Raw genomic sequence first — 536,307 nt, forward strand, 5'->3', positions numbered from 1 at the left:
GCCGAAACCCACCCTCTGTTTGCAAGGTCAGATCACAGAGCCAAAGGGTGACGCACAAAGAGCATCTCTGCCCACATGCCCCGCCAGCTACCCCAGAGCCAGCTCCGCTTCCCAGCCGTGCTGTGCTCTGTGGCAGCACGCCAGCCTGGAGCAAGTATTGAACAGGGCCCGAGTATTCAGTATCTTTTGGTTTCAGCTCGTCTTCTAGAAAATGATTATAAAAAGCAGGCTTTTTGTTGGGGGGAATTTTCAGCTGGATCAGGATCAATATAAAATATTACCGCAAAAAAAACCCAAGAAAACAAGGGGGGGGGGAAGCCCAAACCAAAACCACACCAAAAAAGCCACAACGTATTCACTAAGAGTGCTGCATCTATATACCATGGCTTCCGAGAGCGCTGCTGGCAGGGGAGGTATCATCTGTGTTTGGCTGCAGGTTTCTCCCTGTTCTGAGCACCTCATCACATGCAATGTGTGCATAAAAATGCATGGCGTGAAAAGGAAAACCCTGCACGACAACATAGTGGCTTGGCTGATACAGCTTCACAACAGGCCATGAAAACAAACAAACAAAAAAGCCAGTACTGTACTTGAGAAATGCCTGTTTGTCAACTTAATTCTTATCATACAGTCAGATCAGTCAACTGCAAACACAGTTACAGATCTCTGTAATAAAATATTAATAGCTCTGGTATACTGCTTCCACAAGGTAATGTAGTAAAAAATGAATGTTGCTCACACACATCCCCATTTTCATTTCTGTTAACACTGAAAGCTTACATTTGAGAAAGCCAGTTTACTGCAGCATTATTCCCTTTTTTTTTTTTTTTTCCTTCCCCAGGAGGTATTTTTCCTTTAAACCTTAGAGAATAATTAAAATTCTTCGCACAGAACAATGGTAAATAAGATTAGGGTATGCATTTCAAATGTAGCATACTAATGGCATTTCTGGACTCCGTAATAAATCATCTCCATACTGCCTGCAAGCAGTACAGTAAATGGACAAAATCTCTGAAATATCCCCATATACGAGTCCCATACCTTCACTCTGATCTTATCTTTCCACAGCTCTGACTTGCCCGAACATCTTGGTACTGTAGATACAATATTAGCTGGTTTTGTACATCACACAACCACCCAATAATCTCATTAACTGCAAATACCGTAGAGGAATGCAGCAGCCTGCTGATACCCACGAAACCATTTCAGCCTTCACCAGGGCCAGTTGTCAGCAATAAGGAGCCAAACACACATTGCTGTATCTGATTCACGTCATCATTCGGTTTTACAGTTTCCATTTAGCACTGAACTGATGAAAGAGAAACGTTTTAACGTTCAACACGAGGTCCACTTAATTCAATACGCTCAAGCTGCTTTGTTTTTCTCCCTAACCTTTGGGTGGTCTCATCTCTCCCATAGGCTTCTGACATTTATGTTTGTTCTGAGTAGCTGCAGTTTACCACACTGCAAACAGCTAAGATCATGACTGGATGTTTCCATTATCTGATAGGTTTTCTCTCAGCTTGCTTTTCTTCTTCCATCCATGTAGCATTAGCACAAACCATTGGTGTGTTTTCCGTCTCCCCTGTGCTCTAGCCTGTATCTATTGATACTCACACTGTATCTATTGACACAACTATAAATCTTGTTTTCCTGGTTTGGGGCAAATCCAGTTCTCCTGATTCAACTTCGAGTTCAGGTAAATCCCAGCCCTCTATTAAGCCCTGGGAGGGTGAAACGGTCAGGCCTATGCTATGCCAATAAACCCTGTCTTAGTTTGCAAGAAATCCTGCTGGTTTTGCACATTACAGATTTCTTAACATTTTTTGCTCTAGGAAGTCCTTTTGGCTAAACAAGGATAACAAATGAGTTTCTGTTTTACAGTTTTCTCAACTAGTAGAAATGAAAAAGGGAATAAAAGATTAAGGAATACAGAGTGTGGGTGCATTTATTTTCAGAAAATTACATAGATAAAGCAGACCTCTCTTCTTCCAACAGACATTCTCCAAATCCCCTTTAAGTTCAATTTTCTGCTGTACTTCCCAGATAAGCATTCAGTACTACTTAGTTTTAGCTCATGCAATCAATATAAATCACAAAATTGTTACTCTCTAAATGCTAATTAACACATTTTCTATCTTCTCTTCAATAACTTCAGACTAGAGCAGGTACTCCTCACATGGGTCGCTGTTTGGGGGCTTAACAGGATGAAATATTTACTACAGACTTTTCTTACTTTACAGTCTTTACTATTGACTTTCACGTTCCTGTGGCAATGGAAAGGCTGTCACTTTGGGGCCAGCCTTCAGAAAATTTGAGCTTATTTACAGCAGCGTGAGCTGAACATGCCAGCTGACTCGCGCCTTATTTTTGTGTTTGTGGGAAGGCTCCTTTTCCTGCACCAAAAGCACCACCAGTGTCACACCAGCCATCACAGCCCGAGGGCAGGTGCAGACCCCGATGGGGCTGGCATTAGTGCTGGCTCAGCTCCCTAAAGCTAGTGCCAAGTAGGCAGCTGGAAGCTGTGAAGTTGAGTCAGAAATGTTGATGGAAAATGCCAAAAAGATAACTAAAAGCTGCTAAGGCTTTTCTTACTTCAGGGACTCAAAAGTTCCACTTACAGAAAGCTTAGATGTGAGATCAGCAATTCAGGGAGCTGAAGAATTTCATAATATGATAGCAGAGTTATTGTGATTGTAACAGCAACTCCATCTGAGGCTACAACCACTTCCTAGGTCATCTCAACTGTTCGGGATGTGTCTGGCCTGGAAGATCTTGGTTAGAAATAGCTGCTAACTCTTTTGGGGAATATATCTATGGCAAGTCAGAAAAGTTTGTGACACAACAATATTAACAAATCTCACCCACACAAACATCCAACTAAACAGAGAAATAAGTGCATGCTCATTTCCCAAAGTACAGCACGTATTAAGTCCTCCCCCAACAGATAAGCATCACAGTGGGTGCCTGAATCATACCAAGGACTTTCCAGCACAAAGCATCGTTGTATATGGGACTTGGTCATGATTTTCAGTTCAGTACTTGGAAAAAGCAGTGACCTGCTTTGAAGGGGACTCGATCCATTAATTAAGAACAGGAGACAAACTAAAATATGGTAATGTTAAAACAACATGAAGGTGTGACTGTGGTCCTGTTCACCTAGACACAGGCAGCTCCCACACGAGCACAGAGCCGCACACTCACGAGAGGCGGGGATGGCAGCCACACAAGTACACCCTCACCCCACTGCCCAGAGCACTGCAGCTCTGCAGGTGTCCCCACGGCGCTGCGCCTCCACAGGCACTCCCAAGCTATTTCAGACACAGCAAACCCCATACACTCCTCCTGCAACAATTCAGCAATTTTTTTTGACCCCAAAACAACTTGACATTTCTCTTGAAGCTTTCCAGCTGTCACAAAACAGACACACCACAAACACAAACCCTCCAGGTTTCCTCAGTCACCCACAGCTTCTCCAGTTTGTGAGAAGCTTCTCCAGCCTTACTCATCATCTAGCTACAGCACAATTTTACAGCTATAATCCATTTAACTACAAAATATGGGTCCAAGCCACTTCCAGTTTTTCCCCTCAGAGGAAAACCTTCTCATTTAACCCACTTCACAGCTTATCCTTCTAACAACATAGCCACACTGCTGACCAGAAGGAGCAGAAAAGACAGGAATGAAGAAAAACGTAGACAGAAATAACTATCTAAAAACAAATGGCTGCATTTCTTCCAGAATTTTCAAATGTTATCATTCTCTTATTGCCAGGCATCCTGCTCACCTCCTCCTCCATGCAAGTGTGAGCACCAGCAAGGGTACAGGTCTCAGAGGTATTGCACGTAGCGCTGCTTTATAGCTGTCGTTTCTGATAAAAAGCTGCATGCGTATCCCACTCGAACAAGGCTGGATCTCTCTCTCCAGGACTGCCGTCAGTCCGCATAAGGCCTCTACATTAAACAAAAAGAAAAAAAAAAATGAAACGCTGCAGCTCTTTGTGTTCATCTGGCTCAGGAATGAACATCTAAATATAAAATGTTTATTGTCACTTAAGGTGAGCTGTGTCCCAAGCCAATGAGTTGGCATCCTGCAAAGCCAGGCATATATTTGCAATTGTTGCCATCCAAGAGTTTGCATTGTTATGAACAAGATTTAATGGTTACATTCTGTATCTATTACCTATTTAAATTACTCTTCCAGCGTGTGAATGTTAAACACTGGAAGAGGCAGATGAATGCCTGTATAAAACTACAGTAAGAAAAGAAAGATTCAAATGAACATTGTTCTAACAAAATGTTTAATGGAAACAAGTAGCACCCTGACTCCAGTGATGTTTCACACCTCTGCTGAGACCAGAGCTGGATGACATTGTCCCAAACTTGTTAGCATAGAATCATAGAATAGCTTGGGTTGGAAGGGACCTTTAGAGCCCATCTAGTCCAGCCCCCCTGCAGTGAGCAGGGACATCTTCAACTGGATCAGGTTGCTCAGAGCCCCGTCCAGCCTGACCTGGAACGTTTCCAGGGACGGAGCATCTCCCACCTCCCTGGGAAACCTGTGCCAGCGTTTCACCACCCTCATTGTAAAAAATGTCTTCCATCTATCTAGTGTGAATCTACCCTCTTTTCGTTTAAAACTGTTACCCCTTGTCCTGTTGCAACAGGCCCTACTAAAAAGTCTGCCCCCCGGTATGCCAGTAAATAAAACATTTCCATCCTTAATATTTTCCTGTTTGAGTCTTGATTTACAAGATCTAAATTTTACACATGAAAGCATTTCTAAGAAAATCATACACATTGGTTCCTCTGACCTAAATGGCAATAGCAAAAAAAGCCTTGTATGACCAAGCTGCTTTTCGTAACACTTTTTTCTCATAAAAAGTTTCCTGCAAACCAGGCATTCTTCCGTACTTATTTCCAAATCCATCTTTCAAACTTAAGGGAAAGAGATTCAACATTTTTGAACATGATTCCAAGTGTCATGTAGAATTATTGCTCAGGGGAGGAAGGAGGAATTTCCCCTCATTTTTTTTTCTTTTTTTTTTTATTCCTCATGCCCAGGACATGGACATCATTCCATAGACTACTTCTAAATCTGAGTGCTTGGAAAAGTCCTGTCATCAGGACACTGCAGAAGTGTTCAGATCATTCCCCAACATCACCAAAAACTTCCTGGGAACCTTTGAATAAAAAATAATCTCTATTTTGATTTTAAAAGACACCATTATCAGGAGCAATTAACATTTCTTGGCTAACCAGTCCTTTTATACCAGGCAATTTGAACTCCCTGTCATACCTGCAAACCAGTCTGCAATTATCCCTTATTTTTCCTCACTCCCTTCTTTTGCTATAGCTTCTGAGAGGGAGACATCCAGCTGTAGCTCTGTCGTTTCTTCCTTGGCACGACACCATGTTTCGTTGTTGCAGCCAGCTCTAGGAAGTCATTTGGCAGCACAGTTAATGTCCAGCCTGTAGAGGGCAAGACCAAGTCGCTCCGCCAAACGACACTGTAAGGACATCACGTTGCCTTGCAAGAAAGAAAACCAAGCCAAAAATATTTTACTCTTTGGGGTCCCCCTGAAAACAGGGAAGGCGGTCGAGATCATGCAAAGTTAATTATGCAAGGGTGCATGTACAAGGGGTCCCCATACACGAGGGAATGACAGTCCCTTGGTACAAGCCCTGGGCACAATCGTCCTCCATCACACTGAGGTGGGAGGGAACAGCCATCAGACAAGCACATCCCTCTGTGGATCCTTTGGACTGCACCCCTGATCCCTCCTATGTTCCTGAACAGCTCATCTGGATTTCTACAGCAGCTGTTTACAGCCTTCCTTGGCCTTCTCCCAGCTGAGCTCCCCAGCTCTTGCAGGGCCGGCTGGCAGAAACTGCCACAGGACCTCCTGCTATTTTCGAAAGCAATAATCTCCATAAAATGTAACAGATCCCAGAGACGTGGAGTTGGGGCAGGAAGAAGCAAACAAACGTTTTAAAAAAAAACACAAACAACAACAACAAAAAAACCACAAACTACCAAAGAACCTTCCAGCACAATCAACTGAAAGAAGATCCTCTGAATCACCATATCTGCTCTGTCTCCCTTAGTCACGTCTCCTAAACTACCCTAAAAAAGCCAAAATGAAAGAAAAACAAACAAACAAAAAAACCCAAACAATAAAAGCCCAGTGAACTAAGATCACATTCAGCCTCTAGTGAATAAGAGCAAGGAATGAATTCTGGGATGGCAGATCCTCTGCAGACAAAGGCCATGTGCCCTCTGCTCTCATTCTATTGCGCAGCATCCACCTGCCCCTCCTGGCCCAGCAGCAGCCACGGCTGCGCCGCTACCTGTCATCGGAGAAGGGCGGCAGCCTCTCGTAGGGCTTGGCAGGACAGTCTGACATGTAATGACAGTAATTCCCTTTCTCAGTTACTAATTGAAGTTGATATGCAATTTTCCTCTCTGACCTTTGGATTCTTGCAGCACGAACATTACTATAAAGATCTCATAGCACTGTAGTCTGACCATTACGGGCTCTTATTTCACATAATCTGCTCCCAGTGCAGCCCACTGACAGTCCTCCTGGTGCAAAGACATCTGTGGTAGCAGATCCCCCCAAGGCTAACAAAGAAGCTAGAGCTCTGGTTTGGTGGGAGCCACTGCTAAATATTGCTAAATGCTTCTCCTCCCTGGCCCCCTGCTCCTGCGTTCATGGGTGCTGTGGCCCCAGGAAGCTATCAGGTGACAGGTCTCACAGACCCTGGCCCCGGCCCTCTCCCAGGACATGCAGGCTGTGGCCCTGTCCCAGACTTGTGGGGCCACCCCAAATAAATATATGGGTGTGTGGTTGTGCACACATATGCCATCCTCAGGCACTGGGGCCACCAAGGTCCCCAAACACCATGGGGCTCCCTCTCAGGTGCTGCGTAAAAGGCAGAGACTGACTCTTCACCAGGGCAGTCTCGTAGCTCTGACTTCATTTGCCCACTCCCTTGGCTGCAGGCTAGGTTTTGCTCTTGTAAGTTTTTATTCCTGTGGTGGGATGCCAGGTGCCCACCAAAGCCACTCTATCACTCCCCTCCCCAACTGGACAGGGGGGAGAAAATATAGTGAAAGGCTCATGGGTTGAGATAAGGACAGGGAGAGATCACTCACCAATTACTGTCACAGGCAAAACAGACTCAATTCGAGGAAACTAATTTGTTACCGATCAAATCGGACTAGGATAATGAGAAATAAAAACAAATCTTAAAAACACCTTCCCCCTACCCCTCCCTTCTTCCCTGGCTTAACTTCACTCCTGATTTTTCACTACCTCCTCCCCCCACGCAGCACAGGGGGACTGAGGTGGGGGCTGGGGTCAGTCCATCACACCTTGTCTCTGCCGCTCCTTCCGCCTTGGGGGGAGGACGCCTCACACTCTTCCCCTGCTCCAGCAAGGGGTCCCCCCCATGGGATACAGTCCTCCACAGGCTTCTCCAGTGTGAGTCCTTCCCACAGGCTGCAGTTCTTCACAAACTGCTCCAGCGTCCTTTCCACAGGGCGCAGCCCTTCAGGAACAGACTGCCCCAGGGTGGGTCCCCCACATGGTCACAAGCCCAGCCAGCAAACCTGCTCCAGCATGGACTCCTCTCTTCATGGGGCCACAGGTCCTGCCAGGAGCCTGCTCCAGTAGGGGCTTCCCATAGGGTCTCAGCCTCCTTTGGGCACCTACCTGCTCTGGCATGGCATCCTAGACATGCTGCAGGTGGATATCTGCTCCGCCGTTAACCTCCACGGGCTCCAGGTGGATATCTGCTCCGCTGTTAACCTCCACGGGCTCCAGGTGGATATCTGCTCTGCCGTTAACCTCCATGGGCTGCAGGTGGATATCTGCTCCGCCGTTAACCTCCACGGGCTCCAGGTGGATATCTGCTCCACTGTTAACCTCCACGGGCTGCAGGTGGACATCTGTCCCACCATTAACCTCCATGGGCTGCAGGGGGACAGCCTGCCTCACCATAGTCTTCACCAAAGGCTGCAGGGGAGACTCTGCTCAAGCACCTCCTCCCCTACCTTCAGCGTCTGCAGGGCTGTTCCTCTCACATAACCTCACTCCTCTCTCCAGCTGAAGTTAAAATTGCACAGGTTTTTGTTCCCCCTTCTTAAACAAGCTATCCCAGAGGTGCTACCGCCATTGCTGATGGGCTTGGCCTTGGCCAGCAGCAGGTCCATCTTGGAGCCGGCTGGCACTGGCTTGGTCAGATAAGGGGGAAGCTTCTAGCAGCTTCTCACAGAAGCCAGCCCGGTAGCCCCCCTCTCCCAAACCTTGCCGCACAAACCCAATACAATTCCCTACATTTTGCTTTGCACCTGCTGCAGCGACGTAGCTTCCCCACAGCTCCATGTGTCACCTCATTCTCAGAATTAAGGTCACAGATACTAAACAACAGCACCTGTGATCTCAAAATCCATTATTTTTCTGGGATTTCACTCAGCCTTAATTTCCTAAGCAGTTAACAGCAGTACCAGTAAAACCTGACACCAGGCAAATAAACCAAAGCAACAGCAGGGTCCTTCTCAGTAAGTCTCAACAAAAGCAAAGGCTGCAGGCACGTTCCTCTGCTCCCAAACCCACTCACACAGCACCTCCTTCGACATGTTGGCATCCTTTGGCAGAGGAGAAGGAATTACACACAATTCCCAAATTTAATTAGCAAATTTTACAGGAGTTGTGCTAAAATTTCAAAATTCCTGCCCCAACCAAATTAACTACTTCACAACCAATCCTGTCTCGGAAGGAGAACACAAAGTTGTTCCATCAACAATGAGGGTCAGGAAAGTATGTTTTAAGGTGACGCCAGCTAGTCCTGCATGTAGGAAACAGCATAGAAAATGGCCTAAACATTTACATAAATAACATCAGCCACAGAGAAGAGGTGCATAGGTACATACACAGAGATTTTCACCTTTGGCTTTTCCAAAAGAAATGAAACAAACACTGAAAACAAACAAAACACACCCCAAACAATTAGCTGAGGGGTGAGTTTTCAACTCCTCTGATTTGACACCACCACCTAAAAATAACATACAACCATCATACTCTAATGACCACCATGAAGAAAAATTTTATTTATTTTAAGGACTCCCCAGTACTAAGTTCCAACCAGATAGTTCAGAAACTCAGGTTAAAAACAGACAGAACTCCACTTCTCGTTCTGAAACAAGTGTAATCATTTAAGCTAATGTTAATAATATGTCATTGCCAGGTAGCTACCCTCACAAGATATCTGACACCTAATCTATTACCATCAGCTTATACTCAACTAAAAATGAGATGCAGCAGCACTTAAAGCTGTAGAGAGCTCTTTCAGCTGGATAAAAAAGTGTGAATGAAAAGCAAATATGCATTTTCTTAGCTTATCTTTCAGTCTGGCTCATACCTCAAGGTCTGCATAGGTTGCAGGGCGTGATTTTTAAATTCCTACAGTCTTCTCAGAGTTTAAACTTTAAGTTAACAAGAAAAGAGAGATTTGAGCTACCAACACTGCAAGATACCGCTGTAATATGGCATCAACAGTCATGCCATTTTAATCAATGATGCTCCTATTCACTGAAGCATATTTCTGATCTTCAGCCAAATCATGCAAGAGAAAATTGCATTCCTACTCCCTGGTACTGGCTGCTTCTCAGTAATCCATTACTGCTCTGAAGCAGGTCGAACACCCATCTCAAAGGCATTTCTTCTATCACATCTTCAGAGGAGGGGCAGAAGAGGCAAAAAGCAGCACATCTCTAGCTCACAGTCACACCGAGAGCCCTTTACTCCTATCTGGGGACACTCACTGACCTCAGGACACTGGCAAAACAGTGAAACACCTTCCTGGCAGGAAAGCCTTCTTGCCTTCCCTGAAAAATGAAGCCAGACCTGCCTAAAGCTGAAAACAAGGCTGTAGAAATGTTCTTCTCTGCAAATCCCAGAGAGCCGCTCTCTGCAGCGGGAAAAACTCCCATCTAGCCGCCCGCACAGGCACATACCTGGGACGGAGAGCAGAAATCACAATATTGCATCTCAGATAGGGACACAAGAACCCACTGCCCTGCCTGCTATAGACACTCAGCACGATGCCGAGATGATGAAGTCAGGCAATGTCTGAGAGTCTGAATCATCCCTGATAGAAAGTACCTTTACCTGTCAATGCCAAAGCCAGAACATCACATCTTTGTAGTCTTGGCAAGTTTTATGGGTTCCGACAAACACATGGCTGAATTTCTCACTAATCTTTCAGGAGGACCATAACCCTCAGCACCTCTGAAAAAACTTTTACCCTAAATTCCTGTGTGCCATGCGCACACTGACTGTATGGCGCTCCACAAAGTGCTGTTAAATCTTTCCATTTTCAGAAAGTACATACAAATTTTATACCATATTTGAAAAAACAAAGAGCTCAGTAGTAGAGAACAGAGAATATTTGGCCAGATGACAGGACTGATTTAGGGTAGGAGCAGATCACTGACCGCACCCAAGTTAAAATCTCAATGAAAACAAAGATAAATCTCTTTTTGGACTTACTAGCACATGTGTCATCAAAACAGAGTTCTCGGACCAAGTCCCTAAACCTCAAAAACGTTTTGGGAAAATGATTTTTTTCCCCTCCCTCTGAATGTTGCTTCTTTAACTTTCAGTTGTGTCTCATTTTTACTTTCCCCTTTACCACAGGATCACAAGCCTAAGAGATGCCAAGACTCTGACAGACTCAGATTTCTTCAGGAGCTGTGGCATTAGTACCAAATGCCACGGTGCCAGTAAAGTCATGAGTTGGCAGAACCAATAAGCAGTGGAGATCCCTTAAATTACCTTTTCCCGGCACCCCAACCTCCCTTTCCTCACAGAGAATGAACCAGGGTTACCGCAGCAGCTTCCACATTTCTCTCCTAATGATAGGAGCGGTGTTGTACAGGGGAGTGGTGGGAGAACGATGCTCCCTGGAGATGTTTCCACTTCTCACAAATTCACTGTGGTGCTGCAGTGCTGTATTCAGGTTTCTTAGGCCACACGCGTAAAAGACTATCTCAGCCTCATTTAAAACAAGATACATCTCTGGAACCTCTGATCCATAAAGAGCTTGAAAACACTGGAAATGCGCACTTGCCAGTTCTCAAAGTACATTGAAGAAAATACATTTTACTGTGTGGTTTTTTTCTGGTTTGGTTGGGTTTTTTTTAAATGCATTGCCATACTTTTGCAAAGGTTTAAGTCCAAAGTACTGTACAGATCACCTCAATTTTATTCTGAAGCAGCAGACCAGTATAAAGAACAGGAGGGAAAGCCAAGACCCTGCGTTTTGCTGGGTGTGCTGGCAGTGAACTGTGTTCGCAACAAAAAAAAAAATCAAACCCTGCATCCTACCTTTAAAGCCACTTCCATTGTGGTCAGTCCAGGGTATTAAAGTCTCAGTTAAGATCTGTTCTTACAGCATGCCTTTGCTTCCAAGATGTCCTAGCTAAGCTCATCCTAGGCGCCACTCCATACTTATGTAAGCCATTGGCTGTTGCCTGTCATGCCCAAGGGACTTGCGCACACACCTGCAGCAAGGAGACTGTCTCAGACCCAGCCACGCTCATTTAACTTGACAGCTACATCTTCAGTCCTAGGTAAGAGCTCCTTAGGGCTAATATTTCAGGCAAGAACAGTTCCTTGGCATGTCTTTACTCCAGAGAAAAGCATTTTTGGTTGGGTTTCTGCTTGTGTTCCAAATGCTAACATCCTCTGCTTAAAGCTGTTGTTTTTATGATGACATTGTTCACTGCCCAAATCCTAGTCCTGTAGCTCAGGGTTGCTGGGACAAGCCCAGCTGCAGGTGGGTGGCCTGGCGATGACAAGCCCCACAGGGACGCACCTGCTCATCCAGGACACACAGCCCAGGTTCGTGTGGGCTCATGCTACCCATACAAACCATTTGTTCCACTCTGTTGCATTCTTCCCAAAGTGCTGTAAGTTTAAACAGCTGTAAGATGCTTTTAGCCATCAAATAATAGAGGCTGTGAGCTCCTTGCTAACAGCCGCAGTAAGAGCTGTGCCTACTACTTGAAGTCAAATTTCTGTCTCCAGCAGGGGTTCCCCAACTTGCTCTGTTCTGCTGCATCCTTTCCAAATAGCTATAAATTCAGGTTCTTCTAAGACACTTAAAGCTTTCAAGTAGCAAAGCTGAGCTCTGCTCCTCTCTGACATTCACTCCAAGAGCCACACAGGAACATATAAGGCATCTTACTGCAGGTCTTCCCAAACTCACTTTGCTCAGGTACTATAACAAAACCATGAAGCACCTGAGCAACTTTTACTGTTAACCTCCTCATGATACAAAAAAGCACATGGTGTTTGTAATCATCAGAAGCTGCAAAGGCAACAGTTGCCTGACTTCTTGCTCTTTGAAATCAAAGAGATGACTGGAAAGCAGTGCTTGCCCTTACCTATGCTTTCAAACCAAGTTGTTATGTGAGCAACCAAATACAGCAGCTGAGTTTATGAGCACTCAGCCCTATAGTGTAGAGGTGGCACAGGGATCCATTCATCTGTTACAGATTCAATTCACTGTTAATCAATCCAGGCCACAAAGTGGCCATAAAATGTCCTAAAACATGCACTTGCCTTCAAATTTAATCTTGACAGACAGAGGAGTTTGTGGTTAGTGCAGATACCTCATGTGTCACTCCAAACCCTCCTGTGATGCCAGCGCTGAACACGCACATCGCGCACAACATGGGGGAGAGTAGCCTCGCACAGTCTGGGCTGCTTAGGCTAAGCACAGACACCAGACCATCACAGAAATACAGTAAACATAACAGCCACTTCACCACAAGCAGAGTGTAGAGTCCAACATAGATACGCATGGGAGAAAAGCAGAGCTCTCAAGCCTACGTTACAGTGCACAGTTTTAGCAAGCCTAATACTGACTTGCTGACAATTTTGGATGGCTAGCCAGGCACCTTGCTTTACCTGCTAACAGCCTATAAAATCCAAAATGTTTCCCCAAACAGCCTTCTTTTAGACACTTCCTAGCTTTTTTTATCATGAGTTTGCAACATCAGAATGTGTTCGAATGTATCTGAATGCATCATACATGAAGTGCATCAATCAGACCACTTTTATCCTCAGTGATCCACAGAAAGAGCAACAAGGATTGAGGTGCTTTTGAAAAAAAATGCATTGGCATTGTTCTATTATGCTACAAGAAATAAATAAAAAAAAACAACCACAAAATACAATACTTATTCCTAATCTTCCCTGCAAATCCTTTCCTGATTGCCTGTTGTCTGCAGGATCGATCCCAAAGGGAACATAAAAGCCAAGCTGTAAAGAGGAACAGAGAGAGAGATGCTGGTGGGATGACAGAAGGTTTGCCAGGTCATCCTTCACCCATACTATTTGCTGATTTTTCAGTTAACAGCTCTTGCCACTGTCTTAGCCAAGTTTTTAACCTTTATTTTTTCTTCCCCTTCTGCTCTTTCAAGCAACCATGGATGTTTCATTGCCTGGGCCCAAGCACTGCACCATCGACAACAGGCCTATGCTGCACCCAGTGGCAGGCTGGAAGGATTTAAGTTTGAACAGCAAGCCCCTCCAGGGGCTTTCCTTTAAGCATTCGTAGTTCTCAAGGTCTCATTCTCCATGCTACAGCCATCAGCCAAGCTGAGCAGCAGTGTCTGATGCTACCCCTCTGCTTTCTCAGCTGTTTTTACTAAGTGGATTATGAGGATGTAGTGGTGGTTCCTTCCTGGCCCCTATTAAACCCTGACAGAGGGGCATCACAGCCCCACAGCCCCTGGTCTGCCCATCGCGTCTGCTGTCTGGAAGCCCTTTTGCAACAGGGCGCCAGCAGCTCAGACAGACACAGACTGCAGACTGAGAAATGTGGCTGTTTTCTCCCCTTTGATTCATGCTGGTCTTTATTTTGCTGCCTGGCAAACTCTGTCTCCTGTGTCACCGCTGCCATCTGCAGGTACCCGAGCTCCTCGCTGGGGAACGGCTTCTCCCAGGCATGGAAGTGGGGATGCATCTGGCAGAAAGGCTTTTCTCCCCTTCCATGTTGCTCACTGTTTTTCTGCCTCCCATCTGTTGATCCCTTTTCCCCTCCTGGCTCTCTGCTTTCTCCATATTCTTGCACCGCTAACATCTATATTCTTCCTCACCTTAACATATGTCTGTCTGCTGATGCGATGGAGTTGCAGTCTAAGCTCTCAGCTACCACCAGGCATCAGAAAGAAATGTAATCCCTCATCCTTCCTCTAGCTCTCACCTGCCCTCAATGGCATCAAGGAAACTGGCCACCAATGCTGCCCTCTTAATACTTCATTGGGACACTTCTACTTAGCACAGAACCACCAGGGCAGATCAAAATCCTCTAAATTAACAGGCAATTCCCTCCTGCCCTCAGTGTTTAGAGCCCCCTTCAAGCCCCATCATTTGCAGCTGCTCCCTAGTGTTGGCAACCCAGAGTCCAGAGAAGTGATTTCCACAGGCACTCCATGGGCAGCCTCAAAAGCCTCTGAGACTGTCGCACACCTGAGGCCAAACAGGAGGGGACACCCAGAAATCCAGCTCTCACATCCTGCCCACCCCCTGAACAAACCCCTGATTAAAGATCAGTCCCTCTCCCTGTATCAGCATGTAGGAGTTGCATAGTTCTGTCCTCTCATTGCCTTTCTCAAGCAGAGCATTTTTTAAATTATCTGCCTACCTTCAGAAGTAAAGCGCCTATTTAACAAGGCACACACACCACGCTACCTTTTATCATCTTGTCAGCAAGCTGAGAGTGAAAACTGCAAAACGTTATTCTGTTAGAGGGAAGAGCTCATTGTCGCAGCCCAAAATGTATTAAATTACCTCCCCTCCCTACCGCAAAACCCTACTAATGAAACATGCAGCCCCCAAAGGGAAAAGCGGGTCCCTTTGCATATCATAAAAGCAAATAGGCAAATACTGGCCCCATTTCACTTCTAAACATCCTCCTTCACAACCAGACACGTTTTCTCTGTGAGTGTTACGCAACAAGCCTCCCCCTCCCCGAGCAAGTGTTAAAGTGCGAGACAGTTCTACAAACCCACAGTGACAAATATTCTCATTTTCTGCCTCCCCACCACACCATACACCTCACTGACAGCTCTTCTCATCATAAATATCTCAGAAATGTGGTAGATGGCAATTAAACTCTGTTATATCAGTTTGCGGATGTGAATGTCATCACTCATCTTCTGGCTTTGAACTGTATTACAGCAAAGACTTTTGAATTAAGAATTGGCAAAGAATAAAAATTAACTTTTGGAAGTGCTTGTTTTTGTCAGATATACCCAAAATATCTGGTTTTGGTTCCTCTCTCCACTGCTTAAAAAATGTTGCTCTAAGGAGGTAACCGAGCTGATACTTGTATCAATACCTATTTTGCAGGTTGGAATTGTCCAGGCTATCAAAAAATATTTTAACTCTAGAAAACAAAGTTGTGTGTTCTTTGATTACCATGAATATTCAACAGAGACAGTGTAAAACCATGCTCAGCAGTAGCTCTGCTGCTTATACCTTACTCTTTGCATAATTCAAGACTTTCTTTTGATAGCAAATCAAGGCACTGTGTGGGCACCGAAACAAACCTGATAGAGCTTGTAAGAGCTAGAAAATCATTACCTAATCTAACACAACAGCAGGCAATATTCCTTTTTCTCCTCCATTATCTTAACTACGCAAGGTAAGAGTCATGCTGAACACAACTACCAGGCAAGCAGGGTATCAGAAGAAATGTGCCCTCCCTACCATGTCCCCCAGAGCATCTCGTGGATGAGCACTGTATAAAAAAGAAACAGGGAAAACAACAAAAGCAGAGAAGATCCCAAAAATCAGCATAGGAAAGGGAGACACACATGGCTTCAACACCACCCTCATTAAGAGAGAGGCACCAGCCACATTAACCGTATGCCTTGCCACTGCACTGGATACAAGCACGAAGGGGTGGGGGGACTCCCTGCTGGGAAAAAGGGAAAAGAGATTAAAGAGGGAAAAAAAAAAAAAGAAAAAATATTTGTTGCCTTAAAACTTCTTCGCAGTGCACAGCTTTTACCTTTCCTCCAGATTTGAACACACTCAAGTGGTCAGACAGCCTCATCCCTGCCAGGAGGCACACACTGCCTGTGTGCTGCGTCGCCTTCCTCCTGGGGCCCACCAGCAACTTGGTGAGACACACGGACACTGCAACGGAGAGGAAAAAATGAGCAGAAGTGTGAATGCCTCTGTGAAGGCTTGAATTACAACTGAAAAGGTGCCATACTGAAAAGTTAAAAGTTTTAAAGCATGTCAAGTTTTGCAAATGGGTGCAGTTTTCTTCCGTCATCGTAACATTTGCGCACCCATATCTGAATCCTCCAGAAGGCTTTGTGGCTCCACAGACACTGCTCACAAACCACAGGGAAGCCCCGCAAGTAGGGAATTAACTCCCACCCTCCTGGAGAAGTACTCGCCAAGAGGAAATTTTGTACTTGAATTCCCGCACAAGCTCATCAAGTCCAGCACAATTAAATGGCCTCCTCATTACAAAAGCCCTACCGAACACCGGCTTGTCAGAGCGCAGCACCTCTCACTTCACCGTCCTCACCATGCAAGCCACTGCAGCCTCGCTGGCAGGAGAGCACTAGACACAAGTGTCTTCGTACATCCACATCAGGTGAGCCAAGCAGAGCCTGAATTAATACTGAGAGTGCTTTAAATAACACTGTACGTAGCTATACCATAGCCAGATGCAGCTATACTGAGTTTTCACCCAGAAACTTTATCTCCCCCTTTGTAAGCAGGAGCCAGGTGCAGCTCAGCCCCAGGTGCAGCTCTCAGCGATGCCAGGAACCACCAGCCAGACCCCGACCCCCTGTACCCGCACCCACCATGTCCCCGTGGCTAATGCAGCACCCGGGCACAGCAGCTCACCCGCTGCCTGTCCCCAGCAGAGCTGTTATGACAGGTTTATTCCAGTTTAATATTAAAGCCTAGAAGCCTATTTGCATAATTAAACATTGATCTGCTCTCCTTCTCTGCATGTGCCTCTCATTCATGTGAAATACATTAATTTAGCATCTGCCTCAGGACAGAGGTCCTGCAGACAAGACGTGGCGCCTGTCCCCTATGGAAAATTCTGTCCATCTTTAGAAAAACAGGCAATACTTCTAAAACATAAAGCCAAGGTGACAGGCATGGGGCATCTTCCTTTCCACCAGGGAACAAAGGAAGAGAAACAAAGGGACAGGGGGATTAGCCTCCAGGCTGGCAAAAAAAAAAGAGGGATATAATTGCTAGGCTTTGCAATTACAATGCCATAATCTTCAGCTGTGAGTGTCAGGACAAATCAGCATAACCAGAATAAGCCACAAAATAAAAATACCAAGCAAAAGGTATATTACAGAGCCCGTTTTCAAAATGTATTATAAGCTACTAACAGGGGGCATCACTGAACCCACTTCTTTGTCAAACGATATTTCAGAAAGTGTAATGCTCAAGCAATCCAAAGTAATTTTTTATTATTAAGTATTTTTGAGGAACTAGAGGAACCTGCTTGACACAAAAAGGAAAAAAAAGAGACCCTAAGACCTGTAACACAGATATCGGGCTACTGCTGGTCAGCGTGCTGTCCTGCAGCTCACTGTCCTTCCTCAGCTACGCCTCAACAGGAACATCAAGGGGTGAGCAGTTGTTTTGTCTCCTGGCGAAGCAAAACAGACAGTGGTGTGGGAAGATAACCGATAGCGCCATGGAAATGCACATGAGAGTGCAAAATGCCAGGGTGAGCCTATATAGCTTTGCATAGCCAGGGATGGGACAGAAGTCGACTCCCATCTAAAGGAGCATCAGCCTTAGTTTTTTCTTTAGGAGAGAAATTACACAAGTGCAAGTAGTGACAGAGCAGTTCCAGGTGCTCCTGCTAAAAGGGAAGCAGCAATTACAGCCCACCACAGGTGGTGTGGGGAAAATATTCTAAAAGTAATATTAAGGTTAAAATCTATATAACAGTTCTCTTGCCAAGGCAAAATTTTTGCTTTTGTCACTGTGTTATTAAAGCAATTCAAATGGGGACGCACACGCACAGGATCTGTGCTGAGAGGACTCTGCATTTAATGGAGGGAAATTAGTAAAATCTCTCCCTCATACATATGGATGCTCAGGGGAGACAAAACCAAGCAAATCTCCATAACCAAATCAGCTGACAAGGGAAAATTCAGGGGATCACTCATGGCAATGCTGGCGTCTGGGTAAATTTTTGCATTCCCAAAGAGAGTCATCCTGAAGCCGCCAAAGTTTGCGAATACCCATCCTCAGAGGGGCGCTGCCACCCCACCACGGCAGCACCTGCCCCCACGCCTACGGAAATGCAGCAGCGGGTTCTCCAGCTGCCCAAATTACCCAGGTCTCATGCTCACCCATGGGCAAAGCACTTCACCTTTGGAGCACAAGGTGCCCCAAACTGGGACCAAAGGAGCCGCCAGTTGCTTTCCTTACTCCTTGCAAAGCCATGTGATGGGAAGAAGATATCTGCTCGTGCCAGAAGGGGCTGGGGCAGCCGCCAGGCAGGATGGGAACGCAGGCTCTCCATGGGCAACTTCAACAGGCAACGCCAGCAATGCCACTTCGGGGAAATGTCTTCAGTGTATGAGATGTAATTTGGAAATAAGCAATTTCTCTATGTAAATTGCATAGAAGCAGCACACAGAATGCATGAAAATACCTCAGTGCTCGAATTAATTGCTTTCATGGGAGGCAACCAGTAGATAAATAGCCAACATTAATATTTTGAGGTCCAATTTCTATCTTGTGCTACCATAAATTATTTTCATATTTAAATAAAAAACTTGTGTTTAAGCTAATCAGGGTTTAACGGTTGAGACACAATTGAAAAATACCAGGAGAATCCTGTTTTTGCTGCTAGCACTGATTATTCTATATTTTAAAAAATTGTAATTGGAGGATTGCAACCTTTTTCCCTTGGCTATCACAGAAGAAAGTTGTGTTGGGTTTGTTTTTGGTTTGGGTTTGTTTTTTTTTTTTTAAAGTCACTTATCTGAAATTTTCACTGGGACCTGCTGGAATATCTTTTGTCTGCATCAGGTCTTTTACTTTCCTTATACTAATATATACTGAGATAATTGCAAATAGTTGTGGGTTTTGTTCTGCCTAACATCTGTAAAACTGGTTTTGCCTTTTGGTTTGGTCCCTTCCTTAGAGGTCAGCAAGGATCACACCTAATCTGACCTGTAATTACTCTAGTAAGCATGGCTGAATAGATAAATGCCAACGCATTTAAGTATATAACATTAAATGCACTGCTTTCTGTTCCTAATGTACTAGATATCAAGAAAAGCAGAACTATAGCAGTTTTCCAGGCCTTATTTATAAGCCAAGATGAAATGGCCTTTATGTGTCTTTCAACTGGCTGGAAAGACCCTTTTTCCTCCACAAAATGCTCTGATTACTTCTCCCTGCTCTTCTTCAGGAGCTGCAGAAAGACAGAATAAAATAGCTGTTCTGCACAAGCAAGGAAATAACCTCAGGTGCAACAGGTCAGCTCATAATGTAATATACCTTGCGTGTCAGCTTCAAGGGCCCACTTAAATTTTGGCAGCCATCCGTTATATTGATCAGATTACCTGGTGACAGTAAAATCCACAGGATGCATATTTCAAAAGCTTCCATGGATGCAGAAAGCCAGGCAAGCCGGTGAAGTAACCGGCATCACACCCAGTGTCACGTGCCACCAGAGAGCACAGCCTTGCCCAAGGACAGGGTCGCTCCTTCCTAGGGTGGAACAGCAATGAATTCATAAATGTACTTTAATGAGTCAAGATAAATAAACCAAGGAGGAACAGAAGAGCAAGCATGCAGGGGGCACGATGAGGCTGCAGGGAGTTTTCCCCAGCACCAGCATGGGGCTGGGCAGGAAGTGAGAGCCATTACCCAAACGAAGGGAAAGCTGCAGGGGGCTCCAGTCTGGAGGCTGCCGGCATGAAAAGCCCCTGCTGGCTTCTGCTTATGGGGAAAGCAGGCCCTAGTGAGCGTCTTGGCTGTTTCCCTCCTCATCCTGCTCAGACACAGCCCTCCTGAGTGAGCTGCTGCAGCATCTCTGCTAGTCTGGGTTCAAAAATCATATGTTGGCTTCAACACATTCATCCCATTCGCAGTCTGGTTTTCCCATGTCACCCCCAAAATGCCATAAGGGTCTGCTGTCCCCACCGTGCCTTCCCCTCTGACTTCGTGCAGGGTTGGACCACTAAAGCCCAGGCCGACAGCAGCTGCAAAGTTGCATTTCTCATCCAAGCTTCTGTATGCTGTTTTCTCAGCAGGGGGGCACTAGAATATTATTTCCATACTTTAGAAAAAAAAAAACAGGCAAAAAGCAGACAAACCTAACTACTTCTGCAATGCTTCTTCGCTATCTGTATCTGTAATCAAAATATAATTTCTCAGTAGCATTTGCATTTGTCCTATGAGAACAGAGCATAAAAGCAATCCAAAGCCCTAACAAAAGGCACCACAGGTTTCTGTGTAAAAACAAATAGCTCTCATCCCACTAAACCCCACAGCTACTACAAATCACTTGATACAATATTTAATACAAATACCAGACTCCAGTCCCTGACTGAGTCAGGATAAAGAGCCTATTTAAAAAAAATAACCACCATATATATCGCCCCACACATCAATATTAAGTGAAAAGAAATAACAAAAGAAAAATCATAATTTCCCAACTACAACTCCTGTCAGAGCCCAGCCTAAGAAAATTGTCAGGCGGTATTTGACTAATACTCACATTAATTTTATTGAGCCCACTGAAGACTGCTGTGAGACTGTTAATATGCTGCACCACTGCCACATGCCAGGATAGAAATAGCTAAATCAGATCAAGACTGGTACGTTGTCAGAAATGAAAATCTCCTGTCAATCTAGGAGAGAACACAGTACTTTTCCCCATGAATATATCGCATACACAAAGCAGGCACAGCCGGACCAGAGGCGCGTTAACTTCAACTTTAAACATCCGCTTTCTGCGCTATCATTTGTGTTGGCATGACACCACCGTTCTCCCTGCCGCAGCCACCGTTTGCTCAGTACAGGCGCAGAAATGGTGCAAACCCTGATGGGCTGTAAGGGGTGACTGAGCTACAGTGAAGGCTACCAGGGTTTGCCGCCAGCCCTCAGCGTCTGCCAACAGGCCTACACGTGCCACGGAGCCGCCGTAAGTCAGGTTCAGAACTTCCTAGATCAGTTTCAAAAAGAAGACTGCAGCTCCCAAGGGAGCCTCTGGAAAGCTCCACCCCAACCTGCGTGGGCTGCACGGGTCCTGCGCGGCGCTGCTGAGCCCACAGGCCGTGGAGGAGCAAACCGCGACCCACCGCGTGCCTCGTCCACCTCTCGTCGCCTGCGGCTCCAGCTGCGGTGGCATTTCACATAGCAATGGCGCGTCTCCCATCTCTCTCTTTTTCCAGCTGAGTTGCACGGTTTGGGATACTTCATAAATGCAGACATGCTTCACATTTAATTTACTATATCCACGAAGTTTTGCCAGACGGCTGTGTGCTACTAGCATGTCTCCATGCATGACATTGACTGCGATTCTCCAACCAGAGCTTGGTCCCAAGGGAAACACACATGAGCCCGTGCACCAAAACTGGAATTGTGCTATTTCCTATACCGTTTCCAAACCTGATGTAAATCAGTCCCCCATTAAGCATCATTAAAACACATTTACACTCTATTCAGCTATGTGTGCACTACATCTAACTCATATTTTGTGGTAAATATGCACATGCCAAATGTGATATTTACACATTATTTAAGTTTTTACATATCCCTAAGAGCTGAACAAATTAATACTTTTGATTAACTTAGCCATTTGCTCATATGCAATTATTTTCTAAAATTAATGCATTATTTAAATGTATTCAATAAAATAGCTTCTGGGGTGTTTCTTCTCTGGGTTGATTATAAGCTCTGAAGATCAAACATTCATAATTTGAGCTGTGTGGCTTTGATTATAATTGTTAAGGTAAATCACAGGGTGCTCCAGCTCTCCCTGGATTGGACAAGTACAGGCGCGCTCCTACACGCAAGCCAAATTTGGGACTCAGGGCAGGCAGCACAACCTTGACATTTGCTTTCATCAGACCTTCAGCCAAATAAATTCAGACAAACGTTTGTGATAAGGGAATAGGAAGGGTCCATGAGTGCAGCTTGAGTTAATTCTCTTTAAACTGTGATTGAATACGTGCACAGAACACCTCTCTCCCTCCTGAGCCCCCTCCCCAGGATCCTCCCTGTTCTGACTTAACCCAGCAGGCAGTTAAACACCACACAGCCGTTCACTCTCAGTCCCTCCACCAGTGGGATGGGGGAGAGAATATGGGGGGTGGGGGTTAGGGGGGTGGTGTAAAAAGTAAAATTTGTGGGTTAAGACAAATACAATTTCATAGGACATAAAAGGAAGGGAAAACACTAATAATAATGGCAAAAGAATATAGAAAACAAGTGATACACAACGCAATTGCTCATCACCTGCTGACTGATGCCCATCCCATCCCCGAGCAGCGATTGCTGCCCCCGGCCAAATCCCCGCAGTTTATACACTGAGCATGATGTCATATGGTGTGGGACACCCCTTGGGTCAGTTGGGGTCAGCTGTCCCGGCCGTGCCCCCTCCCAGCTGCTTGTGCACCCCTGGCCCTTCTCAGCCACAGAGCATGGGAAGCTGAGAAGTCCTTGACCAGTGTAAGCGCTGCTCAGCAACACCTAAAACATCAGTGTGTTGTCAACATTGTTCTCATCCTAAATCCAAAACACAGCACTGTACCGGCTACTGGGAAGAAAATTAACTCTATCCCGGCCAAAACCAGGATACTCCCCAACATGACAGTAAAACCCTATACACGCAGTCTGAGATTTCTCATTACTCAGGAAGAGTTATTAAAATGCATCTTGTTCTTTGTTTAATTTATAATATGCTCGCTTTTCTACATGCCCTAAATAATTGCTTTTTAATAGGTAATAGAGTGCTACATCATACTGTATGTTAGTATTTCCCACCGGGAGGCTGGGACGTGCTCTAACAGCGCTGGCTCCTGTACAGAGATTCACTGATGCTCCTGCTCTGACCAGGAGCAAGTGCGCAGATATATGGCTTGTAATCAGCACTTAGTGCCAAGGAAGAAGCACAAGGGGGAAAACATCGTGCCAGGGAAGGGTTTTAAAACACAGATGAGTCCTTCAGAATCCAAACTATCTGTTGTCTTTCTAGTGTACATCTGAAAAACTACTAACAAAGGCAATTAGCTCTAGAGAAGTATTTAATTCCCAGCAATACATTTAAGTACTTTGCTATTGCTTTTTAATTGGAAAACATGCTACCACGAACCTTTACTGCAGATTTTGAACTGACCCTGCCAGTACCAGAATGAGTCCCTCCGGGATTTTCACTTACTATGGTACAACTTTATCAGTAACAACAATTAGTACTTTATAGAAACCGATTCTTCTGTACTCAGCCTCACCTCAGAGCTCAGAAAGAGCAGCCTTAGGTGTTCTGGAAAGTTTTACCAGCTTAATTGTCATCCAGTGCGGTGTAACTTAAAAAGCAAAACCCACACACACACCACCAGCTGATCCCAGCATATATACAGCACACGGGCATGCATCTGTTTATACAATGAGCTGTCTGAACCACACAAGTCCACTTTTATTTCAGTGTGTTGTCTTTCTCAAGTTCCCCAGGGCATGCAATAACCATAAGTACATTCTTTATTCTGACTGAACCAGACAAATAAATGTGTGTATCCTAAATGAGAAAGCACTAGATGACAGATAACTCCTAAGCCAAAAACACATAGAGCGTGAGGGACAAGAGTCTGTTCATCATTTCTTTCCTAAACCTTGAATTTTCTCAGTGACTAGAAACCAAACCAACATTGGTGAATTCTCCTGTATTCAAGTTCATTCAGATCAGTTCAAGATTTTTCTGTGCATCATGCAGGACTTCAAAATCCTACAGTTAACGCACAGCAATTCACCTGTTTCTTAAATTCAAATGGAGGTAGCTTTGATTGTGGTGGATGTAAGTAATATACCTCTTAAGTTACTTACCCAGTTGGAACACACTGAATAAAAACAGAATTCCGTGAGCATTTACAGAACAGTGCCAATGCTGCAAAACAATCACCAGAAACCCGCCCCGGGGGGAAGCAGCGCAGGGCATCCCAAAGGGAGCGGGAAGTGTCGTTTCAGTTGTTGGAAACATTACACCTAAAAGGAACTGACAAGTTCTTAAAAATATGGACTGTTGGCTTTAAGAGAAGGCTTCTTGCAGAGATTCAAATTTTTGCCATATGCCAAACTACTGTGGTGAAAGGAAATGTAATACATTTTTTCGGTAAAACTTAGCCCCCTACTGCCACCTGCAGTTCCCATAGAATGTATTCTCTGATTAAGCGTTTCCAGTTCCAGGCAAAAGCTGCTGCACACCCCTGGGTACAAAACTGGGGTGCCATCTCAAACCAGACAACAGTAACGATCGCCCTTTCCACAATTCATATTTAACTGCTTTGTGCCTGTTGTGTGAGAGTGGGCCACATCCTGCTCTTACTCACCCCCTCCCCGCCCCCCCCAACCCTACGAAAACACCACCAAACTCAGCAGGGGTGCAGCCTAGAGACCTGACAGGTTAAAGCTATGGCCTTGCAGCGTTTGCTGTCCCTTGTGTAAGTGAATTGTACATATGTAAATATGCAAACCTTGACAGCAAACAGCATCTGTGCACTTCTCAATTTCTTTCTCTGGCCTTACCAGTCTGGCATGAATTTTGGCAGGGGCATCATCCCTTCTGCTGCACCGTGTTCCTTGCGGCTCTCCCCTGCCAGAGCCAATGCAATGCTGGCCCAAAATCACCTGTTGCAAGTAAGTAAATAAAATTAAGAACCACCAAAAATATTCTTTGAAAATCACTTATAGATATGAAAGTGATCCAGTCATTGCTTCAAGGGACATAATTCAATATCTAAGTGTTGATATGGGCTCCTTTATGGTAGAATTTGCAATTTGATTCCTGACGCGCCTGGAGGACAGTGCCTCAGCACGCAGCTCCCCATGACCACACGCGTGCTGGAGAGCACAAGGGGTCCCAGCAGGAGTCAGTACCAGAATGACTTCTTCTAAACCCCACCACAGTTATGTTTTAGAGGTCAACTAAGTATTTCTCCCTGGAAGGCTGACCATGGCTGGCTGCCAGATGCCTGCCCAGCCACTCTCTCATTCCCCCTTCTCAGCAAGGCAGGGGAGAAAACAGTGAAAAATCTCATGGGTCAAGATACAGACAGAAGAGAGATACAGACAGGGACATACCTTACCAATTACCATCACAGGTGAAACATCCAACTTGGGGAAAATTAATTTAATTTCCTACCCATTAAACTAGATTTGGATGGTGAGAAACAAAGGTAAGTTACTCACCCTTGCCCCCTTTTCCCCACCTCACCCTCCCTCCGTTGCTCCCAGCTCCTCTGGCCTCTCCCCGTTCCTGGCAGTGTTTCCCCCCCTCTCACCCGTCCCCCCGAGGTGTCTCATTATTTTAGGAGTAATTATGAAGCAGTGTTGCTTGCGTGTGTAGGTGCCACGATCCCCTTTGAGACAGCTAGGGCAAAACCATCCTCTGGCTTGGTGCAGAAGATGACGAGGCTGAACTGCCACGTACCCACTCCTGCTCACCTTCACCGCCTGCTACGGTCAGCATTTTTTTTTCATCTCTCCTCTCTCTGCACGGAGAAATCTGGCAATAATCACAACAGAACAAAAACCGTCTCAAGGTTTTGTTCATTAACTGCACACTTGAAGCAAAGAGCAAGGCTTCACAAACCTGCTCGTGCATAAACACCCATTTTATGGCAATTTACTTTGTGTCCTCAAGTAATTTTCTTTCATCTTTTAATTAGCCCTTTCCTCAGTCATTAAGTCGCTTCACTGCAGTTTCTTCAAGGTTTTCATGCATTTTATTGTACTTTACCCCACACACACTGTTTTAGCAGGCTTTGGGCAAGCATAACCTTGTGCTTGCTCCACTACTAAGCTGGTCCCATAAACCTAAAGTCAAAGATCTCACCCAGGAAACAACAACAAGCACCAGCATCCACACTTCACCACCACAACTCGCTGAAACAAGGAGGCAGCTTCCCCGGGACGGGGGAAGGAAAGGGGATTACACACTATAAATGAGCAGAATTAAAAACACTAATCCAGGTGTCACACACAAAGGCATCCACAAGTTATCATCACTGTACATCACCTGTCAGATGGTGATGGCAAAGCCACAGACCAGGAACAGGGAGGAAACCAGACTGAAGCAAGAGCAGGGATTTCATTTTGAAAGCAGTAAAACAGAGCTCAAAGATCAAGCCTGTGTGAACAGGAGTGTCTTCAAAAGCCACGTTCACAGTTTCATTGCGTATAATGTAATTATGGCATAGTGGAAAGCAGAGACCAAAACTGCCAGAGAGATTAATTAATTCTAACACCAAATAACTGCAGCCTGCCTGTGAAGGCAGCAGCCGTGTCCCCTCCCGAGCAGAGGTGAAGCACTGCTGCCAGCACAGCCACCTGCCCCCCCGATGGGATGGGACCAGCACCTCAGGGGGATCGCAGAGGCCAGACAGGAAGGTCCCCTCTACCCAGAGAAGGCAATTTATTCCAGACTGGATAAACAAGTCTGCCTGGATGAATTTTAAAAATTCATGCAGAAAAATGTGGCTGTCTTGGGGAGCGTGTTTTGTCTGTGGGGTTTTTAGCACACAAAAATCTTCCAAATGAAAACCATCTATACCTGCTACCATACACATGCCAATATATGTGTATTAACACAAATAGAGAGCCTTAATATGGCTAACATCTCCAGCTAAAAACTACCTAAACGAAAAGAACCATCCTTACATCTTAGTGCGGTATTATAAAGGGTCACGGCTCACACTCAGGCTGAGGGCCCAGCAGAGACGGAGCCCTCCTCATCCATATTGCTGCCGGAGAAGCAGAAATCACCCGGCTCTTTTTTCAAAGCCAGTGAAATTTCCCCACAGCTGTCCCAAAGCCAGAGGCCACCCTTCTCCCTGCCTAGCCCTGCCTAGGTGTGGTCAGAGGCAGGCTACAGCACCGGCGGTGGTCTGCAGGTCAGAAGGACTTTTACAAACCATTTCCCTTTTCAAGAAAAAAAGTTTCAGTGATAAATTACTTAAGTCATAGGGATTCATTTTGTTTTCCCTTGCAGTCCCATTAAAACTCTATGCATTTTAATGCTCTTCAACAAAGCCTCCAAATTATAGATCTGTATTAATAAGCACAAAGAGAACCCCCACCTTTCTGCCTTTTTGCTGTTCTTTCCCCAAACTCATTCAATTACCTTAAGCTGTTTTGTCACAAATGCAAGTTGAAGAGGCTATCAGCATTAGCCTTCTGAAGCATAAATACGTTAGCTAACGGCCTGTTCGCAAGCTGCAATGGTCAATTAAATATACAGAAAACATCATCTGTGTGACAGTACAGGATCTCATTTTAATCCCATCAAGGCATAGGCAAACAAGCTCATCATAGTTTGCTTCCAGCCCTGCCATCCTCTTAAAGCCAGAAAAGGCAGGTGAATTTCTCCCCAACCCCTCTGAACTGAAACTCTAACATTGTTTAGGGCACAAGTAGATTGATTAACTTTCAAGAGTACTTAGGTAAAGACCAGACACTTAGTCAATATTATTTTGCTTTTCTAGCCTTCTTGTCAGAGAAGTATAAAACTGCCTAAAAGGCACAGTATAAAATATTTTCATCCTCTTTTATTTCATTGTAATTTGTTGCTCATTAAAAGACAAAAAGATTAAACTTTTCAATGCCATTTCCAGACCACCATGGCTAGTACAGCAGCAAACATGGGGCTACAGGAGCCCTGATGGGCAATGCCCCCACGATGGGCAACATACTGGTTCAGGAGCATGGCTGCACGTGCCAGAGAAGCCGCCGTGCTCTGTGCGCAGCGCGCTCCCGGGGGCACCACTGCAGATACTGCGGGTGTCACCGGCAGCCACCCACAACCCAGGCGTCCTGCGCTCGTGCTGACAAAGCCTGCTGGCACAAACCAGAGCTCATCTCGGGGTTGCTTGCCAGCCTGAAGACAGACAGACATTCAGAAACAGGCTGCAGGGAAATCTGAGTAAGCAGCCGTTCCCAAGGCTAATTTCTTTTGTTTATGGTGTGTTTTTTTTTTTTGCTAACAATAATATAAAGGTGCCAGAGAGGCACTAACCATCACCTTCCCATTTTCCCATTTCCTCCCATAACAGCACCGATTCAGGGCTGGCACAGTACCCCATCCTGACACTGATCTCTCAGCCGTTGCCACATGCATCATTAGTTTCTTTGAGCAATCAACTGCCCCTGGAATAAGTTATTTAAACAGAAACTATTTCTCTAGCAACCAGTAGGGAAACGGACATGAGCCCAGCAAGGCCAGCTCTGGATTATCCGAAACATGGTAGGAAAGGAAAAAAACATGGTTCTCCTCAAAAACAGGCCTTGCCAGGCTGGACACTCACACAGCACAGCCACACTGCTCCTCAATGCTGTGACAGCCCAGGCAATTGTCTTGAGCAGGACAGGAAAACTCAATGCAAAATTCAACTTCAACGCAGGACAGAAAAATTAAGGCAAGCTCACTTCAGACAGTGCTCTCCTGGTTTAGGACAATCCAGGACAGTTATAAATCCATTGCAGTTTTTGTAGCATTTCCGACATGTCCTGCTGGCACTAGATGTCTGCACAAAGATAAACTTCAATTAGAGGAAGAACTGTTCTCCCTTTCTGGTATACACTTGTGCACACAAAAAGAACAAGAGGAAACAACAGTGTCAGGATAAAACAGACTTGAAATTTTAAAAGCACCACTTAAAGTTATTTAGAAGTATTTACCGATGTTTATTTGATCTCATTACTAATATAGGCTAATGCTCACTGATGACTAGGGAGGAAAGGGCATGATTTCTTACCTGGTATAACTGTGGATTTCCAATTGTTGCCCGACACTGCTTTAGGCTTGCAATTGCATAGCTGTGAAATTGTATGCAAAGGGAAGAAGGACTGAACATACTCCAGTATATTCATATGGATGCCAACGACACGTGCAAAACATCCTCTGGTGAGCACGCATTATATTCCCATGAACACTCACACATGCAAGAATGAACTCAAAAAAAGTTTACCAAAGAAATTTGTGCTCTGAAAATATCATACAGACCGTGGTGAGCAAATTCATTAGGACAGAACTGATGATCGTGGTGTGTACATTATCACTGCAAATACAGATGTTTAAGCAGGAAAGATGTCCTTTCTCCAATATGCAAACCACCTGGCCACACCAAATTAGAAAGCAACCTTGACATAGCTATCTCTGTAATATTCATCTATGGTCAGCATTTGCTTGAACATTTTCTAGTATAGAGCACAGAAAATAAGACCATCTAATTAATTAAACATGTAATGTTATGGGAAGTCCTGCAAAATTTAAGTCATCCATCGTTACACTAAGTCCTAGGCAAAGCAGCGCATTGGTGCTTGGGGATGAGGTGCCCATTCGCAGCCGGGGCATGCTCACGCCAGCCTCTGCCGGGCCCTCCCAGCTGCAGGGACACGGCAGCCTCCCCCAGGGATGCCTGATGCCCATGGGAGGCCGTGACGGGTGACAGACTCAGAGAATTTCATTAACACACCCTCACCCTCGCGCGGTGCCTCCCCCCCATCCCAGCGGGCACAAGCAAGACAAAGGGAATTTCAAGAGCTGTTGTAAATTATGCACCACAGCTATTTAATTCAGCAATTTGAGTTTCGTTTAGAGCACTGACTTCAGCTACAACATTGGTATGTGCCTTGATAACACTCGACATCAAAGGGATGAGATTTCTCCCCACGCCCTGCCCGTGAGTCTGGCTGATAACCATCACTGAGCGCTGCACGCTTCACACCCACTTCTCTTCCGGAGATGTGCCCATCTCCCACCCCCAGCAAATCCACCACAGGAGCCAGGAGTCCCAGAAGACCCCAGAAACCCTTCTCAGAGGCTCTTAATCCACTAGTACACCCCACATTCTCTCACCAGATGTCTCCTCTGAAGCAGGTGCTACGGACAACCCAGCAACCTGGAGCACCTGATGAACACCCATCTCACTGTATCAAAAAATTCTGCTCTGCATTAATAGCAGAAGAATTTAAATAGCAAAGAACTGCCAGCTTTTATTGATTCCCATGAGACTCAGACCCTTAGTTGCAAATTCTGAGCAGGTTCCACTCTTCCCCCCGCCTTTTTTTTTTAATGTTTCTTAACTGATCTGTTAATTCAATATCTAACTACAACTTTTCCACAGTAGATTTCTGGCCAGAAAAGTCAGCAAGCTGTTGTTACCTATATATTAACATACGAGCATAAGGCAGTCTCTTACAAGAAGCAATTTTTTAAAATCACATATCTTGCATGATGCATACCATAAACCCACTACAAGTGTAATTATATATAATTAGTTGCATGTTTGTAAACCCAACAGTTTAATCACGTTTAATTAACCACATTGTAATTGGAACACTTGATAGTTAAATGTTGTCTTGCTAAACTGATGAACACCTGGAACACGCAATTAGTTCCACCACCAATAAATTAACTTTAACTAAAATCTGTCATTAGTAATTATTTTCCTTCCTTCCTGGTAGACTACTAGGATTAAAGACAATAAATAGCCAATTCAGATCCACGGCAATTTGTTAAGACCATCATGCTTGCTGGAGCCCTCCTGCTGCCAATTTTACTTTTCTGTGATACATTCTTCAACAGAGATGACTAACTGCTGCATAAGTCATTGCTTTTCCTTGCTTTTTCATTTCCAAAACTAATTTTTACCTGTGTTGTGTGGGTTTGGTTTTTTTTGCTGTTGGGTTTTGTTTGGTTTTGTCTGTTTGGGATTTTTTGTTTTTAATCAGTGCATTTAATTTATTTTTTTTTTAACTACAAGGTCAAACGTAGAAAGTTCCCTCCAAGTGAAGAGCAGGGATAAATGTTGTCTGCCTCAAGCAGCCAGCTATTCCTGAGACAGAGAAGTTGCTCATTGCACAATTTTTTTGAGCTGGCCCCGCAGCACTGCAGTACAGGGCACACACACACATCACTCCAGCAAGAATATTTCCATCTCTACAATCAAAGGACACTACAACAGCTGGCACAAACTCTGTAAACTGCAGCAGAAGTAACTTTCTCTGGAGCTAAACACCACAACTGCCATCCCCAGGAAAGCTCAGGAATTTGGCAGAGCAGAGCAAAGCAGCACCGACAGAAGATGCCTGGTCAGGCCGGGCTGGCAGGCAGCTGACCCCAGCCCACTGCAGCTCCTGAGCCGGGGAACCATCGCAAGGGTAGCACGAGGTGGAGCTGGTTTCCAGCTCCAACCACGACCAGCTGGGTCACTACACCCACGGGGGAATGGGGCAGGAAAAGCTCAGCACTGAAAACACCCCTCAAATCCCATCAAAGCAATTTAGGAATTCCACACTGAGGTGCCCCCCTCTAGTTAAAGGGAAGGTTTGGTGATAATTTTCTCAGACATATCCAGGGACACACTCCTGCAAGTCAGAGGGGTCACTCTGACCCCTCACAGAGGCTGTGGCTGCTGGTTTATCAGCAGGTCTCAGCACAAGTAAAGCTGGGGACTTGCTGAGGGAGTTTCTTTCCATAAGCATTTCGGGTCATTCGCTTACCTATTTCAAGGAACACAGAGAGACACAAAAATGAGAGGCCCTGGAAAAGCACATTCACAGAAATGGCTGGGACGTTATCAAGAGAAGAGAAACCAGACAATACAAAATATATATATATAGCGTGTTAAACTGCAGGGTGTATCTTTAGGTCAAGCATTTCTATTCACTGCCATTATTCCCTATCGTTGGTACCTCCAGTGGAACCAAGAGACAGCAATAAAACATAATGCAATGACTGCTGAACTGTCGTATCATAGCCTTGAAATCAAGAGATCAGGAGGCTTTAAAAAAGGATCGGACATTCGTTTGAGCAATAGCATACACTACCATAAGGATTAAACAAAGGTTTGAAACGGAAGAAGTACCTTTGGAGCTGCAGCAGAAACCTGGAGGTGTAACATCACTGCTGCCATGCTTCTTGCAGCCGTGTTCAGAGCCAGCTGTCACTGAATATTGACACCACCATTCTAAACCTGACCAACCATGAGATAGGGGATGGTGAAAAGAAATAGCAATTTCTTTCAACCTGGACACATCCGGAGTAACTCCATTTCATGTACACAGGTTCCGGTTTCCTTAGGTGTGCCAGCCATATCCTGCAGTCTCTTTCTTTTCCTTCGCACATTGGTACAGAGAGATGAGAACTCATTCAGGCCCCGCAGTACCGTGGCTGGGAGTGCAGGGGGAACAAGTGCAGAGGAAGGTAGAGAATGATGCGAGTGAGGCTGTGACAAACAAGAAATGACATGTTGCAGATGCAGAATCTTTTTGAAAGTTTTTTTTTTTAAAAAAAAAAAACCAAACACAATCACTAGTTTTTCCTGGAGCTTTTCGTGGCAAAGAAACTTAACTACAGCCAGCTGAATGTTGGCAGTACTGCTACCTGGCAGACAAAAGCCCAGTACAGAAATTTTCAGCCCAAGTGACTGAAGTTGTTGAAAAAGTTTGAGTCAGCCAGTCTATTCAGCCTTACCTGTCATTAGCATGACCAGGTTGCTATTACATGAGAAGATGTCTCTTAACAGTGTTTCTCAGGCAAAAAGCCAAGAAAAGCGATCAGCCTACACAGCTTCAAATCTCTCTGGATCACTGTAGGAACCCACACTGTCAAACCAGTCCAGTCAGCGCCGTACTGCGCTTTCATGAGCTATCCCAATTGCTGCAATGTGTGTTTTGTGGTTTCTTCACCCCAACACCAGCTTGTTTCCTAAACCAAGAGTCTACCTGGAGGAACAGGAACTCATCTAGTATAGAAAGTATTGTAACTCTTTAATATCAAGTTAAAAGGATCCTGGTGTAATACAGGATCACACCACAGGTGTGCAGGAGTTGGAACCAGTTTGATTCCCAAACCTCATCTACATTTCAGACACACTCCCTTTCCTTCACAAACATCTCCAGCTACTCTGGTCTACCACCCTCCACCCACAGTACTCCCACTGCACATTACTGCCCACACGTTTCTTTACACTTGGAAGTTTTGGTAAAAAGAAATTCTGCTACTGCAAGAAAAGATCATCCCAGATTTACATATAGTTTGCCTGTAGCTATACATCTGTCCACTATTTTCACAAATTTAACTCTAATGGAAGGATTGCATCTATCAAAAATCATATTACATCTCCTATAGCAAGTGATACAAAGAAAGATGACCTTTCCAATGAACTACTGATAACTCACTGCGTGGAAAAAAAATGAGATCTCTTGTGTGCTGTAATACACGATACAGTTATTTGCCTCAAGCAAAGTAAAAATTGAATGGCAGAACCAGCTGGTTACAGATGGTAGTGTGAAAAGTTCACCTCCTCCTTTCTCTGCTGCTTAGCTGCAAGAGTATTAGTCAACAAAGCAAAGGATTATTTGTACTTCACTCTGCTCAGATTAAAAAGGATAAATTCTAAAAATGCATCTATAGCCTTCATTTCAAACATACAGTGCTCCAACAAAGAGGAAATAGCTTTGATGAAATATCAAACAGGATAATGAAAAAGATCACTGAGATGAGCTTAACATGAATACTGGGCAAAGTTTACTTTCAAGAAAAAGGAACTCAAGCCCCGCCTTTACACCTGATCTGATTTTCAACACGGTGTGTGGGTGTGTCATCACCAGCTGATGACAAAATAAAGCCAAGGATATTTGCCAGCCAGGGAAATGTAGATTCAGACGAATTCTTGTTGCTTCTCCATGCCGAGTCAGTCACCAGGAGGGTCGTCGAACAACAAAACGTGAAACAAAATAACCGGAGGAGCAATGGAAAAATATTTTTGAGTATTTACAACAGATATTCTTCCTCTGACAAGGGGACAACTGGGGCTTAAGCAACCCTAACCAAGAATTAAAGGATAAATATTGCCTAATGACAGGGAAATGGCATTAAAACGTAGGCAGCATAAATGAATGTTCAAGCTTCACCTTTGCTCAGCACTCTTAGCACCTAGGACAGAGAAAAAACCACAGCACTCCTTAGCAAAAAATACAGTAAGAATAAAGGTAAAACAAAGACAGGAGTAAAAAACCTCAAATCAGTTCAGACTTCCTTTCTGGAGAACCTGTCAGTATCACAGATGTATTTAACAGCAGTGCAAAAAGGCCAACCATTATTTCCTCTATCTCTTTTTTCTCTCTCCTTTTGTTGTTTGGGTGTTTTTTATTTAAAGCCTTGAGATTTGCATCTGAAACATGGTAAAATCCAGAAAGCAGCAGAATTTTCTCAAATGCTGAACCAAAAAGACCTCAAATTAGTTTAAAAATCGATGAAGAAATGAAGGCAATTTCACAACTAAGCAGTAAAGCACTGAAAACATCGTTCTAACACAGAAACAGATGAAGAGTGCAGATGCAATATTATAATCAAATTTCGACACACAAATAAAGCACAGGGGAAGAGCTAAAAGTGATACTTAAGGATGGGGATTGTGACCTGATGTGTATAATTAAACCACTTAAATTAACTCAGCTCCCTTTGTTCTTTTTACAGGGAAATGGAAAGCAATAGATAATAGTCCCACACTGAGTAAAGAATTTATTAGAGCCTTCCTCCCCAAAACTGCATTAAAAAAACGCAAAAAAGAGTTGCTCTAGGTGAAGAATTTCTATAAATCCAAAAGCTTTAAGGGAGGATATCTACTCTGAAAGAGGCACTTATTTGACCAAAAACACTGCCTTTTCTGACTTCCTCTGCCATATACAGTAATGAATGACAGAGTTGGTTTCTTAGCTTTAGGGCCTGGTAAGATATAATGCACCGATCACGATAGACCACTTGAAAATATTTCTAATAAAGCTGTAAATAATTTCCTTATTTGTAAACACGTAACTGGAAAAAACACTTATTTTTCTAAGTAGCATCTTTTTATCCAGCAATAGCAAAATGCAGCAAGGATATACAAAGTAAACTTAAAAAGGCAAACAAGGTGTTAAATTGAATTGAAGAGATAAGAAGCAAAAAGGGAAGTCCATGTTTCCATCCATGTTCTCTTCTGGATCTTGAAGACAAACCACCAAACCAGCTTCTACACTGGCCTACGCCCATAAGAAGAGCAGCAGGTACCATGAGTCATGCCAGGGCTGCTGAAAAGATCATTAACTCCTTATCAGGTTACACAGCTTTTTGGTCATCCATCCACCAAACTCACAGAAGTCACCCCAGGCAAAGAGTTCATTCATTCCAGGTCAAATAAAGCAGAAATAAGCATGTTCAAATTGGGAATTATCTTTGTTTCCTGTTTTTTCACATAATGTTGAATAAAAGGCAGAGGAAAAAGGCACTGATACAGCCTAATACACGAGGCAGGAGGGAGAAACAGACTCCCACCACATAATGGTACCTTTACAATCCTCCTGTTCCAGAGTCTTGCCTCTGCTTTGGGAATACAACTTCATATAATTCTATTTCTTATTAAATTTTATTTCTTGTAATACAAAAATTCAAGCCAACAGTAACAAAACTTGGTCTTTATCCCCACTGACCCAATTATCCTCTGAAGAGGTATAATCAGTCACTATGGTTATAAGTGAAGGCATTTATATTATTCAGGAAAAAAATTCACAAACTCAGTTCTAATCCTCACAAAAGTGAAACATTACAAAAAAAGATGAATAAATAAATGATCAGAAGATAAAAGTTTGCAGCATATTCCATAGGCTATCATTAAGCTTCAGCCCCCGAAGTTAAACAAACACACATGCAATCCACCCACACATCAACATTGTCTAGATGTTGTTCTGATTGCCAATGGCTTTTCACCTCTCGGGGACCTGATGAGGCTACTGGTAAAGCATGCAGGGACACAGCACCAATTTCAGTGAGGCATCCAGGCAGAGCAACCTGTATGTGCTTGCATGTGCATTCGTGTGTGTGTAAGCGCACACTCTTGCATGGGTGTGTGCTCATCTGCAGGTTATTTAACCATGGAACTTGCTCAAAATACAGAGGCCTTTCAGTAGCCTTTTCCTATCAGATGGATTAGACAAAGGGCCAAAATAAAAACGAATCAAGTATTCTTCAAAAAGCCTGGATAAACATCCTGGGAAAAGCAGCACTTGTAATAGACATTAAATCATTTTATTTTTAATAACAAAATTGCGTGGGCCATCAAAAAAACTGTGACACTTGTAACACATTTATTCCAGTGTAAATACATTAACTGTTAACAAAACACACACACACGCACCCCCCTTGCAGGAAGAATCCCCAATTCATATGTGAAATGTATTGGATTACATATTATTACATATATTATGCAGTATGACTCACGTTCAGTAATTTCTAGTTCCACATGTACAGCTAGAACTTAATAACCTTCATCTAAAAGGTTACTCGTCCTCTCCTTTAAATGCACCTCTTAAAGGCATGGCGTCATTTTTCCAATGTAGTATTATTTTTAACTTTACATACCTTTAATGTACAACTGTATTTAAAAATTACTTACGCCTACAACAAAATCCATTTACTCTCCTTTCAGTTCTCCTGTTCAGATTTCTTATGCTAGACATACTAAGGCCAACAACCCACAAAAATCTTTGGTCTCTTCACATGGTGAGGTATACCGTAATTTAGAGGCAAAAAAAACCCTGTAGAGAAAATTAGCATATACAGGATGCTGTTACTTTTCATGATTACAGCTTGCCTGAATATATAAGGGCATATAAATTTTACATTATACACATCACTTCAATTACAACATTATAGCTTAGTCTGAAGCTAGCAATTACATTTTGTAAAATAAATTAATACCTCATTTTAAGAAGCCGTAGAGAAGTCCAAACATCCAAAGTATGCTTTTGTTAAGCCATTACATTAATGCACAGATATGTCACCTCTTTTCTCACAAGCTTTGATCAGCTTCTTCCAGCTTCTCAATTTGTCTCCACATAAAACCGTTCAACATGCTACAAACAGCATTATACATCAGTCCTCCAACATTTTCTGTCAGCTATATAGAGCAAGACTCTGCCCTTCAAGTGTCACAGCACCTTCTCGATGGAGGCTTCATTTTCCACCACAGCCAGGCCTTCTGAAACTTAACTGTTTTCTTCTAACTGGTTTACCTGTCAGACAGAAGAAAAATAATTATTGAAAAACAGCTTACATGTCTTATTTTTCTTGTCCTATTTTATAGGCCAATATTAAATGTAAAAGAAGAATTCACCAATTTTTATAAAAAATTAGAAGTTAAATGATATTTGAAAAGCTCAATTATTAATTGTTAATTATTTTTTCCATTTCAACTCAATGCAGTATTATTTGATGCAGTAGGCATAAAAATGAAAGCATAATAGCGTGTAATACGATTAAACTGATTAAGTACAATAATTACCAGAAAATTAACAAGCTAGCAAGTCAAGAAAAACATAAGCAAAACATATATTCTTTTGTATCCACACTAAGCCTGCTTAGTTCTAAGCTAACAATTCCTTTCCTATAGGAAATTCCTCCCCCTTTTTAAAACTATTTATTCTGGGAAGCCATTCCCAAACTTAGGGGATATACTTTTCTATTCTATTACCTGTTAAAACAAACAAAATTTTCACTTCCCACTTCAAAAGTTTTATTTAGTGCATAACAACAACAGGAAAACATTTTAAATGGCTCTAACCCAGGAGACTAATGAAGGATAAAACATTTCCTCAAATATAAATTTCAGATTATGTTCCACTACAAAACATGACAAAAAGGCACAAACCAATATAGGAAAAATATGCCTAGTTGTTTTACCATAAAAGCAGAGGAGTGCTGCTGAATGTATTGTCCCTGATTATTTTAGACTGCCTTCCTAAAATTAGTTTTCCTTTAAAGAAACAACACAGTACTCATTTACATATAATTTAATACATACAGGTGAAAGCTGTTAGCCTTTTCATCTTCAAGAGCCAAACAAGGAATAAATTTAATCTCCACTAATAAGAAAAAGATGGCTTTAAATGTTCATGCACACATTCATTCATACACAGTTTAAGCAACGTAAGTTATAGCTCACATAACAGAGGGGAAAATAATGCAAAGCTACAGTAAAAAAAAAATATACATTACTCTGCCTCCTCATTTTTAAGCACTTGGTATTTGGGACTCTGGAGATCTTCAATGCTCTCAGCAATTGGCTTGTTTAGTGTTTCTGGCAGAAGCAGAGTCAGGAATCCCGCTGACAGTCCACTGATTCCAAACACCATGAACGGTACAGAAGGACTAACAGATTTCTAAAATTAAAAGCCCATAGTAAAAAGCCAGCATTGTTTCCTGTTCTTAAAAAATATGATCCATATGAACTGCAGTCAAACCCAAAAGACTACAATGTTTTCACGCCAGCAATTGTGCAATTATCCATATACTGGTGGAACAAAGAAACTTAATAAATGTCATTTCACAGAAACAGTTTCATATGAAGTTTACTTGCCTAAAGAACTAAAAGTCTTAGGCTACTTCCCTAGAAGAACTCTGATACTGAGTGAGCCTTAGCAATACCAAATGCATTCTGTAACAATCATTTCACTAACAGATGAAATATTAAACACAGAACATTAGATTATTTCCAAAGGGGATAAAATACTAGGCATTTTTAAATATCATGTTCATTATTGCTTGAAATTGAGTGAATGTTATTTAAGTTTTCATAAAACCAAAATTTTTTTAAGGAATAGGGGCATATGTGGTACCAAAATCAGCACAGTGCTTTTGAGATAACTTAATAAATCTGCGTTACATAACAATTAGAAAATAATCTTACCATAGATGGCACAAATGGAGCCAAAATGCCCCCAAATCTGCAAGACATGGAACAGACACCCAAGCCAGCATTTCTGTTTCAGACAAAGGATGCAAGATTTGTAGTTTCAGAATACACAACTGAATCATGCATGAACACATGGTGGCACTGTCAGCACCAACTTATAATTTTTTTTCCAGTTATCAGTAGTCTTCATTAGAAAATTTTGGATTTTTAAAGACCTCCAGCAGTTACTCTGAAGATTTTCTACAATTAGCTGCTAGCAAGGTAGATCACACCCTTCCAAAGCCTAGCAAAATCACCCTGTTGTGTAACTGGAAAGCGCTATGCTGGATGGGGAATGATTTCAAAATTTGGCATCTCCAGCTCAGGACGTCGGCAGCAGCCTCTCTTCTGCCACCTCAGGTTGCACAGATGAGAAGTCAGTGCTTACCCCCAAACAGAGAGTAACTATTTGCCAGTGTGAAGCTTGAAAACATCTGGCCAGGTCTCTCACAAGAGGTGCTGCTCAATGCTGCGCTCCCTTCAATTTTCAGACAAGTTTAGAACAATCTAATCTAGACTGATAATCAAAGTGTGGGTTAGAACAACAGGATCCTCTTCAAAGAAAGTTACAAAAATCCTCAGTGTCTTTCATTTCCTGATCAAATGGGAAAATCTTCCATCTCTGAATCACTCCTAAATAAGGTATTTAACAGCCCCTTCAGAAAGTGACACTAGCACCAGCCATCAGTGAGACAGCAAGAACCGGCTCACGGTGGTTGTTGTTCTCACTATGTCTCTTGGTTGCTTCCTCTCATTCATCATCATCCTCAGTCACACCACTGAGCTGAGCGGCCCCTGCTCACCCTGTTTCCTTTTCCTCCTCCAAAGACAGGAAGACAGTGACAGGATTAAAGATGACAAGCAGAGAGGGTGAGATGGCTCACCAGCATACCAAAACCACCCACCTGCACATCCCTTCCTAATGGCCCTTTGCACAGGTTAAGGGAAACAGATGGGGGAAGGAGCTGATGAGAAGCCAGCAACTTTGGTGTAAAAATAAACAGACAAAGCAACCTTTTCGCTCAACAGGTCCTTTTGGGAAAAGGAAAATAGCAACCCATGCTTCCTCACACTGAGGCAAGATCAACCCAAACGCCACAAGACAAGGCCAAGCACCTCCCCTGCCAACAAAATCCCTGAACAGATGAGACACACCAGTCTGTGTGAACCATCCGTTTAGAAGCACCCTCCCCACAGACCCTAAGGCCTGTCCATATCCGGAGGTTTGATGGCTTCCTTTTTTCTGCTGAGAGGGAGCAGGGCAAAAGGTGATCCTAAGTGCAAATTGTGTCATTTCAATTCCAATGCAAAATGAAAGCAGTCATTAGAAGACTTTAGGATATCTTTAACCCAGAGTTCAGCAGAGGTTGGGTTACACAGAACAATGTCATGGTAAGAAGAGGAAGAACACATTGTCACCCAAGAACTGTTAGCAAGTATTCTTTAAGTGCTGCACTGCCAACAGCAGACCACTCACCACCTGTCTTACCTTACTGCTCCAGTTTTACCAAGCTCACTAGAAGACCTATTAAACCTGACTGACTGCACATGCTCCTACCATCCCAGAGCACAGCGCTGCGCTAATGCCAGCCAAAATAGCCGTACAACCAGGGTAACGCATCAGCCCAGAGCTTTGCTCAAGCCAGTTAGTCCCACTGCAGCTGCCTGGCAAATTACACGTGCCATGTGGCACTCCCGTAGCCATGCTGCTTGCCCAGCGCTGCCTGGTGAGCGGGGTACAGCCCTGCACGAACGCAAAAGCTTCTCTGCTGCTGGCACTGGCAGCTCTCAGATTTCATTAATGCTCACCAAGGATTGTTGTTCAGCAGAAAGAATTATGGAGAGTTCCCTGCAAAGAAAGTCAGAGATCAAAAGGGCAAGTGCTTTAAAGAAGTACAAACTTATCTACCACCACTGGCATAAGTGAAAATACAATAGCTTCCCCAATGTGAAAATACACAAATAAGCTTTCCAATGCTATCCCACACAGTCCAATGGCCCCACTCTGATTCCACCCATCCCATAACAAGGATGCCATCATTTTCCATCAATTTCTCATTAAAAAAACCATGAGTTTGTTTTTACATCTCTATTACTAGAGCTACGATTACATTTTGTTTCCAAAGACAGTCTTCCTTTTTGTCCTAAATGCAACAATAGTGATGTTTTCTATTTTTAAATTTTGTTCCCCAGCAGGTATTTGAAAGACACATCAAAAGGGAAAAAAGCCCAAAGCATGTACACACTCTCCAGCTTGCAGCTCCTCCCCTTTTCTAGCACGAGGTATATTTGTCATTCTTCCATGTACCAACTGACTTTAAAAAATATGCCTAAAAGTCCTCAAGCTTAAGGTAATAAGTAGGTTTATATAAGGAGCAGTAATACTGAAGACATTTAATTTTTCTGCAAAACATCCCACTGGAAAAAAAGGGGAAGAAGTTTATTCCACCTCCTCTCCACTGCCTTTGAATGGTACGTGTCATCTCATGGCACGCCTGAGCTCTGCTGCCAGAGGAACGCCAGGATCACTAGAAAGCTTTGCAAAGACCACCAGATGGTGCTGATGCTTTGCCTTAATTTAAAACACTTGCCCATCCCTGCTTTCCTTGCACAAACCATAATATTTGAGATTAAAATGCCAGAGAGATATCAAGCAAATAAAATACATAAATTGTCACGTGAGGAATTTTCATATGGTTTAACATGAAGGTTTGCCATGTTATTAATCACAAGTTGTCTAATAAAGTCACTAATTTTCTAAACTGTCTTCACTCTTTACAGTTTCTCCACTGGCAGTCTGTGTCTTTGACACTTAGTTACTTTTGTGCCAGAATTTTAGTGCAGATTCTCAAATAAAGTAGCACTTTACTTGATTATTTTTTTTTTAATCTTCCTAATCAAAAACAGTTTCAAACACACTGAGGCACCGCTGTAATTCCTGCTAGGTATGAGCTGTCACATACTTGGCCTCAAAAATCAACAGGCCTTCAGAATACAGGGTAACATGAAACATGAGAACACATAGAAACAAGGAAAAGCTGAGAAATAAAAGCATTTAGTTCTCTTGATTCTCAACTCCAGAAAAAAACAGGGGACAGGAAAACAACAAACCACCCACTAGAAAAAGTGACCTTAAAGAACACAAAAGTTTGGACAGGGAGAATATAAACAAACCCCCACACCCAATCTCAGTCAGCATGCTTGGGACTTGCATATTAAACCTAAACCTTTGCCAAGAATCACAAGCTCAGTATCTAGAAACAGTCAATCCACCTCCACCCTCACAAGCTTCACTGCAAAAACCGCGTTCACAGTCCAGCTTTTATGCCTCCATAACATATGGGAAATTGTGAACCTCAAAAGACAAAAAAAAGCCAATCCAAGGAGTCACCCACATTTCCCTCCCTCCCCCGAAGTCCTCAGTGTCCTGGAATCAGGTGACTGATGTCACCATCCTAATTACCCCCACTGTGCTACAGGGCACATCTACCAGCCAGGATGCCCTCCTACGCCACATCAGCTTTCAACTGTCCTGCTCTCTCAAGAGAGGGCTCAATTTTTGCAGTAGTTCTGTGGTTGCTATTCTTGAGCAAATAGCTCAAATTCAGAGCACATACTTGGAGCACCATTCAGAAAACCACGTGAAACCAAGATGGAGGGTGAGAAGAGCAGGACTGTGTGTGGTATTATGTTCTTCTATCTCAGGTTTATGTTGAGACAACAGGAGAAAGTAACCTCACAAAGCATCGGTAAGAACTATGAAAAATAAACTAAGGTTTTAGCCCAATTGTCCATTAATTAAATGGTGTAAAGCAAATTACTGTTACACAGAAACTGTTAAAATTAGTTGCATTTTGGATATTTACTTAAGTAACAATGATATGGAAAAGCACTTGTTTTTCAGGAGACAAACAAACATAATCATATGGGAGAGAGAAGCATACAGGAAGACTGTAAATACTCCTTACTGCATAGTCTATATTTATAATTAAGTTAGCATACGCTTCCATCACATCATTATGTTTGGTTTTGCAGCCTGTAATCTTGCTCCCAAAATCAACAGCAGAAATGTGAAATATGGCACCTAGCACTGCAGTGCAAGAAGTCTGTTTTCATGGTTTTATTCTGGATTCAGACATAGTGGAAGTTACCACAAACAGCCCAGGAAAGTGCACTGGTGCAAAACACAGGACTAATAGGGAGAAGCCCTTTCAAGCCCTGGCAAGTTGCTTTAATTACAGAAAGAACTCATATTGATATTTCAGGTAAAAATAATCACAGATAAAGCACACCAGCCATCAGTATCGCTGTGCATGTGAAGTGTTCTCATTTACCCAAGAAGCTCTGTTAAATTACCTCAGTACTGTTGGGTATAGTTCAGATGTGTAAATATACACGATGTTGAAAGCAGCGCTGACCATCATTTTTCCACACAAAGCTAATGAAGTGGGACTGAGGAACAGACCTGTCACGAAAGAGAAAATAAGCTGTAAGGGTAGTCTTGTTTTCTTACTCTTTTTACACAACGTTGGAAACATCCAGCCCTCTTTTAAGAGGCTGTCACACAAAAACAATGTTTCCTCTCTATGGTTTTCAGCTACAAGCACAAAAGCAATTATCTCAGTTCCTCCCTACCATTCTCAGAACTAGCAGAAGAATAGAGACATAAAATTACATTTAGGACCAAGCAAATCTGCCACATTTTTGGGGGCAAGTAAAAAACTACCACAGCTCTAGAAGGAAGGAATAACGTTCCCAGCTCTGCAGTCAGAATACCCTACCAGGTAACTACATCTTTTGATGAGCACACACAATACAACCTCTTTGACTAATTTATCAGATTAAAACAATAAAAACTTGATTCACCTCAACAGCTTATTTGCTCCCCAAGGACATCCTGTTGGGACTTAAAATGAGGCAGCTCTGTAACTGGAAAGAACACATGCTAATGCAGCCCAGTTTACTAATAGACAGTCTTTAGCTGGCTAAACACTGACATGTGGTTCTTTTAAAGTCCAAACAACACCTGGCTTTTGTTATCCTGATTTCCGATATGGTTATCTTTGCACTATCCATTTGCATAAAAAGAGAACTTAATATATTTTTTAAAGTATGAGAAAAAGAATGTTCTGATTTGCTGTATTTCAGATTCTCTTCCTCAGCACTAAGTTCAGCATGTTTTGTTTTGGATCAGATGTTAAGTAATGGGAAAATGTGATGCTTCTCAATTGCTTTTCTTTTAATTTTGCCCTCAAATATTTTCAATTCTATTCATCTGATCAAGTCAGATGCTGTTTCAGCTGAAGCAGAAATTCATTTGTACATAAACCGGAATCCAGAAACTTGATTTAATTTCTTTAAGCATGATGTATTTTTGCAGTTATTTCTGTAATTCATGCAAAACAGATGCAACAATTTCATCCAAGTTCTCCTTTTGCTCAGTAAGAACTGGAATATTACATACAGCTGCCAGATGCAAAGGCGTGAACCTGGACCTCAGAGCCCTGCTGGGTGCTGTCAGAAGGGACATGCCTTTTCTTCCATCAACCAAACAAGAAGCGATGAAGAAGAGATTTGTATTTCTCCAGTGTGTTTTAAAACTTGCTGTTTTTCTCCCAGTGAGATTTCAGTTGAACATTGCATATCCATATACCAGATATTTAGCATTAGTACACTTGGGAAGTTTCGGTCTTACTATCAAAATAGAAGAAAAAGTCTGTCTAGACATGAGAAATTAGCACTCAGGAACTTGCAAGTAAGTTTAAATAGCACCATCTTCTCCAGGTTCCCTCCCTCAGGGGACGCTGAAGGCTGGCCATGTGGGGTCAGAAGCACACTGGAAAGTCACATCAGCTTCCTTGTGCAAGCAAGTCCAGACACAATCATTATATTTTCCTCGGAGTCTTGGAACATATTTTCAGCAATTCTTGCGGAACAGTCCATTACTTTCTTTACATACATAAAATCTAACACCATCAAGCAGGAATGCACTTTCTCCTGTATGGATTCTGTGACCATTTATAGGTCACTCACTAGGTCCAGCCAAGCATGTCCATGCAGCATCTTTAACGCTTTCTCCATTTTGTCCCACACCCCTTCACCTGAACATCCAGTAGCAGCACTCTGCACACAATTCTGCCTGAAACAGCACAGTCAGGGCAACTGTTTCAAATGTTGGTAAAAGGCAAAGTTTTAAGTTCTTGCTAAATTCACGCATTTGAGGTTATTCATAAGGATTTAGCTTCCATTAATTGACCTTCTGAATTTACAGAAGTAAAACTGGGGAAAATGTTAACAAACAGCGCTGATGTTGAAACGCCTCTAGAACAGGAGTTAGGAGTTTTGATGCCGTCACCGCCATTAAGGACCTCATTTGCAGTGCCATTATGTAGATTCACCTTCTGGCTGTCATCTTCATAAGTAAAAGTTCACTTAAACAGTACTTTTGAAACTAATGGAGTCTTCAAATTTACTTCAGAAAAAATATCCACGAAGAAAGGTTAGTTGTCAACAAAAGGAAATACCCAACGTTAACAAAAGCTGAGAAGATTGATTTAAAGGACTGTGAATTGTCTTTCCTCCTTCAGTGGAACACATATCAATGAAAGTCACAAGAAGTTATTATATGTTCAGCACAAGCAGATAAATCTAAATGAAAGTTGAAATCTAGTTACCCCTAGACTAGAAGTCTCCTTTGCTTGCTAGAGTATAAAGCAGATAGCAAATGCAGAAGATGCCTTTGTGCTTCACAGCAGCTTTTGAAAGAAAAGAATATTACAGCTCCGCTCCCCCTTCGCTGCCACTCTCCCTCACCATCTTCCAATCTGACACTCACACAAATTAACTGATGAGTTGTAAGTGATAAGGAAAGAGGGAGCTGAGGGATATATCACTTTTTACTTAACCCTTGAGAGACTTTTAGTTTCAAATTCAGTGCACATCTTTAATAACTGAAATGTTCTTGGCTTATTCCACCGGGAAGATGACTCGGATCAGATTCTCATTCACAAGTTAGCCGAGTTATTTAGAAATCGAGTGCAGGTTACAGACGTGAGAGGCAAGTGCCCAATATCTCATTAAAACCTTAAATCCCCTGTAATAAAACCGAAGCTCTTGTCAATCATTCTGAAGAATGAAGACTTAGACAAATATAAAAGTGTTCTCCTCAGTAACAGGCGGGTCAGATTAGAGATACAACAACCCTCATTTCATCCTGCGAAGTGACTCATCTTCATCATGCTCAAAGCTGAATTTTGTTCCACTTAACTGACACAGATTACTCTGGGCCAAGAACCAGCTTCACTCTTACCATGGTGGAAAGCAAGGTTTTTTAATGGGATTAAAGACAACTCAACTGGAAAAGGCAGAAGATTTCCTGAAATTTAGCATCTCTTCAGAAATTATTACCCTATCCTGATTACTTACTACTGCTTGTCTTGTGGTTGTTTTTTTTTAGATATATGAAAAGAAGCAGAAAGAGCAAACTTCTTGGAACAATGAAACAGGCTCAATAAAAGGAGCAACAAACCGTCTGAGGAGTTGAATTAACACAAGCATGGCAAATAGGATTATGGGATATTTTTTTCTCTCTCTTTTTCTCCCTGAGACTTTTCTGAGATCAATTTGAAATGGATGCCTGGCAGCATTTATAACTGTTAAGGATAAACACAAGCTATAGAGGGCTACCTTGTAATCACATCACTGGTGCTCCTGGGTCAAAACACTGTTAAAAGCTAACACATTTATACTGAAGCAATATTAAGAAAAATACAAGCAGAAAGCAGCCACATCTATTTGTTAGTGTCATATAGACTTATGTTTTCAGTAGCTAAAAATAAATATTAGTACAGAAAAACTGTACTTGAAATGGAAAGTGAATATACAAAACCAAACATATGTGAATGTCACAGACAATGTTAGAAAAAAAAGTTTTTGACATGAAAAATATACTTGATGATACTCCACTGTTACCATGAACTGTCCTCACAACTACACAGTGCAGCGAAACACAGCATGAGGCTGAGAAAGAAAGCAAGGTTATTGCCTTCTGCATGGCTTCCACGTTGCAATTCTGATTTCCGGTTCTAGTTTTCAAGTACAAACTACATTTTTTTAAAGCTTTAGTGGTCTGGGTTTTTTTATGATGCTTCTAATTCAGGAAAATCTCAGTTCTTATTTCTATAAATATTACCAAAACAAATGTAAAATCAAGCTTGGCATCTCACACTGTCAAGATCCAGTCAAACTAACATTACACTGTACTGCAGTCTTGCTATTAAACCCAGTATTTTAAGGTAAACTGCCTAAGTGACAAATTAATGCAGTGCCAGTATTTGAGACAGAATGTGCTAGCTTGGTCTGACCTTCAAAGACTCAAGGACTTGCAGTCAGACAAACTTAGTCAATTAACAGGGTCACATTATGCCAGGCAAGAAATTAAAAGCAATATAGACAAGACCGTGGCTCCCTGACCAGCCCTGGAAGGAAGGAATAGAGAGGGGTACAAATGGATAGGGCTTCAGGCCCTGACAGTCACAAAATAGTCATTAAGTTGTTTATTAATTCATACAAAAGCTGACAAAACATCTCCTTTAACAGCAGTACGTACTTACCAGCATTTGTTGGTAAAAACATGGTAAATATACAGGCAAATCCTGCAAATACCAGAAAACATGTCATAGTTTTACGTCTTCCAGACCTAGAAGGAAAAGAGGACCCAGATAATGATGAAAACAAAGTCATTCAGTATTTTTTTTAATTTGTCCACAAAATACCAACTAAAGTACACAGCAGCATTAACAACCTTTATAAATCTATTGTACCTTGGCAAGTGCTTCAAATCTTGCATTATTTTCCTAGTTGCATACTGAAGTCCTCCCACAAAAGCCTTCCTATTTCTAGTCAAGTTTTGATTTTTAAGCTATTGAATCTGTAGCCTTGCGAAGAACCCATCTACTTCAGCGACAAGAACTCTCAGACTTTTTCTTCTTCTCTGTACTAAGCAAGGCAATGGGCCCTGTCACTAAAAGGGTATTAGAGTGCATAGGCACAAAGATGAAATTAACATTGGTCACGAAAATGCAATTTTATTGCTTCCTAATCTCCATTTCTGTTTTACAACTTTGCATAAATATATGCAGTTATGACACACAGTAGAACTATTTTGTATGCTTTTCTGTCTAATAGTATACACAGAAATAAGCAAAGACTGTTTCTACTGCCTAGTGTTTTAAAATAAAAGGGAAGACAATAGGATAGAAAATCACCAGCCCATCACCACATCTGCCATAGTTACATATTTCACAATTATTTGCAAAGGGCCACGAATAAAGGTATTTATTAACAGTTTGCAGGCACGTAGAAATACTACACATGCTTGTTACTTCATGAACTCACAGCTACTTCCAACTACTATCCCATACTAGTAGAACTACAGTTTATCTATAACAAACATACAATACTTGTTTTTAAAATCTGCTAAATATTCTTGCAATACAAAAAGTTATACTCTAAGGCTGCTGCTCACTAAAATGGAATTAAAACGAAGCAGTGGCTTGTCACATTCGGTTTGGCATTAAGCACCTGAAACTACACATATCCTTACTTCAGGAAACCAAAAGCTTGAAATTTACAATTAGTTTGACAAATTACAGTGAGGGTGGGAGGGAAACACAGAAAAGGACTTGTGCAGATTAAATGCATGTCCTTGACTCAGGCTTCCTGGGCTTGAGGTGAAGGTTGGCTGGTTGTTTCGCTTTTTAGCTTGACAGAGCTGACGGATTTTCACTGCCCAAAAACCCCAAAAGTTGACATCCTCACCTGACTGAAGAAAATGGGATTTTTGCCACTAACCTCAGTGAGACCAAAGTGTCATTACAAAGATACTCAAACTGAAGGTTAAATAAAACCCTGAGTAGCTCTGGGTTGCCAGACTATTCAGCCTTCAGAAATAATACCCACATAAACAGAGGGCCTCCAAATACACTGAAAAGTATGAAAATACACAGACGCTGATCACTCATGCCTTAATGAAAACTGAATGACTCTCACTTCCAAGTTCTCTTTGAAAAGTTTAAGTGAACAATACTGAAAACTGCTTTCAACTGCAGTTGGTAGGCTGTACAAAAACAAGCCATTCTGAATAAAACACGTAAAAGATAAATATAAGATATAGATACTTAAATAACTAGGCTACTCACATTTTTTCCATATAGACCAAAATTTTTTAACATCATTAATCACTGAAAAGCGCATCTTAAGTAATATAAAAGATGAACAAAACTAAAAAAGAGAACAGGTAGAAATCAGAGTCCCACTTCTGTATCTACTGCAGAAACCCCTGCAGCAGAGTAAATCCCCAAAGAATCAACACTGTTTAGAAAAACAGTGAAGTATCTTACTGAGAAAAATATTAATATTTTTCTCGGCTATCTACAAATATATGCAGAAAACTAGGAAATAAGTTTTTCTTACCAAGATTTCTCAATAAAAAACATGCAGAGAGGAAATGCTGGAACTTCTACAAGACCAGAAAGAGCCACATTTAAATACAAATTTCCTCTTAATTCACCAGCATTTAAAGTTAGTCCATAGTACACAAAGCTGCAGACATACCTACAAATAACCACAAAAGTTATATCACTAACATAACTGATCTTTAGGGCTGAGAAAGTATTTAAAAGGTAAATTATGCCAAGTTATGTAGTAGCTATATTGAGTTACATGCTAGGAAGAGAACTCTTATTTCCCCCAAAAACAGAAACAGGGCAAAGAATAGTTCCTATTTAATTAAAGTACCTTCTTGAAAGAAAACAAGTGCTCATATATATGCACAGCATAACTTCCAGCATTTCTATTAGCTTGGGTTTTTTCCTAGGTTATTTAGCAAACCTACTAAGCTTAACTGTAAGCAGCTGATGTTTAACTGTTGCAAAGTGATCCTACATACATACATCCATTGCTTAACACAGAGTGTCTTCCCCAGACCTAGGTAAGGCTTCCCCAACAAACCTATTATCACTTGCCTTGGAAAGAACTAAGCCGCCAGGTCCCCACCCCACACCACACAGACTGGGTTGGAAAGGCCACGAGATATTACAAAGTCATTTTGCCTATTCCCTAGTCACTCCCTTGCTGTCCAGTCAGAATCTGGGCCAAAGGATACAGAAAAGGAGAGGAAAGTTTTGCCTGATAAAGGGAGGAGTATGTCCTCTGTCAGTCACAGCTGAGGGTGATGCTAAAGGCTCCTGAGCAACAGTACACGGAGCTGGGTGACAACCGCTGTGACACCACCCCAACAGCTCCCTACACTGCATCTTAACAGGGCTTGAGACAGAAAAACAGTGCTGCGACCTCTTCTACCAGAAGGTAAGAATGCCTTTGTGTCATTTATCGTCACTATAATAATATTTACCTACGGGCAACTTAAGAGTCTAAGATGCTTCTGGAAAGGTCCTACTTAGCAAAGATGTTCCTGCCGCTCCCACGCCCTGCACGCATCTGCTTACCTCACACGTCAAACTACTGATTTTTCTCATCTACATCCTAACAATCGTCTCAAATGACATTGAACTTGAACGGGAAAACTTGGTCTTGACATTTTAGAGAGGAGCTGTTCCTCCAGCAGATTTTAGCTCAAGTCAATTTGCAACGGCTGCTGTAACAACCAACCCAACTCCCCCCCACCCCAGGGGTTCCCTCTGCACTGCCATTTATTACTGATATATTATGTTATATCCTCCTACGCTTTGGAGTGATTTTTCTTTCAAGTTGTACCAATCTGTATTTTATCTTGCCCGCAGTTTTCCTCCACTGACCCTGTGTAACATGCTTTTTGGCTCTTAATGCTTATTCTTATTCCAGATCTCTACTGTTATATAATCCATGTAGTCCTTTTCTTCCTAAGACTGGTTCAAATACACATCCTCTCTAATTTCTGCTCCAGCCTCTCATTTCACTCAGTGTAAACCTTACGTTCTCACCAGATTACTTCTTAGTAGGTCTGAAGCAGTTTCTAAGTAACACGCTGAAAATAAAATGCAACCACAATAATAATGAAACATCAATATTTTAACACACCATTTTAGATTATTATTGTCTGCCATCAACTGCCAAATTTACAATTTAGTTTTTGAGGACAGAATTTTCACAAGAAAAGGATGAAAACCTTAATAGTTTCCTCATGTCTGACCCATTCACAGTGTCTTGTTATTACACACCAGATGTACATCAGTATGATGGTTCGCCACCGAAGGACTGGATGTTTTACTAAGTTTAGGATACCAGGTGCCGATTCATCCTTTCTCAAAGTCCCTGCAGTTGGTTTTAATTTTAGATTCAGTCTCTCTTTTCCATTACCAAGGGCAATATATTGCAACACATCTTCAGCTTCTGCTGTTTTCCCTTGGGAATACAGCCACCGTGGTGATTCTGGGAGCATACTATCAGGAAAGAACAGAACATCAACGATGGCAAGTTCATTCCTATGAACACAGTGCTAAAGTCAAGCTTTCCATTTTGCAAATCAATACTTTAAAAAGTACCAATAACAAAATGCAGAGAAAAACATTCTATTTGTGCTGTTTGACATATTAAATTCCACATACTCCAATAATAACAACCCAGTTAACCTTACAGAAAAATGGTTTGAGATGCTTGGCAAATATGGCTCAGTCATGTTAGAAGAGTTTAAATCTAAATCTTGACTTCTGCTGAACTGACTCCTTAGGAAGCACTACACTAGCATTATCCAGGAAGCATCTCAAGTTCAAATTATCTGAACAGCCCAGAAAAAACTTCATTTTCACAAAGTTTATTTCAAGCTTCACTATTATGGGAAGGGCTCCGAGTTGGAGTGGAGAGAAGAGGAAAGACATTTTACTGGGGAATTACTTGTCAGGCTCCAGTACCAGCTCATCACTGTCCGTGTAAGTTTTGTGTCTCTTACTCCCAAGTGTAATCAGAATATCCTTGCTTACCACAACCTCAGTTCATGATTCTTGGGGTTTTTTTCCAGGTCGTACAGTGTGTTGCTGCTCTCATGAGAGTCATAGAATATAGAATGGAGTATCTTTAACTGAACCTTGCTCCTCGGGTACTCCCAACAGAGATATACATTCTACAACCAAACTAAACTTTCATTACTTTAGAGGATCCCAGTATTTTTAGCATTTAGGGGAAGTAATTCTATTTCCATTCGAAAGAAAACACCACGGAGGAAAATATATTATGCAGAACTACTTTCCCCAGCCCAGAGACTTTGTTTTCCTTGACTACAGGAAGAGGGCGGGGGTTTTGGTGTATTCTTTAACAAAACTTATCTAAAAAGTAACTGAAAATAAAAAAGAAAACTGAAATAAAAATCAGAGGGTTTTTGCTATCTATGCTGTATGTTAGACATTCCCTGTTATTATGTGTAGACAACCTACTCCATTAATTCTTTTATTTCTTCTACAGCTTTAACTAGTGATCAGAAGTATACAAGGTGTATTACTTGACATGTTAAAGGAATATCTTGTAACAACACAGGCCAGCCAAAGCTAGCACACTTGATTTCTTAAATATTGATGCATTTCATAATCATTTTTATGATAATGTCCACGTAGGAATTCTAAATATGGAACACCCAAGCACAACCGTACTAGGAACAGACACAAGGGACCTCAAATCAAGCAGACACATAGTGTATCGTGCTAAAAAGCCAATTCCAAGTGCTCTCATTTCCCTTTGCACAGATGTGTCTCACATAAAGAAACTCTGAAATCCCTCTAGGATCACTTCCAAAACTTCTCAAGCGCTGAAGCCCTTCCTTGGCAGAAGGCAGAGTTCCTGGCTGATGCTCCAGCTCGCAGCCTCTGGCAGGCCTTCCCTTCCCCAAGCAGATTTGTAATCGAGTTTTATTGGACAGCTGGCACACAGCTACTCTTTGCAATGCCGGCCACTGAAACTGTAACAGCACGCAGAAACACAAGCTTGTCGTCTGGGTAACCCTGACCCTCTGCTTCATTTAAAACCCCTTCTTCCTTCACAATGTCATTTTTCTCTCCCTTGGTTCACAAAACCATACAGAAAAACATCATCCTTGTTTATATTGTTCTCTTGAATGATGACAATAAAAAGTAACTATTAAATTGCTGCATATTTTTTCTTGTCATTATAATGTAGTGAACTACTTACAAAGAAAGAAGGAAGAAGATAACTCCTGGAGTATTCGATACAAAGGCAAGGTAGCGCCATTCTCTTACACAGTAACCAAATAAAGCGTAAACAGCAATGCCAACTGCAAATGTCAAATTGGTTAATGAACCTGGAAATACAAGACCAAAGTGGTGACTACAGAAACCATTGGTCAAAAAAAACCCAAACCAAACAACCCCCCAATCTTAAGCAGAAGCCTGAAATTCCTAGCCCATGATATACCCAAATAAAATAGCAGTTTTGCGATGTAACTTTACAGCACTTGTGAACCAGCTGGCTTAAGTATACTATGCGATCCCAATGAAGAATAGCTTTGTATAATGTATGGGGGGGTGTTGGGGCTTTTTTCCCCTTTCAAAAATAAAGGGTGGTACATAGAGTAAGAAATGAACAGGAACCTACAGACTAAAGAGAAAACTTGAGGTCAGGAAGGGGAAGTGTTGAGAGTGATTTATTTAGGTCTGTTAAGGGAACCTTGAATAGAGGTGGCAGGCTGGAACAGAATTCGGAAGTTAGAAAAGTACAAGGACTGACTTCAGTACAAAACCAGCTGCAAGCCAGAGGTTTATTATAGCAGACTTCTGATGTACAAGCATAAGTGTTAAAAATATGGGGTCAACTTGAACACCAAAAGCCTAACAACAAACTCTCTGCAGACTAACACAGGAGATCTCGTACTAACCGGGAAGCTCTCAGCTATCGCCCACAAAGCCTAGCTCACAGCCAGCACCTAGGAGAGCTTCTTTAACACTGCTGAGCTACATCCAGCAGCTCCCTCTCCTTCAGCCCCTGATCAGTTGTTCAGCACTTCTTTCTCAACAGCTGAGCAGAACTAGAATAAAGCACCTAGAGCAACAAGCAGCAGGAAACAGACTGTCTCTTCGGTCCATCAGGAAGCTGGCCCTGCAGGGAGAAAGGCTGGGAAGAGCAGAGAGAGACAACAAGGCAAGGGGAAGGGGGGAGGGAGAGATGGCATGAGTCAAAAAAGTGAACCTGGGAGAAGAAGAAAATTCAACACTTAAAAAAAATTTAAGTGGACAGCTATAACTAAACCACAACTGTATCACACATCCCCAGGAGTCCAGAGGAGAAATAAGAAAAATAACAGAATAAGGTAACTGAAGAAATGAGAGTGAGAGACAGAGAGAGAGAAATGCTCACAGCCACAGCAAGTCAGCATTTGGACCACGTTTTTCTCCATGTTGCACTAGCCAAAAGGGCGTTAACAGTCTCAGCTACTCCAGCTTTATAACAGATTGACGTGCAAGTGTTAAATTTATTTTCAGTCTTGGCAGTGAGAGATGAAAAAGGACATTTAAAAATACTGGATGGTCACCATATTCAGCAGTGGAAAAAATAGTGTCCAGGCACCAGGTCATTTTGTGGCACAGGGAAACTTCAAAGAACACTTTCAAGAACACCTTCCCAAGATACCATACATCATACATCATTCAGAAGTTGGCAGGATCTGCCAAAACATTTTTTTTAAAATGTAACTTAGTGGACACATTGGGAAACTGTAGGAACCAATATACCTATTTCAAAACTTCAGTTTTGCTATTTATCAAAGAAACTCAATCCCATCTTCTTTATTCAGGCACCTTTCCCACAGAAATTAGAACTTTGATGAATCACATCACTCTTATTTGACTTAAGCTACACACTGACTTTACTTGGTACAAAGGTAAGAATTTAAAGTGTAAGGTATTGATAGAACAATATGTGGCAGAGTAATAATGATTAAATATTCCCAAATCCCACCTGTAAATGACCAAAATGATTTTCCTACATATTCTTGGGTTAGGACAAAAGATACAAGAGCCATTCCACCATTCACAATTCCAACAAGAAAACGTGAAACTGCAAATATGTTATAATTTGGAGCTAATGCTGTGACATACCCAAAAACGACATCAAAAAATAGACCTGTAGAGAGACAATAAAAAGTAATTAGTACTTATGCTAGGCAGCTTGAACTCGGAAGAAAGGCAGGGAGCACAGTTGGTTACTGACTGTAATGAGTAGGCTATAGTACTCTTGTCTCTAATCTCTCACATTTGGCTTTCTGAAGTCACGCCATATGAAAATTACAATCATCTTCAAGTCACACACTGAGGTCTGCAGTGCCAAAGATGATCTTTCCCTGAGACAATGTTATCATTAAACAAAAAGTCCCTTTGCCTGCAAACACAGCTGGAAAACAAAACACCAGGACATGAATTACCCATGCTAAAGATGTTTAGATAAATCATTCTCCCCTGCCACCCCCTCACCAAAAAGGGAATTATTTTTATGGAGGCAATATGGTCAGGCAAAGCATGGAACACAGTGCTCAGTGATAGTCAAAGCAAAACCAGGTTATTTTTCATGTCCCATTGATATTCCAGCAACCACTATGCTGCCCAGCACACTCATACCAATGAATTTTAGCACTGCTCTACTCTGAATGAAATGCTTATACAGAACATTGACTCCATAACATGGATGCAGCAGGGTGGCCCAAGGGCAGCCTCTGAGCAGGCAGAAAGGAAAGAGATGGTTTTACATGTAGAATGCTTAAGAAACACCTTTTAACAATCTTACCTGAGATATACACTGGCTTCCTGCCCAGTTTATCTGACAGAGGGCCAAATGTGATATTTCCAATAAGCAGTCCAGCAAAAAATAGGGATGATGCAAGGCTCACTTTGTAGGCTTCTTGTTCGATTAGGTACCACTGTCAGAAAAAGAATCTCCTTATTGTTGAAAGTATTAAGACCAAGTTGCCAGCTTCCTCAAAAATAATTGTAAAAATCTATCAAAATTCTTCTCTTGCATTTCCCACTTCTTGCTCTATATCCAAATAAAGTTTTGTTCAAAGTTTGATAGGTAAGCCAACAGTAGTCATTTTTTTTCCAAGAGACTCACATCTCTACTTTCTCTCTCCCAAGAAGTTCCATTATAATATATTACAAGCTTTCAACTTGGTAAGCATAATTAATTGCACTCCAATTCCCAATCTTTAACAATGCAACTTATCTTCAGTTATTAAAACCAAGGAAGTCTGAATTATTAAGAGCTGAGCCATTTCAACATAGGACAAGCCAAGCTATTTCAATGAACAGATAATAAAAGTTATTCATTAACAAGAATAAAGCATGGCTACTATTGCAGCATGTAGAGAGTTAACACTATGCAGCTACACTCGCTGAACCATGAGTAACCCCTGGTGCTCTTCCTCCTTGTACACATGTTGAATTGTTGAAGAGAAGCAGGAAGAGATTAAGGAGAGATGTCCTTGTTTTATAAAAACGTAAAGACCTACTTATGGACTACTCATTGATAGTTTAATATCTTATTGTGCACCTGCATTTATAATCAAACAGAAGTTAGAAACAAATGATGGGTTTCTATATAAAATGTACTTTCTACCTTGTCCAAAAGCTAAGCTGAGGCAGCACAATCAAAAATTGTCGGAAGAGAAGAAAACAAACTGACGGTGGGTTGAAATAGGAATGAAACTTATACCTTTCCTAATGGGGCAAGGAATACAGGCAGCTTGTGTGGCCCCGCACCACAAACAAGGAGAATCAACACTCAAACACACTGCTGAGATGACAAACGTTGCTGACTTCATGAATTTGGGAAAGAATGGTAATCAGAAAATCCTACTTGATTTTCCAGGAAAATAATTTAACTAATTCAGTGCAAAGCTTTAGGCAAAGAAACATTTAATAATTATTTGAGTATTTCAAATAGTACCCAGTGTATTTACTGGAAAATTTACTTTCAAATAAGTGGATGGGTGTCATGCTGACTTTTTAAATGACATGTGCAGTATGCCCTTCGGGGAAGAAAACCCAAACGAACCAGCCTAAGGGAAGATGCCCGTGACCAAAATCCAACATAGCATACTAGGACCTCAGCCCTAGATTAATACAGATCCCCAAAGAATATTAGGAGTTTACTGAAACGTTTAATTATAGCAGCGTCAAGAAATGTATGCTTTCACTTAATCTGAACTCACACAGTGGCAAAGTCCAGAGACCCACCAGTTACCTGCACTCTACCCATCCAGCAGCCTGCAAGATGCAGGTTGCAGGAACAGGACAGGATTTAACGTGTTCACAGGACACCTTCTTTAGTCCCATGTACCCAGTGTTCCAGCACTTCCGAGTTTGGGGGGACTTTTGGATACTCTGAGAAGGTAAAATTCACGTGCAGCAGTATTTGCAGCTGGTTTCTACTATAGCCAGCTGGGTAGTAGATTCTACCCTATTACACTGAATAAAGACGCAGCCCCAAAACTTATGGTTTCTTAACTTTCTGAGGAGATTTCAACAATGAAATATTCCTGGGCACGAATCCTCAGGAAACTTAAAGTATAAAAGCACAGAGCGCTGCTGGCGTAAATCCTTCTTCTCTGTGCTAGCACTCCACAGCACACAAATTTCAAACTCCCAGTTCTTGTCTGCAGAGTGTTTCAGGCTGATACAAGAGACAAAACAACTTTACGCTCCTGGATATGGTTGTAAAAAAAAATAAATCAACTTCTCAAAGGTAAAGGACCATTCCTACACCAAACACACAACATTCCTGAACTCACCGCCCTAAGCATCATCAGTTGTTAAATAAAGCAGGGCACTGAGTTGATGCCAGGCCAAGAAGCAATTCCAAAAACTGTATTTTCCACAAACCAAGCCTGAGCTATTATTTAAGTTATGTAACTATTATTAGTTACGTCAAAATTAATTACAATGATTAGTTCTTGAAGCAGAACTGAAGAGCTGCTCTGAAGTTTTGTTGAACTCCAGAGCAGAACAGTACCCCTGCCAAACCAGAACAGAACTGGAAATATTTGCAGTTTAAGCTCCATCACCACCAAAATAAAGGAAATAAAGTTTACAAAAGCAGCTTCCTCTCTCAGGATAGAGCAAGAGAAAAGATTGCTTTTGCAGACTGTTACTTGTGCTGCTTAGCATGTCACTGGAAGACGTTCATATTTTAACAAGTCTGATATAATAATCTGTGAAGAATATAACTTTTAAAAGAATGCGCGCATCTACTTTATTTGCACAAAAGGAGCTTGTTAAGTATTTGTCAAAATTAACTGTAGCTTGCCAACAAAAACATTGCCAATTTTGTTATCACCAAAACAGGCATCCTCTCAGCTCTTTAAATCCACGTGGCAGATTGATTTAGTTACTAGGCTGCTAGCCTAGCCAGCATCTTAAGATTTCATGAAGACTGTTCAACATAATTTTTTTAAAAAAAAATCTTACAATAAAGTTACTGAAGTGAATGGGAACATAAATTTGTTTTGATGAGTCTTGAGTTACTACATATTTTGGAAACAGGGACACTGACTCCTACATTTAAAAGCAGAGTATTCGTTAAAATTTGCTGATTTCTGATTATAAATTAAGTACTATCCTGGACCGTGCATCTGAGACTAAAGCGTGTCCTTGGAAAACAGGCTAATCAATAAAATCTGTTTCTGACAGAGGATATGATCCAATATTGCAACATTCCTTCTTACATCTAGTCACTACATCTTTCCAAGAGAAACAGGACACACTCACGTTAGGGATAATGGGAAGGAAGCAAAAATTTGGCAAGCGCTAACCTGTCTTATACGAGTTTACTGACAACCGCTCTGAGAATTCCATCAGGAGAGCTCTTGACAGTTCACGCTACAAGCCACGCCACCCACGCAGTCTTTTTTCTGGCACAGGCAGCAATGCTTAGGTCACTCGTGCTTGCCCGAGTGATTATAGCCCAGGGACTAGCAAAAAGCAAACACAGCCTTTTGCATGGAATTCACAAGGCGTGAGGATGAAGGGTCAAGCTTTGTCCCACTCAGCAAACTTCAATCTGTTCCATCTCCCACTCTCATCACGCATTAAAATACCCAGACACGTGGCGCATGAGTTTCATTTTCATACTAGTTTTCATCTTTATCTTTTGTGAGGAACTAATGCAACTCATGGTAAAGTTTACATGCACAGCAGATTGTGCAGGCACGACAAATCGAACATTTTCTTGGTACAGAAAAAAACATTAGGAGGAGCACATCCTAAATTCCAGAGTTTTAAACTGTAGTTAAATCATCTTTCTTCGTTAGTCATGACTTTCTAAAACATCTGAAGGCAAAGAAAACTGAGAACAAAATAAAGAAAGCTTAACCTAAACTAATAAATATTAGATTTACACTAGGAAAGCTACACTAATAATTAAATCATATCCTTCCAGTTTGAAAAATAACAATAAAAAGCCAGATGGGTGGGTTCCAATAATTTTTAACAGCATAAGGAAAACATTACACTAAGCCCCGCTCAGCTTTCACAAGTGCCACGTCCTGCATTAGCAGCGTAAATCCCGAGAAGAGAAGAAATGGTTAGGCACGACGGAAGTACTTGCCTCGGTTACTATAGATGTGAAGTTGCCCACAAAGCGGATATGCTTGGCAAGCTCGGCTCTGCTCGCTGGAATTCCTTCTTGGTCTATATGATACTCAGGCACAGCTCCCACAAGCACAACAAGCATCGACTGACAAGCCACGTATACCTTAAAATAAGAAACAATCATTTACCCTAAACAATCCCAAGCAGACCTGATGGAAAGCTTACAAGCTTTTCATTAAGCTAACAGCTAACAACTTCCCTTTACCCTGCATCACAAACAAAACCCAATCGGCCTCCTGTGTTTAAATCCCCAGATGTGGTCATCAAGCCAGGAGCAGTGGGCACCACTCCAGAGATACTGGGGCACTTTAGGTGAAAGCTTCATCTTGCCACCCTCCTTACTGTTGCAAAGTTGTTCAGTTTGTTCTTGCTGTTTTGCAGCCAGTCACAGGAAAGGAAGGTATTAAGAACTTCATCATTGTTTCATAGCCAAGTTCTTAGACCAAGATTATTATTATAAAAAAAAAATTTTTACTTACATACTCAAAGGATACAACCAGTAGTGACAAGTCAAAAAAAAAACCAACCCTAAGATTACACTTTTAAAAGTCTCTGCTAGTTCTTTCCATTGCAGAGACTGAAACCATAACCTGATCATTAGCAAAACGAGAATGCACAGGAATAAGAAAGATTTTCATAAAGTAATCCTTATTCATCAAGATGGGCTTCAAGATGTTTTGAATGTCCTCTGGGTTTTGCATGTGATTTATTTTATTTTTTCCTAACTTAAAATCACATCACCCTTAAGCCTATCCAAGTATTAGCCATTTTCAGCACATTACCACTGATGGAAGAGTTGTGAATCTAGAAAGGCGCCCTTCACTGGGCCACAAGCCTTTGGGTGGTGGATTTGGTTGGACCTTGGTTTAGCGTGCCATTTTATCCCATGCTTACCTTGAACATTCTTGCAGAAACATTATAAAGAAAAACATGCAGTCAGCACAGTCCCCCTCCCTCACAACAGTGCTGTAGTTCAAAACGTGGAACTGCACTAACAGGAGGAAGAAACTGAGCGAAACAGGTAAATGTTTGCATGCGGGGGTGTGGACACTAAGGACAGCGCCATGCATACCCGTTTTCACAAGAGATTTTAAAAAAAAAGACACCAAAAAAAAAAAGAGCAGTTGTTGTGGTTAGACTCCATTTCCTTCCACTCAGCGTGAGCTTAAAAGGCAGTCTTCAAAAAGCGGAAGATGTGCGTAGAAGTACGGCAAACAGATCATAAACTTTGAATTATAGAATCATGAAGGGTGGAAAAGCCCTGTAGGATCATCAAGTCCAACGGTCACCCCAACACCCCCAGGCCTCCTAAGCCATGTCCCCAAGTGCCACGGCTGTGAGGTTTTCCAACACCCCAGGGATGGCGGCCCCACCGCCCCTCGGGGCACTCCGAGACGTTACACAGGCAGGGCAGCCCCGAGGCAGGCAAGGGGTTTGAAAAGCAACTTGCGAAAGGAACAAAGCCCACCACATCCTTTCTGAGACGCCCGCGAAGCTGAGGGGGGGGCCTGAGGGGATGTTCACCACAGGAGCGAATGCTCGAGCGGGTCCCTCCGCCACTCTCGGCCCAGCTGCCGCCCGGAGCGCAGGGGGAAGGCGGCGGCCGGCGGGGGGGGGGGGGAACAGGACCCCCGGCCCGGAGCCCCGGGCAGGCCGGCTCTGGCTGTGACACCGATGCCCAGGGGGATGCCCGAGCCACCTGCAGCCCTCCGGGCGGGAGGGAGGCGGGCAGCGCCTCGCCTCGCACCCCCTCGCCGCGGGGCAGGTCAGCGAGCGGGTCCCCACGGGGCAAACCCGGGACAGGCGGCGGTGCCAGCTCAGGGTGCTGTGCCGAGCCGGGGCGGGGGGGGGGAACGGGAGAGAGAGAAACCCGACCAAACCAACCCCAAGCTAACCAAAAGCGAGAAGACACGGAAGAGCCAGAGCGCAGCGCCCCCGGCCCCGCAGCGCCCGCCGCCGCCGCCCCGCCTCACCTGCAGCAGCACCAGGCAGGCGGTGAGGCGCCGCTGCCCGCCGCCGAACTCCCCCGCCGCCCCGAAGGCCTCCTCCAGCCCCACCGCCATGGCCCGCCCGCCACAGCCGCCGCCGCCGCCGCGCTGGCGGCCCCGTCCCGCCCCGCCCCGCCCCGCCGGGCCGCCCCCCCGCCCCGCTCCCACCTGCCGCCCCTCCGGGGGTCTCGGCCCCGGCCGGGGGCTGCTGCGCGCCGAACCGCCGGCTGAGGCGGCGCCCCCCCGCCCCTCAGCGCCGGGCTGAGACCTGGGCCGAAGAGGCGGCCGCTTCTGGGGCAGCCCTGCTCCGGGCAGAGGCAGCCAAGGCAGCTGCCTCGCGGGCCGCGTGAGCCATTGATTTAAACAGAAGTGATCCGAAAGATGGAGCTGAGCGGAGCGGAGAGCATCAGCAGGCGGCGGCGGCGGACAGCCTCACCGCTGCTCCGGGAAGAAAAGGCTACCAGGACAGAAGGCAGGGTATATGGCCAAATCTCTCCAACACAAAGGCAGGCGAAGCCGAGCTGCGGGAGAAGCCCCACAGAAGAGGGGAACACCTCCGCAGTTGCTCCAGAGCTGTTTTAAAATGGGAGCGGCTCTCTGTTCCACGACCTGGGCTGTAAGAGAAGCGGGGTTTTTCATCAGCGTTTAATCTAACCTAGGTAATTGCAGGCTGCTACCAAAGGTTAATTTTGGTCTGTAGCCTTCTCCCCAGGCTGCTGTCTCCGGCCAGATCTGGTAATTGGGCACCTACAGAACAAGTCAGTTCCTCTTGCTGATTCAATAAAACAAATTAAACTACCATAAATGCTCTGTTCATGCTGTGGCTTTCATCCAGTTTGCAGAATACCACCTAAAAGCTCCACATCATATGGACAACAGGAGAAACTCTGGCTAGGCTGGCAATTCTAGTATTAAGGATAAAGACATTATTAATTAGACCTAGGGAAAAAGGGTTTAACAGAAGCACAGTGAGTGGCCGTCTTTGGTGTAAGTCCTTCAAGAGTGCAATACGCGTGGTTATGCTTGCCTTTGTCCTAGCATTACATTTGCAGGTGCAGCTTTACACAGGGTTTTTGTTTTGCTTTGGGGCTTTACGTCTTCCTCCCCAGTTAGCCATACCAAGAAATTCTTTCCTTTGAGGCAGTAAGTTAGGATGATCTGCCCTTAGTATTCTTAGTCCAGGAGAAGTAAAATTGTGGAAAGACTGGATGGGACGGCTCAGCTCACCGGGAGTGCCGTGAGCGCCACGCGACACAGTGGGTACATTGCCTGGGAACAACTAAGTGAGGAGGGTCAAAGGGCTGCTTACCTTGGAATTGTGACAGCATGGATAAGAGGGATTTTCTAAATAATTTCTGAGCTTCCTCATCCATGTAGTCACCATACATTGACAGTAGTGAAATCCTAGGTTTTACTTGAATTCCTTACAGCCTCTGCTCCAGCTGCTTTCATGACTCCTACCCTAACACAAACAGAACGATCTGTTGCTGAACTTTGGCAAAGGCAGGCAGACATTAACAAGACAGGCTCCCATTTTGTTCCTGACTAGATCTACAGAAAGGATGAAAATAATTTTGGAAGTCTACTGATCTTACAAGATCTATTAAGTTCTTCCTCCTGCTCAATCATCCATTTTCCCACATTAGTGTGGAAAAAACACAACTCTTAGTCTCTTAAAACAAAGAGCCCCAAAATACCTTCACCATTGCTGCATCTGCTTAGTCTTGAGCATTTTAGCCTAGGACATATGTACCAGCACTATTTTAGAATCACCAGATAATCGTTCCCTGAGCAGGTCTCACCAGCATCATGTTAAACGACAGGAAGACAGCTTTCAGCCCACATTCATAAGTGTTTCTGCTACCTGCTAAACATTAGTTGAACAAATAAAGAATCAGCACTGTTCTCTACATCCACAATTTCTTCAGCAGGCAGGCGTTTTGTACGACATCAGCCGTTCCGACATTAGGAATCGTATCACTGCAGGGTCCCTTACAGTCAGCCCGTGCTTCTGGGATGTATTTTCATAATGCTTAGGAGACAGTAAGCAATAAATAGTAGTTTTAAGGCTTCCAAAAAAGGTCCAGAAAACGTGGTTGCAGAGGTTTTTTTGCTTGGGTTTTGCTAGGGGCATTAACAGCTTACTTGAAGTGAGGTTCAAAAAAGGAGAGGCCCAAATTTACCTATGCATCTCCTTCTCTGGGTTACCAGAAGAACTCTGTTTGACTAGGAAATACAAAACAAAATCTGTCTGTCAGCACAAACAACAATGAAGCTGCATCAATTAATTAAAAAAATCAAAACCAACAACCTAGCATTAGAAGTGGGTTAATTTAAAAAAAAAAAAATAATCCAGCAGTTCCCCAGAAGCCATACTCTTTTGGAAGACTAAGCATCTTATTTTGGAGTTTACTCCAAACTGAACATCTAATCAAAATAGGTAACACTACAGCATTTTCAAGTTGCCTTTAGCCAGGCAAGTTTCATTTGAGTCTGAATCAGCATCAGGCTCCACGGCAAAACCTCAAGGACAGTTTAGTCATACTTTGAACAATTTTACAAGTATCTTCAAAATTCGTATAGGTTGATTCAGTACTGCAATCATCATAATAAAAACAGAATACAGATTACAAAGTGACTGGTTTGTTAATTGTAATTCAGGTAATAAAATATCCACTGCATCCTGCTTAAATCCGCATTTATTAAAGATAGTATCAAGGTAAGTCAATGCATAATGAAGCTTCCCCTCCTACAAATATGTAAACAAATTGACAGCAAGTTATTCTTACAATATAAAAATTAAAGCTTACATTGCCTTTTTTTAAAGCTACTAACTTCAGTCTCAATGTAGACAGTCTCTGGTCTGTAGCATTTAAAAATACAAGTTCTTGAAAAATGTTAAAGTATTGCCTTTGCACATAAACATTTTTGTAGAAAAATACTTAAAAATACCAACTTCCCACTAATAAAAGCAACAGCAAAAATAAAACACATCTTTTGTTACAAACAGTGTGTTAAATGCATCTAGCATTTACCAACCATTCTGTTTAACCAAATTATCTTCTGCTCATTTTAAACTTCATTACAGTTTGCAAAAAGTATCTTGGATAATACTCACTTACTTTCACATAGCAAAGCCATTAGCATTAAGTAGCTAATATTGGCAATTACCTTGTAATCAGTCTGGCCTAAGTGTATTTGCAACTGAGGCCATGAATTTAATCCTCATCTCAAACTGTGTATTTTAGCATGTACAGTAGGCTCTTGCTAAGAAATATGAGTCAGTTCAGATATATTTTGGAAAGGCTTGAAACCTTTATATCATTTAACAAGAAATATGTACTCTCTTTTAAAGTACCTTTAACCTCTATATACATTTTCCTTTGTATTAGCAGTCCTGTTGGTGACAGTCAATTCTCAGGAAACACTTCATTCATAAGATTTTATAAATTTGACATGAACTACATTTTACATTCCAAAACCAAGAAGAATGTTAAGTTAAATTTTGGTTTTTGTTTAACATTTTTCCAAGAAGTTTACTGGCAAGAGCTAGACAGATCGCTTTTGCAGTTGCTAAGGCAAAAAAAGTTTTAAAATTCCCTGTATGCAAAGTTTATAAGATTGTGTAGTACCTCAAAAACCAAACTAAACTAAATTCAACGAGCAGAGGAAAACACATATCATTGGGATGAAAGCTAATCATGCCATTGTGCCCTCCCAAGCATCAGCTGACAATGAACAGCAAGGGGGGAAAAAAGATAATGTAGCAAACCAGTTTCAGGATGAATTCAAAGAGCAAAATCAAGCTGTCAAGAAAATCACTTTCTAGTAGGATATTAGACAGGAAAAAAACAGCTAGGAAAACACTGGATGTTTTATCACTTAAGACGGTATCTGAGAGAACAGAAGTACGTTTATATGCAAACAGTAATTAATAGTAATAATACTGCCAGCTTTCCTAGTTCCAAGTGTAGTTCATAAAAAAGGAGAGTTTATTTAGCCTTTGTCACTACTTAATTAGCAAGTTAAGTCTGCCAGAACTTATAGCCTCAAGTACATAATGACACAGAGAGCAACTTACTGACCACAGGTGTGGTAGAGCCTGAACTACTCCAATGATGTCTAGCCCTGGAAATGTGAAAAGAACACAAACCCTGAAACAGGGTCTACATGAAGCTGTAAAAGGAACTGTAATTCTGAAGGAAGGTCTTACCCTGCTCCTTCATTTGCACAAACCAGAATCCTGCATATGACAATTTTATTGCCATGCTTGCAGATAAAACACGATGAGTTAAAGCAAGATGTGGCAGCAAGTGCTCACAGAGGACGCTCAACTGGAAAGTAAGAGTTAGAGATTCCACCCAACGCCCAGGTTAGTCTAATTTTCAAAGAGGAGCGAGATGCAAATATAAAAGCCTCAGTTTCCTCTAACATTACATACCTTAACACACAGATAGCCTTTATCTACATTCAGGGAAATGGATGAGAAGCACAGACATTCCAGCGGCACAAGTGATGAACTACGCCTGGGGAGGCCGCCTTTCCGATCACTGCCTCCCCACAGACAACAGCTCCTTATAAAAGCCAGATCACAAGTTATAGTTTTGGTTAGAGGATGGGATTTTTGCACCGTAGTCATTTGGGAGAGAGCAGCCTTCCTGTATCCTGGTACAAAACTGCATCTTTGAGTAAAGTAATACAAGCTGCAGCCTTTTAATCACATATGGACTGTTGCAACTTCTTACTAAAGCATTTAGCTTCCTCAGAGATGCTAAAAGCACTGCACCATCAGTATCGTTACATTTGACCAAGGCTTTGCACTTGGCTGGCAAGTGCCTACAATAGCAAGCGAGTAATGCAATGCCAATACAGACCAGCTGCATTTTTATCCATACAATTCAAACCTTGGCCCAAAATTCACAGAAGACAACTTCAAATGCCAGGCCTTTAGTGCCTACCAGCAGTAAAACCACCATAGCTGTAATACAAAGAAAAAGAACTGCAGCAGGCCCAAGCCTTAGGAATATGTTTAAAAGCGCTGCAGTAGACTTGCAGATGACTGTCGTACCTGGGGGAAGGTCTAAGGATTGGAGTCCAATGATAAGAGGGATCACACACCATTTTCTCTTGAAGAAAAGTAACACTACTCTCCCCACGCCAAGTAACAAAATACTATCTACAAGAAGTGGGTGTTTTCTCCCTGAATCCACAGTAGAAATAGTCACACAGAAAACTAAAATCAGCCTAATTCTCAGAACTGCAGAAACAGAAGCAAAGGGGACCTCAAAAAAGTAATTCTGACAAGTCCCTGCCTTGAATGACAATCTAAAATTAATTTCTGTGACAACTGTTATGCCATAACTCTAGGTTATAAAATGGCTGACTAAATAATCTGGATACTTTTAGAAAAAGCGATTTTTGTGTAAATATTTTACTAATAACTTTAGTAATAGAAGCTAATACACAGCCAACTTTAGAATCCACACATGATATGAAATATACACACATACATGTTTTAATATATATGTTTTCATTCTTAAAGCAATGCTGAGCAAAACCAAACCAGGGCCTGAATATATGCTTTTATGTCAGCATGACTACTAATGCACAGCTGATGGGCTGATCAGATCCCTGAGGTCTGTCACTGGAATTGCTAGAGGTTTTACTTACCAAAATTTTAACCAAAAACTGACCTAAATCATGTATACATCTCTCTAGGTGAAGGAGAAAGAGTCACAAATAAAACTAACAAAACCCACAACAAACCCACACAGACAAAAATCCACACAGCCTTGTAATACATGGAAAGGCACCCGACAATATTGTTAGTAGCAATTACCTACAGTATCTTAAGTGTACTTAGCAATCAAGATAAATTAAAAGAGGTCATGAAATACAAGAATTGCTGGCATTCAAAGAGCCTAACCTACTGAAGAAGTCACTAAAATGACATGTGCAGCTGTAAATCAGTAAGTGTGCAAAACTATACAGTTTTGCATAAAGTGCTAAATGTACCCCCAGTTTGCACCTATTAGTGTAAGTTTGTTAAGCTTGGCAATACGATGCAAGATGATGACTTTAAGGATGTACCTTATCTACCTCGTCTTTCGTTTTCCTTCCCCACCATCACCCACTGTCCTTTAAACCGTACATTTTTAAATTACACAAGGGCTTTTCAGGAATTGTAGTTCAGAAAAATATTTCAAGTATACCTATCTTTCCATGTAAACTTGGGGACATTATGGGTTCGATTTTCACAAGTTCCAAATACCTACAGCTTCTGCTAATTCAATTGGAGTTGTAGTTATTTCAGTCTGTTCAGGACCTCTGGAAAAAGGCTGTTTCCTGTTCCTGTTTAACTCCTATTTAAGAAGTGCCGAAATTCATACTATAACTTGTCCAGATTTATGTCTAAACAATAAGCAATTACAAAAAAGCAGAGTAATACTTTATCCAACCATTTAGGTTCATAAAACCAAGTCCTACCGTAGTAATTCATACACACTCATTACATGAATCATACACAGATCTTTTAACACTTGACACACTGAATTCAAGTTGTTATAATACAGCAGTTTTTCTCGCAGGCATTGTGCAATACACTTAGAAGTATACAGCGGGCCTCTTCTTTACTCTGTATTTCAGTGATCCATACCGTATCTGAGGGGGGGAAAAAATTATAATTTAACAAGAGTTGAGATCACTTCAGGCAGAAATATTTACCTTCCCACTAATCTAATCTAGTAAGCATCTTTAAGAGAATTTACCTATGACAGAATGAGATAGTTTCAACAGACTTGGACACGAAAGTTAAGTCTCAACTGTGTTCCCAAAATTACCCAAAATCTTTTATGATATTCCATAGACATTTATTCTGAAATATCTACGTTTTGTGACATATGCAAACTTAAAGCACTTTGAATCCTAGACTGAATCTTCTTTTTGTGGGTTACAGGTCAAAGTAGGCCATATATCTATGGGAACTAAAAAATTCTGAATCTTCTTCAATGCATTAAGCAGCAGATGTTTAACCAAGACATGCAAACACAGATCACAATACCGCTATGTACATCCTTTTCAAGGTGTGCAGTTCCTGGAATTTGGGCTTGCCCGGTGCCAAAATTAGCATTACAAGCACAGAGTCTACTTGTGCTCCTCCCTTTTTCCCTTAGTTCATTTCTTTAACACTCTAAAGTACAAAAGCTCCAAGCTTAGATATCATTATAAAATACTTCCTTCTCCATTTAGTGTTTTACAACTCAGTTATTATTGATAACCCCTCTAAGATTAAGAAAAAAATTTCTACAGTATTAAAAATGCTAGGGTACACTGTTAAGAACAAGCTCAGTACTTAACTAAGATTATACTTGCCTCTTTACGGCCTTTAATGCTTTTCACAGATTTCATGCTCTGAGTTCTTCGAAGGCCTCTCTGAGCAAACATTTCATCCTCTGAATGTGTCCCCTCCATCTCTTCATCTGTTTTATCATCTCCAGGATTTTTTTCCAGTGGAGTCTTGTAACCTTTAAAAAAACGGTTTTTATAAAATGTTTAAGAAGAAGTAGCTGTAACACAGTTTTCTAAGCAAGCCACGCATTTCATCTTCATCACATATCCTTTTTTCTTTTAAATGATATGGTCCGTCTGCCAGCCATTTCAAAAGGGTGAAACAGCTAGTCTGCCGGGAGCTTGTTAATTATAATTCTGCCATTTGTACGTAACAAGCCACTTCATTCCATAGGTATGAAATGCAGTGGTTCCTCAATTGTCAAAAATTAAACCATCGGTCTGCTACCATCATCTGCTTTACACTCAACTGCAAAAACCTCAGTGGTCATCTTGAGAAGTACTTAAGGTTTTTGGCTACAATCCCCATGTGAGGGGGGTTAGACTAAATGATCTTTAAAAGGTCCCTTCCAAGCCAAACCATTCTATGATTCTGTGATTCATGGGATCTTTCTTCATACTTGCCTACTTCTCTTCATATTTAGTACCAAAATTCCTTTCAGATTGATACAATGTCAAAGTACTACTAAGGGTTGTTTAAATCCTACAGAAATAGCAGCAAGATTATTACCAGAAGATTCTCACTAGAGGGCGCATTCTGCTTTAAAACACGTGCTGAAGAGCTCCTTCGGGTCCAGAAGAGCCCTGAATCACCATCCTAGATTTATCAAAAAACCCCAGAATGTAGTCTCATGCCTCCTCCCTGCCAAGCTCTCCTTTTATAAGGTCTTTCCAGAACCTACAAGCTGTAACAGACAACTTTTAGACTCCAAACCCAACTTTATTCATGAACCATGTACATTTCATCTTAAGCCAATATTTTATTTTGCCTTAATTACATTATTTTCCTTTGGTTATTTCATTTTTTTTCCTGAAATCAGAATCACACTCACCTACTCCACAACTACTTAGGGCAGACTTGCCTCTTCTGCCATTCTAGAGGTAACATACCCCTGCCTCCAGTACAGTTTCAATTCATCTTTTTTAGTATGGAAGATTTGAATCACATCTGTTACTCATAGTTTCTGGCTACAGATGTTTGCAGTGGCAGCAATACTTCCTTATCTCTATTTGTAACACCTCTTCTGATGCATCAAAATCACATTTTCCTTTTTCACAGCAAGCATACTGGCAGCTCAGCCACCCTATGATCAATGTCCTCTACAACATGGTCTTTTAAACTGATTTGTGCAGGAACTCCCAGTTCAGATCACAAAAAAAGAACACTCTGCTAGGTGCAATGAAATGTTGCTATGTAGTGTTCCTAACTCTATCTGTGGTTTGTTCTTTGTTAAATCTCTAATGCTGAAGAAACCTCAAAGAAAACAGAAGAGGCGTCCACCAGACTTAGGTCCAGGAGTAGAAAAAATTAAGTTAAACTAGCTCTAAGAAAGCTTTTTGACATACAAGGCTGAATCTCACAATCAGTGGTTATTTACACAGTATAAACTGCACCCAAGTAATTTATTTCAAATGGAATTTTTAGTATTTTCAAGCTACTTCAAGATGCTTTTTTACTGAGGAATAGCCCCTGCACAACAGCTGCAGTGACATCATTCCTAATGCAACTCTTGATGAATTAATGGGCTTTCTCTTGCCAGCACCGCCTGTGTTTCTGCTAACCTGCACAGGATACCTTCTGGGCTTAGTTAACAATTCAGCTTAGGGCCATTCAGGCAGCCATTTATTCCTCAGAAGCACCACAGGCTACCATGCAATTCCTGGAATTCCTTGTGCTCCACAAGTGCCACCCCTCACGAAATGGAGGGATGAGAAGAAATGACAGGCTTCAGTGAAAAAAAAAATAATAGACCACTATAGATAGTAGCCTAACCATTTGGAAAGGTGCATTTGACAGCCTTCCACTGAAACCCTCCTTCAAGCATCATAAGTCAAGAGCCAGATGATGACAATAATAATGACTAATATTATATATAATAAAATAGTAAGACTAATAAAATATCTCTGCAAAAACATGCATTGGTCACTGCACACCATCTTTTCAGTGTTCATGTGCATCAATCCATTATGACAACTTAATGCCTTCATTATTCTTATCACCACAAGCAATTTTACATTTTGAACTATCATTACAGATCTACTGAATTAATTTCCTTTAATTTTCTCTTCCTATTTATTGAGCTTCCATAAATTTTCATGTTTAACTTTTTGTACGTTTGTCACAGGGACACCACTTAACATCGTGTTTGGTTTTTTTTTACTTTCAATTAAGCTTTACTTTGGCAAGGAATTCTCATTGCTAATGGGCAAAGATAGGAATAACAAGTCCAGTATGAGTACACCATTAGTGGCTGCAAGAAGAAAATAATGCAGGGAGCATTTCTCAACTGTCATGATATATCCTGCTCAAGTCAACTCTGTTCAAGTGCAGTGGAGTTCCGTGAGGCCTTTTCCATTTCTAAATGGGGTAAAAGTATTTCTCCTTTCCCATTTCTGTCCTTGGTGACTTGTTCTTTTAGCTGGAAAAAAATTAGATAGATACTAACCTGAAGATTCACTTGCAGAGGCTCTAGTTTTCTTTTTTGCTTCTGGTAATGTCTGATAGGGTCTCTGTCCTACTGGCTCATCTCCTTGTATAGTAGTCAAATCATGCATACTGAAACTTCTCAGTTTCTCAGTTATCGCTCCTTGACTCTGAAATACAACAGTATCTTTGAAAACAAAGCAGAGGTTTATCTTTGCTGTTCATGTTGGGTTAAGATGTTTAAGTCCATGCTTCCTCGTTGCACTACAAAAGCTCATTGAATATAAGCATGCAGTACATTTACATTTGCTTTAACTATTGCTTTTACTCAAGCTTAACTGTAGATTTCTCCTAGACAAAAAGTTAAAGATAAACTAGCAGTTTCATTACAAATGTCTCATTTCACTCCTTTAATCTGAGCAAATAAAGGCTTTTTGAGTGAGACAAAGTATTTAAAAAGAAACAATCAGAAATGCTCAATTTACTTCAAACATGGTATTTCTCTAGCAACGCTAGGTAGCGTGACAGTGGGTTTAATGCTTCCGTTTCAGAAAGTGTGGTTTAAGATAAATAAAGATTTCTGCTATTATATATTTTACCCCCTACAAATTTGAATATGCATAAGAAAGGAAAAAAGTGTTAAAAATACACCCTGTAACATGAACTCAAGTAACCGAGAAACTGGCAGCACTACAAAAGCTCTACTTGACAGAAACTTGAAACCACAAGCCAATGAGGTCCTGCCTGGACTACAGGCTGGCAGGGTCTCTTACTAACGTAGCTTTACTGACATCATACCAACCCAAAATCTAATGCTACATATAAGGATACCTGATCACATTTGAACATTAGTATTCCTTCTCTGTTTGTCTTTACATCTTTTCTACAGGGGATATATAGGAAGTTCCCCTTTGCAAAGAAGGGTTGTCAAGCAGCTCTTTCATCTTACACCAGATGATGTTGTTATTAAAGCATTGAAGCGTAATTTGTTGCATAAGCAGCTAAGAGGACAAGCACATAACTCAATGTCATGTTAAAATAACATTTAATTCTTCTCTCTCTGGCATATAAAGCAAAAAGCAACTGTTTCAGAGGAACATTGACAAGCCTGAGCATGAATCCTACTTCGAACAAGGGGTTCAAGATTTTGTTTCATTCTTACGAATGAAGCTTTTAAGTAGAATTCCTCATCTGAGAATTATGTTAGCTAGCAGTAGCAGAAATCTGGGTGCAATTCCACACACTCTTCTCTGCAACAGCACCAGTGTGAGGCAGCTTTGCACCACTAACCACAGCCATTTGTTCCCACTCTCACGGCAACAACTGTTTGCAGATGGTAGACCAGCACACTAAATTATTCCATATTAAAAATAGCCATGTAAAGCAAAGAGACAGTAGAGTGATACTCCTTAAGCCTGCATGGCCACCAAAGGCGGGGGGGTGGTGGGGTGGTGTCGGGAAGTGGCTGAAACCTAATACGCATTTTGTAATGACTAGTCATTAGTACAGCGTATGAAGCTAAGACAGTGTGCTACGCAGGCGAAAATATCTGAATTCTTACAATACCATTCATACATTGCCACTGAACAATAACAAAGAAGGGGCTTCCTATGAGAGAAGTAGGAACCTTAACTTTTCTAGTTCTTCCTACATACATGTAGGATGACTGACAGTTCAAGAACACACCTACAGCTTGCTATGAGTTAAAATGCACTACTAACACTGAACAGTCTGTGTATAAACTATTGTAGAAATCCTGAAGTTAATTTTGTCCCCAAAAGAGGCTTATTTAAGGCAGGTCTGTCCAGCCTTAAGGCAGGAATCCTGTCCTTCCACTACTCCAGTTCTCACTGTGAAAAGCATTTGCACAGTAAACCAAAGCAGGAACCAGCCATTCATGAGAACTAACAGCTGCTAGGACACTAGAGATAAGAGAACTGGAGAGACAGGACTGCTTCTTTTGACAACAAGTAACAGTCTACAGTATCTGCAGTAACACACAAGACTCTTGATCAGTCTGCACCCACTGCTTGAAGAGATACAATTGGACTCAGGTCTCAATCACTGGACACTGATGAATGCATAAAATTGACCCACTGGTTCTCCACAGAATCCACATAAATTCAGCACAACTCCACTCACCAAGTGTGGACAGAATCTACTATAAAATAGTGACAGAAGCTGAGTTTGGCCAGAAACAAAAATATAAAAATACATACTTGCATAGCAGTTGCACAGCAAGTTCATTCATCATGCTATTTACTACAAAAAGACATTTGCAAATTGTACAAGAGAACATAATTAAGACTGTAATAACTAACACAATAAGAATTCACATTACAAGCTTATGTTTCCTATTCCACTGTAGATATAGAGGACTAGATCCAAGCTAGGAATATTCAGCCTTCTTTTTCAGTGCAGATTTTCAATACAGAATTTTGTTTTTCAAAGGAGAAAAAAGTCAAGCTATGTGCCATAAAACAACATTACGCCCTTAACCAAACTGCACATTCAATGAGGCTGGAGCTCCTGTGGAGTACTGCCTCATTCAGTGAGGACGTAACCGGTTAATACAACGGGCCCTTCATTCCAAAAGTACTTGCCAAGATGGAAAGTTTCACTCAAGTTACTCACAGCAAATATTAAAAAGTTTGAAAGGATGCATGTACAAATAAGAGATACAGCACACGTGCCTGAGAGTCACAGTAGGAATGGGGGCTGCACAACCACTGCCGTACTGCATAGTCACGGTCATGCATTTTACTCATCCTGTGCAGGTACTCCCGTACAGTCTTCCCCGTCTCCTCCTGCCTCAACACAGCCTCCATCTCACCTCTCAGAACATCCAGCATAGCCAAATCAAGATTGATTTCTACTCCACACCACTGCATAGATTAATTAGAGGACAAATTTCAAGGTGTTTTGTGTGGGTGTAGGTTGTTTATTAAAAAAAACCCAACCCAAAACACATCACTGTGTTCATACAGCACTTAAGATTTAGGAAGATTCTTACACACACACCCCCAAAAGAAGCGGATTAATTGCTTTCTGATGAAATAAAGCATTCCATGAGTATCCAGATTACTATCAATTCAGAATTAAAGTCTGGCTGAAAAATATTAAATACCCTCTACTGCAGGAAATGTGACAGCAAGTTCACATTGAGGATATTAACACAGTAAGAGCTTTGATATCTTGATCGAAAGTTCAGAGAGTTACTAGCCACAGCTTGAAAGCAAGATGTTTGCCCACAAAACAGAAGGCACAGCAATCCGATTGCAGGTAGAGGTGAAGGGGCATCTCCTGCTTCCGTGCTCATGCCATGGGTACGGAAGCAGCCATCGCCTCTCCCCAGCCATGCACACAGCCCCACAGTGCTGCTTATGAGAAGACAGCAGAGCAGTTGCCACGCTTGCACTGGTGTCCCATTATTTCAACAGTTCCTATCACTAAAGGAGTAATACAGTGGGCTGCATCCAGCCCAGAGGCCACCAACTAAACTACATGACAAAAGATTGAGACACATTTACAGTTACAATGCAGGCAAAGAATCAGAGAACAACTTCGGTGCTCAAACTTCTATATAAGTTAATGTTGAAGAGATATGCCCTATAAAGTTTGTGTTGTCTCAAAAAAAAAAAAGCAAGTCTTGAAGAATGAGTCTGCTGATTTATTCAATAGTATTTCCTAAAAGATATTAAACACTTTTCAGAGACCATATTCATTACCAGTTACCAGCCTGAAGCACTAGTTTAAGCTGTAATAGGTTTCTAAATCTAGTTTTTTATAAATATAGCCTACTTAAGGGACTCCTCAGACTCTAGTACGCTATTACTATACCCTCTCATCAGCTGACCCTCACATACAAAATGCCCTTCTCTATTTTGTTCTTGAGAATGTATTTTTATGATCTATATACTTAACTCGGGGAAGTTGCTGTAAACAGACACCACACAGTATGTCTGCCTCGGACTCTTTTTTTGTTGCTGTTTAAATCAGACTTGCACCCCCTCAGTGATCAGGATCACTGAACAAAGCTGCTTTCCTTCATTGGACAAGCTCTCAGTGGAGCTGCTGGGAGCTTTGTGGCTGCAGAGCTGCAGCGTGCAGCACCCACATTCCCAGCTGTTCTCTCACTGATCCGATCCGGGCTGACGGAGGGGAATGACTTCTGTTCCCTCTCAACACAGAGAGGGCCTGCTGTCCCGTGAATGACCTCTGCAGCATGCCAGGCAGTCCCGGCAGGGAGAAGGGATGAAAGCAATATTGCTGGTGAGCTGAGCTGCTCATAGTGATATTGGCTGTACGCCACAGCTGGCTGCAAGATACCTCCTTGCTCTGCCATGCCCTGAGTGGGAAGAAGGGGAAGTCTGAGCAAGGCCATTTGAATAACATTCAATCAGCAAAGAGGCAGCAGATTCAGAATGACTAAAAGACACATAGGAACACAGCCCTCAGAATGTTTTTTTTTTTCTTTACCAAATAATACTTTACAAATGACAATACTTGTGTGACCTCATAAAGAAGGACAGCGCATTTCACAGCTTAATTAGGCAGCTGTCCCGCACACAGCAATATAGAAACCAGTTTTCACTAGTAGCTTCAGAAGTCAGAATTTATGTGTTGGCAAAAATTGGAATGTACAGTTAACTGGCATCTCAGAAGATCTGGAAAGCAGATGCATCAAAACACAAGAAGTGAAACTTAGCATTGCGGACATAATTTCCACAAATCCATATGCTATTGAGCTGAAAGAGGTCCAACAACTTTCCTACCATTAAGGCATCTCGGTGCTGATTCTTTTATACTTGGAAGAAAATTTTTATTAGTCACTTGTAAAAGTCAGCCTAGACCATATTTCATCTCTAAGTTTCCTGAAATCAGAATTTTACAAAGTTTGGTTTACTTAAATTAACACAAGAGTTCCACAATTTATTTTCCTAATTCACGCTCTTTAGCAAGTTTTGGAACACTAAATTTTATATCAGCTGTGGCTAACTAGTACCAGATAAAAATATCAGTATAGGAATGTAAGCTAAGCCACGACTCCTGCCAATTACATTTTAACTTAACTGCTATGTCAAGTTTCAGTAGACTGACCTGGCTGGCTGGCTGCTCCAGCCTCCCCTACACAGCCAACTAGCCTTTTAATACTAATCCCATATTCCTTTGACAGCCCTTGGAGAAAAACACTCTTTCCCACACTTAATCTTGAACATATTCCAAAGGGTTTCCAGGCAATTTTACCACCATCCTAAAGTCGGCATAAGCAAACATCGTAGCATCCTTTGCTTGGACATTTTAGCGAACAGAAGCTTTCTTTGGACCTCCTCTTGTGTTTAATCTCCCACATTCTCCACTCCTAATTTGAGATCTGATATGCCAGAAAAAGCATGCCTGCTCCATCAAAAATAATTTTTAAAAATTTTTTTTAAAGTTACAAAAGGGTGTCGGTGTCTCCTTCCCATCAAAACTGATCCCACTAGTAGGATTCCATTCCTGAAATCCTATAGCATGCTCCACCAGCTCATGCTGAAGGGATAATCTTTTCACCTGCTGGAGGCAGCAGTCAACTCTTGAAAAACAGGGAACAAAAAAAAAAAAAAAAAAAAAAATCAAGAACACATGCGTTGTCTCCATTTGCTTGCATCGAGCAGTCACGCTCAGCTTTTTGGAATGACAAACTGCAGAGAGGTTTAACATGCCAAAATAAAGATTTTCAGAGTGTCTTCTTTCATACTGTTTAAAAATCATGTCTATTTTAGGTCTTCGGTACTGTGGTGGCTGTTTTGCCCAAGCATCTCATCTGCACCAAACTAATTCTGTACAAATATTCATGAGCATGTTTAACAAGTTTTAAGAAATAGAGCAGGCATCTTGCCAGTCACAGCTGAATAGCAATGAAATCTAAACACAGACATTTACGAAAAAGTTATTCATTATTTCAGAAGAAAGTGGGAGGAGATATTTGTGTTATTTATTTTACAATATTTCTGTAACGCTGTAAGGATTAACAAGGAAATATCCATCCTTCACCAGACAGCCAGACATAAGGGAAACACACAGAGCACAAATATCATTACAGGTACACACTGTAATAAATTATGATCTGCTCTTGGGCAAGGAATTTGCATTGTAGCATTTAGCATAGTTCTTAAACTTTTTCCCAGTAGAGTACTTCAGGGTTTTGTTTGTTGGGTTTAGGGGTTTGTTGGGGGTTTTTTTGGGGGGTGGGGGTGGCATTTTTATTTTTTTGTTGTTTGTTTTTGTTGTTTGAGTTTGTTTTTGTTTTGAAATAACCTATTTTCATTCTGGATACTTTCATTCCTTTAGATGTGTACTCTGCTTCATCCTAAATTATTTTATGCCTCAAGGCAATACTAAGAATTTGAATAGCAAAAGAGAACCACTTATCAAATTGAATCCTATTCTCAGTATTTTAGGCTGATTATGTCCACATTTTAAAATAACACTTTTTGGGTTTGTTTTGTTTTGTTTTTTAACACTACCACCCACATGTATCTCTAAGAAGAGATTAACTGAACAAAGAAGAGGTGAATGACTATTTTCCTAAACCTTTTTGAAATAGCATTTGAAACCACAGTTTTTAGAAGTTCACATAAAGGCACAGAAATTTAAGTTAAATGCTAGCTGTACCTAATTAACTCTGTTTCCTGTTACCTACTAACAGTGCTCAGGTTTTCGTCCTGTTACTATGATCACAGCAGTTTCATTTATTCACAGGAAGAAATTAATCCTGATCACATCAAAACTATCATTTAGCTAGGACACACACATCTTTCCATACTTTGTGTTTTGGTTTAAATGACTATTATGTATGATACACATTGCCTAAACTTATACTCCTTTTGGTGGGCCAAAAGTTGCTTAGAATCTTACTTACAAGCTTGTATTTTATTTTCCTAGACCTAAACCCCTCTGAAATTCAACCAAAGATCATGAGTTTTGTAGAAACATAAATTGGGAGCAACCACAGATTACTTCATGATTTAATGGAAATTATGTGACAAAGCAAGAGTATGCTCAACAGCGATATGCAAGCTTATGCTTAGTGTATTAATTTAATAATTCAATCAACAAATTGCAAACGAGTTAATTGTGTCAAGATAACTTATCTGTGGTAGTAATCTTTCATGCCTTACTTCATATGTGGAGTTACCTCAAGTTGAACGAAGAAAAACAGCAGAAAAGCCAGAAATCCTTTAAATAGTTTGTTTACCAACAAGAAAGCACAGAGACAGAAAAGAAACAATGGTCATCTTTACCAAAAGCCTGCATAGAAGACTGCATGGAATCTTTTGAATTACAGTAAACTAATCTCCATCATCCAGGAAATCTTAAACATATTATGAGGATGACTACAGTGCTGCAACCCTTAAATCATGTCCCAGGTTGTCAATACATTTGCAGAATTAATCTTTTTATTTAGGAATGGCATATCCTCAGTACAATTATGCTGTTCTATATCAAGGACAAAAGCAATTAATGCATGCAGAAAGTTACCTTTACAGCTGCTGTCACTGCAGCAGTTGCTGCCAAATTCAACCCTTGCCTTCCAAAGTTCACCATGGTCTCATAGCCTCTTTCTTTGGCCTGTACGATGTACTCATCAATCTCCTAAAAGCAAAACATACTTGAATTTTAGAGGGCCATGCATAAGCAAGTCACATTACCCTACAGAATTATTTTTCCATCAATAAAGGAAGACAGGAGAAATTTTTAAGAAAATATTTGATGAGACAATTACTCTTGCCTTTGTATACTGATATTTCACTTATCCTCTCTCATTTAAAAAACTATTATGTCTGGTCAAACAAGAAGATAAAATAGATCACTTTTGTCCAGCTCAGGAACACTGCAGCTACAAAGCAAGTTCCTGACAGTGAGTTAGCTTAGCTAGTCAGCTGTTCAAGAAATAACATTCTTAAGACAAAATCAGAGAGCTCCTTAGAAAGCTAGAGTCAGCTCACAAAGAACTTCTGAAGCTAGAGCTTTCACATAAGTTAAGTACCAAGGACAATACAGTCATGACATTTATCCCCAGCTGTGGTAAATGCCTGGAGCTGGAGATAAAGCCTTCGAGGTAGTCCACAAGAGCTAGCAGAAAAAAATCCCTTTAGCTTATGAAGTTGCAAACTGTTTATAGGTCAACTTTCAGAAGGTCGAGACGACCTTACTGTTCGTATCGGTGGCAATCATGTCAGCTACCTGTTTTGCCTAATAAAGGGCAAGGCCAGAACTGACCTTTACGAATGCTATTTTCTGTACTGTGAGGTTTTTCAGTAGTGGTCTTCACACCTTTGCTAATGCTCTTTCCACACATCTAAACAGAATACTGAAAGAGAGCTAAGCAGATCTATGGCCCTGTCATAATCTGGCTAAAGCTAAATATCCTTTAGCTATGTTCTGTTTGGGTATTTTCTGTTGCAGGCTGGTCTTCCCTTAACCCTCAGGTCTCTCCTCTTATCCTTACAGTTTTCACACCAGAAAAGTCAATGTCATTCATCCTGCAAAGTTTTATTACTAGGTTATGCTAGAAAAACTGGTAACATGGAGAGCTGTTGCTAAAGCTGCATTCATGATTCTGCACAGAGAGTACTGCACGTGTTCTTCCAGTAGAAAGTCAAACTGCATCACTTCCACTCAGCTGGGTTCCCCAAAGCGCACCGAGTAGACTGGAGTACTCCAAGCTTCTCATGTCAACAGAAAGTAGTACATTAACTTGCATGAGCAGACGAACAGAAGCACATACATGGACGGTCATATGCACTTGCATCTTCTAGTCCAGGTTTATGCTGCCTGGCAAACCAGTAACACACTGATCTGCTTGTATTTAGCAACAGTTAGTATTTCAACACATGGTATTTCCATATTGGGCATTAAAAATACAAAAAGTTCTTTCTTACCCTTTCTTTAGAAGAAAGAAGTGGGTGAAGAAATTTTCTGTAGATTAAACTTGCCCCTCTAGTATATGGGGAAAGGAGCCAAATAACAAAAGCTATCTTCAGTTCATAGTACAGTGGAAACCTACATACAAGGTAAAGGTTGAACAAAATCAACAACGCAGTAAGAAAATACATTGTAATTAATCATCATGAAAAGATCTCTTCAAAAACAGATATTAGCATATAGGATTCTTCACATACAAGAAGTTCTATTAGAAAAAAAAAATAATTAAAGGAGTTATAGACCTATGATTTAATTTAATTGACCATACTGTCATTGAAGAAATGGAAACAGTTAATATACTTGTTTTTCACAGAGACATTATAGTCCATCCTTTTAAGAGATCCATTCCCCTGTTCAGTTTCTACAGCAAAGGTGGAAATTTCATAGTCTCTACTTTGAGTGACATACAGTAAGCTTGGAAAACAGATGATGTTCTTCACATAGACTCCGAGATCTTTTCCCGAAAAAAGGGGCTATCAACAAGCACAGATTCTTTATAAAAATTAAATCATTACAAAACCAAGAACATCACAAACAAATACAGTTTCATACAGATTTCATAAAAAGCAGGCTCTTACCAAGAGATTGTTAGGTCAGTGATTGTTTCAGTAACCGTATAAAGAGCAAACACAATCCAATACATCATCCAGCGAACCTGAAAATTAAAAGACCGTCTTTGGTAAGAATTTTGATTTTACCTTTCACAGAATACACTATACACTGTACCATCAGTTCAGAGCTGTCAAAGCAAGATGTTCAACAGTATCTCAGGCTGCATCACTCGGGTCTCAAGTGAAATTATATATGAAGGTCCTTAGGATTTTCTGTTCATAAGTAGAACTGGTGGCAGCTGCAACAAGCTAAGTGAAATGGCTGGGTCACCAGGGTCACAACCTCACCTAGGCTGGCTTCACAGATTTGATTCTGCCTCTAGAAAGCTTTAGCGATAAGAAAAAAAACACTGCGAAGAATCAGTAGATTATCGTAGGTATGAAATACAAGTCCTACTATAGCACTAAAGGATATTTCACTCTCTTCCACACTCATCCATATGTTTATACCACAAACACAAAAGTCAGCATTAATAAGTCAGGTAGCCCTTGCTTTCATTTCACAAGATAGATTATTCAGCTATACTTTGCAGTTAAGTGCTACATGTGTGCTCAGCATTACAGTATTAACACTGAGGCAAGGTAGGAAAAAAGCATTTTTATGGAAATTTAATTCTATTCATATGCCAAGAACTACAAAATTCTTGTTAAGAGAGCTCACATGTAAGCATCTAATGCTGCATGGGTTTATAGCTATGTACTTTTAAAGTTTACACTGTAAATCATTGTTTTGAAATCAGACAATGCTCTTAAAATACAAGTTTTAGTTCTGTTTTCTAATAGTTCACTAAATCTCTCATTTATCTTGACCGTTTGTTCAGATTTGGTTGTCAAAACTGTTTACATCTTTCAGATTAAATATTATAGAAGTAGTTCCAGGCATTTGTCTTCTCTAAAATACATCACATTTCGCCACTGATATTTCCAAAACAAGTCAGTGCAAGCCACCACTGGTTATTCATACTAACTGAACACCCACGTGTTCTTTAAATTCCAATGCTGTCTATGCTAGAAAAACACAAAATAGTTTAAAAAAAGAAAGAAAAGAGGAGCATCACCTGCCACCAAATGCAGCAACCTCATTTCATTTGCAATATACAGGCTACTAACTCTTCTGGTATACCCACAAAGCATTAAACACCACATCTGTTAGACACTAGTTCAAGTCATGAATTCACAGTACCCTCTTTCAAAAGGAGGAATATGTCTACTTTCCTACAGAGGATGTGGCTCAGATTTCACTTTTAGAGCACACTTTTTTTGAAGTGGACTTATTTAAGTACTCAAAACCTAACACTACACTGCTGCCCATTTCATAGCTGGGCATTATGCTTTAAAAGCACTTCCTTTGTCTCAACTTAAACACTTTTCTGTATTTCAGTTTGAAAAGGAACTCAGTCATGTGATGACATTCTTCAGTCTCTCAGAGGATTTAGATATTTCAGGCTTGAATAAGCTAAGACAAACGTACACAACAGCTGAAGTCATCTCTGACAGGCCATGTGACAGACTGTTGACCCTTCCATGAACCAGTCTCAACACCTGAATAAAAATGAAATTAACAACCACCCTTGCCCCAACCACCTAAGTATGATGCAATGCAATTTTTAAGATGCCATGCAAGACAAATTTTTTCCAATCTATTTTACCCAGGGTATTCATTCTTTAATCAACACCTACTTATTCAATTAGGAACAGTAGTGGAAGTGGAGTTTCTCTTGGGCTGCTAGGAACAGTAGGAAGTGCTCTGCAGAAGGGCACACGAGATGTGCCAGGAGTCCTGCTGAGGTGTGGGCAAAGATTCTCAAGAACACGAGTCAAATTATATTCCAGCACAACTAATGCAGTTAGGTACCAGAAGTATCCTTGACAAATGAACCTGAGGGACTTCTAGGGGTTTTCATATCAGAAAAAAATAAACCAAAACAATAATTTAAAAAACACAAAAAACCCACCCACAAAACAAAACAAACCACCAGAAAAACCAGGTCATATTTAACACTGCCTGAAAGACCATCATCTACTTAACTCTTAATGATCAAGTTACAGAAGCTTTAAGTTTTCCGTTTATGTTAAAAGGTTGATTACAGATTTGTTTTGTTGAGCTTATTTTCTGCCACCCAAGTGTTAAGCTCATCTTTGTTGGCTTTGGCTGAAGCACATCCTTTCAACTCAGGATTTTGAAGCCAGGATTTGAGAAAACTGGTTGTTCGGACTTCTAAAGTATGTTTCAGATGCTTATTACAAGCACTTTGGTGTAACACAGTGAAAAAACTCCTCAAAGATCTTAAGTCAACTCTATTAAACTAGAGTAATTACAGGAACAAACAAATCTCCTCAAAGGCACAGATCATAATTTCTAGAACTGAAGTCCAGAAGTCTTTTAAATCACCAAAACCAGCAGCAACACTGTTTTTTTCCCCAGAAATAATCTTTGAACAATTCACTGCATCATGGTCTACACAGCAAGTCAAGATGTCTGTACTTTTTGTTTGGCTGGTTTTTGCTGGTGGAAGCAGTGGCCAAGTTAAAAACTCCACTATTCTAAAGCTCTTGCAATCCAGCAAACAAAAACAGATGGCTCCTGAGCCACACAACCCTGGAAACAAAGTTGTGCTTGGGCCATAACATGACTGGCAGCATTGCTGTGCCGTTTGGAAGGCTGCAGTTAAACCTACACCCTCTCTGTGGAAGAAAATGACCCAGCCTTGGATCATTCCTAAGATCTGGACACTCAACCCAACTGGCAAAGGAATGGTAATCCACTGATGAATTGATATAATTCTCTTCCCATGGAAAAGTCACTGTGACGGGTCTCATTCATCTCAGCCCCATGATCATTTTTTATGCAACTGGAAATTCAGGAACTGGTCAAAGACCACACGTAACCGAAAGCAGTGTTTTCAAACTAAACAAAAATACACAGTTGGAAAAATAGGGTTCCAGGCCCTACTAAATGCCTTGTGTAAGTGACAGGCATCTCTAAGAAAGGTTGCCGCAGAAAGACAGCTAACTCATAGCTAAACAGGACAACTGAGATCAAGTCAGAATCTCAGCATTCTACAAACGTTACTTTTTTTCCTAGAAAGCATATTGCAAGAGGCAGTGGTAACCTCTTAAAGTGATTTTGTATATTAGATTTCAAAACTGCTATCCTCTACTTAGCCTGAAGATCCCTTTTGAGGGGACAGAGAGGAAAAGCAGATTATAAATTCTTTGCATTGTATACTTTCCTGACAGGGTAAAGTAAGCATGAAACAGAGGAAATTCTTATTTTTGGTGACTTTTCCCTCACAGAAGCCAAGCTCTGGCAAGAACTAGCTTTACGTGCACAAATAAGCTCTAATCAGCTTGTACACAGAAACCAGAAGTATGAATATGACATCCACTTTGGAGCCTTGATGAAATGATCAGACTAAATGCAAGACATACAAGAGAAGGAACAACAGCTACTGCGTTCTACTACTACAACCAAGTAGAAAGTGGAGATACCACACATTCAGACAGCAGCATTAGGTCACAGCTACAGCTGCCAAGTTAAAGTAACTGATGGCCCTGACTTCACCCAATGCTGAAATCGAGTTAGGCTGCCTCTTAAAACAAGGAAGTAACTCAGTGACCAAAGCTCCTTGTGACTGCAACCGGGTAACATTCTTGTGGCAATCATCATTGCTCACACTGAAAAGTAAATAATTTAACATTATTAATTCTAAGCTGCAGTAACTGCAATAATTGTGGGGTTTTTCTATTTTATTCTTCTGTCTGTTCATTCTGCTTGTTTCTTCCACATCACCTTAACCAAATCTTTTCCTACCCCAGTTACATTTTTCCTCCTCTTCAAGGAATGATAGATTAACCAGAGCTATCCTTTTCTCAGGCAGCTTTTGAATCCCCTGTTGAGCTCCATAAATGACAATTAAACTGCTGCTGCTCTTCAAGTGGTCATTGAGAATCAGTTTGTCATTGCTTGTACTGCAGGTGTTGGTAAAATTCAGGAACAGTTTTTCTATCTCCTGCCCAAAAGTGCATTATTTTTGGCACTTGACTGAAATGTAACCAACCCTTTCAAGGTTTATGTTTAAAAATCCTCTGAAAAAATATCCATATACAGCATAGCATGTTGGACACATTTCAGTAAAGTCTACGAAAAATCTGAGAAACTTCAACTTTAGCTCTCCAAACAAACAGAAAAAATTCACAGGATCACCACTACACTCACACAGGTGTTGTATCTAATACTAAGGTAGTCTAATCAAGCTTTCATACGATTTATTGCACTGAATAATGAAAATTTCAGTTGTTATTTCAGCAGAGGCATTTAATTAAGCAATTAAAGGGCATGCAACTTACATATTCCTTCACATTTTTTGTCTTCACAGCTTTGTATGAGTAATATGCAGGGTACAGCATCCCAAACACCAGCCTATTGGAAAATAAAAAGAGCTTTCAGAATCTGTTATACTGTACATGAAAAAACAGTGACAATAGATCATTAGAGTAGTGCAGCCAACTTAATAAAAAAGTCCCATTCTCTAGCTTGGGGAAAAAAAAAATCACAATGTTATAGGTTGCTTGGAGGAAGTTTAGCAATACACAAAAACAAAGCAACATGAACAGAAAAGGCTGTGTGCCCTGAAGACAAATAGTTTCATAAGACTGCCTCTAATAGATAATGTAAAACTAGTAGCTCTTCTGGTTCGGCTACAAGTAAAACCAGTCCTGCAGTGTGTCCACACCACAAGGCTGTTTCCGCATTGGCAGTGCTATCACACTTAAAGAGCCTCTAACAATTAGCCGTAGGTAATCAGAATCATCTATTTTTATCAGATTACCAGAAGATTATTCAAAAGTAATTTTAAGACAACAAGATGAGTTACATAATTTTGTCTTGTTTTGCTAGAACTCTGCAACAGCAACACATGGAAATGGAGGCAAGTGGGAATTTATCCAGTTTTGCTCAGACAGCCAATTTCTGCTAAAATTCATCAAAAATAAGGTGCAGGTGCCAAGCAATCCATGCTGAGAGCAGGATCAGAAGAAAGATCTGCTCTAACACAAGTTTGTTACAATATAGTATTTTCTAGTAAGAGTACTGGCCACAGACTAGTGGAACGGTTTCTTATGAGGAATTGAACAGCAGTAGTTGCCATCTCCTTGACAAACGCAAGAGCTCCATACTTCTATTTCACCAGCTTGTTACGCTTTGTAAAGTTGAGCAATTGCCTACCCTTAGTTCCAGACGGCCTAAAGCAGCAACTACAGAAAAGTCTGACTACATCTCTGCAGCATCACTTACAACTTGCTCAGGATGGTTATGTGGGAGAAGTTTACACTGGTAGGGATATCCAGAGATCTTCTAAGCAAGTTCAGAACTCCTAAATAATTTAACTTCTCACAGTTAGGCAAAGGAAGATGCATCACATGCTTTTTTTAATATGAGTCCACATGGGACAGATCTGGGATGTAAGATTTCAACTCAGATGGTTGGAGTTTACCAAAGTGAATAATCAACTAAAATTTAAGGTTTTATAGTTGCATCAAGAAACTTTAAATAAGTGGTTCTACCTACGGAGCCACTGCAGAGGACTGCACGACACTACCAAGCTTTACTCTACTGTTAGACCCAGGAAAGAATCTTAAGAATTTGTAGCCCAGTTTACTTTTTCAAGCAACTCTTCCAAGAGCCTTCATCTTCTACAAAATGTTATTAGCAAGGAGTACCACAGAACTTACATCGATGTCTTGTATACTAGGAAAGTTTGAATTCAATCAGCTTGATATACATCATATTCCAAGCACCACTCTGATATGTAAAGTCTTCTGCTTGGTAGGAAGCCAATTTAGAGTACTAAAGTCATCTCCAACAGTTAACGTATAGTACATAAGTGAAAAGAAAAATTGACTTGTTAACAGCAAAGGTGAGATACTTTCTTCAACATCACAGATACCACAGAGAGTGGGCTTCTCCATCTTTAGTGCAAGACAAACACACGGTGACCCGTGGAAGGAAGCCTGTTGCAGGGGCAGGAGAATACTGGCACAGGTACTAATGTTGAGCTATAAATGCCACCAATGAGGGGCAAGAATAAAATTATGGAAGCATAATTACAGAACCCTTCATGTTTGAAAGGGCCTTGTGACATCATCTAGTCCAGTCTCCTGCTCACACCAAGGTCAACATCAGATTTGGACCAGGCTACTTAAAGTTCCATCCAGTCAGGTCTTGGAGACTTCCAAAGATTGGACATCCTTTCTGGGCAACCTGTTTCATAAGGAGCCTAGGTAGTGCAAAGTTTTTTGTCCTAAACCAGAAGTTTAGGACCATTGTCTCTCTTGACTGGGTCGCACAGCAAGAGAACAGGCCTGGCTCTTGTAACCACCTCTTCTCATGAGTCATGTGCTATGACCATCTTGATGGCTTCCACCAAACTTTCTCAAATAAATTAACACATTTCTTGCGCTAAGTAGTCCAAAGCCAGACACAGTCGAACGTATAAATCTCACATCTACATCCCCATCCTCTCCTGAATGTGTACTATGTATGTATTTTCCTCATATTTTCCTCATCATTTAATTTAAAAATTCTAGAACTCAAAAACCCTCGAACACTGAACCATTTATTTTCTTACCTTCAAAGAACAAAGAAGTCCAAGAAAAATAATTGGGTTTAATTGAATTTAGGACAACAAAAATAATTACTACCTGATTATAAGAGACAAAGCTAGTTAATCATGTATGGTTCTTTTCTACAATGGACTCACTTCCACAACACAAGACTAGATCTGAACAAATCTTCTGGAGCACGTTTGCAATCTTTGCACATATTGGACCTTTCCACACGCAACACAGTTGTTAATGGCTGATAGCAGTAGAGGAGCTAAAGGGCACTTCAAGCAGGTCTCCTCAAGACCAGATTTCTCTGTAGTGGGAAGGGATGGTGCACTGCAGATCTCTTAAAACAATATTGATATGAAAAAGCCTAACTGGTGTACCATAGTGTCTGTGTATTATGTTAAAGGATGGGAAGGGGAGGGGTGGTGGTTGGTATGGTTGTATTGCATCATATGGGACCTGGGCATGGTGTAAATGGTATGGAATAAGGGGTGGAGAATGTGCTGGTTTTGGCTGAGAAGGGGTTAATTCTCCTCACTGTGGGGGTCGGCTACCTTTCCAGCTTCCCGCGCTCTGCCGCGTGGCGGGGGGGGGCTGGGAGGGGCAGGGCCATGGTGGGGGCGGCTGACCCCGACTGGCCAATGGCAGGTTCATTCCATACCATGTGACACCATGACCAATATATTGAGGTGGGGGCAGTTGCAGGGAGCGCGGAGGCGGCGCGGCGTCGGGTCGGTGGGCGGCTGCGGCGCGGGCAGTTTGTTCCGGCGGTTCGTTCCCCCTCTCCCCTCCCTTCCCCCCCCGCCCCCCCCCGGGGCTTTGCGCCTCTCGTTGTTCTCCTGTGTATTATGTTAAAGGATGGGAAGGGGAGGGGTGGTGGTTGGTATGGTTGTATTGCATCATATGGGACCTGGGCATGGTGTAAATGGTATGGAATAAGGGGTGGAGAATGTGCTGGTTTTGGCTGAGAAGGGGTTAATTCTCCTCACTGTGGGGGTCGGCTACCTTTCCAGCTTCCCGCGCTCTGCCGCGTGGCGGGGGGGGGCTGGGAGGGGCAGGGCCATGGTGGGGGCGGCTGACCCCGACTGGCCAATGGCAGGTTCATTCCATACCATGTGACACCATGACCAATATATTGAGGTGGGGGCAGTTGCAGGGAGCGCGGAGGCGGCGCGGCGTCGGGTCGGTGGGCGGCTGCGGCGCGGGCAGTTTGTTCCGGCGGTTCGTTCCCCCTCTCCCCTCCCTTCCCCCCCCGCCCCCCCCCGGGGCTTTGCGCCTCTCGTTGTTCTCCTTTACATTGCATTTCTACTGTTGTTTTCTTTTAATTCTCGTTGTTCCCCTTTACATTGCATTTCTACTGTTGTTTTCTTTTAATTTTAATTATTAAACTGTTCTTATCCCAACCCACGAGCGTTACCCTCCTGATTCTCTCCCCCATCTACCGGTGGGGAGTGAGCGAGCGACTGTGTGGGGCTGAGCTGCCGCTAAACCACGACAGTCTTTTTGGCGCCCAACGTGGGGCTCAAGGGTTGGAGATAATAACAGCTGCTGGTCACAGCACCATGTTGTCCTTTTTGCAGTTGGTGTTACAGATTGGTGTTGGTTTGTTGAGTCTGCTGTGTTCTGCTGTGATTAGTAATGTTTTGCCTACAAGATTTGTTATACAAACACTCGTTTTCAGCTTTATCTGGTATTTGGGGTTTTTGCTGAAACCGTTACTGTACTTTGGATACCACCTTGTTGAGGCAATTAGCAATTATACCTCCTCCTCTGAGAGATTTTATATGGAGGAAATACAGAATAATACCTTTGCAACTTTGTTCTATGATGTCTGTGCCTTTGTTACAACAACGTCTTTGTATCTTGAACATCCTTGGGTGGTTAAGGTGCACTTATTGTTAGTTTTTGGGCAGGTTGTTTTGGTTTTGACTAAGCAACTTAAGAATATCACCCAGAAATCTGCCCCGAGGCTTGATAGTTATGAGTGGCAGGGCATGTGGGATAGCATGGGCAAATACCTAGGGCAGTGGGCACCCCCAGTGTTTTGGAGTTTCACCCCCGAACAAGTGCAGAATCCTAAAAAACTAGTAGAATATTTGGAGAAAGTATGTTGTTACGCTGGGAACTCCAGAGAGACACAGATAACTGCAACATGCTGGGGTCTGGCCCATGCATACCGAGCCCTGCTCAACAGCATTCAATGCCCCCAGGGGGAAGAGAATGTCTCTGGATTGAAATGCAAAGTGACTAGCACTGTAGACAATCCAGCCCGGACGACAGGCACTGCAGCCACTCAAACCCCCACAACAAGTACCGGAGCTAGCTCAGAAAACAAACCCGTACCAGTATCAGTTGCCCCCATACACAAGACAAAATATTGGAAGCGGACATCAACTCGTTTAGAACGGGATGATGAAGAACCAGGGCCATCGCGGGGAGAGGAGGGAGAAGTAATAAATGAAATAGAGACCACCCGATCCCTGTCCTTAAGCGAGTTGCGAGATATGCGAAAAGATTATAGCCGTCGTTCAGGTGAGCACATTGTCACCTGGCTGCTCCGATGCTGGGATAATGGGGCCAGTAGCCTGGAACTAGAGGGAAAAGAAGCCAAACAATTGGGATCCCTTTCTGGGGAAGGGGGCGTTGACAAAGCAATAGGAAAAAAGCCACAAGCCCTCAGCCTCTGGAGGCGACTCCTGTCTGGAGTGAAGGAAAGGTATCCCTTTAAAGAAGATGTTACATATCGCCCAGGAAAATGGACAACTATGGAGAAAGGCATCCAGTATCTAAGGGAATTAGCTGTGTTTGAGGTGATTTATGGTGACCTGGATGATCAACGGTCATCCAAAGATCCAGATGAAGCCGAGTGCACACGACCCATGTGGCGGAAGTTTGTACGGAGCGCACCATCTTCGCATGCAAACTCATTGGCAGTGATGTCCTGGAAAGATGACGAGACACCAACGGTGGCAGAGGTGATAGATAGACTCCGAGATTACGACACAAATATCTCTTCCTCGCTTGTCTCTGCTGTGGAGAAACTATCCCAAGAGGTCCAGCAACTCAAAGAAGATCTGTCCTACTCCCCACCTCGACAGAGCAGTGTCTCAGCTGTTAGGAATAAGCGTCCTTTGGCTCAAAGAAGGGGATACACACCACGGGCCACCCTATGGTTCTACCTGCGTGACCACGGAGAGGACATGATGAGGTGGGATGGCAAGCCTACCTCGACCCTACAGGCACGAGTGCATGAACTGCAAGGAAGAACAGTCACTCAGGGGGGCTCTTCCAGGAAAGCTGCTGCTCCAATTTCCAGTGAACAAGTCCCCAGACAGAGGAGTAGAAGCGCAGATTTTATTTCTAAGTGTAATAGAGGGACTCCTGATTCACATTTGCAGGAAGTGAGTTGTGACTGCCATGATCAGGACTAGAGGGGCCCTGCCTCCAGCCGGGTGGAGGAAAGGGATAACCGGGCTTACTGGACTGTGTGGATCCGATGGCCTGGCACGTCCGACCCACAGGAGTATAAAGCTTTAGTGGACACCGGCGCACAGTGCACCTTAATGCCATCGAACTATATAGGGGCAGAACCCATCAGCATTGCTGGAGTGACAGGGGGATCCCAAGAGCTAACTGTATTGGAGGCCGAAGTGAGCCTAACTGGCAATGAGTGGCAGAAGCACCCCATTGTGACTGGCCCAGAGGCTCCGTGCATCCTTGGCATAGACTACCTCAGGAAAGGGTATTTCAAGGACCCAAAAGGGTACAGGTGGGCTTTTGGTGTAGCTGCCTTGGAGACGGAGGAAACTGAACAGCTGTCTACCTTGCCCGGTCTCTCAAAGGACCCTTCTGTGGTGGGGTTGCTGAAGGTCAAAGAACAACAGGTGCCAATCGCCACCACAACAGTGCACCGGCGGCAATATCGCACCAACAGAGACTCTCTGATCCCCATTCATAAACTCATTCACCAACTGAGGAGCCAAGGAGTCATCAGTAAGACCCACTCACCCTTTAACAGTCCCATATGGCCAGTCCGGAAGTCTAATGGAGAGTGGAGACTAACAGTAGACTATCGTGGCCTGAATGAAGTCACTCCACCGTTGAGTGCTGCTGTGCCAGACATGCTAGAACTTCAATACGAACTGGAGTCAAAGGCGGCCAAGTGGTATGCCACAATTGATATTGCTAATGCATTCTTCTCAATCCCTCTGGCAGCAGAGTGCAGGCCACAGTTTGCTTTCACATGGAGGGGCGTCCAGTATACCTGGAATCGACTGCCCCAGGGGTGGAAACACAGTCCTACCATTTGCCATGGACTGATTCAGACTGTACTGGAACAGGGAGAAGCTCCAGAACACCTTCAGTACATTGATGACATCATCGTGTGGGGCAGCACAGCGGAAGAAGTTTTTGAGAAAGGAGAGAAAATAGTCCAAATCCTTCTGAAAGCTGGTTTTGCCATAAAACAAAGTAAGGTGAAGGGACCTGCACGAGAAATCCAGTTCTTAGGAATCAAATGGCAAGATGGTCGTCGTCATATTCCAATGGATGTGATCAACAAAATAGCAGCCATGTCTCCACCAACTAGCAAAAAGGAAACACAAGCTTTCTTGGGCGTTGTGGGTTTTTGGAGAATGCATATTCCAAATTACAGTCTGATTGTAAGCCCTCTCTATCAAGTGACCCGGAAAAAGAATGATTTCAAATGGGGCCCTGAGCAACGACAAGCCTTTGAACAGATTAAACGAGAAATAGTCCATGCAGTAGCTCTTGGGCCAGTCCGGGCAGGACAAGATGTAAAAAATGTGCTCTACACTGCAGCCGGGGAGAATGGCCCTACCTGGAGCCTCTGGCAGAAAGCACCAGGGGAGACCCGGGGTCGACCCCTAGGGTTTTGGAGTCGGGGATACAGAGGGTCCGAAGCCCGCTATACTCCAACTGAAAAAGAGATATTGGCAGCATATGAAGGGGTTCGAGCTGCTTCAGAAGTGGTTGGTACTGAAGCACAGTTGCTCCTGGCACCCCGACTGCCAGTGCTGGGCTGGATGTTCAAAGGAAACATCCCCTCTACACACCATGCAACTGATGCTACATGGAGTAAATGGGTTGCACTGATTACCCAGCGGGCTCGAGTAGGAAACCCCAGTCGCCCAGGAATCTTGGAAGTGATTATGGACTGGCCAGAAGGCAAAGATTTTGGATTATCACCAGAGGAGGAGGTGACACGTGCTGAAGAAGCCCCACTGTATAACCAACTGCCAGAAAATGAGAAGCAGTATGCCCTGTTCACTGATGGGTCCTGTCGCCTTGTGGGAAAGCACCGGAGATGGAAGGCTGCTGTATGGAGTCCTACACGACAAGTAGCAGAAACTGCTGAAGGAGAAGGTGAATCGAGCCAGTTTGCAGAGGTAAAGGCCATCCAGCTGGCCTTAGACATCGCTGAACGGGAAAAGTGGCCAGTGCTCTATCTCTATACTGACTCCTGGATGGTGGCAAATGCCTTGTGGGGCTGGCTGCAGCAATGGAAGCAAAGCAACTGGCAGCGCAGAGGCAAACCCATCTGGGCTGCCGCACTGTGGCAAGATATTGCTGCCCGGGTAGAGAACCTGGTTGTAAAGGTACGTCATGTGGATGCTCACGTTCCCAAGAGTCGGGCCACTGAAGAACATCGGAACAACCAGCAGGTAGATCAGGCTGCCAAGATTGAAGTGGCTGAGGTGGATCTGGACTGGCAGCATAAGGGTGAACTATTTCTAGCTCGGTGGGCCCATGACACCTCAGGTCATCAAGGGAGAGATGCAACATACAGGTGGGCTCGTGATCGAGGGGTGGACTTGACCATGGATATTATTGCACAGGTTATCCACGAATGTGACACATGCGCTGCAATCAAGCAAGCGAAGCGGGTAAAGCCTCTGTGGTATGGGGGACGATGGCTGAAATATAAATATGGGGAGGCCTGGCAAATTGACTATATCACACTCCCACAGACCCGCCAAGGCAAGCGCCATGTGCTTACAATGGTAGAAACAACGACTGGCTGGCTGGAAACATATCCTGTCCCCCACGCCACTGCCCGGAACACTATCCTGGGCCTTGAGAAACAAGTCCTGTGGCGACATGGCACCCCAGAGAGAATTGAGTCAGACAACGGGACTCATTTCCGAAATAGCCTCATAGACATCTGGGCCAAAGAGCATGGCATTGAGTGGGTGTATCACATCCCCTATCACGCACCAGCCTCTGGGAAAATTGAACGGTACAATGGACTGTTAAAAACTACACTGAGAGCAATGGGGGGTGGAACATTCAAGCACTGGGATACACATTTAGCAAAAGCCACGTGGTTAGTCAACACGAGGGGATCTGCCAACCGAGCTGGCCCTGCCCAGTCAGAATCCTTACGTACTGTGGAAGGGGATAGAGTCCCTGTAGTGCACACAAAAAGTATGCTGGGCAAAACAGTCTGGGTTCTTCCTGCCTCAGGCAAAGGCAAACCCATTCGTGGGATTGCTTTTGCTCGAGGACCTGGGTGCACTTGGTGGGTGATGCGGGAGGATGGAGAAATCCGATGTGTGCCTCAAGGGGATTTGATTTTGGGTGAAAACAGTCAATGAACTGAATGGCACAATGTGAACTGCTATATAATACTGTGTGTCACCTCTGTGTTGTACCAATGATATCAGAGTACGAGCCTCCCAACCTATGGAAGATCAACTATGAAACAAGCCGTGCAGCAGTGATGGAACGATGACTGACTCGGTATGCAGCGACCCAACGCCTCACACCATCTCTCCCACCCGGAAAGACTGATACAACAGATGGAGCCCAGAGTCATGGACTGGATGAACTCAATGGACATTTTTAATGGACATTGTACAGGGAAGGTCCATGAACTAAGGGAATGATGTCTGTGTATTATGTTAAAGGATGGGAAGGGGAGGGGTGGTGGTTGGTATGGTTGTATTGCATCATATGGGACCTGGGCATGGTGTAAATGGTATGGAATAAGGGGTGGAGAATGTGCTGGTTTTGGCTGAGAAGGGGTTAATTCTCCTCACTGTGGGGGTCGGCTACCTTTCCAGCTTCCCGCGCTCTGCCGCGTGGCGGGGGGGGGCTGGGAGGGGCAGGGCCATGGTGGGGGCGGCTGACCCCGACTGGCCAATGGCAGGTTCATTCCATACCATGTGACACCATGACCAATATATTGAGGTGGGGGCAGTTGCAGGGAGCGCGGAGGCGGCGCGGCGTCGGGTCGGTGGGCGGCTGCGGCGCAGGCAGTTTGTTCCGGCGGTTCGTTCCCCCTCTCCCCTCCCTTCCCCCCCCGCCCCCCCCCCCGGGGCTTTGCGCCTCTCGTTGTTCTCCTTTACATTGCATTTCTACTGTTGTTTTCTTTTAATTCTCGTTGTTCCCCTTTACATTGCATTTCTACTGTTGTTTTCTTTTAATTTTAATTATTAAACTGTTCTTATCCCAACCCACGAGCGTTACCCTCCTGATTCTCTCCCCCATCTACCGGTGGGGAGTGAGCGAGCGACTGTGTGGGGCTGAGCTGCCGCTAAACCACGACACATAGCAGCGGCTTAAATCCTGGATCTGAATGCTCAGAATTTTACAATTCAGCTAAACTGGAGTTAACAGAAGATGGATCCTGAAGCTCTTCAGTTTGTATAGGCAAGCTGCTACTCCACTGCAGCAGAGCTTACCTACATGTTTCAGATGTTGAAATGCCTTTCGAAAGACTCCAGACTACCCACATTCCAGTTCAGCATACTAATCTGTAGAAGCCTATCCAAATACAGCTCTACTACAATCCAAAACCCCTTCATCCTAAGATCAAGAAAAGCAACAGTCAAAAAACCCTGAGTAGTTTTATTCCCAACTAGGAGAAAAGCCTGAAAACACAAGTTAAAAACCTCACTTCACACAAACAAAAGGAGATCTGGAAACAGAAGGACTACTAGACCAAGCACTCTTCATTTTCAGTAAATTCTGTAGACAAAAGCCCTTCTCCTTACTTTTGTCCCTGTGGAATACCCTGTTCAGTAACCAATCAGCTCTAATGGCTCTCACTTTTTTTTGTTCTCCTGGCTGAAATTTTAACCATTTAGTATCAGAGATAAGGAAAGCCTCATTAATCCTAATAACATAACACAGACTTCATAAGGGCAGAAATTATTTTATTCAAAGAAAAGACACAAGAGACTCCTGAACATCATAACTACTACCAACTGTCAGGCGGCTGCATAATTATACGCCAGCAGTTACTGGCCATCTACGGACCTCTCCCAAATTCTCAAAAAATAGTCCAAAGTTACTTAAATAGCTACCAGTAGCCTGCACATTAAGTTTCTTGCTATGAAGCATATGAAAGAGAAAGTTTGAACTTTCCACTTAAAAGGTTTTTAGTCTACACTTTTCCACTCACTCTACTGTCTAGCAGTATCACTTCTATTTACAAAATAAGTAATATTTTTCAATTTAAACAGTAATTTATCCTTCAAATGTGTCATCCTCTAAAATCTGGACAAGAATTGGGACAGAATGGAATTTTTTGAGAGCACTGCTTCGGAAACAACTGATCTTCAAGCAGAAGGCTTATTACAGGAACAATAAGAAGATCATAAAGCTAAGCTAAAGATGACCTCAAGTTAAACAAGCACACTAGCGCAAGAAAAATAATACAGGTAGCTAGTTTTCCCCACCTAACAAATCTTTATGCCACTCAATACTGGTCAGATCAAGAGTTAGAAAAATACCTATTTTAGTATTCACTTCTTTTATTTTAAAGAATTCTTCTAGAAATCACTTTTAAAACCAAAGAACAAGAAACTTATCACCACAATATATCATAACTTACTAGCGTTCAATACTGCCATAACATGGAAGTGTTAGAAAAACTGCCACTTGTTCCCAAAAAGTGAGTAGGTAGGACTAACGATGAAAAACATCAGCATATTTAGCCGGTAATAATAGGAACCAGTACTGTGAAGTTTTATCTCCTTACAGCCAGAGCTGACATTGTACGTGTGTCGTGATGCTGCTGCCAACTGTGGCATTGCTACCTCCTTCACACTGGCAAAGTCATCTGATCTTAGTTAAAGGTACCAGGCAATTTAGCAATAGAATAGCCAATTTTTCACCAATGAGTGTAGCTGAAGGTCAGCAAAATTCACTTTTAACCTCAATCTATACATCATAGATTAGTACACAGGCAAAGAGAGATCGCTGCAGCTGACTGAAGCAGAAACACATGGAACAGCAGCAGCAGGGAGCCTGGGCACAATCAGTTTCATTGACACAGACAGCTACAACAGCCGAGCATTTTCTAACATTTTTCCTGTTTGCATCAATACCCCCAAAAATCTCAAAGTTGTTAGCAACACCTACCACTACACATTATAAGCGCATCCCTCCTCTGGTATTTCTACAGTGAATATACAACTAACTTCGAGGAGGTGCCCAATTATTCCAAAACTTTCAAATTTAAAAGCTTAAGTGTTAATTTTAAAAGCGCAGTTTGTATTTCACACTGGATATCAGCACACTGCATTAACATAGCAGACAAAAACAAAGCCAGCTTCCACAGATGGAAACAGATTTCAGCCAAGTGTGACGTCATTTATTTTATTTTACAAGCAGATATATGGATAATCCTGCTTACCAATGTAATTTTACTGCCCGTTGTACACCTAGCTATTTCAGTGTTTCAGCTGTACTCAGCAACTGATGTAGCATTCCCTTTTCAGTACAGCTACTTCCTCTACAGACATTTTGCTCATGTAATGACAAATGTTTCTCAAATATACTAGGAGATAAAAATCAAAAGGCAAACTAAAAAAGTACCAAAAAGCCTTGAAATCTGAATAAAACAATGTATTTGCATATCCATATAGCTGTATTAAAATAAATATAACCTACTGTGTTATCACATAATCTACAGTCTTACAGTTTAAATATCTTTAAAGTGCAGAACTATTTGAAAAACTCGTTTCTGAAGAAAAGCAACTGAGTTTGCATTTGCCTGATAACTGAAAAATCAGTCTCCTGGACACACATTGCTCCGGCACCGAGCATATTTAACCTAGATAGTAAACCCTAAAGGTTGTTTAAAAAAATAAAACAACACACCAAAGGAAAGCCACCAAGCCACTTAAAAGGACTACTTGCATCCAGACTCCCAAAACGCTAAGCCATTAAACCAACCGTGCATTAAAGACTTCAGTCTGTTCACACTGCCCAAGAATCACCGGAAGCAAGGAATAGAGTTTGGCCATTTATACTTTTGTTCCTCTGAAATGCAAAAAGACAAGGGCCACAAGTGTTCCCTAATAGTAAAAGCCATTCAGGAAACTGTTCAGTATGAGGTACTTTGGAGACAATGCCATTTGCTAAGCTCCCTTCCCTTAAAAAGTCTGATAACAGATGACACCCACTTCATCCACCCGCTGACAGACTAACAACCTTGGCACAGACTGATACAGAGCCAGACATTTGTTAAATGAAGCACGTGATTGGGAAAAGCCAACATGGCTTCACTAAAGGCAGATCGTGCTTGACAAACCTGGTGGCGTTCTATGACACAGTGACTTGCCTGGTTGACATGGGGCGGGTGGTGGACATTGTCTACCTGGACTTCTCCAAGGCCTTTGATATGGTCCCACAGCCTCCTCCTGGAGAAATTAATGCGTTATGGCCTAGACAAGTGGTCTGTGCAGTGAGTGGGGAACTGGCTGACAGGCCGCACCCAAAGGGTGGTGGTAAATAGTTCCTTCTCCAAGTGGCAACATGTCACAAGTGGGGTCCCCCAGGGATCGATATTGGGCCCAATGTTATTCAACATCTTTATAAGTGATTTGGATAACGGCATCAAGTGTAGCCTGATGAAGTCTGCGGATGACACCAAATTGAGTGGGGAAGTAGACACTCCAGAAGGGAGAGCTGCTCTGCACGAAGATCTGGATAGGCTGGAAGAGTGGGCCAACGAGAACCTTATGAAGCTCAACAAGGACAAGTGTAAGGTCATGCACCTGGGAAAACATAACCCGGGAGTGCAGCACAGACTGGGACCCAACTGGCTGGAGAGCAGCTCTGTGGAAAGGGACCTGGAGGTCCTGGTGGACATGAAGCTCAACATGAGCAAACAGCGTGCTGCTGCGGCCAAGAAGGCCAACAGGATGCTGGGTTGCATCAAAAAGGGCATCGCCAGCAGAGAGAAAGAAGCCATTATCCCACTCTACTCAGTGCTTGTCAGGCCACACCTGGAGCACTGTGTACAGTTCTGGTCCCCTCTATACAAAAAGGATGTGGCCAGGCTGGAAGGGGTCCAGAGAAGGGCCACCAAGATGATCAGAGGACTGGGAAGCTGCCATATGAGGGTAGGCTGGGAGAGCTGGGTTTGTTCAGCCTTGAGAAAAGGAGGCTCAGAGGGGATCTCATCCCCATGTACCAGTACTTAAGGGGCAGCTACAAAGAAGATGGAGACTCCCTTTTTACATGGAGTCACATGGAGAGGACAAGGGGGAATGGACACAAGTTGCTTTTGGGGAGATTCCAATTGGACACGAGAGGGAAATTTTTCACAGTGAGTCACCGTTGGAATAATCTCCCCAGGGAAGGGGTTGACTCGGCCATGTTGGACACCTCCAAGAGTCGTCTGGACAGGGTGCTGGGCCATCTTGTCTAGACTGTGCTCCTCCTAAAAAGGTTGGACTAGATGATCCCTGAGGTCCCTTCCAACCTGTGATTCTGTGAGAATGTATGCATCTACAGTGGAAAGATGCGCCTACATCCTGAAAGATCATTTGACAGCATTTGGCAGGTTGGAGAATAAAACAATCCTCCCTATCTCCACAAAACCATGGAAGCTAATATAAGTACCTGATATACTTCCTTTGCTGACCATGCCCAGTTCCCCTTCCCAATACTTGTCTTTAAGTTATGACAGGAGCATCTTCAATTCCTGTCAGATACACACACGAGCTTTTTTAAGAGCTGGTCAGACCCCATGGAGATACCAGAGTTAACGTAGAGGACTCTCAGCCCTGTGTGTTGTATGAAGCCCTTAACTGAACTGCAGTATCTATGCAGAAACAAGGCCTGATCTTGTTAGTATTACTTTGCTTCTATATGAACTATAATTACTGTTCCATGTTATGGTTCGTGAGTTTAGCTTAAGCAAGATATCTTTTGAAAGGGAAGTTTGCTAATGGAAACTAAATAGCAGAATGAAATCTAGTCTGAAAAACAATGTTCAAGACTTTGGCTGGCTGTTGTTGGCTTTAAAAAGGCAGATACAGCCATACTCTTTAACAATGTGTCACTGAAGTTTCAATCAGCAGGCACTGGAAAAGCATAAACATTTTTTGCTTAGACTGTATGCTACTTAAATACTTGAAGCCACTCCCATAAAAGGTAAACAGTTTGGAATTTTTTCTCTTTTTTGCTATAAAGCAGTAAGGGTAATAGTTATGCACCAAGTTATAACTGCTATACATCTGTGCAGTACTCTCATGCTCAAAATAAGGCGTAAGGAGTACAGGTAAGAATCCTATTCAGGAGAAAAAAAAAACCAACCTGCAATTCAGGGGAAGAAGCAAGACCCTTAGTCCTGCTTGCCAACCAACACCTCCCAAGGGTTACAACTGGGTAGTAAGTTCTAGACTAAGTGAGTTCTCTCCTAGGTTTTTACATGTCCAGACAAACAAAAGCTCATCCTGGCATTTTTGTCCTGAATGCTTTTGAAAGGCACTACACTAAACAAAGTCTTTCTCTCTAGCACGTGACAGAATTTAGTCTCATTTTGCTACCAGAAAACATTCAGATATACAACACTTAACCATAACAATCTACATTAAAAGACTATGTATTCGAGGAATGACAAAGGATACACTCGGACCCAAGTGCTAGTCTGTCACAGGGACAGGGGACCATGAGGATAAGATCCTGAACCTCACACCATACTGTGTCATACTATTCTTCCACCCCCCACCTTGGGCAAGGAGCAGGGGAAATCACATAAATCCCATTTCAAAGAACGTGTCTCCTAATAGTAGCAAACCTTAAACTCAGCAGCTCCTTTAGCAGATTACAGTTACTGAAAGACAGGAATGCAATCAGAAGCAGATCTGTTAAAATCTTCACAGCATTCTTATACAGAGAATATCCCCAAAACCCGTAGAAAGGAAAGTCTTCACAGTTAAAGAATATATGCAGAAGCACTGACAGATCTGAATAAAGCACATTCCTGAGCAGAGCAAAGCTATTAACCTTCCAGCTTAGGAAGCTGGAATTCTCCAAAGCAATTGCCAGATTCTTCCAAAGCACAACATAACCAGAAGTAATGCAATTACTCAAGCAGTCAAAAATCACCCTAAAGTTTTAAGGGGAAGTGACCTCCCTACCAATCCTACTAGGAAGTGGGACTTCCCTGTATGAGGAACATTTATTAAATAAGTCCGAAGTATAATAATTGCAAGCAGTCCAATAGGAGAAAATTAAGCCCTTCTTCCAATGCAGAGCTTCAGGCTCAGCAACATGTATCCTGTCCACTCATGTTTATGGAATACTATTTTTCAGACTTACCCCAGAATATGGAACCTGTTGCCAGATACTCTCAAGTTCTCTCAACATGGAAAACAGCCCTGCCTGAACCTTTAAAGAAGTATAAAATTAGCACACCAAAAAAAACGAGCAAAAATACCTTCTGTAAGGGATGTTCTGTACTGGAATCTGTGCGGAAGTACTGACATACTTACAGGCAAGACACATCAGTAAGATTGATTGCTTATTTGCATAGGCTTACCAGGTCTCTCCCAGAAAAAACAAGATGTAGATGCCAAGAGAACATTCAAACCTTTAATGCATTTTCTCTGCAGAGAAATTTCAGACCAAATGAGGATTCTCCTTTCCTGCCATTACCTTAAGCAAAATTCACCTATAAAAGCATCCTCTTAAGAACTTCCATTTGTTTCCTCCATATGCTCAAAAAGAGTTGAAAGAGTTTTTTAGGTTGCCTGTTACTCATCTTACTTGCTGCTACAAAACCCTACATAACACAAGATCAGAGAATGGTCTTAATTGTCAATTTACATTATTCCTGAACACACATTAGATGTGCCACCTCCTTCAGCAAGAATTAACCTTGGCTTTCCAATCGCAGCCTACATATGGCTTGCAGCCTATTAGGCCGGTTCAGCCAGCCAGCAACATACTCCAAACACAAGTCCTGCTCTCCCAGCAGCAAACCTACTGTATATGTGTCCTAACAGCCACCTCTCAGGGGCCTGGGGCAGTCTGGAACAAGGTACTGCTAAAAACAACTCCCAAAGCAAAATCCAGGCTACCCTCTCTAACAAGTTAGCCTGGAGACTGTCTTTCACACGGACCAGCTGCATCGGTGCTCCAACAACACAGCTTTCCCAGTCACTCTCTTCAAGAGTTGACGGGGCATTACTGGTACACAAACCCTGGGAAATAGCTCACCTCTTATTCACATATAGATCATATACAGTGCAGAAGTACTTGGGGAAAAGCTATGGCTATCAATCTCGCTAGAAGAATCTATGCCTATGTCTGGAGACAGTTTCCAAAACTTTTGTCCAGAACTGACCAACTTTTCTTGTGCTGCTGAATAGCCTAGACATATTTTACCAGAAGGGTATAAAGCTGGACATACCACCACCACGTCATTTAAAAAAAATAACCACACCCAAAGAACAAAACCCCAACCAACCAGCTCTAAAATGCTGTTCGAAACATACAGTCAAAAGGCCCAAACCCTGTAGTACAGAAAATTCCAAAAAGCTAGTACTGGAAAGCAGAATAGAAAACATAGTAGGAATGGAATTTGTTATAAAACCCTTAGTCACTTCTCTGCATGCCTACCTATTCATCACTATTTTAGCACACCTGTTTGACCACTACTGTAATAGCATCCTGACTATCCCTGTACTATTTCCTGTTTACAGACTTAGTAAGCTCAACCACGTGTGCAGAACAGTCAGCAGCAGGTGAGCTCATAACTTCTGGGCACCCACACTGAGGAACTGAAATAAGATGCATCTATAACACTTCTATGTGATAAAGAGCAAACACTGAAGGCCTTCAGTACAGACTAACCCTCATTAGAGAACTTAAATCTTTCACCTAGCTCTTACCTCAAGCTCAATAACAGAATGTCATCCCTGCTGGAGAACTATTAATTTCCAAACTTGCTCACACTTAAACTGCAAATACATTACCGTCCTTCAAATCTACCTTAAATAGTCCCTGATTTCACCTGTTGCTATGGCTGTTTACCACTGGAAGCAAAGTATTTGTGGCACCAGGCAGGAACACTGAGAATAAGCCAGCAATTAGGAATGACTGTGTCTGCTCACCCAGCTCTTGAGAGCCTGGCATGACTTTGTTCAAAGAAAAAGATGTGTCCTTGTACTGAACTGTGCTTTTCTTTTAATGATCAGCAAGGACTGACAGCTGGATTGAAGTTGTCAGTTAAAGGAGACCAATTGACTAATTTGTTATTCTTAATTTTTTTTAAAAGTTCAAACTAACTCTAGTTTTCAGCAGATATTTTCTATTTTCACTTAGTACATGCATGAGTAAGCTTACTTCATGGAGTAGGTGAGCAAGAACACAAGACCACAGTTAATTTTTAAGTTTAGAGATGAGAGCTGATACCTACATGGATGATCAAAGACACTGTCTTATAGCATAAACTCTATTTTGCTCTATTAGGCTATTATGCTTTAAAAGTGTTTCCATAATAAAGGCAATTGACAGAGAAACACATTTATGAGCTTCCTTGTTTTTGAAAGAGTTCTTTACACTTACTACTCTTGTAGGTTGCAGTACCTCCACATACTGTTTTCATGAGCAACATGATCCTCTCAATTTAGGATACTCCTGGTGGGCTCCTAAAAGACATTACTAATTTAATGCAGATGAAGTGCTGAAAAGATTAACAGGAACATCACAGATGCAGGAATTGAGGTTTAAAGTTACATAGGCATTTGATACTTAGTTTCTTGGCTTTGATAAATTGAAGTTAAAAAGTACCAGCTCTCTTATTTACCTACTTACTACTCAGACTTGTGTCTAGTGTCTTCAAAACAATCTTGGAAGCTCCTGCAATTTTTTTTATTAGGTCTCAATTTCTGTATAAGAATATTAAGTCCTTCATATCAAGGATACTCTAGAAGAATCCAGGAGAGACATTGCAAACACCTTCTATTTTAACCTGATACATTGAAAAATTATTCATTACAATAACTTCAACCAACTCATGTAAAGTCAGTGGCCACTTGTTTTCAAAGGTTTATCTGCTCTGTGCTCTTTTGAAACAAGCAGAGAGAGATGGATGTTTGGAAAGCCAAAGCTAGCATAAAAGAATAAAGCAAATACTATCATCTCAGTACTGCCAACTCTGGCACACTTTTAAACACATTTAACAGTCTTAAAGCTTCAGCTCTTGGAGATGTCAGATATCCCAATCCTGGTGAAATGACCAGGTAAGCATCAGATTTGCATACGAAGATGATCTTTTATCCAGTACAAAATTGGAACAGAAGCAGTAAGACAGCATAGCTGAAGAAGAGAAATACTAATTAAGTGGCAAAAGTTCTGCAGTTGATAGAAACAAACTAAAACATATGCTGTCAAAAATACATGAACATCACATCTCCAGAATAAAACCCCCAAAAAACCACATTCTCATTACACAAACTGTACTTTATGTTTAAAGTAGCCTCACTTATTAATGTATCTAAGTCCCAAAGCAAGATAATTCAGTATTTTAAGTGTCAGTAATCTCTTTCAGTGATGAGAAAAAGGAATTTTTTGTTGCCTGAAAGGACCCAAGGCCAGCGTTTTCTTTGTTAGCACTAACTTGGGCATGTTTACCCTAAATTCTAGTATCTTTATGCAAGCTATGGAAGGCATGATGGGAAGCCCGTGCATAATTGCACAACATAGACACCCATGTCTCAATTGCATGAGATGGGGAGAAATTCTTTGTATGAAAGTGTTCAAGCATATTTTTCTATTGTCTCAGCAGCTGCAAAAGGAAAAAAAAAGTGCCCTGACATACCCCAGCCTCAAACTATGGAAGTTCAGTAATCTAGTAGTTCTAATATTATTTTCAATATTAGAAGAAAAACAGTTTCTGTTCTCTCAAGACTATAAAGTCCTGCTCATTCTCAACCATTTTTGGTATCTAAAACTTTCTTCAGCTCTGGAAAGTGGCTGTAAAGCTAGCCACTGCACTGGAGTTTCCCCATCCTGGCCTCGGCCATCGCTTACAGCCGAGACTAATTCCCTTTAATACCTCAGAATGCCATATAGTTAACAAAAAAATGGATTTCCACTTGGATTCTTACCTTGTCAACTTTACTTTTTCACCTTACATTGGTCTGCTAGAGACCATGGAGAATCTCACAAGTTAAAATCCACAATCACACCATTGCTTGCTGCTCTAAGAGGGTATCTTCTCTCAAGATTTTTGGAGCAGCATCAACATCAAAATAACTGGCTATAGGAAACTAATATTTAAAATAGGAGTGGTTCCAATTAAGAATTGCCTCTACTTGTTCCAAGGAAAACCACATTTGATTTTTGAGCCATTTGCGTATGTTCTTGAGCCACACTGCATATAACCATACATTCATTACATGGGTTGCTTTTTTTAAAACAAAAAAAAAAACCAAACACAGTGTCCAACACTGCTACAGGCCATGCAGCATTGAATATTAATCTGGCTGGCTGGTTTTAGGGAGACAAGTGTATTTCATAACCCAAAGGCCCAGAAATCTCCTCCTTAATAGCTACACATCCTAGAACCTAAGGGTGTTGTTGCAGACCAGCCTCAAGGTCCTGCCTCTCCCAAGAAAACGCTACAAAAAGACAAGAATTTGAGGAAAGAAAAAAGTGCAACCACACCAATACCTGAAGTAAAAATTAGCCTGTCTTCTCTTCCCCAGACAGCTGGCTTTTTTTGCTTTTGATCATCCAAGGTTATTTACATCTCAATTTTTGCCTTAAGGTCCCTGATTTCCAAACATGTTAATCTTATAACCCAGAGAAGTACTTCTAAAGCTTCTTAAAGCATTCAAAAACCAAACTTCCCCATTGTACACAGGAAAAGGCATCTATGAAATCTGTATTTGGCAGATACTGTTGAGATAACATCTTAACTTGCCATTCCAAAAGTACATGTGCTTCCTCAGTTGTAACTGGTCCTTAGAGAACTCTGTGCTGTTAGACACCAAGGCAAGAACTACCAACATACAGAATCTCTACCAAACTTATTAACGTAATTGTATTAGGGTAACCCAACCTGAATATCAGAAATGCCATGCTAAAAGATACCTTCACTTCTGCCCTTCTGAATCCATTTATTGGTGTTCCTTTAGAAAGTCATGCATTAATAAAGGAGTTTCAGGGGTAGGTTTTGTTTTTAAAAACAGATAATGCACACTATGCGAATTAACCAAAGGTTATTTTTGAGAGAAGAATTCTGTTAACACAAATATGCTTGATTAGCAATGCACAAACAGGTTAAGAAACCAGAAGATACAGAGGGAATATAAGCGTGCCTTTTCAAAAACAGGATTTGCCAGATGCGAATGAAAGGTAATTTCCCTGATTCACATTAGCCTCTTTATACAAATGTAAATTCCGTTTTGTCTCATGCATTCAAGGTTAACTTTTATTCAAGAAAAGCTACCGCTCAAAGTTCTGTATGTAGAATAGTAAAACCAACACTGCTTATATTGCATCTATATCAAACTAATGACTGCTAAATCAGTTATTTAAAACATGTACTTTATGTTTCTGTGGATAAATTGTCTTCCAAGTAAACTATAAGCTGATCACTGCTGAAAAACGTGAATAGGTCAGCTTCTTCTCGCACTTCTAAAACAGTCTAATAGTAAATACACTTCAACTAACTGTAGACATGTGACTACACACAGACTACACACAGACTGGTATAGGCTGGAAAATACCTTTAAGATCGTGGAGTCCAAGTTACGGTATCACAACTGTAAACCTAACACTGCCAGGTCCACCACTAAACCATGTCCCTAAGCACCACATTCAAACATCTTTTAAATACCTCCAGGGATGGTGACTCAACCCTTTCCCTGGGCAGCCTTTTCCAATCCCTGACAACCCTTTCGGTGAAGTAATATTTCATAGTGTCCAATCTAAACCTCCCCGGCTGCAACTTGAGGCCATTTCCTCTCAGCCTATCACTAGTTACTTGGGAGAAGAGACCAACACCCACCTCGCTACAACCCCTTTTCAGGTCGTTGTAGAGAGCAATAGGGCCTCTCCTCAGCCTCCTCACTCCAGGCTAAACACCCCCAGCTCCCTCAGCCATTCCCCGTTAAGACTTGGGCTCCAGACCCTTCACCGGCTTCACTGACCTTCTCTGGACACGCTCCAGCACCTCAATGTCCCTCTTGTACTGAGGGGCCCAAAACTGAACACAGTATTTGAGGTGCGGCCTCACCAGTGCCAAGCACGGGCACGATCACTGCCCTGCTCCTGCTGGCCACGATATTCCTGATACAAGCCCGGGGGCTGGTGGCCTCCTTGGCCACCTGGGCACTGCTGGCTCATGCTCAGCCATCTGTCAACCAGCACCCCAGGTTCTTTTCTACCGGGCAGTTCTCCAGCCACTCCTCCCCAAGCCTGTAGCGTTGCATGGGGTCGTTATACCCAAGTGCAGAACCTGGCACTTGGCCTTGTTAAACCTCATAAAATTGGCCTCAGCCCATTGATCCAGCCTGTCCAGACCCCTCTGAAGAGCCTTGCTACCCTCAAGCAGATCAATGCTCGCACACAACTTGGTGGCATCTGCAAACTTTAGACATAAGGGAAACCATGTGTTCTAGAACAAAGTCCTAGTCTGGGGAAAAAATAAAAAGATTAACAGACAACAGTGAATAATAGAGTACAAAGCCAAAGAATTAAGTTGCTTATTTTTTGGTTTTGGATATTTTTTTTTTGCTCCTTTGCTTTTCTTTTTAAACATTGCAGTTTAAGGTAATGTTACTGTACTACCAAAAAGTAATCAAGACATCTCTAAGCTAGTGACCATTTTACTCACTCTCCTTTCCATGGTTTTGATCAATGAGTTACCAAACAGTGTGGGGGAAGGAAATAACGAAAGCAAGCACAAGCACAAACTGTTTTCTGATTCTCCCCTTCAAGCACTTCAAGTTCCAACACCTTTATTAGCAGAAGAAAGTAAAGCATTATGTCAGACTTCTCCCTTCAGGAAAGATTCTGCTCTGTGAATGCTTGCATTTAAATGCTGGGTTAAAGGCTTTTGAAAGAACTTATACTTAGTTTTCAACATCAAATGCAAGTTCCAACTGTCTTCAGGATATGTGAGCAATATTTCAAAGATTATAAACACCGGGAGAATATTCATCTAGTTAAGCCCACTTCCATGTCGATGCTTGCAGAGTAGCTATAAAACGCAACAGAAACAGAAGCAACACCCTACTATTTTGTTAGTGATAAACTGAACTGGAACATAACAGTGATGGCTGACAAAAGGCTCCACATAAAGTCAGCCACTACGGTGTGTTTTATTTCCCAGTATGTCCAAAAGCATCTCATCAGATTGGTTATTCAATGCCACCAAGGCCAGTCATGTTTAAAGCCAGACTGGTCAGCAAAAAGCCTGCAATAATCTTTCCTACCTAGACTCTATACACCTCATCTCGTTTGTCCAGTAGTAAATTGTTGCCAACTAGTTTGGCAGGTCTTTAAAATTTGAAAGATTCCCATAGAGCAAGATCATACTGTTTTCAGCTGTAATATTTTCTTCTCTAAAAACCTAATACTTTCACATAATAGTACAGGTTTTGAAATTCCTAAATTTCAAAAGCAGAATAAGAAGGATCAAAAAGCTTAGAGGAAGCTTCTTTACATGTGAAGCACCAGAACAGGGGGTTTTATCAGACATGTTTTTACATACAGTTTTTAATGATTTCTTATCAAGGATTAAAAGTATTGAGCCAAAGTACCTTTTTTTTAAAAAAAAAAAAGTCAGAATTTGGCTTGGAATCTTCCCCAGCCTTAGATGAGCGTATCAGGAGTTGGCTCTACATACAAAATAACCGGGAACAACAAGCCAACTCACCTAGGTTCCAGAAACACTCAAGAGCCTAAAATACGCTCAGTCGAAGCAGACACTGGTTTGTGGAACATGCAAGAGTGGGGGTTGGTTGTTTTAATTAGAAACGTCCTTTTTGCCAGACCATGCAGTTCTTGTTATTTCTTTATCTACAATGCATAGGACACAGATGTGGATTTCAGCACGTTTTGTAACAGAGTGCATGCCAAGATCATTAAGTAAGAATGTCAGACTCCACAGCATGCCTCTAGTTGTCCTCCATCTGTTTTGAGCAAGCTTTAGTCCACCCACCTGCCATAGGCTGTAAACACTGACCACGCATGCTCTCCATCTACACAGTCTCATAAACATGGGAGAAACAAGCAGCTAGGCTGCTTAGCAAACATTGATTTAAGGAAAGGTGTGCCAGGCAGGCAGTGGGGACACATATTTCTCACAAATTGTCATAGCTAGTCATTTTGCATTGCACTAACTTACAGAATAGGCATTACAAGTCGAGTTTAGTGAGCAGACACTTTTTGCTGTACATATTAGGACTGCCTGAGAAGCTGAACTAGTGGAGAGAAGGGCACTGATGATTTCATTGTTCAATTATGTAAATGATTTTAAACTTTCACACAGACAAGACAATACACGCAATCCCTAGACTTACTTACACTCTACATATTTCAACCTATAAAACTTAAGACCCTTTAAAAAATCTGACACCTTATTTGATTGCTTGATTAGAACAGCTGCACCGTTATTACTGGAACTAGTTTCACTACAAGAAAGAATAAGCAGCAGTGTGCAAGTGAAGAATGTAGTTTCAGAGTATGCTTTAACAAGCCTGGTAACATGCTGATGCCAAAAACAATGCTGTTTTTGTCCTGCAACTTTTCATTCTCAACACGGCGCTTACCTAGCAACTACACGACAGCAGCATGAGCTAGTGCCGTTCGCTGCAACTAACAAAAGATTAACCTCTTTCAAGCATGCTAATTTTCATTTGTGTTGACAAAGCAACCAGACTGACCCTGTGGCCACAAAATTTTGGACCCTGTGGAAAGCAGAGAATGAGGAGAGGGTGAGGGGAAGATAGCCCCTCCCAGCAACAGGACAGTGGGATCTGTTTAAGCATAGCATGAAGTGCCACGGTAACTGATACATGGTGTCTGAATCTTTGCAGTTCTGTGGTGAGACAGACATGTCAGCACATCTCTCCATCTCAGTCATTCACACTATGACAGCAACTCCTTTTTCCCCACAGATGCAGCAGCAATTTATAGGTCTTTAAACTAGAGGGATACTGGAAGGCATTCAGCATCCAACAGCACTCAACATCCTTCATACTTCAGCTGGAACCATCCTGCCAGAAAAGGAGGCTACAAACAGTCAAAGAAACTCTCCCACAAATGGCCCTTCTGACTTAAAGATTAGGGTGTATATAGCTATTCCTTCCACACAGTGTGTGGTGGTATCATTACTGAATTCTATCTGATGAATTATGGTTGTTTCAAGACATGTTTGACAGCATGTTGATTAGCAAACAAGAGGGTAAATATTCTTGTACTTATTGCTTTTAATTAAAAAATTTCTATTCTGAGAGCAAGACACAATCCAGGTTTACAAACAAAGCATACACAGTTACATTCCTGATGACAATCCAACTGATACAGAAGCTATGGCTTCAGGCACCCATTCTCAGATATCTAGTAATTCTAGGGGCAGCTGGAAATGTCAAACAACAACAAAAGTATTAGAAGTAGAGTAAGAGAATGCCTTAGAAACTACGATGAAAGAAACAGCTCCAATCTGTAAAGTCGCAAAAGCTGAAAGAGGCTAATGCTCCTGCCTACCTTCAGGTTATCTCCTGTGTGCCCCAAACAGTCTTTGTCCAGCTTTACGCAGTTACAGTTATAATCCGATATCAGGAACAAAGAATGCTTGCTGAATCTTTTACTCATACATCTTTTGCTCCTTGCACGGCTCTAAAAATGGGGGTGGGGAAGGCAGGCATAATAAGCACAAGCAGGCAGAAAAGTAACTATTAGTACCCATGACAAATACATCCTACTGTGGACTGCTACAACCCTCCCTTCCAACAGCCATGACTGCTGACCAACTTTACTGAAAACAAAACGTACTTAAACATGAGGCTAGAGTAGTGCAAAGCAAAACAGATGGGGGAACTTTCATTTTTAAGTGAGGAGGGGAAAAAAGTTAACAGATTACCAGCAGACAGTCTGCTTTAACAGATTGCAAGAACAAAATGGCCATCTATTTTGTATTTAGGATGCTTCACATCTTTGCTTGGCACAAGAGGATAGTCTGATCTCATCCATACCAGGCTGTGACTGACAAGTACTCAGCATGTTTACTATTAAATACTGTCTCAGCAAAACAATTGCTCAGACCTTACAAATGAAAAGAATGAGCAAAGGTCAGGCACAGGCTCTATTAGAAGTTAACAAGATGGGCAGCCACAAATTTAAAAAGCTATTCCCATCGCTAAAGACTAAGAACCTGACAAGGTGTACCACTTTAAGAAGTTTTCTGACACTCTGAAAGAAATTACTATCTTCTTGTTGGTTTTGGAGGTGAAAAATAGAAAAAACCCTGCAGTAATCACTCTGAAAGCTGTTGCAATAGCCAGAGTGTTTTAAAATTAATAACAACCTATACTAACTACAGCAGCATCCCACAGACAAAAACCTCAAAATTAAAAGTGCTTCAAGTTGTCTGCTTCCTGACAGAAAGGAGAAGACATGCAATTATACAAGATATTTCAGTTTAGATGCCTAAGTGTAATAGCATTTATAGAGCAAAGGGAAAATATTTCATTAAAATAAAGTTTTACCAAAGATTAGTATGTGGGGCAGTGAATTCGAACCACTCCTTGTTTCCTGTGCATGACTCTGAGACAATTCACATGCAATTAAGAATTCTAATTCTCTACTAGCTCCATTCCCTAGTTCTTTAAAGCTTTAACCAAACTATTTTAGTGGAGTCGATTAACCCCAAATTGCAAACTCTCAAACTGAATCAGAAGCCAGTTTACCTGGGATATGCATGTTAGAACAAGCCCTCCATGTCAGAAGTCAGCAGAGGGCACTACGACACACCTATAAATTAATATTTTGCTGCACTTTTGGCCCTAAAAAAATAGTAGGTCGGTCAGGAGAGGAGAATTCTGCTGCAGCCCAAACAACCACTGCTCCTTCCAGTCACCACCCAAGACAACAGGTATTCCTGATGGCTGCCCATACATAGCAACAGGGCTTCTTGGACTTGCTACAAACAGTGCAGGATATGCATAGCTCTCATATACAGCTGCAAGTCCCCACACCAAAACTAAAACACTATATAAGCAACAGAGAACCTCAGGTCTTAGCAGCTACGTAGTGGTTAAAAATATTTCCATCTTTCTTATGGCGTTTAAGGAAAAGGAAGTATACGCCTTCCCAACTCATGACACACAAGTCAGAGAAACAAAGCAACTGGAACAGGTATGTCTGGAAAGGGACCAGGAAGGAAAACAGATCAAATAGAGGAAGATAGCTTAATGGACACTCAGAAAAGAGGTCAAGGAGGAGAGTCTCAAAACCACTGAAATTAAGACCTCTTATATCACACCACATCTACTCCTGTGCTGTTTCCCACCTTGCTCTTCCACGTGAATTTTGCTCTATTAAGTAGATTTAAACAATAGCCTCGAAGCTGTCCAAGTTCTCATTGAACACTTTCCCCTTCCTGGGAAGCTGAACACTGGCAAACTAGTTAGGTCCCACAGCTAGGAAACAAGGACATAATATTAATTATAAATTCTCTCCACCTTCTTAAGGACTCCCTTTTTAGCAAAAATAATTAGGGCATGCAAATGAGTGACCAATAGCAACCAGAAAACCAAACTGCACAAGACATTGCCCTTTATTACCTCTTGCAATAAATCTGTTGATAGCAGCAGCTATTCTCTTCATTCCCTGTGCTATAAATTAGGCCCATAGAGGGCTTAATCCTCAAAATGCAAATACAACCCTTAGCAATTTGTTTCAGGGGAAAAAACAATTAACTCCACAAGAATCTGATCACTAGAAAATGAGGTGCTCAGCATCACTGATATTACCCTTACAACCAATGCAGTTTAAGATGTTAAAATAAAAATTTTCTGGTTGGTGCTTTTGTGTAACAAAGTAGAAACAGGTTCAGCAGCTACATTTGATGTACAGATAGTCAGCATATGCCTCTTGCCTCTGGTGCTGTGTATTGCCCGTGGGAAGACCACATTGACAGAGCGCTCGAACAGCAATTCTTCCCACAGCCTCTCTCTTCCAAACCAATGCCGTCCTTTGCCAGCCCTGGAACACGATGCTCTACTTCACAAGTTTCAATTATCTAACAAGTCTCAGGGAGGGCAGAGAGAGAAAGACTGCTACTTATCTAGGTGACTAGATCGCAGCAGGAAAACGTACATGGCAGTATGAGAAGGCTTCCTGACAATAAATGCAGTTTTCAAATTAAGTTATGCCAGAGAGCCTAAGGGGTATGTTTGTCACCAACAAAACAGGGAAATCTTATTATGCCCTGCTTTGGGACATATGCTCCTGCTACACACTTTGCACTAATTCAGATGTTTGTTGGACAGATTCACTACATTTGCCTAGCAAAAAGTCACATGCAGCAAATATCAGCAAAAGTGACCCAATAGGCACCAGGGCCCCCAGAGCCACAGAGCTACTTAGCAAGGAGCACGAGGAAGACTCAGTTGCTCAAATATTACTCAACATTTATTAGGGAATATTATTCAAATGCGAAAATAACCCATCGGTTTCATGAAGGAACAGTACAATGCTTAAGAAAAAGACCAGAGTTTTCCCTTGAGTTTACTCTTCCTGAAATACAGCTTGGGCAACGGGCAAGATGACACTTTTCACCTAAGTCTGCCCCCTTGGTTAATAGAAACTCAGCTTTACAAAGACCAGCACACAACAACAACAACGCTGCCAGTCTATCTCATCAGCTGATGACCTACACTCACAAGTTTAAAAAGAAAACAGTTACCAAACAGATTCTATAGGTTAACCGGGATCAGTTTACAAGCAGCGCTCACAATCCACGCGTGACAGGCACCATCGGCCCGAGCGCCTTGGCTCTGCAGCCCTGGCAAAGGCGCGCTTGCAGCGGGAGATGCACGGCACGACCGGGAGAGACAACCTGTGCTCACCGGGCGCCCGGTGCTGGGGGCACAACGGCCCTCCGAGGCACCACAGAGCTCAACCGCTGCCGGACAGGTAGCGCCCGCCGCCCCGCTCCTTCCAAGGGCAGGGCGGGAAGCGCTCTGAACTGATGAAAATCCTAAAAGCGGAGCGGGCCGTTTCACCGCAGCACCTGTAGGCCGCCGGCTGATGCGGCACTTCGGCCCGGACACCCGCCCCTCTCACGGCGCGGCCCCCGCCCCACGGCGCACGCAGCTGAGGGGGACAGGGCGCCGCCTCACCCCAGCCCCGCCGGGGGAAGCCCCCTGAGACCCCCCACGTCACGGGGGACGTGCCGCTCCCCGCTCCATCCCCCCGGCACTCACACGACGGCCCGCGAAATCATCCAGGAGACCATCGCGGCAGCGGCGGCCGCGGCGAACGGCAACAGCGCGTCGCCCTCAGCCAGGCGGGCCCCAATGGCCGCCACCCCGCCCGCACCCGCCCCATTGGCGCGGCGGGGGCTGCGCGCATGCGCGGCGGTGCGAGGCGCGGGGCGGGGCCCTGCCTGGGGAGGGGGACCGGCGGGCCGGTGGCGGGAGCGGCGGCTGCTGCCGCCTCCGCGGGCTGCTCGCGCCGGCGGGAGCCCCGCCGTGAGGGGGGGGCCCGCCCGTGCCGTTTTCAGGCGGCCGTTGCACAGCACCCGTCGGGTGCCCGGAGGAGATAAGGCCGGATACAATTAATTCAGAACGCAATAAGCCACCCTTTCTCCCCCTCTCACGCCTTCGAAGCCCAGTGACCGAGTCCAGCGACAAAGTTGGGATGCTCACCCCTTCCCTGCAATTCTTCCTCGCGTTCCCTGTTTGCTGACATCCTGCTTGCTGCAGGACCCATCAAAACATTTATTCCCCACGTTCAAGGCACCTAACGCAGGCCGCGCTGACCTCGAGGCTGCGCGCTCACGCGCTGTGGGTCCGAGCATGCCAAGCCCCATGTGCGTGATGGGGTTAGACGAGGGCGCAGCACATTACCCAGCTCGCATGGGCCGGAGCCGTCCCTTCAGAGCAGAGCTGTGGAGCCAGCTGGCTCCCAAGGGCTCCAGCACCCGTCTGTGGGAAGGTGCCAGCTCCTACAGCTTTCTCCTCCGTGCTTGTTTACAAGCTCTCAGCCCCAAAGGCTGTCTCAGGACACATCCTGACGTGGGCTGCACAGACTGCTACGTGCAGTTGATCCAAAACTTCAGGTGACCGGGAGGGTGGGAAGATATGCGTGGGAAGGATTAGTGCCTATGTGTCCTGTTACTTCTGTCCCCAGACACCTTGTTATCAGCCACTGCCCAAGGCAGGACACTGGGCAAGACAGTCCACAGCATGACCCAGTCCAGATACTCTTGACAAGCTCATGGTCTGGCAGGTGGAGATACACAGGAAAAGCTGAATACTCCCTAATACCTCAGCTAATCCACTGCAATCCATCTCTACATACCAGCTTTACAATTCATGCAGAACTGTTTGTACACATAAAAGGACAATATTTTGCTGAAACAGACTGTTTCGTCTTTTCTCAGAAGAGGAGGTTGTAGAAAGTTCTGCCCATGCCATCACTGGAAACATTTAGCTTTACTTTTCAGATTCCAACAAATGTAGCAGGGTGATACCTGAAGCAATAGGTGCCAACGCTACTGAATGTGCCACTCAGCAGTTAAGGTCGAGAAAGAGGATGTTATTGCTTTCAGCATTGTCCCTGCTGACTCCTGCGGTGAATGACATGCCAAGGTCAGCACCACCATCTGTGGCAGAAATCAGTTCTTCAACATGTCTTTAAGTGGGGATAATACATGGCTTTCCTACCATACAGTGAGAAGAAACGGCTTCAGCTTCATAAACTATTGCCTTATTCAGATGAGAGGTACTAGGTGAGGGCAGGGTGGTTTCTGTTCCACAAGCAAGCCCTAGAATTCCTCCTCTACACAAACCAGTAAAACCCAGTTGCAGGCATATTCCTCCCCTGCAGCCTTCAAGCACAACAAGTGCAGTCAAAGGGCTAAGAGTGATTTGGGAAAGAAGAGGGTAAATAAACAAGCACAGAACATTTCAACAATGGCAGTGTTTGAAAACTGTAATTATAGTTGTATACTGTGAAATTTGAAGCTTGAAATGGGAAATTATACAGTAATACACAAATAATTTTTATTTTTACCATGCAGAGAGGTGGGTCTTGAAAATAATTATATCAGCCATCTTGGGTCTCTCCTTACCTTGACCTCTGCAGGGTGCAGAAAGAGGTAGAGAGGAATCTGTTTGTGGGCGATTTAGAGTACACCACTCATCGATCTTATTTTTGAAACAGGCCTAACCTGAATGCATTCTTCATTGCATTCAATGAAAGGAGAAATCCGAACCACTACTTATATGCCCCTTGAATAACAAACCTCTCCAGCGGTAGACTGTACAAAGCCAACTTGCACAGCAAAGTATTTGAAATATAAATTACATGGGAGAGATTACATTTTAGACTCCAGTTCTGTAAACTCTTGTGCAGAGGCAGATCCTGTCTGCCTGCATAACACTCTGCTGAAGTTTGTAGCATTCCAAACCATCTAGAGCAAACTGCAAGAGCTCTAGTTTATAGCATATTTAATAAGTATACAATAGATTTCTTTACTGCAAGCAATTGTGCGTTTGAAACTATCTCAGAGAACCATTCCAGGAAAAGACTGATACTCTTTTTTTACTGTCCGAGATAGCATCTACATTAATTCCATAGCTGCATATTTTATTTCATATGGAGTATGTTTAAGAGAAAAAACACTCTCTATTTTGTATAAAGACATTTATTTTTTCTTGTGTTTGTTGCCATGGCGATACTGTCTCTGGTGGAAAGCTAAATTTACATTTAAAGAGGCATTTTTTAAATGGTAAAGGCAGATGGCTCCTAAGAATAATTTATCTTGCTAAGAAGATTACGCTTTATTTCATAGAATGTTTTGAGACTTAATTCAGTACAACAAGCTGGGTGGTGTTTGCTGGGCCCTCAGCAGACAGGCAGGAGGATGCCACGTGGACTTCCCTGTATTCCAGTTTTCACAGAATGATAATCCACCCTCCTGCACCACAGAAACACAGGGAGCAGCATGGCAATTAAATCCACGCCATGTATTTAGTCAAACCTAGGGTCTCTTACTCATATGTCTATTTTTATGTAAGGAAGAGACTTAAAAATATCCTATAATGAGATAGCTGTAAGCCTCACACAAAAGCCACTTAATATAGTTAAAAGTTGCTTTAAATAGTTTTAACAGTGTTTGGAAAATCACTTGTAAAGGGCATCTGCCCTCAATTTTCTTTGAGCTTCTTGGGTTTAATACAATGTATTTATACAAACATTAATGTTTAACTTTCACATCCTTTACATGTAAACAAACATTTTTCGTACTTTGCAGCTGTGAAAACAGCAATTGAGCAACTTTTAGGGAGATGCTAGCTAGTCTCTGACAGAGCTCTTGATGCTGACTGGGAATTGTGGGATTCAGCCCCCTGCCCTAGGAGGATGGGCTCCCCAAAGACAGCACCACTTTCATGCAGCTTCCAAAAATGCATGTATGTTAATCATGGTGCTGGTTTTTTTCTTAATGTTGCTCTTTTTTATTAGTATATTCTAAATGAGTCTCAAATATATAGCAATTTGAAAAAAATTACAGAATTCTTTCAGTTACTGAATCGTACCAGAGGTGTTTGTAATTATGGATCCAGAATATGGAACAGATGATACAGGTTATTTGTCAAAACAACAGAATACAGAATGGGTGAATATGATTGTTTCTTAAAACACTCTAAGCTGATGTGACTCCCATAACCGGTTAATAATAATATGGTTGAAATTTATGGTTTATGCTACCTCCAAATATTTAACTGTTCATGTATCTTTCACACGCATGAAGTGACAGCAAAGGTAGGCTTTTACCGCCAAACAGCGCGGTAGTCCTACTGCCTTAACAAGATTGCTTCTGAGAGCAATCATTGGGCGATATCATGAACATCTTATGAAATCGAAGCACCTGAAGCTTTCGCACAAAATTCTCGATGTGCCACTTCTTGCTCACGTTTTTCCAACTTCCCAGTGCAGGATCTCACTGGGGAATGTGGCAAAGCCAGTCGGTGTCTAACACAGCTGTGCCTTAAGTGATTGTTATAATACAGAGACAGCCAGTATACTGAGAGGCCATAAATTATTTTTTTTTAGAAAAATGTTTGTGAAATTTATTAACATTCCAAATTAGCAATGTGAAACATCCCAATCAATGAAAAAAGTATAAGTTAAAAATTTTTTTTAATATTTTTTTTAATCTGGTAAGTTTAACCACTGTTGTTCTCACAGTTTTATTACACAGTCTGACATTCCTTTTAAAGTTCTTGCTTCTGTATTAGTGAATAAAATTCTTAGGTTTTGACTAATTTCTTCCCCTCTTCTTGGCAGATATACCTACAAAGGCAAAGCCTAAAAACTCAAACAGCAACACAATGTTAAATTCATGGTTTGGAGGGTTTCTTCAAGTTAGTTTCCTGACTTTTGGGACCCTAACCGTTTCAGTTAGTATCAGTTTTAAGCCATACAGAATTTGGAGTTTTAAAAGGCATCTAACTAGGGTTGTAGGATGACTGAACTGCATAGCAGAAGGAAATATTTGCAAGGAGATAAGTTAGCAAATGCAAGAACAGGCCCAGAGGTTTGGGTTCTTTTCCAAGAATACAAAGAAATAACGTCTAGCACTCTTAATTCAGTAACCCGTAGGTTAGGGAAAGCAGATAAGGCCATGACAGAGCACTGAAAGAAACCCAGAACAACTCTCCTGTCAATTTAAAGCCAAAGCATTTTTATCACTCCAGCACTAGCCTCTTTTGAGTGCAGCATAACAGATTACAGCCAGGCAATTCAGGCAGAATCTGATTAAAAGTATGAATATTAAAAAGGTACCTTTTTTTAAAAAGAAAATTCACTGTGCTATGAAAAGATTTGTCATGCAACTGTTGATTGGTTGTATCAGTTTTTAAAGACTAGTTGCAGTGTGTTAAAAGGCTCTGGTTCCTCATTTCCTAGCAGAAACATAGGAGCACCCCTTTGGATTTTTTTCTTAAGGTAAATGGTTTTTAAAGAGGAAGGGGAAGTTCAGAACAGCTCCATCTAAGACCTGTTCTCCTGGCAGCAGTCGTATGTCCATCCTACTTTACTGCTTCCATTTGGAGTAGAAAGCGTATGAGATGCAGCCCCATGAAGGCAAGCAGCAGAGGAGCCAATTTCCAGATCAAGAGTACCTGAGAGACTCACACAAAGCAGCAGTGCCATACCTATCACTCCTCTACTTCTGTATTGATAAACTATAGACAGAAAGCTTTCTGACATGTATTACACATGGACCTGCAAACATTACTCTGTAGACAAGCTGTAACCACGCAGCAGGGTTATACAGTCTCGGTAGGGCAGTCCACTGGACAGATTTGTATAGTTTATTTTTCCCCTGTTCCTAAGTAGAGTGGCATTAAAGCTGTTAACTTGTTCAAAAGCTGCAGCTGAATGTTTCAGTAAATATATGCCTCTCTCATGAGAGCAAACCCATTTTAAATGATGGGCTACACATACTCTGGTATCTGGTGATCCACCCTCTCTCTGTCTTTCAAAATCTGTATACAGAGACACAGGCCAAAGCCATATTTATTCCTTCCTGTCTGGGTAATATCATCTCAGCTATATTCCATCACTACTTGTGATGCATCACATTCAATAATTACAGCAATCTGTTGGAGGTTTGGTTTGTTGTTTTCTTTTTAAATACACTTTCTGCTTTTGATGTGTCTGATCACTATGGAAAGCTTATGGTATTTTATAGACTGCTGACTAAGCTCATATGCACACCAGCTGCATTTTATCAGGGAACAATGTTTGCCTTTTGAACTGGCTGATAGATTTTTACTTAAAATGAAGAGGAGATATACGTTCTTTGGCAACACTTAGAACCTTGTTCAGCACAATATTCATTTGCAGAAAGTCATAGCCTCGAGCTAAACAGTGCACCAGCCCATGGCCATCAGCCCAAGAAAGGCAGAAAAAAAAAAATCTAGAACCAGAAAGGACCACAAGTTTATCTGCAGCATAACAAAACCAGGACCAGCCCATGTTATTTGGGCAGACGACTTGTCCTACCTCTTGTTGAAGCCTTTCAGCAGATATTGTGCACCTTTTCTAACCTATTTATTTACCAGCCCTTCATTATCCTGCTAGGAAGCTTTTCCTAGTACCAAAATTAAGCCGAGTCAAGGGGTATTCAGGACTTTTTATCCCATCTCCCCTAGCATGGAAAGAAAATTGTTAATATCCTTTTGCAACAACTTCAAAAACCAAAACTAGTACTGAAGCTATTACACATCTTCCCTTAAAGAAGCAATCCCTATTATTCAACCATGTTATGGCACATTTTCTAGACTTTGATTCCCTTTATTACATCCAACTCCTCATTGAAATGCAGAGCCCAAACCCCCGCACAGCTCCAGAGGAGCCTAATCAGTACTGAGAACTGAAGGACTACAGCATACATTATCCAGCAAGTCAAAAGGCTGCCAGCAAAGGACACCGAACTATCAGCACAGCACGATTAGCTGGAGAGCAACTCAGCTGAACACTGCCATGAGCCAGGATAGCAATGCCTATGTACAACCAGAAGTTAGTCTTCAGCCAGATTATTTCATTGTGCCTTCCCTGTTCATCCTAAGACAGGTCTAGTCAAAACTACTGACTACCAAATGCATTTAAGGAAGCTGGTTTATTATATAATATCCTGATTTTTTTTTTCCCCTTGGAGCAATGCTTTCTGTCCTTTCCTCCCAAGAATTGTTCTCTCTCTGCATTCGCCCCTAAACTGGGGAAGAGATCATAGAATCATTAAGGTTGGAAAAGAACTCTAGGATCATCAGGTCCAACCATCAACCCAACACCCCCAGGCCACCTAAACCATGCCTTGAAGTGCCACATCTACACATATCTTTTAAATACCTCCAGGGATGGTGACTCCACCTCTCTGGGCAGCCTGTTCCAATGCCTGACCACTTTTTCAGTGAAGAAGTTTTTCCTAATATCCAATCTAAACCTTCCCTGGCACAGCTTGAAGCCATTTCCTCTCATTCTATCACTAGTGACTTGGGAGAAGAGACCAACACCCACCTCGCTACAACCTGCTTTCAGGGAGCTGTAGAGAGCAGTAAGGTCTCCCCTCAGCCTCCTCTTCTCCAGGCTAAACCCCCCCAGCTCCCTCAACCTCTCCTCATAAGACCCACCCTCTAGACCCTTCACCAGCTTCATTGCCCTTCTTGGGACACGCTCCAGCGACTTGATGTCCTTCTTGAACTGAGGGGCCCAAAATTGAATACAGTCTCTTTTTATAGATCAGCTGACAAACACAAACCAGAAATCATTAATTAATGTGTCAGATAACCTTTGTTTTCTAGAAGGGGTGCTGCCAGCAAAGGCTATTGGTTTGAAGGCATCAGAACTTTTTTTTCATTTTAATCAGTAAAATTTTTTCCCCTATATGAAACTGGGCACATGCTTTTAAACTTTGAATTTGCCTTTAGTTTCCAGTCACTGGTTCTTGCTATGCTCTAAGTGATAGATTAAAGAGCTTTTGCACTCATTATCTCTCCACAAGGATTTATGCATGCTTAAGTCACCTTTCAATCTCTTGACAAATTAAACTGAAAGCTTCTTCAAATGACTTTTTTCTAGTCCCTAAATGCTTTATGGTAGATTTCTAGCTCTATCCCCAAATTTTTCCAGCACTTTCATATACTGACATTGTAACTGGATTTCTGTTAACTCCATATGACTTTGAATGGCATAAATTCACCACCTACCTTTTATTTTGATTAATAGAGGTAATGAAGTGCTATACTTTTAGCTTCTCCATCATCCTGGGTACTCACATTCGGTTGTTTATCCTCTTTGATCTAGGCATTTTGCTTGCACGTTGCTTCTTAATACCCTGGCTACTAGTCTGAAGGCATTGTTGATGTGTATATTTAATACAGAAAAATGAAGAGCCCAGGTTATTAAGCACTTACACAAGGATGCTGTTGTCCCTCACTGGAAGTTAAGAGGGTTGGCATGAAGATCTCTGGGACTCTTCAGCCACCCAGGAAATAGGGAACTGGGACAGGCCCCAGAGGCACAGCTGGATAGAAGCAGCCTTGTGTCCTCACTCCTGCAAGTGACACAAGGATTCAGCAGCTTGCACTGTATGGGCTGACTGCCCTCTCTTCCTTCCCACCACTGATACAGCCTCTCAGACTTATCCCGGGGTCTGAAATCAAAGCTTACGGTTTCTATGATATATAGCACGATCATACACAGTGTGCTGGTAGATTAACAGCAACAGGATTATCAGCCCTTATATGGTATCCAACTTTCACAGTTTACAAAGCTTTTAGAGACAACATTCAATTCCACCCCGTGGGAAACAAGTACTTACTTCTTCCTATACAGAAGGTGACTAAGGTCAGCACTGAAAAAAATTACAAAGGTTATATGGAAAACTATATGGAAAAAGAGTTTGGCTTTTTTGGTTGCTTGCTTGTTTAACGTTGCTAAAACCAGCAGATATGCACAGCAAAATATATCTGTTCATCAACAGGTCCCATACTTTAAATGGAAACTATGTGTTTCTGCCTCAGAAAGATCTTTACTATCTTCTGTGGCGAAGAAGTCACCCTTTAGTCCTATCCTTTGTTATTTTAACAGGGCATTACCAGCTAACAGGGTACGTTTTTATGTGGTCTTGTATCCTTAAAATACAAGTGCAAGCTGTTTAAGACATTAGCAATAGTTGTCAAAGGCTTGAAGCCTCTCTGGGGAGCAGAGGGAGGCTTGCACAGGAATTTTGTGCACTGCTAGAAATCCCTACCAGACCATGTTACTCTACTCTCTTCAGAAGGCAGCCTGAAGATGTGTCTCATACTAGGAACTCTGCCACCTTCTATTTCCAAATAGCCTTTTAGTTCTTAGGAAAGTTGACTCTGAAAAAATGGAGCACAGACAGCCGTTCAGCCTGTCTAGACATTCTGGATGCTGAATGTTTAATGTCCTGGTATAACATAGCTGGACTATAGCAGTGGAAAGTGATGAAGGCAGGAAAAACAATAGGCAGAAGTTCTGGTTTAACAGGCATAAATACACTGCTGCTTCAGCTGCTCTGAGCTGGTAGTCTGCAGGAGGCTAGGGAACAATTATGTACATTATGTCAAGGAAGCTCTGTCTAGACAAATCAAAACTTCTTCCCACAGAGGATTACCCTTTTTTGCATATCCCTTGTCAGTTAGCCATCAAAAATAGACACTGAAAGTCGCCATCCAACAAGATGGGGATCAGGAGCCAGTTTGTTATAGCTCCCTTTTCCACCATGTTCCTGCATGGGCACAATTCTTCCACATGCTCTTTTTTCATCCTCCCTCCCAAGTCTGAAAAAACAACTCACCAAGATACATGAAACCAGAAGTAACACATGGGAAAAAAACCAAAATGCAACCCAAAACTCAGGAACCTCAGCAGCTATCTCTGAAGTACTTAGGACCACTGACTTCACAAGTGATGGATGTTCAACAATTCAGTGTGTTGATCAGCTGAATTAAGAAACATGAAGTCACCTTTACAGTTTTGAGTGGCTGTAAGGTTTACATGGTTGACCCACTTGGTTCTCAGATATGAATCAAGTATTCAAGTTCCATCAGCCTTGGCATAGAAAAGTCTTGTGGATAATGCGAGCTCTGGAAGGAAGATATTAATATATTCCCTTTATTTCCCTGCAGATGAGTTGCATCACAACTGTAACAACCACTAAATCTCTTGTAGCAATGACTTTGGTCTTCAATTAGATGAGAAGTTAACTCAAAATTAGTGCTTTCAGCCTCATTTTTGTATAAAAATTTCACTTAAACAACATGAAACACCAGTGTTAAGTTGATGGGATGTAACTTATTTGGAGGGTTCAAAGCAGGCGAAAGCATAAGACACCTGGAGTCAGCATGAAGCTCTGACGTGTTATTTTATTATAACCATTTCCTTGACCTTTAACTTTGCCTTGTGTTGTCGGTAACTTCAGATGAGAAGGACGGCAGGTTTGCATTACATTCAGGCACATGAGAGTCCCAAATTATGCATTTAATAAGAGCCATTTGAGGCCTCTTCCTGCAAAGGGACTGTCACCCTCCACTCTAGGACATCAGTGCAGCCACACAGGCTGGCTCACCACCTGCTTTGGACCTTGACCTTTCTGAATCGTCTCAAATAGAGCTCCATGCAGTCATCTAAAGTCTGCTTCAGGTAAATAATATCACTGGGATTACAGAGCCAGCAGAAATTACTTGCTGGCCTTTTTTTGAAGTCCAGGTTACACATAGTGCTTTTAGATACAGACCAGCTTGTGCTGATGAAGGTTCTGCACACTGTATTCTCTCATTGCAGTTACTATTGCAACTCAACATTTTATTTGACCACACCTAAGAAAGGTGACCCCAAATTATAATTACTTTTCCCCTGTAGTTACTGCTGCAACTCAGTAATGCCAGAACAGAGTTTTCTGGAGACAACATTTTGATTAAAAGGAAAAAGATGACAGAGAGGGAAGAAATAGAGGACCAAGACACAAAGATTTATCGTCACTTACTAGACTTCCTTTTGCCTCCCTTCATCTACTTCTAATATTAGAGCTAGCAAGTATTTTGGCCTATTACTCTTAATCTAAACATAGGAAGGTTAGCACAGTGCTCCCTCTGGCACCCATTAGGTTCTTGGATTTCAGACTTGATAGTGAGTTATTGCAAGCCCACCGTCAGACAACTCACTGAAAGGCGGTAAGGCTCCTGCAGACCTGTGCACTCTGGGTTCAGGTCTGTGTCCTACATGCAACCACCTGCACACATCTTACTAAATTTTCTTCAGCAGTTGTTAAGAGCATTTCTTGAATGTTACAAATCTGCACAACCTAAAGCAGATTGTTCCTTAGGATTCCTGCGTATCATCCTACAAAATAGTATGGGACAATCCCTGCATAAATAAAAGTTTGAAGAGACTAATTTCTTAGAATTAATAGAAACTTCAGGTCCAAAAGTCATATGCAACAGAAAAATAATTACACAAAATGTGACTGAGTGCCAGATATACCGGGAATAACAACAATGCAGATACCTACAGCTACTAAGGACTGAGCACAATCTTTCACGCTAATCCTTTTTTCCAATAATGTCTTTCCCAATTCAGTCGTGTTTGCTATCAGTTGATGCTTCAGCTACAGAGTACATGCTTTCCTAAGTTTTAGACCTTTACCTGTAGTTAGGACTTACCTCAGGGGGAGAGAGCGCTCCCTGGTTTGTACGCTAGAGTAGCTGGTCTGTGCTTGCATCCACAGAGATGATTTGCTGAAGGCAAGAGAGCTACCTGCTGGCTGAACTTCAGCAGATTAAACTTTGAGAGCCAATTTCTGCTTCTACCTTTTCCAGTCTAGGATCACGAATGCTAATGGAAAGCAAGAGGCAACCAGAGCAGCAGCAAGGATGAAGATGATGTAAGCAGGTAGCACTGCTGGGATGGGAACCCAAGGAAGATAATTCAGGGAGGCAGATCTGGATGGAGAAGGGGACGCCTTTGGCACCACAAAAATCAATGAGTGCATACTAAGGACCTGGTAATAATCATGGTGTTATTAATACAAATAAGAGCAGTTGCTGGAATATTTTTTGAAGATGGAGTAAAAAAGGAACCAGACTCTTCTCAGTGGTACTCAGTGAACGGGCAAGCCAACAAGCATAAACAAGGGAAAACAGGAAACACCATTTAAACTTTAGAAAAGACTTTTTCCACTGTGATGTTGAAACAGGTTGCCCAGAGAGACTGTGAAGTCTCCAGCCTTGGAGATATTCAGAACTTGACTGAACATGGCCCTGAGCAGCCTGCTGTAGGTGGCCCTGCTCTGAGCAAGGGGGTCAGACTAGACAATCGCCAGAGGTACCTTCCAACCTCAACTAGTCTGTGACTCCAAGACAATCTCTTCATTCAATTAAATGACACAGCAACAACCAAACACAATCTTCTGCTCTTAACTCCAAGATGATGAGCAAGTCCCTTCTTGTCTCTCTGCATAGGAAAAGTCTGCACCTTTTCAGACTGTCATTATAAGAAGTAACGTTTCATTACAGTTCTTGCAGCAAGGGCAGACTTAAATCAATTCCCTTTCCAGGACCAATTTTGAGTATAGCCTGAACAAATGTGACAGACAGACCCTGGAACACTCTTAATGAGAACAGTAATCGAAGAAGTTACTGGCTCAGTAGAAAATTTCTGAAAGTTTTATTTGGGGTAACAGTGCCAGGAAAAGTAGAAATTCCTTTTACCTGGTCAGCATGGAATCAGTAACATCATTTGTTTACATCCTGTTCCATACAACATACAATGGAATATTAAGACAATCCTTACTGAAGAGGTATATATTGTTAAATAACAGCTAACAGCTATTACTGAATTGCAGGACACAATTATTGAGTATCTGTGTCAGGAAAGGCTAACAAGACAAGCAGCTGGAATACAAGAAACAAACTTGTATATTGCTTTTAATCCAGTTTGGAGCCAGTTTGCTAGCGGGAGGAAGGGAGAACTAGCATCGCACAAAAACGGCAATGAGAAAAGTTTGTTAGAGCGTAGTCACCACATGCAAAAGTTACTGGTTTAGACAAAGCTGATATCAAACAATTGTGCTTAACAATCTATAGATAAAGGGAAAATCATACAGTTACATTAAGAAAATGCAAAGGAATTTGCATAGCAGAGTAGTAGGAGGGTGAGGGTAAGATGGACGGAAGAAATTAAGGAGAAAGGATATTACAGAACCTTACAAAAAGAAAAGTTCGCTAAAAGACTTTTTTTTTTTTTAAGTGACTGTGAGCTTTTCTTTCTACCTCAGTTTCAGAAAGACCCAGCTACCTTTCTGGGTTTTTTTTTTTCTGGACAAGGAACTAGCCATAAATAGCACTGTCGAGTCACTTTCCCTACCTAGTGCATAGTTTAATGATAGCTAAACTTAGCTATTTCTCACCCCAGCTTTAGAGCTTTTCTAGACCCCAAAGCATCCCATTAACTTTATTGTGTGTATTGTACAGCAGTATGCTAAGCCATCTCCTTACTGTACCCATCACCTGTTTTAGCTGTGTCAGGATAAGCAACACCAACATCCAAGTGATTTCAGGCTAAACCTGCTATCAGCAAGAGCCCCTACTTCTGAAGGGGTCGCACCCCCAACACAATTCATACAGAAACTGGAGGTTCAGTAGCAGGAAGTTACCTGCATGACAGTACCAGTAGAGCCCTTAACAGCTATTTTTTAAAGATGCATAAGAAGCTTTGAGATAAATATTGAGAAAGTTACAAACAGAGCACTAATCAGATTATAACACTTCTACCTCCTAAGTTAGGGTTGTTAAAGGTCCTTACCACACATGGTGGATTGAAGCACTTGGAATAGAAAGTTCCAGCCAGCTATAGTTGCTTATTTTCCCTTTATTTATCTTTACTACACAACATACTAGTGATCTTGAGTGAGAATATAAGTCCTGATCCAACTCCCAGTTAATTCAAAGAAGAGCTATACACTTATTTTAGTGCTAAGTATATCCTACCCTTTTCATCACTAACAGCATCTACTCATAAATGATCTACTTAAACACCTTTCATCCAACACAGAAAGAAGTTCTTCTGTAAGATTCTAGGAGACGTAAGCGCATCCTAAAACTGAGATAAAAGTCTACTAGAGAAGTAATAACTGCATTCTCAGGATTGTGCATGTTTTTAGGCTTTTTTTTTTTTTTACTGTTTTCCATCTGCTAATCTTAGAAACTTACTAACTGTAAAAACACAAAGATAACAATAGCCAAGCATTTAGCATTAAGTAAAAATAAACAAAAATACTCACTACCAGCTAAACCACAAAGTTGCTGTTCCAGGAGCTCACCTGAGAGAGACAGAGATTTCTACACACTTAGCTATGCTACTACCTAATGCTCTACCAGCAGTAGCAAGCTCCATGCTGGCCTTTATACAGCTTAGGTGTGAGTGGGAGGAAGCACTACTGGAGGTGAAGGTTCCTGGGAAGGTGATTAATTCATTTTTGAGGATGACTGGTTTCAGGTTTCGTGTGTGAGTGATTGACAGAAGGGAGCATTTTTGCTGGGAGTAGCCTAGCAAAAGGCAGGCCTTTTCAGGAGGAATATCAGCCTAGCTGAGGCTACTTGGGCTCTGAATATACCCCCACCCTTTTGGAGTTTTGGTCTGTGGGCAGATCCCCTCAGCTAAATAATAATTTGTTCTCAATTTTAGTACTTTCTTCCAGGCATTACAGTGTTACAGCATTATGGCTGACAGATGTGAATCCCTTCTGAAGCCCAAGAAGTGCTGAAGCCTCAAGCTGGCATCTGCAGCTCACTGAAAAATAGGGAAGAAACTTGAATGGAGATCTAAATTTACTAGGATGGCCACAAAAATGTTATACTACTGCAGCTTGTGCATTATCCTTGCTCTCAACACTTGCACTGCGCTGAGTTACCATTAGCCAAAGAAACAGCATCTTCCATCTTGAAGAAGTGGAGAATATTCCACTGCCCCCAGAGCAAACTCAGAGAGGTCATTTTAGATGGGGATATTATCTGATAAGGCCAAAGCAGGGCCCTGAAGTGTCACCTGAGGAATTAAGCCTGTAGGTATTCAGGGAAAAGTGGAGGCTGACAGCTTTATTATCCCTCTATTCCCCCAAACCTCTGATATTTACCTCTATAGGGTGTAAATTCATTATGAGTAAGAGGGGCTGTTCCTTACAAAGGGGAGGTGCTGCTCTAATGATGCTCTGCCCTCAGGCTGCAGATAAATACTAACTGCAGAGAGCAGTGGCAGTTGTTAAAGGTGGTGTCATCCCCAGCTGGAGGGGGGTGGCCAGCCCTCTGGCAGAGGGCAAGGGTCCAGCGGCTCCAGGGCAGAAGTCCCAGGGCTCAGCAGGACCCACCCCTGCAGCTGTATCGGGCTGAGCTGGCTGATTGCTTATTTAAAACAGATGTGGGATGCTCACAAGCTCTGTTTTGCTGGCTCAAGTGTAAGTCAATGTAAGTGTTTGAGGGTGGCAAGAAAGAAAGAGGAAATATGGATGGGTTTAAAATACATCTTAAGATGTCAGCAAGCTTCTGAGGAAGGGGATGTATTGAAGACCATATTTATTTAATTTGTTTAGCTATGTTTTGGTGATACCTCATTAACTGGAACAGAAAGAAATGTTGGAATGAGAGTGTGCTGTGAGCATTCATCTGTTCTAGGCTACAAATTGACTGTGAAACATCGCAGGGAGGCTCAGTAGCGCTCCTTACTGTTGTCAGCATTGATGGAGTGGCACCCTGTGAACTACACTGTTTTCTAGTGCAGATATGGCTGGAGTGGCTCGCAAATGCAATAAACTTAAATCTTCTTCCTTTGTGTGCTGTAGCAACAGCCAGGATGGTATCCAGGAAGCCCTGAAGGCAATACCTGGGCACGGTGGGGTGCTGCGTTCACCTGCAGTGTAAATATAGCAGTATATTTGCAGCCTTTTTACAAGCAAGAAAGCCAAGACACAGGAAAAGATCAGGAGTGGTCAGTCGACATCCCCAGATGGAGTTGTGGCTGTAGAGTGATGTGAGTAATAGTAAATCACCACATGGGATGTTAGTAGTAGAGCTGGGGAGGCAATCCCATGAACCACAACTCTTACTGTCGTGCACCTTTGCACCCCCAGGTGTTTAACGCAGCCTTTGCACCTGCACTACATAGTTGTATTTAAATAATCATATTTGCCTACTGACCCTGTGTCCCATTCAGTGCTCAAGGACCGCCTCACCACTCAAATAATTACGTTTTCAAGGAAGATTTTTTTTCTGTAGTAGGATGCATTAAGAAAAGCCCTTGGACAATGTGTAACAGGGTAAGGCAGCTGGAAATCAAAAGTTAGCTTCGTAGTAGAAGTAACTGACAGTTGAGGAAAAACTTTTTTCTCTTGGTTATGAGTTTTCAAGCTAGGAATCTTTTAAACCAAATGATGCAAGTTTCTATTAAATAGAAATTGTTAATTTTCTGATACTGAACCCTGGCAAACAATGAATGTGACTTTGTAAATTTCTGAGTAATTACAAATTCAGAGAAAACTGATGTTTGCTATCTCCTAAGGAAAGGTAAAATAGATCTAAAGGTATTCAGTTCAGGATTTTAGGAAGAGCTGGCTCAGTATTCATTCTGCTTAAGAGCTGTGACAGTGACAAGTCAGTTTGACTTCCTCTCACTTTTCTTTCCTGCAAAGTGGAAATAACCATTTCTAAATGCGGTATTTATCTCTATGGAGAAGGTGCAATTACTGCCAATACAGACTGTGCTGCATTTCAACCTCTAAGTTAGAAATAGCTCTCAATAAAAATCTTAATTTTGCAAGTGACCGATGTGTCAGGGAAGTGGGACTGAAAATATTTTGGGGAAAAAACCTTTGTTTAGCAATCTGTGCCATTTAAAGGACTCTGTTAATACACTATGTGCATGACAGCCTTTTCAGGTGATTAAATGCCCAGCTGAAGTGAGCTACATAGCCATAGAAGCCATTTGTTGAAGACATAAATAGCACCATTAATATTTTTTCAATTATAGCAAAAGATGGAAGATGCAGTCCTTTTTGAAATAATGGAAACAGCTTTTCTTGATGCTCGAAGGGATAGAAAACTGAGCCTTGTTTCCCCCGCCTTCCTATTCCCATGCCTTTGTAGCAGGATGTGGTTGCCTTTCAGGTGGTTAACGTTGGTTTGATGTGCAATTTGGGTGAGAGAGGATGGACCCATCAGGTCATATCTAGTGTCAGTGTTGGTTTTCCTTTCTTGGGATGGCTGAACTCTTTTACTTTGCCTGTAAATCTTGATGACTGAATTGATCTGTCGCTGTAATTACTGGCAAAGCTGCGCTGGGGCCACTTAGGAGTTCAATGGGGGAGTTTGTCCCCAGTCTGTTTCCCAAGAAGAGCCCTGGGCTCAGCCTAGAGGTGTTTTGCTTTGGTTTTCTTTCTGGACTTCTCCAGCCTGAAAGTGTCAGCACTGTTTTGTTGTTGCCCATGGGTACCTGGCTCTGAGCACTGCTCCTGAGCTCCAGGAGGACGATTCCTCTGACCTTCTCAGTGTAATCTATGGGAAGAGGCTTCCTTATGCCAGTTTCTTCAGGAGGTGCATCAATTCATGCCAGCCCTAATCCTTTCAATCCTGCAAATTTTGTTGCTTTGAATTTTCAGGTCAAGTATTGTATAATATTTATCAAGGAAATGGAGAAGATGTTGCTTTGAAAGGGGAATTAATGTATTGCTTTGACACTTGCAAAGGCTCCAGAGAAAGGAAGACGACCTACTGAACTGCAATAGAGCACACACTGCCTAAAAGTTAGTCTCTAGGCAATGTTCAGGCCTTGGGCCACAGCACCATTACTATGTGTTCTGTTGCAGCCAGAGGCTCCGAGCTGACTTATCCCCATCCTGAGCGTTGAGCGCTCTCCCAGTTTCCAGCACTTTGCAGAGAAACAAGGAGAGAAGGAAGAAGCAAACAAGAAACAGGTAAGTGAACAGAGGCTGAGAAAATAATTTGCTGAAGGTGGAAAACACGTTCAGTAACCCGTGGGTCTCTTGTATGCTGACCCACCTGAACGTAGTCGTTTTGACTTTCCTAAAGCACATGTGGGAACAAAAGCTGTTCAAAGCTGAATAACCGGAAAAGAGCCGAGATGCTGTGTGACAGGGAGTAAAGCTGCCCTGATGATATACCAAGGCTCTCCCTTAAGCTTTCTTCTCCTGGTCTATGTGAAAAGCTGTTTGAGCAGCGCTGTGCTCAGTGGTGTGGTGGGGAGCTGCGCCAAGGTCCTGCCCTTCTCACTTGGTGTCTGGGAACGGACAGGTGATGGTGAGAACTTACACCCCAACGTTGATGTTATTTTCAGTCGATAACAACTATAAAATGATACAGCATTGAACAACAGCCTTGAGTGAATTCCCTATACTAAAACAAAATTCTGGTGTCAGTGCTTTGTGATATGCAATTTTGGAACAAATTAAAAGTACTTGATTCTTAACATTTTGCTGTTCTGTGATAAATTCACAAGTTCAGTCTATTAGAATCTTGTAACTTGGCTTTTCTGGCATTTATGGGTTGTTGCACACTAATGTAATCTACTTAAGTGTATAATTCAGTAATAATCTCAAATTACTCTGGCTAAACAAGAGGGAATCTAATAAAACTATAAAGAGTTTTGATGTGATTAATATTTATTTAGCTGTCCTTGTAACTTCTTTTTATACCCTTTATGAATAACTGCTCTGAACTTATGTAATTTTTGCTCATCTGTAAGACTGCAGGACTTTGTGGGTTGTAGCATTACCTCGAAATGTGGATGAAGATCTCATTTAGCTCAAACACATGGTGGTTTCTTCTACAGGTTCTGAGGAGCACACTTCCACGCATCCTTAGTCTACTGCTAATGGGATGCCATGCAGCTTATAGGTTCTCGTGTAAATGTTACGTCCTCTAAGTTATTCTAATACTGTGAACAAACTTGTCATGGTGAACGATTAATTGCCTTTTTTTTTATTATTTGTTAATTAACTTCTCTTGTACCAGAAGTTACTTGTTCCACAGAAATACATGGGAATGCGCTAAGTTGGCACTCTTGATTTATTGCTTTTGCCTCATGATCTGTTTTTCAGAAACGCACTATTCAAATTTGCTTTCTAGTGCTAGATGAGAGATCATTAACCCGCTCTCTTGAGAGCAAGCGTACCAGTCAGGAAAGGCAGAAGTTCACGACAGCTACACCTCCAGATAGCATATGGGAAAAGAACCTCTTAAAACACAAACATGGCATTCCTACAGCGTGACTATAGGCTTTATGGAAAAAACAATAAGCTGACAGCAACTGCTATAGAACATGGCTTCGTTATGCATTACAGCCCAAGCTCTGGGTCGAAGCACACGTGAGCCTCTGAGGTGACTGCTGTGACACCCCCGGTTCAGTGGCATCAGGGAATGTCTCCTGGCCCTGAAGAGTGCTCCCTGCAAGGGCTCGCCATGGGCTAAGCAAGCGGCGCGTCCCCACAGGGGTCTGTGGTCTCGTTTGCAGTGGGGAAAGAGGGGTGGGTGCCTTTGTGTGGCTAACAAGCAGCTCGACGTGGGGGGAGAAGGCACTGCAGGCGCCAGACCTGGCCCTAACCCCGCCAACCCGCGGCGGGAGGGCTGGGGTCAGCGGCGCTCCCGGGGCGGTGCGCCTTACCTCGGCTGGGGGCGGGCCGGGGCGGGGGGCGATGCCCGCGGGCGGCTGTGCCTGCGATCCCGCCGTGGGGCCGGGGTTTGGGGGGGATCGGTGCCAGGTCACAGCGGAGCCGCATCCCCCGTCCGGCGGCGGTGGCGGCGGCGGGCGGAGCCGGGGGCGCCCCGGCCGGCAGGTGAGGGTGCGGGAGGAGCCGCCCCCCCCCAACCCCGCCGCGGTCCCGGTGCCGCCCCGCCGCCGCGGCCGGACTCTTTGCCGCGTGCCGAGGAGGGCTGCCGTTCTCCTCGCCCCCCACGTCCCCTCCCCGCGCGCTGCCTGGCGGAGGGAGACGGCGCGTGGTGCCGGTCTCCATGGCAGTGGGGCTGCGTGGGCGGAGTGGTCGGGGCCGCAGCGCGGCGGTGAGGGAGGGAGGGAGCGAGCGCGGGCGCGCGCGCCCCCGGCCCTCCTCCCCCGCCCCTCGGTGTTTGTGTCAGGCTGCTGGCGGCGGCGGAGCGGCCCCGCGGCGCCGGCCCGGCCCGGCCGAGGGGCGCCCACCGCAGCCCGCCGTGAGGCGATAGAGCCCCGCGCTCGCCCCCTCCCGCCCCCCCCCTCCCCCCCCCCCGCTGCCTTGCGCCGCTCCCGCCATGGGCGAGCTGTGAGCGGGTTCGGCAGGCGGCTGGTGCGGTGCCTACGCGGCGACGGCGGCCATGGCGGTGGAGACGCGGCCGGAGCTGGTGGGGAAGCGGTTCTTGTGCGTCGGCGGCGGCGGTGAGGAGCCGCCGGAGAGCGGGCGATGGCGGGCCGGGGTCATCCGCGCCGTTTCGCAGCGGGACTCCCACAGCCCGGACCTGGCGGTAAGAGCCGCGTCCCGGGGTGGGGTGGGGGGGGGGCTGTGGCGGGCCCGGGGTGACGCGGCCCCGCGGGGAAGGTGCGTGTCAGCGCCCCGGCGGCGCGGGACGGCGGGCGGGGGGCCCCGCCGCTGGTCGCGTTTCCCCTCGGCGTGTGCGGCCGCGCCGTGGGGGGACGGCGGTGGCGGGGGGTGGGCCCCCTCGGCGCCCCTCGGGCGGAAGGCGCGGCTCCCGGCCCTACGGCCGGTGGCGGCGGGGGGGAGAGGGCGAATACCTGGCCTGGCCACCGAGGGGAAAACGGGTCCGCTGCCGGAGCGGCAGAGCCGGGGCTGGGGGCGAATGCGGCCGCTCCGGGGGAATGCGGAGACCGTCGTCATGGAGCGCTGACCGACCGGCTCCAGCGCGCTGGACGCGGCGGCGAACGTTGTTGTTAAAAGAATGTCATTGTTTCCCTTCCTTTTATGTCCGCTGTCAGTGTTTTCCTAAGGGGTGTAGGAATGTGCGTGGAGGTTCGCGAAGGAGCCGGGGTATGCTCTGTTGTGCTCGGGCACACTCCCGCCGCGGGGGGGGCGGAACGCCGCCAGGATTTCCTCGGGTTAGCGTTCCGCATGCATAATCTGTAAAACGGAGCTTTATTGTGCTCCCTGGACACTCGGTCGTTATCTTATTTGTGAATTCTGTGAGTCTTAACGAGTGTTATGTGGCCGCTGTGGTTGCTTCCTTCCATGTTTTTGATGCTGTTTATTTGGTGCTTCTGAAAGCCCATTTAAAAATATCACGGCTGTGCAAACGGGCATTACGTAGGCTGGAGAAAGGAATCACCGAACTGCGCTGGGCAATCCATACTGCTGCTGGTGAGGGGGAGGCGGTCGCAGCCCAACGCCGTTCGGGGTGGAATGCTGCCTTTTTTACACACTCATCAAAACGATTGCCCGGTTTTAGAGATTATTGATTGCTTGATGTGAGATGTAAGAATCACGAAATTCAAGAATTCTTGCTTTTGTATGCCCCAGGCTTTAAGCTTTGTTTTAGAGACTGAATGCATGCGACACTTGAAATGCTACTTTTTTTACAATATTGTGGGTTGCTTTTTTTCTGCTCTCCAGCTATAATTCAAGTAGCACGCTGTGCATGCCCTTCTTCATGAAATGGCCTGTGTTTTCAACCTTTGGTTATATGTGAGAATCGTCTAGAATGCTTTATTTTTAGAACCTATTTTGGATGTCATTCTTGCAGGGTAGTATTCTCTAGAATCTATATAAAATTGTGGAAACACTGAGTAACATTTAAGGAGATATTTACTAACATTTACAAGTCAGAGACATAATTTGTAAACTCTAGGGGCAGAGCTGACAAAGAGAGAGAAAGGGTGCTAAACCGAGGCGGTCGAGGGGTTATATCTGTTACGTTAAATAGGTAGTGTATGCTGCCTATTGTAAGTACTTGCTCCTCTTCCTAACTTTGGTATCTGAGTGTTTTTCTCTTCAGATACTCTTTCATTACAGTTCCTGGTAGTTTAAGGAAGAACTGTAGTGCTCTGGCTGGTTTCTGAGGCAGGATGACTAAGGGTACGCGTACGTGTCGTAGTGGAGTGCCATTTGGATAGATACAAACTACCTGAGAAGCAGGATGGATGCTCCTGCCTGCACTTCAGCCTGGGTGCAGTGCAGTGCTAACGTGGCCATGTTCCTTCTGGTATTCTAGCTAGCTACACAGCACTGCATTATGCTATGTAGACATACTCCTAGTCACCTAGGAGTGCGGGAAGCCCAGGAACGTTTTGGAAATACTATCTAGGTCTAAGGAGTCCCAGACCAGTACTTAACTACTGGTGCATCAGTGCTCGCTCTAAGTGTAATATTGGGTTTTTGTGTTACCTGTTCTCTGTCCTCAAGGCAGAAGCATGTATAAATCACAAAGGGGGTGGGGCAGAGGAAGAAATGATAAGGGTTCTGTTAGCAACAGGTAGTTTCCATGGGTTAGGCTCTCCTTTTGCATTAGTGGTTAACATTAATCTTTTGTTAGTTGATATTTGGTAACATGATTGTCCTTTTCCCCTGCCCCCAGTGAAGGACAAGGGCGTTTCTGTTAGCCCTGGTTCCACGTGTACTGTCCGAGATGATCTTATCCTTCCATGGCTTCCCTTTTGAGGTGGCCATCCCTATGAACAGCTCCAGACCCTTCTGCTACTCGTCAGTGGAGTGAAATGGTAATTCTTGTTGACAGTTTCATTGCTGCCCACAGGGAACAGCATAAAAATGTTGAAATTGACTTTTTGTCAATTTTGTGTATTCCTGGTCCCTCTGAGTGGGATGGATGTTGCAGAAATACAGAAGGTGCCGTCAGCGGCGGGATGGGAGGAGGACAGCAGCGGGCATTTTCAGGATGCTTTGCAAATGACCAGAACTGAGTTACCTTTTAATCCTGGCTTCGGAAGGAAGTATCATTTACATTGCCTTTGTGTCTTGTCTTTTTCCCTTAATAAGTGTGAACCCGCCCCAGTCAGTTTCAACCAGTTTAAGGGCAGGGAGAGGTCTGAGAAAGATGACCTTCCCCCAGTCTGTGAAAGCTGACATCTGAGGGGCCGTGAGAGCCCTCCTCCCAAAAAACCATAAAGACAAGGAGGTCATGGCATTTTGTGCACTCCTCCTGGAAGCAAAGAGGCGGTCTCCAGCTGGCCAGCCAGCATGCACTGAGCTTCAAACCAGCTACAGCATATGCTGCCTCTTGCTTAGCACCGCACAGAGATAGGTAGGTGATGGGGGATGGAGCTGATGGTATGTGAAGGTGGGTTTAAGGGCATGAGAAAGAGCTGAGCATTAACAAAAGCATGAGAGCAAGCTTGAGTCTTTAGATATGGCAATATAGGGACAAACGGAGAGTTTTTATTAGGTGAAGGATCTTAGGGAGACATGGGCAAGCTTAGAGGCAACTGACATAATTAATGTTAAGTGGCCACAGGGCTTATAGGAGCAAATCCACAGGAAACCAAGCTTCATTAGTTCTGCTGTAAACAGAACTACTCATTAAACCAGGAACTCCAGACCTGAAGGCTGGACTAGCTGTTCTCTGCTAGTGAGCAGGCAAATGAAGACTCTGGTTTTCATAGACTGCTAAGTTTGCTTCATGATTGTATTTTCATAACTAATTTAATGAATATTTTTGTAGTTGAAATTATTCACCTGGTAAGAAAATGAAGAAAAGGACTCAATTATCCCATATCTTCTGGAGATAGGTGTCTCCTACTCCAGGAAGTCTGTCAGATGTCTCTTTCCTTATACTTTTCTTGACCACAACATAGCTGATAGGTAGTCTTTGTTTTTCCTTAAAATGGATTTTTTTTTTTTAACAAAGAGAGCAGTATCAAAGTGTCTTTTCTTCCACTATTTTATGGACATTTTGCCTTCCTCAGCTTTCCTATTAATTTATCACTTGTGGGGAATATGGTGAGAACAACTGGTCCTGGTTATGAGTACTGTTGGTCTTCTGGAAGACGAATGCTCCTGTCAATACACACTGATCCTTCTTGCCAGGATTTGGAACCCATGCTTCTTTTAGTCATCCTGTAATGTGTACAGATGTTTAAAAGCACCTGCTATACAAGTACAATGTCTATGATTTCATCCAGAAGTTTTCTTGATGATTTTCATGGTCTGAGTCACAACTTGATAGTTAGACCTCTTGATCTTTCATTCTTGAACATTCCTGTTGCATGAAAAACATTTATTTTAAAACACACAAAAAAGTTTCATGCACATATATATATCTTTGTGTGTGTGTGTCTGTGCTTGTGTGTTTCACTAGTCATTGAGAGAATTTATAACTATTTTTCCGCTTAAGTAACGGTGGTTGTTATTAGAGGAAGCTAAGAACTCTATTTTTCCTTACTGCTAGCTGCCTGGAAAAGCCTGTGTGCTGCTCTGATTGCAGTGATAACTCTGAGCAAATAAAGAAACAGCCAGGAGGAAGGAGGTGGAGTCAGTGCCATACGATCTCCCTGGTCTTTGCTGTCCCATAAGAATTGCTTTCTGGGCCATAGGTTACAAAATGTCTATTTAATCACTACTGCCAAGATTTGACATGGTGATGGCATACGTGTTTTCCTGTGTTGTGCTTAAAAAGTGATTATTTAGAGGAGTGAATTCTAAAAAATATAAATCAAATCATTAAAATTATTTCACTTACCAGAAGCACTTCAGAGTTCTGTGCATTTTCATGGTCCTGCAGTTGCATATGGAATATAGTAATATATTCAGCTGTATATTTTATCCACATAAAAGAAAATGGAAGTAAGCTTTTAAACACATAATGTGCAACCCTTAATAAAAAGTATAGTTATAAGTTGCAGTGATTTGTAATTCCCTGTTTATCGATGTGTGAATTTTGCTGACATGACGTCCATGGATTGGAATACAGAATGAAGAATTGAGTACTTTAATAGATTTTAATATCTTACTAAATGTTACATTTGCCTATCGTAATTGTGCATAGGGAAATATATTAATCATTTCGTATAGAATCATAGAATTGTTAAGGTTGGAAAAGACCCTTGAGATCAATAAATCACCGTGTTAGAAAACCTTCATAAAAACCTAAATATTAGTGATAGTTTGAAGTAGTTATTTGACTTTTATTTACAGTAAAATTAGTAAGACATAGTGAGGGAAATAATACATAAACAGTTTTTGCTAAATTGTATTATTTTAGTATCTCATCTTTGGTAATTTGCTATCGAGGAAGTGTTAAAAATTCACAGTGTCTGGTAAAATGATTTAAAGAGAACAGCAGCAGACTTTGTGTCTGTTCTAACTGATTTTGCCCTCACTTAACAGTAAAATGGAAGTTCAGAATGTAATGGAAACTTATTGGTACTGTATTACAGATAACATGAAAATAATTTTAAATAATTGCTGATAATTTGGAAATAAGATACTTTAGAGAGGTACTCCATATGCTGAGAGTTTCTCCTAAAAGATTAAGTTAAATTTGCTTTGTTGTGTGTGGAGCTGCTTTTACCCAGTCTTTTTACGACCTGTAATTGTTTTAATCTTCCTGCTTCTGCATTCCTGAACTTTGTGAATGTGGTACGGCTTTGTCATACAGGCATAGAATTGCACTTCTGTAGGTTACATTTGTTTTCTGCCAGATATTGATTTTTAGTGTGGTGTTTTGCATTTTCTGCCTTCCTTTCACTAGGCTAGTATTTAAGGAGAAAGCGAGTGTATTAATTTTTTGAATGCATTTGAGCTTTTCTGTTTAAATATGAAATAGATTTTTTCATTCCTTATTTTAGAAGTACATGCTCTGCGGCTTTTACTTGTTAATCCTGAAATAAACTGGAAGATGTGGAAATATACTCTAAACTGGTTGTACATAGCTTGTTGTTGGTTAGTGGAATTTAAAAATACTACATATTTCTGTGCCAGCATCTGGGTTAAAGATGAAAAGCAAGCTGTTGGAGAGGAGCCTGTCATGTTATTTACTCCAGCTATTGAAGATGATGCTAAAAACATGCCAGAGTTTATCATGTCAGTACTACCTCTGGATCCAGACAAGGAGTGTTGTTGTGGGATGCATTTTGAATGTGTTTTGAAGCTGGTTTGAAAGGAGTGCGGGAAGCTTAAAATGCAACAGGGATTTAGACCAACTTCAGTTGTTTCTGCTGTTCTGGATCAATATTGAAGCCAGCAAGAGTCTTGGAAGTTCTGGTGCATATCAGCTGGGCAGTCTTTTCTTGGCTCAGCAGTAAAGAAAACTTCCTATTTCCTTTCTGTGTTTCTAATAAGATTGAGCTTGTCATCCTGTGCCTGTGAATGTCACCTCATCTGTCTTCCAGGGTTAGTTCAGTTAGTGTTCAGGAAGAGGTATCTCTTTCATAGTAATCTGACAAGAAGATCAAACACAGGAGTGTTCCTCTGAAACTGACTGCAAGGATTCAATGCTGCATAATCTGTCCCTCCCTCCTCTTTGCTTTTGTACTAACAGAAACCTGAATAAGATGTAGATCAACAAGTAAATAGACTTACACTGATGGATTTTGAGGAAAGTTCATTTGAATGTCAGGACTGCAAACAGAATTTAGGTGTCCCGAGCTAGGGATTAATCAGTTTATTAATTTGCTGCATAGTTGCAAAGTATCCAGCAGTGAATGAAATATGGGAAAAATAAGGTTTGATCCTATACTTAAGTATTTCAGGAGGCTTTTAGAAAGATGTATCAGGTATTTTCTTAATCAAAAAAGCATTCACTTTTGCCTTTTACGTGCCACGTGTACAAATGATGTATTATTCCACGTTTGCATTGCATCAATTTTTTGCATTCTAGAACTTTCTGTGAATCTTTGGAGGTGTTTCAAAAAAATGGGGCATAGAAATCTTAAAGAGTTTTGGAAAATGAGTAGTCAGTTTATAGGAAGCCATTCTTCCTCTGCATGTGCCAAGATCTCAAAGCCTGTTTGAAAACAGCTGAACTGGTCTTTATGTCAAATTGAATAAATTTTGAAAGTGGTACTTTTCAAATTTGGCTAAAAATAAGCTCAGCCTTCTTCTGATCTTACTATCAGTCAGTTGTGGAGATGCTTAGTTCCATCAGTCATCTTGAATTTGTGCTGGTATCAGGCTTGACCTTCCCTTTCAGTAGGACTCAGTAAGTTGTTTCTGCTTTTACTGGAAGAAAATATCCATCATCTGAGAGGTTTACCTGAAGCTGGCAGCAAGGTGGTGGTCTCAGAAGAGGCACCGCAATGACTTGCTGTTATTGCCCACTTCCCTGCTTTGGGCACTGACGTTCAGTGTTGCTGTAGGGATGGTTTCCCTCCTGGCCCTACTAGGTGGGGGCTGAGGCCTGCTCTGCATGGAACCAGCTTGTTCCTCAAAGCTGGTGAAGAGTTCTAAGCTAAACTAATGCGATATTCCCTCATTATATTGACTTATCCAGAAAGTTACTGTTGTTAGTTGATGTTATTCCCATGTACCACTAACTTACATGTTTAAAGATGGAATGAGAGGAGGGGAACCAGAAGAACCTTGGGGATTTTGCTGTGTTTTGATTTCTAGTCATTTTCTTAAAAATGTTTTAATTGATTTCTTAAATTATTTTACTTTAAACAGCTGTTACTGCTTTTCAGAATTAAGTGGAATGGAGCAACTTAATCTGCTGATAAGGAAGTTGCCTCTGTCTACATACAGAAAGACAGATTCAGCTATTTCATGTACTCTGTTCAGAGCTTTATGGGCACAAAAGATGCAGGTAGGTGTTAAGGCTTTTAGCTTGACCCTCCCGTGGCAACATTTTTAGGAGTTTTGGAGACTGTGGTTCCACAGACATTTCTCTTGGTGGCAGTGCTGGCTTAATTTTTTTTAACCCTGAGCAATTTCCTGATCCATTCACCATATGGCACTTCAAGCCGTTGTACCGAGGCTGAGGAGGTGGTATGGGATCGATCAGTGGCAAACAGCTGAGGGTAGGAGCAGCTTAAGGTGGCACCGTTCCCAGGAGAAATGTCTCTGGACCGTGGCCTGAATGCAGTAGTTGAAAACTAGCTTAAATATCTTGGAGAGCTGCAGTCACTGCAACTACTAAATGTCTCCTAACCTCCTCAGCTGTAACGCAGGGATTTTGCACTGCAGTGGAATTAATGATATTTATTCACTCAGTATGATTAATGCATTCTTTCAGTAGAATATGGAAATGTAGGTTCAAAATAACCCATACCATGATCGTTTGATGTCAGTTGATGCTATACTTACTTGCAAAGGCAAGTTTTGGAAGAATAGATGTGAAATGAAATGTTTTGAGGGAAACTTTAGCATCTGTATGTTAAAATGCATACACCTCTGCCTCAGTAAAATATTACATACAATATTTCTGCATAAATTTGATCTTCTTGAGTGTTGTGATGAGTACTGTAATTGATGTAGATGTTGAAATGTTTGCAGTTAGGCTTCACTGCAAGTAACTTTTACTGCCATGTATGACAACTCAGGTAGACACAGCTGACTTAGTAGTTAGGTTGACTCTCCAGGGCTTTACTTTTTTGCTAAGGGAATTTGCTAAGGGCTCTTTAATAAAATGATGGTTTAAAATCTGGAGTATGATTGCTCTGTGAAAGAGAGAGCACTTGCTGAGTCATTGCCAGGTGGCCCTGGTCACATCTCTTTAGTCCTGCATGCCTGGCAAGGAGGGACTGGGAAGCTGTATTTGGAGGAGTGTTGGCAAAGACGGTTCATTTTGAAACAGTCTTCCAGCTTGTTTCCTTATTTTTTCCTCTTCTTGGCTTCTGTTCTTTCCTGAAACACAGAATGTAAATTTACTACCTTTCAAAACCAAAAAACCCTAAAAGCCAATACCAAACCAGCCTGTTGGGATAGTCATAGGAAGTACATGATTTAAACTGTTCAGTTAGTGTAGAAATTCTTGGAGAAACAGTAATAGGAAATTAGTAGTGAAGTCTTATACTGGAGTTTGTCATTAATCTGTCATTTCTCTTTGCATCCTAATTCTTCCTAAAGCAAAACTGGAAGACTTCTGTTTCACAGCCTCAGTTGTCATCAAAGGCAGGAGCAAATACATGCAAGCAAGACATGGTAGGAGCAGTTTTTAGGGGAGAATGACTGTTGGGCTGTTAGACCCACGGTGATGTTTAAAGACTTAGGAGCTAACAGTGGTCTAATGCTCCAGGCAAAAATAGAGATGCTGATGTAGTAAGACTGAATGTGAATAAGGTGCTGTGGTCTTTAGAGCTGCTGTTGTGACATATCGTAGCTCTACAATTCTGGCACATAGCTGCACTTCCTCAGTGTTTCCTTGTGGTGATCTCAAGCTCAGGGCCTTCATCCAGCAGAGGTCTTTGGGTTTTGTAGCCCTTGCTGGATTTTTCTTAGATGAATCTGTAGGAAACCTTTTTGAATCCCTGTGAACTTTTCAACATCCTGTGAAAGGGTCAGGCTTTAACTGTGCTGTGTGCTCAGGGTTGCTTGCTGTTGTTTCAGGCATATTTTGGTTCCTGCGTTGCGAGCTACGAGTCAGCCGTCACCCCTTGTTTGCCATTTACATGCCAGTCGAGCTCTTCTGTACTGCTTCATACTCTTCTCTTGGAGCATATAAATGTGGCAATTTTCCTTTACTGCTTCTTAACCTGAGAGATTCAGGGATATCTGTTCTGTCTGTCAGTCCCTACCAACCCTGACCAAATAAATGTCTGTTTGAACCAGGTTACTCCAAAGGGTGTGCAGTTTGTTTGATATCTTAAATGGCTATCTACACTGGGATACGTATCTTCACGCTATTTACTTTCTGCAGGTTGTTCTGAATAGACTTAATTTACTGTCAAGTTGAGTTTAAGTTTTTTCAGGAAATAAAGAAACATTTTAAATGGGGTTTAAACTATAAAAACGTATTTCTCCACTGGAGTATATCGATGATTTCTTTTTTCCAGCTATGGTAACCAAATTGCCTATTGCAGGTCTGTTTATATTTAGTATATGCAGGTGTAGTCAAACCTTTGTAGTGACCTATCTAATAACAGTTAAACAGTGAGTAAAGCTTTTAAAACAAACAAAAAAAAGGCAGGGGGGTGGTAATGAAATACTTCTGGCTTGCTAACTATTAGTTCAGGTGGGCTGTCCTAAATACACCTGATCCTTCTGTATACTGTCATATTTTAATGTTTGTATATAGGTCAGAATGTGATGTGTGAATATTTTTAGACAATGTCATGGCCACTTCTTAATTTGATGGGTAGCTTTTCTGTATAATGGGATACTTTTCTCCTTTGCATGATCTTTTTTAAAAGAGAGAATAATCAATTTTGCCTCATTTAAAGAAACTTAAGTAACTTTGTATAAATAGAAAATGTTTCAAGTGCTTTGGTACTTCGTACCATATTTTTCCTTTAGAAATTTGTACTCTAGATTAATCTGTTCCTTTTGTTACCTGTAGCTTTTTACAAAATTTCAACTTAGTGAGAGTCAGGCCTAAGACTACATAAAATATAAAATGAAGAATCCCATTTGATAAATTACTCATTGACTAACTTTCTAATTCCATCAGGTGGTTTTGTTTGAAACTGAATGTAGTACTTTCATAAAGCATTGTAAAGATTTGTATATTTTAAAATGGAAAGACTTGGCTTTCTGTTGACTCTTGGAAAAATGGCTTGCTGACACTTCATAATTTTTGAGTTCTGTAATAGTGTCTTGTCCAGATAGTGAGATGTGTGTACAGTCTGGCATATTTTTTATTCTGTCAAAAATTTTTTTGACACTGAATGGATTTTCTGTTATCTAATTCTGATTTTCTTTTTAAAGATTTTAGCTTTCAGATACATTTGAGTATGGCTTATGTTTCAATAATGTGGCAATGTTGATTGTTGCTTGCTGACTCTTTTCAAATGTGATAAACAGAATACAAGTTAAGGCTTAGGTTTGCCCATATGTTACTTTTCTGCTAAAATAACAAGCAATAAAGAGCTAAGTAATGGCACAACTTAATAGGGCTCTGCAGTTGGTACCTTTGAAATGGATGAAGTCTGTATCTCCAGAGGCTTCCTAGCTTCATTGGCTGAGGAAAAAGGACAGCATTCAATGCTTTTATGTGGTTTTTATCTTTTTTTTCTAAGATGTGTTTTTTGTTGTGGTAGTCTACCCATTTCCAGGTACCTGGAACTTCTGAGCTCAGGAGTGTTTACTGGTGTATTTGAAAAGAGTTTAGTGCCTCAATGGAAATGAGCAAGTAGTTGTATGTCTGTGTTTTTCCTTCCTTAGAGAAGTCTGGTTTTGGTCTGGAGTTTAGCATGCCTGTGCTTTAAGAAGTATGTCTTCAGCTGAGAAGAGGAAAATGTAAGGCCATGCAGAATGGCCTTTAGGGATCTTGGGACTGAATTGGCCAATATTTGGAGGGAGGAAGGAATGGAGAACAACACATTTAAAATTTTTTTTTTTCTTTTCTGAAAACCTTGACCAGTTCTTGTGCTTTCTTTGATCAGTGCTGCTTGTGGAAAGACTGAGCAGGCACATACAGGAAGTAGAGTGTATGGGTCAATCAGCAGAGGAGGCAAGGAGAGCGGGCCATGATGGTTTAGATGTAGAAATCCACACATAGCTTGATGTAAATTGACAAGACTCCTTCTGTCTGTGCAAAAGCCAGCATCTCATCCTGTGAAGCTTCTGGCTGCTGAAGCAATAGGTCCATTCTCTAACACAAGGAAATATTAAGAAATTTGTAAACAAAAAAACTCAATGTGTTGAAGTTCAGTACCTGCATTCACAGTTTTACTCAAAGCTAATGGTTCCTTAAACTCAGAAAAACAAAATTTCAGAAAGCATTGGTTATTTAAAGTCAAGAGAGCAGAGATTAAGCTGGTATTGCTGTTTCATTAATCATAGCTAGGGCCATATATGGTACTTTTTCCTAAGGCTCAGTTTGGCGTTTCTCAGGGCAGTTGTAGAACTGAGCTTTTTTGCAGCCCTTATTTATTGCTCTGTTTCCTTCTCTTCCCATGACTTACCTGCATTTACTTGTTACTTGTCAGATTTTCACTGTAAGGGAGACTTACTTGTAACATAGCAGGCATGCGCTGCTCTTCCAAGGGGCTGCATGTACAGGATGGAGAGCCTGAACTCAAACCTTACTTTATAGCAAGGTAGCTGGGATAGGTAACTGTTGGCTGGCAATCTAAGTACCATGGAGGGCAACACAATAGCATGATTCTGGGAGTTGGAAAGTTAGGTCTTGCAAACTGCTTCCCTAATATGCATGTTGTGGTCGAGGGAGATGTTGCCTGATACTGTGGTAGGTTTGGGTCACCGGTGGGTCACAGACAATGGTTGTGAGCGTGTGTGCACTAATGCAGTCAAGTTGTCTCTGAATTTGTGCTGCTTGGTTGACTGCCCTTTCAGCTGATTTTTAACTAAGGCTGCTGTTGAATTCTGTTAGTTATGAGAGCTCAAACAGACAGGTAGCCTTGATGGGGATTAGTTTATCAGATGTCTGCTAAAGTGCAAACTCTGACTGCCGCTTTATCCCCCCTCAGGCTATTCAAACTCTCTCTACAGGGTGAGCTTATTGTCTGAACCAGTGGAGCTACAGAATTAACCTTTTCCTTCAGTGTGGAGGAGTTGGGTGGTGTTTTTTTTTTTTTTCCATTGGAGCTTAGACAATGGTGTCCAACTTAAGTATGTGGGTGTATCACTTAAAGCTACTTTTAATGAATACCAGGTGCTTTCTTCGCTGCATCACTGCTGTCTTTGCCCACATCTCACGCCTTTCTTTATTGGGCCTGTCAGCTGGACAGTGGTAGCACAAGGTTTGGAACTGCAGGTGTGCCGATTAGGCAAGCAGACAGCTCTCCATCAGTGAAGCGTACGGATTTGCAAGTCATTTGTTTCGCAAGCCTCTCATGTGAAATTCATGTGTGGACAGAAACTTCCAGATCTTCTGAAACTTGGCAGTAGCTTAAAGTTTATAGGGAAGTCTTGACTGCAAAACATGCTTGAAAAAAATATGTATCTAGAAACAGTAGTAAAAAGTAATAAAAACTGTGTGATCATGAGATACTTACTAGTATTAGCATTTATGGTGATAAAAACTATAGGTATTTATAAGAAAATGAATATATCCACTTTGCCCCAGAACTTTAAAATTGATGCCTTAGTACTTGAGCTGCAGAGTATGCAGGACTTTACCCTTTCTACGTTTTGTTGCTGCTGTTGGTTGGGAGAAGAGGGCTAGGGTTGTGGGTTCTGTGTTGTGCAGCACTTTTAGTGGGGAAGGCTGTTATGGTGAGTGGTAATGATGGACTAGGGGCAGAATATACTGTTAAGTTGTGCTTTGAAGTATTTTTCTATTTCTTTATTGGCTGCTTTCATATAGTCCTTTTAACTGTTTCCCAACACTTCATTAACATTATTTAAAATGGAAAATATTTGCTCAAATACCCTAATGAAAGATTTTATTAACAATCTGGAAGAAAAACAAAGTCCTGTTTTAGCAGAGTCATGCTAAATGGGTTGACAGTGTGAAGGGTGGTTAGCCTGTGACATTGGGTCAAACTTGCAGTGGTTTATAACTTAAAGTATGTGTGCATTGTGGGTAATGTACACCTGGGGAAAAAGGTACAACAAAAAAAATCTGCAGGTTATAACGTATAAAAATAAATTACAAAGAAATCTTTAAACACTTACACGGAACAGTTAATTGCCATTCCAACTAAAAGGAATTGTGGAGGTGCTTTGAAGTGGGTGCTGTAAAATAACATCCCCATGCACCTTATTGCATTCTGTGTTTTTTCTTCTAATTTTAGAAATATCAAACCACTAAGGTAGCCAGTATGAGAAAATTGTCAATGGTAAGTGTTATGGAGGGAGATGATATCTTACTTTCCTGTAAGTATAAACAGCAGAAGAGTAGACTGCATTCTTTCTGGATGCATGAGTCAAAATGATTGACACTGCTTTTAGTCTTCTCTTGTCCCATGTAAAACATTCCATTTGATGCTGTCCTAGTCCTGTTCAGTGTTTCCTGTTCCTTACCTACCCCACTGATGAGCCATACTTTAATTTCTCCTTAGGTCACATCTCTTCATTGCATCTTTCTGAGGCCAGAGGGTCAGAGTATTTCAGGCTTGTGATAAACATCTTGTCCTGTTGTCACAGTTGGAGCACTTCCAGTAAACCTCCTTTCTCTCAGGCAATAAGATATTGTTAGCTAACTAATAACTTCCATTTTTAATGTGAAGCTCAAGCCTACTGAAAGTGTTGGTTGCTCATCTTAAAGACATCAGGTCTGCTTCTGGTAGCAGTAGATGGTTGCACAGGTCTGTTGGCTGTTTGGTTCTGTAGCTAATAAATGGAGCAAAGATTTAGTAGTGGTGTATTTTTGCTGAAGGTGATCTGAAAGATTGGGTGGGGTTTAACTTCGAAAATAGATTTGTGTGTATGAGATTTTGTTTGTCTGGAGGTAAGACTGAGATGTTCCAGGGTAAATAGACTGTGAATTGCATGATAAACTTCTGCCAAGTCTCAGTGCTGGAATTGCTGAGATTACAGTTTCTGTGTCCATGCAACCCTGTTTACTTTGTAGGACACTCTTTGACCAAGACCTTGCTGTGGTAGGTGCTGTGCAAACACAGAGCTAAAATTGTCTGTGCCTCAGTTTATGAAATCCGGAAGGACAAGGAGCTGAAATGAGGTTTATAATGATGTGTTGTTTGTGTACAGCAGCCTAACCTTTGGGAAATCTTGTGACAGAGGGAGAGGTAGAAGAGGTTTTTGAGGCATATAACAAAGTAGCTCTACCAGTGTCCCTTGGTTATGTCTGTCAAACATGAAGGATAGCCAGGGATAAAACTCAAAGGTGGCAGGCTGAAACTCTTTCTTTCTTTCTTTCTTTCTTTCTTTTTTTTTTTTTTTTGAAGCAGCCTATGACAGAAGTTTTCATTACATACGGGTCAGAAGCAGGACTTGGCATTTTGTAGCTGAGTCTCAAGACTTTGAAACCAGACCCCAGAAAGTTAGGTTGATTGAGGAGGCAGAGCGATGTAGAAAAGATAGATGCTGTCATTGTGACATAATAGAATGATTGCTGTGTAGCAGCATTGTGAGAGGATGTGTGTGGAGCAGAGTTCTGTGAAGTCCAAGGGGGAAAAAAGGGCATGTAATAGGTGAGGTAAGAACATAGGTAAGACTTAAATATAGGTTTGAGAGTAAGGACTTTGGAGGAGTTGATAGAAACAGTATTGGGATGAACACTGAAAGCTCTGTCTTAGCCGTGTTGTGCTTGAGGGTGCAAACTATGCAAGTTAGTGTCAGTGAGTTTAAATGGTATTTGTGACCATAACCATAGGGTTGTTCTAAATAGTCTGATCCAGCTTCTATTTTTAAGTACAGAGAATATATTTTTCATTTCCATCACACATCTGTTTCTGTGATATGAAATTGGGAAATAATTTTTGAAATGGATTACACTAGTTTTTTTCTTTTCAACCGTGTGCAGACTACTTGTGATCTAGGCAGCTAAGTGGTAAGTGGAACCAGGGTGGCTCTATAGTATTCCTAGTGAAAATTTACGTGAGTACTAATCTCAAAGTTTGAATGCCAACAATAGCTTTAGTCCTAAAGGCTTTGAAAGCACTTTATTTGAATGATTTTATGATGATTTAGTAGGCCCACAGCCATTGACATCTTGATGACAACGGTTGGTGGCAACTTGAGTTGCCAGCAGACTTTTCCGTATATTGCTTGTGATGCAAGTTGTGTGTTATGTTACAGATGTGGCAAAGACCTCTTGGTTTTCACTTTATTGTAGAGGTTTGAGTAATTGGGAGTGTCAGAAAAGTTGAGTAATAATCAAATTAACCCGGATTGCCTAAACATGTAATAGTTGAGATCCTTTTTCTGTGAGGAACTGACTAATTTGTCAAGATGTCAAATTGGTCAGAAGCCAAGCTAATCACTTCTGTGGGTTGCATCAGAAAGGCAGAAGAAATGCTCCATATGTTCTGATTTGTATTCATTCAGTTTTGCCTAACAAAATTTTAGCTGTTAAGTAGGGTTTGTGACACCTTCTTGTTTTAACATATCCAACCTGCGAAAGTGGTAAAACATGATGAAATGTGGACCGCGCTATCATTAAATGCCCTCATGATTTAGTTCTTAATTCCTCCACAGGAGGACAGTCTTACAGAGTTGCCAGGGGAGGCAAAAGCATTGATGTGCTTGCCAGTCCTCTAAGGTTTTATGCCTCTTGAATTGGGAGGGAATATTATCCTAACTTGATAGATTTGGAGCTATTATGAATATTTTATATTGACCAAGTTATTGGAACGCTTAACGGTGTGAACATATTGGTTTAGTTTAATGGGGAAGAGGAGGTGGAGGTGTCTTGGGAAAATAGGCAGGAACAGAAAGAATTCTGTGTCTTGGCAGAGGATTTGAGTGCCAGTGACTCTGTCATCCCTTGTATTTTTTTCCTTTTCTTTTTTTCCCTTTTTTTTTTTTTTTAATTAAGCCTACAGGACTGGTGGTGTTCAGACGAACCAAAGCTGGGTGGTATGTAGAAGATTCCCCCCCCCCCGCCATGTTTTCAACTCCCACTTAGAGTGGGTTGTAATAATTCAAAGATTCAGACTATGATGTAGGAGTCCTGAAAATGGGTGTGCCTGGAAAAAAAAATCAAGATAGCCTTAAGTATCGTGACAAGATGTTAAAATAGACATTCTCTAGACTTATTTCTCAATCTTTCTCTCTTCTCTTGTGCTTAAATAAAAATAGGAAATCAGTTTTGTCACAGGTTCTTAAAAAAGATCATCTAAAGTATCGAAGTCAGTAAACGAGGTAGACCCACTAGGTGATGAAGGGAACTAATGACAGTTATCACAGGGTTTTGACAAAGAGCACGGTCAGAGGAACTGGATGTATGGATAGGTTCTGTTGCAGCATCTTGGGTCCCTGGAGGCGGATGTGCTGAACCAGGAGTGGGAGCAAAAGCTCTACCCAAGTTCTACTTTCACCAATTCTCTGAACAGTGAATTGGTGAAGTTTTTATGCCCTTATCCTGCAATGATGGGAGGGAGTCCATCTTTGTAAGGAAAAGCCTTTATGAACTGGATTGATGGCAGCTTTTACATCCTCTGTTTATGGTGTGTGTATATATGGTAGGCTGTCAGTTAAAATGTCAACTGAGAAGGGAGATCATATAGATTTGGCAAAAGTGTGAAGAAAAAATAGGAGCCCTTGAGAGACGGACATTATTGCATATTAGAGTGCAGGCAAACCAACTCTCAAAGGTAAAGAAACTTTCTTAAATGTTTTGGTGTAGGTGGGGTGAGGGGAAAACTAGACAAGCTTTTTGGCATCCAAATCTTTGTCTTTGAAATGGAAGCAGTGGGGGTGGGAAGAGGGAGTGAAAGGAGTGCTAAAGAAAGCTTATCTTCCAGGGAAAGAAAAATAATGTAGTTTGTTTGGAACATGAAGAGGTGAAAAGAGGGAAATAAAATTACCAGGTTTATGGCACTTTGTATTTACTGAGTTAATGGTTTTTTGGTATTCAGTGAAGTTTGTTCCCAGGCTTATTTTTTGGAATATGTTTTGTAGGTTTCCCTTGTGGATCAGGGCAGAAAACTCAGAGATGATTATTTTCTGAGCAATGTCCTGCTCTGGCAGCTGGATATTTCTGTCCTTTGTAAATATCTCTTTAATGAGCTCCACTGTTAGAGTGACTGCATAGCTTCCATTAGGCACATAGTGCATAGGACGGGGAATGTTACATTCTGGAAAGTGCAGGTGCAAGATCCCAGGATTTTGATGTGTGTGTTGCAGGATGTGTTTACTGTGGTGGCATTAGATGTGCCGGCAAGTCATTGGTTGGTGCTAGTGTAGCTGCTAAGCGCTGGGACAGGAGCCAGTTTAGTATTTTGTGCAAAAAAGAACCCTCTAAAACAAAAACAAGAGCGTAAACTGATTTATGATCTCTCATGTGAAGTAGTAATCTGTTTATTCACCATCAGTCCTGCTCATAATTTAACCGGTTGTCGTGCATTGACTGAGAGTTTTGACAAACTGTAGGTTGCAGTAACTTGTGGGTTTGAATGCTCAGGTGCGGTTCTTACTCATGTCCAGCTCCTTTCTAGTGTTTTCTTAGCTGGTCTTTCTTGCCTGCCTTTCTTCCAGGGTTGGTTTTGCTAATGTGGCACTCTAGACTAATAAATCTGTTGCCAGTCAAGTACCAAAACTCTTGAGTTTACTTAGGCAAATGAAGTGCTGCACTGCAGATGCAAGGCAGCTGCAGATCCTGTGTTAACTGGCACTTGCTGGTATATTCTGTTCTTGTTTATTGATAAAACTAATCATAAAAAGGTAAATCTAGGTTTCTTATGTTAGAAATGTCTATTTACTTGTCAGTGCAGTACACAGTACAGTGAAGTCCTGAGCCATAATTACTGTTCAGCACTGTTGGCAATAAAAGTAATCCATTTAGATGATCTAGTAATAATGATCTCTTGAATAAATGAGGCTATGAAGCTTTATTGTAGGTTGTCTTGCTGGGTTTTCAAAATATGTGTAATGCAAGCATCTTTTCCAGAAAAGGCATTCAGGCTTGATTTGAAGGTTCTGCATAGTGAATCCATCTTCCTTTGTCAATGATCAATATTTGTTGTTATAACAGCATTGTGTTTCCTATTGAGAAGCACAACAGGGTGAATTTCAAGTCCTGTGATCCCTTCTCACTGCTCAGCTCTCTGCTACCAAGTCTCTGTCTAATGTTCTTGTGACTCTCCTTTTTCGTACTTGAGCAAAAAGTCTTGTGATTTACAGACAAAAAGCCCATAATATCTTGTAATCCTCCAGTGCTGTCCAGAGGCAGGCTTTCCATACAAGAGAGATGTAGCTGAACTTTAAAATTAATAATCTTTTGTTAAGTAAAGAGCTTTTTTGAAAAAAAAGTGTCAATGATCATTTCTAGTGCTTGGCTTGGTTTTCTGAGTCAACTGTGCTTAGTGCAGCTGAGAACTAATGAAACAGATTTGCAGCCTGTTAGAAAGAAACTTAGTTCCTCAGTTAATCTGGCACTGTCTTCCCCAAATTGGAGCTCATACTGGGGCAAAACATCTTTATGAAAATTGAATGTACATGTCACTGTGAGACTTCCTGTTGCCCTGAGTCTTCATAATTAATTACTTGAGGATCTCAATTTATTAGCATTCTGCTAATGAAAAGCTGTCTGATGTGGCATTAGGTTTTTGTCATGCAAAGAATGCTTTTTCAAAAAAGTCTCAGATCCTGGAGGCTCAGACAGCATTATCACTTGTCTTCTCAGCAGATAATTTGTTTGGATCATGCAAATATACCTTGCCTTCACAAACAGCAAAGAAGAAAAGAATCACATACCAGTTTCATAGAAGACTTAAGTATCTCTCTGTATATAACTTGGGGTCTACTGACTGTGTGGACATTTTAATGCTGACAAGAAATAAAGCTTACTTGTGGTTTTAGGCAGAGAACAAAGGTAAGGTTGTGGTTTTTTGTGTGTTGTGTTTTTTTTTTTTTTTTTTAAATTTGGAAGGAGCCCCAGTCATGACTTTGTCATAGTAGCCTATTGCTGTCTGATGTTTTCTAGTGAAGTATTTCCTGGTAATATTTGCAAGTTAGTCATGTTTCTCTCTGTTAGTAATCTGAGCATATGGCACTAAATGGATTTTCCTGCCTATTTTCAGTAACTTTTCAGCACTCTTCTGCATCCTCCTCCATTTTTTAGCATGTTTTAAAAAGTGTGGATATCAGAGATGGATATGGTACTTTAGCCTCAGTCTCAAAACATATGTTGGTAAAATAATTTTGTTGTTTTCTGATGTTCCCCAAAGTTTCATTAATTTGGCAGTGCTGCCCTGCTGCAATCGACTGTATAGCCATAGTGCTGTTGGTGATCATAAACCATTTATCCGCTTCCAACATTAAATTTTTCCTGTTTGTCTTTTTCCATAATGATCTCCTGTACTCTAAATATAACCTTTCTTGTGTTTGGATGCATGACTGCATTTCTCCACTGTGGGTATGTTAAAATTTTGACAGTCCCTGAATGTGAGGGCCAGACATCAAATTTGATCTTCCTGGAGGGAGCCTGCAAGCTCTGACATGGCAAATTCAGTGTTTGAGCAAACATTGGCTTGTGAGCAGTGGGTCATATCTTTTAGTGGAAACAGCTCTCTGGTCCCAGTTTGGACTGAGCCTCTCCCAAAATGTCTGTGCGCCCAGCATTAGTCAGCCACAAGGACAGAAAGCTGCTGCCTGGCCTCTGCCGAACTCCAAACTGGCAGAGCTCAGAGCGAGGTGTAGGTATGCACTGCCACTCACTAAGGCAAGATGCTGTAAATCATTGGTGTCTTTTGGTGCCCTGTGTCTGTGAAAGTTGGACTTCAGGCTCCTGCTAGATTCAAAACTTGATGGGAATGGGAAGGTGGGAGGAAAAATATTACCAGCATGCTTAACTTCAAGTGTAAGGGAAAAAATAATACTATCCCAAATGCTTTGAGAAGTTGCCAGCTTCTGTTCTAGAAAAAGAAATGGAACAGTGAGCTGTGCTGGTTTCTCAGGCTTGAGAAAGAAGGGAGAGTATTTTTGAGATCTGTTAACATTTACATTTTTTCCAGGGTTTTTACTTTTTACTCCCAGAGGTAGTGAATTGCTACATTCAAGTCCTCAAATAAAATAAAACACCACAAAGAAGCAAGTTAACACTTAAGCACATGCAGCATTTTTTTGATGTGGTTCTGACTCCAGATTTATCATCTTTCTTGTTCCACTTCTGTTCTAGTAAGGAGACCACCCTCCTACTATCGGCAGTTTTTGTTGTAGAGCTGTCCTGATTGGCTTTCCACCCTGACATTTCTTGCTGTGCCTCTGGACACTCTTATAAATAGTTCTCTACCTGTGTTTCATTTCTGTATATCCAACATACTTCTTGTATGGGTTACTCTGAAATCATGTTGTTGATTGCTAAACTATTTGTGAACTTAATGTCATTAAAAGTCTTCTGTTAGTGGTTCTTTAACTTGTTATTTTCTGTCTTTATGCAATGCCCCATTTGCATGGACAGCCCTCTCCATTCTTTGAGAGGCTTGACAGACCAGGACCAGCTGTCATCAGCTATGCCCTTAGAAAATACATTCCAAACTACAATAACTACCTCAATTGAGAAAGAAGAGGACGTAAGTGGTGAGGCCCAGCACTAGTGCTGGACTCTTTAGCTCCTTTTTGCTCTGTGGAGCCTGTGAGTGGGGTGACAGCAGGGGAACAGGACCGTACATCTCCAACTCTGTGAACCAACGGCATCAAGGACATGGTGAGGAGGGTGGGGGTAATCACAGCACTGAAACAGCTGCAGCTTTCCTTCCCGTAGCATCCCCACTTTGCTTCAGCACTGGCATTCTCATCCTGATCTGCTCATCTCACAGCTCTGAAAAGCCTGGTATTGCCCATCCTGTGCTTTGACAATAGCACCAGTGTGATCCAGCCTTCTCCCTGCAGTCAGTCTCCTCTGTTTCCCTTCAGTTCTTTGTCCTTCTGTCATTATAGAAAACAGCCGTTACTCTGTATTTCACCAAGGAAGAGTGCACCTGAAAGGGTAGATCAATACTCTTTGAAATGTCTGGCCAGGGAATGGGAAGAAAGTGGGATCAGCTAAATTGATGTGCTTTGATGTGAATAGGAGGACTACCTAGGCCACTAGTGTACTGAACATAATGAAAAAAATACACAACCCCAAACCAAAAACCAAACAAAACCATCCCCCCATTTGGCACTCAGCAAAATCCTCTGCCATGCCTTGCTTATTAATACAGTATTAACTGCTTACTGCTTACTAGTTTTCTGAAGTAAGGTGGAAAGACATTGGAACCACTGTCTTGGCATAAGAGGCTGGCTTTCACAGGACTCTTTCCAGAGGAAACTTACTCATCCTTTTTTCCTAGTGAAGAAGCCTTGTTAGGTATGCGTGATTTGCGTTTCCTCTCCTTCCCCGATGTTACTGCAGACTGAATAAGATCTGCACTTATGCTTTATTGAATATTGTCTGTAAATTGGCATAAAACATCCTGTTTCAGAAGAACGTACTTTTAAAATCAGTGTTTAACTAGAAGAAATATTTTTGAATTTTCAAACAGCATTCACTATAATAAGTGCTGTGTTGCTGGAAAGATGTGTTGTGTGGTCTTCATATAAATGTATTAATTTCTCATGGAGAGTGAGATTTCAAGGTAAGGATTCTGAACTGTGGAGCTATTACTGCTATACTGTGGTATAATGGTCTCATATGCAGTTGTGATTTAGTAAGCTGTACCAGATTTCAAGCTGTCTGCATTGCAGCCTTTTTGTTATTAATAGTTAATGATATTCTTCTCTAGCTGTAAGCAGATCCTTGCTTTCAACCTTCCCTTCCTCCCCTCCCCAGTCCTTAGGACCTTATGTTTTGTCCTCTTAACTTGGGGGGGGGGGGGGAGCGGAAATAGGTACAATTGCTTTCAGAGCTATCAGAGCTGTTTTGTAGATGGTCTGAACAGATTTTGCTTGAGAACAATGTGAGCTGCCCTCTCTCAGGTCTGTTCGGCTTGCCTTGGCTGCGATGCTGGCCTGTAGGCATGCTTATCATCCAAACACTGATCATCTTGCATGGCAGTGCAGTGCGCTGGCTTTAGCCTGCTGATGACCCTGGATTATGTTCTTGTTCATGACATGTCTGTAGCGAGTGCAAGGTTCCAATTATATTTGCCTTCAGGCGGTTCTCAAGAGATGGTGGGGGGAGGAGAGGGCAGGGAGGAAGAGAAATCATTTGTGTAACTTAGAAAAGTCTTTGGAAAGACTGTTTCAGGGAAGAAATCTGAATTTCTAGCAGAATACTTCTCAGACTTGTAAATCACAAATAAATACAAAATTTGAAACTACCGCTTGCGTTTTGATGTATTTTTTCTTCACAAAAGGAACACTGTGAACTTGATCTGGTTTTGTTTTAAAGATAATTTAAGGAGAGACTGTAGTGTCTTGTACTTTAGAAACAAACAAGACAACAGAACCCTGAACAGGAGCAGTGGAAAAAGCTTTATTTGCTACAGGTTTTTATTTTTTTGCTGATTGAATAACGTCACCAAAACTGCTTGGCCAATACATTCTTTACCTCTGTGCTTGCCTCTTATCTCTTCAGTTTCAATTTACTTCAGCTTTGCTACTGCTTTTACTGGTAAGCAATCTCTTTCAAGGCATGGGGGCAGAGAAGGCATGAACTCTTCACATAGCAGTGAATGGGTGATATTGTCATGCCAAATGCATGACAACATAAACTATAATTGAGCCATCAATAAGACTTTGGAAATGACTATTCATAGCTTGTCCTGCAAACAGATACTAAGGAAAAAAGACATGTTTTCAGTTACAGCAACAGTCCTACAAGTTTAATTTGTATTTTCAGTTAGAAGATTTTCCTACTATAAACTTTAAAAACAACATGTTGAAGAGAAGGACTCTCCAAAAGTTTGTTTGGAACTGGTCGGCCATAACTTTCATGTTAGTGTTCAGGCAACTGGTGTAGTTCCTTATTTGCATTTTGCAAGCTAGTTTAAGTGGAAAGATGTTTGATGCTTTTTTTTTTTAAACCAAAATATTTTCTTTCTTATGCCTAGAAGCAATGCAAAATTTAGAATTCTCAAAAGTTAAGTTATTGTCTTTGCTATTACCAAATTAGTAAGTTAGTCTAAGTCGAGTTGCTGTTGGCAGACACGCTTTGCATGGGAGGTTTGGCAAGTTTTCACCCACAATACACATACAGGTTTGTATGTGGAGTCTTCAAGTCATTGTGCTGTTCACAAGGGCATAAAGGGCATTTGAAACTATCGGTATGTGTTCTACAGTGCTTGGGCGGAGGGCTGGAGTGAACTTATTGTGCATTGTATCGGGAAGGTTTGTTCCTGTACACAGTGTGGCTACCGGGAGTGTTGTTTCTTCATGTAGTTTTATGTTAACAACTGGAAAGAAATAGCCTTCTGGCCTGTGACAGTGTGCTGTTCTAGTGTACTCTGTTCAGAAGAGAGATCTGTGGGTCACTGGTGGGCCCCAAGAAAGCAGTAAGATGTTTGCAAAACTTCATTACCTCTCTATTTGAAAAATAATCTGAATTTGATTAAGGTGTGCTGTGGAAGATGTACTGAATGCTGTCAGTGGTCCAGAACATTTGGGAGCCACTTAAAATAGATAATAAATAATTAGGCATAGCCAGTTCCCTCAGTGACATTTTATAGACAGTTCCTCTTACTGAGCAGGACTCCATCTCTGGTTCAGGACACTCAGAGTTCAGAGGTGGATTTCTAAGGGAACACATGCAGAAGGCAAGGGAGCTTTGTGTAGAAAGTTACCTCAAAGGGGAATAGAAATGAAAGAATTCGGATTCAGAGAATCACAGAGAGCCTTTTAAACTTGAATGCAAATATGTATAACCAGCATGTCCATTCCAGCTTAGTGGATCAGAGGGACTTTCAGAAGCTTCAAGATGTTCTCTAGAAAGGGTGCTATGACTGGTGATTTGATGAATTTAATGGATGCCACTCATGATCAGTTTTTTGTAGTCAATAATTCTGCTTGCTTTAAGGTGAGACAAACGATCTTCAATGTTATGAATTTTGTCTCAAGGACAAAGGAAGAAAAGACCTATTAATTGCAAATTGAATCTTGCATTGGCTAAGATAAAGAAAACCTAATCCTCTCATGAGTGTTTGCATGTGCTTTGATGTTGCAGGTGTCAGTATTACAGTCACTGTGTATTGGGATTGCCAGCAAGACAGTGCTTACTACTTACTTGCAGTACATTAATTTGTGACATGCCCTAATCTAAATCAACTTCATTCAGCAACAGGACACGGAGCTGCTTTATTCTTTGAGCAGCTTTAATTGGTACCACAGCTCTCAATACCTCATATTTTGATGTACAGCAAAAAAGTAGTCTGCATTTCTGGCTCTGACTCTACCTATAGCTGTGCTTTTGTTAGCTTTCAGGCACAGCAGAGTGCGAGGCTAGTAGTATTTGCTGACTGAGGTTTTGTGACTTGGGGAATGTGCAGCAGTAGAAAGTCCGGGGAAATTAATATTCATGCAGTTAGGATATAAGAGGGATGAGATGGGAAAGAAGCTTTGTATCTCTGCACTAAAGACAGATTAATAAAAATAAAAGGGAGGAAAAATTGGCTAACTTCTAAGGGTGCAGTGCTTTGCTTCAGTGCAGTACTCAAGTAAGTACTGTGCAGCTAGGTGACTCAACTCAAAATATACTTTGCTTTAGACCTTTCTTTTTCTTGACACTCTTTCAGAGAGTAGGATCTTAAAATGCCTCTTTCTTTTTTCACGGGTTTTAAGCCAGCTTTCTGGCTGTAGCTACCAAAGCAGCTTTTTTTATGGTTCCCTCAAAGTTGACTAGTAAACGTAAGACTTCATTCAGTTGTTCCCAGCTATGGCTCCAATAAGAGGAGTGATATCAGTGAAATAAAATGGGTTGTTCATCAAAGGCATTTCTTAGCTCTGTCCTGAGATCTCAATATGCAGATGACCCCTGTGCTAGGTAGGTAACTTTTTATATAGAAGACTTTCGAAAGCTATTAAAAAGAGCCAAGAGTCTTTAAACTCTTTTGGAAATGGTGCGGTCCTCTCCACACCAGTAGATATAAACCTGAATGCCTTCTTAGTACCTTTCAATCAGCTGCTTAAAATAGTGTTTTACCATGAAAGATGATATTTTAAAGCCTGCCAAAGATCTGTGAGCCACATTATCTTCTGCTTCCACATCATCACATCATGCTAACCACATAAATTGGATACCTTCCAAGGGGTTTGAGTATCTTTGCAGTACTCTGCAATTCTTTCTAGCAGTCATGCCAATTAGGAAGTAAAACAACAATGCATAAAGTAAGTTTGATCTCATAGGTAGATGGATGTCAATAAGGTTTTTCTCTTGCCTTTCCCCCCCTCTTATTTTCCAGGCAGAACAGTTTTATTAAGCTGTACTATCAATATTCGCTGGGGAAACAATCGCCGATTCCTCTGTCAAACAAACAGGGAGCTTGATAGCAAACTTTGCCATATTGTTCTGGGTAACAGTTAATTGCCAGAGCAATGCTTCAGTCTCTTGGTGCAGCAGATACCGGTATTATTGCAAAGACAGCTTCCCAATTAGCAATATTTTGGTATTCCCTGAGAGATACTGGGTGATAATGCAATAACTCTACTTTAAACAAATTTTTATGTAGTGCAAAACCAGGTAAAACTTTGCCATGGTTTAAAGACTCAAATACTTTACTCATTGCAGGTCTTTGGTTAAGCAGCTCACAAAATTTTATGAGCTGTCTGTTGGTAGCAAAGTCTGTAGGTGGAGTTATCCATTGACATGAGGATGCCTGACTCATCCCTCATCAGAAGACAGTCATTTGTGATTTGGTTTCCCTAGAGACCTGCAGGTCTGTGTTAAAAGGTCAAATCTGGCTGTCCCGGTCTGTATAATTTTCTACAATGGTCTTGGGGTTTCAGAATGTGAAAGATTTCCATCAAGACTCATTTCAAATGTGAAGCTATTTGTTGTTAAGCTTACAAGCCACGCACAACCAGCAGTAAATAGATGTCATGGCATGCATTCAAATGTGTACATATGTGATACTACTTACAAGGGTTGCATTGGTGCATCAGCCATTTTTTAAAAAAGTAAATGTAAGATGGTTTGTTAACGGTGAACAGAGTGTGAAAAAACTTGTCTTGGAAATGTATTCGCTCTTTCATTGCCTGTCAGTCATTCAATCAATGATTATTAAATTTCACATGAGCTTTTGAGAAAACAATCAACTGGTCGCAAACGTGAAGATCCTTCCGTCCGATTCTGTGTGGAAAATGGAGATGTTCTGAGAAATGGCTGGGTAGGTCAGTGTTACCTGTATGGGGAGGTAAATAACTTGTCCAAAGCAGTCCAGGAGTAGGAATGATTGGTTGTAAATCTGAAACATTTCATGGCTGTGGAGAGATAGACAAATTAGCCAACCTTCTTTGTGGTAGAACCTGTGTTTCATAAGATAGAACAAATGGTCTCAGAGGCTGAGCCTGGTGCCCCTCAGATGAGTAATCCCTCAAGTAGGTCGTCTGCTTCTACAGAGATCCATATCCTGGCAGGAGAGAAGGCCCAGTGCTGGTTGTGGATCCTGGCTCAACTGGTGTGTTACTTCTCTTACAGGACTGTTAAAGGCCCAGGTAATCTCACTAGTTCTGGAACAGCCTCACTGGTTCTGTTTATCAGACGTTGTACAGCAAGATATATATGGTTATAGTGTTGTTTTTTGACAGAGTAACAATCATGCTTAAGATCTCACAAATCGTCTGAGGACCTCCTTCTTCAGCCCAGAGTGCCTGTCTCTTGCTCATCAGGCTGAAGCAAAGTGATACAGCCTGGTTATCTAAATGCTGTATTTGTGTAGAGCAAGATCTATTTGCGTAATGTCTAGATTGTTTTGTTTCTTTTGATTGTAGGAAGAGTAGTTTCTGGCACACGCTACTGAAGTGGATCACAGATTGAGGCATAACAACGAATGATATCAACAAATGCACCACTGTATATTGGAAGCTGTTCAGCTGAGTCTCAGACTGTCTTCATAGCTTACTTCAGTGAAGTCCCTGTGGCGAGGGGCTGGAGAGAGGCTGCGTGGTCTTTGTGTATGCACTAATCAAACAACGTGCTGGTGGAAGCATTGAGAACAGATGCAACGAGAGTTAGCTCTCTGATCTTTCAGCTGAATTTCTAGCTTCCATCTCCTACACGACCAAGCTGCTAAGTGAGAGTCACATGCACGGATACTTGAGCAAAAAGCTGTTACTTAATATAACTATTGTACTTAGAAATGTTCTGTACTTGCCGATTCGGCAACTTGCCCTCTGCTCGTGCAGCTCGGGTTTATTTGCACTGGGGCCCACGTGGCAGTGTGGGTTGCTTTGACCCTTATGTGCTTGAGCCTGGGAGTGAAGGCAGGGAGAGTGCTGTGTGACCCCTAATGGAGGCTGCTGAAGAGAATTTCCTGAACTTGTGTGGAATGTGTGCGGTCATGATGAGTAGGAACCATATCTACAAAACAACTGAAATTCTAATTATTACTTTGACATACCTTTGAAGTAATGACACTGTGGTGTAAATGGTTTTGGCAGAAGTGAAGCAGATACAAATGTTTATTTCAGTATTTGAATAGATTTACTGAAACTGCAGAACCATTGTTACACTTTCATGGGATATTTTTTTTAAAATATAATCCCAGAATGTGAATTCAATACAAGTGTACCTGAAGAAGCCTCTTGCAATTGATATTCTTTACTCCAGTGAAATAATTATGTTGCTTGCTTTAAGTTATGTTATTTAAGAAGTTTAAGCTCACTTTGACAAGGAAGTATGGTCTGGTCCCTGGAGGTTATTTAGTAGATTTGTAAACAGAATGGTCTACCATGTTTGTATAGCAAACATTCACAGATTTCTATTGGTAGGGAATTAAAAAATGTAATGAACCTTAAACTACAGTTATTTTTATTGCTGTCCACTTCTAGACCCCCATTTCCCCACCTTCTCAATGTTAGCAAGCATTTATCAAAAGAAAAGAGTGTTGCTATATTGAGTCCTTTTTTGATGAAGTCTGCATTGTCCAGTTCTTCCCCATTGTATCTGGATGTGTGGTGTTACAGAAATACCTCATTCAAGTATAGGGGATTTAACTTATTTTGCTGATTTATTTTTGCCTTTCACATGCAAAACCTATGCAGGTTTACTGCCTGCTTACTCTGCCTTCTGGCACGGGCTTTCCAAAGCATGTTCAATTCTGGCCATTTAAAAGAAAAATTTGTAGATATTTTCCTAGTCATGTAGGCATATATTTTGTTCCTGTTGACTTCTATTGCGTGCCTGTGTTGATTCCTAGCTGCAGGAAAATCAAACTATCAGGAAACTGTGTAGACTTTGCTTTCAGCTCCCAGGTAAGGTAGTTTGCAGACTAATGCAGTGATGATCTAACTTTAAAATGCTAGCTTCACCTAATAATAAATTCTATTTCTTCATCATAAACCTATTGCTGTTATGGATATTTTTGTGCTCTGGGAGAAAGCTGATCAGTAGTTTCTGTCTGACCCATTTAATTGTTGGAAGAAATCTGATGCCTGGCTCTTACCATTTTGGCAGTCTCACAAAAGAGCTACATTATTCTGCGAGTCCTGACTTGCCAGATGTATGAAAATATCTCTCTGCACAGATAAATCAACAAGCTACTGCAGTATTTTTGGAACTAGTACTGCTGGGCAGGTGTAAGTATTCCTGGGTAAAGAACCCCTAGTCTTCTCAGAAGGAAACTTGCCAGGCTGTTACCAGACTTGCTGTTTTTCCTTGCCTCCCAAGTTCCTGGCTTTCTCAGAGAACATCCTAACCCATTTCAAAATAGTTTAGGCTGCTGTGTCTGAAGGGGGAAGTAAGTGAATAGGGTGTTTTTTTTTTTTGTGTGTGTGTGTATATATATATATATATATACGAGGTGACCTGGTAGCAGCTAGCTGTTTGATGGTTTTGACGAGGTGCAATGTGCTTTAGATGCTACAAGATGTGCTTTTTTCTAAAAGACTGTAAAAGACCCTCTAGCTGCAGAAACTCAAGTTTTGTTTTACTTCCTCCCCCCCCCCCGAGAAAGTGTTTAAATAATTACTTTCATTGTGCCTCATATTTTTTCTTGGCAGTATGTCAGAACACCTGACTGTGATCACTTCAAAAATGCCTGGATCCCTGTACTACCACACCAGTGACAGTGCAGCACACAGGGGCTGTTAACTCCAACAAACCCCCAGCTGCTGTCAACTCAACATATTGTCCTAGCATTGGTGTTATTGCTCATGCACTTTGCAGGGTCACCGTTGCTGTTGGTTGACAAGCCCTTTTGCCTGCTTGAACGGTCATACTTGAATTATGTTGGTTAGAGGAGCCTGTGAGAGACTGGGGAAGATGCTCCAAGTACTGCTTTTATGTATGTCTTTGTATAGGTGTTGATGTTTTACAGTGGTTCAATTATGTCTTGAAGAAGAGTGTCTGAAGTGCATTTGTGCCTCGCTTCCCAAGTACTATCACCCACCCAACAGCTTCCGATTCTGTTTTTCTGATGTATTTTCTTGTGTAATTACTGCTTAGACATCCCCCTTAAAATGATTAATTATATGAACCATATCCACATTCTTCAAGAGAAGAAAAGGTGGTGGTGATGGGGCTTTCCCCCCTTCACTTGGCAGAAACGTAGTTTGGAAGATCTGTGCTCTAAAACTGTTTGGGTGTCTGGTCAGCCAAGAGTTTAAGAATGTAGAGAAATTCTGTTCTATCCTGCTCTATAAATGCTAACATAGGTGGGAGGCAGTTACTAGGTAGTAGATACACTGTCCTGGTTATATAGTAAAGGATTTAGACCTATTATGCTCAGTTTTTGTGCTTTTCTTTTATCTATTTTTGCAGGCATTTCAGTTTGTAGTAGCATGGTTTGAAGTAAAGACTGCATAGTGTAGTAGATACTGGATGTCTAAAAGCATTTAGTGTGATGTTGCTGCTTTAAGTCTATTAGCTTTAACAACTGCTCCATCTCTCCATGATTAAACTAGAAAATGTCCCAAGTTTCTAGACTTAATTAGAAAGAAAAAAAAAAGTACTTGAAGAACCTTGTTTGCTGTGCACATCTGTCTTCCTAGATAAGAATTTCCGCTTTTCTGTAACATTTAGGCTCACTTTCTCTGCCCCTTCTCCTCTCACCAGCTTCTCTTTCTGGCAGTTTTGGAGGACTCCACTGGTGGGCACATCTCCCTGTGTCCTTCAAGGGAAAAGCTCTCTGGCAGTTTGTCTCATTACGTTTATTTCAGGTTTGTGTTCTTTTTTCTTCCAGCCTGGTGTTATGACAGATGCAAAGAAAACTGAGACAGTGTTGGGGAAGCGTAAGCATTTCCATGCTTTTGTCTTGTCTGTTTGTCCCCTCTCACTGATATTTGAACCTCTTGACCATTTGCACTGAAATATATTGTATATGAAACTATGATAACTAAAGACAACTTTTTTCATAGAGAATTCAATGAAATCTAATGTTTGGGTGGGTGGATGGGAGTCCAAATTAACACTTTGCGTACAAAGGCACAGGGGGCTCAGCACATGATCATTTAATTTGGTCACAAACCAGTTGTGGAGTCATGCATGTGCTTAAGCCACAACATGTGCTGTCATATCCCCAGCAGTCCAGGCTGAGTAAAACTACAGGGTAGTGTTGTGGAGGTAAGCAGCTTTGGGATGTAGTAAGAGATTGGAGTGTGTTATGGGAGGGAATTCAATTTTGCAGCTCCATAAGGAGTTGAGAGTAATAGGATGAGAGTGTATTTGGGAACATAAGAAACGACACAGTTCTGCTTCTGGGAAAAAAGTTAGTTCTAAAAAAGTCATAAGAAAGCAGTGAGTAGTGTGGAAGGTGTGTCCTATGTAAGCCACTGTTTATCAGTGTAAACAATGAAGCAAGATCTAATCTCTAAAGCAGTTTATGGATGTGATGTGGAGAATGCAACTGAGATTTTTTTTTTTTAATATCTGCATGCAGGTAACATGGTTCAAAATTGCATTACCAGAACTTTTCTCTATACTGGTGTGAAAATGTAGTAGAAACTCTGGTTTTACTGTTGAAATATCATAAGAGACTTCAGGATATGTAATAACAAATCAGAATTGCAGACTTCACAAAATCTGTTCATCCTTCATGAAGTCTCAGCTGTCAGGTGATGACTAAATCACCTTTCAAATTATAGCAGCATAAACTGAAATAAGAGAGTAAACAATTATTAAATAAGCGCAGTCCCCCCATATAGAGTATTGGTTTTGTTAGGTCTTTCATGCTTCCTCTTGCAGGTGGGAGGAAAATTAAAATATTTAATTGGATTTCTGTAAGAATGACTTGGAATATGTCCATACTGCTTGTTGGGCTTGAGCTGTGCACAAATACAGCCAGGCAAACCTGCCAAGGTAGCGTTCATTGTTGTCTATGGTATACCTTAGTATTTGCATTTATGCCTTGGTTTCTGTTAAGTGTTGAATGCTAAAAATTTGGGAAGACTTTGAAACATCAGAGTAAAGCTCCCTAGAAAAAGCCTTGAAGTACTAATTCTTGGGACTTGTTTCTTCTTTCCTTTTTTTCGGTCCCACATATTCAGCTTTAGCTGACCATATGATGCTGTTTTGTCTCAGCTCATTTCTTCTGTGAAATTTTACTGGCAGGCCAGCTGATAGATGAATTAAACAAGAAGTCGATGATTACAGTTTGTAGGTTTATGCGATGCTACTCTGAGAAATAATTGAATGCTGCCTTGGTATGTAATGAAATATGGAAAGGTGCTAGTTCTGGGAGGTAAGAATAAAGTGAGCATTCTTGTCAGATTTGGTAATGGCCTGTCTGTCAAGCAATCCTTAACATGCTTGTGTTTCTAGACACACACATGCTTCACAACAGTAAAAGCAGTGAGATACTGCACAGATATGGGATGAACAGCAGTGAATCAAGAACTTGTATGTATTAAAAAAAGCAGGTTATCTTGGGACTGTTTGAGTGTTTCCCCTCCATTTTTGGTGAAGAAGTACTTGAGTGGAAGAACTTAGCTGTAAAAGTAAGTGGGTGTTGCCATCTGAAAGTTTGCTTTACTAGTCTGTGAGAGTCTGGGTTTGATACTGGTAAGTCCCTTCAGCCATTGGGTTGCAAGGGGTAGATCTCTAATCGTTAGAGTTGATCATTAATAGGTTGTGATTATAACTGGGTATAATAACAACTACACTCATTCAAGAAATGTGTCAAGAATATTAATGTTCTTCAGTTATACTGTAGCCATTGCTAGAGCGTGTCAAGTGTTTAACCTCTCGGGTGTTGGTAACTTGTCACCTGCATGAGGTACTGTTAATTGGCCCTGCAGGGTCTGTGTATTATTGGTCTGATAATGATGCCAGAGCGGTGATGAGATCTGGCATTTGCAAGCTTGGGCATGGTAAACCTTTTCCCTTGCGTTTCATGGGTTGATTGCATTTGTGCATCTGTTGTAAGAATATATTATTTGTACAGTGTGAACGGTACAGAGTGATAATTGAGTTTCCTGATCTGCGTAAGCAGAAGATGTTACATTTATCCCATTTTATCAACAGAGAAATAAGAGGCACCGTATGTATGACGGCAGTTTTGGCTGTACCTGTTGGCGTTAACAGTGCAAATGCATGTTCTGCTTTCTGGATTCTGCCTGGCTGTTGCACATGCAATGCAGACTTTCCCTTAGTTGCCTTGGTAGTTTGGGGACTTCGGTGGTTATGGTTTTTTTTCCTTCTTTCCCATTCTGATTTTTTATCTTCTGAAGGAGTAAATTGGTCTAACTGTTACATTATTGCAAATTGATTTATTTTCAATACTTCAATAAAACTTTCTTAACTGAGTATTCACATCCTTGCAAGCGGGGAGAGGAGGGAGTATTGCAAGTGCTATATGAAGAATATTTAATGAAACAAAACCCATCAAATTGGCTGGCTGCCTAGCATGCTTCTCAAAATGTTGAAAAAGGTATGAAACTAAAGTGCAAAAAACCTGCAGGCATCTCTGAGATAAAAGCATCTTGGCAGCTCTAGTTAAGAGTATCGTTTATGTAATTTCATATTGTTTTGTATTCTTTTGTTATTCTGGTGCAAAATGTAATTAAAGATAAAGGCTGCAAAACGAAGCACTAAAGTGTCAGGAAATGGTAATGCTATCAACTCAGCTGAATAATCCTACTTGCCACACTTCGTAGTTTTAATGTATGGCAGCAAAATCTTAAGGACTACTAAATTAATGTAGAGAATTTGGTTGGTAATTTAGGATGGGGGAAGACTGTAATGATCACCCAAACAACTGGAGTAGTAAAACCATAAACTTCAGAATAGTGTTTTAAACAGTGTTGCATAGCAATTTTTAACAGAAAATTGAAAGGAAAATGGAATTGGCTGTGTTGGTTGTTAAAAGCCTGCATTTACCTGACTTTGCAGTTAACCATGGTAAGTGTAATTAATAACATATTTTACACTTATAAAGGTTTTTTTTGTACGTCTGTGTCCTGTTGCCTGTGTCCCTGTCCCCTGCCCTCCCCCCCAAGTCTTCCCCCAGTAAAATGCTTCCTTTGATTCTAAATTAGTGACTTGACTCAGCCTTTATGTAGTTCTCTTCTGGCAGTTTCTTTGGCTTGACCCATCTTTCACACTCCATGTAGGCAGTTTTCTTACCCAGTTCATACAAAAGAGAATTCCCAAAGAGTGACTCTATGTTAAATGAAGTAGACTTTTTAACAATTTGGAGGGTCAGATTGACTGGCATGTGGTAGCTGTTTTATGCGTTCTGGAGCTACGAAGCAACTGGAGAATGCAGAGCCAGTTTAGGCAGATTTACAGCTGCTTCGCCTCACTGACTCAGGGCAACAGGACCCGCAGTTTATTTTCATTCTTGATGCTTTGCGAACTCCTGAATTTTCTCATTTCCTCTTTTTCACACTTCAAATACGTATGTATTTCCTCCTTCCGCATATCTATCTTGTTGGCTAATTCAGGTGCAGCAGGTTTCAGGATGTTTAGGACTGAGATTAATTTTTAGGGAAAGGATCCTAAAAGCGTGTTTCCATCTGTTGTGCCTGCAACTTCTCATTTTTCAGTCTGATTGTTCAGGCAGTTGTGGCTTCAAAGATGGCCACTACTTGCCTTCTGTTTTCGCTACTGGGAATGAAGCCAATTGCCCCCAGGGGAGACAGTGGCTTCCGATCTGTAGGGATATAGATGATGACTCTGAGAAAGGATGAAAGCAAGGTAACAGTTATTCTTTGCTGAGAGGCAGCCTATGGCATCCATCCTTCTGAGAGTGCAAGTAAATGGCAGCTGTTGTGGAAAAAGGGCAATTGTTTTGAGAGGTTCTCTGGAGAATGTTGTTTTTCATTCTCTGAAGAGCCATGGCAGAAAATTGCTGCCAAATCTAAATTTCTTCTCATAGTGTCTCCATTTCACTAAATAAACTGTAAGATATTAATCTTAAATATACATGCATGGAGATGACTTGGGGAGCAATTCTAGTAGCATATATTTAAAGAACTTTTTACATTCTTTGAACTAGAGAACTTTTGAAAGTTCTTTTAAAAAATAATCCATTCAGTACAGGATGAGTAAGCGCTCTAATTCTGTAGGGGTTAACTATAGTATGCATGACTAGAAGCATTAAATCTCAGGTTTAAGTACTGAACTTCTTCCCAACTATTTGAAGCTAGGACAGTGTCAATCTCATGGTGACCTGCTTGTGCTTTTCTTGGGTTAGTCATTCACTGTACAGCTCTCTTGGAAGCAGCATCTAGACAGCTTTTTTTCCTCTCTTCCCTCTGTTTAATGAGTAAACTTGTGACTTCTCTAGTACAGTTCACTCACCACTACAAGGTGACGTTGCAACTCAGGTCTGTTACGGAGGGTTGTTACTGATGGCTTCAATAACTTGCTTCTCAGTGGATTCCCTAAAAGCAGTGTGAGTGACCCAAGTTGAGTGGGTAAAGCAGAGCAAGCTGACAAGTCTCAGGATGTGCACTGCAGTGCAGAGCAGATGTATTTGAGCTGGGTTTAAGCTGTCGTAGCCACAGTAACATTGAGTTCAAAGTAAATGCTTTGGCAGTTGGCCTGTGCTCGTAAAACTGGCCTTACAGATCTGCTAGCTCACTTCTAACATCTCTCTTCCTCATTTGTTGGCTAACATCCAAGCTGTACACTAAATCAGTAAAGGTAGCGTAGGAGCACTCTGCGTGTGCGGTTTACATTTATCAGGCGTTACAGGCGCTTGCTCTCTTAACTTACCACTTTGTGTGGTTAATATCATGTCATTAAAAAACCTCTAGAAACTGACATTAATGGGTTAAAACCTCTCTGAGGCAGAGGTGGATCTAGATGTAGTGGAAAGCTAGAGAAATTAACCCTGTTTGGTATCTTTTCAAAAAGTAAATTCTGCCAACTGTTTATAATACAGTTCCATCTCAGTACTGAGAGTTAGGCATGCCTTTGTCCTCCCTTCTGTAAAAGTGTAAGTAATAGGAATGCCAGGCCAATACTCTCCCACGCATGCGTGTGGAGATGTGAACTGATGTAAGTACTTTGGCCTCATATATGTATTTTGTATTCCTATCTAGCCAGGCTGCTTCTTGAGTATGATATTTGTTTAAATGAAAACTGTACTCAAATATGTTAATGCAATTGGTAATGTTTCAATATAAAACCACACAAATTCTGCACGCCATCACGGTTATTGATCTATTATCCTTAGGCTGACTTGCCATTGAAGTGTATGTTGTGTTTCTTCTCTTTTGGGCAATATGCTACTTTAAACATACTTCCAAGAAACCCCTTTGTAATGGCAATTTTGCAGACCTGCTGGAAGAAACACAGAGCGTGGTAGAAGCTTCATCGCTCATTGCACTCCTGCCTGAATCATCTCATACAGATGTTTGTTCATTTCCTTGGCTTCTCTTGAATGAAGAGAAGGTTGAATGACTGAAAGTTAGGAGACAGCTGGATACTGATGGTCCGTTCTAGGGCTGCCTTCTATTTTTTTCTAGGTGTGACAAAACTCTGTACCTCTAAGTGTCTCCCAAAACTGGGATCAGCACAAACACCGACGGCTTGATGAGGCAAGAAACAATCAAGAAAAAATGTTGCTCAAAGGAGCTGAAAGCATTTTTCAAAGATTAAGTGGAACTAGTACAGAGAAATAACTCTCCTTGAAGCGTCCCATAGGCCTGTTGCTATTCAGCTTTAATAAAGTAAAAAACTTTTGAAAAGTCTTTGAGAAACAAATTTAAATTCCGTTTTAGTAACTTCATTTTTGTGTCTCAGATAATACCAAGTTTTATCATGGCATTAAAACTTTTTGGTAGGTATTTGTAGAAGCAGCCTGTGCTCTTGTTTTCACTTTCCAGTAAGCCTGGTCTTGCTGGTGGAGTGCTCGTCCCTTCTTGCATGCCCTGTTGCATGGGACTCTGCTGTAATGTCTGCTTCTTTCACATAGGATACCTTCTTTGACCCACTAATAGTACTGATTCCTGGCATGGTAGTTCTGCCCTAATTTGCTGAGGGAACGGTCCCTCTGTAAGAGGCAGTGTGGTTCACCTCGGGCACTGGAGTTGAGAGGCCATTTGGTAGTTCTGTCCCAGCTGTGGCCGGGAGGACGGGGGAGCAAAGCTGAGAGCACTGCTGGGCTAGGACTGCAGCATTGCACAGTGGGGGCTGCACCACTGGGCTGTTCACTGGGTGGCGACATGATTATCTTGTAATAACTGTAATTTTTTTTAAATTGGGTATTGCCTTCATTTAGGATTGCCCTGTGACCGCACCATTGCTGGATTAGCTGTTGAGCTAGGAGGAATGAATGTAAGAGAGTATTTCTGCTGAATTTATTGGTATGTCTACTGACTTCTGCTCCCCTTCTCTTATCCATGTTGGCTTTGAAGTTAAAATGGATTTTCTTTTGCAACAACAAAATTATAAAACAAGCCCAAAGTTGTAGTTTGAAGATAACTTAGTGATGTGCAATTAAAAAAGCAACAAAAAACCCCTGAAATCCCCTAATTCGATCAGATTGCTTTGTTATTGGCCATTTTCTCCTGTGTGCAGAAGTCTTTCCTTGTTAATCAATACCAGATTACACATATATATAAAACAATGTTTTATCTGTAAAAAATAGAACACGCACAGCTTTTCAGCAGCATCAGAATCGATCATTCATTTCTTCTGTGTAGGCTCTTGCTAAAGTGTTGGGTTTATGGCATGTGATAAGCTGTTGAAATGTAGAGCATGTTGTTTTTAGCAGGAGCCAACTATTCCCTAATCTGTTAGGATATTGGGATTATATTTCTGAGGTTGCTTAGTAAGGATTTTAGGGCAGAATTTTATGATTTCAGGCTGTTTTTAAACTCGTAAAATCTGGGGTATTTTTTTTAGAACTCAGTTGGGGTGGGTATGTGTTTGTTGGTTTGTTTTTTTTTTAAATCACTGGGTTGAAACAAAGGCACCAAATGTGTGAATATTTAGTTTTCCAAAATGTTTTTATGATGATTAACATTTAAATAAGAACCCAATTTGTTTAACTAAATATACATTCATTTTTTTTTCCTCTGTAATGTTTCTCTGTATGTGGTATTGGCTGCGCACTATTTAACAATGCAGAAAAATGGGTTAGCATTAAGTAACTCTGTTTCTGCTATAAAAAGCAAAACTAGAATAAATCTTAACAGCCATTGCCAGGTAGATGAGTACTGTGTGGTGACAGGAACGAAGACTTTGCTGGTAGTGTTTTGGAAGATTTCAGGCTGAGTTTCTTTGCTTATGTAAAACAGTGGTCTTTGTTTGGCACTTCCAATGGCGCTGGGAGTGTTGTGTAGCTTCATTGATTGGTTCCATGCAGTGGAAATCTGACCTTTAGCAGATGTTTGAGAAATTGCCAGCATTCAGAGTGATCAGCAGACTAGACAGTTTTTTCCTTGTTATGTCGATGAGAACTTCCATTAGATTAGTAACGTGCGTGACAATGTTAAGCTTTTAAATGATTAGTAAAGTTTCTGAAACAAGGCAGATTTTCCTGCAGTGTAGATCTGTGTCAATTCATGTATTTTCTTATACATATAGTTTTGCTAATTGGTTATCTAATACAAATATTTTGATAGTTTAAGTGATGTAGGTTTGTTTTTTTTTGTAGTAAAGACATTTAGTTTTTAAATAAGTTTTGGTTTTTTGTATCATTCTTAAAAGGTCAGTTTTAGCATGCTGTTATAGCATCAGTTTGGGATAAAGGCTTTCAAAGAAAAAAGAACAAGCCTAAACGGGCTGGGGAGGGGGAGGCAGCAGTGAAACATATCCCATCTGGAGCATTTGGCTTGGAACAGGATGTTGTATGACTCCATGTGAAGTCTGCTCTCACGAACAGTATCCTAAGTAATGTAGGAGATTCAGCTGCTTAGTGGTGGGAGTTTAGCATGAAATGAGGTCTGTTTTCTCAAACTCCAACGGTTAGAACTACAGGAAAGAGGTGGGACCTAATAAGAGATTTATGTGATGAATAACTCAACAACACCGGCAGTTGCCAGATTAAACCCTTTCCTGCAGGTGCTGGCTTTCCTCAGAGCTCTACAATTGTTTTTCAGTGTGTTGCATGTGGGAAGAAAAATTATTTAAAGGATTAGAGATTTAATATGAAAAAAATATAATAAGTTGCCTATTTCTGGTTTTAAATTTAAAAATCAAATAATTGCAAAAGGATTGATCTTGTCTTGGCATTAGATATTTTGCATACTTGTGTGCTTTTTTTTTGCGGGTGTGTGGGGTTTTTCCTTTCCTGTCTCTTTTTTTTTGTTGTTGTTAACATCTTTGGTGCAGAAAACATGTTAAGAAACCAGGCTGTACTGAAAGCAGGGGGTAGTCTTAACTGAAGAACCAGTCCTGCCGTTGTGGACTCTTGGGCAAAATGTATTCTGTAAATATATGTGGTTTTTTAATCACGGTTAGAAAGGAAGGGATGTGATGGTAAGAGGAGCCACATGCATTAGAAAGCCTGGAAACCTTTACCCTTTGCTCTCAGTGCTCAAGAACACTTTATTTTTCCAGTGCTATGGAACTTGTCAGGTATGTTTCTTTTGTTTTATGATTCCCATGAATTTGTGCCAAAATTCCTTGGCAGCTTGTTTTGGTATCTAATAATCTATGTACCAAGTCACATTAAGTTTTTTTGAATATATGAAATATTCTGATCCCTTCTTATGAGCAAATCTAGAACAGCTCTTCTTGCCTGTGTGTAGTGCATTTAATGTTACTTGTGAATCTTGTTTATTCAGCCTTCATCTCCTGATCTAAACATGAGGTAGTGGGAGATGGTAGCAACTCTTACTGATTCCCTGAGTGGGTTAGATGTTTGTTTGTCTGATTCATCAGTAATCTCCTCCTTCCCATCCTGAGAGAGAAGAAAGAATGGGTTTTAGGTGCAGCATTCCAATCTCCCTGTTTTCCTCCCCCCCATGCAGTGACTGGGGAATAAAGCATCTGGGCCTTACTCGTTTTGTGGGCAGTGAAATGCATGGGAAAAAAAACGTTGGGTTTTTTCTTCCCCTTCCACACAGTTAGTTTTTATATGTACACTGAATAAAGATACCAGTATATGTGTTTGTCTGCAATGTTGAGAACTATTATCTGTTCAAAGTATATTGCAGTTGCATGATTGTAGGCCTTGGCTATGCTTAATACTCTTAATAGATGACAATATGTGAGGTATTTATCTGTATCACAGTGAAATAAATGTGTCAAAGGCTGCGATAAAGCCAATAATGAACATTACTTTCAAAAGTATTTATTGCAGTATTAATGTTTATTCAGAGTAGCAGACATCTCCATCTTGCATTTTTTCTTGGATGCTAAGTCAAGTTTTACATGCGTAAGGCTTGTTCCTTTCTCATTCACAGCAAGTTGACTGTAGCACAAGGTATATTATGCATATAATTTACAAGGAAATGAGACTGATCATTAGAAATAACATCTAGATTTTAAGTAGTCCATACAGTGAAGCAGAAGGCATTTGATAAAGGAAGGTAGAAACCTTAGTTGTCATTCCTTGATATGATTTGAAAACAGATTAACTTCTTTATCATTATCAATGAATACTTCAGTTACCTTACACCACTAAGAGTTCTGCAGCTGGTGACTCTGTTAGTCAAAAATTACTCCTTACAGTGTGTTCATTTTCCTGAAGGGAACGCTTGTATCCCTTCACTTGAACAGTAATTTCATTGCTCATTCCCGAGGGGAATGGGAACAAGTATGATGTGAGTATGCTAAGTTTTCTCTTGTACTGATTTATCATAATACAATAGAGTTGTCAAATGCAGGTTCACTCAGGGAAGGCTGTGGTTGCCTGAGTTACCTCTGGAGGTCATAAACGCCCTACTTAGTTACATGAATTTTTTCCGGAAGTCTTGTCTACATTCTGTATAACTGTAACAGTAGGTGCACACTCTTCTGCGGTTTTTGGGGTTTTTTGTTTGTTTTCAAGATGTTTGCTCATTCAGAAAATGCAAAGTAGATGAGATGTGTTAATATTTTTTACAAAAAAAAGAACTTGCTTATGATACATTTCTTTAAAGATTCTAATTAAAAACTAATTTTAAGTGACTCTCAGAATTACAAGGAGCTCCTCAAACTTTCAAAAGCACAATGAGTGCTAAAAATTTTGGAAGTTGTTCTGCATTTATTATATATAGTAATGGTTGAATCGGGATACATAAAACTATCTTAATTTTAAATCAGCAAGATGGTCGTGAATAAATAGAGGGGAGAAAGGAGAAGATGAAGAGTCCTAGTCCTCGTATTTGTACCTCAGGCTTCACATTTAAATTGCTCAATTCTGTAAAGAATTTAAGTACCTGTTATAAATATCAGAGTCAATGCAGTAGGTACATTTATCATATGTATAATTTCTAGCATTAAAAGCTGTCTTGGACATACAACAAACCTTATTTGTTGTTCCAGCAACTTGCACAGATGGTGAGAAAATTATGTACAGTTCTGAATTAATGCCGCCTTATTCTCTTCTGCAGCATGCAATTTTGAATTGCAGGGAGGACTTTTTTTTAATCCCAGGCACAGCCCTTACAGTTCCAGCCTATAAAAATCATTTCACATAAACAAACTTTGTTCTACTTTATCATCATCATCATCATCATCTTTAAAATGACGTTTATTCAAAAACATTATCCTTGCTGCTGTTACAGGGAATGTGTGTTTGAGTTTTTCACTATTAAGTTACCCAGAGGTAGCTAATGCAGTAATTAAGGTTATTCATTTGGTTCATTAGGCAGCTTTTGATGTATACTCATTGTCAGTGTTCTTATATCTTTACTTCTGGGCTTAAGTGTTGAGGGTTTGCTTGTGTTATCTGTTGGTTCTATTGTTCTGTTGGTGTTATCAATGCATCTATTTTACTTCCTTAAAAACATCTTTGCAAGAAATTACTAGGAGAGCAGAAAATGCATAGCATTACGTTGCCTTCACTTTTTTGATTTGTAATACATTGGAGATTTCTAGGACAATTTCTAATTAAAAAAAAAAAGTATGCTGTAAGCTTTTTAAAAAACAATGCAATTAAGGTAAAAATAATAAACATTTTCCTGTAGTTTGGAGAATTGTGGTACTGAAATTATTTAACAGTTAGGATATACAAGGTTGAACAACCTTCTTTACATACTTGAGAAATGTTAGTTGAGAGAACAAAAATATATCTTCTGAAAAACATTAGTGACAAGCATGTTGAGCGTTTTAGTGTATGTATCATGAATGATTTCTGTAACCTTAAGTGCTTTCCACCCCTGTATTCCTGAAGCTTTTACGCACCAATAGTTTTATTTATTTGAAGCAGTCCTTCCTGTGCCTTAGCTGCAGCAACAACAAGAAAGTGGGCAGGTGTTCAGAGGAGCCAGCTGTCTTTGTATTTCTGTGATCCAGTGTGGTTTATATTTTAACGCCTCAGTCGCACCTGAAAACCCACTGACATTAAATCTCCATTACATTTAGTGTAATGTAAATATATAATCTTAATTCTGAAACAATTTGTGGTCAAAACAGGCAAGACTGGGTTGAAGTGATTGAATTCCTGTTGTAGAATATGGGTTCTAAAGCACAGAGATTGCAAATTGCCTGCTGTTGTGAACTGAGTGCAGAAACTCCCAATTCAATATCAATGTCTAAAGTTTGTTGGCTTTTTTTAAAACACAAACTAACAACTATTAGAAGACTTTTGAAATGCATTGACAGAAGATAAGTGTTTGGTTAGGTTGGGAACAAATTATCTGTGCACATTACTGATGAGTCTTCATTCTGATGTAAAACATCTCCTTAAGACTGTCAAATGGAAACGATGATTGCCTAAATCACACTTGGTACTGCTGTATTTCTTTGCAGTTTACTTATTATATATAGAGTTGTAATTTTTAATTTTGGTCAGAAATTTCAGATATCTGTGGTGGAGGAGTGGCCATCACGGCAAAGAAGAGGTTGAGGACATGAATTAAGGCAGTCGGAAAACCCAGGAAGCAGTGGTTATGTTCCTCCTCCTCCTGCTCCCAAAATGCTACTTCATTTTGGCAGGATGTTTCCTGGTGTATTGTTCAGTCACATGTGCCGCCACCCTGGTCTTAATCTCCTCTGGCCTTTTAATAATACTTGGAGATAGTTCAGAGTTAGAATAAACCCTCATCCCAGTTTGTGCACTGGTGTGCGATGAAATGTAATGACCCAGTTCTTCTCTGAAGTGTAGCCTTGCAGTTTGGTATCAAACAGAAAAATAAAGGAAGATCATATACACCTGAAAAGTTTTAATCCTTTGAAGCTTCAGCCTGTGAGTACAGGTTTTATTGTTCTTCTCTAATGCTGCAGTCAATACCTAGGAAAGAAGTAGACTTCTGTAAGTTTTGTTTGTGAATCCTTTGTTAGCAGGTGTCTTCAAACTTTTAGCTACATCAGAAAGATGAGAGTCTGTTTTTGAATGAGTGATGATTCTCCAGTATGAAGGACTAGACAAAGATCAACAATGTGAAGGAAGTAGAGATGTAGTTTTGAAAGATGATTTGCACAGGAGATTGAAACCCAGAGGCTAGAATAGTAACAAGAAGACGTCTCTGACTAAAACAACAAAAGAGTAATTTTGCTTGCAAGATAGTGCTGAATACAGTCACAGCACTAAAGGGAAAGACTTTAAGAATTCAAGTTTCCAAAAATAAAAGTTGAACAAAACAGCAAAAGTGAAATACCTCTGCATCTTAGCTAAGAACAACATAGGACCGTTCATCTTTATTATACTGCTTAGAGGTGATTTAGGCAGGACTAGGAGAAACAGTTCGCAGTCTGGTTTTAGATAGCACATTAAATGGAGCAAGTTGCTACTAAGAGGGTAAAATGTTATTCTCTGATAAGAGGTAAAGCTTTAAAGTAATTGATGTAGAATCATAGAATCATTTAGGTTGGAAAAGACCCTAACCATAAACCTAACACTGCCAAGTCCACCACTAAACCATGTCCCTAAGCACCACATCTACATGTCTTTTAAATACTCCCAGGGATGGTGACTCAGCCCTTCCCTGGGCAGCCTGGTCCAGTGCTTGACAGTCCTTTTGGTGAAGAAATTTTTCCTAATGTCCAATCTAAACCTCCTCTGGCACAGCTTGAGGCTGTACAGCCTGCATGCACTGTTCTGTTCGGTAGTCTCATACTCCAACACAGGTGTATGATCTTGATATTACTTTAGAGAAACATTATTTCCCTGCCAAAAATGTTTAGAATATGTAATGTTTGACTCCAATACTGTTTGGGAAGCCCTCTGCCTTCCAACCACATTCTTGGGTCTTATCTGCAAGTTAACTTTTTTTAAAATGGAACAAAGAATAAGCCTGAAGCTTTTAGGTTCATGAATCTCAATTCTCATTTCAGTGGAGGAAAGGGGGCTAGAAATTGTTCAGTATCTGAACTGAGGGCTACAAATATATTTAGCTGAAGTTTCAGGAAGTAGTCTACCAGTTTGATCAATAAAATTTAAACATGTATTTACTTTTTTTAAAAATAGCAAATAATATAATTTTCTGAACATTGTGTTTTAGTACTGCACTGCAGTCATCAACACGATTAACTGGAATAGACATAGCATGTTCACTCAAACTGTGTGTAAAATCTCTGGAGTCAATGGGAGGTTTTCTGTTTATTTCAGAGAGATCTGGTTTAATTCCCATGGAAAATGAAGTGCTACATGAAACATTTTGGGAAAGAACAGAGAAGTTGTTTCAGGTGTTTTAAGAAATATGCTCGTTATCTCCCTTTAATTGGTTTTATAGCTAAAAAGGATTGTTACATGTGATATTATGTGTTATATTAGAATATAATTACAGGGCTACCAGAATCAAAACTATCATTGTAAAATATTCTGTAATACTTTGTCAATGATCTGCAACATTCAGACAACAGATTCTGGTTTACAGAGCATAAGAGTAAACAAATGGAAATGTCTAGATAGTATTTTCCATACATTGATAAATGCACGAAACCCACTAACTTCCCTGCTCAGAATATTCTAGTCCTTTTTTGAAGGAAAAAAATATCTGGAAAGCATCTTGCAACATTTTAGTGTATAATCAATGACATAGACAATAATTTGACTATTTTTTTTACCTTTCAGGATTCTTGATTGATGCTGTTGAAGATTATTATTAGTAGTAGTATTAGTATTACTACTAGTGCTACTATTTTCCCATCTACTTGATGAGATTTGGTTTGTTGCTTAAGAGAGGTGGAAGTTTCCAACCTTTATGATTCTTTGATTTCTCTTTGCAGCTAATTCAGATTTGGGGGATGAGGAACAACAGCAAATGATGGATTCTAACCAGAGAGTAACCTATTCCCTTCACATGCACTTTAATTCAGCCTCCTGTAGTGCTTTGTGTCTGCTGACAACCTGCTAGACTTTATCTTCATTAACAAGCCATTGCACTGTGAAAAATGCCTGAAAGCCATTAAGATTTACTGAATTAGTAATTTAAATGTTCTTATCTCCGTTCACTTGTTTTTTTTTTAGTCAGATCTTCAGATTTGAACTATATACAGTTCAAACAGCATAAACTTTTTGGAATTGAGACTTAGCAATAATGATTCCTTGTTAGAGGGTGAATATTGGTCTTTTTAGTGTGACATTAAAAATGTGCATATATGCACATCCGAGTTGCTTTTAACTGGCCATCTAAATAGCTAAATAGTTAAATTTTAAAATTGTTTTTTTCTTCACCTTATCTAAAAATCACAAATGTCTGATTTGAACACAAAATAACCTATGTTTTTAAATTGAATATGTAGGCTTTCTATATTATATATGCTTTTTAACAGTTGCTTTTGGAAATTAACATTTAGACATTTAGATCTAGGAGGAAAGGCTTCCTATTTTGTGTGAGGGCAAAGAGAATTTAACTTTTTTTTTTTTCAAGCCTGAAGGACCAGGAGGGTTTTGTGTAATTTGTATATTTTAACTAGTTGTTGCTATGATCCAATAGTTTAGGCTTTCTTAAAATTGTAAGTCACTTCTATTTTTTGTTTTGAATGAGTAATTCAGTGTACTCTTGGCATGTAAAGCATTTTTAAAATGGAGCTACCTGACTTTGGTTTCTTTAAGTTCAGTACAGTCATGACTTAATTTCTGGCTGGCGTGTCACTTCACTTTGCTGTTATGATCTGAATTTGGAAAAAGACTTGCAGAATAGGTATGTCAAATATTTTAAACACCTCAGTGATTCAAATAGCCTTTAAAATAAAATTTGGCACTCCTGTGGATTATCTTATCAGGGACAAGTCTCTTTTGAGAAACTAATTTAAAACTCTAAACTGCATACAAGAAGTATGTTTTTTTTTTTTTCTTGCAGTTCAGTGTAGTTTGTATTTTCTCCCTTCAGCTTTCCCTTTAGAATATGCATTTTAAATTGAGAGATGAATGACAGGTACAGGTGTTAAATGTTTCTCTTTATTTTTCAAAGATGGTATTGGGGCATCCAAGTAGGATGCTTTTTTATTCTGTCATCTTCCCTGCAATCTTTGCACTCTACATGATGTGCTGGTTGCTTAGCAATCTAAGCTACAGACTGCAGCAGGCTGTTGCAAGAGTACTGGTATTTTTCTTCAGGTTTGCAAGCATTTTTCTGTGCATTTTCTGCAAAAGCTACTTTATCGTCAGTGTTCAAACATGCATTTCAAGGAATGCAGAATTAGGGTTTCAAATTTAACCATAAACTGTATGCGTTGATCATATTTATGTTTATTTCTCCCATAATGTATCTTGAGACTACTGTTCCCTTGAAATGAATAATGGCTTTTATTTGAAGGCCTCTCTGTGTTTGTAGGATTTTTGTGTTTTAAAGATTGATATAAGGAAGCTAACTTGAAAATTCATATTTATTGAAGCATGTATTTGCTACATCTCATCCTGTTCCCTCCTGCACATGACATATATTTGTCATGTCTTTCAGCAAGTGTGTATCTCTGGCTTATTCAGAAGCTTGTTGAGAGAGCAGGGTTGTCTTCCTTATTCTTCCATGTACGAAGTGTATTGAGCCATCTTGGCAGTGAAAGTATGGCCTCAGCTTGAGTGTGTCTGTCACATTGTGTCTCGAGCAAAGATACAAGCTGCTCTATATAGCTCTATAAATTTTGAGCAGATGATCCTGAGGCTGCAGATTTTATTTTTCCCTCAGTAATGAGCGCAGTGGTTTTGGAGGGCTTGTCTCTTTGTATTTCAGGAGACTTGTACCTGGATGCTGTTATGCAGGGTCTTTCAGTGGTTTACCACAAAGAAGCATTGGTCCACGTGTGCTGGACAGACCCAGAACCATCATGCTGCAAAAAATAAGATTTCCAGGCAGTGCTGAAACAGGAGAGATGTAAAACCCTGCAGATAATGAACTAGCCTCTCTTTTTGTAAGCTTCAACTTCCCAGGTTTTAACTGAGGACTGCTTCGGGGGTAATACTATTCCATTTTCCTTTGAATAAACAGAATAATGACTTTGATGTTTTGTGGTAGAAGGGTGTGTCAAAGGGGAGTTAATCTTCGAGGAGTTCTCCTTTTGACTCCCACAGCTCATCTGAAAGTAGCAGGACTTTCCATTTAAGACAAAATTTAAATTTTCTGCCATTAAATTTGTTTTACTACTTGTGAGCTCCACAAATAATCACACAGATGTATAGATTTGAAAACTTGTCCAAACAATTTCACGTTTTTTCTTTAAGTGCTGAAATAGCATAAAATAACCAACCCCATAAAATAATCAACAGATCCCATCTTTTAAGGAGCTTTCGGTGTTCTTTCCTGTGAAGCATGTATCTGATTCTACAGCTTTTTTTCTAGTGCTCGAGAGTTACATGCAGAGCTCTTGCATTTCTGAGACAAGCTATTATGTTCCGTAAATGATGAAGAATTGTAAAAGTCTGATCAATAAAGATATACCAGTTTCATCAAGAACATTTTGGGTCTTCTAAAGACTTCCTGTGGCATTGTGGGTGTCTACTCACCCCTGCTAAAAAATACACTGTGCATTTAGTATTTCTTTTTTGAAAGTAAATTCTTTCTTGTCTACAAATATAAGTGAAATTTTTGTACTTAAGAATGAATATGCCTCACAGTAAAAATGCTGTCTATTTTTAAGAATACATGGAGGCAATAAACCCCATCTTTTAATCCTAAAGAATTTGATAGTTTAAGACCAATCTGTTGCCATTATTCCAGCTGGTTTGGGTGTTTTTAGGCTGTATGGACTGATGCCAATGTATTTTCAAATACTCTTTTCTGTACTGTTTTGCTTGAAGAGTTTGCAAAATGCAAATGTACAGCACTTCAATATATAAAGGAAAGGGTATGATGATTCTTTTATGAGTTCTTAATGTAGAGTGATGATGAAATGGTAATCTGAAGGACTGGAGAAATTTTTGTAGCATAGAAAAACACCGCAAGCCCTTTATTAAAACAAAAAAGCCCTACTACTGTCTTTGCATGGAAGAGTGGTGAAATAGCAACCAGAAATGGGTAGCGCTTGTATAACACAGTAATCTACTGTGTGAAGCTGTTTTGCTTTATAGTAAATTGTGCTTTGATTGCATTTGATTAGTTAAAGATATATTTAGAAAGACTTGACTGCTGGGTGATGCCATTTCTATTAAAGAAACAATCTGTAAAAACCTGAGAAGGCAAGGATATTGGGAACAGGATGGGAAGATTAATTTTTGAAAAAACACTCTTACTGGCTCCATTCCCTGTGTACTTAAAACTAGCTTAAGTTTATCCTGGTTAGATATTTGGCGATCACAACCATATCAATAAGTGGATGGCGAAGTTTTTCAGAGCCTAGTGTATTTTGTTTTAATTTTCAACTACATACAACGTGAAAAAAGCCCACTGGAGCTAAGCAAGCTGTCAGATGTGTGGGGTTTAGACCTCTGGAAACCTTCCTGCCAACTTCAAACCCTCATTGCTGCCGGAAGTGGTTTGGTTTGGGAGACCCGGACTCGCTGCCTCCATCCACCTCTGCGGGCGGCAGGGGAGGCACTGGCTGCTTGCTTGGCTCTTTGGGTTTTCTTTTTTGAAGGTAGATCTTTTATCTCAAAACCAGGAAGCTCCCAGCACCCTCTTTACTGGGACAAGAATAAACATCCCATAAAAATGTATGTGCCCCGGAATTGAAGTTCACAGGTTGCAGTTAACACTGGAGAATATGGGGAAAGAATAACTAACTTGGACTTGCATTTTAATTTTCTAATTTGGGAATTTTGTCCTGACGGCTTATATAACGTAGTTTCTGATTCTCTTAGTTACTACGTATAAGTTGGAGGCATCAAACAGGATTTTTCCCCTCTAATGATGGTATCATGGGTTTTAAAAATGAAACACACACACCACCCTCCACCACCCCAACTTTTAAAAGATTGTATTTATTGTCAGTGAAATTTTTTTACATACTTATGCATTTTCAAGTAAATTTCTGCTAAATTACATACAAGTTTTACATCTGTGAATTTACCTGACCATATGTCACAGGCTGGAAAATTTACTCTGACAACTAGTTTTGGATGCTTGATTACGTGCTAAGAGGTTTAGGTCTGTCTTAATTCCGCAGATAATTTTTAGCACCTGAATTTTGAGTTAGCAACTCTTATAAATGGCATATAAAGTGTATATGCATTACAATTGCACATGTTGCAAATGTTCTGTCTCTTAATTTAAAAATGTTATGAATAAAACATGGTGGGGATGTTCTCTAGGACTCACCCTGAAGTCAGTAGTCAAATTTGTGTTCATGAAAGACTATTAGATATGGTACAAAAGTAGAAGTGTTTTCTTTGCCTTATTAAAAACATCTTAGGAAAGATTGCTTGATTTTAATTTTTTTTCTAGAAATAAGTATTTTGCTAATAATCTTTAGATGATGAAGGGGAAACTGTACACTCCTCCCTTAGAGATAACAGAACTTGTATTCTGTTAAATGCAGGTCAGGTTTATGGATCATTTTAGCACACTGGGTTAGAAACTTAGTAAATAAATGCTATATAGTACTCTATTTCCTTGTTAATAGAGATTACTTTGCCTTAAAATGATGCAAGTTTTTAGTTGTTCTTGTAGCTGTGTTCCTAGAGCTCCTGTCAGGGCAAACCTAACCTGAAGTCAGCCTTGGGATTGCAGCTGTCCTCATCTCTAACCAGCCCGTGGGCAACACATACACTATTATAGCATGGGGGAGTTAGAAACAGCATTCACCCACTTTCAAGAAAGTGGATGGTGCATGGACTGTGCTTTTAGCTTTTTAAGTAAAATTTGCTGGAAGTCAACATTGCTTTCATGATGGTTTAAAGGGTTTCAGAATTTGTTTGGTCAGGCGTATTTATTTGGAGCAGAAGTGACTGGAAAACTCTGGATCACAGCACTGCATGTAGAGAATTTCACCATGCTTGTTGTGTTTTGGCTTTGAAACAGCAATATTTTGTTGCAATTGTTTGGCTGACTCCATTGGAAATTAATTTGTTCTTTTGCTTTACTTGGAAAAGATGCTAAAAGCTTATGCTGCTTCCTGTTGGAAAATAGTAGTGAGTTACAAAATTAGCGCATTAATGCCAATTATAAATATAATATCACCCCAGTGGGAATTTCTCCTTTTTATGCAAGTGAATGCATACGTGGTGAGAAGGCTTCAGCCACTCTGGGAACAGAAACTTCTATATAGCTGACAAGGCAAGGAAGCAAAATCTGGCTGAAAAATCTCAAAATCAACATTCTTCTTAGGGAGGCAGATGTAGAGTTTCTTCTGTACAGAGTTTTGTCAGTGAAGCAAGAAAGATGAAATATTTTCAGCCTTTGCACTCCTTAGGGGGTCTAACTTTGGCTCTACGTTTTATTTTGTTGGCATAGGTTGCTGGATTGCTTCCTCTCCTCCTCTCCCCTTCTTACTCCCTTTCATAAATTGTGCTGCTTGGGATACCGCTCTTTGTGCGGTAGGTCAGTGTGCAGAGAAAGAGGAAGCCTGTTCTTTGAAGGCTTTACTATTGCCTTAGAAAAATTCATAATGGATTGTCCTGATTTAAGTATTTCCTAGCAAAAAAGAGAATGGGTGAAGGATTGGGCGTTGTTTTGTCTGTGTTGTTTGTCTTTCAAAAATGAACTTTGAAAAGCCAGCAGATAGTTAATAGTCTTGGCATTGAAACCTGAATGTGGTGGAAGCTGGCAGAAGTAATTCCCAAGTAAGGTTGTGTGTGTATGATGCTAGAGGAGGAATATGGTGCCCTGGGCAATGGTAGACTGGCTCTGCGCCACACTCCGTTCTCTACTTTTCTTGGAACTGCTCCTTTGAAGACCTAATTATACTGTGCCAGGAGACTCTGCAGATAGCTCAGCAATAACTCCCACTGTCGTTGCACTGGATTTCAGTTATTTGGGGTGCAAAAATTGCACACAAACACTAGATTGTATCACAGTTATCCACAAGTTTTGGCCAGTGTCCAGAAGTTACAGTATGTTTTACTGTGGCGCTTTCTAAACTGCTAACTCCAGTTTAGTCTTTATCTGTGTTTTTCAAAAACGTTTCTTCACTTGTTTCCCCTTGCCTCCTGTTTTTTAAAAATTCATTGCCATGTGAGGTCTGGTGCTCAACCTCTGACACCCTGTTACATATAGACTTCACAAGTGAAATGCATATATTAAAATTATTTACCTGTCCAGGATAACTGAGTGGAGCTTGCAGGAGGAAGGGCCATGAGGAAGGTGACTCCAGGGAATGATTTTTTTTGACTGTACTGTCACTGAAGGTTGTCTTTAAGTTTTGTCATTTGATCAATTGGATAAATAAATGTCACTTTAGAAGGGTTCAAATTAGCTGCAAATACAAGATACTGCTACTAAGATGATGTGAGCGCTGATGTGATTTCCTGCCAGTGCTTTAGAACATTACTATATTACTGTTAACTGTTTTGACTGAGAAATTATTATTCTGCAACTTTTTAACGCATTTTAAAACTAATTTATAGAAATTAAGTTATCAGGTGCTTTTTAGTGAAAGGTGTCAATTTACAATTTTTAGGTTTGAGTTTCTGCCACTTTTTTCTACTTGCGTTGTTAGAATAACAGGCGGTAGTGGTAATAATGAACGGAGATAAGAGGATAGTTTTATATACAAACTGTTCCTATGGGGCAGATTCTAATGCCAGTGCAAAGGCTAGCAGTAGTTTCCTGATAGTTTCAGTGAGTGAAATGGGCAAAGGGAAGAGGTAAAGAAGTAGTTGAGCTGATGAGCAATGTGATGCAGAGATGGGGGATGACTGTGATCAGCTAGGGAAATTGAAATGTTGGAGGAATGGCAGCAGGCAAATGGCAGAAATTCCAGGTGTCTGGGTGGTGAATCTAGAGGGAAGCTCTGCCCTGGGGAAATAAAGAAGGAACAGTATTTAATGCAGACAACTGCCCTGTGTTCGTTCTACCTTGACCCAGCAGTTAAGACCAGGCAAGAAAGAAAATTAGTAAGATGAGATGAGAGGTAGAAAGAGCAGTTGGCCGTGAATGTGATATGGGTGACAAGGAGCATGCATTGTGGCAGGGACGATCGGGTGTCAGTATTCAGTAGAGGGGTGGATGAAAAGGAGTCGGGTGCACAGTGAACGATAGCTGCGGTTAGTCAGAGTAATGAGCGGTTTGTGGAGGTTGTGAGGAGGGGGAACAGTGAAATAAATGGATAGACTGAGTGCAGCTTGACAGAAGAAACTACTTTCTTCTTTTTATTTGGACAAATTCTAAGTGGAGATGCAATAATGGGCTGTCATAGAAGAAAGTAACTGCAGTAAGTTATCTTAATCTGATGCTTTAAAGAGAGAAGGGAAAAGGAAAGGGAGTGTGTAGGAACAGAATGGGAGTAATACAGGTTAAAAAGAATATGGGGGGGAAACTGGGATGATGAATTTTGATACAGGAGTAAGAAGAGGCTTAGTGCAAATTTAAGTTGCTTACACAGAGGGAGAAGGACAAGATGAGAAGGAGCACTATGTAGTACAGGTTTGGAAAGTGTGAGACAGAAAGTCTAGACGAGAAAGTATGTTGCAGGCCTAAAATTAACCAAAGTTAAAAAGACAAGAATATTTCTGTGACAGTGATTTAAGTTCTCAGAAGCAGATAGAGGAAGAAACTCCTGTTTCAGAAGTTATGTTGGGTGTGGCTGAGAGCTGAAATCCAGGAGGGTAGCAAAGCATCTTCCCTTCTTCTCCAGTTTGTGAGACAAGCAGTGACTTTGTTTTATAATGCCAACTGTTTTTTCTTACGAATTTTCTCACAATTTGGAAAAGTAAGCAAATGATTTTAAAAAAGAAAACAACCATGATTTTGAAATGTAATGGTTTTGGAAGAGTTTGTGTTTGCTAATGCAGATAGCTTTTGGATAGCTCTTTGGCTCTGAGTTCCTGCTTCCCTTTACAAGAGGAGACAAAAGGTTTGGCGTATTTAGCATAATGAATGCAGCTGAGGGAGGGTAGGATAGTTCTCTAAGAATGTGTCGGGGAGTACTGTATAACCTACAGGACAGGATGGCACAAGATCAAATAGTTGCAAACTGGCTCCAAATTAATTTAACTGGAAACAAAGTGTGGGTTTTGTGGGGAGTTTTTTTTTTGGTGGGTGGTGGTTGTGGGTTTCTTTTGGGGTTCCCCCCCCCCCCCCCCCCCCCCGCCAGATTCTAGAAGGACAGAAATGGCAAGAAACTAAGCTGGTTCTGTTGGATGCTGTGTGTTGGGCTTGCTTGTAGTAGCAGGGTCTGCAGCCTCAGGATGTTCTTTCTGGATTTGTTCCAAATGGCGCTTTTTTCCCCCCCCCTCCTTAAAACAGTGTTTCTTTGGTTGTTTTGTATTACGTGACAAGTATTTGAACAGAGAATGAAGTGTTTTAAAAATGTATTTACTGATATGTAAATAGCTGTAAATAGCTGTATGTATTACTTGAATGATACTAGCAAGTACTTAGTGTTATACTTTTCATAAGATGCCCAACGTTAACAGTAATGTTTTAGCAAATGTAGCCCTCCTCTCTGCAGCACAAGTGCACTGCGAAGAAAAACTTCTGCTGTGGTGCAGGAACTGATATTGTATAATTTCTATACTATAACAGTGAAATGGGTTATGTTAAGCTGTTGCATTAAATTTTAGAACACATGCTTTCAAAAGTGCATGTAGATGCACACATGCTGTGTATACGTATGTAATATATGTCCTTTCCTGTTCTTAAATTTCCCCAGGTATATGTGGAATTTGATGACCTTGAATGGGAAAAGCGAGAATGGGTTAAAGTTTATGAAGATTTTGCAACCTTCTTGGTGGAGTACCAGCTGGTCTGGGCGAAAAGAAAGGACCCAAGCCAGACTCAGGGATCAAAGATCAAACAAATTCAATGGCCTGCATTGGTAAGATACTTGAGCAATTGCATTCACTAAACTATTTTAATCTCTTTAATTCTGTCCTTCTTAGGAAACTGTCTAGGTTACTTAAGTGGTGGAAGAAAGTAGTGAGCATGGAGGGGGAGGAGGGTAAGAAAAGGATAAGAAAATATTAATAAAGCGTGTTTGTGTTGAAAGGGTGGGAGTGATGTGATAATAGTCACTCATCTTCCTTTTTGAATCAACTTAGAGCACTGCAAAACTAGTCTCTGAGTGACATAATAGAACTAATGGTACTTTACATAGTCAAAGCATCTTACAGATATAAACTTCTCAGCAACACACCTTTCTATTCTGCGGAGGATTGAAACTAAGGTGAAAAATAAACCTTTAAGCTTGTGATACCTTCTTTGTTTGAGTTGAGTGTAGCTAGAATTCAGGTCAGAGCTCAGAAAGATGAGAAAAGTGAACAGAGATCAATAACATAAGTGATAATTTTTAGCCTGGTTTATGAGATGATACTTGTGACTCTCACTCTTTCCGGGCTGATGTCCAAGCATTAAAGCTGCTAAGAGAACTGCTAGGAGGTTGTGTCCATTTTGGGCACGCTGTTAGAAAGACCTGATGTATAGTAACGGTCTGATGACATAATAAACAATAAACATGTATTCCTTTTTCCTGCAAAGAAACTAGTAGTGCTGTCAAAGTCTTCAGGAGAGCCAAATAGATATGAGATTTCAGGAACCCACTATATTGGATGGTTTTGCTTTGTAGGAGTTGGGGAAGATTTCTCATAGACTGGCAGGTGAAAGGGAGCTCCAACAAATTTGTCAAAATGGTGAAGGGAAGTTTTAGATATATTTGATATTAAGCTTAGTATCTGTAAGTTTAGTCTTGGGTTTTTAGAAACTTGTAGTCATCATGAATTTAGATGATGGTGGGTTTTTTTTTTCTTCTGGACTTTAGCTGTGTCTGTGTTTCATTTAAATATTCCCTTCATGTTCTCTCTTTGAGCACTTGGTGGACTTTCTGAAATGCTGTCGCATGATTATTTTTCTGGAGCTGTGGTTGGAACAGTCATGCTGAAGGTCATGAAGCAGGCTGTTCAAGAAAGCTTAGTGGTGGAAGAGATGAATAGATGGTTTGGGATGGACTTACTGCCTCTTCAGTTAATATTCCTGCTTGACTTACCTTGTACGTTTGTGGTAACGTGCTTGAGTAAAACAAGCTGACTTTCTGGATGTACAAGCTGTTTCATATATTTGCTTGTATAGGCAAATTTTGTGTTTTATGTTAGTATATCCTCAAGCAAGAATTTTTGGTTTCAGGGAGCCGTGTCATTTGCTCTTTGAAGCCACCCATCTCTCCTTGATTGAGGTGGGTATTTTAAAATCTGTTACTGACTTAGAACTAGTATGTAAGGACTTTGCTATTTTACATGCTTTTTATCTCGCCCTCTAGGATAGAGATCCTTTTTGGGTATAGAAGGGGTGTATTCTAGAAAGTATTCTAGTCTGGCTGCTGATCCTGTCCTCAAGTTAAAAGTATGTCTTTGCTAATGTGTGAAGATGTTTTAGTTGCACCTTTCTTTCCATAGAGACTTTCAAACTGCTGTGATTAAATCCTCTGCAGACACTCAAAATAGTCTAGCAGTAAAAAGAAATAAGTTAACAAAAGAAAAAACTTCTATTTTTCTTTCATCTCCTTGTTTTAATGTTTACGTTCTTGAGATAGCGGATAGGCATGAGAAGGAAGGTTTGCAAAAGATCTGCCTCCTGCAACTGCAGTTAAAAAATTGAAATCATATAGTCCAAAGTGGGGCTCAAATAGCTTGTTTGGTCACAGTTTCCAGATGTTAAAGATGACAAGTTCTCAGCATTTGTACTTGGCCTGCCTACAAATGTTCTAGCAATTGTTTTCTGAGTCAAACCCTCCAGTCATCCATTCTAGACAACCCATATTTGAGGGGAAGTGCAGATACAGGATAGTAACTCTCGTTAGAGCACATTCCTTCCACAGAGACCTCCCAGAGATCTGCTCTGTATCCATAGTTGCAGTGATCTTGCCAGGCCTTGGGGAACAGGGAGGGTGCTCAAATTGCCATTATACTTTTGGGTTTTGTTTTCCAGACTATCTGAACACTCTGGTGTAGTGGAGCAGATGACCTCTGTAGAGGTTTGGGGTGGTTTTTGTCCAAACAAGTCTTACTAAAAATGGGAAAGCAATGGAAAAAGTGGTAAAAAATTTTGATTTGCCAAACAGCAATACGAATATCTGTACTTTTATGTGAAAACCTGAGTGTGGATGTGATAATGCACACTTTTTAGAAAAGTTGAGTCTTGCTGTAGGTAAAGGAAAAGCCTCGATCTTTCCCATGCATGTGAACTAGAATGAAAAAAAAAATCATTGATGTACTTGACTATCTTGTCTTCATATTAAATACCAAAATAAAAGTTTCTGGTACAACTGTATTTTGGATGCTAGCGCACATGCAACAAAGCAATATTTATTTTATGGAGTAGTTCTACAGGATCTTTGCCTCCAGTGAAGTGAATGGAAAGTACTTGTTTATTTACATGGCTATCACCCTCTGTTCTTTTCTTTGATCAACGTACTCTTGACTGTATGGCATTCAAACCTGATCAGAAGACAAGGTCTGTAATTTCCTCTGGGGCTTTCTATGGGCAGTCATCAGTCTATTATCTGTATACTTCACAATTACTGATTTCTTCTGTTACACAATTGTGTGATACAATGTAACCACCACTTTATAGATGCAGTTGCTAGAATGCAAGTTGGTCACAAATGTTTGCTATTTTTAAATGCCTGAATGCCTGAGGTGTAGCTGTTACTGAAAGCGCAGTGTCCATTGACCTAGTGGAGCTGCGCTTTAAGATTTTAGCTCTTAGGTCAGGTGCTGAGTTGGGAAGTGAGAAGTACCGCCTCTTTCTTCTTGTTTAGGAACTTGGTAACAGAGGAGGGGTAGATTATTCTCTCAATTGAGTTTCTCTCATGATGGGTTTATCTTTTCTTGTAGTAGATTTCCTGCCTTATTCATGCCGGAGGTGAAAAGTTGACTGTAAATGAGCCTGGAGTCCTGTTGGCAGCCACGTGCTTCATCATATCATGGTCACTTTGATGTTGACTAGATACCTCTTTCTGGGCCACTGTGCAAGTCTGTGGAGTAGAGGGGAAGTGTAGTGCCTCAGCTTGTTCATGCTGTAATGAAATACTTTTCCTTCTTGTGAGATGATTTTCTGGAAAGAGTACAAAACTTCTTGGCTGACTGGTGTAACTGGAAGTCATCCTGCACATGGGGTATTTACAAGCATAGAACAGAAGACTGTCAAGAAGCATAAAGAAATGGCAATGTTGATAAATGATGTCAGCATAAATGTAGCCTAGATATTAGGGAAGAGACCATTTGGTAAACAATGCTTTTTGTTCACCTCAAGTGATGGAGATGCTTTACAGATGTCAGTGCAGAAGAAAACCTCTCAGCCAAAGTGGTATTTTATAGGAAAAAATTGAAGTATGAGTTTTGAAACCTTAAGGAGTATAGGTAGTGGAAGTGAGTGGTGTGTCTTTCCACATTAAGGGATTAAGAAAAGTAGCCTAGATAAGGTGTTGAAATTGAAGGCATCAGTTTAGTTTGGTAAAAAAGGGTGGTGTGTATATCACAAAGTTACAAAGAGGGTAGCGATGGGCTCAAAGTAATGGGCCAGGAGAATTACCAGTACCTCAAAAATGAGGCAAAACTGATTTTCGAATTCCTCAGGAAACAGCTTTGAAGCAATTGAGATGATGGATGAAAATTTATGATCTGTGGGTGGATAAGAATAGTTGTATTTTAGGGGGAGTAAATTTATCTCCCTGATGTAGAAATAGTTTGGGTACTAGGATGTTAGAGACCGGTGATAAAATCATGCATGTGATACAGTTCAGTCTGAAGTCTTGTGTGTGTGATGGTATCCCCTCAGCAGCCAAGAAGAGAGATGGAAGTAAGCGTGGGGGCAGGGGAATGAATTGGAGCCAAGGTTTTAATGTGGACAGAACGGAATGCTTCTGTGAGCTGTCAGTTTGCATTTAATTGCTATCTCTCTAATTGCACATTAAAATATCTAGAAATAAAGTGTAGATGGAGAAAAAGAGAGAACCAAGGACAGAAGCCTCTAGAGACATTTTAGAGAATAATAGAATGAAGTGGAAGGAAAGTTTAAGCGGATAGCCTGACTAGCAGAGGACACCATGTTAGAAACTTAAATAGCAGTTCACTTTATTAACAGTATCAATGTTGTATGTCTAAGGCATAGGAAGGTGTGGGCTGAGTGCCTTTTATAGTAATTTTGTTTGGGAAGAGTGTTTTGGAAACTTCATTTAATGTGCTGAAATGAAAATTTATCATTTAAGGTCTACAGATCGAAATGAAAGAAATTTAAGACAGGCATTTTAAGGGGCATGTTCCGTCATCTTGGAAGGAAAATGAAGGGTAATTGAAAATGCAATTAAGATTAAAAGAGTTTAAGATGGATAGATTATGGCAAGTTTGTACTTTCAGGAAAAGGACCTAGGAGAATACAGGGGGTTGGAAAGAAAAGGATTGGAACTGGAGATAAGGAAAAGTGAATGCATTGAATGGGAGCACACATGAGAAACTTCTGCACTTGCAACAAGAAAGGAAGAGGCTATTGTAGAAGGGGAAGGAATAGCATGATCTTATTTTGGCCTTTTCCTTTTGTAAGAAATTGGCAGTCTGGTGCAGGGTAGATGTCAGAGGAGGAAACAGTTTGACTCAGTCTAATATGATGAAAAGCAGGACTGGGGAATGGTGTGTTTAGCTAGCAGGGCAGAGCTGGGTGCCTGGGAAGGTTACATACGGGCATGGGTGATGGGTCAGGGGTTTTGTGTGTTCTGCTGGGTATGGTTTGTTTTGTAAAGCATGTGTTCTGTGTTGTTACACCTATAAATGAAACAGTGCTGCTTGTGAATTCACTATGAATTCATATATAAATCAGAAGAATCTGTACTAATTCTCTGTTGGTTTGAATACGGGGACAGTGCTTTGCTAGCTTTACAGTACTCGCCTTGTCAACCCAACAGATTTGCCCTGTGGTCTCAACTAATACAAAGGTCTGCAGTAACTGTATCACTCCCAGTTTCAGTGCAAGAACTGGTTCTCCTGCAATTGTATATTTCTGAAGAGTGTGCATATATATATGTGTGTGTGTATATATATATAAAGAAATCTAAAATATGTTTCACGAGGAGATCCTGAATATGCTTGTCGCCTAAGGCAGGGTAGCTGCAGGAACAACTCCATGTCCCTCCTGCCTCCTGTAAAGGAAAAAAAAAAAAAAAAAGTCTGTTTGCCTGTCTCTCTCTCTTGGAACAAGTGAAGTCATTGCTAAACCAGTGGCTTGAGAACAATCTTTCCTGGGACTCTGTCCAGGGCTCTGCAAGAATATAGAGCTTTAGCCAGGCTTATAACAAAACCACGGACAAAGAGTGTGTCTTTGTTGGCAATGACTAACTCTTTTCCACTGTGAGAGTCTGGAGTTGATTTACAGTGGACAGTGCCAGTGGCACCTGTGGGGCTGTGGGCCTTCAGTCTGACCGTCATGCTAATGAGGTCGTCGTCTTGCAGAAGAATGAGATGAGGTGGTTTGTGGGTGGTAGTGGATGTGTCTGTTCTAGTTAGATGTGAATGAGTCCATACGTTCATGTGCTGACTGCGTGTTAGGGTACTTGGTGGTAAAGCATAACAGTAGAAGTGTTCATGGACATGTGGAGGATAGACTTCTCCTCTGACCTTATGTAGCCTTCCCCCCACCCCTCTGTCCCAGCTGTCAGTTGCAGAATCCTTTTGCTTGACTGCATTCTGCTTCAGCTGGCTTGATTGTGTTGGATTATAAAGCAAATACTTATAAAGTGCCCGTTTATTGGCATTTGTGTCACAATTAAAGAAGAAAGTGTACAGATTGAACAACAAGCTTCTGTAGAGCTTCCAGAGATTCTTGAGACAAATCAAATTATTTTTGGCATGATGATGGAAAGTAGAGCAGGTCCCCTGCTCATTCCTGCTTATACCGTGATGCACTATCACTTTTTCACTCTCTCAAGGATTTGTTTTCTTGCTTGTCTTGATGGTCTAATTTTAGCATTTCTGAGTAAGTTTCTCTTTTATATGTTGGCCCCATGGATCTGACTGATTCCCTTCAAAGCCAGGAGTTTCTGTAGATACTGCTAACGTTGCCGCTGCATATTCATTTACTTCACTGAAGCCTGTTCTCCTCCCTTTGCACAATGAAAAATAGAGGTATATGTTGCCAGATGCTGTGATTAAATCCTCTGCAGACACTCAAAATACTCTAGCAGTAAAAAGAAATAAGTTCACAAAAGATTACTGTGCATATGGAAAGCAAGGCAGAGAGAAGACTCAGTCTCCTGAGTCCTAAAAATAAGGAAAATCTTTGAGGATATTTCAAATTTGAGGAGAGGAAGTTCTGTAGCTTCCAGGGAAAACAATAAAAAACTAATAGTGGGTTTTTTCAGCTTCTCCATTCCCTGCATCAGAATTCTAGTGCTTGTATACCTTGCTAATCTTGGGTAAAGATGAGATATACACAGCAGAAGAGAAAATACTTGGAAACTGTCAGCTTCTTGGAAAAGATTTAAGACACTTTAGAGCTTGGGGAAGAGAAAATTTAAGTAACTGACTCAGCAGAGCATAAAATGACCTGATTTTTGCTGCATTGTGAAAGACAGTAACATGCAGAAACAGCACTTGGAGATGGTTCAAAGATTACTTTGCTGGAGAGTATGTTACTGTAATATTCCCACAGAACATAAACGTCTCAAGCAGTACCGCATCCCTCCTGCCTGTGTACTTTGGCACTTGCTTTTTTTTTAAACTACTGCTTACTGGGAGTCACTGCTCTGCACACAGCATTCTAACCAGAGGCCATTACCTTCCCAGGACATGCCCCAAATGAACAGCATTAAACTGAAATCTGCCTCCCCAGATGCTCCATTGTGAAATATGGGTGTTGTCCTGTGGCTTCCCACTCTGGAAATGAGTGACAGAGTGGAAAGCCTCCCTGCAGTGCTGACTTGTATGTGGCTCTGGTACTATCTGTGCACTTTACACTACTGCATTGTTTGTTCCAAAGTAGTTTTTTGTCACAAGGTGTTGGCTAAGGGCAAGCTTGTACTTAATTTTTTCTTTTTTTTTTTCCTTTTTTTTTTACTATCTTATTAAACTTGCACTTCTAAGCAAAAAGCAAAGGAGACCCTTTTTGTTTGAAAGGATTTAGTTTTGTAAAAGCGTGCTTCCATGCTTCCATATATAAAATACGTAAAAGATTTTTTGTAGTTAAGTGCTATGCTAAGAATTGTTTTTCATGCCAAATTCATTTGCAGGAGTGTTACAATTCCAAACAAAATAGAGTATTTTCTAGACTTTAGCCTTAAAATAACAGTAAGTGCAGGTCATTTTGATCATACGGGTCTGAGAGTTGCCATTTTGGCAGCTCCTCTAGAGAAAGCTGCTTTAGTATGTCACAGCATCCTGGAGGTCTCTGTACTTCAGGTTCTTTCCAGCTGGTAAAGCACTTCTTGTTCGCCAAGGATTATGCAAATAAAATAACTAGATATTGTTTAGCATTCTTCAGCTGCAGCACTAAGCAGTACTCCCAATTGAGTCTCTGTCACTTGCACCTGTTCAAAAGACAAAGCAGTGAAATACTGATAATAATTTGTATGGGTTTCTGTAAAAGATAGATGTAAAGCTTTTCAAGGTCTCAGGTTCAAGCTAGGCAGTTGAAGCAGAGCAGCCGCAGTTGCAGGGAGCTCAGTGAGGGATAACTCTTTGCATATTGATTTTATAACTGGTGCTGAAACCTATATTGGTTCAGTATATGGGTGTACTCCTGTTGATACCCTGGTCAGCTAGATTGAAGTTAGTGTAGGTATAGCTGAACTGTATTCACACTTCCAGCTTCAGTGTTGACCTACTCCACACTTTCATAACAGCAGAGCTATGCTGGGTCCTCTGGAATTGACTGGGAAGTCCTAATGATTTATTTTTTTTTTACATAGCATTTATGAGAACAAGTTTTTCATTTGTGCTGAAGAAAAAACAAATTGTTTTGTAGCTCTCTAGATTGTCTGAATTTCTTCAATGAACTCGAAGAATCAGCTGAACTTCGGAGATAGCGGTGAGCAGAATATAGGCATGTGGATGCAGTTGGTTAATAACCAACACAGTATTTTGGAAATTCAACTTCCAGAGCTTGGGCTTTGGAAGAACGACTGAAATGCCTGCAGTGCCTTTTGTGTATCTCCATCAGTCTGGTCGCTCACAGTCTGTCTGCTGTTGATATAAATTATGATTTTAGGTTATAAATATGTTCATTTTATATATGTGTATATATGCGCAGGTATGTGTTTATAGATATGTGTGTGTATATAGAGATATACATACAAATATAATCTTCTTCTCTGTATGTTAAAAACATTAAAAAAAAAAAAGTCTTCTGACCTATACCTGTTGAGAGGCTCTACAGTGAGGGAAGGATGTCAGCATGGTACTTGTCCTCTGTCAGAACAGTGGCTGTCCAGAACGAGGAGAGCTGTGCCAGAAGACTTCCATCCACAAGCAACTGCTTGGTGTTTTTCTTGTGATGGTGGGGAGGAGCAGCTGGGCTTTACACCTGTCAAATCCACTTGGCAGCTAATTTTGAAAGCCACCCACTGTTAAATCTCCACTGCTGCTTCTGTGCATTAATGACTTGTCAGCTGTGCAGTACTGAAGCACTGCTCTCTTCATGCTGACTTGAGTAAGATGAGTTATGGAAGGCGTAATTAGAGTTTTATGAGTTTCTTGTTCTTTCCCAGAATTCCAGCAGCTTCTTCTGGGCTTCATCGTGAATCCTGTGATATGCTGTATGAAGTCTCGATATCCACCTTAAATATGTAGCAGCATGGAGAACCCACCCAAAATGCGAGGCACCTTTTCTGAAAAAGTATTTCAGTAATTCACACACTACTGTTTGGGTACATGTGGCCTTGTGTGAATAGTCTGTTCTCCTGCAGCTGAGACTTAGGAACTTCAGGTGAAATTAATGTCTGAATGAAGTCAAAATGTTTCAGTCAGGGCCGAAGACTGCATTTTGCTAGTTTAGGGTAAAAGTTCTGCATTTTGCAAAGTACTGAGAATCTGAAGGAAGGTTATTTGATGGTACTAAGAAACCATATACTTCAGCTCCACCTGAATTTTGGTTATCAGCATGTAAACAAGGCAGCTGTTGGTTCTAAGATCTCCTTTTCTGTGGAGTGACTCCACAGAGCATTTTTGTCATGTCATGATTGCTTTGTGGTATTTTAGGTTCTCGGTCTACCACTGAACTGGCACCCATGAAACAGTATTCTCTTGATTTCTGGTATTTCTTGTAGCGCTTCACTCTTTACAGCAGTAGCAGCAGGTCTTATCCATGGGGTATGATCCTTCACGGTTTTGAATAAGCAGAATAAGTCATGTCAGGGGATCTTTTTGAATCTAGCAACACAAGCAAATTGACAATGTGGATTGGGGAGGAGGCACAGAGGAAAACTTTAGTCCTTTGAGCCCTTGTGTCGTGGAAAATGATATGAATATTTGGGATAAATACCCAATATTTATTTATTGCCATCCATAACAATGTTTGGGATAACAAGGAAATTAAATTGAAAAAAGTATAGTTTCTTCACCTCATGGGGTGAATGTGTTGCTTGTGTTGCTGGTTAGGCTGTTGGGAGGAAAAAGTTGTCTCCTATATGTGTTTTTGACAGAGCCTGAAAAAAAAAACCCAACAGAAATCACTTTGGCAGCCCAGGATTGGACAGTAGTGCTATGGCAGTGATTTTTAAAGTGTGCCTGCTTTGTGAACAGGTTAAAAACAAAACAAAAACCTAACTTCCTTTCAACTCAATCTGTTACGGATGTGGTTTCACACTGAATGTAACCAATCTCTCATTGATGCTGAAAGAGACAGTGCTGCTACCTCCCCTTTTTGGTACTTTGGCTTAAACCCCCACCAATTTCAGTTAGATCCGCAAGCTCTCTCCTCTAGGGTGTGAACACACACTCATGCTCCCCCTACCATTACACAAAAATCTGTGTTATAGTTTACACTAAACTCTTGTGAACTGAGCAGGGGGATGTATGTGAGAATGAAGTGCTGTTGTTTATTCCTATTATGCATTGTCTGTACTTGAAGTGTATCGATCACTTCTGTCTTATTATATATTGTGATTTCTTTCTGTCATTCTGTGCTCTCAGGGCTCTGCATTTGAAAAAGATATTGAAATGAGGTCTTGGTAGTTAGCTACCATTAACAGAAACTACTTCTGCTGGGAGATGTTGCAGGCTTTCAGTTACACTAAAACAGACTAAATCAAGTGCTTGGAGCAAAAGGTTGTCTTTTTTTTCTTTGTCATAGGTGCTAAAGCATTATAAATGTGCTCTGCATGATACATTTATCATGAGCAATCTGTTTTTCATATATGGCAGTTTCCTGAGGACCATGAAAAGTCAAATTTCCACAGCAAACTTGTATACTAAAGTTGTTCTAGCAGTGGTTTGATGTACATCTAGTATGTTTACTTTTAAAATTTATCCTAACTTCTAAGCAGAAAACTGAATATGGGAATGAAGTTCAGGAGCAGCCTGCTAGCTTCAGGTACTTAACCTGCATGAGGAGGCTACCTGGGGTAGAATCTGTATTTTTATAGCTTCAGTGTCCTAAAATTTCTGGTAACTTCATTTTTTTGGCAAAGTGACTATCATTCTTACTTTCTGAAAAACAAACCCTTTAAGTAGTAAAATCACTATGTCCTATTTCTGGCTTCACTGTCATAGCAGCAGTCCGCTGAAGTACGTGCCAGTTCCTTTCAGGTGCATGTTACGGGAACACGTGTTACCTTCTGAACTTCACATTGCAGCATTTATGTTGACATGGATTTCATCAGTGTTTCTGAAGCCCTTCTCAGATTTGGTGGCTCTGCATGTGCTCCAGCTGGACAGGAGGAACGGAAATGTTGGTTGGCCGCAGGTCGTGCCACCCCTGATGAGAACAATTAAGATGTGATTAGGCAGTAACCACAGGCTCACTGGAATTGTGAGGGAGTATTGATGGGGAGAGAAGGATAGAGGAGAAAGCTGCTGAAGGCACACGTTTGTTTCATCTGCTGAGCAGTTTTTTTTCTTTTATTGAAAAAAGAAAAAATAAAACATACAGTTTTTATTTTACATGCCACATCTAATTGTCTGCCGTGGGTTCAAAAATCCATTCTCTCTGTGAGGATGCAGAGACCAGGGCTGGGAGCATATTGTTTTACCACTTCCTTTCTCGTACCCCCGGATTAACATCCTTCCAGCTGCTGGCCAAATCAGGAAGTTGAGTCAAGGGCTAGAAAACACAAATACACTTTCAATGACTTCTTAAAAGAAAAAGCAAAAACTTAAAGCGACGATGTTTGTGTTTCTCTTCACAATGTGTGTCCTGTTAGGATGATGTCAGTCTTAAATGATGAACAACACTGAAACTGTTGAATTTTTTGAAATTCGTCAGGTATTGAGAAACAACCACTTTGTCGTATCTGTGGTTTTACAACATTTCTGCTTTTCTACCCTCTGCTCTATGGAGTACTCACATAAATGGAGAACGGACATACAGCGAAACTTGGGTTTATGTTTGGGTTTTTTTCCCCTATCTTATCTGCTCTTCCTTGCAGTAAAGCTTGAGGTTACTTCAACAGTAATTATTGGTAATTCTTTAAGATATTCTATCTTATTTTGTGTGTTGCGTGTTTAAAGCATTGTTACATAGAATTTCTTTAATACTAGAAAGTGAATCAATGCTAAGAACTGCAAATTTAGGGCTATGTAAAGTCTTTAGGAACCAAAACAGTTTCAGAAAAATATTGATTAGGCTGACTTTATAAGCAATCAAAATAGTCTACCATTGATTAGGGAATGGGACTTTGTTTGAAAATAATATCCTTTAGCAGTAATTAATATTTTACTAGAGAAACATGGCTGACCTCATCTAACCCTGAGTAAGTCTGACTTCTTATTTACAGATAGGTGAATTATTAACACAATTAACAATATAGTATTTATTTTCTGTCTACTGACTGTCATAGGGTCTATACCAGTCATGGGTAGAAAAAATTATTACGCTTTTTGGTCTCTTATTAGCTGCTTTTGTGTTTCATTGTGATTGCTTTATGGAAAAGACTTGGTCCATTAGTTAAGCAAATGTTAGAAATTTACATGAAACCTTTCAATATTCAATTTTTGTACAAACTATTTAGGAAAAAGCCTATTCTTACGTATAATGCATCATTCTGAAAAACTCTTGACTGAGTATTTTAATTTAAAATTTCTCATCAATTTTGAGTCTAAGACATCGGGTAAGTACCTAATTTCTTTTAATAAATGATGCAGAATTATATTTCTGTTCATGGCTGTAGTTTCAGATGGCTCTGAAAAATTCTTACATATTTCATTGAAGGACTTTCGGATTTTAAGTACGTATACTGAATTGCTACAAACTATATTAGTACCGTCACAGTAGGAATAAAGTACTGATTTGTAGGACTAACTGAATGGATGCCTTCGGAGTCACTGAAACCTTTAGCTGAATCCTGCAATGAGCTGAATAGAGCTCATTATTGTTGGTTGATGAATTTAGCTATTTTGAAAGTGTAGTAATAAAGCTATATATTAATATGAAAACAAACAAAATCCATTTATGTGCTATATAGAAACTTTTAATATTAATTTTGCATTTAGGAGTATAACTGGCTTTTTAGAGAACAATGTCCCTATGCATTTTGGTGTATTTGCTGGAATAGGCTGTATTTGTACTAACCAGTGTTCTGCTGAGGCTCTGTTACCAAACGAAAGCCTGTTGGTTTTCGTTCCAGTATTTCTATTTCTCCAAGTGTGGTTTTGCTTATAGTACTTTTACTATCCTAAATGACAATGCTTCTTGTATTCCTAGTACTTTAATTATTCTAAATTATTAATACAATTTTTAATTGCTTTTAAATTTAAAGCCAGCTTCTTTTTCATATCATGATTATCTAAAGTACTACAGAAATGCCTGGGTATATCTTTGTAGCTTACGGAAAGGCTAGTTTGAAGGTGTACCAAAACACATTCCCTTTCAGGAATCTTGTTAGCAGTGGATTGTACATGATTATAGTGTACGCAAAGAGGTCTCGGTGCCTCTGTAATCAGCTGCTACAAGCTTGCCGGGATCAGATCCTTACTGAAGTTTGAGGCAAGATGCCAGTCGTTTTAATCCTGAAGACTGGGAAGCACCTCTGGCGTTCAGTGTGTCTCCTTCTGTAGATTGCTTAGGACAGACCTAATAGATACTGTTGTACTTTTGGGGTAAGAAACATTTACAAGGTAGTTTGAGAGCTGGTAAAGAGTTCGCTATTGATCCTTTATTGGCAAGTAGAGCAATAGGTGTTTGTGCACAGTCATCTTCTAAGGCTCATGGTACAATTAATTCATATGGGGAGAATGAGAAATATTTGGGGCAATTTATTGACAAATGTGGGGGAATTAAGTCAGAGAAGTGTTTTAGTACTTTGTCAAAGTGGAAATAACGTAAAACTAAAATAGAATCACTGTGTGCATTTATTTATTAAGTACTTAAGGCTTTGTGGATGTTTTCCTACCTCCTGGTAAGATACTAGCTTCTGTGTCCTGTGGAAAGGCAGCAGCGATGGGTTTGAGATTGCATCAGAACGTGTTTGTAGCATGGTGACTTCAGGCATCACCTAGACAGAATTGTATGAACCTCCACTAAGTGTTGTCAGGTTTGCTGGTGAAGGTAGCTGCAGCCAGCAGCAGTATGATTAGTCAAGACTGGTGCAATCCTAGCAGAATAAAGTGTTTGACTTGATTTGCAGGTGAAGGAATTGCAGATGATTTTTTTCATAAGCCTGGTCATGTGTATGTAGTATATAGACAGCCTGCTGCCTCTCTTTGCTGTGTTTCCTCTTCCCTCTAAAATGTGGTCAGGTAGAAATGCAGCTCTGCTGTTTGCTGAATGTGCAGTAATTTGTGTTTCCTTTAGATGTGCGTAATCTCAGATGAGTTTTTCTTGAGGAAGAATTTATGCAGTTTTCCATATGTTCTGTTATTAACAGTTCTGATCTTCTGTCCTTATATATGACACCTGTATCTTGGCAGTTAATATGCATAAGTGCTGTGGTATTCATGCTACTAGAAGGTTATGCTTATGGGGGGGGCTTGATGGCATTCTTAATTGATCATGTGGTTTTTCTATGACAAGCTATTTTCCTGTGTTACTCTCAAAATACCATGTGAACTGTGATTAATTGTGCTTTGGCACTCGGCTCTGAAATTACTGCCACTGTCATAGAATGTAGATTTTGACATCTTTGGCTGCTGCAATTACACTATCTTTTAATGATAGAGGTGCTTGGAGTTCCTTCAATACAAATGACATTATTGGCACACATAAGATTGTATGCTGGATTATTATTAGAATAACCACTGTACCTTTTATTGGGCCCTTAAAACCCTCCTCTGATGATCGGACCCAAGCTTCCTTTCACAGTGGCAAAATGACCAAAGTCGTCTCCTCAAATGTTACAAATGCATGTACAAAGTACGAATGAAAGCAGGAAGGGAGACTGTTCTACGGGTCCAGGCAGGGGAGATTAACGCTGTTGTATGTCATTTGACTGGCCCTGTATCTGCCTGCCTTTTGGTAATACAGTGTATGATGTCTTGCCTTACCAAGAAAATTAGAAAACTAAGTTGTTCTGTGCCTTCTCCACCTGCCCCAGGTCTTTCTGTTTGCATACTTTTAAGCAAATTTTAGATAGGGGAGCCAGACGGGCTTTTTTCCCTGGTTTTACAGGATTCTAAACACTTCCTTTTGTATATTAATGGTATTTTAACACATGCTTTAGTATATTTATTTACACTGTGGTGCTGATGGTTTGTTGGTTTTTTTCCCCTCCTTAATCTAAGTAATTTAATTGTATAAAGAAAGTACAGGTCTATTAGTTATGGATGTTTTTGGCACAGTGAGATTATGAAAGGTAGTCAATAGCTAGTTACTTTCTGTTGGGGAAATGTTTTTCTTTAACATACAAGGACCTTTTTCACGGGTTTTAACTAGGGTCTTAGCATATACGTTGTGAGTTTAAAGCACTAGCTGCAGTTTGCTTTCTCAGTACAGTTCCAGGATACTTCTTTCAACTACAGATTTTTGCTGGTTGCCTATAGAGTTTGTCTTCGAAATGAACTAAAAGATTTGTTTGTTTTCATAAATGAGATATGAAGGTGGGAGATAACAGGAAAGTCATGGCAAGATTTATAAAACACAGTATTCTTAATAATGTTATGTTGGCCAGCAATAACATTTTGACTACAAAAAGTAAATGGAGAAAACCCAGTAACTGTTTATATGAAATTTGTTATGGAAAGTAAGCCATTAGGCCAAAGCAGATACTTGCTGCTCTCTTGAAATTCTGTTTTCAACTGTGATCCAAAACTGTGAGGAGCCAAAGAATATTGGTAACCATGTATGCAGATAGAAAGAGTGATGTTAATTCATCAGAAACTGAGGCTTATTTTCCATTTCCAAGGTAGATGTGAGAATGTGGGTATGAAGTACCCAGAAAGTAACTGTAATAAGTAAGGCTAATAATTTTTCTTTTATTTTAAGCAGTGTTGTCTTCTAACAGCCTTCGCATCAGAATAGTGAAAATAAGTTAAAAATCCATACATAAAATTTCAATTCTGTATGTTTTCAACTGTTGTAATTATTGGCAGTAATTGGTAATTGCAGGTTAGTCACCCTCAGAGGGATGAGCTTGCAAGTGGGAGCAGTTGTAGAGTGGGGGAAATAACGTAGTTCCTGACTCTGACCAAGTGATGAAATTCGTTAGTAAAAATTTCATCTTTATGCTGTATGTGGAGAAAGGCCAGAGTTTCCACCACGTGGACTCAGTAGCGCTCTGCTTTGAGATTAACAGGGCAGTTTACAGATCTGAGTAATTTCTCTGGACTCATACAAGAAATGATCTGCGGATTGTTAATAGTTCTAGGCTCAGCTTGCAACCGTGAAGGCTGGAAATACAGTTGTATTACTGAGAAGTCATTCTCTTGAGTAGTTTTGTGGCAGGAGGTGAGTCCAGTTGTGATTTCTTATGATCCCTAGGCATAGAAATAGTAAAGACTACTTTCCCCCTCATTTTGTCTGATTTCCAGTTTTGATAAGGTTTTATCAGTCATTCAAAAATTCGGCTATATGCTATTCTATAATTCCTCTTTTGTCTACCGGGATTGCTGCTCAACTGAGAAAGGAGGATTCAGTTACTTATTCCTTTGCCTCCAGGATGTGCTGCTTGTTTTGAGATAGGAGGTTGCATCTCACTGAAAGGAGACACCATCAGTAATGGGATAGGTGTGAAAGCAGTAGAGTTGTCTGCTTGAACTGCTCATGTTTGGTTCCAGACTGACTAGTGCGTGGTTTAATTCTCTGCTGCTGTTTGATAACAGTGCAAGCAATGTTGGTGCTTCTAGAGTTGTCTGAGGGGCTTGTGTTGGGACAGAGGCTGCTGGCAGGGAAAAAAGGGAGTTGGGAATCCATCCGCAAAGAACAAAAAAACCTTGGGTGTGAGGGGAATAGGGGAAAGAATGCAAGCATCAGTGTAGTTGTGCTGTTTACCATTTCTAGTTGTTTTGATTGTGTTTCTCCTGTTTCAGCATCAGCTTTTGTTTGTCTAGACTGAATTTGTTAGCATGTAGGACTTGGTCTCCAGCAGTTGCTGGTTTACTCTTTTCCTACCTGTAGCTAGAATGAGGTATACACTAAAACATAGCTTTTTTGCAGGTAAGTGACTGCCAGAATATAAGGTCGTCATCTTCTAAATTCAGAGAACTGTTGCAGGAGCTCACTGGTGTCAAAAGGGGGAGTCTTTGTTCTCCCTGTTCTCTTCTGTGCAAGAGGAGACTGGTGGTTCAAGGTGTTCCAAACGATTTTGTTCCTTTCACTGGAGTGCATAGATCTGCTTTGCTGAGGTAGATAGAATCACAGAATATCTGGTGGTAGCTGTTGTCTCTGTTTTACCTTTGAAAGGAGGATTACTGCTGCCACAGAAGATTGCAGATCAGAATAGGATGGAGTCAGCGTGTTTTTCCTTTTGCTCCTTTGTGGTGATGTTTTCATGCTGTCATTTTTACTGTTTTGGAGGAAAGGACGGGAGAGAATCCCTTGCCTTGATTCCAAGGGGGGTGTTGAATAGAGGAGTGGCTACTGAAAGGAGTATATACATTTGTTTGCGTAGAGTCCCAGACTACCAGTGACGTATTTGTACAGCTTTCATCAGAGCTCTTGGAAGAAAAACTGAAAGCAGGAAAACCCCCATACTACTTCTGCATAACAAAGGGTAACGAACTGGAGTGAATGTCACAGAGCAATGTTACCATTTCAAGGATTTTTCACAATATAATCTAAGTTTGAGGAATCACTAATCCCTTTTCTGTGAATACCACAAATTCTTCACTTCAGACACACATGATGCTGAAGGGATATGCTGTTCAGCTCCATTCTCCTCTTCATCATCAGTTCTCTTCCTCATTTTGCTAGGTCTTGTGCAAGGATCCATTTCACAAGACTGATGACTGTAGGGAGGTCATCTCGGCCAGATTGGAGATGTTCTCCATGCAGTGCAGAGAAGGCTTTTCTTTCCCAGTATTTCCTAATGCTTTAGGAACTGAGAAGTGAGCTGCACAGCCTCTTCTTAAGTGATGTTAGAAGAGGCTAACCAGATTTCTGAGGAAATTCACGGGTGTATATAACAATCTTGTGATGAGTTTCTTCCTGTGGCCATAACAGATAAAAAGTCCTCTGGACCACACTTGAATACTGTGTCCGTAGTGTGGTTTGCCAGGGCAGTGTGTAGGACATCTTTTTGAAGTCAGGTTCAGGGCTTAGAGTGCAGGCACCTCATTCCCTGCCACCTCCTGATTGCTAGAGCTTTGTCTTAAAAACAAAGGTTTCTCACTGGCTTCAAATCTCCCTTCCCAAAGCATTCCCCTAATAGGAACTCTGATTCCACAGTCTGCTGAGAATTCAGCTTCAGTAACCTTGATTTTTGTAATGAAACTTGAAACTGTAGTAGTCTAGACAAAAAAAACCCCAACCAACAAAACAACCAAACAAAACAACAAACCAACCAGACATTACAAATGTAGACACAACATGTCAATGTGCCATTTGTTCCTTCTCTTATTCCCTTTACAATTCCTGAGAGCCATTTGGTATTTATTCCGTGTCCTGTATCCTCGGTCCCCTCCTGTGCTGTTAGCTGTGTTTTTGTGGTGCTGGTACCTGCCTGGTGCATAGGGTGGGTGCCCCTCTTACGGCTGTGCTTTCCACTTGAGTCAGTCCAGGGACACTGGAATGAGAGCTTTGCATTTTCTGTGGAGTACAGGATTGTTAACAACAAATGTCTCCTTTAAGTAGTCTTTGTTATCCTCAGAGGACAGGATGTTTCAGTTGTTCAGTGGCTCTCCACAGCTCCCTTTTTGAGGTTGAATGCTGTGTTCCAATATTGCCTGTACGTGGTCAGTCACAGCAGTTCACAGGACACGCAGTATGCAGCTGCCTCCAAAAAAAATGCTTCACTAAAGTGATGAAGCGCACACTTATACGAGACAGCTTGCGTTCAGTCACCAGGCAAGGGCACGATCTCCATGGCTAAAATGCAGGCCTTTCCCATGTCTGCTGGAGGAGTGCTTTCAGTGAAAGGAAGTGGGTTGTGGCTGCTTGAACAACTCTGGCCTACAGCCCTGGCCCTACGCAGCTGGAGAGGCTGGCAGAGACTCTCGCTTGCTGTGAGTCACGGGTGAGTGTTCCGTGATGCTCTCAGGTACCCCAGGATGGGAGCTGACTCCTCACAAAACCCCGTTCAGAGCTGGTGGTGCAATCCACAACGGGCTACGCTCCAACACGTCACAGGAATGAGTTGAACCTCTGGGAGGAGCATTCGCGGGAACTTGTAAGAGCCTGAATATTACTGCAAAGCCCATCATGCTCCTGTGACACTGAATGTATTGTTTAAGCCTCTTATTAATCTTCAGTTCAACAGAGGGAGGGCCATTATTTGGATGGGAGGGGAATAAGCTACTCAATGAGAATAAGCCACTCAGAAATACATTATAAAGGTTAATAGTTTTTTGAAAGGTATTTTTCCTATATATTGACAGTTTCTCTATGTTTTTAATGGCAAAAACATTGTAAATTGGTATTTATTACAGTATGCAGGCTGTCTTAATTTGACAAAGTTCTTATTCATTGTAAAAGCAGCAAGAGGCAGGAAAAGGCTCAATAAGCTAAATACCAAAACAGCATCGTGACTTACCACATCTTGAATTCAGGGAGGGCAAGTTGGGGAAAGGGATTAAGAAAAACATAGAGGTGTATACAGATAGATGTGTAAATAAATGGATATTTCTGTTTATCAAACCATGGAGTGCTAAAGACCTGTATGTGTTGGTCATGCAGTTGACATCATCCTTTAATGATAACTTCTTTTGGGAAAAAATGAGTTCTAAACTTATATTCACAGATTATGGTACAGATGTCAAGTATCAGTGGAGAAAATGGCTGTAACCGTGTAAAATGTGCACACAATTATTCACTGATCTCCATAATACCATTTTCAAAATATATTTCCTGACCCAGTTATTTATTGCTCTAACAGGAAACAACCTCCATAGCTGACATCAACTGAGGACTGAAAGTTAAACTCCTTACTAGTGAAACCTTGAAATTCTAGGCAGCAAGATCGATTCTTCTAATTTGAGAATCTGCATTATACCATAGGTAGGAACTAACTCATCATATATAAAAATATCAGCATATAAAATACTTGGATCTATGGGAAAAAAACTAATGGACTTGTTCTTTCTGTAAGAAAGAAAATATTAGAGTTAGGAAATGCTGCTCTCTCTGGATGACAGTATTCTCTTGAAAAATACTGCAAGTGATAGGTAAGCATGTAGCAGCTATTTTGAGGGGGGTAATGAGAAGTGGAAATTAATAAATTTTTCATTACTTGTTTCCAGCACTGTAGGTTAATGGAGTCAATAGTGTCTCTTTACTATAGAACCACATCTTGTCTTGTTGTAAAGGATAGGATTATTAGCCAAGTCTGCCTCTGACTTTCCTGTCAAGACAGGAACTGCTTCATGCCATGCTGTCTGACAGCACTGCTCAATAGCTCTCCTGTCGCATGTCCTCCTTTCTACCAAAGGCACTGGCTCCTTTTCTGGGGGGTTGAGATGAATGTTAGATTCTATGAAGTCTGAAGGTGTCTTTTGGACGTGGATTTAATGACTTCTGGTGTCAGGGCTTTCACCACAGTCTGCTAGTACCAAACAGTCGATGCAAAACACTGGTATCTGTTTACCTTACTTTGGTGTCAGGCATTTCTGATGTTTCCTTCGGGTGCTTACATGGTCGAAACGGATGTGTGTTTTTACTGAAGCTGGTAAATTTGTAACATCCTTACTGAGGTTGAAAGGCAAGTTGCTGTATGCAGAATTATACTAAAGGCTATTTGCATGTAATATTCAAAGAAGAGCAGACTTAGAATTTACTGTCTGCTAATGTTGATCTGTTCTTTTGATTTTGGCAATGTGCAGTGTATGAATCATACTTAATGGCACAGAGAAGGCACTGCACTCTGCGAGGGAATGAGGCCGTGCGTATTGCATCTGTTTGAGTCAGCAGCCACCGTGTTCTGCTGCAGCTCTTGTCGGAACAGTCTGGAGGTTATTTGAGGGTATGGTGAGTCACAGCGGTGCCTTTTTCCCTGATCGTTGGTCTACAGGGTGACATGTGTCTCTAGCACAAACCTCTGTCTGTTTAGCTGTAAGAAAATGATCTAAAAAAAAAAAAGTGTGATTACTTGAAAATAAAAAGATTTCTGGTTATAAGGGGGGAACACCCCCCCCCCACCCCAATAGTATAAGTATGTCATATTTCTAGGTACTGAGGGACTCATTGCAGGTGGAAAGATTTCCTTAATGTGCCCAAGGTCTGGCTGTTCCATTTCTATAGGACTTGCACTTTCTTTATATTAAAAAATCTGTCTGATACATCCCAAATACTGTATATGAACTTACTGCTTGAGCTGAGTAGATAGTTCTTTAAATGTAAGGCCTGAATTTTGCAGGAAGCATAAGTATGAAATTAATTATGCATTAATTCTGGTTGCTGCCACCTCTCCTGTACAATCCATGAATAACAATGCGAGTATCAGTTCATCCCAATTTCATATAATCATTACGGGAAAACCTCTGAGCAGCTGAAGTGAGAAGTACTGTAATTTCTCTTGCTGAAGCGGTAAGAGCAGTGAAAGCAGAAAGAGGCCAACTGGGTTTGACCATAAAAAACTCATACTTCCTTTCAGAACTAAAAATGAAACCTGTGAATCCTGAGTACCAAAACTTGTCTACCAAATAATTATGACGCTCATTTACATAGTCTTTCATCTCCTTCTAGGGACTGGTCTGAACAGTCTTCTGTTAAAAACTGTTCCAGCTTCTGTGGTTGCCTTGCAGCACAGGTTTTTAGGCTCCTTAGCTCAAAGGGCATCTGACAAGGTAGGTCGGTTTTGAGCAAGGTCTTCTGGGTTTGTTCTCTGGCAGCCTGCCAGAGTTTCTGGTTTGTCAGTTACTGGGAGGGACATAGCTTGGCTTCTGAGCAGCGAAACACTAGATATTTGGTTTTGGAAGTTCAAGAAGATCCTCATCTCAGACTATCATTTTGTTTTAGAAGAGAGAATATTTTAGACTAAGAGAATACATGTAGTTCCAGACAGGGGCCCCCTTAACTGCTGATCTTTCATTCACTTCATTCGGTTAGTAAGTGAAATATAGAAGTTCAAATTAGACTTGTGATCTCTGTGGGGTCAGTAGACTTCCACATGATGGAGTTTCTGTAATATCAGTTACCATTTTGAGTTTAGGAGATCAGACCAAGCAACTCATGCTTTTAAAGCTGTTATTCAGGTTGCAAAGTCAGCCGCTGAAAAAGTGGTAAACATTTTGTTTTCCTGTGTGTGGATGAGGCTGGAGGATTGTTGCCTGTGCAAATTTCTAATCCTGTGTTATTGAACTTTAGAATTTTTTTTTACTCTTAGCTGAATAAAATTGTAATTAAAGTTGCATATGTAATGAGAGGATGGCAGTATCTGCTTAATATTTTCTTGGTCATCTCAAAATCCAACTGATAGATGATCCACCAGTTTTCATCTTTCTTTTTCACGGTGTAAGGTGGTCCTTATCTGGAGCCTAGTGATTCACTATGCGTTTTTCCACCATTCTCAAACTCTTCAGTATTTTTAAATTTTAAGTAATATAGATGATGTATCTTTATTCTCCTTTCTGCCCATTACCCTGCGCCTAGTGCTAAGAATTGTCAGGAACATGTTTATTCCTAAAAACTGAAAAGTGTTCTTAATAGCTAGGATGGGTAAAAGACAGATGAAGAAGAAAATTTCTGTGGAGTTCTACAGAATACCATGGTGGAGTATGGCAGAGAGCATTATGTGAGATCTCATTTAATAACTGTAGCTGAGACAGAGGTGAATAAATTCTGTGTTATGTGAAATACTTTTGAATGTCTTTTAGTTATTCCGCATAAAAGTTCTTTAAATAAAAAAAAAAAATTCAGAGTATTTTTTTAACTATATTTTTTATTGCACTCAAAACAAACAAAAAACCCCAAAACCCACAAACAACAATGACCACCAAAAAACTGAGCAGGTAGTATCTTGATACATGGTATATTAAATGTTAATCAGGAATTGAGTTCTTCCGTTCCATCGCTGATGCTATAAAAATAGAAATGATCAGTTTTCTTTATAATATAAGCATCACTTCTTAATGTTTACTTTAGGTCACAAATTATATAAGGCTTATTCCTAGTACTCCTCAAACATAATTTCTGCTCTACTTTCTATGCCCAGAATAGTTTTCCAGGTAAAAGGCATTAATTATGAAGACAGCTATACCTTGTTTTCCTCCTTTATAAAAACTCATATCAATAACGCTGTGTGTTCAGATGAAATTGAAGTCAGGTCAACTGATTGACTGATGCCAGTATAGCACAGAATTCAGGCATGCTTTTAAACGCTGAAAAGAAGAAAAAATGTTTTTATTTATACTAAAAGCCATTGCTGGAGAATAAACTACAATACCTATGTCTCGCTTTCTGTCCAAGAATGCACTGTTAAGAATGCAGTCTTACAATCTAGAACCTGATAAATGCTGTCTTTAAATGTTCAGGAAACATAAAGGAAACTTTTCTCTTCCTTAGCTGAAGTGTATAGGGGTCTTTCGTATGATCTTGAAAATAATATCAGTATCTGTTTCTCCTGCTCAGTCTGCATTTTTACAAGATGCTTTGTTGGCAAACATCCTTTTGAACAGCCTCAGGAAGTATTTTCATGTGAAGTTCACCCAAGGCAATGATTCAAAATGCTGTTTTGGTGTTTGTGCAGGACACCAAGGTGAGATTTATCAACACGCAAAGACTTTGTGCAATAGAATAATTATACTGAAAAAAGTATGGCTTTTTTCTCTGGTAAGATGTGCGTATTTCTGATGGTCCAAAGATACTGTATGCTTGCAGATTTCCTCATTGTAAGTCATCAGTTGCTCTACTGTCTTTTTATAGTTGCATCTTTTGATACTCTCTTTCCGTATAAGCCTTGTCTTGTTAATATTTTCTTCTAATATTTTGTCTGTAAGACTATGAAGATTTTAGAGTAAACTTAAATGCAACTTTTGTATGGCAAAAATTATTACAGGTTTTTAAAATGCATAAAATACGTGCATTAGAAGTGTTCATCTAAGCCATCTTTTTAACTATTGACAAAGAAGGGAATTAAAATCATTGCTACACCCTTCTTTCTCAAATAATATAGGTCTTTACAAATGCAGGCTTGTCTCAGGACCCTAAAGTACTGCTGTCAACTTAAAATGTTTTGTTATTTTGGCTTGTACCCATCTCCCAAATGAGGCACACACTGATTTCATGGAAGTGTTGACAGTGTCAAGTACTAATGGAAACAGTGTGTTCTGGTAGATCAGCTGTTAATCTAAAATAACATTATTTCTGATTTCAAATTTTTAATAACTTGGAATTCTGTAAAATGAATAAATTCCTTTGTCAGAGTCTCTACTTCGATGTAAACCTCTCTGTGAAGGTCTTTCATTCAGAAATGCATTGATGGCATTTAAAAAAAATTATATATTTGGTACTGGAACACCACTAGCCATCTAAAATAATTAAGTCTAAACGCACACTGTTTTTTTTTTTTTTAACCAAGCATTTTAGCATCATCCTAAAGAGCAGGTAGTGGTCATGCCACTAATTCACCTTAACTATGGCTTGCTGTTTCTGTCTTGGTTTTAGCTCTATTGATCAGCTGAATAGCAGCAAGCAATAGAAAAAGAGTAAGAATAAGGACAAAGCAAAACCAAAAATTATGTCACTGTAGAAATTTAACAGTGCATGCCTACCTGGCATAGTGAATGCAGTCTGGTTACCTACAGGATTGTATAGTAGAACTGTAAAAATAAAGAGGGTCAAAAGAAAATCTTGACTAGGTAGTAACTTCTCAGAAGTCTTAAATGGGTTTGTGTTCTGCAGCTTGGAAGAGGGCTGATGGCGGGGCGCAGGCTTCTGTATGGCAATGAATGCTATTGAGATAGCACATAAAAAATGACTGCCTCGAAGTACCAACGGATGCCCAGTGAAACACTGGAACAGCAGGTTCACAGCAAGCAAAAGGAAGTATCTTATCCACAAAGGGAACAATAAAGTTATTTCCAGGCTGCCCTTGCCGCCGAATGCTGTGCTGTGGCGGTAAAGAATGTACATGGATACGACAAGCAGTTATGCTGACTCAGGGAGAGTACGATGAAATAAGATGCAGGCTCTGGCTCAGGAAGTTGGTCCATAAACTGCCGTTTGCCTGTAGCTGCTAGATCATTCTGTGTGCCCTTTTCCGTTTTCGAGGAGGGGAGAGCGTGGGGGGGGAAATTGCTGAAACCAGGTAGTGACCCAGTATGACCTAGTATCACTGCTCATATTCTTGTGAAAGAAGAGATGGGAATAACAGTTGTTAGCAGTTCCTTGTGCTGTTATACATCACTTAGACAAGATTTTGTTGGCTACTTTCTTTAGGAAATATTTTTCTTTTTTTCCCTTTTATGTTTCTGACTCTTTTTCTTGTAACATCCTTTGATGCGGTTTAGGGAGCTATATATGTGGTCAGAGAGGGAATTAGGCTGTTCCATTTTGACATGCCTTTTTCAAGTATCTTTCTGTGCTCTTGGAAGTTTCTCTTTATGCCCTCTTGTGCCCCTGCATTAAAGGGAACAACTCTCTAGTGATTTCATGCTCCTCAATGAAGACAGGACAGACGGTGTTAACAGCACAAAGAAATGAAGCTGTGAAGTAAAATTTCTGGGCCTTCCCAGTTTTCTTTTCTTCCCCTTACTTGCATCAGAAGTTGATGAGCATTGCTTCAGCAGCTGCCTGGGTTGTAAACTTCCATCGTTCTCCCCAGCCTGTCGTGACCATCCCAGCTTTAATTCCATAGCATTAGCTGCCATGCATGGCTGTGGGTATTTGTCAGCCTAAAGTGTTTCTTACATAAGGCTTCAATGTACGGCATGTATGAGCGGCTTTCTGACAAATAAAAGTTTCATCCAATTCTTGTCACCCATTAGAAGTATACTCTAACAGAAAAAACCCCACAAACCTATACAGCAAGAGAAAAAAATCCGTAGTTTTCTATTTGTGATTTTTCAGGGTTTTGGCAGGAAATCCATGTAATCCCTATGTTTGGATATGGTTTACTTTGGGCTTTGGAAATGCAAGGTAACTTTTCTTTTCTAGCCTGAATTAGTCTATGCAGGGGAAAAAAACAAACCCAAACAATAAAGCCGTTACTGAGGTTTAGCGTCAAACTTGTCCTATCTCAGCCTGTGTTGAGGGCTACAACTTACATGTCTGAGGCACAGAGATAAAACCAGTGTGTTTCATCAGCTCCCTGACAGCCTTCTACACACAGAGCCTCATCAACCTTGGGCACTTCGTATGAAAGAGTCTTTGGTTTGAATGTGCAATTATCCAATGCTCCTCTGTGTGCTTTGAAGAGAAAAATGGAGCTACTTGAAGACGACTTCCTGCCATCAGTCCCTGTTAATAGATGCGTGCAATCAGGTGCTTTGCAACCATCAGAAAAAGCAAAAGAATTAGTGGGGATGCGAGACGAAGGTACTGACTACCTTAACACTGCATTAGCTGCAACAAAGCCTTGCCAAAAAAAGGGCTTGAAATCTCAGGTACCGAGAGAATTGAGACAAGGAAGCAATTTTTACTTTTGAAAAAAATCAAAACTTCAGGCTAGTACAATAACACGATACTGCCACATTTCCCAGGTCAAGTCTTTAGTAAGCTGTTTTCAAGGTAGTCTATGATCTTCCCATATACACCGGTTGGCAGTTGTCTTCAGCCTTCATCTACCCACCTGACTGTTCTCAAGTAACAGGAATATGGTAGGTCAGTATTTTGAAGTCTTAGCTAGAAGATAGAAATTGAGACATGACAACAGGCAGTCCTTAGTTACACTTCCTTAGTTCAAAAATCCCTGCACAAATTTGAGCACTTGCGTTGAAGGAATACACCAGGAGTACTACACAGCACCTGGATCCTGCCTCTGCTTTTTAAACACCCTTCATTTAAATGCCCAAACATACCATGTTTTCACTGCTTAGGGTTTTATGTATGTTACAGTGGAGGGAAAAAATTTTCATCCTCTTAGGTGGGTACAAGGTGTAAATCCAGAGATGTTTAGGTAGAGGTCATTAGGTGAGCCCCAAGCTGTCTCCTGTGCCAGAAGGTGGGCTGTGCAGTTCACGTGAGGATCTGCAGGCTACTGTGGTGCGTGCACTGAGATCGTCAGCACTGGATAAATTATACCAGACACTTAAAATTTCACATGTACAGTAAGTAAACATCCACCTGGCATGCTTTGTGTTTTCTGATAGTAGTGTGGATGTTTTGATAGCAACTCCGCATGTTGAGACCTGTGATTAAAAGCTGCTTTTTTTTCAGCCCCACCCGGGTCGCTTTTGTCAGTCAGAGCATTTCTCATGCTTGAGGTTTCTCCGCCAGGGTGATTCTCTTTGAGTGGGTTATTATCTTTGTGGGGCTGAAAGAGGTGTCTCTGAACTTGGAGAAATGTGGAGGGGTGATGCAGGTAGTGCTTTGGTCTGCTACCTCACACATGCAGTTTTCAGGAAGACCGAATCCTTATTTTCTTCCTTTAATTCTTGGGGGGGAAAAAAAAACCCACAACCAAAAAACAAACCAACCTCATGTTTGGAGATGAAGTCCTGAAACGTGTTGTGAATGTAAGAAATACAGGGACATCTGCTTGCTTCTTCGGAGAAGCAGAAGCAGTAGATCGGGAAGTTATAAGAGGAACCATATACTGCAATAAAAGAGTAAATGCCAAAACACATGACTTGTCAGGGAGCCTTGCCAGCATCAGTCCAACAGAAGACTTCTTGTAGGAAAAAGAAGTGTGCAGTTGCTTACCAGCCTAGCCCAAGACTTCTTGGCCTTTGTGATAAGGTTAAGATTTCCTCACATCAAAAGTGTGCTAGTAAAAAAGATGTGACTTTTTGCTACTTGCAAACAGAGGAGGGCTGCTGATAGCTTAACATAATGGCCCTGTGATGCTGTTTCTGCTTCTGTAGGAGGGAAGCACTTACTAAACTCAGTTCAGGAATCTAGGCCAGCTTGTGACCCTGTGCTGATAAGCCACAGCATCAGAGCCTGGCTGTAACGCAGGCTGTGCCTAGTGGAGCAAATGATGTGGGGCAGCACGGCAGATGGGCAGGGTGCGATGCCCGCACCATGCACACTCCAGGCATTTTCTCTGGTCTGCTGTTGTCTCTTCTTCCAGGTGGGAGCACGGCTGGCATGGATCTCTTGCAGGCGTGTGGTTTGCGTTCCTGGTGCCGAGCATGGGCTTGTGTTCCTAACTACACTCTGACACCAAGCTAGCAGGCTCACGCAGGCGTGACTGCAGTTCCTTCAGTCTGACTCTAAGGAAGTGTAAATACATTGGCTTCATCAGTCAGCTGGTTCTGCTGCCTTTTACGTTATGAGCAACTCTAATGTAAATAGATGAATTTCATGGACAGACTCTTGCTGATGTACCGCAATTGTTTTAAATCACTTCTATTAAGAGTAAGAAAGTAGATAGCCTACAGTTAAGAGCAATAATCTGAGGCAGAAGTTAAATTCTTTCTAACTGCTTATCATACAAATATATTTACATGGTAAGCTTATTTATACAGTACATGAAAATATTTAATCTGGTTATTTCCTCCCAGACCTATGTTAGTTCAGTTCTTAGGATAGGAACAGATTTTTTCCAGGCATGCTTTTCTGAGAAGCATCTAATCATACTTAATGCTCTTCAATATAACATATCTTCTATTTTTTTAATCTATTATGGGGGGGAACTGTACGTTCATGTACATGAGTTTTAGCTAGCTAAATTGACACTAACACAATAGGCCTTTTATTTTAATAAGTGCAAGGATCTTCTGCATAATTTTTTCTTACTTTAACCATTAAAAAGTTAACATTTACTATAACTTGGTGCTACCTAGAAGAAAACTTACTATGGGATAATTTTCTTTTTAAAAATAAACCTAATCTTAGTTTAGTAAGTTTTTATTGGTCCCATTTAACCCCTTTTCTTTGCAAAGACAAGAATTTGTGCATTTAATTAATAAACATGAATGCTTCTGAAATTGATGGTCATCTAGGCTCCACTTTTAGTGTGGGAAAAAAATGTAGTAATTTCAGATGTCCCATTGTGGTAACTGTCGTCAAAATAGACTACCCATGGGAAATCCTTTTGCAAAACTTGATATAGAAATCTGTTTTCTCTGGATTAAATGCCACCCTTCGCTGAAGACTGTACAGACCTCAGAGTTGATGGCTGATACCCTCTCAAATTCAATGCTTTGTCCTGTGGAGAGTAATACTCATTGTTCAAATGCAAGGGTGTTTTCCCCCTAGTCAGCTGTAATAATATGGTAGAGGTAGAAATAGCTTTTGTTTCCAACTGAGGAGTCCATTTAAATGAGTAAACCAAACCAGATTAGACCATCAGCTATTGTTAGATGATTGAGGTAGCCACAGAAATGCACTTTTTGGCAAAATAAACTGTTTCTAAAACATAGAGAAGTCTCATGGAAACTTTCATGGGGAGGTTGTTTGGTCAAGCAGTCCATTTCTCTGCCAGAGCGTGGTTTTGCTGCTGACGTGGGAGGTAGGAGAGAGAGGTTCAGGTTCCTGGTTCTGCGTGAGGAGTAACAAAATCTGCTCTGAAGCAGACAGAAGAGGATCCTGAAACTGGGCTTCTCTTTTCAAACGTCGGCATTCCTCTATTCCGCTGCCTGCTTGTGCAACAGGCAGAAAAACTAACAAGCAATTCAGTGAATGTTGGAGTCGCAAAAGTTGTCAGGAAACAGTACTGATTTTCAGACAGAAATTGTTCAATATGTTAGCAGATGTCTTTTGCTAATATATAAAACCTGAAGGAATCCAGACTGTATAAGTGTTCAAGAATACCCTGCTCCCACCCCAAGCCACCCCAGGGGGCATGGAGGGAAGCTCTGTAGTAAATGCTTAAACGGCTGTTCTGGACAAAATGCAGAGTCTGGTTTGAGTGCTCCTAATACTCTCTGTGGTGAACTCACCTATCAGCAAGCTGAAATTCAATTCTTGCCCATGCTTTTTAATTCCTAAAATGATAGGCAAAATTTATTAACCTGTATTTATCTGAGCTGCATCCCTTAGGAAGCATTCCTAGACATCAACCTGTTGTATGGAGTGTCTTCCTCTTGAATGAGGGGAAAAAAAAAAGGAAGAAAAAAGTTTAATCTATTGCACTTTCACAGCTGTGTTGAATGTGGCCTGTGTGTATCCACTGCATGCTCTGGTAAGGAGCAGTGGTGAAAGGGATGCAGGCGCACCACAATTGCTGTGGTCTGTCTGGTTTCTGCTTTCCAGCTACATCGCTACAAAGCGGTATGTGGAAGGGTGGCTGTGCCTCTTGATTCCTGCTGTCCTCCTGCAAAAAATCAGGTTATGGTCTATCTTCTGCAACACAATACCTCCCCAGCAAAGTTTGCATGAATATATATATTATTTTTTTCTTCTCTTTTCCATCCTGATCAACCTACCTTGGTCCTTAAAATGTAATTTTTAGCCCAATGTTAGGGTTCTCTGTTTGGAAAAGCTAGATCGTACAGCAGAACACCAACTCCAACAAAGTATGCCTTTTATATTATTGAAACTACTGTAGTCTAGAGTTCAGTGGGGTGTGTCTGTACATCATAGAGAAGGCACTTTTGAAAAAGGTACATGTGAGAAGTAGAGCTGTGAGGTATTACCAGACCGGAGAACAAAAAGGATGGGTTTCACTTTTTCTCTAAAATAATTATGCCTGAAAGAAACTGTGCTTAAATTGGAGTTGGCAGGATGGCTTAGCAAGAAGGCAGACAAGTGTTTCAGTAACTTGCCAATGTTCTGCTAAATGTTTAAACACCTCGGTAACAGGTCTGTTCCTCTTCATGGCTATATGGCTGAATGTTAAGATTACATGCATGTTGCATACTATTAGGAATTACATTTTTCTGGCCTAATAAATTGTTCCAGTCTTGTGGCTAATTCAATATATTTTACATGAATCCTTTTCCCCCACTCCTATAGCATATGTGTGAATCAAAGTAGTTTCTAATATGAAGTCCATCACGCTTTGCATGGTGACACTTTTTTGAGTAACAATGCTTTGCTCAGCAGGTTGCATTTTTTTTCTACTTATCTCTCCTAGAGGATCTGGTGTCTGGTTAAAAATGAAATGAAAATAAATTGGATGTATTTGGAATGGAACATCTGGAGTTGCTAGATGTTTTTGATACTAAATAAATGAGTTAGGGTCACCTTGACTATTTTTAATAAATGCAGACTGGGAACATTTCAGTGACAAAGAAGGTGAGACGGAATGAAAGGCAAAAAATGAAGTAGGGAGTAATTTTCACTCACAGAGTCTACTTTAAAATACTGTGTTTCACTTAAAGAGGAACAGCTTTCTAAAGTCTGTGTCAATGACCAAAAGTAAAAGAGTAAGTGAAGTATAACAGAGTTCAGGGGGGAAAAATACAATGCAAGAAAAATCCTCGATGTTTTTGTGAAATAATAGGTGGAGTAAGGCTTGTGGAAGAGCTAATATATTTTATTGGTTTGACAGATACAGAAGGAATTAAACTGCTAAGCTTTAATAATGCAAATTCTTCTTCAGTTCGGAAATAGAAGTGTCAATCTTCATCCTTAGACCTTAGTAACTACCACCTAGTACTATAACAGATATCTGATGTCATTATAATGTTTTAATTAATTTCTGTTTGAAAGGTCATAAATAAAAAGCTGATAATGGAATGAATGGCTTTGTCCTTTTAATTCCTTTAAAGATCTAGAACTTAACTAGTTAAACTTTACTTTCCAATTTCATATGCCTCCCATCTTCTACAAGATTAGTTTTAATTTTGATGTTATAATTACATTTGATACTCATCGTCATTACATATCAATTTCTTTCACTCCACTCTCTTTTGCCACCCGTACTCATGTTCAGGACTTTCTGTACCAACTTCATATGAGTTCTTTTACCCTTCAACTGAAGCACGTTACTATCCTCAAAAGAAAGGTGGTACTTCTAAATATAGAAACTTAATTTAGATTCTGCTGTGACAACTAGTGGTCCATTTCTTTTTCATTACAGTGATGAGGTATTTATTTCTGAAGTCCATTGGTATGTTACTTAAGTCATCTTTTAGCTTGAAGGCAGAGAAAAGTTGCCAATGGGGGGAAGGCACAATTCTTGTAAACATACTTGAGTTTGAGAGATCTTCCATAGCTAGAATATCTCTGTTCTGTCTCCCTAAACTGGATATGTGTTTCCTTCTATCATTAAAACCACTATTATAGCCACTTAATACAAAGCGTCTTTACTTCTGCTGAAATAAACTCAAAACTGTGGATATATTTTTCTTTATCTGCTTTCTTGTCAGGATTAGCAGACTTACAGGGAAACTCAGGTGTTAAGTTACAGAGAAACTGTTTCAGAGACTGAATAATGACTGGCAGAGAGAAATGAAACGTTTCTATGCAGGTATGCCAGAGTGACTTTTTCATAAGGAAAGGTAGTTCTAAAAGGAGCTATGCTTCTTTCTCAAAGTTCTTACCTTTTATATTAATTGGAAAACATCCCCACTTCTTTTTTGTACCAGAACAGGTTTTGGGGAAGAAAAAAAAAAAAAAGGTTATGGTTTTTGCTTTTTGTAGGCCAAATGGCAATGTGATTCACAGCTGGGATTTTTGACCAGAAATGGGTCATTCATTTTATAGATTATCCTGAAGTAATTCAATGTAGGATGTTGTAGCACTATGAAATGGGGGTGGGGGGGAAGTGTCCGACAGATTTAGTGCTGCCCTGTTGTCTAGCTCCATTTGTGGGTCTGGGTCTGAAAGAGCTCTCCTTCAGAGCAAAATAAAAATGTGTCAGTGAGAGTTACTCTTTTGTTCCCTCAACACCTAGCTAATGTGAAGCTGCTGCTTGTTACTTTGGGGGTGAGGAAGGGAGTAAAGTTCTTAAAATAATTTTAAAGATATGAGAATATAAAGACCGAAAGGAAGCTTCGTTTTTAAACTTCTATCCATTGCTTGCTTTGTATCTTCAATAAGCACAGCTTGAGGATATCTTAAATAGGGATTGAACCCCCCCACCCCCCTCAAAATATATTAAAAAAAAAAAATTACAGGAGCTATACTAAGTTTAAAGGCAAAAAAAAGGCAGCATTCTTCATCCTCACATAAGCATGCTGTATCTCACAAATGGCAAAAGTACTCAGAAGTGATACAGGCCAGGAAAGAGAGGAAGGTGTCAAACAGAACAGCATATGGGGAGAGTGCATGGATGACTTCTGCTTTGATACTGTTAAGAACAGGTACTGAAGTACCACTCCTTCCAGTCAATTTGGGGAAGGGCCCCCCTGCCCCAAAGGAGGCCTGTTTTCAATGATGGAGCAAAGGTAGTAAGGCAGAGAGAAGCTTAACTCCTCAGTTTATCATTTAGAACTCAAGCATTTTACAGAGCAAAACTGTTTTTTTTTCATACCAGTTGGCTGGTTGGTTTTGTGGCCGAGGTACAAAAAAAGCAGTAAGTCATCTTGGTAGAAAACAGGAGTGTTGCATGGCATTTCTAGGTGCATTTCCAGCTTTCAAGGGGGATGTGTGGTGGTAGTACACAGAGCTTTCTATTCCTGTTAGTCCACTGCCAGCTGTTGTGTCTGTTTACCCTTTCTCGCACTTCTGGTGGTGGTTCTCCTGCCCCCATGCCTTCTCTTCAGTTCACATCTTCCTTTTCCTTTAGTGCTGGGTGCCAACAGTGGGGGACACTTTCTGTTCTGATTTCTGAGGCCACGGCCCTCGCTAGTCAAGAACAGTGATTGCCAAGAAAGGAAACAGCCCCTCACTTGCAAGCATTTCTCAGTTAAACATCTGTGAACTCCTAATACTTTTTTTTTTTGAGGCTTCTAACTCTGCCAAATTTGGATAGACTTCCATGGGAATAGCCAAAGCAGACATCTTTGACACATCCAGTTTGTTATAAAGCATTGAGCTTTTAGTAGAGGTCAACAAAGGCAGCATAGGACCCTCTCCCAGGGGACTGGGAAGCAAATCTTGTTTCTTGAGGATCACTGACTAGTGTTTGATTTGAATGTAATTTATGGATAGCATTTGAACTTGAGTGCGAGACTGATTCCTGCTGCAAACCACAGCTGAAACTAAACGAAAGGTTGAAGTTCCTTTAGACAAAATATTCCCAAAGTCAGGCAGCTGATAAGTACTTGCTGTGTAACTGGTGAGTGTGTCAAGGGAGTTCAGTGTGCGTCCTTTGTGAAGGCAAGGACTTGAAAGATGAGCATTAATAATCAAGGGAGCAGTGGAGGAAACCTGAAAAATGGCAGATTTAATAAAGATGACTAAATATAGTATGCATGAAATAACTAATACAGTTCAAAAGTGAAGAGGAAAAAAAGGGGGGGAGGAGGAGGAGATCAAGTCACAACTGGCAATGAGGCTGGAACTTAAACCAGATCCAAGAATTAAGAGAGGCTTATGTGGCTGAGGAATTGCAGACTTCTTGGTGGAACTTTTGATGTTGCTGAATGGGTAGATAAGGAAGAATGAGAAAGCTGAGAAAGATCCTGAAGGGATTTGAGTGGGAGTGGGAAGGAAAGACTCCATCATTAGCCTTCACGATAGGATAAATGACAGCAAATTTTCTACCATGGTGGATTACAGACGTGCGTACTGTACTGAAGAAGACATAGAGTAGATGGTCTGATGATCTTAAGTGAAATTATGGTCCCTGAAGGAGAGAGCCCTGAGGAGATCACTCTTACAGCTTGGGTCTGCCCTCAAGTACTTAGAAAAATTGCCTTTAGAGAAGGCTAGTGCAGTGGCTGGGAACTTCAGGGTAAGGAAAAAAGCTTTGACCAACCTATGCAACTTCCATTCAGGCTTTAGCTCTCAGCAGAGAGCTGTTGGATAAACCTTTGTTTCTGTCTCAGCATATGGAGAAGTGCCAGTAGATAGAAGACTAGTACTAATTGAGAAGGAAAATAGCTCCAAGATTAAGGAAAATATAGTCAGGCATTGCAGCTAGGGAAAGGTTTTCACTGGATAATGGGATGTGGTTACTAAGAAACAACCGAAATATTGTTTATACATATTGAGAGCTTGGACAACAAAATGGTGAAATCTGAGCTTCTGATAGAGGTTGGGATAAAAAACATCTGAGTATCAGAAGCATGGTAGAATGCTTTTAACTGAACTACATGTATTTAAAATGTTTTGTGGTGTTCAGAAATAACTGAACACAAGCAAACCTTGTGCAGTAGTAATTATATGGTAGACAAGAAAAAATACCTTGGTGTAAAAAGGACAGACTGAAATCAGTTTGGCTCAAAATCACTTTGGAGAAAGATGACAGGGGTAAAGTATCTGTTGTTAGCCCCAGGGTGAGACTCGAATAGGGATAGGGATCTCTGTAGTGTTCTTAGATAAATGCTGCTTGTGATGAGGTGGTTTACTTTCCCAGGTAGAGATTAGAGAAGAAATGATAGGGCCAAGGTATTCCTAGATGCGATTGCTGGCAAGTTTCTTCCTTCAACTAGTCACTGAACCAACAGGAAATCGGTGTTGCTTCAGACTTAATTTGGAAAAGCAATGAGGATATTCTAGAAAATAATTTTGGATTGAGGATTTGGTTTCACTTTATGCTTAATCAGCTGCTGAAAGAGCTGGCTTCACTGTTTCTGCCCCGGTCTAGCTGATCCTAGCAGTCACACAGCCAAGGCGTGAGTTACATCAGCAAGGTGACTCTAGAGAAAATGAGTCAGTCAGGGTGGGGGGTGAGCTCCGGTGGACCAAGCTGCCAGAGGAGGTGGAGCGAGTGCTTGGGGCTGGTGAGGCGTTCAGAACCTTCCCATTCAGGGGCAGTTTACAGCGAATCAGATTAAGTGGAACTTAAAATTGCACCCTTAGTAATCATGAATTGATTCAGTTTGAGATATGGGGGCGGGGGAGGTTGCTTTGGAATTTAGGTTTTGAATCTTAGTGGCAAGTTTAAATAAGCTAAGCTGATCACAGGTGTAAGGAACCTGAGGACTCAATTTTTTGAAGTCACAGATATTTAAAATTTGGCTGGAAACTGAATCCCAAGTAAGGATGAGTTTTCCTGGTCTGCAGACCAAAATGGATGAATAACCAGCCTGAGATATGTAGTAAAACTAATGCAGGAATCCTGTGAGCAATGAGGGGGGGAGACTTGATTCTGTTTCTAAAAGTTGAATTTGATCTGGCAAATGATGTGAAAACAAATAAAAAGAAGCAGTTTTTGTATGGTGAGAAGGGTGGAGAATAACAGTAATATACAACTAAAAAATTTTTGGCTTAATTTTCAGTAAGGATGATGATAACTACAGAGGAAAAGGCGAAATATATAATGAGAATAAGAGAATGGAAATTACTACAACCAGAAGGAACTTAAGAATCGTAAAATACTCAGACAAGAAAAATTTCCATCTCGGATTTAGGAAAGAATTAGTGCTGATTGTAACTGTTATAGCTAATCTTTCCTTCAGGGTGGTACCAGTGACTGGAGAAAGCAGTGCCAACATAACGAGGGAGAAAGGAAGAATTATGCAAGCAATTAAAAGACTGTCAGTCTGCCTTCACAATATGTAAAGCTTTAGAAGGCATTAAAAAAAAAAATCAAGGGCTTGGGAGATTGAAGAAAATTAGGTAAAATACAGTATACCTACTTCAAAGAGCAAATTTTAGTGACCCAATACCTGTCTTTCAGAGGAATTAATTTTCTAGACAAGGAAGGCCAGCCTGTGGCCTTCGGGTCAGGCATGATCTGCCAGAACCTTTCCCAAGGCCTGCAGGTAAATCTTCTCATTCAGCTTCATTGGTGGGAATCCTCAGGCTGGGATTAGTGTGGGCGGGGGAAGCTGGTACCTCGCAGCTCTCGAGAGTGCCAGAATGTTGTTGCCAGGGAGTGAGGTCTTGAGACTCTTCCTTTTGCATTGCAGCCCCCAAAGGGACGACAGTTTGTAGCAGTTGAGAGAAGCCATGAAGTAGGTGATGTTGGTCAGAGAAGCTGGGCAGAGAGGCAGATGGTGTAATAAGAGCAGACTTAAATATAGCATTAATTTGAGCATGTGTTTCTAAATGCTGTTTTATTTGGAAGATGTAAGTAACCCTGCAGATACTGTAGAATCATAAGACTGAAAAAGACCTTGAGATCATCTAATCTAAATTAAGGCCGTTAAAACTTGTTGTGTCTGCTGTAGAGATTAAGAAATTATTCCTTGCAGCATCCTGTTTTCATAGCTAGAGACACACCCAGCTCTGTTTCTCCCTCCCAGTCCATATTCATCCATGGTATTTTCCAAAACTGCTCATTTTATTGCTCTCTTTTGAGGTCTTACCTGTCTTGAAGAACAATACCCAAAACTCTGGTCACTTTATAGTAATCCAACTGAGGCTATATGAATGCTGAACATAGTTTGTACTAACATTCATATATCCCGGTATTGTGTTTGCATTTTTACAGCATGATACCGTTAACTCATAGCAGTTAATAAATTAAGCCTAACTTCTCTCTTTTTCTGTGGCATTTCTCCTTTGCCAGTTGTATTTCAGTATTTCTGCTCTTCACTTCTCCTGCCTACGTGCAGTGTTTTGCATGACATCTTTTTTTCGCAGACCACTTGTCCAGTTTGTCTTTTTGTCTTCCGATATAACTTGCAAGTCCCACCAAGCTGGTTGGTTGTCAATTTAATAGATGTGGTCTTTGTTCTATCACCTGGGTCGCTAATGAAAATAGTAAGAGCAGACCCAGTGTTGGTGACTTATGGAGCTTCATTCTAGATAAATATTTTGACAAGCTAGAGATGATTTCTGAATGTTTTGGGGTTTTTTGTTTTGTTTATTCCTCCTTTTTTCTTGATTTGCATCATGTTAGTTTCATTCGGTGCTGATCTATTGAGCTGATGTATGGGCATATCATAGGAGGCAGTGTGATAAAAACTTAAGTCAGCATATAGATCTGCTTCTCAAGTCTGCTCTTCTATTTGTAAAGGAAATTTGCTTTACATTGTTTTTTAATTCATGCTGACTTTTACTTGTCACTGTGTTTTAAGTGTTTACAAATAGACTGGTTATATCGGCTGTGTGTTTCCTCCACTCCGCCTTAATCATGGGCTATTCTTGTCATTAGCACCTTGAAAAGCTACTTCATGGACCCACTTGAACAAAAAGGTTGGTCATCTTTGTTCTGAGGCAAGAAAATGCGATTAATGTAATTTATCTAGAGTTTCGTAATGCATTCCACAGTATGTCCAGTGATGAACAATCAGAGGAAGATGGGGATTAGTAACACGAACAATAAATTAGATAGGAATGGGCTTATAAGATGTTAGCTATGTGGTGTTGAAATAGGTGGAGCAGTGGAGTGGTGAAATAGGTCTGACTGCCAATAGTTGTTCACACATTTTGGGAACAACTTGCTTAATGTTTTCACTAAAATTTTTGGACTAATTCACTAAACTTGATTAAATCTGTAGATGGTACAGAATAGGAGGAGTCCTTAACACAGGGGATGAGGTTTTTTTATGCAACTAAAATTTAATGTTCTTGAGAAATGAAGTAATAGAAATGGAACAAAACGTAACTGCATACAAACACAAGTGGTGGATTTAGGAGCAGATGGAGAATGTAGACGAGAGCTTATCCAGCGGAAACACTGGCGTGGAGAAGGTCTGGGCCTTCTGGCCCATCAGAGTAGGACTGTGAACCTGCTGTGTGACGTTGAGGTGATAGCGGATGAGACTCCGGGATGCGTGAGATGTATCTTCCTGGAATAGAGGCGCGCTAGCATCCCTGTACAGCTGCCCCCAAGAGTGCTTTTAAACTAACAAACATAATTCTGGTCAGCCGTGCTGGAGAAAGAGAAATTCAAACCAAACGGGATACAGGGGAGGATGATGAGGGTAACCAGTGTGTGAAAGTACAGTCTAACATGAAAGACTAAGTGGGAGTAGGTAATGTTAGGCTAGTAACATTGTGATGTATGCTAGTATGGGAGGTATGAGGGAATGTAATTAGTGCTATAAATATATATTGGAGGTAGATACTTTCTGATATACTATACAAATGGATCCAGAAGATCCTGAATTCACAACACAGGCCTGAGACACAAATTTGAAAAAAAGTAGAGAGGTATATTGTTTCTTTCTAACACACCGGTAAGCTTGACCTTGGAAAAGAAATGCATTTCACATTTAGTGGGAAACTTCTGAGGGAGACATATTTGTGTGACCTTTCTGGGACCCTAGAGAAAGGCGATGAACAAGATCTGGATCATTTCAATTTTATCTTTAAACTCACAGCTGTCATGGTTTGAAGATGAGTGAATTTATAAAAAGCGGAAAACTTGTTATCTCAGAGAGAAATACTTTCAACACCATCTGTCCTGTGTTTTCCTGAAAGGGAAAAAAAGTGTTTGTCCATCAGGGTTGCTACTGGACAAGCGTGTAGGAGGGCAGATGTGAGAAACTAAAAATAACACTGTAGGGGGGAGTCCATTATGATATCTAGGTTATTTTCTAATTTGTTTACTAGATAGACTGATGGTGTTTCAACATTATTTCAGCATTATCCTGATGCTGGGATATATTGACTAAAACCCATCTGTTCCATCAGTCTTTATATTATCAACTGTAAACTCTTAACCTCGACTTCTTAGTTGTTTATGCCTGTAAGGTTTTTGTCTTTGAGAAGTTCTTTCAAACCTTTTATACTATAGAGTCAGGATCAAATCAGTATATTAGCAACTGTATCTCAGTGTAGGAAGTCAGACAAAGTTACAATATGATCATAAAACAATCATAACAGGAAAAAATACTGCTCAAGAAGGTTAAAAGATACTTCTGTATGTAGTCTCAAACTAGATTCTATTTCTCCCTGCTTACATGACACACAAAAGTGAGGTGAACAGTCTGATACTTCTTTCTGAGGAGTATATATTAGCATGTTGCCTTAGTAAGATGGAGCTCTTTACAAAGATAATTAAAACACAATGCATCGATGTTGCTTAATATTTAAGTCTTAGTGTTTGGAAATATGATACTACTACTTTTAAGATACCATTATGCTTAAAGAGTACATGTTTAGGATATAAAAAGGATATATCTCAGAAAACAGAGAAACCTCCAAGTACGACCTTACTCCCAACAAGCTGGGACTAAGAAAGCACAGAGGCACTGAATCCAAAACGAGTAATCCTCTCCTGCCCCGAATGGCCTTTCCCTATTAAGGGAACCCAGAGGTAGCCAGACAGAAAGCCTGCAGAACTGGCAAATTGGGTTCCCGATCTTCTGGAGACAGTGGAAGTAGAGAAGGAGGAAGGAATAGAAGTTGTAGCCTTTCACCTATTCACCAAAAAAACCACCCCATTCTAAATATGTTGTAAATTGAATGTGGTTATTCCACAGCTCTTATTCCACCTGACAAATGGTGAAATATGTTGCTGTCAGTAAAAGGGAGTACATGTAAAGACTGGAGGAAAGGCCGTGAGGATTCTTTTTCTTCTCAGGAATGTAATCCAAATTTATGTATAACAGCTTCATTCATATGATAATCTGAAGCAGGTATTTCCCTCTTTCAGCTTCTACAAGGTGTGTTCTTCTAAAATACTGCTTTCTGTTGTTTGTATTTTTTCAGGTTTTTTTTATACTTGACCTTTTGTATGGTTTTGAGGCTTTTGTTTTTCCAGATAGCTCCAAACACAAGCTCCTGTCCAACGTATCTTTTTCTCCTGATCCCAGCTCTGTTTCAAGAGCCAATTCCACTCCCTGTAGGGACGTTCTACTTAACTGAGTTGTTACAGCCTACTCAAGTGGCCATTTTACAGCATGATGTCAAGAATATGTTGCATGCCCTGGGTGTGGCGTCAGGCGTATGGGGAACATTTAATATTACAAGAGTCGCTTGGATACTGTCGTAGGGCTGTGGGAATGGAAAATACCGGCACGGGTGTATTCGCACCACTGCCGTAACAGAGGAAGTGATGCCTGGAGTGAGAACTGCACCCTCTTTCGCCTCAGATGGAGCCAGTGGCTTGGTTCCAGGAGGCGGCCCTGGACCGAAGGGCCTGCCGGCAGCCTGAGCCATCAGGGAGCCAGAACAGCAGTAGGAAGCCAAGCTTTCTGTGGTGAGGATGCACCTGAGCTGTTCTGGAGATGAGCAAATAGAAAAATGCAAAATAAAATACAGTCCATTTAAGAGACAGGAAGCTGACTAAGCTGGTGAATAAGATGCCTTAGACAAAGGAAAGAGAGGGAGTAGCAGGGCAGAACAACTAAAAAAAATCAGCAGAATTGGGGAAAAAATAAATAGCGCTCTGGAAATCAAAGTTAACAAGGATGTAGGGGGTGAGAGGGGGAAAAAATTGGTGAGGCAGATGTTTAAGCTCTGGGGAATAAAAACAGAAAGGGACCTTAGGAAAGCTAGATCTGGGTGACTCTCAGGAAGTGAGATGTGTCTCAGAGAGGCAATTGGGAATGTAGTACGAGAGGGGCAGGAAGCAGTAGGAGGGTGAAAGGTGGAGTCCTGTTCTGTAATGGACTTCAGTTGGTGGGAAGTATGAGAGGGAGGCAGTGCCGGATGCTGAATCAGAAGAGCAGCAATTCAGTGGATGTAAGAAGCCCAAAGCTGATGTTCTCCATCACGTTGTTTTTCTGGAGGTGAGGCTGGAAGGAGGCCGGGTAAATGAATGTTACATCCAGTAGGTTCAGGGGAAAAAGGATGCAAGAACGTTGTGAATGTTGGCGACGGGGTTGGAAGAAGAGAATAAAGCCAAGAAATGAGTTGGAGGGAGTTTGGCATTACTGTGAGGGAAGCAAGAAGGCTGAAGAAGCATGAATACTGAAAAACATGGATGGCACCCAAGTTAAAAAGGGTTTGATGAATATTGCAGGAGGAGTGTGGTAAGAACGTTATGATCTTGAAGCTTTTGTGCTTGCGTTGTGGAAGACAGAATCCAGTCCCAAGGTTAATGACTGTTGTGGCATGTTACTGCGACACTTGGAAACTCGTATGAAAGTCCAGGATTTCACCCTGCAATGAGTTGTAGAACAAATGCAGAAAGAGAAGGGTTCCTTTCTCCATGGAGTTAAAATTTGAGAGCAGGTCAAGGGCAGATGACACACAGAGACAGGCAGGTGGGAAATAGGAGGCGTTGCTTATGAGGGTAGATGAGGCTTCCATAAAGCAGTGGCCAAGCCACGCTCAAGGTTTCAGAGGTCAGTACAGCAAAGCAGAGTTTTAAGAAGAAAATGGAAAGATGTCAATGAATCAGCTTTGCAAGTGTTGTCAGTAAGCTGTTCCCCGAAATTGATAAATGAGCAACAGTAGGATCGGGAGATGCTGCTTCTGCAAGTGCAGTTTGATGTGATGGGACTGCTGGGGGAAGGAGTGCAAAGAGCGGATGCTGTGGGCTGGAGGTGTTTGTGACAGCATTTTGAGTGGATTTGAACATGTGTGCATTTATTAAGGCCAGAGGGAGGGATGCTTCAGTAATCAAAATGCAGGATGAGTATAGGGTGGTGCTCTGAGCTATGGGAATGGATAGAAAAACATATGTTTTTCTAAGCTTTATAAGAAAGATCTGCAAGAATTTCACATAACCTGGACCCAGAAGTGAGAGAGAGCAGCTCCCACTTAAAGATGACGTTGATGTTACTGGATTTGAGTGAGTGGCAGGGTCACAGCATTTTTGCTCAGCTAACAAAGAGAGAGGGCATAGGAAAACACAAGTCTTATAGCAACGCTGGGCTTGAGATGCAAGACATCCACAAAGGGATGCCTGAGAGACTGCTCAGTATTTTGTCTTTGGACATAAATCTGGAACTAGAGCACTGTTCTGTAGGTTCCAAGTATAAGGACTTGCACCTGTAAATGGCATGCTGCAGAGGCTAGGCAGAGAGGGAAATGTCAGCGGCAGGCTGCTAATACAAAGTGAATTAGGGGAAGGCGTAGAATGGGCTAGGAAGAAAAGAAACTAGGGGCAGCAATTGTAAAAAATACTATTGAGGTAGCTTAGACCTGAAAGAACGAGTTGAATTTGTACAAAGGATTTGTAACAGGAGAAATGAAAGCAACTTAATCTGAAATTATTTGCCAACATTCAAAATTTGTAGCTTCTAAAGTTTGCAGATAATTTAAACACTGGCAGCAAACACCAGCACATAAGAAAACTCATGCAATACTGTTGCCCGCAATGATTTTTTTTTTAAATGCCATGCTTCTGGTTTTTCTTTTACCAAGATTATTGGTCTCCTGTTGCAGCAGGGACACCAATTCAGCCACAAAAATAGTGCAAGTTTACTAACAGGGCTTCTTCCCAGAGCTGCGATTACAGTACTGGTATGGTGAAGTAGATGGGGATGAAGTAATGGGGAAAATTGCACAGTCATGTTGATGCATGCAGCATTAAACCCTATGGTGCTTGCCCAGGGAAGGACAAAAGAGATTTTAAAAGTTGATTGAAAATATTGCAAAGATAGAAACCATATTTTAAATTGGATTAATCTGAAATACACTGTGAAATCAGTTAGTGCTGATAACAGTGTACAGGGAGGAACATGAGCAACAATACAATTAATACACTCGCTTGTCCTCAGCTTCTCAATTTTGAAAAATGACTAAAGATAGCCTGGTGAATTTTTTGCATGTCTGGATGTTTCCAAGTGAGATTTGCCCACCTCCATAATGAGAAAGTGTAAATGCAGAATTTCCCAAACGAACCGGTGCCTAAATGCTAGTTTACTCTATTTTATGTGTTGCAGCCTTAGTAGTCATCATTGTTTCACACACATTAATTCCTTCTTTGGACTTTGGCTTCTGCACTTAAGTACACCGTTTGAACTCAGTTGGTTTGCACAAATACGTAATCAGAAAGTTTATTTCTCCTCTAATGTGAGACGGGCTGTAGCCCTGCTCATACACGGTATTATTTCTGCAGCAGTATCACTATGAAACTGTTCTGCTTGCGAAGCAAATGTAGGGCAGTGCACAGAGGAAGAAGATAAGTAGAAAAATGCTAATTTAAATGAAGATGACCAATATAAATAACTTCCATTTGTTTTAAAGTTTAAATATTTACCCATTTGCAATATTCACGTGTGCTCTTTCCTTGCCAGCAGCAGCGCACACATAGGTTTCTCAGGTGAGGTATGGGGAAGGAGTGTGTTTGCAGCTGAAGGGGTTTACTGCCTTCAAGAAACGAAAGGAGGGTTACAGCAGACCCCCCAGCTCCACGTGTGCTTCAGTTTCCCCATGTCCTTGTGGTGTTTCTGGTAGCGCAGTGCCAGCAGCCTCCCTCCCAGGAGGGCATTGACTCATGGCCCGGGCGCTGGCTGGCACCAGCCACCCGGCAAACGCCTCTGTGCCAGCCCGCTCAAGGGAAAAACCTGCCAGTGTTTTAAAGGGGAAAAATAAATTAAAAAAATTAAAAGAAAAAAGAAAAAAGAGCAGGTCTTGCAAAACCATGCCAACACTACCTGGCGTGCCTTCTGCCTCAAAGCAAACAAAAATCAAACCAAAAACCTCCAGCAGAGGAAGGTGAAGCCATACGCCACCTGGAATTTTTTGTGCCATCTCTAAATATACAAAACCTGCAGTATGGCCATCCTCGCATGCGTGGCTTGAGCTGGAGCCTGGGGCGTGCTGCAGCAGCACACTGGAGGAACGCTTTGCCGTACGTAGTTGAAGTGACAACTGCGATTTTAGGAAGGGAATGTTTGCGTTTTTCCGTCGATTTTCATGATTATCTGTAGTTCTAGTGATTATCTGCAAAATAGGGCACACTGTGTTACCAGTAATACATGTATCCTGTGGCAGCGAGCCAAGACAGTAATTGAAGGTCAGGGATTGTTTGCTGAGTGCAGTTCACTGTGCTGCCTGATTCCATAGGGGACTGGCAGTGCCAAAGAACAAAGGCAGCTCTGTTCTGCAAGCTTATAGTATGGCTTGTTTGACAGAGCTCAGGCCCAATTGTGAGACGAAGCAAACAGTAGTTGGAAACAGCGCTAAAATAACGTGACTATTAAATAAGCCGCTCTAAAATGTAGTATTTTGCAAATGTCATAACCAGGCTTGGATAAGATATTTTCCATAGGCTTTGGGATTCTTAAGACACTAATGTTGAAAATTTTTGTTTAAAAATCAGTCTTAGTGCCTTTACGCGGCAAATTTAGTAAGTTGTGATGATGTAAACATCATTCTGTGTTGCCCTAGTGTACTTAAGATTAGGAATTGCACCAGTAGCAACTTCATTGGGTTTTTTAATACTCTCAGAAGGCGTTTTCCCACTTAGCGGATTTTTACTGAGATCCTCTTTAAGTGAAACCCTTGGAAAGAGTGTTGCTGGGTTAGTATTCCACACGTAGCTGGTGCCACTTGAGAATTTTTAGCAAAATCCCTCTGTGGTAATGAATAGGTGGTGCTGCGCTGGGTATTAATATGCTTTGTTACTAAGTCGCAGGCTATTAATAAAGCTTTGTCCAAACAGGCAAACTTGCCTGTCCTCCAGACAGTCTTGTGATTTGTATTTTAACAGTGTCTGTCTTAGGTATTATTAAGGATTGCCTGCTTTGACAGTTGCACTACATACCATGCAGCTATCACAGCACCATTAGTTTAATAGTAGCGTGAAGTATGTTGCGCTCTGTAATAGACATAATTTGCTTGCCCTTCCTGAAATAATTCTTAGTGTTCGGACTCTTACTTGACAGAAATGGTAAAACAAGCCCCTGAAACTGTGAGAGCGGTACAAATTTTGGTGGTAGTAGCCATATGTCTTTGGGGTGTTCAGTACTTGGAGCTAATCTAAAATGTGCTTTCAAAGTTAAATTGAAGAACATCCAAGTATCGAATTAAGTTTAGAAAAAATACTTTATTTCTTGACTACGTGGCAAAGTCTGGGTTCAGGGTATTTCCTTGTGCCAGCTATTGACTTGGTAGGTTGAATTTTATTTTTTAGAGGTGGTGAGGCCTCTGAACCAACCAAGCCTGTGAAGGACTCCCTCACTCCTTGACAAGCTCCCTGTTGCCATTTGGTGGCAGAGAGCAGACAGGCTTCTGTACCAAAGGGGTAAAGGTGGTGCAAACTGTGGCCCCAAACATGGAATAAGGATGCATTTTAGTCTCTGCTACTGCATGACCTCTCTTGGTACAAACAAAAGCAGCTGAGGCATTATTCCCCCTGACCCTGGGAAGAAAGAATTGGAAGGAAGTCAGGCCAAAATGATGTTTGTGAGATGTTTGTTTTATTTTTTCTTTTCCTCTGGAGATGGGGAAGTGCAGCCCCACGACGGCCTTGCCAGGGCAGGGGGTGTGCTTTGGGGGAGCGGGGGGGTAGTGGCCCCCATGCTCTGCTGGCTGTAGAAGGTGGCCTTTTTTCTGGCTAGCCCCAAGGGTGTGCGGATCTGGTGAGGGGCTTGTGGGGTCAGTGGGGCTGAGCGTGGGGGTGCTGGGGACGAGAGGAGCAACTGTCCGGCCTGGGTGGTCAGGAATAGATGGAGGCTGCTCCAGGCACCGCCGCCTGCCCGCAGCCTTGCTGCCTTATAAGGCTGCTCAGCAGCCTCGGGCTCCCTGGGCTGGGAGACCACTTAAAAGGGAAAATCAATACAATAAACCGCCTCTGCTAGTGTTCCTTCAAAGCAGTTTTGCAGTTGGGTGGTTTGAACCCAGACTGGGTCGTGTCCAAAAGCCGCATACAGGTAGCCTGGATCCTGCCCCGCTTGCGTGCGTGTCTTGTCACGAGCTGTTGCGGAAGAAATCCAGTTGCCGGAGAAAGGTCCGTGGTGGGTAGAGAGCCTTCCAGTTCAACTTTAATTTTTAACTCTAAGTATTTTATTATTTCAGAGCTCAGTATTTTATAGCATTCCAGTACACCTTTAAGCTTACATCATTTGGAATAATTCAAGATGAGAACAGAGAGGTAGTCATGCACCGATTTCCCATTATTCTCATACTTTCTTGGCAAGCTACACGCTTTGTATTTTTTCCATAAAATAAAATATGTACAGCTGTTTATGTTTAGAGGGGTTGGAGGAAATCAATGCCTCTATCCCAGCCTCCCTTGTGATGGGTTTTGGTTTTTTTCCCTGTCCGTGCTTGTGTATGTGAGCTAAACCCAAGGAATGCATTGCAAGCGTCGTTGCTAAATTTCTGTTTGGAAACCATTTTCTCATTAGATAGTGCACCATGCACTTTCTTCTCCCTGGACTATTCAGGTGAATTGATGTTTTCATGTAAACACCTGGTTGGTTAGTGCTATTAGCTTCTGTACAACAGTCGGAAAACACGTTTTGTGGGGTGGTTGGTTTTTTTTTGTCAGCAGGAGAAAATAGGCTGCATGCTGAAAATCAGAAAATCGTGCTCGAGAACGCCTCGCCTCGGTTTATGGGCTGTAAATCCTTGCCGGTGGCGGCGCCGTGCGCTGTGTGCGAGAGGATGGGCGGAATTTTGGGGGACGGGGGAAGGACTTTGGGGCCATAAACTAGGGTTCAGGCTTTGCAGGGCGCCGCCGAGCTCTGCTGTGGGGGCCGCCGCCACGCGTGGCCCGCGGCTCCGCCCCCGCGGGACGTGGCCGCCTCCCCGCCCCCGCGGGCCGCGCCTGCCCGAGCGCCGCCCCTTCCCTTCCCTTCCCGCCGCCCCGCTCCCCTCGCCCGGCTCACGGCGGCTCGGCACGGCCCGCCTCCGACCCGCACCGCGCTCCCGCCCCTATGTGAGCGGCGGCGCGCCATGACCCAGCAGCGGGGACGCGCCGGGGCCTCCGCGGCGGGCCCAGCTCCGCGCTAGCCCCACAAAGGGCGGGCGGCGAGCCCTCCTCCTCCTCCTCCTCTCCTCCCTCGGCCCCGCCGTCCCCGCCCCTGGCGCGGCCACCCGGCCCGGCCCGACCCGGAAGCGCCGCGGCGAGAACCATTTTCCTTGTGAGTTCAAAGGCGGAGGCGGGCGCGGAGGTCCCGCGGGCCGGGCCGGGGCGGGCCGGGCCGCGGGGCGCCGAGCGAGGTGGGTGCCGGCGGGCGGGTGGGATCGCCGGGGGGGGGGGGGGGGGGGGGGGCGCATCCGCGGCTTCCTCCGCGGGACCCCCACCCTCACCCCGCGGACATTTTAACTTTCCGAGGGGCGCCCGCGCCTCTTTGTTTGCCCTCCGCGGCGGCGGGGGAGGAGCGGCGCTTCGTGTCGTGTGTTGTCCCCGGTGTCCCCCCCTCCGGGTCGTGGGCTTCGTGTGTGACCCCCCCCCCCCCGGGGTCGTGGGTGTCGTGTCCCTCCTTCCCCCCGCTTTGTGGGCTTCGTCCCCCGCGGTGTGCGGAGCGGCACACGTGACGGGGGGGGCTTCCGCGGGCGCGGAGGAGCGCGGAGGCGGCTTTGTGCGCGAAGGCCGGCACCGTGAGCACCGGCCGCATCCCCCCCCCGGGGGAGCCTCGCAGGGGCCGCCCGAGCCCCTCGGAAAAACGGTAGTTTAAGAAATATTTTTTTTTTTGGTCATTAAAGAGGTTAAATTCCTGCCGCTAACGGCGGCCGCTGAACTCCAGGCCGCGTTGGCCGGACGGCCGCGGCGGGGGCTGCGGCGCGGTGCCATGCGGCGGCCCCGGCTGGGCGGGGAGGGGGCCCGGCCGGCCCTGCCTTCTGCTGGCGGGCTCCGGGGGCTGGGGGGGGTCCCGCCCGCAGTAACGCCGAGGCTGGCAGCGGGCTCTTCCCTAGGGAACGCAGCAAAGTAGCCTGCAAACGGGAGAACTCCATGCTCGGTTTTTATACCAAATCTGCTTTATTTCCCTTCCCCTTTTCCGCTCGGTAATTCTGCCTTGGAGTACAAACCATGGCAACAACCAGGCGTTGGGAGAGAGCTACGGCTATTTTGAATGATTAAGTGCCATAATGAGAAGGTGCCAGTGTTTGCGCTATTGCAGACTAAACAGCGAGGCTGAAGAACAATATGTGGAAAAGTTTGCTGAATAGCACGTCTAAATTAAGTTTACATGATCTTTTCAATTTTTGTGGGTTAAAGAGGAAAAAACTATAAAACGTTACAGGTTTTAAAGCCTGTTCTCTTTACGATCTAAACTCCTCTAGAGATATATATATATATTTTTTTAAACAGAAAAAGGGGCAAATGCGGTAACGTGATAGGAAGGGGTGCTTTTGCGGTGTGAGGAGCCGGCTTCGGGCGCAGGGTGCCCAGCTAAGCAGGCTGCGAGCTCCAGCGAGGCAGATGAGGGCGGTGGTACGTGCGGGCTGAGCCGGGCAGCAGCTGCGAGCTCAGCTGTAACCCGAGCGTTTGCTGCAATGAGCCCTGTGGGTGTCAGAGCCTGGCAGCGCCGAGGCTGCAGCAGCCGGGAGGCAGCAGCTCGCAGCCGAGGTGCGGTGGCTCCCGGAGTGCCAGGGAACTGCCTGCTCGCACGGTGGGGGCGGCTTACCACGTCTACAGCTGCTTAATTGCATTAGGCAGAGATAAAAATGCGCTGTGTGCTTGCTCGGTGCTGCTTCCTCGGGAAAGCGGGGCCTGTGGTTGCCATGGGGGTTTTGAAATGATAAATAAATAGATGAGTTGTGTTACTGGGCGTTAGAAAAAGCAGTCCATGAGTAATCCGTTCTATTCGCAAGTATTTGGTAAATGCCGTCAAATAGTTTTGAGATTGTTTGCCGTGAAGTGATGGTGCTTAAGATTTTCTAAAGGTTTGTTTGGATTTTGGGAATCACAGAATCATTTAGGTTGGAAAAGACCTTTAAGATCGAGTCCAACCGTTAACCTCTGAAACCAACCCTTTTCAGTCTCGGAGCTGTGCCAGACGCCTCCCGCAGGCAGGTTATTTCTTGCATGAGCTGGGGTAAAATCATGGGGAGGTGGGGGCGGGGAGTGGCAGAGGAAGAAATGTGTTTTATTCGGTATCAGGGAACTTGGTAGCAAAGCAGCCAAAGTGTATGTGTTCATAGAGATCCCTTTGGCCAAGTGCAGAACTGTGGTGGAAAAAAAATAAAAAGCGGGATTTTTTTTCCAAGCAGCCGCTTGGGAGAGTGCTGAAGTTAGATGTCACTTAAAATGGAGTGTTTGAGTCCTTTGCTTAGTTGTGGCCTTCAGGGAGCTGGCTTAATGTAGGTGGTAAAAGGAAGTTTTATGCAAGTTTGTAAGGGAGATTTTTGTTTGAAGAGGATCAGTTTTTTCTGGTTTCAGCCAGTGTGCCTGATTCTCCCAAGAACTGTCCTCCGCTTTGGGAACAGAAAGAGGCAGCGTCTTCCTACGAAAGCCTGCAAGGAACTCGTTGGAGCTTCTATCTATTTTCATGTTGTTACATGTCTCACATGCTTGCCTTTAGTAGCTGACTCTTGCCTGCTGTGCTCTTGGTCTGTTTTTCTTTGTGCATATGTGATGTGTGGTGTGAAGTTTGGTCATGTTTTCCATCTTTAAGATTTTTTTCAAATCCCTAACCCATCCCAGTTTGGATCTCTCCTTGGTGGCCTGCCTATCTCCTGAAGCTGGTGGAGTCTGGACTTTGCAGCCTGGCCTGCTTTTTTTAAAGGGTGGGGTTTTGTTGTTCTTTGATAGTGGGAATGTTTTCTAATAGTGTCTGAAAAATCTCTAGTTGTGTGCAGCTGAGCAGCCATCCGTGTATGAGGCGGTGTGTGACATGGCGTAGTTTTGCTTTATTTATTTACATATTTTTCCTCTGTGCTTGTGGGATAGCCCGCATCCTCCACATGTGTATTTTGGGGGCGTTGGCCTGTCCAGAGGCATAGATCTATGAAAGCAAATGAGAAGGCATCGCGTTTCTCTTCTCAGAATAATCACACTCACAAATCTATATTTGGAACTAGTTCTTTTAATACCAGCAGTAAGATAAACCAGTGGCTCACATGTACCTTCATCGGTAGCGTTGCCTGAATCCTGAATGATAACTACAAGCCATATTCCACACGGTTTCGTTTTGGCTAATGATGTGGTATGTCCTGTTGTTAGTAGTTGGAAATGCGTTTCTTGACCTGAATAATAGCACAGAAAGGTAGAGTGGACACAGTAAGAAGTAGAACAGTGTATGTGAAGATGCGGGGGCGAATTAAGAACTGAAAAACTACAACTTTGACTTTTTAAAAGAAAAGTTTGTCTGCTTGTGAGTTTATATGCCTAACGCTTTGCAGTTTCGTGATGTGAACTCCACCCTCTCTTAACTTGACCCATTAGCAATACAGGATCCATTATAAAAAAGTGATGCAAGAGCAAAGGCCCTTTCTTAACTATTAGAGGTTAAATAATTATTTACTCTTTGGCCTCTGTAGTTAGCATATTATCGTATTCTGCCCCTCCACCCCTTTCATCTAGTTACCCTGTTGTTGAGATGGCTGACTGGCTGATAGGTTTTTCTTTTTCCCTTGCTTGCATGAGAAGGTGTATCAGCTGAAGTGAAACCTTAAATAAAATGGAAACAACGATGCAGTACCTTAAATCTGAGCATTTGCAGGATTAGATATATTTAGTAGAAAGTATTGCATATCCTCACTGAAGTAGTCTCTCATTTGTTTAGTAAATGCTAAAGCTGAAGCTCCAGAGAGGCTTGAGTTATATTTAGCCTAATCGCAAGGCAACACCTTTGTAAAGTAGGTAATGAAGTCTGATAAAACCTTGAGGGCATCTCTTAGGAGCTGCCTGCAGACTGGCTGAGGGCAGGTCACTGACTCTGCTGCTGCCCTGCTTAGGTGACTTCTGTCAAGCTACGGGATTGCTTCGTGCCTCAGTTTCCCCATCTGTAAATAGGCGGCCCTGATCCTGCCCTCCCCTTGTAAGTACTGGGGGTCTGTTGCTGCGGGGTGTTGTGTGTGAGCTAGTGATGTCCTGTTGTGATAGCGGCATCTTAACAGATGTTGGTGTAGCATTTGCGCATCGTTTCATGTGGTTTGACCTGCCCTTGTTTCTCCTCTTTGCCTTTTCCTCCTGCATTTTAAATTTAGAATCAGTCTCAAAGGGCTTTTTTCTTTTCCTGTTTTCTCTCATTGCTATTTTTTTTGTCCTGTAGAATAACTTTCCTTTTTTTTTTTCCCTGTCCCTCCATGTTTTTTGCCCCTTACATCCTGCGTCTTTCTGCTGGTCGCTTCTTTTGTTCATCTGTGCTTTCCTCTTGCTGTTCCCATCTGTCTTCAGAGCAGCATTTTCTCTCCCCTCTATCCGCTGGGATTTCCTTTTCACCTGACTCATCCCCTCAGCACAGCCCCGCTCGGTCATGCTCTCCTCGCGCTTCTGTTGCAGGAGACCCAGCCAGCGGGGAAGGGGGCCGCCTGCTTGTCCCCCCGCGGTGGAGACCTGCTCAGGTCGCGGCCCCCTCCCCGCTCGCCTACTGCATCCCGCTGCGCCTGGACGAGGCCCGGTGCTTCGGGCAGAGACTGGGGGGGGGGGGGGGGGGGGGGGCACGGAGGAGCCCGTTATTCCCCGCTCCCCTTTCTCCACGCCTGGCTGTTGCAGTGGGGCCGGGAGGCTTCCTGCTGCCTCCCACATGCTGGGAAGCGGCGAGGGGCTGTTGGCAGGAAACCTCCCGGCCCCACTGCAGAAGCCCTGGGACCGGGTGCTGTCGTCTCCGAAGCCGTTGCGCCGGAGCAGCCGGTTGCTGCAGGGAGGAGCGGCTGCGGGGGCGGCAGGCAGCAGAGTCAGAACAGATGCAGAGACAGGCAGGGAAATGAGATGGTTGACTCAAGGCAAGGTGAACGATTTCAGAACAGGAAGGCGGGGAGCATTTTCACGTCTGCAGTCGGTTTCCACTTCAGTGTCCTTAGTGTAATTACCACTGCGCTAGCTAGTCCTGCAGGCAGAAAGAGAGGATCTGCGTGCTAAGCTGTATGTTTAAGATATAATTGTGCTCCTGTACTTTGAGCTTCTGTGGTAAACACTCTTGCTCAAGAACAATGAGGGAAAGGAAGAATGTATGGTGTAGTTCCTTTTTCTAGCTGGTTTTCCACCAACGGCACAAAGGAAAAATGACAAAACAACACAAAAAATCCTCCTTTCTTGTATAATTAGTAATTGTTATTCTGTTTTAACTTGTTTTGGTGGAAGAATTTTGTCAGTGTTTATACAGTCCTGGGGGTTTGATGTACTGAGCTTTTTTTAATTGGTTAATTTTGTTTTCTTTTTTTCTAATAGACATTCAAGCCCTTGGTTGGAAAAAGTGTATACAATTCAATTACTGCAGTAGAATTCCTTGTGGACAAACAGCTGGATTTTATAACTGAAGATAGTGCCTTTCAGCCCTATCAGGTAAGAAATTTGGCTAGTGTGTAAGTACTGTCTGTTTAGCTTACTTAAAATCCATGTGTTTATTATTTTTCAGTGCATTTTACAGTCAAGTTCTGTGTTACAGGAACAATTTCCTATTGATTATTGGCAGAGGTTGTTGCTCATTTTGTGAAAGGTTCTATCTAGTACTGTACCTGATTCTAGTGAATCTGATCATGTCAATGAGTACTATGCAACTAATATTACTGAACCACCTTTAAGTAAAATACCTGATCCCTTTAAATGTTAACCAGTACCATTAATTGTAGAGCAGATAAAAGATAGTTTCCATCCTTCTGAATCTGGGCTTTCCTTTCTATGTCTTTGCACTACTGCAGTGATATCTGACTTACTGGGTTTTTTTTTTTTGAGAATGAATAGCAGAAAATACTAATTTTTTTTAAAAGAAAAAACACTTTATCTTGCTGTTGTTTCTAAGCCTGCTAAAATATCTGGTATCCTTTATTTTAATGCCTTATTTATTAATTAGAAACACATTAATATTTTACTGTGTGTGTGTTTAAAGAACAAGAGGAATAGTGCTATTCCCCACCCCAGCCCCACACCCAGTAAGGTCTAAAAATCTCTTCTATGACGAATAGAAAAACATTTGATACTTCAGCTTGTGCTGAACTGATTGCAATTAGAAGAGCCATAAATTCTCTCTTACGCTGGGATGGTACACTGCAGTGATACAGAAATAGTACTTTGAGACTTGGAATAACAGATGGCCCTGAATAAACGCTATGTAATTTTGTCCTGACACCCCTTCTTCCCTCCTCCTTCACCAAGATAGTTTTTTGCTGGGTTTCCCCCCCCCCCCCCCCCCCAATACCAAATATAGAGGTAGAAAGAGAGAAGTGACTGAGAGAATCCTGGGTAAAGGAGAGGGAGGTTCAGTTTGTGGAAGGGCTGGTGCTTTTGTGTGCCTGCGGTGGGGAAGCCAAACGAGTTCAACGCTTCTAGTCAGGGTGAGGTTACATGTTATGACTCGAGCTGCCCAAACAGCTTGGCTCTGCTGCAAAGGACAATTAGACCACTGTTAGACCCCACGCTAGCGCCTTCAGCCTTCTAAACCGGCACAACCTTGCTTTTCAAAAACGGGGAGGAGAGAAGTCTGATGTTAGGGAGCTGAGCTGGATCAGCTCAGGGTGCAGTGAGTGCTGTGGCTTCCTCTAGGGAGGGGGTCAGGATGACGCAACACAGAGTGGGATATCCTCCTTTGGCAGCAGCCACCGACCTCTTAAATCAGCTGAGCATGAAGTGTAAATTCGCCCTCAGAGTCCAGCCGCAATCTTCCGGATTCATTTTACAAAGCAAATACTTGTGCTAGTGTCTGTCCTTTGCCTGAGATCTATGAAGATCATGTCTGATAACGTTCATTCCAGTAACAGTAATCCATCTTTTGGATCATTTCTTACAAGATGAGCTGAGCAAAACAAATTGAATATATGAGGAGGACTGCCTTTTGTAAAACAGTCCTATTGCTGGGCCTGGCTGGCAGTAACACAGTGATGCTGTATGTATTTTAGGTCCTTCATTTCAAGGAGTGTTTACTGATACAGTATTGGATGCAGAAGCACCTTAATGAGGGAAGGTGCATACAAGTTGAAGGTGTCACTTTTGAAAATGTGGCATAGGAACAGCTGGCTTTAATTACCAGCATTAGCAACTTCTGTTTTCAAAGAGGTGTTGGCCAAAAAGCTGGTACAAAGCAGTAGCTTGTGGAAAATAGTTCCAGATATAACCTTGGTTTCCCTAACTCTTGGCCTCTGTTTTTGACACATAGAGGGCAACTCTGTGTGAGAGGTCAGGTTATTTCCTCCTCTCATGGAGCAAACAGCTAGCTATTAAAACCTGAGATGGAGGCTGCTGATCTCTATCAGTCGTAAAGTAGTTTGGTGACTAAGAGATACCTAAATTGTCTGTCTGTTTTAACATTACAAGAAAGCTGCTGATGGAGATTCCTTTTAAGTACGAAGGCATCCAGAATTTGCATCTTAACTGGACATTGCTCAGATCTTGAATGTGGATACATAAAATAACGTTGAGCTTTCATCAAATAAAAGATTTATTTGAACGATTGTGAGAAGTTTTAGAAATCACTTTCATAGGCATATCTCTCTGCAGGGCTAGCAATGTCTCCTTGCCAAGTGTTACGGGTTAATTTTACAGATATGAACTTTAGTGAATTATAGTGCCTTTAACAGAAACTATTTTATTTAAATATGCTAACTGAATTACATACCAGCAGTGTGTTAGAGAGAAATATTAACCTGACCATTATGAGACTGTTTTCTCCTGAAGATAACTGAAGTGGGAAGATTGTCTCTATTCATTTGTTTTGCTGGTTATTTTTTGTTAATGCTGGAAATCGTGTTCCTAGCTTTCAGTCACTTAATGTAAGGTGGTTTTTACTTGTACCTTTTTTCTGGAAGGCCTTCCTTTTCTTTGCCATTATAACAGGTAAATCTTTGGTAAACTCCCTGTGAAAGTCCGCTTTTCTAAAAAGAAATAAAAAAATGGCCTTTTTGCTCCCTTGTTTGGTCTGGAATACTGTTAACCTGCTTTTGAGCAGGTTACAGAACCGAGGAACCATTCTTTGCAGAGATGAGTTAACTTTGAGTCTTTCTAAATGTGTTTAGTTTTTGGTTTAAGCTCTCATGGCTGTACATTTTCAATATGAAGTCCTTAGAGACCATGGTGATCTAAACACTTTTCTTATTGCGTTTTGCTGTTAGTGCCTAAAATTCCAGTACCTTTCTGCCAAAACAAACAAAGTTTGAATCTGTGTGGGAAGAGTCCCATTTCACTTCAGATACAATTCTTAACTACTGAGTAATTTTTCCCATCGTTGCATATACTCGTAATACTAGTAATGGGCAGCAGATGAGCATTTGATATGAATTCTGCTCCGATCAGTTCTGGTCAAAAAACTGCAGTGCTGTTTAACATAACTGTTGGGCTGAAGGGCTTCATGAATAAGGTGGTGTTGTCCAGTTCAAAGGTGACAACTGCTGAAGGCAAAGAAAACAGCGCACTTGGCATCCTTTTAGTCTTGGCAGGAAAAACAGAGTTTGAGTAGGCAAAGAACTAAATTACTGTCGTTACCAGAAGTGGTTCTTCCAGAACAAGAGTAAAGAGGCTTTGGCAGGACTTGCTGGGGAATTGTGAACCACGGATTCCCATGCCATGTCTGCTCTTTGCATAAATAAACATGTTTCAATTGTTCAGAGATTCAACAACCTTTGTAAGAACTAGATGAATTTCATTATTAAAAGTAGGATGTGCAGCTGTGCTATTCTAGCCTGTTTCCATTTTTTTCATACCTTCACAAGGTTTTCTATAGCACATATTACACTTGTGTGTGAATTTGTTCTTTACAAATAAATGTTATGTGACTTTTCTCTTACGTGTATACTGCTTTGAACCCTGCCCTTCTCTGTAAAATTTCCTTGGCTTCTTTACGTGTGGTGCCTTGAACACCAACCTACAGCTTGTTTCCGGTGGCTTTTATCTCTGTTGCTTCATAGAGGATACAAACTGTATTATTGTCTACGTGAAATTTGTGTGACTGAGAATGACTCATTCATTAATCTGAGATGGTCAGACCATTTAGTCATGTAGTTCTTTTATGGTGGTGACAAGGGGATCTTGAGGAGAAAGCAGATCATTTGCTTTACAATGAAATGAAAATTATGTTCCTTTGCAGGAAGTAATAGACATAAAATTTACGTGTCTTCTGTGTCAACCTAGTATCTGTCAGAAACATAGTTTTGAAGTGTGGTGTGTAAGTCAGGTCCTTAATATCTTTCTACTTCGCATTCACAGTATGTCATGTATATTTTGTGATTAAGTAAAAATTTACAAATTCAGTAGGTTTTGTAGCGGCTTTTGCCATAGATAGAAAATGAACACACTTCTAAATATGTTTATTGTTAAAATATTTTAAGCAAAACTACAGTAAGCCTAGGCAATTACAAGTATGACCAAAATCAAATACTTAGAACTGAAATGGTTTTCTGTAGTAACATGTACTATTCTGTGACAGCTATGTGTCTGTTCGTTATGATACATGTAGTAAGTTAAGCAGCAGCAGAGCTGATGATGCCTTAATTTGTTTAAGCATTGTAGTTTACTTGAAGGACTATAGATGGGGATGTGAAGCATTAAAGCTCAGCATATGGTATGTGTGACCTCATCAGTGTGGTGTTTTGTCTGGGTGGTGTTTGGCAGTACCCGTCACGGGCACTGTTAGGCTGAAGTGTGTGATTCTGCTGTTACTGGCCGAAGCAGCTGGAGTCAACTGCATTAGACTCTGGACAAGCAAATAAAGAATAACAAAAAGTGGTTTATATCATGTTTTTCTGTAATGAAATACACTCATGGAAAGACCTGGAAAGCCTCTGCTTTGCCCAAGCAGTCAGTGCATTTCAGCTGTGTGTCTGGGTCAGGGGGAACAGGGTACATGATAGATTATTTATTTCCAGATATACACACGCGTTTTGTGTGTGTGGTAATATATTCCCAAAGAATTTGTGAGCACACAGCACGGGAACAAACATACACAGCTGACCCGGGTCAAAGAATTCAAATTAAGTTCCTTCACAATCATCAAGCTTCCTGCAAAAGAGAGGGTATTTCACCACTCAAGGAAGGAAGTAGAAGGGTGTGCACACAATCTTCAAAAAGTCCTCCTGCATATTGGGGCTAAAAAAAGAAAAAAAATCCCCTGTGCTAAGAATAAATCAAGAACACACTTCATTTCTTCTCTATGGTGGAATCTCTCTTGGATCCACTCATTCACATTCTCCATCAGAACAATTTTTTTCTTTTTTTTTTTAAGACAAGCCTTCTTGGTTTAGTGTTTCAAAATGATAAGGTCTGCCTGTCTGCCTCTGTGCTGAAGGTTGCAGATGTAAAGATAGGGCACTGAGAAATCCCCTGTGGGAGGTGTTACATGCACAGCGATAGGCGTGTGTACTTTGTTCTTTTTCTAGATGTGCATTGCACGTCTGAGAGCTGGCAGGTCAAATGTCTAACACACCTTCAAGGTTGTTGAAGTAATAATAATAAACTTTCTCACTAATAACGAAATAAGTACCTTGATCAGGGTCTAATACCGCGCTAATCTTACTTGCCCTATTAGAAATTCAAGTGCTATATGCCATGAAGTAAGGCTTGAGAAAAGGGTGACGTGCAGCTCTGATACTCTCCTTTTCTATTTATTATGGGCAGACACTGGGTATTTCAGGCCTGAACGCTTTTGGGTTTTGTGACTTGTTTGCCCGTAAAGGCAAACCAGTTGTATAACGTGGCTTGTGTAGTAATGACACGTACACAAAAAAATTCTTTAAACATCTTGAAACAGGGATAAAATAATATTTTTCTGTCTGTATTTTAAACACCCCATAATCATGCAGTGCACTCATCTTTCAGACTTCTCTTACTTTAAACTAAACTTTAGACTTAAAAATAGCTACTGCAGCTGAAATTTGCTTTTCCCATAAACTTGTACCTCCACTGACCAGGCAGGCAGGAGTTTTTGGGTTGGTCCCACCCTTTGAGGTTGACAGAAGCAGCTCGGGAACTCCTGGTGCTGGCCAGCTGGCAGCCATGGGCCATCATGTGCTCACCTCCTGTTTTCGTTTCCTCCATGGGCGACAGAGGCACACACAACTTTCTGCATCTTTAACTCTTCTCAGCGTCATCGTTAAGAGCCGTCCCTATTCTCTCTCATGCCTCTGGTGTCTGGACCACCCATAAGCAGTCCAGCTGGCTTCTCTGGCAGCGTTGTAAAGAGTGATGGTCTAAACAGCTTGTTACCGACGCATCTATGTTTAAGTGTACGCTTCCAATGTGAGGGGAAGCAAAAGGCTGCATCCAGCTAGAAGTGGGTCAGGTGACTCATATCAGTGCTTGCTCCCAGTTACACATGTGGGACAGAAGAGTTTCTTTGGAGCACTTGCAAGGAGAGAGGAATGAGGGAGGAGGGATTGGCACCCTCAATTTTTAGTCAGAGGGAGATGTGGATCGTCTTTTCTAAGCCTGTATTTGTGCATCCCTTTGAAAAAAAGCTGCTTCCCTGAGGACTACTTCTGTCTTTATTCTCAAAATAGGTGGAATACAATTGTACCTTTCTGTTTTAATGTGATTTCTTAAGAAATAAGGGCTTAAGAAATAAGGGCTTTAGTAATTTTTTTTTGTTTGTTTCTCTCAGGTAGGTTTGATGCAGGAGTGGAGTTTTTCCAGATCCGATAAGCCTTAGGGAAATGAGCAGCATGGAGGGGAGGCCAACAGTCAGAAGGCAGGTGGCCTAACTGCCACAAATAGTGTGGCTCTTGCAGGTAGTAGGGGGAATTCAGGTGGCCCTGCTCGAGGCCATGGGAAGGTACACGAGGAGGAAGGGGAGAGTTGTGAGGTCCTTGGGATAAGCTGAGGTTGCTGCAGTGGAAGTGGGCCTCAGATCCGTGGGAAAACAGGTTTCCTTCCACTGTGAAAGAGAAGCTTGTTTTACTCTTCTTACGATTTTCAAAAATCATGGTTGGTTAAATGGTTTGACTCCATTAATCCTACTCCAGGAGATAGCATTGAAATAAATAATAAAAAAGTTAGAAACTCAGATGGAACAAAACTTGTTTCTTCTTTTGAAAGTGAAGATCAAATCCTTTCACTGAAGTATTTTAGTACTTCTCAAAAGCAGTCTAGTGATTACCAAATTTCCAAATCCATCCAGTGTTCCTGTGTAAGGAACTTCCTGCGTTTGATCCCAAATGATTACTCTTTTCACCAGTATAAGCCCGTGGAAAATACTGCTCAGTAGTAAGAGAAGGAAGTTTTATCCTCGGTTCTGTGTTCTTAAAATTGCCGATCTTCACATTTGATTTATTAAAAGTGTAAGTTTTAATTATTTTTATTATGTGATGTTCTTGACCAACACTGTTTTCATAATCTGGATGCAAAGTCAGCTCTTAGAGAAGTCTGTTTCACTTCATAACCAGATAGTGATTTGCCAGTAAGTTCTTGCTTTCCCAAGTAGTTGCTGTATGTTGGAACTGGGAATCCTTAGTGCTTTGGGGAACTCTGAAGTGTGAATGAGGGTAAAATCCCACAGTCACTGCATGAGAGTGCTCACCCAGGGAGGGAAAAGAGTAGGCCTTCCTGTATCTCAGGTAATGGGGAAACTGAGTTTCATTGAAGTGTGGTGTTGTTACCAGAATTAAGCTTTAGCTTGATATGGTAAACACAATAGCTCATTTGATGAAGTGCTTATGGTTTTGTTTGCTCTCGTTCCTTCCTCTGATACAGCATTGCTTTGTTCAGGGCTGTTACTCCATAGCTTTTTCTTACAAAATGTATTTTTGAAATTACACCTAATAAGAAGTACTAACTTGAAGTCTAGGGTTAGTGCTTCATGAGAACTGCTCCCCAGCCTTCAGCAAGCTGCAGTTAGTAGAGGCTGAGAGCTGTTGCAGTTCCAGGTCTGTGTATGGAATTCCTTTTCCAGGCCAGACATCTGGGGAGAAACTCAAATAACTTTACACAAATTTGATTTTCAATTAAAACCAAGTATGAATCTTTCTATTTTCTTAGACATTGGAAACCTTTACTAATAAAACAAAAAGTGCAGTATTTGTTTTGAGGTAGAGGGCTTTGTGTACAGTGCCTTTCCTGATCAAACTTAATTTCTTTTTAACAGTATATTATGGAATTAAATAGAGTACTTAGGGTTTTTTTTACTACCGTTGTTCGTAAATACCGATCCCCCCTTCAATCTAGCAAACATTTCCTGTCTTTTGAATGGAATTAAAATTAACTATTCCTGTTTTTCCCCTGCATTGCCATCTTCTTATGTGTGCCTGCCAGCATTACTGGGACTAGTATTTTAGTATGCTTTTGCTGAGCAAGTGGGTTTTTGAAGCACAATAATTTCTGTGTCTCGCAAAATTATTCTGTATTTGACAATTTTAGTAGTGAATTTTAAACATACAGTTTAGAAATTATATTTCAACCGTAGAGGCTGGGGTTTTTACCCACCGTGAATGTTTTCTTCCCTTTCACTATCTTCTTTTCATCAGTCCACACCACGTTGGTATACAACAGATGAAATCAGGTTGCAGCAGATTTCAGGATGCATAATACTTGGTGAGAGAAGTATAGTTCTTGACAGGCTTCCCTGCCCACCCCCAAGTGGTGCAGTTCAGTTTTGAATTATGTTTTTAATAGGAATTTTTTGGTTCTGTGTGCTATTAGATTTATCAATGGAAAAATACTGTGTAGCAGACAAGCATTGCATCAATTTGAAACACTGAATGACTTTTAAGTTTACTCCAAGGAGCTTATTGCAGCAACAACTGAAACATCCCTGTTTACTGATTAGCAATTTAATCTTTCCTCTTTGGAAGACCATTATTCATCTGTTCTATAAAAGGCACAGCCACTGCTTTCTCCAGAGTTGCAGAGAGCTATAGTGTTAATCCAAATATGACATACATCCCAGCTGGTCAGATCTGTTATTTATAGGGAAAATTCCTCAAATGGCTTCAGCAGGTCAGCACGGAGCTCTTAGCAGAAAAAAAGCACATGATGATGGCTGCGTTGCTTCTAATATTGTCTTGGGGCAGAGGCATTTCCACGTTTGGACAGTGATGGGCTCGCTGTTATATGCTAAGCCAGATGGAGAGTCTGCGCCATATCCCTGAGACCAGAGAAGTTTGTTCTTCTGAATGACATTCTGCAAGAAAACATGCTAATTGTTTTCCCAACCCAATGCATTGCTCCTGTGCGGTGCTGCCTTAAATCCTATTAGAAATTAACGTTGAAAAGTTCTTTGCAAATACGGTGATACTTGTTTAAAATGTGTTTTATTCTGAACTACTTTCATATTATCAGCATGTTGGCCAACACTGTTAGGTAGCACTGTTTCAAGAAACACGTTTTCAAACAAACCCCAGAAAACTGCTTGAAAATAAAACATTAATGTAATAGTAATTAAGTGGACCCAACTCCACTGAAGCTGGCTTTCAAGAGAATTGTTAAGATAGCTGATGTAGTCTTTCCTCTTGGGAAAAAACCCAACAACAACAACAAAAACAACCCCAAACAAAAAAACGGTTAAGATAATTTTCTTGTGGGAAAGATTTGTGTCTGCCCGTAATCCTTGTGAGTTACGGGGGGTAAGGGAGCTGGAAAGTTGGGTGTTCCCAGAGCTCCCATTTGGTAAATAGGATTGAGGATACTCGCAGAAGAGACTGGGTAGCTGTGTGACTGCTGGTAACCTAAGTTGGTGGTGGTTCGAGTTACAGAGCAGAGTGTCATTCACTAGAGTGAGATACTCTGATGCATGTTTCTAGGAGGTGATGTTGATTCTAGGAGTTGTCGTCAGTCTGCCACGTATTGGATAGTGTTTTGCAGTTTTCTTCTGCAGGTTTGAACTGAGAAACCTTTGCTCTTTAATATAATAAGCTCTTAGTTATCAGTAGTCTCGTCAAATAATACTGCGTTGCTGAGTAATGCAACTGATAAGAGATTTGATGGAGGTAACTACCATGAGATAAAAGATGAACTATCCGGCCTGTCATTATCTGTGGTGGCGGTATACAGCTTTCCAACTGTGCAAGTTCAAGCTGCCGCAAGTAACTTCTGTCCCTGATGCAAGGAATATGCGTCTTCTGTAAAATGGCTAGATTTTTGAGGGCGTTAGGCTGCCTTTCTAGCAGCCCACTAGCCCAGACAACTGATGATCAACAGAATGTACTTTCTTTTTTTCTCAGACACCTCCCTCCGTACAGCTTGTCCTTCAGCTGATATGATTTGGGGAGTTCTTATATACCTTCTGAAAGCTGTTCACAATTCACAGGGTGTCTGGGTCTCAGTTTAAATTTTAATACCAACGTACAAAAGATTTTTCTCCGATCTACTCACTTAGCTGCTCTCCTTGTTAGCATCAACTTCACTCTGCTAATTGCTTGCTTCAGGGAAATGTCTGCACTTTGAGGTTTCTTTTCCCATAGTGGCATTGAGTTGCTTGGTAAGTGACTCAAAGGCTTGTTCCAGTATCACCACATGACATGGGAGTTACTGGCTGAGCGGGGTAGGACCAGTACTCCCTCCCTGTTTCTCTTAGGAGTAGATAAAACAAAATGCAAAATTAGGACTAAGTTGCATATTGCTGAGATGGTGGTGATAAATGTATGGAGCCTGCAGTGAGGAAGGAGAGGGAAATGTGACTCGGAAAAGGAAAGAAAAGCAGATGTATGGCTGCATCATCAGAATGAGGGAGACGGTGGACATGGAGCAGTGCTATTCACTTGACTTTCATTTTTTTGTACGTGGAGAAGAATGTAAGTACAGTCACGGCAGTGCTCAACATGGAAGCTCCAGGTTTGTGGGTAGGAGCCACTTGTTCAGGGCAGTCTTCAGAGCAGGTGCTAGAAGATCCGTCTGTCACTCCAGGAGATTTTGCTTTTCTGACCCAGATTGTTCCAGCTGCTCAAAGAGAGTGACATAACCTATATATATATATATTTTTTTTTTTTTAAAAATCTCTATTTTCAAATGCAAAGCTATTGTAGAAGTCACTAGAGGTTGCTTTGTGACAGTATCTGCCTGGCCCAGGTTTGGTTTTGCTTATCCGTTGGTGGCTGCTTGCTTCACTGCTGCATGCTCGTTCCGTTTGCTGCTCTTGTTCCCTTCTGCCTTTCCATACTAGATTCTCATCTACAGATACAGGAATAATGAGCCGACTTGTAAAAAACAAGTTTTCTAGCATGCCGGTTTCACCTGCGACATTGGTAGTCTTACAGGAAGGCAAATATATCTTACTTTTGTGTTTGTGAGTTAAAATCAGGGAATATATTTGACTATGAGTCAGATATTTTTTTTCCCCTGTATATTTATGTTCCTAACTTTAATATATTTTTCCATAGGATAATCTTTTATATATTCAATAGAAATGTTCTGGTATTCTTGGGGGTGAGAGTTATTCTTCCAGAACTGAACTGATTGGTGCAATGATGCTTCTTCAAGCCTGAAATCATCGCTTGGAGAAGCATATGCAGCCCTGCTCCCCTAATTCTCAAACCTGATAATTAAAATTTTAAAATCAGTGTCAACTCTTAATTATTGAACAGGGGAAACGAGGAAGGAAGTAGGAGTGTGTGGGGAGAAGTATTAAGCATGGGGAAGAGTGAGGAGCAAAAAACCATTGTTGATAGCTTTTCCTGGGAGATGTTAAGTTTACTGACAGTTGGAAAATTACTAAACTTCTACTCCTCATTTCCTTGCCTTGTAGTTTTGACTTTCTACTTATAGAAGACACTGAAAATAACCCCTCATCTTAAATGCTTGTGGTCTGAAATATCTATAAATGTTTGTCCTTTTCCGAACAATGCATTTAGAGCCCCTTGTTGGGAAGGGATTGGTTTTCCCTGTTCTCTCGCCTGGCCTCTGCACGTAGAGAGAGCGTCACTGCCCATCCCTGCCTTTTCCCATGCAGCGTGCCTCTGCGCACGTGTGAGCAGCGCTGACCTCAGCTCGACTTTGTTTCAGGTTTAGGGGTCAGGGTTGTGCCTTCAGGCTTGACTTAACTGGTTCAGCTGTAGCCCAGCAGCTGCTGGGTTTGAATGAGGTAAATTGTGACCGTGCACTCGGAACAGCAGAAAATAGGTCAAGTGTGGGTTGGGTTTACATGGAAAGCGCTGGCGTCGCCTGGTAAGCCTAAGCCTCTTCTCTCTGCTCAGACAAAGCCGTTTAAGGTAAACTGGGAAGTTACCATCTCCTCAGAAAACTTTCTAGCCTTCTGTAGCCTTGGTGTTTCTGGCTGGCGTTGCCCTTCGTGACAAGCCCGGAGTGGGAGGGAGGTTGCCCTTGTTGCAGGGGCACGCGGCAGGTCGGGTCGATGCATTCCCCCCGGAGCGGTCCCCTCTGGAAGGGCGTTTCTCTGCTGGCTCGTGCGGAGCAGCACAGCCCTGCAGCCTCCAGCGCCTCTCTGACCTCCTGCCCACCAGCTGCAGTGGCGTGGCAGCTGGGGTAGCCTTTCACTTGTCAGAAAGGAATAAGGAATATACTGTTTACTAGTGGTTTATGCATGTGTATGGATCTAGAAAGACGGGCAAAGCAACAGAAGAGCTGTATATTTTAGTCTCAGCTAAACTTGTTGATTTCCCTGTAGGGTTTTAGTGTGGTCTGCATGGCCTCGGCAGTACTTTCCTGGTGATACCCTTGGGGGCATCAGTTGCTGCCAATTTCTCTGTGTTTTAGTTAGATTCTCATCTTCTGCCACTGGAAAAAAGTCTTGTAGTAAGGCAGAGGGATACTACCAATTTATACATGATGTTAAGATCTTTGGTATTCTGCCTGTCCGGATTTATGTCACTGTTTTGTTTTGTGGGTTTTTTTTCCCCTGCTTACTCTGATGTCAGACAGGACTATTAAGATTGAAGGTTTGTTAAAAAGTTATAATCAGTGAAGGAGATTACAGATCAGTGATATAATCAGATATGTCAGGTGACATAGTCAGTGAAAGATAAGAGGAAGAAAAAAGGAAGGCTAGTTATCAAGGAATGAAAGTAAGATAATTTTTTTATGGGAGAAAATAATTTTCTAAAAGATGGCATTAAAGGACTAATAAAAATTCTCAGTAGTCTAGATTTTAAAAACAATGCTTTTTATTGCCACTGCTCTCTGAAGACTGTTGGGACAATCAGTAGGCAGGTGTTGGCGTATCTTGTTCCCTGTTTTTCAGACTGCGATTTCCAAATCAAATTTCTATGCAGCTGAAGTTCCATGCAGTTGTAAAAATGATTTGGTGCAAAAAGGAGAGAGAAAGAAAAGGGTGGCAGACTCATTCTGTAGAAACTGTTTTCAGAATATTCATTCATGAAACAAGAAAACTGAAGGTTCAAGCTTTTGACACTTTGATCTCTGAATTTTTTATTTGCACTGTTTGAATTTAAATGTGGTCCCTTTACCATTAAAGTGCTAACAAAATGCTTATTTCCATGTGCAGCACATACTGTGTAAACATTATAAACAGGACTCTCAAGTTGGTTATGTACTAGTTTGCATTTAATTCGTGTCCTAAATTATCAGAAAACCTCTAAGCAGCCAGAGGAAGCTATAGTTAATTAAGCCACAGATGGTGAGGACTAATGTGGTGTTGACCTTTGCGAGGACTGCAAAATCTACTTAGTCTTTCTCTGTAAAACACTAGCTGAAATGAGTTCCTACTGATACTAAAAAGATGTCCTTGATGCATTGAAGCCAAATGCAGAGACACTGTAGCCAAGGAAGGCGCTTTCCCGAAAAAATGTGTTTGCAGGTTCTAATGCATGGCATGTGTTGAGGCTTGGTCTTCAGGGCTCTGATTTAAGCCTTTCTAGTGCCAAAACCCACTCTTTCCCAAACTGGTTTTCCTAGAATGCGTATTGTCAGTTCTCCTCCTCTTCACTGAGAATGGAGAGTTGACAGCTGACTAGGGTTTCTATACCCTCCTATACGCAGTGTGCATGCAGGCTGTGTGATTGGGGGTAGGGGCAGGTACTTGAATCCACTTTCTAGTTGTTGTTTTGTGCTCCAGGTTTCATCTCTTGATTTGATGAACTCGTTTCTGCCCCTCAAGTTTGTGAAAAATGACTTGGAGAAGTATTTTAAAACACTGAGGAAATATATTGCTTCAATAGTGTAAGCATTCTCCTGGAGAGGGTGGCTGCTCACAGCTTGGACAGACATACTCTTTGCTGGGTAAAAAACTGGCTGGGTGGCTGGGCCCAAAGAGTTGTGGTGAATGGAGTTAAATCCAGTTGGTGGCCGGTCACAAGTGGTGTTCCCCAGGGCTCCGTACTGGGGCCAGTGCGCCCTCAATAAGTTTGCAGACAACATCAAGTTGGGCCAGAGTGTTGATGTGCTTGAGGGCAGGAAGGCTCTGCAGAGGGATTTGGACAGGCTGGATCAATGGGACAAGGCCAACTCTATGAGGTTCAACAAGGCCAAGTGCCGGGTCCTGCACTTGGGTCACAACAACCCCGTGCAACGCTACAGGCTTGGGGAGGAGTGGCTGGAGAGCTGCCTGGCAGAGAAGGACCCTGGGGTGCTGGCTGACAGCTGGCTGGGCATGAGCCAGCAGTGCCCAGGTGGCCAAGGAGGCCAACAGCCCCCGGGCTTGTATCAGGAATATCGTGGCCAGCAGGAGCAGGGCAGGGATGGTGCCCCTGTGCTCGGCACCGGTGAGGCCACACCTGGAATATTGTGTTCAGTTTTGGGCCCCTCAGTACAAGAGGGACATTGAGGTGCTGGAGCGTGTCCAGAGAAGGGCAGTGAAGCCGGTGAAGGGTCTGGAGCCCAAGTCTTAATGGGGAATGGCTGAGGGACATTGTATCTTGGACAGTGTTTTGTTCATGGATGGGGCTTGAGTAGGAGAGAAGTCTGTATTTGGATTTTGACTTGGTTTTCTGTGGGTACTATCTTTGAAATTTAGAAGCATTATAAGTGATCTGCACTTGTTCACCTCTGGCTTCGAATGACAAATCACGTTTGTCCAAATAAGCTCTCTGAAAATGGTTCTCTGAACAAAGATTTCTGCTTGCTGGTTAGAGCAGCATGGTATTTTAACCTGATGGTATGGTCTGTAGTTTCCAACCTGTTCCATCATTTTGCACCAGAAGAAAGAACAGATATACTCAGAGAAACACCAGATAATTTTGTTACTTGGGAAAACTTAATTCTTCTTGGGACTTCCTAGGAGTTGAACACGTCCCCAGCAGGTGAGAATTCTCATATAGAGAGACATGCAGCTGACTCAAGTATTCTTTGGATAATTAAGCAGAAAGTCCACTCCACCAGAAGTTAATTCCTCTTTTGGTCTGGAAAGAAGGAAGAATAGCAGCAAAGATCTAAAAAAAAACCTAACATAGGTTGGCAAGCTTCTGATAGTCACGTTGTTTCATGTGACTGTCTTCCAGAAGGGCAGGAAGGATTAACTTGCCCATATCTTTCTAGCCCATATGCCCTTTGTCTTCTTCTCAGTATTGCATATAGTCATTTGTGGAGCAAGGGGCATTGCTGTATGAAGTACATAAGGAGCTTCCTACAGTAGATATAAGGAAGAAAATTGCAGTTCCTTATTTGATTTGCATTCTGATTTGCATTTCGTAAGGATTTCAGAACAGCATTAGCATCCTCCTGGAGGAGGTATTCTAGGACTTGTGGAAAAACTAGTCTAGAAGAGGGTACCATGCTTGCTTTTGGAGTGAAACTACTTTCAAATGAGGAAAAGTCTGGAGGAAAATTCTACAGGGCATTTAATTCTTCTCTGGGTTAGTCTGTCAGTCTTGCTACTTTGACCAAGAAGGAGGGGAAAACTGAAGGTCTTAATTGCCAAGGTTCAAATCTGTAGACAGAGTTTTTGTTTCTTGAGCAGTATAAATACAGGGTAAGGAAAAAGACTGGGCTCCACAGAGTCATCTGCTTGTCCTCAGTGCTAAGACAGGGAAAAGACTGCAAGTCATCAGCCTTGCTTGTTGCCTTGCCTCCCTGTTTTTGCCAAAGTTTGTGGTGTGTGCTAAAATAATGTGCTTAAGGCCATCACCTTACAGTTTAACACATTATGCAGTTAATTTCCTGGTTTTTTTTTAGATGTTCAGATTTAAGATTAATGGTGGGAAAAGGTCAGTCACGGCACGCATTTTTTCATAGATACACGTAGTATGTACACAAAAGAAGATTTTTTTTTTTTGAGATTTCAGGAATCTTTTTTTACTGTCTTGATACTTATCTTCAGTTGTTAGTTAAAATTTTCTATTGACCAATGTATAGCATGTTCATGTCTAGAAGCAAAACGCTGCTTTTTTTTTGTTCAGTGATTTATATGTTAAATGTGTATTCTTTGTGTGTGTGTATTTAGAAACTCTGGGTTCTCTTTGATACCCTCTCCATAATCCCAGTCAGAGCCACATGCAGTTTGTGTGATGGATCTTTGACCTCACCTTGCGCCTTTTGTAGCTCATCTTTGAGATGAGCTCATCTTTCTCCAAGAGTCAGGGAAAAAAAGTACAAAATGGACTTTACAGTCTCCTTTGCTAAGTGTTCACACCAGGCACTCGGTCCAGGGTACTGATATGTCATGGACATGAATAGGAGATAGAGCAAAAAAGGTTCAAATGTACTGTTTGTAGGATCACCAGTATCTTCAGTGTCAAGTTCAAAGAAGGCAAAGATGCTTAGGAAGGATGTGAAATCTAAAAAACAAAAGCAGCAGTATGTGTTGCCTTCAGAAACAGATCAAAAGTGGCTCAAGATGACATAAAGACTCAAAAACTTTGCATGAAGAGCTCACCGAACTAGAATAATGTTGCTCACAACAGATCAGACTTCATGGTACCTAATCAATGCGTATAGTCATGAAGAAAATTTTCACAGGTGGAACTAGAGGAATTATTGAAAATATATGAGATTGGCATATTAACTGCATTTTTAAGTCAGCCTGACTTCCAGTACTGCAGTGCCTCAGTCTGTTGTTTAGGTCTAATGCTTGTGGATCTGAGAGGGGAAATTTTTGGTACAGGACTCTTGCAGCTGCTGTGAAAGAGAGTGCATGGGAAGGAGGACAGATGAATGATCATCACAGAGCTCCTGTTCCAGGGTCTGTTGGGTTCCCCTGGAAAATCATTCCCTCTTTCCAGTGGTGGTTTTGCTTCTGTATGTGGGATCAATGCAAAAATGGATTTGCCCAGAAAAGTAGAACAGCTAATACCCTTTTCAGATTGCCTCGGGAGAGGAAGCATTTTGATAGTCTGCCATCCTTGAATAAATTGTAGCGTTGACCCTCTTGTACCTCTGATAATGCTAGCAACATCCTTGCCTCATTGGTATTTTTAACCTGGTGGTAGAGGTCCTGTTGATCTTGCCCTTCATTGTACTTTGTTCCGCTTTACATGTATTAAAACAGTCATCTTGACCATTCCTGTTGGATCCAAGGCCATATCCTTTTCAAAAGCATAAGGAGAGAGAGTAATTTTGTTTAATAACTGAAGCATTGATGCATTCTCCGTAACGGAGCACAGCAAATCTTCAAGTGTCAGAAAGTGAGTTTTGAATCTGAAATAATAGGCATCCTGTGATCAGTGGGTTAGCAGGAATAATCTCATCCAGATGAATAGAGAGAAATTGCTCATGTCACTTGAGGGCCTGGCAGCAATGCACAATTCCCCGAGTGTTACTTGTATCTTTATATTCTATGGCTGGAGCTCTTAATGATGAATTGTGAAACATCAAGGAACTTGTTGGAGATAAAGGAAAGAAATACTTGATCTCAGCTGCAGCACTGATAAAACATTTTACATTTCCTATGTGGAGAATCGCTCTGATTATTTTAGCTGTCTGAAGTTCTCTCAGCACAAATGAATGTTCCTGCAGCTCACGGATTTCCAAGACTGTCTTCTGCACGAGGAGTCGCCAGGCTGCGGTGTAGCTTTATTTCTCTGCCACAGCCTCAAAGGCAAAAATAGCAAGTTTGCTCTGAAATAAAGAGAAATAGGTATTTTAAAAGTCTAGAGATGAATGATAATTTAAACCATGTAGTTAAGGATGCAAACCAGATTTTGTGCCTAGTTTTTACTTTTTAGGACAGTGCCACCAAATACATCTTAATTTCACAGATGATGTCCTACTCAAATAGTGAAAAAGAACCTTTTCCTGGAGAAATGAATACAATAAAAATAAAAAAGCACATGTTATTTGAAATACTGAATTAACAAAGGCCTTTGTATTTGAAAATCAGTACTGGTGTTTCGCTCAGAATGTTTGTTTCTCTTATGCATTATCTTTGTGGTTTTTATATCTATGTTTATGCTCAATATGTCCATATTAAGCTTTACAGATAAGGAAGACAGATTTTTTTGTTGTTTGTTTAAATTTATTTAATCATTGTTTCAACAACTCTTTCTGCATACCTGTAAACAGTGAAGTCTTTAGAGGGCAATTTTAGCTTGTAGTAAGACAGCATTTATGAAAGTGTGATCCTATTAATAGCTTACAAGTCTGGCCACATGTGGGATCTGACATACCATGTTCCCATGAAATAACTTGTAGCACTATGTTGAGCTTTTAAGTTTTTTTCTAAAAATAACACAGGGGTTTGTAGGCAATCAGTAAAATTAGCATCAAACTACTTAATATTGTGCTCTAAAATACATCTGGGAAAATAAACAGAAATGTTACAAGTAAACATAACATATGGTTCTTTTTTTAATCTCTACTTTAGGACGACGTAGACAGTCTAAACCCAGTTCTCAGGGATAACCCGCAGTTACATGAGGAAGTAAAAGCCTGGGTAAAGGAACAAAAGGTTCAGGAGATTTTTATGCAAGGTAACTATGTGGGAAATTGTGTTATTTTTATTCTGTGTTAGCTAGCTTAAGGCCATTAGTTGTATGGGGCTCATCCCATAGCATTTGTGATATAATGGAGAATATATTTCTGACTTGGAAGTTATCTTTTGGATGTATTTGTTAATTCCAGAAAGCAAGACTGTAAGAAGCTGTGCATGACTTCTTCAGACTGTTCTTAACCTGTTTGATGTCTGAGTGGTTACGGCCAAAGCTGAATCATTAGTCTGAACGTAGATACTTTGTAAAATTTGTTGTGAAAATAAGTGTGTATGAATGGCAACCATACACCTTTTAGCATGTTTAAAACTGTTCTGTGCTCTGTTAGTGTAACTATTACGTGTGATAACTTCTCCAATATCTATCTGTGCTTGTAGTTCTTCACAGTTCTGTCACAGATGAAGAATACTTTCAGATCCCCACCCCACACCCTCGCCGCCCAACTGAAAAGTGCTTTTCAAATCAGTTACGATTTCGTAACCCAGTTCCAATGCGGGAAGGTTGCAGCAAACGCATGAAGTCATTTTTACACTGTAGATAGAAGTTACATGAAAACTGGTGTGAATTAGAATAAATTATTTTGGCTCAATCTTGCTGATAATAAAAGTATTATATGCATTTGCAGTGTATTCATTAACTTTCTGCAGAAGTGACAGCCAGTTCTACAGAGGCGTTCCTAGCAATGAGGGTCAGAAACTAACCTCTGTGGGGTCTGGGTTAAAATCCCCAGGCAAGCAGTAAAGCAAATTGAGGACAAAAAAGCTTAAGCAGTCATTCTGTAAATTAAGATGGGGAGGGGAGCAGTAAATAATCTGATATTATAAGGACAGCAGTGAGGTTTGCTTGCTGTCTGGTTTCTTTGATAAAAGTAAGATTAGAAGACCTAAGGAATATGGTAAGTATAATATCGAAGTTACAGTAAAAAAACTTGTGTCCTTCTGTGGAGTTCTTGATTTCATTAGATGTAATTATTCTTATGGGCCACAGAGAAGAATGATGCTGGAAAAAAGCAATGCACGGAATTGTGTAGATAGTAAGTTGGTATGTCAGTGTTAGTCATTTTACATTTTATCATCATATCCTCAGATACAACATGAGTTAATAGTCTGTTGATGAAATCTGCAGCCAAAACTGGATTGAGAGGTGATGTGAAATCAAATTAGGGCTATATGAAGAGGAAAGTAAAATTGAGCTTGTTTATTGTATTTCATTGGAGTAACAATAATAAGACAATTATGAAAGCCTCTGTGTACACTGGTACAGAATCAGTACTTGAGCAAAGCCCCAGCAATAATGAAATAGTCATGTCAATGAAACTGCCAGCCCATCTCCCAGACAACTCATTTACATCCCATCATTCCAGGAACTATATTTTTGTCTTTATAGATATATATATATATATAAAAAATATTTGATAATTTCTCAATCAGATGTTTGGATGCTTAAAAGTGCACTAATTTAGGAGTATTTGAGATGATGAGATGAATCTAATCCAAATGCCCTTGCAGACGTCTGAGAAGCTGCAGTCCAAATCCACTTGCTCACCTGATGTGACGCAGTGCGGCCTGAGGAGAGACACTCCTCCTTGGGCAGTGACACGCCACCATCCACGAGGGCATTTGCACTGCCACCACCTCAGCCCTGCAGGGCAGTGGTCAGCTGGCACAGACTGCTGTCATGTCTCTTGGGGCATAATATGCTCCTGGTCACAGAGTCTGCGTTTGGCACAAACCTTTCAGTGGCTTACGGACCGGCCTCTAGCAGTGCTAGCTGCTGTAATCTAGTCATGTTATCCCTCCTTTCTCCTCCCCTCCCTTTTCTGCTTTTCTTCACCTTCTCCATTATTACCATTTTCCTCTTCCCTGCAATTTAAGCAACATTTTCATTTCTGCCTTGTCTAGACGCATTAAGGTTGTTACCATATTCTCATACTGTATCCTCTACAGCATTTTTAGGATCCAGCCTTTTCCTTGTCGTCTCATGATGCTGAAGCCATCATCTCCTATCTTAGTATTTTTTACTTTGACTTTCACTCTTAAAATCCAGTTTATCTGAAGAAAGAGGAGGGTCGGAGAAAAACATGAATATTCGGGTTCCAAATGTTTGAAAAGAAGCATGCCAATTTGAGGAGGGGGAATTTTAGTCAAAACTGGTCCAATTATTTACAAGAATGAGACTAAACAAAAAAAAATTGGCCCTCATGACCTTTTCTTCGGGCGGCAGTCACAACAGCATGCTTTGCAGTGGAGCTTGTAGGTTTGGCAGGAAAGTAGTTTATTCCTTGTTTTAAAAAAAAACAAACTCCTCCCAAACTCAGCCAAGTTGAAAGCTTTTGGGACAAATAAAACCAGCTGAAGGAAAAGTATCTTAGATTCTTAACAATTAAAATATTTGAATTTTTTCTTCCTATTAGATTTATTATCACTACAATCTCTGAGGCTGCATGTACAATAATCCTCTTGAAACACTGAGTATGCTTCAGCCCTGAAGATATTTCCTGATAGTACTGCACAGGCTTTTTCAACAATGTGTAGCTGAGTGTGATTCAGCCAGGGACTGGAGACAAAGCCAGGCTTTTCCTGTAATGGCTGCTTGTGGCTGGGCTGGGCTGGAGCTGAGCTGTCCTGTGTCGTATGACCGCAGTTTAATCCTTCTCCTTCTTCCTGACACCCCAGCAGCATGTAAGAACCACTCCCACCTGTTTTCAAAGGTAGATAAAGTCCCTTTTAAAAATAGATAGTATAACGGTTGGGATGAAGGGCAGACACAGATTAGAACAAGGAGTAAGAGGAAAGAAATTGGCACTGTGTCAGTGCAGAAGAGTGTAAGAGAAGCTGGAAGCTGGTGGAGAAGGGAGGATGGAGCTTGTAAGCTGAGAAGACTGGGAAAGGACTTGGAAGCCAGTGGCCTGGAATCGTAAATGCTAAAATGAGACAAGAAGCTGGGGAGAGGGGAGAGGCTGGTTCTGGTTATGCAAGAGACTGAAGATCATTGTGCAGTTAACAGTAGGATGCAAGAGAGGAGGAGCTGGGATAGGAATTGCACAAAGAGACACAGGCAAAATTTTACTGAGACTGTCTGAACAAGGCAGAGCTTTGGGACAGCCATGAAAAGTTTGAGACATGTTGGGTTGGGTCAGACAGCCAGAAAGTGTGGGAGCTGAGCTGGAGGCGTTTTGCAGGGGCATGTGGAGTAAGGGTTGGAGAGAAGCCATCAGGAAATGTGTCCCCACGGGAACCCCGTCTGGTCCAAGATCAGGAATGTGAGACATAAGCTTGTAGATTCTTCCGCTTTTTCTGCCCATATGTATTGGTGATTGGCAGTGCCTGTGCTGGCGCACGTCTGACCCTTGTCTGTGCAGCTGGAAATGTGCTCCGGGAACGAGTTGATGCTGGTAGCTCAGAGGGTTCGCTGGGTTGTGAGGTTTCAGTTGTGCAGTGAATGTTGTGGATGTGGGTGAAAGAACGGTGCCACTGTATGGTGTTTCTGTTTGTTTCCCAGCTGTTTTAAAACCTAGATAATCAAATACATAAGATACTTCAAAAGGCCTTGCTCAGGTTCCAAAATTAAACCCTAAGACCACTTGGAAATGTCTAAACTATTATTGCTTTTACATTTCTCTTGATCTTTCAAGTGTTGACGTTGCAAACAGTCTTTATGATCACACACTTTCTTGTGCAGGGGGTATAATGGACCCAGTCGTGTGAATATGGATATTTTACTAGAGAAAGCTGTCACCTACGAGGTCTCTTTGTTGCAGATGTTTGAGCTTACTTAATGTACTGGGCAGGGTTTGGAAAAAAAATGATCTTTAGGAAAGGTGGGGGAATTCTGGCTTTGCCTCTGCGGTTGAGCAGCTAGGCACTCTTACATCTTTTCAGTTAGGCTTTTTGTAGGTTGTCACTGACTGGTTTTCCTTTCGTTCCTGTATGCCTGACCTGGGGTTTGGTTGTGGAAGTAGCGAAACCCACACAGTTGGAACTGAACTTGGTGGCAACATTGCTTGGCCATACTAAATGCTGTATAAACAGTAAGTGCAATGAAACTTAGGGTCCTGGTGATCAGATGGGGCAATAAGCATAAAGTCGTTGAATCTCAATTTCTGGGTCTGGAAACCAACTGTAAAATAAGTACTGTATCATACTATCTCCCTACCACCATGGGCTTCTGGAGGTGAATGAAACTAATCTTTGCAAAGGGCCAGTGTGTGGGGTTTCTTTGCAGTTGATATATCTGAAAAAAGGAGCTAAAGTCTTCATAGCATGTGTGGTTTTAAGTGTTCTGTGTGGCCATAGCAGGGACGGGATCACTCAGCTGCCTTTCCAACTGCTATAATGGAGAGAAACTCTGTGGTCACTTATGGGAAAGACTTGGCAGATGCAGAGCCTAACCACCAAGATGTAAATCTTTTCGCCAGCAAAGCATCTGGGCATGTGACTAGCCTGTTAAATAGCTTCTGTATAACCTGCTGCTGCCACTTTCTAGCCTTTCAGATTTCTTTTCTATGGTTGCTGTTTGTAGGCAGGAATTTTCCCATCATTTGTCATCATGGTTGCAAAATGATTTAGTTAGATAAGAAAATTGTATGTTGAAAATGTTAGCATAATTGACCTTAAAGCATACTTAAAAGTACCATTTGCATTTCAAAATGTCTTCCTGATGAATAAAAGTAAAATCCACAGGCAGTGCTGTGCCAGAATTGCCTGTACTTTGCTCTCTATGTGCCATGCACACTACATGTTTGCTATGAAGCTTAAAAAAACCAAGAAAACCCATTTTTACTTTTTTTTTTCCTGAATTTCTCAATGGATTTTTTTTATTTCTTCCCCTTCTAAAGGTCCGTACTCCTTAAATGGTTATAGGGTGAGAGTGTACAGACAGGATTCTGCCACCCAGTGGTTTACTGGTATCATTACTCATCATGATCTCTTCACCCGCACTATGGTTGTTATGAATGACCAGGTAAGTTTGATATGTGACACACAGATAACAAGCTTCAAGTAAACTACATGTTGGGAGTTTTAAAATTTTTTTTGTGGTACTCTGAAATAAACGAGTTGTTCAGTTCCAGCAAGACGAGCCTATTACTGTGCTGCAACTACAGCATGATTTTACATTGGACTAGCAGTTAAAACCATCCTGAAGCTGAACGTTTGTGCAATGATATGATTAATACCAGTCCTACAGTTTTGCTTGTCTTCTGCAGTTGCTATTTGACTAGTGAAGTCTTTGAAGTGAAGCGATGCAGTTTTAAGAACTGGTCTTCCCTGTCAGTTCTGTTGAGAATTTCTTTTCTCAACACTGAAATCTTTTAGTACTGCAGTAGCGATTACTTCTTCCAAGCAACTGAAATATCCACCTTCCACAATTTCTTGAATTAAGCATTTACTGCAGCCCTAATTTATATTTACTCTGGTGGGTTTTAGCTGTGTTTCTGAAGTTGATGTTACAAAAAGAATGAATACTAGTATTTTTAGTGGCAGTAATAAATTCTATTTCAGGAGACCAGAGTAATGACTCAACGTTAATATGGCGAATGACCCGTCTGCCTTGAACTGACGGACAAAATCATGTGTGACAATAAAGATTTAAGACTAGTCTAATGCTCAAATACATTCTTTCCCTTAATTCGCTTTAATTAATTTTCCCCAAATATTTTTTTCACTCTGTGTCACATTGATTAAAGATCTGGTTAGCATTTCCTTCTTTCTGAAATACCATCTCTCACTAGTAACACTCTGCCAGTTTGAGGAGTTCTTTCCAGTCATTTTGGTTCCTTTTTTTCAGCAGTTTTGCTTTTTTTTGGGAGCAATATTGTAATGTGCGGCTACAGTACATTTTCTAGTATATTAAATAGATTTTACAAAGTGTTTGTATATTGTAATTGCTACTTAACAGTTACTCCATGAAGAGTTCAGTGTCTTTTAATTTCAGGTTTGCAGGTCAGTGAAGGGGAAGGAAGTGGTGGTGGGGCACTTTTTTTTTAAAAAAGGGTATTTTTACAGTGATATGTAAAGACATATTTGCTTCGGTTTTGGTCTATTCCCAGCCTTTGTCGAGAGTCATATGTCAGTTCTTCTTGCCAGGGTTAAGTAGGCTTTTCTCTGATTAGCCTTTAGCACACAAAATAGACTGGTGAATATAGAAAATACAGATTAGGCAGTGTCTGAACATCTGCTGATTATTATTTTTTCTTTTTTTTAATAAACCAGGTGTTAGAACCTCAGAATGTTGATCCTTCTATGGTTCAGATGACCTTTCTAGATGATGTTGTTCACTCTTTGTTGAAAGGTGAAAATATTGGCATCACTTCACGCCGACGGTCTCGTTCCAACCAGAACAGCAACACAGTCCACGTAGATACATTTATCTTTTTACCTAAGTATTATTGTATATTGCGAATATTAAAAATAAATATTTAAAGTCACTAATTAAAGTTGCATTCAAGTCCAGTAATCACAAAATTATTTTCAGGGTCATTATACGCGTGCACAAGCAAATAGTCCCAGACCAGCAATGAATACCCAAACTGCAGCACCAAAACAGAATTCACACCAGCAACAGAGGAATACTCGGCCAAATAAGAGGAAAGGCTCTGATAGCAGCATGCCTGATGAAGAGAAGATGAAAGAAGAAAGATATGATTATATAGGTCGAGGAGGTAAAGCACTTATTGGAAAGGGAGGGAGAACTTCTTAAAATTGTGTTAGACTGAAAATGTGATAGACATGTTTTTATGTTTTACAGAAAACCCTAAAAACAAAAATAAACACTTCCTTAGTAAAAGAAGAAAACCTGAAGAGGATGAAAAAAAACTAAATATGAAGAGGCTGCGGACAGACAATATCTCAGATTACTCTGAGAGCAGTGACTCGGAAATTTCAAATAAAAGATTAACAGACTCATCCTCAGAGCAAAATTCGGAAAATGAGTTAAAAAGCAAGAACACTTCAAAGATAAATGGAGAAGAAGGAAAATCCCAAACTATTGAGGGAGTAGAACAGACACTAACAGATAGACGGTCTCCATGGGATGAAATACAGGAGGATAAAAAACATGAGGAGACAGAAAGACTGAAGTCATCCTTCTTAGATCAGCAGGAAAAATCTTCACTCCATGCAGCAGAGCAGCCAACACCTTATGAGCAGAATGCCAAGGATCCACACGTTCAAGAGTGCAATGCAGAAAAACAACATACTGCGGAATTAAAAAATGACCAGTTTGTACCCAGGCCTCCTACTCCAAAATGCGTTGTTGACATTACTAATGAAAACAACTCTGAAAAGGAGAGCCAGGATAATGCTGCAAGTACCTTTGGTTTGCAAACGGTTCAGAAAATAGAATCTCACAGCAGCGATTTAAAACAGCAGTTCGCAAATGCAAATTTCCTTGAAGCAAGAAAACAGGAAGCTGATCAAAGTTGGGTTAGCAGTGTTGTTAAAACGGATTTGATACAACCTGGGGTTGTGAAAACGTTATCAGTAAATGAACACTTAAATCCTGAAAAAGAAAAAGTGCAGTATGGCTCGTTTATGTCTTCGTTAAATGTAGCTTCTCTAGCAGAAGAGAGTAAACTGCATAAACAAAGTCCAGTCCCCGATTCTGTGAAGTCAAAACCTAGTGCTTCAGTTGATCATCCTAAAACAAAGTCACCTGATGTTAAGCCTAAATTCACCCAGTCTTCCGATACTGTGAAGTCTAAGGTTAGTTCCCAAAACAGCCACGCTACTGGATTAACAAGGTCAGCCAATAAAACTGATCATGATTTGCCTAGGTCTAGTTTCCATCCGGTTCCAGCTAGAGTTAGTGCTCTAGAAGCTACTAAAAGTCCTCTTATCATTGACAAGAATGAACATTTCACAGTGTACAGGGACCCCACTCTGATTGGACAAGAAACAGGAACTAATCACATTTCACCTTACTTGCATCAGCATAATTATCCTCTGCATTCCTCATCCCACCGAACCTGTTTAAATCCAAACGCTCATCATCCTGCATTAACTGGTTCATCCCATCTGCTAGCTGGGTCTTCAGCTCAGGCTCCCATGTCCGCTATTAACACTCACCCCCTTAGTACCGCATCTCACCATTCTGTTCATCACCCTCATCTACTTCCTGCAGTGTTACCCGGAGTGCCTGCTGCCTCCTTGCTGGGTGGCCATCCGCGACTAGAGACTGCTCATGCTAGCAGCTTAAGCCATTTGGCATTAGCACACCAGCAGCAGCAACAGATGTTACAACACCAGTCTCCACATCTTCTTGGACAAGCTCATCCTTCTGCTTCCTATAATCAGCTAGGGCTTTATCCAATTATTTGGCAGTATCCAAATGGAACACATGCTTACTCAGGACTCGGTCTGCCCTCCTCCAAATGGGTCCACCCAGAAACTCCTGTTAACGCGGAGGCTTCCTTGAGAAGGGTAAGTTGTGCTCATTTCTTAATGACTGACTTAGCCGGGCTCGTGTCTTCCAGTAGTGGTTTTCTAGGTACAGACTCAGTAGTTAGTATCACATCGAGTATGCATTGACAGTGGGTTTTTTGAGTAGGCACAGAACTGACTAGGAGTGGAAATCCAGTAGTAGCCGCTGTCTCACAGTGGACTTGAGTAGGAAGTCCTTCCAGACCCTGATTTCCTAAGTATTTTAAAGTAAGACAAAACGTTTGGTTTTAGTTGATGTCCAAGTGAGGTCAACCAGCTGGTTTGGAACCTCGAGCGCACTGGTTGAATATTTTATACCTCAAACTATGAAAACCATTAGGGAAGCTAAATACCAGGAGAGATAGGACAATTGTCTTTATAGTGAACTTTCATGTATGCTTGCTAAATAACGGAGAAAGGCTGAGACAGAAGGAATCCTAAATCCAGTGTGAAGTTCTGAAAAGAAATACTCCAGCATTTATAAACCTTTCTTGCACTGTACACCCATTTCTCTTGTCTTTACACCGATCTGTGTACCCTCTCTTGGCATATCTTTTTCTCCCCTTCTGTTCCTATTGACAGACATCTCTGCCTTCCCATCTGATTTCTACTCCTCTTTATTCAAGTCAGGGTGATTCTTCTGTCTGTGTGCTGTGTATAACCACTGAAATCTCGGAAGAAATGGTCTGTGTTTTTCAGCATAGCGCCCAGTGCGGCAGCGGTGTTTGGCAGGCAGACATGGCAATTACAGGAAAAGTCGTCTCAGCTCCTGCAGGCTTGGGATATGGCATGCTTATTGCAGGCACCTTAGAGGAACAGTGTAAGATGAAGCATGTGTAGCGCAGACAGAAACTTTGGAGAACTTTACTTCCAGCTTCAATCAAACCTCCACTGAGCATGCGCATACTGATTTTTAGAGGCTTACAACTTGGCCTAATTTGGGCAGATTTTCACAGGGACCACAAAAGGCATGGCGCTGACAGTGGTCCTTCTGCCAAATTGTAAGCCTTTGCGTCAAAGCTTGGAGTTTCTGAATGGTTATAGAGATTTTTTTTCTTTTTCATCATGGGGAAAGCTATTCTTCCTCAGCTTCATTCTTGAGAAAAGCCAAACCATTGTGGCTAAGTCTTTCTCAAACAGCCAGTTTGAGTTGGCCTTGTAATATGAAGTCAGTTTGATCTGAAATATGATAAAGTCAAATGCAGCAGAGAAGAAAAGCCTAAGAGAAAACCATAGGTGGATTTATCTTTTCATGTTGCTGCCTGCTCCACCCTATGCTGAAGTCCATTTTGAAGAACTTAGATAGACTCTGTTTTCACTTTGGCTGCCTGAAGTATGCAGCCCTGCATACTTCAGGCACGTAGCTTTTTAATTATGTTGATATGTGGCAGTTGTCTTGTGGTGACTTGTCTTCTGGCTCTCGCACTGGAGGCCCTTTTAAAATACATCTTAGAAACTCAGAATGGGCGTTTCCAAAGTCAGTTTGCATGGATGCCACGATCACAGAAGGGGGTCTGTGTTTCAGCTGTAATAGCAGGAGCAGCCACACTCGGCTCAGGGCTGAGCCATGTCTGTGTGCTGAAGGCAGTGTGCCCCCAAGCCCACCTTGTTTCCTGCTGTCCGCAGGTGGCTGTGGCAGCTCCTGTCTTTGGGCTGGGCTGTAGATGGTTGCAGGTGGAGTCGTGAAGCTGTTTGGGCAATGCTTGGTCCTCAGGCAGATGTTCCCCAGCTCCTCTAGGGAGAAGGTGACGGGGTTTTTTTGCATAATACTTTAATACAGCTTACAGGCTATTCGTGGGAACTCACCACAGCGTGGGAACTCCTGGCCTAGGAAACGTGTGCTAAAACTGTTAGTGCAAACCCAAGTGGTTGCTTTAAATATTCAAAAGTATAGAAATCAGAACTCCAAAGTTGCAGCACCTGCAAATCTATTCTGTGCTGCGTGCATGTGTCATGAGAGCTCTTGGCTCCCCTTCTGCTGTAGCAGTTCTCAACTGGGAGTCACCAGGACTGTGGAGAAAGGAGGGGGATGGACTGGTGAGGAGCAGAGGAGGGGAAGAAGTTCTGGGCAGTTCCAGGAGTCAGGGTTGGAGCAGCATGGAGAGGCTTTGGGGTGTGCCTGAGAGCTCTGCTCACTCTTGTCCTAGTCCCTTCTTGGCTTGTCCCTAGCACTTGAGCACCTCTTCAGCTGAGTGCCCTGCCTTTCTACTCCTCTGCACATGTTTCTTATAAGCAGGTTTCAGAGGAGAGAGGGAAAGTGGAGAGGGATGGAGAGCTGCTCTTGGTCTTTTCTGCAGAGTTGTTACCAAAAGTTTCAGAGAAAATACAAAAATAGAAACGTACCTAAGTAGTCAATGAAAAAGCAGTTTCATAAATTATCGCCACGGCGTGTGTAAAGGAGGAGGTTGCTATTGCCCACCTTTTGAGTATTTAGGTACACAGCACAAAATTGTGCACACCATGTGTTTGCCATGCTGCAAAGTATGGCAGGCATGTACATTTATGGTTTTAATAGTGTACTGCTGTTGAAATTACGCCAAATAAAAATGCCTGGCAAAATAAAGGGGATTAATTAGGATTATCATACTTAATCATTTGGTTGGAGGGGAGGAGAGGAACCATCCAGAAAAGAGATACTTCTATCCCTTATATTGAGATTTGTTATAAAGCTGGAGATGAAATTGTTTGCCAGAAACACTAAACATATTTGTCTTTTGAAAGAAATACTTCTTGCAAGGCATTGAAGAGCTAATGGTCTCTCTACTAGTAGCTGAGGTTAAGTGCTATCAGACTATCATTGGTTTGCTAATTTTGATGAGCTTGAGATGCTGTTCTAGAATTAACTATTCATGCTGAATATTTGACAATTAAACGATTTTAAGAATGCTTCAGAAATGTGTAAAATTATTTTGTGTGCTGCAAGTCCAGGGGAAGTATAATCAGCTGTTCCAGTTAATCAAAAAGTGACTTAAAGCATTAAATTATATTTACGATGTATGGTTTGATGCTGAAATGCGTTAATTCTCTTTGATTGTTGGTTGGACTTGATACGGTGACTCTTGTGGTCCCATGATTATTTTAAAATCTGATTTCGTTTTGTTTTGGTTGGTGTTAACAGAATACTCCTAGCCCGTGGTTACACCAGCCCACCCCGGTGACCTCAGCTGACGGCCTTGGTTTACTGAGTCACATTCCTGTGCGACCATCCAGTGCAGATCCCCTTCGGCCTCTCAAACTGACAACGCATTCCAGCCCGCCGTTGTCCAAAAGTATTGTAGAGCATCACAAAGAGTAAGTTTGCTGTTCAACTCTGTGTGAGAAGGGAACGTTTCAGCAGCTGATGTTGTCTTCTAGCTTCCTTTTAGTTTGTTTTGTAAGTGTGGGTGCCTGTGGTAGAGAAAAGGTTGTCAGTCTGCTGCAAAACAGACTCTGACCTGTTGACCTGGAAAGGTATTTGAGTTCCTGAGTCATCTGAAGACTTCTGAAAATTGTACTTAATATAAAGAAAAGTTTATTTTGTGTTAATAGATAACTTTGTTCGGAGTGCGGGAAGAAAGGTCTTCTGTTTACCATGTTGCGCTGCATTCAGACTAACCTGTGTATGTACGCTTAACTTTTTTCAGAGAACTGGAGAGGAAAGCGTTTATTGAACCTTTACGTTCTGTTACAACTGCACCAGTAAAGACGGAGCTAGAGCAAAGCAGAACACAGACAGCAAAGGAGAGCCATATGCACAGACACTTTGCAGATCCAATGTTGAACCAGCTGCCAAGGCCACCGCAGGAGACTGGGGAGCGACTGAGCAAATACAAAGAAGAACACAGACGGATACTCCAAGAAAGTATTGAGGTTGCTCCTTTTACAGCTAAAATTAAGGCACTGGAGGGAGAGAGAGAGAACTATTCCAGAGTAACGTCCTTATCTTCAAGTCCCAAAAGCCATTCAGTAAAATATGACAAAGACGCCGAACGCTCTGTGTCAGAACTGTATAAAATGAAGCATTCGGTTCCACAGAGTTTGCCGCAGAGTAACTATTTCACCACCTTGTCTAACAGTGTAGTAAATGAACCGCCAAGATCATACCCATCAAAGGAAGCTTCAAGTGCATATGTTGATAAGCAAACTAATTGTCCATCAACAGCAGCTAGTCCTCAGTCTCTCCCCTCATACATTTCTTCTCTTTCAAAACCTCCACCTTTAATTAAGCACCAACCAGAGAGTGAAGGCTCTGCGAGCAAGATACCCGAGCAGCTTTCACAGTCAGTGCAATCTCACTCTGTAAATTCTTTTAGAAGTGACAGCAGGAGTCCTACTCAGTTGTCAATCTCGTCTTCGAATACACTCCGGAGTATGCCTGCCTTGCATAGAGCCCCCGTGTTTCACCCCCCTGTGCACCAGAACCTGGAGAAGAAGGAAAGCAGCTATAGCAGCCTTTCACCTCCGACTCTAACCCCCGTTCAACCTGTTAATGCTGGTGGTGGCAAAATACAGGAGTTGCAGAAACCACCAACCTTAGTACCTGAGCCTAAGGAAGCTCAGACCGTTTACAAGGGCACTTCTGAACAGAACTTATCAGAAATATGGAAGTCCAATAATGCCCCAAATAACGAAAAAGTGGATTGGCATGTTGAAAGAATGAGTGGAAAGTCACAGTCCGCTACAGCATCTGTTATTGTGCGTCCTCCTTCTAGCACGAAATACGATAGCGTACCAGTAATGCAGCCTGCTTCCAAAGATCGAGTTAGTGAGAGATCTTCAGCTGTGACAAATCAAGCAGATTGCCTGAAAACAGCGGAAGCCAGGGAGACTGGAAGAATCATTCTGCCAAATATGAACTCAGACGGTGCTCGCACACAGTATGAAAAGAAATTTCCAGCTGTCTCACAAGGCAGCATTCCTCGTGCTGTCACCCCTACCACAACTATGATCTGCAGTACCAAAACGGATGTCACTGCATCAGCAGCAACAACTACCAGCGTGTCAAGCTGGGGTAGTTCAGAAGTGACTTACTCCTTATCGAACACGGTCTTGGCCTGCGCGCCGCTGGAGTGTACTGCCTCGAGAGCGGCAAGTCAGGCGGTGGCGCAGACCCAGGAATGCAAGGTCAGCACTCCAGCTCCGGTTACACCCGCCGCTGGCAAGACAGGCAGCACTGCTCAGCCCAGCTCGGGATTCTCCACCTCCACCGACTTTGTCCATTTGAAAAAGCACAAGGCAGCCTTGGCTGCAGCTCAGTTTAAAAGTAGTAACACCAGTGAGACCGAGTCCAACTCTGTGAAAAATCAGACGTTTTCAACCTCTCTCTCCCTAGACAGTGCTATCGTCTGTAATACAATAAACAAAGCGAACTCTGTAGGCAGTGGGCAAACTTCCCAGACGAGTCAGCCAAACTACCACACTAAACTGAAAAAGGCTTGGCTAACAAGGCATTCGGAGGAAGATAAAAACACTAATAAAAAAGAGAATTCAGGGAACAGTGTTTCAGAAATTATTAAGCCATGTACTGTCAATTTAATAGCTTCTACATCAAATGATTTGCAAAATAACATAGATAGTAAAATCTTGGCAGATAAGTTTGTGAAGGAAGATAAGCACCCTAGGAGAAAAGCAAAAAGAACTTATGAGTCTGGCTCTGAAAGCGGAGACTCTGATGAAAGCGAGAGCAAGTCAGAGCAAAGGACTAAACGGCAGCCCAAGCCAACTTACAAAAAGAAACAGAATGATTTGCAGAAAAAAAAGGGTGATACAGAGGAAGAAGTAAAACCGAATGGTGTTCTTAGCAGGAGTGCCAAAGAAAAAAGCAAGCTGAAGTTACAGAGCGGCAGTAACAGCAGTGAGTATATTAATGTGATTTGAAAGAGAGACTAATGTGAAGTCTGACAGTGTTAATCCTGGAGGGTTTGTCATGCACGATAGCTGAGAAAAGAGTTAAAAAGCATGCTTGTGTAAATGAGTAGGTCCAGATTTATCTGTCTTGAGGCCATTTGAAATATCCTGGTTTAAGAAATTCAGCATTTTGTATATACGTGTTAACAAACTGGTTCTTGGCCTAAAAATTAGCAGTAAACAAACTGGTTTATGCTGTCCATCAGAATTCAACAGACTGGTGCATATATTTGTGCCACTTGTATTGAAAGAGAAAGACATTTAAAAAAAATAAAATATATAATGCATTTATTTTTAGAGCGCTACTGGAGGGAGAGATTCACTATTGTTGAACTTTAATTCATCCTTTGATCAGGAAGCCAGAGGCAGTTCCTTGAGAGCCTGATGCCACTCTGTTATGATTTGGTTAATTTAATGAAAGGTTTGAGAGAGAGAGTCATTTCACACTCCTAACTAGCATGTGTATTACATGGTGTTCACATCCCTCTTGTTCAAGGAATAAAGAAATTTAGGGAAATACAAATTTCAATTTAAATGTAATGCTGTAGCATGTAGCTGATTGTAACTAGATTTGTCTGAAAAGAGAAACTGGTCTGCCAACATGAGGGATTTTATTTAAGAACTTGCTTTTTTTTTTAATCCCAATTTATTCTTCTCCAAGGACTATTCTTTTGTCTTTGTTCTGGTTGTATATAAGAAAGCCTACCATTAAATTACTTTTTGCAAGAATTTTTAAGTACAGGTAGTACGAAAATGAGTGCTGTTCCCTGTAATTACATTCTCTGACTTTCACTGCCTGGTGTATAAAGTCACTCTTCTGGTATCTGAGTACTTGCACCCAGTACAACTTAGGCACCTGGAAGTGTTGAGTCTGTCTGAGGTATTCTGGCTTGGGTCCAGCAATAGTAGTGTTACCCCCACACCCCCAGCTAAAGGGAAGATCAAGGATAATGTGTCTGTAAAGTCCTTGGTTTCACTTCTTAAAGTGAACTGTAAATATCTACGTGTAACATGTTAGGTCTTTATGACCCTTGTGTTGTTGCATAAGATACTTTTGTTGGTTTGTTGTAGAAGGATCACTTACCTGAGTTAAGGGAAGGCAGTAATTTCTTGTTTTGGCTAGTGGCATCTGAGTATGAAAGCGATATATGATAATACATTACTGAACTGTTTCATGGAGCTTAGGTTGGGAAATGGGTAGCAGTTGGTATTACGTTCTGTTGTGAGTTGCACAGCCTGTATCCTGCACATTAATGGGTTGGGCCTGTCCCGTGATTGCAGCTTCTTGTGCTTGCCATCCTCTCTCAGAAATCTCAACAGACCTGGGGTCTTTGAGTCTGTTTTTCCTGCTTGACCCATTAAATAGATGGGTGTTTCTGATATCCTTATCAGTTTATCTTGGGGGAGCTTTGTTACAATTTCTGAGAGCACGCTGGTCAGAGATTTTCTTACAAAAAGGAATTTCCACAAAGATTTATAAAAAAACATAATCAAACTGGAGGAGTTTTCAAGAAAGTACATGTCCCCATGGATGGCTGCCTGGGCTCCCCATAGGCAGCTGAAGATTACTCTGCTTCAGGATCTGGGGCTCGGTGGCAGTTTTGCAACGTGGGTGGTATCTGGATACTGCCAGGCTTGAAAACTGCTTTGTCCTGACACCGTTTCGGAAAGCCCCGGGAGCCTGTGTGCTAGCCAGAGTGCTCAGAGCTCCAGGCTGCAAGGCTCCCTCCTGCAAAGCGAGGCATTTTACAGTCCTGCAAGCACTGGGGGTCTTCCAAGTTCCTGCCCACAGATCTTGAATTCTAGCAGCTCCCAGATGACTCCCAGGATCTCTGGTTCCAAGGCAGAAAACGTTTTGGACTAGCAAACCTGTACTTGGGCTTTTTCTGCTCTCAAGTTTTAATCCAGTTACCATCACGCTCCTCAAATGAGCTGGGTGTGCATTTTGTAGGACATGAACTGAGGCGTAGGCAGTCTGTCACTTGCAAAGTTTGCACAAGTCACCTCTGGCAAAATACAGGACTGAACCCAGGTACCAAGTCCAAAGTTAGGGCCCTGACCCCTCTGTTGTTCTACATTGGGTCCCAGTTTACAGGACATGAAGTTTCAAGAGTAGTGGTAGATGAAATGACAGATACTCCTATCTGTCTGCAGATGAAAACTGGTGCCACTTTTAAAAGTCATTAAAATGAAAGCCTGTTTAAATAACAACATGGTTCAGTTTCAAAATGTGTATGTGAAAATTGCGCATATGACTTGGTATTTTTGCTCCTTGTGTTACTCTGTGTCAGATCTGCTGACGTTCGTATCGAAAATAGAATTCTACTGCTTAGCCTTGCAAAAGCAACAAACTTGACAGAGTGAATGGTTTCTGTTCTTCCTTCTGCTGGATATTTTACATTACGTTCAGATGAGTTACATGTGAATAGAGCTGCTCTTCTGTAATTGTATCTGTAACCCTCAGCAAAAATAGATGTTGAAGAAGTAGGATTTTTTTTTTTAAGCTCTGCTTTCATTCATTACATTTTTGCCTTTTTTGCATGCATCTTCACCTGAAACAGAATGCAAACCTCTCTTTCTTGGGGTATTGTATTTCTTTGCTTGTTTTGTAAGAAGGAGGTTCTCAAGATGGTTTTAGTGGAATATCTAGTGAATTATACACATGGTAAGAGGAAAATATAGTGTCCTAGGTATTCCTGGTAGCTCAGCAGGTAGTTAACTGTGCTCCTGCCTGTGTAAGTCTAATTGGTAGCTATGCTTTTTTAAACATTGGTGCTGACAGGCAGACAAATGGATGTAATAATGAAATACGTTATGCAGGTAACAAATGTACTTTCAGAAATGTTGAACACTGATCTGACTGGGTTCTGCAAATAAGGGCTCCCAGTACCTCATCTGAAACTCTTTACTTTTGCAGCTGGTATACCTCGCTCAGTGTTAAAAGATTGGCGCAAAGTAAAGAAGCTGAAGCAAACAGGAGAGTCCTTTTTGCAGGATGATTCTTGCTCTGAAATAGGACCAAATTTGCAAAAATGCAGAGAATGTAGGTTAATAAGAAGTAAGAAAGGAGAAGAACCAACTCACTCACCAGTATTTTGTAGATTTTACTACTTTCGGCGGTAAGTACAGCTATTTCCTGACAATGTGGAGTTTTAACTTTTAAAAACAATACTGACAAAGGACTTGCATGCTTGAAAGCTTGTCTGATTTTTCTAGCTCAGTCAGTCTGCATGATAAAAGACACTGTCTAATTTAACAGTATTTACATTTGTATTTCTTATTTCTTTTGTGGATTGACTTCATTGCTGTTTAAAGCTTTACAGCAAAGACATCAGAACAGCTGCCCAGTGTACCTTAGGCAAGCAGAAAATACAGCATATCACCATTACACAGGAGTCTGATATTTGAAGTGGGATTTTCAAAAGGCAAGCTTCAGTTATTCCGGACAAGTTGTACAACCGCAGAGTTGCACTAATTCATAATTGTTCTTATGCCAGTATACGGTGGGAATGCTGCTCAGGGTGTTCTGAGGGTTTGCTGGGAGTTTTCTGAGGACAGAGGAGTTGTGACCTCCTTTTTCACAATTAATGGCCAATCAAGGAAAACTCACAAGTCAGGAATAAAATTTCCCAGGATGCAGTGCAGAGTACGTGGTACAGACAGAACAGTTACCAAGACAGAACAAAAAGGCTTTAATTTGCATGTGGGCTGTGTTGTCAGTTCTGCTGTTGTCAGGACCCAACTCGTTGGACAGGAAACTGTTCCCTAGATTGGGTTTAATTTTTTATAATGAAGCTTTAGTTACAAGACTTGGTCATCCTACAGGAATCGTTTCAAGGTTGAACTCGGAATACCCTCTGCCTAAGAATACTTGCTTCCTAATGTGGCAGTGTTGGAGTTTTGGGGTTTTTTTCTCCTGTATAAAGGAGAACATCAGTGATAAAGTTTTGCCAGCGTTTTAAAGCACAGTTATGGAATTTTAAAATTGGAATGTTTTTAATATATTGTGGTAAATTTTACAGCAGTTTAATTATTTTCTTTGTGTTTAGATAGTAGAGCTTGAATTGTAAATGAAGTCTGCACTACTGTTGGAAGTCACTGATGAAAACTCATAATTTGTTATTACACATCTGAGATTCATTTTTGGCACTCGGTTCTGAATTCAGAACTATTTTACTGGTGTTGCTTAACTGTTACAATAATCCTTAACTGCTAAAATAATCACATATGTATAATTAATTATCCTGTATTATGCAAGATGGAATAATTGTTACTGCTTAAAAAAAAGGCTAAACATAGGCAGGGTAGTGGAATGGTATTGGGTAGGATAACAGGAAAGCCTTTAGTTATTTTGAAGGTCAGAAGTCAGCAGATACGTTTTCTTGTATTAGTGATTTGTTCTGCCTAGAAGGACTTAAATATAATGTTCAAACTCCTGCTTTCTGAGTATGAGAGCCATACGATAGAAAGATCTGTAAAATATGAGTCAGACTGAGTGATTGCTGTTACAGACCCTCCAAAAATTGAAGGTGAGGAATAGGTGGAACCAAACGTTGGCAAAAAAAGAGGAGAATTTTCCTGTCTGCAATTTTGAAACAGTAATCAAAGTTACAGAGAGAGAAGATGAGTAAACTGAATGCAAAGAGTGCCTAAAAGGTTAATTTTAGTTGGTTCCTTACTTTAAAAGCATTTTTGGCAGTAGGATTTATTTTTAAAATAAAAAATATAGCAGGATGCTAAAGAAGTTGAAGAAAACTTACTTGTTTTAAGACATAAGCAGTAAGGTAAATTAGGAAGTAAACTCTAAGTCAAATAATATAATGATATATGCAGTTAAACTACCTGTTTTCATTTTTAGGTTATCTTTTAGTAAGAATGGAGTAGTTAGGATAGATGGTTTCTCCTCTCCTGACCAGTATGATGATGAAGCACTGAGTTTATGGACACATGAAAACTATGAAGATGATGAACTGGACCTAGAGACCTCTAAATACATTCTAGATATCATAGGTGATAAATTTTGTCAGTTAGTAACATCTGAGAAAACAGCCATGTCCTGGGTGAAAAAAGACGGTAAGGAAATCTCAAATGCAGTTTTACTCAAGTGTTTGCATTCATCGTGACCCATTGCTTCCTTTCGAGTAGCTCACTTCACTGGCCTGTTGAGTTGGATTTTCCTAGGCTATTTTGTAAGACGGTATGTCGGGAAGGGGCAGGGACCTTCCTCAGTAAGCCAGCCTGTTCCCCCTCCCTGCGCTGGGCCAGGGCCAGGCTGCTGTTGGGGTTGGAGCAGCCTCCGTTCCCAGCTTGGCCTCCGGCTCTTTGGCCAGAGCAGCCAGCTCCAAGCCAAGGCCCGCAGCGAGCCAGGTACTCACTCCTGCCAACAGACATTGCGTTTCTGATGTGTCTCCTTCCCAAAACAAAGGAGAATAATGTGACAGCATGGGCCCCGCAGACTGTGTGCGAACACTGTCACCTCCTCCCCACCAAAGGCACAGTTAGTCCGTCCCTCTGGCCCTCAGCAGGTGGGTGCAGGCTTTAAATGGGCAGGTGGCTCTGCTAATTCCAGGCAATACAAGGAAGAGGTGGGGCAGAAAGCAGAAGTACTAGCCAGATCTCCGGGACAGGCACATCCCTCCTGTCCTGCCAACTTTAACCAATCTGACTCACCAGTTTGGCTGCCCTTGAGATTAAACATGTTCATAGGCAATCAGGTGAAAGACCCAGCTCTTGCCATTGCATGGGGTTAAAAGTATATGTTGAAGAAGTTCTTTGTACTTGCAATTCGCTCGTGTTGAGCAGGAATATTCTTTCTGTATTACTTCAGTCTGTGTTTTTTGGATGCTTTAATTTCTTTGTAGTGTATTGATACTAACACCGATGGGGGTGCTGTGTAACGCAGCTAAGGGGGGGTAGATGATGATGGTCTGTTTCTGAAGGATCACTTTCCTCGCCCCACATCCAGTGGTGTCTGAGGGGGAAATTACAAATGCTTCATCTATAAAGACCATTCATTCTGTGCTTTGCATTTAAATTTTAGTCCTTTTATTCTGCTTATTTTGTATTTCAGCCAAAATTGCATGGAAGAGAGCAGTGAGAGGAGTCCGTGAGATGTGTGATGCGTGTGAAGCCACATTATTTAACATTCACTGGGTCTGCCAAAAATGTGGATTTGTGGTCTGCCTAGACTGTTACAAGGCAAAGGAAAGAAAAAGTTCCAGAGGTCAGTTCTTTATGAACTAGAGTATTGTATATGCTGTTTATTCTCATTTGTTCCAGAGCTGCTGATCCACTAGTGTAACTGCCTTTCTGTAAAGTATTAAATTGCTGCCTGTGTGTTTTGGTTTCTCTTAGATCTTTTTTCACCTCCTTTTTTGTCAGTAGATGTAGAATCAGTCATTCAGAAAGCAACTGCTGTGGGGGCTATTTTAGGTCTTGGTCCACTTTTCAGTCTTCTTGTGTGGATTGCCTCAGATTGCTTGGGCCTTGCCCCTCAAGGTTAAATCTTGTTCTTCAGCTGGGAGGCTGGCCCTCCATTACACCTCCCTGCTTCATGGTAACTCATTGCCGTTAAGCTTGCCTTGATTTGAGTGCTTTCTGGAGCCCACCCTTCAGAAGTACATGGTTTGTCATATTGACGTAGCAGCCTACTTTTTTATTATTAAATAAAAAAGTGAGATGGAGAAAAATACTTCACATAGTATTTAAAATGAGTGTTAATGGAGGTTTCACAATCCAGCAGCCTGCACACATATTCTGTTTAATTCCTGTGCTTTAATGGAGGTGCGTGGTTTAGTCTGTAGTGAAGTATAACAGGGCTGACGTGCAAACCTATGATTTCTGAGTGACCCAGCCTGGTGCAGTTGAAAGGAGGAACGGCTTGGGAGGTTGATCTGGTCACTCAGCCCTCGGCTGTGACATTGGCACTCAGGCTGCTTGTGCAAGGGGCTGCCGTCCCCTGGGTGGCAGGCGTTGTGCCCTGGCACAGTCCTGCGGTCAGATACTGCGCCAGGAACTGATTCAAGTACAAAGCTGTTTTGAAAAGCATTTCCATGTTTGTCATAGCAGCATAATGTCACAGATGTGAAACGTTAGTAAAATAAAGTTTAACTGTTAGATGGCAAATCTTTAATAAATAGACTCATCCACTTTGTCCTTGGCTTGCAGTGAGAGCCTCCTACACTGTGGTTATGAAGTGTACATAGAGTCTTCCATCAAAGCCCAAAGCTTCTAGGGAACTAACATCCGTGTTTTCCAACACCAAGAACAGTTGTTAGTGCTTTAATGCTGGAGGCTGCTTCAGCAGCTCTTAACTGGCTGAAGTCTGTGTGTGTGTGCATGTGTATGCATCCATCTGACGTGGCTTGGGATATACGCCGAACATTATTTACCCTAGTGGGAACATGCAGTCAGAGGCTTTTTATAGGGTGTGTGTTAACCAGCCAGGAAAATTTTAGTAAAATGTCTTCAAAGCTTAAAAAAAGCAGTGTACAGAGGCAGGCTTCTTTTCAGTCTTCTAACAGGGAAGACTCTCTCCTTACTGTTCATCACAACATTACATGCAAAAGCAGAAGAACGATAGGTTCCCTCTCTGCAACTTTATTTCTAATGATTCTATAGGATTTGTGTGAACTATCTCTGTCCTTTGGCATTCTCTTACAAGGCTCAGAACGACCCACCCACCTCTATATAATAGCACTTTATATTACACCATTTTTCCTGGAACTGGTAGTTGTTTTTACAGTTGCTAAACGTAACAGAGAATACACTGGTTTCCCGCTGCTTCAGCAGGAATGTTACAGGTTTAAATATCCCGTATTCAGGTATTTATCGGTGACATCTGTCATTACTACATGAATGAATGAATGTGCGTCCATTGTTACCTTTAGACAGTTCATGGCACCATCAAGTGGAATGCCATGTTATGGCATTTCAGTGGTAAAATACTTCAACTAGATATATGCTGTTTTGTTTTTTTCATTTGATTTATGTTCATGCCCAGTTACATATTTTGATGTTTTAGGTGTTAGAAAAACTACAAAATAGCTTACAAATCTAATATTTATCCGAGAAGAACATTTGGTATGTTGTATATCTATTACAGTGCAAGAAAATAACGCTTTAAATGTGCCAAATGCTTCCTTTAATGTACCCTTAGTTTACATTGCTAGAGCTGACCAAACTAGTAAAAAGATCTGTAGAGTCTCTTCAAACTAGCAGTTCAGTGGATAAGATACAAGACTCGGGGTTGAGGGAGAAATTGCATTTGTATTTCTGCCCCAAAATCACATAGCAGATTTTGTGACCTGTTGCTTGGCCAGACATTTTTTTGCTGTCGTCCTTCCTCTGTCTTGTCTTCACGCTGCATGCTTTTCTGGCAGGGACGTTCTTCCTGAAACTTCATAGAAAGCCTCTTTCTCCTGCCAGTTAGGCCCCCTCTGCTGCCATAAATGATACGTACAGTACATACAGACCTGAGGTTTCATGGTTGCTTTAATCTGACATAAATCCATGATGCAACTTCCCTCTCTTTTATGCTCAGTAACATCAGTGCAGCTACATGGTAGGCCAAATCAGAGAAGTAATTAAGTTAAAAATTAATCTTTTTGAATTGTTTGGCCCTCTCTGGTTGAAGACAGCCCCTTTTAGTTGGAGCATGGATTTTGTCAAATTAAATTGGTTGTACAGCCACAGCCTAATGGTGTCTCTTTTCAGTGTTAGCATTCATCAAGGGTGGGGTCTCACTGCCTCAACTGCCACTGTACAGGATTTCGGCTTACGATAAATTGGCAACTCTCTACATGTGATAAAGGGAATATACTTCAAAACTTCGAGGTTATTGGCAAGGGTATGTGCTACAGGTGCTGCCATTTCAGATTCCAGTATTGTTAAAACTCTATTCTTTTCCTTATTGTGAATAGTAGCTGTTGTACGCAAAATTTTGTCACACAGGATACTGGGACAGAAGACGTGCAGTATGTGTAGAGAACCATTTCTAACTAAAACAAACCTGAAAAATGTTAGTTAGCTCGCTCTGTGTACCACTGTAAGTGAAGTAAAAGAGTTGGCAATGTTATTTTGCAGATAAGGAATTATATGCCTGGATGAAGTGCGTGAAGGGACAGCCTCATGATCACAAACACCTGATGCCAACACAGATTATTCCAGGCTCTGGTAAGACTTGTGAACAAGGAGGATGTGGGTTTTCCCAGGTCTTTCTATGAAAGAGAGGCTAGAGTTGTTTCTTGAAACTTCTCATTTTCCATTTAAAAACCTGCAAATTGTGTCAAATCATCACAGGAAGGCAAGGGATTCTGAGCAGTTAACAGCAAGGGGCACAGATGATGAGGAGAGAGAGGAGTGCGCTGACAGATGTCTGAAGGGGTTTCAGGGACAAGCAATGAAGAAATTCAGGCTGGTTTTTGTGACTGTTTTGTACCTTTTCAGAGCAGAATAAAACAGCCAGAATGTACTTAAATCTGACCTTAGCAGTTAAAAGAAAAATAGTAGAATAATACTGCCAAGGAGTATTATGTGGCAACAGGTTTTCAGGTTTTTGGGGGTTTGTTTTTCACTGTTTTCTGTCGTGTCTTGTCCCCCTCCCAAAGAAAAAATAAAAAAAGGTTCATGTGTGGTTTCGGCTGGACATGTGATTGAGCATCTTGAAGCAAAATGCAGCTTGTGATAAATGAAAAACTAAACAGTAATCCTAAAACGGCAAAATCCAGGATTTTTCTTATAACCAAACAAGTTTTATGAAGAAGTGCGGTTAGGTGTGATTGTTGTTGTTCATGCAACTTTACTTGTGATCTCTGGCAGCATTGATCAGAGCAGAGAACAGAAAACTTAACATGCCTCTGAACTTGTTAAGCAAATTCTCAAGTTATTTTAAGCTGGAAATACCTCTCCAGTCATCATTTTATGGCTTGTTGCATGTTAGTTCAGGTAGAAATGAAGGTTGGTTAGATTCCATAATAAATTCAAATTGTGATATTCCCCAGAACAGGTTCCAGACTGAAACTGGTTTTAATTTTAAATTGTGAAGTGAGCCACTTCTCTGGAAACGGCATAGTGAGGACTGCCTACGTAACCTCGCTTTTGTTCTGTGCGTGCCCATTACTGAACAGCCTTAAATTACATGATCACATACTAATTTTTTTGTCAAGACGTGGCTCACTTCAGTCTGTAGTTAGACGGTTTTATTAAATGAAGCAATGATGCACCAGTTGAACAATGAGGAGTAAATAATGAATGACAGACTTGCTTGTTGTGTGCCATGCAATGGGAATGCAGAGTAAAGGTTAGATTATTCAGAAGAGTAATATGCAATTATTTAATTAAAGGCTGTGTCTCTTTCTGGACGAGCTTTAAGGTAAACTGGATAGTCATTTTATAGTATTTTTAGCGTTTTTAAGAGTTTGCATTTTAAAAAGGTTTGGAGGTAGCATTTTCGCATCATAGTGTGCGTCTGGTAAAGACGGTCACAAAATGATTGAGAGCTGCTGATGGTTTTCTTCTTAATTTTCTTCTAGTGTTGACAGATCTTCTAGATGCTATGCACAATATTAGGGAAAAGTTTGAAATTAAATCCCATTGTCAGTGTACCAGCAAGCAGAGCACGCAAGCTGGCAAGCTCCCTGCAATGAATGGTGTGTCTCAGGTGAGTATAAAATGGGTGTATACATTGCCGTTTGTTCAGATGTTCATATTTTTCTGTATTTTTATATTTGAATAGTATTGGTTGCATTTTAATTTGCATATATGGTGGTTAAATGCTAGCCTTATCTTTGAAATGCATTAAAGCAAAGTTACATACTTAAAAATAAATTTGTTCTTTACAGGTTTTGCAGAATGTCCTTAACCACAGTAATAAAATTTCTCTGTGCATGCCTGAGTCTCAACAGCAGAATACTCCTCAAAAGTCTGAGGCAAATGGTAACACAAGTCCAAGGAGTGATGTAAGCACAGACAGCAAGCTAACACCGCCTGAATCCCAGTCACCCCTGCATTGGTTAGCTGATCTTGCAGAGCAGAAAGCCAGAGAAGAAAAGAAAGGTATATGTTCTGAAATTGTACCGTGGCCGTGACTTTTGGGGCACCAGTGATACATACTTGAATTCATTAGGAAAAATTCACACAGCTTTCTGTTCAACAGAAATAAAAGATGACGTTCTTTTCCCCCTTAACTTTAATCTTGAAACTGCAGTGCCTTCTCCTGGTGGCATCAGAATCTGTTACCAGAAGAGCCGCTAGTGGAATGCATGTGTAATGTGGCAGTATTTCGAGCTACAGCATCTCTCATTTGTGACAGGTAGTCACTCAGCTGCATGTCTGAGATGCTGAGGAATGCCTTTTCATGGTTTGACTGCATTTTCAAGGATCTAGTTCATCCTCTGGTGTGTTTTCAGGTGAATAAAGTGCTAGTGCTACAGTATAAGGACCACTATAAAATGCAGGATACTGGTGCTGTTCCTATGTCTGCATCGTGACACAACAGTGTAACCTTCCAATGATTGTTGTTGTTTTAGAGAACAAAGAATGCCCTTCGGGAAAACATTCAAAGGAGGAGAAAGACCAGGATACTGTAGAGTCCCAAAACTGTAAAAGCTCCCCTCCTGCGTCCCAGAACAACGAGCAGGGCTCAACCTTACGAGATTTATTAACTACAACAGCAGGCAAACTGCGTCTAGGTTCTACAGATGCTGGTATTGCTTTTGCTCCAGTTTACTCTACAGGAACAGCAGTAAGTGTTTACAAGGTGCATGCTTTTCATATCAGGATTTGAAAATCTGTCATCTGTAAAATGTCCACAAAGTTAGATAAAGCCTTAACCTGACAAAGTAAAGGAAGATTCCAATATATTGAGTTCTGTAGTAACTGTATATTTCTAACTTTCTCCATGTAAGAACACACGCGGTTTTCTACAAAAGTAGTAGATAACTGAAAGCTTCTAATTGGTAACGAAATGTTGTCGTTCTACTGCAAAAGGAATTGTATTAAGTTCCTTTGCTTTTACATTGTTTAAGCATACATCTGTTTGTTTTCTAATAGAGTGGCAAGAGTGGAAGGACTATGCCAAACATTCTTGATGACATAATTGCTTCAGTAGTAGAAAACAAGATTCCACCAAATAGAGCACCAAAGATAAATGTAAAATCAGAAATAAAAGATGAGCCAAAGGATGATAAAAAATGTATTCAGGATGACTGCAGTAAACTGTACAGTGATATTCAGTACTCGTGGATCTGTGATAAGCATGTTTTGTGGCTCAGAGACCATAAAAACAACAACAACTGGAAGCTCTTCAAAGAGTGCTGGAAGCAAGGAAGGGTAGGTATTGAGCCGTTTGGTCTATAAAGTGGCCTCAGTATGAACTCCAGGGAAGTCGTGTGGAAGGACAAATTTGTGTAACTCCGTGTTTGAAAATGGCTTGTTAGCAGGGGGCAAAAGCTTGTCAGGTATAGCCCCCGTATGAACCCTGTGTAGTTTAAACTTCAGTTAACTGCTAATGATAACTAAGAAATTACTGTTATGGAGATTCAGGTTCCAAAAAGAGGTGTGTGAGACGTCTTGGGTAGGGTTGCTGTTGGAGGAAGTGTTAAGAGCTCATTGTGTGTTTCAGATGTCTTCCAGTGTGTGTTTCAGATGATTTTGTACTTCAGTTTAATTGAAGGAAATGTTTACTTTCAAAAGGAAGTATGGATTTTTTTTTTTTAATTTTGTTTTTACAGCCTGTTTTAGTGTCCGGTATGCATAAGAAAATGAACTTCAGCCTGTGGAAAGCTGAGTCAATTAGTCTAGATTTTGGAAACCAGCAAGCTGATATCTTGAACTGCAAAGACAGTATTATTTCAAACACGAATGTCAAGGAGTTCTGGGATGGTTTTGAAGATGTTTCAAGTACGTTGCTTTAAACATATTATTCCATTGATTCTGAACACGGTCAGTGTTAGAAACTGTAGTTAAAAATATTCTTTATGGATCTTGAGGCTTTGAAGAAACTTTAATTTAAAAAGAAAGCTCTAGGTAATCAGTTTCCAGAGAATGTGATAGAAGCTTGCATTCTGTACCTTTGCAGAATTGAAGATACACTAATATACCAGTTAGAAAGAAACCAAAGAAATGTCATTTTTCCTCAACTAGTTGAGTGTGTTTTGTATCCTTCTTGAGTCTCAAAATTAATTATCTCCTGTTTTATGGATGAAATCTTTATAGACAAGTTAAAAGTTCAGTTAGATGTTTTAGTTGACTAAAACACCTACCGTTTATAAGTTCTTTTTAGTAATTTCTACATTACTTGCAGAACGGCAGAAAATAAAAAATGGGGAAACAGCTCTACTAAAACTGAAGGATTGGCCTTCTGGTGAAGATTTCAAGGCTATGATGCCAGCAAGGTATTTGAGTTTGATACTAGGTATTCTTAAGTCAATCTCCCTGTTGGTTTTCTTCTTCTCTGTGTAATGACACAAATTCAATTACATTCTTCTTCCTCTCTCCTCCAGATATGAGGACCTATTAAAAAGTTTACCCTTGCCTGAATACTGTAGTCCAGAAGGAAAACTAAACTTAGCTTCTCACCTGCCAGGATTTTTCGTCCGTCCAGATTTGGGACCCAGACTATGCAGCGCATACGGTGAGCGTGCCCTAGAAGTGTAGCAGTTACCTCTTCCCTTAAAAGTGTAGAATATCACACGTTATAATGTTTGATAGAAAGCTGAGCTTGTTTGGGGGATAATTGTTCACTGAATGTAGGAGAGAAACTTTACCGACTTGCATATTAATAGTACGTGCACCTCAGAGAGTTTGCTTCTGCGTTTCCCTCTATCTTTTCTTGTCTTCTGAAGCATGGTTAGCTACTTCTACACAAAGAGAGATCCTGTCTTTAATAAGACAGAATACTTGACTAAATACTATTAATTCTGGTCATAAATAAATCTCAGTATTCTTCTCATAATTCATATTGCATGCTATATATTCAAAAACCTGTTTAGAAAAGGTCATTTCCCTCAAACCTTTTCCAGCTACTCCTTTTGCAAACAAATTTGTTCAATTCTGTTTTACAAATTGTTGTAATAAGACAAATGAGTTGTAATTTGTAGCATGATGGCTTTGATTTAAAAACTTCTCCAGACGTCCTTTGAAATAAGCATATTAATGATAGTGATCAAGGCATGGGTCTGAAGAACTGAATCATTAATGACACTTTTATGTAAGACTGCTGCAAGCTCAGTGTTCTGAAACGTCCTTTTGACTTGAGCATGTATGTTTTCACCTCTTAGAACTAAAATTAGTTTTCCCCTTGGCTTGGAGATTTCTGTTGGTTAAGACCTCGGCTTATAGCCAGGCATAAAAGTGACGCATTCAATTTGAAAACCTTGTGTATTCATTGTACTTATATTCTGCTCTTAACAACCTGAAAGGTTGGAAGATTGGGAAGGAACATAGTGGTCAGGAAATGTCTTTGATCGTTCCGCTGAGATGTGTTTTGTTCTGATACAGCTGCTATGTAGGGACAGTTACCTGGGCTAAGAGAGATCTCAGTGTCTTTGTTAAAAAGTAAGGTTTTCATGTTTGGCAAGTGCAGCAAAAGCCCGTTTGTAGCATGTGAATCTCAGTATTTTCACATTAAAGCCTGTCTGTGCAGAAAATGCTTTTCTGTGATGCTCGGTGTACTTGCAGAAATTTCTTCTCAGTTAGCTGTTGCACGCTTCTGTTTGAAGGTGAATATGCAATACAACAAATCTTAATTTTATTATTTAACGTAGGTGTGGCTGCTACTAAAGACCATGATATAGGAACCACAAATCTCCATATTGAAGTTTCTGATGTTGTGAACATCCTTGTTTATGTTGGCATAGCGAAGGGAAATGGAGTACTTTCCAAATCAGGTAAAGGGAAGCTTATTGTAAGAGGCGTAGATGGGCTGAATGACCTGCCACTTTTAAAACTGACCCTGTTCTTTTGAAGCGGATGAAGGACGTCCATAAGCACTTCCTTAAACCTGGGAGATTCCTTGTTTCAAGAGCTTGCACACAGATTAATTCTGCATAAAATATACTGCAGTTCATGAATTATGAAATGGTATTTCAAACTTTTCACTATTTTTTGCCATTGCCTATAATGGATGTACCATGTCTGTGCTGGGCCTGGCAGAGCTAATGAGAGTGCAGGATGAAGGATTTCTCTGGAAGCTGTGGTAGTTCTAACAATTATGTCAGGATGATGTATTTGCCAAACCTTCTGTTTATTCTGCTCTCTCTAGATGCACTGTGTTTGCTCTATTGAATTTTGACTGTAATGTAATTTTTCAGCACCAGAGAGCCTAAATTGGTGTATGTTAGTCCTCTGTATGAGGTTATTGCTTATGTGAAACAGTCTTTAAATCACTGAAATAGTTTTGTTTCTTTCCCCTTATTCTTTTGTCCTTGCATTCCATAATCAGCAAATGTAGATTTGGGGTGTGACTAATAGAGCTGCAGTAAAGTTTGCAGTGTTTTATTTGCTTTGTTTTCAATTGCACTGAGATAATAGCAGCAAAACTTCAGCGTATTGGGAGAGCTCTCACTTCCCTACCGGGTGCTGCAGAACCTGCAAAACACTGCTTTTGCTGACTGCAGGAAAACACCTTTTTCATCTTCTAATTTTTTGGTGCTAACCCTGATTGTTTATTTCGGGTAGGAGAATGTGTTCTATCGAATTCAAAAGATGTAAAAAAGTTTAAAAGCTTATCTTTAAAGGTATTTATAGCATTCATGTTCTAGTAACAAATTACAAATGCTGAACAAGAGGATCACCTGGGGGCTTCTGTTGTATTCAGCAAACTTCTGTCTGCTCAGTCTCACACAAGAAATTTGAAAAGAAGGTGTTTAATTTCCGGTTTTCCTCTGTCTCACTTTTAAAAATTTTTGTTGAATCTTAGGAGTTTTGAAGAAGTTTGAAGAGGAAGATTTGGATGACCTTTTAAGGAAGCGGTTGAAAGATTCAAGTGAATTACCTGGTGCTTTGTGGCACATTTATGCTGGCAAGGATGCTGACAAGATAAGGGAGTTTCTGCAAAAGGTTAGTTTTATTATAGATATTTTATAAATATAATCTAAGTAACTGGTAAACCAAAAGGGGGCGGCAAAAACAACAAACCCCACCCCTATGCCTAGGGAAGGGGGGAAGCAAAATTCTTTCCTTTATAGTGCATAAAATAAACTATAATTGACCTGCTACATCAGTCAACAAATAAAATATGTAACATGGGATGTACTCACCTCTTAAGAGTTACAGGTAGCCTGCAAACTCTGAACGCTCAGGAGGGCATGGAGATCTACTCCTGTCCTTCTCTAATACTAAGGATAATTTTGTTTCCTTTAGTATTTGTAGGGTAATGTTTTTCTGTCACTGATCCATTCTTGCCTTATCAGATGCTGAAATTTTTGTGAATTGTCCCATACAAAAACCTCTGACCTTGCAACCCAGCAGCCACTGATCTTCATAGGGACTCTGTGTCATGTCAGTTAGCTCAGAGAACATGCCTTGGCTCTTAGTGAAGATGAAGGCAGTGGGGGATAATGTACCCAAGAGCAACAGACTACTTCAGTGTTAGCTACAGTGCAGATCTTGCTTCAGCAGCATGTGATGAACAAGTTAGAGCCACATCAGAACCTTTCAGGTCGTTACTTACCACGGAGGATGAATCCACCGCTGGGCCATTGATAGTCATCGATGGCATTAAATTTAGAGATACCATCTTGGAAGCTGCTTCCTGTGCCCTGTCTTTAGCATGTTTTCATGTTCTGGAAGGCGGTCTTGACAGATGACATAGAAATACCAAAATATCACTGAAGTGGTTGCTCGAGGAAAAGAAGTCTTCACTGTCTTCTACTGTGGGAAAAAAATCAGATGAGTTTTAACTGGCTAAACCAAAGGGGTCCATAAACTGGCTGGAGGCCAAGGTCTCTACTGTGAGCGGGAAGAGCCTAAGAAATTCAGCAGCAAAGATTCTCTTGGACAATAAGGCAGTGTTTCAGTCCCAAGGCAGCTGTCCTCTGGCGACTCAAAACATTTGCTCCTTGGCAAGCTGAACTGTGGGGAAAAATGAGCACTAGTAAGCAAAATACAGCTAATTCCAGGAGATTGTGAGGCTTTGCTGTTCATTTAAAAAGTAGATGCTCATAAGAAAAGAGAGTTGTGAACAAAGTCACGATTGCAAGGAAATAGGTGGACAATGAGTATTACTCAGCATTTCTTCTTTCAGAGCGATTAAGGGATATTGTGAAACTCTTTGAGCAGCAGGTTTAAAACAGAAGCGCTTTAAGGTGCTATGTAATGAAATTTGTCATTTGCTGCCACAGCTTGCCATGGTACCCAAAATGAGTTGTGTACTGCCCTGTATTTTTGGTGTGGATGTATTTTTGTAATACTAAATTGGAGATTAATTGATGACTAGATCTTGGGACCACTTTGCCTGCTGATAAGAGATAAAATCTCAGTATCTCGTTTAGTACAGAAGAAAGGTGATAATACACAAAAACAGTTTCAAGCTCTGCGTCACATAATTAAGTATATTTAATATCAACATGAAAAAAAAATCTGTGTTTTTAATGAGATAATTGTCTCCTGAGTCATGACAGAAGGATTCGATCTGTGTTTTTTATCTTTAGTCACTATGATTCATTAATCAGCAACTGATTAAGGGTAATATTGGTTCCCCTGTGGTTAACTTGATGAGAAATGGTTGTTGCAATTAAGTCTACTGCAGTTGGGAAGTACTTTTTAACATTGATTGTTTTTTTTCCTGATTCCTTGATGAGATGGTAGGAAAGTAACTTCTTACCAGAGTGGTTGAGATTGGAAGGAGATTTCTTAGGTCCTCTGGTCCAGCCCCACGCTCAAGCAGAGTCACCTAGAGCAGGTTGCCCAGGACCGTATGACCCTTAGTTTTATCTGCTGCCTTTTTCCCTGAGCTGAGGTTATGGTGATGTGTCTGTGTTGAAACTGAAGGTAGCGTGCTTGAGGAATTGGCAACGTAGGAACTCTTGAGGTCAGATTTTTTTTTCTTGATGAAAGAAGTCACATAGAGAGTGTGTTGCTTATTAATAGATTATTGTGCAGCATTCTTTAAAGTTCTGCATTTGGAGTGGAAGTTCTGCAGATGTCTTCGGTTTAGTGGGACTTCCCATGTCCTCTGAGGTTCTTTTGAACACCTAACTAAAACTCCTGTTTGGGTATTGGGAACAGAGTAGCGTTGCTTTGTAAGTTAGGTGTACTTACAACTTAGCAGCGAAAGGTTCAGCTTCTTTTGAAAGTGACTTGGGATCTTTTCTGTACTTACAGATAGCAAAAGAGCAAGGTTTAGAAGTTTTACCAGAGCACGATCCAATACGTGATCAGAGTTGGTATGTGAACAAAAAACTTCGCCAAAGACTTCTTGAAGAATACGGAGTAAAAACCTGTACGGTTATTCAGTTTCTTGGTGATGCTATTATTCTACCAGCAGGAGCACTTCATCAGGTAATGTACATCTGTTTAAAGGCGCAAATGATTAAATAACATAAATACAATAAAATAACTTTTTTTCAAAGGCATAACTACACTGCTACTCAAATTAGATTTTTGGTTTTCTACTAGTAGCCATTCGTGTATAGGAATGTGTAATAAGGTACACCTGTTTGTATAGATGACTAGCCAGGACTAACATACAGCAACTTGAATGCTTGAAATAATGCTGTTCCTTTTTTCCTTTAAAATTAAAAATGAGCAGACTGTTATTAACCATTTTTTTCCCCCCACTTTTCGTTTCATCAGCAAATGGCTAAATAAACTGGTGTTAGTTATGGCAAAGTCAGGTTAGTATTCTTCTTCTTCTCAACCAAAAGTTGACCTAACCCAGAGAGGCAAGGAGAGTAACCCAAGTGGATAAAAATACCTGGATGTCAGGTGTTGCTGTTCTTGTCTTCAGCCGTAGGAGACTTGTAGAGGCAGCTTGGGTGTAACGAGGTGTTTCTGTACCAGGATTTGGAGGTTGTTTTCCTGCCCCACATTAAGTTCCTTTTTACACAGAAGGTACATCAATCACCAGGAGTCGTCATTGTCCCTTTGGCAGCTTTCCTCACCATCAGAAAAAGTGATACCACCTTTGCAGCACCTGTGCTGATTTAATTATTGGTTACATAAGAAAAAGCACTGCCAGGAGGGCAGTTCTGGAGAAACAGTAAGAATTTGTGTGGCAAGCTTCAGTCCTCTCCCAGCACATAGGGGTTTGTTACTTCATTTTGTTTGGTTTGCTTCATTTTCTCACAGCAAACTGCTGCTCCTTGGTGAAAATAGGGAGAAAGCACAATTGTTTAGACATGATTTTTTGGGTAGTTTTGGATGTATTTATTCCTTCACTCCATGAATATTTTCCTGTTTCAACGGGAAATGGAGCCTGCTTTCTTGCTGTCCTGTCAGCTGTCGAGCACCACTGATCAGATAGCTGACTGTCAAGGAGTGAGGAGCATCCCCACCCTGCAGCAGGGGTTGTAAACCATCTTGCTGTTAAAGATGTATCATTGATCTCCACCTGGGTTCAAGCGAGGCCAGGCCTTTCTGAAGAAGATGCTATTTGGTTTCTGATCTGCAGATCAGCTTCCAACTTTCAACTTCTTTTGAGCAGAGAATGATCAATGGCTCACCATGTTGCTGTGAGCAGGGCAATAGGGTTTTCCCTGTGAAAAAAAAAATGACTGTGGTGTAGCAATGAGAGGTGCTGGGTCCCAAATCTGCCTGCTGGCTCTGTCAGTTGCGGGGGCACTGAAAGCAGCAGGTACCTTACCCAGACTAGACTCCTCTGTCATTCCAGTGAGTCTTTAGATGAGCTTCACGTGGTGGTATGTTAACCCTGGGTGATCTGTGTGGATTTGTTCTCTGGCAAAAGAAAGGAAGAAAAAAGCCAAACCCAGGTGACCAAATCCTGGCTTGTTGTAGGTTGCCTTTCCCTGTACCATGTCTCCAGGGCTTGATGTTGCTTCACAAAGGTGAAGGACTGTCTGGCGTTGATGTTACTCTTAGCTCCTGTTAGGCTAAAGCAGTTAGGACGCCCAGAGTTGGTAAGATTTGTATTGCATCCTCCAATAACCTTACTCTGATCTCTCAAAGCAAGGGAGATATCCCAGATACAAGAGTGAAAAGTGAACCCACAGCAAATAACAGATATGCTGGAAAGTTTGTTTTATATAGCATGTGGCTTTTTGTAAAGGCGTACAGAATATAGAGCATGAAGTAGTGGGGCTGTTTATGGGTTTAAGGACCAAAAATAAGACAACTCTTATCTTTATCTCCTTGGCTTTAAACTCCAGATTCCTTTTGAAGTGGTAATGTTCTAGCTTCTGGCACCAAGGAGTTAATAACATAGTGTTTTTAAACCTTAGTGGGTGAAGCTGAGAACCTTTTCATCTTCAGTAAGAAGTTCCTGTGAATCTGCCACGTAGGAGGAAATGAAAGCATCGTGTTCTTTCATGTACATGTATGGTACTCTCTACATAGAGATGCATAAATACTGACCTTAGGGATCAGCACCAACACTTCATATATACAAAGCACGTTTAAACACTTAAAAATAAGTCTGAACAAGAACAAATACCAGGTTAAGTTTACATGTTAAGTGTTTCAGATTTACACGCACACCATGAATCTTTAATAATTAAAACTGGGTGGGAGCTGATACTAAATTTGGTGGTAAATTAACATTTTTATTTTTATTTGCTCATCGGTAATGTTATGGGGCAGAGGAAATTAGGCTGAGGGATGGAGTTAGGGAGCCTGGCTGCCTGTGGTTGCTGCGTAGTGTAGCTCAAACGCTTCCGTTGGGAGCCAGTTAGGATTGTGATCACACTGCTGCTTCCGACGTGCTGGTCTAGAATTTCACTGCTCTAACGCGGAGGAGGATGTGTGTATTACTTCTGTGTATCTTTTTTGGCCCCCCCCCCCCCCCCCCGCTTCTGTGGATTCATGTCTAGCTTTTAAGTATTGCTCTTAGCATTTTATGGTAGTGTAAAGCATTCCTCTTGCTTCCCAGGGTCCCCCCTCCTCCCTGCCTACTTGCAGACAGCAGTGATCGTTTCAGCAGGCAAAGTCAAACTTGGGGTGGTGGGGTGGGAGGCAGAGCCTCTCCTGAGAGCTGTGACGGTCAGACTAGCCTTGTCAGTACCTCTGGTGGAGGGATTCGCCGCGTGGGGTGGGGAGGAACCAGAAATAGATGCAGCACTGGACTGGTCTGCTCTGCAGATGCTTCCCTGAACATACTGTGAGCGATGCACTGCAGGATTGTATCTCCTTTCTTCTTGGCTGTGCAAGTAGGGGAGCTCAGAAGTGTTCCCCCTGCTTTGCTAACCTCTGGGCCTAGTTCTCTGTCTGGCAGCAGCGAGCCCTCAGCTCTCCTTGGAAACTTCCCCAGCTGAAAAAAGGGGGGGTTTACTGTTCTTTTGAATTATTTTCTCTTTCTGCTGCTGGGCTCTGGTCATCCTGTATCACAGTTGTCATCCAGGGACGCCCTCCCTGGTTTTAATTCAGTGATTCCAAATCTGTAAAATATTCTAGTGATAAATTAAAAGCTAGAAATACTGGAGTTGGTGATGGAAATGTGTTGTACAGGCTACACGCAGTCCTTGTTCATAGTAGAACAGGTTATTATAATGTTTGTTATAGCGGTATTATCTTGATTTAACAGCAGGATTATATATTGTGAGGTAACATGCTGGAGGTAATGCGGCGTCCTGGCAATGTTACGATAAGGATGTAGGCTGAAGGTCTGGGAGTAGCATGTGTGCAGCTGCTGGGCTGAGCGCTGGCCCGGAGCCGAGCCGCGCAGGAAATGGCTGATCCTTGGCACAAGGACAGGAGGGAGACGGCTGTGCGACGCGGAGCCGCGGCCGTGGGGGTGGGTGGCCCCTTCCTCCCCGCCCGCTCACCTTTCCCACCGCGGCCCAGGTCTGAGGCTTTTCCGATGCTCCAGCCATCTCCCGGGCCCTGCTGGAAAGCCTCGGCTCTGCGGGGGCTGGCGGCGAAGCTGTTCTCTCGGTTCAGCTGGAACTGGCACAGTCGCGGGAGTGCTGTAGTCCTCGCCCCGCGAACCTCAGGGGAATCGTTGCTGAACATATTTATTTGTGTGTGTCATTGTATCAGCTTGTATTATAAATATTATAAATAGAACTGCCTGAGGGCTGTCAGCAGGGCATTCCTGTGTTAAGTACCAGAGCGGCCGGGTAAAATCTGTCTTTTCCCCCAAAGACCTGCACTGCACACTGTTAAGACAGGCCCTGGAAGGGAGGGAGGTTTAAGACTCAGCAGAATGAAAGATCTGAAGGCAACAAATATTGCCCGTTCTGCAGTGGAGGTGGAGGGAGTCAGTAAAACCTTGTCTCAGTGAGGAGAAAGTGAGAGTGGTGTAGGATTTGCATGGGGTGGAAAGAAAACAAGGGCAGGTAGAGACTTGAAACAGGTGAGAAGCCTGCGAGGGAGGAGAGGGGGCTGGAGCCGGCAGCCCGGCTGCGCAGCACAGAGACAGTTCAGCCGAAGCTCTAGGAAATTCCCCAAGCGCTGGTGGGGTCCTCGCGGTGGCACTTCCTCCAGCTGTTTCCTTGCTCTCCTGGCTTTCTGCCGTTCGCACATTGTGTGGCATCAACAAACCCTCTTCCTCTCCGGAATGGTTTCTCTTTCGATGAATCCGCAGGCGGGAGCGGCGCTGCTTTGTCCTTGGTGATGACGAGGCTGCAGGAACCCTGCGTACAGCGCTACGTGTTGAGCTAGGCGTTAACCCCTGGGGTTTCGCCTGTGGAAGGGCAAGCTAACTGTGTAAAGGCAGACTTGGGCAGCGTTTGCGAAGAAAATAATTTTTAAATGAAGCGCTGTGTCCTCAGCTGTGCAGGCCCCAAAGGTTTTTTGAATGTCAGGTATCACAATGGAAATTTTAGAGTATGCGTTAAAAAATTCTAGATTTTGCTAGGCTCGAGCTTAAAATACATAGATCTTCACCAGTGCAGAGCAGGGTGGGACTGTTTGTTAGCTGGGATGGCAAAGGCCTCCCACCCCCCCGGGCTTCGGTAAGTTTGCAGAATTGACGTTGCCCAATGTTTTTGCAGTTAGAATTTGGGGAAGCGAGGTTTTTGACACGCTGAAGAAACAGCGTCATTTCCAAGGGTTTAGGGGTAAAAACCTGACGCAGTATGTTTCTGAAGAGTGAAACAGGAGCTGGCGGTCAGGTCACAACCAGAAGCGTTTCTGCCTTTCCCCTGTCCTCCAGGTATGACCTTGGTGGCAGGAGATGGTCTCCATCTCTCTCAATAGTTACTGCTTATCAGTAAGAAGTCTTCAGACAAAAAAGCAAGTGCTTTCTTCCCCCCCGCCCCAACCTGTCCCATTGTTCATGTTTGGATTTTTTTGGTGTTTGGTTTAGTTGGGTTTTGTTTTCTTTTAAATACTCCCACCGGCAGTCACTCTTTGCGATGGTGGCGAGTTGCGCCTGGCAGAGCGTGTCTGCGTGGCGTGAGCAGCCAGGCCCCGCGGGGCGAGTCGGCCCGCGGCGTCGGTGCCTGCGCGCTGTTCTGGCAGTGCCTGTGCAGCTGGTAAAAGGGTGGAATAAGACATCAGAGCACGTCGAATTATGTCAGAGCTGACTGCAGGAGGCGGCGCCGGAGCACAGGCAGATGTGCGCTGTTCAAAGGGTACCTTTTGCCAGAAGCTAACTTGGATAAGCCACGGACGCTTAATTGCTGTCTACATAAAACATATAAAGAGACCCTTTAGTCTGATACGCCTGTGGTTTAAGACATCTCAAGGCCCACTCTTTCCCCAGGTATATCTGCCAAAGAATAACCCCAAAATATTAATTACCAGTCTCTTCTTGTTATTTTGGATAGGTGCAAAACTTTCACAGCTGCGTTCAAGTAACTGAAGACTTTGTGTCTCCAGAACATCTTGTACAGTCATTTCACTTAACGCAGGAGCTGAGGCTGTCAAAGGAAGAAATCAATTACGATGATAAACTGCAGGTAGGAACCGGGTTCTGCTCTGGAAGCTGTTGCAAAGCAGGGCGTGCTCAGGCTCATTGAAATGCGGAGCCGTGCGTGGAGCTCCTTCCTCGCCGCTGTTCACACAGAATAACAATGAGCAGCAGCGGGAATGCCGGGGTGTACATGACTCTCCCTGGAGGTGCTGGTTTTGTTTATTTCACCTTAGGTTTTAAAACGTGTAAAAAGGTGTTTCCTTCTGCACTGGCTCAGTGCAGCCTGCCTGCCTTTTCCATCCACGAGGCTGAGGGCTCAGCCCTGAAGACTCGCAAGAGTTCCTTAGTCGTAGGCCTTACTAAAATGTGTCTGCTCTTCTTGCAGGTTAAAAATATCTTGTATCATGCAGTTAAAGAAATGGTGAGAGCTTTGAAGATTCATGAAGGTGAAATGGAAGATATGGATGAAAACTAAGCGTGCTCTGCTTTTTTGTGTTAACGTCCAGCGGAGGTTATTTCTAACCCACGACCAGTATGCACACTAATTTAAGCTTCACAAACCATCAGTGCCAAGAAAGCGTAGTCATCGTATTTACTTGTTAATGACACTGCAACGGTAGAGCTTCGTATCACAGCCACTGTGATGACATGTTAGACTCGCAAACGACTAAGCAGCGTTCTGCTGTCCTGTATTATAATGTACATGAAGTTTGTGAAATGTCAAAGATTTAAGATGATGTATTTATTTTTGGAAAAAAAACCACAAAATTCTATGCTATATTGTTGATCAAATGTAAATGTGACTTGTACAGTTTGCTAAAATAATTCAGATATTTTTCACTACATTGAGACAGTTACTGTGAGAGTAGGACACAAACACCAGCTATTGCCTGCATTTGGGATCTTGCTGAGTCCGCACAGCAGTCATGTCATGATCTGAAAATTACTGCCAAATAATTGTAAACTTTGTAAAATAGAAAGTATATAAAGTAGATATTAAATACAGACACTTCAGTATTTTATTGAAGCTATTCAGTGTACAATTAAACGTTTTCAAAAGGTGTAATTTATTTAAAAATTGTCTCATTTTGGTAAAATTTATGTGAACTTTTAAAGCTAAATATTAAACTTAATATGCTATGTAAATATATACATATATACATTCAATGATGTATTTTTTTAAAACATTGGCTTGCTTTAATTTGTTAAAAGTGCAAGTGTTACACATGCTTTGTACATTGAAGTTGAAAGGGGTTTTACATTTTCCATTAAAATGACTTTATCAAACGTCGTCTCGTTGTGTTCGTTTTTCCCCTCTGTGGCCGCGTGCGGCAGCCCGGGCCGCGCCCCCCGCGCGCGAGGCGAAACTGCGGGGGCAGGCGCTGCAGCGCGGCGGCTCGAACGGCTGAGCCAGAAAGAGCCTCTCCCTACGAACGAAACAAGCTAAACATCGCTTATGTTCTGCCTTTAATAATCCAATGTTTGTCTTTGGGCGAAGGGGGAAAGGAATTGCTATGGAACGGGTTTTTTATAGCATCTTGGCTCTTTACACTTCAAGTAATACCGCAAAATAATGGATGCTTAAAAAAAAAAAAGATTTGTATCTGGTTTTATTTAATAATGATCAACGTTAGAGAGTCGAGCAGAATTCCAGCTCTTGGAGTGAGTTTGAAAAGTTACAGCGTACATGGGTGTAAATGATTAAAACCATTCAGATGTTTAGATTTGATATCAAGTGTTGGGTGCAGCTGTTAGCGAGCTCGTGATGTGTCCAGAAGGGGGGAGTACTTAACCTGCCTGCTGCTGCTGCTCCGACAAAGTCTGACCAAACCCCAAACCCCAACAAAAAAAAACCTCATATAAATTATCTTAAGAAATAGTGAAACACAAAAGCAATATCTGGTTCCAACAGTGAAGTCCCGTATTTAGTTGGATTGAAAACTTGGAATTTATTGGAAGTTGCAAAGAAGTCCGTCGGCCTTAGTGCTGCTGTGCTGGGCAGCTGATGCTCGACTCCCCCTGCAGCATCGTCCTCCCCGCTGCCGCCGGCGCAGAGCTGCAGCCTTGGCTGAAGATGCAAAACCTGCCAATGTACGTTTGCTTAATGACAAGTGGACTCTACTCACACATACTTTTTTTTTTTTTAATTTCAGGATATGTAAATGAGTGAATTTTCATCAAGTGTAAGTACTTTTCCCTCAAAACTGGCTTTTGGTGAGGTACTTCTTAACGTTTGTGAAATTTCTTGAGGCTGCTGAAATTTGCATTCCTGCTGCAGATGGTCTTCCCCCCCCCCCGCCCCCCTTGTGTTTTTCTACACAAAGAGCAGTTGTTGGGGCCCGGGCCACGGCTGTCGTCACAGCTTGCTCCCTGTGCTGGGTGTCTCTGGAGTTGAAGGGAAGGGTTGGTTTCCCTCGGGTCACTACCGGGAAGTGTCGTGTTGCTGTGTCTGTCCTGGCCAAAGCCCCGTCACCCCGCGGCACTCGCAGAACCAGCGAGGGCTCCCTGCCTCTGCCTCTGGGGTTGACGAAGCTCTTGCCTCCTCAGGCGGTGACTGAAGGAGTCGCTGAACAGAGGCTAGCTTGTATTTCCGAGTGTGAATACTGAAGTTCTTCCTTTGTGACCTTTTTCCTGCCGCCTCTGCTGATGAATCCCTAGGTGTACGACAGAGTTGTTAAATCTGCACGAACGCGTGGGTGAAAGGGATGAAGCAGCAAGAACCCTCCCAAAGAAAGGTCTGAGACACTGACAGGATTTTAAGGCAAAAAGTCTCATTTTGGTGAGGCGAAACTGATGGGCTGAAGCCGCAGTGTTGCAGGGCATGCCACATGGTCACCGGGGTAAGATGACCTTTGCTGCTTCCGTAGCAACGATAAATTGATAAATCGATAAATCAGTTTGAACTGCATAAATAGGATTTCACTGTAGTCACTGTAGAGTTTATCCACTCGGTTTTAGTAGAGTTTATTTATAGTAAACTGATACCCATGTATCAGTTACACCACGTGTATAGCTCTAAAATTTTGTGGTTAATGGGTATATCCGAAGGATTTGCAATGCATAAAAACATAACCTGCTGCATTTTGCAAATCGCTTTGGGAGTTGCTGCGGGTGCGGGTGGGACGGCCTCACAAACTGCCCGCAGCACTGACAGGCTTTCCCAGTGACTAATGGGAGGGGAAGAAGCCAAAAGCGAGCGAACAAGGAAAACATGGCAGAAGCTGAGCGCGACAGGTAGCGCTGTAAAGTGTTTATTGGCGTCGACTCCGCAAGTCGCGTGCTGTATGTATTAGCAGACCTCAAGAAGTTGTTAAAGGTAACAGCTACTCCAAATACCACTAAAAGAGGCCCAAAATTCTGCATTTTAAAAAAGTATTTAGCAAACCCAGCTTATTCAGTATCTTAAGATCTCTGGCTCCATCACAATGAAGCGGAGCTCCCTGCTCCCCTGCAGGAAATCGGAGCAGGAAGTTGGGCCGGCGTTGTGCTCGCTGCCAGTACGGCCTGAGATTTTTCGTAGCTGGTGTCTGAGATTAAAGAGGGGTTTATGAGGAGGCGTTTTGTTTTCAGGTTAGTTTTTTTCTCTCAACCATTTCCACGTTCTGTGTGGCGTTGCTGGGCATGTTTTCCCCATCTTTTCTGAAATACTCTAGGAGGTTTTCTGGTCTACAATCTCAACTATTTTAACATAGCCAAAAATACTCAATGAGCTGAAGCTGTTTGAGTGCCGGAGCACTGTCAACTCCTCGAACCAGAATATGAAGCACCCTGTCATCTTCTGCCACCTTCCTATCGAGAGCGAGCTCTGTCTCGATCTGCTGTGCTCCCTGGGAAAGTCTTTCTTTTTTTTCCATCTGTTGAAAGCGCACGTCTCAAAGTCATCAAGGCTGCAAGCCCTGCTCTCCACGGACGCCCTCCTTCCCTCACCCCTTCCCAGCCCCTTTTCATCATCCCCATCTGCAGCGCTGCCATACAGTAAATGACCACGGCAATTTTCTTCCTATTGTAACTGCAGAGTAACGAAGAGTAAGTAGAGCAAAGAATAAAGCGGGGCCGCTATGACCTGGCGTGCTTCAGCGTGGCTGGCTGGCTGTGTACGTGGTTTAGCTGAAACAGAAGTTACTGGATTGCTGGAATTGCTGGCAGTGAAACCGTGGTCCCCGTTACGCCGGCCAGACATAGAGGGTCATAACAATCTGATTTTAAAATCTACTCTTTGTTCTACTCTTCCAGCTTCATGGAAGTCGCTCAGATATGTGTGTGTAAAACGATCCCCCATCTGATCAGCGCTACGTTCTCATGCTCTCTGACCTTTTCGGTAGGTGGTAATTTTGTTAGTACCCTCTCCCGTGACATCCTGTCAAGCCCTCTCCTGCTCTCACAGCTGACGGCCTTCCCCACCCCGCGCCCCTAACTGGGAATTTCCCTTCCTTCCTCCTTCTACAGCCACCATCGCCCTGTTCTGCTCCTTTCCTGAGCAGGATGTTTGTGCTCTCCCCCACATCCGCACTGGAGGAGCCACCTCTCCCTGTTGAGACTCCTGGGCTAAGGTTGTGCTCTGCTTTCCCCTCCTGACCCGCAGCTCTGCCTCAGACAACGTCAGCTCTCCGCCGTGCTCCTGCTTTCCACCTTCTGACTTGCCCTTTGTAGCAGGAACGCCGCTTCTTCTCCGCCTTTGTGTTCCCACGAGACGTGTGCCCCAGGAGGGCAGGGGAGCGCTCGGTGGCGTGGGGGCTCCTCTGATGCAGTGTCCACCGCCACGTCCCTGTCTTTCCATCTCAGCAGGACGGCCTAGGAAACTCTGACCAAGGAGCAAATGATCCGTCGCGTTAGCCGCACACACAGACTAACCTCTGCACTTCTTTCATTTGTTCTCGTAGGTTTTGAAAAGGAAGTTACGGTTTATATATAGCTAGTAGGAAAATCTTGCCTCACAGCAAATTGAAGACATTTTACCTGATGTGATGTGTGCAAACAGTTGCATTTTAAACAGGGGCCTTTCTAAAGCCAAGTGGTAAAATGAAGGACTTTTACTGTTATGTTTCAAAGTGAACATTTCTGGTACCTTCCAACCATACCAATACAATATATTCTTGATACAGATGCCTGTTTCTTTTTCCAGTCCCTGGGCATGTGGTTTTATCGCAGCTCTGTGCTTCCTTAGTGGAATTAAAAAGTACAGTTTAGTAGCTCTGAGGCAGGAAATCCTGTATTTTCACAGCTCTAAGGAGTTCATATTGTTTGATCTCAATAATACCTTAACTCCTGCAGCAAATGGGCCTGAGGGAACACTTCAAATGATTACAAGACAAAAAGCCTGAGCAAGTTTAGGTTACTTCTGGTAAAACAAATAAGGGAGAGAAAGGGGGTGGAGGAAAGGATGGCCATAGCTCTGAGTCTTTAGGGAACAATAAACTTTTTCATACCGCTGAACTCCACAAGCCACGTACTCAGGCAGAAAGGCCCGGCAAATGCTGTCCGGCCTGTGCCTGATGTGCGGCAGCCACACCACCCCTCTGATCGCTTCTGAACAGTTTGACTGATTGGTTTTGTTTGTACTGTATTTTTCAGTCTAATTCAGTGAGGGATTTTATCAGCTGTTGTGGCTGTATTTGCTTTTCCACATCTATTTTGCTAGCGAGCCTGCTTCCGCAGAACCGCAGAACAGCCCGGGTCGGAAAGGGCCTCGAAAGATCATCTGGTCCAGCCTTGGCGGGAGGGGGAGCGCGGATGAGCTGTAGCCCCCACCGCTGAAGGCAGGTCAAGAGGACCTGCAGGTGGCTACAGAGAGCTGCTGCTGACAGGAGAGTAGGAAGGAGTTCAAGGCCAGGGCTCCTGAAAATAAAAACGGTCTCAGGGGAAGCAGTCACAAGAGCCTCTTCCCTTTATATAAAACCAAAATGTAAAACCCAACACTTCTGTATTTTGGTTTTAGCTGTCATTGTAAGTAGCTGCTGGTGGTGCAGTCTGCAGATTTTATTCTCAGGAGACTCCGCGTTGCTCCCCAGTTGCCTGCCTTTGGTTTCTCCTTCTGTGGACATACAGCCAGGAACTGGGTAATTACATTTTCTGTTTTCAAAGTGTATGTTGGCTATATTCGACGGGGATAATATGTCTGTTGCAAGGCGAGAGCGGTTTCTGTGGTAAAGCGGAGGCTATGAATAGAAGTCAGTGTCTGGACACACGTTTAAAATTGGTTCTTGGTGAGACGCTCCGAAATAACGGCGCGCGCCCGGAATTTTTTAGTTCTGGCCAGTGTAAAAGCGCGCAGCCCGGGGCCGCCGTGGGAACGGTCCGCGCACCGCGCCGGGCTCTGGCCCCGCCCCGCCCCGCCCCGCCCCGCCGCCCCGCGCCGTGCCCCAGCGCCCGGCCGGTGCTGCCGCGAGGGCGGGGCCGAGCCGCCGCGGCGGAGCAGGAGCCGCGCCCGCCGCGGGGCTGCCGGCAGGTGGCGGTCGGTGGCCACCGAAGGGCCCCGGCGCAGGCGGGGGGAGGGCGGGCTCGCTGCCCCGGGACCGGCGGGCGGGCAGGCGGCAGGGCGGGAAAGCCGGGCGCTGCGCTCCATCGGCTCGCCACGCCAGAACTCGCGCAGGCTGAAAGGCAATACCCGTTCAAACGGTCTGAAGTTATTGGGGCGTACACTGACTGCTGCCAGACGCCGGGGAATTCCTTAGCCTTACCGCCATGGAGCTACCAAGCTTGGCCGCTTGTGGCGGGTAGTCTCTACGCAACCGTGAGCGGACTGTGTCGTTGCTCAGCTCGGACCTCAGACCGAGTTCAGAGATGGGGACGATCTTTTTAGCAAGGCCTGTTGTGACAGGACAAGGAGCAATGGTTTTAAACTAACGCAGGGTAGATTTAGACTGGATATAAGGAAAAATTTTTCTTACAATGAGGGCAGTGAAGCCCTGGCCCACGTTTCCCAGGGAGGTGGGAGATGCCCCATCCCTGGAAACGTTCCAGGTCAGGCTGGACGGGGCTCTGAGCAACCTGATCTAGTTGAAGATGTCCCTGCTCACGGCAGGGGGGCTGGACTAGATGGGCTCTAAAGGTCCCTTCCAACCCAAACTACTCTATGATTCTAATTCCTTACTTGGAAAAATTAAAATGTTTCACACACTTGACTTTTTCTACTGAAATGTAAAGAACGTTATAAGGAAAAGTCATTATTCAATGGATTCTCAGCTGTAGGATGTTTTACAAATGTCCTGTGCTGCTGCTGAAAAGAGGCGATCCTACCTGCTCCCACAAGCCTGCCTTTCTGCAAGCTTCGTGGCTGGCTGACCACGCTGCTGTGTGGAAGGGAGGGAAAGGAGGCTGGCAGTGCTAGGGCTCTCCCTTCTGCAGGAACCCCTGCTTTGTGCACTAGGCCATGCTCTGGCTCTTTACCGGTATCAGCTCCTCCAGCTCTAGGACAGCCTCTGTACTAGGCGGAGTCAGCTTTCTACATCACCTCCACGGGGCTCGTGTGACGCTAGCCTAATGCTAGCAGCACTTATACGGCAGCTCAGCGCTCCCATCCTGTTAAAGGCAAAGCTGCTCCCATTCTCCTTTCTGCATCACTCACGGGAGCAGAAATCTCTTGTGCTAAGCCACACTGCCTGGAGTCGATTTCAGCAGCAGTCACGCGCTGAGTAGGCAGACTGCAAGAACAAACATTTGCACTGCAGGAGAGAGAAGTTTTAGCAACGCTTTCAAAAGTAGCAGCATGGAGTTTTGCCCCTGCTTGGCTATCTTCCTACAGAGAAGCAGCTTCCTTTGGATCTGGTGTCCTGTTTACACAGCTATACATGAAGGGCTAATTCAGTCTTAAAAACAGAAGGTAGAGCTCGCGAATCTCCTACCTCCCCCTTCACAAAGAATCCTGGCTCTTCAGCAGAGGTAGCCAGGCTAAAAATTGCTTCCTTTTCCTATATAGTTCCTGTTTGCAGAGACAGCTAGAATGCCTGTCTGTACTAGCAGCCCTGGGCTATCATCCCTGGCAATGACATGAGATAGGTGCTTAAATAAAATTATATCCTTCTTGCGGGCACATACTATTTTCATTGCTTTACTTAGATGAATAGAAACACTCCACTCCACTGTCTTGTTACCTGTGACAGCCAGCTGGGCAGGTGACGGTGGAGAATGTAACTTGCCCTTTTGTGGCAGCAGCAAGCTGAGGCTGACCTGGAACAGGCTCCCTCACCACAGCTGTCCTGTGCGGCCATGTGCTAAGCGCCTCCAGCTGAAAAACAACTTTTTTTTCCCCCAGCAAGATTAGTTTCCTGCTACAATTCAGCACAAGGGACCGCCTCTAAGGAACTTGTTTTACCTTTGTTTCCACAGGCTTTTTCTAGCCTCCAGTCCCTATTCTCCTTCAAGCAAGCACAGGAGACAGCAGGTATGCAGAGGTAAGGGGAGAATTTGCACAGCAATAAGGTGTCCTTGCTGCACTCCCATGTCTATTTTGAAATAAAAATGTACCCTCAGAAAGCAAGCTTACCTTGTAACAGCACAAGGTTAAATTAAAATGAGGTAGCTTGCAACACTTAACTTTTCATTAATGAGTAACAGCTGAAGTTAGCTAACGTCTCCACTCCTCGTGGCAACAGCCCCACTCAGAAAGCCTGGCTTCAGGAACTGCCCCAGTGCAGGGGCAGGGCATGGGCTGACCCATGCTGAAAGGGCCGCACTGCCCTCCTCAGAACCCAAAACCCTGAGCGGGTATCCGCAGCTCTCCCAGCCCGGTTCCTTCAGCCCTGGGTAGCCTGTCCCCAGGCCAACACATGGTACTGCCTCCTCTGACACTTCGGCGCTCCGTAGGTGTTAGAAGCCACCTATTAGCCAAGTCACTTCACGTATAGGCAAGGCCCTCTGAATTCAACCCAGCTTGCCTGTATTTGCTGGATGATGAGCACACAAGTTCAGCTGTATGTGTGTACTAATGGTGTTAGTATAGATCTTAATCTGTTTTTTTTAATACGCTGCAACATTTGTAGAGGTTTAACATATATTTAGTGTCAAAACACCTTGGTTTTTATTTTCATATCCTTTCTGAATCAGGTTAAGCTGTAAACAATTTCTTTTCAATCAAATACTGCCAACTAGAATTACTTCCATTCATGCATCACTGAAAACAAAAAGGGTATTTTTCCTTAAGTACAGATTTTTCTTTTTTATACAGAAACCGATAGCTAGATTCGATGCACCCTGATTAGTTATGTAAACAGATAACCCAAAAAAACTCGTCAACAGAACTAATAAGTTGGTTCCTTCATAGAATGGAAATCAAAAATCTCTCCTGACTTGAGGTTAACATGGTCAGGAGTATAGAGTGTGGCACATATAAATCCATCTAGGAGGTGTAAAAATTGCACCGTATCTGAATTAACAAAGTTATGCATAATGAAATGCACAGTGTAAATTCATGCTAGAAAGCATTTTTCAATATGAAGTGGCAGCCAACTGGCAACCGTAACAGTTAGGTTCTGCACCATCATTTATGGCATTATAGATAACTATTACCTATAGCATACTTTAAAACCCTGAAGGATTGTGTTACTTGAAACATTCTCCAGGCAGTCATTTGGTTTGAAACATTGGGAGAAAGACTAAAGAGCTTGCCATCTTATACCGATTATGGTACCTTTAACTTTTATGAAGTAGATCAGATATGATGTGTGTTTCACAGTAACGAAGTTGCTTTAATGCCTTTTCTCCAACAGTAGGATTCTGTTAGATGTTTCTGCCCTCAGATCACCGTTGTCCCAGGGGTCTTCCCTTTTCTTAAGTCTGGGTAACTACATTGAGCACTTTTCCTGGTTTCTAACTATTCATCAGTCCTTTCAGTATATCTTCGGAGAGCTCCAGCAGAGGGAGTTCAGGGGAGGGGATGTCCAGGGGGGGAAGGTTGGGTATTGGAATGTCCTTCGCCTTCCCAGCAGTTGTTGCAAACTTCTGCCAAGTTGCAGCTGAAGAAGTAGTTTCCGAGTGTTGCTGCAGACCCCACAACTCTGACTTCTCAACAAAGTCAGCATCTACATCCAACTCCTTGTCTACTGGAGATTTTTGGAGTCTAGCTCTTTCTGCTTTTAACTGCTTATTCTCCCTCCTTAATCTTTCATTTTCAGCTACGAGAAATTCTATGTGCCGTTTCAAATCTGCAATTTTGGTTGCCTGCTCTTCTATTATTGTTTTGTCATCTTTTGGAGCTTTGCTCCCAATACAAGCTTCTACTGGCTCCTTTTTTCTCTGAAGCAGAAATAATAGTGTATCCGGGTCCCTGTCAAAGACACCCTGAATATCCTGTGGATGTTTCTCTGTGGAAGGGCTGTATTTCTGAGTAACAGGAACCAATACGTTTTGATCATCAGAGTCTTCAGCAGATGGCTTATAAGAAGTCTGAAGATGTGCCGCTATTTCCTTGTCAGCATTCTGCTGGGCTTTCAGCTTTTCCTCCCTCTTTGCCCTTTTCCACCTCTCCTGGATGAGCAGTAACTGTTTCATATGACTATCCCTTTGTAATTCCAGTGATAGCTGAGCCTGAGTAAGAACAAGATTAAACAATTTAATTGGTGATCCCTAATCCCACCTGAATGTTCACGCAAGTAAAGTTACATGCATGTCAATATTTACATAAATAGCATCACAGCATGCCTGAGGGAGGAGGAGGAGCTTGTTATTCAGGTACTAAATCCAACAAGAAGTGATCTCTGCTTGTACAATGCCACAGATTCAGATATGCCACCCAAATTTAGCATAACTGCTAGTACTGTGAAGGACTGAGTTAACTTTAGGTCTTTTTGTTTGGTTGGGGTTTGTTTGGTTTGGTTTTTTTTTTCTGTCACTGACCAGGCTATGATAATACCCTCTGAGAGGAGTTTAACTGACCTACGACCGGCACCAAGAAGGAAGAGATTCACTTGGTCTGCACAGCCACACTTTAGCTAAATAATAAAAAGCATTTGTATGCTTCTGTGATGGTACCTGCATAGACATATTAGTGACACCCAGCACTAAGCAGAAGAATGCTCCAAGGCCAGATATGGTCTGAAATAATTCAGCCGTATTTAATGAAGTGGGTGACATGGTGGTTAATAACTCACAGGAACCACCTGGGTAAGAGGCTACCATTTTTTTACAAGAATGACCCCTTGGAGGAAAGACAGATGTCAGATCTCCAGGGATTATTTGCTTTGATAATATTGGCTAATCATAAAGCCTGCTGCTATGAAAACACTGAGCAGACTACACTACCATATTCACAGATAGATTTGTGCAATGAATAAGGGAAGATGTACGGCTGTTCAGAAGACCAGAGACCTCCCAGTCAGGATGAATAAAACCAAAATTGCAGACTGTAGATGAGATGCTCAGCTTTGTGTCTCAGCAAAACAGCCTAAGTTCCTCACAGCAAAAGCTAAATATGAAACTAGTTTTATCACCTTCTTGAAGATGCCTTGCAGACTAGAAACCAGTGTTGGAGAACCCTTGGATGAGGTTAGTAGTTCTCTTGTCCCTGCTCCATGTAAACTTGGAAAAACTCTTAAGGAAGACGAGCATCACTGCACTTCAAAAGCCCCTGGTGCAGTTGCCATGGGTTCAGAAAACTATGCAGAGGCTAACACCCAAGCGGGGTATGGTCAGTTAGGGCACAATATGACACAAAAGCACACAACAGAGCTATGGCTGATTCTGGTGTCTGATGCACTTTGGTCTCACCTGCTCTGACTGGGTCAGCTTCATAGCATCTGTTAGGTATGCTGCAGAAGAGAAAATTGATAAACACTTAGGACAGGGTTACACAATCTGAACGTTCCCATAAAAGCTAAGAAAAGGCTTCAGACCTTCCGTGTTCTGACTCCCCACATAAAGGCAGCAGTCCAGAAGCAAAGTATTTACCAAGTTACAGTGGCTGGAAACACCTGCTGTTTTTCAAAAGCCTGAAAAAATTACTGTAAGATCATGTAATATGAGCTACACCCTTGTCATGGCATCCTGTTGGCTCAGGTTGTTCCAATTTGTTTTTCAGAGGAGGATAGCAGCCATCTCCAGAAAGTCCTAGAAGAACAACTTTCCCGTGAAGGGAAGGAACACAGCTAAGGACCAGACTTTTAACATACAAGCATTCTAAGACAAAAATGTGGTAAGTAAAATCCTCTCGCTCATGGAGCACCAATATTATGAAGTCATGCGTTTTAATTGTATTCTTGAAAAAGAGGTATAGTCTGTAGATCCCCACTTTTTTCATCAGCTTCCCCTCTGAACCAGAAAAGGTGCTGGCTTACAGTCAGAGCAGCACTTCAGACTTTGAGCGTATCTTGCTAGTGCTGAAAATGACAAGGTATAAGAAATTCTTAACCAAATTCAGAAGGATGTAAGATAATGGCCTAGAATCATCAGATGAAGAAAAGCAATAAACATTCTATGCATTTCTGGGTTTTGTCTTGGTATATGAAGTGAAGGAAACCAAAAAGTAGTCTGCATATTAGAATGCAAGTGCTATCCCTCGTTGCCCTGAGTATTCACGAATACCAAAGAAACTATCAGTTTATCATTTTATGGGGTTTTCTTGTATTTATGAATGGAAAGTGAAAATGCCTGGTATCCAGGTTACAATGTTCTGAGTAGCCACTCATTTTGTCTCCACACAAGCTCTGTCACTGGAAATGTCCTACTTGTTGCATCAATTAAGACCTCCTCTTTCTTCTTCTGCCAAGCAGTAGCCATGCTGTCAGCCAGCTAAGGGACTACAACACAAATAATTAAGTGTGCCTAGTTAAACGGACAGGTAAATGCACCAAGTCTCACTTCGGAGAGAGGCTGTCAGTTGCAGCGTCAAGGCCTGTGATGCAATCTGCTGTTTTGCTTGACTTCTGGGAAAGCTCAGCTCATCACCTGTTCTTCAGTGTCTGGGTTCAGGCATTAGGAAAGGGAAGTAGGTAAACTTTTGTAAGCAAACATTTGTCTAGGTATTTCCTTTATCAAGAGAGAAAGCAGGTGACTTCAGCTACGAAAGCAGTGAAGAAAATACAAAGTGTAAAGTGAAACTGGCTTACAGCAGGTCCCCAGCTGCAGTTTGTGGATGACACAAGCTGTTGGCTTCATCTGGAGTCAAGAACTGCCTTCACAGTGATAACCACCCCTAATCAAAACAACTTTGGAAATGTCTGGCTTTAGCTGCTCATATTAGAGAGAAAGTTTCCAAAGAGGTGCTTGATCTGGACTGAAAAACAGATTCACATTTTAAGAATAAAAGAAAAACTAGATATTCTACTAACAGGAAGCATGCAAATCTAGAAGCTGATTTTAAGAGCTGGAATGTGAGAAATACCTACTCACCAGCAGCTTTTTTGTGACAAGAAATTGCTTCTTCATATTTCCCTGCTGCCAACAAACGGTCTGCTTTTCTGCTCTGCTGGTGAGCCTTAAAATAAAAAGAGCATTACATCAATGAGGGTTAAGCGACAAATAGTTATACCTGTTTTAAAAGCAATCAGTATATCTAAGAAACTGTACTGATTCCAATTCTCAGGCTTTTAAGCTCCCACTCTCTTCCAAGCTTTATAATTTGATTTCTTTTTTTAATACTACCTTACAATAATCTGTACTGTACAGGTAAGAATTGAAGTTTGTTACGCCACAAAGATGGTGTGTACACAACAAAATCCTTTTGAAGCTGTTCCTCAGAAAGCACATGTTCTCCTTTATAGGCAGGCATTCATTGTGGTCATGTAAAAAGACCAGTAAGGCTATAAGAAGCCATGAGAAGCTCTAAGCATTTAAGACGAATTTACCTGGCAGAGTGCAAGATATTTGAATCATGTAACAGCTGGTTTGACGTTTTCTGCTGCCCCATGCCCAAGAGGCTTTGCCTCTTGGGTGAAGAAATTACAAAAGATCTTGGGTTTTTTGTTTGCAGCGTACACCAACTAATGGAAGCAGGACAGCCATAGTTAAAGATATCAAAGTCACGTTGTTGCTGTACAACAGTTAAGTCTATGCTAGCATTTGTAAGCCACTAATGTAAACCACTAAGGTAGGCTGAGGATGTTGCTGAAAGAAGAAACTGATGCAAGTATTTCCATATGCTCAGTGAGAAACAGTGTTGCGTAACCAGCACTGCAACATTCAGGAAAGCAAGTCTTTTTGTCATTACAAGACATGAACTTTACGGTCCTTCCTCCAAGACAAGCTATGTAGTATGAAAGGCTACAACCACTAACTGGCAAGGCTATTAATGACTCCTTTACTACACCTTGAGTTTGAAGTAAACAGGTATCAGGTACCAGGCACTGACCCTGTGAAACAATACAACACTTAGGAATCCCAAGAAAATGTTTGCCTGTTCCTTTGCTTTTTAAGATTACTGTTTCTGAAGAGAGCCTTTACCAAATCCATACCTGACTGAACCTGTAGGGGAAACAGCCAAAAGCCTAAAATTTGCCTCTGTAATTCTGTCTCTGACCCACACAAATTCTCTATTCCCTCCCTTCACCCAAATAAGGGCATAAAACATATCGGACTTCAGATGATGAATTCGATCTTCTTCATTCAAATTTAATTTTTTGAAAAATGAATATTTTTCATTTAAATGGAATTCATTCAATTTTCAATTAAATTAAAATATCATTAAAAAATTCACATTCACAAAATTCATTTGGCGAATACAAGTCGCCGATTCACTTTTAGCATGTTCCAGGATCACCATAAAAATGAGACCATTTGTCCGTACCCTAAGATGTTAGAACAGCTGGTTCCCTACTGGCCTTATGGAATTAAGCTTTTCTCTGTCTCTGGCAGTCTTGGAAGAAGCATCGAAGGTCAGATAATCCAAACAGGATGGTAATATGATTCTATCAGGAATAACATGATACTAACATGCATTTTAAAAGTTCCAAAATGCAGATCAATTTCTTTGTCATATTTGTCCTCCAAACTGACATATCACCTACACTGTAACAGTAAGTTCATTTTTCTACCAGAATCCTAGCAGCTCTGACACCACAGAAGAGAATGACTTCTACAGAAAACACTCTTTTGGGCAACAGCTGTTCTTAAGCAATCCCTAGCAGTTATAGGGATTTAGGCATTTGGCTTTTCTAAAACTCATTATATATGCTAATATGGAGTGTTCTAAAGATAAAAAAAAAAACCAAACCACACAAACCCCCCGCCTCGATTCTTCACAACAAATAATTGTTATATTCTTCTTCATCTTCATTCAATCCTCATAGCATTGTCAGCATTCCCTGTTTCTTCTGCCCTGAGGTTAAATAATGTCAGAAGAAGTGTTTTTCTATTGGAAAATCATCTATTTTATGGCCTTTTTCTATGGACTCCTACAAATGACTTATGCTGGAAAGATAAACTTATTTCCCATGGGAACGAACAAACAGTACTGGCTCATATAGAGCCATCTCCTCGGTTATTCATGGCAGCTCATCCAGTTACAAATTAGCTGTGTTGTGCCCATAAAAACACCTGAGCTAGCTCCTTGCAAAACCATTTTTCAATAAATTAGTATTGATACAGCTGCTTCTGCAAACTGCATGGGCAGGTCTAAAAAACCAGGGAAAGAGGAAACAGGACAGCTAAAGACAGACGAGCTAAGAAAGCAATTCAACAAGTCATGGGCCTGGTTCCATTTATTGGTTTCTACATATAAGAATGTGAGTCTAATTGCTTTCAAAGGTTTTGTTTTAAACTATTGGAGCATGGTCTTACTCAAATCACTTAAGTGCATGCAGAACATTTGAGGACAGACAGTTGTTATTTGATTGAGCAATTAAATTATTTCCATTCTCAGTTAATTCCCAGTGAAGCTGAAGGGAGTCTGAAGAAGTTGGGCTAGACCACAAATAAAATTAGGAAAACAACAGTCCAGAGATGCTAGCATAAAGAAAAGCTAGGGGGCTCTGTTTACAAGGTCAAAATGCCTTTCTTGCTGTTACATCAAAATATATAGACGTCAGGCTATCTTACTCTGATGCAGAGCAGCAGACTTCCCCAGTGGGAACAAGAGGAACCACAGGAGAGAAGAAAAAAAATAAAATCCCTGTTTCAGCACGGCCTTGTATGAGAAAGTTAGGTGTTTTGCAGTTAGTCATGGGGGAGGAATTCTTCATTTTGTATGTTTTCCTACCAGCTCGACAGGGATATATTAACTAATTTTTTCCACTCTGTAAGTGTTTGTTCCAATTAGTTGATTGTGCAAGGACCAAGGAATTTCTCCCATTTTCATGGTACATTATTCATCACCAGCAGTTTGAAGAAATCAGTGGTGCTGCTTAGTGATGAAACTGCAACAGAAGTACTTGGATGCTTAATAGCCACCTATCATGGATAAGCTTCTACATCTTGTCTAGTCTGCTGGTTTATTCTTAGCACTCTGTTACACTTAGCCACGCAGCATCCAACCATTGTTAGCAAATCCATTTTGAACTCAGAGTGGCCTGTATCGCATTATAAACCTGGCAATGGAAGAATTGGTCCTATATCACAAAGTGAAAAAAATGGCTCTCAAGTTCATGTCTGGTCTGATGTCATGCTAGAAGAAGGTGTTTACAACAACAGTTCTGGAGCTGCTATGCTGGTTCCCATCAGATTCAAGCAGGACTGCTTTGACTTTGGTCCTGCTGCTGTGATGATTACAGAAACAGCTGCTGCATAACTGCAGTGGGTTTATGTATCTGATTTCTCATTCCTCTTCCAGTTGCAGTGCTGGAAATAAATGTAGGATGTGGTGTAAGAATAATTATAATTTATTAACAAGTTATGGAATTGAAGGGGGGAAGCAGTTTGACAACTACTTCCAGATGTTCCTCCCAATCCAGACGAGCAGGAATTCCCAGTTGGCAAATGGGCAGGTGTAACAACTTGACTCTTGTAAGAGGAAGCAGGTGTGAGTGAACCATGACCAACCTAAAAAGCTTCCTCATGTTGCTCTAACATATTTGGTTCTTAAAGGATTTGTGCGTGCTTTACTGTATCACTTGAACCACTCTGGATCAACTACAGAAGCAGGTAAGCTAGGCAGCTTTCCTCCAACTTTCCAACTGTAGCTGAGATGTTAACAAATGATAACTTCATCTGTACATTTGTACTGCTATTCCAAAGACATATTTCTATTTGATTCTCCACCCAAACTATTGACTATGTAATTGCTGAGCAACAGCATAAAAAACCCCCCAAAAATCAAATGACCCTCTAAAACAGCAATGCAGGTCTCCTCTTTGCCTAGAACTTTCTTTAATAGCCCAAAAGTTAACACCCAACTGTTTTTTTTAAAATATGAATTAGCCAATGATGGGACTACAGGCCATAAGGAACAAAGTCATAAGGCTCACCTGCCAGATATCTTACCACTCCCTCAAACTAAAAAATAAAAATGCTAGTTTTCTTTCTAGAGATTGTGTGCCATTACAGCTTAAAGGATTACCATTGTATGATCCTAGCTTAGGTTGGAGGAAAAAAAACAAGTGCTGCTTTTCCCATGTGATTCCAGTTGATGGCTAGCTATGATAGAAGGAAGAGTGACAGGAAAAAAACCTGCTTAATCCTACAATATTTTTAAAAGGTAGATATAGTCCTAGTCATTTTCAAATAGGGTAAGTCTACTACCCTCTCCTAAGAGCAGTAATTTGCAACCGTTCTCCTGTAGCTGAAGTAGTGTTGTGTGTGTTTTGTTTTCCTTTGTTCCCCTAATGGTGCTGGACAAAGCCTTGCGCAAGATGTTAAGCTTACAGCCTTCTTTGTTTGTTGTAGGGGACTTTCTAGAAAATGATATAGTATAATATGATTATGAAGCACAGATTACAGTGCCTTACTTGCTAATAAAGTTACAAATGAAGGCAGGAAAACCCAGCTGCTAAAATGATGGGGCCTGAGGAAAGTTAACTGCAAAGAAGTTCTGTCTAATGTAACAGTTTGTAACTGTTTTAAGCAACTGTTTGCTGTTAGCATCATCTATTTTATGCTATGGACTGTGGATACTAGTTATCTTTGCCAGAAAGGATTAATACCTATGCTCTCCTACTGCGGAAAGCACAGATTAAAGTATTTTTTTGAGAGATAAGCGATCTATCTGGGGATTTGTTTCTTCTAAGGATACAGGGCTGTTTTTCTAGGAATGCATATGGAAGAAAGGAAGATTCAGAAAGTGTACACTGCATTGCTTCCATACTGTGCAAAAGAGTGCTAACTATCTTCCATGTAGATGTTTACAGCAGCAGGCCACAAAGGGTGGGACGAGGGGGCGCACCATTATTCCCCCCACCCCACAAACACTGTCAGGGCTACACACATGAAGTCTCTTTCAAACCCATTCTTACAAGGAAATAGTAACCTAGAAAGGTTTGAATGCGCATGGCTGCATACACATTGAAAAAATGGAATGAAGAGAGAATACAAGCGGAAAACTTGACCTGAGAGGTCCAAGACTAAACTATGGTCATCCTTTTTTTTTTTTAATTAAAAAAAAATGTAATCATGATGGATAAAACTCTGACTATGGAAAATGCTTGTATTTACAAGCAGTTACACTAAAAGCAAAAATAATAGAGATGTGCTATAACTTATGCTAAATAATGGGAATGTATTTGCTGCTAAGCCTAAAGAAATGGTTATGTGTAGCTTTATCAACAGAAGCAAGCCCCCTTAAAAGTACTGCTGCTATTCTGTAAAGAAAGACAGAGTTGACTGAAGGAGAAACAAAAAATGGCAGAACCCATTGTGACTGCTCAACCAATACCACTAGCCACATGTAAGCTCAATTTTCTGTCTTTGAAAGCCTGTACTTAGCAAGGTTGACAGAACAATGACTGAACTGTAAATTACAGGTTAGTGTGACTATAGAGTGAAACAAGTATGTGAAACTCTCATCAGAATGTATTCTCAATATTAACAGACTCCTCACTCACTTTGTATTGAACCGTAAAGATGTTGAAGTTCAACTTGCTTGTAAGCAATGATATTAGAATTTAAATAGATGGGCAGACAAGCAACAGTTGTTTAGCCAACCAACATTAATTCACTGAATAACCCTAATTGATTACACATGTGTTCCCAACTTATTACAAATTTAAGATCATTTGAGTTCTTCACCATGCAAATGCAATTAAGAGATCTGGAATGAAGCCAACTCACATTCACACTGCTCAAGTTAGGCAGAGTCTTCAAAACCCCATCTAGGCATAGCTGCAGCTCTTTCCCAGATCACCTGCAACTTCATTAAGGTGTGGTATCCTTTTACCTAATGCATAGTCAAAACAACCTCATTCTCTTCCTTTTCATCCATTTAGTATGATAAAAGCAGTAAATGCTTCAACTTGCTTGTCAGAGCCATTTTGTGTATCTACAGTTCTTAGTTGCTTTGGTAATGCTTTTCTTGTCCCCATATATAGTGCTGCAGCTGGTACTACACAAGTCTGCCTAACATGAGGTTATAAGCTAAATGAGAACAGTCCCACTGCCCTGATAATAAAAAAAACCCCAAACCTCCAGTCTGGGGTCCTATAGGTAGCCCTAAACCACATGACTCAAGCTGTTACAGCAGCTGAGCTGCCCCTCAGTAGGGACAACTGAATCATCACAACAAATGGTCCAGTAAACAAACTATTCCAGGAGCAACAATTTCAAACAAGTGGGGCAGAAAGGCTTCAGCCTGCTGCCTCCCCAGGCCTCTACAAGACAGCTTCATTTGCGCCTTTAAACTGTTAGGCATGCTTACTCAGAGCTGAACTGTATGGCTTGATGATATGCATGTAATGCCAGTGTGATGCAGCAGAAAGGCACTACTGGTAGGCACCCAAACAGCATAAACACCAGTGAGGAAATACTGCCTCTGTCGATCCCACATAGCTTAGCTCATGATGTGCTGACTGGGAGCTACTGCAAGTTGTTATATGTGCAAAATGGAACAGTTTTGCATTGTTCTTTATTAGTAGTTAGATGACTGAATACAACGTTGCTGAGCTTTTCCAAGGAGGCTATTACTGATCTGGCTGTTCAGCTGAGTATCTGATGCATCACCTCAGCACCTCCAGTCACTTTACTCAGACAGATATGCTGTTGCCTCTGTGGGTTCACACCTTACTTACATTGCCCTTAGCTGAAACAAATGGCCTCATATAGAGTGTGTTGTTAGTAAGAAAACCAGGACAAGGCTTCCACCACTGTGGTAAAAACAGACTTTGTGTTAGGCATGTCTAGATAAAAATACTTCCACTTTCATTACCAAAAAGCTTGTTTTCGCTAGTATGAGTTCAGAATTGATTGCGTCTACCTTTTTTTTTATTTTAGTTTGGAAGAGCAAGTGTAGCAGCTTTCACGTTAAACTTTATTTTTAAAAAAATCAGAGAAAATATACTGGATTCAGTGGATGTTTCTGTAGATTAACATAATATCCCTTTTTTTCCAATCAAAACAGAGGTTGAGGCTGGCATTAAGTCCCAAACACATTGGCCTGTGTGGTTTAAACCTGGTAACTTTCATAGATGCTTTCTACTTTCTCCTCCTATTCTTCCATATTGCGTTTTTATTGTGTTTGTTATTTTCCCCTCGTGTGGATGTCATTCACCTCACTCCTAAACCATTTCTTAAAGCACACCATTGATAGGCTTGCACAGGAATGGTTGTCAACAATGTCTTACAGCGTTAACATTAAAAGCTTCCATTGTATGAGATACTTGCAATACACGTTTTGTTGTGTTATTCCCACTCCAGCCACTGGTCCATGCTTTCTGTTTTTCATCAAAACAACTGTTCAAGTTTACACTTCAAGAAATTTATGGGCAATAGATATTCACCAGACTTTAGATTGTATCTAATAATAAACTGAGTTATGCTGTATACAGTTTATATACAATGTAACATCTTCTTAGGAAGAATACAAGGTAGAGGTGGTATGGCTCCTTAGTATATAACCTACAGGAAGATACTGAGTTATTAAGTTGAATCTGCAGAGTTATGAAGTCCTGGGTGTCTGACTCTGTGCAACAACCAAGTTTCCTTTTTAGTCTCCTCTGGAGGTTGATACTGTTTGCCTCATATTTTTACTGCATTACTTCCAAGTTTCTGACGGCCAGCAGTGTGCTGTTGTGCTTCTTAAAGTATGGAAAATCTTCACAGGTATCTGGCTGATACCTTTTGCTCCTATACCTAAGGTTAAAATTACTGCTGGATGCGAGATCCAATTTAGGCAAAAAATACTGATGGCAGTTGGAATTGCCCCTACGGTAGGTAGCACAGAGAAGCCCTCAACTTCATTTTTTCACAGGAGGTCTTATGAGACTTCATGCTTTTGCAGTTTAAGTTTTAATTTGTTAAAGACTGTTGAGATGTCTTACTTTATGGCACTAGATTATGTGTGAAACAAGTATTCAGCTGAACTAGATATCTGCTATATGGTTGCCTGCAGGGGCAGGGACAGCACTTAGTCCATACCAGTTTTAAGTTCCACAGAACATCCTAAATATTTTTTGTAGGGTTGCAGAACTGGCTTCCTTATTAGTAAAAGCATAAGGAACTGGGTTTTAACCCATTCTTTCAAGATTAGATGACATTTCTCATCTGCAAAGCATACAGTAGATTAAGGTGGGAGAGGGAAGGAGGGAAAAGGGCAAAAGGAAGAGACAAAATGAATGCTCAAGTATCAGAGCCACCCCAAAACACTTTCCCGTGGCTCGAACAACTGACAATGGTAACAGATTTTGGAAAAGTTGTTTCAACTTATTCCTAAATGAAGTATCACTGGATACAATTAATACCTTGAGGACAGCTCAGTGGAAAAATCAAATCAGCAGTTATTACTGTAGCACAAGCCCTAGAAAGGTTAGAAGAAGGAAAGATGAGGTTAGACTCGGCATGATTATTTGTTAAGCATGCAACAATGGCACAGAAGGTATACAAAAAGATAAGCATAACTTTAAAAGGAAAAAAAGAGAGGGGGGTCTGAAGAACTAGAGCCCATATTCTAAAAAGATAGGTCTATTTCTTACTGAAGTCATTAGACCAGAAGGTCAACGATTAAAACCTCCATTAAAGAAAAAACACTGTAGTTATAGATTTTTTTTTTTTTTTAAACAGAACCGGAAAGCACATCAGTACTTGTCTAGTGCCATCTACAGAAATAAATCAGTCAATTAAGGAAATTAAAATATAACTAAACTGAAGAAAAAGAAATATCATTGATAGTTTAAGCCATTAAGACCCAGGTGCAAATGATAAAATATTATTTTCAGGAAAACATATCTTTTAGAAGGTAGAAAAAGAATGTAATTGAAGTTGGCAGATATGACAAGGTATGGCATGCCACCTGTAATTAGGAAGGCTAAGCAAATAGTCAAAGATGTAAACAATAACTGAGACTGAAAGCCACCAACACAAATGATTAAGTAAAGTTGGTGTGCTACGTGTTGACAGAGAAATGGAGACACTAGAATAGTGCAAAACTACTAAGGATTTTTTTTTTCTGTCAGATCATCTCCCCAGGAAAACCAGGACAGTATCCGTGCTTTCCAGTAACTAAGACTAGACACTCAAATACACAACTAATGAACATATTTTACAGGACAAAGCAACATCCAAGAATTATAGCAAATTCTAATGAAAAGACTTAACTAAAGAAAAATAATTTTCACAAAAGTTAGCAAGCTATGATATACTGAAATAAGGAAAATGTCTTGTACTTATGTCATTGATAGATAAATAAGCCTAACAATTAGTGTATCCAAAACCACTTTGTAGTTTAGGGGTGTTTTTTGTTTGTTTGGGGTTTGTTTCCCCTCCTCTCTGATGGTTTGGCATCTCTGGAAAAAGTTGTGCTTTTCCAAACCACAGGAACTAGACTTAGCTAAGAGAAGGGACTTAAAGGGAAAGCAAGTGAAATACATGACACTGGATAGGATCAATAACTTAAATTAACATTCTTATATTGGAGGTTGATACCTTCCCTGAATGTTGTTGCAAATGTGAAACTCGGCTGCAGAGGACTGTGATAGAACTTTGCAAAACTCTAGTTACTCCTGTTCATGTCCTTGTAAAAACTTAGGCATGTTGTGTAACCATGGTATTGTACCTATTCAAGCTCTCGTCTTGGAATAGTTTTCATGGTGCTTGACACGACCTGAAAAGACAGGTCATTTTTTCTATGTAAGATGATCCATGACTATATTGTGCAGCAGTTTCAGGAAAAGTTTTTGTATTTCAGGATACTCCTTAAAAGGGAGTAGGAACATATGTGCAGGCAACTTCATAATTTTCTGTACAGAACTATACAAAGCAATTTTTTTCCTGTATCATCTGTTAGGCAGAAGTACCTTGAACTTATTGTTAGCCTGGTGCTGGACAGGTATGGTAACTGAACACTCCTACTGTGGTCAGAGGATCATCAGTCAGGCTTTAGTCATACTTTTGTTACTCCTACAATCCTTAGTAAGTGGTCTCAGTAAGAAACACTACTAACTGGTGATATCTGCACTGCCACAAAGCTGCTACTTTCAGCCTTTTACTAGTGAATATTAAATTATCACTTTACCCTTAGAAGTTCATGCACTAGATCTATTTTTAAAGAAGTTTTTGTAGTGTCCCTGAAATAGTTATAGTTTATCCCTTCTGCATTACTGTGCTGTAAAGTTTGTCTGACTTTAAACCCACCATATCAGTAAGTTACAAGAGCTTTCTACTTCCTGTTGTTCCTTATTTCAATCAGGCCTCCAGTATACAGAGTAAAAAGTCTTGAGACCGCACGATGCAGGCATACCCAGAGTGGTTCTACACCACTGGTTCAGGTCTAAAAACACCATCTTCCTGCTACACTGTCAGCCCTAACTCTATGGATGGTCTGCAGTGGCAGTTTTACAAGCCTTCCTGAAACTAGACAGAGCATTCCAGAAATACCTAACAGACTCTATGGACCAGGCAAGGGTTTGTCAGGGCTGACACCAAGCTGGAGCAAATAAGCTTTGATTAAAAAGTAAACTGACACAAGTCTCCAAGGTTTGCACAGCAATGTCTAAACAATTTCTGGATCAAACTCATTCCTGGAAGCACTACAGCTGTATTCCTGGACTGCTGGACCACTGCTATTTTTCTAAGGGGGTGCTCTGTGTAACACCACATCTGAGGCATGCTCAAGACACAGCTTTGATAAAACCCACAAGGCAGCAGAAAATTAACTGTCTTGACCCTAGATCTTGTCTATGTGACAGAAACCTACAGTTTGGGCTGTTTAAAACCTGATTAGCTTTTGCGAAGATGCATCTTTCAGACATCTGTTTTTCAGTTAAAGTTCTGTAGATATTTAGTTTAAGCAGAGTAATTACCGACTTAAGATTTTAAAGTGTTCCACCTTCTGAAATTAAAAGGAGCATCCAGTTAGTGCAGGCCCTGATAAGCCTCTAAAACTCTTTAAACTCACATAGATATGGCCTGGGTCATCTACGCATTTCCTTCCAGAACTTCCCTTGTGTTTGCAACTCGGGCCGGGCTTACCCATCCCTCCCACCCTCACCCCCAAAATCTAACCACGCTGCTACTCGCACCCCTGCGTTGTTTCCTCCCGTGGTGCCAGCGGCCCCCGCGCGTGGGGCAGCCACGGGCCCTGCGGGAGCTCCTGCACAACGCCGGGGCAGGCCGGGACATCGCTTCCCCCGCCTCTCACCCACCGGACCGGGCAGTGGCGAACTCAGCCCCGCCTCAGAAGCCGCCTCAAGGCCGGGACAGTAGGTCGGCCCCGCTCCCCTCCCCTCCGGCGCGGGCCCAGTGCCGCCGCAGCAGGGCCTGGCACAAGCCCTGAACAGGTGCTGGGCGGGGGGGGGGGGGCGCGGAGAGGGCCCTATTTACAGTTCAAGTCACGCTTCTCCGTCCGGTGACCCACCGGTAAGGGGGATGCGCAGTGTCACCCTCTCCCCGCCGCAGCCTGAGGGCCGAGATCGGCGGCAGGACGGGCTGACAGGACACCCCGCCACACCCCGACCACCACCCCCTCGCGGTCGCGCGCTCACCAGGTTGAGGGGCCCCTCCATCACTTCCATGGACGGCGGGGGCTGGGGGCACATGGGCGCGGAGGCGGCCTGCTCGCCGCTCCCGGGGCCGCCACCGCTCCTCCCGCGTCGCCGCCCCGGCGGGTTGTAAACACGGGCGGCCGCTTCCGCCCGGCCCGTACCGGGCGGCGCCTCGCGACAGCTTGCGGGTCGCGCGAGACTCGGGCGGCGTCGCCGGGGCAACGGGCGCCGCTCCTTCCCGCCCCTCCAACGGCCGTCCTCGCGCCCCTCCAACGGCCGCCCGCCGGCGGCTCTATCGGTTCCCCGCTGAGGGGAATGCGGTGCTCGGCGTGACAGGCGGAGAGGTAGCGCCCCGCCGCAGACAACCGTCATTCTTTCTCCCCCCCGCCCTGCTTTAGTTTTTCTCCCTTTTATTCAGTGCTGCATGCGGCTCGTGTCGTCGGTCTATAGACGTGTGGGGCTTCTGTGAGGAAAAGTCTGATGAGGAGCGGCTGAGGGAGCTGGGGTTGTTTAGCCTGGAGAAGAGGAGGCTGAGGTGGGACCTTATTGCTCTCTACAACTACCTGAAAGGAGGTTGTAGTGAGGTGGGTGTTGGTCTCTTCTCCCAAGTTATAGTGATAGGATGAAAGGAAATGGCCTCAAGTTGCACCAGGGGAGGTTTAGACTTCATATTAGGAAAAACGTCTTTACTGAAAGAGCAGTCAGGTATTGGAACAGGCTGCCCAGGGAGGTGGTGGAGTCATCCCTCAAGGCGTTCAAAAAACGTGTAGATGTGGCACTTTGGGACACGGTTTAGGAGGCTTCAGGGTGTTGGATTGGTGGTTGGACTTGATGACCGTAGAGGTCTTTTCCAACCTTAATGATTCTTTGATTCTATGAAAATAAGCACCCAGCATGGTGATGAAGCATGGTGGTAAAAGCACCCATTGCTACAGGGCAGCAAGGTCAGTGCCAGTGTCACGGAGGTCATGCAGGTGAGCCACAGACATGAATGATAGAGAGAAGTGCCTTTTCCTTGCAAAGGTGCAAAACCAGCTCCTGCCCTACAGGGTTTAGTTCTGCCCTGAGGTGTGTTATCCAATACAAGCAAAGGTGATGGTGTTATTTCAGCCCTGGGCACAAAGCCAGTCAGATGGACAGCAGGTTCAGCTCTCTCCGTGAGGGGGAGAAGAAACAGCTATTGCTCTTTGTGGCTCTTCATTGCAGGAATTGCAGTATATGAAAACAGGTGACAATGACAGCAATACCAAAAGTGCCATATCACCATGTATGTGCTAACAAGAGGGTAATATTAATTACTCAAAATTAACTTTCTTGAGAAAGATCAGCTAAGCAGGGCACTGAACAACAAATAAGCTGACCAGCTGACTTCCTGAGTGTCGTGATCATCCTTATCCATACAACATTGTGTTTTATGAAGAGTAAAGTGAAGAAAACCGCCATAAAGGGGTTGTGTATAATTTTCTTAGGTGGAACTAAGGATGGCATGAGTTCATAGGAGCATGGCAGTAATAGACTGAAAGGGGAACGAGGGCAAAAAAAAAATGGGGAGAGAGAAGAGGACAGAGGAACAGGGGGAAGATGAGACACCTAGAAAACAAGAACTAAGAAAGCTAATTAGCAGCAATTAAAGGAAGTCCAGGATTCCCCTTGTACCCTTTGTAGATGTGATCCTCAGACATGAGTGGCGTCTGTGGGTCTCTGAGGGAGCCTACTTGGCCTGATATGCCGTAGCTCTCAGCTATCCCTGTGCTATGGGGACTAGCTTTGCAACACAGGAGTGCTGGGGGGAGTTTTTCTGCCAACGTATGTGGTTAGACAAGATAGTGTCTTCAGGCAAGGAGCTTCCAAAAGATACTTTGCTAATTCCTGTTTTCATTTGCAAGAACTTATCTATCACTTGGTTTAATTATATATCACCAAGTCACATCCTATGTAGTCCAGAGTGGTTTTGCTCTAGAGCCCACGGATTGAATAGTAGATAGGTGATATTGTCCTATATCAGTCATTGAAGGGAAAGGTCTGTCAGGATGAAGAAGAAAGGCTGCTTGGTGCTTCACTGCCAGTACTTACACTCGGACATACGAGAGGGTAAAATTTAATAGTGTTGTTTTTTATACCAAACTGTTGTGTTTTCCTTCCTCTTAGCTCATGGACATGCCCCCATGAAGAAGTAACATTTATCTGTCATCTGTAGGAGTATAGATCCCATCTTGATCATCCCACTTAGTCACTGTTCCTCTTCATAATGACAAGGGCTTTTCTAACCCCTAGCCCTGTGCTGCCTGGCCGTCTTCTCTCTCTTGCCAGTAGTGCTACGCTAGGAAAAAATCTGCCAAAGGTCTTTACATCTGAGCACAAAACTTGGTTGTTCAGTTGTTAATGAAGTTATACTGAGTTAATGCGTCACAATTTACTGGTTCTCTTGCATCTATATGTGAGATCTTACAGACTTAGCTGGTTGATTATCCTTTTCCATACTGCATTAATCCAGAGACAAATTTTGGTGATCTTGCTAAATATTATGTAGGATGAGATTTTAGATACACTGGCAGTTAAATTGCATACTGTCAAACTGTTATTTCTACCCACTTTACTAACTCTTTTTCATCTTTGGTGAGTGAACTGCAGATTATTATTTTTTTAAAAAAAATTATGTATTTATTTAAACTATATTGCTGATCTGTTTCTGTATAAGTCTTAATTTTGCTTAAAATGCTTGACTCAGGACAGGTAGCTGCATAGCTGGTTTTTACTATGTGCTTATCAGTTCTCCAGGTATCATGCCAATTTGCTAAAATAGATCATTAGGTTAAACACTTTCTTAGGAATAAAACAAACTACTTCTGAGAAATGTTTTCCATTACTCCTGCTGCTGGCTCAGGGAAGACAATTTAATTTATTGGATTTTAAGAGACAGTCAATGTTCATTTCAAGGCACATTACCTTTAGTGGAAAAAGGAGTAAGATGCTGGGCCAATTTACCACTTGTGGAATAGGAGCTAAAGGAGTGAGGAATATTGTATCAACAGAATAAAGGTTTTAGGAGCCACATTGCTGAGTAAGCCAATGTGTTACAGCTCGCCCGTTGTTCATGTAACCAGCAGTGGTCCTTACTGTTCCTCCAGCAAGGCTGGCAGTGGCTGTCAGCCACTATGGAGACCCGGCCATGCCTCTTCCCATCCAGGGACTGTTAGGAGGTGCTTAAATGGGGCATTTTCCTTGACTTGTGTGTCAATGTTTTGTTTCTTATATCTTAATCTGATCAAAACCTGAAGGCAAATAAAAAGAAGCCTGACAAGATTACTTCTTAAAATCTCATGGTTTAGAAACTGGTAGTGATATGCAGGATTTGCTTCAGAACCATCAGTGTTGCTGTTTGCAATGCTCTATGCAACTTATTTAGTTTCTAGTGTGCCCTTTTTTTTCCCTCTGAATGGATAGGTAGTACTTTTTTGCTTTGGCAACATGAAAATATCATCATGCCCTGGTCCTTCGAGAAGCATCATGTTGCCAATTCCTAAAGCGGCTATGGAAAGAGAGTAAAACCTGTAACATTATCTGTGTAACATTAGATGCAATGTGATATAGTGGTGTTATTGCTAGTTCAAAAACTAAACTGTATGGATGTTCTCCTTTACGCAGAGAATAGTCTTGGGACACCTTGAAGGTTTTTGTCCAAAATTCCAAGATCCTAGAGTGCAGGAAATCACATATACATTTCAGATAGCGTGTTAACTTCCATTGCACTGGACTGAAAATAGCTGCCATTTTCTACCAGTGTCTACAGAGTTGTTCTACGAGATTTAAAGCTGCCCTCCAGAGAAAACAGAACCATAGTAAAGAGTCTACTACATTATCTGTAAACTCATCAATGAAAACAGGATGGTTATTTCTTTTCATTACCACCCTTTCTGTGTTTTGCATGTTTTGCTCCTCCCTAGGGACTGTATAAGTATAAATTAAATGTTTGTCTAAAAGAACTATTAAAATGTAATTCTGGGCAGGATGTGCCTGTCAGCAGGAAGCTTCCTAAAATACCCTGTGTTTTAAGAGTGGAATTTTAGAGTAGGAGGGAAGTGTAGAATTGCTATTTACCTGTCTGATGCTGCTTTTGACACACATGATGAGCCAGCTTCATTTGACTGTCACCTCCTTAGGAGGCAGAATTCCTCAGCCCACACTTTGCTTAGCATTGACTACTTCTTTATTTACTCTTTGTGCCTTTGCATTTTATCTGGACTGTGCATTTTCAGTTAAGTGCCAGTTAAAGACAGGCTTCTCAGTCATGGCATTGTAGGAGGGCCCACAGAGCCTCCCACACAGTGCCCTCCTCAAAGAGAGATGGAGATGTCTGTTTCTTTGAAGGAGCACTTTTGAAACAAAAGGGATTCCCCTATGCCTCTGACAATTTATTTCCCACCACACATGTACAGAGCCATCGGACTGCTGGGCCTCCTTCCATTTGTCAGATTTTTCAGAATAACCGGATTTCAGAGATCTCCCACTGGATGTGCCGTGTCTCTTTGGGTTGCCTCTGGGGAATGCCTGAGAGGAGCTGTGGGCAAGGCAGTGCATGAAGGAGGGCTTTGACAACTGAGGCTGAAGGAACCTCATTCAGAGAGCTGGGAGGTTCACAGCAGTGAAATCTTGGAGAAGGTGTAAACTAAATTAAGACCTCCTGTTGCCTTTCCCCCTTTTGTGTCTATTTGGATTTTGGCTTCTCAAGGTCCTCTGTGACTTTTTCCCTTATAATTACATGTGATCAGCAATCAGAACCAAAACCCAAAAGAGTGAGTCATTAAAATGGGCAGAAAACTTGCCATTAGAATGCCTTGGCATGAGAATTTTGTTTCTGAAAGAACCTGAGGACAGCTTAGAAATCAGCAACCACAGTTTGGCATTTTCCTTAGCTACCAGAGGAACTGATGGGGTTAGAAACCAGTCAGATTTGCAGGGAAGAAAGAACTGGTGAGTTAAAAAACAAGAACACACAACCAAGACCATGTCTGAATAAATTTCCAGTCATCTGTACATAGACTATTTATTGAGAAAGATAAGAAAAGAAAAACTAAATTTTCATAATCCTGATTACATGCAGAGGATTGACCCAGATGCATGATTTTAGCTGTATTTATTATATTTAAACACAATGTATGCCTTCACATGTGTTTACTGAAAAGAAGAACCACAACCATTCAAATTAAATGTGTTTTTAAATATTACTGTTTAAAAAAGAAACTATTGGATTCCTGCATACTAAGAAGTAATGTATATGACTGTGGTGCTCTAGAATTAATTAGGTCTCTTATTTTAGTTTTAGAATCAAGAAGATATTTTCTCATTGCTTGCAGAATAAAATAGCTAAATCCTCTGCTTAGATCTGAAAGTAGTTTTGCCCACAGCAATCAAACTAATATTTTCTTTATAGCTCATTCTCTCTGTAAGCTTTCTGCTGATTTCATTAGGCTTTAGATCAGGATCCAAGTAACTAATTATATTTATAGTGTGATTTCTTTGCTCAGTACAACTAATTTAGGTAAAGGAGTTGGTGGGAATGGTGGAAAGCTAAGTAGTATTCTTTTGCATTACTTTGTCCAGGTGCAAGGTACCAGGAAAACTCTGTTTGTATTCATAAGCTCTTGCTCTAAGCTGAGCAGAATATTTCCTATTTTCAGTATTTTGTGAGAGCATAATGATGAACAGCTGATATACTGACTTCTTCCTTCATATTGACTAGGGCTGACGTATTTTTGACAGCAAAAATGGGGGGTCAGAAAGACCTGGCCATGTGACGTCCATGTTTTTCTCTCATGCTCCATTGCCCCAAGTTTCTTCCTAACATTTCTGAATACGTAGTCTCTCCTACAGCTCTACTGTAAAGCGACCACCTTCTCTTTCATCACTTTCCCACCTTTACCACAACTCTCCTCTCACCTATTACCCACATGCCTGCCCCTATTATTTCCCCAGCTCAGATCTGTTGCTCCACTCATGCTTATCATTGAAAGGGCCAGTGCTGCATCATCGCTTCTGTTACTGCCTTCCTAAATGCTGCCATGGGCAGCTGAATAACACTTCTCTCAGCTGGCCCTGTCCGCAAATATAAAAGACCCTTCAGCTTTGATTTCTGGGGATTTAAAAAGCTTGGACAAAGGTAGGTTCATTTAGCAGCTTTACTTTGCTAAAGGATATGAAGGTTCTGTTCTTGCATCACTAGCAGAGATTCGCTTTTTCTGAGCTGGCTCTCTTACCCTAACTCCACAGCTCTGTTTCTCTATCTGGACAGAAAATGATCCCCTTCCTTGCCCATACAAATTACCTCTTTTTTTGAAATCTGATTAACATTACCTATCCTGAGTGCTCAGTCAGCAATTTTCTGGTTTGTTTTGGTTTTCCTCTCTCAGACTGAAATGCAAACAAATAGGTCCAATTCAAATTGACTTTCTGACAAGAGGTCTGGTATTTGACACAACCCTGTAGACTACAAGACTATGTTAGGTCTTTAAAAGCTGGACCTTGATTTTAACAGAGGATTCTAGTGGAAGCCAGCAGTTTTTTGGAGGCCTAAGCTATAATGTCACAATCTGTAATCTAAAGTTTACTGAGGACCTCGAGTTACCTCTTTTTTTCTGGTATGTTTCCATTCCTGAGAAAAGCAAGAGCTGCAAGACTGACTTATAATATACTCAATTAGTCAAGTGAGAGTGAATCAAACCTTTCCAGGCAATTTTGTTTGAAGTGTCTGCACTCTTCTCTGCATCGCATGAGGTGCCAACACCAGTGGGAGTTTGCCTGAGGTAAGAGCTGTGGGTTTGGATGTATTCTTCCATTTTTATTAGGTCTTACACTCACAGGAATTTTGTGCTTTTTAATCTTGTAACTCTACAAAACTTATCTGGGTATGGAGGAAGATAACTTAGTGATTTGCTTTAATTATTTTCATAACAGTTCACATTATGTTATATGAGCTAGTCACACTTAAAAAATTCCAAAACCACTTTTACAGCAAGAAGGTGTTTAACTGACATCCTTGTGCCATAGATCTAGCCAGTATGAAACCATATTGAAATCATACTGAGCTACCAAGATGCATCAATACTCAGAGCTCCTTCCCAGTTGGTCATTAATTTCATTGTATCCATTTCAGCATTTTAATTTCCTTTTCTCTCTCCCTTTATTAACTGTATGCTTTCCCCTAAAATACTCTCTACGGCATGGCATCTAGCAAAAATCCAGCTGTCCATGCAAAAAATTCCAGCTAAACATGTTAAATACTTACTGCTCTTAATATTCAGAGTTTAGCTGCAGAATTGAGTAGTATTTATTTGGAGCGCACTAGTACTGAGATTTCCCTTGCTGGTAGGCATGCCCACATAATACAAGGCAGTCTTACACCCTTTATAATCTTTCAAGACAAGAAAAGGGATTGAAAGTGAAACCAGGACACAAGGAGGCAAACAGGCTTTGGAAAGGTCTCATGGCAAGTACTGTGCAATGCACTGTTTCTGAATAGAGTTAATTAAGCAGTTAAGCAGGATTGGTACACTACTTCACATACTCAAAATAAGATCCAGTGACGTCTGATATCTTGGCATCAGAGTCTACTGAAAAGATGGTCACATGACAAGACTGTTTTCATTTCTGTTTTTAAGGTGCAAACAAATGAAAGAAGAGCTGCTTGGTCTGTACCATGGGACTGAAATTCTATGCAAGCATAGTCATGGATTATAACACTGAAAGTTTAGAATTAACCCCTAAGAATGTCTATTTCTAGGAGCTACAAATTCTTTGGAATAAGTTTTTTCAGTACAAGTTATTGCTTGAATTGTTTTGTTGGAAGTCTTTTAGCTAGTTCTCCCTCCAGTATTGGTATTTAGCTTCTAAAGGATCATCTAACACTCATAAGATGGAGTTTATTCTCTGGGTAAATAACTTGCTCATGATAAAAAAGAATAATGCCTCGAAATTTTAAGTTGAGTCTTTCAGTTATGGGGTGGGCAGGGGGTGGGGGTGGGGGTGTGGAATGTGGAGGTGGATGTCCAAGGCAGGCATAGAACAACGTAAGGAAATCCCACCTGACTTTTCACTAGAACAGGAAGTGTAAGTAGATAAATACACTTAGCTCTCTTTCAGTTTAAAACCCAGCAGTAAAAACCCAGCTCAGTGTTTTATTTCCTTGCTGACAGTTAAAAAGGCAATATCAAATTATTGCCAAATAGGAGTTCCAAATTTTCAGATGAATAGGTTCATTACTGACTTAAAGATGAAAAGAAAGCTGCTGTCTGCAGCAGTAGAGGCACATTCTCTGGTTTTCCAGGATGAAACCATCTTACATTTGCAGATCTAGGATGTGGACACAAACCCCCAACTATCTCCTTTCTGCAAAGCGACAACAGCGTAATTTGGGTAAAAATGAACAGACCAAGTGTATTCCATGTGCGTGACACCCTGCTTCTCAGATCATAGCAAGGTTTTAAACAAATTGGGCTAATTTTTCCCAACTGCAGTGAGGAATAATGGGGTTTTTTTCACTACACAGGCTATCATCTTTTGCGAAAGGCCCTTTTGCAGAGTATATGTTAATCCATGCTTTTGAAAGAATGAGACAACTTGCAGGAGAAGCAAAGAAAACATTCATATCAGTTACAGACACTGGAATACTTTTGATGGATCTAATATTCAGCCTTTGGCTGGAAGGCAATTTTAAAAGAACCAACTAGTTAAACTTGAGATACTTCTATTTCCTCATAAGATTTACTTCTCTTCCTTAATCTGTAACTCTCTGTAGTGAGTTTCTCTAGCCATCAATATGACAGTACAGCAATATTGCCTCATCAGTCATGATTTACTTAATGTTTTCTGAATTTAGTAATATTTGATTAAAATTTAATGTGAACATATCATATCATGCCACATATATTATTGCATCCATTAATCAGGTAACCATAATAATGAAATGTCGGAAGACTGGATGAAAAAGGAGCTGAAGTCTTTGATATATGTTTGGCATGGTTTTGTGAGTGATTAACGAAAAGATATCCAGTCAATTGTTTAAAGCTTCATTAATATACATTTACAATCATCTATGTACTGTATCATCAGATATTTTTAACCTTAGTTAAACTTGATTTTCTAATTTACTGAACGACACTAAATATTAATAATCCTGAAAAATATATAGTATTCTATTAACTCTCATAATGCCAGAATGATTCATAAGGTGCCTTAATGCTTTTGTAACAAAATATGTACTAAAAATATTGTCAGAGTTAATGGATCAGTTTTGTTATAGGTGGAATAACAAATGCTTTATGCACAGCTCTATAAAACTCAAATTACACAATTGTATTAAAATAAATGTAAGCCAGTATTTCCATCTACTTTTTTTAATATATAAAGGTAAAATATGACCTAATCTAGCAAAGCATCTACTCCAGTTTGGTAGAGGAGGTACTGAAGACAGTAAGACTTGAGTTCACCCTCATAAGTATTGAACATGTAAAGACTTTCCAGATTTAAAAAAAAAACTTGAAATTCTTAGGTTTCACCTCATGAAACAAGATCAGGACATGTTCTCCAGGTAAACTTTGAGAGAGGTGTCATTGTTTTCCTGATATTTGTGGCAAGAAGCAACTAAGGCACTGATCCTACACCCTGGGTCTGTGTAGGAATTTCTTTACTGTGCAATGGATCTCAGTGGAGCCATCTGTAGTGGCAGGAGTGCACACGTGGATCTTCAGCCATGTGTGTCCTGGCACTCAGAGCTGGACATGAAACAGATCAGAACACATGTGCTTCATTTGTAACATGCTGAATGTTCCCAATGACTTGCGCTACATGTCACTTATTGTACATGACATGAAGTACACTTACAGCGTGTTCTGGAGTCCCATGATGAAAAGCTGCAACTGTTGTACATGTGTTATTTGCCTCATATCTTCTCTCACATTTTGTGAGAATTTAATTTATTTGGTTTTCATTTATTGATTAGTGTGAGTCGTGGAGAACCCTATCTTTTTTTTTTTTTTCTGCAGCTGCAGGTAGATAAGTACATTTTTACACTAAAATAACTTCAAAAAACAGATATCTTCAGAATATTTTCAGAACAGAGGTGCCATGTGTTTTTAACATGGCTTGTGATTTCGAAGTGTATTTGTTTGGAAGCTGTACACTGATCTCTAAACTGAAATATTACCACTTTGGAAGGCTGCTTGGAGATCATCGTTGTGTGGTGTTAATCTGTATAAGCACTGTGCAGTATAGCAGCAGCCAGTCTATATTTTTATCCCACAATGTCTTGTCTTCAGCTGATTCAAGGATGATTTCTTCAGTAGTGTCTAATTGTCAAAAGCTGATAGCAGTCATAGGCTACTTGGATAACAGCTTAGTTCTGAGCAAGGTGGATAAGCGTGCCCGTCAATCTACTGATAAAGGGCATAAAAATAGTCAGACCAGGATCTATGAATCTTCTAAACTAAATTCAGCCAAAATAAGCCCATGCAGCTCCATCTGGCACTTACTTTGTTAAGAAAGGTGAAACTACATGTTGAAGAAAAAATTATGAGGCTAGTTATTACCGTTTTGGTAGGAATGTATTTATAAATGATCTCACTGAGCACTAGCCTCTTTTTCCCTCTAGCCTGCTAACTTGGGGATTGACAGAGACATACATAAAATAATTATTATTCCATTTATAAATAAAATGATCCACCCATGTCAACAATATTTTAAATACATTCTTTACATAAAAAAAAAGAGGTGTGAGCGCACAAGCTCTGTATAATGTTGTGCCACTTATTTCACATCACTTAGTTCACACACTACCTTTAGCACCAATAGGTCTCAGCTCATCTTGAGTGTGCAGACTCAAGATGGAAAACACAATGTGTACTTTCTTTACGTAACTGTGAGGAAGAATTAAGAAGACATATGGTGCAGAATTCTTTCCTGGACTTAGGTGGACTTCTGAACATGAATTTGCTTCTGAGCTCCTGTCAGTTAGACTAGCTGTAACTCATTTTCTGTGGCTGTTAATCCTGCCTGTGAGGGGGTAGGGATAGTCATTTCCATTGTAGCTGAAGGCAGGAACAGCATCATAACAAATAATGACTTTAGGATAAGCCTAAATGGATGAACTGTAATTCCAGTTGTCCTTCAAAATTAAGGACGAGAGGACAAATAATACAAAAATATGATCTAAACTAATATTAGTTTCAGGTTTTGTGAGTGCTCTCTAGCCTAGGACCTGTGAAGGTTTGCAAGTGCTAATGGATGTTGAAACATCTGTGTTAAGCAGTTATTTATTGACATTTTTACAGGTGGGGAAATCAGAAGCACTGGATACAAGTGTCCCTGTACAGCTAGCAGGAGCAGAAGAGGGGGTTGTACCCCAGAGACCTGCACTTTGACTTTTAGACAATGCAATTCGTCACTATAATAGCACATTGCATCTAACATGCATTTCCAATCTTTTCTGTAAAGCAAGCTCTTTTCCTTCACATTCACAGATTTGGGATAGGAGAAAACCCATCAGAGATTTGGTGACTTTAAACAGTGTTTCATCTTTTCATCTTTAATTATAGCTGGACAAATTGTGTCAAGGGTAGGCATGGAAAGCCATGGATAGGAACTCCTAAGAGTCTATAGAAAGATTCTGTTTTGGTCAGGTTTTTTGATGAAAGATATGAGAAGAAGTTGTCTTTGGTAATGTGGTAATTGCTGCAGAGCACTTGTAGTTATTTTCTCCTAGTAGCATCTGCATTTCAGGAATGAAAAATGCTGAGATTATGCTACAGCCTGGAGCTCTAGCATGTCGATGAGGCAGAAGGAATCCAAATAAATTAACTGTTGTCAGACTCTGATTCCAGTGACTAGGATTTTAAGTGGTCGGGAAAAAATGGTCTCATGTATTTGGAAAATTGTAGCCTGTCTTGGCAAGGAGGAAAGTGAGCAGATCAGAGCCTGTTTCTCATGTCATTTAAGTATTTGAGAACTTGTCCTTTGCTGAGATGGAAGGGAACTTTCTGCAAAATTAAAAGTGTTTGTTACATCTATCTAAAAGTGTGGCCTTTTTCTTGGTGTAAGAAGTTTTGCACAGCTTCAATCTGCTCTTCTGGGCTAGGTTGGTCTGCCGTTTAGCATCTCGTGGTTCAACCCCTGTTGGCAAGTACCACACAGCTGCTTTTTCCCCTTCCCCCACCCTGTGGGATGGGGGAGAGAATCAGCAGTGGAGAAGTAAAACGCCTGGGTTGAGATAAAGACAGTTTAATAGGTCAGCAAAGGAAGAGATAATAATAATAATAGTAGTATTAATAATATACAAAACAAGTGATGCACAATGCAATTGCTTACCACCTGCTGACTGATGCCCAGCCACAGGCCCTGAGCAGCAATTGCTGCCCCCGGCCAACTTCCCCCGGTTTATATATTGAGCATGACATCAAATGGTATGGAATATCCCTGGGCCAGTTGGAGTCAGATGTCCCAGCCTCTTGTGCACCCGGCAGAGCATGGGAAGCTGAAAGGGCCTTGACTAGTGTAAGCACTGCTCAGCAACACCTAGAACATCAGTGTGTTGTCAACATTACTCTCATCCTAAATCTAAAACACAGCACTGTGCCAGCTACTAGGAAGAAAATAAACTCTATCCCAGCTGAAACCGGGACAAGTAGTCAAAGGGAATTTCTTTCAGGGACGTACTCGGACAGTTCCTTGTTTTTGTGTTGCAGGATTATGTAAATATTAGTGCAGGGCTTGAGGAAAAAGAGCAATGTGAATTTGCCAGTGCTAATGTTCTTATCCTTTCTCTCCACAGCAATCTCTGATATGATGAATGAAGTATTGCAAATACTTTTATTTATTCCTTAATATTATGGATGCAAAAAAGGGAGGGGGGATTGTTTATCTACAGCTTGCAAGTTGAGAATGATTTGCTCATGTTCATACTTCTACATTTTTATATTCAGGACCAGTGCCTCTGGTGGGCCTATGAGAATGATGGGGAAACGCCTCTTACACTAAGCTTTGGATATGAAGATGAACTTTATTCTGTTCTATTCCCTTCCCTTTTTTGTAGACTAGTACACTACGGTTTTCAGCAAGGTATTTGAGAACCTAATGGTGCTTTAAGCACAGGTGGTTTGTTCTCCTTGCCCGTGCAACTAACTGGGAGAGGAGCTGCATGCAGCATAGGTGTACAGCATCGGTAGGGCTTTAGATAGGTGCTGTAGGGCTTTAGTTTGTTTATTTGGAAATGAGGGCGCTGCTGTGTGTAAATTGGGGAGACTGAGGTGATGAAAAATTACTTAGCAGAGGGCGATTTAGTTGGGATAACTTGTAGGTCACACACTGAGAACCAGCCATTGAGAAATTTTTGTCTCTTCTGTACAAGCACACAGCCACTCAGTAGAGGTCCCTTTGTGCAGCACTGAGCTGAGTTACAGTACCTGAAATTTCAAATGACAAAGGAATCTTGCTGTCAGAGTCTCTCTGCTGAGCTGCTGATACAAAGGGCTGTGGGAGGCAAGTAGGAACACCAAAGCGTCTTCAATTGTTATCAGATAGCTGCTCACAGAAAGGTCTTCCCAGAGTTTGCTGCATAGAAAGCACAACCCACACATCATTGTTATTCATTCGTTCAGTTTAAGAGGCTTGTTTTTCACAGATGTGCTCTTCCTGTTTGGCATTTGTAACTGAGGATTGTTGTTAGTTGAAGAAAAGTGTCATCCAACTATGAATTGAGATTTTCAGCTGATTCATGAACACCTTTGTTAGCTACAGCACAAAAAGGAATATGGCTGAGTGTGAAATGTAGGTTAAGCTGTATTTCTACCCCAGTGTATTACACTACTCTGGAAGGGTGAAAAAGAAATCTTAATTAACATTTATGCAAAGATTTCCTGCCCATTTTTACCCTAAATACAATCAGTGAAGCAATTAGAAGATGGAGTTAATTGCTATGTATTAGCCTCTCCTATTCATATTGAGTCTATATATAGAGAGATGTATATATATGGATTTTAAAATAATGAACCAAAATTGTTGTACATGGCAAGTCAAGTAAGCAATCAGTATGTTTTAGTAAGGCTTTCATGTCAGAAAATTGGCCAGACATGCTAAGAAAGGGTGGTAAAACTTGGGAGAAGGGGAGGAAGTTAATTAACTCAGAATAATGGGACTAGAGCTATTCGTGCGTGTATAGCAGATAATTCGTGGAGCTTACATTAATGTGAATCTTGAAAGTTTTGATATCTAAGTTAATGGTACAGCCAAGTATCATGATCACAGATAAGCAGCTGTTTATTATTGTTCCAGGGAATAATGGTCAGATATGAGTTATTTCTGCCCAAGTTTTCTTCAGCATATGCACGTCATCCCATTTCTAGCTTTTGTAAAAACATCTAGATTTTTTTTAAAAAGTAATAAAAATGCTTTTAAAAAGTAATTTAAAAATAGTTCTTCATAACAAAGTGTAACAGTTCTAAATTGTCAGGTCTGATTTGACAAAGCAGCTTCCTCTGGCAGATGGGTTAGATGTGCTCTCTGACAGTCCCAGTCACATCTGTATCTGGCTGGGTATTCCATCTCTAGGAATTTAGATGCTGCTCAAACAACAGTAGGCATGAATCTGGCTACTCTTCAGAAGGCTATCCTTGCTTAGGCTTCCCTAGATCACAGTGACTTTTTTAATCATAAGGATATCTTTTTAATCCAGGAATGTTCTCCTAAAAATTGATAAGCACCGAGAAAGTGCTCATAATTAAAACAAAAAGGCTAAATAACAGCATTTGCAAATACAATAAGCTCTGAGTGCAATTTTGCAGCAGAACGAGAACCCAACATACAACCTTTGAAAATCAGTTTACTAAATTAATTGTAAAATAATGATTCTGAATTATTTAATTGACTTTTCATTCTCAAGGTTTTATTTTGTTTTTGCAAAAAAATTTTTAAACCTACTATCAAAGGTCTAATTTTCCTTTACCTGAGCATTGTCAACACATTGAAGAGAAACATCCAAATGGGAATCAAATTTATTCACTCTGTAAATTGCTGCTGCATTTAACATTGAGTGTTCTGTTTTTTTTTTTAAATCTTCCTTTTCAGTGAAGTTATCACTAAGAAGCCAGCAAATCCGTTTTAGTGGTATTGATATGATAAGTGTTCAGTTGGAAAGAATGAGTGGAAAGGGAAGAGACATCTGGATGGTGTTACTTCTGCAAAGAAAATATATACACTCCATCATATGGTAGAATGAAGCACCAGAGTGAATTTTCTGATGCTGTGCAAATTGTGGTTAAGATCTCTTCACTACTAAAACCAGACATATCACACGAGTTGATCTCCTTCAGGACTCTGAGGATGACTTGGCTCAGGCTAAGATTTACAGGGACAGAGGCTGTAATCTTCCTGGCAGTTGCGCCCAGCTAATGATGTCCTGTCCGTCCTGGGGAAGAAGGGCACTGTCAGTGTGCCTTTAGTTCCAGCCAGTCCTCCCATTACCCACTGTGGGGTATAGCTGCTATGCTTCCTTCCCAAATGTCCACAGTATGTGTCCAGGTCTCATCCTGGTGTAGCATAAGGAAACAGTCCAGGTGTGCTCTCATGCCTTCAGCCCACAAGCCAGCATGGCCATGGGACTCACCACCCTCAGAACAAAACATGAGACCTCTCTTTGCATTAGCTTTTCTCAGAAGGACTTTCCCAAATGTGCAGAGCAACAGGGAGCCCCAAAGCAGCCTGCCTCCTCATTCCTTTCCAATCACCTCCTTAAATGATCATCTCATACTGGGGACTGATTGCCTGTTTGACCTTTCACACTAAACCATGCAGGTGCCTCAGGGCCACCACAGTAGTGCTTGTGACTGGGGATATTAGTGCATACACAGATTCCTGCACAGTATCTGTACTGTAGTTAAACACCTTAAATAACCCTTGGAAATTATTCTAGCTGTATTCAAAAGTGGTAGCCTAGCAACTGATTCTTTTTTTTTTTTTTTTTACCAAACAGTGAAGGAAGTAAGTTCTAATCCTCTTGAGGGTGCTGTTTATTAAAATTTCCACCATGGAAATTACAGAGTATCTTCCTCTTTCCTGAAACAATTCTGAACTACTTGCAACAGAAACATTTCATTTGGTTGAGATGTTAGAAATAGCTCTTAGAGATAGAAAACAAAGAAAGCTCTTTTTTTTTTTTTCCAGAAAACTAGAAGCCAGATAAGCATGGCGTTTGTTAGTGCATGTATTAAATAATGGCTTTCTAAATTGAGGTTAGATAGGAGAGGATACAGGCAATTTGAGTGCTCTGTGTAATGGGTCAAGAACCTGTAATGAGAGTTCAGGTGCCTTGCACCTAGGGTGTTGCAGTCACATTATCAAGATTAAATGGGATTGCCTGATCAGCAGTGTGGTGACAAGGGTTGACGTTCTTCAGCCCATTCTGGACTGTCCTTCCCTGTGGTTGGTGAGGGCTGCACTCCATGGGAAGTGATCTGCTCATAGCCCGTGTTACTGGAGCCAGGGAACTAGATGGAGGTTAACTGGCATTTTAAATTTGACCATCTTAGATGCCCATCTTAGAAAAGGACAATTACACAGATTTCTTTCTTTTTTTTCCTGCTGAAGATATATGTTCTGTCTTGCTCATTGTTAATATAGAATGTCTTGTTAATATAAAGCATCTCTGTAGAGTGTAGGCATTTAAGTCTCAATCCATTCAAGGACTTCATCCTGATCATAGTACCCTTGACTTCAAAAATACTTCTGGCTGTAGGGGGAGTACACAAAAACCTACAATTAAATCTGAGTCTTTGTGTTTTATTGTGTTGCACCCTGAGAGGCTTCCTGTGCAGACCAATATGCATTTGGCTATGTATCTTGAAATTTGTCATTTCACACCTGAATTGATGCTATTGAGTCATTTTCACTATATGTTCAAAGTATTTAGTACCATATTCTATTAATGATTCCTTTAACGTCTGAGATATGGAAGCCAATTAGAAGTCCTTGTATATTTTTCACGTATGTTTCAGACTTTGGTGATCTGAGAATGTCACAATTTGATCAGTTATTCTCTGTTTTTAATATCCACCTTCTTTTCTATAGAGTTTTATTGGTGTTACCTATCACAGACATAATCCATAAATGTTCAGTTTACTCACCATACTGTAACTGTGTTTCCCCCCCCTTGCATTGTAGCCATTGGCAATAGGTTTTTCAGAGACTGCTTTAGGGAAGGAGGTGCTGGGCAAAAGTAGTGAGAGAAAGATGTAGTGACAACAGAAATTCAAATGCTCAGTTGTCCCTGTTGACCACTTTAAGTGGAGACAATTACATTAATTGTATCTACAGTAAACATGCTAAATATTAGTAGTGGGTTAATTTTATAAAATTGTAATGATTATCTGTTGATAACTGAGCCATGTCCAAATGTATACTAATAACCTTGTTACTCTGAGAGCTTCTATTGTATCTAGGGTGCCCCTTTTTCCTCCACAACACTAACAATATGCATCTGATGTGTCAACCCAGACAGATCTTGGATAATCCTGTCAGCAAAGGTAAAATGGGAGTAGCTATGGCCCTGAAATAAATGTGCAGATGCACACAGATACGCAGCTGTAATGCGGATCATGGTAGCACACACAGCCTACCAGCCATTGCTCCTTGGATGGTGGCAGACCCTGTCCAGCCCCAGCTACTCACACCTGTGCCAGGTCAAGGCACAAATTCAGTGTCTCATGGGGAGGCTTGGCAGTTTCTGGGCTGGGAAGTGAGGAGGGGCACCAGAGGTCTCCTGGAGAGTTTCTCCCAGCTCTTGCTGAACTCTTTAGTCATGACACTACACTTGCATGTGTGTGCTGTAGGGTGTGAAGGGCATGTAGGGTGTAAAGTATTGAAGGCTCTGGCCTTGGTCTGGCAAAATACCTATGCCAGTTCTCACTGTATGTAATGCTCTGAGCCCAAGACCTCAAAATGAACTCGTGTCTCAAACCTGCCACCTGAAGGTCTGTAGTTCATAGTGCATAAATTCCTACAGTGGACCTGTCTTGCAGCTCAGGCTGTAGAACAGGAGACACAGCATGGCATGATGCTATGGCTGAAGCCAGAGTACTGTTCAGCGGGATGCAGTATCCAACAGAACCGTGTGAGGGAATACGTTTCCCAGCTCCAGCTGAGCAGAGCAGTCCCTTTTATTGTGTGACCTGACAAATGACCTGCTGTAGGTCAGAGCAGAAGACACATGAAGGATGTGTTAGCTGGTGCTTAAGTGCTTATATAGTTACTAATGTTGCTGTGAAAACTCCAAAATAGTGTTGAAGCTCTTTGGTGTTTCAAGCCCACACTGCCCCACCCCAGGGCTTGCCCCTGCCCAGGGAAAAATTATTCTAAATCCTCCCATGTCCAGGTTCCAGATTTAAGTGGAATGAATTACAAAATTGCATGCAAATGTTTTCCAGGATTAAAACAGTTTTTTACAATGAAACCTTAAAATTATTATAAAGTAACTGTTATAAACTACACAAGTTTTTTAAAACTAGTTTGCAACATGAGAAATCCAGAATTAACACATTGGCTTGTGCTTCAGAATCAGAAAATGAACCAGGGAGCATGGTTTCCAGCAGGCTTTGCTGTTCAAGAGTTCATGGGACCACATTCCATTTGGAATGGGAAGAAGCTGGTGCAAGGCACCATCACTTGAAAAGCAGGGTGAAAGACAGTCATTGAACCACCCACCAGCCAGCAGGACAAGGATGCTAGCTGTGTGTTTCTAAAAGTGAATAAGCGAAATATTTCCTCTCTGCCTTTGCAATGGTTCATGCTAGTTACCTGGAACAGGCCTTTCCATTTGAACATCTCCATAGCCACATGCTAGATGACAGCACAAGATTAAAGGAGAAATCTTGTTCTGCCATCTTAAGAATAAATCTGTCATCTGCATGGCTTGTCTTCATAATACAAGCATAAGTGAAATTCTGTAAATGCTTTTCATTTTAATAATTAGAAGTTTATCTAAGTGAAGGAAGGCATTTTTAATACTGATTTTACTTTTTAAAGCTGGGAAAAGGAAGAGAGGAATATGCCAAAGGCCAAATCCATGGAATTTTTGTGTGAGTAAAAGAGGCATGAAGGTTTGTTGGTCCAGCCTTATCAATGTTACCAAACATGGGGCAGGTACTTGTATTAGAAGCAAACAGCATCAACTCAGTATAGGACAAGTCATATCTAAAAGGGAGGTGATGTAGTGTAAGTGTGACAGAGAACCACATGCTCCTTTAAAGTGTTTCAACTTTGAAGAATCCATTAAGCTGTATTACAAACAGTTACAGAGCAAAGTGAACACCATTACTGAAAAGTATGCTTTGCTGTCTATCCCTGTAATGACACAAGTCAGACTTCGATTTATCGTATAAATACCACTTAAGAAAGATTTTAAAACCATGTGCAATTTAATAAAAGTGTTTCATGTAAAACCACAGGCTGAATTAAAAAAGGAAAGGATTGTGTCCTTGAAGTGTCTGCGAAGAACAGAAAACTTCACAAATTCTTGTGTTTAACATTACTTTTTAATATCCTTGCATTAAAAATGAATGATTACTTTTTAATATTACTTGTAACCAACTATCCCCTACCGTATAGATACATTTCTTGTATGATTTTATTATATGCTCAATAATAGTACCTATAAGCTCAGATTTCTTTTGAATATAAATGATTGGAAACAATATCTACCCTAAAGCATCTTTAATGTCATTATAGATGGGTAGGAGTAAATTAAGCGGTATTTAGCCACCAAAGTCTTTAATTTCATTGCATTTGAGTAGGAGTTAGACATTATGAGGTCCAATTAAAAAAGTCACTAATGTTTTTACATCTGAGTAGGAGTAAATTAAACAAAATCACTCCTGAGCTGCTAATATCATTTTAATTGAATGTCATTCAGTTTCTAACTGCTGTTACAACACGGTAGATAATGAGTCAAGCTCAACAAATCATCTGAGCTCCAGGTACCATGGCTACTAGGGGTGAAGGTAGAGTTTAGGGATGGAGAGGGAAACTGTTGGAAGTTAGGAAGCTGACAGGAATGATAGCAGACCTGACATCTCTTGGTTGATGAGACCTGTGTTCATCTAAAAATATCACCCTAACAAGAGCTAATCTAGCAAGGCTGCAAGCCAGGTCATTATTTCTAGTGTTCAGACATAAAAAAAAAAGAAAAGAAAAGAAAAGAAAAAAAGCATTTATCCAGAAGACGCGTTTTACAGAGTGAATGCTAGAAAGGCTAATTCCATTTATTCACACCTCATGAATAATTCAGTGTTTGATTTAATGTTAATCTTGATGGTGAGACAACGGTGAAACAATACTAGACAATATATAGACTTAAATATGTGAAAAATAAAAAAATCATATCCTATCACAAGCATTATTATTTTTTGATCTATAACAGATAATATTGCATTTTCCTCATACCTGGAAATCTTTTCACTTTGGTAAATAGCAGGTTTAAGACAAGCTGTGGCACTTCGTATAGAGACTGTTAAAGAGACTAGAGTGAAAAATACCCTTCATTGAAACTCAAATTACTGTAAAACAGTAGATATTTTCCCCTAACAGCAGTTCAACCCATTACAGAATGCTAGGCTTCCATCAGAAAAAAACACAGGCTTTTAAACCTGTTTTTAATTTGTGAGCATCAGATCTGTTCTGATGTTGCTGTATGTGTACATGGCTGACTGCTAAACACAAATATTCCTTTAAAATACTCACTTAAGGTAAGACCCGAGAGACTAGGGTCTTCTGACTGAAGCTCAACACCTTGTTCCAAACTCAAGCTAGGTGTTTATCGTTTATATCGTTTATAGTCACACACTTTCATTTGGCCGATGTGATCAAATGCTCCTGTCTCACTGCAGAAAACGGTGAGGACAAAGATGTCGTTATGCTCTATGTGTGCACATTTGGCTGGAGCTGCTTCTTGGTCATATTATGTGTTCAGAAAGTCCCATCAACTTTCTGTTGGCTATGTAATCAAAATCATATAGTGGGAAATTTGCAGTTCTGACTGTTTCTTATATATGGGACAACTGGAGAAGGTCCACTTTAGCAGATACCATAGACCTGCCTTTTCTCTTACCTCCTGCAAGGCTGAGGCCACTTCAAGGATCTGAGACATACTGCTTGTTCTTCCTCCATGGGCACGGACGAAATGCTGCTGGACAGGGAAGGCAACTGCAGAACTGCAAAATGTCTTTCCAGGGGCTTGAGGATACCCTGTTGTAAAATGATGGGCTGCATGTAGCCACAGCAGCCCCCTCTTCCTCAGAGCTTCTCCTGCAGCCTCTGTCTCCAGATAACAGGATGTACCAAGGTAGCACAGTGGCTACAGCAGTCACAGGAGAGATGTCTTGTGGCTCTTCAGGATGGAGTCCCCTCTATTCTCCATCCTAAAGGTTAGTTACTTAGCCCAGGCATTGCTAGGTAGATTTGGGTAAATTCTAGCAATGTGCTTTTGGCCAGAGGTCATACCCCAATTTTTGCAGGGAGCTATCTGTGTTGCTGTTCTGGTGATGAAAACATTGGGCTGGATCTGATCCTGTGCCAGTGGATGATTTTGAAAATTGTCCAGGCTCTGAGAGCAGCATGGGTCTGTGGAGTTAACTGCAGAATTTCAGTTGTAGGACAGGAAAGTTACAATTCCCTCTTGGCAGAAAGGACAGATTTTCCCAGCTTTGACAAAAATTACTGTTGTCAAACTCTGCTTCTTCCTAAGTATTTCTCGTATTTAATTGTGAGATTCTCCATTGACTCTTTCAATTATAACCTGCTATGTGTCAGTCTCTAATTCTGGTATCTCTCACCTGTCTTGCAATAAATGGATGTCTAACTAGACATTCTGCACAACTTGAACAAAGTGGATGAAGAAAAAGTAACTGTCAGTGGATGTAAAGAGGGAGGCAATCCACTAGACTCTGGTGAACCTCTCAAATGGCTGGCGTTTGGGTCAGCAAGGGAAAGAGAATGAGAGGCAGAACTGTTCATTTAGGCAGGTTTTGCTTTTAGAACTGATTTTCAAATGAGCAAATATGAGCAGAAATTCCTGCTTGGGATTCAAGTCTGGCTACTTTTTGCATTCACCTTCCATGATGTGGAACCCCAAGGAGCCCCAGTCCTGAATTTTGGTTCCGTATTCCCAGCAGGCAAGAGAGCAAGCTCTGTGAATTAAGGCTTCAGGCTTTTAACCAGGGTGTGTGAAGAAAAGTTAGAGATTAAGCGTGGGCTAAGCTCTCTGTGTAGATGTATTGTTGCAAACATGCTCTGGGACATACCGAATTATATTGTTACTTGGGGGAACTGTGATGAAATGTTTTGACATAGCCTTTTGTCTTTTCTGTGTAGATTGCACTTGAACATGTTACAGCTTGTTTTAACTAATATGTTACATAGGTTTGTTGTGTCTTGTGTCTGTGAAGTTCCAGGGATAGCACTGCAAAAATCATAACTAAAAAAAACCTTTACAGCATCTACTTGAGGAACACTAATGACTCCTGAGGAACTTAATGACTTCTGTCCTGTTAAGATTTACTTAAGTAGGTAAGATTTTAGTTATTGAAATGCAAGGATGCAGGTCTTTCTTTGGAATAGTGCTAAATGCTACGTCTGTGGCTAAGTGGCAATTTGTGAAACAATTTGCATCTGCCCATAAAGTTGTTCCAGTTGCTCTCTGTGTCTGTCAGCCATTGAATAACAAAAATTCTTCAAGAGGTCTAAGAACTACTAACTCAGTATTAAAATATTAGACCTGGATCTTATTTTCCTGAAACAAACAAACAAACAAACAACTTCATTGCAGTCTTCTATTGCCATTCTTCTCATTCTTCCATTGCATTGTCAACATCTCAGAGTCTAAGGGGTTTGTGAATTGCACTTAGAAGCACTATAGAACCAGAATGGGTTCCCAGGTAAAGAACAAAGGTCTCTTACCCACACAAGTGTTGCTAGTGTAGAAGACTGCATAGCTGATACTTCTGCATACAAGGAGAGCGGTATGGTTCAGTGAGAAAGTTGTCACAGTTTAGTAGAAAATACAAGTAATAAATGTTGGGTTTTTTGTTTTTTTTTTTTTGTTTTGTTTTTTTTTTTCTCATGACAATCCTGATTTAAGCACTTGCTTCCCTGAATTGCTTTTGGTTGGTCAGGGAATGTTCCTTAGCTGTTCAAGTGTCCACTCTCTCTGGTTTAGCAGTCCTTTTGGAGGCTTTTATCTTAAACTTAAAAAGGTTGATCAAAACCATCTTCCCTTTCAAAGGCGCCACTTTGAATCAAAACGTATATATTTCTCAAAAATTTCTAGGTGTAGACATGGTTAGACATGCCTTACGTAAATTTAGATTACTAACGAATCAACTTTTTGCCTCATGTCGCTCTTATAGTCAAGCACATAGTTTCCTATCTCAGAAATACTAATATCCTTTATAGCTGAAAAGTCAAGTTTTGCTCAGTGTCTGTTAGCTCAGAGCCAAGGAACTCTTTCCCCTATGACTGGAACATGTAAGCTATTCTCAGCATGAAACACACAGATACCTCTGAAGTGTGTGGGCACAAAATCAGGTAGAAGAGCTCTTGACAATGCATCTAGTTTCAAATAAGGAACTTCAATTTTTTTCTGTAACCATAAGTTACAGAATTAGTTTGATGGTAAGAGTTATGTTTAGAGTGTGTTCTTAGTTCTTGCTTTGAAGTGTGGCAGTAAATGTAAAAATCAGACTACTCATTGAATTAATCACAGGTGAATCTAGTTTGACCTTTTGCAAATGGCAGTACATTCAGTGCTAGCTGAAGGCAGGAATGGTGATCTTGAGTGAGCTGTTTGTTCACAAACTTAGAAAGAAATCACAGAACTGGCTCTTTATGCCCTCCGCCCAACCACGGCCTGCAGAAAGCTGCAACAATGAGGTGCTGGGGACTCTGTGCCTGAACCACCCCCCCTGTAAACTGATGTGCTGGAGTTGGTGAAGTTATACTCGTTGCAGGTTTTGCAGTATTCTGACAGGTGAAAAAGTCATTATAGGTTATGATATCCATGCCATCTGCTGCAGGCATTCACTTTGTGTGTACTTCAGAGCACTTACAGCTGGAGCCACATTAGCCCAGCCTTAGTTTCACCTGGGCAACCTGGGTCTCTATCTGCTTGTGAAGTATTGTGGTTACAGAGAAATCTGGACCATCGAAGGTCTTTATGTGAGGGACTGAGAGCTGGTAATTTTAAGGAGGAAGAAGGACTGCTTATCCTTTTCATGTTCTGTGGTCGTTGTATCCTGCCTGCTTTGACATAGTAGTACTGCCTGTGACCCATTGTCCTGGCTGGGTCTCACAGAAGAGACGGTGTGACTTTGCCTATGTGAGCAGCCAATAGTTGTAAGTGGGACCTTGTCTTTCTTTAGGGGTACTCTGGGGAACATGCATGCACCACTTACATCCTAGATTTGAGCCCAGACAGGCAAATTCTCTGCATATGCAGTTGAAGAAAGATGCCCTCAGAGTATAATTTACAGCATTTAAGCTAAATACTTAAAATTAGACAGTCTATATGCGTCTTGGTAGCCTTCCTCTCTCTGTATTTTGTATACTGACCTGAAAACCTGGATGATAGGAATCTAACACTTCCTCAGCCTGTGGGCAAGGCTGGCTAGATGAACTACTCCATGGATACTCATGCACAAATGCACTATGTTGTCTTTCATCAGCTCTGCCAGGGAACAACAGGACTGACACTTGTGAAGTCTGTTGCCCCTGCATCTCTGTCTTTCCCAGGCACATAGTCATCAGAAGTACTGCTGAGTAGTATTGTTTTGCTTACCATCTTACAGGATAAACAGAAGCAAAGTTCTGCCTATAATTTGCTACAAAATATTTTTCTTAGCAGTCAGGAGTTTGTGATCAGCTTAGAGAGATCTCTGTGACTTAGTGGTGACTTTAGATTTAGACGTCCAAAAACATAGAAAAGAAATGTTTTTTGTGCCTCTGTGCTGGTGCACTTTTAAAATTTGCTTATTTGTACCCCTTTAGATAAAACTGCAAAATGACCTTTTAAACTTGAACAAAGCAGAGTGGAGTGTGGAGTAGTGCATTCTGAGTGTAAATTAGATTAAAACTTAAACTATTTAATCTTCAATAGCATATCACAGATTTAAATAGAGGTCTTTAGAAAGTAGGTCACAAACTAGAGCTTCAGGTTGGTTTAATGGCTTCCATAGGAAAGTACATACCTACACTTGTAGTTATTTTCTCTCACAGGGTCTCAAATTTCACAGTCTATGTACCTGTGTGATAAACATGAATAGATGCTGGCAAAGGGACATCACAGCACAAACACCTTTTTCCTTTTTAGTAGGTTTAGATAGATTCATTCTTGTTCAAACTGATAAAAGTTGAGTTCAGGCAGTCAACAACTCAAAAGAAATGTAGATATCAGAATGGGTTTCCAAATATAGTCTTCCCATGCATAACACACGAGACTTAACTGTTCTGGCATCCAGGTAGAATACGTCTGTGGTTCCCTCTTATAAACCGAATACAATACATCGCTTTTAACATCTTGTTCTGAGTATCCTGGATATGTTTAGAAAACGTTCGTGCCAGCTGGCAGATTGCTGCTGAGACTGAATACATGAGGCTGCCATTCTTTCAGTGTCATCGCAGCCCCACCATGCCTTAATCCATTCTTTGCCTGCACCTTTTCTTGTCTTGATTTTCCCAGGCCTGGCTTTCTTTATCAAACCTCAACTTTGTTGCAAATTTTTGTTGTAGGATCTTCTTTATTATATTTTTTTAAATCAGATTCAGGCAATTAGTTTTTTTTTTTTCCTAGCTAATTGCTTTTACATTAGTCTCACTAATCCATAAGTGCCAGTAGTCTCTGAGATACTGGATCTCATTTAATTTCCAAAGAAGCAGAAGAGAGCTAAAACAAGAAAATGTCACAGCATAAACAGACAACAGAAGGGAAGAAAAAACTAGATAAAACAGTTTCTTATCCTCCTACTTTACATTCATTCACTCAGCCATATCACATGTAACATCACAGCATTATGATCTCTTGAAACTCGCTTATCACAAGGAGAGTGTTAAGTAGATCCCCCTTAATTTGCACAATTGCACAAAGTCACAGAGCCTGAGAAGGGAGGATTATCTTCCTGCCCAATAACTATTTCAGGGTTAAAAGTCCCATTTTTTGTTAGTAGAGGCAGTCAATATTATTTCAACATTTTTTCCCCAGAAAATGAGAGTAGGAAATCAAAGCTGTTTTGGTTTGGTGGGGTTGTGGGGTTTTTTTTTGGAATTTTTTTTTTTTTTTAGAAAGGATGATTTTTAACACAGTATTTTTAAAAAAAATGCAAAAGAAAAGGTTTGAAACTATGGAAGTGTTTCTTTGGATATTTTTTTAAATTAAAAGTTACATTTTTAGTCCAAGTGACTTTTCACTTAGGAATTTAAATTGATTTTAAAAAAATCAAAGTGAAATGTTTAAAAAATCTTAAAGGATTTTGATTGACTTAATCTGTGTTGTATCTGGGTCTCCATTTCTGGAAAGTTTCATCTTTTTATTCTGATTCCATTATTTTCTAAAAATAGAGGTCATATTGAAGAAACTTAAGTATATAATTTGAGCCATTGAGAGGAAGAGCTAATACTCAGACTTGAAATTATATTACCCCATTTACTTGAACAAATAGCAAAAAAATCCTAGGATTTTGCAGAAGCCCTAGTTCATAGGAATACTTGGTGATAGGAATGAAAAAACTCTCAGGTTATGTATATAGGGAGATCACTGAGAAAAGAGGACATCAAAGAACCAAAATATAATTTCCTTGTTCAGGGGCACAAGCCCCCTCCAGCCAGCGCTGCCTCAAAATGTTTCGCTTTTTTGAAAGGTGCTTCCATTAGCTTCCCAGATTAGTGCCAAATTTCAGAGCTGATTTGGATTTGTTTTTGCTTTGAAGAAGTGGGATAAACTTTGTTGTTTCCTACTGGTGAAGTGAAAGACTGATCCGTTTTATCCATCTCAATCATAGCTAGCCCAACCCTGAAGTTATTTGATAGTCTAAGGGAAAAAAACATAAGAAAGGACAATCAAAATTTGGAGCATAACATTTATTAAACTTTGACAAAAGCACTAGGACTTCAGATTTCAGTCCTTGCCTTTTTATAAATTAATACTAGTAGCAAATTCTTTACAGTTAAAAAAGTTATTACCAAATTATTGTGCAACTGGAGAAATAACATTATAATTTTTCTATGTCAGAGACTTGGCCAGAAAAATTTCCATTTAAAATAAAACAAACCAGACTCTAGTGTATCCTAATGCCTTGGGATACAGTAGAAGAAATGAAACAAAATGACTCGCTGTCAAAGTCTATAGCACCACACTGACTTAAGCAGAACCCTGCAAAAGGGATTTCTGTTTTCAAGTTATCACATGATATAATTTAGACAGTTTAGAAACATAGATTTGGAACCTATGCATATAAATCCAGGAGATTTATAATGTGTCATGCTACTTAGTTGTAGGTATCTGTGTTAACCTGATACAAACACTGTATTTGTCCTTCAGGACTGATATAGCCTATATAAACAATATTTACAATAGTTTAAAAAATCTGAATAAATAATTAGAAGAGGCAGTTATGAAATGTTAAAGAAAATATTTCCCTTTCAAAACCCCTGCAGCCCATGGAGGTTAACAGTGGAGCAGATATCCACCTGGAGCCCGTGGAGGTTAACAGCGGAGCAGATATCCGCCTGGAGCCCGTGGAGGTTAACAGTGGAGCAGATATCCACCTGCAGCATGTCTAGGATGCCATGCCAGAGCAGGTAGGTGCCTAAAGGAGGCTGAGACCCTATGGGAAGCCCCTACTGGAGCAGGCTCCTGGCAGGACCTGTGGCCCCATGAAGAGAGGAGTCCATGCTGGAGCAGGTTTGCTGGCTGGGCTTGTGACCATGTGGGGGACCCACCCTGGGGCAGTCTGTTCCTGAAGGGCTGCGCCCTGTGGAAAGGACGCTGGAGCAGTTTGTGAAGAACTGCAGCCTGTGGGAAGGACTCACACTGGAGAAGCCTGTGGAGGACTGTATCCCATGGGGGGGACCCCTTGCTGGAGCAGGGGAAGAGTGTGAGGCGTCCTCCCCCCAAGGCGGAAGGAGCGGCAGAGACAAGGTGTGATGGACTGACCCCAGCCCCCACCTCAGTCCCCCTGTGCTGCGTGGGGGGAGGAGGTAGTGAAAAATCAGGAGTGAAGTTAAGCCAGGGAAGAAGGGAGGGGTGGGGGGAAGGTGTTTTTAAGATTTGTTTTTATTTCTCATTATCCTAGTCCGATTTGATCGGTAACAAATTAGTTTCCTCGAATTGAGTCTGTTTTGCCTGTGACAGTAATTGGTGAGTGATCTCTCCCTGTCCTTATCTCAACCCATGAGCCTTTCACTATATTTTCTCCCCCCTGTCCAGTTGGGGAGGGGAGTGATAGAGTAGCTTTCATGGGCACCTGGCATCCCGCCAGGGTTAACCCACCACACTAAACCAGGTGAAACAGAAATTGTTCAATAGGTTGATTTGAACAAATTTCTCATTTGTAATTAACAGGTTTTAGTGTTCTGAAATTAGTCTATCTAACAGAATGAAAAATTCATCTGTGCTGTTCAAAACAAAAAAACCCCTTCAATTCCAAACCAAATGTGAAGTAAAAATAAACAATAGGATGTTGTCCTTTTTAGAAATTAATGGAACATTACAAATGGCATGATGGAAATTTTATGTTTTTTTCATTCAGAAAAAGTGTCACAATTCTGGTATTTTGCTTGCATTTGAGACAGGAACTGCTTTGAGTTCTTATATTCTCACAAGATGGAGAAAACATTTCATTCTGGGTAGCAATTACAAAGGTAGTGAGGGTAGCTCTGTGATTTATTCTTCCCAGAAGCATTGACCTGGTGGATGGAAAACTTAAAAGATATCAGTGACAGCAAATGTAAAGATAGTTCTGTATCCAGACATTCATCTCTGAACATTGGTGTATTGGAGAAGCTTTTGGGCTCACGCCTGCTTAAAGCTTACCACATCCACTGTTGCCCTTGCCATTTTGTAAGCTATTTTTCCAAATAATGTTTGTATACTGAAGTATTCCATTGCTGGAGACTCAATATCACGAGTCTCAGAGAAAAGGCAAAATCAGCTGATACACAAAATTTCAGAGGTGAAAACTGGGGACAGTTTCTGATAAATCAAAAAGGTAAATGCCAGAGAATGAGAAGAAACAGTTTAATTTTGAAGGTAGGTAGGTGGCTGTGGATCTCCAGATTGAGGTGGTTTTGCCTGCTATGGATATATTCATCATAACAGAAAATTATTTTGTCCCCAGACTGTAAATGCTGTACAAAACTGCTCAAAGAATCACAACTGTAAGGATGAATGTTAAGCGCTTACATAAGGGAAGGTACTTATGTTTGCAAGGCTTTGCTCTCACAGAAAGAAGCCAGCCATAGTGTAGTACTAATCATTGGTATGGAGCTACTTACTTTTCTTATATCAGTATAAACAATACTGGTGAGAAATACACTGTCTTTGAATTTCTTTTGGTGATTGCCTACACAGTGGGTAGCAATGCCAACCCTCTTTCCTCCAACCACCAAACGGATGGTCCCCACACAGAGCTTTTATATGTAATGCTGTCATGGACAGCATTAGGCCATCACAGCAAAACATGCTTTTGTTTATCTCCACCAGCAAGAAGTGGTTTAAAGGGCCCTCAGCCTACAGGCTGTCATACAGACAGTCAACTTCATCCTCATCTTGCTGCTCTGACTGGTGGGTTCTCTTTGTGGCCATCCTGCTGTGGCTGCAAAGCTAGTGCAGCAAAGGATGCAGCAGATGAACATGGGACGGATACCTTTAGTGCTAGGGGGAAAAAGCCTGCTCCTCCTAAAAGCTGATTATTTCCTTCCTACCTGGGAGCAGTTCAGGGCATTTAGTACCTCACAGGAACATTGCAAATCCAGCCAGCTATTTAACATTGCTAATACTTCTGAGCAGGTCAGCTGAAAATGGTGATTATTTGTACAGTAGATGAATAACTGATAAGCTTGCCATTTTTAGTTTAGAGCATATTTTGTGGTTTAATGGTTTCTGACAAGCAATATGAGCAAATGCTAAATTGAAAAAGGCAATAATATATGGAAGCTCACAAATGTGAGTGTCAGTGGTAGCAATTCATTCTTTCTTGTTTGCTACCCAGCCACCTCTCATTATGTTATTCTTCATGTCTTAAAGTCGACCAATTCCAGGAACAAATCAATACCAGGGAAATCCTTTTGTCTTCTTCTAAGGCATAACATGTAAAGAAAGCTCAGTCAATATGTCTTTTAATAACATCTCATGGAAATGCCTGGATTTCCCTTCATGTTCTATAACTAATTGAGCTCCTTGCCACCCACAACGTATAGCTGTTCCCCTCTATAATTCTCTTTTGGCTTAATTGTAATTTGTTTTTCTGTTCTATTTGTCTTTAGCTATTTCTTTTTTTTTTTATGGTGTTGGATGTGCTTTGTACTTAGTTTTATCTTTCTGTGCTTTTGCTTCTAAATGTCAGCATAATTTTTCTGCCTTATAATATTGGAGATGTTATAACCATCAATCAGTCCAATAGAAGAGCAGAAAAGATTAGATACCATTTATCTGTATTGGTTGCCCATTGTAATGACCCAGTGGACAACATGAACAGATAATCTGTTGCTTTGATGGAAACTAATTATTCTTAAGAGTGACAGCGTCGAAATAGCTTTTGTGACATTGTTTTTAAAAATGATGACTACCTAGTCATTGCTAGTGTAAAACTGCAATTCCGTGCCATTCCTCAATGATTTCCCTATATAAGCAGCAGGAAACCTAGATTTTTTTATTATTATTTTTCAAGGAAAGAACCCTATTTGCAGAGACAAAAATATCTGACATCCCATGTAAAATGCCTATTAAATTTAATACAGAAAACACTGCACTAGCTGCTGAAAAGTAAAAGTGCACTGCCGTCTTATTTCTGTCGTGTGTAGTTGATCTTGTTGTTCTGTGAATATGAAGCCTGTTTTATTTTGACAGCTAATGGTTCTGCTAGTGTACTGTGCTGGCATTTCACCTCTTGAAAAGAAAGTTTCCTGAAGCTAAAATATATGTCTAATTGAATGATGGAATTAAAAGCAAGCGATACAGTTAAAAATAGTTGCTTCCATCCTTTCCAGGCACATGTAAATCATACAACTTTTACTCCATGTCAATTAAAGGACTGGGGAGAAAAAAAGGCAAAAAATAACTGTGCCTTGCAAAAACCTTCAAGAACATCCTCAAAAATTGCCTGTGTGAGGACTCTGTAAATGGCAGGATTCTTCAGTGTATCCCAAAACTCAGTACACTCAAGCTGTTGTTGACTAGGGAGGCATGAGGGAAGAGTTTGGGGAGTTGGGTCTCCTCACTGGTACAGATAGACTATCTGTGACCATAGATCCCTATGTAGTTACAGGGCTGTGAGTGCCATAGTACCATGGCAGGTGCTGTGAGCCTTACCCAGAAGACAGCAGCTTCTTGCGTGGTCTACAGCTGTTGCGAAGCTTGTGAAACTGATGGCCTTTGGGGCAAATTGAATAGGTAAAGTTCTCTTTGGTAGGTTTGCTTTCAGTGGGCATGCTGTGTGTGAGCTGCAGCAGCTGAAGGGCTGGTGCTGCTCCTACTCCCAGAGGTGTGTGATGGGCAGCTGGAGATGGCAGCGTTTTTTATCCCTGCTGTCTGGCAAATTATTGACACACTGGGGAGGAAGCAGAGGGATATTCCTGTGTTCCTAAAAAAGTGAAGGGAGATACTGAGTTGAGAAAGTTAAGCTGCCTCCCTTTAGGTAGACGAGTGCCTTTTCAGTGCTGTTGTTTGATTTCTCTGGTCAATAGGAATGGGATGTCTGGAGACACTACCGATGGTCTGGCCCAGTCAAAACATCACATTGGCCATTTTCATGGTCAGCTGACATGACTTAATCTCACTTGGGCTGTTGTAAATCAAGATGTCAGTTCCACCATGCTGCAAACCCATGTAAATGGGATCATGAAACCTGGATCTCGGCCCAGCACTAAGTGCAGATCCCTGCCAGAGTTCTGTGGTCATAGTGGGCCTAAGCACAAATTGAAATGGCTGAAGAAATTTGAAGGTGGTGTGGCAATATCAAGGCTTGATTGCTGTGCCCTTCTTTGCAATACTTTCTTGAAGAGGTGAAAAAAGAAAGCTCAGAGGTCAGGAGAATGGGCTTACTAATTTGAACAGTTAAAACTGATGCATGTTGTGAATACTGTAGTAGCTAGCACTGGAGTAAAGTTTTTTTCATGGACGCTAATGAAGATTTCTTACTTGGACAGTTATCTGGAGTCAGCAGCAAGGGGTAGGTATAAAAGTCTAGAATATTAACTACCAAATAACCTAAAATAGCCTAAATGCATAACCTAACCTCATAAAGAAAATTAAATACTCCACAGCAGAGCTCCTAGAAATCCTTTTGAAGCATCTGAGAATTAAATTTTGATGGTATTTTAGGATGGAAAGAGTCAACGGTACGAAAGATTTCAAGTGGTTTTGCAGTGAACACAGCACCCTGGAAATCCATATTTTAAGGAGCACACTTACTTCAGTGTAGTCTCTGCAGCCAGTTCCCTGGTAGTCAGACCAGTCAATGTCTACATTTTCCTTCCACAAGTCTCTCTTCTCCCCTCTGTAAAAGCAACATAAACCTATGGACTGATGAATTTCACTGATTACTAGAAAGTGTTTTTGCAAGAGTTTTCAGCAAGGTATGCTTTAAACCTGTATACATATTTTACTAGAAATACATTCAAATGGAGACATCTCTATACACATTTCAAATGTACTTATGTATGTGTGTATTTTTTAAGAAGTCTCATAGAAATTCCACCATTTCTTCCTATGTTTTTCTCATTCTTAAATTGCTCTGGTGGTAGAGCCTGCTGTAATCAGCCCTTTTTAAAATACACAAAGCAATCTGTCATCTACACCACATTTCAGATCTTTCCAAAGTGTCTATCTTAGCATCACTGAAAGAAAAAAACCTGATGTTAAGAATTGCAAAGTTAATAGTTAATCAACAGTGTCTGGTCCCCATCCATGGGACATCTTGTAGAACAATCAAGCCCTGCTCCGTCATAGTCCCAAGAAGTGATTGCTTCTACATCCTATGAGGCATGAGGCACTAGGGATGAAGATGGAACACCTCAGTAGCTAATTAAACAAGGCAACTTACAACTAAAGTACATGCCTGGCTAAATAGGCTGGAGTGCCGAGTCTGTCGAGCCGATCTGTCTTTAAGTGCTTTGCACCCTTTGCTGTACCTGGTTGAACATTAACATCCCAAATTTGCTGATTTTCACCGATATCCTGCCACATGCAGAGAACTAGCTGAAAGGAAGCTGGTATTTTTTGTAATGGAGTTCCTTGGAGCATTATCCTAAAAAAGACATCAATCTTCACTGTTGCAAAGAAGCAGCACAAGATGTTTTAAACATTTTGAAGGGAAAATGCACTGTCTCTACTTTCCTATTTCTCTTCTACTATTTCCTCACTCACTGGGATGTATGTGTTTATAAGAATTCAGGAAAGAACTATCTAAAGAAAATGAAGGAACAGTAACAAATAGGTTATCTGCTCTTCCCTGCCTGTTCACAAATTTTCTAACCTTGTCTGTGGCTGAGCCTTTTAAAATTATCTTATCCGTACATTTCAAAGGTCACCAGAACTGCTTTCTGAAGAGCCAGTGAAGATAGATATGCAAAATAAAAAGCAGGAATAAATACAGAGGGAAAACTTTTCCTCAAAGCATTTTATCTTCATCTCCTGATCCTGCCTAGATCAGAAGAAATACATATGCAAAATCTAAAGGAAATAAGCAGAATATTTGTTGGATATGGACATTGAAAAGGTACTGGGGGCTTTGACCAAAAATACAGATGTAGAAGCATGAATGTGAAGAAAAATACCACCAAGAAGCTGCAGCTAGTGCAGTTGTGAATAATGATCATCTCTGAGAGAGGACAGCAGAGATCACAGGCTGGTATTCCAAAAATCTTTGGAAAAGCCTGTGCTGTAATAGAAAGATGTCAGTGTAGAGAAAAAATATTTAGCAAATTTGGCAATAGCTACTAGTGTCTGGGCAGAACTGAAAATGAAATTTTCCTTTCTGTAGGAAAGATTGTACCTTTAACATTAAATGATCTCCTTAAATTTATGTGTTGTCCTTGGGCGAAGGGCCGTGCAAAGCATTTGGAATATACAATATTGAGACCCAAGACTCCTAGACAATTTCGATAAGAAGCTCAATTCTTGTCAAGACTCCTGAGAATAACTGGAGAGTTTGGAAGGTTTGGGGTGAGCACCCAACTGACATGGGAGAACTTTTGAAGAGAATTAGCACTGACCATTTGTACCAGTGAAAGAGTAGGACTGGCTCTGTGTGGAGAAGTTCGACCATCTATTGGGAGTGATGTGAATTTTAAGGGATAAAACCAGTTACCATGAAACATGAAGGTGCTTGTGCAGATAGCTGGTGATAACATGCAGGACAGCTGTCACCAGGAACTGTTTGATATGGTGGAGGAATGGAACAAATATGGCTGTATGGAAGTATAAACATTGAAAATGTACACTTACACTCAGGAGCCTTTCCAGGGTATGTGGTGGTGTTCCTAGGAAACACTGGCAGTCCTGTAACATTGTAATTAAAGTCAGATCAAACTTCTGGAACTTCATGAGTGAGACTGGGAACCAAACCCTGTCTTCAAAAAGGGTTTAGGCCACAGAAGGATCTGTAATGTCTGAGCTGAAATCGGGATGTTACATGCAGAATACACAACTAGTCCTGGAGCAATGACTGGGCTCCAAGCCTTACTTTAAGTGCTAAGCTACAGTTCATACTCTCACTTTTCTCTGCCCCCATCTTGTAAAGCAGCTTAAACAGGAAAGCTGGAAAGTGCCCGTACTGCTGAGAAGGTGGGGTAATGGAGGCTCCTCAGGGATGGCCAAATGTAGATTCATGCATTGCATAGAAATGCATGTTATGACATGTAGTTAATCCAGCTCCTGTGCTAAGAAGGAGTATCATACAGAAGGAACAGCCTCTGCATTACTTATTACAGAAAGACACTCTGAGCAAGTCCTCCTCTGGGCACTTTGGAAAGATCCTGGTTTTGTAATGATAAAAGTTCCTGGATGATTGTTTCTGCCCCCAAGAATTTACTTGGGGTTTGTATAAATGTCTTGGTCCTCAAATTTCTTTTCTTTTTTTTTTTTTTTCAAAGCTAAGATATTTCTAAAGCTGCATTTGATGACAGAGACCTTTTATAGAAAATGGTAGGGAAAGCTAAATTTTACTGAACCATCGGCCAAGGAAGTACACTATAAAAATACTGACATAGGCTAAAGTCTGGAAGTGCAGATGCATCATTGCAGTAACTCTCATCTTAATTGTCTGTTTTCTGTTAAATCAGTGAGAAAATGCAAATTGCCATAATTGGAATGAGATCGGTCTTAATTTATATTCTGTGTAGCTGAAGTGGTTTGTGAATATTTTTCCCTACAAAAAAATGCCATCTGAGATATCCACAGTGGTTTTTGGATACATGGGGATATTCCTGCTTTCAGTGCAGTAATTCAAAATGGAAAATGCTCTAACTGAACCTGAAGCTAAAATATAAGCATCTGACATTTGATTTACCCCAGTATTTCAATTTTTCCTCTTTTTTAACTTATGGGAAGAGGGGGAAAAATATCCCAAAAGCAGAAAACCAAACCATCAAAACATTTTTTTTAAATTTAGTTTGTTTCAAATCCTTTTTGGTGCCTGTGCTACATTCCTAAGATCAAACAAAAACAATCACAAAATAAGGGGAAAAAGATTTACTCCTATTGACATTATTTGAATTTGTTTCATCCAGTACAAGACTGAGCCAGACAACCTTTCTTTGTTCAGTAAAAATCACCTTTTAGATCAGGTGATCTATCAGCCATGTTTTCAAGGGCAGTAAGGTGCTTAATGCCCATGTATCTCCTGGCGGGTGGGAAGATTTACCTAATCGTTCTGCATTAGTGTAGATAACTGCCCAAACCACGATGTACAGTGAATTTGTCCCTAAGGCTTAATCTTATACCACTTGCATTTCAGCTTCAAGGTAGAGCATTATGTGCATAAGGAGAGAAGAAGGGATGCCCCAGTTGTACACTGGAGCTCAGTTTTGGTCTGAGTACTGAATGTGCAGAGTTTGGCTAATAGCAGTCAAAGTTTCTCGTTACGATGATATTCACTGAAACACCTAAACTAACCCTGAGCTGATAAAATTAGAAGTGGAATCAGCAGAATGCTGCAAGACAATATTTCATTTCCTGTGAATGTTCTTGCTGCTAATAAACATCTGCCAGAAAGGGCTCCATGGGGGCAAGAACATTTGAAAACATGGAAATTTTAAAGGAGTATTCTTCCATGTTGCTAATGACTTGGTCAACTGAGAGCATGAAACACAGCTCATTTTTGTTTGTTGTTAGGCAAAACATGCTTGGTTCCTAAGTGCAGAAAATATGAGCTTTTGATATCACTACTTAGTCTAATTGACTCATCTGAGTCCTGTTTGAACCCTATGATTCATCATTTTTCAAATTAGTAGGGACATAGGTAGGATAATCTGTGGATATAATCAGTAAAACATTCACAGTGCTTTCCACTGTAATGGATTATCCTGTCATTTACAGTATCTTTTACTTCTGTTATTATCAGGGCTTCACATCCCAATTAAAAGCCTCATTAGTTCATTCCTGAGGAAGCTGCCCCTCTGCATTGCTGCTGACAGCTGAAGGAAGTGTGTCAGCTTGTTGTGTAGAGCATTATTTGCTTGAAGGTGGCAGCTCGCTTTAGCATAGCCATCCTCCTGCTGCATAGGAGATACTTAAGTGTCAAGCATTTTCAGGCCATCCATCTTCTTTGGCCATTCCACCCACCCATGCTCGAGCCACATCCACCAGTGCTGGTGCCCTTCTCTGCCTTCCCTTTGTCATTATGTCATTGTCAGTTGTTCAGTTTATTCAGTGATTAATCATCATTTGGAAGGTTCTGCTGGGAGTAAACAGAAAAGGGGGTATTCCTGCAGGTGGTTTCTCTCTGATTAGTTAAAGCCACAATGGCTGGCTGCTGAGCCTTTGTTTCGGTTTCTTCTGAAGATTGCACGGGCTTTTTCCTTACCAGAATTTAACTGGGCTGGTAACTGTGGGCCTGTCTTGGGTATCCTACTGGTGTATGCCAAAAATTAGGCCAGTTAAGCTCAGAGGATCTGTGCTGGTCTAATAGAGGAATTGGTTCTTCTGTGAAGATTGGTGGGGTGTTTTTTGTAAGAAGTCTCTTGTTACATATCCCCACTAACCCTGTTACGAGTTTAGCAGCAGAGCTATTTGTTCAGAAACACTTGGCTGGCTGCTTTGTACATAAAAGATAAAATGTCTGCCAGAAGATAAGGGCAGTTCAGCATCTCATTTCTCCTTTGTATTTGCACCAACTATAAGTCAAGTAATAATAATTTTCAATAACCTCTGAGAAGAGGGAATGATGGTATTTAACTGGAAAACACGGGAGCTCTTCTAACCTTTGCTTGTCTCTTCTGCATGATGGCTTAAATGCAATTATTTCACTATCTAATAAAGCGTGGTTAGTTTTGCACCTCTTTGGGTCACATGAAAAGTCATATAAATATTCCATGTATTGTCTCCACTTCTCTATTCCTTGACAATCATAAGTTACCAAAGCTTCTGTTCAGTCAGAAAGCTGGTTGATGACAGTAACAGCTATGCCATGGTTCCAGATCTGTTAGCTTGCCCGAGTATTAAATCGCTCTTCATATTTCTCTTGCAGATTATTATTTCTTTTTATGCTGCAGCAGCTTTTAATGTCATCAAAAGGAGACAAGATGAATAAGATATGCGTGGGAGGATGAAGCAGTGGTCACTCACAGTATCCTGCTGTTTACTCTGGCTGTAGAGTTCATAGTCCCTCCCACAGGGCAGCTGGCACTGGGCTATGATTTTAGTACTTGCATTATTTGCAATTCACAGCCTCTAGTCATGAAATGACAAACTCTGAGCATTCAGGTAAACTTGCAGCAGCTGTATTCTGACAGGCAGGCTCGCGAATGTGACGGGGTAACTCTGAGTGACATGGTGAAAGGCTAGGTTTTTTGCACGCTTACTGTTTATTATATGCGTAAGAAAGGGTGGATGGATGGGTAACTGTGGGTGGAAATGGCTTGAAGAGCAGCACAGCTAGACTTACTGAAACCTGAAGAAGAGGCAGCCAGGGGCTTAGGTGCTTATATGTTTAGCTGAAAGCCTTCCTAATTTTTGTGCAAAGAGCCCTTCTTTTGCTGTTTTTTACCATGATTCATGGGCTCTGCTCCACATGCAGGAAGTGAAAGGCAAGAAGTCCAAGGCAAGCAAAAAGCGGTGGTGAATGGGATAGCTTTAAGAAGAGTTTTGTCATGCAGACCTGCTATTCTAGCTTGACTGGGTCTGTCCATAGTGAGCATTCCTCTGCCTGGGAATGATTCTCTGGGGGTGTTTCAAAGAGTGAAAAAGTAGCCTGCATGTCCTTTATTGTCCGAAGTCCTAAGCTAGGACATTTCGGGGGAGGCAGGAGAGATAAGGCAGGCCAGCAGTTGCATGTGTAAGTCTGCACACAGGCCCGTGTCCGCCCCAAGTATGCAGGCATGGGTGGTAATGTGCCAACAACTGCTGTTTTAAGTTGCACTGGCATATCTTCAATTCTGCTGAAATCATGAGTCAAATGAAGGGGAAAAAGAAGAAAAAGCAAACTTAAAAGTCATTAAGATTTTGAAAGCAAGTTGTTTGGGGGTTTATTTGCCCATATTCCTCAGGGTTTCTGGAAACTCTCTGTCTCTCATTTCTCAGCAAGGCCAAATTTGCTGCCTAGCAGCATTTGAAAAAATGAATGCAGGGATTTTTCCAAAACCACATGCCTCTAAGAGGGAGCTGCACCTTGAGGAAAAGCACCAAAACCCACATGGCTTTTAGAAACATTGCAAGACCTGGTAACACCGCTAGCTGTCACTGTGAGAGGTGTCACCCACCTGGTTGCATGTGTAGAGCCCTCTTCAGTTTGTGTCTGTGAAGCACCTCTCATTCTTGTCTCCCAGTGTACCTCCACAGGTGGGGATGTGCATATGCAAACAGGAGCCCTTTGGCTTTTTCGAACCTGAGTAATTGTATGGCCCAAAATGGGAGGCTCGGACTAAAAGTCTGGCAGGAGGAAGCTTTGAGAGCCAGGTCTTGCCAGTCAGCAAGACTTTTCTTCCAGGTGTTGCTGGGGATGCATAAAGAAGGAGCCTCTGGCAGTTCTAGTCTTGGCCCTTCTTTGCATTTACTCTGCATTATCAGAAAAACCTGGCTGTAAAACACTTGTCACTCATAGTATTCATGTTTTGCCAATTAATATCTGACTCATGCTATATCCCAGCTGTTTCAGTCTTTTGCAACTACTTATTTATTGGTATACATAAAATAAATAAATTAATCAATGAAAAAGCCTAGACAGTAACAGAGCTCTACAGAGAATCATCTGGAACAAAGTGCTACGGGAAAGAATTGAATTGCATTTTTAGGGCTCGTGTGGGTGCTTCAGATAAAGTTCACAAGGTTGGCTGCAGTTTTTTTTTCATGAAACAAGAAAATGGCAAAGATGATGGCACGGTGTAGCTATCACAGGACCGCTTGCCCTCCTGGTGCTTCTCCTCCCTTGTCATCCCGTGGCCAGCATGGAGGGGCAGCAGTCAGCAAAGCACGGGGGCCAGGGACTCCTGGGATACAAGGGACCTTTCCTCTTTGGAGCAGCAGGCATCTTCTCTTTCTCCTCGCAAAGCAAAAGCCTCCAGGAGGTGTAGTCAAAAGTCATCCTAGCTGTTGGGGTCAGCATGGGGTGCATTTTCTTTTAGTGGACCCAGTCCTGCATTTGGTGCTGTGGTGGTGGCTCCCCAGAGCCATGAGTGGTCCCTCCACCCCAGGGCCAGGCAGTCCTTGCAGCCTCAGGAGCAGGGAGCATAACAACAGCTGATTAATGGTTTTATGTTGGATATGTTTTAATATTAAAATTTTCCCTTTATGATTGTTTTTGTTTACTCAAGCTCTACTTAGTGCATCATAAAACTAGGTTAATATGCCTTCACCATATTGTTATGCTTATTGTTTTTTAACTGAGCTACAAAATCAGGTGGACTTCGTATGCAAGCGTAGGCTTTACATTTTTCAATGGAAGGTAGGTTAACTTTTAAAGCATAGAAATTAAGTTGGTGTGTTGTCTGTAAAAGGCACCTAATTTGCCAAGAATTTATTTGAAAAGTAACATTATTCTTTTAATTGTGGATGTTATTATGAAAATTTTTAAAGGTTTGATTTAAAAGAAGAATACTTAAATGAGGTGACAGAGAAAGGGAGCTCAATGAAGCAAGCAGACTATGGGCAGCAGATACTAATTTAAGAAATAGCAAATTATCATTATGCCAGAGAATCTGTGCATACTGAGGGATTTCAGAAGATGATAGTTTTTGTTAATTGATTAATGCTGATAATATGCTTGGTACTGGACAGTGAGCTCTACCCTGTTGTTAATAGCACAGCCCCATAAATGTAAAAATATACTAAATTAACATACAGCTGCATGTGACATGGCATCCTGTTTTTACATAAATCAAATGTGCACTCTGATCCAGCTCCTTCAAAGCTCTTAGATCCTTTTCCTCGGACCTCCTGTCACTGGAGCCATTTTGGGAATGGTGCATGGTGCTGTGATTAATTCTAGTTCAAGCAGCTATTTTTAGCATTTGCATATTTCCTATAGAGCAGAGCCCAAGACTTCACTCACAGAGATGAAATCTGAACTGATCTGGTCACATGTGATCTGTGTCTGAAGGATGCTGGAATAGTAAAGGAGTGTCATGCCTCAAAATGGTAGAAAAGCCACTGATCCTAGTCTCCTCTATTTTTAAACATTTTTAAACCATATATACATATACACACACAGACTTTTTTAAATACGTGTGTCTGTGTGTGTATACACACACACACATATATAATACAGAAGGATATCTTTTTGTCTTCTTGTTGGTTTGGTGGGGTTTTTTACATCGTGGGTAAAAAGTAACATCCAAATTATATCCTACTCTTCCTATACTGGTTTGCTTTTTGGAAATAAGATCTTTTTGGAAACATGATTTAATTGGTTTTGTCCACTTAGACCTCATGAGGTGTTAAGGTGACTTTATGCATCAGTGGGTCAGCAGTGCAGCTACATTATTGAGGAGTTGAGGGTCTTCCTCTTTGTAGCTAATGATCCAGTCCTCTCACCACTTGCTCTAAACTAAACTGTATGTTGTTAATGGCACTGACTTTTTCACAAATGGGAACATCTTAATCAAAATACTGAAAAATTTCATTTATTAATATTTTACTTCAAGGATTTTTTTTCAGTTGTTTTCATTGTTTCCAACAATGTAATTTACCATTATATAATGGTATTGCCTAAATCCTCAGGTAAACTCATTAATGCATATCAGGTTCACCAGTACATAAATAGCTTCCACTGTGTGTAGCAGACGGGTCACGCTTGTGTGCTGGCGCAGGCAAGTAATGTCAATTCTTTCTCACACTCTCACTTCTTACTGCTCTGAAAGTTTCTACTTACATGTTCTCTTCTGTTGATGCAATTTTGACTCGGATGATAAGTGAAAGGATAACTTTTGCTTTCTCAAATAAAATAATTAAGAAAACAAATTGGTTCACTAAGCACTGTTACCTTTATGATACATTAATTATTAAGGACAAGATGATATGGATCAAAAGTACAAAGGCTTCTTAATTAGGGGCAGTTAAAGGAGCAGTTTTCTGGGAACAAGAGAACAATGAAATGTAAATGTGTGTACAAAAATATGCCCTAGAAAAGATTTGCAAATGTGCTTGTTGTGAAAAAAAAAAGGAAGTGTATTTAGCTGAGAACATGGAAGACTGAACTGCGTGAGGACTATTTCTATATAAATCCTTCTTCCTATAATGATGAAAAGGGAAACAGACACTGACTGGTACCTCCTTTCTGGCCCAGTAAAACTGATGAAAGCTTCTCAGCCAAAACCATACCCATCTGGAAAATAGAATATTGTTCAAAATTATTTTTTCCTTGGGTAAAGGGTATAGATTTTGATGGAAATTTTTCTTCTTGTTCAATACAAGAAATTCAGTGCCTTGGATCTTTTATTCAGAATCACAGAATCACTGATTACATGTCTAAATCTTAATTTCACTCCCCCACCCCCACCCTTCGCCACCCCGTGGTGACTTTTCAAGGCACCTATCTTCTCAGACTTCAGAAAAAATGCAGGGCAGCAGAAAGGAGGAAATGAAATTATTTATCATTTTGCAAATCTTAGTAGCTGATGGTAGCAAAAAAGTGTTTTTGCTTCTGTAAGCTCAAGTGTCTGGCTTCTAGGCCAAATCTCTCCCCAAACCAGACACAGAGATTGGCCTGCAATGTTTAAGAAGCTATAATAAATAAAAAACTAGCAAAATTAAGATAATTACCTGGTTAACTAAGAATATAATTCATATGAATATATATTGCAGCTTGGGCTACTGTCCCTCAGCTGATAAAATGTTTTATAGCAGTGATCATAAAACCACATGTCATTTCCTTTGTTTATATTCTTTTTGAGCTTTGAGAATACACTCAAGAGATCTTGAATTGTGTCTCCTAAAATGACAAACCTACACAATTCAAGTGTTGTCATACGATAGGTGTATGAAAGAGCGGAAATCTTGCAGATCCCGCTGGCAACATTGATGCCAATAGCGTTGGCTGGAGGTGCAAATGTTCCTGCCGGAGCTTTTGCAGTGGAAATGTGCACCAGATGAACAGCTGCCCTCCTTGCTCAGCAGGCAGATTCGGCGTGCTGGAATAGCTGCTACATAAAGCACAGAAAGAAAAGAGTAGATAAGCGCTATTTCAGCTGTAAGGCACAGGAAGATGTGTTTCCCATTGTAACTATAAAAAAGTATTTTAATATTTATGTAGCATTTATTCTCATCTGTGTGAGTGGGGGATTTGTATAAATTACTTGCTGTACATAAAGATACGAAAATACCCCAAATATTCCATTGTTATTTATTCATCCACAAGTATCCACTATGCAGTTTATTTTCCAATTAATCCTTACTACCAACCAAATGTTATTCTCCTCCTCGATCCCCAGTAGTAACTTCCTTCCTGTGAAATAGTTTTTCAGTGGGTGAATTAATGAAATGTTGCTTGGTAATTTTGTTGCTGTATAAGAATAATTGTATAACAGCAACTGGGAACCATGCTATTTAAGAAAGACCATTTACAGAAAAAGAAAATGCAGTAGTCTTCAGAAAGATTATTTTCATGGCAGATTGTAACTGAGATGTATGTGTCTGAATGAGGGAAACTGGGAGATAAAGTAGTGATTTGTTATTTCTCCTCTTGCTCAGTTTGAGACTTCTTTTAGTGTGGCCCCTCCCCAAAGCTTCCTAAAGAAACTGAACTGTGAGAGATTTAAGTTCTTCACATGGATAAATGAATTATTTAAAGGTAGAAAACAAGGAGCAAGAATAAATGATTGGGTTGCTCAATGGAGAGATGTAACAGGAGAGTCCTTTGGGAACTAGTGCTGGTCCTGGGCTGTTCTACATCTTTGTATATAATCTTTTGTAAAGCCGGTCATGGTGTTAGTGAGGGTACTCACTGATGTGAGGTTATTTAGGACAGTTAAATAAAAATATTGAAAAAATCAAGCCTTAGAAGCTGTACAGAACAGTTTCATGCTATAGAGTTTCTAGGAAATAAAAAAGGCAAATGAAATTCAGAACAGATTAAAGTAAATTAATGTACACAAGGAAAACACACCTGATACTGCATGCACAGTAATGGGCTCTGAACTGATTACTGTCATCATGGTGTTATCAGAGACCTTGAAAACATTTAGTCAGTGCTCAGCAGTGAGCAAAACTCAAACAAAATCAGGAAAAGAGAAGGAAATAGAAAAAACAGTTTGGTCATTGCAGTAAACTATGAGTGCAGTCGAAAGGCTAGCACTTCTCTGCATGGAAGAGAGATAATAGAGGAAGAGATTATAGAAAGCTGTAAAAATCTGACAGTCATGAAAAAAAAAAAGTACATAGGGAATTACTGTTCCTTGTCTCCTTCTATACACCTACCAGAAGCCATTAAAAAAAATCAGATTGCAGACTGAAAACAAGCAAAAGAAGTTACTTCTCCACACTGTGTGCAGTTAAACTCTGGAAGTCGCCACCAGGATGCTATGGATTGTAACAGGCTTACATGGTTCAAAAAGCAATTAGAAAAATCTATCTGCTAAATGCAAAGATGTCCTGCCTGGCTCAGGAAGCTCCTAAGCTGCAAATTGCTGCAGAGTGAGAAAGTGTGCCATAGACATAGCATTACACATCTACCCTGTTTTATCTTCTTTCTGACAATCTGCCACTGGCTGCGGTTGGGACACAGGGTGGTTAACCACCTGACTTTTGGTGGTTGTTACTGTCAGGTGATGGGTACACTCAGGAAGGTTGCTGAAGTAGCTTGCCTTTCCTCAGAGCTGTGGAGGTCTTATTACAATGGGTGGTAAGGGTCTAAATGGTAAGACAGCTGCTTGATGCGTTTTCAGAGAGGAAATAAGTAGTGATTTTGGGGAGAAGAAATGAAGCAAAATACACTGAGATGACAAAAGCCAAGTCTCTTGAGAATCTTGAGAATTGTCTTGGCTATTAGTGTTGGCTTTTGCAAGGAGGAGGTGGGTGTCACTGCATTTTCACGAAGAGTTATCTGAGGCACGTGCAAACTGCTGCTGCAAAGAGCAGAGGTAAGTCATTACCTGCTGTGGTGACCATGGCATGGCTTAGAGCCAGGAGAGGCTCACCTCCCCCTGTCCTGCACGGACAAACCTCAGCAAGGAGCTGGCTGGTCAGGGCAGAGCTTTTTGCGTGGAGTTAGGGCATGTATGGACAGGCAGTGTGCAGTCACACTGGCTATGAAACCTTGCATGAGTGGAGGTTTGCAAGGTTGGATCCACAAACAGCCTGGTGGGCTTTGGTTATATTCTTACCTGTTTAGGTAAAGGTGACCTCATTTTATTCAATTTATTATTCAAGTTTATATTTGCCTTAGGAGGAATGTGAGTTTTGCTTTACTCTCTGGAGAAGAATGCAAATACATGGGGAGTATGGTTTTTACATATTGAGTATCTGGTGGCTTAAAGGTTGAGCTCAGTTGCATAACCTGAGGGCTACATGTCTTGGTGTACTGAACAATAACAAAGAAGTAATTGTTTTCTGATATTCCCTTTTTTTTTTTAAGTAGAATTCACATTTGAAATCTCTTTTGAGCAATGCTTTGAAGTAGAGTGTAGCTCCCAGATGTGGGTAATCTTAATGCTAATTTACTATACAACAATGTGCATTATTAAAGGACATGTGAATGATTCATCCCGTGAATGAAGAAAAATTATTCCAAATTATTATTGATGAGTTAATCAAGATAGCCACGTCAACTTTCTTTTGTCCATTAGTGTGAACAGTATTTCAAAATCATAATAATAAAAGCGAAATGTTAATGGCTGAGGTAATCAGACCCTAATGAAGAGCGGTGAAAAGAGCTCTCTTTAAATTGTTTACAGTTTTCATAATCACTGGAGTGGTCAGTTGGTCCCATGATTCTTCATATTTCATAATGTATGTTTACTATCAGCTTTTGTTTTTAACTTCCTTTTTCTTCCTCCAGAAGGTGAGTGAACAAAGAAATTAAGAAGCATAATGCTGTGTAATAGCATACCAAATAAAACTAATGTTGGTACCTGAATTTTTTCTAAGAGAGAAGGATTTTATGCCTGGAATTATAGCTAGCTAGGAGCCTACTTCTGCCTTTAATTTCTGTTCTTCATAGAATTCTTTTGTTGAAAATACTCACTATCATTTTTAAGAGCTCAGCACAGGCTTAAACCTCATCCAGCAGACAAGGAGCCTTGACTGCATTTGGTATAGGAGCTTTTTGGGGAAGGATATTTTAACTGCTGTCTATCTTTCCCAAGTACTATGCTTGTGATCCACAAATACGCAGTTCAGGAACTGGTTTGTGAGATTGGTCCTGTGAGTAAATTTACTCAAATGGCTTTTCAGGATGAGCACCTTTCTCCTTGTTTGTATACTTGACTTGCCTTTCTCTCCTTGTAGTACCTGAGACTGTTCTTTGAAAGTATGTTTGCTCCTTCAATGTAACATTTGAAAAATCAATAAAAATTATATATGTTTGTGTAATTTTAGGCCAACAGACTCGCCAGGTACTTGTAGTTCTGACTGGTCCACAAAACATCCATCCAGCTTCCTCCCTCTTTTCCCAAGTGATGAAACTTTCTAGCACCATCTAGTAAAATTGGGACCATTAGTGTAAAAGATCAAAAGCCACAAAATTAGAAAGTGCCACAGGAACATCCTAGGTCACTGATAGCAATAAAAAGGGAAAAAAGCAGTTTGGCCTGGGGGGAAATGCCTTTCTGACTCCAGTGGTCCTTTCCAGTTCTCTTTCCTGGGCAAAAACCTTTCTATCTACAAGTCCCTCATTTGACAGATTGCTCTGAAAGCTGGAAGGGGTAGCTTGAATAGATGAGCTACTCACAGTTTGTAAGGTGGGAAGAACGCAATGTTATTTTGCCACACCGCGTATCTGCACCAACTCTGATGCAATTTTTGACTGGGATGTGGCATCGTCAAGTGGCTATACCACCCAACTAGTCTGTATCCTACAGACTACCAAAGCCTCATCCACACAGCCTGGTTGCCTGTCACTGTTGTCTGGACGCTCATTGCAAGGGGAGGAGGAGTGTGATAAACTGTCTGCTGAGATGCTGCCTGGCGTACAGCTCCCCAGAAACACCTATTCTGCTTCTCTGAGTGGCAGACCACACTAGCGGGAACTCAGGAACCTTGTGGGCTTGGCCCACTTGGCAAACTCTCAAAAGATTGCAGCATGTGCTCCAGGGGAATGGCAACTGGGGACCATGAAGCATCTTTAAAACCCCCCAAACAGGGTAATAGATGCAAGTAGGTACTTCAGCAGCTGCTGAATTTGTAGTGACCCTCGCTGAAGAAGGATTCGGCAACAAAGTCCTGCTGAAGGTTGTGAGAAAGTTTAAAATTTGACTAATCTCTAGGTATGCAATTCTAGAAGAAGGAACAACCCTGATGTGGCAAGGAGTTGAGCTGGCTGTGAGAGACCTTGATCAACATCTCCATTAGATCCAGTGCAGGCAGCAGCACATGGCCCTGGCTGTGTAGGCAGCATGGTGCAGTAAAGATCTAAAGGTCTCCAAGATATGTTTTCCAAATGACTGCTGGATGACAGCCAGTGTCTGCGCAATGTCAGGTAAAGTGCATGGCACCAGGGGAAAGAAACTGCCAGGTGATATTGACCTTTTTCCCACAGAAGGCTGAGGTCTCCTCAGAGCCAGGGAGATAGAAACCTTCTGCTCCTACTGTCAGATGCAGGTCCAAGCCCCTTGCCCTTGAGGAGAACTATTGGGCAGCAATACAAAATCTCCTACTGTTTAGAGCCTGCCCAGGCTGCAGGGAGGCAACTGGCATTCTTCTTTGTGGTTTAAAATATTTTATTTGTTTTTCAGACTCAACTCTTTGGGAATATTCTTGGAAATCCAGGGAATAGCTGTATCTGGGGATGCATAAACATGCTGATAATTACAGGAGCTATTTGCTGTGACTTACCCACCACAATAACTTGAGATGGTAGAGACAGTTATAGTGTCAGCTGAGAAGTGGAAGGAAGATCTGACAACTTTATTATGGTTATTGCTGTTTGAGAAGCCACTAAGCAGCTAGTAACTGTACACTGTATTTAGCATGTCTTGCTGTTTCCTCCTGAAAAAGAGAACATTTTGGATTGTTAGAAATAATGGTGCTGTAGCATAGGTCAGAAACACACTAACAAATAGAAAGCAGAGGCAAACTTTGCCTTAAAATTATTCTAAACTCTCTGGGATGTATGTGCATGTGTATACATCAGCATGGCATTAAGAAGGCTGGGGGGGTGATATTTTTTCTGTTAGAGGCTTGAAAACTGTATCTTTACTTTTCATGTGCTGTGAGCTTCTGTTGCTAAGCCGAATTTGCCCTGGTGCATGCGTTCATGCATCAGCACATTTGCTTGCGCTGTCAAGGGATGGAGGGAAAAGGCAAGTACATTTTTGGAAAGTGTGGCCCATCTAAGGCGTTAAGTGTACATGTGACACCAGGCACTGCCATGTATAAATGAGAAGGACCAACTTGTTCCGGCCTGATAGCAACTTGTGAAGTCAAGCTTGTCTGGCAAGCTAAAGAATAGACATAGTCCTGTAAGTTCAGAGTTCCTCTGACTTCTGGGTACAGCAGGTTTTGGAAAGTGAATTTCAAAACTAGTTCTCATTTTAGTCCTGAAATGACCTGGTCAAATCATAGGATGTGGCCTTTCCCAAATGGTGGGAATGAAAATCAGATCTGGAGCCAAATCCTATGGTTTAGCACATCTGTACTGGAAAGACAATATTATATTTTTGTTATAATCATTTTATATACTTGGATACGCTTTACTTTATCCAAGAGTAAGCCCTCTTATGCTGTTTTATGCAAGAGTAAACTTGGAATGAACTGCCTTAATGGGAATTTCCTGAGTCTTGATCTTGACCCTACCATGCTACTTATTCCTTCTCACTTATGTAATGCTTTTTTTTCTTAAAAAAAAAAAAACACCATTGTGTCATATAAGGTATTAGTAGGAGACTCAAGTTATCACTTGGCTAAGCTTTTGTCTCCTTTTTATCTGTTTTTCTTTGCATTATCTGACCTTTAGAAAAATACCATTAAAATACATTTTCTGCTGTACATAAATGATTTTAAATGAATTGTTTACTAGAGATATGACATTTACATGCAGTGTGAGTTACTTATGCATGTGAAAGAAGAGATTAAGAGAGCTTTTTTATATCAGGTATATGGTATCACATTTCTATTAAGTGTCCACCTGTGATCAGTGGCCTTGTAAGACCTTTGACATTTGGTTTACAGGTTGCAATTAAATTTCTTGCCCATTGCTGTTCTGCTGATGATTCTACTTTTGAACACTTGTTACCTTCTTGAGACACTTGTTTGTGAACTTAGCCAGAGATGCAACACGATGCTGAATTCTACTGTATCTCTGTGAGTCATTAATTTCAACCTATTCATGTCCCCATCTGGTTCCCCCTGAGGACTCTGCTGCCTTTGATTGAACCAAAGCTTTGCGTTCACACAGGATGTATATATTGTTTAGGTCTCATGCTCTTAGGAATCAATCTGCCTGTAGCAAAGGCATATCTTTCCCCAGGAAGGGAGGTGGGGCAGCAATGGTGTCCTTCAAAAAAGCAGTCTGGGATTGCTGATGGCTTAGAGCAGCAGCCTGCTGCCATACTCCTGCTGCAGGGTCAGCACCCAGAGCTGTAGGAATAAAAATCAAGACACAGACTCTGAGAGAAAGTGTGATCCATGAGATGAGGGAAGCCAGCACAGAGTATTTCATGCTTATCCCCTGCAACCTCCTTTTGCAGCTTGGTGCCTGACTCCTCCTGTGCTTGGAACAAAGTCCTGTTCTCTTAAATGTCTAATCAAGCACGACACATAAGCAGCTGGCTGTAACCCAGCATGAGACTGAGGGTGTATGTGAGAAAGATGGAGGAAAAACAAGGTAGGTGAAAGCCCTCCCTAAGGTTTTTGGACCACTCCAGTGTCTCCTAATGATATAAAAATTCCTGTTTACAAAGTAACACAGCAGTCAGCCTCTTCCCATCTTTGCGGCCTGCATCAGCAAGGTGCTTGTAAAAATATGCAAAATAGACATTGGCTTTTTACATTTTTCTGCTTCTTCTATGCTTGGCTTGGCAGATGTGTCTGTGTACCCATTCAGTCTGCTTCCATGCATCTTCTGCAAACACCAATATGCAGCACACGGTCCCTGCATTCATGTTGGCTCCTATTTACAGGCTGCTCTTACTACTTCTACTCCCCTGCCTCAAACCTCTTCCCAAATGGAGGTCAGGCAATGGCAGGTATATCTCTGAACTCACAAAATGGGAAGCTTCCAGCTTATAGGGGTATCTTTGTTTAAGCCAAATCCTCTGCCAATTTGTTTCAGCTGTGATAAAATCTTAGCTTGCTTTCTTTGAGAAACATGATCTGTCAAATGATTCAATGTACGAGGTTTTTTCCAAAGGTTCCTCTTTTTTTTCTAAAACAAGAAGATAACTTACAATTTAGCCAGTCTGCATTTTTCCTCAATATGACTGTTAATGTTGCTAAAAGGAAGAAAAGTACAGGGAGGACCACTGGACATAAAAGGTCAGCTTTTGTATTTCATGGGCTGACTTAGCTGGTACTTGATGTTCATATCCCTTTACTGCTTCAATTCAAGCAAAAAGTGGGATTAAATTTGGCAAATTAATGTGACAATGTAAATGTCAAGACCCATTACAATAAAGAGAGACAGTTCTTATTTGCAAGGTAGTGTCTTAGCAGCCCGGTAGCAGAGGAACACTTTCCCTTCTTGAATTCCTAAGAAGGCAACAGAAATGTCATTCATCTTGCTCCCATCACACTCTTCTAGCTTAATTTTTCAGAAGCACCTAGGTAAGCTGGTTCTCATTCCTGCAGTTTTGTTCAGTGACTTCAGCTGAGGAAGACTGACACCTGCTTGAAGCTGCACCTGGCAACTTCAAAATTTTCTTTGTTTTTCTTTTCTTGAGAGTGTGATTATGCCATCTGGAGGATCTCCCATTTGGCTTTCTGTGGCTTTCAGCTGGTTCTGAGGGTTGTATTCTGCTCCGCTTATATCTGCACAAGATCTGTTACCATAACCTCCTCGTGTTCACCTGCATGCCAGAGAGTTGGCTCTTAAAGGCCTCGTTTAACCATGACATTCAAATGGGTTCTTTCTCCTGATCGTGAGAACTGGCATGTCTCTCAATTCCTGCAGTCCTTAATCTGACAAATACCCTTGCAAAATCAAAGGACCAGCACTTGTGCTTAAGCTAAGTGACCAAAACAGGGTCCTTAGCATTAATACAGGTGACTTAGCAGGACTGCTAACTGATGTTACTCATCTTTAAACTGTTACTGGAAACACCACATTTTGTGCTGATTTTGCTTAGCTAAATAAGTTTCTGGGTATAACTGTTGTTGGAGTAACACCCAGAAGTGTATTCAGGCAAAAGTCCCTACTCTGTGCCCTTGGATCCACCCTGCCAGCACCTTGAGTTTATGGGAGGTGAAAATGTTCAGCGTGTTGCAGGATCTGATTAGTTGTTTGCATGCCATTTTAACACAAAGCTATCAGCCTCCTTTTGCCGTGAAGAAGGATACTTTCCATTTTTTCATGACTGTTAAAACCAAATGTAAATGCTAGTGGTTTACAGTGCTGAGACTCTGCTGTGTGGGGATGTTGGTGGCGAAGTTTGTCAATGAATTCTCAGAAAGGCTCAGGCTGAGCCGTGTTGGGAAACTTGAGCCATCAGCTGCCTCCTCATTTAAGAAAATTGTTCCAAGTTTGTTGTAGTTCCCAGTTCAGATAATTAATTAGTTACAAAATTAAATGCTTAAAACAGTTATATTGGGGCTTATAAAATCTGAATAAAACCAAACAGGAATTATTCAATTGTTTGTATAAAGGACTTCTTCCAGGAATATTTGATTGCGTAACTACAGTCCTCACTAATTCCTACCACTCTGCTTGGGGAAAATAGGCTCCCAAAATAGTAGTTTTAAATCCTCTTCACTATCCCTTCCTTTTAATCTCTTTTTGCTGTGACACTACCTTTGTTGTGTAGTCCCACCAAAACACCACAGTAACAACATAACACTGTTTTCCAAACACTGTTTTCCAAATATAGCTTTGCTGAGGAATGTCTTTTTCTAACATTTTCTAACATTTTCTAACATTTTCTAACATTTTCTAACATTTTCTAACATTTTCTAACATTTCTAGCATTTGGTTTTCTTGCTCTTTTAGCCCCTCCTTTTGGAGCTGAGCGGCTGTTCTGCCAGCTTTGGGCAAGATGAGCGTGTGTTTGTGTGTCTGCATGCAGGGAGGAGGGTTGTCCTTTCTGGTACCACTGTGTCAGTATAATTGATGTTTTGTTTTGGGTTAAAATGATAAAACAAATATCTCCTGTTCAATAACAAATACTGCAGTGTTTTTTAAACTTCACCGTGCAATTTAAGGCAGTATGTTTCAGTAATCAAAATATTTATATTTTTAGTAATAGCATTTTATATGCTCTTCAAAGTGCTGTTGATTCAAAATCAGTAGCGTTAGGTTTTAATAAGATGACATGTCTTTTCTCTTTAATGGCAATTGCTCTGTTTTATTGTTCAGTACTGATTTACATATTAAACTGAACTGAACACAACAGTTTTGAACAAGAAAGAAATAGCAAGGTAGACTGAAATATTTTTAATTGTTTTTTTAAGCAGGCGGCTTTTTGGAAGGCTGTATTCTGCAGTCTCCAAAATGTTTAAGTTGCTGTTGTGTGAACTCATGGGAGAGGAGGAAGACAGAGAACTCAAGTGCCTCATTCTATAGTGTGAAATGAAGTTTGTGGGTGGACTTTTCACAGGGCTGCATTATGCTTTGTCTTTGTGTGACACGCTGGTTAAATGGACAGGACAAGCCTTTGTAGTTTTGCAATGTCCCATTGTTATTTAGCACATAAGAACAGCGCAGTATTGGTGCAGCTGTTCATAAACTGGTGATTGGAAAACATTGTGCAGGGCAAGACAGAAAATGCTATATCATAATTCTGAGTCTGAGTCCTGAAGATGCTTCTGGCAATGTGAAACACTCCCTTTCCCTAAAAACATGATTACCTCCAATCCTTGTTATGTGATGCTGCAGATGGAGACAGTACTGAGCATCTATTAGCAATTCAGATACACAGGGCTGAGGTTGAAGTTTTGATCTTTTATGCTCTCCGAGGATCTCTAAAGAGTATTTTTGGCCTGGGGGTTTTACACAGCCCTATTTTGTGAGAAATGCTGAGCTCCCATTTCTTTTCTTTCTGCTTTGCTGAGGGTGGGGTTCTGAAAGCCACTGCTGAAAACTTCAGTTGTAGCCTGTCTTTTTGAAGTAGTTGCATTTTAAATACTTTGTGAGCTTGAAGTATTCTAATTTCCCCTGGAATAACAAGCACCTTCCTCTAATAGTAGCCAACAGGAGACTAGTTAACAACACTTTTCACACACGCTCCCCAATTCATGCGAAATCTCGTACCCCAGGGTACCAGACCTGTTTTGCACTGCTGACCTGGACATTAACCATTACCTTTAATTTTAGCAAGGAAGGAAGGGTTTGGCCTGAACTGTGGATCTGAGATGTTTGCTAGTAGGTGGGCGTGCATAAACCAATAGCTAGATGTCTTTGTTGCAGCTGCCACCTTACAACAGGGGCTCTTGGGAGCTTTTGCTGTTCATAGAGTCCCAGAGAGCTGGTGGCATGCAGGGAGACCAGACCGAAGGGTCGGGAAGGTGTCAGGTACGTGCTCACCCGAGGTGTTTCAGATGTCCTGGAACAGCCACACAAAAGCACTAGGGTGCATCTGACACCTTCCCACGTTCCTTGCCCAAGTTATGGAGTTGGGGAGCACCACTTTGTGGCATTTTAACACTGACCCTGAGAAGTCTAGATATTTGTCCGGCAGGTCTGTATTGGTGGTTTGGAGATCTAGTTTTCCTGTACAGTGGAAGGCTTGTTTTCTGGATACTTCCAGGTTTTGTCACAGCTGTCAAAATTCAATATAAGAGGACAAATCTGTCCTTGCTATTATTTACTCATAGGTGCTTGGCTTAGGAAGCAGCTATCACAGAAGAAGGTGAAAATCTTAGTTGGCATGTTGATCACAGTGAGGTTAATGTGTTACACATATATTTCTTCTGCTGAATGGGTACAAATATGGAACTCATGAGATGACACTCTCTGTTGCACTGGCTGCTGTATAAAAGATAAAAGCTTGGAGTAGTTTGTTTGATTGATTCCAGTGTAGCAGAGTCCATTGCTAGTATGTGACCAGAGGCACTGAGACAAAGGATGATCTTCAGAATGTGTTAACTGCAGGGGAGTGGGGGTGACTTTCATAGAGGTCACAGAAAAGGGTCTGTCCCAGCTCGGTGGGTAAGTGATCTTCCTGCAGCAGAGCAAACGTTGCTTTGCTTTTACATATGTGAGGCTCTTATTTGCTCATGATATGACAGTATAAAATGCGATCAAAATGAGTTAATGTATTAATTCTTTCCTTTTTTTCTCGTCTTGATGAGCCATTGTAATTACCAAGAACTAATATATTTTCCAATGTTAAATTATTGCAGTGGGCTATCAGTATGCTAGTGTACTCTTTCATGTTCAGAATGTGGAAGGGGGTAGCTAGAAGATAACTTCCTGTATTTAATTAAGTAGCTTATATGTACATGGTACTTTTCAGAAAAATTAAATTAATAATCTCAGAAAGGATATTGTCAGGGTGCAAAGTATGAAATGATATATTGCATTGTCTTACCTTACCATTATTTTCCATTAAAGAAAATCTTAAAAACAAAAAAACCAAAATCATTAAATGGTTATTCAATAATTTTACCAGCGAATGTTTTCACATCTGTGTATTTTGGTTTTTTCTAACAAACCAAAAATACTGCCTACAAAAACTCTGTTAGTACTTTTATTTCTGCACAGGGTCACTTGGAATGATCTCAGCATTTCCATATGAGCAGTAAAGAGCTCCTCTTTCCAGTAGAAAAGGACTTGCTTTCTGGTCCAACAGGTATGGGAGTACGTGGTGAGGTTCTATTACTGTGAATTACATATTTATAATTTTTAAAGCACTTCTTTTCAGAAGCAAATTAAACTCTTCGGACAGGATTTGTAAAGTTATTGAGGTTCCTAAAATGCAGATAAACTCTAGCTGGGCCTTTTAAAATGTGAATTAGGACTCCAAGATACTTCTGAGAATCCAGGTTAATATATATTTGCATCTTTGTGCCAAATGTGGCCCTGAGTCACTTCTTGAGGACAGGATTTAGGAACCACTGTCACTCGAAGATGCATCCAAATGCATGCAAATATTTTGCTGAATAAGACCAGACTTTAAAAAGTGTGTATTTCAATGTTTTGTTTTATTTGGCTGACAGACTTAAGTCATGCCTTGAATTCTGCAGTATGTGTATGGCTGGCTGAATTTCAGTGCCAGGTTTCCTGAATATGCAGGCTTTGCGCAGAAAATGGTGGACTTTACTTCTGGCACCAATGTATGGAAGGAATGTTTTCTTAGAAGCTGCCTGCCTTGTCACCCAAAGTCCCTTAAGGTAATCACTGTGCTGGTGAGCCTGTGCTTGTCTGGACTGTCATAAGCAAGCAGCTTTAGACTCTCTGTTGTTATGATGTCCTCAGATGTCTGAAATAATATCTCAGGCTAGCATGTAAAGCCCTATATAAGTGCTAAATGTTCCCAGAAATCTATTTGTGGGTATCTTTGTTTCTTGCTGTAAAATAAGAGTGTCATTAACATACTTTATAGAAGAATTAGCACCCACTGTTTAGCACCTGCCAAATACAGGTGATCAGCCGGCAGCTGCTCTGACTCATGGGTAAGGATGTAGCATGGGAGAGCATCCTTGCTGCCATGCAACAGCCAGGAGCATCTATCATCTCGCAGGTCCGCTCCCTCGATCGAAGGACCCCTGCCTGTGAGCACACGCTTTGGCAACACAAATTTTATATCATACACAAACAGAGAGCGCATATTCTGTTATGAAGAGTAATTGGATGAGGATGTAACTATTGAAACACTGAACTGGGAGTTCTGATTTACTTGCATGAAGATAATTTGTACTCCAATCCAGTGCAGCACTTGGATGTATGTTTAACGTTAAGCCTATAAGCCTTATTGAAGAAGTATCAAGTGGAGCACTTGCAGAAGCATTTGTAAGATTATGGTCATACTAGTGAAAGATGAGGAAGCATCCTTGTGGATGAATACACAGAAATGGCACCTTCTTTTTGTGTTTTTACACAAAAAAAGACAAACAAACAGAAATTGCCTAGAGTAGAATAAAAATCATAAGGGCAGAAAGATGCAGTAAAACCCCTGACATTCTTTTAGTGTTCAACAGCCTTCATAACAATGCACGTTGTTCTACGGCAGCATGTCAGCCATCCAGAGTATTTAGATCAGCAGTGGGGAGATTCATGATCCTGCAAGAAAATTTATAGTTGTGACAAAAATGGAATGAAATCCAATTTCCCTCCTTTTTGCGTATTTTATCTTGAATTGTACCTTATGTGACAGGACTGCAATTAATATCTCTTGTAAAACAGAAGGCTCGTTAAATTGGTCTCATTATGGTTGCTGAGGTTGTGTGCTGCTGCTGAAAGGGATTCCCCCATTATCTGTGTTTGACACGTATTCCTAATCAACCAGGCCAATTCTGCTTTATCAAAGGTCTGTCACATGAGTGAAGATAATATTTATTCTGACTTGTACTATTAGCGTAAATAATGTAGGTTGTGTTGGCAGACACATAACCCTCTGTCACAAATGGCCACGCGAAGCATTTATTGAGGTGTTCCCTTTTTGCAAAGGTGATTCCAAATATAGCCCACTTCACCTTTCAGTACAGGAGACGCAGGCCATTTCAGTTTTTTAAAACCTCTACTTTCAAGGAATATTTATGAAATTAAATTTAGATAGACTGTGAGGAAATCTCACAGCAAGAAATGCTAAGGGGCAAGATTAATATCAATTCTGCAATTTCCTCCACGATTTATTGACAAAAAAAAAAAAAAAAATCCAGCAGCCCTACATACCCAGCTTGCTTTGAAGCTTGTTAGCAATAAATGTTCTCCTTTCTGAGAGGTCTTAATATGTATCACATTGTTACGTCATTTGTTGAAAATTTTCTGAACACTTGGTTTTGTTTCATTTCGATACTCAGTTTATCAGACATTTTCTCTGTTTATAGAACTGGTCATAGAAAATTGGTGAGTGAGTTTTAACAGAGGTGATACTACTTTAGTCTGTTGGGTTTACACAAACACCAGGCTTAACAGCATCACCCATAAAAGGTTTGCACAGATATTTTTGTACTGTTAGTGTTATATGTTCAAAAGAAACATTTGTAGCTGTAAAGCAGCCTCACGTGCTTGTATGAGAAACCACCTCCCCCAAACCAAGTGCTCTCTTAGTTACATGTAAGAAATCTGGGATAACAGGTAGAACCATACAAATGCTATATATATATAAAACCCATACAAATGCTACAGACTTATTTTTGATTTTTCATCTTTTCCTTATCTATACTGCACCTGGTACCAGGGAGGATGCTTCCTTGTCTCCAGTAATACAAAGCAGTTTCTGATTTGAGGGAGAAGATGGGAACTGGGAGGAAGGGGAATTGACGGTGCTTATGCCAACTGTCAGAATGATGCTTTGACACCCTGACCAGGACCGATTGCTGGGACAACAATAGAGAAATGAGGTGCAAGGGTGTTGTTGGCTATGGGAGTCCTTCTTTTGCTGTTTAAAGATTTTTTTTTCCCATCAGCATAATTTCTTTCTTAGATCACCATGAAACTGAGAGAACACTGACCTGCATTTTGCAACAGACCCCTTGATACAGCAGTGCTGAATATTGGCTGATACTTCAGACAAGGTAAATGAAGCCAAGAGAAAACAAGCACCCCCAGAAGGAGGTGGGGAATGTGATTGCTGCAGAAGTCACTATCACATCAAGGAGGAAGGTGGGGAGGTAAGGGTGCTGAGCCTGAACGAAAGCAGGTACTGTCCTACAAGTGCCTGAAAGAGGTTTTGCAGGAGGGCCCTTACGAGAACAGCTTAGTGCCAGACCTCTTGGTCTCTTCCTTCCTTTTGCCTTGAGGATGATGGCTGAAACTCTGGGTGTCTAGGAATCAAACGATTTCCCAGTCACTCTTCTGTTCCTGGGAAAGCTTTTTTTCCTAACGAGGGCCTTATGCTTATGATTTGCTCCGCTATGCAGAAAAGCTTCAACTGGGACTTTAATTCAGAAGACATTTGTTTCCTTCTACAAGAGGTAGTCTGAATCAGTGTGTTGATGCCAAGAGATCAAGCCCTTTACTCCTTGTTGAGTAGGCAACTTTCTTTTTTTCTTTCCCTCTTTCTTCCTCTTCCAAGGTGAAAAGCTCTGCATTGTTTCTCTGGTCCCACACAGAATGGTGGAGGACTAGCTGTATTTTACAAACAAACAGAGACAGAATGCTGCACTGGAAAGACTTTAGTCTGATTGTTCTTAGGTACGTTGAAATACCATATAGAGATATCATATGCTAAATCAGTCAATAGCAACTTGGAAATTATTAATCCCTTTTTAGCCAAAACATCCCAAACTTGTGAAGCTAAAAGTAAAATGAGGTTTCTGATCATGTCCCTTTTGCAGACCATCTTCCATGAGATCCCAGTATTGTGTGTACTTCTAACACTGTGTAGCTTGGTGCATGATTAATGAGCTTAGTATAATGCCATGTTTGTTTATTCATACCTACTTCAGATTTATTAGATGAAATATCCTGAAAGTCAGTGTTGGAAATCAGAAAGCATGGAGCTAGTCTTTTGATGAATAATTTGTTGAGCAGTTGATGCTTTTGTAGACGTAAATCATTAGTTAAATAAACATGACTATAGACAACAGAATGATCCTGGAACGGTAGTCTCTGCACCCTGAAGCTTAACCAGTCCCATTCGCACAAAGTTCCTGTAGGCCTTGTGGAGCTGCTGCCTTGTACATGCAATGATCTGCTTGTCAGCTGCACGGTGGCAGCTGGTAGCAGTCTGGATTAGCAGGAACTCCCCAGGCATTGCTGTGCTGGGAACAGTCATCGGCTGCTTCTTACTTTGTGGGGAGCAATTGCTCCTGGCTTCAGTAGGCTTTGGAGCCAGACCTCTTTTTAGTTATTTACAGTACTTAGAGAAGAGGACATCTACATGAACTACAGTTTGCATGGATTATCAGAGCACAGCTCTGCTTGTGCTTTCAAATTTTCATTCATTTTTATTGCACAATGTATTGTCTTAAGCACTTTGCAAGATGTGGCAGGAAGGATGCAGAAACATGGGGCTGCGTTTCCTGCAGTAAGTCCATCTTTCCCTCTTTAGTGGACTGAGGTCTCAAAGGGAAAGTCCAAGAGTCAATAAAGGCAGGGAATAACGTGGTTAACAGGGCTGAGTGGGCAGATGCTGGGCAGGTCGTAAGTCCAAGCATGGTCTGATGCAAGAGGTTGATGTTCTGTAGGAAGTTCTGAACATAATTAACAAACAACAGAGACCAAATTCTTTCCTCTGAGTCTTTCTCATCTGGAAGAAAGAATGGAAAGGAAAACCTTGCTTATGCAGAGCTCAGAGATGTGCATTATTCCAGAACAGTGGGGCTGAAATATAACTTTAAGTGTTTAGGGCAAGGATAAGCCTTTAAAAAGCCTTTCATTTAGAGATCTGGAAACCTGGAGAAACTGAGGTGAAGATCTCTGCTTGCACTGAGAGCTGATTTCTCGAGGTCAGTGGTGCTGGGGTCAGTTTTGACTGTGGAGGACTTCTGTTTTTTAATAATTGCACAGAGACATCTCAATATTTTGTCAAGAGAATGTAATGAAACCAAAGGACAGTGGTTTATCTGAAAATACTGAAGTGAAATATTTGTGTTGTGAATGTTAGACTGTAGGAGTCAGGCTGGTATTTTGCCAGAAAATGTGATTTGGGGGAATTCTGTGGAAATTTTAAGTATAATAAACAAAAGCTGTCTGGCAAAGGTATGACATCCAATATTTTTATCTTCTGAAAAAGACTTATTTAAGAAATACTACAGATATGTGAACAATTGAACAGTGCAAGGGGTGGGGGATGAAACTATGTTCTTCCTTTAATCGTCATTTAATTTCCTTCTGACCAATTTCATTTAAGTATCAGAATGATTGATTTCTAACTGCACCCAGCAAAAAAAAAAAAAAGAGAACTGTTTCTTTTTACTCTGTTTAAATTTCAAGCTTGATGTAGATTTTTAGAAAGGAATGTCTTTATGGAAATTGGCAATGCCAATAGACTTACAGTTTTCAAAGGGAACTCAATCCAGGCTTCATCAGTTCAGTTACTTTTATATATGTATATTTTTATATATGTGTGTGTATATGATGTATATGTGTGTGTGTATATATATATACACACACCCTCTGCTGCACTTTTATTTTAAAAAAGAACTCAAAGAAATCAGACTTCAATTCAGCTACTTATCTAAATATTCTCCATAGGTAGATATGTACTCGGCTGAGTAGCAGCTAAATTGATAGCTGCCCTAGAAACATTGCCCTTACACTTTAATATCACAAAGGTCTTCTGTTTTAATTCCTTATATATAAGGAAAAACAGAATGGGTTCCAGTGTGAATAGGACAAAAATATGGGATGCACTTGTGTGTGAAGTTAAACATATGTGCGAGTGCTCAAAGTACTGCAGCCTAACAAAAATTACAGATCTGATAATTTTCAATTACTTTTTCACTTAAAATGGCTCATGAATGGCTTTTTATTCTTGTTTGGAAATATATTTTATTTTAGATTTTAGACAGTATTTCAGATTGCACAAAACATACAGCTCTTACTTGTAGAGCAAACAGAACAAGCCATTATGCTGGAAAACTGCTCTGTGTCTGCCTGAGTCTTCTCCCCATTTCTCTTAGTTATTACAGATGGCTTGAAATGCCTCCCTTTTTTGTGCTTATGTACAATGCTTATCTTGCATCCATATTTTCTATCCACTAGATCATACTGTATGGAAACAGTGTGAAAGTTAAAAGTTATTTTGGCCATGTATCAAAGTTATTTCAGGAGTAATCTTGCTCATAATTTTCCATTAATATGTAGTATTTTTATAACAAATTATTTTTTTTCTGGCAGTCTTTATTCATCAAAAAAGATTTTTGTGTTTCTCCAAATGGGTAACTCAGTGCCTTTTTATTGGCTCTAAGCCTAAACTTCAGCAAGTGTGTGATCAAGTATACCAGAAAAATCCTTTGTCCATTGCTAAACCTTATGAAACTGTAGATCAAAAGAATTTTCCTATCTTACAAGGACTGTGGTACTATTCATGGGCTAAAAATGACTGTCAAAGTAATAAAACAACTACTGTTGTCAGGGAAAGATTAAAAGCAGCAGCTGGATTGTACACAGTCAACTTTAAAATCTTTCTCTAGGAAGGTAGAAGCTTTAGAAAATGATCTGGCTTTTCAGTTGATTTGCCATGATTGGCAGCCCCATAAAATGGCTACTGACACAGGAACTCGCAAAAGAAAGAAGCCTTTTTTTCCTTATAAAGAGAATATTCTGCTTCTTCCTTCTCCCAAATTGGACTCTGCACTTGGAAGTGAGATGTAATGCAAGTGCCATGGTGATGATGGGTGCCAGCCTTTTCCTCTGTTTTATCCAATTTACCTATCCTCTTCTTTTCTGAAATCATTCCTGCTGTCAGTTTTCTGCAGCTTGTATTTTAACCTATGTTGTTCTTACTATTTAAGTTTTGTTCCTCAAGTTCCTCTGTACATTTTTCAATTCTCCTTAAATTCAGTATATTGCAACATTGGTTTCCATGTAATTTTTCCAAGATCATAATCAGCTGGAACAGTACCAAAAACATCTAATCTCTATTCAAATTCTACCTTTATCCCCATTATCAAGGAGTGAAATTTTTTAATTGTCTCCAAACTTCTAGCCATCCTGATCCTCAGGTTAGCATTTGTGCAATCTTTGAAACTTTATTTATGCAAGGTCAGTGTAATAGTTTCTTTAATTAACTCCTTTCTTTCCATTTTAATTATCTTTCTTACTTCCAGTCATCCAGACTTTCTTGTTCTACTGAATGAAGTAGACTGTCTTTCTACCTGTATCACAAGATTTTGCCATCTACTTTGCACTTGTTGGTGATTTTCCCCAGATTGTTGTTGTGTCTTTGGGGTTTTCCTTCCATATACCTTTTGATTTACATTTATTTCTTAACCTCTTCCCTCAAATATTTATGACTACATAACTTGTTAACTTGGAGGGTAGTTTATCTTTCTTTCATCCTGACAGCACCACTGGAAATCAACTAAATGGTTTGCCAACCCTTTTCTTCTCCCTGGCCTCTGATTCTAGCCCTCCTAGTATATCAGATTGTAATCCTGGGCTCCACATTGCCCCGCAAACATCACTGTACCTCTCCTCACCTCTGCTTGGCTAGATTAATAAATGTAAGACCTGTTTGTCTGTGCTGTTTTCCCTCAGGGTTATGTGCAATGGAGTTATGAAACGGGCAACTTTGTTCCACTGCACCCTTTTTCCCATGCACTGGTCTTAAAACCATGTATGTGTTTGCCTTTTGTGTGTGTAAGAATACCTGGGTGTTGCATAATTTGTCACAACTCAAATTCAGTAGTGGTGGTCGTGCCAGGCCTGTAACGTGCCCAGTTTGTAAACATGTACTGCTTCTTCTTGCCCATTCAGATACTCAGCTTTGAACATGCTGCCCCGCAGTTATCAGGTAGCACCAGCAGCATTCTTCATATCTGTGCTGAGGATGGAAAACTTCAGCTGGGAGCCAAAAGCTACTGTCCCTTCTGATGGTTGAACTGATTCAGAAGGAATAGTGCACAGAATAGCTGCTGAGTAGGAGAGGCACTGGATGCGTCGCTGGTGCAGTGGCAGGCAATGTGGTCCACCCCCTCCGCAGCTACCCTGCTTACAAACTCCCTTTACCCAAATCTATAAGCACAACTGTCTGAATGCCTTCAGCTTCTTTTTGGGATCAAGCTCTAACAGCGGCAGGAAGCCTCACCCTTGCTGACCGTGGACCTTGTAAAAGAAAAGGACAATGTCTGATGTTTTTTTCAGATCTTTCTGAAGGAGAAATATAGATAAAAGCAAAGCTCTTTGTGACTGATTTTTTTTCACTATCTACTTGAAAGGCAGTGGGTCAGAATTAAGGCATTTTTGCTGCGGAGGAAATGTGTGGGATGTTGGCTGCAAGCCAGTAGCCGCGAACATCCCTGCTGCACTAGGAATACTTGAATGAAGTGGGTGTCAACCTCAGGAGAGTGGGCAGCACTACCTATATCAGAGGGAAAACCTCTTCATTGGGATTCAAGGAGTAAAAACATTGAATGGAGATAAACCAATGTGGTAGATTTTCCTGTGAGGGACAGCGAAAAAGCAAGAATCGTCACCCAGTCTGGAAGAACATCCTCTAAGGTTCTGTGCCTGTCAGGTTCCATTCATTCTGCGGAAGAAGAGATCCGTACAGTCCCTGGCTTCTCTGACAATTTTAGTTTCATCTTCTGGTTTTGTTTTCTCAGCACACAGAATGATGAAATAACATCCGGAAACTTTCCGCCAGTAGTCCTTGCTACAGCCAGTCTTTAAGTATTTTTTTTCCAAAACCAGAATAAAGATCTGAAGTGTGTCAAATGCTTCTATAGAATATAACTTATCCAGACACTCATCCTGCTCGTGTCCAGCTGGATATCCACTGGGGGGAAAAAAGTGATTTCTAGAGTTCCTTTGTAGCACTAAATTATGAATCTGAAGGATCAAACAGAATGCTCCCAGTGTTGTCTTTTTCATTGTTATCTGCCCTAGTTAGAGTTAAGCCATCTCACTGAGTCAGTCACCAGTTCTATCCAGTCTAAATATGACCACATTTTTCTTGACTCAAGTCCATCATCAAAACATCATGCCAGTGAAATAGTTTTTCTTTCCAGCTCCAGTAATGTGATACATAAGCAACAGATTTCTTTTTTTTTTTTTTTTTTTTGTCCAAAACTACAGATCTGGTCTCCGTATGCATGAGGGAAAGGAGATTCCCATTTTATTTGTGACATCATTGAATATTAGAGAGTAATATATTCATTTTTTCAAACAAGGAAAATGACAATGATGGAAAAGGAGAAGGAAGTGTTTTGGCTAAGTGTTGGCACTTGGCAAATGTGGCCATATAAAAACAGAATGGCTAGCATAGAGCATCACAAATACTTTAAAAAGCTCTTCCTCTCTCATGGAAAATAAACAGATACTGGACAAGTGACAAAACTACTTCTGAATAAATCTTGATGTTTACATGGTAGTGAAGATTTAGGTTTTGGATACAGTTGTGCATGTTGGCTCAAATATGTCTGGTCTAATAACACCGAGGTTACAGAAAGCTGGAGCATCTAAAGTGACAGCTAACTGACATGGATGAAAAAAGTGAAACTGAGCAGGATTTGGGACAACTAGACCCATGAACTGGAGCGAGCCTACCAAAGGAGACAAGGTAATTATTGGCTTTGCTTTTATTATGGATAATAGCTTCGTGTTGACAATTTGCCTTTCAAATTCTGGTTTCGGAAATGGACCATAACAATGTGTTTGTGGACAATGGATTTGCAGTGTCCTACCTCCTGGGCAGAAAGCCTGGGGTGGGGAAAACAGCATTAGTGCTGCAGGGCTGCGCAGTCCCCATGGCTGGTAAGCTGAAAATCACCAAACAACCAACAGAGCAGGTTTAGGTGGGTTGATGGGTAATGTCTGGTGTGAATCAAGCCTGTAAGATCAGGGGAGAAATGTACTTGCTAGAGCAAAACTAATTGTTGGAATCCTAATGAGCTGGAAAAGTGAATTAGGGCTGCAGCTTGGAAAAAGGGGTGAGAATGAGGAAACATGCAGCCAGGAGAGCCCATTAACTGATGGATGTGACGGAAGCTGTACTGGCCAAGGTAAGTGTGGACACCTATGAGAAGGCACAGGACAGAACCAGGAGTCAAAGTCTGAGATGAGGAGAAGGACCTGGAAGAAAGCTTAATGGCAGCAAACACAGAAAGGAGAGAAGGAATGATGCAGAGAAGGTTTGGATGCAATATTAGAAGATGCTTAGCCACTTCAGCAAGAAAAATGATCTGAGGGGTAAAATACTCAGGAAAGTGGAAGAAAGGAATGTAACTGTAATGTCTTCTACCGTGAAGACCTTTCTTTTTCTGAGATCCCTGGGTAGCAAGGAGCAAATTAGCAAATCTGCAAAATAAATTTTAAAAGTAACCACACTTTCTGCTCTGAGAGAAAAGTTTAAAACCTCTAACATAGTTTTTCTAAGGAAAGGGAAAATGTGCCAGAGGGCTGAGGGTTCTTAACACCAAGTTATAAACCTTTGAAAATAGGATTTTATAATGGAAATGCAGAGATCATTAACTATTGTAAGCACCTCTAAGAATGACACCTCTATAGTAAATTACATTCAAATTAATATAAAACTGTAAAGATTCCCTGACAGCTTTGATTATGTAAGTTGATTTTAGTAGTTAAATGTTGACTTTCTATAATGCATTCTCCAAATATTATACTGAATGCTGCATCATATATAACAATTACCATGTCACAGTGCTATTTTGTGTAAATTAAATTATTGACAGCAATATAATTTTGTATTCACTTTATTATTTTGATTCATTTTTCTGTCAAAATATACAATGACTCTTCACTAGATTTAGAAACCAGAAAAACTCTTTAGATGGTGAAGTATTATTCTCCATACATTATTTTTCCTTAGCCTGTAATGAGGTTGGGGGGGAGAGAAGCAACATTTCATTCCTTCTCTGACACTGTGTGTGCTTTTAGACATGTTGTCAACTTCAAATTGTGTTACAGTAAGTGTGCTTATCAGAAAGCCTGCAAAGCTCATGGCAGCCCTGGTCAGCCTCTCTGGGCGTGCTGCAGACCTGGTGTTTTTCGTGTGCTCCAGCACAAGCACTGCCCTGAATCACAGGATGGGGTTTATGATATGGTGATTATTCAGCCTAGCTTTAAGGAAGACCCGTTGTACATCACAGGGTGAATACTTCCTGTTCTTTGGTATTTCTTATGGATATGAGTAAAAAACATCATCTGTTTGGGGCTGCTCTGTCTTCACACCTTTTCTTCCCATGTCATTTGTGGGTTATGGCAACAGTGACTGTTCCTCCTTGGTGCCTGGAAAGTACTTGCAGGTTGCGGTTGTAACTGCAGATTGATACTTCTCACGCAACACTTAAATTTTCTCTTTAGCTGTCCTCCAGATGCACAGCCTGTCAGCTCCTCACGACCTGCTCAAACCTAGAGTGTGGAAACCGGGACACCAGCTGCGTCTTCCTACTGGATCTCAGCTCTTTTCTAGGCAGGTACCCTGACCTCCACTGCAAACCAGTCCAGCTGGCTCACTTCACGTAAAAGCTCAAAGTCTGCATCAGAAAGACACAGGCAGGCCCCAGAGTGACTCTGAAACATGGTTTTGGGTGCCATCCCACAAGGCGGAAGAAATGGGCTCAGCTGCATTCAGGCAGAAAAAGGGCTGAATCCAGCATGCCGCACACGGTGGGCAAGGGCTAGGCATAACAATTCCCTCCATTCTGAGTGGTGGTAGAAAGGCTCAGAAAATGCTTGTCTTCTCAGCTGGCCCAGACCAAGGAGGTTGGGAAAGCCTACACTGCAGTCTCAGTGGGGTTTGGTTATGGCTTAGATGCAGCCAAGCCTTAGTCACATCTGCATCTGCTCAATAATAAAAAGCAAAGGCACGCTGGCACTCCTGAGAGCCCAGGAAGCAGTTTCTGGTCCCTGGTCCAGTGAGGGCAGACTTGTTTGTGGCCAAACAGCTGTGCGCTAGCTCCCTCATCAGCAGGCTGGCCCAGCTCTGTGCCCTGTGTAGTGCCCTGGGAACCTTAAACGTAAAGATTATTTTTCAGATGCTCTTTGCAAATATGTTATTCAGCTGTACTGAGCACGCAGAGTTGAGGAGGCTGAGGGGAAAGCTGCAAGTTGCCAGCATGGTGAGGACGGGACAGGGAATGAGAGGTAACAAAGGAGGGCTAAAACATCTCTGAGTTCACCATGGATTTAGCAGTGTTCTCCAAATACATCAAAGTTCATTCATCTGTTGACCCGAAGTTGTGAACACATAAATAAAATATATTCACTTTCTATGGCAGCACAAAATTGCAAAAACTCACCTGATACTGATTAAATATGCTCAGCCATTACAGTTGCATTTAATTCAGTAAGAAATGTTATTGTTACGCCTGCAGCATACACCAAACTCCCTTGTGCTCAGCTTTAAGGGGCAGAAGCCCAAAGAGACGCTTGGCAGTCTCCATTGTGGCTTAGTGGTAGTGCTGAAAGTAGATGTCACTTCTTAGCCTGGATCATTCCTTTTTCACTTTGCTTAGCCTCTGTTTGATAAGGCACATTCAAGATGTGTGGTGGCAGCAGTAGCAGTAGTGTGGATGTGGAAAAGAGTGTGTTTGCCTGAAGACTGATCTGGTTTTCTGTTAGGTGGTCTGATAGGAAAAATATTAGAACTTTGTCAGCCTTGCCCTCCTAAGACATTGGTATTGACGTGTATTCTGTTGGCAAACTGGACGTATTAACAGTTATTGCAGAGACAATCGTGGAAGCTCCACGTCAGCATGACCATTTGTGTTAGCTGGTTTATAAAATTCCAGGAAGTCATGGATGGATGGAAGAATAATTTCCTTCTAGCTTCTTGTCTAACATTTAGCAGCCAACCCTCCTTTGAATGTTTAACTTGTAAGGAAAGATCTTGTCCTGCATCTTTCTGCATGTGATTACATGTGTCTTTCCCTGTATGGAGCAGTTTCACACAGAAACACGTGTACAGCAGTACAGTTTTAATAGAACCAGCTTCACTTGGGAGCAGACAAATAGACTTGGGTATTCTTCTGCCACAGGCACAAAACACTAAGCCATGATGCTGAATTTCTCATTTGGCCTCATTTCTTGTTTGGTTTGCCAATGTGGGAGTTAATCGTATAAACACAGAAATATGGGGGGTAGGGAGAAATTTGTCCTGTGCTGTCCTGTTCATGTAGCTCCGGTTTTTGCTGGCTTTGTTAATGTAATGCTTACAGCAGTTGAATTGGCAGGGGTGATGAGGAGCAGGTGGTGATGAGGAGTTAATGTGAGAAGATGTGGAGAAATCATGTTGCTCAATAGGAAATTGTTCCTCCCAGCATATTCCTGTGCTAGCCCATACAAGTGGAACTCTACAACAGTATCCTGTGACTACACCAGCAGATACAACAGCATTGACTTCAAGTGTTAAACAAATATATATCCTGTTCCAGCTAATTCTGGCATCTGAGATTTTAGGTGGCAGTCATTCTGCTTGATGTGTGAGTGCCCAGACATTGTGGCGATTAGCTAGGCCTTGTTAGGACCTCAAGTTACTAACCTGGAGAGAGGGATTTTTCACAAAAGGAGGATTTAAAGCTAAAACAGAGCAAACAAGAACTATCAGCTGGTTATCCTGAGAGTTGGGAAAGACAAACCTGCTGGGCAGGTATTCCCTAACAATGTCATTTTGATTTTACCAGCCTGCCTTCTCGTCAGTGTATCCTCTATTTGTTCAAAGAAAATCATCTGCCTCTCTCAGTTATTTCAAAGTAAAGTCACAAGAATAGCTTGTTCCCACTCTATTCCAAATATAGCTGTTGGCAGCAATTGCTGAAATAAGGGGGAAGGAAAAGGAACTACCAAGGAAGAGGAAAGGCAGGAGGGGGAAGAGAGAAAAGGGAGCTGAAAAGGTTGGACAATAGAGAGTAAGGAGAGAGACGTGAATGAGAGGGGAGGTGAAAGAATAAGGACAATACACTGCAGCAGAGAAAATGAATCAAAGCTAGAAACAAACTCCTGCAAAACAGGTGGAAGCAGCCCAAATACAGAATGAAAAGGACCGTGCCCACCCTCAGGAGCAGTTTGAGTTTTAGCCTTGAGAAGTAACCAAACCTTAAATAAAATCATGTCCAATTTTGGCTTTCACTCAGATTGCAGGGGTTAGAGCATCAGAAACTTATGCTAATTTACACCGCTTGAAGATCCTGGCCTTAGAAATTTTAAAGCAAAACATGTTGCTTATTTTAATCTCTTGTGGGATTTTTTTAAAAACACCTCTGCTCCAATAAACTATGTTGGCAGTTTCTGACAGAAAGCCATCCATTGGGTGACTCTGCTGAAAATGAACCTGAACACCCTTTTCCTCAGGACTTCACAGTCAGGATGGTCTCCTGGTGAGACTGGAGCATGTAGACATGCCCTCGGGAGCAGAAAATGAATGATGATAAAAACTAAGGAAAAGCCAGAACCACACTCAGACTGATTTACCCAGAGCAAAGAGCTGAGGGTTTTCAACGCTCAAGGCAGACTGGTTTAAGACCAAAGCACAGAGAAATGAGACATAAATGGAAACAGGTTCTGAGAAGTGGCGCATAGACAGGGCAAATGAAATGACTCCTTGGTAATCTAGAAATCCTATGAATGGCTCCAGCTTCCCTGGAGGGGTGAGAAGTTTCTGAAAATCACCCCTCAGAGCTCTTCTGCTTCTCTTCTCAGAAGACTGCTTGGAATATGGTGCCAGAGTTCTGCTTTCCTTCCTGATCTGCTGAAAAGAGATGCCATACATGACCTTACTCCTGAGCTGAGGATAAGAAGCTGTACCCAGTTCTGAAGGCACTGTTTCCTATAAACTGAGCATGTCCAGAAAGCCTTCTGACAAGCTTTCTGAGTAGTCAAACACTAGCGAATGGGACCAACAGGAGAAATGAAAATGCGACACTTGCTACACTTTTATTTCAGTCCTTCAAGGAAGAAGGCCACTTGCATGGAAAAGGGATGTGCCCGATTACTCTCTCTCTGGGTGCCCAGTGCAGCCAGGGGACAAGGCGGTATTTACACAAAGCACAGGACATGTTAGAGCAGGAGATACAAGCATAAGTGAAACTAGTTTCAGGAGAAAGGACTGGAAAGTAGAGCTTAGCAGTCAGACTATTGCTATTCAGAAACAAAGTTGTCAGTATTTTGAGTCTTCTCACATGAATGGTATGTCTGAGTTATTTGTCCCTGGTATGAGAAGCGACTTTTTAAAAAAAGTTTTGGTGCCCAGCAAGCATCATGCAGAGCTGATATTTTAGCCTTTTGTTAGCCCCCTCTGTAGCTTGCTCCCAGCACCCCTCCGGGTATGCTGTCTTTACCCTGACACCTTCAGGGCTACGGGGGTTACAGCCTGTGGGACAGCCGGCAGGCGGCCCTGCTGCCCTGGGTGGGACCTCCAAAGCAACGGGGCTAGCCTTTGGTCTCCCTCTAGGTAGCATGTCTGTGGTGTAAAGCTTTCGCGGTGCTGCTATGCGGTGAAGCCCCAGCAGCAAGCGGCCCAGCGCAGCGCGTTTTGCTCAGCTGCCGTGTCCTCGGCGGCTCCCGGGAGCATCTTCCCCCAGGAGAGGGCAGTGGAGCCCGCACAGGCTCCCCGCTCCCCTCCCTCGCTGCGGGAGCCGCCTCTCCCGCGGGTGTTGCGTGAGGAACGAAAGGGGTGAGAGCAGGTAGGACTCCGGATTTAACACAAATGCTAGAAACCGTGTACGGGAATATCCAGGAAATGTTCTGCACGTTTAATAACGAGAATAGGTCTTGGGTAAAGGAGTTTGTTGTTGCTTTTATTTGACTGGAAATCTTCTCCGTCACATGTACTTGTTTACAGCCGTCCAAACTTAAACTAGTAACTTGCTGATTCCACAGGGGTTTGTTTAATTCCTATAGCCCAAATTAGAAAATGTTATTGACATTTAAATAGCCCTTCAGGACGCTGCTAAGGCTCTCCCGAGCCAAATCCTCACAATAAAGTCATTTACTTATTTCGAATTTACAGGCATTCATCCTAAGACAACAAGCGGCCTTGGCTGAAAACCGCAGAGTGTGGTTTCGAGGTACCGTAATTAAGGGCAGGCTGGGATGCCTTCTCCTCTACTCTATAACCATCCCCTTCCCCTAGCATGCCCACAGCCAGGCAGCTGTTTTCTGTAGGCTCATGTTTACAGCAGGTTTCCCTGGCTGGGTACCAGGTTTTGGTGACCGGCCAGTGCAGGCTGAGAGCCTGTGTCAGGCCTGTGAGGGGCAGGCAGGGTAGGTTTAAGGGAAGTGGCTTTTGCCTGCAGCCTGGCAATCCAGCGGCCACCCCTGGCAAGACAAAAGGGATAAGTAAACAAGCATTTCTTCCTGTAAGGACATGCCAGATCTCTCTGCTCCCGGTGAAAAGGGGCAAATTTAGGAAATGCTGAAAGCCAGCTTTGGAGAGAACTTTTCTTTTACATGAAATGTAACAACCCCAACCCGAACCTAGCCCAGACTTAGGACAGATGTCGCTTGCTTTTGTCAGCGGGCAGGGTCACTCACCTCCTGTCCAGGAACAAGTTCCTGCTCCCAGCTGAGTCCCCACACCCGAGGGGGCCTGCTGAGCTGGGGCTACCTTAATGATGCCGAAAGCAGTGGGGCGCACAGCGGAGGTGGCAGGGTGCGTGGCCCACGCAGCATTGCTGCTGCTAGCCCATGAGGTTGGCCGAGTTGCTACAAAAGCATAGTTACTCCACGGAGGGATGACCCAAATGTGTGATGTTAAGCTGGTTAAATGGTGCTGACAGCTCCACAGAGGATGAGCTGCCTTTTCTCCCTCAGCCACTCTCAAGCTCAGGTATGGAGGCAAGGACAATTTTATTTTCACAGCTCCTGTCTCAGGTCCTTATAGTAGAGAATGACTACAGGAAAATATGCACAGTGGAACATCTGCTCGCACCTTGTTAAAAGAACAAATACATTAAATCCAAAGGGGGCTGGTTCAAAGAAATTGGGAATAAAAGAGAAGTTCCGCCCTTCAGCTCTGAACCCTCCTGAGCCAGTGCTATACCCTGTCGGACATGTCATGTGTGTACGACGCGCAGCTCCTCTCTCAGTGCGAGTGGGGCTTTGGCAATTTACACCAGCAATCTGTCCATCATATGAAACCACGTGGTTTATAGGAACCACAGGAATCAGTAGGATTTTTTGCGTGTAAGGCTCATTGACGTCAGTGCGAGTTGGACGGTCTAACCCTCAGAGTCTGGTACAATCAGCCAAACGGGGATCAAAGGCACGAAGCACACGCAAAGCACTACAGCAAGAATATCTGAAAAGGGACTAGAAACATTTGAGTTTCATCTGTCAACGTCTTCCTGAAGACTGAGCATTAACTACGTTTCCATCTTGCCCTGCACCAGATCCTGCCGCCATTCAGACAAAGCCCCCATTGAGAGAAGTCGAGTGACTTGATTGTCTGTGTAAAGGCTGGAAATCAGAAAAGATTTACCCTGTGCCTGAGAAGGCTTTTAGACTTAACCAACAAAGCCAACTAATAGTAGTATTCCTTAGGTGAAGTTAGCCAGAAGGTACGTTAAATTTTATTTGTGTCAGTCTTTCATGGAATCCTTCTCCATAGTGGAAGAACATTAAGTTTGCCGAGTTAGTTCAAAGGTGGAACTGAGATTGTGGGGTGGTTAAGGTGGGATGTGAAACCTTGGTTCTTCTTTCTGCTTGTGTGCATTACGATTCAGTGTTGTCGGTGGGCACATGGTATTTTCAGATAATGCAGGAAGATATTATGGAGTGTCCCTAAAACCTGCATCTCATACGTCTGCGGCTTTTCGCAGTAAGGAAGATACTGTACTTGGAGTTACCTGTTTCTCAAATTCATGCAAAGTAACTTGCCCCACTGCACGACAGATTCCAATATTTTGTTCTTTCATAGTAGTGATTAGACCAATTATAGCTCAGCTGTAATGGAAAGGTACAATACAATTGCTCCTACTTCTCAGTCAAATTTCCCAGAACCTGTCTGTCTCTGTCTCTCTGTCACAATTTAACTTTTAAATTGAGATGGGGTTTTTAAACGAAAATATCTAGAATCCTACTGGAATTGAGCACGAGCTTTCTTTCAACTAAATCTCATATGCCAAACGGTATTGGCTGTACATTAAGTGCTAGAAAGGACTGGTAAGAAAATCTACGTTAAAAACCACAAAGTATTATGTATTTACTAATTACTGCGCACACTTCCCCGATCACCCACAAAGGAAAATATCTAGGTTTATGCGTACTGTTCCTTAGCAAGTGTGACAAATGCCCCTAAAACTTTTACTTTTTCAGGCACCCTCCCGCCTACCCACCGGCTCTGTGGCCACTGGACAAGTGGTGAACCTTGGAGCGTCACCAAAGGCGGTGAAACAGAACTGGAGCAGCTGAAGAGAGCGCCTTTCTCAGCTAGGATGTGAGGTGTTGCATGGATAAAGAGGGGCCTGGGAGACAGACGCTCCGTGACAGCATTTGGGACCTGAGGCAGAGGTATGCACATGCGCCATAGGGACACCCGAGCATGCCACACTTCCGCGGCACGTGCTGTAATGTACTAAAACCTGCAAATATTGATATCTGCAGCTAAAAATGAAAGTGAGGAGAGTTTTTAGCCATCCTGTGTATTCTCTGGCTTGTTGCTTTGAACAGGAGCGCACTGCTGTAGCATGTCTCGTACGTTGCTGTGTCTTGCTGATGCTCAGGTTGTCAATGGGTACTTTTTTTCCTGCAGACCACTGAAAAGGGGCCTTGCACGCTACAGACCATATGTGAGAGCTGATTTCCTAAACGCAGGAATAAACAGCCACGAGATGAAATATTCCTAAGTAATGAGATTAGTGACATGAACATAGCATGGGATACAGCTTTCAAAAATAATTACATCTGACACCCTCATCAGCCAGAAGATGTAGGGGCTGCGAGCTCTGAGGAACAGCATATGAAAGATTAGCTTCTCCTGGGAAGGGAGGCACAAGGGAGGTTATTTTTAGTACTTTGGGAAATAAAAAAAAAAAGCTAGAATTTAAGCACTCTTTGGTTTGATACCCTCGTTACGGAGGAGATGGTAGGGAAAGAAAAGGAAAAAGGGGAATGGAAGGGGTAGGGAGGGGTGTTGGGAAGCTGTTGAAGCGAGAGGCTGGTCCGGGCAGGGTGGGAGCGACGGGAGGGGCCGGGGCCGTCGGGGAGACATTCCGTGCCCCCCCGCCGCCCCGTCCCCGGTTGCGCCCGTCGGTACAATAACAACCCACCGACGGCGGAGCTGGCGGTTCCGTTTTCTTGACGGTATATATAGATCAGACACTTTCCAAAAAAAAAAAAACAAAACCACCACGCAGCGCCGCGCTCGCTCTGCTCGGCGCCTCTTTCCACCCGTAATTCAGCAGGAAAAAAAAAATATCTTTTTTTTTGTTTTAATTGAGAAAGGAGAAGCCGGATTCCGTGAATGCGGCTGTTTTCTGACCCGCCGCCGCTTTGCGGTCACGGGCTGCTGAGAAAGTGATCGGGGTCCGGCGGGGCGGCCCCGGGACCTCCTCTGTTTTTCCGAGCTTTTTTTTTTTTCTTTTTTTTTTTTTTTTTAAATTTTCCGGAACGAGCCCTAAAAAGGACAGGCGGGGCGGGGCCGGATCCTCGCCTTTTTAGGACAAGGGCCCCGCCACCGGAATACCCCCCTGGGCGGCGCGGCGGGGCGGCGGCGGGGGCCGGGGCGGGCCGGGGCCGCCCCCGCGGGGCGCGGAACGCGGGTGGGGTGCGGGGGGAGGGGGGGTCGGGGCGGGCGCGGGGCGGTGGGTCCCGCACGCGGGCACCCACGTGACCGCCGGGCCCCGTTCCTCAGTCCTTATATGGGCAGTGACGTCCCGGGCATTCAGGGGGCCCCCATAAATACTTACCGCCAGACTTGTCCTCCAGCGCGAGCTGCGGCGGGAGCGCGGCTCTCCCCGGGGCCCCGCACCGCACCGCACCGCCGCGACGGGGCGGCCGGCCGCCCGCACATGCCTCCCCGCGCGCCGCAGCGGCTTCCCGCCGTCCCCCCGCGCCGGTAGTGGGAGGCAGGGGGGAAGCACCCCCTCCTCTCCCCATCCCTCCCCTCCCTTTCCCGCCCCGAGCGCCCACCGCGGGCCGGGAGCGCCGCTCCCCCGGCCGCCCCGCCGCCCCCATGATGACCGCCAAGGCGGTGGACAAGATCCCGGTGACCCTCGGAGGGTTCGTGCACCAGCTCCCCGAGGGCATTTACCCCGCGGATGACATCTCCGCCGGGCTGCCAACTTCGGTCGCGATCTTCCCCAATGCTGACCTGGCAGGGCCGTTCGACCAGATGAGCGGTGTGGCAGGAGGTAAGCGGAGCCCGCGCAGGTGCGGGACGGGCCGCCCGCGGGGGGCGGCGGGCGGGAGGGCGGGCGGGGGGCGGACTGGGACGGGGGTCCCCGGCGCCCCTCTCGGCAGCCCTCACCCCAGCGCCCGGCTCGGGGGGAAAAGTTGGGGCCGCCGCGGAGCCCCCGCAGCCGGAGCGCAACATGTGGGCGCCGCGGGACCGCGACGGGGACGGGGACCGCGACCGGGACGACCGGGCCCGGGCCCGGGCCGCCCGGCGGGTGGCGGCGTGGAGGGCTGACCGGCTCCTTGCCCCCCCAGACGGCATGATCAACGTGGACATGGGCGACAAGCGGGCCCTGGACCTGCCCTACGGCGGCGGCTTCGCGCCCAACGCCCCGGCATCCCGCAACCAGACCTTCACCTACATGGGCAAATTCTCGATCGACCCGCAGTACCCCGGCGCCGGCTGCTACCCCGAGGGCATCATCAACATCGTCAGCGCGGGGATCCTGCAGGGGGTCAGCACGCCCTCCTCCGCCGCCTCCTCCGCCTCCTCCGCCGCCTCCTCCGCCTCCTCCTCGGCCACCGCCGCCTCCGCCGCCTCCGCCGCCTCCCCCAACCCGCTGGCCGGGGCCCTGGGCTGCACCATGGCGCAGGGCCAGCCGGCCGACCTGGAGCACCTCTACTCGCCGCCGCCGCCTCCCTACTCGGGCTGCGGCGACCTGTACCCGCAGGACCCCTCCTCGGCTTTCCTGCCCGCCGCCGGCGGCGGGGCGCTGCCTTTCCCCCCGCCGCCCTCCTACCCGTCCCCGAAGGCGGCGGCGGCCGACGGCGGGCTCTTCACCATGATCCCCGAGTACGGCGGCTTCTTCCCGCCGCCCCAGTGCCAGCGGGAGCTGCACGCCGGCCCCGACCGCAAACCCTTCCCCTGCCCCCTCGACTCTCTCCGCGTCCCGCCGCCCCTCACGCCGCTCTCCACCATCCGTAACTTCACCATGGGGGCGCCCCAGGCGGGCGCCGCTCCCGGCAGCGCTCCCGGCGGCGGCGGCGGCGGCGGCGGGGGCGAGGGTGCGGGCGCCCGGTTGCCCGCCGGCGCCTACAGCCCGCACCACCTGCCGCTGCGACCCATCCTGCGGCCCCGCAAGTACCCCAACCGGCCCAGCAAAACGCCGGTCCACGAGCGGCCCTACCCCTGCCCCGCCGAGGGCTGCGACCGCCGTTTCTCCCGCTCCGACGAGCTCACCCGGCACATCCGCATCCACACGGGCCACAAGCCCTTCCAGTGCCGCATCTGCATGCGGAACTTCAGCCGCAGCGACCACCTCACCACCCACATCCGCACGCACACCGGCGAGAAACCCTTCGCCTGCGATTTCTGCGGCAGGAAGTTCGCCCGCTCCGACGAGAGGAAGCGGCACACCAAGATCCACCTGCGCCAGAAGGAGCGGAAAGGAGCCGCCGCCGCCGCCGCCGGTGGGTGCCCGCAGCCCGGCGGCGGGACCGGCGCCGCCGCCACCGCCCTGGCCCCCTGCGCGGCGCGGACGCGGACGCCCTGAGGGTGCGGGGTTCACGGCGGAGGAACCGGCGCTGAACCGCCGAACTGCCGCCACCGAGCGCGGCGGGGCGCGACGAGCACCCGGCGGGGCTGCCCCGGGCCGGGCCGGGCCGGGCCGGAGCGGGGCGGGGCGGGCCGGCGGGTGTACATAGGGGCTGCGGCGGGAGGATGGATGCATGCAGTGCCGTCGTGGTGAGGTGTCCTTGGTGCCTTGTGTGGTGTAGAGCCCGGTCCCCTGTCTGCATGTGTGGGGGGGTGCCTTACCGATCCGCTCCGACGACAGCGGCGACACCGAGACCGGAAAGTTTTTCCCTCCCTGGTTTTAGTATGGCTGTACATTTCTGCCTATTAATATTGGGATTTTTTTTTTTTTTTTTAGAGACTATATTTTTGTACGCACTGGTTTGGGGTTTTGGTTTTGTTTTTCTTTTCGGTGACTTAAAAGTGTTACGTTTGTAGTAGAACTCTGGGACGGGATGTAAATACTGTGGCTGGAACCGACGCCCGTTGTCCGCCGGGACCCGGCGCCCAGCAGATAACACGAATAATGCACAACCACTAACGGGAGGTGGAAGGAGAGAGCGTTTCTTCCTGGCCACTCTGTAAATAAACTTTTCGACGATAGGGTCGGTGCTTACAACGTTTATAAAAGACGACAAATAAATCCTTAATTATGCTAAATCGACACTTTTATTGCCGTAGGTTCCCCGGCCCGGCCCGGGGGAGGGGGTGCCTCCCGCCCGGCCCGGAGCCGCGCCGGACCCCGGCGGCGGGGGGGTGCTGCGGGACAGCCCGTCCCGCACCGCCCCGGGGCGGAAAACCAGCGTCCCCGGCCCCGGCGCACAAACGCCCGCTCTGGGGCCGCGGGGATTTCCCTCGGAGACGAGAGACGGGATAATATTAACCGGGGAGCGGGGTGGGTTTTTTTGACTCACTCTTGTTTTTGTTCCGCGGTTACGATCCGCCCCAGGCAACCTGCCCGAGTGGGCTCCGGAAAAGCGAGCACCGCCGCTCGGGGAACGCGGTGCCCGGCGGCGGGGGCTGCGGGGGCCCGGGGGCGGCGGCGCTCACCCACAGCGCATGGCCCAGCTTCTTCTGCCGAACCCATCTGGCCGCAACATCGCCCTTTTTTTCGCTTCCCCCCCCCCCCCCCCCCTTCTCCCTTTTTTCTAACCTGTTTTGATTATTGGTTTTTAAGATGTCATCCTGGCCTGGCCCCACCAGGGCCCACCCTCGGGTCCTGCCCTCGGTGCAGAGCTGTACCGCTGGCGTCCCCAGTACAGCCTGCACCGCCCGGGTGAGCCGTGCCGGATGGACCTCACCGCTAACGCCCCAGCCCAGCACTGCTGGGAGCCAGGCAAGGCCCTCACCGAGCCGCTCCCAGCCTCTGCTTGCCCCCGGTGCCAGGTCCCACTGCACAAAGCCCCAGTGGCACCTGCCTTATCGGTCTGAAATGCCCTGCTCCCTGGCTCCTGGAACTGGCACTGGCTTTTGGGGCTGCTGCTCTTTGCTTGGGAAAGGCGGTCAGCGGTAGCCGAAGCAATGTGCCTGGTTTTGAATCGGACATGAAGCGGGCTTCCAAAGCCAGCCACGGACCAGTCTGTGAGGGATGGAGAAGCCACAGAATGATGCCAGCTCGAGAGCCACCACGCTCACCACCCTGCCATCCACCTTAGCAGCACAAGTAAGCCTTTGCCTCCCCTGCTGCATCTCTCGGCAGGTTGCAGCTTTGCCACCTGATCCCATGTGCTCCTGGCCCCCAAAGGAGACCACGGCCTGCTGCCGGAGGGACGTGACCTGGGAGCGCAACCCCACGGGAGCTGTGGCCTCCTCGGTCGGTGTCGGTAGGCTGCAGTATGGGGAGGTGGGCAGGGATACTGTGCGCTCTGCCTGCTGCACTCCCAGAGGTACTGCCACAGCCTCGGATAACCACAGCTTGGTCGCAGCTAAAGCATCGTGAGCAAAACTGGGATTTCAGCTACCCCGGCGCACAATCCAAGGCTCTACTCGCACTCTCCAAACTACTGTCTGCAGCCACACTACAAGATTAAGACCCCCCATCAAAAGCAAAACGAGATAAACACCACAGAAATTGTAAATGAGCTGAATGAAGGAAGCTGCCAGTGACCAGCGTACAGCTACCAGAGAACATCACATTGTGTAACGGTATCGGCGATCTTAAACCCCTGCCTTTGCCTGACAGTAACAGTCACCCTCAAAAGCGGAAATACCGCGTGTGTCTGGATTTGTCCGCAGCGCACCAGTGGAAGATTTGCGCTGAGGACCCAGCGTTCAGCATCGCCTTTCAAAGAAAGGCCAGTTGCACCATTTGGACTGTTGGGCAAAAGAAACTTGCGCTCTGTTCCATACTTGGTTCAAGACTGTCATACTTGTGAAGGAAAGTAATGACTGGTCAGTGGTGAGATATCCTGTGTTTATTCTATAATTCAGCAATAACAGTAATTTTGCTGTTGTGAAAACACTATAACCAGACTGCAGAGAGAAGGAACGGCATTAGACTTAAACCTTCTCCTTACAGATATCCAGAACATACGAAGTAAGTTTCAGTTACTGAGTAAGCAAGAAGTTACACAAAGAGGCTTTTCTTTAATGCATCACAGGTTTTCTTCGCTATTTTTCCTGGCTTTAATACTTTGATGCTAACACCTTTATAAAAAAAAAAAAAAAAAAAAGAAAAAAGGTCTTGCCACAGTTGTTAACGGCGCTCTGCAGCGTAAGGGACCATGCTGTCCTCTACGGAAAGATGCATTAAAGTCCTACCGCATTAAACATCTTGACTAATTTTTACATGTGGAGAAAAACATTAAGAACCAAGCAGAAAGACCTAAGGCGAAGAGAGAGCAGATGAGATAAAAGAATGCTCTCTATTGCAGTTTGGTTTTCCAGTACAGCTGTTTGCATGCACCTCGCTACCTTCTTTGTGGACTTCTGAAAAAGGATGACGGTCTTCATTAGCATCGGAGTTAGAACCAGGCTGTAACACAGGGAGGCATTGCGTTATAGTTAATGACTACATTCGATAGAGAATCGTTGCACATTAACTAATGCTAAGCTGCAGGGGAATTCCAGGAAAAACAGGTAAGCCAGCTGCAGAAATATCAGACACTTTCAAGTGCTGCAAGAATGGAAATCGTCTGAAATAATTTCCACCAATTTTTCCTTGCAAAAAGAATTAATCTGTGCATGCATAATGCTGACTGTATTTTACATTCATTCTTTCGCAGACCAAAAAAAAAAAAAAAAAAAAAAAAAGCAATGCCGTATCAGAATCATTAAAAAAATTCTCACATACAATCCACTGTACAGGAAAAGCAAGCCTGCTTTTATAAATACATAAAGAAAAATTAAAGCCAGTTGTGGAACGATTTCTGGAGCAGGCTGGTACATCACTTAGGAGGTCGGTAAGTTGCATTTTCTTACTCAAATTCCCACATCGTGACCAAGAGGGCCAAGGCTGCCCCGGCCCGGGTTTGCAGTACCAAGTTTGCGGTAGGATGAACAGGCATGAGACCAGTCCCTGCAGTACCAACGGAGTATTTCACCTATAGAAGTTGTTCCTCCCTTGTTAGAAAGCTTGCATCCCCTGCCGTGGACAAACTGCGTCTCCATACTGCTTCCATCATAGCAAGGCGAAACTCATGGTGTCTCTTCTATGCTATGTTTATTTAAAAGCTTTATGAAAAAGTAGTCCTTATAAATAGTATAAAGAGGGAAACTGCAAGGCTTCAAAAGCCCAAAGGGTTCACTTGTCCATATAAAAACACAGACCACATATTAAAGAGAAGACATCAGGACAAATCTTATCTCTACCTAGGGTACGCGTGCCGCTGTGTATATAGGGTTGGCAAATATGTCATGTTTCTAGAATAGCCTCCACAACACAGCAGCGGATAGTTGGTTTTCCTCTTGCGATGGCCAGTTTCCGCTACCCTCTGCCGCTGCTGCATGAGCGGTTCCAAGCGAGGTTAATTGGCAGCTGACTAGTCTCCTTCTAGCTGAAGGGAATATGCATAGACGTGCTCTGTGATTCTCAGTCGCAACAGCAAGGATTTCATACGCAACACTTTAAAGAACTGTTAAAAAGTAATGCTGAACTTGACAGCATCCCTTCGGAGTGGGAATTCCCTTAACTCCAGCCCCCAGGATCACTGTGTTTAACAGACGAGCGTGTCCTGGCCCAAGAGCTGTTTTGGGTTTGTTTTTTGCTAGCAGGGTACAGCTCTTGTCAAGATGGGGTCCCCAAAGGCTGCAGCCACACCAGCCCCCTGCCCAGGCTGGGGGGGGGGGGGGGGCACGCCACAGCTCTGGCAACAGGATCCCCTCCAGGGGAAGTCGGGGTGCCCTGGGACCATTCTTATTTCATTTTCTCTCCCCTGCCGGAGCCCAATTCCCCCTCCCTGATGCACAGCCCTATTTCCACAGGACGCTGTTTTCCCCCTACCACTCAGTCGAGCAGGAGTGTAACCGTGCCACTCCTCCACATCAGCCCAAAGGACATAAACACGCTCTGGTGCTTTATTGCCCCCGACTCATCAAGCCGGGCAGGACTGGGGAAGAAGGACAGCTTTGACTCGCGGCGCTCCCCAGGAGCCCCAGCCAGCACCCGCCGGCCGGTCCCAGAGGCGGGCCCGGGGAGAAGGGCGGCCGGGGGGGTGGGAGGGAGGGCGCGGGGCTCCCGCCAACCGTCCCAACGGTCCTAACGGTCCCAACGGCCGCGGCCCGGGCCGCCGCCGCCTCCGCCTCCTCCTCTTCAGAGGCACACGCGGGGCCCAGGGTAGGGCTCGCCCCCGCACCAGAAGTCGGCGGCCTGCGGGGTCTCCATGAGCCACACCTCCCGCGGCAGCCCGGGAGGCTCGGCGCCCGCCGGCGACCCCTCCAGCAGGCGGTAGTAGTGGCAGTCCCGGCCGTGCTGGGGGTCGTAGGGCGGCGCCAAGATGTCGAGGAAGGCGGCAGGCCCGTCCACGGCGTCGATCTGGTGGAGGTTGTCGGTGTGCGGCGAGAGCAGGCAGGGCGGGGAGGCCGGCGTGTAGTGCTGGCGGGAGCGGAACAGGGCGCGGTGGCAGGGCCCGCCGGCGGCGGCGGCGGGCGGCGGGGCAGCGGCGGCGGCGGCGGGCAGCGTGTCCATGCAGGCGATGCGCAGCGTGCCGTACAGCACCTTCAACATGCCGTTCATACCCGGGTGGTCGTGCAACGGGATGCAGGCGCCGCTCCGCAGCAGGAACACGCCCATGCTGAAGCTCTCCGTTTCGCAGATGTGCATGTAGCTGACGGGAGGTACCACGCCGCCCCACGGTAATCCCCCGCCCGCCGCCGCCGCCGCCGCCGTCGACGGCCCCCGCGGCGCCAAGTGCAAGTCCTCGGCGCGCACCTCGTCCAGCAGCTGCTGCAGCCGGTGCAGGTTCTCCCCGAAGGCCGGCCCCGCCGGGCTGCGGAAGGTGATCCGCGCCTGCCGCGCCACCCGCTGGATCAGGGAGGCCATGTTGTCCCGGGGCATGGCGGCGCCCGGCCCGGCCCCGCCGCGGCAGGCGGCTCCCCCCGCTCTCCCGCCGCTTCCTCCGCCCCTCTGCCCCCGACGCGCAGGCGCCCCCGCGCCGCCGTGCACCACGGGGATCGTAGTCCCGCCCGCCGCCCGCCCTGCTGCTCCGGGTCCCGCAACCGCCCCGCAACCCCCGCCGCTCCACAGGGTCCCGCGGGGCGAGGGGCGCGGAGCCGGGGGCGGCGGGGCGGCGCGGAGCCGGGGGCGGCGGCGGGAGAAGGGGAGGGAGGGAGGGGGAGAGGAGGACTACGGCTCCCGGCAGGGCCGGCGGAGGTGAGTGGCGGGAGGGGGCCGCGCCCTGCGGGGCGGTGTACGGGGGGCGGCGGGGCCGGCCGGCGCCTGGGGTCGTGCGGCGTCGCCGCCTGCGGCCGCCATCTTAGAGCGGCGGGGTGAGGGGCAAGGCCGTGCCGGGCGTGCGGGAGGGGGCAGCGGCCCTGGACCCCGCGGTGGGGCGCTGAGGGGCGGCGGGGGGCCTCGCCCGGCGGGTGCGGGGGCCCGCACAGTGCCCTGCCCGCCAGGGGCGGGGAAGCCAGAGCTCCCGCGGAGCGTGCTTGCTCCCGCCTAGCTGCGGGCGGCTGAGGAGAAAGCGCGGGAGGAACTTCTTACTTGGCTTGTAGTTCAGCCGTGTAAAACTTGAGCACGGTAGTGCAAATGAGGTGTCACGGACATGTAACAGACTACGCAAACAGGTTATGTTTGATCACAAATTGCTTGTTAAGCCATTTTGCCAAATCTGTCTGATTTCAAGTTACTTTCTGAGACAGCCGCTCCCATTGGAGTACTGAACCGAGGTCTTGCTGTACGACACGCGCTGTCCTTGATGTGTCTCCTTATCGTCACTTTCGAGCATGATTCTATTTGAATCCATTATCTTTAACCACAGATGAACATCGAACCAGCACATGGAGTTCCAGGCACTGATCCTCAGAGAACCCACATGTGACAGAAAGGATGGATAATCTTTTGGCTCAGTTCCAGCCAGCTGGAGCCTGCATGTGGTTGTTCCAGGCTGATGTACAAAAGGGGTACAGCATTTATTCTGCCAGGGCATTACATACAACATTTTATTTCATTTATATGTCTGTGGCAATGATCCTATTACCTTCTTTCTAATACACGTGACTGCACATAGCAGATCATGTCTAGAAAATACTGTCAGAAGTTAACCTGTTAGTGATGGGATTTGTTAATGTTAGTCTCTAGTCACAAATATACAGGCTCATACCACCTTGAGTTCAATTATTTAAGTGGGTGTTCAGCACCTAAGTACTGACCATGGTAGGTCTAGGCCCAGCTAGTTAGGATTCTAAAAACAGCTGAAGGATAATAATCAAATAGGACTGCAGTGTCTGCAGCCCACCAAGTTAAAAAAAGTTGTTTAAAAACGAGGTAAACCAATGTGTTTTCTTGATTAAAGTCAAACTCAGGTCTTAAGATATGCATTAAACTCAGATAAGGTATATGTGGCCTTATAGTATTCTTAAATGTTATACATGTATAAGAAATATTGTGCATGAATCAGAAGTAGAGATGTTGTGGGCATGTGATGGCCCAGCAGAGAATGAAACACTGATGCCGTAAACAAAGATTGGTGACTTGAATCTCTTCTCCCAAACCTATTTCCCTCCATCTATAAATAAGTTTGGTGCACAGAATGCAAATTTAGGTCATGGCATTATTGCTTCCTCTTCATAGAGGAGGATGTTCATTCAAGTTGCTGCTTTCGAGTTCCACCTGAAGCTACAAAGCATTGCAATTTTCAGCTCGTGTTCACACGCTGATGTTTTAAGTAATTTCTCTCTCCAGTGCCAGTGTTGGGAGCATGGGGTGAAGATCAGGGGAGCGTTTGTATACCTGGCAGGTCTGCTGGCAGGATGCTTAGGATGAGGGGGCAGATTTAATGAGTTGAGAGGCAGAGTCTTCAACGGCCTGCAAGCCTTTCTGTATTAGAGCGAACTGCTGAGGGTGCCAACAGTCTCACCGCTGCTGTGCTGATTGGCAACTGTCATTTTGTCAGAAGCCAGGGGATTTGGGAGGCTCCGTGGTCAGTGTGCGCTTCTATTCAGTCCCCTTCTGCAGGCACAGTCCATTTAATTACAGAGGTATGGACTGGAGTTTTTGGAAGTAATCATTACCAGTGATACTGATAAATTATCTCTTTATTGGCTTAAGCTATCCATTTGTGTCTTGCCTCAGCGATTATATTTTATGCTTGCAAGTGATTACTAGAATGCTCAGTTTTGAACACACTGGTTCTTTTTCTATGCAGCACAAAAATAAGCTGTTTTGTGGAAATGGAAATGCTTGGTATTGGTAGGACATTGTGCGCTTGGAGTAACAGGCAGTTGTAAAAAAGGATCAGCATGGAAAACCAGGATCCTGAGTACTGACCTCAGCCTGATGTTGACTCGCTGGGTGATATTAGGTGAGTTACTTGACCCTTTTAGTGCTTATCGCTCTGTAAACCATGAATCACATGTCCTGTGTACAAGGATGTTATGTTAAGATTTTAAGAACATCTTTATGTGAACATTCCCTGTGCCATGTTACGCTGGTAATAAAGTTTATGTTTTGCATAATTGATCACCTTATGATCCTCAATGTTTTTAAACAACTGTATTGATTTCTATTTCTAACAGATAAAGACAAAAATATGCCCTTGGCACTTAATGTTCCAGTTAAATGCTATGTCACACCCACATTTTTCGGTGCAATAATATTAAAAAAAACCCCAAACAAAACAACAAACCACCAACCTCAAAAGAAAAGCAAGCCAACTAGCAGTTACACTGACATGTTTTTTTCTTCTCAAGAGCCATATTCTTAGCTGGCCTCTACCATATTGAGTGCACGTGAAGAAAAAAAAAAATCACGGTGTAGTTGCTTGGCTGGGCTTTGAGACTGCTTTGTGCCAGTGATGCAATGACCAAAGTTCAGCCCAGTGGTTTCATGATACAACCAGTGTGAGGGAGGTCAGGTTTAGGTTATGGTTTTGGTCTCCTGCTGTGTTTGGTTTTTTCCCCACACACAGAAAGAGAGTGAGTTGAGAAGTGTTACAGCTATTTTCTCCTGCCCAACCCCCCTGTATTTCTAGGCTTCTTTCTACCTGAACTCCTGAGATGGACAGTTTTTCAGCTTCTAGCTTCTTTGTTGCTGTAATGTATTACAGTTCCCCCCAAGTTTGTGAAATATCTCTTGCCCATTTTCACTTTCTTCTGGGGGTTGCTTCACAGATTTTTAAATTTGCTTTGAGAAGTTAGAATTACTTGTAACCATCAGGTAAACCAGCAGACTTGAATGGGTGAAAATGAGAGCCGCCTGCTTAGAAGTTTGGTTGTTAACTGTAACTAAATGTGTCACGATGCTAGAATAGTTCACAGTGTGTAGAACTTAGGCAGTATAGAAACCATCCTCCTTTATAGTGTTGCCAATGGCTGCAGATATGTGTTTACACAGGACAAAAAATAAGAATTTGTGTTGAAGAATGTCTTTTTTGCACTGTTCCTGCCACCGGTACTGCAAGGGGGTATATATATTTTTTTTTTCTTAATTTTTATAGCTACACCAGTCAAGGAGATAGATATGAATGCTAGCCAAACATGATTCAGATGAGAACAAGACTAAAAAGAGAGAAGGCAAACAACATGTATGTAATATTTGCTGGCTCTCCAGTAATGGCTGTGTAAAAGAAAGTTGGTTATTGGTTAATCATCAAAGAATTTAGATATCCGTAGAAACAGAGGAGACCTAGATATAACTGTGCTGAAATCAAAAGGGGAATTAAGTTCATATATGTACCAAACTTCAAGCAGATCTATGTAACATTAAGACTCCCACCCACCTTTACCACTTCTTTACTGACACACATCCTGTATTCCATTAACCACGTAATTCACCCCTTGCTGCACTCTTCATTTGTTGTAGCCTCTCTGTTAAAGGCAGTATTTCTATATAAAGCACATCATTAATGAATTTTATTGACAGTTTGCTACTGAACAGCGTAGAGCAGGAGTTGGAGTGACTCAGAGTAGGAAAGGCTGTGAAGCATGCAACTCCCTGTGCATGAATTTGCAGAGATAATGAGCCTCATTCTGATCTTCTGAATTTAGTTCCACCGATTTCCACTGGTGCAGATCAGATCCGTGCTGACGTCTCTGACGCCGCCCAAGTTAGACTGTGGTGATGGGTACTGTGAGTTAGTCGTGGCCTTATTCCTTCTGAACTCTCTGACTGTCTAGGACAGATCCTGGGTGTGAGGAAGAAGACGTTTACCAGTGTGGTTAGAAACTGTCCTCCCTGCATGCGCTTCCTTCTTGGCATGTAGTTTGCAGGACGGCATGTCTGGCCAGATCTGCTTGAGTGGTATCACTCTTAGCCACTGCAGCTGTGGAGCTGCGTGGCACTTTCACCAGCTGTATCCAGCTGTGACAAAAAAACCCAGAGAGCGCACGAGCAGGAGAAATCCCCTAATGGTTGTAGAGTTAGTACTTGATGTTTCTAAGTTTTTCATATATCTTTAATGTTTTCCAAGGGTAATCTGATCATATAATCTGGGAAAAATATGACCTTTATTTCTAAAACTTTAAAAATATATTCAAGAATTTGTTTAATGTGTCCACAATCCTGGGTGCTCAGATACGGGCAGGAAGGTAAAAAAAGATTTTTTTTGACAATTACTGAGACGGAAGAAACCTGCAGCTCAATTTGCAAGTGTAATTCTGAGTCCATAAAAAGCGGTACTGTCACTCTTTCTTATTACTGGCATAACTTTCAAAATAAAATATCAACAGGAATGTGTATGGATGCTGTGTTATGAAGAATGTAATTAGAAACAAATGGGAATCACTGATTATTATAATGTACAGAATGCCATAATTTTGGACCATCACTTTTAGTCTTTTACCTGACAGCAGAAAAGACACAGTTAAAGATGTGGAATGTTTACTTGTGATTTCTTCCCTGCATATCTTTATCTCTGGTTGTGTTAAAATAATTTTATATTTATTTTACGTAAGTGCATTCAAAAGCAGCAAAATACATAGAAGCCATTTATCATTTTATCAATATAAGTTACTCTTAATTTTAAGTGCTGATACTACCTGTTGGGAAAGTTGAAATCTGTTTGCTGGGAGAGTTGGTAAAAAACAAAAGTCATACTTGGCTGTAGTCCTGATGCTTTATTGGCATGAGGTGTTTGTCTCCTCCCTGGAAGGTCCTGGCTAGCGGTGATGTGGAACACCCAGAGTCTATCCTGCTGCCAGTGGCAGCAAGCACAGGGCGCCGTGTTGCACCCCCCTGCCGCTCCAGGCGTGCCCTGGTGCTCACTGCCACCGGCACCGCGTCATTCCTCGGGCTCAGAGCTTGGCTCTCTCCACCATTTTTGAAACCACATCCCTGGAGGTCCTTTGAATTCTGTCACCGTCAGTGACCCATAAGGCCCCTGTGGCCTCTGTTACATCAGTGCCGAACTCCACTTGTGGTTTTTTTTCCTCTCTCTGTTACTTTTTCAGAGAATCCCAAGGGTCCTGTTTGGTTGATCAGTGGTAGAGCAGAGGGTGGGAGAAAGCTTGCGAGGTCAGCTCTGTTTGGAAGCAGCTCCCTTGGCCTTCAGCCCTCCCCTCAGCAGCTGGCTTTCAAATGGCAAGAGAAGGTTTTGTTGATACGACCCAGGGGAAGGCCTGCTTAGCGTATGAAGACTCTGCAAAGTCCTTGTCATCAGGCAGTGATGAGAAAAGCTGCTCGCTTGCAGCAAAAGCCTTATGTTTCTCTCTCAGTGCATATCTGTTCTCCCCTTATCACTGAATCAGTGCCATATTTGCTTTTGCCTGCTTTGAGATAGGTGTGGCGTATGAGCACTTTTGTGCTAGGGTAGGGTGTGATCGTGCTTTGCTGGAGTCTGAGAGTTAGAAGTAGATAGTTTGCTAACTGGGGTCCCAGAGGGTGTGAGGTGTGGGTCTACCACTGCTTGTGCTATGCTAAGTAGTGATCACACACCAACTGTTCATCAACCTTACTAGCAAGGTCTAAAGTAATCCTATTTCTGTGGCTTAAAGAGTTACTGCTGTGCAGCTGAGTCACTGTAACCTGCTTGGTGCTCACTGATAGCCTTCCCTCACTGCCAAAAATGCTTTAGCATTTATCTTTGAGCTAAGCCTTTCTTTTTCACAGTCATGAGTAAGTACTAGTTATGGTCATCGCACAGGTGATAAGCAGTAACACGTGAAGCCAGAGTAACTTGATTGCCTTTGGTTATATATGTAACACATTATTTTAAGCATCTCTTTTCAGCAGGAGAAAGAACTTTTTCATTTCTTAGTGACTTGGGATCAAATTTATCTCAGCAGAGTTCTATACAGGGTTAATGAATAATGCTCAATTTATGAAGGAGGGAATAAGTAATTTTTAAAGACTAGCCAAGGAGCATTTTTCTATTTTAAATAATAATAGACACATGTTTTTCATGGAAGGGCTTAGTGTTCAGCAGAAAAAGAGGTGAATGATAAAATCTGGTAGATAAGGTGTTTTAGTGGGACAGGGAAATACCTTTCAATGTTTTCAGGTGTTTGTAGTGTTTAGGTTAATCGGTAAATCCAGTAAAATCCTTCTTTGTCCCATAGGAGAAGGGTCCGTATTAAAATTGAGGCCTCTGGGAGGAGGAAGGAAGTTTTGTGCAAGCATTTGAACAAGGAAGGTGCACAGAGAGAAGCAGAAGAAAAAGGCCAGGACCCAAAGAAGTGTTACAGCCACCCACGCAGCAGTACTGATCTCGCTTTGCGTTTTGGTTATCACCCCGGATTTGACTACTTCCAAGACAAAAGTATTAAAATACAAGAACATCAATTAGAAAATGTGGCAATTAGTAGAGGAAAATGGTGAGGAAAAAGAAAAGGAAGGAAGAGATGCCAGTGTGGATGAAGTGTGAGTGAATGAGGTCAGGGGGATGTTCCAGAGAAGTAGAATGCAGAGGTGAGCGGGTATCTGAATGTGCAGGGAATGAGGCGACGAGGAAACAGGGCAGTTTGGTTCCATGACGTACAGTTGCGGGATGAACAGCTGTTAAAGGGAACATACAAAGGCATTTGGAAAGTCAGTGCTATGTGTAGGCTGGGTTTTGAAGTGTGAATAGAAATGATGATATAAAAATTTTAGTTTCTTTAAAACTGAAGAAAGTCATTTTAGTGGTGTGTTTGAGGACAAAGTGAAAAGTTACAAGTTTGGAAATGACAAATGCTTGCCAGAGCTATAAACGTGGCCTTTGCTGGTTGTGCTCTGGCACTCCGAGTATTTACATGACCACATGTTCTTTTTCATTTAGAATAATAGAGTTGTCAGTAACATACCACTTCTGCACTATGCTACAGTGGGCATAGGTATATCTTCAGATGATTGAGGAAAAAACCCAAATATAAGTATATTTGGTATAATAGGAAATTAGTTCAGATATTTAGTATCTAGAATTTACTTCTACATTTCACAGCATGGTAGCAAAGTGTGGCAGATTTTTCTTGGAAGATTAGGATGAATTCCAGCAGAAACTGATGCAGAGACTCAGCTTTTTCCTGAAAAATAGCTTCCACTATTCCTCATAGCTAAGTATTTAGAGCTTGCAGGATCAGGGCCGAACGAGCCACACATCCTTCTTACTGTTTTTTTTTTTTTTTTTTTTTCCTTTCTTGCAGGAACCCAAAACTCTCCATGTCTCCATGTTAAAATGATTGGAAATTGAACTTAGGGGGATCTAGCATGTGATTACTTTTTTTAGACAGGATTTTCTTCGTAGCTGAATTGGACTGAGTCTTTTTTTTCTCCCAAAGCAGATGGTAAGTGATTCAGTACTTTTAGCAGTAGAAAAATGATTTGTTTTCTTTCCTGAGTCGTTGGTGTGAATGTACTTTTCTTTATCTATGTCTATTTACATATTATGTAAACATACTTTACCAGCATTTATGTACATAGTTTTCAGTCCTAATCCTGCAGAGAGCCCTGTATAGGCAAGGCCTTGCACATGGAAGGAGCTGACATTGCTTACAGAGAGCTGTTCACATGGAACTCATGGCAGGGTTGTAACTGTATTTGTATTTTTATGTATACGCTTAAATTTATGACACTACGAGGATGCCAGCAGAGCTGTAAGTCCACAAAACAGTTGAGTAACTTTGCATGCTTTACTTTTTGTCACCTAACAAAGCCTCTGGGGATGCCCTTGATCTCTTCTGGTGTCTTCCTGTGGTAGGCTGTAGGCCTCGTGACTTTTGCTTTAAAGCTAAAAGCTTTATCCTTTTTATAGAGTGTTGGGGCAAGTTCTCCCTGGTGCCAAGGGGGAGCGAGGGCCTCGTTCATGTGACCCTTTGGACTTGTACTGATGCTACGAGGGGGACTTCGGAAGGGATTCTAGTAATGGTGAGAAATAGTTGGAAGAGTATTAGAAAAACTTGTTTCACATGTGTATCTGACTGCTTAAGGTTATCTGCGTCTGTGTTTGTGTGTGTATATATGATGTTAAAACTGAATGCTAAATGCAGCGTTGTTCCTTGTTTTGTGCTGAATTAAACATACACATAAACCATATATCTGCCATGTCAGGATATTGGTATTTGAGGCAGAATGGAAGGATCTGAAGCTGACAGTGTGCTACATTATAGGGAAATAGCATGTTATAGTGTCCAGTCACTGATTCCTTATAGAAGAAAGTTCAAGTCAAGGTTGCCCAAGCAGTCTTAAAGTTGCTCATTCCAAGCTGTTCAGAGCTGTTTTTTAAATCTGATGTGCTTCTACCCTGGCTTTGTCTGAGAATTAAAACGTTGGATGCATAGACTCGTACTGCTGCTTTACCGAGACGATAATACTCTACTTCAAAAAGAGTGGCCAGTTTCTCTGTTTACAAATCTGGCTGTACACAGTTGGAATGGGATTATCTGATTCTATCCTTGCTTCTCACCTCATCTACGCACACTTCAGTTGAGTCACTGGGGGTTCGCGCACAGAGGAGCTGGCCCCTTGCCTTGTTCTCCAGGTTTACCAGAGAGTTGAAACCCAGTTCTTAGCATCTCCCACTTGAAAAACATGACAATCTTCTGCTGCCATGAATTCTAGTAGGGGAAAAAAGGACACATGAATTAGCATCAGAAATACTGTGCTGTGACATGTCAGGTTTTTCTGCTCAATTAAATTATTCAGTGGAAGGGTGGCAGAAGAGGGCCTTTGAAACCAGCACTGGGTTTTTTTTGTCATGGATCAGTAGTCGAGCTGCGGTGATTGACTGTGCCTCGTATTGGTGTAATAAATTACTTTTCCCTTTCTGCAAGGGGGAGGCTTGGGGGAGTTTGCCTCTCGGGATGTGTGGCTGTTGATGTGGTCTTGCAAGGTGGCAGAAAACTGTGTCTGCAGAAGGACACGTAATCCTGTGGGATGCTGCTGTATGAGGTGGCGTGTGAATCCTGTCTGAGGTCAGGCTGCCTGCTGGGAGGAACGAGAGCTTGTTTGGCTAGCGCTCTCTGTGTGTTATGTACCGAGGGCCGTACCTCTGGACATACTCATCGCAGTTGCTAACAGCCACATTTTTTTATAACTGGGAATTGCTTTATTACATTACCAGAAAGAAATAAAAGCACAAAGCAATGGTTAGGTACTTCTAAATGTTTTATCTGTAGAAGAGCAGAACAGTAACTCCTAACCCAGCTATCATGGGTGTGCAGGGACAGTGGGATTAAGATTTCTGTTCTTTCAGGCTGTTGCTGTGCTCGTTGTAGTTGCCTCCTGACGGGCAGCAGAGTGCTTGCTTCCCAGTGCCACAGCTCCTGGTGTCCCCTGGCGCCTAGCCGCCTGTCCCTCCCTGGCCAGGTGTTGCACAGGGAATGGCACCATGTCTGGGAACGTGGCAGTGGCAGTGACATGAATAGTGAATGAAGGGAGTCCAGAAGTTACACCAGGTGATCTGTCAGGGAGAATGAGGAAAGTCTGCCCTCAGTGCGGAGGGCTCTGAAAAAACAGGGTTGGAGACCAGTTATCTGTTACATCCTGTGAGCCCCAGGGAGTAAATACTGTGGAGAAAACTTGGCTCAAAGCTTTGAGGGCTAGGTAATTGCTGGACTCTCTAGCTTGCTTAGGACGCAAGCATGCATTTATAAGCACTGAAAGTACTGAAGAGAGTTTCTTCTGGTTTCAGTTAATAATAGGGCACGTTGTGTACAGTTTGTTTGCTTGATTGGTTCATTTTATTGTGTGCAAATACACTGTAGAAACAATTTTGTCTTTTGTTCAGTGTTACTTAGCTGGCGTGCTTCTTGTAAATCCACTGACTGAAGGGGAATAAGTAACCTGCTCTGGTCTGTCTGTGAAACAAGGTCCATTTAAAAGAAAGGCCTGCGAGGGATATGGTAGGGCTCCAGAGGAGTTAAAAGGACAGTAAGCAGAGGAGGTAGTGTGTGCAGCAGAACAGAAACCTCCAGGCCATGTGTGCCACAGGCACAGCGACTTACTGGTGATGTGAATTGCCTCAGTGAAATAGGAGTTCTGCTCTCCCATGTGTGGTACAAAACTCAGGCTCCACAGATCTTAGTGGAAATGATGTGGTTTTGCACTAGGACAAACGAGAGCAGAAACTGGCCAACTGTTAATGGCTTTTTGTATTTGGGGCTGAAATAAAATGGCTGGGAATGCAAATAATTGTGCAAGAGTGATTCCGAAGTGACTTATAAAAGGCAAATTCAATATTTAATTGTTGGAAATACAAACTGTTTGGCACAAATCTCCAGGTTTGGCTGAGCTGTACTTGACCTGTGACAGAGAGAGCAAAGGTGATTTTAATTCCAAGGATCCAAGGGGTCAGTCTGTAATGTAACTCAAGACAGAGTCAGCATGCTGGCTGCTTTGTAATTACAGATACTCATTTTGTGTACAAACCCGGTTGATTCATTATCTTTTATTCCTATTATCTCAATCTTTATGTGTGAATCTGAACTATTTTACTTCAAGGGGATGGTGTGTAACTAGAATTAAAAAAAAAAAAGGGGTCGATAACAAGAAGTTGGTTGGTTTGATATAAAGATGTTCTGATGTAACTGAAATGATAAAATTGTTTACATCTATGTGCAGAATCTGAAAACTTTGTGGGAAGCCTAACAATTTAAAAATAATCTTTCTTCTGCTCTGTGCCCTGCATTTCTTGCAATATTTTGACCCATACCTCAGAAGAGGATAGTTTAGCTCTTAGAATATAAGAGAGACAGTTGCAAGCAATCACGTTGCTGTAGCTTAACCCACTGTCACTCCTCAGCTGCACTTCAGGAACCCGCTGAACTTCAGGGACTCTGCTCTCATGCCCTGTGGTGAAATGATACCTGTTGGCTTAAGCCATCTTCATGTTGTTAAATTCTTAAACTGTGGTAGTCTCACCAGAAGTTATCGGATGTCCTTATGCCTAGAAATGTGGTCATCCCATTCAAACTCCTGAAAGCAGAGAATGTTTTTCCTGAGGCCAAGATTTAAAAATGCTTTTACCTTTCAAAGAGCCTCCAGAATTTAACAAAGTAAATTTTACTTATGCAAGCTCTTTTCTCCCCTCCCCCCAATAATGTAAAAGTGACAGCACATGTGTGGATGATGTGATAGATGTCAGCTTTTGTTGGGACAGAAGCGTGATCCCGGAGTTGATGGGGTATTTCCTGGCAAATGTTTTACTGGCTGAGAACCAGAAGCTCGCATCCAGTTGACCGCACTGGAAGATGCGCACACAAAGTGAGAGTACTATGTGGCCTTCAAGCTTCTGTTCCTGTGGTACATGAGGTTTTATACTACACAGAATAATTGAACCATTCACTTTTCTGGGTAATTGAGATAAAACCGTTATCTCTGATCTATTCCAGTCTGCTCTGTCTGGGGTATGCCTCCATGACTTTAAAGAAGTGGCATGTATGCACAACAAGGAGGCTCTTAAACACCATAAACAGGACTTATTAACTAATGATACATGCTAATTTTTAAAGAGATTAGTACAACTGTTGCTGCTTATCTAGATCAAACAAATAACTTGGGAATATGGTCACCAAAGTGAAATGTTCTCTAAAATGCTTGTTAACAGGTTACTTATGTCTGTGTACTCCAAAAGCAGCATCTTTTTCTCTTAAGCCAAATGGAAAATTAGGTTGTTTTCTTATTTAAGTGTATGAGGAGAAACTGTGAAAATTGGTTGGGTTACGTTGATGTTAAGTAAGGGTCACAAGTGGAAAATCAGGGCCAGTGATTTTTTTGTTTTTGGCCAAAGGAAGGGACATTTCCATTTTCTGTTGCTGATTGAGTTCCCCTATGATCTTATCTAATATACAGAAACACTGAAACCGTGTCAAGAATATGGTCTCTCTTGTGCCCTACCACACGATAAAATCATGCAGTCAAGTTCTCCATTTGTGTGTGTCTCCTCCCTTTGACTGTCCTTTTAGACGCAGGCTCTCTGGGACAGGAGCTGTCTGTCGCTATGCCCGAGCCTGGGGGCACTGCTGGAACAGAGAGAGAGGTTTTCCTTCCACCCTGCTGTTTGCGGGTGACAGAGGGCTGAGTTGGAAGGCTGATGGGTGACTGGCTTGCTTTTCTAGGTGAACCCAATGAAGCAAGTGGATTGCATGAGGAGTCTTGTGTTGCTCTGGCTGGCAGCAAGTGTGGCTGGATACATCAAAAATCCCAAAGCTGCTCAGCTCTAAGCCCTGTCTGCATCTACAGCACCAGTCTCCAGGGAACTGATTACTAGAGGTTTCTAGATTGGAGGATACAAGTTGCGTTAAAAGGCCAGTCCCTGGGGGTTTAGGGGCGATAGCAGAATAAATATTTAAAACTTGCTTTCATTTTGCGTGGCACAAGATTTGTTCTCCCTTGCAGATGACCTCTCCAGCGCTGCTTGGACGAGCCTTCTGCTCTGTGATTGCTCCAAAAGCCGTGATTTGACAGTTAACCTGCTGTGTGCCAGCAGATCCACGTAGCAGCAGGCCCACCAGGCTTCCTGCAGACTGTTAAAGGAGTTTTGGAGCAATTGATTAAAAAATTCACCACTCTTTTCTTTGGAAGTTCACTGGATTCAGGGTGTCCCTTGCCTCTGGCACAGCTGGGCAGCAGGCTGGGGAGGAAAGCAGCACTGCTTTTATTATCTTTCAAATGCTTAGGGCTGCAGATGTTAAGTGCTATAAGCATAGGTTTTTTGAGAGCAATTTTGTAGGTGAGGAAGAAGCATTGCTATCAGGTGGACTGGAGGGGTAGTACTTTGACCTCTTGGTACACAGGACAGACAGAGGAGAAGGAATAAGACTGACAGAAAGAAAATCCTCTTTATCTGGACAATGTCAGCATGTCATCGTCAGTTCGGTAGTTATGTAGCTGCAAGCCTACTGCTGCCTGCTTTGCAAGGGGCAGATCATTAATGACAAGGCATGGCAGAGCGTGGCATTCTGAGGACTTTGAGGTACTGACAAGCTGATACCACCCAGAATAACTGCAAAGACCATGGTCGTGTCCAATACCAGGTCGTTTTAAGAATTGAAAAAACCTGTTACCTAGCATGTCACCCTTGAAGATAACATGTGGCATACATGCTGAAGCCTAAAACTCCCTCGCTTCTACCTCCCCAGCAGTGGCATACATGCATTCAGTTTCTCCTTAGTGTGAGCCACAAGGTGAGAATCAGTGCAGCTCAGGAACTGGAAGAGCTTTGGGGTTCCCTAGGCCAGCTGGATGTGCAGTAGTCCTGTACCTTTTGACCTAAGAAGCACTGGACACTGGATAGCTGTGCTGGGCAGGGCAAAGGGGTGGAGCAGGCATACTGTTAAGGCATATAGATCTCTAGCAAGACTGAAAGCAAAGGCAGTTTTGTGGGACTGAGGTAAAAGAATGCAAGAGCATATTCACTATATAGCTGCTAAGCAGGGAGCAAGAAAGGATTTTACTGTTTGTGGCTGGAGGGATGGAGTGAGGAGTGATGGATTAGGTAGAGAAGAATCAGTTTGGGCTGTGGGTTAATTGTACAATATACCCACAGCACTGACAATTTTCCCCCTCTTGTTTGTCATACATACCTGCAGATTTAATACTTTGCAACTGGAGAATTCAGCACTTTCCTGTCCTGTGAAACAATGCTTCTCTTCTGCCAGTCTCATGGAGATGTGGTGTGATGATATCACTTCCTAGCGAGGGGCTGGTGAATCACTTTGTTGGTGTTCATGAATCACTTCTTTGCTACCAGTTTCTGCACTGATCTTAATATAATTTCCAAAAGCAAAAATCATGACTTCAGAGACCTTACTTTTTGTTAAAGACACAATACTGTAATTCTCTCATTGCATAATGTACTGAACCCAAGCTCCCAGTGTGCTGTGGCAGAGCTCTCCCAAATCTGTTTCTGTAGTTGAAGGTGTTGCCACCTATCCAGTCAATTCCCTCCCTGGCAATGGAGAGCTTGCTTGTAGCTGGGTGGGAATAGGGAGCATACGTGCTTGTCTCACAGGCTCTGTGGGTAGTCCGACAGCTTAGCTTGAAGTTTAAAGCTCTGCTGTGGGTCTGATAACCTCTTGCATGGGAGCAGAAGTGCTCTGAGCTGTCATGGCTAGGTGCACAAAGGCTCCTCGGCTAGTTGAGAGCCTCTGATATTTTATTGCCTGCCTAGGACGTGTAACTGGTTGTTCATCTCCATCAGCTTTGCACCTCAAGTGGTGTAAAGAAGGCAGGAAGCAGGAGTCGGTAGGTCTCTCGGAATTTCCTTGTCCAAGGGAAGAACAGACAGCAGGCTGTGTGGTTGTATCGAGGCAATACAAAAGGTCTTTAACATGCATCTTCATATGCATTGGCACAGGACTTTTTCCTGGGGAAAAAGGAGTTATGCATGCTGTGAATACGATCTTGTGAGGGTAAAGGTACTTGTGGTTTATTCTTGGCAAAGCCTGGGGCTTCTTCGAGTCATCGTTATGACAGCACTAATCTTCTGGTGACTGAAGGGTCAGGGAATTGCATGGGAAGTGCAGAGGCACCTTTGCCCATTACCTTGTTTGATGGGCCAAGTGTTCCTCCGCCACAAAGATCCAGCCTGTTTCTCTGACCAAGCACAGCACGTGTTCTGGCAAGCCCATTGCTGCCCTTGGAGGGCATTTGCCTGTTGTTTTGTCTTGACCATTATGCCTTTCCCTTTCTCTGTGATACATTGCACATTGCCGGCTGGTATTTGTAAAATGTTCAGTAGAATTTTAAAACGAAACTTCTTTGGAGGAGGTCAGCGTGCCGTGGGGGACACGGCCCACGTGTGGGCAGCATCTGACAGATTCCTGTCGCTGTTACCCAACAAGCTTGTCAGAAATGACAGCACCTGCCCGTGGACTGCGCTAACGCAGTGATACTAGCCAAAATGGGAAGCGTTGATGGCATTGTTTGCCCTGTGTGTTCAGATTCATAGTCCCTTCCCACTGTGAGAGGTGCAGTGTCAGTGTCTGGGTAGACAGTTACACGTGTTAGGATAACAATACCAGATACCATTCAGTTCTGAGCAGCCAATGTGTAATTATTGTAATAGAAAAGCAGCACAGAAGATAGCTTAAAAGTTTTTCAGTTATCAGTGACTTTTCTGCACATAGGCAGGTAAGGAGGTAACCTGTCTAAAAGGTTCCTCATTCCAGAATTAGTGCCAAGGATCAGATCTTCCTGACCGCATTGCTGGGAAGCGCTGTTCTCACATTTACAGTGTGCCTACATGCTGGAGATTTTCCAGTTTCCTTTCTCTTTGTGATGGATGGAATCACTTTAAATCTGTCTTTTTTTACATTGAAAGGTTATTTGACTTTTTCTGCCCATGTTGCAGCCCTTGATGTGTTTCATGTATGTTATTAGCACTCCACAGCAGAACGCTGGTTTGCGCCCAAGAGGGTCTCAAAATAGCCATTGGTTCACCCTCCCTCTAAGCTTGTCTGCAGTCCAAGCCGCTTAATTCTCCATGTGGTCCACTGTCAGCCTCCCATGGTAAATTATCTGCCCTTGTAACCCACAGCCTAGTTTTTCTTACTCTGTTCAATGGAACTACTGACTATTGAGTTCAGCAAATCAAGTTGATGTTAAGAGAATACCTGTGATAATTTCCTGTTGCATGATTTGTACTTATTTTGTAAGTTTTATAAGGCTGTTTCGTTCCCTGCTGCCCTGATCTCAAATGCATGACCTTGGAAATCGGTTGATTTCAACGTAACTTTTTTTGAATTTGCAGCCCCTGGAGGATTGTAATTGCAGTGTTGCCTTGTGACTGTGCTGAATTAAGAATCAGAGCACAGCTGAAATTCCCAAAGGGCACAGTGGCTACTAGTACCTTGGTACCTTTTTAATGCCTTTTTTCTAAACAATATCTTTTTGCATTGTTTATGGTCAGTGTTTTTTTGGAAAAAAAAAAAGTTATTTCTTGGGTACTTGTTAAAATTTAAGAAAATAGCAGGTCCTCTTCCCCCTTATGTGCATACCTTCTCCTTCCATATGCTTTAGTGTGGTAAACTGTCCATCTCTTTCCATTGTTACGGGAAAACATTGAAACAACACACCATTTTGTAGACAAAGGAAGGAAAAATCTGGCAACTTTGTAGGAGCTCTCAGTCTAAGTATGGCAAAATTAGCAAATATAAAATGTAGGCCAACAGCTAAGGAGAAGAAAGGAGCAAAGTTACAGATGCTAAATAAGGATAGGATGAGATTGTTCAAAGAGGCAGCAGAAAGGACAGAGGATACTTGGCAAGAGAGACCCAATGATATGAGTCAGCTTTATTCCCACTGAATCTGAGTGTCATCCCAGGTTTATGGAGATGCGACATCCAAAGCCCTCCCAGGGAGAGAGATCTTAGCCCAGAGGGCAGCATGGGATAAGGCTCAAACCACGGAGAAGAAAAGGAGACACACAAGAACAAAAGGAATAAGAAAAGTAGAGGGAGCGAGAGAGAGTAAGTAGGGAGGAAGAAAGTTGGGAGCAGCCTGGGATATAGGACTGTGTAAATTTGAACTGGGGTCTTGAGCAAAGTCAAAGGGAGCTTTACCAAAAATAACAGTGGTCTCAAGCCCAATACAAGAACTTGAATTTGAATCGAAAGTGAAGAGAATTACAGCCATTCTGCTCTGTGTTAGATCTGCATTTGGAATGTCAAGCTTTGTTTTGCCTCTGGAGTCGTCAGTCTTGCACAGTCCCATTACAGCAGTGGCGGGCAATGCATGTTTTAGTGAGAGTGAGTTCCTATCCTAGGGCAGTAGAGCCTGTCCCCAGAGTGAAGGTTAGCTGGTGGAACTAACAATGGCAGCTTTTTGGAAAGCAACACTGAATTTGCCATAGGCATGACCTGGTAGCATTTTCCGCAGGCACCAGGACTGTGTGTGGAGAGCTCTGTTTGATGAAATCTGGGGCAGGTGAAGGGCAGACAGGCTATTCTGGTGCTTGGATGTCTGCTGGAGAAGGTGGCAGCATACCTGTGCAAGATGGGAAAATACTGGTGCATGCTGAAATTTTCCTGAAGAGCTCTGATGGGAAGATACAAATGTGGTGCTTTAAAAGGTAATTTACTGACAAAAACTAGTAATGAGCTGAACAATTAGCTTATCTTTCACCTTTCTAGATAATTTAACAGCTAAAGATTTAAAATTTATCTAGAAGAAGTTGGAGCATTAATTTTAGGCTGTTAAAATCTTCCCAAGCAATTTATGGTGGTGTTCTGGAGGAATTGTGTCTTATTTCAAGTTAGCTTAACTCTCACTTATTATTGTTATTGGTCAAATTACTTGCTATCTCTGTCAGAGATCACAATCCCTCAACAAATCTGATTGTATTTACTCATGTGTTTTCATTTCTTGAAAGGTGAAGATGTATTAAAAATTAAAGGAACGTTGATGGCAGTTTGTTGGAGTGAGGAATCAAAATTGGAATTCCAGCACATCTTAGTAATGTATGTGAATCTTTGGAAAGTATCCGAAATATTAGATGTATTTTAAGATTTTCTCTTGTTCCAATGGCATCTTTTCCTCTCTCTTCCCAGTCGTCATTTCAAAAATGTCAGAGGAACCACAACTGAACATTTCTTCTGTTCCCACCTGTGCTTTGGGATGCGAAAGGATAACTTTAGCACACAGAGACCTTGACTTCCTCTTGGATGCATCTGGACGATTTTATTAGGCAATCCGCGGAACATGTGATCTGTCTGAGAGTAGCTGATGATGAGCATCACCAAGATATGGTACAGGTTGCTGATCAATCCTGTCTTTCAGAAGACTTGAAAAATCAGACTCATGAAACACCCCTCTCGTAACCCACAGCCTCACCATGAGGACATTAGGGCAGCCACGACTGTACAAAGTATCCTCACCAGCAATCTTTCACCATCTGACAAATCTTTTCTTCTTGAAGGTAACTGTGGGTGGCCTTCCTTTGTCTAATTTCTGTAAATTCAGTGCATCACTTTCTAGTTATGCAGCTGATACTCGTGTTTCTATGAATGGCTATTTAAAAAAGGAAAGATCAGATGTTTGTTGTTTCGTTTCAACATAAATCAAACTTTGTACTCATATAGCAATTCTAGTTTAGCCCCAGGAATAGCTTTAGTATTGCTAAGTGTCTGGAGAGTATTGACTACAGAGACATGATTTTAAGCAGGCTATAATAGTTTCTACAGCTGTTAACAGTTCGCAGAAGAAAGGCAGTATTATTCATCGGTGTTTAAAATGTGCATGACTTGCATTGCACAGAAGTCAGATTGGGAGAATGTCAGAATTTTTTTTTTTCTGAGACTCTGCCAGGAAAGTCTTCAATAACTGGGGAAATTCTTTTCACTGGTGAAATCAACATGCAGCACATTGTGTTATTATAATTGCTTATAGCTCACCATGAAAGTTGTCTTTGTATGCGTGGATGTACGGCTTGTACTGTTTTGTTTTTATTTATTCTGCATTCTTTATTATAATGTTCCTTCCCTTTTTCCAGACCAGAAAGATTGTTATTGAGCCTTCCACAAAGCTGAAATAATGCTGTGTGTTAAAAAAATGTTAACAATTTGAAGAAGTTATAAAAATTTATAAGTTGACTGAATACTTTGGAAATTTCTGCATATTTTAATATAAATAGGTAATGCAAATGTTTGTTCTTTGCATTTAGAGGTGGGTCTCTGTTTTCTAAAGGTCTTGTTTATAAATTTGATACTTAAAATTACATTAGAACAAACCAGTATTTTCTCAGATTGTGTGATAGGAAAAATGTATTCACAAAAGACACAGAACATACATGGTTATCTCTGAATGTCACATAGTCATGAAATTTAACATAAATAGTATCCGTTGCTTGAATGACTTTATTAAGGACATTTAGGGGACTCCTGTTGCAGTCAGCTGAGGTCCTTCCATTCAGTTCCCCAGGTCCTGGGTTGGCCCACAAAGAAAAAGACCGTGCTGCAGCTAACTGAGAAATAAGAGATGATTTCCCTATAGATAGTGTGAAGTTCCAGGTTGCACTGGTGGACCTTGCATAGAAATTCAGTCACATAAAATCAAAGAAGTCATGGAAGACGAAGGAGTTATTTCAGATGGATTTGGTATTAGCAATGAGTTTGAGCTTTATTCATAACCAAAATCATAAAACAGAACAAGAGAGTCCAAAAGGAAGAAAGGAAAGTAGAAATAGGTGCAAGGGAAGAGGTGGGTGACAGAACACTGGCAGGTGGGCAAGGACCTAAATGCTGACAGAAAGTTTTAACAAAGACTAGTCCAAAATGGTAACAGTTCAAATGTTATTATCCACTGGAGGTGCTGGTTGCATAAATATCGGAAAAGACAGGCACCAAAATGCTTTTATGGAGAGGGCATACAAAGTGTTTGTTAAGTTTCCATGAAGGAGAATGATGTCTGATACTCCAAGGCAATTCCTCCACATGCAAGTATAGCAGCAACTAGGAGTGGGCCTGGAGACCTGCAGCTCTAGTGAGGTCCCCTGGACTGCATGCTGTGCACAGCTGGTGTGCTTTGCCTCTGCTGCCAGGGTACCTCTTCCAGCTTAGTTTCATCTGAAAGAAATCTGCTCTGCACGCTCGGGGACCGCTCCATGATGCAAAGCAATGCACAGTAAGTGGGGCATTTGAGGGGCTGGCTTCAAAAGCACACTGCTGCTCCAAACTTGAATGCTAATGTAGATGTGCCCTGCCAAACTTCAGGGTGGGAGTGGTGACATGGGTGGAGGGAGTACTCAGAATGCACTGGTTCATGTTACAGATGCTGCCAGCATGTGGAACTGAGAGCAGTGAAAGCCTAAAGGAGCACAGCACCTACAGATGTCACCAGGAGCTGTAGTGCAGGGTAAGCCCTTCAGGAAAGAGAAAGGGAGAATGACTGATGCAAGGCTGTGTAGGTGTATTTAAAAAAATAAAGATGCTGTCCCCTTAACATACATCTTAGAAGGAGGATTGTGGCATGGTTTTGTCCAATGAAACAATAGTATCCAATGAGTAAGTTCACTCCAGAAGTGTCAAAAATGGTTTTTAGATGTATGCAAGGTGCCAGTGAAGTTGGCTAAAGCTTTGCAGCATCTGCCTTCTCAGGATAATGAACTCTTCGGGAAAGTTGGTACCTATCTTAAGATTGCAGTAATTGGATGTTTCAGGATGGATTCCCACCTGATGTATTGCCCATGAAATTTTGATAGGGCTAGAAGCACTTTGTAACACCTGTTCCATTAAGAAGTAAGCAAAACTGATGCACAAGAGGCCCAGTTTTCAATGCACAGTTTTTATAGATCTTTTTCTCAAGAGATCCTGGAACATGCTTTGCTGTGTTGAAAGGCTTCCTTGGTCATTGTGACCAGTGCCATGAAATAACACTGCTAGCTGGCGGGTTGCGCTGTAGAAAGCTGCTTATAATTTTCAAAGACTGCTTTCCAAATGGAATCACTATGGTAAATGAACCCTTTTAAACTTAAACTCACAAAACTGAATTCAGTTCAGGAAACAGTGTTGATTCTTCAGTCTTTTGTGAGTCATTTCCACTGTAACATTCTCTGGAATCGTTCATTTTTGAGTGTTAAAATGACTGGTTGGTAATGGGAAGTTATCATAGATTCAGAGGTATTTCCACGTTCCCTGTCAGTGTGCCACTTCATACTGTATTTATTCTCACAGAGCCTGTTATATAAAAGTACCATTTTACAGAGCGGAGGCACAGGGAGAAAAAAATGATGTAGATTAGTCTGCGTAAGGAAATAAGTTGCAGAACAGATCTTGGGTTTCCTCAGCTTATGATGTTTAGCCACTGGACTAGCTCTCCTCCTCTTGTTCTGTGGCACAGTTACATTCCTTTCTTGCTGCGGCTCTTGGTCGTCCCATCCAGCACAGCCAAAAAGGCTGCCGCAGATACAGCGATCAGGTGAATCTGAATGTTAGCAGCAAGCTGATAGGTTTCTTAGCTTTAGTGACAGGATTATGTCAAATAATGTGATGATTAGCTGAGACGAATGTGCTTAGTACCTAAGTATAGCATGTTTATGTATGCCAGTACTTCAAAAATGAGGAAAGCAAAAAATGTATGGACAACAGGTTATTGTCAAGAACTGTTATCCTTGCTACAAGCAATGGGCATACACAACAGCCTGGCTTTTGAACTTGCTAAAATGATGTGCTAATAAGATTTTGGCTTATGAAAGATGATGAAATGCATGAGCAGAACACAAATATCTTTACTAGATCTTGTCAGCAGTTGTGAAGATAAATTTTAACAATGTTAGGATTTTCCAGGCTTCTTTCAAAATGACTGTTGCCTTGCTAAATACTCTGATTGTGGTATGTCTTTGTCCAAGAACAGTTGGCCTTGATGGCTCTGAGCAATATTTCCTTGGAAGCTCTCAGATAACAAAAGGCAATCTAGAGAAGTCTGAACGAATCTCTACTTAGAAAATGACCATGTTTAAGCTGTAAAGTATGTAGATTTTTCTTCCTAGGGAATGGCAGAAGAGGGCAATAGGTGCAGGAAGTGGAGGGAAGAAGCAGTGCCATGACCCTACAGCATTTCTGATGGTTGAGTCAGGGAGTGACATTTAAACAATTCTCACTGCACCCAATGTGAAAAACTGACGCAGATCAAATTGCTGGCTCTGCTCAGAGAGAGATGAGGAGGAAAACGGTCAAGGCACCTATCCATAGGTATCCTTCCCTGTGTCAGAGATGTTGGGGGAGCTTACCAGCAAGCCAAAGGGGTCTTTAATGCCTTTTTTTTTTTCTTTTTCTTTTTTCCTTTCTTTGAGGGAGTGAATGGCTCTGGACTTTCCATCATTAGAGCTGGTGGTTTCCACACCACAGTGATTCAGCCAGCATGAACTCTTGACCAAATCCCAGTTTGTTTCCTAGTTTTGTTTTTCTAAAATATTTTACATTTAGCAGGGCATAAAGGCCTCCCTACTACGTGATGGTGTAAGAAGGAGAGCTGTGCTCTTTTTATTGGTTAGCTCTCAAAGGAGAGTTCTCTATGCTTCTGAAAACGTTGCAACTGAAACAACTGAAAAGGAATCACTGAATTTTGACTAAAACTAAGACCGAATTCTTACATGCTCCTGGCTTTTTGAAGCTGTGTGTTTAGGTGAATTTCCCTTGAAGTTTAAGAAGGTCTGATTTTTATTTGAGAAATATGCCCTGTCTGAAATGTTCTACGGTTTAATCAGTGTGTTATTGCATAGGAAACTCATACACATTTGTTAAGTTGTTAGATAAATAGGTTGGTATTGACAATGGTTTCAGGGATTAATAGGTTGTTAAATTAATGTGAAGGGCCTTGTTCCTTTGCCTTGCTTGATGTTTTTTGATGACTGAATTGTCTGGGGTGCCTTTTTTAGGGAATATGCTGGTGGTTATCCCTGTTACCATGTAAGTGGGGACCCTCAGTAAGGGCTTAGAGTAGCTTGGCTCTGGAGTTTTAAACACTGAGAGAGATGCTAGACAGGAAATCTATAGCCTGGGAAAGCTACGAATGAAAGAAATTATACCCTGAAAATTAAAACCATAAAATGTTCTTTCAAAAGTTCATACATTTATATAGATATATTATCCCAAATGATACATCATATGAGTAAACAAAAATATTGCTGTAATAGGTTTGAGACCTAAGATGGAAACCTACTACAGTTTACCTCTGCGAAAACACAGCTTTTCTCCCTTCCCACCCTGTGTCTTCCTGTTGTTCAGCACAGAGAAATATTGGTATAGACAGGTTTATTTCAGAGTCCTCTTCATGCAGTGACCCCCATTGTTTGCTTTCTTTTTTATACTACTCTCCTGTACCTCCATCATTTTCTCCCTGCACTCCAGTAATATGTTGTCTCAGATTCTGCATGGATTGCCTGAGGTAAGCTAGTTGCGTGGGGCCATCCTTGTTTTCAAATGCTGGTACTTTTTAAATGGTACAGTGTATCCAAAATCCAGCACATAGATGTATGGGTATGCTAATAACATTAGAGTTGATTAACAAATATTCAGGACACCATTGCATACGTGCAATGAGACCAGGTTTCATAATGTGATAGTGCTGGGTGTTTTTTTACTTTCTAGCACACCTTTGAGTAGAGCAATCAGGAGGCAGCTGGTGCAGCCATTGCTACGTGCATTGTGACTTGAAGAATGGCTCTCTGTCCACCTCCACATGGCACTATCACTGTGTCGTCTTGGTCGTGCATGAGATTGAGTCTGGTCATAGTGGATGTATTGCATGTGGAGCCCAAAGTGGAGCACGTAGGCATCCTCACTGCTCTGGCTTTGGAACCATTGATGATAGATTGATTGTATTGCTGAAGTCAGTGATAGAAGATCAACATAACATCCATAATCATCTCTGAAACCTCAGATTTTCACATTTCAGAATGTAAAACACAACCACCTTTTTGCACTCCATGTTCTAAGGTGACTAGCCCAGTATGAATATCTTGTCCTGGATGGGGAAGCAGGTGCTGTACCATATGTGGATGATACTACAGGTTATCCCATATTCAAATATATGGTTTTCTTCCTGAACAGGGCAAGATGAAAAGGAAAGAGAAATCATTTCAGCCAAGTGAATAATTCACACAGAGGGTTTTTTTCCAGAATATCCAACCTTCTCTTCTACTTGCATTACGTTGATGATGCACTTGCTGTTCTCTGGTATTTATGTACCTTTCAAATTTCTGTTACTTTTTTAACTCAGTGGCTTGATGTGAAACACTGTTTTGTGAGCCATCGTTAATCACAGTGTTGGCTTGGTGGGGTTTGGGTGCTCTTACTGTATTGTTGGTGCTTTCTGTTTGGATGTCTGTCTGTTTGCACGGACACTTCCAAAACAAACACTCCCGAGCTAATATAAACTTCAGTTTCCCTGAAGACTGTTCTGTGAAGCTCAGACACTGGCTTTAAGTGCCTTTGCTGGTACAACTCAGTTGCACAAATGTTTGCAGATGGTACAAAGGAAAGGGGCACAAGGAAAGCAGTCTGCAGCATAGACTTTAGTTCTTAAAAGGTGCTGAGCTCTTTCTGTGCTCAGAGATGCTTATTGTGTAGACTCTTTGTACACACCAAAGATGAAACTTATACTTAGTCAAGTGCTGGAAGTATCACTGCTCTATGACCTGCATCTCTCGGATAGCTTTTTCAGTCTTGTACCTGTTAGCAAGTGGTTCCTGTTCTTCAGACAGCTGTTACCTGCTCCAGCAGATAAGGACAGTACGGAATACTGTGGTATATGTGATGACTGTTCACTGTGGCTGGTTTCTTCTGCTGATGTCAAAAGATGTTTTATGCCTTTTTTTGCTTCCCTCATTGATCTTAGGGCTCAAACTTCTAAGCATTAACTAACTTTCTTTTTCATGCATTGCAAAATCAGGGATTTAATTGAAGGGGAGTGTTCCAAGCTGCTTTTGAGAACCTGATGTTTGCATCAGGTGACAGAGGATATTAGTAAATCGATTTCTTGAAAAGGATCCTTTAGGATACAGTGCTGTCACTGTGTGTTAGCGTGGTACAGCCACAGGTGGGATTCAGTTGGCACTGGTGCAGTGAGTACCTGAGCCAGCACAGCAGAACAGCACAGGCAGCTGTTAAAGCAGTGCAAGGTCCCACATTAGCCAAGGCGTAAATGCTTTGCTCTATTACAGATGCACTGTGGCTCCCAGGAAAATGGCACAGGCCTTGTGTGGTGCAAGCTTCTCACCCTAGCCTGCTAAAGACCAAAATTCCCAGCCTGAGGACCCTGATGAAGCTGTGACCATACTAGCTGCTTCCTCTGTCTCCTGCTGAAGGCCTCTGGCCTCCCATTCAGCTGCATGTAAAACCATCTTTCAGCCAAGAAAGTGTGAGTAATCTTGCCCAGCTTCATAGCATTTTTCTGCATAGAGTTAATTTTGTGTTTCCAAAGGAGGTTTTAAAGGGCATCCATTAACCGTGGGATCCAGTGCCTTGGGTGATGCATGAATAGATAGGACATGGTGGGGTTGGTTTAGAGGCAAGGAACTGGTAGGAGGAGACACCTTTGCACCAGGACAGTTTTACTGCTCCCTTGAGGGTCAGGGGAAAGTAGGTGAGGAGAACATGGACCTCCAGATGTGGAACTGGAATGGGGAAGGGAAGAGCCAGGGGCCAAGGTATGGAAATCTGGCATGAAGCTGAGGCAGGGCCAGGGGCTTCGAAGGTGTGTCTTGAAGCGGAGGGATGCTGAGAGAGATAATGGGAGGGGCCTTTGGGAGTGAATGGAGGAAAGGAGGGCAGCATGCACTTGCAGGACTACATTATATGCTATCTGGTACCCACTTGCCCCTGCAAGCAATAGAGAGGTTCCTGTGTGGGTTTGCAGTTTTGAAAACGTCTATTTTGTCTGCCTCCATGATTAGGAGGCCAATTTAGGGCTTATCTACTTGGGGAAATCCCTGCAAAATAGGCTAGGGTATGAATTTACAGCCTACTTAAAGACCCAGCAGTAAATGCAGTGTAAATTCACACTTCGGCTTACTTCACAGGAACTCCCCCGCAGAAACAAACCCTCAGAGTCACCTCTGTACCTCAGTCTGGTGCTAAAAGTGAGTGGAAGCTTCTCAAAATGTGGGCCTCCAATTCCATTTTTATAGCTGGGTTTTTCTGTCTCGTGGGGCGCTTTGCAGCTGCTATAAATCACTGTAGCTTTGCCGAGGTTGGAGGAGCTGGGCCACTTGACACTGCTCAGCATCTGACCCTTTGCCTCAAGTAACCTTTTATTATCAGTTGGCCAGAGGGTATTTTCCTTTTTACTGGCTTTGTTATTAAGCTTGTTCATTCACTGCCACCACTGCTGATGTATTTTTTTTTTCTTTCTTTCTTTTTTTTTTTTTCCCTGTGAATTTTGTGTTGTGTCTTTCCTCCCATGTAATTTCCTAATAGTGAACTAGTGACAGAGTGGGCTGCTGGTATTTCATCTTGTGGCTGGAGAGGTCAGGCTGTTTCTGATACAGACAAACACTCCATTACAGTAAACTCACAGAAAGTTTCCTTTTCAACCTGAAAGGAGAAGGAAACAGACTCTCCACCAATGGGCTTTCAAGAATTATTTCTGTGAGCTGAACTTACACACTAAAGGCCACTTTGGTAATGTTCTGTGTAGAGGAAGGAAAAAAAAAAGAAAAAAGAGGAAGACATATTATTTCTTCTTTCTCATTTTGCTGAGATTTGGCTCAATTCTTGGCTCCTTATCAGATTAGAGTTCCGCAGTAAAAACACCCTTTGCACTGTGCATTATTGAAGAAGTGGTTGTTGCTGATGTCCAGCTAAAAGAGCATAAGGATTTAAACCTTCAAAGTTTTCTGTCTCCTTCTGGTATTTAGGAAAACTTGCTTCATGGCAGGAAGAACTCGGTAATAAGGCAAATACATAGGGCAATACATTAATCTAGCACAGAAATAAAGTACCTCTCCTCTGAAGGATAGCATTAGAGCAAATATTCCCAGCTTTGCCTCTCCAAAGCTCTGAGCAAAACCTGTATATAGTAAGGGGGAGGCAAAACAAGCCGATGAGAAACTTTCATTCTCTCCTCTTTTGCTCAGTTTTGTTTAATGTTTGCAAAAGCATGCATGATTCCCAGATTTGATTGCAGAAGTAGTCCTTGGCACCAAAACCCTTTTGGCAGTTTGCTGCCCTGTGGTACCGGCACCCTCTGAGGAAATTCAGTCCCACACATGGCAGCAATGCAACTGGAAATCTCTCTGTATTGACCCCGCTTTGTTCATTGGGTGAGTTCACTACGTGTGGGTTTAGTTTATTCTTCACTTATGTGTGTGTCCAGTGAAAACCTTCTTCACCAGTGAAGTCATGATTTTTTTACAAGTTCCATGCTGAACTAGTGCCATGCTATTCCTGTGTTGAGATGTATTATTTTTTCTTTTTTTTTTTTTTTTAGTTTAGCAAGTATTGTAAATATACTTACAAACACAGAATTTGACCCTCTCTAATAATCTAACACCCACAACAACCTATGGATTTACACCATCTAGTATTCACTGTTTGTTTGAATGACATATTTCCATTCACTGGAGTAATATAATTTCTACGGAGAGCAATAATCTATGCAACTAACATGTGTAAGCACCACTCTTCTGGTGCTAATACATGTCACATGTTTAATGGATTTGGCTGTCAGGTGTCAGATGTTTTTTCCTTTGTGGGGTCAGTTAAGCGTCTGTTTTATTTTTTATATGCCAATTGTTCAGGTAATTCAAAAGGCTGAGTCTACTTAGCAGATATTGAAAGTTGCTAGCGGTAGTACTGGTTTTTGAGTTACAGATGGATAATTGCCTGCTTGCTTGGTGATATCTGCATAAAAGATGTGATTTATTGTCTGGTTAAAAAAGAACTGAAATGTAACTGACCATTGGAACAAGATAAGGAAATATTTCTTTCTCTAGGGCAAAAGTAAAAACACTGCCCCTGTCTACTTGATGGCAGTTTAATTTTAGTTTATTAGACTGCTCCAGGGTATACACAGGAGTCTAATCCTGTAATCCGTGGTGAGGTTTTATGTACCCAGTATTGCAGTGTTCCCTGTGCATGGAATAATTTGACATAAAATGTGTTCTCTACTTCTCAAGAGAGAGACAAATGTAACAGAGTATTGTCTTGCTGGTCACTACTTGGATTTACCTGAGGTCCCCTTTATTAGAAAGACCTGAGTAAAATTAATCTAAGTATTGAAGGAATAGAGGCTGCAAGATAATATATATTAATGTCTGAAACTTGACATAGTATCATAAATCAATAATTTTTGAAGAGATTTAATTCTTCTTTCTGCCTAATTACTTGATTTGTGGCACCCGTTTGCTTAAATTTGTTTCTGTGGTAACTTGAGTAATTTCATGCTTCTTCCTTCTACAGAAAATTTAGTATTGATTTGCTGATTTCCTCTTCAAATGCAGTCAAAAATCCCCTGTTTGCTAAGTTAAGAAACCAATAACATGGAATGAAAACATGCACTACGTTGCATTGCCTGAGTTCTGTGATTTGTTGACTTTGACATGTGCTGTTGATTATTAAAATACATGTTTATATTAAATATATAATATTTTATTTTCCCTACCATTCTGGTATTATACCTGTATGAAAAATTAGGTTAAAGGGTAGTTAAAAGTTTGGCTAATTCGAGTGTGGGAGCATATTATCAATTGAAAAATGTTATTTGAAAGCTGATTTTGTAGTTGGATCAGTTCTGTTACTTGAATGAACATTGCAAGGTCAAATGTGGACCAAGTGAAAAGAAAGTCAATTGATGTGTTTGTACCCATTTGTACTAGGTGCAAGCCATGAATGTTGCATAGACTTGGTATTCTTTTCCTATCTTTCCTACACTGATTTATATTATTTATGAAATACTTGCAGGGAAGAGACAGTGTCCTCCTGCTGCTCTTGGTTTGTGGTGTATCTATCCACAGCACGTACAGAACTTGGTCGAGGCAGCCTTGCTAATTTATAAGCCTTGGAAATAGGATCCTATAAGGAGTTGTACAGGACAAACTGCTCTAAGTAGTGCTCTCAAAGCGTTCACTTTTTGTTGCATAAGCAGCATATTTCAGTTGGTGGCATACACTTAAATGTGACTGATCTTTTAAAAGCTGGTTGATGAGGGATGCTCTCCTAAGCTTGGGAGCCTAGTGCCTGGCTGCCTGATGCTGTGTGCTGACTCAAACAGAAACCCTTTTTCTTTCCAACTGTCGCTGACATAGGCATTTGCTGTTCTGCCTCAGCCACAGGGGAGGTACAAGCCCAGCCAGATTGGTATCTCACTGCCATTGCCGTCTCTGTGCCAAATCTATGTTTAAAGACCTCTCAATTAGTCTGGTCGAAATTCCTATTTAAAAAGAATAGTTAGTATTTTTCAGAGGGAGAACAATCCATGAGTCAATGATCAACGAAGTGTTAAATGAAGAATGATGTATGTCTTTTGCAGTCTTCACACCTACAAGAAACCTTTTCAGAGCCTGACTGTGCCATATTTCATCTACCTACCTGCTTTATGTGTTTAGAATGAAAATGCACAAAATCCCGTTCCCCCCCAGGAGATAAAGGGCCATGTCACACCATGCAGCTGGGTGTTTCAGAGCCAGTCGAATTTGATCCAGTCACTGGGCCTGTTCCACTGGGGCTTGAACTGTCCTCTCATGGGCATAGCAGAAACCCCCACTGCAAAACAGGCACCTGCTCCAAGATCACCGGAGCACAAGGTCACTGCATGCAAATCTTGTACTTCTGTACGATGTTGTGAATCCCTTGGGTCATTTCTGCTTCCTGGCAATCCTGCAATTGCAGAGAGAAGCCTGGCACCCACCCTGCCTGGTGTGCCCCTGCAAAAGCTTGGAAACCAGCAAGAGAGAATCTAGCTGCTTTCACACCAGCAGAGCCTTGTTCTTCCCTGCCACTTCCTCAGCTATGTAGCTTGGGCCCAAGCAGACTCTGTATGGAAGGGTTAAAAGTACCACAGAAGCCAAGCCAAGGAAGTAAATCAAAGCTATGTTGAAAGGACGGGGTTGCAGGTGTTTTTCTGGACAGAAAGTTTCATGCAGGATACGAAGATCAGGCAGAAGGAATGTCATGACCTGGTTTCCAAGCCCTTGGGCCAATGGCTCCTTTTCTTCTCTGTTTGAAAGCATACACACCATGTGATTTGGCAGTGGCCTTCATATTGGGCATATGTGTGATACATGTCTACACACAGGTAGGCTGTGGCACACTTGAGTTTCATGTGGGACAGCTGTTGACTTCTATGAGAATTACCTTTTGTGTTATTGTCATGAATAATAGTGCTGTTTTATTACTGCTTTTGTGAGAGTTTTATATGGTTATTTTGTCAAGAAGCCACAGTCTGAGTTCCTTTTTCATTTGTCTTGACCATTGGACATATTCAAAAGCAAAAGACCATCCAGGTAGGATACATCTTACCCTACCTGAGCTGTCTGAAGGCTAGGGATGTAGTCTAAGCAAAGTGTATGGGCGCTCTCTGTTTCTCCCTCATCGCTGAAGATAGCCAGAGTGATTCATCAGGTACTTAAGACAGTGAATCATTTAGCAATACTGGCTGTCTCTTGCTGGTGATGGAGAGAGCTGGAATGATTAGCCTAGACTAGGCATTAACCTTAGGCTAAAGGGGTATGCTTTTCTTGCTCAGAGCCAGGGAATTGTGAATTTAATTTCCAATTAGCAGCATTTAGATGCAAATGAACATAAAGATAGCCTGGAGTGCTGCATGTCTGCAAAGGTGGCTGTTGCCCACAGACAGATCAATGTGTTGCAGATGCTTGAGCATAGTGTATATGCACAGAGCTCCTCTTTGCCACGTCTTCAGTGAACATCCCTTGCATGATGAGATACAGACAGAGGTTCCCTTTTGCTGAGTCTGCAAGGGCGACTGTGACTTCTGGCAGGATATATATAGACAGCTAGGGTGGAAATATTTGAAGTCTAGTAGAAGATGGACTGAGTTCATCTGTCAAAAACCTCATGCCTGGTTTCCTCATGCCAGCAGCATATCTAGGTCAGTTAGAGGCCATAGTTTTCTTTAGTGAAGTGATCTTCCCATAAAAGTGTACTGGTATGAAGATGCCCTGCACTGAAAGTTTATTCCCCTTTCTGTGGGACACATCAGCACCTTGTAGATCAGCGTTGCTTTATTCATACCAGGCAAAGCAGGGGCCACCTCAGAGCCTTTTACATTGCTAGCGTGGTGCAAACAGGCATTTCTTATAAATAACCACTGGAACATAATTAAAAATGTATCTTTACAGCTTGTGGAAGGCCTCTCTTTCTCTGGGAAAAAGAGGGCTGCTGTGAGTTGTATTCCACTGTGGTCAAGTTATTTCTAGTCCATAGTGTGAAAGACAAATCAGGAAGTTTTAGATACCATCTTTTGAGGAGAATGAAAATGCATGCGGTACAACTGTCTGTAGAAAGGTAAGGTCTAGCAACAATTGCAGTACACAGTTACTATTCCAGTTGTCCCTCTGTCATCTTTTTGTACATATATATATGGTCTTAGGTTATCTAATTGATCTACCTCAGGCATGCTTTAGTTCATTCTCTCTAGTGTTGGCATTCAAATCTAAGACTAATTCTGGAGATAATCTGAATTATTTCATAATTATGAGAAATCCTGGGGAGGTATCTCAGTGTTTACAGAGGAGTATCTTGCTTTATGACACTCCAGATTTATCAACACAGCAAAATCTCCTTTTAGCATATTATAGTTTAATTAGCTCCACATCTTGAGTCATAATCTGTTTCTCTGGGGCTGAAGCGAACACACACACACACACAAAAAGAAAAAGACAAAATGGGAAATGTAAAGAAGTATTTGTGATCTTTGCCACATGGATTTGGTACCATCTGTTAACATGACTTCTTCTAAAGTCAGTTTCAAATTTGTTTGTTGAATTGGAGTTTCATGCTGTGGATAACATTTCCCTTCATGTGAAGCTGTCAGATGTAGTTCCCCTGAGAAAACCTCCCTGCCAGTCTGAGGTCTGGGGTGTAATTGTCAAAATCACCATGCTTCTAGAAAGCAGTGGTACTATTTACTCTAGCTGAGGATCTCCCCGATAAAGTCCTCCAAGGGCAAACTCTAATTGGACAGTGAACCAAAATGTCACCCCAGAGGAGCAAGTGTCATTAAAACCTTGGCAGAGTTTCCCCAGATGTGTTGGAGGAGTCTGGGCTTCACAAGCCACAGATCTTTCCTTGGCTTCTCTAGAACGTTACTTCACCATTAACTTGGTCTCTTTACCCCTCTGTCAGAAGCATTGATGTTTCTGATTTTTCATCCTCTTTTTCACTACCTCTCTCTTCCAGTAACCTGTGCCTTGGAGATTCGTGTAGTTGTCGAGTGGTTCAAGGTTGCCTGTCACATTGGGACAGCATCATATACAGAGGTCTCTGTGCTCACCAGGGCTGCTAGGTAGTCTGGCGTCCTGGCTGTGGGTGGAAGCGAGCTAGATTGCTACGTCAGCATCTCTGAGACACCAAAACCATCTTGCTGTGGAGACACAGGGTCTGGTCAGCCTCTCCTGCCTGTCTGTTCTTCCTGGACTTCCCTACCTTTCAGCTCGCTGAGATAAGTGGTACATGCCTCATTGATCTCAGCAGTGTAAAGACTTTGATGTGTGGCTTGTTAGGGTGGCTACTCCAGGGCAATCTGTCTCTCTGTTCCAGTCCTATTCCTGAATCTGTTCTTAAAGTCATCCACTTTGAACCCTCTGCAGTTAAACTCTTCTGATGGTTCACTGTCAACTTTTTGGGAGGTTTTCCATTTGTGTGCACCTTTCCTCACATCAGTTACCACTTTTCATGCTTTTATTGTTATTCTCACTGGTGTGCAGAGTCATGGCACCATATGACAACTCTCTCCTCTTTCACCATCGCTGTTAACCAGCAGTCACATCTCAGTTATGTTGCCCTTTTAAGCTGCAGAGGATAATGGCATCAGGCTGGATAGACTCTTACTTGTAGCATTTTCTGGTCCCATTTCCTTTCATGGTCATGTGCTGATCAGGCATGGACAGGAGAAGAACGAAGCAGTTAAATGAGATCAAAGTCTCTCTTTTGTAACCTGCACGGAGAGTAACCACTGCTCTCCTGCAACAGGAGCAGAAAATAGCAGCTTGTGTCACTTTGTGTGATGATGATTGCAATAAGAATGGGAAATAGTACACTTCCCTTGTGTCTTTTGCAGCTTCAGGAGTAGATGAATGATAATTTTGGTTCCTTCTCCTCAGATTGAGGAGTGGATGACTAATGTCATTGTGACTGGTGCCATCTAATTGGCTCAAAAGAATTTTCTGGTTGTTCTCATGATTAGCATCACTTCCCATCATGTGCAAGCTATTGGAGAGCAAAGTCCTCCTCCTGAATTGTCATGGTATGGAGAAGATGCAAAAGTACTCAGTTCCTGAAGCAATTCAATGTATGTGAAGTATGTATGAATCAGTATTCTGATCTTCCTGAGCAGCAAGTCATGATGACTGATCTATTTCTACAGTTGCTAATTATACTATGTTAAAAAATACTTGGTGTTGAAGTGACTTTTATGCAAAGTTTCTGTGAAGCTGTGATTTAAGAAGGACTCACCAGGAAGGTATAACCGAAATATTTTGCTTTGAGTCAGTTTGATCCATTTCAAAACAGTTTGTTGAGCTGGATTGCTCTGTGTTACTTAATATTAAGTCTGAGCCATCTTCCTGAACTGCTGTAGTATTTTTGGGACAGGTAGCATTGTATCCTGATTATTTCTTACAGCCACCCTCACCCCTGCATTACCTAACCAAGGGTGCATTGCAGTCTCCCTTCGTGCCTACTGTAGTGCTGGATCAAGGGAAAAAGCTTGGTCATGTAGCCTTGGTCTGGACAGATGAGACAAACTTTGATGTCAACCTGGGTCAAAGCAAAATATTTTGCTTTGGTTCAACTCCTTGAACTGAAATGTTTCTATTCAGGAATACCAAACCACTTCATTTTTTCATCAGAACTGTGGAAATAAAATATTTGGCACTTGCTAATGTCAGATTTTAAAGGTAAGGGTATGAATTTCTCAGGTGGTATTGACAGGAGATCCTCACTTCCATGTAACAGCAGATGTTCTTACACAGGCCTGTTGGGGAGAGGTGGCACATAGGTGATGAAGAAGCAGGACTCCATCACGTTGCACCCTATACCAGCCTAGTGAGAATAGGGCTTTGTATGCCCAGTTTGAAAGAGACCAGTGCAAAATTTACCTAGGCAAGTAAAAATTAAGGAACACATAGAAGAAAAACATTGGAAAGTTTAAAACAGTGAATATTACAGTAGCACCTTCGGAAGGTTAAGAGGGTAATGTCAATACAAACATAGGAGAAATGGAAAGGACCTGAGGTTGTAGCATAGAATCAAATTAAATACTTAATGGTCATGTTAGAAATTCAGTGGGATAAGTCACAGGACTGGAGTATTAGCACAGCTAATGGAAGGACTGGCTTAGAGAAATGGAGAAGGATTATCCACACTTATTCTGAAGTTGTGGAATAAATGAGGCACAGACTTGTGTGGGTGAAGTTAGAAAGAGAGAAAGAACAGAGCCTCTTTGACAGGTGGGTGTAGTTTAAGCCACCTCCCTGGGAGGAGTGGAAAGATGGTTTTGAGCGATTCTTGGAAGCGATTAGTAGCCAAGCCTCAGTGGCAATGGACACTTTACCTAGATACTGTTTGGAAAGGCAATATGGCAAAACACCTCGATGTATCACCATCTTGGGATATGTTGAGGCAACTCTATTTCACAAGGTAGAAGTTATTAGGGAGTTATTTTAGCTGAGTCTTATTAAGGAGGGCTTGCCTGTTCATAGAATCACAGAATCATAGAATAGTTTGGCTTGGAAGTGACCTTTAAAGGTCATCTAGACCTCTCCTGTCCTGTCCCCAGCCCCCCTGCCGTGAGCAGGGACATCTTCAACTGGATCAGGTTGCTCAGAGCCCCGTCCAACCTGACCTGGAATGTTTCCAGGGACGGAGCATCTACCACCTCCCTGGGCCACCTGTGCCAGTGTTTCACCACCCTCATTGTAAAAAATGTCTTCCATATATCTAGTGTGAATCTACCCTCTTTTAGTTTAAAACCATTACCCCTTGTCCTATCACTACAGGCCCTACTGAAAGGTCTGTCCCCATCTTTCTTGTAAGTCCCCTTTAAATATTCTAAAGAAGGGGCTTTTAATGAAGCTGAAAATATAAATCCAGTTAAGGAGGAGGTTTGTATTCCTGGACAGATAGTGAAACAGACTATCAGACAGTCTGTGTAGACCTGGATTGTAAAATGATGAAAAAATCTAATTGCCAAGAGTAATTAATGTTAAACAAATGTAATTTCCCAGTTTATAGGGCAGCTAGCTAAGAAAAAGAGTATGCAATACATATCATACAGATATTCTTTTGATCTTGATATAACTTTTGATCTTGGCTTTCAACATCATCCTTCATTATATTCTCTAAGTTACCAGTCAAAATCTGGGTGATGAGAGTAGGTAATTTGACCCAGTCAAAGTTGCCAGGTTGGACAAATATCCTAATGAGGTGATAAGGTGAAGAGACAAGGCTCAAGCATTAGGAAAAATGTTCTAATTGCACGAGTAGTAAAATCACAACACAGATGAGTTAGGGAGAAAGTAGAATCTTCTTGACTGAATTTTTGCAAGAACAAGGGTGACAAATATTTTTCAGAGATGGTCTAAATTCTTTATTCTGCCTTAAAGCAAGGGAAGAGATTAAATAATCCCTCCAGATCACCTCTAGGCATGGATTTTTAAGATTCTATTAAGTGGGCACTTTGGGGGCTTTTAAGATCCGTGCTTCTCAGGTGGAGTCAGGACAAGGATAAACATTGTACTGTGGAAATTTTTCTCTGGCCAGGGGTACATACAAGTATGGCTTTTGGATTGTACTGAAAAGAATTATTCTTTATCTGGTCTGCAGAACTTCAGACAATGATCCCCAACTTCCCGGGTTGAAATACTGCACATCAGACCAGCATAAGCACTTCTGGAGGCTACAGCAGATTATGTGAAAATCTTTTTGCATTAACCTAATTTTATGCAAGAGTTATGCTTCAATGATGAGGAACAAAGGAAGGGCATGTGATGGAAATGTGCAGTGTAAACAGCTCAGATTGCTCCTAGAAATTGCATGGTTTTAATTGGGTAACAGATCATGAACTACAATTGTAAAGATTATTCAGCAGTTTCAAAAAATAAAAATATTTAAGAAAACCATGCCCTTCTGGAGACATCTGGCAAGCCAATAGAAGAGTGGAAGTTCATGAATAGATGAGTCATTGCTTCTATGTCCTTCCCTGAGATACCCACACAAACGTCTCGCTGGCTTCAGCAGGTGGTGTGGTCAGCCTGGAGGAGAGCATGGTGTCGGCCTGGCTCTGGCCTGACTTCGATCTCACACTGATTAGTTGGCGATTTTAGGCAAGCAGAGAGGAAAGACTGCCTTAACTGAGAAGGTGCTTTAGCACTCCTCTTTCTCCCTTTCCCCTTCTCGTCCTGTCCCTTTCATTGCTGCTTTTGCTCCCCTTATGGCCAGGGACTCACTGTCCCTTCTTCTGGGCGGTGACCACATAGCCAATCTCTCTGCAAAGTCCTGGCTCATGAGTGATAGCTGCGAAACTTCTTGCTCTTAACTGGCCATCACTGCTTTCTTCCAGAGTACCTTGCCCTGGCTACAGGGATGGCTGTTGCTTGTGAAGCAGGGGGTGATTTGCAAATTATAAAATTGCAATAATTCTATGTAATTTTATATTGAATTACAGAAGTACCGATTGAATTGACTGCATGGATTTTCAACCAGCAGTTTAGCAGCTGCTTCATGAGCCATCCTTGCAGGAGGGGAACCTCGGAGAGATAAGTGGATGCTGAGAAACGGGAATCGGTCCAGTCATCCCAGGAGAAATCATCCCCATTTGTGAGTCAAAGCCTGCAGTCTCTTGCCTGAGGTGAAGGGAATCTCCCAAGGGCAGCTAATCTTGCATGATCTTATAACTTGAGATCAAACATCATGATATCGGGTCAACAGATATTTCTAAAAGTACACACAAACCTCATTCAAATTCACATTTAGCTCTAGCCAAAACACAACTCAAATCACGATCCAAATAACCTCCTCTCAGCCCACCTTCATTGCCGTTCTGTTTCAGTGGCAGATGCAGCACAGAAAAGATGCCTGAATGCTTAATTCAGAAATTTACTGTTTAAGGCATTACTTGTATGAACACCAGCGTAACACATAGAATACCAATGCCCTAAATTTAGTAGTTTTGTCTGAGTCATTTTCACTATGTGGGAGGGCTGTGAAGACACTCCACAGAGTGGAGAAACTTGCTGGTAGTGTTTGTCCAATGAGATTATTTTTTTAAAAAGTCAGAACACAATAGAACTACCGATATGTTTGTGAGTAAAATGCAGTTTTGTTGCAGACTTCAGTACAGGAAAGGCGTGGTGTTGCTCTCCACCCACTTCAAAAGTTGAAGTCAAGTTTGACTGATATGCATCTCTGATACTGAAATAGGTACTGAACTTTTCATGACAGAACACACAGACACAGGTAAACTCTCTGGCGGTGTGATTTGGAGGGACACGATGTGGTGTAATCCCCAGATTTGTCTGTGCAATTACATCTTATTTTCAGATCTTCTAGCAATAGCAGCTGTGTTGTTACAATCCTACACGTTACCAACCAGCAGCCAAAAGCTATTCCTGGGCTTATTCACTGAGGGGTGTAATGTTGTCCTACTTAAGACCGGGTGACTTTTTCCACAGAAGTCGTTCAGTAGGGCTAAGAATACATGCACAGTTTTTGAAATAGATGTGGGCACAACTAATTAAGTGTGGATGTGAAGGAGGCTGGGGTTAAACCATGACAAGTTGGTGTTCTAAACTGGTAACGCCTTTCTGCCAGCCTGGATTTTATTCTTACTCCATTATCCTTTCTTCCTGAATGCAGCTGATTTCAAGTTGATATGAATGAACTTAGCGATTCCATTTTGGAGATTTTTCCTGGGATTCTGTGGAATAAAACTGCCGCTCTCCCCAAATGAAAACTCAGGCAGTGAAGTTAGGTTTAGTCAGAATTTATCATGTTTTTACTCTGAATAAAAGTTAGTTCTAGCTCAACCCCTGCAGTCTGTGTTTGGAGTGGACTTTTCATCAGGCAGACATGAAGCATGTTTTAATGTACTGTATACTGTCTGTTAGCAGCCATGGCAGATATGTAAACGTGCTAGGACTTGATCCTGTGGCCCTGATTCTCATGAGTAGTGCCGCTGAGTTCAGGGCTCTGCTCACTCAAACTGGACGACCAGTTGTAATGTGTTTAAAGCCAATGAGATGAACCCTGTTCCTACAGAAACTCCAGTAAAATCAAAGCTTGTTAATAGAAGAAGTAGTGAGCTGTTATAAACAGAGCAAAATGCCAAACAAAATCCTGCTCTGCTATTTGTTCCCATGCAAGCATTTAGCTGCCAGGAAAGACCAATCTTATAAACATGAAATTATATCCATGGTAACATGCAGGCCGTGCTTAACTTTGCAGCATGTTAAAAGGTACATAAAACCCCCCATTTTTGTATTTTACTGCTGAGAATAGCAATTATGACTTTTAAGTCAGCTATTTTAACTCAGTCAGCTTGGGAGCTGTTGACTGGTGAGGGTAAGGGCCAGAGGCACATCTCCTTCCTCAGAACACTTCTTGTTGCTAGACATTCCCAGAAGGTATTATTGCTTAAATACAGCTTGTGTTTTCTTTACCCAGATTCCTTTAACTAGAAAGATATGGCAGGTTGTGGTATCGGACTGCAGTGAAGTCCCACCTGTGCTATTCTACCCTTCATGAGTGAACAGTGCTGAAGTTGTGCAGCTGTCGTACACGTGCCCTTTTTGGGTGAGTACTGGATTGAAGGAGCCTGCTTTGTCAGACGGCATCCTGGGATTATAAGCACTCTGCTCAGGTGCTGTTTAGTGACTCCTACATCATGCTGGAAAGCAGACACGTAGAGAGGGGGAGAGCGGCTGGAGTAGGGAGTAGACTGAATTAGTGTCTGGGCTGGAAAATGTGCTGGGGAAAGTAACTGAGAGATCCCAACTTGGAGCAAAAGCTGAAGCTGAAAGCTGCAGATGGTTTTCTTGTACGTACGATAATGTCAAACCCAAAAAAGGGAGTTTTCGCACTCTGTTGTCTGTTTAGCGCAAAGTGAAAATTATGTACTGGAAAATGGAGCCCTGTGTCTGGAGAAAACAGCTATGACTGTGCCTATACAATACCAGGGCTCTGTGGAAGTTGGGCTTGGCTGCTTTTGCGGAGGTGTCTGAAGCATTGAGCGCTCTTTGCCATGGAGTGGAGGGAGGGAAAAAGAGCAATGGGATGCGTCCTCAGTAGTTTTTATCTATTAGCACCTGCATGATAATGCCACTCTGAGTGAATTGTGCTAGGAATGGCTTCTAAAACCACAAATTTCATTTCTAGGGGCAGCAGAACAGCCCATGCTAGATGTGAGGGAAGCACTAGGGGTCACAGTGTCTACAGCTGGATCCCACGAAGCATGGTGGAAAAGAAGAACAGGATGTTCTGGTAGCTACTGTTGTGTGTGTGTCTTGGAGCAAAGGGGCTGGTGGATGCAGTATGCAGTAGCCTGGGTGTCTGGCTCTGAAAAGATAGCAGCATCTTTGAAGAATATATGTACTTTTGCTGTCTTTGCTTAGCTGTTCTTCAGGTTTCTGGGTTTTTTCTAAGTACACAGAGGTGAGACAAAGATGATACAAGCTGCACTTCATGTAGAAATTTAAGAGCATGTGTACGAGCATGTATCTCTGTTCACAGAAAAGTGGAGATCATCAGCGCAACCTGTCCCATCACTTGGCTAAACCCCTTCTTTACTGACAGTCAACATTGTTGTATAGGAGAGACTAAGATCTACCTCTCTAGCAGGACAAGGAGGGCTGTGCTGTGCCTTTTCCACTTCTGTGAAGTGGACACAGACCAGTGGATACCCGTCTTCCAGCAGGGTGTACGATTTGACACTGCAAGACCCAACAGTACCTCGGATACTGGAGGTATTGTGTTCAGGCTGCGGAAGATGAAGAGTGTGAGATGCCTTGCCACTAAGTTGTTTGCTCACTGGAGCAAGGGGAGAGAGAAGCACCGGGCAGTATCAGAATGTCATCCTAGGGGCCTGAATCCACAGTAACTTTTCACATGCCACTTCAGTAAGAGTCATCTGTTTCATCACCTTTGAAATAATCTTCAGATGCCTCAAATGAGAGCCTAGGAACCTGAAGTACCTAGTTTTGAGAAGAAAATGGCCTTTGTTTGTGGGGAGTTTCCTGAAAGAGCTTTAGTGGTCATTTTGTCCCTCGTGGGAAATGCGTCACTTCAATCTGTAGAAGGGTCAATGTGAGGCATATTTGCTGTATCAGCCCTGTGGGTACTTTGGCCTTTGCTCTGGGTTTCAGATCTAATCATGCAACTCTTCTCCTTTTGCAGGATGATAGTATCTTTACACCTGTCTGCTGGGATCTTCCTGCTTTCATGCTGAAGAGGTATGTGGGAGAAGGTGGCCAGGTGCGTCAGTAGTGTAATGACCTTTTACTGATGGAGGCTCACTAGTGGTGTGTACTGGCACCACACTCCAGCAGTGGATGCATCTATTTTGGAAAAGCTGTGCCTTCTACTGACTAGACTAATCTTGCAGGAGCAGAAGGAAAGAATACCTGCAGAAGTCTTATGTTGTGGGGGGGTGGGGTGGGGTGTGTGTAACAGCTGTGCTGGTGGACAGCCCAAGTGGGGACCCAATGTTAGCCATGGGTTTTAACCCTTCACATTCTAGTGTAGGTAGCCATGCCCGCACAAGTCAGTTGTGTGCATGCTGGGATGCCTTCTGCTGCTTTCATTTCTGCTATGGGAAGTCTCATTAAAAAGGTCCTTGAGCACTGGCTAGAACTGTGGCACCCATATGAACACACTGGGATTCAGAGACCCCATTAATTCAAGGACTTTCCCATAACCTTAGCAGACCTCAGGGAAGACAGACAGCACTTGGATCCTGACCTCAGACCAAATGCCTCTGCCAGGTGTCAGTGAGGGGAATTTGATAGGATTTTCCTCATTCCACCGTAAGTGCCCACTAGTGGGTTGTTCTGTTGATGAGACAACAGGACCCACTTACAGGCTATTTTTCCATGAGGTTAACTTCAGCTTACTGGTGACAGCTATGGTGGGTGGCTATTGAACCAAGAGTGTCAAAGCCAACATCTAAAATGACCTTTAGGCTGTTTACTCAAAGCAGTAACAGACTCGCCCCCGACTTCCTGATAGGGGCCATCACTTATCAAGAAATAAGAAGAGCAAGTGGCTAGATATGGAAATCGTTGTGGGAGTGAGCCTAATTGAAAACATACAGCATTGTACAGAACTATTATTAATACACCGGTAACCTTTACCTCTTCTGTGGAATATATATGTAGAAACTAAGCCAGGAGAATTACCAGGAATTGGGAAAAAGAAATATTGACAGTCTATTCCAAAACAAATAGAAGACCTTTTATTGGGCAGACAGATGTGTATAATTTAACTCAAGTACCTCCCTAAGGCTGTGCCACATGCCCCATGATCCTTTTTCCTAGCTATGCAGTAAAGCATCAGAAATCAGTGGTTTTCATCTCACTTAAGTGACACTTTTTAGAAAAGGAGTCTAAACTAAGTTAAGGGATTAAGCAGACACTACAAATTCAGTAAGCTCTTAACATAGTAGCTAGATATGCAGAAAGCTAAGTAGAAGCCAATGAGACTGGTTTCCATTCTAATTTAGAAAGCTAAATTAGGTTCTTAAAAAAAGTTTCTACATAATCATAACAAACAAATATATACTTTAAAATATCCTTTAAATATGCCTTTAAAAGTGTGTGGAATTTTAATGTATTTACCTCAATAAGCTATATTGTAGCATTTCACCATCTCAAACTAAGACTGTTTTTAGCTAACGTTTACCTGGTTTTGTTCAAGAGGTAGTTTTTCTTTTAATTATTTTTTCTGTTCATTTGAGTCAGAATAGCAGCACCATGTAATCCCACTTTTGTATTTGCTAGAAAATGTCTAGACTGGCTAGCGTAAAGGTTTTCATCCTGGAAGGATTTAGTAAGATCCTTCGCCACTTGGTATATACGTCACATAAGTAAGTACTGAAACTGAAAGTTTCAGATGCGATACAACACCTAGTAATAAACTGTTTCAACTTTTTTTTTTTTAAAGGAAAAGAAACACCATCTTTTGGCAGTGTTTCCTCTCAAACCTCAGAGACTTGCTGATCTGCCATGTAGATCTGTACTGTGGTTGCAAAGTATCAAAACAGAACTAAGGATTTTTATATCTACTCTTCCCACCCAGCACTCACAGCTTCTTCCCCCTTCCCTGTCTGTCGGGTAGTTTCTAAAGGCATTGAGGAGACAGGAAGGGAAGGGATGCAGAACTGACCATTGGGTAGATAAATGGTCACATGATGCCAACAGCTAAGCCTCGTTTCTTTAGGAATGTGGCCTGAAAATGCATTGGTAATTAGAATGGTTTGGGAATATTTTATTTCTTGTGCAGGCTTTTGGGGGGGGGCGGGGGCAGGTGGAAAGCAAGGTAGGAGCACCTGGTTTCCATCTCAGATTCAGGAACTTGCAAGTCTTCAGGGCAAATGACCCATTCTCCTCCTTAAACTCAGTTGTTTTTTTTTAATCTGAACAATGGTTTTCTGTTGTGTTGTGCTGTTGTAATACATCACGGGAACATCTGCCAGTGATGCATGTTGGACGTGGACTCCAGTTGCATGAAATGGTCCATAAAGGATAATGACATCCAAGCCGTAACTCCAGTAAGTCGCTGGGATGTTCAATTTCTTATAAAATTTAGGAAATTTCTTTGCAATTTTCTATGTAAAGCAGGCACTTGGAGTGAAAAAGGTCATTTTGATAAAAATCCAACTTTTCACTAAAATCAGTTCTTTTCAGCACCCTGTCCCAAAATCTGTTATGTTCACAGTGTTCCAGAACAGCCTTGCCATCTGTCAGAAGCATTTTTAGGTAACAAATTATTCAACCTAACTGTGCCCTATCTTTGCCACACCAGTTGTGTCTTGAAGTTCCTTTGGATAGATAATCCCAAGGCTCCCTGGTGCCTGCAAGAATCCCCAGATGCTGAAGGGGGAACCCCTAGAGCCAGGAAACAGAGGTATCCCAAGGACATGGGTGTTTCTGGTGCACCAGCCATCACCTGAGTAGAAATGTCTTTACCTACTACTGCAGAAAGCAAGTGTGTTCCAACACAGAGGTAGCGCTGTTTCAGAGAGGAGTGTATGTTTTGCTCTCCCTTTAAAATGGATCCTCTTTTGCATATTGTGTGTTCTGGTAGGAGGTGGGAGGTCACACTCCGACTCTTCCTGACAAGATCCAAATTCGTATTATCCACCCCCAGTTACTGCCTAAAACACATGAAAAGTCCTCAGATAAAGGATTCATCTCTTCCAGCCATGTGTCCTAATCACTGGGCTGAAGATTCAGCCCTTTTAGGATCAAAGCCTGAATTTTTATTACATGATTTCAGTAGGATAAGAGGGGAGTCCCCTATCCAAAGCCCTGTGGTTAAGGCACCTTCTGAGGAGGTGAGAGACATGGGTTTGAACTGATGAACACATATCTGCTTCCTTTCAAGAGCATGCTAATTACTAGACTGTGATATGAGAAGCAGACGGTGTTGCCACTATCAAATCAGTTACTCAGCCTGGGTTTAAAAGAAAGTGGCCACAGCCAAGTCTGAGAGCCCAGCCAGCGCTGGGTCAGTGTGCCCGTAGCTGTACTGCCTCTAGTGTGGGCGATAGCCAGGCTTTCTGGATCCGGGCTTCAGCTGGGTGTGAGTCCCATCAAGTCTCTGAGGCTGGGGGATGTCCTGGGAAGGCAGGGGCAGGGTATGGACTCAAGTGGGAGGTGGTTAGAGGGCATGGACATTGCAGGCTCTGGTGTGGAGGTGGAGGGAAAACCTTTTCTAGCCATAGTTCTGGACTTGATTTTCTCCAAATGCTGAGATGTAAATGCATCGTGACTATACGAGCTGTTGAATATTTTGTCATGAGAGCACTAATGAGTTTGATAGCCACCACATTCACTGGTTGGTGGAACAGATTTACCCATCATTTCTGAATTTGAGTTTAAGTGAATGGGACTTCACTCATGGTTAGAGGTTTGGGGTTTTTTAAAATGCACTTAAGTAGTATCTTGCTGGACTGGGACTTTTAACAGTGTTATTTTGTCTCCTCAAGTCTCCTTCAAGATAAGGTTTTCTTGTATTCTGAAATGATGTGGCAGAAGGCAAAAAATAATCTTGTGACTCATTAGGAAATAAACAGAGGCATAATTGCCATCTGTGTTTCAGTCCGTTTAATCTTTTCTCTCTCCAGTCATGGAAAAAAGTTCATAAAAAAAGTTGAGCTCTGGTTTTGTCATATTTTTGAGAGAAGCTGGCTTAAAAAATTACAGAAAATAAAGGAAAAAAAACCCCAATACTGGCTCTATACATTATTTTAGACAAAATGGATTAAATTTCTGACACCCTACTCATCAAATTCTGACCTTGATTTGACCCCATTGGCTTTCTACTGTTTGATGTTCTCAAACGATTTGGTGCCACTTTTCCTTAGTAGTACAGTTAATTTTGAGTGTTAGATAGAGATCAATAGTCATAGCTTGAAATTGGCACCTTCGGAGGAAAAATATGTTGTGTGGCAGTAACATAGCTTTGATAGTACTTCAGTTAAGAAAATGGTGTACTCTTTCATTATTGTTTTCAATGACAGTATCCAGAGTGTTATTTCATTCTCCTACCAAGCTTCTGACAGTCTCTTGTAATATCGTATCTATCAAAGAGTTTTCATTCCTCTCCTTTCATGCTTGGCTTCTGGAGTGGAACTTTATTTAAAAGGTCCCTGAAATTAGAAAGAATGACCATGGCACTTCTGCTATCAAGCTGGTCAGTAAGAAATAACCCCCCTTACTTTTTAGACTTGTGTCTGGCCTACTACTTGCCCACAGTGAAATCTCATGTCGTGTGCTGGCTGTACAATGGAAGCTTAGCTGTCAGGAGGAAGTAAATGGACTGCTGGATAAGGTCTGGTGTTCTCACAGGTAGCTGGGTTATGCATATTGGCATTAAAAGGAAGGATGGGAATGTCATCCCTACCTTTGTCTATATGACAGCGCCCTGTGCCTTGCTTTCAGCCCATTGCTGCAGTAAGAGGTGGGCACAGGATTTGCCAGAACCGTGCTCCTTTCTGTGGGATCCCACCCCAGAGCTCCTGGTACTGTGAGGATGTGATGAAGCTCTTCTTCAGGCTTACAGCAATGCAGGTGCTGAACAGTTGGGGGAGTTTTCAGCATGCCACTAAAATCTGGCCTCCAGTGCAAGTGTGCCCTTCCTCTTGTGTAAATTTGGATATCCTGACCAATTTAATCCAAATTTGACTAGTGGACGGAAATACCTTTTTGACCAAATTCAATGAAATTATGTACATGGGGATAGAAAAGAAAATGGAGATGGGTCCAGGAGACGAGACCATGGAGAGAGGCACTTGGGAGAGACATGTCATGACAGTCTCAGGTACTGGGAAATGTCAGCTATGGCTTATGCCTTCTTCGTACCAAGGAGTCCAGCCTTTGGACACAGATGAATAAGGAACCTGACTGCAGAAGTCTTCTGCTCCTTGAAGTACTTGATTCATTTTCATGTATTTCCTAGGAAAATCATGAGCACCTTTGTTCCACCAAATACTTGAAAAACATTCCTCTGACTCCCTGAAAAAGAATTTTTCTTCAAAGACAAAGTAATTGGTCAGGGGCCTTCTGAAGAGCTTTTTAAAAGCCAAGCACTAACAATTTCAGATCAGCAAAGTCTTTAGTTTCTCTTTTAACTTGGAACCAATGACAAAAATTACCTGGATGTGTTTCTGATTAGTGATGATGATAAAGCAGGGAAGGGTGGAGTTGTGTGGAGGGTTATTCTCCTGTGCATTAGTTAACCACCTGGATTACTACAGTGTAATCTGGACAATTGTTCCTTTTATACCACCAGCTTTGTGGCTGCTGCCCAGGAGCTGAAATAATCTTCCCTCTGCTGAGAAACAGTCCGTTCAGATGCAGTGATATTCAGCCTCGTAATTCAGAGGAAATCTTACCAACAGAAAACCCCATCCAGGTGACCACTATTGGTCATGGCACATGCAGCTACTCTTTGTAAGTGATTTACTTAGCCCAGATTTAAATGGCAGATGGGGGGAGAGTTGTCTAATGCAGAAGGTGATGCTCTGTAGGAACTGGTGCTGATGGTGGCAGTGACTGGGCAGGAGAGGCTGGTGCAGTAAGCTCACTGACTTGATCAAGGCTGTTGGGAGCCAACAGTAATTGTTCCACTGTTATCTTTGACATACAGTGTGTTACTGCCATTATTCCACTTGTCTGAGTTTGCGATTATGGGGAACAAATGCACTTAGTAAAAAAGACCATGATCGTAGGCATTTGATACAACTTCTTAATACGTGCTTCACAAGTAATCCATGAGGATTTCAAAAGCTGTCCCTTTAGGAGTGTTCAGCTCATTACAGCAGCTGGAAATGAAGGAAGAGTGTTATCGAGTGAGTCCTTTCTGGAGGCACAGCTCTTTCTTATCCCATTCCACAGAAAGGAATATCAGTTTCTGCTGTTCATCCTCCATGGCCTCTTCAGGCTGTTTACTTGAGAAGCAAGTGCCCAAGTCACGAATCATTTTTACACCTTGGAAGCAAAGATTCCCAGTTTAAAACCACCTCAATTCTTACTGACACTGTTCTCTAAGTCATGATACCTAATTGTGTTGAGGAAGAGAGTGTACAATATGCAAGGTAGTGGCTGGATGGTGTGCAGGATCTTTGGGTGCTATTAATCACTGCCAAGCCAAAAAATTCAACAGAACACTGTCTGTTTATGTTTACACTCACTGAAGATCTGCCCCGTGCTGCTAGCAATGAAGTCTCTTTGGAGCAAAAAGGAACAAGGACAGACTTCTAAAAGGTGAGATTGCCTTATTTTGTTAAGAAATCTGTGGCATTGTCAGCTCTTCCTAGCCAGCAATCAGAAGTCACAAAGTCTGAATGCAAATACAGACTGCAGGGAAAATGAGAGGGCAACCAGGCCCCATTTCCAAAGGATTCATGCATTTTTGAGCAGGCACCTCAGCAGAGATGTCTCTGAATGGAAGCAGTCATGGCAGGTGCACCATGATGCTTTTCATGAAGAAGTGAGGACTTCTGTAACAGGAACAGGCCTCTGAAAGTGGTAATATTTTTTACTTTCTACTTTCTTTACTGTTCAGTCTCTGGAGAGTATGTGCAGATAGCATGGGGAAGAACTATTTCTCCATGACTTCTGGGTGTTCAGCAGAGAAGCAATGGCAGAGTGATAGGATAAAGACCGCTGAGACAGGGTGTTGTAGATACCTATGTCTCGTGCTTTTTACCTGGCAGCGCCCCTGAGGGCTGTAGCTATGAAAGGGGGTTAGACCTTGTCCTAAGGAGCTTCATGCTTTCGTTCTCTGACTCAGGTCCGGAAATGCTTTTTTAATTGCTTTCCTGACATTTATTGCCTCCTGAGGGCAATTGTATTTCTCATACTTTTCGATAGGCCCATGTTCTTCTAGCCACAAGCCCCAGCCTGCTGTCAGGAAGGCTTGGACCTATCGAAGCGATGTTCTCCCGATGTGTCACCTGTGTTTAATTTGCAGCTGTCTGGAGAGGTTTTCCCTGACAGGAACGCTGGAGGTGTACTGAGATAACCAACTTCTCAGATGCATGGCTGGGGTTCATACATTATCCTACATAGGGAAACCCATATGTGTATGTCTACTTCAAGGGGAGGACTGAAAACTTAAGTTCCTTTCAAGAGTGTGTCTTTGTGGTGGACTCCTGCTGTAATCAATGAGCTCATGATAAATCATAAATTCCTCTCCTCGAGACAAAGCCTCGATACCAGCAATTCCCATTAGCTTCAATGGCAGCTGCAGGTGCTGAGTGTCCTGGTTATACCTGTGAGACTCTGGCCTCAGACCTCACCTCCTGCAAGGGGGGGCCATACTGCAGTTCCTTACTTTGCAGCCAGATGTTCCTACCTAACAGATCCAACTGCATTTGGATGCATGCTGTTATACTTGGCTGGGATTTGTTACTAGTGGAATAAAGTTACCACACTGCTTTAAATCCCGTTTCACAGCAAGAACAAAGATTTAGTAAAAACAAACCTTTAATAAAACTTTGTTTATCTTAACTACAATTTTTACCATCCCCTGAAAGTCATTTAGGTAGGCCAGCTTCTTCACATACCCTCTGTGACTTGGCCTGGATCCCTGAGCAGCCGCCTTCCTTCCCAAGTTCAGTTTTAAAACTAAACCAAGGCTCTGGCCTTGCCTTCTAATAGCCACTGAGTGTGTTTTGAAAAGCAGTTCCACTGTAGCTGCTTCTGCTCCTCTTGTTTAGTCTTTTCCTGTCTTCATGTTTCAGTACCAGTGTACACTACTTGTGAGTTATTAGCAGCTCCAACACTGTGCCAGGGAACTTTCCCAGATTATGGCACCTGTTCAGAGAGGTGTTTTATTCGTGCTTGACCATTAATTTAGCTGATGCCATTGACTGCTGAAGCAACACATACACTTACAGGTAAGACATGCTTAAAAAAGTCTTGCTCAGTCAGAACTGGAGCCCTTAGTCTACTCTGCATACTGCTATTCACCAGGAAGGCTGGATTTGGTCACTGGGTTCAGTGGGAGGAAGAGCACTCCAGACCACTGAAGAGGTGAATGAAAGAGAGTAATCACTAGATGAGATTTGATTGCCTTGCTGAATCTGGGGATTCTGCAGGGATGGGATCTGCGAGAAATCCCTGGCATGCTGCTAGTTACATAAAATTGCTATTAATAGTGAGTTATTTTTAGAAGGGAAGCTGACATATTGTAAAAGTGTCAAATGATAATGATGTGGTGGTTGGTCTATGTAATGTTCATTTGCAGCCTGGATTGTTAGGCACTCGTAGGTTTGCTGGAAATTGCAGGTACACCCTTACTGCAAGTTTTAGTGTAGGCAAAATACGCAGTAATACTTAAGTAAATGAATTTGAATAGGAACTGCAAATTCAAAAGAAATGTCTGATTTCCTTTATTACTAGGACTACACATGTGCTGGAAGAGTTTGGTCCAGTTCATTAGAGCCAGATGTAAAAATGCTGCCTCCAGCTAGCACCATTCTCTGCAAAGTGCCTTCTGTGAGCACCTTTCCTCCCCGCTGCCCATCTCCTACAAGCCCTCTGATCTCTGCCCGGCTGGTGAGTGAATGCTCATCCTCTCACCTTTACAGACCTTTACCTCAAAGTGCCCAACCCCTCTGTAGCTGAGGTCAAAGCCTCCAAGTCTATCCAAATCTGTAGTATTATTTGCCTGGTGTATACCCATTTTAGTGTGGCATAGTTGCATTCTTTGCATGACTATACAGAAAGGAGCGTCCGAGTATTTGTGGATGTGGAAAGGACTGTTTTTCTGTGCACACAACTGGTATGTGCAGCCTGCATAAGAACAGTTACACATTTTTACAGCATGAGGACAGTATGCTTGGGAAGCTCCACAGTGCCTGTGGTAGTTTGTCTGAGCTGTTTTAGTCTAGGACTGAGTTCATCTAAATTTTAGTGATAGCTGTTTTGAACAATGTCTTGCTATAATGTCCTGGAGCTGATTGTAGCAATGGGATAAAATAATGGGTTGTGAGAAGCAGAGGAAACACTGGACTTCTGTGCTTCTAGGAATAATAAAATGTCTGTTCTGCAGTATGTTTAACAATGCATACAGAATCAAATAAACTGTGGGGTTGCTTAGTGTTTTTTTCAGCTTTTATTAGGATGTTAAAGGTAAAATCTTAGCCACCTTGAAGACAGTGGGGAAACTCTGCCTTTGCCTCTCGGGTCAGGGTCTCTACCTACAGTAATTGGCAAATCACCAGAAACCCCATCACAGATAAGCTAGGAGAACAGAGAGGAACAAGCATCTGAGCAGTACTTTCTAAACAAAACAGAGTGCTCCCAGGTGGTGCTCGGGGTGGATGTTGTACCCGGCCAGCCTCAGTCGTCTCCATGCGGAGGGTCTCTTGAACAAAGAGGTGAGAAGAGCCAACATGAAAAATAGCTACTTGAAATCAGGGCTCAGAGATGGTAAGGGACTCATGGCAGTCCAGGGGCAGAGCTGGGAAGAGACCCTGTTTGCCTGACCACCTCTGTTTAGCAGTCTATATGTGCAAGGAATTTAGGTAGTATCACAAGTAAGTAAAGTTACATTGAGTTAAATGCATCCCAGAAGAATGCAACTTCTGCTCCAAAATCCTGGCAAACAAACAAGCCAGGGAAAAAAGCCTCAGTTGCCCAGAAATCTTGCTTATGATATGTATTAGTGCCTGGAAATTCTCCAAATTTAAGTGACAAATGTTTGGAGCTGGAGTATGCAAAATGATGCCATACCTCATTTCTGAGCAACGCAAACACAGACCAATTTGACCGCATGCTCCTTCAGCTCAGTTGTGGGCTGGGAATTTCTGTACCGAGTTTTAGCCTAAGAGCAGTTACAACATCCCAACTTATAAATCTCTCAAAGATCTTAAAGAGATGCTAGTGATCTCCAAATGGTAGCCTCTTAGATATTATTGCTGAAACTTTCTGGAAGTAGTGCAAACCAGGAGGGAGCAATTAATCCTTGGAGTAACCCCATTTACTCTAGCAGTTTGGCCCTGAGGGAGTAGGAGCACTTGATGTCTGACGGCAGCCCCAAATGTCAGTATTTCTCCCCTTGTTCATTTGCCTGCGTGCTGTGGTAGATTTCATGCTGTTATAAGCTGTTTATGTACAGCCTGATCAAAGTATTTAATGACAGGGTTAATTTCTACGTATAATGAGGAAGTCAAGACAGGAGACAGGTAGTGTGTAATCAAATTTTTCATTTTGGAATTTGTTTCTCTTCATGTAGGGCTTAGCTTTGATTTTATTACCATTAATGTCTGCATTTACTGTTCTTTCTAGTCTCTCAGATGCGCTAAACCTATTGCAGATATAGCAGAGGCACTGAGTTGTTTCAACAGCTTCCATAGAAGTATGATGATAAAGTAAAAGGAGTCTATAATTTCTTTGCAACAAGACCTCAAAATGCAATTTGGTTTGGGGGACAGTCCTTAATAAAATTACACTGCTTTAAATAGTCTACTGAGACATCTAATCCTCTTTTTATGACTCAGTAGGTACGTGCACAGGCATGGATGTACATAGCCAGAAAAAGAGACAAAGATCATGTTATAATCTGGAAATCTTATAGTTTACAAAGTGTGTGTCTTCAGCAAGACTTTGCAGACATAAATGAATCCCCACAGCATCCCTTTGAAAGAGCTGGTGGTGAAAAAGAGGTCAACAGTCCTCATTTCTCAAAAGATGGAATTGAGACATGGAGCATTAGATCTGCATTTGCCCTGCTTATTTTGGTTTTCATTTTTAGATGCACTGAGTGCTGTGAATATTTCTGGGCATTCAGAAATCTATGGGTACAGAAGTGATGGAGGCCTTAGAAAATACAGCTCTTGCTGAGGTAGCCAGCTTCAGGAATCAAGCTGGAAGTGGAAACAAAATTAAACCTGGGCTTATCCAGCTCACCCTGCATCCACTGTGTTTCTCTTTTACTAGCACTCTGTAAATTTTAGGAAAACAGGGATTTAAAAGTTCATGTGATGTTAAATTCTGTAAACCACTGTTAGCCAAGTTTCCTTAGAGCTGAGGTAGAAATCTTTCTTTGTGAGGAAAGTGTGCACCTCTATTAGCACCACTGTGCAAGCTGTAGTTTGCAAATGCGGTGGGAGGCTTTGCTCATGCTAATTTGGACTCAGTCATGCACCTTCTTTTCCTCTTTTGCATGCAAATAGCAGCTGTGTCAGTCTCTGGGATGCCTGCTTGTTCCTTTAACGGAGAGATTCCAGTTCATACCTTCAACCAGTGCATTTGTGCGTGGGCAGAGGTATAGCGCAGTGGTACAGTTGCTGACAAGGAGAGAGCTGTGCTGGAGGTTGGAACAAGTTAGTGAAATAGAGGAGTTCTGAAAGAAGATGCTGAGCTCTTCTGGTGTGTTTTCATTTATTTTAAAAAAAAAAAAAAAGGAGGGGGGAGAACAGTAGAGGACTGCACAACATGATAATCCGTAATCCTGCCCCCATAAAAGGGATCTCTTGATTGCCAGAGGGATGCACTTCTTTCTTTTGAACCCAAGGGTTCAGGCAGCAGCCCTGGGGCTGGAGCAGGTCAGCTGCCATCCTGGACAGCTGGGATGGTGGTAGGCTGTGGGCAGGGCAGACCTGCTCCAAAGACGAGGATGTTCACGGTACTTGCTTGGGGCCAGCAGGCTAACTGGGTTGAAGCAATTGAAAATTAAACATACTGGCATGATGTTATTTTCTCCGCTGTCTTCAGCCCTCACCTCTGCTTTGTGGTTGTGGCTACCTGAACCCAGCCACCACGTTACTGTGGCCTCTTCCGCTTCTGAAAGGCCATCCCCGCTCTTCTGTCACAGAAGTCAATGCAAAAGGAAACCAGATAAAATAATTTCCACAGTATCACTTTGGATGCCACTAAACTTACTGAAGAAAGTAGGCATTAGTGCCATGTGGGCCACGCAGTGTAAGTGTTGTACAACAAGGACCTGTCTAAAAGGGTGTTTGATTTAGGGTGCAAGGATTTCCAGGAATCTGGAGTGCAAGGTTTTCTAAGAAGGTCAGCTCGAAGAAATATGATGTCCCTTTGACATTCCCAGTTGAGTCCGTAGGCAGCTTGCCACAAGGGTTTTCAGAAGGTGACAGCTCGCCTTTCAGAAAGCCCTGGCTAGTGTTTGTCTGTTCTCCCCCCCAAAAGACTGCCTTGATGGCAGGACTCAGTGTACAGCCAGGACTCAGCGTATGTCTGCTTCTTTGTGTGTCCACAGACATCCTTGGAGGCTGTAACATAATAACTGTGAAATAACTGCGCTTCAGCTCCCCTCTGACCTGCTTCATGATCTTCTTGACTATATCCCCCCTGCATGTGTGCAAGTGACAGGGAGTGGGGTAAGGGGAAGAAACATGTGTACATGCTTTAATCATACTGATGGAGTGAAAGTGATGCCATCTTTGTATAGGGAAGGCCCTGAAACACCTCTGTAGCCTCTCCACTGATCTGTGGGGAAACAAGGCTGTGACCTGTTTTGACTTCAGATTTGGCAACACTAAATTAAGTGGGTAATATGTCACGACACAATAGGATGAAATCCTGGCCCTAGTAATGTCAGTGGATTTTCATATTGATTTTGAAGGTATTTTAGGATTTCAGCTGTGGAAATTAGTGGCAAACCCCATGATAATAATAATCCAGTTATTCTCTGTCAAACAGAGGCTCCTCAGTGACATAAGTATTATAGAAAATGCTTTTCAAATGGAAATTTTTCCTGTTGCAAAGGAACATCTTGAGCTATTGACCCCGCAAAGTAATACATGCATATAATAAAGTTATTGCCTGTCTATTTAAAACTTCCTTGTAACAATGTGGGTGGATCTGGTTATGCTGTTCTCCGCCATAATGACAATTTATCCAACACAATTTGTTGCCTGGCCTAAATTTTGCAAAAATATCTGGTCTTTAAAACCTTTGAGAAAAGGAGGTATTTGCACCTGACATGCCTACAAGTAACTTAGATCAGGTTATTGATCGGTCCTGTATATGTTGTTTTCCAGTGGGAGGATGAGATGGAGAGGCCAATCCATTACTGCAGCTATCTGCCACTGGAATGCAATAGCGCTAATGATACAGGTTTTCAATAGCTGATTTATATTATCCTGCAGTCAATAAAAACTCAAGATTTTGTCACTGTATTATTTAAAGCAATACTCCAAAGTGCTGGCACGCCCCAAATCTGACCCTCTGAAACACAGCCACTGTATTACAAGCAGGTGAAAACTTAACAAAACCCCACCAGTCCTCCACAGTGTGGTCCGGACAAGCTCTTTGCTCACTGGTCCTGTGAACCCCAAGCTGGTATGAGGCTCATTCCAGTGAGTGATTCCTGTTAAGACTAGCTATGGCTCATCAGCTGCTCCCCCATGCCATGCCACCCAGAGGGGTAGGATGAAGGAGTTACAGTCCTTTCTCTGGGCAAATAGTGCACTTAAAATCTCAGTGACTGACTGCTAATTTGGTGGTGATTAACGAGAAATCTGTGTCAGTGGCTCTAAATGAGAGGCAGTAACTGGATCCTGTCTTCCTCCTGGTGATTTGAGTACCTTCGGTGCCACAGAGGAACTTCCCACTGACTCCAGCATGGTGCAAAGCTCCTGAGGGAGAGAGCAGCAGCAGCGAGGTGCTGCATTTGCTGGAGAAAGCATTTGACAAGCCATGTGAGAGCCAGCCTGAGCAGTTGTTGGGCACAGTCCCGTCCTCTCTTTCAGTTGTGTTTGAACATGAGAATGGTCACATCAAAGTGAACTGTCATAGCAGGTCAGCTCAGCTGGGCTGGGGGCTTGCCTCCCAACAACACGTGCACGAGGGAAAGGCTGTGCGCAGACCAGCCACTCACTTAGAGAGGAGAGCGTAGATGTAGCGTGGAGGTTTCCACGTTCAGATGGGCTGACCTGCAAGGCCAACGAATGTCTTTTTGGACTTGTACGCACCCTGTTTTCACGCAAACATTTCATGCAGGTTTGTAACATGCAATAGCTGCCAAGCATCTTCTACACAGTCACAGTCTAGTGACTGAAGGACCCACTAATTAAGAAGCCCCTAATTAGGCTTTTAAATGATAAACTGTAATAGCTCTAGTGCAGCTGTTGTAAACTATAGAGTAAATTATACCCAGTTGAAAGAGGCTTTAATTACGTATTTATATAACAGACTTTAAGGACTTTGAAAGATAAAAGAATTTTTAGTATCTGCAATTAAAAAAACAAGAGAATAACAATAAAGCTCTTAAACCAATGAAAGCAAGGAAACTCAAAGTTAATCTGAAAAGCTGCGCCGGTACTTTCTTTTATGCTCATGGTGTTCCAATTTTTTGGGGGTTGTTTTTGTTCTTTTTTGTTTTCATAATGGATGAGATAAGGAATTATTGTCAGCCAGGAGTTTATGTCCCCTGCTCTCAATTTCCTAGCTTTTATAGGTCCGTGTACAGCGTTAATGATACTTTGGCAAACTTTCTGTGGTTTCATTTTTGCAGAAATCCTAGCAAGAAGACCCTTATCAGCCAGCTTTTCTCCTTGCATCCTGATTTACAGAATGGTTGTACACATGCCTTTGTGAAGTCAGTAGGAGCTCAAAAATTAGTTGTATTGGGCCCTTGGAGACCATGTGCAGACCAAATCTAGCCTGCACATTGTTGGTGCAGTTGTGGCAGCCATTCACCATGCTGTGCTTACCAAGTGGAGAAGAGGTTTGGATGTATCTGGGACCATTCAGCTATTTGGAGATTGCACTCTGGGCTGCTTTTTTACAGGTTTCAGTCCTGCTCCACTGAAATCGAGGAGAGTTTAGCCCTTGCCAACATTTGGGGCTGGACCAGACTCCGGTGTGCCTGCCCTTTAGACATCAGCACCACTCTTCTCCCGCCAGTTCTGCCTGAGAGTGCTTTGCTTGGTAACTTCACCAGTTCTGTCTCCAAACTCACATCTGCCCTCAGCCTCCCTCATTTACCCAGCCCTGTTTGCTGCCCTTCCTTGCCACCTCCGATCACAGCTAACACTGATGCACTGCTGTGAACAAATGCCTCTTTACAGAGAGAAGGAAAGATGTCTCTGATGTGCCCTCCATTGCCTGATGGCTTTGCTCATCTGTTACCACTTTATTTCTTAGATTACTGCTCCTCAGGACAAGGGCTGTGCCTTCTGTGCCTGCGTGCTGCCACCATGTAGACAATACAGGCGTTAGGCTGTGATGTGCAGAGAGCTGAGTTCCTTTAGTTGCACTTAGGGACTGGCCTTCACAGCTGTAGGACTTAGCAGCCCATGACAGCCAAACGAGGTAGTGCTTTTTGCTTATTCGAGCCACATCCGAGTATTTTTATCTGGAAATGTCACAGCAAGGGAAATAAGGAATACAGTTCTCATAGTTAATTTTTATGGCTGATTAATTAGCCCAAAGAGTATTAAATTGTGCTAATGTAGTTTGCCTCTTCGATGCTGTCTTTTGACTTCAATGGAACTAAATACATGCTTAAAGTTAACTACATGCCTAAGTGCTGTGGTGAATCGGGGCCTAGGGCATTAATTAGAACTTGGCTCAGATTTACTTTCAAGGCTTCCCCCCCTCTTTTTTTTTTTTTTTTTTTAACTCTTCAGCGCTCAGCAGTTTAATTGGTATGCAGATGTTCCCCTTTATTGCTGGCAGAGGCCTCTGTCACTGTTCTGAAGGTACTCAGACATCAAGGCTGGTACAGTGGGCAGGAAGAAACCCCCCCTGAAGGCTTTCAAGCTTTGTGGGAAATAATGATGTATGAGACAGGGATTCCTTTGGAACCTGAAGGGAACATGACAGACAGAATAATATGGGAGGAAAACATTGTCTTCACAATTGAGACTGATGGTCTCATCTTGTCTCCTTGTTATTGTTACCAACCAAGACTGAGATGAGCTTTCTTATGAAGAACTTCATTTCGTGGCAGGTTCTATATGTTGGACACACTGCACTCAGTGGTAGCTTTCCATCCAAGGTACAGATATTGACAGGCTCTGAGGAATCCTTTGGGGGGGTGTTTTAGCTTAAAACCTAAAATTCCTTCCAGCATTGAGATGCATTTTGTCAGGAATGACAGTTGCAATTTGATAATCTTTTACCACTTTGCCTGCCTATCTCAAACAGCTAGCTGGAGGGGAGAAACCCAGAGTTGCTGGGCACAGGAATGTCAGCTTTATGAATCAGCTTTTCTCACACTTTATTAATTTCACTTACCAGTGGTTAGTGCATGTTTGCGAGAGACAATTGATTTGTACGGATCTGTGTAGGATGGAGCAAAGCTGGAACTAAAGGAGGAGTGCAAGTTGACAGCAATGCAATAGCTCTAATTGACAGGTACCAAAGGCACTATTTAAAGCAACTTTTCTTGTGATGTTTAGGTTAAAAATGGCCCTCAATTTGTCCTCCTATTGCCATGTTCAAAAAGAAGTGTTTTCATGTATATTCATTTCAAATGGATTAGCTGAAATATCAAGCGCTCATTTTCTATACTTGTATTTTCAAGTTAGATGATTCAAAATGCTGTTGTGCAAGGTACAGGAAGATGGCTGTTTCTTAACTCCTCCAGAGTAAAAGCTGTCTTTCAGGGGACACTTTGCACATGTGAGATTTGTGTTAGTATTTTTTGGCACCCACAGTTTCATCAGAAATGCATTTCAGCTAATGGGAGGCAGAAGGACTAATACACATGCTGCATGTTGTGGGTGCAAAAATGCAAATAGAAATTACACCCACCATGGAAAGGGCTAGGAAAATGTACCTTCCTGGATGTGAGCAGGGCAGGTTAGGAAACATCATCTTCCTTTTACAATTGGCTGTTACTCTTTACATTTCTGGAGAACTGGGATCTTGCTGTTAATCTTACAAAAATAGATGCTGTGGTGAAGCCTCAGGCATGAATAAAATTGGATGTTAATCTTAAAGCAGATTATTTTACAGCTATGCACTGAGAGCCAGTGAATCCAAATGATTTTGGAAACTCTGCATTTATTACTTATTTAGATCAAAATGCTGCGGGGAAAGAGGTCAGGGGCACAGGTACATATCATAACATTTGGGGCACCTTAAAGTTGAGCAGATAAGTGCAGCAAACATTAAACATCTCTGGCTTGACACAAATAATAGGCAAAGCTGAAAAAAGCCTGCTGACAAGAGGAGTGGGTGTTGGTGGGTGACTCGCTGCAGTTTTAGAGCTGTTAAGTGTAGGTTTTTTAGCATTTTCATTATTTAAAAGTGGAGTGGTAGTTTCTTCACTCCCTCTGAAAAGTTACTAATTTACTCTGAAATACAGGGTAACCCACAATGATTTAACAGATTTGTAATGTGCTTTAGAGTGATTTCAAGTAACAGACACCCTCCCTCTCTCCAAGCTTCCCACTGTCTCAGCTCTGCCCTCACTCCTTTCTCTGTGTACATCTGCACCAAAATGCAAAGCAGGGGCTGTCCCACGTATGACTTTCATCTGTCTAGTTCCAGTGTCAACAGGTTGGGTGGCCTTCACCAGTGGTGCTCATGCAGGTATGCCTTGTTCAAAGCATTCAGAAACAGAGGCTGAGTTAGCTATGTTCAGGTCTTGGGAACGGCATCCTAAAGCGTGGAGTGGTTCAAAAGCTGCTGCTCTGCAGGTACTGCTGCAAGTGGACAGGCCTGCCTTAGAGTAGTCCTGATGTGCAGGTGCTGCCATTTGCCTAGTGCATGGAAAGTGCCTAGCAGAGTGGGGCTGAGGACTGTGATTAAGGTCCCCAGGATGCTCCTGGAATAGAGGCAATATTAAGTAATCTGCAGTCCTCTATGTCTGATTCAGAGAAAGCAGCAGAGTGGTGTTCCCAAGGGGCTGTCCAACAAGACAGGCAGCCTGCGGGGATGGAGGTGGTCAGGGGATTTTCACTGGTTGTCAAGCCGAGCGGGTCTCAGCTATCTTACTTTCCAGCCCATTTGTGCCTACATATTGCTGTGCTGAAAAGCCATGCCTGTGGCAGGATGCTTAAGACAGAGGTTCTTTGCAGGAATGACATTTAAATTTGATGGAGCGTTGCTGAGAAGGAGCTGGCCTTGCATTTACTCAGAGACGTCTCTGGTGGTTTGTGGTAAGGAATTGGGACCTGGGGCTGAAGCCACAACCTTCAGGACCAAACCACAGAATTTACACAACTGCCAAGGCCTGCCCATTTGCCTTCCCAGCTGAAGGCCTGTGTCACCACACATCTGCTGCTTTTCTGCCTGCTCTTGTCATTGCTGTTTGAAGGAAGAATCTATTTTGTTCAATATAGCAACGTTGTCTAGCTCAGTTTAATTTTATTAGCTGCTGCTGATTTGTTTCTATTCGGTGTATTCATGAGGTTTTTTTAGTATCAGTAACCAAGGGTAGAAATACTTCAATAGAAAGCTAGATGGAAATGCTGAAGTTCTGGAGGACTCCAAGGTTTCTTTTGCTCTTCTTTGTTCCCCTGCTCTAGGAGGCCTGGAGAACACTTCTCTCCAGGGAAGTGGTTGACTCGGCCACGTTGGACACCTCCAAGAGTCGTCTGGACAGGGTGCTGGGCCATCTTGTCTAGACTGTGCTCTTCCCCGAAAGGTTGGACTAGATGATCCCTGAGGTCCCTTCCAACCTGTGATTCTGTGAACACTTATCCATTCATAACAGAAACTATTCAAGATGCATGGGCCTGAAAGGTCACTATAAGTTTATATTGCTTTTCTGATGTGACTGGTGTAGATCACGTCTTCCAGAAAACTTTAAGGAAAAAAGCTTTTGTTACGAGGGGAAATGGTAAGTTTGTGCACCCAACCTCTATTTGGAAGAATGTTTTGTTGTGAAACCCTTCTTTTCCGGAGGCTTGAGCCAACTGCTTTTGACCTGGGAACTTACAGTGTGGGTAAGCGTGGCCATATTAGGCTGGATAGATGTCACCCTCAGGGATTTGTATACATAACTCTCCTTGATTTGAACAGGAGAAGGGCCAGAGTTTGTTCGCTTTCACTTTCTGTCACTGAGAAGAGTGAATGCTGTGCTACAGAAGCTGTAATTTCTTCCTTTCTTCCCAAGTAGATGATGAATAAAGAAGGCCTGAACTGAGTATAGATATTCTTATGCTTACTTGAAATGAATGTAGCTCATAACTCTTATTTTAGCACCAATCTGGAACACTACTGTGAACAGATTTACAATGTCTGCCTGTTCCTTACCTTGGCATTCTGGCATTTATGCTCATTCTTGCACTGATACTTGGGAGTTTAATGAAGCCAAATGTCTGAAAGGTGAGTAGGTAAAAGGTAGATACTTTCATTTACAAACCTATTCCTTTTGTGTGCTCCATAATCTTCTTTTAGTTCTTAAATATGGTTTTATTCTTCTGATACTAAGGGTCTCGGCACAGATTTTTGTTCCGGGATGTGTGTCATCAGCAGCGCTATTAGCTGTGTTCCAGTTGCGTGGTCCTTTGTTGCTGGATTGAAAAGATCTACTAACTTCGACCGTGTGTTTTTAGACTAGATGCTTACAGAAAACCTTTACTGTGTTTATAGAAGAGCAGATTTAATCTGGAAGTCATTGAGAGAAACCAATAAAGAACTTCCTTGATGTGATTTTTGGAGTTACTCTGTGGAACTGAATTGCATGTTTTCAGGTATTGGACATAAGGGCACTTGAAAGCACAACGAAGGTTAAGTGTAGATGATAATGAAAATGTTATTGGTATTTATAGGTCGGTCGATAATGTCAGTATATTAAAGTGATATGAAATATCTCTTTGATTTAATGGACAGTGCCTTACTGTATATAGTTTACTGTAATAACACAGTGCTTGGTATACATTGATGATAAGTTTAACTTTTTATGAAGTTTATTAGTAATCCGATTGCCTTGAAATGCCTTATGAAAAGTATGTTTATTATGGAACACATACAGTTGCTGTCTGCCTAGTGTTATCTCTGTTATAGCAACCTAAGCTAAGAAAACACATTTGGAAAAAACATGTGCCAAGCAGAGATGGTTGGGGTTTTTTTGTTAGACTTGCTGGAAACATTCATCAACAGTTGGAGATGTGGTCTTTCAACTATATTTCTTTCACCTAGATTATATGCAAATTGCAAGATTCTTCAAGCATAAAGTCATATATGCCAGGAGTATGATATTAGCATTTCTTTTAGTAAGAATAACCTTGTCTGGTGAATTGCCTTCCTTGTCATTCATCGCTGCATACCATCTTTGTGGAACTGCAGTAACTGGAAGGAAGGAAAATACTGGAAAGTGTTTCTGTAATTGGAGCTGGGTTTGGCATTGGGTTCTGCCTTTCTGGGAAGAAAATGCTGGTTTTGGTTCTTTACTTTGCCATCCCCTTTCTGTGCTGTTGGGTCCTGGAATAAAAGAATGAAGGTGAGCACTAGATGAGCTGTGCATTCCCTTTGGACCAGACTGGGAATCTCTGCTCTGACACACATTTTGTTGTTGCTTTTTCTTGGGGGACTTTATTCACAAAATGTCATAACATACTCTTCCAATAAGATTTTGTATAGTTTGAGAAATGTTTGGATAAATTTCATACCATCTTATCAAAGTAGACACAATAGTTCTTCCTTAAGCTTAAATTAAATGCTTATTTATGTTGGTGGGATAATAATTAAAACTACAGAACCAAATCAGTGGTTTGTTATTCTGTTGCAGGAGTAGGCTGAATCAAAGCCTCTGTCAACAAGTAGAGCTGAAATACTGAATTAATATACCAAATAGTAGCACGTCAGGAGTATAGCCTTTTACTCGGGACAGTGTTGAGATGTACCTTGCTCATAGAAGCTCTGGAAATGTTGTGAGACTTGGACAAACACAGCGTGTCCTCAGACTGCAGGGATGTTGCTGCTCCCTGAGCGCTGCACACTCTGAGCATGTTCTTGGCTGACGGAAATCTGCCCAGTATTATGGGAGCTTGGTACTATGGGAGACAGTCACAGCTGCTCTATTGGGATGGCTTAACACTTACTTTTGGGGCAGGATGCAGCCTCTGTTCTCTTTTGCATCTGTGAAACTGGTATAATTTTAATTAGATTGCCATCAGGTTGCATTAGTGAAGTCCCATAAAACAATAAAGGAATGGCTTTATACTGATGCTAAAAGTTGATATGTCACTTATATTGAGTGGGTGAGCAGAGATCAGTAGCTGTGAAGGCACTGCTTTTCCAGAAATATGAAGTATTTAGGTAAAATATCTTGGTAAAATCTAAACAAAAATTTGATTACTGCCCACTAAAATGGTGACCCCTTTCCTTTTAAATAGGTTCAATTCTCTTCTTGATGAGACCCCTGCACCTTCACCTAGATTCTTCCCTGGGCAGCTGCAGTTAATGGATCTGACCACCGAGGGAATCTGGCCCAGTGAATTCCTTTTCTTTCTGTGCAGTTGAATGAAAAGTGTGTGTCTTTTGAAGAACAGTGACTGAAAGAAATATTGATGACTGCCAGGGCATCTACAGAAAAGGATAAGAAAATTACTACAACAGGGAAGACAAAGGGGCTTTGTTAACTCTTTCTCGTAGGTTGTATATATTAATAGTAACAACCGAAGTTTTGTATTTTTTCAGAGAAACACACAAGGCTTTGAATTGTATTGTTTTAATTGCAGCTAACTGAATGAATTAAGTGGAAAATCGCACACAGTACTTTGATTGTCTAACTCTCTGTATGTGAGGCTTTGGGAACAGTTTGTTATTATAAAAGAACAGCACTAACAAGAAATCAGCCAACATATAATTGCTATGCTGAGGGGCAGTTTGGGGAAAGCTGATAGTTATTTATAAATTATTAAATAAAAGCACATAATATGTGGATCATGTCTCACTGCCTCCACACTTCATACATTACTCATCTTCCTAAATTTCATGTTCTCCAGGACATTGCTTCTTATAACCAGCACAGGCATCAAAACCACCCACATCCAGGAAAGGAGATGCCTGTGCATTTGTTACTATGGCAGTTTTGGTTATGGGACTCATCTAAGAACAGGAGCTTTCAGCTCATGGAAAGGACTCTTGACCAGACCTTTAAAGGTTGTTTTATGTGCCTAAAATACACACAAGCACCTGGGACTCTGTTCAAGTAGCCTAAACTCTGGCCAGTGTTTCCTACTGACTAGGTACATTTGGAGATCTACAGCCAGCCAATATCCTAAATAGAAGGACTTAGGTGCAATTCAGGCATTAAATTTAGCAGGGTCCTCAAAAAACATTGGTTATATAATTCCCATCAGTTCTGGTAAGAATGAGGTAACTTCTGATTGCTCCTTGTGATTCTCTCTGCACACTTAGTGCCTTACTACCTTGGGAAACACAGCCACTTTGCAAGACATAGAGAGGAGGTAGACTGTGGTTGGATTCACCAAGAAGGTGAAACGCTACTTCAACCTCAGTATTTCTGGCTGCCAAATACCTGTTCCAGCTCTCCTGGGGGATGGAGCTGCAGTTCCTTCTTTCAGCATAGATTTGTGGGCTTTTTTTCTAGGAGAGCAGAGGTAACTATTATCGTTGGCCCAGCTCTTCGCAGCTGGACAGTTTCCTCTCATTTCCAGGCAAGAGCCAATAAACTGAAATTATTAGGGATCAGCCCTCCGAGGCTTTCTCGCTGTTTGGGAAGAGCATTCTCCCCTCCACCTGTCCCTTGGCAGCTGAAGAGGTGATTTCTGGGGACATGCACAGCCCAGGTTCCTTGCCTTGCTGCCCTTCTCAAGGGGCAGCAGTAGGTGCTGGTGGATGTCACACTCACAGTCAGGTACCTAGGCCAACCAATAATAATTTCAGATGACCTAGTAGCTAACCAGGTGCACTAACACATAAGCGGTTCCTCACATGCCCACATAACGAGGGGTGGGTAACGTCCTGGCCTCACAAGCAAGACACGCGTCCTGCGGACTGAGAGGCCCTTGGCATTCTGCAGTGGAGGATCTGGAGGTGGAAAGGTGTGCCACCACCTGGGTAGCTGGCCCTGCTGGACACATCTTTGAATTGCTATATACAGATGACATTGGTGCTGTACAAACAAGTCACACTATTAAACCACTTAAACAGTGTTTATGCAACTTTAAAATGGTAGAGGCTTAATGTTATGGCTTCATCTGCAGGCTTGTGAAAACTTATGTGTCCACACTGAAGTGGTGTGAAGATTATATCGCTAATACTGGCTACCAACCTAGCTGATGTGAGAATATGTTGCGTGGAAGGTGCTTGAGAGGTGGAACTGGGCAGAATTAAGCTTCGCGCAGCTCTTGCCAAGAGTTGCTTGGTATCCCTGTCACTGTTTTTTGAAGGCCAAAAATATTTTCCGCCAAATAACCTATTTTTCTATAAGAGAACACAGCTGCATTTATGAAAGGTCTTGGCTTTTACAGTAAATCTGGTTTGTATAGTTTCCTCCCTATATGCATGTTGCCTGCATAATTACCAACAGTCATAATGAAAAACACGGTTTTGTTACTTGAGCTTTCAACAGTGTTTTTCAGTAATTTAGAAAATATTGGAGCTACTTCCAACAAAGGAAAAAATCAAAACAAAGCAGCTTTGAAAATATTGATATACTTGGGGAAATAAATCTTCATTTTTAACCCTATTCTGTTATTCTCTCTTTGATACTAAAACCCATATAAAGTACTATTGATTTCAACTAGCTCAGCAGGAGATAGTGTAGGGCTTCCACCCTGCTCTGCCCTGCCCTGAGGTGGGTAAATCTCAGCTGTGGTCCTGTGCAGCCTTTGGCTGGGTTTTATGGGACAGCCTCTGTTCAATGCTACGTGCTCTGCAAAAGCTGTCCTCACTGTGAGAAGTAACTCACCTTCACTGCTCCTCTTTTTCCAGCAGCATGTGGGAAAGTTGCTGGATTAAATTCCCCTCCATCACAAGACTTATTGTATTTGAGGCACTGAAACTATACAGCCTTTCAAACCCCTGTGAGTTCACAGTATTTAAAGATAAGAGCACAGTATTGCCAAGAAATGTGTCTTGTTGAGGCCCACAAATAACTTTATCAAAAGAAGGAATCTTTTTTTTGCCTGCTGCGGATAAAGGGTGCGTCTCAAACCAGCCTAAAGTTAAAGATAGTTATAGCGTCTGGTTCAGATCACGATATGAAAAAAGATTCAGGTTAATTAGTATTTATTCTTAGTTTATAGTTATTCCTTTTGGCTTGAGCTAACAGGCAGGAGTTGGAGCCCCACAAAGCTGCTTCTCCTGGCATGAGAGATGAATGAGAGAGATGATCTCTGTGGTGAAAATGTATTTAGGGATGGGAATGCTACTAAGGATGACTGGCCATTGCCCCTGGGCTCCGCTCTGCAGGGCGGCTCAGCGCAGGCAGGAAGGATCGGGTGTAGGCCTGGACCAAAGCGTCCCGGGGGCCCACGGAGTTGGGGTGGTGTCCCAGGTCCCTCCTTGACGTGATGCCCTCACACCTCCATTTCCACATGACCCCCATCTGCTGCCTGTTGCCTTTTCTGGGTGTTCTTGGCCACAGGGAGCGGTTGTGCAAGGGTGAGCTGGCCGCTGGCCAGCTGCCAGCCCGCAGAGAAGGCGGCTTTGCAGAGCCCCTCCAAGGCTTTCGATTCCCCTTTCTTGCCACTGTTTTCTGCAACGCCAAACAGGGTCTGCCAGCAATGACACCACAGCTTGAGTGCAGCCATTTATTTTAAATGCAGCTGTTTTTTTCCTGAGGTCTCCCCACTGGTCCTGCAGCTGGGAGGGACCCACCTGCCAGAGACCTGCCCTGGGACCAGACCTTCACGGTTTTGCAGCTCCCATTTTTCACTCATTTTTTCCCCCCTGTCGGTGTTCAGTTGGAGTTGAGATGTACCTAGCAGGATCTCCTGTGTATTTGGGCAGAGTGCCCCTTTTCCAGTAACTGCACAGACTGTTTTATTCCCTCAGGGACTCGCAGAGAAGTTAATGTCTCTTTTGGGGGGAATCTTCTGGCTTTGCAGAGGCCCGGTTCCAGTGGCTCAGGGAAAGGCAGCCCCATGGTGGGCGGGCTCTGGGCCTCCTGCCCCACAGCCATAGGGCAGCACCTCTCCTGCTCTGCGACACGATTGGCTGGGTCCTTCCAGCAGGCGGGGCTGTTGGTATAAAAGGGCTGTGGTCGTGGCACTTCTCTTCTGTGGAGGCGAGGAGATGGCGGTTGGTCTGTGGCTGCCTCTGGGCTGCCCTCAGGGCTCAGAGCATGGTGTGGGGGCAGCCTTTGCCTTGAGAGCACAGCTGCAGAGGCACAGCTGGAGGCCAGGCAGTGTATGTAGATTTGTGACTCTCTCCTACCCGCCTTTTGGGAAATGTTTGCTTTTAATGTCTCAACAAAATCTAAGTTCAATTCTCCTGACGTGGTTTTTTTTTGCTGTTCTCCTCCGCTGCCTGCCCTGAGGAGGTGCCGGCCCTTCCTGGCCGCCTCAAGCAGGCTGCTGAGATGAGGCTGAGTTTGAGGGCCTTACCAACACTTCTTTTGACAAGGGCCTTGCTGAGGAGAAACTGGGTTGAATAGAGCTAGAGTAGCAAAAACTTGCAATGGGGTGAGAAAGGACTCCCAAACCTGCACATAAGCAAAATAGATGGTAATTCTGCCTCTGGAGAGACCGCTGAGGAGCTAGCTCCAGCCTTGGAGCTGGTGCTGGGCCTTGCAAAACTGGTATTGCTACCTTCTCAGTGGTCTGCAACAGCCAGGCAGGAGCCTCAGTGGGCAAGACTCATTCATTGCTTTTAGCACAAGAAAGACCTAAGTTTAAACTAAACCATGTATAGTAAATGTGAAGAGCACCAATTTCAGGCATTCTTGCGCCACCATAAAGAAATGACTAAAAGAAAAGCAGGAATATGCTTTGTTGCTCACTTAATTATGGAAGTTTTATTATGTCCTGCTGTGCTGGTGGTGAAGGCCTATTACCAAGGCTAAATCCAAATGAGATCTGGTGTTTTCCATGTCATTGTAGTCTTGAGGGTCAGCTGTTTTAGCAGTGCAAAAAACCACTTGGGACAAGCAGCCCAGTTCCTTCAGAATTTGCCCATGTAGATGTGTAGATCCTCTGTCAGCTTTGGCCACAATTTATTGTTAGCCGGGCATCCTTCTACTGTTCTTACATAAGCGAAGGTGCAGACAGATGGGCTTGGAGATTATTGAGCTGATTTAAAACTGGCTTTGTTTCCCCTTTTCCTTCTCTCTTCCCCTCATCTTTTAATTAATGACTGAAATGTATGTTCAATAAATGCCTACAAATTGCCTCTGTCTTTTGTTTTTCCTGCAGAAAGAAGAGAATGGCACTCCTACCTGTTACCTGTGTGATGGAAATGTGAATCTACACAAATATGAATCTGCAGCAAACTCCGAGCTACAGGTAAGCTCAGAAATTAAGCTGTTGCTATGGAAAGCACAAAGCTTGGAAGCAGCTTGCTCTTGCTCCTTGTGTTGACTACTTGAAAGTAAATTCAGTTTTATGTTGTGCTCAGATACAGTCTTTTCCACAGGCTAAGTGTTCTGCAGGTTTACTGGACAGAACTGACTTTGTGTTTTGGAGGTGTGATTAGGCTGGATGGGCAGGTGTGGCAATGGGGTTAGGTGGATTTGCCACCCTGTAAAGTATTGTAGTTGTATTACAGTGTGAAATGCTGGAGTTGAAAGAAGTTTTTAGTGCATCTTCCCTTTCCTTTCCTCTTCTGCTCTTGGGCAGGTGGGACTTGAAGTCTAGGACCTCAAGTCTAGGGGCTTGGATAATTAATTCTAGCTCTTTGCTGTTCCAAAGTGATGGCGGCTCTCCTCCAGCCTTTGCACTGAGTCTGAAAGCTCTGAGGAAGCACAAATCTGTTCCAGGGCTGAACGTGAATATAGTTGTCAGTGTTAATGATCAAATTATTATAGCTGTTGTTCAGAGTGAGTGTTTCTTTTGATATGAAATGTATACTTACATGCTTCTGTGAGCTGTTGTCTCAGGCTTTTTACAGATTCAGGAAGGCTATATTGAATGTTGGTAAGTTCATTCTACAGAGGATGTGGTTGAGTTCACATTTTGAAATAGCTTTTCCACCACAAGAATTAGTATCTACTGACTTCCTTTTAACTGATGGCTTCAATTCTGTACTACAAATTTGTGGCAGTGTCTCTGGAATATATTTGTAAATACGTTTGCTGTAATATATTTGTCAAAGTTATATGTTGAATAATTTCTGTTTCCAGCATGCCTGAAATGACCATTTACAGAATGTCATTAAAAATGAATATGCTGTGGTAACTGAATATTTCTGTCAGCTTTTTGACACCTTACTAGGAAATACTTTTTTCCTGTTTTATTACATCTTCTTTTCAAATTACTGTCATTGACATGAGGAAAATAAGCATATGTACTGAAGGGAACTGGCTAAAACTATTCATTTGTGTTAGACTATTATGAAGCATTTTCATACTAGAGGCCATTTCAAAAACAAAAAAATCCAGTAGCACGGGAAGCCCACTATTTTCAAGTATTTAGTGTGTATGGAAGGGAAAGGTTATACAAGAGGCTTGTGAGAAACAAATGAGGGGAAAAAGGAGGTCAACTTTTTTGCATGGTTTATTGACTAGTTGACAGGTCAGACCATACATATTTCTCTGTCTTCCCATGGCTGTCCAGGATCAAGCAAAGAATGTCTTAGAAAGGAAGGGACATGTCTTGGACTCCCAAATATGGCAAGTTTCCACTTGGTGATTATCATATACTCAGTTCTGTAAAGTGCTAAGTCTTTGGTTTAGTTTCCCATACAGAGAAATAGAACACAACTGAAGCAGAGATTTACACTGTGGGATTGCTGGCACGTTTTAGAAAGTCCATGAGCTTTCAGCAATGCTCTATACAAACACAGCACAAGTGCCAAAGTACATGGATTTCTTGAGGTAACACCTCACAATGCTATGTTAATTTCTGAACTTGTATAATTACTAAGAGAGTAAAAAGTACTTGGAAGGAATGTCTTTTTTCTGAAAGGTTTTCGGCTGCTGGTTTTGATGGACTCTACCTTACTGTACAGGCACGTTTTTGTCATGCACTCTGTGTAAGGAGAGCACTCCCTAATAATACAAAATTAGCAGGACCCAAGGCGATACCATACTGTCCTGGTGCTCGTGTTGCCAGCTGCCCACCAGACAGTCACTCCAAAGTGGATGGCTTTGTCCAAGAGTGAGAAACTTGTTTGTGGACCTAGCAAATTCCTGATATGGGGGGGTATGTTTGAAATTATATCTTCTTGGAAGAGCTCTCAAGCATACATGCCTGAGTATCCACAGCTGTCCTTTCCCTCTTCATTTAGTCTGAGCTTTCTGCCATCTTGGTGGGAGGTCCCCTTTTTATGTGTCTTTCCTAATTATAAAATCATAGAACCATTTAGGTTGGAAAAGAACTTTAAGATCATAGACTCCAACCGTTAACATAACACTGCCAAGTCTACTACTAAACCATATCCCTAAGTGACACATCTATACATAAGTTAAATACCTCCAGGGATGGTGACTCAACCCCTTCCCTGGGCAGCCTGTTCCAATGCTTGACAGTCCTTCCAATGAAGAAATTTTTCCTAATATTCAATCTAAACCTCCCCTGGCACAGCTTGAGGCCATTTCCTCTTGTCCTATTGCTTGTTAATTGGGAGAAGAGACCAACACCAACACCCACCTCGCTACAACCTCCTTTCAGGTAGTTGTAGAGAGCAATAAGGTCCCCCCTCAGCCTCCTCTTCTCCAGGCTAAACACCCCCAGCTCCCTCAGCTGCTCCTCATCAGACTTGTGCTCCAGACCCTTCACCAGCTTCATTGCCCTTCTCTGGACATGCTCCAGCACCTCAATGTCCCTCTTGTACTGAGGGGCCCAAAACCAAATACAATATTCCAGGTGCAGCCTCACCAGTGCTGAGTACAGGGCCACCATCCCTGCCCTGTTCCTGCTGGCCATGATATTCCTGATATAAGCCAGGATGCCATTGGCCTCCTTGGCCATCTGGGCACTGCTGGCTCATGCTCACTAGCTGTCAACCAGCGCCCCAGCTCCTCCTCCACTGCAGCTTTCCAGTCACTCTTCCCCAAGCCTGTAGCGTTGCATGGGGTTGTTGTGACCAAGGTGCAGGACCTGGCACTTGGCCTTATTAAACCTCATACAGTTGGCCTCAGCCCATCGATCCAGCCTGTCCAGGTCCCTCTGCAGGGCCTTCCTACCCTCAAGCACATCAACACTTCTGCCCAACTTGATGTTGCCTGCAAACTTACTGAGGGTGCTCTCGATCCCCTCATCCAGATCATCAATAAAGATATTAAACAGAACTGGTGCCGACACTGAGCCCTGGGGAACCCCGCTTGTGATGGGCCGCCATCTAGATTTAGTTCCATTCACAACAGCTCTTTGGGCCTGGCCATCCAGCCAGTTTTTTACCCAGCGAAGAGTACACCCGTCCAAGCCATGAGCATCCAGTTTCTCCAGGAGAGTGCTGTGGGAAATGGTGTCAAAAGCTTTACTGAAGCCTAGGTAGACAATGTCAACAGCCTTTCTCTCATCCACTAAGTGGGTCACCTTGTCATAGAAGGAGGTCAGGTTAGTCAAGCAGGACCTGACTTTCTTAAACCCATGAGGGCTGGGCCTGATCCCCTGGTTGTCCTGTATGATGCATGATGGCACTGAAGATGATCTGCTCCATGACCTTCCCTGGCACATAGGTCAGACTAACAGGCCTGTAATGCTTAGGAACTGAATGTAACTTTTATCTGTTTATGGGTTCTGCAGCATTCATAAGATGACCCTTTACCACTGCACTGAATGCTTTCCCATTCTGCATGAACGATGCACAGGGTCTTGGGCTGTATATGTTATTTTTCACCAGAAATAAGTTTTATTTCATGAAAGTGGTGAATTGTAGAGAAAATTCACGATCAACTTAGGCAGATGTGTGACAAAACAGTAGAATAAGTATGCGTGTTGAAATGTTTCAGTTTCTTTCTATAATCCTCCTTTTATCTTTGCTAAAATCAGGCTGTCTACAATAACCAGTTTTCCTGTTGGTCCTTCAGATTCCAGGTGTGTCTGGTAAACTGCTGAGCTGAATGCATATAGGAAGGTGGACACGGTGCTGGCATCACTGCAGTCTGAGACAGAATGAAAATAACTTTTGGACTAGTGTGCTTAGTGTTTCTAGGAGGCCTTTGTACTATAAGGAGAGGGCAGATGCTGTAATGGCCATGTAGCCAAGGTAATATTCTTTAGATTTTCAGATAGATGAGCCTACCTTAGGGTGTGGGTAATGGCTACAAGCAGCAGTCCCCTTCAGAGCTGTGGGGTCTGCTCCATTTGTAAGGAGGTGGAAGAGAGGAGACAGAGCATCTGCCATTTCCACCCAGGCTTTCCTGTCATCAGGGACCCAGCAGAGCAGCCCATTGCACTCTGGCATTGCCAGAACATCATCCTAGAGAGGAAGGTGGGTGTTTCATTTGAAACACACCGCTTTCTCTTTTCAAAGAACTTTCTCCAAGCCTCCCGGACCATATGCTTCTGTCCTCACTGAGGAACTGCAGAAATACCCAACCATGCAATCTTCCTTTCCCTCCCCATATTCTTGGGACAATGATGAACAAACAATGCCAATAAAGCTGCTCATGTGCTTAGGTAATCAGGCTCTATCTGTCCAGACATCTCTGTGACATCAAAAAGCCAAATGCAGACTCCAACGCTCCTGGGGCTCCTGTGTTTCTCCCTATGGACCTTTCAGCCTGTTAAACTCATTGCTGGAAGAGCCCTGCTTTTCCACTTGGAGGTTGAGGTGTGCAGAATAGAAAACTTACTTTATTTAAGTGTTAGCATAGTAATTCCACAGACTTTCACAGAGCTGTGAATCCCTCTCCCCAAGTCAAGTCACTTCTCCCAGTTCTCTCTCTCCCAATGAAGAACCATTTGCTTCAGTAGATCCTTGACTGCGTTGTGTAGTGCAGCCCCTATTACAGTATCATCCAACCTGTTCAAGACCTTCCGTGAATTTTCTTTATGCTACTCACAACAGTTGGAGAAATTATACTTACAGAGAAAACATTAAAGCAACCAAAGAGCAACTGAGGCTGTAGAGCACGCTGCAGGAGAATTGCCACTGCTGCCCTGGATGGGGTATCCTAAAAGCTGCAGCTGCTTTGCCATCTTACCTTAACCCTCCAAACAAGGGTGGAGGGGAAGCAAGAAGAGAAAGAAGTTTCCGCAGTGATTGCAACACACAGTGATATGCAGATTCCCTCTCCCTGCCCTGTGACAAGCATGGTGTAGGCCACAAAGTGCTGCAATTCTTATCGGGGCTTTTTGGGTCATTTTTAAAAAGAATTCCATCTTTGCTGTCACGTCTTCCTCCCTCGCTGAAGAGGGGACTGACTAATTAGCAACGGTTCAGTGGCAGATGCTATTGTGAAAATGGTTTGATGGTGATCTAACTGGGAATAAAATCCTCTTAAAGGTCCAGACAGACATTTTCTAACCTTTCTATGATACTGGCTCTGTTGGCTGGTGCATGAAACCTGCCCACGCATTCCTGAAAGGATGAACCCTATTGCTTGCAAATGACTGCTCCTCTCCCCCGGTGATACCCGTGGGCCTTATAGTTGTGTCCTGTGCTAGTACTCACTGTTGTAGTAAAAACAATAAAGGCATTGACTGTTTGATATACGTAGTAACATTTTCTAATAGAATAAAAATCCAGGGTTGTTGGTAGTTACCTCTTCCACTCCTCTGAACACAGTTAGCATGCGATCAACATTGGTTGTTTTCTTATCAGTCTGAAATCACACTAACATTAGTCATGTAAAAGGCTATACTGTTTTGAAATAAATATTTATCAACATATCCTATTGTGGTTTATTTTTAGTCTGCTGATGTGTTTGACTAGTATCTCATATGACCGTGACATTTGTAAACAGAGCGGGGAGGGTGTGTCGCTGCCCTTTAGGTTGGTATTTTCCTGGTAATTGTTATCAGATTGTGATATTCACATGTCAGACCCTGAACTCTAATTGTAACAGTGCAGACAGGAGAGCTATAACTTGATTTCTTGTGGTTAGCAGCTTTTCCAGTTACTTTTAGTTAGGTTTGCAGAGGAATGACTCAGGTGCATAAATGTAGAGGACTAGTGCCATTTGAGGTGCCCACGCATGTGGTGTCTGAACTCCAGCTCTTGCTGCAGAGGAGCAGCGGCCTCCCAGATTTCCTGTGCCACAGTCTCAGCCCTGTGCAGGCATTGTGGATGCCCGAAGGTGGCTACATTGTGTTGACAAATTGTGCAGGCAACTGACCCTTATCCTAGGTTTCTGCCAGCTGTTTCACACAGGCGTCACTGAGGACATACCTTCAGCATGCAGCCATCTGCTGACACCTTCTGAGGAGATCCTCGTGCCTCCCACTGAGCAGGCACAGGCTCAATCCTCTTAGCTACTCCCTAGCTACTGCATCACTTGCTTCAAGCTTGATGATTTGGGCAGCCTGCAGAGAGAGATGTACGTATTTTTTCCCCCAATACTATTTGGGAAGATTTCCTCACATGTATTGGAAAATATGGCGGTCTTGCCAGCCGAAGATAGGGAAAAGTCTGAAAACTTCAAGTGAAAACTGCCATGCTTTAAGGTGTAATGAACTTGGCTTTTTATACATAATTGAAATTTATATATGTAAGTCAACCATGTCCATTGGCTTGAGGTTCATAGACCTATTGTGCAGATCAGTGAGTAGTTCAGAAGTGTGTGGGCTGCAGCTTGGCTCGCAGTGGTGGGCTGTGGGAGGTCGCTGTGGGACCCAAGAAAACTGTCTGTTTCTGAGGATGAACAGTAGAGAAAGTGTCTCTCACATTTATTGTAGGACTTTCCCAGTACTGTGCTGGTTTTCTCCATAGTAGTTCCTGCAGCTGTCACAAGAGTGGAACGAGCCTTGCAATTGTGGGGATGTGTCCTTCTCTCTATGGGATGATGATTGGGAGTTAGCTGGCAGATTTCATGTCCCAGACAGGAGGCTCAGACCACCAGTGGGGACAATGTTCGTGTGGTCATTGCACAGCATTGGTCACAGCGTGAAATTCTGGCAGGCCTGTCTGAAGGTGATGGGTCTGCTGGTGCAGTGCGGGCAGCTCTTGGGGTGCTTCTCTCCAATCATGCCCTCTGAAGAGAGGCACAGGGGCTGCCTTGGTGTGCATGTCCTACGTCTGGGACTGCTGTCTCCCACTTGTGCCACTGCTCACAGGTGCTGTTGCTGGCATGACCTTCCAGGCTGCAGAGGGGTATAGAATGAGGGCCTGCTCCCATGAGTGGCCAGGCTGTCCAGGAAACAAGTTTAACTGACTGTGGATGGTATTTTTCAAGGCAAGCTAAGGGATCTGCCCTTACTCATCACTGTTTCCATCCCGCCACAGATTGCTGCACAATTTCTCAGCTTGCCTGAGCACTCAGGGGGGTCACCCAGGCTCCACTGTGTCAGAGAGCTTTCCATGCCTTTCCTAGCCTAGCTGATTTTGAAAAAAGCTTGTCCAACCACTGCTACAGGGAGATTTAAGTTCCCAAATCCCTTTGGCTGCTTCAAAAAATTGTAAGCTGCAAAAGTAGGAAACCTGGTGGATGGAATTGCCAGTTATGCAGTTAAGAATGAAATAAAATAACAAAGAAATGTAGGAAATAGAGAGTCAACCAGCTTGTTGCCTAGGAGAGGAGGATTTATGGGATGCTGGAGTTCCTGCTGCCTTAAGGAAATGCTGTAATGACAGGCCAGCAAAGCAAAAGAGAGCCGGAGGGCTTCGTCACTGTGTCACGTTGACGGCATGGTTCAGACCTCAGCTGGGGTGAGTGGGTGGCGTCTATTGCCTTTGCTTGTCAAACTCCTGGTCACCAAATAACGAGGTGATTGTTAAAACCCTTCAAAATATTTTACATGGCATGCATTTGCCCATGTTCATTTTATATTTTTAAAGCAGCAGTGCTCAGGCAGTGTCTGTTACCTAAAGAAGGTGTGCCTCCCAGCCCCTGTGAAATCGGAGAGCTGCACAGAGGCACCTGCGCTGGTGGGGAGGTCGGTGCTCACTGGGCAGCCCAGTTTCTCATGGTTCATGGGGCATCCTGACTGATGCTCAGGCAGCCCCAGCCGAGCTGAGAGCAGAGTGTGGCAGGAGGACCCCTGCTCTGCTCCCCACCTTTAGTTTTATCCTGAGGAATGGAGACTTGAAAATTCATAAAGTCAGTGCCTTCCATCAGCCCTGCAAAACTAGATAAATGCTAATTGCCAAAGCCTCTCTCAATATGAATGGGCATACATCAGCTCCTGAAAAATGCACTTGCTATTTTAGTTAAAAATAAACAAATCAATTCTTGGGCTTTTGAGCATTTAAGCTTCCCTAAGTAAGCAATAGATTTTTCAGAAGAAGAAAAAAATTACTAGGAGGCAATCCAGTGAGTCCCATTAAGAATAGGCAGGAGCACTAGGAGACCCAGATTCAAATCTTAGTTTTGCCAGCATTTCTCAATATATTCCTAGAAAAATCAGCTAAATCATTTATAAGGCAAGAATTATCTTTCAGCGTAGTCAGTGTACTTTTCTGATAAATCCAGAGCGATGACAGGTTTGTTACAGCAGGAATAAAATACAAAAATTCACCTTGCTGATGGGGTAATGTGTAACTAATTAGATAATATGTTTTTGTAGTGTTTTTGACGCAGTGAGAAGGTAGGTGCTATCAGTTCACTGGTTGCCTGAAATCACTGAGGGGACTAGCATGTCTTGAAAGAAGCAATTGCTGATATGTCCCTGTAGCTCATTTGCCTTGAGTGAAAAGATGGTGCTGTCTTCGTATTCTTAATATTTTTATCTGTTCTCACTGAACTGAGGGAGCTGATGGAGGCGCTGACTGATAAGCTCTCCTGCTGTACAGTGAGATTTTGGTTACTACAGGGGGCTTCCTCCCTGCCAGGGTAAACTGGATGCTGGAAAAGAAGAATAGGGAAGATCCCAAACAGAGGCACTTTTTTTTTTTTAAAAAAAAAGCCCACCAAAGTTTTTTTTTCAGTCTGTGACAGTGAGGCAGCCTTAGTATTTGTTTCATGGAAACCTCTGCAGTTGATCAAGACAGGCGATGAGTAAGATCATGCTCTGCTCATGAAAGCACCTTCTTCCAGAGACCACTACTTGCTCCTGATCTGCTGCTAATTAGTCTCCGCCCTGTGATACTGAGTCATTATATTCTTTGCCCTTTTCCATGGCTGCTTTTGGTGTGGAAACTGAGACAAATATTGCTCCCCTGCTGGAAATCATCATGTCATCAAATTCATCAGTACCTGGAAGCCCAGATGAGAAGGGAATAGATTTTTTTTTTTTGGCCAATGATCTCTGACGGGTATGTTTTGAAGTTCAGTCATGCTATATGTTATGGTGATGCACTGCATATAGCATCTGGCTAGTTTCTGCAATGTCACAAATTATTTTATTTGTTAAAACAGCAAAGCTATTAAGCAACCTTTAAAGCTACTGTCAGGAAAAGGTGGAGGGATTCCATGCTTGGGGCACTTCAGTGCTTCTGCCAACTGCAGGTGCTGTGTTTGTGCTTGCCCATAGCTGGCCATGAGGTGTATTGCCTTCAGCCACGACTTCCCAGTTTATTACAGGGTTGTGCAGGATGTTGCCCTACAACTTTCCTGCATCCCCTTGTTCCATGCATCACTGGATTAAATGTGTCCAGCATGATGTGGCAAGTTCTGTTTTGCTTTGTTTTCTTGGTGGAGGAAGAAGGGAACAGGTTGCCAGGGTCACCAGTGTCTTTCCCTGGTATGACTTCCTTGATTTGGCAGGCATTACTAGTTATTCTTGAGAACGTGTCCTTCTGCTGAACTGTACTCAATGGAGGCTGGCTCAGGCTTGGTACTGTGACTCAGATGAGCTGGATACAGACCCTCAGGACTTACGGAAACAATTACCTTACAATGACCAAGTTGGAAAGTGCTTAGTGGGTTGCATAGTGGGTTACTGTAGCAGATGCATGCGGTCATCCCATTGCACCTTAACCCCTGAAGTGGGACAAGAGCTTCCTAGCAGTGTCCACTGTGATAGGTGGCTGCAAAGCCATAGTGGGCATGCCTAGGCAACACGAGCAAAACTGAAGTGGGTCATTAAAACATTAATTAATAAATAGTTGGACACAGCTAACAGTTCCCCAAGAATCCATGTCCCATGCTGTGTTGCTTCTTCCCCCGTTATCTCTGCATCCCCAGTGTCTGCTGTTTCCCTTTCTTCAGCACTTTGGGGCTAGGTGACATCTCACCTTTCCGAAAGGGCTTGTCAGTTGAAAAATGTAATTCGCCTGGATGGTCAGCACATGCCTCTGGGTTGGCAGATGGGAATCCTGTGATGCTTTAACTGGTCAGCTCTTGGTAGGGAATAAAAAACCTGAAAACATGGCTGAGCCTTTCTGTCTGAGCTGCTGGGTCTGGTCAGTGCAAGGGCTGTAAGTGTGCTCTCTTAGGGGGCTGGGAGGAGGCTGCTGAGCCCTCCCCACAACAGCAAATTCCTTTTTTTCTTTGCTGTGTTCCTGTGGGAATTAGGATATCTGTGCCATCCTGGTAGAAGTAATTCCACCCATTGCATGTGTACTGCACTGATGAGACTGATAGTGACTGTGTCTGAAAAGGCCATATAAATGGTGACAACTTTCAGTGACTGATTTGATGGAAGGATAAGATGATCGTAATAAAATGATTTTTCTGTGGCACAGCAATTACAAGAGTTGGAGTAGCCCAAGCACCCAGCAGCACCCTGAAAACGAGGCTTTTTCTAGTCTTTCTCCACGTCCTTCTCTTATTAAGCATCTGTTGCAATAAAAACTAAGATGCAGGAAGAGAGGAAGAGAAGAACCATCTGCACTCATGTGAAATGTTAAATAAAGGTGGCTTTTTTTTGACCATGCTAGGTGAAACCGTTCTATGGTAACACCAAGAATCATGAAAGGGATGAATTCTTACCACTGAATATTTGTTCCTTTTGCAGCGAGCCTTGGTAAAACTCAAATAGTCTCTGACCTTACAGTACTAGTTTACAGTATCAGTAGTTTCCTGCCATGACTCAGTGGCTGGAACAGTAATATCTGACAGTCGTTTTTTTTCCTCTCTCTTTCCAGATCTCTTTTGAAGCTTCTCAGAGTGGGCGGGGAGAGACGAGTGACAGATATAGTCCTGGTTCTTGCCCTTCCTCTTGCCCCCCACCCCTTTAAAAAAAAAAAATCGACCTGCTCCTGCTTTTTCTGTTTCTCTTGGTCCTCTTATCCATCAGCCTTCCCTTTCACACATGTACTTGACCAAATCTTACTTTCCTTTTCATTCCTACTGGTGGTGCCTAGGTCTGCTGATAATGCCTGGGAAATACTGAGCTCATTCCCTCCCTGGCTTTTTCCCCTCACTGGTACCTTTCTACTCTCCAGATCAAACCTCTTTACATCCCCCCTTCCTCTGCAGTTATCTTGCTGCACTGCTGTAATAAACTGCTACTAACAGACATTGACGGAGTTTTGTATAGTCTGGGCTGGATATGGTCTATGGTTAAAGTTGGCTGTAAGACTGGGGGCAACCTGGCCTTGAAGGCATGGCTTCATCTTTGGGTTCTCCATAGCTGGGATGATGAATGGTAATGGAGTAAGACAATGGCAAGCTCCACTTGGGTGGAAATGGTCTTAATTCTGCTCCACGGCCTTGCTGTCACAAGGTCCCCCTGCCCTAAGGCTAAGAAGCAGCAACTGACATTTGTTCCCGTCAGTTGTCATCAAGCCCTGAGATCTTCCCAGGAGCCTAAAGCAAAACCCTCCTGCTTTAGCACCCTCCAGCCTAGAGATGGCTGAGTCAGCACAACGCACTGGCTCACGGTTAGGGCAGCTAGCAACAGGAGGGTGTTTTGTCACATCCAGATGGGCAGCCCTCCACTCTCCCTACAGAAAGTGTAAAAAACCTACCTGTAGCCTCAACTATGCCTTCTCACCCTACTTAGCCTTTCAGTCGGGACAACAGAGCAAAAGGCCATTCTAGGCAAAGGTAAGAAAAACACTCCAGACTCTCCATGTACTGATATCGATTTAACTCTCAGGTTTTCCAACACAGTACAGTAATTCTTGTTCTGCAGCTTTTCTTCTGGAGACCCCTAGTCCTACACCTCTGAGGAGCAGCCTGGGAACTTGCTTCAGACCATAGTTAAGAAGTCTTTTGAATTTGCAAGTGATGGCCATGAGCCAATTCTCTAGACTGGCAAAATTATTTCATAATTTGGGTTGTGTACTTTCTTTTCTACTGAATTTAACTCTTGTGTAAGCTGTGGATTAGGAGCCCATCTTTACTGGAAAATTTAGCTTGCTTCTGAGGTCTTGAAGTAATAATCATGGCTCTGCTGCGTGTATTCAGGAGGTGGGAATCTGGGATGCTGACAACAGATAGGAGTCCATTTCAGGCCAAAATTAAGTGGAAAGTATTTTAGTCTACTGAGGGCCATCTTCAGCTTCATGTGATCCTTTCAACTTCGGTCTAACCACAGCAGACCCTCAGGCTGGTAAAGTATGTGTACTCAGTAGAAGCCACTGGTACATGGAATTGGCTATTGTTTCTCTGAGGTTACCTCTTCAGGGCATGTGAAGCTTTAGGAACAATTTCAGATGTGCAGCTTGTCTGTAACCTACTACGGGGAACCTGAGTCTTACCCAGGTAGAAAAGGAGTACAGCTGAGGCCAAAATGAAGCATGGGATGTTTGAATCTACTGATAACTGTCAAGTTGATCATGGCTCTTGCAGCCGCTGTTTCTGGGAACCGTCGTGCTAATGTAGGCAATGAAGTAGAAACGTAGAAAAGGCCAAAAATGTCAGGGAAAGTCTACTGACACCACTCTTCCGCTTTTCCAGTGGGACATGTAAAATTTGGTAATGGTCCTGGTTCTCCTCAACAAAACTCTAGCTCTCTCCCTAATCTGGAATCAGCCTAGATATATGTCTTGGACTGGAAAGTCAGAAGACAAGTGAGACTGCAGGCACCCAGGCTCGCCTCGGGGGATGTTCAGCACCATTCAGTGCTTTTGGTCCTGCAACTTCTGTTTGGAGAACAGAAGCCTTAATTAACCTTGATTTTTGAAACTGAGTTATAAACCTGGCCTGGCTCTGGACACCACATCAGTAACATATTTCAGGCCAAGATTACTGGGAAGCTACCACAATGTTTTGTTTAGGCAGTGGCCTACAGATGTTAGAAAAATTTAGAAAGAACTCTTACAGGGTACCGAAATCAGCCGTCGGTTCAGCTGTGCACTGTTTGCTAATAGGAGATATAGTCTTGCCCGTGACCTACATTCAGGAGAACCCCTAATTGCAAAACAGACGAGTGGAATAAACAGTGCTTTTAATGTGAAATATTAAGAAGAAGTAATGTTAGTGTATTGGGACCAGACTTCTTTTTAGCTTGCAGGACTTTATAAAATCAGGTTTTTAGCTATACTCAAGGAAACTCTAGAGTAACTGTTTGGGCGAGAGGAGGAAGAACACTTTTTGGGACTATATGAATTAAAAACTATTTGAATTTGGTTCACCTGAAACTGAAAAGACCAACCCAATAGAAGAGGCGAATCTTTCATAAACTCTGCAACGTGGCTTGGTAATCTCTATTTTTGTGGAGTCTTCCTTGTCTCCGTAGGGATGTCCATGTCGCTAGGAGTGCCGTTTTGGACCCTATGTCCCTGAGCTGTGGTGGCAGGAGGTGGGTTACACTGCCTTTGCTGAGTCCTCTTGGCTGAAGGGAGAGGCTTTGGGCAGGCACAGCTGGCCGACAGCTTTCCAGTTGCAGGAGAGTGCATTAGGCAAAGGAATTTTTTTCGAGCACTGTTTTCAGTGTCTCCAGACTAGATGTAAACAAATGGTGAACTACTGTGCTTTGAAAATCTTTTTTGTTGTCTTTCCCTATACATCTTGGATGTTTACTTAATTTTTTTTAACAATATCTGCAATTTCCTATGAGAATTTAGCCCTTCAAAGCCCTGAAAGACGTTTGTGTATATAATTATTTTTTTTAAAAAAAGCAAAGCGGCTTCTCCGGCTTCCACTTTCCCATCACGAGCTGTTTCCACGAGGATCTCGCTCTCCACCTCAAACCCAGGAGCTGTGAGCGCACCTGACCCGGGGCATCCTTCGGGCCGGGAGCGGCGAGGCGCCCCAGGGCCCCCCCCGCGCGGCGGCGGCGGCGGCGGCGGCGGGGGGTGGCTGCCGGGGGAGCCCCGCGCCCCGCCGCTGGCCGAGCCGCCAGCGCCCTCTCTCGGCTCCGCGCCGCCGGCCCGCCGCCCCGCGCGGGGGGTGCGGGGTGCCGGGCCGGGCCGCGGGGAGCGGCGGCAGCTCCCTGCTTAACCCTGGCAGCACCCCTAACCCTAACGTTTAACCTAACGTTTGTCTCTTGCTTTTACATACAGTAGCTTTGCCTGAGAAGGCTCCTTACTTTTGGATCCCTGAATGTTGAGGGATCTGGTGTGCTAGAAGGAATAGAGACCACCTGAAATTTTAGGTCGAGTTGCTCTGGACAACAAAGAGAGGCCGCTGCTGGGAAGTAGGTAGTGGGATTTCCCTTGCAAACCCTTTGCTTGATTGCTCCTTTTCCCCAGTTACTTCCTCAGAACCAAGTCCTGTGAGTGGAAGTCTTTACTTCTAATAAGGAAAGAATTTATCAACACCCTGAGGCCTCTCAAATTCTTGTAAAGACAGACTAGTTGGGGAGAGTCCTGCAGAGCTCTCTGGGGACATCAGATACTGAAAGTGAGCAGAACAGGTCAGGCTGAATAATAACAATAACTTGTGATCTAAACTCTCCACTACAAACCACTCTTCTACCTAGCCTGACATGTTGGGTTTGCTAATATTTTAAGTAGCATGTGATTGGGAGTATCATTCACGCTAATTTCAGAAAATATTTTCCTTGTGTTACTGTCTCCAAATTTAATTTTAATGTTGAATACCAGAATTTGCATGTGAAATCTTTTATGCTCCTGAAGATTATAAGAAAGTGAAACAGTCCTATCATCTCAGAGCAGTATTTTGTGATAACAAAAGTAACAGACTTTTGCTTTGTCAAACACTATCTTGAGCATATTAGGCCAAAGTGCTGGGGAATTTCAAAGCAGAAGTCAGACATCCCCTTCGGATCTTATCGTAAAGGTGTCTGTGCGTTTCTGTAGCTCTGCACTGCGGTTACTGTCTGTCCAATGTTTTTCCATGCCTTCTGGTCTTCTGGAGTCACAGCTGCCAGGCACAGCCCCGTAAGCCTTTCGGAGGAAGGTTCTCACAATGTGTTGGGCACTTGCCCTTGTGCTTACTGGGCTCCCAAACCACTGATCCTGTGAACAGACCATTAGTACAGCAGCACACGAAGGTAGCCCACAGGCACAAAAGAAGGCTTATTAGTGGGTGCTACATCAGCCATGATAGAAAGTCCTCATCTTACACCAGAGAAAAGTACTGCAGCAATGTGCAGCACCTGTCTGAGCTGAGTGTGGCACTGCCAGGTCAGCAGGGGTGAGCAACGGAAAGAGGTCCTGAATGGCAAGTGATACAGCTAGGAACCCTGACCTGGGTACAGTCCTGTCTTGTTTGCTGCTACTGTGAGGTACTTCAGGATTTGTGGAAGCTTTCAGTGAACACAGTTTTTCAAGACAAAGTGTGGAGGGTTTTGCTCTGTGTAGGACAGCTTTGTGCCAGCCCTTGCCAGGGGCGCGTTGCAGGATAGAGGGGCATTTCCTGAGGCACAGTGGCAAGCTCCTTGAGGGAAAGTTCAGCAAGCAGCTGGGATTTGGTTTGTTTTGTCAGCACACTTTCAGGTTAAAACATGAAGTATTGTAATAATTGACAATATCTTGTACTTTATACTGTGCTTTTTATTACAGCTAAGATGGAGGTGAACAGTAAACTCAAATCTTCCTCTTAATTTCTTATCTTTAATGCAGCATATATATTTCTGCTATAGTTGTCTGTTGCTATAGATCCTGCACTCATGCCTCTATTCCTGTGCCAGTAAGGGACTGTCAAATTGGTTTAAGTCGTCACCTGAGAATGTCTGTAGTGTGGCCCAAGTTCACAGATACCTGCACCGGACTTATTCCCTGGTAAGACTGTCCAGTGTCGCAGTGGGACTTTGGTGTTGTAGGGGTCCTCTGAGCGTTACTGAAGCCAAAGCAAGCCCAGCAGCTCTCTGGTGGCCACAGGGTTTGACATCTCACGCCGTTGTTCTTCCTCTTAGCTGGTTGCACTGAGATGCAAGGGCTAGTGAGAAAGACACTGTGTCTTCAGGACCAAGTGGGATCCATAAACAATGCAAAATCTTTGCCCCATTGTCCCAATGAGCTTTTGGTTTTAAACTGCCTAAAAAGCAAATAAAACCTGTTTCTTCTGTCTGAGAGCTGAAGTGCTTAAGCAAAGGACTGTCTTGCATGGAGAATGGAGATGCTTGCTCTCTGAGTGTTTCCATGCTCCAAAAAGATCTATGAAGTGCTGTGAACCAGCTTTTTACTGGGGCAAAATAATTTCCCAAGTGATTTCCCTGCTTTTGGCCAAGATTTAGGGTTTTGTTTTGCTGCACATCCTTCAGTCTATTGTCCTGTTTGCTAGCAGGAGGTGGAAATAATTTGGGAGAAAACACCTTTGCAGTTTTGGGGATTTCTCTCCATTTCCTACAGAGAAGACTGACAAGGCCAGGAGGTTTTGAGCCCTTAACCTGTTGGTCTTCAGATTTCTTTCTGTGTATGTGCTCTGGCGCCCCTCATTTCTCAGCCATACAAGGAAGTGGAGGGTGGAGATGGTGGAAGGTGGATTTTTGGCACAGTTTGCTGCATAGACCAATATATCAAAATACCACCCAGTACAGTTTGTCAGGACTTGGTGTGTCACCTAGTAACAGACTTTGCAATTAGATCTCTCTGTTGCTCCTGCATGTTAAAAAATCCTCTTGGCCTTGGGAGGACTCTGCTGCTGCTGTTTCCCTTGGAAGAGCTGCTCTGGCTGATAGGCACCGAGTGTTTTGTATTGACCCAAGTAACACCAGTGTTCCAAAGCCATGGAAATCTGGGGCACATGTCCTCCCCAAATGGCCATATTCAGCATCTTTTCCCCCAGCGTTTGTCAGGCAGCTCCCCACGCTTTCCTCTGAATGCCTCTGGGATATTGCTGTGCAACGGGATGTCCCTTCCTGGTGGCTTTCTGGTACCTGTTTCTGGTGGCCCACCCTGCAGTGAGAGCTCTTGCAAGCTGTGAAACATAAGAAATTTTGCTTTGGAAACTCTTAGTTGCTTTGGGTTGATGGTGGCTTAACATCTGGAGCAGCAACCTAAATGTTTACATACGTGTCTACATACAGCGAGTCACCTCGGTAGTGGTAAATCTTCCCAGTTAATGAATTTTCAGTGTGGCTTTAGGTAGCTGTTGCTTTTATAAACAAATGGTTTTGCTGTGCATGTTTCTCCATAAGGGATGGTTTGAGCAAAGTGCTGCTGACAGTTGTGAGCAAGTAGCGGTGCCATTTCAGACATTGCATGTCTCTTTGATGTCACGCGCATTGTGGTAATGCAGCATAGTGGTTGTTAATGAGAAAGTGGGGTGCGCTGTCTCCTGTCATTCCCACATGAGAGCTGCCAGCGCTTGCACGTGTCTTTAATTCTGTGTACGAGCACCCTGCTGAATCAGTGGGCAGCTCCAGTGAAACTCTTTCGAGTGATTTGTTTTATACAGCAACGAACAAGCAGCCTGGCTCAGCACAGCTTCAGAGAATGACATTTTTAATATTTTGATTGACTCAATACAAAAAAGGATGAGACTCCAGCAGCTTGGAAAGACACAGTGACTGTGGTAGGTGTTACCCAGTGATTAATGCGTCTTACTTAAAATCCAAACCTCTCAGCTCCTTTCATACATTTTTGCTAGCAACAGCAGATCCTGTGCCAATCTCCTAGGTCTGAATTTCTTTAGGTGCAAACACTATTGCCAAATTTGGTTTCTTGGCAATTTTGGGCTTAGGAGTTCAGCTCTGACTACACGTTCAGATCCCTGAGTATTCTGCCTGGAAGTTGTTGATCTGTTGAGCTGATTTATAGAATGTGTTATTCTGCTTTCCTGCGGCATTTTTACTGTATGGAAAACATTTTGTGCTTATTATCACTTGCCACATGCATTTAATCTATTTTTGGTAATTCTTCAGGGCCCATCACCATGGTATCCTAGCACCAGTGAACATAATGCCGATATCCATTCAGTATGAACCACTGATGCACAACGCCTTCTAATATTAACACAGCTTCATTATGTTACTTATTTTTTATTTTTCAAATACAAGGCATTCGTACTTAAAAAAACCCAAGGCTTAAAGCTAAGACTACATGCACTGTAGATGGAACCATTTTGAAATGACCAAATGGAATTAATGAACCCAGTGGACTAGACCTGCCCATAGTAACGCTGCCTACATGTTGTTGTGTTGGTGATACACTTGAGACAAGGGGTTTTTTTTAAAAAACTCTGGTGACAAAAAGTGGCCAAATTGTCATGGGTAGCTCTGTTTTGCATCACTATCTAAACAATTTTTTCCTACCTGCTGGATACTCTAGAATCTGTAGAGTGTGTAACAGGTAGCTAATGTGATGAGAGGTGGTAGTGTAACATACAGGGGGAGATGGTCAGGAAACTTGATGCACAGCAGTGGAGGTACACCAGTACACTTGATGCACAGCAGTGGAGGTACACCAGTACACTTGATGCACAGCAGTCAATTGCAGAATAGTAATTCAGTAATTTCTAATTTTCTCTGAGCTCATACTGTAGGAAAATGAAGTGCTTAGGGGACGTAAGTGATGAGTGTGCAGAAGATAACGCTGTAAGAGGTTGTGATTCAGCTCTGCTTCTTTCAGCATAACACAGAAGTTTACTAAGGTAAATGGCTCTGTGCAAGACAATAACATGCACATTTAATGTGTTCAGTGTTTTTCTTATTACCTACATTTACCTCATGCTAAATCATTATGCAAATTATTCTGAACTAAATGTTTCACAGCTAAAATATGAATGAAAACAAGTTGTATTTATTCTTTTGGCAAGTACAAGCTCAGGGTATTTAAAAGACATCAAAGTGGACTGTGTGGGAAAAATGTAAACACCTTTGGATCAAAACCAAACTATTAACCTTGCACAGCTGCAGAAGTGTGTGGTGGGAATGCCCGAGACTCTTGCACATACTGGGCAGGTATGCAGAGAGATGGCAGTTCTGTGAGCTCAGTGGTACCTCCTGGGGCTAGTGCTGGTGTTGAATCTCAGCTGTGTTCTGCTCCTAGTGTATGCATCCTACCAAAAGTGAAAGAGTGGCTTAATATTTTAAGGCCAAGATCCACAAAGGTACCAAATGACTTGCATGCCAGTGAAACATCATTCTAAAACTGAGACTCTTGTTCCTTCTCTAACAGCGAAGATCACCCCTTGCACTTTTTGTGGGTTTACAGATACCTTTGTACCACGTCTCTATGTCAAAGGCAAGTGGCATTTTATTTACATGTATAGCTCTGTTGTGTGGCAACTTTTAAAAAGTAATACATGCGGATTTTCATTATGCCTAGAAAATATTCACAGAAGGATGGTTAATCTCTTGGTGGAGGATACATTTTGAAGCTTCTGTCCACATTAGCTGTAGGTGTCTGGTCTCTGTTAATTGTCTACATTCACAGGGAGGGGGTGGGTATCTCTGGGGTGAGCACAGACCACCTGTCTCAGGGCTGGACAAGTCATGGTCTGTGTCTCCAGCTACTCCGTGTCACTCCATGATAACCAGGTTCTCATAGGAAATAAGCTGTTGTGATTGAAAATCAAAGAAAAACAAGAAACTCCAGCATTCAGTATCTAGGATGGATTTAGATGACAACTCACTGTAAAAAGCAGCATGCTGACCATGCAGATGAGTGCCACCTTTGCCAGTAAAGGCACTATTTCGTTTCCTTAGTTTTAAATTATGTCCTTGTTCTAGATAATATTCTCCTAATAAGACTAAAAGAAAGTGTATAGTCTTTCCAGGATATGCTGGAACTGTTGTTTGCAGTGTTCCAGTTGACTCTTTAATTTCTGCAAGTATTACAGTCCAGAGTAGCGTGGATCACCAGCGGTCAGGAAAAATAATTTCTTGTGTAGTCGTGGAGCTGGGGGGCCTCAAACAGCTCTTGACTAAAGGCAGGATCAGTACTACCTCTCATTTCTGAAAGGTGCTTGCCCAAAGTGTTCCTGGATGCTGGAAAGTTTACAGCTTCCTGATGCAAGATATAGCTGTTCTCTCCCTTCACCATCAAGAGGGTTTATCTCATGTCTGACCTGTGTCTTCCCAGATATGCAGTAAATTAATCACTTCTACACTCTTCTGTACATTATGGACATTAGAAGGTATTTTCTTCCTTTCCTTTCTTTTCCTCCAAGCAACAGACTTTACATATAAAAAAAAAAATGCTTTCATTAGTTCCCCAGTCTTCATTTCTTTAGATGAAACAATCCCATCTTCTTCCCTCTCTTCCCTATTGGTACTGTTTTCTGGCCTTTTAATCGTTCTTCTTTTTTCCTGGATTCTTTCCATATTTTGTCAGGTAAAGTGCCCAGTCCTGGAAACAGGCGTGGAGAAGTTGGGACCTGGGAGCAGGGCTGTGTGCACTGGACAGGTGACTCCATGAGCAGTGTAGGCTTCTAGCTCAGTCTATTCATACCAGTGCTGCCTTTGACTTCCTGCAATACCGTGGTGCAATAGACTCATGGTTTCCCTTATGACCTGTCCACCTCCAGGTCCTTCTCTGCAGAGCTGCTGCCTGGACAAGTTTTTTTTCCTCATGTAGTTGTGAAGCTGATTCTTCCTGCCTGGCAGAAGCATCTTTCATTTTTCCCTATTGAATTTTTTTCCCCTGGAGCATTTTTGCAAGCGATCAAAAAAGTTTCTTAGTCCAAACCTATCCTCCAAGATACTGACAGTCACATCTGTCTTGCCTCCTGGCACGTGGTGCCTTGAAAGGCCACGGTCTCTTTTCATAGAATCATTAAGGTTGGAAAAGACTTCTAGGATCAAGTCCAACCGCCAATCCAGCACCCCCAGGCCTCCTAAACCATGCCCCGAAGTGCCATGTCTACAAGTTTTTTGAACACCTCCAGGGATGGTGACTCCACCACCTCTCTGGGCAGCCTCTTCCAATGCCTGACTACTCTTGCAGTGAAGAAACTTCCTAATATCCAATCTAAATCTCTCCTGGCACAGCTTGAAGCCATTTCCTCTCATCATATCACTAGTTACCTGGGAGAAGACACCCACTTCACTACAACCTCCTTTCAGGTTTTCTTCTACCTGTTTGCATTTTTCTATCCTTAATGCAAAGTCCGAACATAATTTGCTTATGACAGTGTCAAGCCAACAGATATTGATCTGGCTACCCTTTATTTTGGTGAGTAATGGCTGGAAATGATCAGGACTCAGCAGTTTCCCACTTAACACATCCAAAACCTCAAACCTCGTGAGTAACAGGACCTGAACAGTCCAGCACTGGCATGTAAAACCACAATATCAATAGTAAAACACCAGAATAATCTACCAGGTGACAAATCAATTGTCTCTTTCACTAATACTGAAACTAGGTATGTGTTTTGATTCAAACAGGCAGTCTATTTTGAATCTGAAACCAGCTTTCACTTCACATACATGACGCACTGACATTTATTCTTTCCAATCTATTGCATGAAACTAATACAATTTCTTTTAAAAATTAACCACAGGCTAGCTTTTCTTCTCTTTCCCCTGCTCCTGCTGGGCTCAGGGAAAGCCTGCCACGTAATGCGTGTAAGGAATTCACACTGAACACACGAGCTGGGCTGGAAGGAGCCAGTCCAGCACTCCTTGTCTGTAATACACTGTGCACTGCTTACCCACTACTGTCGGCTTCACACCGGTTACACTGGTGATTGGTGGTGAATCATTCATTGGGAGCAGCTGTAGCTCAGATAAGCTCTGGGGGCGACTCAGGCTCCCAAGCACTCATGGCAGCATTTTTCCCTGGCTAAACAAGTGCTTTTGTTGGCTTTTGTGGTTTTGCATTTTGCTGTTTTGGTACTAGAATGAACTACTTTTCTGGGGCACTTACTACTTGTCGTTTCAGTGACATTTTAGTAAGATGCATGTTGTTTTAAGAGGAGATTTGTATTTCTGGATAATATCGGGCAGTGGTCCAGGTCCTTGCAAAGACTCAGGGGGACAGTTCAGAAAACCTAAGGTTAAAGGGTGACTCCAGCAGGTGTGACCTATGTGTTACACAGCTCTCTTGCTCACTGCTGTTTCACCAACCATGCCTGTCTGCTGGTAACCTCGCAAACAATGTCCTCAAAGGGGAATAACAATTTACAGTGAGCTTGCATCAGGTGGTGGAGGGCAGTATGCTGTGGTCTTGGCCTCTCCTTCTGCCATTTGTTAGCTGGCATCTTTCCCTGAGCAATGCTTGTATTTTATCCTCATGTTCAAACTCTCCCCATTCTTCTGTTTTCTGTCTTCTCCATTGAGAGTACAGAAATAAAATAACCTCCTAATAATTTCTTCTGTAAGTATGTAACTGGAAATGTAAGTGTAAAGGGAAATGTAAAGTCTCTTCCTGTTGCTTATTAGTCAATGTAATACATTTTCTAGTCTCAGAGAGATTATAGTAATATTTTATGCCACTTTTTTCTGATCTGCTTTCTCAATTATCACATCCCTTGGAGGAAAACTTTTCAATTCAGTCATCAGAATAGCCAGAGTTGCTTTATGTGCTGTTTCCATTTTCGTTAACTTGAGTCCATATCAGGAAGGGCAAAGAATAATGCTTGTATGAGTGTCTATTCTCAGCCCATCAAGGAACACAGCAAAATGTAGGCTGCCCGATTCCTCCCTCAGCCAAGGTCCAAGGCTGTTTTACTGTTCAACTCCATGTATCTTTATCAGCTTGTGTTTCAGGCTTTCTCTTTGTGAGAGAGTTTAGATCTAAACGTTGCTTAAAAAGACCATAAGTGAGAAAAGGAGGGAAAGATCCTAAAATGAGTCCAAAGAGACTAAAGCATTGCTTCACAGCGTAGTCCAATCATTCTTTCCATTAGTCTCAAAGATTTTAAATTAATGACTCCACTATTTATTCTTTTTCTCTCACTGAAGCATTTTGTTAAGCCCATAAATTGCATGAGTCTGTAAATATGAAAAGACTTGGCATTTGATGCCTTCTGTCATGCCAGCGGGTTGCTGGTTTCTGTTTTCCTCTTAATGTTTCTGTTCCTAAAACACCTTGCTATACACACCCTGTGCCAGGATTATTTTGAGGTGCTAGCAATCCTTTCCGTGTCAGCCCAGGATCTACTCACGCTGAGGGAATTAATGACAATACTTTCCTTGCTTTGCACAGCTAGAGTAGTACAGGAGGGAGAAAGAGCTCACTTGTGGATGCCAGGCCTGGTTCTTAGTGGATCTTACTCCAGAGGTGCCTAAATCATGCAACGTGTAGTGGCATGCAGGCTTCTTCAAAGTAATACGGTTGTGAGAAGCTATCAGTGCTGCCTGCGGCTGTGCTTGTGGGCAGTGGCAAGTCATGAGCTTCCTGGCCCACAGGGTGGGAGCAAGTCTGGGCAGCAAGCAGGCAAACTATGCTGAGAGTGAGCGAGGGGTCCTGATTTGGAGAGCATAAGGTGAGGTTCTGTGGGAGCAGAGCTGGGGGGGATAAGGAAGGAGCAGAGGCCCCAGTGTGGGGGATGTGACTTGGGGTTGGAGTTGGGGTTTGGACAGAGAATGTAGTGAAAGCAGACATGGGCTTAGCGGCCACTTTTGGGAGGGTGAGAGAGGTGGGAGAAAAGCACGGAGATTCGTAGGAGTCCTCAGCGATGGTAGTAGCAGAGCACACTGCAGTTTTGAACCCTTGTTTTACTCTGTTCTGACACTCTCTGGGATATACATAATGTGGAAACAGAAAACCTGTACATTCAACCCATTGCAGAGAAGACAGATGTTTCCTTCTAGTAAGGGAAGCTTTCAGTCAACAGATATTGCAAAGCACACCTTTTAAAAGAATTCAATTGGGTACCAATTAGCCATAATGAAATAAGTTTAGCATGGATGTTTTCACAGGGAAGTGAGCATTAGCTGCTGCAATGTGCAGTGTGAATGGAAGCATCCTGCATTACAGGGCTTCGCCATGAGAGGGTCAGAGGCATAATTGTTTGCAGCTGTTCCAGGCTTGTTTCCACTGTCAGTGTAAATACTGGGGATGAGTGCACCGGCCGGCTAGACTTTGGGCTGACCTAGACGGCTTCTGGAAACTCAGGATATGCCATTCCTAAAAGGCTCTTAATTTTTCCCATCCCACCCTGATTGAAAACATTCCTCATTTGGCCAAAATGTGAAGGAGAGAAAAAAGGGTCCAGTTCAGCTCCTGTTGAGAGCAGTGACCAATCTCAGCCGTGGCAGGAGCTGCCTGACAGTGGGTGACAGCAGCCTGGCACACCAAATCAGTCCGATTCTGGCGTTTAGAAATCCAGGGTAGTGTCCCCTGTCCCCCTCAATTTTATTTAAAGCTTTGGAGTCTGATTCTGTTCTGGTGCTGGTGTAGGGGCCTGCCAATTTGGCAAGTTTGCTTTACACAATCTGAAGATCTGGTTCATTGCACAGGTCTGCAACAAAGAAATCCAGCAAAAGGGCTCTTAGGTGAAGTGTTCTCTCCACTGCACAGTGAGTGCATGTGGTTTATAGGAGCAATATCCTTTGATTCATTCAAAGAATATTCTATATTTTCTCCTGTTAAAAGAAAAAAAATTAAGAATTTTAAGAAAGGAACAAAGAATGAAAAGGATTTTATTGTAAGGAAGATAGTTTGAAATGAGCCTCACCATGGCAGCGTCTACCAGGTTGGTGTTTACTACTCAGAGGAATCACATTTTAGCCAGAAACAGGTGACAGAGGAAAAGCCACAGTTGGTGTAGTTGATTATTTCTGGGGCTAACCACTGGACTTGTTAATTTCTTGTTATTTTTATAAATTGGTAAATTCTAGACTTGTATGTATAAACAAGACAGATTTGTGTTTGGTGGGCTGTCTGGAAAGTGATTCATCCAGAGGGAAAACAAATAGGTCAGCCCTTGAGACAGGTTACTAAAAGCGGTGACATCACCGTGGTCATCTCCATTGATTACAGTGGATCCTCCTAGATCTGTTGGAGACATTGGATGTTATGGTTTTAAAAGCTTGCAATCCTGGAAATGTCTCCAGGAACCTCTTAGAAACTGTTTCTTACCTTATTTCTGTTGCTGGGACGTGAGGTCCTGGATCTGGCAGTGCACACCCATGCTTTCAGTGCAGCCTGAGGATGTGAACGTGTCAGGAAGCCCAGGAGATGTGAGCCAGGCCTGCTGCCCACGTGTACTGACTGCTACTGCATACAGTGTTCCTGACGTTTCAAGCTGTGGTTACTTTGCCAGCCTTGCCCCTTATTCTAAGGACTGAACTTGACCTCTAGAAATCATACTGTGCCTCTGCAAGAGTTAAAATCCATGAGAAAAGGCTTTACAGAGCCATTGAACAACATGCATTATCCACATTAATACATTATGGCCATAGGACCCAACCTCGGTGAAAAGCAACCTGGTGCATGATAGCTTTTAAACCTGATTTCTGTTCTCTCTGCTGCACTGTACAACAGGCGCAAGCGATTATCTACAAACACACCTGCCAGTTAACACCTCTGATATTATTGTCCCACTGTGCTAATGAGGAAGAGAACGTAAGATTTTGTACCTCATTTTCACCATGTGCAAGCTTTTATTTTTGCAATAGGAACTCCATTTGAACAATGTGCTTCCGCGCATGCTGCTGCCCCAATGGTTGCAGCTAGCAACTGCTTTGATTCGGGCACAGGCAAATTAGCACTTCTCTTTCTTTGTGAGTTCCTCCTCTCCATTTATCACCAGTTTATGTGGAAATATGTTCAGTTGGCTATACTCGAAGTAGGGTTTTCAATGAAAAGGTAAATTTGTTTCCCATATTTAAATTATGCCTTTGAGGTATGAAAATCTTGCTGTTTGCTGTGAGGTATTGAATAGGCTTCTTGCTAGTGTTCAGGGATGAAGGGAACTAGGAAATGTTTGTGAGTCTTGTTGCAAGTCAGAGGAGCTTGGCAGCACACTCCTACATGGGGAAGGAATTCTTCCCTGCTCACTGCTGGGGTAGCCCTTAAACAAATAAATAAGAGGACCAGTCAGACAGAAAACTAGCTCTCCACCCTGGTGTGGAATCTGCTGGGGTTTGAAACTCCTGGTAGGATGATTTGCTGTTAGCCTTTCTTCCCTTTCTGGTCACCAGTGGAATATCTGTGTTGGATGGAAACCTCTTACCCTGATGGTTGGGGTGCACTGTAACCTGGAGAAACAGGATCATACCTGCTCCTCTGAGGGCAGCCAACATGAGAGCTTCTAAATCAGGTAGCAGAGGGAGAGGGGCACAGGAAGGGAGCCTCTGTGCTGCGCCAGCCTGGGCTGTCACCTGGCCCTTAACATAAGGTGATCTGAAACCTTCACAAAGTCACAGTGGCTCTAACCAACTCCATGTGGGTCATCACAAGGCTGTTGAAGATGAGGAAGATGTGCTCTGGCTGTGCCCTTCATCATGCATCAGAATGGTTTTACAGCTCTGTGCCAATAGAGCATCTCTCCTTGGTAGTGCCATCCTCCTCACACTACTGACACCAGTTTTAGGGCCAAAATCTATCCACTGATTAGCGGATTCCAAAGGGCCTCTTGAAAAGGGGCATAAAATACAACAAAAAGGCAATTTAGGGGGCTATTGTTTAGGTCCACTGCAGCAAAGCAGAGAGGAGCTGCCCTGTGGCCCAGGATGCTGCACAGTGGGCGGCGTCCATGGTCCCTCTGGTGGGCAGCAGCTCTAGGTCCCCTCATGTGGGTCCATAACATGCCAAGGCATGGAGCAGCAGTGGACTAGGCAAGGCCAAGGAGCCAAAAACCCATGGAAAACACTCCAGAAAATCTTGAGAAACACTGATGCTGTGCCACATGGTCTCACATACTCCTCCAGCCTTTGCTCATGTTTGGGCTGCCAGGTGTGGTAGCAGCAAGCTGATGTTTCTTGTTAGGTGGAAATGAGTTTCTGCCACTTGGGAAAGGTGTACTTATCCCATATCAGATATGTATGGTACAGAGGAGACCTTTCATTTGTTTTCCACCCTGTATTAGGGTGTGATTTTAGAGATGTTTGCAAGCACATAAGCAGTTTAAAACAATGTAGGTTGCTTGTTCCATTACCAGAATCACACCACAGATCCCCCTTTCTAATATAATTTACAACTAAAAATTATTTATACTTTGTCCTCCAAAATGCAAGACATCGCTAGAATTTTAATAGAATACTAGAAAATAAACATACACATGTATACATTCATGCATTAAAAAAACATTTTGCCTCAAAATTTTGAGCCAAAAAGAAAATTAATTTAGCATCTTAAAGTTTTGTTATCTCTTGGGTAGAGCTGATTTTTTTTTAATTCATTGTCATTGGATAATCAAATTTCATTTTTCGACCACACTATAGCTTTTTGAAGTTGTAAAATAGAAATGATTGAAATCTGCTGGCTTTTCCAAAGAAGTGCTGTCTGTCAGGATAAGGTAAAAATACAGATAACAAAAAATATATATTGGGCTGCTTCTTAATGCAGTTTCTGCCACAACTGACTTCCTACCATTTAAGTAATGTTCAACTTAGTGTTTTACTGATTCAGTTTCACTCAAAAAATTTCGATTTTTTTTTTAAACCAGTTTTGGTAAGACTATCTTGACAAATTTGCAAAAAGGAGAAGGTTACACAGTGAAGTAACAATTCATTCCTTGGTTATACATTGCTTCATTCATATTTTTCATAGAAACAGATGAAACTTAAATTCCAGAGCATGATGCTAATGAAAGTGATAGTCTAGTCGCAAAAGTTTGGGTTTTCCTTCCCCCCCCACCCCCCCCCCCCGACTCTGTCTCTCTTTCCAATCAATGTTTATTTGTATTGCTGTCTGAATTGGTTTTGGACACTGACCTTACCATGTTTCCCTAACTTGAGACCTCATGAAGTGAAATACAGTTTCCTTAGACCCATGAAGGAAACAAATTAGATGGGACCGGTTATTTGGATCACATTGTGCAACAAAACTGAAAAGTCCTTGGCGTAGCTCCAGGCCAGCTGTGGCTCGTCGGACGTAGCTGACTCAGAGGATATCAGACAGTCCGTGCTGGAAGACACTGTGCATGGTGACGGGGTGGTTTGGAAGAGGCTCTCAGCTTCTTTTTGAAGGATCAGGGAGAGGAAAAAGTGCAAAGCCAAAGCCCTTCTCACATAGTTCAAAGTAACCTGTGTGATGGGGGACCCACAGGTTGAAATACGTAATTACCATACTGCGCAGTAATAGTCTGTGCCTGAGTTGCGTCAGCCAAAGCTTTGAGGGGACCCATGTCAGGAGTTGGGCTGTAAAAGTGGCTGTGATTGCTGGAGGCTGGAGTCTGTTGCACTTCCATCTGGAGCTGGCTGAAGCCATCCCTAAAAATAGATGCCTGCATGTGAGTCACAAATTACCAGTCTGAAAAGAAATTAGATTAGTAGTCCTCAACCTTGAGTATGCTGGGAGCCTTCTCCCAGATGTATTTTGGGGAGAGAGGGTCGCCGTCCCAGCCGTGTGTGGGTACCTGTGGGATTGGCAATGCTGTGGGCGGGGACTAGCTGGGGTGCTGGCGTCAGCGGTGGCCACAGGCTGCTGGGTGCTCTGTTTTCTCACAGGTAGGTTCTTTTGTGCACTTGTCACTTTGAGTACGAGCTTAATGCCAAAGTAGCAAAGACTGGAGGCTGGCCATGAGGAGCAGCCAATTCCCTCTTGCGGTTACTGCCTGTGTACCATCAGCGCTCAGCATCATTCCATCCCTGTGCAATGGATACGGAAATAGGGATTTGGAGGGAAAATCCTTATAGATAACTATTGGCCTATACTGCCTCCACTCCCCCTTCTCCCTCCTCTTAAGGATGCTGCCTGAAACCCTGTTTTTGCTGAGAGTTAAGTGTTTCTTTGTTTAGAAAACTGGAGCTCTTAAAGAAATTCACCTCCATTGGTCCATGTCTTGGACACATTGGTCGTGTCTTTTTGGTGGAATACCTATGAGTGAAGGGACTCCCTTCATTTGGGACACTGGGTTGACTGAACTGTTACAAATAGTATTTGCTTCTGATTTGTTTCACTTCATTTAAAAAGGACAGTGGAAGGGTTGAGCGGCTTGCCTCTCTCTCAGGCGTATGATCTGTTCCACACGGAGCCCCTCTGTTGGCCTTGGCAGGACCAGCCAAGGTCCTGGAAGGGGGAGGTTTAGCTGCTGGAGTAACTACACTGTTTGCTGGGAAAAAGTTAGCGTGAAAAATATTTAGCCTGAGCCTCAGCTGTGGAAAGAAGCCTGGCTGTTTCTTTAGGAAAACAAGTGCTTTCTAAGAACAAACAGAAAACTTCCAACACCCTACTCTTCTGATAAATAAAAATATTGGTGACAGTGGTTTTAAGATTCCCTGCTTGCGTAGTTACTCTCATGACAGAGGAGGGGGCCAGGCAGATGTGCTTGGGGTCACCAGTGTCCCACCTTCCTGGCGCAGCGGTGGCCAGGCACCCTTTGTAGAGCGGTTTGCTGGCTCACGTCTCAGCAGAGCTGCAGTTTCTGCATGGGGCTTTCCAGGGCATCCCAAAGGAGACCTGCGCTTATGATTCAGATCTGGGGTGTGACAGGCTTTGGTTCATCTGGATTCCAGGCATAATTTAAAATAGCTTGTGGCTTGGTATCTCAGATTGATTTTTCTTTTCTTTTTTTAGTTTGTAAGACATTCATATTCAGGGCCTTCCTATCAAAGCTGTTGGTGCATTTCTGAAATTAATGCATTCAGAAACCATTTGTTTAGTCTAGGTACCATAATACATTTGTTTTCCCATCAGTGTACTAAGGGACTAGACAAATACATGATCGATTTGTGAGAATGAAATTCTGTTTCCTGAAGTTGTCGTAAAGGTCTTCTATTTGCCTTCATATGCAAAGCAACACTGTAGCTGGAATTCATATTAAAGGAAATATCCAGCGGCATAATCCGTTTCACCTCCGCAGCCATATTTACCATTCTTAATAACAGTGGTTACATATCTGTGGTTCAGTTTTGCAGTTCTCCACATATGTTAAGCATACAATTTCCTGTTATATTTTAGTTGGCAAAAATAGAACTGACATTTTTCACACAACTTGGTTTTGATTTGCTAATATCTGTATAAAACACTAGATTTACTGATAGAAAGTTTCAGAAGGACACTCTGCTTCCCCCCAAACCTGAAGGCTATAGAAATTTAAAGTGCTGAGGAAGGAGACTGACATTCCTCTCCTGCACCACGACACCTTCAGCACTGCCAATAAAGGTCTGTTGATTGTGGGATGCTTATTTCCAGCTTGGGCAGATAGCAAGAAGCAGGGCACACCCTTGCTTCATTGAGTTAACCCTGGGCAGCACCTCAGAAATGACCATGAATACTTTTATCTGAGTAGATCCCCTCCAACTGTCCCACCTTGCAGAAACAAGTTTGCCTCAGGACTTCCGAGGTTGCTGTTGCCGATTTTGAAAGAGGACGTGGGAAATGCAGCAATGTTTTTGTCTACTAGACCTTGAGAAAGCGTGGTTTTGGACTTCCAAAAGTCCAGATGCTGTTTCTGAGAGCTGTGAGAGGAGGAAATGAAGTCAGGGACAGACAGCAGCCCATGTAGGAGTCTCTTGCAAGGGAAAATGGGACAGGACGGAGAACAGAGAGAAGAGGTACAGCTGAAGCCGCTTCCCATCCTATTCACAGCATGGCCCTTCTGCCTGCGCTTGGTCTGAGGTTTGGTGTTGCAAGGAAAAATTCCAGACGCATTACTCATTTATGTTAGAGTCTGTTGACCTGATACTGTAAGCTGGGAAAACAGACTTGAAACAAAGAGGCCAGACATGAGTGAACAGAATGGTAATGACTTTACAGTAAATTGTGTCGTTTTGAAGAGGTTAATAATATGCTCATATTTTACTGAATGTATTAAAACTTAGTTAAATATTGTATGTTACTGGAAGGGAAATAAAATTTTATTTAAGTGGGAGCATTTTAATTTTATCACATTTCCTTTGATTTCCTTGAAGTCTCCAAAATTGATTTTACAGGGTTTTCAAAGTGGATAGTGTATTTATAGTTTTGCTAGGTTTGCTGCTGAAAACAAAGCAAGCAAAGCTTCAAGATTAACGTGGTTAAGAACCAAGCCCTGCCAAAACTTACACATGTGGAACTGAAAGCCTGCAAGTATTCTCCATGCACTAATTCAAACTACTCACATGAGTAAAGTTAAGAGCTTAATTGCATGCAGGTATTGTTTCCTCAAAATTAAGTAATTTGGTTTCTGAGGCTGTGAAGACCTGATGTTATGCAGCTCCCATGACCCCTGAAATAAGAAAGCATTGTAAAGCCTGCATAAAATGACTTCTTTTGTTAAAATATTACTGAGACGAATGCTCCCCTCCCCGCTCCAATCGATATAATCTGAACGTTACATCATTTCATCTAAAAGAGCTGCAGGTTTATATACTTTTTCTGTGCAGAACCATATGAAATGAAAACTAATGAGGTTCAAAAGGTTTCTGAACATTTCAAAAAAAGTTTCATTTCAGTTTCCCATCTGGAAGCTGCCACAATTGAGGGGGGAAGGGCTCCTGATTTTTTCCACAAGATCCTCTTGAGATCTTTTGTTACTGTGTATTCGCCCTCAAGAACCCACAGAGGGTCTATTCCCAGATGTTTTCCTGCCCGCCTTTTGGGACAAGACCCCCAGGAGTTTTCCCACCCGCCTTCACAGCGGTCCTTGCCATTAGCACAGGTTAGTGCGGGGAGTGAATCCCATCTCAGGGACGGGGCTGAGTGGGAGCAATAGCTTTGTTGGCACCAGCTGACTGGCAGCAGTGGGGCAGCGCCTGCCTGCGCTGTGGGCAGGGATGCGTGGAGACAGCAACGGGTCCCTGGCTCCATGCTCGGCTGTTGCAGCCTGCTGGCGCCATTCACCTTCTTTCCTCAGGCCCCAAGAATCGTTGCTGTAGATATGTCCCCCCCCCATCCTGCTTGTTATTTGGGTTTATATCCTTTGTAAAATCCCAGTGTTGGACCCCTTGCAGTTGTTTCAACTGAGACTGCATTTATCTCTTTCCAGTGAAGTGTTTTTTGTCTGTAAACGGTTGCGAGTCCAGTTAGAGGTGACCTTCTTTCCTGAGTGATACTGTCACCCGTTCTTTAATTCTCCTGCATCCTCTCCTGATGAAAAGTGTTTTCTTGGACACCTTGTCAGGCCAATGTCCGTCCCCTGCTTAGGGGACAGGAGTTCTCAGATGACAGGGCTCTCCCATTTCAAACTAAATTAATTACTCTATTTAACGTATGCTGGCTCCCTGGAGCGGTTAACTTTTAATATGTCTCCCCACTTTCTGTAAGATGGCTGTTTTTGTGCTACAGCTCTGGCTCCTGGGAGCCTTTTTTCTTTCAGTTGTGACGCCCAGGACTCTCAAAGCTTTTAAACGGAGGGTGCTTGTGATCTGCTTGTGACAGCTCCCTCCAGCTATGGCCAAGATCCTTTTAGGTGTGTACTTTCAAGGATGATTATTGATTTGGGGTAGCCAGTTTTGGCCCCCAAACCTGAGCTCTCTTAAAGTTGGTCTGAATTTTGGAGTTTGGTGGCAGGAGTTCATCCTCCAGGGATCCTGACATTATCCCAGGCCAAAAGAAGCTGTTTCAAGCCTTGAAGCAAACAAAATGCAGCCCTTCCTGCTGCATAAGGACTTCCATGCAGATAGAGTGTGCTGAGGCTTGGGGAGGTGGGGAGACGAGAGAGGTGCAGGGGGATCACTAGGGAGATGTGGGATTTTTCCCAGCCCACCCTTGGTGGAGGGAAGCGCTCTGCCTGCTGCCTTTCCGTGTGCCAAATAGGAAAAAAAAAAAGGCAGTCATTGAAAAATGCATCTCCTCGCAGGTACTAGTTAACTCATTTAAATGTCACTTAGCAGACATATAGACACAACCCTGCTGTTTAAAACACTCTATCTGCTCATAATCACTGCAGGGGGAGTAAAGGCAGCTGTAATGAGCCTGCAGGATCAATAATTACTCTTAAGAGTCTGTTTCTGCCTGGTTTTAAACACCGGCAAATACAGAGAAATGCCCAAGTTAAAGAGCTGCAGCTTGGCTGCCCACTTTGCCAGTGCTAGCGGTGTAAAGAGCCAGAGCAGCAGCTGCCTTCTGAAGTAGGATCAGGGCGTGCGTGGCAGTGGCTATGGGTAAGGGAAGGTACAGACCATCCCAAAATACAGCCCCCTTCCTCCCTGGGGGCAGCAGGAGTACCAGCCAGGCTATGTGGCTCTGGGCCGCACAACCTCTTCCTGAAGCTGCCAAATTCAGTTTTCCTTGACTTTGCATAGCCCCAACTCCAGTCAAGAATCGTCCTCTTGAAGTTGGTGTATCCATGAGAGCGTGGCGGCTGCGACAGCACTCGCAGGCAGCCAACCTCCTCCTTTTGCTCCTGCTCCGTAGAAGCGAGCCTGGCTTGTCTGCCCCAGGTGTAGCCTGGCATCTGCTTATTTTTCCCCCTCCCATTAAAGCTCTGGTCTCATTGTTCTGACAAATCTCTGAGTTGTTTAAATCATCTACCTTTATGATGTGTGGCTCCTGCATTTGATATACCTCTTAGCTCCTTGTCATTCACAGATCGCTGTCAAAATCACATATTCCACCAATAAATACCACAGAATAAATAATGTCACTGATAAATAGGCTGAATGATGTTCACCCCTGCACTGATGCCAGGGGAGCTGAACTGACACCTCTTGCTGGCCTGCTGCAGCATCCGCTTAATGACTCACTGCTTCCTGGATGTCAGCTGGGTTTATATTCACCTTTACTGTATTAATAACTAGACAATAGTTCCTTGCTTTCTGTGAGCCACCTCCATGTCAGAGATTGTGTTAAAACCTGACAAATGACTGCTTTTCCACCACAGAAGTCTTCAGTTTTACTATCTGTGCTCAGCAACAGCTAAGTTAAAAAAGAGCAATCATTTGAAGTAATAGGTCCTAAACACAGAGTTGGTATTTGCTACACAGGTGAAAACTGCAAACAAGAGCCATAGGTGACTCACTAAACCGCTTTGGTGTGATGTGTTTCCAGAGGTTCAGCAGCCAACAGAGCACTGTAGATGGCTCAATATATGAGTGCAAAGGAAAATAAATTAAGTAGCAGGAAAGCCAAGGAGAGGCTTGAAGCAAGATGCTGATACAATTACAGCAGAAATGAAACCCAAGCACTCTCTGAAGAGCTGAGTAACATGTATGGTAGAACTGTTAATGTACCTGACACAATACTTTTAAAAGCAAAATCCTGTTCATTTCCTCCAGTAGGTTTGTTTCATACATAACAGGACATGTAGTCGGAACACAATATTTAAGGCAATGCAAGATGTGCTGGCGAGTGGCCAGGAGCTGCCTTTCCTTCTGGCTGGCCCCAGCGCTGGGGGTGAGGAGCTGGTGGCTGGCAGGGTGCTGTCTCCCACGTAACTCCCTGCGGGCAGGACTGCCAGGTAGGGCTCCCTGCAGCACGGTGGGATCCCAAGGGGGCCCGTTGGCCTCCACCCTGCTTGGAATCAGCCTGAGCCCACCAGAATGGTGGAGCAGCCAGCCAGCTGAGTGCTGCACCCCAGCGCTGGGGCAGCTGCAAGTCAGGACCATGTGGCGCATCTAAGTAGTGATTTCGGGAGCAGCTATGCTGCTCCCTGGCTTCTCTTTTTTCCAGGCAAAAACTCTGAAGCTCCTGAGATAAAAGGTTTGCTTTCCTTTTTCTCACCTGGTCTCCTCATGGGTTACCATCCCCTTCCTTTTCTTGCCTGCAGCTCCCCTTCAGTCTGGATTGCATGTGGCCCTGTGAAGCTGGCTGCCTCCCTGGCCTCTGTGGCAGACCTGGTGGTCATCTCTCCCTGGTTTGGGTGCTGTGCAGCTCCAGGGAGACCTGGGGAGCAGCAGAGCAGAGGGATAGCATGGGCCCTCGGTCACTGCTTTCCTCAAGTGCCACGCATAACAGAGCTGGTTTTGGTAGCCACAGTATCACCAGCAGAGACCTGTCTCCAACCCTGTCTATTGGGCCATGGTTTCACAGGCTGGAGTTCTACAGTGCAGTCATGTTTGAGCACGTAATTGCTTTATCTTGTAGTAACAAATCAGGTTAGAAAATGGAGCCCAAATGATAGAGTACCTAATAAAGAAAAGTGAGGAATCAGATTCCAATACATATTTGGCTTTATTAACTTAAGGAGTAGCGGTATTAAGGCATCTATTCTCACTGCTGGTATTCTTTTTTTTCCAGTGAAATCTGGCAAGTCAGACCACTGGTACTGTCAGAAACAGGTATCACAGTCACTGGGAAGAGATAAGGCAAAATTAAAAAAAAAAGCTGAGTTGTGAACTGTTATCTCAGCTGTGGACTCTTTGTACCTGTCCTGAGAAGCAGTGGCTGCAGACAGCAGTGACACTGAAGGAGGTAGCCCTGCCTTCACATGAGGCTGTCATGTGTGACAGATATACATCAGCAGCAGAGGAACAACTGGGTAACAGTAGTATTTTCCAGTGGGGTTGTTTCAGGGAAGTACAGATGGTTGAACTGACAAAATATTTTTCTGGTTATTTTATTCTCGATGCAAACTATCTTCTCTAGAAGTTGCTGCTCTGAAGTTTCACCCTCCAGAATTAATCCCCAAGTACTCCAGAAAATGCCAGAGTGAGGCATGACACTACCTCCCAGTGACCTTCACTTGCTCGTACTGCTGGCAGAAGTGGAGGCTCTTGGCAGCAGGGCAGCACTGCTGCTCCCAGTGCCTGAGCCCAAGGGCTCATCCCTGAGCAACACAGCACAAATGATCCCCACAGGGTTGTGCAAAAACCTTTGAAGGTAGGGGTTAGACCCACGTGGGGAGCCATGAGCACCAGTGACTTTTTCTTCTGCTTTATTTGCTCTAAATAGCATCATTCTGAGGTGTCCACTGCTTGTCTAGGAAATAGCGTCTTTAGGCACGGAGGTCTTTTTTTTGAAGGGTAGACAAATATCACGAGCATTCATTTTAAATCTTCTGGTTTTATTTTTAGGCACAGTGCATGAATGAGACAAAAATGTCTTTCTGATGTATGAAAGCACTCTTCCTCTTAAATGATATGTGATGTACTGATATGAAATAGTACAATGAAGGAAAACAAATAACATCAAATAGCTTTTCTAATTGGTCCTATGTACACTTGAATATGAGTGGGAATTAAGTGCTCTGGAATATTTTTAAAGGATGATATGGCTGCTTTCTGATGGTACTTTTATATTTGTCTGTAATGACTTGTTTGTCTATTTGGCAAAGCCATGTCTAACAGGCCTGTGAGTCAGGTCCCTTAGTAGACCCCCCATGTTCCTCCAGAATGTGCACACATGAGGAGACTCCCAGGGACTTCCCAGTGGCACAGGGTAACATTTTGAGGCAGAAAAAATCTCAGGTTAAAATAAAAGGCTCTTTTTCTGTCCTTGTAGGGCAGGTCTTTCCCTTAGTCTTGTTTTTGAGCCCAGTGCCTCCTGTGTTACAGCCTCCAGGCAAGCCACCATCTCTCCATCGCCACTGAGGCTGGCTCCAGGGTGCTTCCACTCCTCCTGGGAGGCATGCCAAGCCCCCTGGGTGTTGCAGTCGTTTCCAACCCCTCTCGTGCTCCCCCACCAAACTGAGGGTGCCCTGAGCTCTCCAAGGATGGACAACTCCCCTCTTCTCCCAGAAGGCTCTATCAGACCCAAAGTGCAGCAGTGAGAGCAAAGCAAATCGGCACCTCCCCTCCCTGCCTCCACAGCGGGCTGGGACATGCTGTATACATGCAGGCAATAGAGAGCAAACATATAAACTAGAGCCAGGCCACCAAACTGCTTGGTTGGATTACCTCCTCTTTTGCAAAATTACTGTTTGATACATTTTTATTTTTTTTTTTAGGGCTGAATTTTTGGGCCTCCCCAAAGTAAGGTCATGGAAAAGTGATGGGAGCAAAGACGACACCATGGTATTGTTGTGGGCTGTTGTGTTGGCTTCAAAGCGTGTTGCCCCTTTGTACTAAGAGATTGTGGCATTTGTATTGGGGGTAGCTACAAATTGCTGTCAATCTAGTGTAGAATCTTGAAACTGCTTAGTAATATCCGGCTGCACAAAGTTGTTTCTGTGCAAGTTTATTTACATTCATTTTATAGTCAGAAGCATGAGGAAGTGCACTGTGGAAGGCAGCAAGAGCAGCTCTCGATCTGTTGGTACGGGCTGAAGTGCCTAGACAGCAAAATTGCATTTCTATTTTTTCTCTAAATAATTGAAAGGGGAAAAAACCCTAACATCTTTGTCTGTAAAGACTCTGTTTATACTAAGGAGAGTTTACACAGCTTGTAGAGAATTAATTCATAGGAAATGAAATCTCTGTATCTTCTCCATCTTATATACATGGTTACCACCTCATTCCAAATCACACCATCACTTGGGTTAGGACTTTAGGGTTATCAGCAAGATTTCAGGTTTCAGAAAGGAATGCTTTTAATTTTAGATTGAGAAGAATTAGCAGAAAGAAGAAAAGTAAAAGCTTGCTTTGTAGCCTTTTCAGAGGAGCTAGGCTCAGTTAATATCCTGACCTAAATCTGAGAGATCCTGGGAGGATGCAATAGGTCCAGTTTGCCCTACTCTTTGTCATGGGACACAATTTATGTTACTGTCACCAAGTGCAGCTGGGAATCCATTTTGTGCTGGTCTTGCTCTGGCAGAGGACAAGGCACCATCAAGAGGTGGGCAAGGCACCATCAAGAGGTGGACAAGGGCTGCTTGTGAGTCTCGGCTGGCAGTGGCCCTGCTGCTGAGCTCGGTGCACAGATGCTGTAGGGGATGCTTAACTCCACTGGGCAGGAGCAGGGAGGCATGGCTGATTCGTGGGCACGGGAGTCAGGAGAGCTGTCAGAGGTGCAGGAAAGCAGCATCAAAGTGATGGCCCGGCCTCTGACTCCCACTTTCCACCAGCCAGAGGAGGGTCAGAAAAAAGCCAAACTTTCCGGTCAAAACTGAACGGGAAGCTTACAGTGTTTGGGGTCACTTTAAGAATGTAAAAAAGGCAGACTCCTGAATGAACTTTTTATATCCTCTGATCCTCTGCCTCTGCACATCCTGCTCCCGTGGGCAGTGGGAATGACAAAAGCCCGAACTATTCTTGTAATATTTTTAGCCCAGGCTGCAGTAAGGTCTGCTGGACATCTTATGGGAGAGCATGTTTCCACGGACCTTCAAAAACTATTTGTTTTTATCGAAGGCTTGGGTAGAAGTCAGCGGCCATCTGAGTCTCTGACATTGGTGTTTGTCCATCAGTTAGCTGCAACAGGTATGCTTTTGCTCGAGAAAGGTACTTGTTATAAATGAAGACGGTACCTAAACAGAAACTGCATCCAAGGGCACTTCAAATCTGTGGGCAGTGAAGATGTTTCCATGAGTGTGAAATCCTTCTTGAGGTGCAGAGGAGGAGGGAATGAATCCAAGGGTTCGGATTTCATCAGCAGCTGTGTGCGGTTGCTTAGAAGTGGTTCTGCAGAGTTTTGGGAAGCAGTGGAGATGTGCGGTGCTGCGAGGCCTCGGTGCCCCACGTTGGTGGTGTTAGGGACTCTGAGGCTGGCCAGCTCACCAGTAGCTCCAGCCCTTCCTCCATAGTGCCACATGAAACCGCCTGTTGGTAGAAATCTTCACACCTGGCAGTAAAACCCCAGTTGAGTTCATGTGATAAACAGGAAGGAAGAAGTGTCATTTCACTGTTTTCAGTAGATTTCCCTTGCCTTCCTCAGGGAGTTCAAGTGCTCCCTTGGACTCAACTGGCCTCTGCAGCTCTCGTGGCCTTCCTTGTTTAGCCTGGCACAGCTTGAAGTTTTCCATTGAACCATCACCAGGCATCACGGTAGCATCTACTCTCCCCCTCCCTATCCCCAAGTTGTGGATGTCTTTTAAAACCAAAATAAGAGCAACAATAAATAAATAGTGCAGTCCAGGACTCCTGTGAGAGAGAAGGATGCAGCCTTAGTAATAATCAAGGGTCAAAACATAAAGGAAAGACCAAACAGGAAATAATGGGAGGGACGGGACAGGACACAGCAGGGGGTGGATGTGACTGGGGACATCAAACTGGCAGCCACATTGCCAGCTGATGGCTGAAAGAGCTGGTGGCCTCCAATCCAGGTTGTAGTGTGTCACAGGATTCTTGTCGCATGGCCTCTGGGTGGCGGGGGCCCTCATGCCGAAGAAAAGTCCATGCTGTGCTGCCGTGCTGGCCAAACAGGACACCCTGAAAGCATGGCCAAGCAGTGCAGGCAGGCCCACATGGAGACACTCTCCTGTGGACCATGCTGGAGCTCTGCCATGGACTCAGTCCAGCACATCTGACAAGTACTAAATTCACTGCATTTTTTAAAGAGGAAAAAAAATTAGATTTATTTTCAAGATGGATCATGAGGTCTTTAACTTACCCTTTTTTTTTTTTTTTAATAAAGACCAGTGCACGGAGGGAGGGACCTCTACCACACAAAATCAATATCAATTACTACGCTGTAAAAGACTAGGCCATGCATATGCACTGCGGCAATGACCAAACCGAATCCCCTTTGTGCAGGGAGTACTTAGCTCTTTCATAGCATTTGTGGCTGTAGTGGTAGTTGAGCTATTACAGGAACAATTGATGAGGCTAGCTGACGTCAATACTTGAAAAGAACTTCACCTGTTTTAGAAGCAAAAATAAAAATGGATGTCTGTTAAAAAATACAATTTAAGGTAATCAGAATCCCATACAATAAGAGCTCTGTTGCATATAATTGGTGCTCCTCTCATTTAGCATAGCGGTTTGTCTGTATTCAATTTCCTCACACGGTTTAGTTATTGCATTTGGTTATTACTAACTACATCTAACGACAAGTAAACTTCTTTTTTTCTCATTCCTTTCAAAATGGCCTTGTGTCATTTTGCATTTAAGGTGAAAGTACACATGTATCTGGCTGAGCAAAGTCCTAGATGAGTTTTGCAGTCACAGATCACTACTTTATTCAGATTCAGGCAGACTGGCTGGTTGGCTTTGGTGAGCAGAAGGAAGGACAGAATTTTACCTCGCAGGTAAAGCTCCTGTACTGCACTGGCAGTTTGGTGCTTCAGGATTAGTGGTTTTCTGTCAAGGTCAGGTTGTGATTCAGCATTTCAGGGTGCGTGCCAGAGGCCCCATCCTGGTTTCCTAATCTAACCCATGTCACTCGGTATTCCCTGGATCTCCTGAACTATTCAGCTAAACTTGGGACAGTACTGTTGTGTTAATAGTAGGAGTCTGAGGAGTGGCTAGGGAGATACCCTACCGTTGAGTCATGAGGTTCAGACAGGACCCCCTTGCTTTCGAAACTCCTTCCCCAAGAGGAGTCTAGGTGCTGCTAAGTCCAGTCTTAGTCTCAGACTTGGTCAACGGTTTATTTTCTAAGGGTTGTAGAAGTAACCACCCATCAGGGTATTTGTTGTTAGTAACTAATTTGGCAGATGCCCAGGTCACTTGTGTTCAGTGAGAACGATCACAGCTAGATTAATGAATAGTGCAATTTATTAAAGCAACAGATACACAAGTTCTTTGGATTACTGATGATAAGATTGCTGGTTACAAGACACACACAAATACTAAGAAAATGAGTAACACTGCTAGGCTACAAGTACGCTAAACAAATATGAAGCGACTCTAATATGAAGCAAAGCATCTCTAATATGTTAGGGATTTAAAGTGACTCTACAGAGTTTTCCAGTCTTACCCAAAGGTGTCCCAATGGGGGGGAAGAGAGGCTCAGCCCATTGACTGGTCCCAGAAGTCAGAGTGGTATGCGATGGTATCTTCCCTAACACCCTCTTTCTCGTCACATATTTTATACTATTTTTTTATCTTTCAGGTGGAGCTTGAGTGATTCTAGTCATACATACCTTTATTATGATTGGTGTAAAATATCCTTGCTTTGCTTTTAAAAGTGTAGACTAGAAGAAATTCAAAGCGCATGCCCAGTGAGGGGTGGTCACACCTTAGAGGCAGGTAACTTTTGGGATGGAGGAGTGTTTTGGTATTATAATGATATCATAATGAGCAAAGTTCACCAAAAGGACAGCATTTTGTCAAAAGCGTGACGGACTGTTGGCCCAGGGTGAAAAACATGCAGTGTACCCACTCCATGGTACCTTGAGTTCCCATTTATCACAGAGCCTGGCTGTGATGCCCTCACATTGCTCCACCCTCCAGACAACTCCACTTAGAATCAGTACACCAAGTTCTCCTGGCATTGCTGACATCTAAGGTTACTGGGGAACTTCCATGGAATGGATTCCTCACATATCAGCTGCACTTCACCCTGACAGCTTCTTCAATGCTGTACTTTTTCTAAAAACATCAGTTTAATTTCTAAGTCACCTCCAGCGATTATTTCACCTAGAAGTTACCGTTTAACATTGCAGTGAAGGATTTAAACTATATAAAAATTCACAGAAGCATGAGTTGAAATAAAGGTTTTAATAGTGTCTAATTAATGGATAAAGATATTTTTAAAGTCCTAAAGAAAATTGACTTCTGCCCTCGTCCCCATCCATGGCAGAGCTCTCCTTGCTGGCCACCCCGAGGTGGTGTTAGACCTTGCACAGTTGCTGGCAGGTGCCCTGGCTGCCTGCGTGATGCAAGTTCCTGGGTGGTGGGCACCCTCCTCGCTGTGGGACCTGTGCTTCATCCGTGAGGATGTACAGCAGTTACTTCAGGTAGCTTAGGAAAAGCCCAGCTCAAGGCAAGGGAGCAGCGACCCCTGAACATGCTCCTCTACAGCCAGCTCCTCGCACCCAGCTGGGGCTCAGGTGGGAGTTCCAGAGGCACCCTGGCTCCTTTTCCCTCTGGTGCTGGCCACGGCTTCTGCTTCTGCAAGGCAGGCTGACCTCTCTGTTGCCCTGTGGTGTTCAGCAGGAGAGGCTTTCTTTTACAATCTCCCTTCGCCAGAGCACTCTCCCTCCCAGCCCCTCCGCCCTGATATTAGCTGCTTATGTTATCGGAGTTCACCCCCCAAATGATCTGTTACTTGGATCTCTGTCCAGGATATATTAATTTGAAAAAGAAGATCATCAAGTTTAACAGCTTTCCTTTCCTGTGCCAGCTGCTGTAATTTCTCCTGTCACCTCTGGGGATTTTTGCTCAATACTGAGACAAAACTGTGCAGAAAAGGCAAGAAAGTCCCTCATTTAAAATGGGCTCTGTTCAAGGAATGCTCCCCCTCCCCAAGCAACGGCTGAATACTCTCCTTGGATGTGTAGAAAGGGCCAGCTGAAATGTGTATATCTGAGTACCGTATTTTGCTGAATGTTTACTCTTATGAGATTTCTGATGAGATTACTAGATGACCTCTTAAAGCCCTTTCCCACCCAATTATTTATGATTCTGTGTTGCTCTAAGTTCTCATAATGGCTCCTTTATGACTCCTTACATAGTTTACTCGCTATTGAAGTTAAATGAATTGGTTAGTAAATTCCTGGATGCCCCTTTTTATAACTCAGTTGAGTGCTGTATTTTGTGGCTCTGAAATCCTCTGGCACCTCATCTGTTCTCCATGAACTTTCAAAAATCACTGCTCAAGGTATCGCACTTCCCTCTCTTAGCTCTGTTAGCAATCTTGGATGCTTGTCGTTCAGTCCTGTGGGTTTATAAATACCTTCCCAGGAATTCTTTTCATCTTCCTCTTTGATTTACTCATGGTTCAACCAAATCATTGGTAGAATCCAAGCCTCAAAGTTCTCTTCCCGTCTTCCACCCTTTATATCGCAAAAAGGCAGCAGTAATTGGTGAAGAGACTTCAGTTTCCCAACAAAAGGAGAAATGATCTTGGTTAAGGCGGTCAGCTGAGACCCAGAAAGACAAATTCCGACTGTAAATTGAACAGCTTTTCTGTTAACGATTGCAAACGACACATTGGTTGGGTAGCATACAAATTATCCTTCTATAAAGGAAAGCTGTTGGTGAACTACAAACAAATATTTGATCTGAATATCAAGACCATCATTCCTTGAAGAGCTGACCGCTCCGCCCACACCTCATTTAATAATTTTGCTTCAAAATTGCAGTGCCATCAGCTCAGCAGCAGATTAGACAGGGTATAACCAAATGGGATTGGAGAAGTTAATGTCATAATTAGAAGAATACTAATAAAAAGCCATAACGCATGTAACAAACCACTGATTTTAAATGTCCTGAATCCCCTTGACAAGAACACTGATAATGACATAAAGCTGGTCAAATCTTGTGTGAACTGGGCTTAGTAAGGAATATGTAGGCAAAAGCTCCCTTGAAAATGTGAACAATCTTTAGTAATTTGGAAAAAACTGTAAAAAAATAAAAGAATTAGTTATTCAGTTTAGTTTCACATGGCTCCTGTGTGCCACAAACCAACCTGGAGTTGAATCTAGATGAACGCTAATTCACCAATATATGATGGTACCTTTAAGCAGATGAGAAACAGGTTTAGCAACAATCAAAAAATTGGATTAAAAAAATAAAACCAATAGTTCCTGGCTGTCAGGGGCACTTCAGTTGAGGGAATCTCATGGCAATAAATCATAATGACCAGTCTTATTTCTGATGATGTGCTGGTCTCAAAACACTCTGGCCTGCAGCAGAGGCTGTTCAGTTCACTCTGCTCAAAACCTTTCCTGACGTTTATAGTCAGAAAAACTTCCATGTGATCCAGAGAAGAAAGGCGCTGAGGTCTTGATTCTATGCACACGCATATGTTTACACCCATGAATTAGAGTGGGAACATTCATGTGCAGAAAGCTTAGCATATGTGTTAATCTTTATAGGACTGACATGCCCAGTCCTGATACAGATCCTTGATGGAGCTTGTTTTCCTGCCAAGTGTTTATCCTGAGCTCCAAATGGGCCAGTCCTCCCTCACGGCAGGGTGTGAGCTTCCCCCACAGCAAGATCTGCCTGCAGAGAGATTTCCCGCAGCAGCTCCAAAAATATGTCCTTTGGAGAATACTTTTTCCCACCTTCTGCAAGTCTCAACCCATGTGACATTCAAACTTTTTTCTTATGTTGCATCTCTCCTTTATAGGAGAGAACAACGCTGGCTGCTTTTTCAAGCTTCTCCAGAGACTTTCTCTTTCTATTTCGGTAGCTTTTCAGTGTAGCTGATCTCTGCCTATGGATATAAGGTGCAGTGGAGTTTAGCGTCATCCGTCTGTACTGGCAGACCTTGAATTTTGATTTCAAAGTGGCAAGAGTGGAGAAGGACTTTTATAGAAATAAATAGCACTTATTTAACCAAATATTATTTCAGCTTCTGAACTCCAATAGTTACAAGTGACAAGAGCTAGATTATTAGATTTTACCAAATGTAGGCAGTATTTTGTTGTGTGGGTGTCTGGTGAAAAAGAGACCACAATCTTTAGAAGAGCCTATTGTGTGGTATTTCTGAATAGTCCAGATCCACAACATCTTTGAGCTCTGCTCCTGTAGATCACAGCTCTGTCGGTGTCCTCCCTGATGTGTCCCTTCTGTTTGAATCGTTTTGTTGCGAGAAATCCTATCTAGTAACAATATTTTGCTGAGATCTTCAGTAAAGCACTCGTCATCCTCCCTCCTTCTTCCTCCCCCACAGTTTCGTTTGCTTTCACACTTGCAAATGTCCCTTCTACAGCTGATAGCTTACCTCCTGTTAAATAAAAAATAATGGAAATCTAGCTGGTAGATTTGCCTGAGAGAGATTGCGGGTGCTTAAACATAACCGTTGCACCCAAAGACCGTACTGAATGACTGATGCACAACTTCGCCAACTGGTGTTTACAGCTGAAATATTTTTCTGTGTATGTGAACTACAACAAAGTTTCCATTGCCTATGTAAACAAAATCCTGTACAACAGAAACCAGGAACTATCCATATTCATGAACATAATTGAACTTTTTTTCAGTTAGCCGTTCAAATGGTACTTAGTATAGAAACTGAGTTGAAATCCAGGCAAAGAAAATTAACCAGGGTGGTAATAGAGATTCTTCAATGTACTTAAATCTGTGTCATTTGTATTCCTAGAAGTATCACAATTTTGTAAGCTTCCTAGAAGTGTGAAGTGTATCTCTGTTTCCCACATACATTACTCCACAGACATAAGTCATTTGTTAAAATAGGCTCTGTAATAGTCTGAGAAATGCTTCTGTATCTAGCATGTTTGTTTTGGCATTCGTGCTCCAGGCGGATGCATGGGAGAAGGGTCCAAGGCAGGAGAGGGGTGACAGCTGCCCATGGTGCCTGTGACACTTGAGGACAAGTAAGGAAAATCAAGGCATTTGCAAGAAGAAAGTCCACTCCCCCAATCTTCTCATCTCTTAGACAAGTGGATCAACAAACCTGGGAGACATGAACAGACATATTTGCGTGTGTGTTATGTACATACACAGGACTTCAGACCCAGGACCTTTGCTTTGGCACATCCACGAGCTTCTCTGGCCTCTTATTAGGCAGCTGAGCAGAATGATTGCTTTCACAGTGACCAGGAGCTGGCCCAGGACACACAAAATTGCAGCCCTGGTCCCTGGGGGCCATTTGTCCAAATCAAAGAAACATCCCAGAGCCGGGATGAGGATGTGCAGAGGCACGTCTCCGAGCACTCCGCTAACAGCTAGAGCCAAAATCCTCCATGGGGTGTGGCAGCAAGGAGGGGATGCCGTGAGTTGCCTGGGGAGCACGCTGCCCAAACCCAGGTGTGTGGCTCCTGCTTAGCCTGGGATCTTTCCCTTGGGGTTGTAGGCAATGGTACAGTTAACAGGTAAATGTCACACAGGGATCAGAGGAGGAATTCTCAGAGTATTGTGTTTTTAATTCAGTCATCCTGTGAGTTTTTCCATCGAGTAAAACAGCATGTGTCAGATATTCAGTCCTTTATTACTGAGAGAAACTTCCTAGCAAAAGATCTGGTCTGACCCCGCATTGGAGCCTGGTACAATTGCAGTGACTGTAGCTGGACTTGGATTTCCAACAAATGGCTGAGCTGTGAGCTGGAGTCAGGGAGGCACCAGCTATAGCTGCCAGGAATGACTCACCCTAGCTGTGCCAGAGGGGCGAGTGGCTGGTGCTGTTACCTCCTGATGCACCCTGCCATGAGTGAAGCAGGCGGTAACCAGCTCGGAGCTTGCTCTGCCCCATCCATTCAGCAAACTTCTAAAAAAATCAGTTCTGGTTTGATTCTCTACCTGCACAGACCTAATGAAGCCGTGTATGGAAAGGGCAGTGTTCCTACGTAATTCGGTAAAAAAAAAAACCCAGGTTAAATAACAGGATGCAGTCTGCATGTGTGTTTGCAAAAAATCCCATCTCAGCAATGTCAGTATGGACTGTGAAATAAGATAATAGCTGTGTCTTTCTCTTCCCAGATGGCCTTTAGCTGATTGGCACTTGAGTGTGCATGGATGGCAAGGCACACTCTTTTACCTTTTTTTTTACATTTCATCCAACTGTGCTTTGTAGGAAGATAGTTATCAGCGTCAGTAGGAGTTGGGAGCAGCAGGGAATGGCATAGTTCAGTGTGCTTCTGCTTCAAGAGTGTGCTGTTGAATTACTGCTTAGCAATCCAGAGGGCCACTGCATCACCAATATTTAACATGTCCAATTACTGCAATCTTTGTATTTTGTTATAGGATATTATTCATCAGAGGGATAACAAAGAAAGAAGTGAAGAGCTCTGTAGCTCTCATTTTTCCTAATGAAAGGGGTTTTCTGTGCATGACAGATTGCACACCTGATAGAAATTGTAACAAACAAAATGCAGGTCTGTTGCTTGCCATAAATCTTTGTCAATAACACGCATACACCAAGACACAAATCTTCTCCATGAAAAGTCCTCGGCGTTAAGAATCTCCTGCAACAATGTTTATTTTTGCCTTGCGATAGTCCCACACACTGACTTATGTAGACATTCCAGACATGAAATTATCTGAAACCGGACAGATGTCTACGCAAAGTAAACATTCGGAATCTACAGAAAGAGAAAAAATTTAGGAAGTATTCTTCAGTCTGCAAGAGTCAGCCCTGAAAATAACGTAGCAAGGGTTGGAAAACGTACCTCAAGTTAATAGCTTCTCAACTGTAGGCTTCCTAGCAGCACAGGCTCCTCTTTTTGAAAGGGCTAAAGAGGAGTCAATTCTCCTTGTGCACCCTCTTATGCAACTTATGCTGTTGCATAAGTGCTGTGACGAGCTGCACTTGTTCAGCTATTTTACAAGTGGCCCGTATTTGCAGAGCACGTTTGTAAGAAGGTGGCAGTGAGACAGAATTTCATTCAGATGTTCCTCCTAACAGCACACCCTGCTTTGCTGTGCCATCCAGCCCTTTATTGGTGAGTGCAGAGTCCAAATTTAATCAGGGAAGTGGGCTGCTTTTTTAATTTCGCATTCATTTTGTTTGCTTTACTCTTCATTCTTTGTCGGCTGTTTTATCTTTCCTTCTCTCTTTTCTTCCCTCTTGCCCGCCTCATACCTGCAGGTGAAAAAGTGCTGGAGGGAGAGCCCGATGTACCCTGTGCAGGCTGGAGCTGGCCCCGACAGGCAGCAGAGCCTCCCCTGTGGCTGCAGCAGGCACCCTGGCAGTCCTTGCTGTGGCCTTGCATGATGCCTCTTTCCATGCCTCTCCCCATGGGGTGGTGCACACAACATCAGGCACCCATCCTGCTGCTCTGATGCCTACCAGAACAGGAGCCAGGAGGGTGGGCAATGATATTACAAGTGTGGGTTTGGCTTGCTCCTTTTTCTGCCTCTGTGCCTGGTAGGAGGGTGTGCAAGGAAATAGTGAGTGAGATATTGCAACTCAGAATTGAGCTGGTGAGCCCCACATGCCAGCTGGTGTGCTGGGCTGAGGGATACCTTTGAGGTTGCCGGAATCGGTATCTGAATAATAGGCTTCCACTTTTTACCTTTTCTAACTATTCATCTATTTCTTTATTCTTGTGGTTTTAGTTATTAATGATATATGTGAGTATAACACAGTCATGTCAAACGCACATGTGCAATTGAGACAGCCGTGGGTCCAGCCTGCGAGAAGGCTCTTGGTGCCACCAAAGCAGATGTGCTGGGATGAAATTGCTGCAATAGTGTCTGTGAGGTACTCAGCTTTCTCCTGTCTATGAGCTGACCCACCATGTGCAAAAGCAATCTCCAAAGTGCCCACATGTGACAATATAAACTCAGTCTGGCAGCTCTAGGGATTTGAAATTCACTTGGCCAAGTTTATCCAAGTTTCCTGGTGATTCACATGGTGCTAGTAGAGAAACAGCGAAGAGGAGTGGGGCTGCATCAGCACGAGACCAGTACAAAGCTGGACTGTTAGCTGACAGGTAGCCTCCACAGTGAGTAGCACGGTGTCGTGAGGCTTGAGGCATCGCTCCTCCAAGCAGTCATGGACCTTAGTTTGGTGCTAAATCCTTAGCAACAATTAAGCAAAGAGGTGATGAAATGACTTGCAGAAGGGTTCATGTGAAAAGTTTGACCAGTGTTTTTGAGAAAGGGAATCATGTGAATGGGAAGCATTTGTAAGCCAGTGGAGATCTATTTTACAGTACTTAGCTTGCGGTCTCAGCATCCTCAGTGCATGTTACTGTGAGTGCTGTGCCACAGTATCATGTGAGCACTGTTAGAGAGATGGACCATACATCATGTTAAAAATTAACTTCTCATCTTCTACTAGCTTGGCATGAATACACAGACCTGCTAATTTTACTGTAAATACCAAAGTACACCAAAACAACTGACAAAGCCAGCCATGAACCAGTTTAAAGAACTTAGATATGAAGTGTTTTATGGCAAAGGCTTCAGATGCTCACACCGAGATGTCCATCAGCCTGGCTAGAGGGACACTGAGATGTTCCACATGACTATGAAGAGTCCCTAATATGTCATAAATAAAGGCATTCAAATAATAATACCTGGATGTCCGAGGAAAGAACACCTCTTGGGAGCCTTTTTGGTATCCTAACCTGTATCCAGGATCCACAGGGATGTTATATGCTTGCCAAATGTGAGCACAGAAAGCCAATATTTTGTGTGCAGCTACAAAGCAGAAGTGCCATCTGGTCAAAAAAGAAATACATGCAATACCTCACAGAGCTGGGAGCCAAGAAGAAATATCCCATCTCACTGTTAACCATGTGAACTGCATTTCAGGCAGGATTTATGCCAAATCATCCAGTGTCAGGAGGGATGAAAGCTGGGCAAATTCAGGCAGGCTCGTTTCAGAGGTAAGCATGGTCTCCAGCATGCTGTAGTTTGAGAGGAAGTGTACCATTTTTGCATAAGGCAAGAAAATATTTGAATTTGGGGGTGGCATTAAGAATTGAGCTGATTTACTGGTGATCTGAGCATCACCAAGTAGCTGCTGTATGAATGGAGCTGCTGGTCTACAGAGCAGTGGCCTCTCCTGCCACTGGATGGTGGGACACATGTGACATGGCAAAATCAAAGCCACCTTTTAGTCATCTTTCCTTTAGCCTTTTTTCTAAGCATTAGGTGTATTATCAGTGCAGTAACGATGCACACAAGGTTTGTGCTGTATTGATGGTTTGGAAGTTACCTATGAAGTTATTTCCGCACATACGCCAGGGCACTGGATCAGCCCATTCACAGAAAAATGCTCAAAGATGAACCTAAATATTTGTGAAATTCGTGAGGAAAAAGCGCCTCGCAGCCCTCCCCCTCCCAGCTTCATCTATCACTATTTTTAAACCATATAAATGAGTTGTAATGCCAGTCGTTTCAGCAACACAGATGTTTGCAATAAGCATGCAGTTGGGAAGTGTAAAGTAAAGATGAATGTATCATTATTATGCGTAAGTAAACTTTTGTGGCCCATTTGTCAGATCAAGCTGAATTGCGTCCTGTCTTTCCAGATTACAAATGGCTTGCATTAAAGCAACAGCTTTTTAAGAAGGCTGGGAAAATGTCCTACTCCGATTGCTCATTGTAAATACTTTAGCACAGAAACTTTGCCCAGTCTCTTCTCTCCCAGCTTTGGAAATAAAAGCTTAGGTAAAAGTGCTATTATTTCCAGTCCGAGACCCTGTTCTGAGAGAGGCTGCCAGATCCTTTCCTATCAAGGAGAGGTCCTAACAGCTATCAACTACTGCATCTATGACAACATGCTCAAGTGATATATAGATGTGTTTCTCCATTTGTTTTTAAGTTGCTCTTAAACACATTTTCTTTGGAGCAATGTTTCAGCCAAACAAGACAAGAAGGTAGATTTTTTTTTTTCCCTTTAAACTAGTGAACATTTTTAAAAGTGAGCTATGCTTCAGTGTTTTTTGGCACACAGAATCCATCTTAATGTGGAGTACATGACAAAAAGTGCCGTGCTTTCTATAAAGATCTTAAGGAGAATGACTGAGCCCAAGTACCACACTGTAAATTAACTATTGTCCTTTGTCAGCATCGAGTGTGCCCCGTCATGTCAAATAACCACAGTTGGCATCCTGTCTATGAGCATGGCCCCATTCATTCCATCCACCCAGCAGTGAATAATTCATATAGCAAGTTTTACCCTGGGCAAAATACACTGACATCAAGAGTCACTGAACTATAGTCATTCACAGAACAAAATAGTTATTCATGCTTTCAATGTGAACCATTAAATCTTGCCAGTTAAATTTAAGAATGAATCGAATTAATTCATTTAACATCATCTGAGCTCACAATAACATTGTTGCACACTTGCTGTGCTTTGCTTTACTTTCCCCCTTTTTTTCCAAACTGCTTGTACCTGGGAACTGAAATGCTGCGCCAGGCAGGTTTTGGTAGGCTCTGTAAAGGGAAACCTCAGGAAAGAAGATAGTTCCTAAGTCATGATGCGGTGCCCTCAGCTTACAGAGTTTCTTGCATTACACATCATTATTTATTAAATGATAACGTGGTTATTGGTAGCATTTAATGCAACTAAGCAAGCAGTGATTGCTTCTGAACACCTGGACCTGCCTCCCAGCATGCACCAGAGCAGGGTGCGTTGGCCTGCTGAGGCTGAGGGGCTGTACCTTGGTCTCCCCTTGCTCCTGCTCTGCCTTGAGTAGGACCTTGCCTTTCCCCTCTGTGGCAGCTGCTGTGCCTCTTGGGGCTGGGAGAAGAGGTGGGCCTGCACTGGAGACAGGAGGGAGCGGGCAGGCCCTCGTGCTTTCCATAAGACCCTGCCTAGCACATTGCTCCTGGGTAATAAATAGATAACAGTGCTGGTCAGATGACAGAGAAGCACCTGCAAGCGAGGGGGAGCAGATTGAGATAGGAGGGGATTACATGAAGTGTCCTGTTACCATCAACTCAGGCTTCTTATTTTTGTTTCTTTGCAAGAAAGAAAATGGCTCTTTTGTGCTGGTGGTGGCTCTTTGTGGCAGTCACCACGTAACCACAAGTGTTGAGGGGTGGTGTGAGCCCTCACAGATGCCTCCTGTGCTGGCAGGCATTGGAAGTCACAAAGGCCTGGGGAGGGATTTGTGGGTGTTTTCTCAAAAAGCTGTCACTTGCAGGAAAAAAATGTTTCCATTGGAGATTTATCACAAGGTGGTAAACAGGGGGAGTGAGTTTTCATCTGCCATGACCAAAAAAGCCGGTGGTTGGGTGGTGTTGGTATGGTCCTGCTTAGTCATGTGGTGAGGAGATTGCGTTGTTAAACTTCCACATGTGGTGGCTCTGTCCTTTGAAAGCCTGGTAACCAGGAGAGGTGGGATGGGAGTGGCACCTAATTAGGAGGAGTTAATAATTTACTCTTTTGTGAGTGATGGATGTGCTAACAATATTTGCACTGCAGGCTCTCTCCCCTTTCAGTGTAACTACTTTAACCTGTTGTGTGCTGGTCATTTCAGGGGTGCCAGGTGTCCATGGCCTAATAAAAGGAGCATCTTCTGGTTGTGAAGGGTTTGATGTGTGTTCTTTGGCTCTGCAGCTGACAAATTTTTCTCCCCAGCCTGCAGAAGTCTCTATGCCCACGTACATTCCCTGGCTATTTCAGCCAGTCCTTTTTGGAGATGATTGCCTTATGGTTTGGTGCAAAGTAATTAGCTGAAAACTATTTATCGCATCCTCCTGAAAAAATAGATCATATTCCAAAACACCTGCTTCCTTCTTGGAAATCACAGCTTCTGATCTGTGTAACGTAACACCGACAAACCCAGGTCGCTGCTTTTATTGTGATTAGGGTTGTACGTGCTGCGTTGTTTCAGCCTCTGCTCGAGGGCTGCTCCCTGTGTGTGTGCAAGCAGGGCAGGGAGAGTCGGGTCTGGAGCTGGACACCACATGGCAGGGTCATGCAGAGACGGGACACTACTGTCGTAGGCAGCAGTGGCTTCATTGGCTCAGCACAGTATAGCAAAATTGTGCAAAATTAACCTGTATCAGCATTTGATCCCCTGGACAGATTGTCTCACCTTAGTAGAAGTGTGCTTTCAGCTATATGAGTCCTTGTGCCTTGATGTGAACTACAGCCACATTTACTGCAAGGATTTAATTGTGCAGGTCCAGGTTACTAATGAGCATGACTAATCTGTTGCGGTTTACTTTGGATGGCAGTTCACCGGGAAAAGCTCCCTTAGGGGTTGGAGGGAGCGAGGGGACATGTGTGCCAGGGTCTGAGCTTCCCTGTGTCCATTCCTGCCTCTCATCCCCCGCTGCCAGTGCCTGTCAGAGGGAGGTGACTGTCCTTCAGCGCCGCCTCCCCAACACAATTCAGGCAGAAGAGCTTTCTGGGGGCTTCCCTTGCTCTAGCAGAGGAAGCAGCTTCTCGCTGGGCACTCACTGAATTTTAATATGCGCAGCCTGTTGGCTCTCCATAAAACAGAACAGAAGACAACGCCCTTTCCTCCAGCAATCCAGTTGCAAGGGGGCTTATGTACCTGTATGGGAGATCCTGGGGGAAGCACAGTTTTGTGTGGGTTATCTGAGGGCATGGGCTGTGTGTAGTTGTCTTTTCAGGTACTTTTTTTTTTTTAAGGATGAGGGGTATACGAGGTGTGGATTATTCTTACAAAAAAAAAAAAGGGAAATTTTTACTGGCAGGGCTCATTTGCATGTTAGTAAGTTGGCTTTCTGGCTCTGTTTCCTTGAAACTGCTGTAGTGTCCCTCCAAAAATCGTGCTAGTAGAGCGAAGAGCCCTTGCCCTCTCCTGTAGCAGGGTCTGCTTCAGCCCCTGGGAGGCAGAGGCTGAGGGACTGCTGGTGCTGGCAAGGAAAGGGCAGTTGTCTCTACCTAGACAAACCTCTTTGATTTGCTCTCAATCTGTTTATACCTTAATCCTCTGGCAGTTTCAGGACAAAATAAGTTATTTCTGATACTTGGTGATTTTTTTAACCTGGAAGAAGGCACGAGAAGAGTCAGTAAATAAACATTAAATCTAGACAAATTCAGGCTCAGAAGAAGGCGCACATTTTTCACAGTGGTCATAGTTAACCATCAGAGCAACTTGTGTAGGGATTTGGTGTATTTTCCATCACTTAAAGGCTTTAAATCAAGCCTGCATGTAATATAATACACTTTAAACAGACGTTGCAGACTTGATTCAGAGTTGGCTGGGTGAGATTTTTTGGTCTGTTCTGTGCAGCTGGACAGAGCAGATGGTCAGAAAAGCAATGAAAATAACTCCCCCTAAGAGATCTGTGTTTTAATAAGCAAACAAACAAACCCCTTGTAAATGATATCTACACATACAAACGGATGAAAATTACAAGCCCTTAGCAATACTGGAAAAGGAAATGTTTATGTCTGCTGTAACTGACCATCGCTGGTACTCCAGGCACAGGGTAATCTGCAGGAAAGCATGGTAAACTGCTCGTGTTGAGAAGGAGAGGGTTAAGCTGTGGCACTTGTCTGGGGATGGCCCACACACCCTGCAGCCCCAAAGTGTTGACAGGAGCAGACCCTGCCTGGTGTATCCTTGCTTCCTGACTTTTGGCATCCCGCTCATGCCTCAGTGAGGTGCTTCTGAGCACCCAGCACCTGGAGGGGTGCGGAGCAAGGCTGTCCCAACTAGGCAGCACATGGGGAGGCTGAGCACCTCTTTAAACCCAGCTGCCCAAGCTGGGTCGGTCTGTACAGCCCTCTGAGTACTTGGATCAGGCCCCTCTCTCCTAACAGTGAACATGAGAAGCCACCAGCCCTCCCAGAGAATGTCAATGAACAGTTGGAGCTCTTCATTAGAGAGAACCTAATTAGACGTTTATTATTTATGTGATTTTGCATTAATGGCCTGGCAACAAGATTTATTTCTCAACTTATTTGTTTCACAATGTGGTTTCTTCAGCAATCAATTGATATTTGGTTAGCTTAATAACTATCTTGTTAAAATTAAATTAAATGCTACTCTGATTTAACTGTATTAAAATAAATGTTGTCATTGTTAATGAAATGCAAATAACTATTTAAGTAGTGGCAGTGCTTCATTGAGTTGCCACCATTGGGTGGAAGGATGTTGAAGAACGCACTGGTGAGGCAGGGAATGGCAGGAGGTGCTGAGTACTGGGACCCCCAGCCAGCACCAGTGGGGTGAACAGGAGCTTCCTTCTGTCTCTAGCAGGTCCTGGTCAATAACTGCAACAGCATATGAAAGCCATGTTTCTCTGTTTAAATAGGAAATCTGTTCTTTAACTTTCACTCTCTGATATGCCTACTACACTAGAAATGAAAACCGAGTCTGGCTACAAGCATCTAAAAGCAGATGGGGGTTCTCTGTGGATGAATAGAGGTTTTACAGACAATGAGTTAAAATGGGGGATCCTCAAGCTTTCCCTGCAGCACGGGACAAAGCCTGACAGAAAGGTGGTCCCTGTGCTTATTTGTTTCCTGGCACCGTGGGGTTCCACGCACAGCGGCCTGAGCCCCCCCACCTCGGCAGACATGGATGGAGGCAGGGATAGAGATGACTCCTCTGCAGGTTCCTGCTGTGCCTCTCCCTCCTGCCTCCCCATCCCACCCCATTCCTCTGGGAGGCAGCAAGCACAGACACAGAAAAAGTCTTCAGTGAGTTTGGGCTGGAAATAAGGATTCACAAGCAGACAAGTAGGTCATTTGCCATAAACTTCTGCTGCTCCTTAGGTGAGAGGAGGAATCCCTCGGTGCAGGCGGTGGGTTACCAAACACCAGCAAACTTGGCTTCTTCGGCACATCAGGCGGGGGTAAGGGAAGGCTGTGGATCTCTGCAGATCTTTCCATCTCTGTAGATGGAAAGAGCAATGCCCATACAAAAGTTAAAACGCGTTACCAAAGCTTTCCACTGATATGGATGCCTAATGAAATAGTAGAAACAGCAGCTGGAGCCATCAGGAAAAAAGTCCTGACATGCTGCCACAGCTTTATGCTGAAACTACACAATCTAAAATGCGTGGTGCGTAGGGTTGATCCAGCTTCCTTTGTAGTCAGCACTGATACCCCTTGTGACTGCAGCAGGAGCAGGGCAGGGCTGCCCTTGTGAGAGAGGGAGAAGGCGGATACAAAGCTCAACCTCTGTAAGTAGGGTCAGTCATAGGTCCCTGCATTCAGAGGGGTCTGCGCATTTCCCAAAACAACCAAGGAAACGAGGACATGGTGCTGCACAAGCAACTGGTTTTGTCTTTCTTTAATGTGCAGATAAATTGTTCAATTGTGTCCTTAGTGGCCATATTTGTATGCACAAGTCCTTGTAACTGAGTTACAAGTACTGCAAGAACAGTTGCGTGTACAAAGTTGGAGCAATGCCCACAGAGAAATCCTTGAAATAACTGGAAAGAGGATCAGCCACAGGGTGAGTTCCCAGTCCTCCTCTCCAAAAGCATGAGCACATCCAGGCGTTTAATGTTCACACAAACTGTTAACCACCAGTGGTGCAGCCAAGAACAAACTAACAGAAACTGCGCTGCGGTGTGTAACATTTAGATTTTTGCCCACGTGTATTACCAGTTATTGACAAAAGTGCAAGGAATGCACGTGCATGCTATAGGGAGAAGTTATTCAAGATGAAGTACAGTACTGGATCTGCATTCCCTCCACAGTCCAGAAACAGGCATTTTCATCACGTACGTGTGGGTGTTTTATTTTTTGGGTTGTTTTTTTTTTTCATTTTCAGATATAACAATGCAACAGATCTAAACCAGGGTGATATAATAGACAGGAGGAGGAATAAAAAAAAAAAAAAGTGAAGTTCAGCTCAGTATGAAATGTCCAAAGATTTAAACTTGGTGTGTTTTTTAATAAAGTTAGATGAACAACATATGACGCTTTGTGCTATATTAATGTTTCAGCATTTGATGCTTCACGTGATTTTCCAGCAGCTTTCATTTATTGAACTTCCTGCTTAGATTTTTAGTGAAAAGCAAGGAAGATTATGAAACATCCCCTTTTTAATTCTAATTTAATTGCATACAATTAGCTAAATACATCATTTGCTACAACTTCAGTTAATACATTGTTAAATATTATTTTTACAATAGTGTGCCAAATGACATATTAATAGTATTTGGTGTCATTAGCACTAGATTACAAAAATATTTGCATACTGCTTATTAGGGTGTGATAAGATGTGTTTCCACATTGGTTGACTATGTAGGTGACTAAGGATTATGAAAGAGTTCTCAACCCATATCCTGGATTTTAAAGCTTCCAGATTTGTTTGTTTATTTTAAAAAAGAATTAAAGTCAAGTTCCTGACACGGTTTGTGTGGCATGGTTTTCTAGAATAAGTGCATTCAGCCTTATTCCTGGTCAGACTACACTTCCGTAGTTACACTTAGCCTGCCCCAGTTCCCTGAAGTTTCATTTCTTTATTCTTCTCTATTTCTTAGTCTTCCAAGAATGATGAGGGAAAAATTGATCCTGCCTTGGGGATGAGGGACTGGGGTAAATGGCCTCTGTGGGGCCTTTCCAACCCTACTTTTCTTCAATCCTGCATAGCCTGGAGGTGTCATGCATCCAGCCAGCTTGCAGTGGAGTCGAGGCAAACCAGTGTCCACTCTTGGCTGCAGCTTCTATAGTGAGAACTGTTGTGCTGGTGAGACAGGGAGATGCAGGACCCCCTCCTGGGTCAGATGTCCTCTTGTTACTGCTGCTGCCCTGAGGGATGTCGAGGTGGGTTAATCCCCCAGCCTCCAGGCTTCTTGTTCAGCCCTGGGACACTGGCTGCCTCCCAGATGGAGTGTGCTACCATGGTGCCTGACTGTGCCAAACACCCTTTGCTGCAGGGCCTGGGACATACGGTAATTGACAGTAATGCACTGTGCTGCAATTGTAGAAAAACTGGAGGTGTTGCCTGACGTTGCACAGCCCAGAAAACCAGCAGCAGCTTGTGCCAAGGTGTGCCAACCAGCAGCGTGCTGGAAACAACAGGATAATGTGAAGAGGACTTGAGGTGCCAGATTTGATCTTTTGTTCAAACTTTGTCGGTCTTAACCCTAGGGACGGCTCACTCAAGGCTTTGGGCTGGCCCAAAAGCTATGACAGGAAGCATTTGCAAACTTGAAATGACATTTGACCTTCCAGGGCCACCCACTATTTGGGCTTGCCTTTCCAGGGCTACAAGTACTTCCAGGTGTTTGGGGAAGAGCCATATATAAAAACATCCTTTTCAAGAGCAATAGCGCTCTGCCCCTTGTGCTGTCTGCAGCATGGAAGCAACAGCAACCAGGACATCTTAGGGATGAGGGTCAGACAGAAATAAAGGTTCTAGCAACTAATTGGAAAGATTAATGATTAATTTAGTAAAATAAAAGTGAGGTGTTACTTTAGTTGTCGTGCCAAGTTCTGAGTTGATTGGCCTGGAGGCTGGAGCTCCTAGGTGCCCTGAGCAGATCCTGCAGCTGCAGTGAACCAGCAGCACTCCATATTTATGCAATAATCTGACATTTGTGATTTGCTTTGAAAAGAAATACAGGTAACTGCAACTCAAGAACTGCATGAGCTCTGCCCCAGAACTGCCTTTACTCTCCTCAGGGGTCACCTCCAGCAAGAGGGGAGTTTAATCGAGGTTTTCCTGCAGTCCTTGAGCTTGTATGCCTGTATCTGTATTAGTGGTAACCCCAGGCAAGCAGCAAGGCTGTGAAGGCTGTTTGATGGCTGTGGGGTGTAATGATGAGCTCACAGCTGAAGAACAATTGCTTTGGCTTTTATTGTGTCCTTCTGGATTTTTGTACAAAAATAAAATTCCAGGATGCTGGTGGAGGGTTTCTTTGTTTCTTCTTTCTTTCTTTTAGCATCTTGAGACAAAAGGTTTTAACAACAGACCTTAATAGAGTGGAAAGCAAGTAACAGCAAAGAGCGAGCAGAGAAAGGTGAAGTGAACATGAACCAGTTTCCGCAGCCTTTGACAGCTCATGTGTTGGGAATAATGAGTAATTTATGTAGCATTCCCCACTTCAGATTATCAAGTGGCCAGACTGAAGCTGGGAAACACTCCAGGTCCAAATGAGATGCAACAAAGGGGATATTTGTAGTCCTTTGTGTATTCCTTTATTGTATTCATTTTTATTAATTTCCTGATACTGAAAGTATTTGGGGTGGGGAAGACAAGGTTTCACATCCCACACTCTGCCCTCGTGGTAGTCGCTCAGGGTGCCGTGGTCAGCACATCTGATCTGCAAGGCTGCACTGTCAGCTTCAGGTGAGATCCCCATGCAGGGTACTCTGCCTGGCCCTGCCACATAATCCATCATGTCCTTGAGCCCACTGCTGACCAGTGAGAAGAAACTGAAGAAATAAAGTATTTTCATTTAGTTTACGAGTAGGGATGGGTCACTGCGAAGTACTACCAAATCATTTGCTGGTCTACAAGCATGTCAGTCTGTCACTTCAGGTCCGACTGACACTGGTTCTGGTTTGTCCCTAAAACTGGGCTACTGGACGATGGCCACCACCTCAGCAGAAAGCACGGCAAGGCCTAATCTGCAGTCCCTTCCTCTACCGTCTCAGCCCGTACAGCAGCTCCTCCCCAGCTGCGTGTCTGGCAAGCAGCCCGAATTTGTGACCTAGCCATCACACATACAGTCCCAGCCTCACTCATACAGTCAGCATCGCTATGGGTGCCTCGTCCTGCCCTAGGGAAGGATGAAGGTCAGAGAAGCGCTTGGGCGGGGACTTGGCTTATCCCAGCTGGCCAGGGCATACTGAAGACAAGTTCTCACTTTGGAGCAGTTCGAGGAAAGGCAATTAAATCTGAGTAAATTCAGAAAGCAGTGTTTTCCTTAGAAAGCCCCAGAAAGATGCTGAGGGAGAGGGTGGTCCAGATGAGAGGAGGTGCTGACCCCATCAGCTCTGAGCTGGTTGTCCCAGCCCCCTCCCTGCTCCTGGCACAGCTCCTCTGTCTAATGGAGACAGTTACGCGAGGCGAGATGATGCTCTGTGGCCTGAAGCTGCCAGGGGAGCTGGGGTGACCTGTTCAGACACCGAAGAGTCCTGCGCCTCCCATGCCCTGCCTGCTCTCCTCACCATCTGGGAGGGTTGATGTGGCTGGGTTTTGGTGGGGAGAAGCTGCAGGATGGTTGGCCTCCTCGTGCCTTCAGCTTCTTCAGGAAGTGTGTGAAAAAGGGCTCTGGTGATGGAGAGAAAACAGGGGCTGAAGGGGACTCTGTATAGCACTTAGAGCTACTGCGAGCTTTTGGGTTGGTTTTTTTTGGTAAAATTTGAAATTACTCTACTAATTGTGAATGTCCTTTTGTACATTTGCCTAAAGAGAAATGGTACGCAGTAGACTGGGAAATGTCTCCTGCTCTGTAAAAACAAACAAAAAAGAACCAACAAAATCCAGATAAACCCCTTAGGCCTTTTTCTACTGCAACTATTCCAGTATAAGGGGTTAGGACAGCTTTTGTTAGAGGGGGGGAAAAAGGGATTTCAGCTTGTGATATATTTTGCCTGTTTTGCTGTAAGGAAATCATGTGCTACCCATAATTCTTAGGGGCATATTACTTTACAGATTGCAAATAACCTTTTTGGGTAATTATTAACCAAATTTAAATGTGTCCTAATTACATTTATTCACAGCATCTAAGATTATTGGAAGTTACTTTTCCATTGGAAATCTTTATAGCCAATTTAACATTTCCATTAGTTTCTGAACATGTATGTCCTTGAAGAAAATACACCAACAATTCCTCTGAGCCCAATGCTCTCCACTGCAATCCTTTTACACGATTGCATCCGTCTTCTGTAGACAACATTACTCACTCTGGTTTTATACCAGTGCAGCTAGAAATAGAATTAGGTCTTCTACCTCCAGGCAACATTATTCGGCGTTAATCCTCTTTGGCAGAGGCAGCAGCCAGCTCGCTGCCAGCTGTTGGCAGGTCGCTGTGAAGCACTGGAGTTGATGTCAGTTTTAGAAGTTGAAAATGCACACGGTGTTTAACAGAAAAGTATTATGAATTTCTTTAAAATGAGCAACCAGACTTAAAATTTAAGGCAGCTGTTAGGATGGGCCCTCTTGTACTCCCATGAGCATCTGGTAGCTGCTAGGGGAGGAAACTGAAAATGAATCATCTATTTTTTCCATTCTCATGCCAATTTACTGTATTAGCATCTCAATATCTCAGTTTGTCTGTAAAATGAACAAATTACTCACCTGGACACTCCGCCACAGAGCAGTGAGGCTTATCTAATATCCTGCAATAGTAATGTTGTAATTGTAGCAACCTCCATCAAAAGGACTGAAAGTGTTCAAAGGAGTAATCGTCATTCTGATTTTATAAGTGGGGAAAGTGAAACAGAGAACTGCGGTGACTTGTCAGAGGGGGCAACGGGCAGGAGCCAGGCTTCCTGACACTCCCTGCCTCTCCCTTGGGGCATCAGGTACAAACTCAGGGCAAGCAGTAGGACGCTGCTGTAAGACAGGAGTCTTTGTGTACATCTTGAAATACTATGGGTCTGTACACAGCGTACAGCCTTAGGATATCGGCTTGCCTGTGCACAGGGGTAGCTCTTGCAGAGCCTTCTCAGGGAATAGGGGGGTTGCAGGTGAGATCTGCCGTATTCTCCTTGCAGGATCGGGGCTGGTTCTGTCTGTTGTAAGAAGACAAATAGCCATAGTTCTCCCCTCTAGTATTTGATATTAAGAATTTCATAATGCAGTTGCCTATGTACTCTTCTTTGCCTACTTCACCTTGTATCAATATACATCTACATTTTCTCTCCTTTTAAGCAAAAGACTAGTATTGCTTTCCATCCCACACAAACTAAACCTAGAATACCTGCAGTTAGCTTAAACACCACTAACAAAAACTCTATGTTTTGCAATGAGTTGGAGGCAAGATGATGTAAAGTGACTCATGATTTATATACAAGTACATGAAAGCCCAACTAGCCTTTGGATAGCTATAGATAATTCTTTCTGTCCCATAAAAGACTGGTAGTTCATACTGTTTTTCATATTTTAGTTGCTGAGATTTCATACCGATTATGGTATTTATTTAAAATAACAAGCTATGTGAGTCTGTCCAATTCCCAAGAACCCCATTGCCACTGTTCATTATGAGCTATGATTAGTGACAGGATTACATTGTTAATGTCTGCAGGTATTCTGAATATTAGACCTGTCTCTTGTGTGTAGTTCTCCCTTCTGGTTACCTGGGAGTTGTCTGCTTGTATTCCCTCACCTCAAATCTTTACCAACCAAAAATTATACACTCGTAAAACAGGCATGCTGTTCTGTTACAGTGAATCAACAGCTTTGCTCTCAGTCCTCTTCTTCTCTGTTATTAAAAATAAAAGTTTTTTCTACATACAGCATGAGTGCTGTTGTTGATTAAAAGCTTGCATTAGATTTTGAATTGAATCCTCAACACAAGGGTCAAGATTCAGTTTTCTGACAGCTTGTGACTCCACAGCACGTTTCTTTAAAGCTGGAGGTGAGATAGGTGGGCACAGTGATAGGTATTGGTATCCATCTAGAAAAAGATTGGGTGATGGACTAAAGTTTGGTCTCCATTTGGTCTCCAGAAGACTGAGTTTTATTTGCTAGCGCAAGCTGGTGTTATGTTAGACCATGTTCAAGTGCTCAGTTAAATTTTTGGCCAACTTGTGATGTAGATCTAGTGTTCCGATTCATCTGTAACATCCCTAGACTATAACTTAATTTTCCCATTAGCCTGTACTTTCATTTTAAAACCTTGTATATTTAAATGGGGGGCTACAGCTAAAACTTATGGCTCCAGTTTCAAATTCTACAAGGAGAAGCCAGAAATGGCCAGGTTTGCTGTGGCTCCTTGGCAACAGACACAAAGGCTTGTTAAACAGCAAGGGCTTGTGGCTGCAGAGATTTGGTGGGTTAATTCAGTTCAGAAATGTTTTGGGGTTTTAGCTATAAGATGCATGTACCCTAGCATGGAGTGGTTACCTTCCTCCTTAATGCAGTCTATAGAAATTAATGCACTGTCCCATAGATACCTGCACAGTGCGATGGGTAGAATGGTCTCTTGGTGGAGCCCTGCAGTATTGGGTTTGGAGTATGGTAGCAAGGAGAGAGGCACTTGCCAGGTTCATAGTACAGTACTCAAAGGACAGGTTCAAGCTGTGTCTGTCACCAGAATTTACTTCCATGGGAAAGTGAACTGCAGATAAACTAAATAGGACACTTGCAGAAGATTTTAGTCCCTATATCACTGCAAGAAGAAAAAGACAGCCTGAGTTAAAGTGGAAAGAAGCCCTCATGCTAAGCTCTGTATTAACATGTTTTTCATTTCTTTCTTTCCAAGTTGACCAAAGTGAAACCAATCTGCCTCAAATTTCATAGTCGAGATTTTGTGCCAAGATTATATATAAAGTGGGTCAGCTATTCAGAGCTGGTAATTTATGTGTATATGGGATTTGTACTGATTTGTTGTTATCTGAGATGACTAATGTTTCATAAAAACAAATTTCTGCTTGTGGATTGCTCTGAGAGTGGCAAATACTGCATTTGTACCAGCGTGTCACACTCTGGGGCTGCTCATGGGTGACTGGTCACTTTGGCCAGGCAGGCATGTCGCCCTCCTTGGACACTGGTGGTCAAGGTGCAGAAAGGTGGGGAGGCCCTTGAGTCATTCCCTTGAAATGACTCCCTTGAAAGAGAAGGATTAATTTCTGGAGTGAAGGAGGAGCTATGACAGCAGGATTAAAATATTTTTAGGACAGTCAATGTTGTTTGGAAAAGAAACCCCTAACCTTTTAAGTATTTATTTATTGATTATACAGTATATATTTCTTATAACTTTCTCAGGGCGGGAAACAGCTGTTCGTCAGGCTTGTATGCATGGTGAACTGATCAGTGTAATAATGATGGGTGTAAAGGGTACATTGAATTAATTGTTAATACCTCACCTAGGTAAGAGTCTCCATAGCTTTGGTCATCTTGCACGCCCTCAGCATTGGACTGTGACCTGAGCAGGAGCCCTCCAAGCACAGGACTGCGGGAAATGTCCCCTGTCATGGTTCCCACCCATGCATGGTTCGTCCTCTCTCTCTCCCCCTTCCTTCTCCCATGCCTTTCTG

At 42.4% G+C, this 536,307-nt stretch overlaps 6 protein-coding genes and 3 long non-coding RNA genes across 14 annotated transcripts; 5 read left to right on the forward strand and 4 right to left on the reverse strand.

The window, feature by feature from the left end:
- Positions 1–36,358: 36,358 nt before the first annotated feature.
- LOC104049065 (solute carrier family 22 member 15-like) lies at positions 36,359–61,803 on the reverse strand. 2 transcript variants are annotated; one of them, XM_064464734.1, is made up of 12 exons: positions 61,697–61,803; positions 59,680–59,826; positions 55,864–55,996; positions 55,042–55,206; positions 53,260–53,389; positions 51,303–51,524; positions 49,558–49,698; positions 47,697–47,782; positions 43,441–43,549; positions 39,040–39,112; positions 38,349–38,512; positions 36,359–37,366 (listed from the first exon to the last, which is right to left on the reverse strand). In XM_064464734.1, the coding sequence occupies exons 1-12, from the start codon at positions 61,784–61,786 to the stop codon at positions 37,363–37,365; spliced, it is 1,464 nt and encodes a 487-aa protein (XP_064320804.1). In that variant the 5' UTR covers positions 61,787–61,803; the 3' UTR covers positions 36,359–37,362. The 2 variants fall into 2 exon arrangements, with proteins under 2 accessions (XP_064320804.1, XP_064320805.1); XM_064464735.1 differs by having other exon boundaries at positions 38,344–38,512.
- Positions 61,804–64,392: 2,589 nt separating this feature from the next.
- Positions 64,393–114,761, reverse strand: REEP3 (receptor accessory protein 3). 2 transcript variants are annotated; one of them, XM_064464736.1, is made up of 8 exons: positions 114,607–114,761; positions 85,634–85,706; positions 81,251–81,327; positions 80,630–80,750; positions 79,227–79,340; positions 71,725–71,872; positions 69,083–69,234; positions 64,393–68,371 (listed from the first exon to the last, which is right to left on the reverse strand). In XM_064464736.1, the coding sequence occupies exons 1-8, from the start codon at positions 114,636–114,638 to the stop codon at positions 68,315–68,317; spliced, it is 774 nt and encodes a 257-aa protein (XP_064320806.1). In that variant the 5' UTR covers positions 114,639–114,761; the 3' UTR covers positions 64,393–68,314. The 2 variants fall into 2 exon arrangements, with proteins under 2 accessions (XP_064320806.1, XP_064320807.1); XM_064464737.1 differs by lacking the exon at positions 85,634–85,706 and having other exon boundaries at positions 114,607–114,732.
- A 19,095-nt stretch (positions 114,762–133,856) lies between these two features.
- Positions 133,857–299,616, forward strand: JMJD1C (jumonji domain containing 1C). 3 transcript variants are annotated; one of them, XM_064464738.1, is made up of 26 exons: positions 133,857–134,436; positions 188,362–188,526; positions 241,540–241,653; positions 259,931–260,036; positions 264,892–265,016; positions 266,267–266,410; positions 266,529–266,715; positions 266,802–268,474; positions 271,593–271,765; positions 272,098–274,307; positions 277,278–277,479; positions 279,219–279,433; positions 280,431–280,583; positions 283,445–283,534; positions 284,893–285,020; positions 285,202–285,415; positions 285,889–286,103; positions 286,412–286,690; positions 287,092–287,260; positions 287,664–287,754; positions 287,863–287,993; positions 289,126–289,248; positions 290,280–290,419; positions 292,685–292,861; positions 298,246–298,377; positions 298,717–299,616. In XM_064464738.1, the coding sequence occupies exons 1-26, from the start codon at positions 134,290–134,292 to the stop codon at positions 298,804–298,806; spliced, it is 7,593 nt and encodes a 2,530-aa protein (XP_064320808.1). In that variant the 5' UTR covers positions 133,857–134,289; the 3' UTR covers positions 298,807–299,616. The 3 variants fall into 3 exon arrangements, with proteins under 3 accessions (XP_064320808.1, XP_064320810.1, XP_064320809.1); XM_064464740.1 differs by lacking the exons at positions 133,857–134,436; positions 188,362–188,526 and adding an exon at positions 236,177–236,344; XM_064464739.1 differs by lacking the exons at positions 133,857–134,436; positions 188,362–188,526; positions 259,931–260,036 and adding an exon at positions 236,337–236,423.
- Positions 299,617–304,071: 4,455 nt separating this feature from the next.
- On the forward strand, positions 304,072–317,522 carry LOC135315601 (uncharacterized). Its single transcript, XR_010375082.1, has 5 exons — positions 304,072–304,387; positions 306,657–308,917; positions 309,582–309,809; positions 310,342–310,455; positions 314,515–317,522. It is a non-coding gene; the product is annotated as an uncharacterized LOC135315601 (long non-coding RNA).
- NRBF2 (nuclear receptor binding factor 2) lies at positions 307,324–323,496 on the reverse strand. Its single transcript, XM_064464742.1, has 4 exons — positions 323,315–323,496; positions 311,652–311,736; positions 310,032–310,072; positions 307,324–308,852 (listed from the first exon to the last, which is right to left on the reverse strand). The coding sequence occupies exons 1-4, from the start codon at positions 323,366–323,368 to the stop codon at positions 308,136–308,138; spliced, it is 897 nt and encodes a 298-aa protein (XP_064320812.1). The 5' UTR covers positions 323,369–323,496; the 3' UTR covers positions 307,324–308,135.
- On the forward strand, positions 322,928–390,003 carry LOC135315600 (uncharacterized). Its single transcript, XR_010375081.1, has 6 exons — positions 322,928–323,110; positions 351,047–351,190; positions 378,268–378,355; positions 381,152–381,242; positions 387,775–387,895; positions 389,659–390,003. It is a non-coding gene; the product is annotated as an uncharacterized LOC135315600 (long non-coding RNA).
- An 8,088-nt stretch (positions 390,004–398,091) lies between these two features.
- EGR2 (early growth response 2) lies at positions 398,092–400,861 on the forward strand. Its single transcript, XM_064464743.1, has 2 exons — positions 398,092–398,645; positions 398,944–400,861. The coding sequence occupies exons 1-2, from the start codon at positions 398,468–398,470 to the stop codon at positions 400,179–400,181; spliced, it is 1,416 nt and encodes a 471-aa protein (XP_064320813.1). The 5' UTR covers positions 398,092–398,467; the 3' UTR covers positions 400,182–400,861.
- A 1,739-nt stretch (positions 400,862–402,600) lies between these two features.
- On the reverse strand, positions 402,601–405,777 carry ADO (2-aminoethanethiol dioxygenase). Its single transcript, XM_064464744.1, has one exon. It carries the CDS (start codon positions 405,693–405,695, stop codon positions 404,952–404,954), a length of 744 nt encoding a protein of 247 aa, XP_064320814.1. The 5' UTR covers positions 405,696–405,777; the 3' UTR covers positions 402,601–404,951.
- Positions 405,778–406,075: 298 nt separating this feature from the next.
- LOC135315604 (uncharacterized) lies at positions 406,076–424,896 on the forward strand. Of its 2 annotated transcripts, XR_010375084.1 has the most exons (6): positions 406,076–406,126; positions 406,621–408,162; positions 413,417–413,557; positions 414,025–414,137; positions 423,583–423,670; positions 423,761–424,896. It is a non-coding gene; the product is annotated as an uncharacterized LOC135315604 (long non-coding RNA). The 2 variants fall into 2 exon arrangements; XR_010375083.1 differs by lacking the exon at positions 406,076–406,126 and having other exon boundaries at positions 406,188–408,162; positions 423,761–424,891.
- Positions 424,897–536,307: the final 111,411 nt, after the last annotated feature.

This window comes from Phalacrocorax carbo, chromosome 13 (assembly GCF_963921805.1).
Source record: "Phalacrocorax carbo chromosome 13, bPhaCar2.1, whole genome shotgun sequence".
NCBI lineage: Eukaryota > Metazoa > Chordata > Aves > Suliformes > Phalacrocoracidae > Phalacrocorax > Phalacrocorax carbo.

What these genes read in the sequence shown, in the direction of transcription:
- NRBF2 (XM_064464742.1), bottom strand. Translation starts at nt 323,368, where the DNA reads ATGTGCCCCCAGCCCCCGCCGTCCATGGAAGTGATGGAGGGGCCCCTC. An exon ending in TTGTCACAAAAAAGCTGCTG is followed by an intron (nt 310,073 to 311,651) that starts GTGAGTAGGTAT and finishes TCTCTTCTGCAG; the next exon opens with CATACCTAACAGATGCTATG. An exon ending in AGCTGACCCAGTCAGAGCAG is followed by an intron (nt 308,853 to 310,031) that starts GTGAGACCAAAG and finishes GTTCTTACTCAG; the next exon opens with GCTCAGCTATCACTGGAATT.
- JMJD1C (XM_064464738.1), top strand. Translation starts at nt 134,290, where the DNA reads ATGGCGGTGGAGACGCGGCCGGAGCTGGTGGGGAAGCGGTTCTTGTGC. An exon ending in CGGAGGCTTCCTTGAGAAGG is followed by an intron (nt 268,475 to 271,592) that starts GTAAGTTGTGCT and finishes TGGTGTTAACAG; the next exon opens with AATACTCCTAGCCCGTGGTT. An exon ending in AGCCAGAGAAGAAAAGAAAG is followed by an intron (nt 285,416 to 285,888) that starts GTATATGTTCTG and finishes TTGTTGTTTTAG; the next exon opens with AGAACAAAGAATGCCCTTCG.
- ADO (XM_064464744.1), bottom strand. Translation starts at nt 405,695, where the DNA reads ATGCCCCGGGACAACATGGCCTCCCTGATCCAGCGGGTGGCGCGGCAG.
- LOC104049065 (XM_064464734.1), bottom strand. Translation starts at nt 61,786, where the DNA reads ATGGCGGTGGGGCTGGAGGAGGCCTTCGGGGCGGCGGGGGAGTTCGGC. An exon ending in ATCATACTGATGTACATCTG is followed by an intron (nt 49,699 to 51,302) that starts GTGTGTAATAAC and finishes GGTTATTTGTAG; the next exon opens with GTATGTCTGCAGCTTTGTGT. An exon ending in GTTTTTACCAACAAATGCTG is followed by an intron (nt 43,550 to 47,696) that starts GTAAGTACGTAC and finishes CTTTCGTGACAG; the next exon opens with GTCTGTTCCTCAGTCCCACT.
- EGR2 (XM_064464743.1), top strand. Translation starts at nt 398,468, where the DNA reads ATGATGACCGCCAAGGCGGTGGACAAGATCCCGGTGACCCTCGGAGGG. An exon ending in GATGAGCGGTGTGGCAGGAG is followed by an intron (nt 398,646 to 398,943) that starts GTAAGCGGAGCC and finishes TTGCCCCCCCAG; the next exon opens with ACGGCATGATCAACGTGGAC.
- REEP3 (XM_064464736.1), bottom strand. Translation starts at nt 114,638, where the DNA reads ATGGTCTCCTGGATGATTTCGCGGGCCGTCGT. An exon ending in ACTGACCTAACAATCTCTTG is followed by an intron (nt 80,751 to 81,250) that starts GTAAGAGCCTGC and finishes CCTTGTATGTAG; the next exon opens with GTTTCCACTGTACTATGAAC. An exon ending in CAGTGACAGCAGCTGTAAAG is followed by an intron (nt 71,873 to 79,226) that starts GTAACTTTCTGC and finishes GTTGTATTTCAG; the next exon opens with AGTCAAGGAGCGATAACTGA.